The following is a 572,294-nucleotide window of genomic DNA, read 5'->3' on the forward strand; positions in this document are numbered from 1 at the left end:
ATTAAATGTTCTCTTAAGCCAGCTCAACAGCAGAGAGAAATCAGACATCAAGTATCGGTCTCAAACCTATCTCTGGAATATTCACATAATAGGTGCAAACGTTTATGAAAGTGATCCTATTTATTTAGGTACTTCTTCGGGGAAATATGTACCCTCCTCTCTTAATTCAGTTAACTTATGGATGGGTGGCAGATACTAAAATGCTTTCTGTAATATTTAGTATTACATAAATATTATACACCAAGGGAATAGGTGCTTGTGAGAAGCAACCACTGCAAAGTTATGGCAACATCTGGGGGGAGGCAGGAAGACAGCTACACAGGAGTTTCATTTCAACTATAAGGAAACATCTGGCCCTGGCTGGCGGTGGCTCAGTTGGTTGAATGTTGTCCTATGCACCAAAGGGTCACCGGTTTGATTTCTGTTCAGGGCACATACCTGAGTTGCAGGTTTGATCTCTGGTAGGGGCACGTACCCCAAGAACAAAACAAAACAAAATAAAACGAAAGAAACTTCTGAATTCCTGGGAAACCTAGCTGACTCTTTCAAGGGTCTGAACATTTCACAGGCCCTTCAAAGTTGGAATCTAAAAGGGCCTTTGGAAAGAAGCCTGACAGAGTTGAATTTCAAGCCTCTGGCCACCGGGAAATCCCTCCAGGAGACAAAGTCCCAACTCCTCAACTTAGGGCAGAGGATTTTTAGTCTTAAGGTCTCCCTCTTAAAGAAAACACCAGTAGGCAGAAAGTCCGTTCTTCCATGCTCTTGGATGGGTAGCAATTGAAGTACATAGTCACTCAATGCACTGACCAGAAGAGCACCCACTGCCCCCACCCTATTTCTCCAGATCAAGCTGCAGCCAAGGTTCTCACCCTAAGGCAAGTGAACTCTGCACAGTGCCAGGTTCTCTACCACCACCCTCCCATGCCAGCCTGGCCTCTCCCAAACAGCTCAAAGCTCTGTACCTTGACCACTGAGTCATAAAACCATCAAACTACACAACAGTACTTCCCAAAACATGATCTGCTTGCGATGGAGTAGCACCCATCACTGTCATGAAGTGTCTAGAATTTCTTCTAAAAAGCAGTTAAAAGAAGCAGGTGCACATTGTGCAAATATTTGATTTCCTCCATATTGGGGAAAGAAGTCCTTTTACCCAATCAAAAACTACAGCCACACCGTATGTAAGGGTTCTATGTTAGGCAAAATATATTTTTAGAAAATGAGGGGGGAAGAAGTTGGCATCCTATTTCTAATCATCACTAGCTCTTTTTAAGGTAGTATCAATAATCCTATAACTTCTAAACGAAGCTTTTCTCTTAAATTACAGCACTCTACTAAATTTAGATAGTTTAAAAGTTAATTTCATGAGCAGCTAAAAATAACTCAAAATAAAGACAAGCATTAAATATTACGTAAGGTTTTCTTTTATTTAAAAGATCATTCACAAAATACCATATCCATAGATTTACTTTCTGTCATATAGCTGAATGTGTTAAGTGTTTGGAATTCCATTCTTACATTTAAAAGTCAACTGGGTTGCCCAGAAGTTTAGATGAATTTGTTTTGTTCTTAATCTTTTTTTCCACATTGAAGATATAAGTAGGTCATCTGAAAGCATCAGGTTTGGTTACAACCACATAATGCATGTCTTTCTTAAGTATTGGTGTTACACAAATGGTTCTTATTTCAGAAGCAAAGATGACAGGTGGAAGGAAAGAAGGGAGAGAGTTCTGTAAATTGCTGAGACCTTGTAACAAAGACAGAGTGGAAGCCAAGGATGCCAGCTAGTGACTACTACCTACGCGGGCCAGGATACCCCTCAGTCATGCTGGTGAGGATCTCTTTTCTCTAGGGCTCTAGCTGCTGGCTTACCCTGAATTTCTCCCAATGAAACAAGTGGGACTCAGGTGCTAAAGAATTTGTCTGCACATGGGTGTTCAAGCTCAAAAGCTATTGCCTGGCCCCCAGCCCTGGGTTAACACCAAACACTGTGGGAACAATGGACTTTGTCCCAAAGATGAGACCTAGTAACTTACAGCCACCCACCAATTATTTTAAGGTTCTTGATAGCTCTGCATAGTAAAATTCTCAATTCATCAAGTGAAACAGAGTAAAGTGCCAGATTCTAGGCCCATTTTCATTATAAAATTAAAGGGTGGTGGGAAGCACAGCACCTCACTGTTAAACTAGGGAACAGATAAATGCAAAGGAGAGATGCAGAATATACAGATAACAGGGATTTGGAAAGAGCAATGTCCACACTCTAAAGCTAGCCCAGCACAGCTCTAACCATTCCCACCCTTTAGTCTCTTGAAGCATCTGTGCCCAGTGGAAAGGAAACCAGCAGCAGACAGTTTGATACATCCAGCCAGATCGAGGAACCTCTGATACAGCTGGTGAAAGGAGGGAACCAGTCTGGACAGTGTCAAAAAAGCAACAATATAACGTGTGAACACAAGTAGTGCATTCGACTGATCTTCCATGTAAACTCTCTACCAACACCTCACATTACCCTTTAGGTCTCACTGTTTGAAATTTGAGCCTATTCTGCTCAAATAATCCATTTGGGGAGGGGGCAAGAGAGATAGTACTACCTATAAATAGGGGTGGGAGGAAATTTGCAAGAATCAACAGATATTTTATCCTTGTTTTGAAAACAAGGTGCCTCAAAATCTGTATGTTGATCAAAGCTGAATAAAAACAAGATCCTATCCAACTGGTGACTTCTTTTCTGGTGTGTGTGTGTGTGTGTGTGTGTGTGTGTGTGTGTGTAAAAGCCACAGAAATACAGAACTCAACATGCAGGTTGGAAGAGAAGCACTGAAAAAATCAAAGGAAGTGACTGGAGTTTGGCCAGTGTGTTTAAAGTAAAAAGAGAAAGCAAAGAAGAAAAATGAAACAGCACCTCAATCCAAAGAGCTCCCACATGGTGGCTGCCTTTGTCCCTTTAGAGAAACTCATGTGCTGGAAGGAAACGAGGAGCAAGAAGGAAGGAGGACAGAAGGAAACGAGGGAAGGAGAGGCAGGAGAAAAAAAAAGCACGGAACAGGCACTAGATACAGCAAAGCCAAGAATGTACTAAAAACCACTTGTTAACTGCTGACATGCACTCACAAGCTCTGTTTCCTTTGTAAGAAAGGACGACAAAGGTCAGGTGCAGGAATGGTAACTGCAGGACTGCGGTCCGGGGGCTGGCCAGGCGGCCTCGCTCTAACTGCCCCCGCGCCCCATTCCCGCCCAACCGTGAGCTCATTCTTGCTCCTTGTGAACAACTTCCTCTCTGGGCCGGGCTCCCCCGAAGATAGCAGAGTTGGGATTGGCTACTTGATTGAGGGGCGTTGCAACTGTTCGAGGTTTAAGCTGGAGCCTTGGTCTCTGTGCTCTTTCCTCTGGGGGGAAAAAAAGGTTTATAAAGAATGGATCCCATTCCCATTGGGCAGAATGACCAAACTGATGCTGATCTCTACAGCCCAACCCAGTTTTGAAAAATTAACAGCCTTGAAGAACTATTCCACCCCTAGATACACTCATAAAGGTAAACTTCCTATTTAAGACTAAGAGTGGTCTACAGTAACAACTGTGCATGGCTTAAGAAGGCAAATGTCCATGCGGTACAGTCAAGGTATCATGAAAAGGTACCCCCCATTTACAAGCTGTCGCCGTACCTTCTGTTGGTTCTCTGAAATCCATATTGGACCCTCGAAGGGGAGGGCCATCTCTGAAACGACTCCCCATTGGGGGGCCCGTTCGCCGGTCACCTGGGCGACTCCCTCCCCTGCCTCCTAAGAAGTCGTCCCTGAAGCCTGAAGAAGAAAGATGACACTGAATTACTTTTTAAACCACTGTCTCAAAGTTGATTACACAGCTTGAGTAAATTGTTTCTGACTTCAAAATTTTAAGTTCTTCAGTTTGTCCAGCATCTGAAGTTTTTCCAAAGTACAGTGCATTGAAAATGAGTCCAAATGTGAAACTGTTTGGTAATTTCAATGCTAATAGACTTTTTAAATAAAAAAGACTCTTAGGAGAGAAAAATTATATAAGCCGTTTAAATTCTTAGCCTGTAGGAAAAGTGGAAAACACTATATGAGGTCATATTCTAATATGGCTTAAAATAATACAAAAATCCTCAAAGCACATTTTATTCTGTTTTCAATTATAAATCTATACAGTTATTAAAAGATAAACCTGAAATTTAGAAGTTACAATTTAAAATGCAAAGTCACAAGAAAAAACTAGACACGAATACAAAATAAAAATACGAAGTCACCTCTGGGTGACACTCCCCATTTTCCTGTTCCTGCTGCGTTTCAGTGTGGATCATTCTAAAAGCAAAGCACCTGTGTGGTAAACAAAGCAGTTATAGGAGTAAGGCCCACTCCCTAAAGGGGGCAACAGTGAAGAGCAGAGCACCTCATACACAACCTGTATCTCACCTCCTCTGGTGACAAAGGGGTTTCCCCCATTCATTTATGTATCTGCTAAAACAATTACCAACAGAAGTAAAATGCACCTCATTTACAAATGGTAAGAGTAAGTTACAATCTTTACCAGTGTGTAGAAGAAAGAGTATTTTCTCAATGGACTGAAGAAGCTTAGGCTTTATAGTTTTGTATTTCAGTCCTTCAGTTACTGGGGTTTAAGCTAATTAACCTTTTAACAGTATGGCCCATTGAAATTAGAGTTAACTTCCAGTAAAAATGTACATAAGATTGTAATTGAACAGAAGTGCCTGCCCCCTTTGTTTAAGCTCTCAAAGGTGACTACTTTGACTCACTCTAAGGATGGTGCCAGTGCTTAAGCTTTCTAGGAGTGTATCTCTGAGAAGAATCCTGAGCCTGAGGCATTCTTCTATAGAGCCGGTCCCCATTATTCAGAGATTTTCTATTTGCAAATTCATCTACTTGCTAAAATTTACTTGTAACCCCCAAATCAATACTTGTGTTTTTGCAGCCATTCAGACATGCACACAGCAGTGAAAGATTTGAGTCGCCCAACTCTAGTGTTCTCAGCTGAGTGAAACAAGGCAATACTCTGCCTTGTTTCAGCTCATACTGTAAATATATCCTTTCCACAACCTATTTCGTGCAAGGTTTTTTTGCTCGTGTTTTTGTTGGTGATTTCTGTTTAAAATGGCCCCAAGCCCGGCCAACATGGATCAGCAGTTGAGCATTGACCTACGATCCAGGAGACTGTGGTTCGATCCCCAGTCGGGGGTGTGCGGGAGGCAGCAATCAATGATGACTCTCTCATCATTGATGTTTCTCTCTCTCCCTGAAATCAATAAAAATATATATATATTTTTAAAAAAAGGACCCCCAAACAGTGCTGAAGAGCTGTCATAGTGTTCCTAAGCATAAGAAGGCCATGATGTGTCCTAGGGAGAAAATACATGCTAGATAAGCTTCATTTGGGGAGTTATAGTGCTGCTGGCTGTTGAGTTCAATGTTAATGAACCAACAATATATAATAAATATGGTGTCTTTAAACAGAAAAACACATTAAACAAGTTTAAGTATACATCTGCTGACAAAATGCTGTGATCAGACTCAAAGGAGCCTAACCTTGTTATTTCCCCTGGGAAATCAGTATTTGTTAATTTGGTATTCTCGTTGATTCTATAGAACCTAACCAGTGCATATGTGGAGAATCAACTCTATCTGCAACAGTGGTACTTTCCCTGTTCTTTAAGGGTGGCAAGGATTTTGGAAATATATCAAGTTATTTAAAAGCCAGTTCAGAGACTGAGTTGAACAATATCCATTTTAACAAAACAAGCAATCAAAACAATTCTAAAAAAAGATTTAGACCAAATAGGAGCACTGCTTTGGGGGAAAACACACTGGGATGCATATAGTCAAGCATAAGATTCTTCAGTCTTTTAACCTGACACTTTCCCTAAACTAATCTAAACTGTGAAGTATACCTTTCGGTGTGAGTATGAAGTTACTTTCCTTTAATGAAGTTAAATAGTTTTTGCTGCCAGTGTTTAGTAAAACAAATCAGCTCACACCCACAATGACAAGGCAGATAAACACAACTGCTATTTTGTCCAGGTGTATGAGACAAAGTATAGTAAAACACCAGTGTACATTATCACAACTTCATTTCAGAGTATCTTATGAGCACTGAAAGACTATGAGAAAAGCAAGGCTGACATTAACAAATATCTTTTAATCAATCTGATGAGAATTCCAGGAGGCACTATTCATGAGAACCTTCTGAATTTGTTTTTTGGTTTGTGTTTTTTTATAAAGTTTAGTTTAACACACTGGCTATTTCTGGTGGTGGGACTTTTTAATTTTTACTTGATGCTTAAAATTTTTTTTTAACCAGCACATATCATTAAAAAATAGCATCATTCTTTTAAAGAGTAAAAAATATCTATTTTCATAAATAATGTATACAGGCATTACTCTACCATGTGGGCACTTCATCAAAACATTGCAGTTCACACCAAAACTGGTGGGTGGCAAGGCAGTTTCTCTGGCTATGTTCACTATATGTCTCTGCTTAAGAGTGAAAGCCCAAGCTATGCCAATTTTAGAAAGGCATTAGTTAACTTTCACGGTTCCAAAGCTACGAGCTCCCTGTGCTCTTTCCATAGTACCAGGAAATGCACAACTGGCAAGTCAAAGACCACCACTCACCAAGCCACTAACTGCTGCACCTGGATTGGCTTTGAGAAGACACTTGTTGCATGTTTCAATCAGAGACTAGCTTATACATAAAATTACAGGTTTACTGGATTATACTGTACTTTTATGAATAAGCTCATTTCTAATTGGCTATAGGACTTTTAAAAATTAAATTATTCAACAGATATAAACAGTCATCTGTTTAGCTAAAGCAGTACTGGAAATAAATTTAAAAACTTTTTAGACTCAGAAGACACCTTGCACCAGTTTCTCCATACTTACCCATTACTTTATAGAGTTTTGTTTTGATTAGGGGAAGGTGAAAGGGTCGGTGGCTGCATGTGTTGATGTTCACATATATTGAAAGAGTACTGAAATAACCTCGTTTATAGGAAAGAAAACACTTATTTTTAATTTTCTACCTTTCTGTTACAATTGACATTTTTACCACATATGTGAATTACTTAATTAAAAAAACAGATGAAGAACTTTAAGAGATCTTTCAAAGCATAGGTGTGGCATGCAAACTGCCCCCTTGAGTTGAGCCAAGGAGGCATCTATTGGCCTGCCTTGATAAGTTAAAAGGAATGGTAGGCCCTGGTCTGGTAGCTCCGTTGGTTAGACAGTCATCCCGATACACCAAGATTTCGGGTTCAATCCCGGTCAGGGCACATACAAGAATCAACCAATGAATGAATAAATAAATGGAACAACAAATTGATGTTTCTCTCTCTCCCTCCCTCCCCCTAAAGAAAAAATAATAGGAATGGTAAAGTGGATCATTCCCATCATAAAGGTATGAGTTCTGTGCCCCTCAAGAAAAAAGCAGGTCACCAGGACTCTTTTACCATCTAAGAGGGAGCCATCATGAACCACCAGTTATAAGGCTTTTTGTACGTTTCTAGCACCTCCATACTCTATCTAGAAGTAACGAACAGTATTTCTATTTGTGCCATACACACAAGAGCCACCAAGGAGTTTCCTTTGGCTAGACCCGGAGAAGACTAGAAAGACTACTGCATGAGACAAAGTCACTGTGAGAATGAAGAGTCGGCTAAGGAAAGGTAACAAAACAAGGTGGATCAGCCTAACTTGCCCACGGTGTAGAACCTTTCAGGCCCTACCCCAAGTATTTAGGTTCTAACAGAGGCTTATTGCATGCCTGGGTACCTTTTGGGAAAGTTTCATTTGTCAAAGGAACTAAAGAAGTAGTCCGGCCAGGCCGGCTCCTTACAAGAAATGTACAACAGCAGCAAGGCCACTGAAAAAGGTTAAGTGGTGATACTTTAAATACTGATACCGGAATTGAAGTCATCCCGGGACTCCCATCCACCTCTAGATTCTCGAGAGCCACCCATTCCTGAGGATACACAAAAAAGATAAAGTTGAGGTTGGATCATTACCTTGCTGCACACACATGGAAAAATTCACTGGGACGATGTACAACTCATGTGATGGGAAGTTCAACAAAATTAAAAGTTTTTGCTGCCAACAGAAAAAACAACCCCAGGCTTGCAGAAGCATCATCCATTCTAAGATTTTACATTTATTAAAGCTCACAAAAACCTATCAGACCTACAAGACAGAGTTCTATTAGTAACCTTCCAGAGTTGTAACCAGTAAGTTTAAATTTTATGCTCAGTTTTAGAAGAACCAATCACCTCTGTCATCTGGTCCACCTTTCCTGAATCCAAAGCCACCTTTATCTTGTTTTCTGCCTTCTGCAATGTCCACACGAAGTGACCGATCACCCAACAGCTAGTGATAAGGGAAAAACAGTGTAAGTATAAGCAAGAAAAAAACCTACTAACACGACAGAGAAAACATGAACATACTTACTGCACCATCGTAGGTCAAGGCTTCCTTAAGGGAATCCACCTCGTCAAATTCTACATAGCAGAATCCTGTAAGAGAAAACAAACTCCATTTCCTCAAGAAATTATGGGTTAAAATATGGTGGGATCCCTATTTGTATAATCATCCACATCAGAACTACCACTTTTGTTGCATCTAGATAACTGCAGACTAATAGAGCCTAAAAGAACATGTTTTACTTTTCAATAAATAGAACTTGATTGGTACCCCTCCCTCTCAGATATATTTTATCAGGAAGTGCTAATCAAACAGGCACTAAAGCAGCAGCTGTGTTTTTGTAAAACTTTCTTCTCCTGTGTTTTTAACCATATTAAAATCTTTCTTGGATCGCTGCAGTTGTTGGTTCTGATTTCTGAATGACTTTAATATACCCTAACTGGGGTTTTAACACAGATTTCAAAGTTGATACTGATGTGCTCTGAAGGAGAGGCTGAAAGTGCCTACTCCTACTTAGGTAGTTGGTATAAAAACCTCTGAATAAGCCTTTCTTTACACGCAACACTCTTGTCCATGTTCCTTCTTTGCCACCTGGAGTCTACATCTGGGTTAAGTACTTCCCCTGCCCTACTATGCTCACACGGCACCCTGCACACGCCCACACCTGTCAGAGGATTCTCATCCTATGTGATAATTATACTTTACCTTCAAAGCCCACTACACCACAAGAGCTTTGAAGGCCTGGGTCCAAACTTTCCTGTTCACCATTTGTTCTTTAAGTACTTACACAAAGAATGTACTGCTTGGCTGGGGAGTGTCCCCTGCCCTCCTGCCTTCTTCCCTAAGTGGATTCAATGTTTAGAGAAACTGAGAAAACCACTCTAAAGCTCAAAGAGGCAACAACCACCCAGTCACACATCTCACCCTAGAACTGCTGAAGATGATCCTCTATGAGACAAAGTCTAAAACCTGCCACCAACTCAGCCTAAAGGCTGGCTTATTTTTACCTTAAGTTTGAATTCCTAATGCTTGTTAGCAAGCAAACTGGGTGGGACTGACTTACAAGTTTAATCATTATATTTGTTTTCATTGTTTGACCACTTGATAACAAAGTTTCAGGTTCTAAAGTCAAAAGGCTTTCAAAAAGTTAAATATCACTACACAGAGAACCATGCAGATGAGCAACACCTCTGCTTTTTGTACAGCTCCTCACTGTAAGTCACCATAGTGACTTTCCTTACTGTGGATACACTTATGGATAAATAATGTAAACCAAATGCCCTTGTACCTTGTATCATGCACTTAATGATCCAGGCACATTTCCCTTCCTACAGCCTCGAAAGTCACATGATGATGCCATTTGATTCTCCCTCCTCCTCCTCCTCTGCTCAAGTGCCTGAAGATGCTAATCCACAGGCACTAACTTTATCTGAAATCTGAGCCAACCCTCTCCTGAACACATACTCTGAAGTCACAAATGTTTAACGGTAACATTTACTGGGTTATCTTTTGGATTTTACAATAAATATCTGAATTATAGGAAAACTACAAAGAAAAATGCATGAGTCAGCTAAGGTGAAATACACCTGAGAAGTCCTCAGATTTATCTGTTCACTTCTCTGCCACACTAACTCCTTTACTGTCAGACAACACTGCTATATAGGTCAGGCAAACAGCAGGTTTACTTGGATATATGCTACATATTTCTAAAAATTATATGATGTGTAAAACATTTTTCCTCAAGTAGAACTGAAGGCCTATGAGTTGAAAGTGCTGTTTATTTAGGCTACTTGGACCAAGCAAACATTTAAAACACTTTCATAATTAGAGCCCTGAGGTTCACTAACACATTTTGGTGTAGACCCTCCTCCCCCCTTACAATAATGTAAAAAGAATTTCCCCCAAACTCACCTTTGAATTTGTCTGTGTCTTTGTCTCTGACTAGTCGTACACTCCTTATGCTGAGATCCTTAAAGATAGCATCTATGTCGCCCTGAACCGTATTAAAAGGTAGATTTCCTACATATGCTGTGTAGGGGGGCTCTGTGGGCAGCTCCTTCTGGCTGCGGGAACCATGGCCACCAGCAGTGCCGCGGGACCTAGGAGGGGAAACAGACAGGATTCAAGTTTGCCCATGTGTTCCTGTCCCAGATCAGGAACAATAAAAATGCCTGCCAGGCAGCTACACTACCCAAGTGAATTGCTCCACTCTAATCTAGAAATTCTGAGTATTTCAAATACAGTTATATGAAAAAGGTACCTGTTTTTTAGTGACAGAAATGTCCACAGAATCACAGAAATCTATGTAAACATACATTTCTCTAGAAAATCAAATCCAAATAGAACATATGCTCCTATGGTTCTCCTGTATTCACTTACAATCAGCACCTGCAAAGTGTTTATGTTCTAAAACCTAAGCAAATGCCCTCCCTCACACCCAGTAATACTAATACATACACAAATGGACTGTCCAAGAGTCATTGTGTTGTACTCAGGAGGGATTACGGAAGCTGCTGAAGTTTACCGCATTCATATACAATTGTTTCTTGACATTGTCTATGGATAACAACACTCGAGTGGTTTACTTGTCCTTGGTTACAGGGCTAAAAAGTGGCAAAAGCAGGACCTTGACTGTGCCTCATCATTGATAACTTGCAGTTATCAGTTTAAATCCCAGCTCTGCAACTTACCAGCCATATGATCAAAGCTTACCTTCTCTAAGCATTTATTTGTGAAACTGGGTTAATACTAATAAAGACCTTGAGTTATTGAGAAATAACAAATATATGGTGCTTCAAACACTGCCTAACACAGTATATATGTAGAGAGTATCAAGTACCATTATCACTGCCAGCTACAAGCGGACCTATAGAATGTACACTAAGAGTAAACCCTAATGTGACTGGACTTTGGGTGATAATAACATCATGAATGTAGAGGTTCTTTGATTGTAACAAATGTACTATTTATTACTCTGCAAACAGGAGGCTGTGCATGTGCAAGGGCAGGGTGTATTTAGGAACTGTGTAATTTCTGTCCAATTTTGCTACGAACCCAAAATTGCTCTAAAAAATAGTCTATTAAAATGAATGAATGAATAGAAAGGGGAGCTATCCTTTACATCCATCAGTAAGAAATATCGGCTAATAAATGTAGAAGGAATTACATTAATTAGAAAATCACTACACTCTGCAATATAGTTAGTAGTAACCAATTCAGGTTAGGACCATCAATGGATGCCCAAACCACTGATAAACTGGTTTTTGAGGAATAAGATATTCACATGATCTCAAATTATCATCCCAGAGATTATTAATCTCAAGGGGGGGATAAGTTCCTTCTCAAATGGAAAAATCTGGCAGTCACCACCTTAACCAGGTGACTGAACTTAGTATCACTAATAATGAAACAAGCTTACATTATATGCCTTCTATATTGGCCTGGTTCTTCAAATATGTCAGTCAGGAAAGACAAAAAAGGCAAGGGAATAATGAAATGTGACAACCAATGCTACATGTGATCTTTGGATCCTGAAATGCACAGCTATAAGAGAAAAAGCAGATGAAGAAATTTGAATATGGCATGTATAGATATTACTGTATCAATGTTAAATTTCTTACGAGTGACCACTGGTACTGCAGTCAGCAGAATGCCCTTGTTCTCAAGAGACTTAAAGTATTCAGGGGTGATGTGTTGAGACAGCCAACATTTCTTTCTTTCTTTTTAATTTTTTTTGTTATTGATTTCAGAGAGAGGAAGGGAGAGGGAGAAATATCATCGATAAGAGTCATTGATCAGCTGCCTCCTGCACGCCCCCTACTGGGGATCGAACCTGAAAACCACGCATGTGCCCTGACGGGGAACTGAACCGTGACCACCTCATTAATGGGTCCACACTCAACCCCTGAGCAACGCCGGCCAGGCCCAACATTTATTTTCAAAGGGTTCACCATAAAAGACATGTGAGAAGGTATGTATATATAAAGCAAATGTGCAACCTGTTAATAATCTGTCAGAATCCATTATATCATTCCTTCAACTTCAGTGTAGATTTGAAAAATTTTCAAAATAAAATGTTTGCAGAACATAGGAAGGAAAAAATTAAAGAGGAGGGTATTTTTTCTTTTAAAATTAATATTTAAAACAAATGAGTCTCCTCACAGCAATCACAGATATGCTCAAAGTCACCCTTTTTGCAGGGGAAACAGGAACATTAGTATTGGAAAGCAACCGGATTTCCATATATTGCTAGAAGTATCATGAAAGAAATTCTACATCTTCCTTGAGATAAATTCCAGGTAAATATTTGGTAATAAATATTATTATTTTTTAATCCTCACCTGAGGATACTTTTTCCATTGCTTTTCAGAGAGTGTTAGAAGGAGGGAGGGAGGGAAGGAGGGGGACAGGGAGGGGGAGAGAGATCAAGATGAGAGAGAGACATCGATTTGCTGCCTCCCACATGTGCCCCGAACAGGCTGTGAATAGAGCCCGGGACCCTTCAGTCTGTGGGCCAACACTCTAACTGAGCCAAATCGGCTAGGGCAATATTATTCTTTTAAAAATTTATTTATTGATTGATTGATTTTAGAGGAGTGATGGAGGGGGAAGGAGGGAGGGGAAGAGAGAAAAACATCAATTAGCTGGTTCCACTTATTTATGCATTCACTGATTGCATCTTGTGCGTGCCCTGACTGGAGAGTAAGCCTGCAAGGTTGGTGTATGGGGATGATGCTCTAACCAACTGAGCTACCTGGCCAGCGCTCACTCTTATTCTTTAAGACAACATTTTTCTGAAGCAGAAGAACCAAGCCATGATGTAATTGTTAGATGACTAAAAGTTTTAAATTTAATAACAACTCAGAATTCTGCTACTTCCCAACAGAAACTATTAAGTATTGTTCTGCATTCTGTTCTAAGAACACCAGAAAAATAGGTTTATAAGTGAATTGCATCCCACTTCCCCCTCTCCAAAGCTTAGCAAATGTTACTTATTTTGCATTTTTAACACTGCTGATAGCATACAACACAACTGTTATTATCTTAATAGCCATAAAACCTAAATTATTTTTTTTTTATCCTCACCCAAGGATATTTTTTCCATTGCTTTTCAGAGAGAGTGGGAGGAAGAGAGGAAGAGAGGGAGAGGGAGAGGGAGAGGGAGAGAGGGGGAGGGAGGGGGGAGGGAGGGAGGGAGGGAGGGAGAGAGGGAGAGAGGGAGAGAGGGAGAGAGGGAGAGAGGAGAGAGAGAGAGAGAGAGAGAGAGAGAGAGAGAGAGAGAGATTGATTGATTGATTGGTTGCCTCCCTCATTCGCCCAACCGGGCCAGGGATCGAGCCTGCAATCGTGGTACATGCCCTTGGCCAAAACTGAACCCAGGACTCTTTGGTCTGTGGGCCAACACTCTAACCACTGAACCAACTAGGGCAAATCTAAATTATTTTCAATACGATACTCTTTGGAACTGAACAGTGAATATATAAGATACAGTATAAACATACAGGAAAATGTCAAAATGGAATACGAAAAATGAACACTTTGAATTCATTTATGCAACATTTATTAAATATTTGATGGAAACTAGTCCCTGGCCTTCAAGCACTCACAACTGAGTATCATCTACAAAACACAAATAACTGCGTGTGTTTGTGTGTGTATGTACATATACAGCAAATTCTCACTAATCATTGACAGATTCTGCGACTTTAAGCAAAACAACATAGAACAAAACCAGCTGGATAGCTCAGTTGGTTAGAGCATCATCCTCATATGTGCCAAGGTTGCAGGTTCGATCTCTGTCAGGACACATACAAGAAGCAACCAATGAATGCATAAACAAGTGAAACAAATTGATGTTTCTCTCCTTTCCTTTCTCTAGAAAAATCAATAAATATTTTAAAAAATATATAACAAAACTAATTTTGCCACAGGCTAATATAAACCAAGAGTTAAGTTTCTACAGCATCACACTGTTATTAAGAAACCACACTGAATAAAATGACTTTGAGGGCCTGCTGTATATGTAAAAAAAGCAAAAAGCTACAATGATTTTTTAAAAAAAAAATTTAAGGTGAAGGGGACAATATAAAGATGATAAATTCCATGTGTATGTTTAATAAATCAGGAAAATGGAGGGAGGAAGGCTTGCTAAACGGGCATATTAAATGTTTACATGAGAACTTATAAAGGGTGCTCCATGTAGAACTGAAAAGATAGGGTCGGATGACCTCTGATTAAGTATAGGGAGCCTGGAGAGCTTTTGTAAGAATTGCTGCTGCCTAGATGAATGGTAATAAGATGGTGGGGACACTACTAAGAATGTAGTAGGATAAGAAGCCAGCTTTGGGAAGATAGAAGAATTCCATTTTAGGGAAGCAATATTTTAAGTACCAGAGATGTGGAAAAAGCTAAATTAACCCAAGTCCAACACTTTGCTCATTTCACCCTAGCCTCACAAAACCACCATTGGCTTAATACTCTAGATCAGCGATTTTCAACTGGTGTGCAGCAGTAATTTTTAAAACATGCAATATCTGACTATTTAGTCAGGGGAAGTGACCTCTTTTCCCTTAGACTGTCCAATAAAAAAATGACAACAGCCAATACAACAATAGCTGTCCGGTATGAATAAATCAAAATTACACCTTTTTTTGGTCAGATCAGCAAAAAAATGTATTTTTTGGTGTGCGGCAGAATTTTAGTAATTAGTTTATGTATGCTATGATATAAAAAGGTTGAAAAATCGCTGCTCTAGACACTTCCAAGAATTACTGAAGCAGTCCTAAGTACTACCGTATCTGCCTGGGCAGCATGGCTCAGTGGTTGAACATCGACCTATGATCCAGGAGATTGTGGTTTGATTTCCATTCAGGGCACATGCCTGGGTTGCAGTCTCAATCCCCAGTAGGGGGCATGCAGGAGGCAGCTGGTCAATGACTCTCTCATCATTGATGCTTCTCTTCCCCCCCCCTTCCTCTCTCTGAAATCAATAAAGATATATTAAAAAAAAAAAAAATACTACCCTACCTGATGTAGTTAGTTCTATAGGACTTAGGTATTTCTTAGCTTTTCATTGAGCAGTTCACTGAAGACACTTCAGGGCAGTGGGACTGGGGCAATCTAGGTAGATTTCAGTCTATCCACTCTAACATTTATGTAGCATCTACAATGTGCCAGAAACTTAAGAGACAAATACCAGAGAGTGCATGTGCATATAATATACGTTGTTACCAACCAAATAAAAAAATCAAATGTCAGAAAAATTTCTGAGCTAAAATTCCTAGGAGATACCTTTGACATTAGTTTAAATTTCGAGGGGATTATTACTCAAACAAATAAGCTGTGTTTTATGAAAGCACTTTCTGAAACAGGTTAAAAATAACACATAGAGAAGACTCATTTGAGACTTTAGATAGCTTGGTGTGGGACCTTTTCCAAATCACCTCTCTCTACCTCAAGTTTCCTTGTCTGTTATATTTCAAACCTTTATTTTATAATGAAGTTTAAAATTGCCCATAAAAACACTTCATAAATACTGATTGCTTCATAGAAGTTTAATAACAATTCTGAAGTATTATTAGAAGACTAAACCTGCTCTAGGCTACACTGTTCGAGTGCAGAAGCAGGTGTACTAGCAGCAGTGAGTATCAAACAGGAAACAGATATAGATGGCAGGCCCCGGCAGACCCCCCGTGCCCATTCAGAATAGACACTTGAAGGTCTGTGCGGCAAGCTATCAGGCCATACCATACCACCTCTGAGCAGTGATCCTCCCTGCTCATTACTGTCCCTTGGGGACAGTCTATTGATTTTTAAAACAATGACAGTTTCTAAGGTAATAAATGACACCCTCAGTATTAGAAGATCTAACTTTCAACTCCAAGTATGACCAAAATCCTCTACAGACAAATCACTTTTCTTCACTCAAATCAACTAAATACCTGAATGTCCATGAGGTATAGGGGGCACAAACCTAAGATTCAGTTTCTGCCCTCAAGGAACTGGTAATCTGACAGAAGGGGGGGGGTGGCGGGCGGCAGGTGCCTAGGAAGGAGAAATTCCATTCCAAGCAAAGGACTGCAGAAAATTGAGGGGACAGCAATGAGAGCAGTCTATGCAGAGTAGAACAGGGACTTGGGATTCTACTTTCCAGATAGTAGATATGGAGAGAACTGAACTCTTAACGAGATGATAATGTGAATAAGCAAAAATATGTAGGGCTGAAAAGGGACTAAAGGGTGACCATAAGAAAAAATATAAAGATTAGAAATTATTAGGGCTGGGATTAGATCTAGTAAGTAGACGAAAGAGAAAATTAAGTATTCAAGACTTACTTCCAAAGTATAAAAGTTAATGAAAAATGAAGGACACATGCTAAGTTATTTCTGGAAAATTTTTTTACAAAGATTTCTAGGTGCATTAGAAACTATACACAATTTAAACACTGTTGCTGTCAATCTTATTGGACCATTAGGTGTTCTCCTTCTATTACCTCTAGGTGATAACTGAGATTCATTTCATTAGGGCTGATGAACAACTCTGGTCTTTCAGGTGCCATCCAGAAACATTAGTACATATAATTTGGCATGTGGCACTATGCTAGATCCTACAGAAAATCACAGTAAGACTGCCTTTAAAAGAGTAAAATACAAGTAAGCAACAAAGATAGAACCCATTGAGCATGCTTAAAAGAAAAAAGAATTGTCAAAATGTGTAACCTAGTTTCTAGACAATAAAAAAAGGTTAAGCTCTCAAAAGCCAAGTCCTTATTTCATTTACACTACCTATTATTAACATCTTACATAGTTATAATCATTGAACCAATGTTGATAGATTAACCAAAGTTCAGTTTATTCAGATTTCCTTAGTTTTTACCCAGTGTCCTTTTTTTCTATTCCAGGATTCCGTCCAAGATGCCACAGTAATTTTAGTTGCAGCGCTGTTTAAAAACTAGCCCCATACAACTTGAATTAAGGCACTTTATTTTCAAGTAGATCTCCCTCTAAGTATATGCATTTTCCAAGGCCTTCAATCAGCATTCAAAATTAAATCCTTTCATCTGGATAACTGGCATTTACTACCGGATGTGCACAGGATGTACACTGGGGGCGGGACAATGTCTACGGTGAATTCTTCAATGTGCCCTATCTCAAGGAGCTCTTTTCTGCTGTGAATGAGATCTTAATAATTCAATCACATTTATAAGATAAGAAAAAGCCTTGCAGGGAAATGCAAGTAGTTCTAAGGCAAGAACTCTGTGGTGTACTCTGCTTTATCTCCCCAATTATTTTATTATCTGGTACTCACCAGGGGTGGAAGCAATGAAGTCACAGGCCTAAGCAACTACTTTGGCATTGCAAATAACACCTCTTACCAATATGGGTATTCTTATTTGGAAAAAAATTTAAATACAACAGAGGGTTCCATGTATTTAGATGACATCTTTAGGTAAGTATTTTTCAAAAAAATTTTTTGGCTGTGACTAACACCAAGAAGTACATTTTATATCATGACTTAACACATGCATATATAAATACATGTCTACACATTAACTATACAAATAAAAGCTTGCCCAACAGCACTAACTCAGTAAAATGTACACTATTCTCTATTCTATTTCATCTTTAAAAATGCTTGTCAGGACCCACTAAATTAATCTCATCATCTACCAATAGGACACAATAGGCAGTCTGTAAGCTTTGTTTTAAAGGAATAGTGAACATAAGGGGAACTTCTAGTTTACATAGTCTTTTAGGGAATTTTCTTACTAGGAAAAAGGCATGTATCATAATATACTAAAGTTTTGGATTCCCACACATTTAATGAAAGCAAATAAATAGGTTATTAATAACTTCATGTGGGTAAAAGGTTACTCAACCCAAAAGTCCCAGATTCTCCAGAGGAAATAAAATCTTAATCTCAGACCTATTTATTGGTCCTCAGAGAAGAGTGCCACAAAAAACATTTGTCTTAAAGCTACGGTGTAAACTATTTCTACGGATTAGTTCTGGACTTTACAGGCCAAGAGTTCTTTTTTCCTAAATTAGAATGCTTATTATTTGATTTGACATTCTACAATTAATTTTTAATGTGAAAAGCTTCACATTTTCATTCAATGTTGGATTTTATATGATCCACAAACAACTTAAAACTAACTACACAATCTACTTTAAAACCAATTATTTAGGTAACTACAAAATGCCATAGAAAGACCACCTCCATTTAAAATCTAGAGTTCATTTTTTAAAATTTTTTTAATTGATTTTGAGAGAGAGGAAGGGAGAGGGAGAAACATTGACGTGAGAACAAAACAGCGATAACCTGCCTCCTGCATGCCCCCCTACTGGGGACCAAGCTGAAACCTGGGAATTGAACCAGCAACCTTTTGGTGCACAGGATGCTGCCAACCAACTGAGCCACACCAGTCAGGGCACAAGTTATTTCTTTAAAACACATATGTATTAAAAAAAACACTTAAGCCCCTGGCTGGTGTGGCTCAGTTGGTTGGAGTGTTGTCCTGTTCGACGAAGGGTAGTGGGATCAATTCCATCAGGGCACATATGGGAGGCAACCAATCAATGTTTCTCCCTCCCTTCCCCTCTAAAATCCATTAAAAACAACAACCCCCCCAAAACATATCCTCAGGTGAGAATTAAGAAAAAACCCTTAATAATTATGTATGTCAACATCAGACTTAATTTATACCTACTTCACACATAATTAAAAGTACCTGGAGGAGGGGAATACCTGGGGAGGAAAAAAGGGCTATACATACTCTCCCTTTACAAACAGCCAAGAAAAAGAGAAGAACCTATCAATTAAGATATTTAGAAGGCAGAATGACCAAATGCAATGTACAAACCCTGTCTGGTCCTGACTCAGATCAGCTGCACATCAAAATATATGAGCTAGTCAGAGAAATCTAAATATTTACTGGGCTATTGTTAAATTACGTTTTCAGATGTGATATTAGTCATATTTTTAAAAATTTTCACCTTTGAAACTTATACTGCAGCGCTTCCAAATGAAATGACACTAAGATTTGCTTTAAAATAATCCAGAAGTGTGTGGAAGAAGAGTGAAGCAAGGAGGTAGAAGATGAAATAAGAGTGGTCATTTTTTTTAAAAGTGGGTAATGGATACATGAAGTGAGCCATTATACTAGACTTTGCTTTTGTTTTAAGTTTTCTATAATCAAATATTTTTGCAGATCCAAACAAGCCAACTATATAAATTAATCTTTTAGACAATTGGGAAAAAATAAACATGGACTGGGTAACAGAAAAACTGCTAGTTAAAAAACTCTTCTCAATCAGATATACATACTCCAGTATTTCCAGTGTTTTAAGATTGAATGATAGGATGGCTGGGATTGGCTTTAAAATATTCTATCCTCTCACCACAACGGGGAAGACAGATGAAACAGGAATAGCAAAAATGTTTATGAAGTGAACTCTGAGAAATGGAGAGTAGGTTAGCTTAATGGGTAGTTTCTGTTTAGGATGATGCACAAATTCTGGAAATAGTGGTAACGATTACACACCATTGTAATTGTTGAATTATAATCACTGTGAACATTAGTGACGCTGAACTGTACACTTAAATGGTAAATTTTATGTTATATATAAAGCCACACACACACAAAAACTGAATAAGGGCAACATGAGGGTCTCTACTTCTGGTTATGTATGAAAATGTTCAGATTAATTTTTAAGTGTTAGGTAAAATGAGCAACTGGTAAATTCCAGCCCAATCTAGACCACATTGAGGTTCTTCCATTAACAGATTACCTCAAGTAGCAATTCTTTGTATCTTCAGTCCCTAAAGAGCACTAAAATGTACTTCCTTTGGTTCCAGTTCTGTCTTCCAGAGCCACACATTTCTTCTATTTAATAGTACCTTAGGTTTACTAGGTGTGGTATCCCTGTTAAGTTTTCCCTTATCAGAGACCTACACTGATCTTACATTGGCCTTAGCAGGAATCAAGAAGGGGGAACCAAAACAAATTCATGCTTCATGTGCAGTATTGGGGGGAGGAAGAGCCACCTTCAATACTGTTCTTGATAAAGCAGTAAAAATTATTAATTTTATTAAATTATGACCCACTTTTTAACATCTCATGTTATGAAATGGGGACAAAGCACGTCTACTGCTTAGAAGTATAATTGTTATCTCCAGGAAAAGCACTCATGTGAGTTACAAGCTGAACTAGCTACTTGTTTCATGAAACATCATTTTTACCAAAAAGAACCGACAAACTGGTTATGCAGACTTGGGTATTTGGTAGACATTTTCTTGAAAATGAAGTGAGCCTGTCACTGCAAGGAAAACAACTATAATAGCACCTGTTGCCAATGATAAAATTGAGGATTTCAAGCAAAAAATAGAATTTTAGAAAAATGTGTATTCATCAACATAAGCTTGATAGGCTCCCAATACCTGAAATTTTTCAGATGAAATTGATGGTGATAGTAATAAATGTGATTTTTGATACCATATAATGGAATGTGTCAACATTTGGAAGATCTGCACAATTCGGTTTACTGGTATCTCCTAAATGGCCACTGTGTATCATGTCATTCAACATATAAGACAGACTGGCCCTGGCCAGTGTGGCTCAGTTGGTTAAGCGTTGTCCGCTGGGTCTGTCGGGGTGCATATGGGAGGCAACAGATCCAAGCTTCTCTGTCATATCGATGTTTCTCTCTCTCCTCCCTTCCTCTTTCTCTAAAATCAATAAAAATATATTTTAAAAAATAAAACAGATTGAAAGATTTTAATGTAACAGTATGAAAAGTCTATTGATAAAGCTTTAGATTATACATTGCAACTAATCTTTATGGAATCTGTCACTTGTTGAGTTTTGATATAACAGCAAATAAGAATATCCACAATTACCTGAAAAGGCTATTAAAATATTCCCCTTTCGAACATCTTCTCTGTGTAAGGCTGGAGAATATATACCTTTGTTCATATACCTATGTCAACCAAAACCTATTTCAGAAGCAGGTATGAGAAACCAACCATTTTCTACTAAGCCAGATATTCAAAAGGCTCCAAAAATGCAACTGATTAATTACAGAAGAGTATGTGCAGAACAAGGGAGACCAGAGTCTCTATCTACCCTATACAATGCTTACTGGAGGTGCCGTACATCCAAAGGGCCCCATCAAAAAGAAACACTTTAGAAACCGACATGGGGAAAACTTCAAAGAACCTAGGACATTCAATTTTAAAAGACAACTTTAATGAAAAGGTCAAGAGGCAGGGCAGACTCTCTGGCACAACTTTCCCTCCCATTTCTTAGGGGAAGGTGGAAACTGGAAGATGGAATCTGATCTTGGACCGACACCCCCCAAAACGTTCTGCTCTGGATGTTCCAATCTTATGGGAAGACTTGAATTACGTCAAGTCTTCTCAGAATATTAAAGTTAATTTCAAATAGAACTATAAATGTAAAAAACATATTAAGAGCCCTAGCTGGTTTGGCTCAGTGGTTAGAGTGTCAGCCCAAGGACTGAAGGGTCTTGGGTTTGATTCTGATCAAAGGTATGTACCTCAGTTGGAGGCTCCATCCCAGGCCCAGTCAGGATGAGTGTGGGAGGCAACCAACTGATGTGTCTCTCACATCATTTCTTTTTCTCTCTCTCTTCCACTCTCTCTGAAAATCAATGGAAAAAATATCCTTGGGTGAGGACTGAAAAGAAAAAGAAAAAATATACTGAGAAAATTTTAGAAATTTCAGAGGCATAAATTCTGTTAACAAACCAATAATTTCAAAGAACAAATTACTTAGTACTTGTCTATAATACATATGTTACCCTAGATGAAAAGATTTCTCTTACTTAGATTTAGATACATTGCTAGTTGAGTAAAAACTCACTCCAGCTAACAATTATTATTTTTTGGCTAGTCCTCACTTGAGGATATTTTTCACTGATTTTGAGAGAAAGTGGAAGGGAAGGAGAGAGGGGGAGAGAAACGTCAACCTGAGAGACACATTTACTGGTTGCCTCTGCCACCTGCCCAGCCACCAGGGCATGGGATCAAACCTGCTACCCAGATACGTGTCCTTGACCTGGAAAGGGACCTGAGACCCTTCAGCCAGGACTAGAGCTATCAATTATTAAGCATTTTTAATGTACTAGATACTGTACCTTGCACTCTGGCTATCTCTCTTAACACTCCGAACAATAGAGGAGTTTCTATCTTACATGTGGGGAAAATGAGGCTCAAGAGAGGTAAAGGAACTCGTTCCAGGTCAGACAGGTACTTACACTCAGCTCTGGTCTGCCTGATTCTGAATGTAGGGCTTTTGTGTGTACTGTCTCCCAGAGAATTCTTGGTAAAACCAAGTATTTGTGGTAACACTTTTCATAGAGGATTGTTTGGAATCAAGCACTGGGGAGACAAGGGAGTGCAGAGAATGATGACAATAAATCTAAACAACTTGCCATTTGATAGGCAAACAGAATTTTTTTCCCCCATTGATTTTTTTAGAGACTGGAAGGGAGGGAGAAAGGAACGGAGGGAGGGGAAGAAAGTGAAAGTGGGGAGGGAGATGGGACACACACACACACACACATTGATGTGAAAGAGACACATCGATTGGTTGCCTTCTGCATGCACACCGACCTGGGCCAGGGATCCAACCTGCAATCCAATACATGCCCTTGACTGGTAATTGGACCAGAGACCCTTTGGTGCGCCAGGGGTAGCTCTAACCACTGAGCACACACCAACCAAGGCAAGAGAATTTTACTTTTGATCACTTTGTATTATTCATCACTCCAACTGTCAAAATTGACACCCACTAAAAGTCTAACTTGAACACCTCAAGTTAAGAGAAGAGACGGCAAACTCTGTGAAAAGGTAGAATTTAAAAAATCTCCAGGCTCAGTATAATATGACTTATTGTAGTCCCTAACCAATTAAAACTCCTTCGGTCTACCTCATATTGAAGTACTTACTCTGTTTAAGAGTAGTTTCCTTGGGTACTTCTAAACGAAAGTAGGAAAAAAAATCCTGGTTATTAAATTTCAAGTACAAATCTGTCGTCTTAGAAACCTACCCCAAAGGCAACAATTTCACGTCATCAAACATCTATTTCTTTTTTATTAGCAAATAAAATATTCTTTGAAATAACAGGTGGCTCCACTTCCATGTTATAGTGTAATGAATGATATTGGGTACACTCCCAAACCCAAACAAGCCTCTGTTGTGAGCCATTCCCAAACCAAGGCATTAAAAGATCATTCTTCACCAAACAAAGATACTTTTGGGATTGAAACCCAGGAGACTGGACACCTCAGTAGGTACTATTGTGGTGTTATCCTGGGAAAGTAATCCTTTCTGTAAAAGCACACAAAGGCCAAGTGTGTCCTTGACAAATAGCAAGATGTTTATAGCCTATCTTCTAAGTTCTGTATAAGGTAACTTGTATTAAAAAAAGAATCCAGTGTGGGTTCCTGGAATTAAACACCATAAGCTTTTTATTCACTAGTCAAAGATTTTTCTTTTAAACAAGGCGCCTCAATTATATGTAGTCTATACATGGCCAGAATCAGAACGAGGCTAAATGAGATTCCTTCTCTAGGTCAGAACGACAAACCGGCGAGAAATAAAATTTTCTGCCAGCAAGCACGTAGTACCTGTCAATAATAAAAAATGCTCTGTTGTATTTGTTTTGGTTGGTCTCCCCTCTCCCAACGTGAATCTGGCTCCAGCAGCCAAATCCCTGCCTCACACGTAAGGGGAAGGGGATCGTCCCTCTCTGGGCCTCCCGACCTTACCCAGTTGGCCGGCCTCATGGTGAAGGGGGTCAGGACGCCTGCAGCACAGGCAAACAACAGGAGGGCCGAAGCTGGGACTGGGACCGGGACCGGGACCCCGAGAGGAGCAGGCCGCAGCCCCGATCCCGCGCTGCAGCAGAGCCCCGTGGTGGCTCTGCCGGACTGGGGGATGGGGTTGGAAGCGGGAGCTAGTCTTCCCGGGCGCTCAGCGCCGCTACGGCTTGGCCTTGCGCCCGAAGAAGGGGGAAGACTAGACGCTGTCGTAGGCAGAGCGAGGTATAAGCCCTGCGAGCAAGACCCCAGGATCCTAACCGCCCCCTCCCCGAGCGCGCCATTTCCAGGCCCCAGCCCTCCAGGTACCTTTCCCAGTCCTCGCCGGCTCGGCCTGGACCCTACCTCTAGCCGCCCTGGGGTCCCCGACTCCGCCCGCCCCCCACACCCGGCCGGGGTCCGCGCACGGCCGCCTCACCCTCTGCCGCCGCCGAAGCTGCTGTAGGCCCGATCGTCGTAGGTATCGAAGTCCGCCATTTGCCGTCTCCGCTCCGAGAGGAACCAGGGTGAGCGAGGAAGGACCCCGCAATATAACGCCCCACGCCCTGCCGCCGGGGCTGTCCGCAGCGCCGCCTGATCGCAAATCGCATGCACGCACGCACGCGCGCGCGCACGTACGCCGCGCCGCGCCCGGCCTGGCGCGCTCTGCAGCCCACGTGTTGTTGCGGCGCGTTTGCCCGGCTGCTGGCCTCGCGCCCTGGCCCATTGTGTGCTAGCCCAGCGGCTTCACCTGAAGCCGCCTGGTGTCGCCGCCCCGCCCCACCCGTGGCGCGAGGCTTGCCCTACCTCGGGAACCTCCAGTGGCTCGGTCCCCGCGCCTTGATGGCCGCTGTCCCGGCTGGCCGCACTCCAACACCCTCTTCCCCGCCTGGGGGTCGCCGGCTAACAGCTCCTCCAGGTTGGAGACCCCAGAGCTGGGCAATCGCTGAGAATGCACAGGGGCAAAGGGCTTTGAAGGGGTGAGATTGGGGTCAGGATCCGAGCTTGTGAGACGATGGGAATGCAGATATGAATCGCCTTCCAGGGGTTTACTCGAGGCCTGGATATTGGGGTTGGGGTAGGAGTGGGGAATGAGGTTAGAGTGTAGGTTGTAGTTGAATTAGCAAGAGTCGGTGCATCTAGCTTTTGCAGAAGTCACTGGTCTGGAATTCGATCCTGCTGTGAATTCCATCTAGCAGTAACAAAAATGGATATGCAATGATAATTACACTGGTAATTGCTCAGGTTTGTGATTGAGATTGCGGTAATATCGGATACCCCAAACCCTAATGGGTCTAGGCACAATTTTAAAAAACCTCAGAATTCTTGCATAGTATACTAAGGCCCTGGTCAGCGTGGCTCAGTTGGTTGAGCGTTCGCCCATGCCCTGAAAGGTTACCGGCTGCGGGAGGCAGCTGATCGCTGTTTCTCTCTCACATCGATGCTTTTCTCTCTCTCTTCCTTCCTCGCTCTCTTTAAAAAAAAAAAAATAATAATATATTTTTTTAAAAGAGTATATAAATGCTTTTAAATTTTAACATTTTCTGCTATTTTATCCCAGTAACAGGATTCACAGAGCAGCTATTAACTAATTTTTTATACTTTTGTCTCTTTTTCTTTTCAAGTAATAAAACCACTTTACTCTTAGATAGACCCAAAGTAACCTGGATTCTGCCTCTTAACTATCTGTGTGACTTGAAGCAAGTTCCTGAACCTGTTTAATGTCTTAATTTTATCATCTATATAAGGGGAGGATGTCACCTACCTCCTCAGTATTATAAAGATTAAATGAGAAAATTTTTGTAAATTTCTTGGTCCACAATAATCTATATTGAGTGTCTACCTGTTATGTGCCTTGCAGCATTACGGGTGTTTTGCATATATAATTCCCAAATCTCTTATATAAGTTATGGTTGTGAAACACCCAGGGAGAGGAAGTGGCTTGCCCAAGGTCACACAGCTGGAACTTAGCACATGACTCAGAGAACAGTCAATGGTTTCTGCTTTCCTTGCACAGTTTTAAATTTGGACCCCTCCCATCTCTTTCCCATAACTCATTTACTTTTAAACGTGAACTTAAATGCATTTGACTAAATGAAAACCTTAATATTTATTATCGAATGGCCTTAACTTTTTTATTTCAAAGTGTCCCAGGCCAAAGTCACCTACAGGTGAGATCCTTGAAGACAGGAACCATGTTGAGAGGGTTCCTACATGAGAAGAAGGGCATAATTTATTATTAATGAAGCAAAAGGAGGGAAGACATCGAGGAAGACCTATGGCCAAGGCTATCTCAGCACTAGACCGTCCATGGATCATCCCCTCCCTCCTGGTTCAATCCCTGTTTCTACCCCACCAGCACCCAAGGCCAATCTCTTGGGCCATACTCCTGGTCCATATACCCTTTTTCCCTCTATTGGTCTCCAGCCCACCTTCCACTCAGGATCCAGAGGATTGAGGCCAACACTACAAACTTGCATAAACATGGTGACTGACTCCATGGCAAAGTTAGATGTCCAACCTCTCCTGAGGTTATCTTCATGAGCCTTGATTCTAATTTGTTCTCTAACTCCTTCCCCAGAGTAGATATCTCAGCCTTTACCAGTTCCCTTGAAGGCCCCACTCAGATACTACTTTCTCTGAGAAGCCTTTAGTGTAATGGTGAGCCTGAGGGTTGCATTTCAAACTGCCAGTGTTTTAAATCCTGGCCAAGCCACTTACTAGCTGTGTGACCTCGGGTTGTTTAATGTGTCACTTCTTTGTTATAAAATAGGAATAATAGTCATTGTGATACCAGTTTTCAGTGTTCATGCTATTTTTAAGTAGTGAAATGTTGGTGTTTTGTTGGTATCATACTGTTAATTTATCTAAAATAATCTGAAATATGAATCATTTTTATGTTGAGATTAAAATCAATGATTTAAATATTCAATTTATGTGCAAGAACATATTGATACTCTACAAACTATACATATCCACTCCTGAGTGAATCATAATATTGAGCTACTGCAAAGCTTCTGTTACAAGCACGAGTGTTACTCAAAGACCTTCCAAACAGGCCCTGACCTTGTAATTCAATTGGTTGGAGCATTGTCTCGATATCCCGGGTCAGGGCACGTACAAGAATCAGCCAGTGAATGCATAAATGGAACAACAGCCCTAGCCGGTTTTGCTCAGTGGTTAGAGAGTCTGCCTGTGGACTAAGGGCCCCAGGTTTGATTCTGGTCAAGGGCCCGCACCTCAGTTGCAGGCTCCATCCCTAGCCCCAGTCAGGGGTGTGCAGGAGGCAACCAACCGCGTCTCTCTCATGGATGTTTCTCTCTCTTTCTCTCTCTCTCCCCCCCCTTCCCCTCCTCTCCCCCTTCCACTGTCTCTGAAAAAGCAATGGAAAACATATCCTCAGGTGAGGATTAAAAAATACAAGGAACAACAAATTGATGTTTCTATCTCCTTTCCTTTCTCTCTAAAATCAATAAAAAAAATTTTAAAAACATTCCAAACAAGTGAATACGAATGTGAAAAAAACTGAAATTGACACATGTAATCTCCATCTATACATAATGAAAATAAAGAAGGAAAAAAAGTACTGAATATGCTTCCTAACCCAAACTGTAGCTCGCTAGCACTAAAAATATGCAGATTTTGCAAAATAACTAAAAAACCTTCAAAAATATGTCAGATAAGAAGAAATATTTGAAGAAGGATGCTTCAACTCTGCCTGTTTGGTCTATTTTCCACATAGCAGTCATAGCGTTTCTTTTTTCCCCTCCTTTTTACTGAATTAATTGGGGTGACACTGGTTAACAAAATTATACGTTTCAGGTGCGCAATTCCACAACACATCATCTGTGCACTGTATTGTGTGTTCACCATCCCAAGTCATAGTGTTTTGTCTTACCAGAATCAGAGCATGTCATTGCTCTGCTCAAACCCTGTCATTTTTTGAGTAGGAAGGAGCCAAAGCCCTTGTTATGGCCTAAAAGGCCCGCATCGGTCTACTCCTGCTCCCAGCCCCTCCTCCCTTCTCTCCCATCACTCAACTGCCCAGCTACACTGGCTTCTTTGCTCTGTTCGTCTAATGCCCCAATCACCTTCCACTTCAAGCCTTTGCTTTTACTGTGTCCTGACACCCGCATGGTACCCGCCTTCGCTTCCTTTAGGTTTTTCTTCAAAAAAACCTTCCCTAACTGCTCTATTTGAAATAGCAACAGCCCCCAATTTTCTCTTTTCTCCTGGGTGGTTCCTTTTCCAGCACATGTCTCACCTGAAATAAATATCCCATTTCCTCCCAGTCCTCAACTTGGGTAGCATTGCAAAGAGCTTCTGTAGCCACTGCAACTCATTGGTTAAAAAGACTCAGTGACTCAATAATTCATGTGCTTTATTGGTATTATATTTAAGTTTTAATGAGATATAATTCACATACCACAGAATCCACCCATTTAAAATGTACAGTTCAGCCCTGGCCGGGTCGTTCAGTTGGTTAGACTGTCATCCTGATACACCACATTTGCAGGTTTGATCCCTGGTCAGGGCATATACAAGAATCAACCAATGAATGCATAAGTTATGGAACAACAAATTGATGTTCTCTCTCTTGCCCCTCTCTAAAGTCAATCAATAAAAATAAATAAAATGTACAGTTCAGTGGTTTGTAATATATCCACAGAGTTGTACAAATATCAACGTAACCAATTTTAGAATCTTTTTTTGTTACCCCAAAGAAATCCTGTTCCCCTTAGGCTTGATTCCCTAATCCCTACATCCGTCCTCAGAGCTAGGGACTAATCTACTTTCTACCTTCACAGATTTGCCTATTCTGGACATTCCATATAAATGGAATCATACAATATGTGGACTTTTGTGACTGGCTTCTTTCGCTTAGTGTAATATTTTCAAGGTTCATCCGTGCTGTAGTAATGTATCAGTACTACATTCCTTCTCCCCGCCCCCCCCTTTTTAATCCTCACCTGAGGATATGTTTACTGATTTTAGAGAGGAAGGAAGGGGGAGAGAGAGAGAGAAAGGGAGAGAAACAATGTGAGGGAGACAATGCTCCAACCAACTGAGCCACCTGGCTTGGCCTTTGTTCCTTCTTTATTGCCAAAAAAATTCTATTGCATGAGTACATAACAGTTCATTTATCCATTCATAAGGAGATGAATATTTGGATTGTTTCCATTTTGGGCCATTATGCTGCTATGAACATTCACGTACAGATTTTTGTGTAGACAGGTGTTTTCCCTTCTCTTGGGTATATACCTAGAAGTGAAATGCTTGATCATGTGGTAACAGTATGTCTAACTATTTGAGGAGCTTCAAGACTGTTTTCCAAGTGGCTACAATATTTTACATTTCTGGTGGTGTCTGATGGTTCCAGTGTTGCCCTGTCCTGGATGGCATTTATTATTTTATCTTTTTGATTATAGCTATCTCATGAATGTGACGTGGTATCTCATTGTGGTTTTGATTTGTATTTCCCTGATGGCTATGAATATCTTTTCACGTGCTTATTGGCCATTTATACACCTTATTTGGAGAAACGTGTATTCAGATCCTTAGCCCATTTTTAAATTAGGTTGTCTTGTTATTACTGAGTTGAGTTGTAAGAGTTCTTTATGATTTGCAAAATTTTTCTCCCATTCTGTGTTTTCCCCCCACTTTTCTTTATGGTGCCATTTTGAAGCAAAAAATTTTTAATTTTAATGATGTTTCATTTTCTTTTTCCCCCTTTGTTATATATGTTTTAAATGTCATATCTAAGGAACCTCTGCCTAATCCAAGGTCATAAGGATTTATGTCTGTTTTATTCCAAGAGTTTTAAAGTTTCAGTTCTTATATTTAGGTCTTTGATCCATTTTAAAAAATATGTTTTTATTGACCCTAGAGAGAGAGAGGAAGGGAGAGGGAGAGAGAGAGAAACACTGATGTGATCCAGTTGCCTCCCGAACATACCCTGACCCGCACTCTGAGCATGTACCCTCAGCGAGAATCAAACCAGCAATCTTTCGGTGCACAGGACAAGGCTCAGCCAGCTGAACGACACCTGCCACAGCAGTCATGGATCCATTCTGAGTTAATTTTAGTATATGTGTGACAAAGGACTCCAACTTCGTTCACATGTAGATATCCAGTTCCAGCACCATTTGTTGAAGACTATGATTTCCCCATCTAATTGTGTTGGCACGCTTGTTGAAGATCAGTTGACTGTAAATGTGAGAGTATTTTTGAACTCAATTCTGTTCCATTGGTCTATATGTCTAGCCTTATGCCAGCACTAACTGTCTTGATTACTGTGGCTTTGCAGTAAATTTTGAAATCAGAAAGTGTGAGTTCCCCAATTTTGTTCTCCCCCCCCAAGATTGTTTTGGCTATTTGGTGGCCCCTTGATTTTCCATATGAATTTTAGGATCAGCTTGTCAATCTCTTGAAAGAAGTCAGCTGGAATTTTAATAAGCATTGCATGAATCAGTAGATCGATTTGGGAAGTATTGCCTACTTAACCATTTTAAGTCTTCCTATTTTTTAGTATGAGATCAATAAAAATCTATAAAAATTGATCTCATACTCAAAAATGATTATACATGCAAATCTGTGTTATAGGGCAACAAGGGCATGTGCCCTGACTGGGAATCGAATCATGACCTCCTCGTTCATAGGTTGATGCTCAACCACTGAGCCACACCAGCCGGTCGAGTATAAGTTGTTGTTTTTTTAAAATATATCTTTATTGATTTCAGAGAGAGGAAAGGAGAGGGAGAGAGAGAGACAGAAACATCAATGATGAGAGAGTCATTGCCCGAGCCCGTGACCTGGGCATGTGCCCTGACCGGGAATCGAACCCCGATCGCCTGGATCCTAGGTCGACGCTCAACCGCTGAGCCGCACCTGGCCGGGCCAGAGTATAACTTTTGCACTTCTTTTGTTAAATTTATTTTGAAGGAAATTTTTGGGTGTTATTGTAAAATGGAACTGTTTTCTTAATTTCTTTTTCAGTTTGTTCATTGCTAATGTATAAAAATACAATTGACTTTCCTGTATTGATCTTGTATACCTCAATCTTGCTGAATTCATTTATTCTAATAGCTTTTAAGTGAATTCTTTAGAGCTTTCTGTACACAAGATCATGTCATCTTGCAAATAAAGATAGTTTTACTTCTTTCTTTCCAATCTATATTCATTTTTATTTCATTTTCTTGCCTAATTGCCCTGAGAAAAATTACAATGTTGAACTGAAGTGGTGAGAGCAAATATCCTTGCCTAATTCCTGATCTTCAGAGGAAAACATCCAGTCTTTCACCATTAAGTATGATGTTAGCTGGAGGTTGTTCATAGGTAACTTATCAGATTAAGGCAGTTCTCTTCTATTAACCAGTTTTTTGAGTGATTTATCATGAAGGAATTTTGTCGAATACTTTCTGTTTGAGGTTTTTTTGTTTGTTTTTTTAGGTTCGTCCTTTATTCTATTGATGTGGTACATTATGTTAACTAATTTTTGGATATTAAACCAACCTTGTATTTTTGGTATAAATACCACTTGGTCATACTGGGTTTGATTTATATTGTTGAGGACTTTTGCATCTATAATCATAAGAGATATTGATCTGTAGTTTTCTTGTGATATCTGTCTGGTTTTAGATGACCCTTTTAAAAAGAGAAAAACATTTCCATTTTAATTTTTTATGACTTAATGTTCTTCATTAAATGGTAGTGTTAGGTTATTACTTTTAAAAATATATATTTTTATTGATATTTTTAGAGAGAGAGGAAGGGAGAGGGTAAGAGAGAAACATCAATCTGCTGCCTCTTGTACACCACCCCCACTGGGGGTGGGGATCAAGCCCGAAACCTGGGCATGTGCTCTGACCAGGAATTGAACCAGTTACCCTTTGGTGCATGGGAAGATGCTCAACCAACTGAGCCACACCAGCCAGGGCCAGGTTATTACTCTTGAATAATGCTTTATTTTTATCCTTTTAATCTGCTAATCATTATTATTTTTTATAAATGTAAGTTTTTATTTGATATGTTGTTAAAATACGTTGGAAATACAACACATTTAGTTTATACATCCTAAACACTTTTTTAGAAATAAATTTTATGAAATTAATACAGAAAAAGCAGTATTGTCCACATTGTCATAATCTACCTCAGGAGGTTATCAGTATTAAATGAGATCAAGTCATATAATGCTCTTAGCATAATGCCAGAAATGGCAATAAAGTTATAAATATTTTCACATATATTATTATTACATTTATAAAATTTTCCTCTTTCCCAAGTGTGAACTCTCCCCCCACCCTGCTTTAATGTCCACATTGTAATCTTGCAGCCAGGCGGTATTGTGGCAGCCAGTCATTTTACATTTTCTGCCTTGCCCACTGGACAGTTGTCTCCTTCAGAACAAGGAGGATTTCAGCCTTTTGAGGGTTCCCTCTGGCCCCCTGAGATCTGGTTCCCCAAGGCTGTGGGTCACAAGAGAGGAATGGGGTGGGGAGAAGAAGGAAGGGATGCTCAGGGCCATAGCCGGGGGTCTCTTGGCTCGGAGGACCCTGGTTGTGAGACCTGTGTGGTAGAACAGACTGGCATTGTGAGGCCTGAAGTCAGAAGGATGGAGTTGTTCATTGGGCAGAAACTAGGCTGCTTTCAGGGTGGCTGATCCAGCCTGTCTTCCTCAGAGCTCCGGCTGAAACCTGTACCTTGTCGTGGCCTGGGCAAAAGTCACAAACTGGGGTTAGGGGGCTAGAAGGGGACACAAACCAAATTTGACCCTGCTACAGAAGAACCTCCCCTTCAGTCTTTCAAAGAATTGGAACATAAATGGCTTGATTTCTTGTTTGTCTTCCAAAATTGGGAACATCTGGTGGCCCTGGGCCTTCATTTCTTCATGGCACCAGGCCATCCTGAGCCTCCAGTCCTCCTGGCCTCCAGGGCCCTTACCACTCCCTAGTGATTTACATTCAACCCCTTTCATCTCTAAAGAATAAATGTTTTATTTATACATTCCCCCACTAGGACCAGTTGGTGATTGGATATTATAAACTACCCAGTTAAAAAATGGTTATAGGCTTATTTGGGTTTTCTATTTCTACTTGAACACATTTTGGTAAGTTATATTTTTAAGATAAATTATTCCAACCAAGATTTTAAATTTAGCCCTGGCCATTTTGACTCAGTGGTTAGAGCATCAGCCTGCGGACTGAAGGGTTTCAGGTTCAATTCCAGTCAAGGGCACGTACCTCAGTTGCAGGCTTAGTCCCCACTCCCAGTCGGGGCGCATGCAGGAGGCAACCAATTATGTGTCTCTCTCACGTCGATGTTTCTCTCTCTCTCTGTCTCTCTCTCTCTCCCTTCCACTCTCTGAAAAGCAATGGAAAAAATATCCTTGGGTGAGAATTAAAAAAAAAGAGATTTTAAATTTAATGTCATAGTACATTAAATCTCTATAATATGGCCCTTTCCTCCCCAATAGTTTTTATTCATATTCTTTCTCTCCCCCACCCCCCAGAAGATTTATTAGGTTTTTAAAAGAAGCACTTTTGGGTTTATGGACCCTCTCTCTTGTTTCTTTCTTCTCTCTCTTGTGGTTTCCTTTATTGTTTTTTGGTGATTTTTCTGTTTTGCTTGTTTTGTTTTTCCCGCTCTAACTCTGTGAGTTGGATGCGCAGTTCACTGACTTTCACCTTTATTTCTAACATATGCATTTAAGGTTATAAAATTTCCTCTAAGAATTCCTGTGGCCACATCCTACAACTTTTGTTATGTGGTGTTTTCATTTCTTCTCTGTCTAGTAAATACTAAAAGTATATTTTAAAGTTTCAACTGTATGGGAACTTGCTTATGTTTTCTCTCATTGGGTTCTCATTTTATTGTATTGTAGTCAGAGAACATGGTATGTATGCTATTAATTTTTTCCTATTTATTAAGGCTTATTTCTGACTTAATAGATGTGTATTATCAAATTGTTGAATATGGAGTTTTATGAAGGTAGTTTAAATCTGTGTCACACTAATTTTTCTCTGCTTGATCTAGCTCTCAACTACTGAGAGCAATATATTAAAATCTTCTACCGTGATTGTGGATTTGTCAGCTTATTCTTGTAATTCTGTAATTTTTGCATTGTATATTTGGAGACTCTATTGTTACATGCATACAAGTTTAAATTATTTTGTCTTGGTCAGCCAATCCCTTCAACATCATATAGTGAGGTTTTTTATTTTTACTAGTGTTTTTTTTATTTTTGCCTTAAAGTCTATCTAAACATGTTCATACTAATGTATAGGACGCACATGCACAACAGCTTTCTTTTACCTAGTGTATTTTTTCCTTATTGCTTTACATTTAGCCTTTCTGAATCTTTATATTTTTAGGTGAGCCTCTTATGAATAGTATGTAGTTAAATATAATTAATAGCATATGATCAGATTATGTCTACCCTTCAATTGGCAAGTTAGTTCATTTTCATTTATTGTGATAATTCTCTTTCAAATATTTTAGAATTTAGAAGTTGTCATTCAATTTCCAGCATACCTATTTGATTTTAAAGTCTAAAATTAATCCCAGCCCGGCCACTGTGGCTCAGTGGTTGAGCGTCAACCTATGAACAAGGAGGTGACAGTTCAATTTCTGGTCAGGGCACATGCCCGGGTTGCAGGCTCCATCCCCAGTAGGGGACATGCAGGCCGTGGCTGATCGATGGCTCTCCCTCATCATTGATGTTTTTATCTCTCTCTCCCCCTCTCCCTTCCTCTCTCTGAAGTCAATAAAAACATATTTTAATAAAATAAAATAAATCCCAAACAAAACGAGGACCCTAAACTTTTTAATTACTCTCTTGCCATCTGTAGTAGGTTGAATAGTGGCCCCCAGAAGTTATGTAAAGATGGAGGCAGAAGTAGGCATGATTCAGCTACAAGCTAAGAAGTGCTAGCAGCTACTAGAAACTAGAAGAGAAGCATGGAATGGATTCTCCCTCAAAACCGCCAGAAGGAAGCAACAATGGTGACACCTTGATTTTTGGCCTCCAGAACTGTGAGAGAATACATTTCTGTTGTTGTAGGCCGCCCAGTTTGTGGCAGTTTGTTAGCACAGACCTGAAAAAAATGAATACAACATCTTGCCAGTTATTTATTTCCAGTATTTTATTTTCATCACTAAAATCGGGTTTTTTAAAAGTCTATGTTTATTAGATTTATGTACATATATACTAATGTCTTTACTGTCTTCACATCTTGCAACCCACCACTTCATTCTGAATTCCAGTTCTTTCTTCCTGGAGTACATCCTTTCAATTCTTTTAGAAAGGCTTTATGAGAAATTCTCTCAGTCTTTTCTGAAAATAAAATTAATTTTACTTTCATTATTGAAGGATGATCAAGCTGGGTATAGATTTTATGGTTGAGAATTATTTTCCCATAACATTTGATGATGTTATTCCATTGTCATTTTTGTCTTCTGTTGTTGCTATGGTTCCTGTCTGTTGTCGATCTTATTGTCAAATAATCAGCATTTTTTCCCTCTGGTAGCTTTAAACATTTTTGCCTTTTGCCTTTGTTCTGCAATTTCACTGTGATGGTTCTAAATGTAGACTTACTATTTCTAAGCATGGGAGGTTTTGTGCTTCTTGTGTCTTTTGTCAGTTCTGGAAATTTATTAATTGTTCTCTCTTTCCCTATTCTTTCCTTCTCTTTATAGAATTCCTTTAGATGTATGCCAGATTTTGTTAGTCTCTCTTCTATGTCTCCTAACTTCTATATTTTTCATCATTTTAGCTTTTTGTGCATTCTGGGCACAGATAATGTGTTCCTCAGATATGTCTCCCAGTTCACTAATTTTCATTTCAGGTACATTTTACTTGATATGTAACTCATTTCCTTTTTAAAAATTTGTTTCATTGAGTATGTCTTTCATTTTTAAAAGTTCTTTTTAGTTCTTCTACAAACCTGCCCCCCCTGTGAAGTCTAATTCTATAAAGTTCTGATTCTAGTATTTTTCCTTTAATCATTTCTTAAATCATTTTATTGAATTACAACATACATCCTGAAAAGTGTACAAATTATAGGTGTACACCTCACTCAACTTTCAAAAACTGAACAAACCCTTGTAACCAGCACCTGCATCAGGACACAGAACATTCCAGTAGCCCCAGAAGCCTCTCTAATGCTCACTCCCAATCACTCCTTCCCTCCAAAGGCAGACACTCCTTATAATCATTTTAAAGGCATTTTGTGTTCTCTTTCAGGTTGCTGTGTATTCTGGAGATCTGTTTGTTGGGTCTTCCCAGTTTCAATCCTAGTGGGTTGTGTCCCCAGGGAAATTGAGCTTTCTTACTGTGAGCTTATCCTTAGGGTGGTTGATTCTTAATTATTATTTTTTAAGATTTAAAAAAATTGAATTTTAGAGAGAGAGGAAAGGAGAGGGAGAGAAAGAGAAACATTGATGTACGAGCAAAACATTGATCAGACGGCTGCCTCCTGCATGCCCCCTACCAGGGATCGAGCCCGCAACCCCAGGCATGTGTCCTGACCTGGAATCGAACTGACATTTGGGCACCTGGCCCCATGCCCAACCAACTGAGCCACACCAGCCAGGGCTTAATTACTTTTTTTTAAATTTTTATCTCCTGTAGACTCTGTTGCAACCTTGGATGCTGGGAGCACGGCTTCAGGGCTTTTCCCTTTTTGCTCATGCCCATGCCCCCAGAGTATCACTGGACTGGGCCCTGGTGTATCGGCTGGGGAGTTTGTGGATTGTCTCTGCCCAGTAAATTGACATCCCAAACCATGCCATGATGGGCTGGGAGTTTTGGATTCTCGGGCTGAAACAGATAAGCTTGCTTGTCGCTTTCTTATAGATGTGCACATTTTCTCAAGTTTGCCCTTTTGCTGAGAGTGTGGCTTTTCAAGGATCTAGCTTTATGCAGGGATCTCAAGTCCACTCTGACCTTAGGTGCACCCCAGGGCTGTCTCCTGTCCCTACATGAGCTTTAAGCAGGAGCCCTTGCTGCTCATTCCGTCATCCAGAACAGACCCATGGTGAGCTCGTTAGCTTTCATCCGTAGGGGTCAGTCCTCTCTTGTTTCTGGCATCTTGTTGCTCTTTCTTTCATGGAAACTCAGCTGTGCATTTTAAATAATTTCTGTTCTGTTTCGTTGGCCATTTTAAAGAGTATATGATGAGAAAAATTTTAGGTTTTTTAATTTGCAAAGTCAGAAATACCTGAGCTATTTAATACTTGAAAGGTAGCTAATGAGGAACTGATTTTTACATTTTATTTCATTTTAACTAATTGACATTGAAATTTAAATGCCATCTGTGGCTAGTGTCTCCTATATTGGACATTATAGCCTTAGAGAGGAAGGAGGAGCTGACCACGGCCACACAGCCTTGGCAGGCTTGGATCAGGTTCATTCCGGGGCATGGACAACCTGCATTCCAGCCTTGGTCCAGGTCTCTGATGACCCTGATGGAGGTCAAGTGGGAAGCATGTCATTTGGCCTAGATTCCATTCTGTGGATTTGGACCAGTCAGCCTGGAGGACAGGCCTGAGAGGATGTGTGTTAGACCCCACCTATTCATCTGCTTGGGGCGTGGCAGAGTTCTGAAGGATCAGGGACACCTTGTGCTAGAGTCAGGACCCCGAAGGCCTTTTTGCCCTTTAAACCTTGACTTTTCCCCTTTCCTTTGTCTCCCATTCTGTCTGAGGATCTTTTCTGATCCTCAGACTCTTCCTGGAGAGCCCCTCCAGCAGGGGTGCTCCCACCCAGGGGGCTTCAGCTCCCTGGTATACCTCAGTTACCTCAACTACAGCCTCACACATTTCCTGATTCCCCAGACATCCTGCTTTCCCAAGCCTGTAGTCCTTTGCCTTTGCTGTACCCCCTTCCTAGCAAGCCCTCTCTCTTACTCCCTACCCACTTCCCTAGTGGGTACATTTTAATTATCTTTCAAAATCAATCTCAAATGTTACTTCCCCTAGAAAGCCCAACTTCTGTACTCTAAAAAATACTCCAATCTATATATTCTATTCTAATCTGTATTTATACATATACATATTCATATACACATACACATATATACAATTTGTTTTTAAAAGGAACCTTTATATGCACAATGTGCAAAATTAAAAATTCATCCATGAGAATATGGTGAAAAGTTTGTCTCCCCCTCACCCTAGGTTCCAGGCAGTTCCACATCCAGTTCTTCCCAAGGGCAACTGCTATGGAACACCCTCCCTCAGGGACCATGTGTTTTTCTTTTGACCAGCCAGACAGTGCCTGGAGGGCAAGGATAATCTTGTTCATTCTCTGCAGGCGGCAGGTCACTAAGGAAGGATTTGATGCTTCGGCAAACCAAAACCTCAGCCATCTGAGGACAGGGGTCTGGGATAGTAACAGGGAATATAATGGAGTTGTAAGGAGGGGTCTGGCCCTAGACTCAAACTTGTGAACCCCAGACAGAAGAATGGATGACAGTGCTACTAAGAAACTTACCCACCAGCTTTCCGAGGGCACCAAGGATGGGTGCTGGCATTTGTTCCTGGGGAGGGTCTTATGCATAAACATCAGCCATTGTTCCTCATATGGTCCTGGACAATAGGACACATCAGTGCTGCGGATGAAAAAGGGGAGCTGTAACAATTCTAACCGAAAGTAACCTCACAGGGTGATGTGATCATAAATTCCTAACTGGGAAGGTCATGGTGGTAGTCACTGCCCCAGGCCTGTAACTTTAGTAAAAGGTTTTTAAGCAAGCCCTGTCCGTTGTTGCATCTAGGTTAACCTTGCTGACCTGTTATTTTGAGCCAGAACTCGCCTGTGCAGCTGGTTACTTTTCTGCACTTGAATATTAAATGAAAGCATCTGAATAAACTTAAATGTACTTTATTTTGTCATATCTCATATTTCTATTACCATATATTGAAATTCAACATATTGCATATATTTTAAATATTTTATTTTAAAAATATTTTTTAGTGTGATATATTGTATAACATATCTACATGCAATGATACTAAACAAGTTTTATATACATATTGTGTTTCAGTAAACTTTCCCTTAGAAGAACATACTTTACACACCCTAGTGGGATTTTTTTTTACCACTGGTTACTATTTTTTGTAAAACATGATCTTGCACCTCTTATAATCTGAGCCTAAACAATGATAACTAAGAAAACAGTCTAGAGCGCTCTTTTAAAACTCTACATTGCTTTCAGACCTTAAAATTACTTAATGTAAGTGTAGACACAAGTTATCTCGTGACTGTTCAACATCTGGGAATGGAAACATGAGCATACTCATGACCTGTCAGCAAGGTGTTACTAAGACACCTTTGAAATGCCAGAGCGATACTCTTTTTCAGACCACTCTTAAGGGAGCATTTGAGGTCTTGCATATTCTCAAACTGAGGCTTATGTCTCTGTTTGGCTCAAATTCATAAAAAAATTCCCTACAGGTTTGGACATTTCTTACATGGTCGACAGTACAAATGTTTCAGCTTGGATGATCCCACCTTCTCTGGAATACCAGTGGAAACACGCTTCCTTTGATAAGGCGTCATGGATTGCTACATTCATGGGAAGGTAAGGGTTTGCGAGACCCTGTGGAACACGTGCTAGAATGATGGCTGTATTGTAAAAGCCAAGGAACTTGGTGACTCTGGGGCCACAGGTATCACCACGCTTGGTCAGAAGTCACCATCTGGTTCTGCCTGTCCTACCAGCCTTATCCCCAGCCTCTGCCACGCTGCATCCGACAGTGCTGGACTACTCGTGGTTCCGAGCCACTCCAAGTCCTTGCTCACATCTGTGCCTTTGCACACACTTTTCTTAGAATTTCCCTTTCCCTCTCTGTCCTCACCGCTCCCACGTGTTTACCAGGCAAACACCTACTCCCCTATGCTTATTGCAAGTACCACCTCCTCTGGGGAGCTTCTCACAGCATTGATTTTACAACACTGTCTGTTGACATGTCTGCTTCCCCACTGTGCTGTGGGTCCTCTAGTTTAAGGACAACATGGGGTTCCCTTCCCACCCATCTACTGAAGCCTGGCAAATGAGTGTGCAACATGTTTGCCAAATAAATGGAGTTTTGAAAAAGTAACATTATTTCAGGATAAATGAGACCTGTCTTTTAAACTGTGTTGATGTGGCCCTAGCCGGTTTGTCTCAGTGGCTAGAGCATTGGCCTGTGGACTGAAGGGTCCTGGGTTTGATTCCGGTCAAGGGCATGTACCTGGGTTGCAGGCTCCATCCCCAGCCCCGGCCCGGGGCCTGTGCGGGAGGCAGCCAATGAATGTGTCTCTCTCACATCGATGTTTTTCTCTCTCTCTCCCTTTCCACTCTTTCTGAAAAGCAATGGAAAAAAAATCCTTGATGAGGATTTAAAAAATAAACTAAAAATAAACTGTGCTGGTGTGGAATTTGTAGTCATCTGTAAAGTCATCTCTCATTCTGAGACACAGTGAGCTCCAGTTTCCAAAAAGCAAATGCTGTCCATCTTTAAGGTAAGAGACGTCCACTGATCTTCATCCTGCCAGCATTGCTGTTTCTCACACGTTCACTCATCTACCGTGGGAAGACGGAGGATCCAGGTTTGGGCAATCGTTGTACCTGTCTTCCTGGGGACAATGATTGTCCAAGTAGTGTGCACATGACCCAACAGGTCAATCAGCAGTTTTTCCCGGACTGATGAACGTTTGCAGGGAGGCAAACCCTCCCTTGCTGGGGTTGCCCTGCCGAGGTAGGACTGCTGTGTGAGCCACTGGATTTGGTTTTGGTTTTGCTTTGTTTTTCTTAAGCCAGTTTGAGTTGGTTCTATCATAAACGACCACAAGAGTTCAGCTAATAAAGGTTAAATCAAGTAAAATGAATGCTCCTGGGCTGGCGAGGGAGCATATCAGCTCTGAGCAGGACAGTTTGAGTTAGATAAATAAAATGAGGCTCCTTCCCCATATGTTGAAAGGCCTGGAAACCAGGTCCTATATGTAAAATGAGGAAGACCTGGGGATTTTTAGCCAGAAGAGAAAGCTGAAGCTGAAGAGGGGTTAGGTTTACCATCTACATGTTGAGGGAAGTGAATTTGGGTAGTAGCTGAAAGAGACAGGAGGAGAAGGGACTAGACAGTGACCAAAAGCCCACCTTGCGAGGCAGTGAGATCTCCCTCACTAGAGCTATTCCAGCAGAGGTATAATATGACTCAAGAATTCTGATGAGGCAGTTTTTGCGCTGGTTATAACAGTAGTCCCCAGTAGGGGAAGTCTTCTCTTCCCAATGGGAAATGTGTGGGGACTCTTTAATTTTTTAAATTCTCTCAGTGACTAGAGAGTGCAGTTGACATTTCATGAATCCGATTCTTTGGACCAATTCACACAGTAAAGATTGCCCCAAATGGAAAGAGTGCCTGTATTTAGAAACACTGGGGGGAAGAGTTAGCTTGAAGAGTAGTTTTAAATTTTATTTTAGTTATGGAACAAATCTTATACAGAACCCTAAAACACAACAATTCCACTTTCAATATATTCATACTCATGAGAAATGATATATGTACAAGATTATTTCAGCAAAAAAGTTGGAAGTAATTTAACTATCTATAAATTAAGGTTCATCCACATAGCAATTTACTGTGCAGCCCTAAAAATGAATGAGGCATCTACTCATAGGTACTTATTTATCAGAAATACCTAACAGAATTTTGTTCATCAAAAGACATGTACTAGAATGGGCACAGGAGCACTGTTAGTTATAACAACCCCAGAACCCGTCTGGACGCCCACCAACAGTAGACTGGGTGAATTGTCACGTATTCCCTGGAGCAGCTCACAGAAGTGGGAATGAATCAGCTACAACTATACACAATGTGGATGAGTTTTACAGACACAATATTGAGTAAAAGAAGCCAAACACAAAAGAGAACGTACTCTGAGTCTATTTATAGAATAAAAATACAAAAGCAGGCAAAACTAAACTCTGATGTTAGAAGTCAGGCTAGGGGTTGCTTTTGAGGTTGCACGATTCTGGTTCTGGGCGGCCGGCGTCTCCTGTGTCTTCATCTGGGTACTGGTCACACGGGTGGGTTCACTTGGTGAGAATTCATCGTTTCTCTTACGTGCATTTTAATGTATCTGCAGTACACTTTAAAAAGAGATTACAAAAAAGCAAAAGGAATGAGAGGGCTGGGTGGAAGTGGGCAAAGGCAGGGCGGAGGGGGGACACCTGTAATAGTGTCAACAATAAAAATAAAGTGGGGGGAAAAAGGAATGAGAAACACTTTCATGTACTGGAATGAAATGATCTCTGAGGCCAGGAGTTGGAAAGAAGCAAGGAACAGGAGCATGTGCCCATTAAAAACAAGTGTGTGCGGGGAGCTGGGAGAGAAGATGCCTCCGTCTGCTGGGGACAGCTGCCGTATAAATTGTTTGCACCTTTTGACTTCTCTACCATGTGAATGTATTTCTAATTCAAGAGAATAAATGAAATTTGAATTTGGTTTTAAGGGACAGAGAGCCCCTGCCATAAGCCAGGCACTGGCTGGACCATGCTTCCTGCAGTCCTTGTGAGAGCAGGTGGGCACTGCTGAGCCTGAGAGGGTCGGCATTACGCCTGCAGGACCTAGAGCCTGAGCGATGGTGGCTGGGGAACTAGCGTGGATATCCGACTCCTGTGGTAGGGACAAAATTTTAGAAGCATCTGGATCTCAGGCCACCAAACTCAATGGTTTTCACGTGTTCTTTGGTGCCTTAGGGTTCTGGAGAGGGGCCATGGTGGGAGCCAGCCTGGCTTTAAGCACTGTGATTCTATTCTGTATTCTGGGTCTATGAGACTTTTGTTTGAAAAATATTATCATTGCTGAAAGAAGGTTGAAAACCATTTTCTAAGTAAGCCTCTCACCCAGAAGTTCTCAGTTCCTTTATGGGACTGGCCCATAAAACAAACGACTGTTGGAGGCAGACAAAGCAGATCTGAGGCCCTAATGAGGCCCAGGAGCTACCATTGCTAGGTTAGAGCTGGAGGTGAGTTAGGAGGTGTGATAATCCAGATAGTGCTGGCGGCTGACCTCAGGTGATGGTGAAGAGGGTGACTGGCAGAGGTCTGATTGTGGAGATACCCAGAGGTGGACTCCATCCAGGAGGCTTGGTGACTTGAGTGGAAAAGGGGAGGGGGGCGGGCAGAGTCCAGGATGACACTCTGGAGATGGAATCAGAGGACAGAGTGTGTGGGAAAAGGGAGTCCCTGTCTGGGCACATGGCCTTCGAAGGGCCTTGGGGCCCTCCTACAACAGGCTGGAGACCTGGAGAGAGGATGAGCTGGACCCTTGGGGTAGGCAGCTATTCTGGAGGAGGAGCTCTCTTAAGAGAGTCAGGCAGGGAAGTGCTGAGGACAACGGAGGAGAGGGGAGGGGATGAGAAGGAAAGCTAAGACTTTATGGGGCAAAAGAGACCATCCTGGGTGCTGACTCAGTGTGTTCCAGATCCTTCACAACTCTGTGCCACACCCCAAACAGAATAGGTGGGGCCTAATACAGAGTCCCGACACACACCCTAGGTAGGACCTGTCCTCCAGGCTGACTGGCCCATTCATCAAGTGTTGGTGGGTCCAAATCCACAGAATGGAATCTAGGTCAACCTACATGCTTCCCACTTGACCTCCCTCAGGGTCGTCAGAGACCTGGACCAAGGCTGGAATGCAGGGTGTCCACACCCTGGAATTAGTCTGACCTGCGCCTGCCAAACCCACGGATTGGTGGTGAGTTCCTCTTCCCTGTTTTAAGGTAAGTAACTGTTGAGCAGTGCCATGTGTTGGGTTATGTCAGGCACTGTCTGGTTTGATCGCATATCAGCCCTACACAATAGGTGTTCTTGTTATTTTACACTGATTACAATAATCACTGTAAAATCAGAGGACAATAATCAGTGTAAGATCAGATGGAATCAGAGGACAGAGTGTGTGGGAAAGGGGAGTCCCTGTCTGGGTGCAATCCATTCATTCATTCATTCATTCATTCATTCATTCATTCATTCATTCATTCAGTATACATTTACCCACTATCTTTTATGGGCCATGGAACTGCATTAGGCACTGGAGATACAAAAGTCTGAAACACCAGGAATTGAATTGGAACACTAGAGAAGTGGGTTGTGTGTTGTTTTTCAAATTACACAGGAATGATCCCCACTTCCATCCCATTTCTGGCCCAACTCCACCCAGATTTTGCAAAATCCTTAGGGGGCTGTATCAGAATTTTGGCAGGGGAAGAGGGGCTTTGAAACATACTCTGAAAAACCTCCCCATATGTTTCTGATTTGGCAGGCTAGGATAACCAGAAATTCTCCTATTAAAACTCTTTGAAATGTGTGATAAAATCTTAAAATTTTATTTTAAATGCACAGCTGAGCTCACATGAAAGAAAGGGAAATCTCAGGAGTCCAGAAAGAAATAGGGGATAAAACATTGTAGATGACAGCCAGTGAGTTGATAATGTGTCTTCCCTTAGGTGTCAATGAGAGTCAGTAACCAGGAGTGACAGGAGATGAGGCTCTGCACTAGGGTTGCCAGAAAAAAAAAACCAGGATGATACAGGATGCCTGTGTGTGTGTGTGTGTGTGTGTGTGTGTGTGTGTGTGTGTACTGAATACACAGCCCTGGCTGGTGTGGCTCGGTTGAGTGTCATCGAGTGCACCGTAGGGTTGCTGGTTCGATTCCTGGTTGGGGCACATGACCAGATTGTGGGTTCAGTCCCTGCTTGGGGTGCATACGGCAGGCAACCAATTGATGTTTCTCTCTGTTTTGCTAGTCCTCACTTGCGGATTTTCCATTGATTTTTTTTTAGAGAGAGTGGAAGAGAAGAAGGGAAGGGGAGAGAGAGACATGGATTAGTTCCCTCCCACACCACCCAGACTGGGGCCAGGGATCAAACCTGCAACCTAGGTATGTGTCCTTTACTGGGAATTAAACTAGAGACCCTTCTGTGCGCAGGCCAACATTCTCACCACTAGGCAACACTGGCCAGAGCCGATGTTTCTCTCTCCCTCTCTCTCCAAAGTCAGTAAAAATGTGTGTGTGTGTGTATGGGGGGTGGTTTTAATCCTCACCGGAGGATATTTTTTCCATTGCTTTTCAGAGAGAGTGGAAGGGGGAGAGAGAGAGAGAGAGGGAGAGAGAAACATTGATGTGAGAGCGACACATCAATTGGTTGCCTCCCTCACACACCCTGACAGGCCCAGGATCGAGTCTGCAACTGAGGTATGTGCCCTTGGCAAGAATTGAATCGGGGACCCTTCAGTCCGTGGGCTGACACTCTAAGCACTGAGCCAAACTGGCTAGGGCAATAAAAACATATTTTAAAATGTTTTTAATAATACACAGACAGACATACCATATATATATGTTAGCTTGGACCCAACTATAATGGAAATTGTACCCAAGAGCCATATAAAACTTGGCCCTTGAAAAGCCACACTTGTCCTGCTGGATAGCTCAGTTGATTAGAGCAGCCTCCCCACAGCCAAGTTTGCAGGTTGAACCCCCAGTCAGGGCACATACAAGAAGCAACCAGTGAATGCATAAATAAGTGGAACGACAAATCGATGTTGCTCATTCTCTCCTTCCTCTCTCTCTCTCAAATAAATTTTTTTTTAAAGTTGAAAGAGAGAGAAAAGCCACACTGTCAGTGAAAGGATAGACTAGAGATAATGTGTCTATCCAGGGAAGTGATAAGCTTGCCTGCCTCAGCCTGAGAATTCAAAGCCCCTGACCTGGATTCACATATCTGTGGGATTCCAGATCACTTCACAGAAATGGTTCAATAACTAGCAAGCCAAGAAATGAACAGAAATAAGGGTATGCCCGAGGAAGGAAAAAAAGTGGGGCTGGGGGGCTGGGGAGCCCTAAAGATATGCCCCAGGCTGCAAGGGATCCTCAAAATAAAATAAGAAACAAAAATGATGAGTTTACAGTTAATAAATGCTGAAGCCCTTGAGGGAATAATTTTCTACACGTGAGACTCAAAGTACAACTGTTAAGACAATCAGAGCCCCTAGCTGTTAAGATAATACAACAACACATGAAAGAGACTAAAAATTCACTATGTTGAAGATGACTAAAGACATAAAATAAGAAATCGAACCTTAAGAAAATAAACTATAAAACCCCCAGGATTTGCCAAAGCACCAAATAGAGTTTCTAAAAATAAAAAATGTAGTCACTGAAACAAAGATCACAATAAAGCCCTCAATGGGTGGATTTAACAGCAGATTGAACACAATAAAAAAGAGTATTAGTGAACTGGAAGAGAGTTTTGAAGAAGCACAGAGAGATGAAATGATGGAAAAACATGAAAAAGAAGTTAGGAGACACAGACAATTGAATCGGAATATTCAACATATGTTTAATAGAGTTTCCAGAAAGAGTATGGAAAGAATGAGGTAGAAATAACATTTGAAGATACAATGACTAAGAATTTCCAGAATTGTTGAGCCATAATTCCCAAGAATGAAGAAACACTATGAATCTTTAACATAATTTTAACTAGGCCCGTAAGAAAAAAAGTTTTAATAAAAGATTTTATCTCTCACAAATTTTTTCTGAAAGAATTGCTAATGGAGCTACTTCACAAAGAAGAAACTTCTACTTAGAGTACAAAGGGATGAAGAGGGGAAGTGACAGAAGGAAGACCTTGGCGCATCCTCAGTCTGGCAGAATTATCAAATACAACCATTTTAGTACTTTGGAAGTTAACTAAAGGCATACAACAAATTGAAAGGCATTTGTTCAAGAAAAACTCCAAAACCTTGATAATAACAGTGGAATCTGTGGCATTTTATCTTCAAACTGCTCCCCCTCCCCTCCCCTCCCCTCCCCTCCCCTCCCCTCCCCTCCCCTCCCCTCCCCTCCCCTCCCCTCCCCTCCCCTCCCCTCCCCTCCCCATGACATCGTAGCCATGAAAACTGGCAGCCTCACTGCTGCTGGTGGGGTTGACCTGATTTGAAGGTCTGCAAAAAAGCTTATAGTGTTGAAAATAATATCAATGGGTGGCAAACAACTGGGAAAGGCTGATGTCACAGTCGCCAAAGGCTACAGTGCTGTCTGGAGCAAGCAAGAGACCAGTTTAATTTTTAGAAAAGAGATGTAAGGCACAAGTTAGCCATAGGGGGCTTTGAGAAAGCTCCAGTATGTTCTTGGGGATCTCAGAGAGTGCACACACTAAGGGCTGCATGTGCATGAAGGAGTGGATCTCAACTCCAGGTCCCTGCTGATCACGAGGCCTTGTGAAGCAGTAAAAGTCAGACCTGCCTGAACTTTGTGTGTCCCAAACACATATAGATCCTCTTGGCAAAGGTGGAAGGCACTGACTCAAGGTGTTTAAGGAAAATATCTGACTAACCATTGGTTGCTCACTAAGCTATGCTGACTCAGGGGTGAGACCTGGGAAGACGGGCTTAAAAGTAAAAACAAGAGTTAAAAAAAAAAACATCTGTGAATAAAACTGAACAGAGTCCTAGCCACTGTGGCTTGGTTGAGTGTCATCCTTTGCACCAAAGGGTGGCCAGTTTGATTCCCAGTCAGGGCATGAATGCAGACCCCAGGTTGCAGGTTCAGTCCCTGGTCAGGTGGGAGGCAACCAATCAATGTTTCTCTCTTTCCCGCTCTCTTCCTCTCTCTCTAAAAATCAATAAAAACATTTTAAAAGCAAAACAACAAAAACTGAACAGAAACTTTGGTGGTGGCACGCTATAGGAAAGGCAAACTATGAAGAATTAGTTTAGGGAAGAAATGAAACAAACAAGCTAGCCATTCAGCAAACAACAATGACCACAAAATCTGCAACCATGACCCCTGGGACATCAGAATCCAGAATTATGATATTTTATCTAAAATATCCAATTTTCAACCAAAAAAATTATGAGGTAGATCTAATTTGATCCCCCCCCAAAGTGGAGTTTTTAGCTCAGGTTTTGGGAAAATGAAGTTCAGAGAGGAAAAGTAGCTTGTTTCATATCATATAGCTGAAAATAGAAAACAAAACAAACAAGAAAACAGATCATACAGCTGAGCTGACACACAAACTCTGGTCTTCCTGCCATGCAAAGAAACAGGAATGTATAGCCCAAACACAGGATAAGGCAGTAGCTAGAAACTGGCTGAAGGGGACCAGATTCTGGGCTTAGTAAACAGACTTTAAATCAGCTATTATAAATACGTTTGAAGAACTATAGGATATAGATTTAAAGAATTAAAGTATGACAATTACTAAACAGAGAGGGTCAATAAAGAGAAGGAATTATTTTCAAAGAACCAAATAGAAGTCCTGGTGTTGAAAAATACAGTAACTGAATGAGAAATTCACTAGATGGACTCAACAATAGGTTTGAGCTGATAGAAGAAAACATCTACAAACTTAAAGATAGTTCAGTACAGATTATTCAGTTTGAAGACTAGAAAGAAAAAAGAATAAAGAAAATTGGCAGAGCCTCAGAGCCCTGTGAAATGCTATTAATTAAATCAACATACATGTCCTGGAAGCAGGGCTGGCTACGTAATGTGTGGGTCCCAGTGCAAAATGAAAATGTGAGGCTGTTTCCTTTATTCTGCAGTCTCTGTTGCCCTTTCAAGGTGTTTTTATATGCTATTAGCGTCCACTTCTAGGCCTGGGAGTACTTGTGGGATGAGTGCAGACTCCTGTAGGCACCTCACAAGTCAGCATGTGGGACATGTATCACATCCACAAATAAGTCCTTATTGGGGACTAAGGGTGTCAGTAGTCACTGGGTGGGGAATGGGAAGTGGGTGCCTGAGAACCCATCCTGGGGAGGCAGGGAGGATGGTGGGAGGCTGGAGTACATGTGAGCTGAGTCTCCAAGCCCCTGGTGCATGCTGCATTATTTCATTGGACTTAACTTACGAAACAAATTCAAAGATAACAATTGTTAAGAATTTCAAGACAGTGACTGAAGAGCATTAAACATGAAGCATAAGGGACTCTATGAGTGTGGGGCCCTGTGTAATTGCACTGGTTGCCTGCCCATGAAACAGGTCCTATTCACAAGGAGAGTGGAGGAAAAGGGGAAGAAAAATATTTATTTTTGAAAATCCCCCAAAACTGCTAAAATTTGATGAAAACATTTACCATCCAAGAAAGTGAATGAACTCCAAGTAGGATAAACTCAGAGATCCACACCCAGACACATTATTGTCCAACTGTTGAAAGATGAAGACAAAATTTGAAAGTGGCAAGAGAAAAAGCAATGAGACACCAAGTCATGGGTAAATTTGTCAGTTATTAAGACAAGTCAAATCCAAATCTGCCGTGAGAAAACAAAAACAGATTTTGGGAATGAAACTAAAATAGTGGATGTTAATAGGTTAAGATGGGAAGAAAGTGCCTGGCTAGCGTGGCTCAGCAGAGATCGCGGTTGGATTCCGGGTCAGGGCACATGCCTGGGTTGTGGGCTCGATTCCCAGTAAGGGGCGAGCAGGAGGCAGCCGATCAATGACTCATCACTGTTGTTTCTCCCTCTCTCTCCTTCTCCCTTCCTCTCTCTGAAATCAATAAAGACATATTAAAAAAAAAAAGGTGGGAAGAAAGTGATTGGAGTTAAAGATCCAAGGTTCTTGGAAGGGTAGGGAGGTTAATTTTATACTTTGCTAAGTATGCAGCTAGAGGTTGAATGGCCATCGCCAAAAGGTAAGAAAGAGTGTATAACAACAAAAATTATGGGACTAAGCAATATACACCATACATTTATTAAAAGGCAGGATTGGTGAAAAAAGATAAGAGCACAGAAAATAGAAAGCACGAATGGTATAGTATAAATAAATCCAAATATCAGTAATGGCAAACAATGTAAATGGCCTAATTTATCAAGCACAAGGCCAATATTGTCAATATTGTCAATTTAAGTGAAATCAAGTGGATGCTATTTATAATAGATTCATGTAATATATAAGAATACAGCCCAGCTGGTGTTGCTCAGTGGTTGAGCATCGACCCATGAACCAAGAGGTCACTGGTTTGATTCCCGGTCAGGGCACATGCCCGGGTTGCAGGCTCGATCCCCAGTAGGGGGCGTGCAGGAGGCAGCAGATCAATGATGTTTCTCTCTCATTGATGTTTCCATCTCTATCCCTCTCCCTTCCTCTCTCTTTAAAAATCAATAAAAACATATTTTAAGAAAATAAAAGAATACAGGAAGAATTAAAAAGATGGGCAAAGTGTTACTAGGCAAATACTGACTAAAAGAGAGTTGAAATAGCTTTATTAATACAGGGCTATTAAAAATATACTGCAGGGCAAAAGCATGAATTAGTCGGAATAGATGGTCACTATATAATGATAAATAACCAAGCAGATAAAATAATTCTAAATGAGTATGCAAATAATAGAGGCCTCAAAATACACAATGCGAACATTTCCTGTATTCTGAAGTGCAGCACAGTTAACATACTTCTCAGTAATTGATAGCTAGATCGAGCAGACAACAACTGACAAAGTTATGAATATTTGAAGAACAAAGATCTGAAAGTTGGTATAATGACTTGTGATACTGTGATATAATAATAAATATATATTTGGTCTTCACCCCCAGTCCCTGAGATATAGCTTCTAAAGCTCTTGGAACTTCCTTAGTGTTAGGGGTAAGAGGAGCATCTTCGTTATTTATAAGCCCCTTTCAATTATACCAGAGTTTATGCTACAAAATGACTCTTAGGGGGCTGGGGCTGGTTGCCGTAGGAACCAGCTAGGTGATTAGGGGGGCTGGAACTTTTAGCTCCCACTCTTTGACCTCTGATGTGGGGAGAGGAACTGGAGATAGAGTTAATCACCAACGGCCAATGATTTAACCAACCATTCTTACTTAATGAAGCCTCCATAAAAGCCCCAAGTGAATGTTTTTAGGGTTCAGAGAGCTAGGCTGGTGAATAAGAACATATCCACATTGCTGGGAGGGTGGCCGCAAACTTCACGGGGACAGAAGCTCTTGAGCTCAGGACCCTTCCAGACCTTGTCCTATGTTCCTCTTCATCTGGCTGTTCATTTGTATCTTTTATAATAAACCAGTAAATGCTAAGTAAAGTGTTTCCCTGAGTTCTATAAGCCATTATAGCAAATTATCAAGCCTGAGGAGGGGGTTGTGGGAACCCCTATTTGTAGCCAAGTCAGAAGTGTGGGTACCCTGTGGACCCACTACTTACGATTGGCCTCTGAAGTGGGAGGCAGTCCCCAGGGACTGGGCCCTTATCCTGTGGGGATTGTGCTAACTCTAAGTAGTTCGTATCGGAATTGAATTAAATTGTAGGACACTGAGGAGAAATGGGGAATTGTTTTAATATAGGAGAGGGGGTGAGAGCTATACAAGTTAACTAAAGTCAAACAAAGTTGAGTCAGGAGCCTGCTACGTGCTGCCTGACATGGAACTTAGCTGACCGGAGATGCAAGCAGACCATGAAGAGCCTCGGGGCAAAGAAAATTCCTGCAAAGATTGACTAATATCTACTCACTCATACCTTATTGTTTACCCGAACCATAGTGAGAAGACAGACCATGAAATATACCTTGTAAAAATTAAAGTCAATCCTAACGTTCCCCCCACCCATATCCCCATACCAGCAGTTTTACATAGAAACCACAAATAGATATAAGCTCAACCTCTAGAGATGGTTGGGGCCGCTCTTCCTTCTCTCATGAGGAGACTCCACTACTCTGTCTGTAGAGTGGCTTTTCTTGCCTGTCCTCACTGCTCAATAAAACTTGCTTCCGCTTTAACCTCTTGTCTGGTTTGTGTCTTGAATTCTTTCCTGCGCTAAACCAAGAACCCCCTAGGCTCATGGCTTGAGTCCCCACTAAGGGCTCGCCCCTCCAACATCTTTTTGGTATGGAAAACCCACATATTTGGTGTCAGAAATGAGTGCAGAGAAACAGTTCTCCTTTTAGAATATATATCTAAGTGGGTTTAAGTCATACCCCCAAATTAGAGAATAAGCATGTATAAAGCATTTACAAAAATTTACCACATGCCATACCACAAAGCAAATCTCAATGGGTATTTTAAAAAACCAATATGATACATACCAATTCTTTGTCTACACATAACAAAATTAGAAATCAGTAACAAAAAAATTACCAAGATATCTCTTGACCTTTGGACCTTTTAAAACGTGCTTCTAAATTGGAAGAAGTTATCATGTGCATTGGAAAATTCTTCAAATGAAATACCATGGTAAATTGAAAAATGGCCCCCAAAGATACCAGGTCCTCATCCCTGGAACCTGTAAATGTTATTTCATATGGAAACAGGATTTCTGCAGGTGTGATTAAATTAAGGAATTTGACGTGGGGAGATTATTCTGGATTATCCAGGTGAACCCTAAATGTAATCACATGTATCCTTGTAAGAGGAAGACAGAAGAAAAGGCAATGTGAGCAGGAGGCAGAGTGATCAGAGTGATGTAGCCACATGCCAAAGAATGCTGGCAACCAGCAGAAAGCTGGAAAAGGCAAGGAACAATTTCTCTCTAGAGCGTCTGGAAGGAGCATGGCCCTGCCAGCATCCTGACTTAGGTCCAGTGATACTAATTTTGGACTTCCAAAAATGAGAGAATACATTTCTGTGGCTGTAAGCCACCAAGTTTGTGATAATTTGTGACAGCAGCCACAGGAAACTAATGCAAACACTAAATATAAAAATTATAGGAGTGTTTTTTAAATGTACAGCTATAAATACATGTATTAAAAATAAGATAGAGCCTTGGCTGGGCGGCTCAGTTGGTTGGAGCATTGTCCCATACACCAAAATGTTGCGGGTTCAATCCTCAGTCTGGGCACATTTGGGAGGCAACCGATAGATGTTTCTCTCTCACATCAATGTTTCTCTCTCCCTTCCTCTGTCTCTAAAAGTCAATAAATGTATTTTCAGGTGAGGATTTTAAAAAAGGTATATTTAAAATGATAAACAGTGAGCTAATAATCTCAGAAATTTATTTTAAAAATAGAGTGAATACAAAGAAAACAGAAGGAAAGAAATAACCAAAATAAGAGCAGAAACTAATGAACCACCAAACAAATAAATGAAAAAGATCTACAAAAAAGAAACCTGTGGCAAAATTACCAAGAACAAAAAGAGGCATAAAAACACTTTTACAAATGATAAAGAGGACAGGGAGAGTACAGATTTAAACTACTGTTTTCTAACAATAATTTAAAATCTTAGACCAAATGGTGAGTTTCCTAGAAAAAGGTAAATTATCAAAACTGACTCAAGATGACGTAGAAAATCATCAAAGAAGCTGAGTGGCATTTTACACCTTCCTAAAATGACAACAGTCACAACAACTTTACAGTTGACTTCTGCTAAACATTCAAGAAGGCGCACAAGAGTGTAATAGATCCTCTCAGAGAAGAGGAAAAGAAAAACCCCCCAAAGGAACAGGACCCACAAATCCTGTGAGGTTAGCAGAGGCTCAATGCTGAAACCAGGCAAGGACAACAGGAGAACGGAAAGTCAGAGGCCCATCTTTCTCTGAATTACAGGTGTAAGTATCATAAAAAAACCACCTTAGCCAATGGAATCCAACAATATATACAAAAGTGAATACATTATAGCAATACTGGGTTTGTTCCAAGAATGCAAATTTTTAATATTAAAAAAATCAATGTAATTCTTCACATTATCAGTTTTAAAAAGAAAACCCATATGAGTATCTCAGTAGATGAAAAGGAAATGTCCCGTACTTTTCAAAATCTCTCCATGCTATGAACCCTTGGCAAATGATGAACAGAAGGGAACTTCTTTAATCTAATAGAGTATTTACCAAAACCCTGTAATACGTATAATTTTCAAAAGAGAAAAATATTGAAAGCAGCTCTTTAAATTAGGGGGAAAAGGCACAGAAACAAAGACACAAAGTGAAGCCAAAGCTTTCACTACAGAAAAGTTATGTGCAGGCCATGACCACCCACCAGGACCTGCCCAGTTAGGAGTTTCGGGTCAGATCCCACTGTGAGGTGACTTTCCAGGGAACCCCTTCTTTCGCCCACATGGTCTATATGGAATGATCTTGATAATGCAGAATAAGATGGAAGTCTCTCAAATGTTTTTGTGAACAGCTTTTAACGAATAGGGAAAATGCTACAGAAAAATGCTACCTGTTATACAAGGCAGTAAGCAAATATGCTGGTGGCCGTGTCTGGGTGGCGGGGGGTGACGTACATCTTCTTCCAGATGTGCACGTATGTGCTCTGGGTCCGCAGCACTTACATGCTCAACATCTTGAGGTTCGTTAGTGAACAAAACAAGGCGGTTAATATAAGCCCTACAGGAGACATGGCACAACGGCCCTAAATAAATAAGTAAATAAATAAATAGAAATGAGGAAAACGCTTGCTCACGTCCCCGCTCTTGTTCAACACCGTGCAGGCGGCCACAGGCGGTACAGTAGGACAAGGAAAGCAAACTGACGGTATTCGGATTGGAATAGGTCATCTTGGTTCACGAAAAAAGCATTATATATATGATTGTCTGTCATTGAGGGTTTCCCTGTTTATGGAAGACTTGCCAATGTTAACAAAATTACTTTAACTTGTTATTGGCATGCTTGAGCTTCTTAAAGTAGACACTTAAAGCTTTTCAGGAGCAGTTTGGGGCCAACCTCAGAAGGAAAGAGCACATTTTGTGTACACACGATTGCCTGCTGTGTTAACTCCTCTGCTGGCAGGAAGGAATGCACTCTCAAAGAAGGAAATTATGTAATTTAGAAGCCATATTAATTTGTATAAAACAACTGGCTCTGCTATAAACGCCGGCAAAAAGACCCAGTAATTTGATTTCGCACTTAAATGGTATTTGGTGAAAATTATCGCTAAAGTGACATATGATTCCAACAAATCCAACCTAGTTTTATGTTATTGTGAGGTGCTGTATTGATTTGCCAAAATTTTGTCATTTGGCAAAGGAATTACCTTCTTTAGATTTGTATTTCCACGTCTTTATGATTTAGAATGCTGTATTATAGTCTGATTATGTTAACCGAAAACTGTTACCTACATTTTGCAGCACTCTAAACTTAAACAAAGGGACAACTGTTCACATATTTTAGTATTTTACATTTGCCTGACTTATAAAATTGCCATGTGTCAAAAGTCACACTTCTGTAACTGCTAAGGCATGATATGTCAGTTTATTGGAATGTATGTACATTTTGAAGTAACTGTGACCACAAAGCACTCTTTCTAAAAGGACACTTGTGCATTATTTGACTTATAAATCAACTTCAGCATAAATCCCACATACTTAATGCTTTTAATAATATGGTGCCGCAAGGGGAAAAACAATTGACTTACGTTAATCACTAAACGTAGTGCAGTGTTTTTTTATCCCTGGGAAACCCTTATTTCCGATCATTGAAGGCCAGGTGCCACCTGAAAAACAATACAGCAAGTTCCTATTTCAGGGCGTGTCATTACAAACACTACATAGTGTTTCTGATACTGGCAGTTGTTGCATACAGAGTATTTTGCCAAAAGGCAATTAGCTTTAGCTGTTATTTTATAACGCTTAATGTAAGTGACTAACTTGTCAAGTTCCCTATAAAAGAGAAAGTTCATATATGCTTGGAAACCACAGATATAGTATACTAAGCTATTTGAAAACTAGTGTGGTTTTTTCTACTTAAAATATTATCTACAAAACCCACATGATTATTGAAAACTAGTGTTTTTTTCTAATTAAAATATTATCTACAAAACCCACATGATTATTTCAAGAGATGCAGCAAAAGCATTTGACACTCTTTTCATGATAAAAACACGCAACAAACTAGGAATAGAAGGAAGCTTCCTCCATATAATGAAGGGCATCTAAAAAAAAACCCAAACAAACCCCCATAGTGCCCTGGCTGGGTAGCTCAGTTGGTTGGATCATCCTCCCAATACAGCAGGGTTGTGGGTTCGATCCCTGGTCAGGGGCACGTACAGGAATCACCCAATGAATGTGTGAGTGGAACAACACATTTCTCTCTCTCCCTTTCTCAAATCAATCAATTAAAAAAAGTTTAAAAGAAAACCCTATAGCAAACATCATATTGAAAGCTGTCCAAGACCAGGAACAAAACAATGATGTCTGCTCGCGCCACTTCTATCCAACATTGTACTGAAGGTTCAATTAGGGAAGAAAGCAAATAAGGTATCCAGACTAGGCCATCTCTATTTGCAAATAACATAGTCTTGCTTATAGAAAATCCTAAAAAGTCCACAAAAAAGAGCTAATTAGAGTCCAGCCAGGATACGAGATTAATATACAAAAATCAATTCTATTTGCATTCACTTAACAACAAACAATCCAAAAGGAAATGAAAACAATTTCTTGAAATTCTTACGAATAAATTTCACAAAAGAAGTACAAGATTTATACACTGAGAACTACAAAACATCACTGGAAGAAATTAAAGACCTCGATAATTACAAAGACATAATCATGGATTAGAAGACTTAATATTGTTAAGATGCCAATACTCCAATACTCCTCAATTGACCTACGGTCCCTATTAAAAGCTTCAACTTACTCCCCACTCAGCAATGGACAAGCTGTTCCTAAAATTTATGGAAATTCAAGGGACCCCAAATAGTCAAAAACCTACTTCTCTTGAGGATGCAGAGAAACAAACTCTGGGACATTGCTGGTGGGAATGAGCAATGATTCAATCACTTTGGCAGTTTCTTAAAAAGTTAAGCATACACTTACCATATGACTCAGTGCTTCCACTCCTGGGCATTTGCTTAATAGAAATGAAAACATACGTCCTTACAAGGATGTGTATGTGAATGTGTGATAGCCAAACCCCAGGAACACTAAAACGTTCATTAACAAAAAATGTATAAACAAATTGTACTGCAGTATATTCATATAATGGAATACAAATGAGCCACAAAATAATAAAATGCAACTGTACTCAACAACAGGGACACCCTTGGAAAGAATTAGGATGAACAAAAGAAGCCAGGCATAAAAAGGTACCTGTGGCAGGTTTCCATTTACTTGTAGTTCAAGACCTGGCAAACGTGTTCTAGCGTGATGAAACTGTCACAATGGTTGCCGAGAGGCGGTGGTGGGAACTTATGGGAAGAGCACCGAGGGAACTTTCTGGGGTATAGAAATCTGTATCTTTTTAAAAAAACATGTTTTCATTAATTTCAGAGAGGAAGGGAGAGAGAGAAAAACATCAAAGATGAGAGAGAGTCATTGATCGGCTGCCTCCTGCACGACCCCACTGGGGACTGCAACCGGGGCCTGTGCCCTGACCAGGAATCGACCCCTGACCTCCTGGTTCATAGGTTGACGCTCAATCCCTGAGCCATGCCGGCCAGGCTAGGAATCTGTACCTTAATTGGTGTGTGGTTATGTGGGTGTATAGCTTTATTACAATTCTTCAAATTCTGCACTTAAGACTTATGCACTTCACTGTGTGTGAATTTTATCTAAGAATTGTCTTGGTGGTTCATGCTCCATATTTTCTATTTTAGGCTCATTAGGCCTTCCCTTTTTTTCAGTGCTAACAAAATTCTAGGGAGTAGGCTTGAAAATGCTAAGAAGAGGCTTAGAAAGAGAAGTATACAATACCTGCTCTTGTCCTACAGCTGCAGAAATGCAGACATCATGGAGTACCAGAAAACTATTTCTGACAAAGAATTAAATCGAGAGATTCATAAAAGTATCAGTTCTGCACTCCTGTCTGATGTGAGAGTGCAAATGTATAAGCCTCTTCTAGAAGTGGCGTTTGTTCAAATGCGTCTTCTAAGACACCCAGGCTTCAGGGCTTTTCTGTGAACTGTAACCAATAATCCATTAAAGTCTGCATCCTGGTTTCTTTGTTTAATAATTTGTTGCACTTGTAATGATGTTTAATCTGATGTTATGCTCTCTGAAAGATACAAATAATTAAGGTTCATTTTGTTAAGCCAGAAAAAGGATCACTGGCACTTTTTTCCTTTTCCTACCAACAAAAATTGAATGAAACTCAAAATCTATTGGATTTCTTGTTCAGAGGGTTGTAGAGACTGAGTCTCATTTAAATTTATAGGACTGAAAAGTAAGTTTATAAGGCTAAGAAGTGGAAGCAGAACATCGAGAGTAAACGTTGAAAGGTCTAATTAGTGAACGAATAATTTAGCTGCTTATTTGGAGAGTAAGATGGCAGCTGGGTATCCTAGACCTTGTAAGTTCAATTATAAATTATTTTGTTCTTTAATTTACCCAGCAAATACTTCAATCCCACTCCTGGTACCAAGTACTATTATCAATCAGGGAGCAGTCAGGATAGCAGAAACCACAATTTATAATTTACCAGGACCTAGGAGCTCTCAGTTGAATCCACACGCAGCTGGTGTTCAGAACCCTGAGGAACCCTGAGGACACGGTGCCCTTGGGTGGAGCCCAGACTACTGAGGAAGCGGTGTGTGTGTGTGTGTGTGTGTGTGCGTGCGTGCGTGTGTGTGTGTGTGTGTGTGAGTGAGGTGGGCAGGGGAGTGGTGGTGGTGGTGGTGCTGTTACTGGTGCTCAGACTTCTGAGGAGAGAGCTATGGGCTATGTGTGCTGCAAGTAGCTGGGGGCAGAAGCCAAATGTTTGCTATTGCTTGAGAAATACAATCCCTGGAAAAGTGAGAGGAAATCCTTTTTCCCCTTTGTCCATCTTCTGAGGTCCCTTTAGTACTTCCTGTTGTTAGAAGAAAGACAGCTGGCAAGACAGATAGACCTTCATAGATGGGGTTGTGAAATTTATTTGGTTATGTCTTTGACCTTGAGCTCAGCGCTGAGCACCTCGCCAGCATGGATGGAATTTTGGTAACCCCTGGCCTACAGAGACATCTCAAATAATCCAATTACCACTCACGGTTGCTTGAGTTGAAGTGCCTGTTGAACCCAATGCCATGGAAAAACAAGTGGCTAAGGAAAGCTTTAAGAGTGATGAGTTGGGCTGGCTATTTCTGACTGCGCTGCAGAGTTACAGAAAGGGAAGGATTAGCTTGGGGCTTTCAGTTCTCAGCTCAGGTCATGGTCAAGAACCAGAGAGGCTTTGTGGTGGCTGTATCAGCTATCAATTGCTGGGCAGCAACTTATACTAGAATTTAGTGGCTTAAGATAACAACAAACACTTGCCTCACAGTTTCTGCGGGTCTGGAATTCAGGAGTGGCTTATTCGGGTAGTTCTGACTCGGGGTCTCTCGCATTGGCTGGGCCACTGTCAGCTGAAAGCTGAAGGATCTGCTTCGAAGGCACTGCTTCACATGACTGCGAAGCTGCTGCTACGATGCGTATTCTTTCAGTTCTAGCAGTCTTCGCTTCATGGATTTCAAAACAATGTTTTTAGATGCATACCCATTTCAGATAGTTACGTCTTCTTGGTTAGTTGACTCTTTTATCATTAAGTAATTCCCTCTTTATTCTTAATAATTTCCCCAGCTCTGAAGTCTACTTTGTACTTTATTTGATATTAATCTAATCTAAATATAGCCAGTCCATCGTAAAAAAAATATGTTTTTAAATCCTTACCTGAGGATGTGTTTATTGACTTGAGAGAGGAAGGGAGAGAGAGAGAGAGAGAAAAACATCGATCCTGTACATGCCCTGACTGGGGATTGAACCCACAAACTGGGCATGTGCCCTGACCGGAAATCGAACCCTCAACCTCTGGGTGTGGGATGAGGCTCCAACCCACTGGGCCACACCGGCCAGGGCTAGCCAGTCCATCTTTTTAAAAAAAATAGTGTTTGCGTAGTGTATCTTTTCCCATCCTTTAACTTCTAACCTTACTATATCATTATATTTCCAGTTGGTTCATTGTAAATAGCATACATATTGTTTTAAAATCCAATCTGATGATCTCTTTCTTTTTGGTAGAAACACTTCATATATTACAGAATTCTTTGACTGTTGTTTGCAAATTTTTCTCTTGGCCTGTTATCTACTGTGGTTAGGTTTTAAAAAAATTATTATATAAAAGCTTATGAAGAGTAAAATTTGACTTCTTTTTCTGCTTACAGTTCTATGTGTTTTAGCGCATTTATAGGTTCATTTAATAACGACTGTAATTAGGATACAGAACAGGTCTATCACCCTCAAAAACTCCCTCCTGCTGTCATATTGTAGTCAAGTCCTTCCCTCACCCCTAATTCCTGGCCACTGTTTTATTTATTTTAATTTTTAAATTTAATTTTAAAAAGTGTATCTTTATTGTTGAAAGTATTACAGATGTCCCCATTTCCCCCCATTGATCCCCTCCACCCCACATCCACCCCACCCCCAAGCCTTCCCCAGACCAATGTCTGTGTCTATAGGTTGTGCTTATAAACATATAAGTTCTTTGATTAATCTTTCCCCACCTGCTCCCCCTCCCCACATTTTCTCTGAGATCCCTCAGTCTGTTCCATGCTTCTATGTCTCTGGTTCGATTTTGCTCCTCAGTTTATTTTATTAGATTCCACATATGAGTGAGATCATGCCATTGGTGATCTGTTCTCCATCCCTATAGTCTTGCCTTTTCTAGAATGTCATATAAAGGGAATCATACTGTATGTAACATTTTTTCTTTTTTAAAAATTTTATTTTTATTTATTTTTATTTTTTGCATGTAAATTTTGAAACTGACTTCCTTCACTCAGCATAGTGCTCTTGAGATTTATCCACATTATTGCATGCATGAATGGTTCATTCCCTTTTATTATTTAGTAGTTTCCATTGTATGGAGTTACTGCGATTTATTTTTTCACTTGTTGAGGGATATTTGTGCTGTTTCCAGAGCTTGGCAATTACGAATAGAGCTTTTAGGAACATCCATGTACTTACAGGGTTTAAGAAAATTGTGTGTGTGTGTGAACATAAGTTCTAATTTTCTAGGGAAAATACCTAGGAGTGGGATTGCAGGGTTATATGGTAAATTATAGGGTAAGTATAGGGTGTGTTTAACTTTGTAGGAATTACTGAGGGACTGTATCACCTGGCCTTCCCCATACCAATATATGAGAGCTCCAGGTGCTCCAATATTCACTGACACTTGGTATTGCCAGTTTAAAAATGTTAGCTATTCTATGCCCTGGCCGGTTCGCTCAGTGGTTAGGGTGTTGGCCTGCGGACTGAAGGGTCCCAAGTTCGATTCTGGCCAAGGGCATGTACCTCGGTTGCAGGCCCATCCCTGGCCCCAGGTAGGTTGGGGCGCATGCAGCAGGCAACCAATCGATGTCTCTCTTTCTCTTTCCACTCTCTCTGAAAAGCAATGGAAGAAATATCCTTGACTGAGGATAAAAAATAAAATAAAAATGTTAGCTATTCTAATAGGTGTGAGTTGAATCTCATACTCATTTTAATTTGCATGTCCCGAATGACTAATGATGTGAAGCATCTTTTCATGTGCTTATTTGACATCTGTATATCTTTCTAGGCGGAGTGGTTATTAAAATCTTCTGCCTATTTAAAAAAAAAATCCTCACCCGAGAATATGTTTATTGATTTTAGAAAGAGGGGAAGAGAGAGAGAAAGTCAGGAAGAGAGAGAAAAAACCACCTCTCCTACTCGCCCGGACCAGGGATTGAACCCGAGACCTGGGTCTGCGCCCTGACCGGAAATGAACCTGGGACCCTTTTGGTGTATGGGACGATGCTCCAACCAACCGAGCCACCTGGCTGGGGCAATCTTTTGTTTATCTTTAAAAAACTGGGTTGCTTTGCTTTGTTGTTTTTGAGATTTGACAGTTATTTATGTTCTCACAGTTATTTATGCCCTTTGTTGGATATATGATTTGTAAATTCTTTCTTCCAGTCTGTATCTGATTTTGGTATGAGGGTAATTCCAAACTCAAAATAAGTTAAGAAATGTTTCCTTCTATTATATTTTCTGGAAGAGGTAAGAATTGGTATAATTGGTGTTTTTCCCTCTATGAATTTGCCAGTTACACTATTGAGGTTTTCTTTTTCTGAGGGTTTTAAACTACAAGTTTAATGCATTCAGTAAATAATTAGTCACATTTTCTATTTTTGCCTTGGTGAGTTTTGGTTGTGTCTTTTAAGCAATCAGTCCATTTCATCAAGATTTAAAACTTTTGTGCATCAAAGGACACTATCAAAGAAGTGAGAAGACAATCCACAGAATGGGAGAAAATGTTTGCAAATTATATACGATAAGGGATTTGTATCCAGAATATTTAAAGAACTCTGATAACTCAATAATAATAAGATAAACAACTCAACTGAAAAATGGGCGAAGGACTTGAATAGACATTTCTCCAAAAAAGATGTACAAATGGTCAATGAGCACACGAAAAGGTGCTCAACATCATTAGTAATTAGGGAAATGCCAATCAAAACCACAATGAGATGCCACTTCACTCACAAGCTGTCTATAGTAAAAATAATAGACAACAGTAAATGTTAGTAAGCCTTGAAGAAACTGAAACCCTCGTACATTGCTGGTAGGAATGTAACATGGTACAGCTGGTGTAGAAAACAACTTTGAAGTTCCTAAAAATGTTAAGCAGAGTTACTACTCTCAGGTATACAACTAAGTGAAATGGAAACATACATTCACACAAAAACCTGTACTCCATCGTTTATAGTAGCATTATCCATAGTAGCCCCAAAGTGGAAACATCACACATCTATGAATGGTAATGGCACATCCTTACAGTGGAATATTATTCTACATAAAAAGGAATGAAATACTAATAGCATGATGTGACATGGTGAACCTTAAAAATATGTTCAGTAAAAGATGCCAATCACTGAAGTCTACATACTGTATGCACAAAACTTTTCTAAATCTATAGAGAGGTTGCCAGTTTGATTCCTGGTCAGGGCACATGCCCAGTTTTGGGTTCAATCCCCAGCAGGGAGGCATACAGGAGGCAGCAGATCGATGTGATGTTTCTCTCTCTCTCCCTCTCTCTCTAAAATCAATAAAAAGATATCTAAAAAATTGTGGTGATGTTTGCACAACCCTGAATACATACAAACTATTGAATTTTACATTTTAAGTAGGTGACTTGTATGTGAATTGTATCTCACAAGTGTTACAAAATCAATTATGACATCATAATCAGTTGTAGCAATGACTATAGCAGATCTGTGTATCTTCTCTTTGCTTATGTGTCTATCAGCTCATTTTTCCTTCTCTCTAGTGTTTTACAAAGCATTGATGATGACGATGATGCCTTACTATTTAAGTCTTTCAGCTACGGAATATTCAAGTGGAATTTTGACTGGAATTAACAGTGACAGACATGATGACTATAGAACTTTGTTGTCCCTCTTTCAGGAAGAGAATGGCACGTGTGTGTGAAGGATACTTGCACAGTGTTAGGTGGAAGCATGAAGTTATTTGAGTTGGATGGAAACTGAATATGGTGGAAAGATGTGTATGGGTGATGAGTAGCCAAATGGGGTGGACTGTGCTGGTTACTTATTGTATCTGAGCCCCGAACCCACTCCATTTTGCTCTGTGATGCTGTTGCATCCTGAAAACTATACTTCCCAGACGTCCCTGCCAGCTGGCTTCCTATTAAGGTCACCCTAGAAGGGGCCAGCTGAGGGCGACTGGAAAGTGAAAGGGAAGGGACTTCCTTCTGCTCTCCAGCACTAGTCATCAGTAGCAGGTATTTAACTCCAGCATGGTCACATTTTTGCACCTACCTTCTTAGAAGTTACAGCACCAACTGCTTAGAGCCCAACCCTTTCCCCCATTACACACCAGAAATCCGTGTATTGGTCTCATGGGGCCCCTCCCTGCAGGTTTTTGGCCTGCTTCCAAGATGATCCCTAGTGATTCCTACTGGTACTGGCATTAGCCGCCCTGTGGTCCCCTCCCATGTTGAATCAGGGTTGGCCAGTGTGACCAATGGAATATGGTGACAGTGATGCTGTGTGATTTCTGAGACTAGGTTATGAAAGGCAGTGGAACTTCCACTTTGCTCTCTTGGGATATTCACCCTAGAGGATGCCGTGAGGACACTCAAGGAACCCTGTGGACAGAAGCCCAACGCCTCAACAGCCAGCTCCAACTTGTATCCATGAGTGAGCCACATATAAGAGTCCTTAGAAGTGGATCCTTGGGCTCCAGCTGCTCACTTAAAAGACTGAAACTCCAAGCAATACCTGATCGCAACCTCAGGAGAGACCCCAGACCAGAACCACCCACCTATGCTGCTCCTAAATTCTTGACACAGAAATTGTGGGCCATGAGCAATCACTGTTGTTTTAAGCCATCAGGTTTAAGGGGTGATTTGTTGAACATCAGATAACTAAAGTCATCTCCTCTTTCCTTAAAATGTCATTGTTTCAACAGCTGTGTGAACAATTCCCTAGATTAAATGCCCTATATTGGAAATAACTAGTGTGGTTTCTATTTTCCTGATCGAACACTAAGTTTTGGGAAGATAACATGAAATGAAAGCAACACATTCCCTAGTATCTGCTCTTCCTCTCAGAAACCCAGCTTTGGGAGTCTTCACTTGTCTGGCTGGACCACCACTTCCACTACTGCCCTCTGCATCTTCCCCTCCTCCCCCTCCCTTCTCATCTTCCCACCAGGCTTCTAGTCACAAAGCTCTGCTCTCCTCCTATTTCCTCAGGGCCCTCAGACACACATTGTGACGCAGGATCTGGGGGGGGGGGGAGTACGGAATTGAGTTTATTCTGAGTCTGGGTTTTGTTCCTTAGACATTTTTCCTGGATGGAGGTGACTGTGTCCCACCTCCCTGAGTTGCAGTCTGGTGGGCCTGTTTAGGTTGTTTTCCAGGTTCAAAGTGCACTGAGAAGGCTTCACAGTTTTTTAATACTTCCTAGATGCTCAACTGAGGCAAAGTGATAAAATGGCCCCCCACCCCCACCCACCCCAAAAATAAAACCCCAAGCCCCCAGCAGCTGCTGCTGCAGCCGTATGAAAAAATACTACAAACTCTTCTTAAAAAATAGATTACACAGAAAGAACCCAGAGGACAGAGGGCTTGGGGAGAGGCAGGGGCTGCTCCAGCTACTGATAGGGAGCCTCGGGGAGAGGTCCAGGAGGGGGCACTGAGATGAACTTCAGGGGGCTGGGATGCTGGTGGACACCTGCCTTGTCCTCTCTGCCCAACCTCCTCTGCTGCTCCTTCCAGCAGCTCTGGCCCAGGGACCCTCCCTTCACCCTGAGGCCTAGTACCTGCTTCTCACTAAAGTGGCTTCAATAAAGAAACAAAAAGACCCAAAGCAAGGAGGGCTGCTGCCCAGCCAGCAAGGATGTCCCCTTATAGGAGCAGACCTCTCTTTGCTTTGGGGGTTTGGATAGTTATCAATACCTGCTACTAACTAGACACCTCTGGGGGTAGGGGGTGACAGGCCCCAGATTCCATTATGGCTCCTGTGAACACAGCCTCTTCCTTGACACACACCTTCCTGTGTACCCAGCCGTGACATGGCATGGTCTGAAGCTGTCCTCCAGCCTTGGAGGAGCTGCAGACAGGTGGAGCGTGTGCAGGATGGCTGGGGCGATGGGGTGTGGGATGGGGCACAACTCACATGGACCCTCCAGCTCATGCAAGGAGAAGCAAGAGGGGGCAGCCCCACCGAGACAGAGGTAAGGCGGGGCGAGGTGATGGTGTGTGTGCAGCCAGGCCAGCTCTGGGCTGGGGGCAGAGGCAGGGCAGGGGCCACAGCCCACAGGGTAGGAGGAGGCAAGTCAGGGCCTGGTGCTGGGGAGGGGTCTGGGTGCCCGCTGCCCGCTGCCCGCTGAGAGCTCCACACCCGGCTGCCTCCTACAGAGAAATCTGGTGCAGGCTGGATTCTCCGCAGTGGGGACAGGGGCTGCTAGGTGGGCCGGGCTCAGTCAGGGACCTCGGGGTGGGCAGGCAGTCCACTTTCACCACGCCGGTAGGTCTCCCAGAAGCCCCTGTCCAGCTGCTCCAGCTGTGAACCCAGTGGCAGGTGGCCAGCCAAGTGCATGCGGAGGGTCTCCAACCATTGCTCCAGCTTCACGAAGGAGGGCCTGGGATGACAGGTCAGGGGAGAGGGACGGTGGGTTCTGGCTCTGCTGGGGGTCAGCCTACCCCCAAGGCTGCCCAAGCTGAGCCCCACACCACTCACCTCTTCTCAGGGTCCAGATCACAGCAACGCACGGTAATGGGGAAGAAGCTCGGGGGGCAGTTTGGGGGGCAGTAGCGGTCCAGGAAGCCTCGCACATTGAGGCCAAAGTCCATGGTGCGAGGCAGGTAGTCAGGGTCAGCGTTCACCCGCCCAATGATCTGTACAGCAGAGGGCCAGCAGTTACCCAGCAGCCCTTGGGGCTGGGTGCCACCCAGGTGGGTTTGAGGGCAGGTCACACTGGACCTAGATGCAAATTGCTGTGGGCAGCCCAGTTCCCAGGAGCATCCCTAGCCCGAGGCCCCTGCAGACTTCCAGCCTGCAGCGTGGGAGGGCGGGGAATGGGGAGGAGCCAACAGCCCGATGCCAACTGCTGCCCACCCCTGTACCTACCTCGCACAGGACGATTCCAAAGGAAAACACATCCACCTTCTCATCATAGCTTCGGCCTAGACAAAGAGACTGACTGTTAGTGGGTGATGCAGGGACAGGGATCCAACTAGCAGGAGGGCTGGGCCAGGGACTGGAGAGCCGAGTGGATGCCCTGCCAGCAGGCCAAGACCAGGAAGCAGATGCTCTGCCCCAACACCACCAAGTATGAGCAAACTTCTGGGGGGTGAGGAGGAGAGCCCTGGGCAAGGGGTTCCAGGCCCAGCGAGGTCACTGACAAACTATATGACTCCAGACAAGTCATGGACTAAATGGTGACCCTGAAAGAAAACTGTGTCAAACCCCTGGAACCTATGAATGTTCCTTTATTGGAAAGAGGGTCTTTGCAGATATGATTAAGGCTCTTGAGATGAGATAATCCCGGATTATTCAGGCAAGCCCTAAATGCTATCACAAGTGTCTTTATAAGAGAGAAGAAAAGACACACAGAAGAGGAAGCAGTGGTCATGGGAAGATGGAAGCAGAGATTGGAATGACTGTGGCCTAAAGCCTGGGATTGCCAAGACAGCCACCAGAAGCTAGGAGCAGCAAGGAAGGAACTCTCCCCGACAGTCTCTACAGGGAGCACAGCTCTACTGGATTTCAGATTTCTGGCTTCCAGAACCTTACATGAGAGAATAAGTTTCTTTTGTTTTAAGCCACCTAGTTTGTGGTAATTTGTTACACCAGCTTCAGGAACTCTCTAAGCCTGTTTCCTCATCTGTAAAATGGGAAGAATACCATCTACCTCACGATGTTAAAAACAATCAATACAGCCACTCATTTACGGAATGCTGCCTAGTTTATAGCCTTATTTAATCCTCACACCACCCCTTAAAGATAGAGGATGTTAACCCCCCTTTACAGGTGAAGTTATTTGGGGGGCTATGCTAACTTTGGTCAGAGCTGGCACTGAGATGACCTTGGGTCTGCTTGCCCTGACCCTGTGTTTGCGTGCCACCTGCCTGTGGAGGGGCTTTATGGCCCACGGTCTAGGCATACATAGGACCACTGTGTGACAGGCCTGATAAAAGAAAGGGAATGGGAGAGAGAGGGCCTGTCCTAGACTGAGTAACTGCCCCCAAAGATGTTCATGTCCTGAGCCCTGGAACCTGCGAATATGCTGCTTTATATGGAACTGTGCAGGTGTGATTAAGTTAAGGCTCTCAAGATGGGGAGATTATCTTGGATTACTGGGGTGAGCCATGTAATCACAGAGGTCCTTATGTGAGAGGGAGGAGGGTCAGAGTCAGGGAAAGAGATGCAACACTGGACACAGACGTCAGAGAGAAGATGCTTGGCTGCTGGCCTTGACGGAAGAAGGGGCCATCACCCACGCAATGAGGCAGCCTCTAGAAGCTGGAAAAAGGAAGGAAACAGATTCTCCTCTAGAGCCTTCAAGGAACCAGCCCTGATGACACCTGACTATAGCCCAGTGAGACTGATATTGGACTCCTGACCTCCATAACTACACAATAGCTTGTGTGTTTTAAGCCAAGTGTGTGGTAATTTGTTACACCAGCAATGAGAAAATAATACAGGACCCAAAGAAGAAGCGAAGAGGCCGAGGCCAGGGGTTGGGCAGCTGCTCTTCTGCCTGGGATTCCCAGGTCCCAGGGAGATGTGACAGGTGGGGCCACCCACTCACCATTGATCATCTCGGGTGCCATCCAGTAGGGGTTGCCTACCACCGTGTAACGCTTTTTTCGGTCTGGCTTCTTGAGGCTTCGCAGGTCCTCAGACTGAGTCTTCTCATCCACCATGAGCCGTGCCAACCCAAAGTCAGCCACCACCACATTCTTGTTCTGGGGTGACGAGGAGGCAGGGCCACACTGAGCATGTTCCTGCCACCACCAGCTACTTGTTCCTAGCCCGGACCCCACATGAATCCACAGACAGCAGCTGCAACCCCACTGCTCAGAGGGGCTCAGGTGTAGGGTAGGGACCTCCTTCTTTCCCCAAAGCCCTCTGCTCTTTGCAAATGGAGCTGCCCAAAGCTTCAGAAAATACTAGTGTGGCCCCACTCCCCTATTTATTATTTATCTCTTGATTCTCCAACAATCTAGTACATGTTACCTTACAGATGAGGTGACTAAGGCCCAGAAAGGTTAAGAAAGTTGCCCAAGGCTACCCAGCTAGTCAATGATAGGACTGGGATTTAAACCCAGGGCTCTTGAGCCCCTGGCTCTCCTGTTTTAGGTTTGTAGGAACCCTGGCAGAGTTGAGATGCTGACAGCTACATCTACCAAGATGGTAGTATCAGGGACGGAGCCTCCTGAGAGATGACAGACAGGCAGGGAGGCCTAGGGCACAGTGCCAAGTCAGGGGGCTGGGGAGGTCTTCCGAGTGCCCCAAGGCCAAGCCTCTTTGCTTGGTGTCTGGGACCCTGGAATTCTGGACCCTATTTGCCAGCTCCAGGATTAGCCACTGTTAGGTGGACACCGAAGACTGGGCACAGAGAGGCTGAGGTGGCAGGGCCCCAGACAGGTGGGAGTTAGAGCCAGGCTCACTCTGAAGGGAAGGACCCTGTGCTGCCTTTGGGAGGGACACAAATGTGGACAATCACCTAGAAAAAACTCTACAAAGATGGCAAATGGGTGAGGGGATGAATTTGCATTCTGGGCTCACCTCGATGGGGCCTCAAGTGACACAGTCCCTCTAAGGGCTCCATCTCCTCAGGTGTAATACCAGGTGAAGGTTAGTTGAGGGATCCTGACCTGGGTTCCTCAGACCCCTGAGCAGTGGTTCTTGAAGACCAGGGTCCATCAGGACTGTTCAAATGGTGGTTCCTGCCCCATCCCTTTCAGGAGGCCTGAGGTGAGGGGCTCAGGACTGTGCACTTTCAATGAGTCTCATAGGATCTAATGGTACAGGGGGTCCACAGACCCTGCTATGGGAAACAGCTCTAGGGAAACCAGCCAGGGCAACCACTGGATTCTCAGAAGCTCCAAATTATAGGCAAAGGTTTTGGTTGTGCATAGATGAATTCTGGGGACAGGAGGACTCACAACTCTCATCAGATTCTCAAGGATGTGATAGGTCACTCTGTCTTCACCATGCCCAGCATATGGGCTGGACCTTGCAGTGATACCCACTGCCAGCAGGGGCATTCTAAGCCCCCTCCCTGGGAGGTCTGTGATCTAGTCTCAACCACCTCTCTGTGCTCACTGTCCACTGCTTCCCACAGCCCAGAGGATCCCAGAGTTGCTGGAACATTCCCAGAGGGCTGAGACCCTCACTGGACAGTGAACAATTTATGGCTTTCTGAATGTGATATTGCTGGGCCTTTGCATGTCTCATTGCCACCATCAGAAACACTCTTCCTGTACTGAATTCACTGGGCAATCACCTGTCTGGAGAACCTCCTCCTCCGGGACTGGATCTCTACCTGTCTGTAGTGTGATAAATCATGTCTCCAGAAAATTCCTGTCCACCCACAACCTCAATGTGAACTAATTTGGAAATAGGGTCTTTGCAGATACAATTAGTTAGGATGAGGTCATACTAGATTAGGGTGGGCCCTAAATCCAATGACTATTGTCCTTATAAAAGGGCACACAGACACACAGAGGGAAGAAGGCCATGTGAAGATGGAGGCAGAGAAGGGGAGTGATGCAGCTACAAACCAAGGAACGCCAGCAGCTACCAGAAGCTGGGGGCAGGGGACAGATTCTCCCTCAGAACCAACCCTGTCAGCACGTTGCTTTTGGAATTTTGGTTTTCTGAACCCAGAAGAATACATTTCTTTTCTTTTAAGCCATCCAGTCTATGGTCTTTGCTATGGCAGCCCCAGGAAACCTCTCCAGTTGGGCAAGGTCAGTCACTCACTCCTCTGCTTTCTGTGAACAGCCTGTGGTCCTTCAATCACCACCCCACTTAAGTATGTCCCTCCAAAGCTTCTTTCAGGAAGCCTGCCCTGACCACCGCAGCCCACATGCCCAGGTCCTACTCTAGATTCACAGCTGTGAGTGCTGCCTGGTGTAGGCCTGGCCACTCTGCCATGGGCCATTCTCTGTGAATGCCAGACTCCTGGTCCGTTACGGGTTACACGTCAATTTCTCCTTCACTGATTTGTCAGACCCTCCTTCAACCTGCAATGTCAGTGGCTCAGAGAGTTGGAGCCACACTGCAAGTAAATGGCATAGCAAGGTCTTTGCCTCCTGGCCTTGAGTTGCTTTCCCTGGGGCCAAACTGGAGTTAGGGGCATCTACCCAGGGAACCCAGTTCAGAGAACACCTTGAGGCTAGGAGTGTGGTGGACAGGGCTCCTGCTGCCCCCCCTCCCAGGCCCAGGCTGCTCACCTCACGGACCAGGCAGTTGTGGGAGTTGAGGTCCCGGTGGATGATGTTCATGGAATGGAGGTAGGCCTGGGGGTGGGAGGCATAGAGGTCAGGAGGCAGCTGTGCTGAAGGACCCCAGCCCTGGTCCCCAGAGGCTCCCATCTCCCCTACTCAGGCCAGTTGGGGGGTGCTCTTCCCACTCTCCATTTGGTCCCCTCTGCCCACTCTCAAAGCTTCCTTGTGGCTCTCGTTTCCAAATTCCTTGTGGAATTTTAGGTTAGCAGAGAGAATGATTTTATAAGTGGGGTTGGATCACCCAGCTCACACACAGTAAGTCAGAGCCAAAACCTACTCACCATCCCCGAAGCGATGTCCTTGGCAAAGCTCACCCTCTGACTCCATGGGTACTGGCTGTCCTGGGGGTGGACAGACAATGGCCAGGAGGGGCCAATGAGGCCAGTGGTAGGACAAATGGGTAAGAGAGAGGCAGTAGGGACAAGTGTCCTAGAGGGACCTCTACTCTCTTCTGCACCCACACCTGTTCCTTCTAATGGGTGGGGGTGCATAATTCAAAACAATTTTCCAGCAGAACCGATTTCAAACAGTAAAGGGGGTGGGGAATTCTCCTCTGTAGTTCCTGATCCTCCACCTCTGAGAATAGAAAAAGCTCTTTTTATCTTCTACAAAACCCCACTCTTTCAAGCTTTTAAAAAATCTGAACCTACTTTTATGGACCATCATAGATAGATGGGCCTGGTGAGGTCACCTGCAGAGTGTTGGCCATGTCACTCAGGTGAGCAGGGCTTTGGGCTCAGTCATTTGGGGAAACAGCTTCTTCCCTCACCTCATTCCCTTGGGGACCTCCAGCGGGAGGATGACATCAGAGCGTATTAAAGGCTCAGCGTGCAGTTAGGAGGCCTAAGCTGGTGTAGCCCAGCATTTCTAAATCACACTTGACCACAGAATCCCTTCTGAGAAGCTCTGTTAGGAGCCCGCAGGAGAGACATTTTGGCAACATCAGGTAATTCAGCCGAGGGGCAAGGAATCAGCGGCGAGCGTGGGAGGGGGACAGGATTTTGAGGTCTCAGGGTGACACTGAGATGGGCCTGGCACTGGATCCCAGAGGCAGTGCCAGCAGCACGAGTGTTCTGGAAGCTCCCTTCCAAGTACTTTGTTTCTAAAGATGGCTTTGTAATTTTTTCCAATTTTATGGACCATGGCAAACAGTACAAATGATTTGGTTTCACCAAAAGCAAAACAAAGGCCCACTGTGAAGAGGTAACAGGAAGAGGCCTCTCCTCAGGTGTTTGACCTATGGCAGGTATGGCTGGGTCTGGCATGTGGCCCTGCAGGATGACTAATCCAAACCAGCCTGTGTCCCCTCAGCATAGCTGTCACCCTTCTCTGGGCCCCAACTTTTTCCCGGCTTTGGATGGAGTCAGCGCAATTCTACTGGATTCCAAATCAGGGTTTGGAGGGTCTTTGAGACCAGAGGCTGACCCTACTAAAGAGGGGAGGTGCCCTGCATTGGGCAGCCCAGCACTCACCATGCTCTTGATGATGCCCCGGAGTGTGCCCCCCTTGATGTACTCAGTGATGAAGTTGAGCCTCTTGTCCTTGTAGAGCACCCCGATGAACTTGAGCACATTGGGATGCTCAAGGCATCGCATGACCTTCACCTGGTGGGGAGCAAACATGCTGTGCCTGGGGCTGTGCACACATCATCTCCCTCCACTGTCCCACCAGAGGCCACAGACAGTGCCATAGACGGGGGAGCCTCCCCACCCCATTGGGCTCCCGCCACACCCCCTGGTCACTGTGCTTTGTTCGAGCTGCTCCCACCCCTAGGGGTGGCCCTGCCCTTCTTGCACTCCTGGCAGATACTGTCTCTTCTTTCACTGTCTGACTTAAGTGTCACATTCTCTTGGGGCCCTCCGCCACTGGCTCACAATGGTGGAAAGGGGTGGGGAAATCTGGTGAAGAGGGTGTAGCAGTTCCACTCACTGACCTCCTTGAGAAATGTCCTCTGTGTCTCCTCATCGAACCGAATCAGCTCCTTCATCACCATCACCTCACCCGTCTCCCGGTGTGTCACCTGCGTGGGGACACCGAGGCATGGAGATAGACAGACAGAGGTTCTGCTCTAAGCCTGACTTCTCAGAGCCCCATCCCTACCCTAGGCATGCCAGGGAAATGAACAGTCAGCTTCAGGATTTTCACAGACATTTCATGTGATGTCCTGGCCCTTAAGGGCATTGAACTTAATACCTTTATAGATGAAGAAACTAAGGTGCAGGGAAGTTTCCTTGCAGGGCCCAAGGTCACCCAGTTGGCAGGGAAGGGGGGTGGCTGGGGCTTGGGTCCAGGACCACCTGACCCAGAAGCCTGCTCTCTTTACTGTGCTTTGCTGGGCTGTCTCCTGGAGGTAGAATGGTATCTCTACCAGAGACCTCCCCTGGCAATGGGACCAGGGACCAGGGACAAGGGCTGGGGGCCAGGGCCTATCTGGACAAGAGCACGTGGGTGACCTGACCAGCACCTTTTGTATAATCCTGAATCTTCTAGCCTAGTCATAGCCAGTGACACGAGAGCCAGGAAAGGGCTTATCTCTTCTGGGGAGAGTATGAAGGGGAAAGCAGTCCTGAGTCCTGAGTGGATTGGCATCAAGCTCAGTACGAGGCCTTCTGGGTCTGGCTGGGCTGCCTTCCCACCCCCCACCTTCCACCAACCTCCTCCATATAAAGTTCTGGGTCTAGCTCTAGCTGGTTTGGCTCAGTGGTTAAAGCATTGGCCCGCAAACTGAAGGGTCCCAGGTTCGATTCCAGCCAAGGGCACATACCTCGGTTGCAGGCTCAATCCCTGGCCCTGGTCAGGGGCGTGCAGGAAGCAACCAGTCGATGTGTCTTTCTCACATCGATGTCTCTCTCTCTCTCCCTTCCACCCTCTCTGAAAAGCAATAGAAAAAATGTCCTCTGGTGAAGATAAAAAAAAAAAAGAAGAAAAAAAAAGTTCTAGGTCTATCAGGAGTAGGTTCCCTCCCCCTCATTAGCTCAAGAAGACCCAGGTGGAGGTTGAGTACTGGCTAGGGAGTCTAGAAGCCCCTTCCATGTGGATTCCTGGAGGCACTGGTGGGAGAAGGCAGGACTGATAGGTCGCACCCAAACTGCCCCCCTGCTCCCACTCTTGGCCCGTCCCTGCCCAGCATGCCCTGTACCTTGATGGCCTGGCCGAAGCAGCCCTTGCCTAACACCTCTCCGTGGATGAGGTCCGACGGCCGGAAGATGCGGTGTGGCCTGCAGACCACGCGAAGGGACTCAGAGCGTCCCAGGTCCTTGCACTGGGATGCAGGGGAGCCCAGCGAGCTGGCACCTGGAGACCTGTCGATGCTGTAGCTCCTCCTGAGGGCACACACACATGCCCAGTGCCACCAGGGGCAGGTGGACACCTGGCTCAGGCCCCCTGGGGGAGGCTAGGCCTCATCCTGTCCTCTTTCGCTTGCCTGTCATGCTCCCATCTATGTCAGTCTACGCTTAGTCATTCGTTCTGAGAAGGTAGCACAGGACAGCTCTCCTGGGGTGGTCACAAGACTTCCCAATCCTGATGCCAGCACCTGGTGCCCATCCTGCTCAGCCTTCCTGTTTGAGGCCCACTATTGTTCAGGTGCCCTTGGTTGGAATGTTTGTCCTTGGGCTTCTCTGCTTGGTGGCTTTGGGTCAGATAAACTGTCTCCTAGCATTTGGGTCCTGGGGTGCAGAAGCAGATGATCTGCCCAGGAAGCCCATAACCCTGCAATACAGGTGGCCTTACAGGGCGGCATGAGTTCTAGACAAACACAGGTGAGGAGGAAATACATAATCTCAACATCACTATTTCAGAGAGTAAAGGCTGTCCCCCTGCCTGCTCCACAAGTCTTTATCAGGATTCCTGAGCGGGCCCACAGGAAGTACAGTGAGGACCAGGCTGCTTCTGGGTTTCTTTCTCATGTCCTGCAACCCCCTGCAAGATGGTACAGGGCACCCTCCCACCTGGACCACTGCAACAGTCCTCTAGCTTCCTCTGGTCTTGGGTACCCTTCCACACAGGGATCAGAGTGGTCTCTGGGAAATATCACTTTGCTGCAACACCCTTCAGTGAGGCCCTGTGACATGGACAAGGTCCAAGGACCCCTGCCACATCTAAAGCCCTGCAATTAGCTTCTGCCTTGAAACCCACCCCTCCCAAACCACACCCAATGCTCCCATCATCCTGAGTTACTCGCTTGCTGCTCCTTGAAGTCAAGGTGCTGCTCCACCCTGGGAAAGCTCTGCAATCCCCAGCTGGGGGAGCTGCTTCCACCTGTTTTCCTACTTCTCACTACCTTTCCTTCCTCATAGTCCCCAGCACCTTTTGTTGGCATGCTTTTCTGCAGGGGTGACTCCCTCACAGACTGAGCGACTGGAGGGTGGGGATCAGGCCTCATCCCGAGGTCCAGAATCAGTGAAAGTACCTAGATACACCAAGAGGTAGGGCTGACTTACAGGACAGGTTTCTGCCGGGCAGAGCTGCCTGCCTCTCCACTGGGAGTGGGAGCTGGGGAGCCCAGGGGGCTGGGCTCAGGCCCTGCCACATGGCCCAGTGTGTCATGCGGGTCGTGCTCAAGAGTCAGCTGGAGCAGGCGGCTGGTTTCCTGGATCAGCAGATCAATCTGGGGAGAGCAGGTGTGTGGACAGGTGAGTCCCAGGTGGTGGGGGCCAGGCATGAAGGTACCACCTCCAATCCTGCTTACCAGACTCAGGACCCATACCTCATCCAGGGGCACGTTCCGAATGGGTGTGCCGTTGATTTCCAGGATCCGGTCTCCAACATGGATGGAATTCTTCACATCTGGGCTCATGCAGCCTGGGTCCACTCTGTGGACACAGGGCAGTGGTCAGAGCCCTGCCTGCCTGCCTACCCTCTAGAACCCTGAGAGGAAACTAAGGCCAAAGGGATCAGATTGGGGTGAGTTCTATCTTGTGTTATCAGTAGGTGGCAATGGTCCAGAACCCTGAGTTCTGGTTTGGTTGGAAGAATTCTGAAACTAATTACTGATGTCTTCTGCTGTGTAAAACTGGAGAAAGGTGGCACACCCCTAGGCATTTGATGCCCCACACTAGATGCTCAGGGGCTCCTGTGCAACAGAGCATTGTCTCTGCCGTGGAGAACAGACCAATTCTCCAAACTTCCTGGTATGCTTGGGGCAGACAAATGTCATGAGTCTTAAAAGGGTCTGGATCTACTGGCTTCCTACCTGACTCCCAAACTTGCCCTGCAAGATGAGGTGAAGGCTCCCATCCCTTGGGAATCAGCAGGAAGACGCTAGTAGACTGCCCTGAGCCACAGTTGTAGAGTGGAGATGGGATGACGCCCTTGCTTAGTTGGCTATAAGCTAACTCATGGAATGGCCAATTTGCCAAATTTAATTGCTTCTTTTAACTCTTTGGTGTTAATTATCTGGCTTTCCTTTTGTCTTCATAAAAGCTTTTTAAGGAATGTTCACTTTGCCTCTGCCCTGAGGTAGGAAGGGGGGGCGGGGCAGGACAGAGAAGAGACTGAGGACTTTAAGGAAAACAGACTCATAAAAAAACTTCATTATCAAGAGCATATTCTCACATGAGGGAGCTCTTCCTTATACTGGAAAGCCAGGTAATAAATGCAGAAGAAAGAACAGAGTTAGTAAATCACTATTTTGTAGCCATCATGGTAATAACTGATGCAGATAAGCATCGTCTATGGATGCCAGCACCATTTGGTGAAAGGTCCTTGGGGGACAGGATATTTACAGTCAAATCTCATAAATGACTTACTGATTATATTACAAAGAGGAAAAAAAAATCCTTTACATCTGAGAGGATTATTTGCATGCTGGTCCAGGAATTAAAACTGACATCCCCAATAAAGAGCACGGAGAAGGACCCAGCAGCACTTATGCGGTATCAGGCCAAAATGCATAACCTAAATCTAATAAAGAGGAAACATCAGTCAAAACCAATGGAGGGACATTCCACTTAACAACTGACCTGCACTCTTCATAAATGTCATGAAGGACAATGAAAAGCTGAGGAACTGTCACAATTTAAAAGAGACTGAAGAGACATGAGGATTCAGTGAAATGCATGATCATGGACTGGATCCTGGATTGCGGAAAACTTGTAAAGGACAGTACTGAGACATCTAGCAACATCTGAATATGGATTGCATATTGGATAAAAGTACTGTATCAATCTTAAATTTCCTAAATGTCATGATTATATGCAATTGATATTTATGTAAGAATGTCCTTGTTTTTAGGAGAACGTCTGAAGCCTTTCTGGGGGAGGAAGGGTCAATAGTATCTGCAACTTACTCTCAAATGATTTAGTAAATAACAACAATATGTACATATATATGTATATATAAACATAAGTCAGAATACATATGTATACACACACATAAATGTAGAGGGAGATATACACATATACCCCAAATGCAGCAAAAAATTAAAACTTGTGAACCTAGGTGAAGGTGTATAGGTATTCAATATACCTATTTTTTAGCAAATTTTCTGTCAATTTGTAAATTTCAAGATAAAAAGTTGAAAAAACAATGAATATATTTTCATTGATATGAGCTTCTCATGGATAGAGCCTAAAAAATATATTCCTTAGACTCCCCATCTCCCCTCCTTCAGTCTCCTGTTAAGGCAGCAGGGGGCTGGGTCACAGATAAATTAAACTTTCCTTAAAATGCTGCTATAAACAAAATGAAAAGTGGTCAACTAAGACTCACTTAAAACAAGTAAATCCAGTCAGCAGCCTTAGGGCAAGCTAGGAGTTTCTGAGAAGGGGGTGGTTTTGCAGAAATTGGAAAGCAGATGCTGTCTGGAAAGAATGCTTAGCCAGTAAGGGAGATAGGGGGGAGGTGCCATTGGCTCTCTATTTCTAAAATTCTGCTTGGTTGTCAGGGACCAGCTGGTCTGGGAGTTTCCCCATCTCTCTCACAGTCTGTCTGCTTACTTCTGTATGTAAGGCAGCTGCTGGCCTGGCAGATGCTCAAGCTGGGGGTGGAGATGGAGAGTTAAGCCCGACAGCATCCTCCTTCCCCAGTACCACCTTCACTTCTTACCAGCTCCTAGGCATGGTGCCTGGTACCCAGCAGGTATGTGAGAAAGTTCACTGAATCCAATGGAAGCTGGCACTTGGTTCCCATGTCCAGACTTGGGGACATGGGAGACATTTAAAACTACTTCTCAAGAAGTCAATGAAGGCCTCGGAGAAATCTTAGAAGGCTCCAAGTGTCCAATTTTCTCACTGTTCAAAAGACCCGAAAGCCCACAGAGGTCAAGGAGCTGCTCAACATCACAGTGTGTTGGTAACTGGGCTGGCTCCCTGATCTTCATTCCTTCTGGCATCTCAGATCTTTCTACAGCCTTTAGAATTTTCTTTATGGATGATCTGCTAGTATCAAATCTTGGTTTTGTCTGCTTTAACATGTCCATGTCACCCTCATTCTTGAAGGATATTTTCAAGTACAGAATTCTTGGTTGATTTTTATTTTTTGCTCAGTGCATTAACTATATCATTTCACTGACTTCTGGCTTACGTGGTTTTTGTTGAGAAATCAGCCATCAGTCCTTTTTAGGAGGTAATTTGTCTGTTTTCTATGGTGACTTTGAAAGTCTTTTCTTTTGCGTCGTTTCACTAGATGGTGTGATCTATGCTTGGATTTCTTTTTATCTTGCTATTTAGGATCTACTGGGCTTGAGTCTGTGGATTGGTGTCTTTTATCAGTTCTGGGAAGTTCTCAGCCATTACATCTTCAAATAGTGCCTCTCTCCCATTAGTTCTCTCCTCTTCTGGGGTCAAATAAATGATTTGATCCTCTCACTGTCCTCCATGTGGCTTAACCTCTCTTTCACAGTTTTCATCTTTTTGTGTCTCTGCTTCTCTCTCCTGCTGTATTAAACCCTACTCCACTGTTAAATGCTTGCATTAAAATTTTCATTTTAATAATTATACATTTCATTTCTAGGGGTTATATTTGGTTCCTTTACAAGTTTATTACCCTTTACTCATTTTTCAAGCATCTCTTTTTTATTAAAACACAGTGAGCATAATTATTTTATATTATGTCTGATAATTCCAATATCAGAGGTTTTAAGGTTCTGCTTCTTGTTGTTTCTGCTAACTTTTGCTCACAATGCCTTGCTTCCTTAGATATATGTCCGGTGATTTTTGACTGAATTGCTCATGATCCTTGAAACACTAACCTAAGTAAATTCAATGAAGCCTGAAAGTGGGTTTCTTCAGAAAGGATCTGCATCTGATTCTGTCATGGCTTGGGAGCACTATCAGTTGGGAAGCACTTTAAACTTTTATAATTTTGCCTTAAGGTTTTTTGAAACACCCAGATATATGAATTTGGTTTGCAATCCCAAATCTATAAATTTTTAGATACCCTCTCCCCTTCCATTCAGGTTCAAATCAGTTTATTTTACAGTTCTCAGGGGGCTGACGAAAGGTATGGTTTATTTCTCATTCATCCTCACCTTGAGAGCCCTCTTGGGGTTCAAGCTTAGTGAGGGAGGGAACAGCTCTCTTATTAGACTAGTTTCCTTAGCAGGTCAAAGCTTTGAGAAACCCAGCCGTGAAAGAACTTGAAAAGTGAAGCTTAAGTTCACTCAGTTTAGATTTGCCCTCAAAGCATGGCTACCTTTAGTATTCTGCTGACACCCCGGGCTCCCTCCTTCACTTATTCCAGACCTGGTTACTTCTCCTTCTTATTAGATCATACATGAATTAAAGAAAATAGTTAAAAATATTTTTTTAGCATTTGTAATGGTTTTTAGAGGAACCAGGCATCTGGTACACCAGGGTGTCAGAGCTGGGCTCTATATGGACCTAAGTGCTACCCGTTTTCAGAGCCCCAGTCCCAGAGTCGGTTACCCATCTAAAGTATCCAGGGCTATAACCACACCAGCTGCAGCCTTGGCAGGCCAGCCACTCACCCTTGGACGCGGACGGTGTGGGAGTGCTCCGTGCCACAACCTGGTGGGCCATGAGGTGGGTCGATGGAGACTGAGAGGCCACGTTTGCCATGAGCTGAGGCTGGGATGGATACTAGGGTGACTGTGTGGGGCAGGTGAGAGCTGGGGGAGTCAGGCAGGATCTGCTCGATGACGGGGGTCACCACAGTCTGGTAGTAGCAGTGCCCGCTACAAGAGCCACAGGCAGTAGGGACCCAAACAGTGGAAAGAAAAGAGCATCAGCAGTCACCAGCATCACCACTCCCCACCCCCAAGTCCCAGGCTCCCGCTCATCTCCTTACTGCTCCCCACAGGGGGAGGAGGGCCTTAGCTGCCTGGTGGACTGGGAGCAGAAACTGAGCATGTGCAGCCCTGCCCTTGCTCCTCACTGATGCTCAGTCTTCCTGGGTTTGCCTACTCCTGTAACATTGTAAACTGACCAGAAAGAGGCCTGGGGTTAAATACAGTTCAGGAGTAAGTCATTAAAAGTCCATTTGGGATCAAGCCATGCTGCCCTTGAATCTAATTTCTCTGGTCTTTGTTCTCGGTTTCTGGGAAAGGGGCTCTAAATCCTTGGAATAAGAGTGTCTTTGTTTTTCCTGACCTCAGACCACACTGAGTTTATGTTAACAAGATGATTCTGGATGGGGGCTAATCACCAGAAAGACCAATCTTGTGATTAGAAGGTTGGGGCTTTGACCTAGTCCAACCTCTGAGAAAGGGGGAGAGGGTCTGTAGATTGAGTTCAATCATGTGTCCAATTATTCAATCAATTCTGCCTACCTAATGAAACCTCAAAAAAACTCTGGTGCTGAGGTGGGGGGGTCACATGTCCTGATTCCATGGGGAAGGTGCATAGAACCTCTGCTTTTGGGACCCTCTCTGACCTTGCCCTTTGCGTTTCTTCATCTGGCTGGTTCTGATTTGTACCCTTTATAAAAAACTGAATCCTAATTATAGTACTTTCAGAGTTCTGTGAGTCATTTAGTGAATTATCAAACCTGAGGGGGTTGTGGGAATCCCTGATCTGTAACTAGCTGGTCTGAAGTGGGAGTGGCTTAGGGACCCTTCAACTTGTCTCAAGTAAGGGGTCTCGTTGGGGACTGGGCCCTAAACTTGTAGGGTCAGTGGTGGGTACCAGAACTGCACTGCAGTAATACATCAATAAGAAAGGTTGATGTATTACTTTAGGCTTTCTCGGTGTGACTCTTATGTCATATTTCCCAGTCACTTCTAATGACTGCCCCACATGGGCAGGGAAAGGGCCATGGTGTGGGAGACCTGTGCTACAGGTGGGCACAGCAGACTCAGACAGGGGCCAGGGCACTCACCAGTATAGCTTGGAGTGTTCCACCAGTGTGTATGTGTCCCCGTCACCAATGAAGGTCCCGCATGTGAGGCAGATGAAGCACTCGGGGTGGTATTTCAGCTCCCCAGCCACCTGGCAGAGGGGTGGGAGGACAACCCAACTTAGCCCCTTCAGCTCCCGTATCTCCTCCGCTTGGCCTTCTCTCAGAAGGGCAGCCCCCAAAAAACTTTGAGGGCCTGGTTGGTCAGCTGCTGAGCTCCTGGACAGAGCTGGCTCTAAAGAAAGGGGGCTGAGGGATACAGACAAACGGGCTAAGAAGGCATGGGGGAATTAGAGAACCAGTGAAAAGAAGAACAAGAGAGATGATGGGAGAGAGACCTCGAGCAGAGAAATCTGTGAGGACATGGACATGGACACGAACACACGGACATACACGCACAGACCAGGTGAGGTGGGCAAGCGGGGCAGGGGGTGCTCACCATGACCAGTCCCTTGGTGATGTGTTCCGAGCACCCATGGCAAGACTCGCCATAGCGGGCCCAATAGTCTTTCTTGCAGAAGAGCTGCCCATCTTTCTCATAGTACTGGTGTGAGAGGGAGACACTGCATTCACAACACCTGAGTGAAAGAGGAACTGGGACTTAGCATGGCCCACTCCCACCCCTCCTCCATAGCTGGGTCTGCTCACAATCTATAGGCACCTTTGTGAGAATTAGAAAAAGGTGTGCCCTTTGGGGAGAGGCAGCCTGCACTGGAGCACAGGGCTTAGCAAGTGAAGTCAGGGATGGATTCAGCCCCCCTTGGCCCCTTGACCAGAAGCCTCTGCAGTGCACAGCCTGCACAACCACCCATAGCAGTTCTGCACCCAGAATGTCTGGCTACCTACTAGCCCCCAGTGAGCAGTACTCCTCATCTGCACCCCTATCCCTAGTCATGTAAGAAAGATGGCCCAGAGAGGGCAAGCGACTTGCTCTTGGTCACCAACCAGGTGGAGGGGGTAATGGAACCAGGGAGACCAGGATTGAGATGGTGAGCCTAACAAACCACAGGCCCCACTCCTCTAGTCTGGTCAGCTTCCTCTCCCTCTCCCTCTCTCTCTCCCCTTCCCCACCCCAGCAATGTGGAAGCAGCTTGAGCCATCTGACGTATATAAAAGTGACCTGTTGAGCTGTGAAGACCTACTAAATGCTAGCACCTTCCCACTGTCTTGGTTGAATTTTCTTAATCCTCACAGGTCACCATGAGGTAGCAATGGACATCCTCATTTTACAGATGAGGCAGATGAGCTTTACAGCCTTTAAACTGCCCAAGGTCACACAAAGCCACTCCCTGTTCCACTAAGGTATGAGGCAGGAGTTCAGCTCAGCAGTGACCCTCTAGGATCAGTCTAGATGGGATCTACTGATTTCCTAGCCCCTAGTCAGCCCTATAGGTGCTGTCAGTCACAAGAAGGGGACTTAAGGGGCAGCGCAGCATGGCCCCTCCCTCCACCTCAACCAGAGCCTTAGTCCCCACACCTTCCTTCAGAAGAGTAGTAGTGCTGTATGGAGGATGCCCAGATGTGCAGGATCATCAGGGCCACAATCCCCCTGCCCCATCACCAGGGTCTACCAGGGAGGCCTAGCTGATGGGGCCCCTGAAGAGCAGATGGAGAGGAATGATATATTAGCTTCTTGGTGTCATCCCATAGGCCTGGAGCTAGCTAGAACTCTTTCCACTCAAGTGTCTGTCCCAGTGGGTAGGCACCAACAGCCCAGCTAAATCAGGATGAGCAAATGCAGAAATGCGGATCCCAGTGAGCCCTCAGGGGCATGTTTTCAAGAACCTGACCCAGGGTCCTAGGGACCAGAGGACACACCATGCAGAGAACCCATCCAGCTCTGCTGCTGATTGTGCCCTCTGGGTGATGTGCCAAGGTCACAAAGGGACAGAGAGACCCAGGCTCAGAGCTTACGGCTCAGTAGGGAAATAATCCAGGGGAGAAAGGGGCAAGAAAGACTGGGACCTGAGTGAGATAGCTCCATTCCCCAGGGAACCCTCCACTCTACACAGCCTGCCTTCTTTCACTGCTCCCTAACTAGGGAACTGGGGATGCCGAGACAGAGGACAGCAACCAAGAGTGCTGGTGGGACACTGTCCCTTTAAGAGGATGGATACAGCCTGTTCCCCATTGTTTGGGAGCCTGAGGGCGTAGGGCAGGTTGGTGGGGGGAAGTAGCTGCAAGGGCAGGGGCAGGGAAGGCATAAAATGCCTGGGTTCAGAAACAGGGTGTGTGTGGGGGTGCTCTCAGAATGGAGGTCTGATGCCGTTTCCCTATGAGAGAGGGGGGAGGAGTGGAAAGGGAGGGCCTGGGGAGACAGCCCTGGGATGTGAGAGGAGGCAGCAGAGGAGGCAGCGGAAGCAGCAGCTGGACCAGAGCCCTGACGTCATCCCCACCCTCCCGACCCTTCCTGCCCTGGGCCATGCAGGAGGTGGGCATCTCACGGCAGAAGGGGTAGGGGGGAGGCGCAGGCAGTGCAAGCACTACACCCTGACTTTGGGGAGGCCCCTCATGCCCTGTGCTGATCAGTGATTCACTTCACCCTGCCACCAACCAGACACATCATGTCACAGGAGTGTCACCACAGGAGTCTCCCCCTCACTTCCGGGCTGCCAGGATGCAGGAAGTGGGGACTTGGTCAGGCTCAGGAGCAGCTGCCTTCCTCCAGGGGAGAGAATGCTCTTCAACGACCTACAAACTCCCACTGCTTCACAAACTCCTACTTCACAAACATTCATCACCGCAGCAGCCCTGGAAGACCCGACCACACTGACTCATCCAAGAGTTCTGTGAGTGTAATCGCAACCTGGTCACCACTTCCTTGAAGCCTGCTCAAAGGCCTGGCTAGGTAGCCCCCATTCCCCCAGCCTGCACAGTCAGCCTTTGTTGGCCCACCAGTCTTTGCCATTAACCCGCAGCGGGGCTCTGAGGTCCCAGGCCAGGCATCCACAAACACTGGACCCCAAAGAAAACATAAGTGGTTCCCACCAGAGAGACCTGCTCTGTACACTCCATCTGGAGCAGCTCCCACTCCTAGCATCCTCAGAATTGCTCCAGGGCCCCCCAGCTGGGCCTCTTATCTCAGACAGGGGACAGGGGACTTCCATCTCAAACAGGGATTCTAGTCCAGGCTCACATAGCAGCTGGGTGGCTGGCACTTGTGGCCTTGATGGACCTTTGCTAAAGGAAGGCACCCAGGAGCCCCTGACCCTGTCGATCTCTTCACCCCTCAGGTCCACATCCAGCCAGAAGCCAGAGGAGGCAGGTGGGGCAGGTAGGCCTGACTCTTAGGGTTGCCCTACACATGCCCCTGCTCCCACGAAGGACATCAAGAGAGGAGTGCCAGGTACTAAGTGTGTATAGAAATGGCCTAGGGACAGACAGAGAGGACAGTTGTCTATCTGCCCTGTACAGGGTACCCCTCCCTGAGAGCAGAAGACAAAGCCAGGCTCAGGCATTGGGAGGGCATAAGAGTGCTGGCCTGAGAGGCAGTGGCAACCTCTGCAATGACAGGTCCATTCCTCCCACAGGTGCACTCTAACCAGGGCCACATCCCTGGACATCAGAGATGAAGAAGGAGTAGTTGGAGGACCAGCCTCATGGAGACAGAAGCTTTTTGTACCAAAAAGGCCAGAAGCTTCAGCAGCGGCCTGCTTCCTCTCTACAGGAGGCCAACAGTGACCAAGAGTTTCAGTTCTCCTGTCCTACAGGCAGGACCCAGGTCAGTCTGTCCCACGGTTACCTCTAGCCCGAGTCCTCACAGCCTTGTTTAAGGTCTGGGACAGGTGGGGAAGGGACTTTCCACTTACTTGGCCCCTCTAAAGCAGCGCCTTCTTCTCAGGGGCGAGGCCAGCATCCTTTTGTAGCTCCCCGCAGCTCCCCACAGCTCCAGTGGCTCTGGAGGCCTAATGGGGAGTGCACGGGCAGGGGTGGGCCTACGAGCTGCTTCCCCATCCTACTCCAGGCACGCAGGATTGGAGGCTGCAGAGGGTGGGGCCAGCGTGGCCACCAGCATGGGAGGAGAATGCAGCAATGTGGGTGCCGGACGACTTGGTCTGAGCCCACAACAGGAAGCAGTTGAAGGGCCTTCTGCCGGGACTCCAGTGCAGGCAGGGAGGCTGTGGCAGTCACTCTGCCCTCAGCCTTACACACCAAGGCACACTCCATGCTCTTTGGTCTCTACTTAAAGGCAGTGAGGGCTCAGGGCTCTCTGGGGACAGGGACAAGCTCAAAAGTAGCTGCTTCTTCCGGTGCTGCCCCTAAGAGAACAGAGGTCAACTTTCATGAACAATCTGTCCTCCTTGTCTGAATCGTCCCCCGAAGAGGGGGAGGCTGCATTCTGGCCCAGGCTCAGACCCATAGTGCCAGCTGTGTGCTCATCTCTCCTCACCCAGGGCCAGCCCACCCAGTCTCCGGGGAGATGTTGTCAGAGCAACAGCAGCCTCAGGGCTCAAGCACTGCAGGCTGCTGGGAAGGGACCTCCCAAAGGCAGAAGCTGGGCCAAAGGGAAGCCTGGACCACTCTGAGTCTGGCCATAACCTTCCAGGAGGAGAGGTCCACAGGGTTGGGGTGCCTGGAACAGAGAAAGGGGGGCCTAGGGTGACAATGACACCCAGTGTTAATGCCAGAGGCATCCTGTGTGCCCACAGCAACTCTCCCACTGCAAGGCCTCAGAGCCCAGGGGCTGGTGCCAGCCCTATCTCATGGCACTGAGATGCTTCCAGGGAGAAACCAAGCAGAATCTGGAGCCTTGGGCATCCCATTGAGAGCCAGACTGGATGCCTACTAGCCATGGGGACCAGGCAAACAGTGACTCCTGTCTGAATTGCTTCTCTAACTGTCATGGGATGTGGACACTGTTGGCCTCACCAGTTTTAGGGGCTGTTGGGAGAACCACACCACTGGGTCAGAACACTCGTGCAAGCCACACTGTGGAACCTGTGGCTCTTACTGCCTGTGGGCCCTCCTCACCATGGAAGCCTTCCCTGTGCTGGTCATACCAGGGATAACCCAAATATGCCTTCTTCCTACTGTCTCCACCAGGGGCTTTACCCCTCTCCTGGTTATGCAGGGCAGGGACCCTTCAAAGCTAGGTTCCATGCATTCTGTCCCTCTATTCTACTCCTGTGGCTTGCACGGTTATACTCCTGGCCCTCCCGCATGTCTCCTAAGGCTCCATCTCCCTCCCCACCAGAGGCACAGGGGCCCCTAAAGTTCTTCCCCTGATCTCTCTTGGCCCCATCTCAACCCCCCTACCCCTCTATCTCTGTGCCAGCCCTAAGCGGGCTGTTCTCTCTGGCCTTCTCACCTCTGACTGGCCTCAGACGACTTTGGCCAGCTCTGGGCAGGGCACTGCCATCCTGGATAGTCCACTGCACCTCCAATTCAACAGGGACAGGGCACAACTCATCACTAACCCAGCTCCTGACTCCACCAGAGCCAACAGACCACTGCCCTCCCCGGCACCAGGGCAAAAACCAGACCACTTTCAATTCAGCCCCTGCTGTTCACCAGCCCCCAGCCCCACTCCAAGGCCCTTCACCTCTTCAATTCTGCAGTGATTTGGAATGAGACAGACATAGGTTCAAGTCCCAGCTCTAGCTGTTGCAACTTTCAGTAAGGTACTTGATTTCTCACATACGAACTGGGCAAATAATGGTACTTCATTTGGTTATGTCAAAGGTTTAATGAAATGACATTAAAAGAGTGCTTAATAAGTGGTGGCTAATATGACTAAAACTTGCCAAACATTGTCCCTTCTAAATCTGCAATTCTCTCCACTCTTAGTCACTGTCTTAGGTCAGGCCTTAAGTACAGATCCCTGAACTACTGTGACAGTCCCTTCCCTGCCAAGTTACCATCTGCCACTGGGATGGCACTTTTCAATAGCACTTCCACCCACGTCCCTCCCTTGCTTTCTGCTTTCTGGATCCCTTTACTGGCTTCCTACTACCCTCAAAAGGTTCTTATCTTGGTGTTCAGGGCCCTTCACAAATCAATCACAAGTTTGCCTCCTCACTGCATCCCTCAGCTCAATCTATTCCAACCAAAGGAGCTATTCCCGTTGCCTCAACTGCCCATGCTATCCCACCTTCCTGTCTATGCAGACGTGGTTTTCTCTGCCTACTGAGAATCCCCTGCTGCCTGAAGACCTCCTGAACAACTGCCTGGGAGTCCCAGGGCCTGGGGCCTACCTCTCTTCTCGCCTCACTAGCCAGTGGTGTGGGTGCTGTGTATTCATTCACTCACTGGCTGTGAGACTTTGGTCAAAAGAATTAACCCCTCTGTGTCTCAACTAATGGAGACAATGCAATATATAACTATCCTTACACCAGTGCCTGGTCCTTAATAAATTGTAGAAAATGTTAAACATTATTCTTAAAAAAAAAACACCACCAAAAAAACCCCTCCATCAGCTGGTGGTCGATGCCCTGACCCCAGCTGTGCCTCCCAACTTCACTTTCCCCTCTTTGCAATGCATTTCCACCTGAACTCTGCTGTTCACTGACTGAGCCAGGCCCTGTCACTCCCTTTGCCCCTGCTGGGTCCTTTGCCTGGAACTCCTTCATGCCTGGAATTCCTTCCCATGTGGGAAATCTCACATCCTTTGAGACCCCCAACTCTGGCTGTAGAACCAACTCTAAGGCTATCCCTGATCCTGCTTCTAATTATGGTTCCATTGGGTCCCATGTGCTCAGCCACAGCCCTGACCCCTCTCTCCAACACTTGAGAGTTAGTGTCTGGGCTACATATCTTGACAACCAGCTTGGGGCCCAGTGAAGGAGGCCCAACTTACCCCAAGACTATGTTTGTCTCCCTTCCTCTCCTGGAGCATGAGCATCCAGAAGGCAAGAGTGCACTGCTCTCCCCCTCCTCCCCCTGCCTAGGTGCCTGCAGGCCTTGGTAATACTGGTGGAAAGACAGGTTTCTTCCCTCCTCTCCAAAGAGGTATAGAATGACAAAACAGAGAGGCCTTTAGGGATCTTCTAGTACAAATGCCTATTTTACAGATGGGAAAACTGAGGCCAAGGACTTGCTGGAAGTCAAGAGACAGCACCAGGGAGTGTAGCCAGCTCTCCCAGATTGCTTGCCTAGCCGCTTGTCTTTGGTAGGTCTTGCTTAGGGTACTCCATCCCTGGCCAGCCCACCTTACCTGAAGCAATCTGCATGCCAGTCAGTGTTCAGGGCCTGGAGGTACTGGCCATCATAGATCCTCTGGCCACAGCTCGCACACACGGGCAACTCACTTCCTGCAGGGGTGGAAAGGGAGCCAGGAACCATTCTTAGCAGAGTCATGGTTTGGTGCAGGCGCAGCCTGCCCTGTTGACCCCACATGCACCTGCACAAATCTTTGTGTACACCCACACAGCGCACCCAGGCTGGGCAGTCACTGTGCTGAAGGAGAAAGGAGGTAGGTTTGAGAGTCTTGCTAAGACCTTGGCGAAATTACCAAGCCTCTCTGGATCTCAATTTCCCTATCTATAAACTGACTGTAAACTGAAGAAGAGGATCAGATGTCCACTCTCCAGCAATAGCATTCTTCAACTCAAGGTAAACAGGGAGTCAGAAAGCAGCAGGATTTAGAAGTAAGGCAGCGGGTGACATTTTTGTCACAGCTCCTTTCCTCCCCTGCCTGCTCAGAAAAAGCTACTAAGAAGACCCTTCAAGTCCAGGTAGGGACTAGACAGGACTGGATTGGTGCATCCTGAGTTGAAACCCCTGGGAGGGGAAGGCAGGAAGCCCAGAGGTGCCAGCCCCAAGTGAGCCTTCGCTATGTCCTGGCCTGACCGGAGGCTGGGACTGCAGAGCTGGGCACTCTTCAGACACCTGCTCCAGGGAGCCTGGCACCTCCACAAGCTAGTCAGTAGGCATGCTTAGTCATCCTTGGAGCCTGGCACGGTTGGAACTGGGTGGGCCCTGGAAGATCTTCCAGGCCTGCTCTTCCTCATTGTATGGACGGGGAGACTGAGGCCTAGAGAGGTTAGGCTTGCTAGATCATACAGCAGCCTCCCAGACCATGGCCTGCCCCTCCATGAGGACCCAGGGACCCCCGGTAGGGGCGAAGGGGCAATAGTGAGGTGGGCTCTTGCTCCAAGTAGGCCTTCGGGGGCCTGGTGGGCCAGCTGGCAGTAGCCCTGGTGGAAGGCAGGGCTAGAGGTTGTCTAGTCAGGACCAGGTGGCCTACGTGATGGTGCAACTGAGGAAATCCGGGGAAGGAGACCTGACCCTGCTCTGGGCTGGGGGGGGGGGGGCTTTGGGGGTCTGGTCTTCGTACCCTAACTCTGGTGGAATCCCAAGTCTTGAGCCTCAGTAAGGGGTAAGGGACTGAAGAGGAGGCTGGGATTCGTCATCCTCCCAGCCAATACTGACTGTAGGGAGAGAGGGGGTGGGGGCCCCAGCAAACTGCCAAGGACTCCCTGGAGGCTCAGCCAAGCTCTGCCTGTTCGGCGCCCAGCCACCAGTACCGGGGACCAACTATTCGGCCCCCAACTGTACAGCCGGGGAAACTGAGGCCCGGCAGGTAGCACCTGGCTCAAGGTCACAGAGCCAAGCAGGCGCCACACGGCGACACTGACCAAGGGCTGCGGCTTCCCTAGAGCCTCTTTCTTTCCAGACTCAGTTAAAGACCAGATAAAGGGTGGCCTGAGGCAAGCCTCCGGTGGACGCAGCCTGCTGATGAAGGCCGGGGCCGGGGGGCACTGCCTGTGGCTCTAACGGGATGGTCGTCGGTGGAGGGGACAGGGGAAGGCGGGGAAGAAAGGGAGGAGGGGCTCTCCGCCCTCGGGAGGGCAGCCCACCCGGGGCCGAAGAGGGGAAACTGGGTAGGAGCGTGTCAGGGAGGGGCCTGCGGGCCTCAGAAGGTCGAGCTCATCCCCCCCGCCCAAGGAAGGAGGGGCGCGGCCTCCGGGCAAACCCGGCCTCCGCAGCGGCCCGGCCCGGCCCGGCCCCCTCCCGCGCCCCCCGCCCCCCAGGGAAGGCGCCCCCGCCCGCCAGGCCTCCAGGTCGGCGCCCGGCCCTGCCCGCGTCCCGCGCACCTTCCTCTCCCATACGTTCTTCCCTCCAGGTGCAACAAAGTAGCGTCAACCTCATGCACTCGGCGGGAGGCGGGGCCCAGCGGGGCTGGGGCTGGGGGTGGCCGGGCCCCGCGAGCTCGCCCGCGGCCGCCGCTGGCCCGGGAGGCAGAGGCAGAGAGAGCGGGCCCGGGCAGGTGGGCTCCGGGCTCGCGGCGCCGCAGCCGCCTCTCGGACACCGGCTCCGGCACCGGCTCCGCGCCGCGGCTGCCTGGGGAGCGGGCGGAGGGGCGGGCCGGGGCGGGGCCTCGCGGCTGCGGCAGGAGGCGGGGCGGGTGAGGCGGCCAGCGGCCGAATTGCCCTGCGCGGCCCCGCCCCGCTCCTCGGCGGCGCCCCGCCCCCGGGCTCCTCCTCCCTCATTCATCTCTCCCGGGGGACGCCCGCCCGCCCAGCGCCCGAGGCGGAGATACGTAAACCGAAAACTGCGGCTTAGGAGGGCCGAGGGCTCCGACGCGGCAGCCTGGACAGGTTTAGAAGCCCCCCAAAGGGGCCTCATTTTCCCGGCGGGGACCCCTTCTGACCCGAGGCAGCTGGATGGAGGCCAAGAACTGGAGGAGACTTTGCGGCCCTGAGGACCGTGGTGGCCGCCTCGGGGAGGGAAGGCGATGCCCAAGCCTCAGGCCCTCACCCGCTAGGCGAGGCCAAAGGAGCTAAAGAGGCAGAACCTAGGGGAGGAGTGACCTTCTGCCAGACAGTGACAAATGTGCTCTTTCCACTGCTGGCGACTTGATGCTGGCGCTGCCCAGCCCAGGGTTCAGAGGGGAAACAGCTGAACAGGGTTTTGACTGAGTGAAGTGGCCAGAGGACTTGGGTGGTTCCCAAAGCACAGGTGCCCAGTCCAGCCCTGGGAAGGTGTAGCACCCTGCCTAGAAGTGGAGAATCCTAGAATGCCCCCTGGGGAGGGAGCAACCCTATCTACCCCTAGGCCCACCCTCCTTCTTCATCCTATTGCCCAGGAAGCTAGGAGCAGAGAGGTTGAACCATGCGCCCAAGTGCACCCAGTGAATAAAGGCAGAGGCAGCCAGACTCTGGTTTCAGCCATCACATTTGCTGGACTTCTCTTGCCAAGGCCCTGGCAGGTTACCTGTAAGGCGGGGCACTCACTCCTGGGTGCAAAATAATTACCTTGGGGTGGGAGGAGAAAATATTCAAATTTTGATTTCTAATAATAAAGAAGCTGGGCTTTTAAAATACTTAATATTTAGATTGATACAGTGCTCTCACTGCCTTCTGCTCAGATGGTCCCAGAGCACTTACAGGAAAGTGTCCCAAGGAGGCATGGAGGTCCTCAGAGGCCGTACAGCAACGTTTTTGCTTGTTTGTTGCTTTTCTATAGGGTATCCCTCAGACAGGGTCCTGGCAGGAAACAGGAGCACTCAGTGGAGATTACTGAGGAGAGTTTAATAAAGGGAATTTTACAACTGGATTGGGCAGGGTTAAGGGAAACCAATGAGGACAGGCACTCTCAGCGGGTGGCAGCAGTTACTGCCCTAGGGTGAAGGGGCTTAGGAGAGGGCCACAGTGCAGGGCGAAGGAAGTGCTCAGAGTGGACGTGGAGGGGCTGCGGGCCTGTCCCCAGTTAGCTGAGTGATATTACCTAGTTTTAACAAAACTAACCCACACAGAACGGACTTGTATCTGCATAAGATTGCTGAAAAGAAAGCAGAGATCGACGACAATGCTAATACTGCAAGAATTCTGAAAAAACAGAGCTGGCGTTTCTATCCCTAGTTGGAGCTCCTTGTCAGCAACATTTCCTGGTGAAACCAGTGACTGGCTCATCAGACCTAACATATTTAGCCACATTGCTCATACAAGGTATTGTATTTTTTTAACTGAAAGCAAAAAGGAATTTTGTACTTTTAACAAAAAAAATAATTCAAAAATTGTTTATCTCATCTTTAGAACACTCTTCTTAAACTCTTTTTGCATTAATATGTGATGAACATATTTTATTATTACTTGTATAGTCAAGTATGTATATAATATAGAAGTGAATATGCCTATGTGTGTGTGTGATAGGGTACACGTCTTAATTTGGGTGCAAATTAAGAGCTCTGGCTTTGATGTGTTAAGTTTTAGGTGCCTATTTGCAATCCAAGTGGCAAATATATATATATATATATATATGAGATTCATGATAAAATTTTTCTTTTTTTTAAATATATCTTTATTGATTTCAGAGAGAGGAAGGGAGAGGGAGAGATAGAGATAGAAACATCAATGATGAGATAGTCATTGATCGGCTGCAGCCCACAACCTGGGCATGTGCCCTGACTGGGAATCGAACCCCGATCTTCTGGATCCTAGGTCAATGCTCAACCGCTGAGCCATGCCCGGCCGGGCTGTGATAAAAATTTTCTAGACAAGGGGTTAAGAGTCCTGTGAGAAAAGTTGTATTACTCTAGGTCAGTGATTAGTATTTGTCCAAACTGGTGCCTGGCTGAACACAAGCTGGTGACAAGCGAGAGACTGTAAGGACACTGTCACAGGATGAGCCCAAGACTGTTGGTACCCAGAACAGGGTCCAGAGCCTGAGCTGACCTAGCCTAGGGGGGAAAAAAGGGCTGGCATCATGGGATCTCTGCTGTCAGACCCAGTCTGCCTCCTCCTCACGCAGACACATGGCTTGGTGACTCTCTCACCCTCTCCTTGAACTGCAGACACAAGTACCCAAATGTCTACTTGGCATCTTCACTTGAATGGCAAATGGACACCTCAAACTTAATGCATCCAGGCCAGAGCTCTTCATTTGTGCCTGGATCTGCTCCTCCCCGGGTGTTGCTTATCTCAGTAAATGCCACCACGGTCATCTAGAGTGTTTCAGGCCCAAACTTGCCCTTGACTTCATTCGTTCTCTCTCCTTACTCCTTGCATCTGATCCATCAGCAAATCCTATTGGCTCTCTGTACAAAATCTATTCAGAAATCTACCACTTCTCCCCTCTCGCTGGTCTAGCTGGACTTTCAGTGTAATAGCCCCAAGCCCGTCCCCCTGTTACCCTTCAGAGCCTCTGAACATATGGATGGAAACATGACATTTCCTTGCTTTCAAATCCAAAGCCCTTACTTCAGCCCTTATGGGACGTAGCCCCAGGCTACTTCTTCGCCCTTATTTTTCCGCTTCTTGCTCACTGTTGCTAAGGAAGGTGCGCCTCTGCTGTTCTGACTTCCCAAGCTTGTGCTTATCACAGGGTCTTTGGCCTGAGGTCAGGTGTCCTCAACCATCCCAAGTATCTTAACATTCTTTGTCATTCTCTGTCGCCTTCCCTGGCTTTTAATCTTCATAGCATGGATTCAGTTGACATTAGAGTTAAGCATTTAGTCACTGTACTAGTTTCCTGTAGCTGCCATAAGAAGTCACCACAAACTTCGAAGCTTAAAACAACAGAAATTAATTTTCTCACAGTTCTAGACGCCAGAAGTCCTAAATCAGTTTTCCTGGACCAAAGTTAAGGGCCACACTCCTTCTGGAGGCTCTAGTGGAAAATCAGTTCCTTTCCTCTTCCAGCTTCTTTAAAAAAAAAATTGTGGTAACGATCACATAATATAAAAGTGTACATTTCAGTAGCCTTCAGTATATTCACACTGTTGTGAAACAGATTGCCAAAACCTTTTCACCTTGCTAATCTAAAACTCAATACACATTAGACAACTACCTTCTCTCCCTCCCCGAGCTCATGGTCACTACCGTTTTACTTTCTGTTGCTATGAATTCGGCTATTTGAGATACTACCTATCAGTGGAATCACACAATCTTGTCTCGTGACTGGCTTATTTCACTTAGCATAATATTCTCTAGGTTCATCCATGTTGTAGCATGTAACATTTCCTTCCCTTTTAAGGCTGAATAATATTCCACTGTATGTGTGTATCACATTTGTTTATTCATTTGTCTGTAGACATGTACGTTGCTTCCATTTCTTGGCTATTGTGACTAGTGCTATTATGAACAGGGGCATGCAAATATCTCTTAGAAATCTTGTTTTCAATTCTTTTCGGTGTATACCCAGAGGTGAGAATGCTGGATAATGTGATAGTTCTATTTTTAATTTTTTGAGGAATCTCCACACTGTTTTTCATGGTGGCTTCACCATTTTACATTCCCACCAACAGTGCACAAGGATTCCAATTTCTGCACAGCCTCATCAACACTTGTTATTTTCTGCTTTTTTGATAGTAGTCATCCTAATGGATGTGAGATAATATTTCATTATGTGTTGTTTTTTAGAGACTGGTTCAGAGTTTTTATTCTTCTGTAATCACGATGTATATTTGGGAATGTGATGTAATTTAAATATTCACATCAGAAAAATTAGTAAATAGATTGGTTCATTCATAAGTCCCTTATGAGAGGAAAAGTAAATAAAGATGTTTAGCAGAGGAAAAGGTTTAGTGGAGATGGGTTGTCAATTTAGAAAACTTCTTTTCATCTTTTTTATCTTGACCTGTAGAGATTCCATAGATATATCTGACAAGTTTTAATTTCCCTCTGCAATATTTCAGCTATTTTTTGAAATGTCAGTTAGTGCTTTGTGGTTTTAACTTGCATTTCTCTGCTGATTAGTGATGTTAGGCATCTTTTTATTTGTTTGTTGGCCATTTGTATATTATCTTTGGGGAAATGTCTATTCAGGTCCTTTGCCCATTTTTTAATCAGGTTGTTTGATGTATTGTTACTGAGTTGTAGTTCTTTGTATATTCTGAATATTAACCCTTTCTCATATGTAGGGTGGGGCAAAAGTAGGTTTACAGTTGTGAGTATGAGAAACACAGAGTTTATTCTTGTATTATTTCAATTAATTATTGTATTATTTTCCATATGAACAACTTTAAACCTACTTTTGCCCACCCCTGTATATGATTGGCAAATATTTTCTCCCACTGTAGGTTGTCTTTTCACTCTGTTGACCATATCCTTTGATGCACCAAAGTTTTAAGTTTGATGTAGTCACATTTGTCTTTTTTCTTTTTTCCTTGTGCTGTTGGTGTCATATCTAAAAAATCATTGCTAAGTTTAATATCATGAAGCTTTTCCCCTATGTTTTTTCTAGGAAACATAGAGTTTTCCTAGGGGAAACATAGTTTTGAGTCTTATGTTTTAAGTCTTTAATCCATTTTGAGTTAACTTTTGTCTGTGGTATAAGATAAAGGTTCAACTTCTTTTGCAAGTGGCTATCCAGTTTTTCCAACACCATTTGTGGAAGGGGCTGCCCATTCTCCATTGAGTGTTCTGGGCATCATTGCCGAAAATCATTTGACTAAATATGTGAGAGTTTGTTTCGGGGCTCTGTGTTCTATTCCATTAGGCCATTCATCTATCTTTATATCGTTATGCCAGTACCAAATGACTTTGATTATTGTAGCTTTGTAATATATTTTGAAATCAGGAATGTGAGTCCTCCAACTTTATTCTTTTTTTTTCCAAAATTCTTTTGTCTTTGAGATTTCCTATGAATTTTAGGATGAATTTTTCTATTTCTGCAAAAGATACCATTGGGAATTTGATAGAGATTGCATTGAATTGGTAGATTGCTTTGGGTAGCATGAACATCTTAACAATATTAAGTCTTTTAATCCATTAATATGGGATTTTTCCATATGTTTGTGTCTTCTTTAATTTTTCAGCAATGTTTTATAGTTTTTAATGTACAAGTCTCATTTACATAAATTCCTAAGAATTTTATTCTTTTTGACATTATTGTAAATGGAATTGTTTTCTTAATATCTTTTTGGATCGTTCACTGTAGATGTACAAAAACACAACTGATTTATTTTTAATTTTTAATTATTTAATTTAATTTAAAATTTTCCCTCAGTTTTTTTGGCAACTGGTTTTTGTGTGTGTTAAGTTTGTATCATGCAACTTTGCTGAATTCATTTATTAGTTCTAACAGGTTTTGTGTGTGTGTGTGTGTGTGTGTGATCTTTAGAATTTCCTACATATAATATCATGTCATTTGTGAACAGAGATAGTTTTATTCCTTTCCAATTTGTATGCCTTTTATGTCTTTTTCTTGCCTAATTGTTCTGGATAGAACTTCTAATAGTGTGTAGTAGAAGTGGAGAGAATTCTTCTGCATCTGAATATCCAATATCCAATTTTTCCAACACCAGTCATTGAAGAGACTCTCTTTACCCCATTGTATGTTTTTGGTACCTTCATTGAAGATCAGTTGACCATAATTGCATCAGTTTATTTCTGCACTCTATTCTGTTCCTTTGGACTATATGTCTGTTTTTATTACTATAGCTTTATAATATATTTTGAAACCAGGAAGTGTGATTTGTCTAGCTTTGTTTTTCCTGTTCAAGATTGCTTTGGCTATTTGGGGTCTTTTGTGGCTCCATACAAATTTTAGAATTTTTTTTGTAAGAGAAAGTGGGCTGAAGACCTCCTATTTTGCCATCTTGCTGATGTCACTGCTCTGTAGTTTATTCTTCTGGTGTCTGTCTGGCTTTGGTAGCTGAGTAATGCTGGCCTCTTAGAATGAACTTGGAAGTGTCCTCTCCTCTTCAATTTTTGGAAGAGTTTTAGGAGGGTTGACATTAATTCTTTAAATGTTTGGTAGGATTCACCAGTGAAGAGAAATATCTGGTCCTGGCTTTTCTTTATTGGGAGGTTTTTGATTACTGATTCAATCTCCTTACTTGTTATTGGTTTGTTCAGATGTTCTATTTCTTCATGATTCAGTCTTGGTAGGTTATATGTTTTTTGGAATTTATCCATTTCTTGTAGGTTGTCCAATTTGTTGGCATACAGTTCTTTCAGCTTCTTAAAATAATACATGTGACTGCATTTAGGGCCCACCCTGAAAATATAGGCTAATCTCCCCCAGCTCGAGATTCTTAAATAATCACATATGAGCTGAAGTGTGTCCCGCCCAAATTCATATGTTGAAGTCCTAACCCCAGTACCTCAGAATATGACTGTGTTTGTTGATAAAGTTTTTAAACTAGGTTAAAATGAGGTCGTTAGGATGGAACCCAGTCTAATGAAACCAGTGTCCCTATAAAAAAGGGGAGATTAGGACATAGAAATGCACAAGGGAAGACCATGTGAAGATACACGGAGAAAGTAGCCATCTGCAAACCGAGGAGGGAGGTCTCAGAAGGAACCAACCCTCCCAACACCTTGATCTTGGACTTCCAGCCTCCAGAACTGTGAGGAAATCAATTTCTGTTGTTAAAGTCACCCAGTCTGTGGTACCTTGCTATGGCAGCCCAAGCTGACTAATACAGTAATATTTATAAGGCTCCAGGGATTAGGCACTGGATATCTTTGGGCTAGTAACAGCACACTTGTTTATCATCTCTCTACCAGAGTGTATAACTAATGAAAGCAGGGAGTTTATTGATTTTGTTCTTAAAACAGTGTCTATCCTCAGGGAGTTTACATTCTCATATAGAGAGTTTAAAAAAAGAAGGAAATCTACTTTGCCATGTGGGTACTCTGGAGAAAGAGAAAGCAGGGGCAGGTGAGAGAGTGGTGCACAGGGAAGGGTACAGTTTGCAGTTTTAGAAAGGGGATAGGGAAGGACCTTCTGAGAAGGTGACATCTGAGTCAAGACCTGAAGGAGATGAGGGAGCCAAGCATGTTGATAGCTGAGGAAAGAGCCTTCTGGTCAGGAAAGACAGCAGACATGGAGGCCTGCAGTGGGGGCCTGCTGCCTACAGAAAGGAGAGCATTGTCTGGTGGAGAGCTGAGTAGCAAGATGTGAAGTCAAAAATAGCTGGTGCAACTCAGGTAGGGGCTTCTAGGCCATTGAAAGGCTGCTGGCTTTGGGCCTGAGTGAGATGAGAGCCATTGCAGGATTTTGAGCAGGCGCATGACCTGAATTTACTTAAGTTTTAAGAGAATTGTTTTGGCTGCTGTGTGGAGAGAAGGCTGCTTGGAGATCCAGGGCAGAGTCAGGGAGCCAGTTAGGAAGCTGTGTAGTAATCCAGGGACCAGGGCATGGCCCCTGGAGGTTGTGAGAAGTGGCTGGACTCTGCATATCTTCTGAAGGTAGATTCACCACAGGATTTGCTGGCCAATCTGTGAAGGGGAAGTGGGAGGAGAGGACCCAGAGATGGCTGCAAGCTACCAGCCTGACCCACTGGAGGTGCTATTTACTGAGCTGAGGAAGGTGAGGATAGGGGGTGGAGTGGGGAACCATGCTATTCAGGGATGCCCATGAGACTTCCAGGTGGAGACACAAGGATGGGCCTTGGGTGTGCAAGTCCGTAGCTCAGGGGTGAGGTTGATGCTGGAGGGGCCAATTTGGAGTCACCAGTTCATAGGTGGTAAATAAAGCCATGAACTATAAGAAACCAAAGCAGGGATGCCCCAGTGGGGACTGGCCAACTTTTGGAGGCCAGAGAACTGAAGAGGGACCAGCAAGGGATATTTTTGTTGAAGGAATAAGTGAATGAATGAATCTCCTTTGCCACGACTCTTGGGCAGGCTGTCGCTCCTCACTGATTGTCACAGCAGCCCCCCGTGGGTGTCCATGAACCCACCTTTCTACCAAGTTCATATCCATCCTCCATCTTTCCTTAGCTCTGCCCCGTCTCACTGGGCACTCTCACTGTCCTGCCCTCTGGGCCTTTACACAGGCTGCTCTCCCTGCCCGAAAAGCATGCCCCTCATCCCCGCTTTGTTCTTTGCCTGATAAATTGCTTTTTGCGCTCTACTATCCTCTAGAAAGCTGTCTCTGAGCATCATCCCATCCCCTTTCTCTTTTCATCCCAATTTCTTCTGGCACTGCCTGGGTCCTTGCGAACAAATGCCACACAGTACAGTCTGCTTACTCCACCCACACTCCCAACAAACAGCTCCCTTGCCCCCTCCTGACTTAGGGGTGTGTCACTGGCCATGGGGTCTTCCCTCAGGAGGTCAGATGCAGGCATGAGGCCATGTGGTCCCTGGAAGTGGACTTGGTGGTTTGGGGAAGGAATTCCAGAATCTGGTATCCAGAGTGTAGCAGAGTGTAGTCTAGAAGGGAGTTGTAGGCATGTCCCCGGGTCCCATGGATTTCTGACGCCAAAGGGAGGGGGATGTCCCTGGGTTGGGCATATCTAAGAGTGGTACTGAATCTCCCAGGGCCACCTGCAGGTGACATTTGTTATGTTTTATAAAGAAGTGAAGCGGTGCCTTACATGGTCGTGTGTGAGGTGGATGTTTTGGAGGAAAACACGTCTTCTCGTTTTCTTAGATAGGGCCATTTTCTCCTTTCTGTATGGCTGTTCACCAAGGCCAAGAGTTTAGTCTAGATAGAAGGGTCACTTTTGTTTACTCCATCCCTCCAGCTGCACCCTCAGAGGCTGCCCACCAGGCCCTGTGCTCCCCTTAGTCCTATGGGACGAGAGCTGGGAAGGTGTTGCTGGGTAGGGGAGCCCACTTCCAGAGGAGACCCACTGTGGGCAGGTGTGTGTGGAGCTGGCCAGCCCTGCTTCCCCTACAAAGGGGCTTTCATTGTTAAAGGACATTCTGAACTTGGAGAAGGATCATACACCAGAAGCCAACAGCAAGGGATTCTGGTAAGCAGCTCCCAAATACATTTTGAACAGTGGAGGTTCCCCAAGGTCGAGCCCTGTTCCCTACCTGGGCCAGGAGTGGATGGCAGACGAGGGGATTACAAAGGGGGCCAAGACACAGTTTCCTTTAAAATGTTTTCATTTATTAGTCTTTTTTTGAAGCAGTTAATTCTCTTTTTTTTTTAATTAAAAAAAAAAATGTGTGTTTCATCCAGAGTTATACCAAAGTGATTAAAATGACATTTCTACTGGGGATATAGCTCCCCAGATCAGAAAAAAAATTTTTTTCAATTAACCACAAAAATAAAATCAAGAAAAACATCAACAATCAAAAATAATCCCCAAATATCCAGGACAAAAAATAAAATATTTATTGATCTATCACAGCGAGACACAAAGAGATGGGTGGGACAGGGGTGGGAAATGCTGTGAAGTACAGTGGCTCGAGGGAGGGACAGGGGATACAGTACTGCGTGGGGGGGACCCAGGTTAGGGAGGAGATTCCTGCCGCCCCAGCTGGCATAGCCCCTCACACCCCGGGCCCCTTTGTAGGGGTGTGTGTGGTGGAGCGAAGGCAGGGCATAGGCTGCCAATACAGGTTAACCAAGTTGATGGTGGGGATGCCCGGCCAGCTAATGGTACCAGGCAGTCAACTGAGGACAAAGATGGATGGATGGATGGATGGACAGATGGGCGGATGAATTCCACAAGAGAAAGAGGGCTATTCCCATTGGGGTTCTTCTGATCTGAAGGTGCCCCAGACATGGGGAATAGTGATTGGTGGGGAGAAAGGGGGCTAAGAGATGGTGTGACCGAATCCAGCTTGAGGTTTTCGATGCTTGGGTACCAACTGGACCACAGCCAGGGGTGGGTCCTGGTGGGCAGGGGGAGGTGGGACTGCCCAGGAAGTATCTGCACCATTTTCAGAGGAGCCCCAGGGAGGGGGCTTCCCGAGGGGCTGCCCTTCCCTCCTCCCTCCCCCAGGAAGATGAAAGCACCAGCACTTAGCACCGAGTTGCCCTGGAGATGGAGAGTGTGTGGAGGGGGAGCTCCTTGGTGGGAAGGGGGTGGGGGAGGGGGCTAAGCCCATCCACCACTTGCCTCTGAAGTAGGGGGCTTCCCCGGGCCCACTTGGCCACCGTTCTCTTATTTCCTTGTCCTGTGGATTTCCAAGTCCGCCCGGCCAGCCCTGTCCCCTCCAGAGGTGGGGACTTAGGAGGGGGCATTGGGGGGAGGGTCACAAAGGGTTTACATTCTCCACCAAGCAGTAGCACCAACGTTGATGAGGTCGTGAGTCAGGGGTCCTGGGAAGCTCACTTTCTCTTCCGGCCACAGGATTTCCCCAGGCAGGCCCCACCTGAGTGGGAAGGGGCACATGCAACGGTCAGTCCGGCCCCTCCCCATTGCTGCTCAGGCCACTGTCCACTGCCCAACACCAACAACATCACAGTGGGGGAGCAGAGGCTCCAAGGAGCCTCTAGAAGCCTCCAGAAGCCTGGGCTCCACCCCAGGCCAAACTTTTCTTGTACAAATTCCCACTGGACAGGTGGGTGGAACCAGGGCTTAAGATGTGGTTGATGAAACCAAGGTTCAGAGAAGGGAACAGGCCAGGCCATTGGGGCCAGGTCCAGGAAGGACTGGGCCTGGATAAGGTCTCTCTACTCTGAATCACTGCATCTGAGAAGCCTTTAGTGAGTGACTCACAGCAGCCCCTCGTCAAAGGAAATGGTGTGATAAACATGAGAGTGCCTCAAATAACTAAACTGAGGCCCAGAGAGAGGGAGAGTCTTACTCATTCACAGTTAGTGGATGACCTGGGAATGGAACCCAGGACTCCGGCCCTCTCCTGGGAAGGGTCTGATTGGTAAATCTTGTTTCTAATCATCAAGGCACCATGCTGGTAGTAGGGCCTGATGTAGTTCCTACCCCTGTGGGAGATAGGCATGGCTTGTTACCGCCACCTGGTGGCAGCAAGAAGTCAAGTGGGGCAGGGACAGGCATCTCTGTGAAGCTCATCCAGGGTGTTTGGAAAGCAATGGGATAGGGCCACAAGCATCACCCTGGGAAGGGTCAGGCTGGTCTTGCCTCTGCCCCTCCCAGCCCTGGCTTTGCCTCAGCGGCCTCATCTGTGTAGCGGGAAGCAGGTGGGGGTGGAAGGGAACCCACTGAGCAGCCACAGGGGTGGAGCTGGGGCTTCTTTGGGTCTCCTTTGGGTATTGTTGGGAGGAAGTTGGCAGGTGGTGATCAGGACCCAACCCTCACACTTCCAGAAGCATGTATGCATTTTTGAGCAAGGGTGGGGCTCAGTGCCAGGTAGTGGCCTCTGCCCACTCTGCCCAGCCTGGGCACCTTGGGTCACCCTGCCCACCCTTCAGATTTCCCTAACTCTAGGGCTCCTATTGTCTCATCCATTTTCTCTCTCTGTCTCTGCTCCTCTGAGTTATTCCTCCCTCCTTCTCCCTTCTCTTTCACTTGGCTCCTTCCTGAAGGGGGTGTTGTGGGCAGCAGGGAGGAAGGGACTGCTAGGCCAGGCCAGGCTGGGGTGAGCTTGGAGGGTTCTGGGCCCACTCCCAGATCTGATTGTCTGCCTTGGAGGCAGAAGAAGGGGTGGATGAGGTGTCCAGCTCCTCCAGCCTCCCCACTCCCTGCCAGGTCTAGTCCAAACATGTTTCCCCCTTTCCCAGACTGTTGGGCCCCAGCCTCTGCCTCTGTCTCTGCCCTTCCCTCCTTGCTCTCTTCTGGGGATGGGGGCTCTACTCGCCTTGGAATCCTAGAGCTCCCAGGGCACCTCCGAAGGGTTTAGGAGGTTTGCCTGTGGAAGGAAAGGTGGGGATTGGGGAAGGGGCCAAACTTTCCCACCTCCCCCAGAACCCCCACCATATAGGGCCTTGATCCTATCACAGCAGGTTCCGAAGGCCTTTTGGATCATATCCTGCATCTAGAGGTCTGAGAAGCTTGGTGGGTGCCCCTTCCCACCACAGCCAGATCCCAGCTTCAGCCTGCCCCAGCTAATACTGGGGTCAGAAGTTTTGCCCTCCCTAGCTACCTGCTTAATATATCTTGTTTTTCCCTTACAGTTTCTTTCTTTTTCTATGGGAACTTGTCAGTCTCTCCATTTAGACCCCGGGTGACCTGGGTCCTGTCTCACTCCTGGTGCCCAGCCAGTCAAGTGTCAGGCTGGGAGCCCCAGGAATCAGGATTCTTGGCCCCTGTCCCCACATCCCAGGGCTGAACTTTCAGCTTCTCTGACTACCCTCAAGCCCTCACACGAGAGGGCCAGCCAAGGGCTGTGGCCATACTAGCCACTCCCTCAACAGGACTCTCCTCCCACCCCAGTAAAGGAGCTCAGGGCCTTGCTTGAAGTGAGGCCCCTCCTTGCAAACTCACCACCAACTCCCAGGCCGCCAGCTCCTACTCCTCCACCTGCAAGGCAAGGAGAGGGGCTATGAGTGTCACTTCTGGGAGCCCACCAAGGCCTCCTGGCAGCATTGGCCTTGCCTGAGAGAGGCAAAGTTCTGGGCTTGGGTGCTGGGTGCCCTGGCTCTGTCTCATTCACTGTGTGACCTTGGGCAAGTCCCTGGCACTCTATGAACCTCAGTTTGCCCCATCTGGAGCATGGTATTTTAGAAGCTGATGTTCCCTGGCCTTGCAAGGGAGGAAGAGAAGAATAAGGGGGTGCCCAGCATAGTGTAATCTGAGGCTATGGGATCCATCCTGGGCCTTGACCCAGCCCCCCTGAGCAGGAGATGAAGTGAGGGAAGGGGAAGGATGGGGCCAGAGCTGCAGTACAGGGCCCTGGGCAGGAAGCTGGGACATACCTGGGAAAAGAGGAGACACTCCGAAGCCAGGTCTTGCTCCAACTCCTGCAGGAGAGACTTGGGGTTGGCATGGGGCAGGCCCCACTCCACCCCATCCCCTCTTTCTCTCTGCCCAGGACCACCTCTTCCCCAGTGCTCCCTCTCCCCCTCGCCCATAGTCAAAGTGGCCTTCTTCACAAATCTTGCCCCTGCCTGGCATCCTGGTGTGGGGCCCCATAGCCTCAGCTTGTCAGCCTGGTGCCTGAGGCCCATGGTGCAACCCCTGACCCTGAGGCCTGCCCCCTTGCCCAGGTTGTTTCCTTTCCTGGACTGTCCCCTCTGCCTTCTCTCTCATGTCCTTGCGCTAGCTGCAGCTCCAGGATTTCTCTACACCTGAGCAGAGCTGAGGACTTCACAGCAGAGATGGCCCCTACCTCCACCTGGGAATGGCCTGGCAGCTTCTAGGACACCTCCAAGGCCAGGGGCACCTGAGAAGTGGGCAGATGGGGTTTGCAACAAGGCAAAGTGTAAGGAGCCCTGAGCATCTCCTCTGGGTTCTGGGGTCAAAGAGATCCTGTACAGGCTGTCAGGGGTACTTTGAGCAGGATTGAGGCCTGAGGTGGGTGGGATGGGGCACTCAGGATGGGGAGTATTAGCAGCCTACAGGCCTGGGCAGGAGGAGAGCAGCAGGGAGTCACTCACCATATTTGGCTGCTTTAGCTGCAGCTGGGGACACACCTGGGGAGATGGGGTGCATAAGTGTTCAGGAATAGCCCTTCCCTCCCAGTCATGTTCCTCTTCTCACCTGTTCACCATTTACCGTCTGCCCACTGTCTCATCCTTCCACCATCCCTCCACCCTCCTTCACCCATCTTCCCAAAAGTCTTTATTAAGCTCCTACTGTGTGGCCAGTTTTGTGGTGCACACAGGAAGAGACTTGAGGTGGGTTTAGGTAGGGAGATACAGTAACGACCCAAGAAAGAGTGAAATGTCAACACAAGGCCCACCAGGATGGCAGAGATTTTGGAAAAGTAATTCCCCCCAAGCTTTGGTTTCCTTCTCTAGCAAATGGGCATAAGCATTATCTTAATGAACTCCCATTTGATGTGGTCATGTGGGTTGAAGGAGAAGAGGGAGAGGGTTGGGATCCCAGCTGCAAGAAATAGCCCTAGCTTCTGCTTACTCAAGGCTCCCTCTAAATGCTGTAGGCAGGCCCACCAAACCCTGAGTGGCAAATGAAGTGGTGTTGAGGTGGGGACAGAGAAGACAGCTGGAGCAAGATATGGCAAAATTGGAAGGAAAGTCTCTGTCTCTGTCTCTCTCTGTCTCTCTGTCTCTCTCTCTCACACACACACACACACACACCCCATAAACTCATTGATTCCAGAGCAACCTCTTACCTCCAAAGGCCCCAACCCCTGGGACAAGTCCACCAGCCCCAAGCCCTCCAATCCCCAGTCCTCCGGCTCCGAGTCCTCCTCCACCCAGGCCTGTGGAGAGAGCTGTGTGTTAAAACCTCATCAGTCAAAACCCCACTGCTTGTCTGTGAAGAGCTGAAGTTTTCATCCCAGGACCCAGGTGGAGCCTGAGTTTCCAGGGCCTTAGTGGATGCAATGGGGCCAGGAGGTGGACTGGGCCCTGGGGAGACAATGCCCTTGAGCGCCTTAGGGGCTGGTCAGGGAATAATGCTCCATGGTGCAAGGTCAGAGGCCCCCCAAACCCTGGGGCCTGGTGGCAGCCCCCACCTCCACACAGTGCTCACCATATTGGGCAGCTTTGGCAGCAGCCTTGGTGGCAGCAGCCAAGGCAGCAGGTCCGGCTCCTAGGGACACAGAGGGAGCTCAGGGAGCAATTCTTCATGGGTGTGTCTCCTTCCCTGCCCAGCCCATCCTGGGGTTTCGACTCACCTGCCACACCACCTGGGACACCTGCTCCACCAAGACCACCAGGCCCTCCAAGACCACCAGGCCCTCCTGCTCCTGAGGAGAGGGGCCAGAATGTCAGTTCCCCCATTTCTGAAGGACAAGGTTCTTCCTGACCCAGGGACATTAGTCAAGCAGACAGGTGGCCAAGGTCATGTGACCCAGTGGAAGGAGGACTGGACAGAAGTCCCTACCCAGACACCTGGGCCCATGTCCCTGACCAATCAGGCAAGAGCGGGCTCCTTTGAGCCTTGGCCTGCCCATCTTTTCCTCCACCCCCTGGTCTAGCACTAGAGCCACAGGTGGCCACAAGCTGCCGAGGGGGGAAGACTACTGACAGCCCTGGGTTCCAATCCTGGTTTATCCACTCATTAGGGCTGTCACCTCTCTGAGCTCCAGTGCCCCTTTAGGGAGATGATGATCCTTACCCCACTCACCCTACAGGTGTTTGGAGAGTAAAAGAGCACACCATCTGGGAACGTACTCTGGATTTTGAACTGCTGTCCAGAGCAGAGCTGCTAAGAATAGCAGCAGCATGAGTTGCACAGTTCTCAGTGCTTCTCATGGATTCGCCTGCATATTATTCATTGCAACAGGAAAGGTGGGTGCTATTATCCCCATTTTGCAGATGAGAAAATTGAGGCACAACAGAGGTTAAGCAATATATTCAAGGTCCCACAGGCAGGAAATGGCTCTGGAGCCTGTGCCCTTAAAGGTTTTGTTTCCCTGGCAATGTCTGCTAGACTCAGGCTGGCAGAACAGCCAGCAAGGAACAGGAGAAGGGCTTGTGGGTCACCAGGCCCGCCAGGGGTGGGGGCTGAGGAAGCCGGGATTTTCCGAGGTGGAAACTGGCCCCAAATGGACTGGCCGGAGCTGGTTGGTGTTTCCCTGGCAGAGGTCCCAGCCTGGCTCCCAGAAGGCCAGGAATTTAGGGGCCACAGACAGTGTGGGTCTGGCCAGCCAGGGCTGCTGAGTGCCAAGTGGAGGAGCAGGCATGTCTGCCACGTCCTCGTGGCTCGTGGCAGGCGCAGTCATGCTGACAGGGAGGTGGGCAGGGGGCCCGGGCTTCTGCTGGCTAGGAGGCAGATGCTGCCTCTCTGACAGCAACCTGGCCCCTCTGTGGCCCTAGGTCCACAAAACTCTGGGGGCCAGAAGTGCCTTAGGGACCATGGTCTTCACCAAGGTGGAAATGCCACCAGGGAGGTTAGAAATGTGGGGGCATATTTGGTTGTCCCGGGACTGGAGGCTCAATAGGCGTTTAGTGGGCAGGAGCCAGGTCTGCTAAGCTGTCATGAATGTGTCCTAGAAACTGCCTTTTTCCACCCTGACCATCCCAGCCCTGTGCTGCAGGCTCTGGGCATGGGCCCCGGCCCAGAGGGAGGGGAGATGAGTGACAGGTGCTGTCAGGAATGTTGGGGCAGCAGTGGGACCGACCATGGTGGTCGGTGTGGGGCCACTCACCATATTTGGCTGCTTTAGCTGCAGCCAGGGATCCAGGTACTGCAGAAAAAGGAAGAAGGAAAAGTGGGGTGGTCAGCAGCTGAGCTCTGTGCTGGGGGGTACTGCTTCCTCTTGGGAGTCCTCCCTGCCTTCCTTGCAGCCCAGGGGCTCCAGCTTCCTTCCCTGGATGGTGGGCTTCTTTTCCGTTTGGAGCCCTGTGACCCCTCTGATGAAGAGGCAGCGACTCTGACATCTGGCAGCCTGGGGCTTCCTTGCCGGGCCTGCCCCCGATCTGTTACCCTAGTCATCTCTGACTGCTCAGGGGAACCTAATGGGGAATTTACTATGAGCCCTCAGATGAGGTGCTGGGAGATGTGCTAGGAGGGGACAGATCTCCCTTTTCTGAGCTCAAGCTCAGGGGTCATTTCTGCCCAGCCTAGAAGGTCCCTCACCTGCACCTGCACCAACCCCAAAGCCAGGAACACCAGCACCAGGTACAAATCCGGGAACGCCAGCACCAGGTCCAAATCCAGGAACGCCAGCAGGAAGCCCAGCCGCAGCCCCTGGGAAAGATGGGCGGGGGGTGGCTACAGCAGGCAGGAAGCATGCCCCTGTGGGGGTGTCCTGCCCAGGGAGCCGAGACAGGCCCCAAGAGAAGGAGACCAAAGCCCCTTAATCCATCCTTTCTGCTGCCACCAGAATGGCCTTCCTAGAACTCCCACTGACCACCAAGTTCAGCCTCCCCCCCGCCGCCGGCATTCAGGGCTGCACACTCACTACACCACATCACTTTCCTTTCCAGCCGAACCTCCACTCTTTCCTCCGGGATGAACTCATTTAATTCTCCCAACAACCTTCTGCAGCAGATGCCATCAGCACACGAGGACAGGAAACTCAGAGGTTGCTCAGCTAGTGTGGGGCTCAGGATTCAAACCTGGGTCTCTCTTATGATAAATCTGCTTTTCCAACCCCTCTGCCTACTGCCTTGGGGACCCCCAAGTCTGCATGGTGGGCCTGAGAGCCTGTATATCATGGGGCGCAACTCCCCCTTGGGTCTTGTTGGGCTAGCCTGCGCTTGGTGGGGTGAGGAGAGAAAGCCAGGCCGGGCACTCACGGAGCTGGGCTTTGGCAGCCAGCTGAGCAGCAGATTTGCCTGCACCCGGGATCCCTGCACCTGGAAGGAGAGGAAGGGGGCATCAGGGATGTCACCCATGGAGGATTCAAAGGCTCCTCAGGCCCACTTTCTCACACAACTCACCTACAACACCGCCAGGGCCAACGCCAAAGCCAGGAGCCAGGCCAGCACCAGGGCCTAACCCTACAAGAGTGAGAAGAACGAATCCTTAACCCAGTCCCAACCAAGGAGGACAGAAGCCAATGGAAAGAACAGCAGGCTTCAGAAGGAAAGAACAGAAGGGAATCAGGAGCCTTTTCATCCCAGCCTGGCCACAGGATTGCTGTGTGGCCTTGGACCAGTTGTTTTCCCTTGATGTTCCTCATCCCTAATATGAGGCATGTGTAGGATCAGTTCTTAACCTTTAGAGGGACAAGGACCTGTTTGAAATTTCTGAGGGTGGTGGAGGCAGAGTTATGTAGTAAAGGGTGCTCTGTAAAACAGGCAGACATGGGTTCAAAGCTTAGCTCAGCTACATATAGTCATGTGACTGAGCAAGTTACTTAAGCTCTCAGAACCTCAGTTTCCACTTCTGTAAAATGGGAATGATGGTACCAACTTCATAAATTTGCTGTAAGGGTTGCCTCAGCAAATGGCAGCTTTACTAAAAAGGGGTCATTTGTCATATGTGGGTTTGGGGGTCAGTGAACCTGAAATTAAGATTTCTCTGGCCTAGATAGCCCTAAATTTTATGATCTGAATCTTTCTGCCCACGAGTCCCTAAAGCCAAGGCGTGTAGATGCCCTGGCCCAGGCCTGGTAGACAGTTGAGCTCTAAGGTGGGACTTCTGCCATTTGCTATACTCAGGAAGGTGTGGGTGCCTGGGGCTGCCAGGGTGGCCCTCAGATATATTGAGAGGAGAACCTTGTCAGGGAGCAAGAAATACTGCCATTGAGAGCAGTGGGAACCCAAAGGAGTCCATCTTGAGGTCCAGAAGGGGGGCTTGAGGTCCAGTGGGAACCTAGAGGAGTCCAGCTTGAGGTCCAGAAGGTCCAGATAGACTTGGGGCAGCAGGGATTTTGGGAAGGGTGGGGAGGTTGGTTCTGGTGGGCTCAACAGGGCCTGTCCTTGCTTTGCTTTCCTAATCAGAGACTTGGCCCACATCCCTGAAAGTGGTCAGATGGGTCAAAGGCCCACAGTGAGAATGTGAAAGCCTGAGGGGTCTGCCAGACCCTAGACCAGAGGGCATGAGAGGGCAGTGCTATAGGATAAGCACTGGGAGCAGAATTGGGGTGGGACACTTACCATATTGGGCAGCTTTGGCAGCAGCTGCAGCGGCTGCAGCTGCTGGGGTCCCAGCTCCTGGAGAGGTGAAGAGAGGAGGTTGGGGAGGGGTCCCCTGCACCCATCCTCACTCTCCCCACCCGCACTGTGGAAAGACCTCCCGGAGTCCACCTCTAGGGAACTATCCCCTCTCCCAGAAGACCCTCTCTGCGCTGCCTCCTCACTCTGTAGACAGAGAGGGAAGCACACAGAGCCCAGCCCGAGGCAGGCTGCCTGGGTTCCAGGCCTGCTCTGAGGAGGCCCACTAGCTGCCCTGGGCACGTCCCTTCCCTGAAAGCAGCTCAGAGACTGACGGTCTAGCTCGGACTATGGTGGTGGGAGCCCAAAGCTGTGATTGGCAGAGGCCTAGATCGTCTCCAAGCCTCTGTCTAAAAGATTTGTGAAGCTTTCTGCTAAAGGTGATATTAATTTTAAAAAATCTTAATTGTGCCTATATTGGAGGAAATGTCTCATTTGGAGGGAAACTCTAAAGGGGAATTTTCTCCCAGAAAGAAGGAATATAGGAGAGAAATCTTCTGGTGGGAAAAAACAACCAAGGAAGGTTGTAACTTAATCTGATTATGACACTTAATTTCTTCCCTTTGGCCTCTGACTGGTAGAAGAGAAAGAGTTCAGGGGCACCAAAGGGTGGCACAGGCCCTTCCACCTGATCAGAACCAGAGAGGGCCCTAAAGTAAATGAGGCCACCCAATCCTTACAGAGCAGAGCTCCGCCAACCAGCTGGCTGACATCAGATGTCCTGAGCATCCCTGAGGGAGGGAATTGCCAGGTTCATTCATCAGACTGGAATCCCATAGCCTTTCCTCCAAACTCGGGGACATTGCTTTCCCTTCTCCCCATCTCTGGGCTTAGTCTTGTCATCTATAAAATGGTGCACTGGCCTGGGTCAACTCCAGGGCCCCTTCCATGAGACAAACTGAACCCATCTCTGAGTTGGAGACACAGCTCACCTGGCACCCCTCCAGCGCCTGGCACACCTGGCACCAGCCCTCCTGCTGCTCCAGCACCTAGAGGAGTAAAGAGCATCCGACTCTGCCCCTCGAAGCTCCTCCTCCGAGGGAGCAGAGGGCGGAGGTGGGATGGGGAACAGAATGGCTGCTGAAAGTGAGCACCTTCAACTTGCTGGTTTGGGGTGGGGTGATAAGCTGGGCACCAATCATCTTAATGCTGGGCAATTGAAAAGGGCAGGGAAATTCAGTGCGGCTTTGGGAGATGGGGCCAGAGGCTTCAGATCTTGGCCCAGGCTGTTTCAGCCCTGGAGGCCTGAGTGTGAACTTGCTCTGTCCTCATGCTTGACAGTTGCTCAGAGCTCAGAGCCTGGGCCCCAGGGCAGAGCAAGGTGGGGGTGGAGAGAAGGGGAGGGCACTGCCCAGGAGGTAAGGTCACTGCTGTGGGCTTGGGAGCAGGCAGGGTGGGGGCACTTACCGTACTTAGCTGCCTTGGCGGCGGCTGCCTGGGCTGCAGCTACAAGGAAATGAGAAAGAGAGAGACCCTCAGAAACCTTGCTGGACCTCAGTGGAGCGGTGCTTACTGCTCTCCTGCCCCAAAGGCACTGCAGGCCCTCCCTACATGCTCCTTAGCTCCTTCCTGAGCACACTGAAGTCCAGTCAACACTCCCCCACACCCCTAGAGCTCTACAGAAGAGAAGCCCCCATGCCTTCTCCCTATTTCCCCAGATGGAACTAGGGCTCACGGGAAATGCCAGCTCCAGGGACAGCTCCAGGGACAGCTCCAGGGATGCCTCCAACTCCAGCTCCAATACCACCAAACCTCGGAAAGCCCGCAGCACCAACCCCATAAGTGGGAATGCCTCCAACTCCCACTCCAGCTCCACCCCCTGCAGAGGGACAAGAATTAGTTTGAAAAGGATCTCGGTGAGAGAGGCTGGGAGGGCCCTGGTAGATGCTAGTGGACTGGGGAAGTAGGTACAAGCCTCCCCCAAGCCTGGTCCTCAAAGGACAGGAAACCATAGAATGCCTGGGCCCCCACAAACCTTTTCCAGGAACCCTTTATTGAAACCCTCCCTCAGCATTTCCCCAGCCCCTCTCTTCTCTGATTGGGATAGGGCTCATTTGTTGGTTATAGAGAGAAAGCGGGGAGGTCCCATTTCCCCAGCCAGGCTTGGGCTCCTCTGAGAGGGGCCCTGGCTGGGGCTGGGAGGGCCAGGGACACTGTCCCCACTGGGAATGCCATATGAGGGCTCTCCCATCACTCAGCCCTGTGTCCTCATGATGGGAGACCACTGGGGGAGACAGGCCCAAGTTCCCTGCTGGGCCAGTGACTTGCTGTATAACCCTGGGCAAGTCATTCCCCTTCTTTGGCCAGAACAGGGTCAGGCAGAACTATCAGCACACTCACCATATTTGGCTGCTTTGGCGGCTGCTTTAGCAGCTGCAGCTGGTGACACAGCCCCTAGAGAGACCAAGGGTACACAAACGATCAGGAGAGAATGGAGGAAAGATGCTCAATATATATCCTGCTGTCCAGTCTATCTCCGTTCTATTGAGTCAGCCCAATGGATGTCTAGTCATCTATTCACCCACTCACATCTCCATCTAGTCATCTGTGTACTTAACCACCCATTCATCTACCCACTTACCTACCCATGTGTCTTTCCATTTGTCTGTCTATCCTTAGACTTTAATCCAACCACTCAACCACTTATCTCTCTGCCCATCCATGCACCCATCTACCCATCCATTTATTCGCTCATCTACCCATTCATCTATCTATCCAACCATCCACTTTGCATTTGCCTCCTACCCACCCATCTATTCATCTGCTCATCCAACCATCCACCATCCATCCATTCTTTCTTCCATCCATCCATCCATCCATCCATCCATCCATCCATCCATCCACCCACCATTCTAACCACTTATCTAGTCTCTCACCTGCTTTTCCATCTACCCACTCATCTCTCCATCCACAATTTTACCCATGTATCTATTCATTCATGTATTCATCCATCCTTGTATCTGTCCATTCATCCTCTTATCCATCAACTTCTCTACTCATCCACAGACAATTCACCCACATACCTAGCTGTCCATCTGTCCATCTATCCATCCATTCATCCATTTATCCACCCACCCACCCCACCCATCTACCATTTACTGAGCATCTGTCTATTCTGCTAAGGGCTGGGAACATAGAGGTGAAAAAGACATGGTTCTTTCCCCCAGGAGCACACTGACAGCCAGAAGGTGAGTTGGAGAAGATGATGTTGGCAATAACTAGTTAGGAGGTTGTTATAGCCCAAGGGAGAGAAGATGATTCATAGCCAAGGGTATGGGAGAAGAGGACAGATGAGTGAAGTGTTAGTGAGAATCCAAAAGCCTTGGCAATATTGTCAATATTTCTCTTTTACACATGCGCACACACACACACACACACACACACAGAGCCAAGCACACTTGGTCTGTCCACAACACCTGGGACTCCAACGCCTGGGACTCCAACGCCTGGGACTCCAACGCCTGGGATTCCAACGCCAGGGACTCCAACGCCAGGGACTCCAACTCCTGGGATCCCAACACCAGGGACTCCAACACCAGGGACTCCAACTCCTGGGCCACCAGGCACCAAGCCTCCAGCAGCTCCTGTGGAAAGAAAGGATTGTTCTGGCCTAAATCCTGTGGGAACCTTAGAGGGCCTCCAAGGGCATGGTTCTGAGGAGCTTTTGGAGTAGCAGGTCCTGAGTACAGGATCCCAGATGGGCTGGCATTGCCTACAGAGCTCTAAGGATTTTGGTCTATGGATAGGAAGAATATGGTCTATGTCTAAAGCAAATTCAGAACATACCACTAGCACCCAGGCAGTTGGTACAGTAGCTATGGATTGGCCTGGGGAGTAGGGTGAGAGGAGCCAGGTGCTCTACAGTTGGCCCCCCCTTCTCCTTCTGCTGGGCCAATCAGTGAAGAACAACAGAGAGGACCAGGCAGAGTGGCCAGAATGGGCAGAGTCATGTTTGGAGAGGTGGAAGGGAGGTTTCCATAGATGGATGAAGGGCAAGTCCATCCAGCCTTAGAGGATTGGGGGCTCCTTGCAGAGGCCTGGGCAGGCTCCAATGGTCTTAGGGCAGGCTGGAGTCCCAGGCCTGCCTCCCCTGGGGGCACTCACCATATTTAGCGGCCTTAGCAGCAGCCTTTGCAGCAGCAGCAGCAGCTGGAGTTCCGGCCCCTGGAGAAAGAGCCACAGAGAGTGAGGTCTCTCCCGGTGGCCTTCTCCAGGACACCCTCACCCCTTGCTGGAACAGACACTACCTGCAATGCCTCCAATCCCAGGAATGCCTCCAATCCCAGGAATGCCTCCAATCCCAGGAATGCCTCCAATCCCAGGAATGCCACCAACACCAGGGAGAACTCCAGCTCCCCCAGCACCTGCGGGGATGGGGACAGTGAACAGTGAAGATGTAGCTCCCAGAGCCCCTCCTGAAACTGGGAAGGAAGGATACTTGGATGTTGGCATTTTAACTAGCACAATGTCCTCTGGGAATGAGGCCCAGGCATCTCTGGCTGGGCCTGCTTGAGAAGGCCCCCACCCCACTGTTCATTGACTCACCCCCAAAGTGTCCATTTCAACACACTCATTAAGGGACTTGTATGTTTTCAGACAAATCCCATTCTAATCACTGCCACATACTGAGAAACCACAAGCGGCCGCTCCCCGGGCCAGAGGGGCCCCTGTAGGAATGTTCAAGGCTTCCTCTCCCTGTGTTCCGAAGACTGGGCCAAGTTTGTAATCCAAGCGCCTGGCTGCCTGGCTCTGGCAGCCCCTCGCCGCCCTGATCTCCTGCTCCCACATTCCACCCTTAGGGGCCTAGAGGGAGGGCCTGTGGGGCCTCCTAAGGGCAGGCCTCTAGTTCAGTGCTTCCCTCCACATTTTTGGCCCCTCAGCTGGTGGGCAGATGTTTTTTTGCCCCACCATGGCTACAGGAAGGGCTCCCCTGGCACAAGGGATGAAGGTGAGGACTTTAGCCCCAGTGATCTGACTCTGAACTGGGACTACCTGGGACAGGGGTTCAGATGTTCACTCTGCTCACTGCATGGGCACAGGGAAGACCATGCCATGTGTGCCAGCCAAGGGATCATGAGCTTGAGGAGCCAGTTAAAAATTTTATAGTACGCACTAAATTGATTCTAAACTATTAAAAATTTTAAATGCTCATATAGGTTCCACCAAAAATGATCATTTTAACCACCATAGTACCCATTCCCTCTGCACAGGCTCCTTCTTCCTGTTTTAACCACATGGCAAACTCCACTTATATTTTAAGGCCTCAATCAAATGTCATTTTCTCTGAGAAGCCTTCCTGATTTTCTTCCCTCAGTGGAAATAATATTTCCCTCTCCTCGACTCCCACAATAGTACCTACAGTCTCCAGCAGAGCTCTATCTGTCCCTGGTCTCTCTCTAAAATGGAGGGAGGGATAATTAGATGGGTGAGTGGATGGATGGATGGATGGATGGATGGATGGATGGATGGATGGATGGATGGGAAAGGGATGGAGGGAAGAATGAATGGATGGATGGATGGATGGAAGGAGGAATGGGTGGTGTTGAAAATGTTGGACAAAGCTGGATAGGCTGCCTTGGTTAACAGTGAAGCAGGCTCTCAGTGGTAACAGGGATGGAGAGATTGGGGGGCTGGGGCTAGGAGCTAGGAACTCCAGAGATACTCACCATACTTGGCTGCTTTAGCTGCTGCTGCTGCAGCCTGGGGGCCAACCCCTGGGGGAGGGAAAGGGGAGAGACTGAAAACTGTGACCCTGAATCTCCAGAGCCTTCCTGTTCCATGTTGGCATAAGTGGGGGGCTTCATAGCCAACAGAGGCTGATAGAGCTGTGCCACCCAGAATCCTTCTCCAGGCTCAGACTGGGGTCTGAATGCAGGGTTGGCTGGCCTGATTTCTGGAGAGATCTTGCCAGCCCCAGAGCCCTGGAACCTGCGTGATCAGTGCCCCTTTGGCTGGCAGGGAGGTGAGGCTTTTCTTACCTGTCCCCGTTGGGTACCCAGCCTTGGCCCCAGCACCAGCCACTCCTCCAGGCCCATAGCCTGTAAAACAAAGAAGCTGAGTGGGTATCCATGCAGATCTCACCACAGCTGCCCCCTGCCCTGTCCTTCAGGGGCTAGGCTGCCCAGAGTCTCCACCCTGTCACCCCTAGACAGAGTTACAACAAATTCAAATATGTGTGTGTATGGGGGGGGGTTTACTCCCATTGTGCAGATGACAACACTGAGACTCAGGGAGGAAGTTGGTTCTCCCAAGCACGAGGGCCAGGATTGAGAACCAAGCTGCCTAAGTCCAAGTTCCATGTTCCTTCCTTAGGGTGTTCCCTTTCCAAAACTCCATCCTGCCCCCAGCTGGGTGCTCTCCTAGCCCAGGGCTGGGGCTGCAGCTCCTTTGCTAGGAGGCTGCATCTGGAAAGAGCCGGAAGCCCACCAGTCTAGGAGGGCCTTACTCACCATAGGGCAGTTTCCCAGTGCTATAGGGCAGTCCATAGCCACCTGAGGAGAGGGTAGGGTGGGCTCAGGCACTGCCCCACGGCAGCCCCTACTTGCCTTGCTGGGCTCCTACTACCTTGGCAGACAGATCTATTCCCACAAGTGCTGAGGCCTGAGACCCTCCTGAGAGTCATGAGCAGCTCACAGAGACTATCAGGGGAGCAGAGGCCCTTGGTGGAAGAGGGAGCTGGGGCACCGATAGGTCCGTAGAGTTTGAGTAGCTTCCTTACTCCCCTTCCCAACAAGAAACAGCTTGTTGTGTGATGTCAGAGGGGTCTTTCCAATGAAACGTGTTTCTTACCATCAACACAAATGGTTTCCTATCAGGGCTGTGGGTCTCTGTGCCTGTGCACGTACATGTATGTGCTCAGATGTGCATGTGGGTGAGGCTAACACCTGCAGGGTGGCTTCCTTGCACTTTCCTTTGCTGGCAACCAGAAGTGGGATTCAGTTTCCTAACACCCCCCACAAGAGACACCAGTGGCCAAAACAAGTGCCCCTCACAAGCTGCCTCCTCAGCAGTGAGACCCAGTGAGAAGTGCCTCTGGAATCCTCCTCTGACTTACCTGGCAGCTTGGGTGCCTTGATGGGGTACCCCAGTGGGACTCCAGGCTGCTGACCCCCAAAAGGTCCAACTCCTGTGGGAAACAAGGAGAGCAAAATCAGATCCTAGCAACTTGGGCCAGCAGTTCCTGCTGAGCTCCCAGCCTCACTCTCCACTTTCTGCTCAGATAGGAGCCCCACTACATCCAGAAACCATCCTGCCTGAGGGCATTCCTACCTGCTGTCACCAGTCAGCTGGGCCATTTCCTGCAAAAAGCTACAGAACTGGCTCCCTACTGGGGCTTGGATCACAGCTGGGACCTGCAGCCCTTGCAGCATTTGGCACAGACTGGTAGGTTTTCTGGGCTTGTATGGGCTGCTACACATAAGGGGTTGGGACTGGGGAAGCAGACCTGTGACCGATGCCACTTTGTGCTGAGCCAGTCCAAGGCCTGAAGCAGTAGGCATGAGGGAAATTGGACAGGCCTGATGGGATTCTGAATGCCCAGCCCGTTCCAGGGCAAGAGCCCCTGCCTGGCTGGACACCCTGCTGGCCTGCCCTCCCCCTCCCCCTCCCCCAGGGATTCTTGCTTTGTCTCACCTGGGATTCCAGCAAAAGCTCCGCCTCCACCTGCAATGACAAGGAATCATCACTGTAGTCCTTCCACCGTGGGCACAGGGCACAAAGGCACCAATGGCTGGTGCTGGGCAGCACAGAGGGGTGGGATGGCCCAAGTAGTGACCAGTTCTGCACAGAGCTCCTGGTTTATGCTGCCCTCACACACACTTGGGATTTCTGAGAGGTGTTCTGTCCATCTTGGCCAGCTACACCAAGGCTGGAGTACAAGGGTTGCCCACCCAGAGGGCCCTGAGACCAAGGTCTCCAGCCCCACTCCCACTCCCCTCAATAGGGGCCTGAGGGTGGGTACAGAGTCCCACCATGGGTCCCCAGCCCACTGGTCACATACCTGGGGCCTTGGCCTTGACTCCTGTTCCAGTGGGAACCCCCGGGAGCACCCCCACACCTGGGAACCGAGCTCCTGTAGGGGAGAAAAGGGGGGCTGGCAGTGAGAGTGGGAAGGCAGGCCTCAAAGGCCCAGCCTGGCACCCATTCCACCCCTGGGTCACACAGTTGACCTCCTTCTGCACTGACCTTCAGTGACAGACATAGCTCTTGTGGGGTAGGGGCTGTTTGGTGGTGACTTTTCTTCCCTGTCTGACTCAGAAGATCTGAATTTTAATCCCATTTCCTAGCTATGTGACCTTGTGCCTCAGTTGGCCTTGTTTCTGAGCTGGAATGAATTTCCAGCTGCTCTGTCCACCATTACCAGAGAAGGCAGACAGTAAAAGCTGGCATGGGAAGCCTGTGCCCTGTCGGGGCCTCGCTGGACACGCATTCACAACCAAGCACACACAGCCATCTGCTGGGGCTGGGAAGTCCACACTGTCTGGCCCTCCCACCTCTCCTGTCTCTCCTGGGACTGGGCCACCTTGGCCAGAGGGACAAGGGAGGGACACTGTCAGCAAATCTCACAGAGCAGCCCAAGTCTGGGCTTTTGGGGGAATTCAGGAGGTCACATGTTGGTTGGGGTGGCCAGGCTCTGGCAGGGAGAGGAGGGTGAGAGGGCAGCTCTGAGGGTCTCCTGCAGGGCGGATGCTCTGGGCGGGTTCCCTGGTGACTCATGGCTTTTGGGAATCAGCTGGTTATACTGGAGACTTAATGTGTCCTCAGGGGCCCACCTCAGGCTATGACAATGATTTAGGTCTGAGCCTGGGGTCAGGGCTTGAGAGAGGAAAGATGACAGGAGCCCAGTGTCCCTGAGCCTGAGCTTTGATGCTTAAGGACCCAACCAAGGCTTCCAGTGGCCTCGGCTTGCAGGGAGGTAAAGGGTCACCAAGGGGGCTGCCAGGAGATGATCTCCTTGCTATAGGGTCCCCTTCTCCTCTCTGACTTTACCTGTGCCTGGGAGCACTCCACCTGGGTATACACCTGGTAGACCCACACCTGTGGCCAAAAGAAGGAGCCATGAGCAGCAACCCAGCCTCCAAGCACCCCTCCCTGGCCCTTCCATCCACTGCTCCAGGGCTCATGAACCAGCCACCCCAGTGCCCGGCAGGGGCAGCCAGGGACACATGTGTGGTGGCCGCCTTCCTCCCATGAGTTTCAGAAGTCATCTGCAAACCCTTCTGTGCGTGGATTTATCTTGTCTCCTGGAGCCTGTTTACATGGCCGGCCCAGCCCACCTCGGGGCTAACAGCTTCCAGATGTTCCCTCCCTGCTGTGTGGACTCAGGCAGGCTTTTGTTTAACCTGAAGTCACTTCCTCAAGGGCTTGGTGCAGAGGAATGAGCACCAGATGGGGAGTCAAGGCTCCTCTGGCCACCCTGGCTCTGCTGTAACCACCAAGGGCCCTCTGCACTGACTCTCCTTTCTGAGCTTCAGTGTCCCCATCTGTTACCCGAACGTCTGCCACAGAGCCTATCTCTGAGGTCTCTTTTTGTTCCAAGGTCCTAGAAGAATGGCCCAGAAGGTAGGCTGGGGTACCTCTCCCCTGCTTCAGCCAAGCACCATCTTTCCTGCCGGTATGGGAGCAGAAGCCTCAGCCCCTCCCTGGCCCTGTTGTCCAGCCCCAGGGACTCCACACTGACCCGGCACTTTTCCAGGCTTTGCTCCAGCTCCGACTCCGACTCCGACTCCCGCTCCAGGCACCACTGCACCTGGAATGGAAGGGACAGCATCAGAGTGGGTGTCACCAGGCCTTCAGCCTTCACCTAGACAACTCAGGGCTAGCCACCATACCTGTAGACACTCCTAAGCCACCAACACCAAGTCCACCGACACCACCAAGTCCAGCACCTACAGAGCCAGAAGAGGGAGAGGCTGGGAATCATGCAAGGAGCAGTGGGAGTCAGGGAGGACCTGGGTGCATGTGGAGAGCCCAGATCCTGACACCACCTCACTTGAAGACTGGTTGCCTCCCTGAGCCCCAGTAGATTGGATATGAGGATCCTGCCTGCCTCCCAGGAAATGTTCTTTGCAAAATGTAGAGTCCACAGAGGTGGGAAGGTCTTACAGCATGTCCCAAACAGTCACACTCACCAGCTTTGGCGGCAGCTTTATAGGCTGCGGCAGCACCAGCCGCTCCACCAGGCGCTAGAGCCCCCGGGAAAGCGCCCCCGGGAAAGGCCCCGAGCCCTGTGGAGGGAAGGATGAGGTAAGGTCCTGAGCCCACCCAGCCCTGCACAGGAGGCACATTTGAGGTGGCTCTTTTACTCTCTGCAGGACTTCCAAGCCAAGCTGCGGCCTCTGCCCCCAGCACCAGGATCAGTGTTGGAGAGCAATATGTGCCAGATGGTTCTGCTCAGCCTGACAAAAAACTGCAGGGATCTTTTGGGGTCAGATTTCCACACTCCCTCCTCCAGGAAGCCTTCCTGAAGTCCTGCTGAGTTGAGCAATTCCTCTGGGCTCCATTGGCCCCTGCAGCCTCTCCCTACCAGCTCTTAGTACTGTGTTATAATAACACCCAGGATGCAACGGTGACTTCCTTGTGTCCTGGGTAGCTTCTTGGGGGAAGTGGTCTCAGCATCACTCCCACACCAGTGCCCAGGACTGGTCTGGCCCACATACCAGACAGATGACCTGGGCTTGGCTCTGGCCCCTAGATGGGCATCTTGATTGGGTGTCAACACTAACCTGCCCCAGGGCCACCTCCGATCCCTCCAGGACCTGCAGGGAGAAGGAGACAGAGCCAGGTGAGGAGAGGAGAGATTGATGTGTAGGCATCATTCCTGGGTCCCGGGTAGGAAGGGTCTCATGAGGGGCAGGCAGGACCTAGACAGTTCTGTGGTCAGTGTATAGCCACTCGGGCTCCTAAGCTGGACTTAAGCCTTTGGTACTCAGGGGCTGATCCTGATAAAACAGTAGCTACCATTTAGCAACCAGCTGCTATGTACCATGTAGGTGTAATTGCATTGACTGCCCCCCGCCATTCCCCTTATAATGCCCCTAAGCCAGGCCTTACTTCCCCTAAAAGGCCTGCCAGCTAATGGGGGACTCAGCAGGGCTTTCTGTGAGCATGGAAGCCGAATTGAGTCTGCCAGCAAGACCTCACCCAGGTCAGGCCCTGCCCTGCTCTCACATTAGCTCCCACCCCAGACCTCTCTTTTGCTTCCTTGCAGGTGTATCCTGGCTCAGCCCATCCCCTCTCCCTTTTATCTGGAGACCCTTCTGTCCCCCACCATCTGTCTATCTGTCCATCCAGCCTGTCTGCAGTCCAGGAGCCTCCTCAATTTCAGACGGATGCTAAAATGTTTATGAGAAGTCAAATGTGTCCCTCTGGCTCTCTCCTTTGCACATCTGGGCCCAATCGCTCCTTCTCCCCCTCCAGGAGACATTCCATGGCTTTGGCCAGGACTGATGGGCAATCAGGTTGGAGTTCACAAGCGTGCCGGGTTTGTTTCCAATTATGTGAGAATCTCTCCTGCAAGCGCCAGTCGTGGCTGCCAGGGTCCTGAGCCCAGGGAAGCCCTCTCTTGGGACTGACCCCAAACATAGGGGACTGCCAAGCCCTGGAGGGTCTACCTGGCTTTCACTGGGTGTGGTTCACCCCCCACACGCCTATTTCCTACTTGTGTGAGTTGGCCCCTTCTGAAACTCAGCCAGCCCCTCTGTAAGAGGGGTCACTGACTCTGGCTAGTCTCCCTTCCAGGCACGCATGCTGTGGGTGAGGCCCGGCCTCGGGCGTGTGGAGTTCACTTCCCAGCACTGTGGTCCCTGCCCCTCCCCAGCTCTGTCAGGGGCTCCTTTCAAGCCAGGCCTGTTTCCTGAGCTCCAGCGGGGCAGGGGACACGCTAGCTGGGATCTTTCCTGACCGCAGAGGGGCAGGGAAGAGAAGATGGGAACTGAACAGGAAGTGAGAAGAGGCTGGGCAGGTGGGGGTGGGAGCAGGCAACTTCTCCGAAGCCATCTGTCCTTTTCGCACACTCCTCCCAACGCCGCCCTGCAGCATGACCAGCCCCACTCCTGTTTGCCCTCCTTCCTTTGGACTCACCAAATGCCCCGAGGAGTCCAGCCCCTGGAAAGGAGGAAAAGAGGGATGAGATGCTGACCACAGCTGGGCGCCCAGGGGCCCGGCCAGCCCAGCCCTCTCTCTTCCTGGAATAAGAGAGCTCTGAATTCAAACACTACTGCCCCTGCCGAGTCTACGCATGGAGAAGCAAATCACTTCATCTTTCTGAGACTCAGTTTCCCTACCCACAAAATGGCCACTGGGTCCCTGACCTTCCCAGGACCAATGAGGTCATGAGCAGAAAGCACCTAGTGTGTGATGGGTGTGCCCCGCTCCTTCCGGTCCTCTCGAGTGGGTGGCTGGCCTCCAGCCGGTGCTAAGGGTGTGGGTGTTGCTGGCTCCCAGCTGCCTGGTCCCCCACTGAGAGCCCAGGCAGGGCCAGTCCGCCGAGGCCCACATGGAGCAGCTGCCAGGCCACCCACCCTCTACTTGCCAAGGGATTAATTGTTCCCAAGCACGACACACACTGCCCGTGCCCCGTTCCATCTTGCCTGGGCAGGCCCGGACATCCCCGTGGCCCGGATGGATGTGGGGAGCGGCCCGGGGGAAGGAGGGGGGCTGTGGCTTTGTCCAGGGCTTTGTAGTCCAGAGTCCTGAGGCTAAAAAATGACCTCAGGGAGGCTGCGGGATCCAGTCCTTTTCATCAGAAGGAGATACTCAGAATTTTTTTTGTTCTACTCCTTCACGCTGACCTGAAAGTTCTTTTGGAAGTTGAAACTGAATCATTAATAAAAACTTCACTTTAGCTACCGTCCATTATGGGGCTCTACGCAGTTTTCTCCTGTGTTTAATCATAACCTGCCACGTGCTCCCTGCTGTCAATGGGATCAGCCAATTCCCCCTCTAGCTTTGCAGTCACAGCCTCTGCAGTTTGGGTCTTCTTGGCTAAGCACAGACCTACTTCCTTCTATACCTTGGCTTATCTAGTCCTTCCCTCCATTCTTTCTACCATGAAAGACCTTGTGAAGTTCCCTCCAAGGAGGCAGGAGGCAGGTTCTGGCAGGATAAGCTGTGAATTCCCAGGGCTCCGGCCTTGCAGAACCCCAGATTCCAGGAAACCCCTTGCCCTAGCTTCCTGCCCTTCTGCCTCTCTCTGACCTGGCCCCAGCCCTGGAGTTTCACAACCCAGATGGGCTTGTAAGGAAAGGGAATCTGGGTCTTGCAGATTCATCTGCAATTGGATCATCCAACAGCGGGGTTTCGTAAGAGCTGCTGGACATCCAAACTGTCCTGGAGCCTCGGGCTTCAGAGCCAGGGAGACACAGAGCAGGGTGGGGGGTGCCAAGGCCACATGTGGAGTATCTCACGCCAATGGGGTAATAAATCTGGACAGAGACACCATTTCCTCCACCTGCTCCATATCCACCAGTGCTTCCTGGAGGGGCATGCCCTCCCTCTTTCCTGGGGGTGTGTTCTTTGGAACTGATGGTGGACCCTGGTGTCAGATTCGGTAAGGCCAGGACAATCTAGTCATATCTCCTTCCTGGAAAACTCCATGATCTGGAAAGAGCTAGAAGGGGCCTGAGATCAAGAAGGTTGCTCATCTGGGTCAGAGCCCAACCTGGGGTTAAGTTTTGGGCTTGGTCTGGAGTCAGGGTCCAGCCTGGGATCAGGATAAGGGCTCAGATAGTTATCAAGGTCAGGGATATTGAGGGCCTTGGCCTGGGGTTAGAGAGGGCTTGGTCTGGAGTCAAGGGACCATCCAGGTGGAGTCTGGAGCCTACCATCTGTGTCTGAGTCCCAGAATGACATCCACAGACTTGGTGGTCACTGAAACACCAATCCCTACCTTTTCCCTGAGCACCAGGGCTGTTTCTGAGACCCTGTGCAGAGGGGACAGGGCAGCTGGGCACACAGGTGCTTGTAGGACAGATGCTGGACACTCCTCACACCAGCTGCTGCCAACTTCCTGTCCCTGGAGCCCTGCGGCCTGGCCCCAGCCTGCTCATAACTGTGGGACTGGGACTGCCCACCACTTCCTTCCTGCCTCTTGCCAGTGGCTCCCTTGCTAGGCCCACAGCTCTGTGGGTCCCCCTCCCCTGCCCCCTGGCCCACTCTCAGTGCCCTAAGACCTCAGGCCTTACCTGGCTTGGGGGGTTTGCCTCCAGGCCCCAGACCTGCAGATGGAAGAGAGGGTCGTGAATGTGAGGCCCCAGCCCACTTGTCTTACTATTTATCCCCCCAGGGCAAAGCAAGAGTATCATGGGGGCTTACTCTCCACATCCTCACAGGACTGTCAGGGACAGCCCTTCCCTTGGACAGGGAGCTGCTGGGAGCCCGGGGTCTAGATGTCTGCTGGGAAGCTAGCTCCAGCCCTGATTTGTGATTTTTACTCTCTCAGGCGCAGTTTCTCAGCCTCTGGATGGGACAATGACACCTGCCCAGCCAGCATTTCAGGGATGTTGTGGAGGACCAAAAGAAATGTGAAAGAAGGCAGGGGCCACGGGGAAAAAGGCCCCAGGGAGGGGCTTGGGAGGCCAGTAGGTTCCAGTTCTCAGACAAGTCTCTCCCCACTAGACACTTGGTCTATAAAACAAGGTGGCTCTGGATGCCTGGGCCTTCTGGGGTTCTGAGGTTTAAGGACCTGTGTGGGCAAGAGTGGCATTTAGATCCCATCAATGAGGAACCAAATTTGGTTTCTGAGCTCACCTCCTCCCAGGCCTCCGAGACCAGTCCCTGTGGGGAGAGAAAGAGAGATAGAGAGAGAGATCAGTGCCCCTATCAGATCAGTGCTCCTGTCAGAAAGCCACCCATCAACCTAAGGTCAAGTCCATCACTGCCTGGTTACATGACCTTGGGCAAGCCCTAACTTCCGCGAGCCTCAGTTTCCTCGTTTGTCTCATTGGGCCAATAGCCCTTTGCTAGTTTGTGCCCAAGAGTGTGCTGGTAGCTGCCCTCACTTCCATGTGAGTTCTGAACACTCAAATACTTTTTTAAGTATTGAAAATATTACTTTGATTTTTTTCAATCTACTTTAAAGCAATATGCATTTTTCTAAATCAAAAGAAAGTATGGCCCCTAATGGCATTGCTCCAACATTCTACCCATTTCCTTCTGGTGGGAGGGCCTCCCAATCTACACATGGTCATTGCTTTTATATTATTTTTACTTGAAAAACACTTCACCACACTGCACAACAGATAACATATTCGTACTTTTTAGTAACTGGGTAATATTTCAGAGTTTACTTAATCACACCCTCCAGTCAGGTGGGTTTCTTGTTTTACCGTTTTGCAAACACCACACTCCTATGCACCTTGTTGCAGATCATTCCTTTTCTCTTCTTTTCGATTATTTCCTCTAAATGGATTTCCAAGAGTGGGGTTAATGGTTGGAAGACTTGAATGGCAGGAATGCGTGAAGGCACCCAGTTTCCTTTAGCCTCAAAAGCATGGATCCATCTTTCAGAAGGTTACACTCTTAATAGATGTAAAACAGTGTCACCTAAACTGCTTTTCAAAGTAGGAGTGACCTGTGGGTCCTCTGTGGTAGGCCTGGCAATGTTCTTCCCTTGTGCACTATCAAAAGGTGCACCTCACCCAGCCGGGCGGGCTCAGCGGTTGAGCATCGACTTAGGATCCAGGTGATCAGGGTTCGATTCCCGGTCAGGGCACAGGCCCGGGTTGCGGGCTGCAGCCGATCAATGACTCTCTCATCATTGATGTTTCTATCTCTCTCTCTCCCTCTCCCTTCCTCTCTCTGAAATCAATAAAGATTTTTTTTTTTTTTTTTTTAAAGGTGCACCTCTCATGAAGGTGCTCACAGTCTGCCTTACCTGGGTGTGTGGAAGTTTCATGTACATTACCTGGGTAAAAGGCTCCTCCAGGAACTCCTCCAGGAATTCCTCCAGGAACTACTCCAGGAATAGCCCCTGGGACCCCTGGGAGGAAGTAGGTAGAGTCCTCCATTAGCCAGAACTAATAAAAACATGGTAACAATGATGATGATGTTGATGATATTGTACGTACACAAAGCAATTTTTGTTTTTAAAGTATTTATTTATGCTCTGCAAAGTGGCCCTGCAAGGTGGGAAGGGCTGGGATTACTATCCTCATCTTAATAGATGTGAAATCAGGCTCAGAGAAGTTAAAGGATGTACCTGGGGCCACACAGAGAGAAAGAGAAGGAGCCTTGTATTCAAACCCAGGCAATTCCTGTCTCCCTGGAGAGGGCCTGCCCTGAGGCTGGGTCTGAGCGTCTTTTGCTGGATAGCCAGCTCTCTCCAGCTCCAAGCAGCAGGAGCAGGGGCCAGGGTTGTGGGAGGGCAGGCTGGGCTGTAAGTAAGTGGTAAGGAAATGCAGCCGCTGCCAGCAAAAATGCAGCCATTCCCACACTGATAGGACAGCGTGAGGTCAGCGTCCTCAGGCACTGGGCAACAGGGGAAGGGTGTGGTTCTGGCTGTCTGACACAGGGCTGTCTTAGGAGGCGCCGGGCCCCAGAGGGGGACACCATGAATGAGCAAAGTGAATAGTTTCCTAAGGAAAAGCTAATTCACTGGCCAGGCCAGGGACTGTCTGCCCAGCCAAGATCACGAGTTCAGTCCCCACCGACTGGTGAAGCTCTCACTGGGGAACGCTGTGATGCCGGGCTCAGACCCATGCCTGGTCATGGCAACAGATGATCCTGGTGCAGACCAGGCCCTAACTCCACCACCACAGAATGGTCCCAACCTTGACAAGCTGCCTTGCCAATGCCCTAGCCCAAGCCCTAATACCATCCCGCTGAAAAGGGCACAAGCAGAGCTGGGGGACAGTGTTGGTCAGCTCTGCAGTATAACCAGAGGCCTCATGGACAGACATCTGGCCTCTTTGGCCTGGCAATGTTGCACAGCTGGGTCTGTTGGCCCCAGGGCCCTGTTAGCTTCAACCAGGGCCCAGCAGGGTAGAGGATGCCAAGCTGTCACAGCCACTCCGTGCCAAAGTCCTGGCGCCATCCCCCTCCCCCAGGGCCTGCAGTCCCCCAGGAACTGTAATCCAGGCCTAGAGCATGCAAGCAATTTGGTCACAAAGCCTCAGGGGCTCGAAGTGGTGGCCCCAGGAGGGTGGGCCTGTTGAAAATGAGTGCTTCGGCCCTGTCATCCGTTGCCAAGCACACACATGGCATCTCTTGAGCCTTTGATGCCTTCCTTGGCTCTGGCCTCCAGCTCTGAGCACTGTCTCTTATGTGCCTTTCCCTGGTGCACCCCAGGCCTTTCTCTGCTTTGGCCTCTCCCTCCTCTCAGGCTCCAGAGTGGACTGCAGGAGCAGCGTGGGGAGGGGAGGGAACAAGGGGCTCAGGATGGATCCATCTCCCTCTACTCCTGGCTGTGCCACTTCTTACCATCTGTGTAACCCTGGGCAAGTCACTTAACCCTTCTGAGCCTCAGTTTCCTTTTCAGCAATGCGGGGCTTACAACCACTGCCTTGCAAACTTGTTGCGAGTTGTCAAAGGGTTCAAGTAAGAGACCTGTCCTGCTCTGAACCTGGCACATAGTAATTTCTAAAAAAAAAAATTTAAAAAAATGGTGACCCCTCGTCTCCACTTTGCTGCACAGCACATGGCCTGGGGTCAGGTAAATAGTAAATATTCAATAAATGATGGGTGAATCAGGTGGAGAGGAGGCAAGAATGCTGCCTGTGGGTCTGGGTCCCACCTGTTTTATCCCCAACTAGCCTAGGAGTCTCTCACCTTGGACTGGTCTAGCATTCGGGCCTGGCTGCACCCCCACTTCCTCTCCTGGGGTTCTGATCTCCCACGCCCACTTTTGACCAGGCCCCTCCTGGACCAGCCAGCTCCTCCTCTGCTTCCTCTCTCCCCAGTGCCTACCCATCTCCTCTCCCCACTCTCCACCCCCACGATTCAAATCCCAACAGCATGTGCCAAACTCCGTGCCTGAACCATGACAGCCTGGGGAGCTATGGATTTTGATCCCCGTTTTGCACGGAGGAAATGGAGAAGACTTAGTGGGTGTAAAGGGTGCCCTGCCCTGCCTTCTCTCTTCAAGTGCAGGAGAGGTGAGAATATAAGACAGTAGTCAGTCAAGGGCCTTCAAAAAGGCAGCAGTCACCTCTTATGCTTCAGTAGGTTATCTTCACTTCTTGGCCTGAGCAGTCTCTCCTGCCAGAAATGCCTTCTCTTCTCTCCAAGTCCTACCCTTCTACCAAGTCTAAGCTCAGACTCTCCCTCCTGCCTTCCCTGAGCCTGTGATTCTCACTGTTTAGCTGGCCCAAAGCAGTTGGCCTGCAGCACACTTGTCTTGTTTTATGTGGGTTTGGCTTGTTTCACCGGCTAGTCCAGGGTGAACTTGTCTCTTGCATCTTAGAATCAAGATCTTAGACTCTCAGGGATCACAACAGTCTTCAGACCTGGGCTGAAATTCCTTCTACAAACATCTCCTGGTGCCCCTGCTTGCACACCTCCAGTGACAGGAAAATCACCACCTCCTAATGCTGTCAGCTCTACCTGCAGAGAGGTCTTCCTCCTATTGGGACAGAATCTGCCCCCACCTCCTCTCTAATTCTGCCTCCCAGAGCCCCATAGACTGAGGCTCACCTATCATCCAAGTATAGCTCCTCAAACACTGACCTCTCTTTAAAAGTCTAACTCAAATGTCACTTCTGCTATGAAGCCCTCCTCGGTTTCCTGGGACTCCTCCAGGCACCCTCTGCCTCAGTCCTGTCTGCTTTCTCCATCATTGCACTCTGCTCCCCACTAAACAAAATATGGCATGAGTAGCAAGAGGGAAATTAAAGCTTATAAACGTGCACTAATTACAAGGGTTGATCAGCCCAAGTTAGCAAATTCTGAATAAGAAGATACATCATTTAAAAAATTCACTTTCCCACAGTCCACTTATTTGATACATTCTTGGCAGATGTTTCACTGCTGGAGCCTCCCACCAGCCCTAGGAGATAGTAGAGCAGAGATATTTCTCCCCATTTTACAGCCAGGGAAACCAAGAGCCAGTGAAATTAAGTGCCTGGCTTGGGACCCATAGCTGAACCCAGTCACACGCAGGGCCTCTTGTCTGGTCCTGGGCCCCAAGTTCAAAGATCTGGGAGAGGTTATTTGGGAGAAGCAGTGGGTCAGCGGTCCTTGGTAGGGGGCTATGCCAAGCCCAAGTCCACAGGGCCAGCCTGGGGAACAGATAAGACCACACGAAGCTGTTTGTTGTTTGCATGGAGCAAGGCTGCCAAGGGCTTTTCAAAAACAATCTGTCCTCCAGTGGGTGGCTCCATCCCCCCCCCCCCCCCCCCCCCCCCCGCCAGGCATGTCTGCGCTCCTGCCTTGGCTTTAGTGGACACAGAGAGCAGAAATAACCCCTAAACTAGAGGTCTTTGGCCCTGGAGGCTCATTAAAGTCACACTTGACAAAACCTCCTTGTCAGGGTCCTTCCACAGACCAAATAAGCAGGAATTCTTGGGTGGGACCTCCACATCAGAATTGTTCCAAGTTCCCCGGGTAACTCCAATGGCAACCAGGGTTGAAAACCCCTCTTCCAAATTGTCCTTAGTTCTGAAATCAGAAAAAAATCTGCTGATATTTCTGGGGGGTGGGGAGATGCCTGATTTAGTTATTTTCTCTGTCTCTCTGTGCCTCTCTCTCTCTCTTTAAATGATCTGGGCATCTGGGACAGCTGGTCCTCAAAGCTACTTTCGATCCATCTTAACTGGGTCTAGACAGCCCTTTCCATTACAGAGTCATCCTGGGGAGCCTCCTTCTTGCTTCCACTAGCAACATGATTCTTTGTAGCTGGGGAACTCATGGGGTGATACTCTCTTGGGGTGGTGGGAAGATGTGTGTGTGTGTGTGTGTGTGTGTGTGTGTGTGTGTCTTTGGCCCCTCTCACTCCTTGACCTCTCTAGACTTTGGTAGGCTCTGAGCACAAACCCCTAAAGACCTCATCAATTTACACAGCCCTTATTTGGACCCAGTACCCTATCACCTAGGACAGAGCTGTGATTTGTGTTTGCAAGGAAAGAACAAGGCCAGCTGAGCATTTCGAGGTATCACTGAGGAGACGAGAGGGTGCATGCTGCCCTAAGGTTGCCCACCCTAGAGGACTCAGCCCCAGGCCTGAACTTCCCCAAATGTTGCCTGGCACCTGGCCCACACCCCCTTATCCTTTCTCCCAGGGCAGAGAACTGACTGGTACTAAAGCTCCTGGGCTGCCTTAGCCTGCCTGAGCCTCAATTTCCCCATTTGTAAAGTGAAGACAGTAATTTTTAACTCTCAGGGTTAAGGTAATCCTGTGGGATTTAACTGCCATGCTCTAGGCAGGAGCTCTGGGAAGACAGGTGGATGTTCAGGGGCCATACCTCAGAAGGGGGAGGTTCAGGCAGGTCCAGAGCTGCTGCTCTCAGACAGCAGGGTGGCAGGTCCTCTGGGTTGTCTCACTCCCCCCCGCCGGGCCCCACCTGATGGTGCGCACGTCCCTTAGCCCAGTTCACATCCAGGAGCTGATGACCTCTGTGCAGGAAGCCCCTGTTCCCAGCAGTGCTGCCCAGACAGTCAATCTCACGGAAACAGCTGCTGCTCCTGCCTGGGCCCCTGCTCCAGCCCTTCTGCGTGGCCTTGCTCCACCCTGTGCACCCCCACACTGGTCCCCACTCTGGTTCTCACGGCAAGGACTCCTACAGGAACCACACCCCACCCAAGGCACCCCACCAAATGCCTTATGAACCTTCACCTCCCTTTTCCATGGCCAGGAGCACCTTCAGGGGTTCCCAGTAGGTCCCTCCCAGGGCCCCCCAAAGTGTGTAGCAGTCCCACAGGGGTACTGCATCAGGACACACCCTAGATGGTGCAGGACTGCCCCAAGGTCAACCCCAGGCTCTGCCATGGGCCACACACCCTCTGCCAGGAGATGGACACTGCCCAGCTTCCTTGTCTTCCCTTGTGTTACACACACACACACACACACTCACACTCACACACTCACATGCACAGTGACATGCAGAGTGACAATCTACACCCAGTGACACCCAGATACCGATCTCCCATGTGTACAAGCGGCTCAGGTGGCAGACTTTTGCACATGCCAACAGGCACTTTCACATACCCTACAACATCTTCCCCCCAAACACACAAACACATACACACACCAACACACATACACATACACCTGTCTCGGGATGAACCTGTGAACAGACATTTATTCCAGAAACCTCCTCCACTACTTGGTGACATATTTGGGAATATACACTCATGCACACCTGTGCAATAGCATGCAACACACTCATTCATGTATGCATGTGTGCGCACGTGCACACACACATACTTTGCGCACACACTCAGCAGTCCCAGCCCTTCTCACCAGGGATGCACCACAGCAGCAGCTTTCCAACTGGCAACCCCATAATCAACTAACCCTGACCTTCCTCAGAAGGGTTCCTGACTTCCCAGGGGGCAAGGAACCTGCTGAAGTCACACAGCTCACTTTGGCTGGCTTCTAGCTTAGGTCGCCTGCCCGCGGGGCACGTGTGCCCACTGGGCTCAGTCCACAGGTGTGCAAACTGCCGGTGCCTGCAGACCTAATGGGACTGGCCCCTCCCCAGCATGCTTCCAACACCCCCACTGGGAGAGCACCAGGGGCAGAGCAGGGCAGCAGAACCTGGGCACTGTTGGGATCATCCCAAATCGCGGAGTATCTGTGACAGGTTTCGTCTCAGCATGGGCTGCGTCCTGGGAGGGGCAGCTCCCAGGATCCAGTGACTGGCAGGCTCCTGCCTGGGAGCCCCAGGAGGATGCTCGTCCATTAGCCCAGACACCTGGCCGGGAGGATGGGGGGCTGCGGGCAGCTCGGGGAACGGGGCGAGGCCTACCTCCAGGCTGCGAGGGGTGGATGATGGACAGCAGGAGCAGGAGGACTCCAGGCCACAGGGCTGCAGCTGTCGGACCCGCCATCTCAGGGAGAAATGCCCCAGCCTGCTCTCCGCGCCTCGTTTTATCCCCAAAGCGTAATTGCTGCCTCCTCGGCTGCGGGAAGAAGGGAGGGAGAGAGGGCGGGCAGGAGGGCCTGAGAAGGGGGAGGCCTGGGGGAGGGGGCTGAGGGGAGGGGGGCAATTACGAAAGGCCGGCTCACAAGCCTCCCAGGCTGGGTCTGAGTGGACTGGACTGTGGGCTTTTTTCCTTAAAACACATAGTCGCTCACGCGTGCGCGTACACACACACACACACACACACACACACACACACACAGTTTTCCCCATCTCTCTCCCGCTCCCTCTGTGGCTGTTCTCTCATTGCTGGCCCTGTTCCCGCCAGAAAGTGTGAGGGGGGCCTCTGCCAGGACAGCCCTCGGGAGAGGAAGCGGGAGGGAGGGCCCTGCAGCCCGGCCAAAAATCCAGCCCCAGCCAAGGCCTGAGTGGCCAGGCCCCCGCCCCTCCGGCTGGGCCCCGGGCCCAGTGTGGGGACACAGGCCAGCTGTCCCGCGCCTCTGCCCCCACCCTGGCCCTACAGACTTCCCCAACACCCCCAGACCTGGCCAGAGACAAGCCCTGCTTAAATCTGGGGAAGTGGGGTGTTGAGCAGGTCTGAGGGCTTGGGGCCCAGGGCCAGTGTCTGCAGAGGTTGAGGTTGCTACAGGCAGAATGGCCTGGAAGGTAAAATCATGTTGTCATTGTCCCCTGAGGCATCTGGGAACTGGAAGGGGGACCCTGACACATTACATGGCTCCATCCTGCAGGGGCTAAAGTCACAACCTCCTGCTTGAAGATGGGGTGGGGGTAAAGGGTTTGGCAGGTCTGCAGAGGCCGAGGGACTGCACCTGGAGAATGGTCTGGGAGCTAAGATCATGTTGGTGGTGTTTCTTGGGGCATCTGGAGGACATATGGGAGACCCTGACACACCACAGGGGTTCCATTTACATGGATCAAGGTCACAGTCCCACACATTGGTCTGTGTAGGCCACAGTGTCTGGCAAAGGTCAGGCTGGATCCCCAAGGGGCCCTGTGGGAGAACAGGGGTTTGGGGAGCCCACCAAGACTAATAGGGTGCCCATCCCCCCTTTATCACTTGGCCCCCACCTGTCCCAACACTAAGCACTGGAGCACTCAGACCAGACATAGGAGCTTCCAGACTGTTGGTTCTCTCCCTGCCCCAGAACATTGAGGACTGACATTCCTGGAGTGGCCAGGAGGGGGCGGCCCTGTGCTGAAACAGCTGGGACCAGCATTTCCAGAAGGACTGGGACAGTTCCCGCCTAACTGGGCAGGATGAGAACCCTGGGGATTTTTGGGGGGCTGAAGGAGGGAAGAAATTTGGGAGCCAGAGGGTAGGAGAGGGGAACTGCTACTTGCCCTTATCACAGCCTGGGAGGAGAAAGTCGAGGCCACAAAGACTGAGAACTTCTGCCCCTCCTTCTTCCCTCACCCAGATGGAGAATGAGGGGGGACACAACCACTGCTTCAAGGGAAGGAGTTAAATGATCCCTCCTCCAGCCAGAAGCACCGTGGCAGCCTGGAGGGCTACCAGGGGTGGCCAAAAGCGGAGATGCCAAAGGCAGGCAATGGACTCAGGGGAACATAGGCCTCAATTCTAGCTCTAGCACTTTCTAGTGGGGTTACCTCTTCATAGAGATTCAATTTCCTCATCTGTCAAGTGGTTATTAATATCTCTACCTAGGAAGGTTATTGCAAAGATAAATAAAAGGCGGTCATACATTTCCGTACTGCGCCTGCTAGGTCCAAAATGCTCTGTACGCATCTGGTGCGAGTACTGGTAATAATGCCATTATTGCTACCACGAGTTCTGCAAGCTCCGCTCCTGTTTGTAGGGTAACTATTAGGCTGGGCTCTCTACTGGGCCGCCTTGGGACCCTGGCCCATCCCTTCCCCTTTCTGCTCTCAGGTGATGGGCACGACAGGAGTTTGAAAGGGGTGGGTGTGCCAGGAGAATTGTCTTGCAGCTGTGTTTACACAGCAAGTGAGCAGCTCTTACTTCCAGGGTGTATTATTTGGGGGTGCTTTTGGGGTAACTGATGGAGATCATGAGCCTGAGCCAGCCCTCATCGGGGATGTAGGGGTTACTCAGGGTCAAGGTCTGAGGCTCAGTGCCTGGATGTGCTTGCTGGTGGGGAGGGGAGACCAGAGGGTGCATCGGTATGCCTGCTCCCTCCAAGGAAGGGGGAAGAATGGGGTGCTGGGGAGGAGCTGGGCCCCACTCCTTTCAGGGCAATGACGTGGGCAGGAACCGGCTTTCAGACTTACAAACCGCAGTCTGCTCAGAGTCTTTATTAATTCCAGGACCAGGAGAGAGGCCAGAGCCAGCTGGAGAGGGTTTGCTGTGGGGGGATCCAGGAGAGGTGTGGAGGGGCGATTGTAGGGATAGACTTGCGGCTGCTGGGCTAGGCCTCCTTCTGTAGGACCAGAGCCCTGTGTCCTGCCCCCAACCTGTGTTCCTCCTTCTTCTTAGCATCCCATGTTCATTGCAGGAGTCCATTAACTGGTATCCAACAAGGCTCTGTGCACCTCCAAAGGGGGCCTCGGTTCAGAATCCAGCCCATTAAATGGATTATCCAGTGCAATTTAGCACAATGCATTCAATACATAATGTAAGGACTGGGGGCTACACTTATCAACCAACTTTCATTTATTCATTCACTCATACGTTCAAGAATCCAACAGTCCTCAGCTGCTCTGTGCCACCTCCCTGCATAGCTGTACAGATTAAATAAGGTCATAAATGCAGAACTTTCCACAGAGGACTCACCGAATGCTGGGTAAGCCTGGCTTCACTATTATCACTGACAAGCCTCATCTGCTGGGCATCCAGGTGAGTCACTGACAGCCATCTCTGTCCTCAGCCCCTCCAATGGTACCTGCTTAGGAAGAACAGAGCTGCCAGCCTCCACATAGCTCATTGCTTTGCTCAGAAGCCTTCAGTTGCCTTCTGGATATAGTCCAGACTTCTGAGAATGGCCTTCAAGGCTTTTGCACAACCCAGTTCAACTTCTCTGTCACTCTCCTTGCCCTTGGCTGGCCGGCCTCCCTTCTGGCTGGTGCAGCTGCTCCCCAGCTTCCAAGCTTGTCCTGGAGGGCTGGATGGTGGACCATTTTGCTGAGGTTCCCTGGTCTCAGCTTCCCTCCCTGCAGGTCTGTGCCTTCAGCATCCCCATAGATGCTCGGTGCTTCATCTTTTCCTCTGCTGGCCTGGCCATCACTGAAGCCAGCCAGAGGATGGAATCGCTTCTGTCTCCCCCGTCATCCAAGAATGTCAGATAATAAGCAGAGATGTGCTGTTCAGAAGATGGGGACAGACCTCCAGAATCCTGGGGGTGCAGTTTTGTTTTCTCCCCTGTCTACACATGGGTCTTTTTATCCATTGAGGGCAAGATGCCCTGTCTGCATGGAACCTTGGACCAGAGAGAGAGATCAGTACGGGCTGCCTGGCTAGTCTGGGAAGAGCTTGGTGTCAGCCAGATCGAGGACCCCGCTGTGCTCCCTCCAATGCCGAAGTCTCTGCCGTCAGTCATTTACACCTCTGTGTGAGTGAGAGAGGAACATGAATTTCTCATATGGACCCAAGTGAGATTTGGGACAGAAGTTAATGCTGATTGGGTAGCATGGGTTCAAGTGATTCTCCAGGAGAGAATCAGTAGCAAGGTAGAGTGAAGGATCCCTTCACACCTTCCCCCAACCCACCCACTATCACCCATGAGATCCAACTGCAGACATTAAGAAGGCCAGCCCGGCCGGTGTGGCTCAGGAGTTGAGCATCGACCTATGACTCAGGAGATCGAGGTTCAATTCCCAGTCAGGGCACATGCCCAGGTTTCAGGCTCCATCCCCAGTGTGGGGAGTGCAGGAGGCAGCCGATCAATGACTCTCATCATTGATGTTTCTATCTTCGTCTCCCTCTCCCTTCCTCTCTCTGAAATCAATACAAATATATTTTTTTTAAAAAAGAGGTCCAGAACCTTCTCCTCTGATTGAAAAGTTTCTAGTAGTCATATAATGTAAAAAAAAGTAAGATTAATTTTAGTAATAAGTTATATTAACTCAATACATCTAAAGTATTATCATTTGAACATGTAATTGACATGAAAATTATTAATGAAATGTTTTGCATTCTGTTTTGTGCTAGGTCTTGTTTTGTTTTGTTTTTTTAAATGTCTTTATTGATTTCAGAGAGAGGAAGGGAGAGGGAGAGAGAGAGAGATAGAAACATTAATGATGAGAGAGTCATTGATCAGCTGCCTCCTGCATGCCCCCCACTGGGGATTGAGCCTGAAACCTGGGCATGTGCCCAGACTGGGAATCAAACCTCGCTCGATCTCCTGAATCATAGGTCAGTGCTCAACCTCTGAGCCACTGTGGCTGGGCTATCCTAAGTATTAAAACTGGTATGTAAGATACACTTAGAACACATCTCAATTTGGACTAGTCACATTTCAAGTGCTCAGAAGGCACATGAGGCCAGTGGCCACTGGAGTGGACAGCACAGGTTGAGACCACAAGGGGACTGGTGAGGATGAACCTGACTTAGAACAAGTGAGGAGGGAACTCCAAATGGGGGCTTCTGCTGCTCAAAGTTTACAGGTAAGATGGGGCATGAGGGTGAGGGAAGGGAGGGCCATCCTTGAGGGCTGGCAGGGAAAGGCCTGAGCACACACACGACAGACAGCTCAGGGACAGAAGCCCTTTCCTCAAGCTGGTGACCAAGCCAGAGAGGGTGCCGCCTACTGAAGGGTACCAGGCAGCATCAGCCCAGAGCCAACACTTTGGCTAGAAAACGAGGAAGGCCTTCTGCAGCTCATGTCCCCCCAGAGGCAGCCAGGACTCCTCTGACAGCAAGAAGCCAGGGAAGGAAGGGACCTGCAACGGGACATGTGTCAGACTTCATTGGAGGTAAAGGGTGTGCAGCCGAAAAGAGATGGGACACTGCTGGTCTGGGCCACTTGAATTGCACTTCATCAAGCAGGACTGGCTTGAGGGAAGAATAGGCTGTGCTTGGAGCAGGGTGTAGAAGTTGAGATGGGGGCTGGAATTCCTGTGTAGGCTGCTTCTGCAGCCCCTAGGCTAGGGTGCTGGGAGGGGGTGGGGGGGTGCAGGGAAGTGCGGAGGGGAGCCAGTGTTTATTGTTGTGACGAAGATGAACACTGATTAGTATAAATAGCAGATCACCTAGTTATGCCTGATAATGGTGGCATAAACAGTAATTAACCCAAGAAGCCCTGGTTTCCTCTTCTGGAGATGGGGTTTTCACAAGCCTTCAAGATTGAAGGCTCATGTCTTAAAAGTCTGGTACACAGCAAGTGCTCAAAGATGGTATGAGGCCCATGACACCATCTCAGGCAACTAAAGCAAACGATTGAGGCTGGGGGAGGGGCCAGGAAGGCTCTCCCACAAGGATCAGCTCCCCTACCATCCTGGGATACCTCAGCCCCTGAGCTGCCTCTGATCCAGCGACCTCTGCACAGTCACTGCCTCTGCTCAGGCCAGGGTGTTTGCGTGTCTAAGTCATTTGTCAGTCTGGGTCCTTGGCGGGTGCAAGCCAGGGTGGGGGGTGGGTGTCCTGGACTGGTCGTTCTGCCCTGTGCTGTTCCCACATCGCCTCACGGGCTGTCCGCTGCAGTCTGGGGGGAACATTGTGAGCCGGGTGCTCTGAGCACCCCTCCCCAGGGGACTTGGGATGAAGAGTCCAGAACACGCCTCTCATTTGACACTTGACAGTTTACAAAGCACATCTCCCTTTGCGATCACAGATATTATTATCCCAGTTTATAAACATAGGGTTAGGAGCCCTGTCTACAAACCCTGGCCGCCAGAAAGAGCACTCTTGGTATCTCCTTTAGATCTATTTAATCTTAACTTTGAGCCCCTGTCACATGGGGCAGCAGTAAATTCCATCCCAGTTACTGGGTCTCTGCCTCCACCCCTGACCAAAATCCAGGCGTCTTGAGAGTGTGGGGCCTGGAGACAGAAGGGCCGTGGTCAATGGCCCCCTTTTTGGAGCCTCTGTGCCTTTGTGCCCCCCGAGACTGCTGAGGCTAGGGAGCCTGGAGCCTGGGCTGTCTCTGGATGCTTGCAAGGAGTGATCCGCTCATGGGACCCACAGGGGACTCTCCCCTCCCCAGAGTAAGAAATCTTCCCTCTGAGTCTCCTGCCCCTTTAGGATAGTCTCTCAAAGAAAAAAGGCTCAGACTGCTTTGATTTGCAGCCTGGTGAGCTATAGGAGGGGCAGGTTACAGGTTGGACACACACAGGTATTCATGACTTAATAAATCATCCTGCTACCCAGGTGAGGAAACAGAGTCTTGTAGAAACACACAAACTAGCCCAAAGCCACCCCAAGTCACTGTGGCCTGGAGCTGAGGCTTTTGGGGATGTCATCCTGCCAACCGCACTGCTCTCCTATGGGGCAGTGGCCCCAGCTTTGGGTATTCTCAACACCTGGAGGGCAGGGCCTTCCCTTCCCTGGCCTGGACACCCCAGGGGTTTCTGTGCTGGCTCTGGGATGTGATGAGCAGAGCTGTCCATGCTCCCCTTCCCCCGCCCTGGCCATGCTCCCTCTGCCTTGTTCACAGCCGTGCTTCCCTCCTGCTCTCTCTTATCACCTCCCCTCCCCCAGCCTGCCGTGCCCAGGAGCCCTTCCAAGAGCCTGAACTGGGAACACTGCTGGGCAGGGAGCTCTCTTCCTCCAGGGTTCAGCCGGTCTCCATCCCTACACCACGTTTGGCCACTCCCTGCCCTGGATAGACCCCTCCACCCATGCCCGGAACCCTCAGCTGGCCTGATCCCAGTGGCGCCGGGCGGGTCCCTCAGGGCCAGGAGGGCAGCTGCCAGGATGCAGGGTGGGAGGCAGGCGAGGCCAGGCCAGGGGCTCCCACTGGGTCTGGGTTATCTACTCCCTCATTTATTCTGCTCTCCACATTTCTGAGCTGCCTTGTCTGTCTGGGAATCTGGCCTTGGGAGAGGGTACAGACAGGACACAGGCACCTGCAGTGTCCTGGGAAAGGGGAGGCAATCGGGAAGGCTTCCTGGAGGAGATAATGCCAAGCTGAATCCTGTTCTCTTTGCTCAAAGGAAGATACTTTCGGGTAGTGCTTGCAAAAGGAGGAAGGCTGAAGGCAGCCCTGACTGAGGCTGGTCTTTGCCCTTCAGGCCACCCACAGTCTGCCTGCTCCTTTCCAAGCTCCTGAAAGCACAGATTCCAGCTGTCCCTGCCCTGCTTAAGGCCCCCCCAACAACTGACTCTGGGAGGATGTTGGCCTTTCCTGCTCAGCCTTTCACATGCCTCTAGCACTTTTCAAATTGCAGGATATGACCCGTTGGTAGGGTATAAAATTAATTTAGTGGGTAAGGAACAACATTTTAAAATGAGGGAATAGAATAAAATAGATGCAAATGTAATACATGTGACCAAATCAGCCTTGTGTCTTGAACCTTTTGTCTGAGTTACACATATTTGCATGTGAGTACTGGATTATGATGAATTTTTTTTTTTTCCTGTATGTCACAGTCAGAAAGTCTGAAAGACACAATTGCAATGGCTGTTTACAAATTGTTTTTGCCCTTTCCACTGGGGGCTGCTGACCTGCTAATGGGAAGGAGGCCTGCTCTAAAGTAGGCACCACAGTATGGCTGAGTCAATGTATAAGTGAACAAATGAGTGTGGTCCCTGGACCCGCAGTATCAGCTCCACATGAGAACAAACTTGTTAGAAATGCAGATTCTCAGGTCCACCCCAGATCTTCTGGCTCAGAAGCTCTGTGGTGGGACCAGCGACCTGGGATTTAACAAGCCCACCAGGTGATGCTGATGTCACTTAAGCGTGAGAACCACTGGCCTAGCCTTGGCCATCAGACTCCTCTGCATGAAGGTCACCTGTGTCCTTGTGTCACCTGTGTCCCTGTGCTTCTGGAAAAAAGACAGAGCCACCAGAGGTTTCTGGAGGGTATACTGGTTTTCTCAGGTTGCCATAACAAAATTCCACAGATAGAGTAACTTAAATAGCAGAAACTTATTGTCTCACAGTTCTGGAGGCTGGAAGTCTAAGATCAAGGTATAGGCAGGGTTGGTTTCTCCTGATGCCTCTCTCCTTGGCTTGCAGGTGGCCCCCTTCTCCTTGTGTCCTCACGTGGTCTTTCCTCTCTGTATCTCTGTCCTAATTTCCTCTTCTCATGAAGACACCAGTCACATTGGTTTAGGGCCCACCCAAGGATCTTGTTTTAACTTAATTACCTATTTAAAGACCCTATTTCCAAATATAGTCCCATTCTGAGGTACTGGGAGTTAGAGCCTCATCATATTAATTTGGGGGAGAGAACACAAATCAGTTCATAACAAAGGACTTGGGGGGCGCCTAGAAGAGGGAACATTCTGGAACTAAGCCCTCCAGATTCTCCGGTTTCTTTCCTGACCATCGACAAGCTCATTGCTCACCTGAAAGCAGCCCTCCTGGTTCTGATTATTGAGGGGTGGGCTTGAGGAGGTGTGTGCACTTCTTGAAACAATATGCAAATGCCCCATATAGGAGAGAAGACCCCTCCCCTGCACTGACTTCTCTGAGGGGTCTTTCCTGGTCACATTGTATTGCCAGGTGATCTGAGTATCCAAGCAGCTGTATGACTGTTCTCATCTATTTCTTTCAAAATATTCTTTGATTCACACTGAGCTGCCCACTCTTTTCCCATCAACTCAACCTGGTAAGACCTCTGGTCCCCCAGAAACATGTGTGTAAGAGTTCACAGGTGTAGAAAAAAGCCTGACAGTGCTAATCGGAAACCAGGGGCATCAAGAGGAAGAGATGCCAAGTGGAGTCAGTCTGGGAAGGCTTCTCAGAGGAGGTGAGAAGGGGCTTTGGAGTCCAGCCTGTATTGTGCTTCTGCTACCTGCTCACCACGCTGGGGGCTTCCATAGCAATAACTGGTTTAATCTCCAAACAAACGCAGAGGTGCTGTTATTCCCCTGTATTAATCATACCTTTTTATTCTGTAGTTTTGATGACTTGACGTCTTGGGGCCCTGCTGACTCTGGAAGGACTGCCCCTCCCAGGGCCACCTAAGTCCTGGAGAAATCAAACAACTGGCTGGGGAGCATTCTTTTCATATATAAAACAACCACCCAGAGTCCACACCCAAACCACCTCCTTTATGGGCCCTCACACTTGGGGCCACTCCCCACTTGCCCTAGTCACCCTAAGGCCAGGCATCAGACAGCCAGGGACAATCCCTATGCTGAAGAGCCCACAGGGTTTGAAATTATTCAAACCAGCCAACCCTAAATCTGCTTACCCTGCCTCGCCCATTCCTCCCCACAGAAGCAATAATAAAGGCCCTTGCCCATGTTTCCCCTTCCCTCTGCCTCCTGACCAACCCTTGTGCTTCCCTGCGTGGCCCTGTGTGCGTGGCCACCACCTTCACTTAGGATCCGTAACAAGCTATCTTTTCAAAGGCCATTGTCTGTTGGCTTCACCATACCTAAATATAAAACTTATATTTTAAAACATTCTCCTCCAGTTTTTCAAAGAGTAAACTGAGGCTCAGAGAAGTTAAGTGATTTACCCGAGGTTCCACAGCCAGTAATGGCAGAGTCCGGATTTCTGGATTCTTGAGGGGGCTTGGAGGGAGGCAGATGAGACACAAACCCCCTTGAACTAGGGGGCAGCAGACCTGCCCTAAGCCTGGCCCCCTCCCTCTGAATAGCTGGAATCTCAGTTTCCTTTTTCCAGGAGATCCTTGGGGGCTGGTGCTGTCTCAGCCCTTCTGTGCTCCCAGCACCGCCATGGCCTGGCCCAGAACACACATCTGGGGGTCAGGAAGAAAGTGAATGCGTGGATGTTCCCTGTCCTCTGTCCCCTGCTCTCCGTCTCTCTCCCTCTCTGTCTCCACGTCCCCCCCACCCCCGTGTCTCTCTCTCTTTCTCCCACCAGTCTCTCCATGTTCCTGCTGGCATCTTCTTCTGCCTCTCGGGGATCTATTCCTGCAGGGCCTGAGGCTCTCCAGTGCCTTGGTTTGCATTAAGTTGTTTATCCTAAGCAGACCCAGCTGCCTGAACTCTCATTCCAGACCCCAGAGGAGGAAGTGTGGCCGGTGGGGTGGTCTCTGTGTTCCCCGGCATGGGTTTTAGCTTTCAGCTCTGGGGGAGACACATCCTTCCTCTGCCTCATGCTCCACACTTGAAATCACCAGAGCAGCCTGGATGGCCCCACTGCCAAGCCCCGCTGAGCACAGAGGAGGAGACTGAGGCTGCGCAGGAAGTGTCGGTGACAGCGAGCAGGTCCGTGTGCATGTCTGTTTCAGTCTGTCTGTGGATATGTGGTGTGTGTGTGTTGTCATGTTGACTTGCACAATGATATCTGCTTACCCAACAGCTAACTCAGCTCCACAAGAGCATTTTAAAGTAAGAATAGCACACAGAGTAACGTGCACAAAGCTTAGGTGTGCGGCTTGAGGAGTTTTAAGTCTGTAACGCATAGCACCACACCCACATCAACACATAGAACATTTCTAGCCCCGCAGGCTCCTCTGTGTCCACTTCCTAGTCAGCACCCACTAGAGACAATCACTCAGCTGATGTCTCTCACCACAGATTAATATCATTTATTCTTGAACTCTGTCGTGGGTTCGATTGTGTCTTTCAACATATATATTCAGGGCCTAATCCCTAATACCTGTGAATGTGGCCTTATTTGGAAATAGAGTCTTTGAAGATATAATCAAACTAAGATGATGTCATCTTGGATTAAAGTGGGTCCTAAATCCCATGAGTGGTGTCATCACAAGAAGGCCATGTGAGACCCAGGAACACAGAGATACGCAGGGAGGAGATGGCCAGGTGAAGACGAGGCAGAGACTGGAGTGAATCACCTATAAGCCAAGGAGCAGCAGCGACGGCCATTAACCACCAAAAGCTAGAAAAAAGCATACAAGTGTTCTTCCGTACAGCCTTCAGAAGAGCACAGCCTTTCCAACACCTTGGTTTTGGACTCTGGCTTCCAAAATTGTGAGAGAATAAATTTCTTTTGTTTGGACATCAAGTTTGTGATCATTTGTTAAGGCAGCACCAGGGAACTAATACAGACTTCATGTAAATGGAATCCCAATATGTGTACTCATTCGTGTCTGGTTTCTGTTACTCGTGTCTGTGAAATTTATTCATGTCATGTGTTTTTCTTTTTCATCGCTATGCAATGTTCCATCTTAGAAACATGCCAGGATTTATTACCCATTCTAATGTTAATGTACATTTGGGTTGTTTCCTTTTTTTTGTTATCATGAATAATGCTGCTAGGAATATTTCTGTCTTTTGGGGGACACGTTCTTATTTCTCATGGGTACAGAGCCTGGAGTAGAATTGCTGGGTTTAATGCTACGTATGTGTTTAACATTTTGAGGAACTTCTAGACAGTTTCTAAAGTAGCTGCAGCCTTTTACATTCCCACCAGCAGTGGATGAGAGTTCCAGTTGCTCCATATCTTGTTGACAGAATTGTCAGTCTTTAAATGTTAGCCATTTTGGTGGGTATATAGGGGTTCCTCACTTTGTTTTGGCTTTCATTTTCCTGGTGACTAATGACAGTGAGCACCTTTTCCTATGCCTTTTGGGCATTTGAATATCTTAGCGAAGTGTCTATTCAAGTCTTTTGTCCATTGTTGAAAATCTGGTTGCTTGATATCTTCCTATTGTCCTGTAGCAGCTCTTCTCATATGCTGATATAATTCTGTGGTTAGTTATATATATTAGAAAGACCTCGTCTTTGCTCTGTGGTTTGCCTTTCTTTCAATGTTGTCTTTTGATGAACATCCTTGATTTTAATGAAGTAATAAAGTCAAATTTATCAATCTTTTCTCTGGTGGTTAGTGTTTTTCTGTCCTGTTAAAAGACATCTTTGCCTACATCATGTAGATATTCTTCTAAAAGCTTTATAATTTTACCTTTCACTTTTAAGTTTCTGGTCTACTTTGATACAAGAGCATTTTAAATCTCAGCAGAGCCAGGCCTCAGCCTGCCTCCCGAACCCCTCCCCAGGCTTGGTGGGGAACTTCTTTCCTTCTGAGTCGCCAGCTGCACTACCTCTTTCATTGGCCCCAGCCCTTCCTCCGGCCTCAGAATTAATAAAAGCTCTGAGCTCCCTGTGGTTTTCAGGCCTAGTGCTGGTTCTAATCTGTCAGGATTCAGGCAGCTAGTGGGGTCCCCATCTCTCTCCATATGTACTTTCTTTCCCTCCTGTGTGGGGCCAGCTCACCCATTCATACAACTCTGAGGGTCCTCAGACTGGGACAAGGAATCTCCAAGTAGCATCCTCACCTGATCCTACCCCACTCCTTGCTTCTCTCCACTTGTTCATAGATTTATGCACTGGAGGATCTCGTCCCCTCCCAGGATGGCAAACAGTTTCCATCACCAACCACATTTGATTAGCAATGGCTGCCTGAAGTGGTGTTAGAAAGGATTCTGAGTATATCCAGGTATAGCAGATGCTAGGTAATGTCTGCCTGGGAGCAGAGGTGGGCACTGTGCCCTGCATGTTGTGCCTTTAATGCTTCCCATCTAGTCTAGGTCCCTCATTAGAATTAATTCAAAGCAGAGTTTAAATGACTCATTCAAGGGCACTCAGCTATTAATTAATTGAGATGGTTTAGAAGCTCAGGTATTATCCATTCAACAGAGGCACTTATTCACTGACTGAACACTTATTGTATTTCAGCACTGAGCACAGAGGTACAATGGTGAATGAAACCTAGTCTGGTCTATCACAGGTTCCGCATGACTTCCTTGATGCCAATATTCAATATATACAATGAATGAATCAGCAGTCTCGTGATGGTCATTCATCATCTGCTGAGCCTGCTGTTGCTCATTCCTCCACCTCCAGCCCCAGTCCCTGGGGTAGGATTATTGTACAATTAAAAAACAAAAACAAAAACAGAACTTGATAGGTAACCAGGGTTCTATAGTTGAAATGTTTCTCTCCAAGTAACTTGCAGGAAAGAGGGTCACAAATGAGGTTTGTAAACAAGAGTGTGAAAACCCTAATTGCTGATGAAACGGACCAGGGGCTCTGGGATTTCTAAAACGGGACTGTGCAGGGACTGCTCGGGCACCGTTCTGGCCTTTCTCCCTCTGAGCTGGCCTCAGGACTCTCTGCACTTTCCTAGATGTGCACACACAGAGATACACACACACAGACACACACTCGCAAACGAACACAGACACAGACACATGCAAACATGGACATGGACAATACACATAGACACAAACATTTGTAAAGTCTCTCACCCTTTCTCTCTGCCTCTGCCTCCCACCCCCACCCCCCCACCAGCATAGTAGTTAAAAGCCAAGTTCTGGGCTCACATATCTAAGGTTCAAGTTCCTACTGTCCCACTTTGAACTATTTGACCTTGGGCAAGTTACCCTCCCTGAGCCTCAGTTTCCCCCTTTATGAGAGAGGGGTGTGGGGAGGGGCTAAGGAGCATGTTGCACATGTGGGGCATAGGGTAGCTGCCCAACAAATGTCAGCTCCAGCCCTCCTTGTAACCCCCACTGAAGTCACTGGCTCAGGGCTATTCCAAGAAATTGGGGCAGTGAGGAGGTATGTGGCCTGGCCTCAGGGTTCCTTAGAAAATGTATCTCTGTGCCCCTACCCAGAGCTTGGTGCTGAGCTGGGGACATGGTAAAGATGCAATCAAGACCCATTATGGAGGGAGGACCAGGGTTTTGCTCTCAATCTTCTGGTTTTCTCCCTCTGGAAAAGCCCTAATTTGTTTCAGAGACATGAAGGAGGAGGGTCTGAATGTTTTCTGGACCAGGTAAGCTGGGAGAAGGCAGCTGGGGCCTCCACTGGACTAGAGGGGCCCAGGAGCTGAGCCCCAACCCTGTTGCAGAGCCGCTGACCAGAGCCTTACTGGGTCCCTGCTGCCTGCCTGGGCCCCATGTTCTGTGATTTCTTCATGTCCACCCCCCTGGCTGGGCCCCTGCCAAACCCTCACTCGCTGGTGAGGGCCAAGCCGGGGCCGTGCCAGGCTCAGTGGAGGCCCTTGGCCAAGAACAGCAGAGCCGTTCTCAGGAAAGCTGGGGGATTAAGCTGCAGGCCTGAGGGGATTCAGGTATCCGCCTCCTGCCCCAGCCTGGAGATGAGGGGCAGGATGACCTCACAGCAGCCAAAGGCTATGAAACAAAGGGACTAACATGAGCCACCCACCCAGGGATGTGGGAACACAGCACCACGTGGGCCAGATGGATTGGGGGATCACCTTCGGGGAGGAGTTGAGGCCACATGCCTCCAGCCCCCTGCCTCAAATAGGTCCAGGTCTCACAACCTAGAGTACCCCCTCCCCCAGCACAGGCCAAGCTCTGACTCCACTCTAGACTAAACTGTGGATGACAGGGGACTAGCTCCTGTCCCCATTCCTAGGCTGAGCCCTGAGTCATGGTGTGAGGGGTGGATTGCAGTCAGGGGGCTGGAGCAGGAGCTGTCCTGGACTGTCTGTGCCTGCACAGAGGAGCGGAGGTTCCCATCTTGCTCTGGGATGAGGCCCGAGTACCCCGGGCTCTGTGCATTTTACTTCCCTGCCTGGGGTGTGTTTCCTCTGTCCCTGTTCTGTTCGGATCCAACTCATCCTTCCATACTACTTGCCCCTGGGAGTGCTCTCTAACCCTAAGCTGGGTTTCAGGCTTCCTCCGGCTCCCCAGCCCCCTACTTCTCTCTCTGCTATGACATTGACCACACTGCACTGCCACCATCTGCAGATACCTCTGTCTCCCTCAGGACTCTGCTCCCAGCCTCCCTCTCCTGATCCTGATAGTCTTGCTGCCCTTTGGGCTGGGCCCATCACTGGCTGGGCCCCACTGGAGCAGGTGGCTGTCTGACCTGGCCCAGTCCCCTGTCTGGGCTGCCTCTAGGCCCCTCCCTGTGAGCCCAGGCGGGTGGTGGTGTCTGTAGGGACGCTGACTCAGATGTTATTTTGGGCTCCCCTTGGGCTCAGCAAGCTCTAGGCCCTAAGGCCTGTTTAGACGGCTGGGCCGGATGTGACCGAATCCAGGCGCTTGGGTCTCCACAGGGCTGGGTGAGAGGCAGGCCAAGGCAAACGCGGACTGGACAGAGGGCAGACAGGGAGGATGGGCCTGGCAGGTCAGGGGATCCAAGGACTGACCAAGGCCCTGCCCACCCTGGCCTGGTTCTTAGCTCCAGGGTTCCAGCTGAGGCCCTGAGCCTGAGAGTTGGGCACTGGGCCCTGAGAGGTCATTCTCTGTTAGATTTATAGATCCAGAATCTCCCAAATTAGAATACCAGTCAGAGGGCATGGCCCTGACATGCCTCCCCCAGACATACACCTGTGTCCCAATGGCAGGGGCCTGAGCGCAGGGAGGGAGGAGAAGGCCTAGTTTATAAGGAAAGGCCCATTTCAGCCAGGGTCTCCGAACCCCAGGACACAGGCCTCCTTAGAGCTGCCACCTCAGAAGCTACTCAGTCCCAGGGCAGGTGCCTTGGCTCTCATCCTGGCTCTGTGCCCTGTGCCCTGTGCCCTGTGCCCTGCGGGAAATCTCCTTTCCTGAGTGGACCTCAGTTTCGTTGTTTGTGAAAGAAGCTTTTTGGGCTTTACCACCCTTTGGATCTGGGCACCCCACGAACCTGTGGGCCAGGACAACCCCAGGTCTGCTGTCCTTGTCTGAGGCCTACCAGACGGGGGCAGATGGTGCCTGACTCTTTGCCCCGGAGTCACCTGTCCTCAGCCCCTGCCCCAGGCTCCAGCCCAGAAATATTTAAGGAAACATGAAAACCCTTAAGCTCTGTCCACCACGTCCAAATCAAAAGCACTGCTGTAAACTCCTGCAGAGCAGCCAAGGCCTAGGGCTGCCCCCTCTGTGGCTCCATGGCCGGCATGTTCAGGACTGGCTGGCAGGTGGGTGCTTGGTGTCAGCCAACCTCCTGCCTGGGCCCAGAGACATCCTGACCTGCTGCCTTGGTGGAGGCCTTTCTGAAGGAAGGTGGGGGCAAAGGAGGGAAGGGTTAGGGGCTGCAGAACTGCTGGGCCTCTGACTCTCTCCTGCCCCTGCTGGGGGTCCCAGGGAAGTGCACCCACCCCAGCAATGTTTCAGAGCTACCTGAGGGCTGGGCTGGGTTCCCCAGTAGAGAGGGAGGAATACAGACAGCAGCTCCAACCCCCACCCCCACCCCTAGGTCACCCGCAGCACACGGCCAGGGACAGGTGAGATTAGAAGCCCTGGAGGAGGGGAGAAGCTGGATGAGGAATCAGAGTGGGTTTCCCAGGGAGGCCCTGTGTCTGGCTTCTGTGCTCAAAGTGAGCGGAAGGAGAGATACTTTAGGTGATAAGACGCCATCAGGAACAAAGGCAGATGTGTCCCTGCTGTTCTGGGGTATGGGCGTGGGAATATTGGTGGGCTCCTTTCTATTCTCTTGGTGTGAGCTGCCCAGGCCAAGACCCAGAGTTTCTAACTGCAGATCTCTCAGAGTTGGGAAGGCCTTGGGGTAACCCATTGTATGGTGAGTAAGACTGAGGCTCAGGGGGAGCTGTGGCTTGCCCAAGTCACATGGATGTGGTCTGTATGGGAACTGGCATCCATGTCCTTGTCTCTCAGACTCAATGACAGTGCTTGACCAGTAGGGCCGGGGCCTGGGTCGAGGGCAGTTGATCTCTGTTCTTTGAAAACTACCCTTGCCCAGCCCCCAAGATCCCAGCCCCAGAATATTCCACCTGGTTTCCCAGGCAGGTGGTGGTGGAAGGAGGATGGTTTCCCAGGGGCCAGGCCTTCTAGACTGGGCTGGCCTGGGCAACCCGGCGGAATTCCGGCAGCTGCCCAAGTATGTGGACGGCAGGGTGGACAGCCGTTCTCGCCACGTTCCCAGAGCACGCACCAAGGAAAACATGGAATGTTTCTTGGATGACACAGTCTCCATCCAAAGTCATGCATTCCTGTGGGAGGGCAGTGAGGAGGGGTCGAGGCTGTCTGCAGCGGCGGGGGCTCTGCTTCGGCACGAAGAGTCCAGTCTGCAGATGTGGGTCCCTGGGCTGTGCCCACAGCCAAGGGAGTCTGTGCTGGACGCAGCACCTGTTGGCCATGCCATGGGCACACAGCTGTGCTCCTGCCCTCACAGGAGAGCAGACACCAGCCTTGCGCACACAGCTGATGTCCTGCTTCTTCTGTTTCCTGACCCGGGCACTCAGCTGGTACCTATCCCTGCCCTACATGGACAAGTGTCATGACCCTGCCTACATGTGTCCTTAGCCCTGAGCAGGCAGCCCATGTAGCCCCTGCCCTTGCACACACCAGTGTTTCCCCCCCTCCCTGTGTCCTGCCAAGACACCAGCTGGTGTGTGCCCTGCACTGCACTTCAAGTGGGCATGTCTTCTACCTACTTTAGATGTAGGGTAATTTAAGTCAACCAGCTTGGGCTCTACCACTGTTGGAGTAGTGCTCAGATAGATATATCCTTCCAGGCCCCTTGCCTCAGTTTCTTCCTCTTTAATTGGGCCTTGTCATATCTTTCACATGACCACTGTGGTCATGATAAAGGGCAATGTCCCTGGGCCCAGGACTGGGTTTAGTGAGAGTTATGCTGGAGGTCTGATCTTTTGGCATCTTCACAAAAGAAGGGAGCCTCTAGTCTTGACCAGGAAGATTCTGAGTCCTCAAGGCCCAAGGTGGAAGTCAGGAACACAGAGAGGGCACACACGAGGTCTCTGCCCCAGAGAGCCCCCATAAAAGGCTGGCAAGAATGCTGAGTACTATGACTGGGAAGGCTGGGCTGGGGTGGGGGTTGTGGGAACTGAGGACATCCATTAGAGAGGCAAGAATGACTCTGGAGGAAGGAAACTCTGCGATAGGTTTTGAAGGTTGAGTAGGAGTTTGCCAGTAGATCAGAGTGGAAGAGGACTTTAGAGCTAAGGCATCATGTGTGCAAAGTCCCCAAGGTGGTAGGAAGAGTGGTACACACTCAGGGAAGTGCAGCAGGTCAGAAAGGCTGAGCTTGAGAAGGGTCGTGATGAGCCACAAAGGAGGAGAGACTGACCTGACCAGTCAGTAATGAAGGAAAGACAGGAAGTCAGGAAAAATTTTGGAGCAGGTCTGCCTTGAGAGAGAATGCCAAATTGGGCAGGGTTCAATGAGGAGGAAGGGATGGTGTGAGCAGTGAGAAGGTGGCAATGTGGAGAAGAAAGAGAGGTCCAGGTCTGCTGGTGGGCAGAGCCAAGCCCGGCCAGGCAAGGTCCTGATTGTTTCCTTCTGTCCAAGATGGTTGTCTCAGCCTTCCCTGGTCTCGATGTCTCCTGCTGGTACTGGGGAGCTGGGGTGTCCACCTCCCGCTGTTTACATCGCTCACATACTTCTGGGCTCTTATCTCCAAGGGTCTGTCGTGCGTGCCCACCTTGCCAAGTGGTCCCATCACTGCTTGCCTCATAAATCAAGCCTGCCTCTCCCCTTGTCTCCCAGCTCATGCCACTCCCTCCCAGGGCTGCCCACCCCACCCTGAGTCCCATCCTGCGTGGGAGGCAGAGAGGGGCCCAGAGGAGAGCCTAGGGCCTGTCCAGGAACTCTTGGCTCTGCAGAGCAGCTGTCCTGAGTGACCTGGTTCTCAGGAAGCATCCCCAAAGGTCTCGAAAGACTTCTCCAGTGGCCATCCATTCGTTAATCACTTAGTAGCTGTCTCATTTATCAGATTGGTTACCAGAGAGAGAGACCACATTCACATAACTTTTATTACAGTATATTGTTATAATTGTTCTATTTTATTATTAGTTATTGTTGTTAATCTCTTGCTGTTCCTAATTTATAAATTAAATTACCATAGAAAAAACATTGTATATGTTGTTTGTACTGTTTGTGGTTTTAGGCATCCACTGGGGGTCCTGGAATGTATCCCTGTGGCTAAGGGGGGACAACCATACTGCTTGCCAGGCCCCAGGCATGGAGATGCACCAAGCGGAGCCTTGGCTGAGTCCACAGTCTAGCGGGGATGATAAGTGAGGATAGAGAAGTGCCCAGAGTGTCTCATGGCCTAGGACATATGGCGAGGGGTGCAGCAGGGGGACTGAGATGGAGCAGTCAGTCCCCTCTTGAGAAAACAGGATCATTTGTAGAGCACCTAGGGCTGGGTGGGTGCATGGAGGGAATGGATCAGGCAGAGGCAAAGGCTCAGTGAGCAGGGTGCAGTTTGAGGACCTGTCCATGGTCTGCTCTGATGAAGTAAAGTACTGGGGATGAGGTATGGGTGCTGAGACATGAGGCTGAAGAGGTCAGCAGACCATGGGAATCAGGCCAAAAGACTTTGCCCTGAGGCACTGAGGAGCCATGGAGTGTTTGAAGCAAAGGACATCACAGATCTGCATGTGAGCAGGTACCTTCCAACTGCCATGTGGAGAATGGGCCGGGGGAGGTGGAGAGCCTTGTTAGGGGGCTGTGGAATCCTGAGGGGCAGTTGGAGGAGTCAGAGGAGGTGCAGATCAGAGGTGCTGTCCAAGATTGGCTTCTGATCCAAAACGTTAAGCCGCTTTCACAGCCGCCTGGCAGCTTGGAGGAGAGGCTGGCTCATCCTGGGAAAACGGTCCTTATTAGGGCTCTAACATCTTCCCATGACTGGACCCACCCAGAGCCCTGTGCCAACACAGGCCACGTGGACTAATACTAGTGACAGTCCCAAATCTGTCTGTTGTGCCACACTTTCTGGGCCATAGTCCTAATTCCATTGGCCTTCCCACAGAGCCAAGGGATGTCTTTCCCAAGCCCCAGATCCAAATGCACAATATGTCTGTATGTCTCTACCAGGATGTCCTCAGGGGCCCACCTGCCACATGTCCACACAGTGCCCCTCCTCGGTGCCAGCCTCTCTTTTTGGAGGCCCAAAGTCCAGTGGGGAAGCTCTTACAATGGAGGAATGGGGTGCCCTGAGGGGAGCACAAGGCTGTGGGAGCCCAGAGGAGGTACTGACCCTGCCTTGGCAGTTAGAGAAGACTTCTTGGCAGAGGAGAGGGGGATATTTTTCAGCAGAGTCTTTGAGGACAAGGAGAAGTTTGCTAGTTGAAAGGCATACAGTGGGCATTGCAATTAGGGTAACCACAATTCAGAAAGCACAAAGCAAGACAACAGGCTAGACTTTGGGTGGGGTGCTTTAGAGAGGACAGTGGAGAGAAACGAGGTGGGGAGGCCAGTGGGGCCAGATCCTGCCAGGCATGAAATGCCAGGTGAAGGAGTTTGAAAGGTTCAAAGGAGGTAAATGGGAGCCATGGGAGGTTCAAAACAGAGAGGCTACATGATCAGATTTGCATCCTAGAAGACCCTTGAGGCACTGCCTCCTATGTGCAGACACCACACCAAGGGTACTGAGGAAGGGGCTGCGGGTCCAGGAGGGGTCTGGGCAGAGGGTTGAGGTAGCTTCTCAGAGGAGGTATGGCTCAGTCTGAGCTTCAAAAGAGGAGCAAAAGGATGTCTGGACAGTGGTGTCTGGCCCCCATTTGTCCCTGCACCTGGCACAGGTACAGGGCTTGGGGAGGGAGCCCGCCTTAGCTGAGTGGCCCATAAAGGTGTCCTTTCTTGGACAGAGGCAGTGAGAGGTTTGAGTCTTGCTGTGCCTAGGATGTGCTCCATCCACACCCACCCAGCTCTGAGGAGGATCCCCATCTTGCACGAAAGGTGGCCCCCAGCACCTGTACCTGGCTTACTTTCCCACTACATGTTTCTGGAAAGGCCCAGAGAGGGCCTGGGGCCTATTCCCTGCTGGCTCTCAGTCCCTGCTGCCTGCCCAGTGTCAGGGGCATCAGTCTGGGAGCTTAGCCGAAGACCTGAGGTCACTCCCATCTCTGGGAGGACTGCAGGTCCTAAGTGTCTGTTCTCTCAAAAAGCTCCCTCTGGAATCTTTCTGGTGGTGTGCTCCTGAGAACTCAGGTCGGTTACTGAGGAAGGGGCTGTGGGGTCCGGGAGGGGTCTGGACAGAGGGGTCGGGGCAGATGGAGGAGGCACAGGTGTTGTGTGCATCAAACACAAACACTGTCAACTGCAGGCAACAGCTGTGAAGAGTCTCAGGCATACAGGCTACACACTCCGGGATTCTACTTACATCAGGTTCAGAAACGGGCAAAACTAGTCCATGGTGAGAAAAGTCAGAAGAGTGGTTATCGTGGGTGGAGAGTAGTGACTGGAAGGGAGTATAAGGGGTTTCAGGGGGTCCGGACAGAGTTCTATATGTTGATCTGGGTGCTGTCAGCACAAATGTGTTCAGTTTGTGAAAATTCACATTTGATTTGATGAATGTTCACATATGACTTGTGGCCTTCTCTATATAAATAATGTAATAGTGTGATTAAAAAGTTCAAAAATTAGTGGCAGTATTTTAATATATGTATGTATAAATATGTATGTGTGTGTATATACAAATCTATGCTTAGGTATCATCTATTGGTCATCTATCTCTGTATATCTGTATATTTATGCTAATGCTTTTTCTTAAAACACAGTTGGGTTCTCTGTTGGGGTAGAGTGGAGGGAGGTACTGACTATGGAGTATGTCCCCCCACAGACCTGCACCCTGGCGAAGGGGAAGGGCTCTGGGTCCTCTCTAGCTGCAGAGACAGTGGCCCTGGTCAGAGGGGTCGACTTACATCACCTTCTCAGTCCCTAAGAGCTGGCACATGGAGACAGACCAGGCTGTAAGCCCTCAGGCTACCCACCCCTGAATCCCTGAATAAATATTTGTTGACTAACTGCTGCCCAACTCACTGGGCACACTCTGTTGTCCCACACTGGTCAGGATGCTCAGAGACAGGCTGGAGGACACACTGTCTTTCCCCAGTTATTAAGGACCTTCTAGAAAAAAGAGCAGTCTGCATAGCCAGCATTGAGTCAGGGACAAGGCAAGAGGGACAGACAGACGGTTGAACATTTGCACACACATGATCACACACACATGTGGACCCTTACACACCAGGCTTGGATCCGGGGGTCAGGCAACCAGAGAAATAGCAGAGCCATAGGACCCAGAAACAAAGACAGGCACTTATCCTGCTGTTGAGAGGGTCTCATTCCATCCTTGACTTAAAGTGTCTCCAGGGCGGGGCTGGCACTCCTGCAAGGTGACCCTTTGCCGGATGACCCAAGGGGATGAGACACAGATACCTAAAGCGGTCCAGGGAGACACCCAGGTGGAGCACAGACACATGCAGGGAGAGGCAGACACACCCTCGATTGTTCTCTGGACAGTGTCTCAGTCTGGTGTGTCTTGGCTGGAAGCGGCTGGCTCCAGAGCCGTTAGAGAAACCGGAGAGGATTCTGGGAGGGGCAGGGTGTGCGGATAGAGTCCCAGATATGAGATCTTAATCTGGAGCCCTCTCCTCCACTAATCTGGCTCACATGTCCCTGTTCCCCTCACCCTAGCTACCCCCTGATGACAAGAGCCTTTCAGCACCCCCAGCCCTAGAGGCTGGCTCAGCCCCACAAGGGCCTGCTTTGCCTCCCACCCCACCTCCAAAGGGCAGCAGGAGCTTTGCCAGCGACCCCTGACCTCTCCCTGACCCCTCTGCTGTCTCCCTCCTGCCTCCCACCCTCACCACATCTCCAGCCCTGACCTCATGTCTGCAGGGCCTGGGCGAGGGCAAGATAAGGCGGGCATTGCACTCGGCTCTCTCCTGGGTACCGACGGGAAGGGCGGGCCATGCCGCCAGCCTCGAGAGTGCCCATGACTCACCAGGTGGGCAGGGCCCGGGCTGGTGTCCGGGAGGAAAAGCCACTTCCTGTGGATAAGGCCTGAGGTCCAGAGGCCCACCGGTTTTGCATTATGGTTTGTGCATTTGGGGTTTTGTTTTAAGAAGTCCTTCCCCACTCCTATGTTACAAAGATATTCTCCAACGGTTTATTAAAACAAATTCAGTCTTTTTTTTTTTCTCCCCTCCACGTTTAGGGTCTGACTATAATCCATCTGGAGTGACCTTTTTATAAGATGTTAGGTAGGAGTCCAATTGCCATTTTTCTCCATAAAGGGAGCACATTTCCTCAACCCCACTAACAGCGGGCCTGTGGTGTGTTCAGCTGTCTCGGCGCCTGCGCCTCTGTTCGTCGCCCGTTTGTCTGTTCCTGCCCTCACACCGTATTGCTTCCCTTTCAGCACCTTTGTAGTAACATCGGGCAGGACAAGCTCTCCCTCTTCATTCTTTTTCCACACTCACCTATCCATCCATGAATCTGTATTCTTCTATATATATTTTAGAAGAAGTTCATTAAGTTCTTCAAAAATATTTAGTTGGAATTAAGGATTTTGGTTCAATGAATGGCCATGGACAAAGTGACAGATGGGAGGGTGGTGCAATGAGGAGCTGTGATCTGGAATATACGGGGAATGCCTGCAAAACAAGGAGGAAAAGACAGCACAACCAGCAGAGAAATGGGCAATTTGCCGAGGAAAAATTAAACAACTAGAGAGCATGAAAGAGAGACTCAGACCCACTTATGATCAGAGACATGCATATTAAAACCATAATGAGATATTGGTTAATACCCACCAGACTGCCAGGCACTAGCAAGCTGGGTAATGCCAAGTGTTGGCAGGGATGTGGGCAGGAGCGGCCCCGCTGAGTGCCATCTAGAAGTGCTTTGTTGCCTTAAAACCCCTCTCTTGGCTTTCTCCCCAAGGTGCTACCACCTAGGCCCACAAGGGGATGGCCATGACAGCGCTATTTGTGGTGGCAGGGAGAGGGGCCCCTGGGTGGCCAGCACTGGGCTGTGGGTGAAAAATGTGGCCATGCCCACCCTGGGATACCATGCAACAGTTCAAAGCAACAAGCCTGGTGAAGATGAGACTATATTGTTAGATCTTAAAAACAGAGCACTGAGTGGAAAATGGAAGAAAGAAATATGGCCCAGAGCCCAATTCCACTCATGTAAATAAAAATCCCCCCAAAACAGTGATACACATTTTTTTTAATTGAGGCAAAATTCACATAACATGAACAATTAACTATTTTAAAGTGTGTAAACCAGCTGTATTTAGTATATTCACCATGTTGTGCAGCCACCCCCTCTATCTACTTCCAAGACTCGACATCCCCCCAAAGGAAACCCAACCCATTAAGCAGTCACTCGCTGTCCACATTTTATAAGAACACATGCAAACGAAAAGACGTGCATTGGAACAGTTGCCTGTGGGGGGAGAGGAATGGGACCAAAAGGGAATGGGACCACGTAAGTAAAACCACTTTGCTCAAGAACCAAAAAGAGATTTAAAAAATAAAATATAAACTGGAGGTTCAGATTCCCTCTATCCCAGGCATCCAGGGAGCAGAGGCCTGAAGAGAAAGACCCTGGGGTGCCTCCCCAATCTCCCACCCTGGCACAGGGCAGGAGAACAGGCAGAAGGTGGTACCTGGGCCTGGGCAGGAGAGGATGGGGAGGAAGCAGGCAGTGGGAGGTGGGAGGCAGACCCCTTAGGGGTACATGGTGTGGTGTGGTGCTGTTGGGGGCTTGAGTGGAAGCGACGGGAACCTGAGGGCTATCAGGCCACGGTCTCTGCTGCTGGTCTCAGCTCCAGGGCAGGGCAGAGCAGAGCCGAATTTTCTGAGCAAGAAAAACAGACATGCGGTTTGCCAGAGGCTTTTCTTTTTGGATTTGAGAATTTATTTATATGAAAAGTCTTACCAAGGTATAAACATTCTGGGCCTTTGCACATGCTGCAGACTTAGCTGGAATGTTTCCTCCAGGCCCGCCTCCTGCTCTGTGTCTGCCTGGTGAACTCCAGCCATCCTTTGGGGCATCTCCTTCAGGAGGCTTTCCCTGACCAATGTCCTTCCTCCTACCCTGGGGCAGTCACTCTCTTCTAGGGGGACACACAGCCCCTCACTTAAAGATCACTCTCCATTTCCACATTAGTCTTCCCTCCACCCCACTTGGAGGGGTTTCTCCAGGGCACGAGGCTGCTTTGTTCTTCTTTCCCAGGTGACTGGTATCCCATGGGGCTCAGCAAATATCAGGTGCTTGGATGACTCTTGGATGTTTGCTACACCTGCAGGGGCTCAGACCAGGGCAGGGGCTGTGTTCCCAGCACCGAATCATTGGGATTTGAATTGAGGTAGTCTCCAGGCCCCTTCTCACCTCTCCTCAGCTAACCCAGGAGGCTGGAATAAGCTATTCTCTCCTGCCAGAGACCCAGGGGTCTGGGCCTGTGACAGGGAGCCCTGGCCCTGGGCATTGGGTACTCAATGTGCGTGGGCAGTCAAGACCGCAGACCTCAGAAGGCAGAGGGGAGACTGGGGTGAATCTGGCTGCCACCTCAGGGGGCTTTGTGACAGGGCCCAGGGTGTCTCTTTCGATCATAGCTGCCCTTGGTTGGCCAAGAGGATGGGGGCACCATGGGCAGCTGCCTGCCACCCCCCGAGGCCAGATAGGGGCTGCCACACTTGGGTCTCAGTGATGAGGCCACTTTCCAACCCTCTATAGGGCCAACGGACTCCTCCCCTGGCTGCTTCACAGACCCTGTCTCTGAGTGGGGCATTCTTCCCAGACAAGGGGCCCCGTCTGGGCCAGTCTGGGGGACCTGTGTGAGCCCCCAGTTGGGGAATGTGAGGGAGAGAAAGGATTTTTTAAATGCATGTACTTTGATTTTCTGTGATATCAGCTCCCAAAGTTGCTGCTCCCCTCCTGGCTTGGCAGCACTACCCGCCTTGCGCTGTTGACCTTGGCTTCGGGTTTGCGGGGGCTGGAGCTCTCACACCATAAATTCCTGTCTTCTAGGAATCCAGCCTGGGAAAGAAAGGAAACACGGAGGAGAATATTTGATTAACATTTTTCCAACGTGACCACATCACAGAGACGTGTGGCCGGAATTCTCACCCTGGACTAGGCGGGGCAAGACTCTGGCTCATGCCCAGCTCAGGGGAGGGTGGGCTGGGCTGGAGGCCCTTCTGGCCTGAAGGCTGAGTGAGGTCTGGGCCAGCATTGCCCCTCAGGGTGGAGGGTTCTTGAATGGGAGCCAGGCCAGGTCAGAGACCTAGAGATTGAGTGCTTGGCCGAGCTCACCTTTGACCTCAGTGGCACTAGAGGCTGTACCCTGACCTCAGGGTGAACCCCAGGGGTGTGAGGCTCTGACCTGTTTTAACCACCTGCTCCCTATTCTGGACAGAGCCCTCTCTGACCCCCAGATTGAATCTTGACCCTAACTCCAGACTCAGGCCTGGCCCAAGGCCTGCAGTGACCTCTGACCCCAGCCCCAGGCTGATTCTGGGCTTTCCCATGTCACTGGGCCCTCACAGAGAAATCCTTCCTACTCCTTTCACTGTCCCCAAGCTCTGAGCCTTGGTCCTTAGCCTGAGGCTAGTTCTAGTTTTATCAACTTCCCATGGCCAAGCCTCTGGCCGTCTGCCTACTCTCCCTGTCCCTGACCAAAGTGCACCCCACCTGTACCTGGCTCCGCACTCCTCCACCCACTTGACATCTCAGCCCATCTGCCACCTTTGTTTCCAGCACTTTTCATTTTTTCGGTCCCTTCTCATTAGCATTTAGACATTCCATTGACACAATAAAAAGAAACCCTCCTTGAACCCCACTTCCACCTCTGGCTGGCCCCTCTCTCTCACCTCCCTGTCACAGTTAAACTCTCCAAAAAGCTGTCTGCACAGTTGTTTCCACTCCTCACCTCCCTCTCACTGCTCAGCCCAATCCTGTCAGCGCCCCCTCCCCATGCTGCCCAAATGGCCCTCACCTACGTCGGCGGTGACCCCGCAGAGCCCAACCCAATGGGCACTGTTGCATTCTCTAATTTACTCACCATCTCAGCAGCATTCAATGCTGGACCACCCACTCCCCAGACCTGCTCTTTCCAGGGTCCTAGGACCTCACCCTGCCCTCCTCCATCCAGACTGACAGTGTCATCTCTGCCCGGGCTGTCCCTTGGGCTCCGCAGTCTCAGCAGTTCAAACCTAGACTCCTCTCCCCCTCAAACTGCTCACGCTGCAGTACTCATGGCCCAGGGACCTGCACCATCAATGTGACTCAAACCCCGGGTCATTTTCCACACTCCCCTTTTCGTCCCCGTCGCAGGTCTAACCCATCACCGTGCCCTGGAAATCTTACCTCATGAGCATCTGTCATCTCTGCCCACTCCTCTATTCTCACCCCATCGCCACCCCAGCACTGTTTTGTTACCCCCACCCTCATCTGCACCCCCTTGCCACCTCACCACGTCTCATCACCCTCCTAAACCACCATCCCTCCATCAGCCTGCACCTCACCCGAACCCCGCCCTCCTTCCCACTCCCTGTGGCCTCCCACTCCAGGCCAAGCTGCCACCGCTCTTCCTCCGATTAGCTGGGCCAGCTCTCCAACTCGTCCCCTCTCATCCACTCCTGCCCCCTTCTAATCCAGCTTGATCTTTAAAAAATGCCAATCTTATCATGTCTCTTGCCTAAAACCCGCAATAATTTCCCATTACCTGTAGGACAACATAAGAAATCCCTTCTGTGACCACAGGGCCCTGTGTTTTCTGGCTCCAGCCTCCTGCATTGACCTAGCAGTGGTCTCTCCTTCCAACTCTGCTCCAGCCACCCTGGGTGCACCTGAGTGTACTGTGCTCCCCTCTCAGCCGGGATTTGGCAGCCCTCTCCAAGGAGCCCTCTCTGCCTCGTTTTCCTCAAGCTGTAGGTCTGTTCATCCACCGGCTTAGCTTAGACACCACCTCCCCCAAGGAGCCCTCATTCCCAAGCCTGGGCTGGGGTCCCCTGTTGGGCTGCCTTGGGACCAGAGGAGCTCAAATCAAATGAGTCATGATTTCCCGGCACTCTGACCTTAAATTTGGAAGCCCCCAGGAGCAGAGACTGGGTGCCCACCACTGTTTTTTTCTGTTCCAGGCACATGGCAGTCACTCAAAACCATTTTTAGAATGAATGATCATAAAGAGAGGGCCTGACTGTGCACAGGTCCCCCGCCAGACTGTGAGCTCCAGGAGGGTGGGTCCCTGGCTTAATTGTCATCCCAGGGACTCCGAGAGGACCAGGTGCAGAGCAGGAGATGTGGGGGTTGGCTGAACTAATGCATTGATGAAAAGCAAAGGCAGCAGTGGGCCAAAGAAGAGGAGGAGCTGTTCTCCCAGAAGTGGGGCCTGGTGGACACAGAGTGGTGGGCAGGGAGGTAGGGAGCCCAGATACCAGAGTATTTTTCTTTTGCAGATACCAGGAGGGAACATGGGAAGCATTAAAAGACCTGAGGCTGTCTGGGGAGAGTAAGAGTGGGCTGGGGGGCTGGGAACATTCTAGTCAGTGAAGAGATTCACAGCACCATGGCATGGAGAGGGCCCTCATTCGACAAAGGGGTTCTGAGGCCCAGAGAAGGTTGGCAGCTTTCCCAGGGTCACACAGTGGCTCGTGGCAGAACTAAACCCCCTACCAGGACCCTTACCACAGGTCATAGGCCAGCCCCCAGAAGATTAGACCTCCCTTAGCTTTGGCCTTCATTTCCTATGCTCATGTCACCACCCCTGGAAGCCCACCTGGCTCTCTTGGAACCTGTTTTCTCCTCCACAACCTGCTGACAATCCCCCCAACCCACCACAGCCCTTCGTAGCTGCTCTACCATGGACTCACATTCTCCTGAACCTGACAACCTTTCCACCCGCCTGATCAGGCCCTGCCACCCTCGTCATGCACTTGATTCTTGACCCCTCTGTAGCATTAGCTTCTATTTCTCTGTGTCTCAAATGCCATCCTTCCTATGCCTGCTGCCACTCTTGCACAGGGATTAACTCCCAATCCCCCCACCCATCATTTTTAAGTTGATGTAGCACCTATTGAAATGTGGACAGGGAGGGCAGGGGATGGAGGACTTTTTCTTAGAACACCATCAAATGATCCTATATTTCTTCTGGAAAAATACACAGGTGATAATATTTTTTTTAGAAATTCAGGAAAGAGGAAAAATGAAATGGAACAAAACCCTTCACATATTGGTAATAAGAGCAGCACTTACTGTGCACCTACTGTCAGGCCTGTGCTGAGTCCCTCGGGGGCATTATTTCACCAAATGATCACTACTATGTGAGGTTGTCACTTGCGAAGTCTCCACCACCACCTCCACCTCATATTTCTATGTGAAGAGACTTCAGTTAGAGAATGCTTCTATCCTCTCTCCACTGTTATTTCTCTGCCTCCAGGACACCTACCTGTATTATGGGTGAAGGCTCTGTCTGGCAGGGGTGGAGGGAAGACCTGGGGTGCCTGGCACTTCCTATGACTGAGTCTAAGTATATCTAAGTCTTGAATGAAGGGTAAGGTGTCCACTGAGGCTTTGTTTCTTGGTTTGTTTTCCCAATCATCATACCTTTTATTTCTTTTTCTTGCTTTATTACAATGGCTAGGCCTTTCAGTTGAATACTAGTGGAGGCAGTGGTGAGAAATGCCCAGTAATAAAGCTGATGTTTATCTCTGTCTGACTGATTCCTATGCTCTCAGTTTACTCTGAACTTGTGAGGAATATGTCTTTTATAGGCTTCCTAATACTTTATTTTACAGATGAAGGACTGTGAGGTAATTTGCCCAAGGTTACACATTTATTAAATGGCAAAGTTTCCATATAAATCCCAGTCAGTTTGACTTCAAAGGCCATAATCTTAACTACTATGCTATAAAACCTTCAATAAAACATGTTCTAAAAGGACAATAATTTAACAGTGGGGTACTAGAGTAAGATCAGAAATACATACCTTTGGAATACATACAAGGAGCAATTATATATAAGAACCAATTATATATAAAAATGCAATACATGGTAAAGCAAGTATTGTAAAATGAATTGAAGAGTCAGAAATTCATGGTGGGAGGAAATTAACACTTTATATTTAGCACTAAAATTATCTCTAGGCAGATGACAGAGTTAAAACTTATGTAAATAAGTAATAAAATTTTACAGTAGTTAGTAGGAAATACTGAAGCCTTTCTTACCCTCTGGAAAAACATTTATAAGTTTTCCTTAATGCTTCTTAAACTTCTTGAGGGGTTGATAAGTTTCCAAACCATAGAAGAAATCACAAGAAAAAGATGAACATTTTTGGCTTTAAGATGGGTGTGTGTTGGGGGGAAGAGGCAGAAGGGGCATTCCCCTAGCAATGACCATGGGAGATGAAGTCACAATAACTAGCAATGGAAACGATCTTTGAAAACCAAGAAATAGACACCAACACACTGCTGCCACGTGGCCAGTGCCTGAAATACCTTGGCAGCCCTTGGATGCTCACACAGGCCACACCCCCAGGGCACCCATGCATCCTTAGTTGTTCACTAGATCCCTGATTTGCACTCACACAGTCTTGCATTTCCACTGGCACATCTTCTCTTGGCTTCACGTACCCCATTGTTCTCCCACAAAAGTGCTCCCTTGAGGAATTGCTGAGATGTCTGCACACACGTAGGCACATGTAAACTCACTGGGAAGATATAGCCAGTGGCTGGTACAGGCCAGGACACCATCTCTCTGCGCCACCTAGGCCTCTTTGAGTAGCCAGTCCATTCCAGAGCATGGCAACTGAGGGCCCTGCCAGAACCCACCACGCAATGAGGCCGGAAGCCGGCCCAGAATGACCCAGGAGGAGCCCAGGGCCTAGCTCACCCACTGCTCTGCTCCTGCTCCTGCTGCCCGCCGTATTCCCACCCTGGACACCTCTCCAGCCCAAGCCATACTGTGCATCTGCACCTGCTCTGAGCCTTGTCTGCAGGCCCTGAAGGATGAGTGGAGTGTTTCAGGCAAGGACGCAGATCTTGTCATCCCTTCACCTGCAGGTTCAGCTCTGTTCCCCAAGCCCATCTGCGCAGGCTGAGAGGAGGCTTCACCACCTTCTCAGGAGTCTCCAGGGAGCAGTGCTGACCTTCACCTCTGCCCTCTGGGTCTGCTCTGGCCCACCAAGCCCCACACCCCAACATCTGCCTGAATCAGCCTGCCCCCCCCCCCTCCGCCCCCAATGCAGAGCTTCCCTCTAGAACTTGAGCTCTGTTCCTAGCTCTGTCTGGAGCTTGGCTGAACCCTCAGCCATTTCCAGGCCAGACCCCCTTCCCCACCTCCAGGGACTCCAGCCGGAGCTGAGCACAGCACCTGGCACATAGTAGGTTGGCAATCAATATTTGCCAAATGGGTCAATTCCTCAACAATCCATTCAAATAGTCCAGTAAGCTCCTTGACCCACCCCCTCTGCCTTATTCCTGGAGTGGGTTGGGCCAGGAGAGGAGAATTTGCTTTATGTAACTGTTCCTGCTCCCCACCCCCTCACTCACATATGCTCCCCATTTGCCTCTCCCTTCTCCAGGGAAGGTGTGTCCTCTCCAATTCAGAGCACCTCCTCTTGGACACACAGAGCAAGGTCCCAGAACCACAAGGTAACTTGGACGACACTCTCTGTTGTCTTGAGGTTTTCCGGGGTTTTCTGCAGGCCTGGCTCATCCTGGGCTGTAGTCACTCCATTCCATTAACCAGCCTAGAGCCTCCCGCCTGGTTCACCCTGTGTTGTTCATCCTCTTGTCCCCTCTGAGTGTGTGTACTTCACTCTCAGTGTTTGACTGAGGGTTTCTGGGCTGCTCGAAGCCCCCTGCACAGGTGGCTTCTAAGTAGGGAGAGGTGTACTAACGCTGCAGAGCACACTGAACACCCCCACCCTTGTCTGCGGCTCCCACTTCTCCTGCCTGTCATCCTGCAATCTTGTGGTTCAAAATAAATGAGGCGATGAGGTAGGTGGAGGGTTAATCTTGTGAGTCAATGTTGCTCTGAAATTTACAAAGGACGTTAAGGCAAGTGGGACCCACGTCTCCGTAGGTACCTCCGAGGGCCTCCCAGCTGCGCTCCTCGATGACCCTGAATGAAAGCCAGGCCTTGAAGAGCAGCTGAGCTCTCCATCCCAGCACATGACACACTGTCGGGTCACACCCACAATAGGACAAATTGCTTTGGGAAGCAGCCCAGTGTTGGGAAGACACCTCTACTCTTGGGTGGCATCCCTGAGACCTGCCTGGGCTGTGTGTCCTCAAACTGGATGGTTAGTGCATGGCCTCACCCAGGCACCCCTCTGACCAGGGACAAGGCTACAAGCGAGGTTCAGGCTTTTTCTGGGCTTCAAATGTACTGACTTTTCCAGGGATTTGCCCCAAAACTTTGACTTAGTGGTCCTTTGCTCCGGCCTCTGACTGGACAATTGGCCGACTCTTGGGAACCCAGTCTCCTCGCTGCTCAATTTGAATCCTTTGTGGCGGGAAGAACATGTTTTTAAAACACACAAAAAAACCCATCCTGTCTGAACTGAACATTTTCTCCTGCTTGTTCAACACCACCATTTACATTCCTGGGCCGGTCGGTGGCCAAGATATTTATAGCACTGCCCTGGCACTCCATCTTGCCTAATTGGCGCGGCCTGACGGGGCCCCCATCCGTCATGGTAAGTGGGCCTTTCACCAGCTCCGGCGGGCGCTCGGCCGACCCGGACGTTCCCAGGCCTGGGGGGGAGATGCCCCCCGCCCAGCCTACGCCCTGTGCCTGCACTGTGCTGTCCGGCCCAAGGTGCCTGGGGATCCCTGACAGCATCTCCCCAGACGTTCCCAGGCCTCCACACTGCCTTCGAGCTTCCTGTAGTCCCTCACTCCATCCTTCTAACTTACAAAGGTGGCCCTGTCACTCGGCTGCCTAATGACTCCATGGGTTCCCTTACCTGCAGGATGAAGACTCAGCTCTTTCACCAGCCCATTGCCGTCCACCCATGACATCTCCAGGCTGCGCTCTCTTTCTCCATTTAGGCCACAGTGAGCTACATGTCATTTCCCACAGGGAAGATGTGCTCCAGGCCTTTGTATGGGCTCTTCCCTCTGCTGCCACATTTCCCACCCCCTGTCAGCCTGCTTAACCTCTGCTTCTCCTCTGGGGTCTGCCTTAGACTCCCCCCTTCCATGAAGTCTGTTTGTGCTCCGTCTCACTGCTTTCCTAGCAGGTCTGGGGTCTTTCCCTCTAATACCTGGGAAGTCCTGAACGCCCCCATCACAGCATCCAACACACTTATTACATTGGATTGTCTTTGCTCAACCTTGAACTCTCCAGGGCCAAGGGTGGGGGCTTCTCCTTGCACTGCTGAGAAATCCATCTCTTGGTTTGCCCTTTGGGTCCTAAGGATTGAATGGTTTTTGTTCCCAGAATACAGTATTTCATTAATTTCCCCAAGTCACTGTTTTCACATCTTTGAAATTGGTATTGCCTGTCATAGTTTAATTGTCATGGTTTTTAACTTTCCTTAAAGGGCTGTGAGGCAATGGTGCATCTTTCATTCAATGAAACTTGATGGACTATAGTAATGGCATAGATTACAGTGTGTCGCTGAGACCTCGTAGTGGTTGGAAGGTCAGACTTCTGAATGGATTGACCAGGGTTCTGCACCTGGCTCTGCCGTATTCTGGCTGTGTGATGCTGAGTGACTAATTCTAGCTTCTTAGCCTTGGTTTCCATGTCTGAAAATGGGGAACACTGACACTATCTACTTCATTGGGTGGTTGAAATGGTTATATTCAATATGAGAGAGAATTGGAAATGCTCAATATATTATAGCTGCTGCTATTATTTCAGTGGTCAATTCATTCAACAGAGATTTGAGTGCCAACCAGGAGCACGGTGGTGAGCAAGGCAGACATGGCTCTGCCCTCATGGATCTTACAGTTTAGTTGCAGAGACAAAAGGTAAATACATAATTATAAATTAAGGTAAATTCCTGTGAGACAAACAAGAGGCCCTATGGTAAGGGCCTGGGGGAGACCTAGTTTGGGATGGTGAAGATAGTGAGATACAAGCCAAGATCTGAAGGACAAAAATGGACCAGCTAGGTAAAGAACTGCAGGGAAGAGCTTCCAGGCAGAGGGAACAGCATGTGCAAATGTACTGATGTGAAGAGAAGATAGTGCTGGGAGAGTGGAAGGAGGTGAGGTAACACCAGGCTACTAAGGACCTCATAGCCATTGAGGGGTGTTAAATTTGCTTCAAATGCAATAGGAAATCAGTGGGAGAAGGGGCAGTTTAAGCAGGAGAAGGGTGGGATCTGATTTACATTTTAAGCCAATTCCTCTGGCTCTGTGGGGGAGTGGGCAGGAGCGGGCAGAGGGGAGACAGGCAGGAAGCTGGCACTGTTGTCCAGGGGAGAGCCAGTGGTGGCTTGGGCACAGTGGTGGCAGTGGGAACTGAGGGAAGTGGATTTGCGATTTATTTTGGAGGTAGAATTGACAAGTCTTGGCAATGGATCGATGTGGGTGGTGAAGGGAGGGAGGATCCAAGAATGCCTCCCAGTTTTCTGGCTTAAGCAACTGGGCAGACGATGGTGCCATTTCCTGAGAAGGGGAAGACACAGGGAGGAGCAGGTTGGGGAGGAAATCAAGAGTTTACTCTTGGACATGTTCAGCTTGAGCTGTTATTTGTCTTGTCTGGCTAATTGCTGACAGAGCTCCATGGGCCTCAGAGCTGCAGGGAGGCCAGAAAGAGGGGGGTCTCTAGGCCAGAAACCGCCCTGCCTCTGTGTGGCCCCGTTAGGTGTTTCAAATCATTGAAGTGCTTGAGCATCCTTTATCCTGCCTCACAACACCAGAGGCCAAGGAGCCTTCCCGGTCCTTAGCAGGGGAAGAATTGAATCCCCCAACCTCTTCGCTCTACAGCAAAGAAGGATCACAACCTGGTTCATGGGCTCACTGGGAGGCATCCACATTCCTTTTGGGGCCACCCTCCATCCACTGTGAGCTTCAGGGTCTGACCTGCTCCTCTCTGTTCCCCAGTCCTGCCTCCACTTGCACATCCTGGACCCTCTCTGCAGAATTCTTTAGAACCACACAAGCGCCAGCGTAAAATCCACCCCTTCCATCCATATCTACTAGTTATGAGCCGGGTGGCCTAGGGCTCTGCATCTGTAAAATGAGGATGATGACATCAGTGTCCTCTCAAGGTTGCTGTGAGCATTCACTGAGCTAATGTTTGTAAGGCCTTCACACCAAGGCTGCGGGAAGCAAGTGCACAGGTTGCTGTTCTTCTTGCTTATTACTGCCTGACCCCTCTCTCAAGCCTGCTGTAACACCCTGAGTGTGAAATCCCCAAGCTGGGACCCCCAGAGCCTTCCCTTCTCTTCCTGCCTTCCCCTCTGTGGCACCCCAACGAAGCTGTGATGGTGGGATTCCAGACAGTGTCAATCAATGGGAAGAGAGGGGGCACTGAGTCACACTCCCTGTTGGGACATGGTGGCCTCTGGAGCCTGCAGGCAGGGCTGGCTTTGTCTGGTGACTGGGGCGGGAGCTGGCAGGGGTCCTGGGAAGGGGGGACAATGGGCCCTTGTCTTTGCCGAGCTTTCTCCTTCCAAGACACTCCAGCCCCTAGACAAATATGACCTCATTCCTCCTCAAGGTTCCAGGACAGGGGGCAAAAACAGGCCTGGAGTTGAACCCACCCACCCCATTTCACAGACTGGAAAACCAAGTCCCTGGGGGAAAGAAGACAAGAGGGCACTGAGGTTCTGGCACTAGTACCAGACTTCAATTCATAGCCTTCTGGGTCGTGGAACCAGACAGATAGTGGGCAAGCTTCTGGGTCAGACCAGCTGTGATTGGATTCCAGCCCTGCCACTCACAGCTGTGTATCCTGAACAACTCAATCAGCTTCTCTGGGCCTCAGTTTTCACATCTGACCAGGGGCCTGGCAGCCCCTTCCCGGCAGTGGTGTCCTTGGACCTGCCTGCTTGAAGCCCAAGTGCCCGCCTCTGACCTAAGGGGGTGAGTTTCCGGGGCAGACAGGTTTGGTGTTGGGATTAGGACTCACCTAACTCAAGGCCTCAGGGATCACAAACACCCCCAATCCTCACCACCAGCCAAGAGCCCTGCAACAGGAACATATGGTAGGGACCAGTTTTTAAAGGACATTTTCAGACGCTGGCCCTTTCAGCTCTCACACCCCTGCCCATGGCAGCTCTGCCTTGTTATGTAGCTGTCTCCCCACCCCGCTCACAGGGTCTTCTCCCAGCCTGGTCTCTACCTCCAGCCCTACCTAAGGATGCCCCCTACACCCATCTCCTCTCTAAGGTGGGGTCATGGTGACCCATGGAAATGTGTGAGCCTCAGGTGAAAGCAGGGACCTCCAGGCCAGCACAGGCTAGGCAAGGAGGGGGGCTTATGAAAGGGGAGCTGTATTGTTGATGATAATGAGCATTTTCACAGGTCATTTAGAACAACCTTCAACTCACAGATGGAGAAAGCAAGGGCCAGAGATGGTCAGTTCTCCGCCTGGTCCAGAATTTGGCCTCTGGGCTCCACGTCAGGGGTTCTCAGGGCTGGCCTCTCCCTGGATGGCTGGTGTCGAGATGTTCAGTCCAAGGACCCAGGTAGGGGAGGTGGGTGAGTGGGACTGGGGCTTTCTTGGAGGTGGCCCAGGCTCTGGCCCTTCCCTTGGCCCCAGCTTCCACCACGGCTGCATTCCCAGTGAGATAAACAAGGGATCAGTGGGAGCAAAATGAATGAAGTAACAGGGAAGATATGAGCGGCCGCGCCCAGCCCCCGGCCCGCCCACCCACTGCTAGACAAGGAGGGCTTTGGAAAAGGCCAGACCCCCCAGCCTCAGCTGGTGCCAGGCACCCAGGGAGCTCAGCTCTGGGCCAAGCTTTGGCTGATTCCCAGGCTCAGGATGCAAGCCCCTCTCAGAGCCCCGGGACCCTCCCTGGGCTCTGTCCCTGGGCCCCACCCTCCTCCTTGGCATCCTCAGGCCCCCAGCCCTTAGTGAGCTGGGGTTATTTCAAATCCAAGTCTAAGTGATCTGGGGAATGCCTCATTTCCATATGCAAACTCACCAAGCCCCTGGGCTGTCTAGAGCAGCATGGGGTTTGCCACCCTGGCTCAGCTGCATTGGGGGTTTGGCCCAACCCAGCCCATCCACACCTCTGGACATCGGATGAGCCTCTGCCTGCAAGTGGTGGACAAGCTGTTTATTCCCCTGGCCTTGCCAACCGCAGTGCCAGCTCCTTGCCCCTGAGCCTTTGGCCAGCCTGACTTTTCTCAGAGGAGCCCTGGAACTCTGGGAGTGTCTCTGGGGCCAGATAGGAGGCTGGCACTGCTGACCCAGCTTGGACACCAACCAAGCTGGACACCAACCCGGGCACCTTCCTCCGCTGAGAGGCAGACAAAGAACAAGTGTCAGCTGGACAGGGCTCCACCCGCTGGTTGTGGGGACAAGGTCCTCACTGAAGGGATTCAGGGTCGAAGCCCAGATCATAGACCCCAGAAGCTCAGGCCCTTCCTTCCTTGCCTTGGAAGGAAGAGGTGGAAGTAAATGGGCCAGACCTCTGCCTGCTGGGAAACATGCGGAGTGCTCACCTGTACCCTGAGCCAGGAGCCTAGCAGAGTCAGGGCATGTGGTGGGCCCCCCGCCCTGCCTGCCTGGCTCACCCTGGCCCCCAGCTGTTCTCTGCAAATGGCCCCCAAACTGTCCCAGGTCATGACCAGGCTGTCTCCCACCTCCCTCAGGTTTTTCTGCAACCAAACCAGCTGTAGCTATAGAGCCACAGGCTTGATTCTGCATTTTAACATCTCAGGTGATCCAGACCAAACCTAGAGAAAAGATACTCCAGTCCTTTCCCCAGTTAGCCATCCCCTCCTGACTTCCAGAATGTTCTGTGCTGCCTACTGAGCTTCACCCACCACCCTGGCTCCCTGGTCCTCAGGCTCTCACCTTTCCAGTGGACTCTATGCCACCCCACCACATACCCTTTGCTCTAACTATGGAGAGCCACATCTGTTTCCCCAGCTCACAATAACCTTCCATTTTCCTCATGCTGGTCCCTCCATCTGGAATGTTTGTTCCATGTCCTTCTTTCTACCTGAGATATCCCTGCTTGGCCCGGCCGGGTGTGGCTCAGCGGTTGAGCGTCTACCTAGGATCCAGGCGATCGGGGTTCGATTCCAGGTCAGGGCACATGCCCGGGTTGTGGGCTCGATCAATGACTCTCTCATCATTTGTTTCTATCTCTTTCTCCCTCTCTTTTCCTCTCTCTAAATCAATAAAGATATATTAAAAAAAAAAAAAAGATATCCCTGCTCGTCTCATGGACCAGCTCCAATATCGCTCCAAGAAGACTTCCCTGACCCCCACCATGTCCCTGCTTCCCCTTCGCTCTGATACATCTTCTAGTTGCACTCGTCACTCTGTACCAAACTTGCCTCCCTTCCCGGCTGGGGCTGTGTGTGATCCCCTAGCACCAGGCCAGCCAGGGACTGCTGGGAGAGCAGGACAGAGCAGCCTCGCAGTGACACACATGTCCAGACTCAGATGTCTCAGGGGCTGCCGAAATGCTGCTATGTTCTTGGCTCTCTCCTCACTGTTTTCCAAAGACAATGGAGCCCCAGGCAGGGGAATTGACTTGCCCAGGATTACTCAGTTGAGGTGGTGGTGCTGGCCCTAGAACTGACCCCTATGGTCACCTTACCCCCTGCACCAGTGGCCTCACTGACTGGGACCATAGTCTTGGACAGTGGCTTGGACACAGGCTCACCCAGTGCCCAGGCCCTAGACGGGCCTTGATGGGACACATTGTAAGAAGAAAAAGAAAAATCCTGAGATCAAGGGCTTGCCCAGAGCAGAGGCCCAGAGCCAGGGGCCTGAATAGCACTGGTCAGAACCAGAGTGTGGAATATAGGAGCCCAGGGTGCAGAGTGGTCCTACTTGCAGGGTACACCGTGAACATGGGTGGTGAGACTTGCTGGCTCTTGCCCAACACCCCTCTGGCCAACAGTCCATCTGCCCCAGGGGCCACCCGTTCCCAACGCTACTCCCCAGAGAGTTGCCAGGCAGAGGCTGGATCTCAGAGTTGATGCTAAACACACCCGATCTAGCAGACAGACGTGGGAGGCGCCCCAAAGAGGCCAGTGCTGTTTGAGCAGAGCAGCGATGAGGTGACCCCTGACTCCCTGCCAGGAAGCCACTTAGCAGCAGCCGCTGGCGCACCAGAGACACCCAATCTGTCAGCACAGGCCACGTGACGGGCTGGTGTCCAGCCATGGCCTCGAGGGGAGCCACCAGAGGGGGTCCAGACGCTATTCAGGGCCTTGGCTCAGAGTCAGGAGAGGGCTGAGGTCACCATCCTGAGGAAGCCACCTTGCTAGCTCCAGGTCCTCGAAGCTAGCTTTAACCAGGGTCCACTCACAACCCCAGGCTGCCACACCTTCTGCACCCTCTGTCCAAGGAATGCCTTGGAGGTTTGCCCTGAGTGCCCAGGTCAAGGTCCCAGATTTGTGACTCAGCCACTTACCAACTGTGCAGTGGTTGTGGGCAGGTCCCCTCACTGTGGACCTTCATATTCCTTCTCTATAAAATGGACTAAAAATGAAGGATGATAACCGAGTAATGCATACTAGGTGCTCGTGGGAACGGGGCAGGAGGAGAGAGAAGTTGGGGTGTTTATCTCTGGCTCTCTTCATGACTGGTCATAGCTCTGCCAGTGGCTGTTCCTCCAGGGTCTCAGCTACTGGGGTGGGGTTGGGGATCCCTATTGCATGGTCCCAGCTCTTGCTGGACCCTGGTAACACCTTCCCTTCCTGCGCCCCTCCAGGCCTGGGGTCAGGTGGATCACAGCTGGACCTCAGCACCTCTTCTTGGCTCCCTTGCCCCACCCCTTTCTGCACACACTCCCTTCCAGTGGCCCAGGCTTTACATTTTTCCCTTCACCCACTGCACAGCCTTGTGCATAGGTCTAGGCTTCTACCTCAGTTTCCCCACCAGGATAAAAGTCCAGGCTGAACTCCTACTTCCTTGGCCCAGGCCCCCTCATGCTGGCACCTACCCTCCCTACTCTTCCCCAGGAAATCGGATATGTCTACCAATGAGTGGCCTGACCCTTCCCCCTCACCCCCTCAAGCCATATGCTGGGTGAGCCCACTGGACCATCCCCTGCAGCCCCTACCTCCACTCCACACTTCACTCACGTCTTGCCTGGTTTGTCTCAGCCCCTGGACAGTGCTCCGGGCCTTCCATAGCCTTGCCCTGGCATGCCCCAAAGCCTGCCTGGTGAGTGTGTGCTCGGCTCCACACCCCTCCAGATCCCCCGCAGGCCCCATAGTCTCGCATCTGGTCCAACAGGCTGGAGAGGCAAATGGGGTGGGCCACAGAGGCCTTGAATGCTCAGCTGAGGGGCTCAAGTTTTAGCTTGAAGGGAGTGGCTCCACTTTATATATTCTTGATGAAAGTTTTTAAAAAATCAGATTTATGTATTGCAAATATCTTCTCCTGGTCTATGGCTTACCTTTCACTTTCTTAATCATGTGTTTTCCTTCTTTTATATCTTTTTATATTGAAAACCATCAAATGCACAAATCTTAAGTATACAGTTAATCTTCGTTTTGAAAACTGCATATGTTGCAAACTTACAACTGATAAATAGGTGGTGGAGATTTAATGCACAGTACAGTGAATATAGAAGACATTGTATTATAATCATCAAACTTGCTAGGAATCTAGATCTTAATTTTCCAACCACACACAAAAAAAGAGATAATTATGTGATGTAATGGAGGTGCTAACTATTCATATAATGGCAATCATATTACAAAATATAAATATATCAAATCATGTTATACACCTCAAATTTATAAGGTGTTATAGTTTAATATATTTAAATTTAAAAATCCTTTAAAAAAGAAAAGAAAAATGCATACACTAATGTAACCCCCACCACCCACGGAACATATCTATCACTCCAGAAAGTTCCCTTGTGCCCTTTCCTAGTCACTCAGCAACGCTGATATGATTTGTATCACTGCAGATTAACTTTGTCTTTAGTGGTGTCTTTTGATGAGCAAAAGTTTAATTTTTATGGAATTATATATTGTTTCTTTCATGGTTAGTGCTTTTTGTGTCATGTTTTTTAATGTAAATTTTTTTCCTACCCCAAAGTTATAAAGATATTCTCCTACAATTTCTTCACAGTTTTAGCTTTCATATTTAGGTTTATAATCCATCTTGAACTAATGTTTGTGAGTGGTGTGAGGTAGGTAGGGATTAAGGTTTATTTTTTCCATATATATCTATATCTATATCTATATCTATATCTATATCTATATCTATATCTATATCTATATCTATATCTATATCTATATCTATATCTATATCTATATCTATATATCTATGTATATCTCCAGGTGCTCCAGCACCATTTATTGCATAGAATTGCACCAGTGCCTTTGTCATAAATAGATGACTGCACAGGCAACTTCTGTTTCTAGACTTTATTCTGTTCCATTGGATTTCTTTCTATCAGCAATTAAACATGCCTAAATCAGCCCGGCCGGGCGTGGCTCAGCAGTTGAGCATCGACCTAGGATCCAGGCGATCCGGGTTCGATTCCCGGTCAGGTCACATGCCAGGGTTTCGGGCTCGATCCCCAGCGGGGGGCGTGCAGGAGGCAGCCAATCAATAACTCTCATCATTGATGTTTCTATCTCCCTCTCCTTTCCTCTCTCTGAAATTAATAAAGACATATTTAAAAACAAAAACAAAAACATGCCTAAATCATTCCCTGCCTGAAAACCTCCAACCTTTTCTTAACTCCACACTCTCCTCCATTTCAAAGCAAAGCTATTTTAAGAGCTCACTGTTTCAATTCCTTTCCTCCCACTTTCTCCACCACACCCTCCAGTCTGGCTTCTGTCATCTCTCTTCCACCAAAAACAGCTCCCTCCATGTTCCCGATGACCTTTTTGTTGGTAAATCCAAAGGATCCCTTATATTCTTCCCTTTATTCTATGTTGTCACAGCACTTGACACTAGTTTCAACTTCCTACTCCATGAATCCCCTTTCCCTTTTCTTCTATGACCCACTCTCTTGATTTTCTGCCTACCTCTCCAGCTTCTTCCAATCTCTCACTACTCTCCTTTTCCCATCTCTTTAAGTTGGGGCTTCTTGAGGCCCCACTCCCTGCTCTGGGGAGCTCGTCTTCTCCCACAACTTCAGTTGCCATCCATGGTGAGGGTTATCAACTCTGCAAGTTAGAGTGCCCTGGGAGCTTTAGAAACATTCCAGTGCTGAGCAGAATCCTCAGAGATTCTATTGGTCCAGGGGTGGGGCCCAGGCATCGGTGTTTTTTAAAACTTTCAGTTTTCATTTTAATATGCAGCCAACATTGAGATCCACTGGGAGAGGCATTGGTCACTCCCAAATCCTTCACTCCAGCATGTCTTTCCCCACACCCTGTCGCCCAGGACCACAAACTGAACATCCCCAAGTCTGAAGCACTCTCATCTTTCTCTCCTTTCCAAACTCAAACCCCAGCAGTATATACTTGAGCTGGAAACATGGGGGGTTGTTTTTGATTCCTCAACTTCCTCCAACAACCTCAGGTCTGGCCAAGTACCTTTTAAATTCCTCCTGGGACAATTCACTGTTCTCTGACCCAGTGCCTACTACAAGCTGGGTGGGCGTCAGGGACACAGGGGTGAGCAAGACAGACTTCATTGCTGCTTTTATGAGACTTGCAATTTAGCAAAGGATGAGTGAGTGTGGGAGTGAGTGGACAAATGATCGTGCGTTTAATCTCTCAGCCATGGTTTTGGACATCAATCACCCCATGCCTCCCTGGGTGCCTGCTGTAATTTGTATGTTGGTTTGTTTTTTCACAGATTTATTGAGGTTCAATTGACATACATTTACAGCAATTATCTAAAAAGTAAAATGTGATGTTTTGACATATATATACACCCATGAAATCATCATCACTTTTAAGATAATGAACATATCCACCTATTACCTCCCAAAGTTTCTTCCTGCTTCTTAGTAATCCCTCCCTCTGGCTTCCCATGATGTCCCCCATACAACTCACTATAGATTCGTTTGCATTTTCTAGGATTTTTTATACTCTCTTTTGGGAAGGTCTGGCTTCTTTCATTCAGAATGATTATTTTGAGGTGTATCTATGCCGTAGCGAGTATCAATCGTTCATTCTTTTTTTATCGCTGAGTCACAGTCCACAGTCCACAAATTGATATTCCTCAATTTGTTTATCCACTCACCCTCTGATGGACATTTGGGTTGTTTTCAGTTTGGGGCTCTTACAAATAAAGCTGCTATGAATATTCATCATCACTTGTGTGTGTGTGGATACTTTCATTTCTCTTGGGAAATACCTAGAAGTGGAATGACTGTGTCACTTGGTAGGTGTATGTTTAGCATTTTAAGAAACCACCACCCTATTTTCCAAAGTGGTTGCCCCATTTTACACTCCACCAGCTATGACTGAGAGTTCCAGTTTTCACCTATTTTTAGGTCTAAAATTTCTTCATATATTCTAGATACAAGCCCTTTGTTGGATATATGTTTTACAGAAATTCTAGTCTGTGCCTTGCCTTTATCGTTTTCTTAATAGTGTCTTAGAAGAGCTAAAATTTTTCATTTTAATGAAATCCAACTTATTGATTTTTAAAATTGTGCTTTTTGTATTGTATTTCAGAAATATTTGCCAAACCCAAGGTAATTAAAGTTTTTCTCCTATGTTTTCTTCTAGATGTTTCATAGTTTTAGCTCTTACAGGTAGGTCTGTGATCTATTTTGAATTGATTCTTGTGTATGGCGGAGGGAGGATGACTTCCACCAGCCTTACCCCTCCTCCAATTCACTCTCTTCACTAAAGGATGTTTTTGCCAACATGTAATCCTTTCCATGTCACTCCTGGGCTTAAACTGCCACCCTCAAGGCAAACCCCAACCTCTCTTAGGTAGATGCTCACAGCTGGCCGTCAGCATCCAGACTCCATCCCCCTGTTCTGTGGACACCACAAGCCCTTTCTCAAACATACTGAATGCCTCTCTTTTGCTTCTTGGTTTTGCACATGCTGTTCCTTCTACCTGGAAGTACCACCTCCACTCCCCTTCCCTTTGTCACCATAAACTTTTGGTGTTTCTTGTGAGTCCTTCGAGGATTAGCTAAGATATTGTCTTCTCCTCTAGGAGCCTTGGACAGAAGCGATGGCGTCTCTGAGCCCCCATGTCCTGCTGACACTGCTGACCACAGGAATCATAGTTATCTAGATAACTGTCTGTTTCCACTCATCCAGCTCCCTCAGGGCAAGGACAGGTGTCCCCTCATTCAGGGCCCTAATCAAAATATTTAACAACTTAGATCACCTTTCCAGGACATACCAGCTGAAAATGAGCCTGGCCTTTATCTGTGTGTCCATAGCACAGAGGAGGCCCAGCCTGTCCATGTAGGAAACCACCCTGGGCATTTACCTCGACATACCTTTCCCTCCACCTGGACATTTTGCTTCCAGGACACACTGACCTCGTGTCTGTCCCCTTGGAGTCGGGGGTGGCGACCTCCTTGGGAAAAGCAGAGCTAGGCTAGAGGGGGAAAGAGGAGAGGGAAGCCAAAGCTGAGGTGTTGGCAGTGCAGGTTCTGGAAATTGAGGACAAATGGTCCCAGGACCCCAGGGTAGAGTGAAGTCAGGGCCCTGAGGGGCAGCCTCCAGTCAGGGTCTCTGGCCCTCCCCCCAGGAGCTGCCACGTGAGGCCACGGGCCCCTGGGCAGCTACAGGGCTTTTACACGGTTCTCCCCGCTCCAGCCAGGCAAGGGGGTGAACCTGAGGTCACCCCACGCCTCTTGCTGCTTTCTCAAACAGCCGCCTTCCACAGGGGACCTGGGAAGCCAAGTCAATAACGTGAAACCATAAACTATCGAAGGCGTTGAACGTTTGGACAGAGGAGCAGACGCGGCAAATGGGGCCTTTTCCCAGGCAGCTCGTGTGGAACAAGCACAACAGATTTATGAGCGTCTGGTTGAAACGGAGCTGTGGGGCGGGTGGGGTGAGGGATGGGGGCTGGTCCGAGACAGGGATGTCTCTAGTGCACAGGAAAGATGATAAATTGGAATTAATTGCATAGTCCCCATGACCATGATTTAAAATGCGTGAAACACTGTCTCCTTCTTTAGTGTGGTTTGTTATAGTGTCATTTGGAGAAACATAAATGAATTTATCCGCACTTTTATGGGCTCTCCCAAGACCTTCAACCCCTGATCCTCTGTTCTCTGAAAGGGGGCAATTGGAGAGGGATGTTGGCCTCTGTGTGTGCATGGGGCCGGGTGGGCTGCGAGCCCGTCCTTGGCTGGGACCGTGGACTCCCAGATGTAGCCGCATGGCCTGCCTCGGAGTCACAGGGCGTGTCTAATTATCGCTATAGACTCTGGACAGACTCTGCGGTTTCAAGCGTGCATGCATTCACACACGTGCACACGAGCTTGACTGAGTGCCAGGCTTTGCCGTAGGGAGAAACAAGAGGCCTGGCTCTCCAGAACCATCTCTCCCTCCAGCCTCCCTTAGGGATCGGTTCATTTGTGGGAGCAGGGTTCCTGACCCACTGGGGAGCCACTCCCCCATTTACCTTCCAGCACAACCTAGGAATATGCTGCGGCAGCTCCTCGGATGCCCTCGGCTGGTGTGGAACAGGTGGAAGCTTCTCAGGGTCCGAGGCAGCCTTGGGAGGTAGGAGGGGCAGAGATCATGGGGGACTGGTCATGCCAGGCTCTAAGGGTCCCCAAAAAGGCACTTGCTTGCTCAGGTTAGTGGAGATGGGTTACTCGGGGTCAGAAGGCCCAGAACAGAGCTGCCTCCTAAGGGGCTCCATGTCCTTGGGGTGACCCTCTTCTTCCCCAGGACACCCTCGAGCCACCCCTGCCTCAGTCCTAACTACACCTGGTGCCAGGGGAAGCCCCAAGGCCACAAGGGCACGGAGGCTGCAGCTCTCAAGAAGGGAGACCCTGGGATGGGAATCCCAGGCACGTGGCCCTGGAGAATTGATGCCTCCAAGGAGTTTACAAACCTTCCAGACCTGCCTTTGGGAGCCCCAAGCTGTGACCATCTGACTGTCACTGTCAGCCGCTAGATCTCTAGTCCCTAGGGACAGGATGTGCTTGGGAAGGGTTATGCAGCACTGCCCAGCTGTCAGCACACCATAAAGAAGGAGCAAGATCAACACAGCCCCTGCCATCTTACACACCACCCAGCTCCTGTGCCAGCTGCCTCCTAACGCACGCTCCCTCTGCCTGCCCGGAGGTCCTCAATCCCCTCTGGCCGTGGTCTCCCCTGGCCACCTCAGCCAGGACCACACAGATACATGAGCACTCCAGCCTCCTAATTTCTAGAGATGGGGTACCAACTTTTGTCAATCAATCTAGGCCCTGAGTCTGTAGCCAGTGCCCATAACGATCTTTCTAGATGCCCAAAAAAGGCATGCTGTGAGGCCATCATCGACATAGCCTCCCTTTTACCCAAAAGGAAACTGAAACCCAGGGAGATGAATGACTTGGCCAAAGTCACACACATTTATGAAGGAGCAAATCAGCCTGGAAGCCGGGCCTGGAGGTCAGCTGCTTAGTTCTCCAGGTTCTGTCTCTTCAGCAGAGACAAAGCAAAAACTGATAGGCTCTGGGGTGTGTGTGTGTGTGTGTGTGTGCGCCTGCCTCTTCAGCCTCCAACATGCACACACATACATGCACACACAAGCACACAGGGACACAGAGTACGCATGCCCAAGTACACACAGGCACACACAGGCATGAGCCCACATGCATATGTACACACAATGCATGTGCACACATGCACGCACATGTGCGCACACACGTGCACACATACATATATCTACACACGTGCACACATGAACAAATACATGTGTGCATGCATGTACACACATGCAAACACATGCACAAGGGGGGCCATTCCCCCTCAGCATGCAGCAGAAAGAGCACAGGCCCCCCCCTGCTCACCAGCCTAGCCCTCCCACCACTGCTGTTCAATGAAATGATGGATGAGGAGCCCAGGGGTCCAGGACCTGGGCAATGAGAGAGGCCTCAGCAGGATGGCACGCAGGCCCCATCCAGACTGGGGCGTCACCCGGAATAAAATCATGAGGCAAACATGAGCAAGGCTGTAAACATGGGCAGACAATAGGGGAGACAGGCCCTGGGGCTCCATAGCGAACGTCCAGCCAGGCCAGATCTTAGGGCCTGCTTGGCTCAGGGGCGGCTGAGGGGACGGCAGGCGGGGGCTGCTCTGTGCTTGGCTGGGACGGCTGTCTCGGGCCGTGGCTGGCCGGTCCAGCTCGGAGTTGGCTGGAAGGCCTGGCCTCCACACAATAAACAACAGAGAAAGATAAATCGCAAATGTGTCTGGAACTGGTGGGGAGCGGGGAGAGGTATGAGGGGGTCACCAGGGGACCTGTTTCCTTCCTTGGCCGCCCTGCTGCCCCCTAATAGGAGGGCCCAGCACTCCAGGGGGCTCAGTCCTGGAGCCCAGGACTGCTGGGGGTCAGGGTGGTAGGACCAGAGACAAGATGTATTGAGCATGAGGAGCCAAAGAGGGCCTTTGAGGCGAATTTCCACCTGGAAAATTCCAAAGTGCAAGGGCTCAGTGTGGAGTGGAAAGGCTGGAGGGCGGGGCGAGAGTCCTCAGGCCAGGCCAGTGGGCCATCAGGGAACCCACAGACCCATCAAGCATCTGCTGCTTTGAACCCCACCACCCCAGACAGGGATATAGGCCAAGCAGTATGTGATCTCCCCTTTTCTAGAAAAGGAAACAGGCAGATCAGTGGGGGTTTTCTCTTCCGTGCCTCCTCCCTGTGTCCCCCAACCCAGTCTCAGAATCTCCCCTTTCCCCAGGTGACCTCACACCCAACAATTCTACCTGCTGGCCCCACTCCTCCAACTCTACATCTGATACAAACCTCCCAGGGCTGCATTCTGGACACTTCCTCCTGCATGGCCCCTGGGCACTTTGCAGGTGCAGGTCTTCATCATTGTCTCCAAGCTGTGGATCCGCCTCAGCTCCTCAGCCAGAGATCATGGAGCTGGCTCTGAGCCCCCATCCTTCCTCCTCCATCAGGCCCATCAATTCTTCCTTCACAAACAGGCCCACCTGCTCCCTCCGGTCCTCCCACCACCACTAGACAGCCCGGGCTTTTATCGCCTCAGCCCACACAGCAGCCAGAGGGATCTGTGAGAATGCACATCTGACTTTCCTGCTCCCTTTGCTGATTTCCCATAATCTTCTGGACAAAAACCCAGTCTTAGGGTGCCACCGGGCCCCCCGGTCTCACTCTTTATCCATTATTTTCCCTCTACCACTTGACACCCACAGATGAAACCTGTGGTAGGGCCTTGAATTTGCCATGCTTCCTCTGCCACCAGATGCTTCTAGAATGTTCTTGCAACTCATCTCTTCCCCTAGTCTGAGCAGGAGTCATGGCCCTGTCCCGGGAAGTTGGTATGAAGGAGGAGAAGTTGGAGCTGCCATAAAAAGTAAGTTAGTCTGAGGGGAAAGACACAACCATGCTCTGGAAAGGGTCTGAAGGGGGAGACACAGTCCTGGCCCAGAAAGTCTAGTCTGAGGAGGGTACGAGGCCTCCGTTGAGAAACCCCAATCATAGGGAGAAGGTGTCACTTAGCCCTGGTTGCTGTGACCTGAGTGGAGATGTGGCTCTTCTCTTACAAGTCCCCATTCATCAGGTCTTCCCTGGGAGGGTCAGCGGGTGTGGGCCTGGCCCCAAGGCCCCTTCAGCTCCGGGGAGGGTCTGCCAGCACAGGGCACAAGCTTGCATCCGCCTGCAGGAAGCAGTGCCCAGGCAATGCCAGAGGGATGTGAGGCACAGAGCCAGGCCTGATGACGGGGTTGGCCCTACTGGCGGCTGTAGGGCCAATGCTGGGCGCACCCACTACTGGCCCCGCTGGGCTGCTGAGGAGTGCAGAGGGCAGGGGCCTGTGGCGGCTTATGGGCAGGACGGGCAGACGAGCTACCCTGTGCGCCCGACTCAGACAGTCCGTCTCACGGGGCAGAGACCTCTCTGCTGCCCTCACATTCCTGCGCAGCCACATCAAGATGCTTGTACGAGCTGCAGGGTCCCAACTCTCTGCCTTTTTTATTTGAGGATAGATCCCAAGTGACCCACATTGAACCAGAGCTCCCCGAAGAAGGAAAGGGTGAAAACTAACCATCTACCAAATGCCCACTATATGCTTTCCCAGCACCATCTCATTGCTTACAAAACCCTAGGGGAAAATGTCACTGTAGGCTTAGACAGGATAAGTGGTTTACCCAAAATACACAGATAGAGAGTGAGAGAGCTTAAATTCAAGCCCAAGCTATCCTGTACACTAGGCTGCCTTAACGCAGGCCTCCCACAGAAAGAAGGATTGATTCCTGACTCTAGGAGCTTTCATTTTAGTGGAGAAGACAGGCTAAGACCCAAATCAGTGCTCTGAGCACAGAAACAAGTAGGCAGTAAGGAGTCAGTGCTCCATCCCCCAGGCCAGACCTGGGGAATTAATAGGAGGCTTCATGGAGAGGGGAATGTTTTAACCAAATCTTGTGGGAAGAACTTTCCAGGCCCAGTGCTGAGGAGGTGCCGCTGAATAGCCCAGGCTTTCTAGCGGCCACCTGGAAGGTGGGTGAGCATGGGGCCCAGGGAACATAGATGCCTTAGGACACCAAGGGCCTTGACTACTTGGCCAAGGAGCTGGAACTTTCTCTGCAGTCAACAGGGAGTCTGGGAAAATATAAGGTACAGGGTGATATGGCTGATGGGGCTGGACAGGCAGGGAGGGCCTGGGGGCAGGGGGCTCTGGCAGAGGCTGGTGCAATGATTTCAGTAAGGGATGGAGAGGTCTGTGCTAGAGCAGTGACAATGTGGCTGCCATCAGAGGCTGTCAGGACTCCCGTGGGGAGTAAGAGTTTGGCAGGATCAGATCACCCACTGAGATAAGACTCTCAGGAGGAGCAGGGGAAGGCATGCTGAGGAGTGCCTGGGGGCCATCCAGGGAGAGGTGGTTGCATGTATGCACCTCAGCTTTCCTTCTTTTACCTGAAAATTCCCTCCTGAAATGCTCAGTGGCTGCCTGGGCCCCAGTTCCCCTCTTCTACCTCTGATAGCTTTCCCATAGGTGGATGGTGAGCAGCGGGGGCACTCCTTTGCCTGGGCAGCCCAGATGGCAGGCCAGAGCCCAACCTTGACAAGAGGAAGGCCCAGAGGCCTCATACCTCTTGTTCAATGGGGCTGAGTGTCTATGGGCAGAGCCCAGCCCCCTTGCTCAGACCTGTGGCTGGTCATGGTGGGCAGCAGAGCCAGGCTTACTGTGGATAATGCTCTGAGCATCCAAGCCCACTGGCATGGGAGCTCTGCCAGGGTCATGAGAAGAGAGGGTGGTGACCCCAGGAGCTTGGGTGTTCTAGCCACCCTCAGTGCAATAGGCAGCAGGCCCTGGCAAGGAGCAGGCTGGACTGTGGGTGGCAGGGAGCCCTGGCCTGCAGGCAGCTGGCGGTGGCAGCAGCTGCTCATCTTGTTTTCCAGCTCCTCCCCAGATCATCCAGCTCATCACTTTCCCCTGCGGCCCCTGGTCAAGTGGATAGAGACTGAGGCTTTAGTGTGTGTCTTCCAGGGGAGCACCAGGCAGGCCTTGCATCCAGCCCCAGCTCTCTCCCGCTAAGCAGTTTCTCTACTATGGAATGAAGATATTAACATCCACAGTGCCTGGTCTCTAGTGGGTACTCACTGAAGGGCAGCTCTAATGAAGGTGGAGCAGGCAGCAACCCCACAGGACAGTTGCACAGGCGAGAAGTTGTCCTGAGAGATCTGTGGCCAGAAATCCTAACATTGTTACATCACTCTCTTGATTGCTGTCTCTTCGAGGCCTCCTCTGAAGTTGAGCCCCAGGCACCTTGCACAAGGAGGACAGGGCAGGAGGAAAGTCCAGGACTTCAGCCACCCTTGACCACCAGTCTTCATGATGTTGGACAGTTTTGCTGATGGTCAGAAAAACACCACCAGCCCAGGGCAGCAGGAAGGAGGGAGCCCAGTTACAGCTTTGGTTTTGACTTTGCCTGGCCTTCCTCTGGCTTTAGCTGTCATTTGAACAAGTTGGATGCATTGCTGGCCTCCACGGGCCCTTTCAGCACTTGGCTTTCAGGATCCAGGTCCTTCATAACCACTGGCTAGGCATTTGCCCTCTTTGACCGCATGCCATGCCCCCTTCAGTCTGCAACACTTGCTCGCTCAGATCCCCTTGACTGCAATGTGCATCTCCTTCTCTGGTGTTCTAAGCCCTGCTGCTTCCCTAACACCCACCCCAGCCCAGCCTTTCCGGGACCCTTGCCCCTGAGCAATTCAAGTACTTCTTGCTGAGCACCACAGCCAGGCCTGGATGGCACCCTTTTTCTCAGCCCAGCTCAATAGCCAGGGGCCTAATCTCCCCTCCCTGGCCCAAACCATGGGCTCCATGGCAGGAGCAAGACCTCGCTGTCCCTGTGTGCTCCTCACAGTCTGGGCACATGCTCCCAAATCAACAGGAACTTAGAAAAGGAACCAGTAAGCTCATGGCCTGGCTTCCAATCCCTGCTCTATCACTTCTGACTGGATGTCCTCAGGCAATTCTTGCCACTGACCCCAACCAGTGCCAGCTCTGTGTCGCCCCCTATAAAGTGGGGGACACCACCCCTGTGTGCCTGGTGCACAGGTAAGAATTTGAACTAAGTGCTCTCCTTGGATGATCTCAGTTAATAATCACAGCAGTCTTGAGAGGTAGAGTCTGTTGTTTATTCCCTGTTTATAGGTGAGGAAACAAGCTTAGCAGAAATAGTGAGTGACTTCCTCAAGGTCCCAGAGCTGGTGAGAGGTAGAGGCCAGAACCACACCTGGGCAGGCTGACAGGGCTCCCTGCTGTGCAGCACACCCTCGGAGGCCTGGGACATACTTTGAACCCTGTCAAGCTCTCTGGCGAGAAACGGACAGTTGCTCTTGTCATTTTAAGATGCGAAAGGGAGGCCTGGAGAGACACAGTGATTTTCGGAGGTCATACTGAATCCACGGCACGGCCAGAGTGCTGACTCCTGCTTCAAGCTGCTCCCCAAGCCCTGGATTTTCTGATTTCTTTGAGAGCACATCTAACAACAAAGTTCCTCAACCCCGAGCACATGAACCAGCTGGGCCTGAGTGTGGGCTGCCCACTGATTCTCAGGCATTGGCTGCATGGATGCCAATCCAGTTAGCCCAGACCTCCACCACCGGGCCACCATCACCATGCAAGGCCAGAGTCCCAACACATGGGCAGACATAAACCCTGAGATAGCCAGGACCTGCAGTTCTGGCTACACCCCACACCCAGGGTCACCTCTCCAACCAGACATGTGCCTGGTTGTTAAGAAATACCTAGTGATGTCAGAAGTCCACCCTGGGAGCTAAGGGTGGCAGTGGTGCTGATGGTAGAGATGGTGAAGTTGGAGGAGGCAAGAATGGAGGCGAGGGTGAAGGTGAGGATGGAGGAAATGACAGAGGTGACTGAAACATTGGCAGTGACAATGGCAGTGATGATGGCAGACCTGCCGAAGATGGTGGAGATGGAATTGGACTGAAGGTGGTGGTAGAAGCGGCGAACAGGATGAAGGGGAGGAAGGAGGAAATGATGGGGACAACGGAGATACTGGTGGCGGTGATGGTGGTGGCAGGGACGCTGCTGTGGCTAGTGAAGCTGGAAGCAACAGGAATGGCGAGAATAACAGCCAGAGAAGAGTTGCCGAGAGCAGCTCTTGGCCCAAGCCCCTTCAGCAAACACGAAGCTCACTCAGCCACAGCTTTTAGTCTCAGAAGCACCCTCTGACCAGTCAGTGTCACTGATGAGCACTTAGCTTCAGGTAAGACAATGGCCAGGAAGGGGACCCAGCTGCCTCCCTGGCAGTAGCTAATGCTCAAGCATGACTGAGGCAGCTGACGGTGCAGCGGTCCCCAGTCCATGAGAGGCCGAGTGACTGGAGTAGCAGATAGTCGGGATGTGGCCTGGGGAAAGGCCCTCCTCTTCCAGCAAGGAAACAAGGCCCTGGTCGCAGTCACACAGGATAGATAGTCACACTGGGTGGATGCAGAGCAGCCCTGGAGCCATCAAGGTGGGGAGGCTGGGCCCAGCAGTCTGCTGAGACTGACACTGGAAAGGTGGAAGGGGCACCTTTAATGCCAGCACTGGGCCACATGTTTAGCCTGGAGAAAGCTGTCAGGAGGGAGAATGGTGAGGTTGATGGAGGTATCTGAGGCAGAGGAGCCCAGGGATCTTGCTAGAAGCAAGGGTGAGGCAATGGTGACAGGAAGGTTCCAGGAGTGGTTCGAGTATGTGTTCTGAGGCGGCCACTGGGAATCTTAGCATCTTTGGCAAAAAGTTACAAATTCCTCTTCTATTGTTGACATCAATACACAAACACAGCAGGCCCGCCATGACCAATGTCTGAGCTTTTCCATTACCCGTGGGCAGCCTGCCCACCTCCCACCCCAAGCACAGTCCCCCGGCGCACCCACTTCTGGCCTCTGCCAGGACCCCCGCGAGGGGCTGGCCTGGAAGAGCCTGGCCAGGGTGCGGGCCAGCCTCCCTAGCGTGCTGCCCGGGGAGAGGGCCTTGCCAGGTGTCAGACTCAATTTCCCGACCCTTCTTGCTCAGAGAACCAAACATCTTTCCCTCCACCCAAGCCAGGTCCTCCCAGGCCACCTCCTTGGCAGCAAGTAGACCTCTGGGGGTGGGGGGCAGTCAGTCTCCCCAACTCACCAGGCAGGGCAGTGTGGGGGCAGAATGCAGAAAGGTCATTCATCCAATTTGTCGCCCACCCCTCTGCAGGCAGCTGGCCAAAGGGAAGGCAATGTTGCCGAACTGAGTGAGGGCCAGGAGGGAGCAACTATAGGCAAAGTGGCTGGAAGTGGTTGGGGGAACGCTGGACCAGGGAGTCGGGAGACTTGGGTTCAAGCCCCTCATTCACCCTGTCCCGTTGTCAAGACCAGAGCCCAGCTCTCCACTGGTAAATAAGATGGGTGAGTAACAGGACTTTGGAAGTTCATCCCACCTTCCATTAGTCAGCAAACCTCCCTCCACAGCCAACCCGTATCCCTTGCACAACTTTGCACTAATTGCTTTTTAAAATATAACAGCTTTATTATGATATAATTCACATACCATATAATTCACCCATTTAAAGTGTACAATTCAATGGTTTTTAGTATATTCACAGAGCCGCAGTCATCTCCACAGTCAATTTAAAAACATTTCATCACTCTAAGAAGAAAACCCATAGCTTTTAGCTATCACCACCACACCCCCAACTCCCAATCCTTCTGGGCCCCACTCGGACCTCCCACCAGCTCTAGGCAGCTTTTAATCTACAGGTTGTCTCTATAGACTTGCCTATTCTGGACATTGCATGTAATAGTTGCTTCTTTAGAGAGGAAGGGCACTGGGAAACCCAGATCTGTTTGCTGGCCCCAAACCAGCTCTTCTCCACTGCCCTATCCTGCTTCAGGCCCCAGGCCCTGGCTGCCAGGGCTTTGGGCTGTAGACTCTCCCTGCCCCTCCAACCAGTGCCAAGTCCCATCTCTCTCTCCCCCTCTCAGTGACTCCTGACCTCTTCCTCACCTCACACCCACCAGCTGACCTCTCTCTCACACAGTCCACTGTGACAATGTCCACTTCTCACTGCCTCTTGGAACTGTTCTAAAGTAAAAACCTGATTAAGTCACCCAGACCCAACACAACACCTTCCACAGGTCTCCATTATCCTCAGGAATCAGTCCAAACTTCTGCCTCAGGCATTTTAGTCTGGATGCCCCTGAATGCAATGCCTAAGCAAAGGCATGCATTTGGGAGATGATTCCGAGAGACAGGGGAGAGGAGCAGGGAAACCATGAAGGCTGCGTAAGGGTGCTCTCAAAGTCTGCTGTAGGCAGCAGGGAACAATTCTGCTGGAACCTCTGGGGACTATACAGAATGCAATCCAGATTGGTCCATTAAAGGGACAGGAGACAGTCTCCTTTTCCTTACTGGGTTGCTGCCAGATGAGTTAACCCCCACCCCACATCCTGACTGTACTTGCTGCAGGGCCAGGAGTGCCCAGGCTCAAAAACTCAGAGGCAGAGAAAGGTGCCATGGTTGACGCTGTTGCAGCGCTCCTCCCAGGTCCCCTTGGTGGGCTCTGTACCTACACGACTGTAAGCTGTGGACATGGGCTGCTCATGGCTCACAGCTGCCCTTTCTCCAGAAAACAGCCCCGAAATGGAAGTTGAGCAAGTCACATTCAATGGCCAACTGCTATGGGGGCCTCTTTGCCTCAAGGGGAGTCAACACTGTGGTGCAGTTTATGCTCCAGAGTCTTCCCTGTGATCAGGACAAGAACACACTTTCCCTGAGACCACATCCTGCTTCCTTCCCTCAGGAAATCATGGCACCCAATCCTTGGCTCAGGCTCTGCTTCTGGAAACCCAAACCAAGCCAAACATTTGTGTGAAAGGCAGGGCACTTGAAATCAGGTGAGCTGTCTACCAGGGTGGAGGTGAAAATCTGAGGGGGTTACTATACCAGATTCAGAGGCTCCAATCACAGAGGCCCAACACATGTCTGTGGTCTCACCTCCCATCTCATTCCTCCCAACCTCCAGCCAAATGCTGTAGTTGATTGGGGCTGAGAGTAAGATTGGACTCCGAGAAATATTGTGCCCACCCCATGCCATGATTGTCTGGACCACAAAGCCCACAAGGCCCATGAGGATGAGAACTTGGCTATATGTAGGCCTATGGACTAGGTTTAGGAGGGCAGCTTGGGGAACCAGCAGCCCTGGGTGGAGTCTGGCTGGGGGTGACCAAGTGATTGATGCTAGAAGGTCAGATCTGAGGAGAGCAGAGAGTCCCAGAGGCAAGTATCAGCCTTGAGCGTGGCCCATGAGAGAAAACAGTGCTCTCACGCAACATTCAGAGTCCAGCGTGGGTGCATGGGTGGCCTAGGAAGCTCAGGCCAGATGCAGGGGCTAGAGAGGGGTGACTGGCTGGGTGGGCAGCTGAGACGGGGACTCAGGTCTGTCATATAAGGCCCAAGTGCCACAATCACGATCAGGGTATGTGGTGAAGCCTGCTCTGAAAGAATGAAGCCGGAACTCAGGTATCAAAAATGCAATCAAACCTGGAGTCAGGGTGACCTGAGGTGGAGCTCCAGAGGGATGGTCTGAACTGCTTAAATCCCCCCTTGCTTCAGGGAGGGTTCAGTTGGTCCTAGAGCTTGGGATGGAGCTGAGCCAAACTGGTGAGAGACTAAGAGACTCCAGGTGTAGGGAAAGATGGCTTCAGGGCAGGAGGCAGGTGCCCCAATTCTGCATACCGAACAGAATGAATAAGCGTCTCCTGACAGATCAGCTCTCATGTAGTCATTTGACAACTCTGAGCACCAGCTATGGGAAAAGCCCATGCTGGGTGACTTAGGGTCCTGGCCATGTGCCTGGCATCCCTTCTGGAATTGCCTGGACACTGGCTTCCTGCAAATACATGCAGGTTTGTGCCAGAGCTGAAGATGCCCTGGGGCCCAGGCTCAGGCCCACTGACTCTCTTAGGGAAGCCTGAATGGGGCTCCTCAGAGGAGGACCCCATCTCCCCTCAGGTCACAGTTCCCAGGGAAGTGTCATGATTTCCTTCTCTGGCTAGAGCTTCTCAGGGCAGGGCAGGGACTCCCTAGACTATACTTTCCAGAGCATGGTGTGTCTACCTCATTACACTAACTTACTTTCCATATCTCTCCCCTCAAACCTTTTCCAAAAAGAGGATGTCTCTTCCCTCTCAGGAAAAGGCCATGTGACTTCCTCTCTTTCCTCATCTGTAAAGTAGAAGTCATATCTGCTTCACAAAGTTTCTATGGATGGAAGGAGAACAGCATAGAATCACAATATTAAATATCTAATTAAAAATTACTATATCCATACAATGGAATATTATTAGGCAATAAAAAGAAATAAAGTACTGATATGTGATACAACACGGATGAATCTTGAAAATATTATATTAAGTAACAAAGGATCACATATGACAACCATTATTCCACTTATATAAAATGTCCAGAATAGACAAATCTATAAAAACAGAAAGTAGATTAGTAGTTGCCTAAGGCTGGGGTGGTGAGGATTAGGAGATAAGGGCCAACAAAATCAGGGCTTCCTCTTGAGGTACTAAAAATACTGTAAAATTAATTTTGGTTATGGATATACAATCCTGTGGATATACTGAAAGCCATTAAAGTTTGTACTTAAATGGCTGAATTATATGGTATGTGAATTATATCTCAATAAAGCTGTAAATAAAAAACTTAGCACACATACAAAGAAGAAAAATGTGGCCCGTAACTAAGAAAAACTTAGCACACATACAAAAAAGAAGAAAAATGTGGCCCATAACTAAGGAGAAAAAAAATCAGTGAAATAGGTCAAGAAATGACAAAGATCACTAAATTAGCTGACAAGACTTTAAAACAATGTTCGAGATTTTAAAGAAAAAATAAACGTAATGCGAGAAATAGAAGACATAAAAGTGAACCCAGTGAAACTTTTAGAGCTGAAAATATAATGTCTGAAATTTAAAAATTCATTGGATGAGCTATAGATTAGAGGGGGAAAACAAGATTAAAAAAATTTTAACATAGCCTTGAAAACCTACAGAACAACATTAACCCACACCACACACATATAATTAGAGTACCAGAAGGTGAATGGGGCTGAATTGTTTTCAAATTTGATGAAAACCATAAACTCAAACATCCCAGAAGTTCAAAAAATCCCAAGAAGAATAAATACAAAGAAAATCACACCAAAGCACATTATAAAAAAGTTGTTGAAAACCAATGAGTAAGAGAACATCTTAAAAGCAGCCACAGCGGGAAATGACAAATTACGTAAAGGGAGTAACAATAAGAATGACTTCTGACTTCTTGAACAGAAGCAAAGCTAGAGGACAATAAAATCACATCTTTAGAGTGCTAACAGACTCAACTTAGAATTCTTTATGTGATGAAAATAGCCTTCCAAGAATTTTTAAGAAAATTTTCAGGTTGAAGGAAAAAAGACATGTAAACATGATATACGAGACAATAAAAAGCACCATAAATGACAAATATGTAGACTAGTATAAGACGTTTTATCTCATTTTAATTTTTTAAAAACAGTTGACTTTTAAAGAAAAAATATCACTGTATTGTGGGAATTATAACGAACATAGAAGTAAAGTGCATAACTACACAAAGGGTAAAAGGGAGGAAGTAGCCCTGGCCTCTGTGGCTCAGTTGGTTGGAGCATTGTCCCACAAACCACAAGGTCATGGGTTTGATTCTCGGTAAGGGCACATACCTAGGGTGTAGGTTCAGATCCAGTTAGGGCACATAGGGTGGCAACCAGTTGATATTTCTCCCTAACATCTCTCTCTCTCTCTCTCTCTTTCTCTCCTGCCAGGAGAGAGTGGAATGATCTATTCTAACTGCTGAAAAACAAAACCATTTTCAACCAAAAACACTTTACCAGGTAATGCTGCCCTTCAGAAACGGAAAGATAAAAAGATTTTCCCCAGACAAACAAAATCAGAGGAAGTTCATCACTACTAGACCAGCCTTATAAGAAATTCTAAAGGGAATTATTCAAGATGAAACAAAAAGATGCTAATTGGTAACATGAAAAAATGTGAAAGTATAACACTCATTGGTAAAAATAAGCATATAGACATATGCAGAATACTCTAATGCTATAATGGTGCTGGGTAAATTGCTTTTAACTCTAGTGTAAAGATTAAAAGACAAGAGATAACTATAGCTACAATAATTCACATAAAATGGGGGAGTAAAAGGGTAGAGTTTTTGTAGGTGATAAAAATTAAGTTGTTATCAGCTTAAAATATTTTATGTAAGACTCGTGGCAACCATAAAGCAAAAACTTCTAGTAGATACACAATGAATAAAGAGAAGGAAATCAAAGAATCTCAATACAGAAAATCATCAAATCACAAAGGAAGACAGCAAGAGAGAAAGCAAAGAACAAATGAACTACAAAACAGCCTGAAAACAATAAACAAAATAACAACAATAAATCCTTACTTATTACTAATTACTTCAAATATAAAAAGATTCAGTTTTTTATTCAAAACACATAGAGTGGCTGAATAAATTTTTTTTAAAGAGAACCAACTATAGGCTATTTATCATGGACTCACTTCAGCTTTAAGAACACACATAGGCTGAAAGTGAAGGTATCAATAAAGATATTCAATACAAATGAAAACCAAAAGAGAGCAGGTGTAGCTATATTAACTTATATCAGACAAAATAGATTTTAAGTCAACAACTGTAATAAGAGATAAAAGAAGGTCATTACATAGAGATAAAGAGATTAATTCATCAAGAGGATATAATAATTGTAAATATACACTCATCCAACAACAGAGGACCTAAATATATAACACAAATATTAAGAGATCGGAAGGGAGAAATACAGAGCAACACAATAATAGTAAGGGACTTCAGCATCCCATTTTCAACAATGGATAGATCATCCAGACAGAAAATCAATAAGAAAACACTGGACTTGAACAAGAGTTTAGATTAAATAGACCTAACAGATATATACAGAACATCTTATCCAACAGCAGAGAATATATATTCTTCTCAAGTGCATGTACATGGAACATTATTCCAGATAGATCACATGTTGGGTCACAAAACAAGCGTTTACAAATTTTAGAATATGGAAATCATGGCAAATATCTTTTCTAACCACAATGATATGAGACTAGATAAATAACAGGAGGTAAACTAAAAAATTCACAAATATGTGGAAATTTTAAAACACACACCTGAACAGCCAATGAGTAAAAAAATAAATCAAAAGAGAAGTAAAAAAATATCTTGAGACAAATGAAAATGGAACACAATATACCCGAACTTACACGATGCAGCAAAAGCAGTTTTAAGATGGAAGTTTAGCCTTGGCTGGTGTGACTCAGTTTGCTGGAGCATCACCCCATGCACCAAAGAGTCATGGATTTGGTTCCTGATCAGGGCACATACTCAGGTTGTGGGTTTGATTCCTGGTTGGGTCGTATATGAGAGGCAACCAATCATGTTTCTCTCGCACATCAATGTTTCTCTCTCCCTCCCTCTCCCCTCCTCTCTATTAAAAAAAAAAAAAATCAATTAAAACAACAACAACATATCTTCAGGTAAGGCTTAAAAAATAAAAGGGACTTGCATCAAAAAAAAAAAAAAAAAAGGAAGTTTATACCAATAAATGACTACACTAAGACAAAAGAAAGATCTTAAATAAACAACTAACTTTATACTTCAAGGAGCTACAATAAGGAGAACAAACTAAGTCCAAAATAAACAAAAAGAAGGAAATAACAAAGATCAGAGCAGAAATAAAAGAAAGAGAGACCAGAAAAACAAGACAGATCAATGAAACCAAGAGTTGATATTTTGAAGATAAACAAAATTGCCAAACCATTAGCCAAACTAACTAAGAAACAGGGAGAGAGAAGACTCAAACACATAAAATCAGAAACGAAAGAGGAGACATTACAACTGCTACCACAGAAACACAAACGATCTTAGAGAATACAATAAATAATTATATGTAACCAAATTGTATTACCTAGAAGAAATAGATAAATTTCTAGAAACATACAAGTTACCAAAACTGAATCACAAAGAAATAACAAATCTGAAAAAAACCAATAACAAGATTAATTTCTTAATAAAAATGTCTCCCAACATTTCTCAGCTCATTCTCTGTGGCTCTGATACCAAAACCAAAGACAATACAAAAAAGAAACTTACAAACCAGTCATCATTAGAAATACAGGCACAAAAGTTTCTCAACAAAATACTAGAAAATGAATCCACTAACACATAAAAAGGATTATATAGTATGACCAAGTGGGATTTATCCCAGAAATGCAAGGTCAATTCAACATACAAAAATCAGCTAAGTTGAACACCATATAAATAGAATAAAGGACAAAACAGCACAACTCTATCATCTCAATAAATTTCAAAAAAGCACTTGACAAAATCTAACACCTTTTTATAATAAACACACTCAACAAACTAGAAATAAACGGAAGTTTTCTCAATGTGATAAAAGGCATTTATGAAAACGCACTGCTAACATCAGATGTAACGGTGAAAGACTGAAAGCTTTTTCTCTAAGATCCAGAGTAGCACAAAGATATCCACTCTCACCACTTATATTCAACATTGTATTGGACATTCTGAAAAAAAACGAAAGGCATCCATGTTAAAAAAGATGAAGTATAACTACCTCTATGTGCAGGTGACAGTATCTTGTACATAGGAAATCCTAAGGAACACACACGCACACAACTACTAGAATAAACAAATTTATCAAGATTGTACAATACAAGAGAAATATATATAAAAATGAGTTGAATTTATACATGTTAGAAGTGAACAATTTAAAAATGAAATAAAGAAAACAATTCCTCTCGTCATTTACGAAAATTAACTCAAAGAATCACACACATAAATGTAAGAGCTAAAGCTATAAAACTCTTAGAAGAAAATACAGGTATAAGTCTTTGTGACCTTGGGGTAGGCAATGGTTTCTTAGATAAGATGCTAAAAGCACAAGCAATGAAAGAAAAAGTAAGTAAATTGAACTTCATCAAAATTTTAAACTTTTGTATTTCAAAGAACCATCAAGAAATTAAGAAGGTAGGATCCAGGCGATCGGGGTTCGATTCCCGGTCAAGGCACATGCCCGGGTTGCGGGCTTGATCAATGACTCTCTCATCATTGATGTTTCTATCTCTCTCTCTCTCTCCCCCTCTCCTTTCCTCTCTCTGAAATCAATAAAGATATATTTTTTTAAAAAAAGAAAGAAAGTAAGAAGGCTACCCACAGGATGGAAGAAGATATTTACAAATCATTCATCTGATAAGGGACTAATTTCCAGAGTATATAAACAACTCTTACAACATAACAATAAAAAAAGATAAATAACCCAATTTTTTAATGTGAAAAGGATTTTAACAGACATTTCTCCAGAGAACATATACATAAAAATGGCCAATAAACACATGAAAAGAAGTTCAACATTATTAGTCACTGAGAAAATAAAAATCAAAACCACACTATGATGACTATAATAAAAAAAAAACAATAAAAAAGTGTTGACAAGAATGTGGAGAAACTGAAACTTTCATACATTGCTGGCAGAAATATAATACGGTGCAGCCACTTTGGAAAACAGTTTGGCAGTATCTCAAAAAGCTAAAGATAGAGTTGCCAAAGGAGCAATTCTACTCCTATGTACGTACCAAGAGAAATGAAAAAGTGTGTTCGCACAAAAACCTGCACACAAATTTTTGTAGCAACATTATCCATAGTAGCCAAAAAATGTAAACAACCCTCATACTCAGCACTGATAGATGGAGAAATATAATGTGGTATATCCATACAGTGGAATAATACTCAACTATAAAAATTAATGAAATGCTTATAAATGCTACACATGGATGAACCTTGAAAACATGCTATGTAAAAGAAGCTAGCCATAAAAGGTCACATGCAATGTGATTCATTTATATAAAATGTCCAGAATGAGCAAATCCATAGAGGCAGAAAGTGGGCGCCAGGAGCTGAGAGGAGGGGAGAATGAGGAGAATCTGCTAATGAGTATGGGAGTTTTGGGGGGAGGGGGAGATAAAAATTTATGAAATTAGATGATTACCCAACTTTGTGAATACACTAAAAACCATTGAATTGTTCACTTAAAAAGTAAATTTTGTGGTCTGTGAATTGTATGTCAATAAAAAGAAGAACTAGATAGATCATCTGAATGAATTTATATCTACCAAAATTTATATTTTATAGTTAAAACTTTCCAACAAGAAAAAATTCCAGACCCAGATGGCTTCACTAGTAAATTCTAGCAAGTAATTAAGGATGAGGTAATATCAATCCCCCAAAACTTTAAGAAGACATGGAAGGGAATACTTCCCAACTTTTTTTATGAGGCCAGTGTTACTCTGATACCAAAACCAGACAAAGACATTACAAGGGGGGGAAAAAACTAACAAAAATATAGACAAAGGATCAGCACACCAAGGCCTGTGGGCCAAAGCCAGCTAGCAATCTGTTCATGAAAATAATGTTTTTGTTAAAACACAGCCACACCCATTTATTTACATATTGCTGCTTTCATGCTACAGTGGTAAACTTGACTAGTTATGGCACAAGTCATATGGTTCACAAAGCCTCAAATACAGGGTGGGGCAAAAGGAGGTTTACAGTTGTTTGTATGGAAAATAATACAATAATTAATGAATAATAATACAAGGATAAACTGTGTTTCTCATACACTGTAAAATACTTTCACTGCACCCCATACTTACTACCTGACTCTTTATAGAGAAAGTTTGCTGATCCTTGCTGTAGACTAATAGCTCTCATGAAGAAAGATGCAAGTCAACCAAGAAATATATAAGACAGATAAAACATCAAGATGGCATGGAATTTATTCCAGAAATGCAATGTTGGTTTACCAAAAAAAAATTAAGTCAATGTAATGTAATACATTAACAGAATAAAGGTTTTAAAATGACATGGTCATCTCAACAGTTGCAGAAAAAAGCCTTTAATAAAATTCAACATCCATTCATGATACAAATACTTATCAGCAAACTAAAAATAGAGGGAAAATTTTCCCATTGGACATGTAGGAAGTTTGTAAGTTACCAGTCTGTCCTAACAACAAGTAAAAGGCTGAACAAACTGAAAAATCAACAACTCTTCTTAGATCCATCAGAGAAGTTAGGTCACAGGGAAAACTGCTGCACCCAAAGCTGCAGAGACATCAACATCATTAGTCACAGAGAATTACAACTTACCAGAATTGAAACCCATGAGCAGAAACCAGAGAGGATCAGTGCCAGGGTAGGCAAACCTGAACTACAATTGACAAATTGCTGGAGGCTTAGTGTGGACAAGTCTTAGAGATAAAAATTCCAGAGGGGCCAGTTATAAGGTGACCCCTCCCCCCAACACACACACACAGAGTTTTGTGAGTTTGTGAATTTACCCCCTGGAGCTCCACCAGGTTCTCACAATGAATATCAGAAAAATCCCCTCATGCTTTTGGCAGTGGGGAGGGGAAAATAAACCATTAAGAAACATGCCAGAGCATTCTGTTCTTCATAATAAAGCCCTCCCTCAGGAGAAACTATCTAACCAAAGCCTAGCTTGTTGGGTCTTCATCAGACTCTGACTTGGAGGAAGAGAAATACTCAACTCCAGCCCACTCAAGTCATCCTGTTCCCAAGGGGGAAAAACAACTGAGAAACACTTGTGAATTTCACAGTTGGAAGAAAAATTTCACTAAAAGACTAAGAACCTAATTATAGGACTATAGAATGCTCACACACACACACACTTTACCACTATATCACTAAAGACCTATTTAAAGCCATTCCTTTCACCCATTACATCATGTCCAGCTATCAAGAAAAAATTACAAGCCATACTGAAAGGCAAAAAACATAGCCTGAAGAGACAGAGTAAACATCGGAACCAGACATGGCAGGGATGCTGGAATGATCAGACTGAGGATTTAAAAAAACTATGATCAACATGTTAAGGGCTCTATGGATAAAGTAGAAAGCAGACAAGAACAGATGAGCAATGTTAGCAGAGAGATGGAAATTCTTGGAAAGAAATGCTAGAGATTAAAAAGCACTGTGACCGAAATGAAGAATGCCTTTAATGGCCTTATTAATAGACTGGACACAGTTGAGGAAAGAATCTTTGAGTTTGAGGATACGTCCATAGGAACCTCCAAAACTTAAAAGTAAAGAGGAAAAAGACTGAGAAAAAAAAAACAGAATATCCAAGTCTTGTAAGACAGCTACAAAAGGTGTAACATATGCATAATTGTAATACCAGAAAGAGAAGAGAAAGGGAGGAACAGAAGAAATAATGACAGAATTTCCCCAAACTATTGTCAGATACCAAGTGCAGATCAAGGAAGCCCAGAAAACATCAAGCAGGATGCATGCCAAAAACCTACACTGAGGCATATCATATTCAAACTACAGAAAATCAAAGATAAAGAAAAATCCTGAAAGGAGCCAAGGATAAAAAACACACACACAAACTTTACCTATAGAAGATCAAAGATGAGAAATACATCTGGCTTTTCCTCAAAATCTATGCAAGCAAAAAGAGAGTGGAGGGAAATAATTAGTGTTGAGAGAAAAAACTGCCAACCTAGAATTCTGTACTTTATGAGGTTATCCTTAAAAAGTGAAGGAGAAATAAACACTTTCTCAGACAAACAAAAATTGAGATAATTTGTTTCCAGTAGACCGGCTTTGCAAGAAATGTTAAAAGAAGTTCCTTAGGTTCCCAAAAAATTAAAAATAGATCTGCCTTATGATCCAGTGATTCCACTCCTGGGGATTTATCTGAAGAAATCCAAAACACTAATTCAAAAGAATATATACACCCCTATGTTCATTGTCCCATCTTGGTCACCAGAAAATGAAACCAGACAATGAATGGATCCGGGCTTCCTGTCACTACTTGAGCCAATTAAGCAGAGACAGGGTTGAATCATATATGAGCATTTATTCCAATAAACCTGGCAGTATGGGAAAGCAGCAGGTCATCCACGAAAATCTGCTCTATCCCCCACCCCACCCCTCTAAAGCAGCTGCTTATATTGGGTAGAAAGACAAGATTACATGTGAAAGTAGAAATTACAGGCCTGGGGAAGTAGGCAAAATGTAATGGTTACAGGTTACAGGCAATGCAGGCTGGGGGTCACAAAGGGCGAGCGCCTCCAGACTCCATTGTTTCAGCAACAAGGTTGTTAATCTTTCCATGATGATAGGCAGTTCCAGAAAAAGGAGAATGAATCGAATTCCAAGGTAAACTCTCATGTCCTAGGGCGTACAGCTCTCAGCCAGCTTAGAACGTGCTTTCTCTAATCAGAACAGAACCATCATGGTTAACAGAGCATGATTAATATTTCTTATAATTATAGCTAGTCCTCACTATTCTGTTTCTGCCCCTATGACCACTATTATATTTCTTTCCCTAACATTTCCCATTGCTATTTCTATCATCTCATATCTAGGAGATTAGTTTTAGGTGAAAAGTCTCATCCCGCTGGATCACATTTGCTTCTGCCTTGAAAGCAGTCTGAGGGGTTGGGATACAGTGAATGCAGGATCTAAAAGGAGGAAGACATTGAATACAACAGGAAGCAATCAGACTATAAAAAATAAACAGGAGAGAAAGTAAAAATAATTCCCGCAACCCAGACAGGCTGGGTAGCCAGGAGGTTAACTTGGATAAGTCAAATTCAAAAAATCCCTCTTGTTGTTTTACCTTGGAGATGGTTTCCCTAATTTGCTAAATGTCTTCTATCAACTGAGAATTGTCAAAAAGATTAAAACAGCACATTCCTTTGAATTTCTCACAACCATGGTTATGCCATAACAGCAAATCTACTGCTGCCCGATTCTCTAGAACTGCCTCCTTGACCTGGCTCAGCTCTTCATTTATCCCCTGTATAGCCCTGGAAGTGGCATTCAGGGCTTTTACCATGCTACAGACAAGCCAGGTCACTTCTACATTAAGGGAGGCTACCGTTACCAGCACAACAAAATGGTTAAAGCAATATACTCAGGAGGGCTCCGCAGGTGGACATTGTCTTTGCAGTCCAGTGCCATGGCCAGGAGAAGGTCTATTTTAGTTTGCACCCTGTGATGTCTCTAATAGACAATCTATGGAAGCAACCCAAGAGCCCATTAATAGACAAGTGGTTAAAAAAAAGCTGTGGTACATAGGTACAATGGAATATTATTCAGCCATAAGAAAAGAATGGAATTTTACCATTTGTGATAGCCTGGGTGGACCTTGAGGGCATTATGCTCAGTGAAATAAGTCAGTCAGAGAAAAACAAATATCATATGATTTCACTTATATATGGAATATAAAGAACAAAATAAGCCAACAAAATTGAAACAGACTCATAGATACAGTGAGAGAATTGGTGGTTTGCTAGAGGAGACTGGGGGTTGAGGCACTGGGTAAAAGAGGTGAAGAGACTAAAATGCACAAATTGGTAGTTACAAAATAGTCATGGGAAAATAAGTAATGCATGGGAAATATAGTCAATAATATTGTGATAGATATGTATGGTGCCAGTTGGGGTACCGGAAATGTCGAGGGGAACACTATGTAAAGATATGATTGTCTAACCACTAAGTTGTACACCCAAACCCAATACATAATAAATATTTTTAAAAAGAATTTCCTTAAAGAGAAGGAAAATAATAGGTCAGAAAAGCAGATATACATAAAGAAAGGGAGAACATCAAAGAAGAAATAAGTGAAGATAAAATAAAAACTTTTATTTTTATTCTTAACTGATATAAAAAATATTTTGTTCAAAATAATAACAACAATGTATTTATACATTCATATATATACATATATACATGCTTATATATAAGTGAAATGAATGACAGCAATAGTGCAAGGGGAAAGAGGGAGAAATTAGAATTATTCTGTTGTTAGAAGGGATTTGCACTACCTGTGAAGTGGTATAGTGTTATTGGAAAGTGGACTTAGATTTTAAATGGTTGTACATATATATTGCAAACTCTAGGGCAACCACTAAAAAAAGTTTTTTAAAAAGGTATAACTGCCCGGGTTGCGGGCTCGATCCCCTGTAGGGGGCGTGCCGGAGGCAGCCGATCAATGACTCATCATTGATGTTTCTCTCTCTCTCTATCCCTTCCTCTCTCTGAAATCAGTAAAGATATTTTTTAAAGTATAACTGATGAGTTAAGAAAAAAGAGAATATGGAATAATAAAATGCTCAATTAAAACCCCAAAAGGCAGAAAAAGAGTGGAAGACAAAGTAGGAAAAAAGAACAAGGGCAACAGATAGGAAACAATAGCAAACATGGCAACTATATCAATAATCACTTTGAATGTCAATGGTCTACATGCACCAATTAAAGGACAGATTGTCAAAGTGGATGAAAAAACAAGACCCAACTACTATATATGTTGTCTACAAAAAAACCATTTTAAACATGAACATACACATAGATTAAAAGTAAGTGGATGCAGAAAGGGATACCGTGCCGACACTAACCAAAAGAAAGCAGGAGGGGCGATATTAATTTCAGACAGAGCAGACTTTAAAGCAAGGAAAAAGGTCAGGAATAAAGAAGGGCATTACCTAATGATAAAGGGGTCATTCTCCAAAAAGACATACATTCCTTTATGCTTGTGTGCCTCACAACAGAGCGTCAAAGTATGTGAGGTAGAAACTGATGCCCACAACGATTGGACACCTAGAAATAATGGACCCGTTTCACGAAAGACAGTCAAAATTCTCACAAGAATAATTAATCTGAATCAGCCTATACCTATTTAAAAATTGAATCAATAGCTAATAATCTTCCAAAACTGAAAGCACCACACTCAGATGGGTTCCCTGGAAAATTCTATGAATTAAGTTTCTTCAATAGATTTGGAACTATTCAGATTATCTATTTAATCACTTTGGTAGTTTGTGATTATTGAGGAATTGGTCCTGTGGGCTTTGTTAGGATTCTCACACCACTATCACAGAATTGCTTGGGACTGTGGCATGGGAGAAAAGAAAAGGGAATTTTCTCTCCTCTCTGAGCATTAGGAGGTCCCTTCCCTGCTCTCTGGACCAGAACTAGGTTTTTCCCGGACTTCTCACTGTTCACGCCAATGTCACCCCTTGGTTTCAAACTGTATTATGCTCAAACTGGAAAGATACTGGAGAAAAAAATTAGTAGACTCAACACTGGATCAGTGATACTCCAAAAGTCTTGTCTTCTTTCCCAATGTTCCTGCTAATAATGACTTTTCAGAGTCCTCAGATAGCTGTTCCATGTATTTTGTTCAGGTTTTACAACTGTATTAAGCAAGAGAGACAGGATGGAGTGCTCTTACTCTATTTGATTCAAAACCAGTACATAAAGATTTCTTTGGACATACGAAAGAATTAATCACCAGCAGATCTTCATTTCAAAAATGTTAAAGGAAGTCCTTCAGACAGAAGAAAAATGATACCAGGTGGAGATGTAGATGTACTGAAAGGAATGAAGAGCACCAGAAGCGTATGTGGGTAAACGTAAAAGACTTTTTCTTATTTTTTAAAAATTTTCAAAAGATAATTGACCAATTAAAGCAAAAATAATGACAATGTGTTGTGGAGTTCATAACATGCAGAAGCAAAATATATGACAACAAAGCACAAAGGCCTGAAAGGGGGAAAATAGAAATACAATGTTGTAAAGTTTTTATATACTATATTTTAAATGGTATAATGTTCCTGGAAGGTAGACTAATAAGTTAAAGATGTATACTATAAGCCATAAAGCAATCACTAAATAATAAAAAACTATGAGTTATACCTAATAAACTGATGAATAAAATAGGATCATAAAAGTATTTAATTAGTGTTTTTAAAGGCCAAATAGAGGGAAAGAGGAAAAGAACAGATGGGTCAAATAGAAAACAAATATCAGGATGGCAGATTTAAATTCCACCATATCAATAACTACATAAAGTGTAAATGGTTTATTGGGGGGCGGGGCAAACTATGCCCTGTAGGCCAAACCCTGACTGTAGCATGATTTTACACAGCTCTCAGGCTAAGCATGGCTTATACATTTATAAATTATTTTAAAAGAATAGAAAGAGAGAGGTATGTAGGAAAGACCATATGTGACCCACAAAGCCTAAAATTTTTATACCTTGTCCTTTACAGAAGATATTCTTCAATTGCTGGTCTAAATGCTCAATTGAAAGTAAAATGCAGAGAGATTTTCATATTGGATAAAAGGCCCAACTATACTGCCTACATAAATCAAAATAGTAAAAGAATATCATATATATGATAATAGAAAAATATATCTATATGTATATTGATGTCTCTGCCTCCAGTTCCTGGCACAGAGCTCTTAAAACTCTTGTAATTTTCTAAGTGATAAGAGCACTAGGAGCATCTTTTGTTTTAATATTTGATCTTTGGTCCTGGTTTTGACCTGACACAGAGTTCCCAAATCCCAAGGAATTTCCTGGGTGATATCAGTGCCTTTGGTTCTAATGAGGTGACTCTTTTTTGGGTTCTGGTTGGAGGCTGGTCACCAGAAAGACCAAGCCAGGATTAGAAGCTTGGAATTTTCAGCCCCACCCCCTGTTCTCCAGAGAGGGGAGAGGTGCTTCGAACGGAGTTAATGATTGGTCCTGCCTATCTGATGAAGCCTCCATAAAAATTCCAATAGTAGAAGGTTCAGAGAGCTTCTGGGCTGGTGAACACATGGAGGTGTTGGGAGAGTGGCATTCTTGGAGAGAGAATGGAAGGTCCACACCCCTTCCCACATACCTTGCCCTACACATCTCTTCCATCTGGATGTTCATTCGTATCCTTTATCGTATCCTTTTAAAATAAACTGGTAACTGGAAGTGTTCCCCTGAATTCTGTAGCCACTCTAGCAAATTAATCAAACACAAGGAGGGGATCATGGGAACCTCAGTTTTACAGCTGCGTGGTCAGAATCACAGGTGACCACTTGAACTTACAATTGGCATCTGAGGAAGGTGGGGCAGTCTGGTAGGACTGAGTCCTTAACCTGTATACGAATCTGATGCCATTCTGACAATATCTGATGCTAGATATTGTCAGAACTGAGTTAAGTTGTAGGACACCCAGCTGGTGTCCTACACACCCAGTGTCAGAAGTGTGAGTGTAGTAATAGTGTAAGAGTAAAAGAGAAACACAAGAGGGAAGGACTGGATTTTTTCTGTATTATATATATGTAAATGCTATATATACACATGTATATGTGTATACATATATAAACATACATATACAGGGGTTGGCAAAAGTAGGTTTAATTACCAGCCATCACCCGGCCAGTGTGGCTCAGCGGTTAAGCATCAACCTATGATCCAGGAGATGGTGGTTTGATTCCTGGTCAGGGCACATGCCCGGGTTTCAGGTTCGATCCCCAGGAGGGGGCGTGCAGGAGGCAGCCGATCAATGACTCTCATCACTGATGTTTCTCTCTCTCTCTTCCTCTCCCTTCCTGTCTCTGAAATCAATAAAGACATATTTTTTAAAAAGTCTTTTAAAAAAATTACCAGTCATCATTACTTAAAAGATAAATAATAATAAGACAAGTAATACAAATAAATAATATGATAATTAATAAATAAATAATAATAATAGAATAAACTGTTAGGTGTACTCACAACTGTAAACTGTCTTTTGCCCACACCTGTTTGTATATACATAACAAACACTAATCAAAGTAAAGCCACAGTGGCTATATAAATAATAGGTAAAGTAGGTTAGATTTCAAGACAAAGAATATTACCAGAGACAAGGAAGGTCATTTTATAATAATAAAATGGTCAATTCACTAAGAGGCTCTAACAATCCTAAATTATTATATTCCTAACAACAGCGACTCACAATCCGTGAAGCAAAAACTCCAAATAGAAACAGACTTGTCAACAACTATAGTCACAAATTTCAACACCATTTCTTAATAATTGATAAAACAGTAGATGGATAATCAGTAAGGATATAGAAGATTTTAACAACACTATCGACCAACCTAATTGGCATTTATAGCACCCTCCAGCCAACACCAGCAGAAAAAAATTTTTCACATGTGAATGGAATAATCACCAAATAAATTTAAGAGGATTCAGTTCTCACAAAATAAATTCTCAGACAATAAAATTAAATTAGAAATCAGTATATATATTTGTATATATATACATATATATACATATATATATAATCCTCCCAAATATTTGGAAACTAAATGGCACACTTTTAAATAACCTTTGAATCAAAGAAGAAATTACATGCGAAATTAAAATGTATTTTAAGTGAATGAAAATGAAAAGACAACAGGTCACAATTTGTAGGATGGCCCTGAAGCGTTAGAGGGAATTTAATAGTATCGATTGCTTATGCAGTATTAGAAAAGAAGAAAGGTCTCACATCAGTGTCTTAAACTTACACACTGAGAAACAAGATTTTAAAAGAGAAAAATTTTTAATTAGGGAGAAACATTACCAAACTTATACAAACTCTTCCAGAAAACTGAAAAGGAAAGAGTACTACCCAACTTATTGTATGAGGCCAGCATTATCCTGATACCAAAAGACATTACAAAAGAAGAAAAATACAGACCAACAGTTCCTCATGAGTAAAATGCAAACATTCATAACGCTATTGTAGCAAATAAAATTTAACAATATATAAAAATGATAGCACATCATGACCAAATGGGGTTTATCCTAGGAATACAAGGTTAGTTTAACATTTGAAAATCAAGCAATGTAATTTATTATATTAACAGACTAAAAAACAAACTAACAAAAGTCCCCTACAAAACCCAGGTGATAATCTCAGTGGATGCAGAAAACCTTTTGACTATATTTGCCATTCATTACTGAAAATACTAAGACTACAGCCCAGCCGGGCGTGGCTCAGCGGTTGAGCGTCGACCTAGGATCCAGGCGATGGGGTTCGATTCCCGGTCAGGGCACATGCCCGGGTTGCGGGCTCGATCAATGACTCTCTCATCATTGATGTTTCTGTCTCTCTCTCTCCTTCTCCTTTCCTCTCTCTGAAATCAATAAAGATAAATTTTTTAAAAAAAAGACTACAAAGAAACTTCATCAACTTGATAAAAAATTCATGTTTTTTCTCCAAAGACCAGGAACAAGGTAAGAACATCCATTCTCAACACAGGTATTCAATGTAGAATGGGAAATTCTAGCCAGTGCAGCAGAGCGATGAAGACAAATAGAAGGCATCTGGATTGAAAAGGAAAATCTGAAACTGTCTTTATTTGCAGACAACTTAATCATGTATGCAGAAAATCTTATGGAACCTACAAAAAAACTATTAGAACTAAAAAACTTCAGAACTATTAAAACTAACAACAAGTGAGATTATCAAGACTGCAGGATACAACATCACTATCCAAAAAATCAATTATATTTCTATGTATTAGCAACAAGTAATCAAAAACAGAAATTTAAAAAATATTTACTACAGTATCAAAATATATGAAATAGTGAGCGATAAATCTGACAAAAGATATTTAAGACTAGTACACTGAAATCTACAAAATATTACTCAGAAAAATTCAAGAAGACTTAAATCATGGTTTATAAACATGATTGCTATCACCCCTAAAAGAGAAAGTTGGTTCTTAGGGGAGGCAGTGAGTGAAAAATCTTACTCTTTTATATATAAAGCACAGATAAACATACAGTACTGAAAAGATATAAATACATCTGTTTTCTTAATCTGGTTGGTTATGAAAATAATATGTAAAAAGACATTATAGGAAAGCCCCCCCCCAAAAAAAAAAGTTGAAAAACAATGACTTAAATAAATGGAGAAATTACCGTGTTTCATGAATAGGAAGACTGAATATACTAGTAATTATTATTATTTTTAAATATGTCTTTATTGATTTCAGAGGGGAGAGGGAGAGAGATAGAAACAGCAATGATGAGAGAATCATTGATTGGCTCCCTCCTGCATGCCCCATACCGGGGATCAAGCCCGCAACCTGGGCATGTGCCCTGACCGGGAATCGAATCTCGATCTTATGGGTCATAGGTCGATGCTCAACCCTGAGCCACACCATCAGGGCTGAATATAATTAAGATGCCCTTTCTCCTGACTTGATCTATAGATTTAATGCAATACCAATCAAAATCACAGCAAGCTTTTGCTTCTTGTAAAAACTGACAACCTGATTCTAAAATTTATATAGAGCCCAGCCGGGTGTGGCTCAGTGGTTGAGCATCGACCTAGGATCCAGGAGATCGGGGTTTGATTCCTGGTCAGGGCACATGCCCGGGCTGCAGGCTGCAGCCAATCAATGACTCATCATTGATGTTTCTATCTCTCTCTCTCCCTCTCCCTTCCTCTCTCTAAAATCAATGAAGATATATTTAAAATAAAATAAAATAAAATTTATATAGAAATGCAAAGGATTTAAAATGGCCAAAACAACTTTAAAAAAGAATAAAACCCAAGGACTTGAACTACCTGGTTTCAAGATATATCATAAACTGACAGAAACCAAGACAGTGTGTTATTAGAAAAATATAAGTATATAAACCAATGGCACAGAATAGACAGTCCAGAATATCTATGGTCAATTGATTTCCAACAAAAGTGCGAAGGCAATTCAATCAGGAGTGGATAATATTTTCAACAAATGATGCTGAAACAATTGGATAACCATATACAAAAAAAAAAAGAAGAAGAACATCAGTCCTCATCTAATATTATATACAAAAATTAAATCAAATTTCCAGGTATTAGGATATTTTCCAGGTTTTTTTCTATTATTGATTTTTAGTTAAATTTCATATAAATAAGAGCTAAACTATAATATTTCTAGATGAAAACATAGAGAAAATCTTTGTCACTTTATATTTGTCGGATATTTCTTAAATGTAGCACAAAAGCATGAGCTATAAAAGAAAATAATAAGTTATACTTTATCACAGGAAAAAGTTGCTTTTTAAAAGACACAGTTCAGGATGCAATCAATAAAGAAAAAGGAGACTTCACTCTGCCTCTCCCACTGAATGCAACTAAAAACCCTGATCAGCCCAGCTGGGCCTGGCTCAGTGGTTGGGCATTGACCTAGGATCCAGGAGACCTCAGTTCAGTTCCTGGTCAGGCACATGCCTGGGTTGTGGGCTCGATCCCCAGTCAGGGTGTGCAAGAGGCAGCTGATCAATGACTCTCTCATCACTGCTGTTTCTCTCTCTCTCTCCCTCTCCCTTCCTCTCTGAAATCAATAAAGATATTTAAAACAAACAGACAAACAAACAAAAAACCCTGGTCAAAATGCCTGATGTAGCTACTGTGGACTCTGGAAACTAAGAAGTAGTAGGCATTTTGCGGGGAAAAGTAAAAACTGAAAGTAGCACTGAAGCAACAGTGAGGTCCCCCCTTTCTTGGCTGTCTCCTCCCTGGACTCAAAGGTAGTCCAAAATTCAACATACAAGAAAAGAAAGCAAGAGAAAAGAAAGAAACAGAGAAAAATGACAAAAACAATAAGAAAACAACAAATAAAGAGCAATAACTACATACTTATGAATAGTTACTTTAAATGCAAATGAATTAAATGCTCCAATCAGAAAACAAATGGATAAAGAAGTTGTGGTACACGTATACATATATACAGTAGAATATTACTTGGCCATAAAAAAAAAAATGAAATCTTACCATTTGCAACAACATGGATGGACCTAGAGGTATTATGCTAAGTGAAATAACTCAGACAGAAAAAGGCAAATACCATATGATTTCACTTATATGTGGGATCTAAAAAACAAAACAAACAAACAATCCAAACAGAAACAAACTAATAGATACAGAGAACAAACTGATGGTTGCCCGATGGGAGGGGGGTTAAATGGCTGGGTGGAAAAATTGAAGGAATTAAGAAGCACAAATTGGGGCAGTTACAAATAATCATGGAGGGCTGAGTGAAAAAGGGGAAGAGATTAAGAAATACAAATTGACAGTTACAAAACAGTCATGCAGATGTAAAGTACGGCTTAGGGAATATAGAAATAATAATGTTGTAATAAATATATATGGCATCAGGTGGATGCAAGGCTTATTGGGGAGATCACTTTGTAAGTTATATAAATGTCTAACCACTATGCTGTACACCTGAAACTAATATAATATTGAATATCCACTGTAATTGAAAAAATTTTTAAATACTTGGGAATAAAACATGTGCATGACATTAATGCTAGAAATGGCAAAATACTTTTAAAATAAATATAGATTGCTTTGCCATTAAAAACCACAGTGTTTTAATTTGGTACTTAAATGACATTTTTGAAGTGAAAATTATCATGTAATATATAACTCCAACAGAAATATAATTTTATTGTGTTAAAGAGTACTGTATTGATTTGTCAGTTTTATAACTTAGCAAAGGTATTACCTTCCTTGGATTTCTGCTTTATGACTTAGGACGCTGTATCATGGGCTGGTTATGTTAACTGAAAAAACAAAATCATTACCCAGGAAAAAAGAAATAAAGGGAAAAAAGTTACAAAAAGAGAGAAAATACTTGCAAAATATATATCCAAGAAAGGACCTGTATTTAAAATATATAAAGAATTCTTAAACTCATAATAAAAAGTTAATTCCCCCACACACACACAAAAATGGGGGAAATATTTGAACAGACACTTCTCTTAAGAAGGTAAAACAGTCTGGCTGGCGTGGCTCAACAGCTGAGCGTCGACCTAGGATCCAGGAGATCTCGGTTCCTTTGGCGGTCGGGGCACATGCCGGGGTTGCGGGCTCGACCCCCAGGAGGGGGCGTGCAGGAGGCAGCTGATCAATGACAACTCTCATCACTGATGTTTCTCTCTCTCTCTCCCTCTCCCTTCCCTCTGAAATCAATAAAGACTTTTTTTTTTTTTTTTTTTTTTAAAGAAGATAAAACAGGTTACAATACTGACACAAATTCCAATGTGTGTTTTTTCCAACACCACTAAGCAGTACTTTGGGGTTTTTCTGGAGGCTTCATTTCATAAACATGATTGATTAAATCATTGGCCATTGGTGATTGAAAATCTCTAGAGGTGATGAGGCAAGGGGTAAAACAAAAATTTCATCTCTCTAACCACCTGGTTGGTTCATCTGACAACCAGTCCCCAACCTTAGGTTAGCTATGGGCTTTCCAAAAGTCATCTCATTAACATAACAAAATACACCTTTATTGCTCTTCTCACTTAGGAAATTCCAAGGGTTTTAGGAGCTCTGTGCCAGGAATGAGAACAAAAACCAAATATATATTTCTTATTATAAATCACAATATCACATAGGCATATGAGATGTTCAACATAATTGGTCATTAGAGAAATGCTATTTAAAATCACATTAAGATACCACTACACACCCCTTAGAACAATTAAATTTTTTTTTTTTTTAAGTATATCTTTATTGATTTCAGAGAGAGGAAGGGAGAGGGAGAGAGAGATAGAAACATCAATGATGAGAGAGCCATTGATCAGCTGCCTCCTGCAGGCCCCTGACCGGGAATCAAACCCTGATCTCGTGGATCCTAGGTCGACGCTCAACCACTGAGCCACATCCGGCCGGGCTAAATTTCTAAAGCTTGGTCATATGAAGTGTTGGTGGAGATAAAGAACAACTAGGACTCTCATACACTGCTAGTGGAAATGTAACATGGCACGACCACTTTAGGAAACAGTTTGGCAGTTTCTTAAGAAGTCAAACATATACCTACCAGATGACCCAACCATTCCACTGATATTACACAGTAGAAGCACATTACACATAAACACATCTAGTCAATGTCAGTGTATTGATTCTACTACTTGGTATTTTTCTATGCACCACTGTAACTTTGTTATGTGTTTATGTGAATATTTTATGTAGAAAGCACTGGTTATAATGATACCTACATAAATTGTAATTGAGGTTGAAATATTTTTATTTTCATTGTGATTAAAATTAATTCCCTTTTTCAGTTTAAAAAAATAAGTATGAACAAATTTTAAAATTTAAAACAAAGACATATTACCAATGTAGAACAAATGAAAATACAGGAAAGAGAAAGAAAAAAATGAAAACTGGAAGAAACTCTAAATTGCATAATGAATTGCAAATTGGCTGCTTTTTCCATTGGTGGTTAGCCAGATTTTATTAAGTGATTGTTTTAGTGGCAGAAAAGGGGACATCAGGTGTTAACCTCAGTTCAGCAACCTTAGTTCTTGAGTTCTGACTAAGAAAAGAATTCAGAGCCAAGACTCAAATTATAAGAGAAAGTTTATTTAGAAAATCACAGAGGTAGAAGAAGTGAGCCGTAGAAGAAATGGGCTCAGGAAACAAGTCACAGAAAAAGGGCCCTTGGAGAAAGAGGGAGGAGATGTTTGGGTGTGATGGGCTTGTGGGGAGAGAACACTCTGTGGAAAGAAGGGGGTGGGGTGCTCCATAGAGAAAGCTGAAAACAATACACCCATGAAAAGCATGTGGACCAAAGAAGCAATTACAAGGGATATTAGAAAATATTTTTAGATTAATGAAAACAAAACAACATATCAAAACTTATGGGATGGAGCAAAAGCATTGCCCAGAAGAAAATACATAGCTGTAAATGTCTAAGTAAAAAGAAGAAAGATTTCAAATCAATAACCCAATACTCCACATTAAGTAGATTGGGGGGGGGGGAGGAAGAGCAAACTAAAACCCAAGGCAAGTAGGAAAATGAAAATCATAAAAATTAGCATGGAAATAAATGAAACAGAGAATAGAAAACCAAAAGAAAAAATCAACATAACCAAAAGTTGGGTTTTTTAAAAGATCAACAAAATTGACAAACCTTTCACCAAACTGGTGAAAAGAAGAGAGAAGACTCAAATTACTGAACTCAATAATAAAAGAAAGGACATTATTACAGGCCTTACAGAAATAAAGAAGGTTCTAGGGGAATAATTAGATAACTTAGATGAAATGGAAAAATTCCTAGAAATGCATAAACTCCCAACACTGGCTGAAAAAGAAAAAGTAAACCTGAAAAGGCTTATAACAAAACTTGAGTTAGTAATTGATACATTTTTAAGGAAAAAAAGTCCCGGACAAGATGACTATATTTCTTGATTCTACCAAATGTTTAAAAAAGAATTAACACCAATCTTTCTTAAACTCTTCCCAAAAAGGGGAAGAAGAGAACACTTCCAAAGTCATTCTATGAGACCAGTATTAACCGGATAACAAAACCAGACAAGTATATCATAAGGAAAGAAAATTACAGAGCAATATTCCTTATGAAAATAAATGGAAAATCCTTAATAAAATATTAGAAAATGAATCTAGCCATATACAAAAATAATTATACACCATGACCAAATGAGATTTATCCCGGGAATGCAAGCTTGGTTCAATATACAAAAATCAATCACTGAAATACCATACTAACAAAATAAATGGGAAAACAGACATGATAATCTTAATAAATGAAGAAAAAGCATTTAACAAAATCCAACACCTTTCCTGATAAAAACACTCAACAAACTAGAAATAGAAGGGAATTTCCTCAATCTGATGAAGCCCATCTATGAAAAACCAGAGCTAACATTATACTTAATTGTGAAAGACTAAAAATTTCTCCCCTAAGATCAGGAACAAAAGAAGAACAGCTGTTCTCACCACTTCCCTTCAACAATGTACTGGAGTTCTGTCCAGGACAGTAAGACAAGGAAAAGACACAAACACATTCAGATTAGAAAAGAAGTAAAACTATATCTATTGGCAGATGATTATGATCTTATACACAAACAAAAAATAATCAGTTCGTCAAACTTACAAAATACAAAATCAATATACAAAAAAACAGTTGTTTTTCCATACACTAGCAATGAACAATCTCAAAATGAAATTAAGAAAACAGTTCCATTTACAATAACATCAAAAAGAATAAAATACTTAGGAATAAATTTAACAAAAGAAGTACAACTTGCACTGAAACCAGAAAACATTGTTGAAAGAAATCTCTAGCCAGTGCCCGGCCAGGCGTGGCTCAGAGGTTGAGCATCAAACTAGGATCCAGGCGATCCGGGTTTGATTCCCGGTCAGGGCACATGCACAGTTTGCAGGCTTGATCCCCAGTCAAGGGCGTGCAGGGGGCAGCCGATCAATGATGACTCTCTCATCACTGATGTTTCTATTTCTCTCTCTCTCCTCTCCCTTCCTCTCTCTGAAATCAATAAACACACATTTTAAAAAAGAAAGAATTCAAAGTGTATTTAAATGAATAAGAAAACTTCCCATATTTGTGGATGGGAGATTTATTGTTAAGATGGCAATAATTCCCAAATTGCTATGCATATTTAATGCAATCCCTCTCAAAATTTCAACTTCCTTTCTTGCGGTTGGATAAGTTAAACCTAAAATTCCTATGGAAATGACATGAACTTCAAATAACCAAAACAACCATGAAAAAGATGAACAAAATTGGACGACTCACACTTCCTAATTTTCAAAACTTACTACAAAGCTACAGTAATCAATACCTTGTGTTGTTGCCATAGGATAGACATAGAGACTAATGGAATAGAATTGAGAGTCCATAAATAAACTCATATAATCTGTGGCCAATTCATTTTCAACAAGGGTGTCAAGACCATTCAATGGAGAAAGAACAATGCTTTCAACAAATAGTGCTGGGACAAGTGTATATCCACATGCAAAAAAGTGAAACTGGACTTTTACCTCTCATCATAGTTCAAAATGGATAAAAGACCCAAATGTAAGAGGTAAAATTATAAAATTTTTAGAAGACAATATAGAAAAAAATTTGCATGACCTTGGATTACACAATGATTTTTTAGATATGACGTCAAAAGCTCAAGCACTCAAAGAAAAAAGAGATATATTGAACTTCATTCAAGCACTCAAAGAAAAAAGAGATATTTTGAACTTCATAAAAATTTAAAATTTTGTGCAGCAGACCCTAGCCAGGTAGCTCAGTTGGTTAGAGCGTCATCCTAATACACCAAGGTTGCAGGTTCAATCTCTGGTCAGGCCACATACAAGAAGCAACCAATAAATGCATAAATAAGTGGAACAACAAATCGATGTTTCTCTCTTACTCATCCTTCCTCTCTCTCTCTCTAAAAATCAGTAAAAAAATTTTGTGCATCAAAGAACAATATCAATAAAGTGAGAAAACAATCCATGGAAAGAGAGTGTAATTGCCAGTTCACGGGGTAATTCTGTTTAGTTTTTTGAGGAACTGCCAAACTGGTTTTTATAGAGGCTGCATTTTACATTTCCACCAGCAATGTATGAAGGTCCCAGTTTTTCCACATCCTAAACAACACTTGTTATTATTCCTCTTTTTTAATATAGTCATGCTGGTGGCATTTCATTGTGGTTTTATTTGCATTTCCTTAATGACTAATGATGTAGAGCATCTTTTCATGCTTAATGCTCATGTGGGTATTTTATTTGGAGAAATATCCATTTAAATTATTTGCCCATTTAAAAATTGGGTTATTTGTTTTGATGTTTTATTAAGTTGTAAGGGTTAACCCCATAAAACTCTTTAGAAAAAAAAATAGGAGTAAATCTTGAATATCTTGGATTTAGCAATGGTTTCCTAGATGTTACACCAAAGGTACAAGCAACAAAAGAAAAAGTAGATAAATTGAAATTAATCAAAATTTAAAACTTCTGTACATCCATGAACACTATCAAGGAAGTTTAAAAAAACCCCACAGAATAGAAGAAAATACTTTAAAATCATATCTCAGGTAAGGACGTACTATCCAGAATACATAGAAAGAAAAAAAAAACAAAAAAAATTGATGATTACCAGAGGGGAGAGGTTGAGGTTGGGTGGAAAAGGGGAAGCAGATTAAGTACAAACATCCAGTTATAAAATAAGTCATAAGGATGTAATGTACAGCATAGGAAACATAGCTTAAAAAAAAGAATTCTTGTAACTCATAGCAAAAAGACTTGAATAAATACTTCTCTAAATAAAATAAATGGTCAAAAATCACATGAAAATATGTTTAACATTATTAGTCATTAGGGAACTATTAATTCAAATGACAATGGCACCACTTCACACCCACAAGAATGGCTATAATCAAAAAATGGAAAATAAGTTTTGGTGAGAGTGTGAAGAAATTGGAACCCTCGTATATTGCTGGAGGGAATGTGAAACAGTACAGTCACAGTGGGAAAACAGTGTGGCAATTCCATTATTAGGTATACATCCAAGAGAATTGAAAACATGTTCACACGGAAACTTGTACACCAATGTTCATAGCAGTACTACTCACAATAGCCAAAAGATGGAAACAGGCTAAATGTCTATCAACTGATGAATAGATAAACAAATTGTGATATATTCATACAATGGAATATTGTTCAGCCATTTAAAAGAATGACGTTTGGTACTTTCTACAGTGTGGATGAACCTTGAAAACATTATGCTAAGTGAAAGAAGCTAGACAAAAAAGACCACATACTGTGTGATTCCATCAATGTTAAATATCTAAAAATAGCCAAATCCATGGGGACAGAAAGTACATTAATAATTTCCAGGGCCCAGCCTGTGTTGCTCAGTGGTTGGGTGTCAACCTAGGAACCAGGAGATCATGGTTCCATTCCTGGTCAGGGCACATGCCTGGGCTGCAGGCTCAATTCCCAGTAGGGGGTGTGCAGGAGGCAGCCAATCGATGATGTTTCTCTCTCATCGATGTTTCTATCTCTCTATTCCTCTCCCTTTCTTTCTCTCTAAAAATGAACAAAAATATGTTTTCAAAATAATAATTTCCAGGGGTTGGAAAGTGAAGGAGTGAGGAATGGAAGCTAATGGATACTGGGTATTCTTTTGGAGTGATAAAAATTAAATAGTGGTGATGCTTACATACATTGTGAAGGTACTAAATACCACTGAATTTTACATTTCAAAATGATTACAATGTTAAATTTTATGCTCTGTGTATTTTATCATAATAAAAAAGTAATCAATAAGAAAATAAATAGATAAGACACAGGCTTGGAAGAAAATATTTGCAAAACCTATATCTGACAAAGGACTTATATCCAGAATATGTCAATAACTCTTACAAATCAATAATAAAAAAATAACTCAGTTAAAAAAGCAGGAAAAGCACCTAAACATTAGGCACTTCTCAAATGAAATTTTATAAATGATAATAACTTCAACATAATTAGTCTGCAGGAAAATGCAAATTAAAATCACACTGAGGTACCACTACATATATATAAGAATTCAGATTTTAAAAGGATATATACTGTATGATTCTACTCTAAAGTCTGATATTAAAAAGATGGACAATACCCAATGTTGGTGAGAATGAGGAACAACAATTTTCTTTATTGTTGGGGCAAATGGAATAAATACAAACACTGTGAGAAGAGTTTTGACCTTTTCTTGTTTGGTTAAATATACACTTTTCTTATCACCCAGTCATTCTACTCCTAGTTAGTTACCCTAGGGAACATTCTGAAATAATGGAAATTTTCTCTACCATGACTGGTGTTATGGACTGAAAGTTTGTGTCCCTCCAAAGTCATGTGTTGAAGCCCTAATGTGATGGTATTTTGGAGGTGGAGCCTTTGGGAGGTGATTAGGTTTAGGTGAGGTACTAAGGGTGAGATCCCCATAATAGGATTAGCAACCTTACAAAAAGAAGAGATACCAGAGTTCTCGTTTCCCCCTCGCCCCCTGCCCTTAGCCCCTAACCCCCCATCATGTGAGGATACAGGAAGAAGGTAGTCACCTGAAAGCCAGGGAAAGAGTTATCACCAGGAATTGAATCTGCCAGCACCTTGATCTTAGACTTCACAGCCTCCAGAATGTGAGAAATAAATATCCAAGTCTGTGGTATTTTGTTAGGCAGGCTGAGCTGACAAAAACAGTTGGGCCGTGGGTAACACAGTGTATGCATTTGTTAAAATTTATCAAATAATACACTTAATTTTGTGCATTTTTATATTAAATTTTATCTTAAGAAATATAAGGAAATATTGAACTACATTTAGTAGGTTTGCATGTTACAGCGGTATGGGTTATCAAGTCTGAAACTATTTTTCTTATATCCTAGGCTTGAGAAAATGAGTTAAAAATGGGAGCCTGGTTTCTCATTATTGGAGGAGAACATATATACAATAGTTTCCCCCTTATCCACAGGGAATATATTCCAAGACACCCCATGAATACCAGAAACCATGGATAGTACTGAACCCTATATATACTGTTTTTCCTATTCACTTAAAGAAAGCACATATCTGAAATGCCAGTATCACTAATCTTGTGCTTGGGGACCATATTAAGTAAAACAAGGGTTACTTGAGAACAGCACTGCAATACCACCACAGTTGATCTGATAAAAAATGACTGCTAAGTAGTAAATGGGTGGGGAGTGTATACAGACTGGATATGTTGGACAAAGGGATAATTTACGTCCCCATCAGGATGGAGCAGAATGGCATGAGATTTCATCACACTACTCAGAATGGCACACAATTTAAAACAATGGACTTTAGGTCAAGATGACATAGTAGGTAAATGCCGTGCTTGGCTCCTCCCATGATCACATCAAAATTACAACTAAATTATAGAACAATCACCCTTGAGAACCATCTTAAGATTAGCTTAACAGAAGTTCTATAACAAGGATATAAAGAAGAAGCTATGTTGAGACTGGTAGGTGGGTTGGAGACACCAAATGGGCTGGTCCTATACCCTCATGTGGCAATTAACAATTGAGAGGATTAACTCAGCAGTGGAGGTGTCCCCTGAGGAGTGAGGCGTCCCAGCCCCACAATGGGCTCCCCAGCATAGAGCACCAGTGCCAGGAGGAGGAGTTCCCACGACATCTGGCTGTGAAAATTAGTGGAGATTTCATCCTGGTGAGATAGAAGGCTGCTGTAGACCCAGGCATTTTCTTAAGGAGCCAAAGTAAAGCCTTATTTGCTCACAAATTCTCTCCCTGGGCTCCAGCAAAGGGAAAGCAGCTCGAAAAGCACCAGGGACACATGAGGAGAATTTGAATTGTCTTACTTCAGGGCTTGGGCTGGAGGGGCAGCTCTCTCCCAGAGAGAAGTGCTGACATGCACCATTGTTCCTTTGTTGACACCTTCCCCCACCCAGCCAAATCTGGGTCTCCTTCAACTTGGCTAATACTGCTCGCCCCACCCTGCTGATTCCCTAATACCCCACTCCACCCAACCCATGCACCAACCTGAGCCTCTTTCAACAGCTGTTCCTCACAAGCTACTGGCCCCAACCCACACTGCAGACTTTCCTAAAATCTCTCAAAGAGCCACAAACCCTCAAAAAGCAGCAGCTGGCCTCAGCATGCCCTTACACAAAGAGAGAAAAACATAAAAACAAACGAGTCAGAAATGGAAAATACAATAACTGAAATGAAGAATGCATTAGATGGAACCAACAGCAGATTAGATGAAGCAGAGGCTCAAATCAGAGATTTAAAAGATAAGGTAGTAGAAAACACCCAATCAGAGCAGCAAAAAAAATTTTTTAAAAAAGATAGTTTAAGGGGCCTCTGGGACAATATCAAGCATACCACATTTGCATCATAGGGGCACTAGAAGGTGAAGAGAGAGCAACAGATTGAAATCCTATTTGAAGAAATAATGACTGAAAACTTCCCTAACCAGGTGAAGGAAACAGACCCACAAGTCCAGGAAGCTCAGAGAGTCCCAAACAAAATGAATTCAAAGAGGTCCACACTGAGACACATCATAATTAAAATGCCAAATGTTAAAAACAAAGAGAGAATCTTAAAAACAGCAAGAGAAAAGCAGTTAGTTACCTACCAGGGAGCTCTCATAAGACTGTCAGCTGATTTCTCAACAGAAACATTGCAGTCCAGAAGGGATTGGCAAGAAATATTCAAAGTGATGAAAAAGAAGGACCTACAACCAAGATTACTCTACTCTGTAAGGTATTATTTAGAATAGAAGGAAAGATAAAGAGCTTCCCAGACAAGAAAAAGCTAAAGGAGTTCATCACCACCAAACCAGTATTATAAGAAATGTTAAAGGGACTTCTTTGAGAAAAAGGGGAGGGGGGTTAAAATATGAATAATAAAATGGCAATAACTACATATGTATCAATAACTATTTTAAATGTAAATGGATTAAATGCTCCAATCAAAAGAAATGGAGTGACTGAATGAAGACGAAAACAAGACCCGTACACATGCATACATATGCTGCCTATAAGAGACTCACTTCAGATCTAATGATACATATAGACTGAAAGTAAAGGGATGAAAAAGATATTTCATGCAAATGGAAATGAAAAAAACCTGGGATAGCAATATTTATATCAGATAAAATAGACTTTAAAACAAAAGCCATAATAAGTGACAAAAAAAAACATTTCATATATAATCGTCAAGATACAGAAGTAATCTAAGTGTCCATCAGTAGATGATGGGTAGCCCGGCCGGCTTGGATCAACAGTTGAGCATCAGCTTATGATCCAGAAGATGGATTCCCAGTCAGGGCATATGCCTGGGTTTCGGGATCAATCCCCAGTAGGGGGCGTGCAGGAGGCAGCCAATCAACAACGCTCTCATCATTGATGTTTCTATCTTCTTTTCTCTCTCTGAAATCAATAAAAATATATTTTAAAAAAATTGATTATGGATAAAAAAGATGTGATACAATGGAATATTACTCAGCCACAAAAAAGAATGAAATCTTACCATTTGCAACAACGTGGATGGACCTAGAGGGCATTATGCTAAGTGAAATAACTCAGACAGAAAAAGACAAATACCATATGATTTCACTTATATGTGGAATTTAAAAAACAAAATAAACAAACAATCCAAACTGAAACAAACTCATAGGTACAGAGAACAAACTAATGGTTGTCAGATGGGAGGGGGGTTAGATGGCTGGGTAGAAAAATTGAAGGAATTAAGAAGCACAAATTGGGGCAGTTACAAATAATCATGAGGATGTAAAGTACTACATAGGGAATATAGTCAATAATATTGTAATAACTATATATGGTGCCAGGCGGGTAATAGACATATCAAGGCGATCACTTTGTAAGTTATATAAACATCTGACTAAAAGTTAGTTTCTGACTATGAAACTAACATAATATTGAATGTCAATTGTAATTGAAAAATAATAAAATTAAAATAAATAAAACTTAAGAATTGTTTATTTCTTGAATTTTTCATTTAATATTTTCAGATCATGGTTGTCCACAGTAACTAAAACTTCGGAAAGTGAAACTACAAGTAAGAGGAGGGGATACTGTACCTTCAAAGGAGTCTAGAAATATACTAGGTTGTTGAATTGAAATTAGATGTATCAGTATAAAATCAGTTTTTCGTGGGGGTTTTTTTGTATGTGTGTGTGTTTTGTTATTGTTGTTGTTGTTAATCCTGAGGATACTTTGTCCATTGATTTTTTAGAGAGAGTGGAAGAGAGAGAGAGAGAGAAACATCAATGTGAGAGAGACACATCAATTGGTTGCTTCTCTCACATGCCCCTGGCCAGGGATTGAACCTGCAACCCAGGTCTGTGCCCTTGACCAGGAACCAAACCCTTGACCCTTGGGTGCCCAGGCCAATGAGCCACAATGGACAGGGCTAAGTCACAGTTTTTAGTGTGTGTGTGTGTGTGTGTGTGTGTGTGTGTGTAGAGGAAGATGGGGCAAAATGTAAATAAACAGTGAGTCTAGGTATACAAAAATTACAAGGGAGTTCCTTGTAATATTCTTGCAGCTTTTCTATAAGTTTAAAATTATTTCTAAATTAAAAGTTTCCCCCAGAAAGTGAAAAAAAATACCATGAATTGGCAAAGGCAGCTTACAGGGCTGCAGACAGTAGAGGTGCTTTTGAGACTCACCCAGCAAGGATGCTTAGGAAAGAAATTCCACTTCACACACGCAGACTTGTGAGCGTCCCATGCACATTTTATTATCCCTTCCAGAATCAAGGAGAAATGCCACGTGATTTTCCCATTTGGAAGAGGCAGTGGCAGCCGGGCAGAGAGAAAAAAGGCCAGGCCAGGAGCCAGGATACCTGGGCCCACTGTCCCACTTGCTGCAGCTGTGGAGGATGGCCCCTGTCCTCTGGACCTCACCATCCTGTCCACACCAGGAGGTGGCCAGAATCTCCAGCCACTCTGTTTTCACCACTCTGGATGGTCCTAAAGCCAGAATGGTGCTCGCCAGCAGCTCAAAGACCCGCTGCAGCCCTCTTGGGGGTTTCCACTTTCCAAGAATTAGTCTCTCCACTTGCTCAGGCGGCCTCTTGGAACACCAGCCTCTCAGAGCTTTTCCCTGCCTTGTCCCGGGGCCAGCCTCAAGCTCGTGATGCGATTTTCCAGGCCCAGGCATATCCTCACCCTTGGAGCCTCTAACTCATCCCTGTCGCAGTCTGAGGACCACCCTTGCCCCAAGCCCGCAGATATGCAGCAGCAGCAAAAGGGGCTCCACTCTTGCCAGACTCTCTGACCTTCAGGGTGGTGGCCACAGAAGACACAAGACCTTAAGGCTTAGTACCACCCGGTGCTCATTGGCTACGACTCAGGTGGATGGGACTCACCTGCTGGCCCTGACTGCCCACATCCAACTCTCTATCCTGGACTCTTAGAGATTTCCTCTGCAGGCTCCAGTCTCCCCAGAGCAGAGAGAACATTCCTTTGTTCATTTAACACATTTTTATTGAGTGTTCTGACTCAGAGTGAGCACACACAGACCCAGAGAGCTTACATTCCAAACAGACAAGAATGTGTAACTGTGCAAGGGTAGAAGTGCTCTGAAGGACTGGAAGGAGAGGATACTCAGAGGAGAAAGGAGCTTTGGCCACAAAGAACAGGAAATGCAAAAGCCCTGAGGCCATGTCAAGTTCAAAGAATGGAAAGAGGTCGACATGGCCCTTCAGCAGGGGCCAGATGTGCAGGAAGGCCAGAGGTGCATGTCACTCATGGGGCGACATGAATACATTTGCATTTCAAAGGTGTCCTGACTGCAGAGTAGACACCAGGAAGAATGGGGCACCACTTAGCTATTGCACAGAAGTAGGCGATACAGCAGGGGGCTCAGATGGCAGAGTTCTTCCCATAGTGCTGCCAGAAGGTGGGGTCCGAAGTTACCGGCCTGACTGGGGACACACCAGGGACCATCTCAGCCACAGCTGCCTCTGTCCATCTAGGGGGGGCCCAACCAGCCCACAGGAAAGATTTATGCCTCAGTCTCCCTGCCAAGCACTCCTGTTCTATGGCCTGTCCCAAATGACACACTTTTTTAAAAACAACAAAAACTTTGTTAAGATATAATTCACATACCACACAACTCACAAATTCGAGTGTATAATTCAATGGTTTTTAGTATACTCACAGATATATTGTCACCAACAGCACAGTCCATTTTAGAGCATTTTTAACATCTCGAAAAGAAACCCTCGCTTCCTCTAGCTATCACCCCTCCCCCCTTCCCAGCCCTGTATCAGCCCTAAGCAACCACTAATCTACTTCCTGTTCCTGTAAGAACAGCCAGGCCTTTGCCTTTCTGCATCTTGACTCCTACCCCTGAGCCCATTTGGCCACCAGCAGGGTTAGAGTTCCAGGGCCACCATCAAGCCTGCCCTGCCCTCAGATGCCAGCTGTGTCCTTCTGCGTGACTCTTGGGACAGTCCCTACAGCTGGCAGCTCCTCTTGCCAGCTCTGCCTGGCCCCTCCTTTTCAGCTGGAAACTGGAAGTGTCTGTTCTACCTGCCACACAAGCCAGCTTCCAGGAGCAGCATCCCCAAGCCCCAAGATCAGGTCCCTTGGGCCTCAACTGAGGGCCCGCTTTTGCTCCTTCCCCTGTCCCAGGCCCAGATCCCAGACACACTTCAGCCACCCAGCCAAAGCCTGTTATCTCTCCCTTTCTTGAGGACAGGACTCAGAAGACCCTCAATTTCCCCAACCTTCTCATCCCTAGGATGCACCCTGACCTTCCTAGAGGCCTGGGTGGTGGGGGACACTCCTCATCTCAGAAACATTAGGGGAAGCCAGGTGGCCAGCCAGCAGGTAGAAAGAACATTCATGGTTGTCAGCGCAGCATCTCCTCCCTTTCTTTTATTAACAGACCTTTTTTCCTATGGAGAATCTACCCCATCTGGTTTGAACGGGATGACCCTTCCCTGTTTCCCTCACAGAGGTAGGCATGTGACTTAAGTCTGAGTGAAATAGACGGGGAGGGGGAGGGGCGGGGGAGGGGGAGAGGGACCCAGGCCGTGGGTGATGTTGTGTTGGATAATATGCTAACAGTGGGTCCTTTGGGGATAGGCTGCACTATAGTGATCAGTTTAGGATGGACATATGACCCCCGAGAGCAATTAGTCTCCTCTGAGATTTGATATTTGGCAGCTGGAAGGAAGAATGTCTTTCTTTTGTACTGGAAATTTTAAGGATAGTGCCTGGGGCTGCCTGATGCCAGCCTTCCCAACTCACGGAGAGAGCTGGTTTGAGAGAGACACAAACACTTTGGGGAATAGAGCCAAAAACTGGAGAAAAAGAAACCCAGTGACATCATTTCTGTTCTAGGACCTAGCCACACCCTTGGACTTCCCAGATACCCGGGTCAATAAATTCCTTTTTTGCTTAAGTCATTTGAGTTGAGTTTCAGCCACTTGTGACCAACACTTGCTGAGCAGCAGAGGGAGAAAGGGCTCTGGCATCAGTGGGAAGTTGGGTTAGGTGGCCTGTAAGGCTCCTTTCAACCAGGAGCCTGGACTGCTGATGTTGCCCAGGGTGCCACCCTCATCACTCTCCTCTTCTTGCTCTGCTCTCTCCAGAGGCAGCCCATCCACCCCAGCTGCAATGACTGTCAATGCAATGCTGACTTGGGGAACAGATGATATGAGGCATTTCCCACTCAGCAGAAGCCGGTGCCCACTCCACATCCCATCCCTCTCCTCTCTAACAACCAGCTCATGGCCCTTTTTTGGAGGAATGCCCTTGGGCTGATGGAATAAGCTTCCCTTCACTTGAAAAGACCCAGAATGCCAGGAATTTTCCCACCCCTCGCTTCAACTACTGACTAACTACTGACTAACACCTGCAGGAAGTCACACTCAGGAAAGTCCAACTCGCTTGCCTCAGGCCAGGAAGCATAATGTACACTCCAGAGTCCCCTGGGGTCAGGCTCCTGGGGCTTGTGCCTGAGATCACACTTTGCTTGACTTCCTCCCCTGTGCTGTCCTGTGTGCCCCCTCCCTTTCCAGTGTCTCTTGGGAGCATATCCTTAATAAATCATTTGCACAAAATTTGCATCTCAGGGTCTACTTCTAGGAAGGCCAGCCTAAGACAACTCCCAAGACTGAAGCTCCAGTCTAGATTTCTTCTTCAAATCCCAACCTGTTTATGCACCTTCCTATAGACATGCCTGGCTGGCCACCCTCAGATTCCATAAAACCTGCATTGAGACCATTCTTTTCTATCTCAAGCCTACTCCTGTCCCTTACCCACTCCATCTCCTGATCCCAAAACATGAGGGTCATCCTCAACCACTGCCACCACCCTCCATCTTCAATATCCAGCCAGTCACCAGTTCCCTTAGATTCTCTTTATTATCTTATGACTTTGTCCCTCCCCACCTAGTTTGCTTACTTTGAGTACCACTCATTTCACTACAGTTCAAAGTCCAAATATCTAACCACATGATTCTCTGCATACCTCCCCCTCACAGCTACCAGTTATCCTAAAAATAACAACATCCTGGGTTCAGTGTGTGAGGTCCTCTAGGGTCTCACTGACACCTGCTCTGGACCAAGCTTCTGGCTGGGCACAGGAAACATGGAAGGGAAACTTACATCAAACTGAAAACAGCCTTGCCTGGGTGAGCCACTCAGGAAAAGATCCTCCCCTAGACCAGCTCTCTCTCCACCATCCACTGAACCAGGCAGCCTTTTCTCCTTCATTTTCAAAAACAAACTTTCATAATTAAATTATTTAGAATTTTCTGGCACTTTGTTTCACAATTTGATAGCTATGCTGTTTACCACTGGGTGTTTATATTTTGACGGTTTCTAGTTGGGCTTTGGGCAATCCAACATTTCAACTGTTTTCCTGTTTCAATGATCAGATGTGTCCTCTTGTGTCCTCTGGTTGTGTCTCCTTGGACCTTCTTTCAGAGCTCTCATGTCTGGCAACTGGCTTCCTGGGTAACATCTTTATGAGACCATCTGGATGTCTTTAGACTGGGACCAGGGCCGGAAATCAATCCACAGGGTCGCCACTGCTGCCTCCCCCCGCCAGCACTCCTGTGGACCATCTGTGCCACAGCGGGCCAGTGCTCCTCACTGCTCCCACCAGGACACACAGGCCTCCTTCATATGGGGTCCAGCAGGGCCACTCACCGGTCACCAGCCTGAGTCCATGCCCTCCTCGTCCAACCACCGTGGCTCAGCGAGAAGCAGGTCATTCCCACAGGAAACTTATATCAAACTAAAAACAGAAAGAAGCAATAAGACCGAGTGCTTTTTATAGTATACAAAGTGCTTTCACATGCGTGCATCCATTTGTGCCCCGTAGGAAGTCTGGGAGGTGGGTGTGATTATAAACATCTTCGCTTACAAATGAGGCACTTGGGGCTTGGAGAGAGAATGCAGGCCGCCTCCCTTCTCAGTAGACAGCGGTGATGAAGCAGGGACCGAAAGCCAGAACTCTGGCCCCCAGTGCTGTGCTTTTCTGAAGCGCACGGACGCGTAAATATAACCAGGTGTGCGCCGCGAGCGCCGAATGGTACAGAGCGCAGTGCGAACACCGCGTCCACGGGGGGAACCGAGGCCCGGGGAGGTCCCTGTGGGGCAGCCCAGAGTTGGACCAGGAATGGCAAGGAACTGGAGGAGCAGAGGTGAAGCTCGGGACCAGAGAGGGCAGGAAAAGAGGAGCAGTGGGGGCTGGGGTCAGGGAAGAAGCGGTGGAGACGCGCCTTACGGACAAGGGCTGCAGGCAGGCCTCAGCCAGGCCTCGGCGTGCAGAGTGGAGGGTGGGAACCTCTCTGCTCCCAGCAACAGCTTTAGCAGGCCCTGTCTGCAGCCTCCCTGGTAAACAGGCAGGATGGACAGATGCATGGGGAGTGTGATTTTGGAAAGATCATCAGAGCGGGCTCCCACCCATCCGAGAGGAAGTGGCCACTCCACTCACAGCAGGGAGCCGGTCCGAGCCCCTTGGCCATTCTCTTCTGCTTCATGCTGCCTTGTTTCTCCTTTCTTTCTTTTTTGCCTCCACAGACGTTGGGGGGGGAGAAAGAGGAGGGAAGTTTTGTTTCCAATTTGGTTTCAGGAGGCTGGAGCAAGACCTCTGTTTTTCCGAAGCAAAGCGGAGACAATCTGCATTAGGGCAGGGAGCGTGAAATCACTCTAAGAGGTTTCGTGTGTCTCCGAGGTGGGGGCCGGTCCTCCCCCCCACCACCGCACGTTCTGGCCCTTTCCCTGGACCAAAGGGAAGCCTATGTGCTGCCAAGTTCCCCTGGCCCCCAAAGTGGCAGCAGAATGACCCAGGGCAGATCTTGGAGGTATCAGGTGCCAATCCCATAGCTCTAGACATCTTTAGAGCCAGTTGAAGCCAGCTTGGCTCTGTCAATCCCATCCTTCCTCCTTCAGGAAGCCTACCCTGACTGCTGCCACCTACAGGATCTCACAACACAGCCTCCCCACAACCTCGGCTCTGGGCAAAATCAATGCCAATTTATGTCTGGTGAAACACTACATTAAACTTGCCATGTTGTAGGGTTTTATATCAGCCTTCTACTATTTTATCATGTATCATTAATTCTTTCCATTATTTATCCAACAAATAGTTACCAGGGTGTTATATAGTGCTAACCCTAGGGACATGCGATGCTAGGAACAAGGAAATGGTTTAGACACAGGCTTGCCCTCAGTTGTTCATCAGCTGGTGAAAAGGCCAGACAGGTAAACAGATGCTTAAAATGAAAAAGAACAAGTATTGATGCAACAGAGAACAGACTTGAGGGTTGGGGAAGTTTTCCCGGAAGAGGTGATTTTTAAGCTGCGTCTGAAGGAGAAGCAAGAGTTACTCAGTGTAGACAGAGGGCTGGAGTAGAGCGGCAGGGAGGGAGGTTGGGGTAAGTGGAGTAAAAACAATGTGAATGTTCGTTGAGCATCTCTTCTGTTAGGTACCAAGCACTACTCTCAAGTCTTCACTGATCAAAAATATCTGATGAGGTAGATAGATGGGTGCTGTTATGGTTATCTCCATTTTACAGATGAGAAGATAGAAGCACAGAGAGATTAAGCAACTTGCCTAGTGCTACACAGCTAGCAAATGGCCAAGCTAGATTTTGGCCTCAGGCAGTCTCCACAGCCCAAGCTCTTAACCATGATAAGGTACTGTATCTCAGGGATGTATTACTGCATCTCTTTCAGAGGGTTGTGGACACATTACAGCACAAATAAATTAGCTTTCCAGTCTCAACTGATCAACACCATCTCCACCCAAAAAAATGTCCCACAAATCTCGTTCTCTCCTTGTTTCCTTATGAATCTGAGGGTTTCCCACTGAACCCCCTATTTGTGAATCATCAGGACGTGGCCCCAGCCCTCGAAGTATGTGTCAGAGGGAAGGGTTGACTGAGGCCTCACCACAAGTTACCTGAACTGCCCAAAGCCCGGCGGCCAGTCAAGAGGCTAGCCTGAGTGTGAAATTTTCCAACTCGCCTCCCCAACCATCTCAGCCCTGAGTCCAGTCACCGCAGAAAAGATGAGCTCATGCAGGGGCTCTCCTGCACGCCTCATGGGCTCTGAACTGCAACCAGCGCTGGAGTCCCTTCCAAATCCCTAACTTGAAAAACCTGTCAGTGAGCCCTGGCCACAGAGCGTATCCGCCATGCACGATTGGTGCTAAGGAATGGCGCCCGAGGCTGGCCCAGCTGCAGCCCAGGCTGAAAAGCAGGGCCTTGCGCATGGCCTTGCCTCGGAGGCAGACACAGCCAGAGCCAGCTTTGGGGACCACGTCTGGATCCACAGGCCAAGTTGATTAACAAAGGTGTGGCTGGAGGTTGGAAGTCCAGCAAAGAATGCTGAAAAAAGATGCTAAGGCCTGAACAGGGGCAGGGGTCATGGGTCTAGGGAGGAGGGGAGGATCCCCAACACATTGGAGTGGTTCTGTGGACAGTACTTGTGTTCTCCAGACTGGTTACAAGGTGAAGGAAATGGAAAAAGTGAAGGAAGGGGAGACCCAGACATGGGTGGCTGGAAGAAAAGTGGAACAGTCCTTGCAGAGAGGAGATGGAGATGGCAGTTGGTAAAGTTTGAAATGTGAGGGTCCTGGGGCCACCCAAGCAGATATGTCCACCAAGCCGTTGGCCATTAGCTCACTCTGAGAAGAGAAGGGAGGGCTGAGGGTAGAGTCTTGGATTCTATAGTCACTGGATTGAAGTTCAGGGTTTTGGAAAGAGATGAGATGGCCAAGGTAGACAGCTAATTCTAGTGGAAAAGAGGGCCCAGAAGGTCTTGGGGGGAAGCTCCAGATGGGGCTTACGAAGAGTCAAAGGAGTATCCAGTGAGAGTTCTACCAGTGAAGAGAAGCCATAGAATTCTTGGGAGGTGTGGAGTTCAAGGAGTGAGAGCCAAATCAGAATTCAGGCCAGATGAACACAGAGCAAAGGCCATTGGGTGTAGAGAGCAGGGAATCCCCCAACAGTCAGATGACCTAGAGAGTCTTCTTCCAAACATATGCCAAAGACAAAAAAGTCCATAGAGTGAATCCACCAAAAGAAATATGCAAGAATGTTCATAGCAGCTTTATTCATAATAGCCCAAACTAGAAACCACCCAAGTGCTCATCAATTAATGAATGGATAAACAAATTATAGTCATACAGTAGAATTCTTTCAGTAATAAGAAAAATAAAAATAAAAAAAAAGAATGGCCCCACCAGCATGGCTCAGCAGTTGAGCACTGACCTATGATCCCAGAGATATAGGTTCTATTCCCAGTCAGGGTACATGCCTGGGTTGCAGGCTCGATCCCCAGCAGGAGGTGTGCAGGAGGCAACCGATCAATGACTCTCTCATCATTGATGTTTCTCTCTCTCTCCCCCTCCCTTACTCTCTCTGAAATTAAAAAATATATTTTCAAAAAGAATGAACTTCAGCTACATGTAATAATATGGATGAATTCCAAAATTAGGCTGAGCAAAAATAGCCACACTCAGAAGTGTATCCACTGCTAAATCCATGTATAAAAAGTCCTAACAGGCAAAACAAGTTGAAAGTGATAGAGGTCATAATAATGGTTACCTGAGAGAGTAAGTCTCCTGGAAGGGATATGAAGGAAGCTTCTGAGGAACTAAAAAACATTTTGTATCTTGATCTGAGTGGCGGCAGCGTGAGTATATGCATATGTGAAAGTCATCAAGCCATATGCTTAAGATTTATACATTTTACTGTTTGTAAATTTTAGCTCAATAAAAATTTAAAGTTAAGAAAAGAGAGAGACCAGGTGACATCATGGAAAATGGTGGAGTAGGACATTTAAATGATCAGCCTCTCCATTTAAACAACCATAAACTGGCAAAGATGGACTTAATCAGCTTTTAAATCCAAAATTTACTGCAACCAGGAAGATGCTTAATGAATAAAAAAGGAAAACTGAATTTCAGCAAGAGAACATTGTGGTATTTTCACCCACCTGACTCTTACTCCTCATTCCCTGGCATGGTGGCAGCTGTGGGGATGATGGCCTGCATTTCTGATGTAGCTTGCTGGCGCCAGGAGGCTAATACACACCTTATTCTTCAGATACTGTAACTGTGGTGTTTTTAAAATTTTTATCTGTCTGGTGATTCCCAGTGAGACAGCTCAGAGGCTAACTTTTTTTTATGCCCTCTCACCCCAACAGGCTGGCATGGCTTTCCAGGTAGCAGTAGCATCTGTAGAAAGATTTAAAGTCATATATACTCTATGCCCTCTTGGGGAAGAGATGGCAGATGGGACAAGTGTCCTACAAAATCCAAAAGCCTGGGGAGGAAGAGACAGAGAAGGAAGGTTATTGAGGGGGAATAAGGGTTCTGAAGGGCCACTGCACACACTGGGGAAAATAAAGTGCAATGTGCATGCCCAGGATGGAAAACATATTCAGAAAGACTTGAGATATCCTTTGGCTTTACCTCTGATGACTTTGTGGGCTCCATACTAGTAAAAGGTGAGGGCTAAAACAGTGTTGTAGGCAGCATCGTTTAGCATTGAAGGAACACCCCAACTCAGAGCCAAGCTACAGAGACTGAAAGAGTAGGATTTTTTTTTTCTGTTTGACTCCACGTATTTATGGAAACCTCTCTCGGCTCACTGGCTGGCCACTGAGATATTGAAACAAAGACTTTAGAGACCATATACAACAGGAATTCAATCTTTACAAAAATAGTTTGGAAAAGTTACTAAACAAATGGACATCAAAATCAATAAAAGCAAACAAACCCTGAGGAAGAGAAAGCATGTGATTTCCAGAGTTACTATATTATAATATTCAAAATCCCAGTTTTCTTTCTTTCTTTCTTTTTTTAATCCTCACCTGAGATATGCTTTTCATTGATTCTAGAGACAAAGGAAGGGAGAGGGAGAGAGGAAGAGAGAGAGAAAAACATTGATCTGTTGTCTCCCGTACATGCCCTGACTAGGGATTGAACCCACAACCCTGGTATGTGCCCTGACCTGGAATCAAACCCACAACCCTTTGGGGCATGGAATGATGCTCTTTCCACCTGAGCCACACTGGCCAGGGTCAAAATCCCAGTTTTCAACAAAAATTACAAGGCATACAAAGAATCAGGAAAGTATAGCTATTCATAGGGAAAAAATAGCAACTGAAATCATCCCTGAGGAAGTCCAGACATTACGCTTACTAGATAAAGGCTTTAAATACACTGTTTTAAATATGGTCAAAGAGCTAAGGGAAACTATGAGCAAAGAACTGAGTAAATTAGGAAAGCAATATATTAACAACATTAGAACACCAACAAAGAGATAGAAATTTTAAAAATAAACCAAATGGAACTTCTGGAGCTAAAAAGTACTATAATGTGAAAAAGTTACTAGAGGGCTTCAGCAGCAGATTTGAACAAGCAGGAAAAGAAAATGGCACATTTAAAGATACGAAAATTTAAATGATCTAGTCTGAAGAACAGAAAGAAAAAAGAATGAAGAAAACTTAACAGGGCCTAAAGGACTTGTGGGACACCATAAGCAGATCAACATATGCATGATGAGAGTTCCAGAAGGAGAAGAGAGAAAAGGCAGAAAAAAAATTTAAGATATAATAGTCAAACACTTCCCACATTTGATGAAATACTTGAATCTATACTTCCAAGAAACTAAAAACAAAAACAAAAACAAAAAAACAACCTAGAAAGATAAACTAAAAATATCCACACCAAGACAAATTATAACTGAAAAGACAAATACTCTTGGAAGAATTTTGAAAGCAGTGAGAGACAGAGCAGGGATCCACAATAAGATTAACAGTTGATTTCTCACAAACAGTGAGGGCCAGAAAGGAGAGGGATGATGAATTTAAAGTACTGAAAGAAAAATACTGTCAACCAAAAATTTTATACCCAGCAAAAACTTCTTCAAAAATTAAGGTAAAATTAAGACATTCCCAGTTAAACAAAACCCAAAAAAGTTCATTGCTAGCAGCCCTGCCCTATGAGAAATATTAAAGTGGATCCTTCGGGTTGAAATGAAAGGACATTGGGCAGAAATTTGAAACCATATAAAGAAGTAAAGAACTCCAGTAAAAGTAACAACATAGAAAAATATAAAAGCCAGTGTTTTTATAATTTTGAATTATAACTCCTTTATTTCCCATATGATTTAAAAGACAAAGGCATTAAAATTTTTATAAATCTATGTTAATGGACATACAATACATAGAAATGTAATTTGTGACAATAATGTAAAGGTGGGGGGACAGAACTGTATTTGAGCAGAGATTTTGTATATTATAGAAACCAAGTTGTTATCAATTCAAACTAGATTGTTAAAAGTTTAGGATGTTAATTGTAACTCCCATGGTAACCCCTAAGAAAATATATTAGAAATATACACAGAAGGAAATGAGAAGGGTATCAGAACACCTCACTACAAAAAAAAAAAAAAAAAAGTCAGCCAATCAATTAAACAAAAGAAAACAATTATGGAGGAAATGAGAAACAAAAAAGATATAAGACATACAGCAGGGATCCAAGATGGCAGCGGAGTAGGTGAATGTCACACTCACCTCTTCCCAGGATCAAACTGGAATTACAACTAAAATATAGAGCAAGCAACCTGAATAATCAACTGAAGGATAGCTTAAGAGAACTCTTATAACCAAGGATATACAGAAGCCACATCAAGACTGGTGGGAAGGGCAGAGATTCAAAATGGGCTGGCCCCGCTCTCATGGGCAGTGGCTGAGATTCCAGAGGGATATCTCAGCTGCAGCCCAGAGCACCACAGCTGGAAAGAGGCACCCACATAATATCTAGCTGTGAAAATCAGCAGGGGTTCTGTCCACGAAGGACAGAAAGGAATCTGCTAAAAACACAGGAACCCTCTTAAAAGGCCAATGCACAGCCCTGGCCAGCATGGCTCAGTGGTTAGAGAGTCAGCCTGTGCACTGGAGGGTCATGGGTTTGATTTCTGTCAAGAGCACATACCAGGGTTGCAAGTTCAATCCCTGCCCCCAGTCAGGGTGCATGTGCGAGGCAACCAATCAATGTGTCTCTCTCACATCAATGTTTCTCTCTCTCCTCTCTCTCTCCCCTTCTCTCCCCTCCTTCCACTCTCTCTAAAAATCAATGGCTTAAATGTAAATGGCTTAAATGCTCCAATCAAAAGATATAGGGTAACAGAATGGATAAGAGAACAAGACCCATATATATGCTGTCTATAAGAGAACCACCTCAGAACAAAAGAAACACACAGACTAACATTAAAGGGATGGAAAGAAATAAATCATGCAAATGGAAATTTTTTAAAAGTTGAGGTAGCAACTTATATCTGAAAAAACAAACTTTAAAGCAAAGGCTATAGTAAGAGACAAAGAAGGACACTACATAATGATAAAGGGAACAATCCAACAATTAACCCTTGTAAACATTTATGCACCCAACATAGGAACACCTAAATATATAAAGCAAACCTTGATAGACATAAAGGGAAAGATAGACAGTAATGCAGTCACAGTAGGGGACTTTAACACCCTATTGACATCAATGGATAGATCTTCCAGACAGAAAATCAACAAAAAAACAGAACCTTAAATGACACAATAGATCAGGTGGATTTAGTTAGTATCTTCAAAGCATTTCACCCCAAAGCGGTAGAATATACATTATTTTCAAGTGTACATGGAACATTTTCTAGGGTATACCACATGTTAGGACACAAAACAAGTCTCAATAAATTTAAGAAGAATGAAATCATATCAAGCATCTTCTCTGACCATAATGGTATGAAACTAGAAATCAATCACATGAAAAACACACAAAGACATGGAGGCTAAATAACATGTCAATAAACAATGAGTGGGTTAACAATGAGATCAAGAAAGTAATCAAGATGTCTTGAAACAAATGAAAATGAGAACACAACAACCCCAAATCTCTAGGACACAGTGAAAGCAGTCCTAAGAAGGAAATTCATAGCATTGCAGGCCTACTTCAAGAAACAAGAAAAAATCTCAAATAAACAATCTAACTTTACACTTAAAGCTAGAAAAAGAACAACAAACAAAGCCCAATGTGAGAAGAAAGAAAATAATAAAATAAAGCAGAAATAAATAAAATAAAATAAAGTCTAAAAAACACAATACGAAAGATCAATGAAACTAAGAGCTAGGTCTTTGAAAAGATAAACAAAATTGACAAACCTTTATCCAGACTCACCAAGGAAAAAAGAGAGAGGACCCAAATAAATAAAATCAAAAATTTAAGAGGAGAAGTAACAACTGACTCCACAGAAATACAAAGTTTTGCAAGAAAATATTACACACAACTATATGCCAACAAATTGGACAATCTGGATGAAACTGATAAATTATTAGAAACATACAAAAACTTAATCAGGAAGAATCATAAAATCTGAATAAACAGATTACAACTAATGAAATTAAAGCAGTAATTTAAAAAACCTCCCAACAAACAAAAGTCCCATACATGATGGCTTCACTGGTGAATTTTACCAAACATTCAAAGCACTAACACCTATCCTTCTCAAACTATTCCAAAAAATTCAAGAGGAGGGAAGACTCCAAAGCTCATTTTACAAGGAGAACATTATCCTAATTCCAAAACCAGATAAAGGCACTAAAAAGAAAGAAAATTAGCCCAGCCAGCATGGCTCAGCAAATTGCTGATTTGATTCTCAGCATCCTCTACTCTACTGTTGATTCCCTGTAAATTATTCTTCATTTCAGTTCATGTAGCCTTCACTTCTGACTGATTCTTTATATGTCATTGACAATCTTACTAGTTTCCTTAAGATCCTTGAGCATCCTTATGACCATTGTTTTGAACTCTATATCTAGTAGCTTGCTTGGCCCCATTTCATTTAGTTCTTTTTTTGGAGATTTCTTCTGTTCTTTCATTTGTGACATATTTCTTTGCCTCCACATTATGGCTGCTTCCTGGTATTTGTTTCTGTGTATTAGGTAGAGATGCTATGTCTCCTGGAATTGGTAGAGTGGCTTTGTGTAGTAGGTGACCTGTAGGGCCCAGTGGCTCAGCCTCCCCAGTTACCTGAGCCGGGCCTTCTAGGTGCTCCCCTGTGTGGGCTGTATGCACTGTCCTGTTGTAGTTGAGCCTTGGTTGTTATTGGTGTCACTGGGAGGAATTGACCTCCAGGCCAATCAGCTGTGAGGACCAGCTGCAACTACCACCGAAGAGCTGCTGTGATGGAGACATGCCTATGGAGCAGGATTTAATTCAGTGGAGCTTTGGTGTTCACTGAGTCTACCCCTTGAGTGTGTCACTTGTGGATGTGATACGGCTGTACTCCAACGTGGTCAAAGCTGACCACTGGGTGCATTGTCTTTGGGGCCTGCTGGGAGGTGCAAAGTGAGCCTCTGCCTGTGCCTTGTCCAGGGCCACCAGCATGAGCTATGCAGCAGTCCATAGATGGCTTCTACTTGTGCTGGGCTTGGAGGTGTCCAGGAGAGGACAAGCTATGAACCAATGCAGGCTGCCACTAGTGCCAGGCCTAGGGCCACTTATCGAGAGGTAAGGGGCATGCTGAGGCCAGCTGTTGCTTGTTTGAGAGATTTTAGGAAAGTCCTAAGCATGAGTCTAGAGAGGCCACTTGCATAGAAAAGCCACTGGAAATGGGTTGGATGATCTTGCAAGTAGGGAGGGGCAAAAGGTGTGAGGCTGGCTGTTGGAGATTCAGAGAAGGTGTCTGCCTGTGGGCTCTGTGTGGGGAGAGCTCATCAAAGGAGCCTCTGCCAGCTCTTCTGTCTGGGAGAAAGCTTCCTCTCCAGCTCTATCCCTGATTCCAGGCAATTTAGTTCCTCCCTGAATGTCCCAGTTTCCTTTCAAGCTGCTGCCCGGCACTGGAGCTCAGAGGAAGCGGGTCTGAGTAAGTCCATGCACCAGCCATTTAAGAGGAACTGCCTGGGACCCCAGCAGCCTCCACATCCCTCAGCCACAATCCCCACTGGTTTTTACAGCCCAAAGTTGTGGGGACTCCTCTTCCCAGCACTGGAGCCTTGGGCTGAGGGACCTGATGTGGGGATGGGACCTCTTACTCCTCCAGGAAACCTCCATTGCCAAGATATTCCTCCCAGTTTTAAATTGTGGCACTGGGTGTGGGACCACAACTGCATCTCCACTACTCAGCCCAGATTCAGCCCTGTGTCTATGCCCATCCTACCAGTCTCAATGCTTCCTCAGTTCGCTTGTTGTAGGACTTCTGTTCAGCTATATTTCAGGAGGTTCTGAATGATGGTGGTTCTGTATTTTAGTTGTAATTTTGCTGTGGTTGCGGGAGGTGGCAGGTACTGTGGTTACCTACGCTGTCATCTGTTCCTACCTCAGTTGCATTTTTATACACCAATAATAAACTATCAGAGAGGGAAACTAAGAAAACAATCCCATTTACAATTGCATTAAAAAAATATCTAGAAATAAATTTAACCAAGGATGTAAAAGACCTTTTACTCGGAAAATTATAAGACACTGAAGAAAGAAATTGAGAAGATACAAATAAGTAGAAGCATATAATGTGTTTATGGATTGGAAGAATTAACATCATTAACATGCCCATACTACCTAAAGCAATCTATAGATTCAATGCAATTCCTATCAAGATACCAATGGCGTATTTCACAGGAGTAGAACAAATATTCCAAAAATTTATATGGAACCACAAAAGACCCCAAATAGACACAGCAATCTTGAGAAAGAAGAACAAAGTTAGAGAAATGATGCTACCTGATATCAAACTATACTACTAGGCCATAGTAATCAAAACAGCATGGTACTAGCATAAATACAGACCTATAGATCAATGAAACAGAATAGAGAGTCCAGAAATAAACCCATACCTTTATGGTCAATTAATATTTGACAAAGGAGGCAAAAACATACAATGGGGTAAAGGTATTCTATTCAATAAATGGTGTTGGGAAGATTGGACAGATACATGCAAAAATTTGAAATTAGATCACCTTCTTACACCATACACAAGAATAAACTGAAAATGGATTAGACCCTTAAATGTAAGAGTCGAAACCATAAATATCCTAGAAGAAAATACAAGCAGTAAAATTTTGGACATTTCTTGTAGCAATATTTTTTCTTTCTTCTTTTTTAAATCCTCACCTGAGAACATATTTATTGATTTTAGAAAGAGAAAGGGAGGGAGAGAAAGAAACATTGATGTGAGAAACATCTATTGATTGCAATCTATCCCTTGACTAGGGATCGAACCCACAACCTAGGTATGTGCCCTGACCAGGAATTGAACCCACAACCTTTTTGGTGTATGGGACAATGCTCCAGCCAACTGAGTCACCCAGCTAGGGTGCAATATTTTTTCTGACATATCTCTTTGGTCAAGAGAAACAAAAGAAAAAGTAAACAAATGGGACTACATCAAACTAAAAAGTTCTCAAACAGCAAAGGAAACCATCAACAAAATGAAAAGACAACCGAATGAATGGGAAAACATATTCTCCAATGATACATCTGATAAGGTGTTAATATCCAAAATTTATAAAGAACTTATAAAACTCAACACCAGAAAAACAAACAATCCAATTAAAAAATGGGCAACAGACTTAAATAAATACTTCTCCAAAGAGGACATACAGATGGCCAACCGACATATGAAAAGATGCTTAATGTCACAATTCATCAGAGAAATGCAAATTAAAACCACAATGGGATATCACTTCACACCTGTCAGAATGGCTGCCATCAATAAATCAACAAACACCAAGTGTTGGTGAGGATGTGGAGAAAAGGGAACCCTCATGCACTGTTGGTGGGAATGCAGACTAGTGGAAAGCAGTATGAAGTTACCTCAAAATATTAAAAATGGAATTGCCATGTGACACAGTGATTCCACTTCTGGGAATATATCCGAAGAACCCCAAAACACTAATTCAAAAGAATATATGCCCCCTTATATTTATTGCAGTGTTATTTACAATAGCCAAGATTTAGAAGCAGCCCTAGTGTCCATCAGTAAATGTGGTACATTTACACATGGAATATTACTAGGCTGTAAAAAAGAAGGAAATATTACCTTTGGTACAGTATGAATGGACCTGGAGAGCATTATGCTAAGTGAAATAAGCCAGTCAGAGAAAGACAAGTACCATATGATTTCAGTTATATGTGGAACCTAATGAACAAAATAAACTAACAAACAAAATAGAAATAGACTTGTAGACCCAGAGAACAGACTGACAGCTGTTAGAGGAAAGGGAGATTGGGGGCTGGGTGAAAAGCGTGAAAGGATTAAGCAAAACAAAACCCAAAAAAACCCTCATAGACACAGATAACAGTATGGCGATTACCAGAGGGAAAGTGGGGTGGGGGTAGAAGAGGGTAAAAGGGGAATAAATGGTGATGGAAGGAGACTTGACTTGGAGTGATGAACACACAATACAATATACAGATGATGTATATAGAATTGTACACCTGGCCCGGCTCAGTAGTTGTCGACCTAGGGGTTTGATTCCCTGTCGGGGTACATGCCCAGGTTGCGGGCTCGATCCCCAGTCGGGGGCATGCAGGAGGCAGCCGATCAATGACTCTCTCATCATTGATGTTTCTATCTCTCTCTCTCCCTCTCCTTTCCTCTCTCTGAAATCAATAAAGACATATTTTTTTAAAAAAAAAAAAGAATTGTACACCTGAAAGCTATATAACTTTATTAACCAATGTCACCCCAATAAATTCAATAAGAATAAAATTTTAAAAATAAAAATAATAGAGAAGAAAAAATAGAATCAAAGGACAGATAAAGAGCTTCCCAGACAAGTAAAAGCTAAAGGAGTTCGTCACCACCAAACCAGAAGAAGAAAAAAAGACATATAGCAAACAAATATCAAAATGGCAGAAGTAAGTCACTCTTTACCAGTAATTGCTTTAAATGTAAATAAATTAAACTCTCCAATCAAAATGTAGAGATTGGCAAAATGGGTTTTAAAAATAATAATTCAACTATATACTGCCTACAAGAAACTCACTTTAGAGTCAAGGGCACAAATAGGTTAAAAGTAAAAGGAAGGAAAAGGATTTTCCATGCAAACTATAGCCAAAATAGCAGGGATGATTATGCTAATTTGAAAGAAAATAAACTTTAAGTAAAAAATTGTTACAACTGACAAATAAGGAGATTACATATTAATTAAAAAATCAATTCATCAAGAAGATATAACAATTGTAAACATTTTTTTCACAAAACAAGAGTCTTAAAATATATAAATAAAATATTAACAGAATTTTTTAAATGAAACAGACAGTTCTACCATAAAGTTGGAGACTTCAATACTCCACTTTCAATAATGAATAAAACATCTAGACAGAGAAATGATACAGAAAAGAAGGGCATGAACAACATTATAAAACAATTAGACCTAACAGACCTACACAGACCATCTAGTAAACAACAGCAGAATACACATTCTTCCCTAGGGCACATGGAACATTCTCCAGGACAGACCATATGTTGGGCCACAAAACAAGTTTCAATAAATTTTAAAAGATTGAAATCATATTTTTCTCTGACCACAATGGAATGAAGATGGAATCAATAACAGAAGGAAAACTGGAAAATTCACAAATATGTGGAAATTAAACAACGCAATTTTAAATAACCAATGATTTAAAGAAGAAATCACAAGGCAAATTAGAAAATATTTAGAGACAAACAAAACGAAAGCACAACATACCAAAACTTACAGGACATAGCAAAAGCAGTGCTCAGAGGGAAATTTATAGCCTACATTTAAAAAGAAGATCTATCTCAAATCAATACTCTAACTCTATACTTTAAAGAATTAGAAAAAGAAGAGCTAACCAAACCCAAAGGTAGCAGAAGGAAGGAAATAATAGGCATTAGAGTGGAGATAATGAAATGGAGGATAGAAAAAAACCATAGAGAGCCCTGGTCAGTGTGGCTGCTGGTTGAGCATCATCATGGACCAAGAGGTCACCGGTTTGATTCCTGGTCAGGGCACATGCCCAGGTAACCCAATCCCCAGTAGGGGGTGTGCAGGAGGCAGCCAATCCATGGTTCCCCTTCATCGATGTTTCTCTCTTTCTCCCTCTCCTTCCTCTCTCTCTCTCTCTCTAAAATCAATAAAAACATATTTTTTTAAAAAAGAGAGAGAGAGAGAAAGAGAGAGAGAGAATCAACAAAACCAAAAGTTGGTTCTTTGAAAAGATCAATAAAATTAACAAATTTTTAGCTGGATTGACTACTAAAAAGAATTGGAAGGCTCAGATAACTAAAATCAGAAATTAAAGAATGGACATTACTACTGACTTTATAGAAATAAAAAGGATTATGAGAAAATACTATGAACAACTGAATATGCCAACAAGTTAGATGACCCAGCTCAAATTGATGAATTACTAGAAACACACAAACTAACATGTGACTCAAGAAGAGACAGAAAATCTGAATAGATCTATAATAAGTAAGCGGATCGAATCAATCATCAAAAACCTCCCAACAAAGAAGAGTCCAGGACCAGATGGCTTCACTTGTGAATTTTACCAAACATCTAAGGAAGAATTAACATCAATCCTTCTCCAAATCCTTCCAAAAATCGAAAAGGAAGCATCACTTGCTAACTCATTCTATGAGGCCAGCACCGCCCTGATACCAAAGCCAAAACAAGACACTACAAGAAAACTATAGACCAATATTCTTTATGGATATGGATGCAAAAAGTCCTCATAAAATACTAGCAAACCAAATTCAGCAGCATATTTAAATAATTATACACCATAACCAAATGTGATTTCTTCCCAGAATGCAAGTGTGATTCAATATATGGAAGTCAAGCAATGTAAATACCACATTAACAGAATGAGGGGAGAAAACATGATTATTTCAATGGATGCAGAAAGAGCATTTGACAAAATCCAACACCCTTTCATGGTTAAAAATAATAAACTAGGAATAGAAGAGAACTTTCTCAACAAGGTCAAGGTCATATATGTAAAACTCACAGCTAACATTGTACTCAATGGTGAAAGGCTGACAACTTTTCCCCTAAGATCAGGGACAAGACAAGGATGCCCACTTTTGCTGCTTCTATTCAACACAGGACTAGAAGTTCAAGCCAGAAGAATTAGGCAGGAAAATGAAATAAAACTCATCCGAATTGGAAAGGAGGGGGTAAAACTATCTCTAGTCACAGATGATATGGTATCATATGTAGAAAATTCTAAAGAATTCACACACACACACACAACTGTAAAAGCTAATAAATTCAGCAAATTTGCAGGATATAAAATCAACACACAAAAATCACTGTCTTGCTATACAATTTCAATGAACACTGCAAAAAAAGGGAAATTTGAAGAACAATTCCACTTACAATGGCATCAAGGGGAAAAAAGCCCTTAGAAATAAATTTAATCAGGAAAGTGCAATACTTGTACACTAAAACCTACAAAATACTGAGGAAAGAAATTAAAGAGGACCTAAATACATGTAAAGATATTCTGTATTCATGAATTGGAAGGCATGATATCATTAAGAGGACAATACTATCCAAAGCCAGTGACAGTACTACCAAATACAGATTCAATTCAATCTCTATCAAACCCCAAATGACGTGGTTTGCAAAAATTCACCCTAAAATTTTATGGAATTTGAAGGAACCACAAATAGCCAAAACAATCTTGAAAAAGAAAAACAAGGTTGGAGGCTTCACACTTACCAATTTCAAAACTTAACATTAAGCTACAATAATACATTTCTTAAAAAAAAAAAAAAAAATGGTACTGGCATAAAGATAGACCTATAGACCAACATAATAAAATAAAGAACCACATCCTCGCCAACCCCAGAACTATGGCCAGTTTATTTTTGACAAGGATGCCAAGACCATTCAATGAGGAAAGAACAGTGTCTTCAATAATCAGTGATGGAAAAACTGGATACCCACGCAAAAGAATGAAGTTGGACTTTTGCTTTATACCATATACAAAAATTTACTGAAAATTGATCAAAGATCTAAATTTAAGAACTAAATCTATAGGACTTTTAGAAGAAAATCTTAGTGAACTTAATTGGACAATAGTTTCTTAAATATGACACCAAAAACTCAAGCAACAAAATAAAAATACATAAATTGGACTTTATCAAAATTTAAAACTTATGTGCTTCAAAAGGCACTATCAAGGGAATGAAAGACACACAGCTGCTGAGGAGCTGAGCTGCTCCCAAGGCCAGGTCTCCTAAAATCCAGACCCTCACTGTGTCACAATCTCCGGGGAAGACATGGGGACCACAGGAGTTTGGGACAATGCAGGCTCAAGGCTGCCCAAACCAGAGTGACTGGCACCTCCCAGCTGGGGGCCTTTTGCAGGGCCTCAGACCCTCCTCTGGGAATAAGCAGTGAGCAGCTTGTCCCCATTCCCTGGTGAGCAGCCTTCATTTGACTAAAAGGCACATGGCTCTAGAGGCCCTGAGAGGCTGCTTCATGGAGGGAGCAGTGGGCCCAGTGACAGAGAGTAAGGGGACATCCCGAAACAGAGGGTTCTGGCCCCCTACATTTACCTCTACATTCCCTCACTCCCTGGAGTCTCCCTAAATGGGACTGGACAAGCTCGCAGTCAGAGAGCTCAAAGCCATGAGCGTCGTCCCAGGGCACTGTCAAAATTAAATTAACATTTTTTCCATTTCCCCTTTATTGCAAGCATATTGAATGCTATTGCACAAACTCCATTTTTCTGCTGGCTCCTCCACCCCCTGGTTTCTCAGTCTGGGCTTCCAAGGCAGGGCTGGCAAAGGGTGAGGAGATAGGTCTCATGCCACCTCCCCAGCTAAAGCCTCAAAGGCCCTGTTATCCTAGAGATGGAACCCAGTGCCATCCCCAGGCACAGGCCCACTACCCCCTGACCACCTACTCTTCTTTTCCCGCTGGCTGCCAGCCCTCCCAGCTCCAAGGCCTCCACCCCTCTCTGCCCCTCTCCCATAGTGTCAGAAACCCCAAAGGAGAAAAAAACTCCCACACCCACCAGCCATCAGCCCATGGCAAAAATGCTCAGAACTCAGACATCAAGGCCCAGAGCTGGGAGTGCAGCTGGGGTTTCGATTGCGCCATCTCAGCAGGGTCCCCAAAGAGGGTTAAGTCTTTGCTGGGATCATTCATTCATTCAGTCAGTCAGGAAGTTCATGTTGAACACTCCCTCTACTCCAGGCCAGTGGAGACACCCAGAAGGATCATGCACAGAGTTCACCCTCGAGTAGGGGATGCAGCAGGGCTGCGATGGCACACAGCGTGGTAAGAACAGGATCCTGGAGCCGTCACCAGGGAGGGGACTTATGAGTTGGGCAGACTGTTTTGTTGAGAGAAGGAAGGTGTGATCCTGGCAGGGGGAATGGCTGGTAAAAGATTGGAAGTGAGAATTAGTATGGTGGGTTTGGGGGTGACGAGCATCTTGAGATGGACAGAACATAAGGTGGTGGTGTTGGAGCTGGGTCAGGCTGGAGGGAGGGTCAATGACCTGGCCACAGTGAGGGCTCTGGGGGTTCATGGGCAGTGGGGAGCTAGTGAAGGGTATTGAGCTGGGGAGTGGCAGGGTCAGGTTTGCATTTGAAGGAGCTCCTTCTGGCTCCCCATGGAGGGCGAGTTGGAGGGGCAGAGACCAGTGATGTGGATGTTGCAATAGTCCTGGCCAGTGAGGATGAGCTCAGAATGAAGGGACAGCAGTGGAGAGAGAATAAAGTCATGGGATTGCATGGATTGGCCTTGGTTGACCAACGGGACCACGGGTGAGGGGGGGAGGGGGAGGGGGGAGGGGGAGGGGGAGGGGGAGGGGGAGGGGGAGGGAGAGGGAGAGGGAGAGGGAGAGGGAGAGGGAGAGGGAGAGGGAGAGGGAGAGGGAGAGGGAGAGGGAGAGGGAGAGGGAGAGGGAGGAGTCCAGGTGCTGCCCGCATCTGTCCCCAGGAATCAGGTAGGTGGTGCAGTCCTTCGCTGAAAGGGGGAGCCCTGGGGAGGGCAGGGCTGGCCATCCCATCTGGAGACTGCTGGGCAATCCTCAGGCGCAGTGTTTGGTAATTTAGCCACTGGCCCGGGAAGAGGTGGTGAGAAGAGGGCCTGGGATGACCACCAGCACAAGGAAGGGATCAGAGGGGAGCTCTGTAGGAGGCAAGAAGCACCCAGGGCCAGCAGGGGCACATGTCAGGTGGGTGGGTGATGGCAGGCTTGGGGGACAGTGAGGAGGAGCAGTTGCACTTAGTGACAAGGGCTCTAGCACCCATCCCTCTCTCCGTGGAGGACTGGGGACAGAAACTGGACTGGAGAGGGTTCCGGAGAGAGCGGGTAGAGGGGAAATAGGGAACGGGAAGTCTAGACAACTCTGAAGAAACTTGGCTATGGACAGATGAAGAAAGCTGGAGTGGGGGACCAAGAGAGGGATGTTTTTCATTTTCAGATGAGAGAGAATTGAGTGTAGGGACGTGCTAAGAGCTGGAAGTGTTTGCAGATGGGAGAGCAGGAGTGACTGCTGGGGTGAGGTCTCTGTGTCTAGAGGACATCTAGCACTCGGTGGACAGTTTTTGGGTAAGCAGATACAGATGGCAGGAGCAGGCTCTAGCATCGTACAGGCCCCTTTATCTTGGGGGCAAAAGGGAATGGAAGGCCAGCTGAGCAAGGAGGTTGTAGATGGGAGGCAGGATAGGGCAGGAGTCTCCACGGGGCAGCTGATGTGCTCGGAGTAAACGGGGGAGCAGAAGGAGGTCCTCTACTGCCTGCGCCCCCGGCGCCTCCACCCTCTCCACAGCCAGCAGCACACGGAAAGTTGGGAGTGGACTGAAACAGACAGTGTGCTGCATGGGGCTCGGCAGGAGTGCGGGCTGCAAAGGGCCTCAGACGAAGGCTGGGGGCCTGGGCCCTGCCCAGCCCCACCTCTGCCTCTGCATGCGACCAGGAGCAGCCCCTTTGAAGCCCCCCTTCCCCACCTGCAGAAAGGGGACTTGGTATCAACATGCTGCCGGAGGGGTGCGATGTGGCATTCCAGGAATCTTGCATTTCAGACCTGTGGAATTCCGAGAAGTCAATACTGTATAATTCCAGACTCCTAAAATTCTGTAATATAATTTCTGTATTGCCACCAGGGATGGGTCCAGCAGACATCTCTCCCCTCAAAATTGCTCTGTCTGCCCATCCCAGCTGCCAGCTCTCCTTTCCTCCCTTCTCCCCATCAACTCTGGGCACAGCCAGCCTCGAACACGTCCCAAGCGAGCACTTGGCAGGCGGGGCCGTGATTCATGCCCCTCCAGCAGGCTTCGTGGCTAGCCCGCAGCCAGAGTATGCAAGACATTCCTGGCCTCGCCTTGCTCTCAGGATTAGCGAGGCGGGGGCGGCTGGGGTTGGGGGAGACAGTGTTCTCTGTCCTCAGCCAGGCACGGGGCATCCAGGCACGAGCGAGTCTGAAGTGGCCGCCAAGCTGGCCAGGAAGGGAACATCGTCCATAAACCGAGGCCACGTCTGTGATCCAGACAGCAGGGCTGGGTGGGGACATTCAAGGAAGGCCGCCACCTGCTCCATGTCCAGGGAATGAAGAAGGGCCAGGAGTCTGGGGCAGGCGAGGTTGCTCACTCCAACCCCCTGCCTCTATTTCCCCCATGGGCCCCTTCCCATGCCCCTTCTTCCCCTTGGGAGCCTGGCCCCCACCCCACCCCCGTATCCCAGGCTTGGCTGAGAGCATGAAACCTACTCAAGGTGCGGAAGAGCTCAGGCACCTGCAGTCTCTCTCCCGGTGCCCCTCAGACTCCCCCTCAGGGACGTGCCTCCACCCTCAGACCATCATTGCAGAGCAACATGTCCCCTTAAAAGCAAGCCTCCCAAGTCAGAGCTGTGCATATACACGCACACACAGACACATACACAGGTGCAGACAGGCACATATGCACACTGAAGCCAGTGTCCTGGGACAGGGCCTCGGTGCCCCTCAAACCAGATCAGGGCTGCACCACGCCCCTCAGACCAGAATCCCCAGGTCTTGTCTTTCCCTCAGGAGTGATAGGAGAGAGTAGGATGGGGACCTTGGACAGCCCAAAGAACAGAGGTGAAGGAGGGTGCCAGGTGCAGGCTCTCCCAGCCCCTGGAGGCATCTATGTGCCAAGGACAGGTGCAAACAGTTTCCGACTCAGGGCAAGAGGCCTGAACTAGACTGGTCATTGAGGGGAGGCCTGCCGGTGAGGTGACTTTGAAGAGGGTCTCTGGGCCTGTGGGCAGGGAGGGCCGAGCCGGGCAGCTGGCAGCAGTTCTCCCAACTCCCCACAAGGCTGGGCTGAACTCTGAAATGCCTCATCTGCCTTCTCCAGGCCTTGCCAGTGCTGTCCCCAAGGCAGTTCCCACCCCAGACCTGGGCCCTGAGGCTCTGCGGGGAAAGGAAAGGGCTTCAGCTTTGGGTCAGACCAACTGAATTTAACTTCTGACCTGCCCACACACATGCTACTCAAGCTTTCCCAGGTAGGTTTGGCTCATCTAATATGGAGATCGAGGACAGTACACCCTACATTGGGGGTCCTTATGGTCAGTGAGATCACATTTGTGAAGACCCCTGGCAAGCACATAGTTGGCATGAAATCCATGGCGTGTTCTTTCCCTTGGCTGGTCACAGGTAAGCCCAGGTGACAACAGGGCCAAGACACAAGAAGCAACTAGTGTGAGTCCAGCCTGTCCCTCATCCCACGCCCAGCACCAAGTCCTCCAGGAAGTCACTGAGACAACGCTGAGTGGTGGGGCACAGAGAGAGCTGGCTGGCCTTGGGACAGACACCTGCAGTGGCCCTTGGGGGAGGACAGGACTTCCTCCACCAGCAACTGGAATCCCTGGCACCTCGGGGTTTCCTCAGGGGTCCATTCTCTCCTCGAGGCTCAGTGTGGGCAGTCCAAAACAGAGGCCCTGGGGTTCCTGGCCCCAGGCCCCTGCTAGAGAAGGGGAGGGGTCCTCTTCCCCCCTAAGTGGAGATGAAGAAAGGAAGAGGCCAGACGGGACATGGCATGCTTCCAGCCCCAGTTTATTTCCGATCTAAGCACTGAGACCTCTCCCCACAGGGGCACGCAGCCAAGCCCCTCTGAGACTGGGCCAGATCCGGAGGACAGGTCAGCCCAGAGACAGAGCTCACTCCCTGTTCAGTCCTTAAAAGTCTGTTGGACTGAGTGCTTCTCCCACTATGGAGGGGCCTGTGTGTGTAGGGGCTGCATTCCCAATGTGCCATGAAGGGGGAGTTGACCCGAGGACTCCCCAGACAACACCTGGCTCCAAGCCAGATCCTGGGAAGAGACCATAGCACCAGGACCTGGAGTGGCGGGGACCTGGAGTGTGCAGTTAAAATGGGACTAAATAAGCGGGAGGAGGACAGTGAGGGAGACAGTGAGAAGAAGGGGGCTCAGAGAGAGGAAAAAGGTTTAGTGGGCTCACTGAAGGGGAGGGAGGGGCCTCAGTGAGGGTTCACATGAAGGGTGCTCAGCAGGAGAGCCAGACCCTCCCTCCCTCCACCTCATCAGGCTTCCTCTTGTCTTACTCTGCCACACAGCTCTCCTTGGTCACTGACCATAGGCCACACCCTCTGGCCTCCTGCCTGCCTGGGCCTGACCATACCACCTTGTCCCTTTCCATGCAGGGCCTCAGTGAAATCCAAGACAGATGGCCCAAGGTCGGGGCCCTCTCTAAGGACATCTCGAAAAGACCTGGGCAGTCAAGTGAGTGGGATTTGGGCTCTGGTGCCAGACAGAGAGGCAGAGGGAGCCCTCCCTGGAATTGCCCTGGGGAGGGAGGGGACACAGGCTGAGAGTCAGATCACTGCCCACACAGAGACCCAAGCTACTGTTGTTCAGCACCGGGTGTGAGCTAGCCCCAGGCTCAGTGGTCAGCTCCCCCTGGCAGCCCAAGGAAACCTACCTAGAAGGCAAGCCATGACCCTTAAGCTGGGCTTGGAGGAGGAGGCCTGGCCATGGGGCATTGAGGGCCTGTTAGGGACAGGTGTGTGGCAGGTGTGTGGCAGGTATGTGGCAGGTGTGTGGCAGGTGTGTGGCAGGTGTGGCAAGGAGAAGGACACGGCAGGGCTGAAGAAGTGGACAGGCACTGTCACGCATAGCCTGGCGAGTATTGCCAAGGAGGTGGGATTTCATCTTAGAAGTAGCAACAGTGACTACACAAAGGTGTGTAGGTAAGGAAGGGACTGCCTGGGAGAGGGTCCCCAGCCTTGACATTCTGCCTGAGCCACAGAAAAGAAAGAGGGGCTGCTGGGAGTTGTTCACCCCGGGATTGCCCCTCTGCTTTCTCAGACTAAGGGAGGTTCTGAACTCCGCCCCCACCTCCAGGCACACACAGTTCATCCACCGAGGATGAACTATAAAAGGGGAGTTGTGTGGCTCATGCAGTCATCCTCAGGCTCTGTGGGATCAAGGGCAACACAGGCTCCCCGGCCCCAAGCCCATAAACTAACAGGGGTTGTGGGTCACAGCAGGGCCCATTCCTCCACACCCTTCTCACCACCCACCACCCAGAAATGCAAGTTGCCCCCGAAATACTGTTTAGGTACAAACACTCCTCCAGGAGATATCCTGAGGGAAAGGGTAGGCGCAGGCCATCTGGGGAAAGGCCAGGAGGTGGGGCCATGGGGAGACCCCTTCTGGTTACTAAGTGGCCCTGGTCCCTGGGAAAGGGCAGGCCAGGGCCAAATCTGCCTTTCCCAGGGCCCGAAGGGAGAGCTAGGGGTGGAAGGAAGAGTGACAGCAAAGGGAGAAAGGGCAAAGCAAAGTCCTGGGCCAGGGTTCCAAGGACAGGGTTGCACGCCCTGCACTGCTGCTGGATCTAGACCTCAGTTTCTCTGTCTGTAAAATGAACGCATTGTCCCCATGGCTCCTTTGACTGGTTTTCCACCTCTCATGTTCTCTGCTGCTGTCAGGGCCTCCTCTAGGGGGAGAGGGATCCTGGCCCTTCCTGCTCAGCCCCTTGCAAAAGCCCCTTCTGCCACCCACTTCTCCCCTCATAGCCAGTGTGAGAAGGAGCAGCCAGAGGGGTATATGGGGGTCCCACCAGGGGGCCAGAGCTGAGGAAATAGCCTGGAAGGGCAGGGTGGAGAGGATTTGGAAATTTTTAGAACCTTGACAGCTGGAGCCCCGTGAGTCAGTGAGGCAGATGGAAGTGATTAGGGACTGGCGGGAGGTGCAACGGGGCGGAGACAGGAACCAAGTGCGGGGAGCTTGGAGCTTGGAGCTTGGAGCTCAGAGCCCTGCGGGTATCTTTCTCCCAGCCTCGAAGCCTCGGGGGCCAGGGCTGCTGAGCATGTTCGGAGGCACCAAGCCAGTCTGTGCGACCAGGCTCAGGTGCTGAAGACAAGGAGGCTAGAGGCGGGAACCCCAGGGGAGAGAGAGGACACTGGGCAGGAGAGAGGCATGGGACCCAGGGCCAGGAGCCTCCTGCTATTGGCTCCATCATATTCTCTGTCCAGAGGAGGAGAGGTTCTCAGCGCCTGCCCCTCATGTCCACTTCTCCTTCTAGAATGTTCTAGGACCACCCCCAGTGATAATGCAGACAATACCCCAAAATCCAATCAGATGCCCCCCCCTTGGAGACTACTCTGTGTCCCTCAAATGGTATCTCATCTTTGGGTCAGAGCAAAGCAAAGAGTAAGCCATTTTCCAAAGAATTCCATTTTCAACCATTTATCAAGTTCCTCCTAGGCCAGGCCCATGCTAGGTTTTGAGGATATTGAGAAAAGCCCCCTGAGTCGCTGCCCTTGAGAAGTATCTAGTCAAGCAAGGGAGACTGTTTGTTACACATGGCCATGGAGAGTCAGAGTACCAGAGAATGACACAACAGAGCACGTGTCACAGTTCGCAGGACAGGGAGGCTATGAGGTGGGGCTGTGGAGAGCAGGGTTTGGGGCTGGAGAGGCTGAGGAGGAGGGCCCTCGAGGTGGGAGGGAAACCAGGAAAAGGCAGGAGGGCACTGCACCTCACGGCTCAGCCGTTCAAATTGATGAGCAGGGAGGCCCCTGTTTCCATGGATCAGTGGGGCGGGAGCCAAATCAGAGTGGGCAGAGGATTGGAGACAAGAAGAAGAAGTGAAGGTGACTAGAGCCCAGCTACAGAGGTGGGGGGGGGGGGCCTGACAGAGGTGAATCCTAAGGGAAAAGGGTTGGGAAGGCAGGGGACACATACACACAGCCTGACCCAAGGCCCAGGGCCCACCTGGTGCAACAACAGCCACGTCAGCCAACCGCATGCCCTCCCCACAGACCAGCCAGCATCTATGCAGATCACCACAGTGCTCAAATGTGAGCATGACTGTCAGCACCATACCTAGCTTTTTCCAGAGCATCTCATGGCTCCATTTCTCCTCACCCACCCTACCCACCCTCTCAGTGTTCAGCAAACATTCACTGATTGCCACTCTGTTCTAGGACTCTGCTGGGCTCTGTGGCATGGAGGTACTTGCCTACGGAGGGAGACAGGTGCAGGGTCCTGGAAGCCGTGGCCAAAATCTAGAAGGAGAGATCACTCTACCGAGGAGGTGGTGACACTGTGGTGAAGAAGTGGTTATGGAGGTGAGTCTGGTACAAGGAGCAGGAGTTTGCCAGGCAGGCCAGGATGAGAAGCCATGGGCACAGAGATGGGGGCCTATAGGGGGCCTCATAGAGGGTGCCAGGTAGGCCCAAGGAGAAAGCAGAGGTGGGCAAAGTCAGAGCATCAGCACTAAGGACCCAGAAACCATGCGGGTTATCGAAAGGTTTTAGGCAGTAGGGATCTATGTTGTAGAAAGATCACTCTGGTGGCCTCTAAGCAGGCCAGCATAAAGCCTAAACTTAGTGGCCATACATGAGAACGAGGGGACAGACACAAGAAGGGTGAAGGAGGTAAAACCAATACGATTTGGTAACAGGGTGTAGGGAGTTGAGGGAGATAGAAGGAGGCATCTGGGAAGCGGGGAGGATGAGGTGTTGCAGGTGGGGATGGAGCAGTGCAGGAGAAGCTGACTTGGAAACATTGCTGGGCCTCCCTAGAATCTAGCGGCTTTGCAGCATCTGGGACATCTCAGTCAGTGATGATATCCACAAGGACCATCACACTGAGCTAGAAACGGAAGTCTTTAATGAAGATGAAGGATCTTAGACAAAAAGCCAGAGAGCTCATACTGTTCTCATGGATACGATGAGGAGCCACTGGAGGCTCTAAACAGGAAAGTGACACAATAAAATTTAGGAGAATCATTTGGGCAGCAGGAAGGAGGCTGGAGCAGAGAAAGACTGGTGGCAGAGAGACGTAGGATGAAAGTGAAATGTCCCCCTAGAGGCCAGGCCCCCAACAGTGGCCAGGGTAGGGATCATAGAGCAGGCCCTGGAAGCCACTGACCTAGGCTTAAGGATCACAATGGGTCTTGCTTTTTACATAAAGTAGTGTCTTGACAAGGTAGGTCGTAAATTATCCTTACGCTGATGCTTTATGTCAAATACTATTTTAAACAGCTCAATCCAAAATTGAAATTAAGAAAATAATTCAATTTATAGTAATATCAAAAAGAATAGAATACTTAGGAATAAACTTAACAAAAGAAGTACAAACCCTATACACAGAAAGCTGTACATCATTGAAAGAAACTAAAGATATAAATAAATGGAAAGATGTCCCATGTTCATGAATTGGAAGGCCAGATTGTTAAGATGACAATGCTACCAAAAACTGATTCAATGCAACCCCTATCAAAATCTCAATGATATTTTTTGCACAAATAGAAAAATTCATCTTAAATTCATATGGCATTTCAAAGGTCCCCAAATAGCCAAAATAATCTTGAAAACAACAACAACAAACTTACTTACTGATTTTAAAACTTATTACAAAGCTTCAGTAATCAAGACAGTGTGATACTGGCATAACGATAGATATATTGCTCAATGGAATAGAACTGAGAAATAAACCATCACATTTATGGTCGATTGATTTTTTTGTAAGGGTGCCAAGACCATTCAATGGGGACAGAAGAGTCTTTTCAACAAATGGTTCTGAGACAACTGGATACCCACATACAAAAGAATGAAGTTGGATCCTTTACTCACACCATATACAAAAATTGACTTTCAATAGATTGAAGACCAAAATGTAAGAGCTAAACTATAAGACTTTAGAAGAAAACAGCGGTAAATCTTTATGACCTCAGATTTGGCAATGGTTTCTTAGATATGACACCAGAATCACAAGTGACAAAAGAAAAAAATAGATAAATTGGACTTGGTCAAAATTAAAACCTTGTGTGTTTCAAAGGACACTATCGAGAAAGTGAAAAGACAACTCGCAAAACATTTGCAAACATATTTCAAATGACTGAAGAGAATGTTGTATCAAAGAATCTTCTTGGAAACTTCTCTATGGTGGGCATGGAAGGGGGAGACCCTTCCCAATGTGCAGAGTGCCACCATCCTGCCCTGCCCTTCATGGAGTAAGTTTACCCAAAGGGGATCTGCCCATATAGGAATTAGGGACATGAGAATTGGGGAGGGTGGGAAGAAGCAGGGACCCTTGCCCCTAGGGCAGCCACAGTTCTCTGGGAACTTGCTCACAAATTCCCCAAATTCTCCCATATTAATTTTAGAACAAGTGCTCGAAACCCGAGGAGTCTGGGGGACGACCCGGCGCCAGTTCGGGCAGCTCTCAGAAAGGGGACAGCGTGAGGGAGAGGCTGTCTGGCCTGGCCTCCTGTCCCAGCCAGGCCTCATCCATGGGAAGGTCACGAGAGGCACGAGCAAGGGCCAAGCCCCGTGCAAGGCGTAGGCCCAGGCAATGGGCCAGAAGGTCCTAGGGCCTGAGGTCTCAGTTCCCACTGACATCAGTGCAAGGTGTCAGGGGGCCTGATTCATCAGGGCCGGGGCCCAGGGCCAGCCCTCTCCCAGGGGGTGAGCATAGCAGAGGTATGAGGCAGCCCCAGCCAGGCAGGCGGCCCTGGGCTGGGCTGGACACGGTGACTGTTTTATAGAATTAGCAAGTGGGACCTGCCACAGGGGGAGGTGGAGATGTCATTGTCCTGGATTCCAAGAGGCGGCCCCCCCGCCCAACCACTTCTGATTCACAAAATTAATTCCAACGGCTAGAGAGAGGAGCCTGTCAGCAGGGCCAAGGGGTCATAAACACGGGGAATATTAATAGCTCCAGCCAGGCTGCCTGGGGGGCTGGGGGGCCTGCCAGAGGGACTGACTTATTTAGTCTCCTCATTAATGATGTGGAAAGAGGAGAGTTTACCCAAGCCTGGGGCGGGTGCTGACCTACATCAGGGCAGGGATTGCCCCAGCTGAGGACAGACCACAGGGGTCCATCCAGGGCTTTGTTTTCCCCAGAGAGGATTCCCTTTGCACTGCCAGTGTTCCCCTGGCCCCACACCCAGCCAGGTGTGAGTAGGTACGCCAGTGAGCGCCCTAGCTGGTGAGGATGGTTCTCCTTTCTGCACAGGGGGCTCAGGGGTGACTCTTGTATGCATGTGAGCACACACACACACCTTTGCACATTTCTGACAACAGGACAAGATGTACCTCCTCTCTCTCCAGCCAGATGAGCCCAACCTGGGCATGTGGGACCAAGTCGGGGTGCAGAGTGTCTAGCCACTTCAAGAGGTGCATGCTGACCAGATGAGGATGGGCTCTTTCCTGAACAAGTCCCTTAGCCCTTCCTCCCAGCCTCACTCTGCAATTAATCAAGTCTCAGAATACTCAACCTGGGAGCTCAAGAAAACCCTATTCGTGCATGTGCGTGTGCACACACGCGCGCGCACAGATGTCTTGCTACATCTCCAATACCCACTTCCCCACACACTTAGCTGGGCCCACTCTGTGCATAGCCCACCCCACTAAAGGGAACAGAAATTAGTGCAGTTGGCACACTCTGCCCCCTCCCAAGACCCTTAGGTCCTGAGAATATTATTCCAAATAGACCTCAGGGCCCTAGCATCAGGGGTCATAGGCAAAGGAGTTTATGAAGAAAGGCAGCTGGGAAAGGGTTTGCAGAGAATTGGTTCGGAGGCATGCCCAGGGCCCACTGCAGACAGGCTGGGAGAACCCCCCCAGGACACCTCCCAGGCTCCCAGCTGCATGGCTCCTAGCTGCCAGCGCAGGGACAGACACAGACTGGCTGGGACTGGCAGCAGCTGGGGCTGGGAGCCTGCCGAGTCCCGAGCTGGAATGAAGAAGAAACCTGTCCAGAGATGAGATCAAGGAGATGGCACCAGTGTCTCCCCAGGGAGCTGAGCTCCGCGTCCCAGGACATTCCAAACTCTGCGAACAAAACATGGGGTGGGAGGCCAGCCAGGCTGGGCCAGTGCCAGGTGGCCCCCCACCCTTCCCATCAGCAGGGGGGCCTGCCCAGCAGTGGGACCGGCTGGGAACGTAGCATGAGCTGCCGGGAATGCTGCCCACACAAGTCGCCTGGGGACGCAGTGTCCAGACACCTGCCACGTTCCCTCGGCAGGGTGCCACATGTGGTTATCTGCCCAGTCTCCTCTGATCCAGGCCCTGTGTGGAGTGCTGTGGACCGAGCCGGCACATCCACCTGCACGGTGCTGTTCTGCTTAGCAAACACTGCTTCAAAGCCACAATTGCATTTAATAACCCCTGGAGGAGAGTCAAGCCTGATGGGTTTCCCCCATTTTTGTAGGAAACTGGGGCCCAGAGTGGAATTCATTTGAGGCTACACAGTTATTGAGAAGTTGGTGCAGATTCTCACCCTGGACTGCTGTCTCCCACTCCCAAGCTCTTTCAGCTCCACTTTATACAGGCAGCAGGAAGCCACTGAGACCCTGGCTCAGTCTCCCTGACTAAACCCTAATTCCACGACACAGCCTCAAAAATCAGCAAGTTCACCCTGGCAAGTGTGGCCCAGTGGTTAGAACGTCAGCCCTTGCACCGAAGGGTCGTGGGTTCGATTCCCAGTCAAGGGCACATAAATGGGTTGCAGGTTCCATCCCCGGCCCCAGTTAGGGTAGGCACAAGAGGCAACCAATCAATATGTCTCTCTCACATCGATGTTTCTCTCTTTCTCTCTCCCTCCCTACATTCCTTCTACTCTCTCTAAAAATCAATAGAAAAATATCCTCTGTGAGGATTAACAACAGCAAAAAATCAGCAAGTTCAATGCCTTTGTTCTATAAATAGGTAAGCTAGGGCAAAATAAAAAAGACAAGGGTTTGCCCAAATTCAGAGGACTCTAGAGGTAAAGGTGAAATTCTAATGATGAAGCTCACAGGAACTACTCCAGGAAGCTGTTTCCAAGACAGCTGGACGGCAGCCAGTGTCCATGGCTCAGAGGGCTGGGGAATAGAGGGAAAATACTGATGGCTTCCAGGAAGAGGTGTTCTCCCCAATAGTCCAGTTCTATGTGAAGCCATGACCCTAGGTAAAAATAGTGATAGATCAACAAAAGAAAAAATGCAAGGAAGAATCAGAAACCATTGGGGTGAATTGTAACTGCCTTTGTGACCTTGGAACTGTCCCTTCCCTTCTCCAGTTCTCATCAGTACAATGGGGGCAAAGGATGCTGGCTCCCGCTGTGACGTGCCAGCTCCGACACTTGTGGTGCAGTGCTCTGAGGACTAGCGCAGGGCTGCTCAGATACTGATCATCACTTAGGAGACCTCAAGTTCTGCTACAGTGCCTGAGGAAGGCAGGGGGCAGCTTGCCCCCAGCTTAGCTGGGATGTGAGGCCTAGGGAAGAGTTGGGTAAAGCCTTGGAGATCTGAGTAGTACTGGCAGAAGCTGGAGGAGCAATGAGTGAACAGGGGATAGAAAACATGGGCGTGAGTGCCAGCATGAGCAACTTGGACCATATTTCATAAATGATAGGAAACCGAAAGAATTAAGTAAGGCAGGGTCATGGTCAGATTGACCATGACATGGGGAACACTGGCCCAGGGAAGGACTCATCCATGTAGCCCAGCAGTGGCCATGAGGCTGCAGCAGAAGTCAAGAAGACTCAGGGTGAGCTCAGAGGTGGAGTCTTTCTCTCCCTATCCATCCTGGACTGTGGCCCCTCAAAGGTAAGAGAAGGGTCTGGTCCCCAGGGCAGGCCTCAGGAAGCAGGATGGGCCTGATGGCTGTGCTCTGACCCTGAGAAAGCCTGGCCATCACAGCCTTCTGCATGGAGGGGCCACCTCTGGTCTGGACCAGGTCATGCTGACCGCAGGCACAACTGACATCTGGCTCCCTAGGCTCCTCCCAGTGGCCACAGCTGGCGGTACAGAATGGTTCCCAGAAATTATGGTTCAAACATCACATGAACAAAGACAGAGCTTCAAGGAAGAATGAATCCTCCATCCTGACCCAGCAAAGGCTCACTGAGCACCTACTATGTGCCAGGCTTAGGGCTGGTGTAGGGGCAGAGATTAGGAAGATAGGGCTTGAGACATCATGGGGAGGGGATACTCAGAGATCCATAAGCCATGGAGCCCCAGGGAGACTGGGCAGTGGACACCCGCCTGGGGAAGGACCCCGAAGATCAGGACCTTGGCTAGTGGAGAGGAGATGGGAGGAGAAAGGGCAGGAGGGCCGGGGGCAGCAACTGCTGGGGACAGCAGGAAAGCATGGACTCAGGAGTCTGCCAGTGAGTGGGAGGCAGGGAAGGGGGGGCTCAGTGTAGGGAGAGGGCTCAGCAGTACAGTCCAACTGTGGACTAGGACAGAACCCCAGAGCCCACCTTCCCCCAAACCGCCTGTCTTGTCAGGTTTTGGTGGAGACACAGAAGCAGGATTATGGGCCATTTTCACCTTTTAAAAACCACAGACATCTGACTCTGGGCACCAGAGCCAAATTTCTGGGAGAGACAGAGGCCCTCTGGGCCCTTCGCCTGACGTCAATTGGGGCTTCTCTTTTGTGTCTGCGGCTTTGACAGGAGGAGGCCAGATTAGGGGGCTGAGATGAGAGAACAAGAGAAGGACCAGAGGCCAAGCATGGCCCCTATCCTTCTGACCTGGCCTCTCCGCAAAGCCCTGGTCAGGGCTGTCTGGAAACCCTGCTAATGAGTGGGGCAGGTGTCAGTTACTGGACAGAGGCTGGGGGCATCTGATGTTGGAGCCAGAATCAGGACCCCCCGACCCAGCCTCATACCTGAGCCCTAACGTTAAAGTCACACCCCATGAGATCAGGGAAGCTCCTTTTGACTGCAGAGGTGGCACCATCGGCCACTAAGGGACAGTAGGTGCCCCTTGGCTACAGACCCTCAACCCAATGGGCTCACAGGAAGGTTTGTAGTGCCTGCCCCTCCTTCCTCCCTATGCTGACCAGGCCCACCCTCCAGGCCATAGCTCTGGCTGTGGCCCCACAATTGCCCTCTCACCTCCAATCCTCTTAACACAACTGCTCTCACTGCGAGATCCAGGTTTCTGCAGCATGGCCCAACTCTCCAACGCTGCACTTCTCAGACAGGGAAACTGAGGCCCAGAGAGGGCTAAGGGGCTATCTGGTGCACCTTGTGTCCCCAGGACCAGCACAGGCATTAAGACACAGTCTACTGAAGAGGGAACTAGACTGAAGAGCCCTCTCCACTCACCAAGCCAAGCGCCAGCCCTTGCTCTGCCTTTGGGCCCCCTTATGAGGCTTCAGTAGTCAGGGGCCAGCTGGTTGTGGGGGCAGGGGAGAGACAGTGGGGAGGAGACAGGGATCACCTTTAACACCTACCTGGCTTCATCAACCCCACACAAGGGTTCTGTCCCAATACACACTGAGGGCCTAATGACACTAGTCTGAACCTTGACTTCAAACCCAGAGTGACCCCAACTGAGCATCACCCCAAATTGAATCCCAGCTCCACTCCCAGACTGAACTCCCACCTGAAATACAAGCCTACCCTTGAGCCTCAATCAGATTGAGCTCTGACCCTAATCTCAATCCCAGGTTAAATAAACCTTGATCCTGACTCCAACCCCAGATTGAATCCTGAACCTGACTCCAAGACAGAGTCTTGGTCCAACATAAACAGCCTGGGAAAGACTCTTAGGATACCAGGACATGAGCCCCAGTTCTCTCTGAATTTTGGAGCCATCCAGGTTTGGGGAAGAGACAGTAGAAGCCACTGTCATATTGTGTCACCCTGGCCACTTCACCACCCTCCCCAGCCTCGAGTTTATCAAATCATTGAGCCTGCCTGCCTCTGTGCAAGGTGACCCTGGTGGGATGAAAGAAGTCCTGGGTAGAGCCATCCCAGAGGGGACACTGGCCCCATACACACACACGCACACACACACACACACACACACACACACACACACACACACACACACACACATACAGGTCTTTCAAGAATATGGCCTGACCCAGGGGCCTCCTGTTCCAGAAGGAACTTAGGTCTGGCACTGAGCCTTCCTCCATGAGATGCTGACCATGCCTGGGGCCAGCTAGACCAGGGCCGCAGTCTGCAGAGGGTACAACTATGCAGGCGGCTAGAGCACAGGAGCCAGAGGCTCAGCAGTGCAGGGGCCCCCAACCTATGGGCCTCACCTAATAGCAGGAGATACAGGGTGGGGGGAAAGTGGTCCAAGTTCTCAGGGCTAGTTGGGTATTGGGGAACCCCTGGCCCGAGGGGGTACTCCTCCCTCTTTCCAGGTACCTTCTGGTCCCTGAATGGAGGGTCAGGGCCCTGGGGAGGCCCACCTGAGCCCCTTCCACATTGCCCCGGTCCCTGGCCTTGTTTCCCGCCTCACTGTGAGAACATGCGCTCACAGCCACCGTGAAGAGATCAGCATGAAGGAATGTGCTGTCCAGGGGCCAGCGGACAGGATGGGCCGCTGGAGAGCGAGCGGGCAAGGAGAGCTTGCGAAGCTCGGAGCTGGGAAGGAAAGCAGAGATGTGCCTGGGCAGCAGGCCAGGCAGCACCGGCCCAGCCATTGTTTCCAGCCCCACAGGTCAGGTGCACTAGGCCCTCTGCCAAGTCCCAGCCTCTGCTCAGCATGGCCCCAGACTTCCCTAGGCTTGCCTGCCTCCCTCCTGTCCCAGTCTCTGACCTCTGGAGCTGGGCCCAGCCTAGGAAGAAGACAAATATTGTCCTCCATGCCCCCAACCAGCTCTGTGGACCTCTGTCTCTTGGCAATCTCACCTCCCCCCACTGAGATCCAGGTCCTTCCCCAAGCCTTACTCTGCCCAGACCTCCCTTGTGGGAGGAAGCTTCTGGTTTTAATGGTATGATAAACTAGACCATAGATGGGCCTTAATAGCTGATAATGGCTTAGACCTGTGCCCTGAAAGTGTGGTCCCCAGACCAGTGGCATCAACATCACCTGGGAACTTGTTAGAAATGCAAATTATTGGGCCCCACCCCAGACCTACTAAATCAGCAGTCTATGTTTTAACAAGCCCTGCAGGGGCTTATGATACACTCTCAAGTTTGAGAACCACTGACTTAGAGTGTGACTCTGGTCAACTCCACAAATGTTGATAGAAACTGAATGAATGAACAAGCACATGGATGAGTTTCTGGAGGTCTGGTGTTATCTCCAGGCTTGAGTAGAATGCTTCCTTCTTGCAGTCTGCCATCCAATCCCCAGGGACAGTTGAGATCTGCAGACTGAACCAGGGAAGAACAGTCCAGCTGGACTCCCTCTGAGACGAAGCAGGCTCTCAAACAATGTCACCTACAAATAGCTCATACAGCAGGTCAAACCAGGGGCCCAGGCAGACTCAAAGAGGACCAACCAGCATTAATGGGAAGAGGAGGTCCAGGAGGTCAATGGGATGCAGTGACAGGAGTCTGGGACTTGGAAACCAGGCAGGAAGGCAGAGTTATGGAAATCCAGAGGCAGGTAAGAGGGTCCCCAGCATATGATTGGGGTCTGGGACTTTCATGCTGGGGAAGAAATGACAAGAGGGACCCTGGGAGCAAAACTGAGCCTCCATTATTAGAACTGGGACAAAAGATTGGATGCTGATCACCTGAACATTGAAGTTGGTTCCTTCAGAAATCCCCTACCTAAAGGTCAGGCTGGGCCCCAGAGTCTGGGGCAGAGCTGAGACTACCAGTGGGGTCCAGAAACTCTGTGGGGAGGGGACAGGGAGCTGCATGTTCTGAGTCTTGGTAACCTATCCCAAAAACTGGTCTTGGTGTCAGATCTCTCTTGATACTGGGATTGCCCTTTCTAGAACTTCACACCAGCTTGAGTGAAGCCCTCCAGCTTTCCCAGCTGCCTGGATATTGCCCAACCTTGGCCATGGTTGACTGAATCATGACTAGTATTTTCACAAGTTAAGAGAGATGAACAAGGTCTGTCCTGACCTACTTGTTCTGTCCACCTGCCAGCTCATCCCCCATCAGTGCCAAGGGAGAGAGGACAAACCCTGTGGCCAGATCTCCACACTGACACCACAGAACCTCCAGTGGCCAACTTCATCCAATGTTGAAAGGGTAATTTTCCACTTGACATAAAAAGACAAGCATCTTTACCCGCAGCTGCCATCTCTCCCTGAAGTGTCCTCTAAATCTGTGTGGCCCATAGTATATCCCACATGTCCCTGAAAGATTCCATGGGGGAAATACTACACACCAGGGCCCCTTCTTAGAAGATCAAAGTCCCTATTAACAATTAAAGGCTCTGAGAAGTCCTTCAAGAGAGAAGCCTGTCTGACTTTGTTGAATCCAGTATTTCCCCAGCTTATTGGACCTAGAACCATTTTTTCTCTCCCAAAATAATATTCCACAAGAAACACATCCAAAATGCAAAGCAGCATTGCCCATTGCCATCTTGACACAGACGAGTTTCTTTCTGGTGTTCCAGGGAGGAAAACAGAAGTGAAGGGAGTATCTTATTAAAAGGCCCTGAGACAGAGAGAGCAGGAACTCTGGAGATTCACAGGGGCTCAGCATGGACATCCATCTCTCAACCTCCAGAAGACTCCATCTCCAGAGCCACGTCCCAGAAAAGATGTCACTCAGCCAGTCCCTCAGAAGAGGGGCACACTTAGCTGAGAGGGGAGGTTGAGTGTCTGCTGCTCACAGAAGAGAGAGGCATAAGCAGGCTGGAGTACTCAGCCCGCAAAGGAATAACTGGCATCTCCCAGCATCCCCCGGGGCAGGCATAGCCTCATCCTTTGGCTGGACTTGAACCAAAGACCAATTCATGTCTCCACCTGACTACCCAACCCTGCCCAGCTGGGCTCCCCATTCTGTCTTCTCCCAGTTCTTCTGCATCTCCCAGGACCTGGAACAGCCTCCCAACCCCCACCTGTGAGTTTTGAAGCTCCTGTTCTCTTTGAGGTGAAGGGGAGAAAAACCCTGCTACAGCTCCCTCCCTCCTGCCTAGACTCTTGGCTGCCTTCTGAAGCCAGACAATACAGGGAAATGTTTGCACCCAAACAACTCCACTGCTTCAGGAACTGCCTGACCCTGCCCAGGAAAGCAAACTCCTGCAGCTCCACCCTGCTGCCCCCTCAGTCTGGGACCAGAGACCAAAGCTGGAGGGGTGGCCGGCAGAGCAGTCATCAGAGTGAAAGGGGCCTTAGGCCTCCCCAGGGTGGTGAGAAGGGAGCTCAGGGGTTGCCTCGTTCTAGGGCTGAGGGCTTTCCTTCCTGCCTAAATCAGAAGGGAGCTCTGTCCCTGCCTGTGGGTTACACAAAAGCCAGATTGTCAACATTTATCTGCAGAGCATGGCTCTGGGTTAATCTGGCCTGAAGATAAAGAAAATAACACTTTGATGTGATTTGAGAAATGTATTAATTCATTCAACAAGCATTTGCTGCTCTTGGGTTCTGAGCCAAGCCCTGTGCTGGGCACTGGGGATCCTGGGGTGGATCAGCCCCCACCCCCCACTGGAGAAGACCCCAGTCTAGGGGGAGAAGTGGACACCCAAAACAGAGCACGAGGGCAGGAAAGGGGTACCTGCTCTGCCCCAGCTGAAGTTCCTCCTGAGAAATGCCAGCCTGGTGTTGGCTAAAGTAAGGGCTCATGGGATCGGTGCACACAAGGGTGGGATGGACTGGGGGGCCCATCACGAAATATACCCTCAGCTGTGGTGACCACCAAGCTCAGGAAGCCATAGGGTCAGTGCAATTTGTAAAAGCAGAGGCCTCAGTCCCCATGTTTGATAAAGACGACATGCCCTCTGGCGGCTCCCCTCCCAGCAGCCCTTCCCGGAGCCCTTCCCATCCGCTCTGATTCTGCCCTCGCCAACCCCAACACAGCCCTGAGGTGAAGAACTCCAGGTGCCAGCCAACAAATAGTGTGAAAAGTGACAGGAAGAAAAAGCAGGCTAGCTTCTTGATTGTTGCCACGGACACGTCCACATGTGACGTGAAGCTGCCGTGGGGTGACCTCCAGGCATTCCCGTGCGCAGACCTTTGGGGCATATCAGCTTCCAGTCTCCAGCAGTGGGGGGGGGGGGAAGCGCCAATGACCCCACGCCCCAAACTCCACCCCCCTTGCACAGCAGCCACCCCTTCTTACTACCTTTGAGGAAACTGAGGCTGAGAGCAGAGGAGCAGGGAAGATGGAGGGGAGGCGGCTGGGGACAACTCAGGTCAAGGCAGCCAGCCTGCTTGTCACAGCCCCTCACGCCCACCTCGACCAAGTGCCAGAGACTGTGTGTTTTTGTCTTTCTTGCGGGGGGAGGGGTGCGGCTCACAGCCTTGAGTGATGAGTTAAGTGACAATGAATTTGAACCACATGGAGCCCCGGCTTAAGGGGAAAGTGTTTTGGTGAAACACAGCTGGGATTTCATCAGTCCCCACCCCCCAGACAGTACAAAAATAGTGCGGACCAGGCAGGCTCTGACCCACAGGCCTGGCCCAATTTCGCCACCCCCTGTCCTGGAGAGGCTCAGAGTGGCCTCTTTCCCTGAATCTGGGTTTCGTAATCTTTCCTTGTTGTTTTGGTCGCCTGTTTGTTGACTGGCCTGGTTTGCCTGGGAGAATTTGCTCCCTGACAGGCTTCTTGCTGCTTGGCCCTCAAGAGAGGGGAAGGCAGGGAGACCCTCTCTCTGCTGGTAATAAGGCCCATGGGAGCCTGGGTGAGAGGCCAGAGCTGAGGAGTCTGGGAGCCTGCCCAGGAGGGACTGTCACAGTCACAGCCTGGGGACTAGTTGGGGAGCCCTGTTGCCTTGGGTGTGTGGGTGGGTCATGGGCACTGAACACTAGGGTGAGAGGTGGGCTTCACCCAAGCAAGAGCTGCAAATCTAACTCGTTCCGCAGAGGGGGAAACTGAGGACAGAGGCAGGAAGTGAGTGATCTAAGGCACCTGGTTAACAGCACAACTAGGAGTCACCCCAAGCAAGGACTTCAGCTTCCCAGGCCAAGCCTAGCACCAACGAGGCAGCCAGTGTTTGTGGATTGAGGGAATGATCAAAGCCCTTCACCCCCAATCCTTCCCTCAGAGGAAGGAAATGGGGGAGCTGGGCCCCCGGACAGACCTAGAAAGTCCACCCTCAGCGCCCATTAGTAATAATCTTTTTCCAGATGTGAACGGTGAAAGCTGCTCCTGAGGGCCCTCCCAGGTTTGGGATGGGGGAGGGAACACTAGTAGTGGCCCAGCAGCAGGGCCAATGGGACAGCAGCTCCCAGAGGGAACAAGACGTGCCCCCAGTGAGGCCAGGGGCTATTGGGCTGGAGAGCGAGATGACAGTGCCCCAGGTGAGGCTCCAGGCAGAGCTCTCAGCCACAGCGTTGCTCAGACCAGCCAATGGAATTGCTGACCTGAGTCCAGAGTCACTTCTGGAAACCTCAGACCAACCCGAATGCCTAGACCAGGGCAAGAACCTGCAGCCCTGGGGACAGGGTAATGAGTGGTGGCACTAAGCACGGCTGCAGGGCTGCAGGTGCTCAAAGGCCACTTTGAAAACCCGTGTCCTGTCCCAGGCTCTCAGGCAGGACACATCCTCCCAGGTACTGAACAGTACACTAAGTCCCAGGAAGACCCAGGCCTGGGGACCAGGACAAACACAGAGCAGGCAATCGGGCACTGGGGCTTGGCGGAAGCAGAGGGCTCTGGGCTCTCCCATCTGCTACCAGGTGAGCCACAGCTGCCCCATCTGTACCTCAAATAACATAAGGGACATCAAAGAACAGCACTGGGTGTGGGGAGGGGGATGAGAGGCCAGGAAGGGCCACCAGAAGTTCACCTGGAGAGATCACGGGAGCCACTAAGCCAACTGGGGGTAAGAGCAAGGGCCTTCTTTGTGGTCTGAGACAGGATGACCAAGCCCACCCCCCTCCCCCAGCACTCCCAGCCTGCTGGGGGGCTGGTGGGGGGCTATGGGGGGTGGGGGACAGGGGAAGTGCTGTCAGATCTGAACCAGCAGCTTCCTACTCTCACCAAACTCAGCCCTGTGTAAAGTGAAGTTAATCTGGGTCTCACCAGAATCTTCCTCCACTTTCTCCTCAGGCTGGGGCCCCCCAGGGAGAGCCAAGAGCCCTAGGACCCCAGCACAGGACTTGTGTCAGTGCTTCCTGCCTCAGTCTCCCCATGCAGAGTCAGGCCAGGGTGCCTCAACGGCACACAGGAAGTGTGGCTGGACCTCGCCTTCCCCATGCTGCCCCTTGCCCCGAGGGCCCTGGGAGAAGCCAGATTAGAACCCCTACCGGCCTGGCCGCCCTCCCGGCACTTCAGAGAGGGTTTCCGCTCCTTTCACTCCCATTGTTCTCCCCCTGGCCCTGTGCCAGCCCCCAAGACCAAGCTGAGCCCATTGAAGCCAGCCAGCCAGGGAATGGGGGCGCCAGGTGGAGTTCTGGGAAGCCTGGGCCTACCCTAGGAGTCTGGGGATGGGGGGGGTCTCTTCCCAGGCCTCTTGGGAAGGATGGGAATTAGGGGCTCAGTGAGGGGGGTCAGCTGCATGGACAAGTGATTCACCCTGAGCCTCAGTTTCTTCATCAATGGGGGACAGTGACAGCTTCCTGCCATGGCGGTGGGATTAAGTGAGAAGTTACATCATGGTAAAGTCCTCACCACTATGCTGGGAATGAGGTACCCAGTGAGGGTGGCTGTCATGTTTGTACTGGAGGGGCAGGGGCTCTGGTGGTGGAAAGGCACCTTGGGGCAAGGAAGGTCAGTCAGAATAGTCCAAAGACGATGCCAATAGCCCCAGAATGCCCTCTCCTCTTTCTGCCTGCTTAGTTCCCCAGGCAGGTCAGATGGCAAGAGAACCACACACACACACACACACACACACACACACACATGTATCTACCCGTGGAGCCCCCCAACCCTAGCCCTGCAAGCTCTGAGTGACACTCCAGATCGTGCCTCAACCTCAGGACCAGGCTTTCCCCAGAAGACTGGGGGCAGAGCAGATGCACCTCACAGCCCCCAACAGCCCAGACTCCCACCTTCTAGAGGAGCCTCGGAACTAGCTCTGTCTCTGGCCAGTGAGACTCAGATCATGCGAAGCCCATCTGTTTGCACTGGAACTCTCAGTAAGGTGGAGGGCTACCCTTGGTCGCCTGGACAGCTCATCTGAAGGCCTGGGGGGACAGGACAGGGTGGCCCCTGTAACTCAGCCAGTTCTGCTTCTCCTCTTGGGCTTGGGGCAGCAGCATCACTTGTCAGAGCCTAAGACCCTCCCCTCTCTCTGCCTCCATCTGTGCATCTCTCTCTGCTCTCTGTCTCCCCCACGCACCCTGCTTGCAGAGAAGCAGTGAGGAGCAGTGGTTAAGGACTTTGGAAGCAGACTGCCTGCTTTGAATTCCAACTCTGCCACCCGATAGCTGAGTAGACCTTAAGCCTCCGGTTCCCCATCCGTAAAATGGGTTTGTGATAACAACAGTACCTCCCTCCCAGGGAGGCTAGAATGAGTTAATACAAGCAGAGCCCTCCGAAGGTATCTGACCCATAGTGAACATTCAATAAATGCTAGCCCTCGTTATTTTTTATTTGTGTCTCTGTCTTGCATGTTTGTTGACTCATATTTTCCATGGGTAAGGAGGTGCAGGAGGAATGAAGCTCTGTGGTTTAAAGTGCCTGTTGCTCTAGGGACTCCGGGCTGGAGGCTACAGCAATAAAGGATTCCTTTCAATCAGGGCCAGTGATGCTCTGATAAAGCTTGACCACAAGATGCAGAACAGCGGGCTCTGTGCTCCTGCTCCAGGCCTGGGAGGCTGGGCCAGCAACAGAGCTCAAGCCATTCCGGGCAAGGAGGCAGCAAGTCCCTCAGCCCCAGGACACAGGCTGGTGACACTTCTCTGACTTCCCAGTGCCCTTCTCCCCCGTTCCCTTCACCACCCTACATACCAAATATCTGGCCTCCACCTCACAGCTCTTTGTATCTTCTTTCACAGGAGGCTCAGGGTCTGAGAAGGCAGCATCCCAGAATCCTTGAATCTTGGCATTATAGGGCTTGCGCATAGTGCTAGAAGGTTGTCTAACCCAGCTTTGGGCTTCTTGTGAGACTAGCCTCTGCTGTCTTCCTGATAGTAAGCAGCCCTACCAGCTTGGATCCCCTTGTGATGGGGAGCTCACTACCACAATGACAGTGACTTAAGACACTCACAGGCTTTCACTCTTTAGGGTCCCATGTCCTCAGTGAGATCAGAAGGGCAGGGTCTATAGCCCCACTGGGGAGGAATCGGTCCAGGCCACAGATGGGCAGTTCTCTCAACACAAAAGTTTCCTCTAACCCAGGCAGGTCTTCTCCCTTGGCTGGCCCATGGTGTGTATCTGCCCCAGCAGCCCCTAGTCCTAAGGTGGTCTTTCCCACAGGGCAGCCCTGGTTCCCTTGGGCATCTTGCTTTTCCAGGTTCTCTTCTCTGAGTCTGGGGCCTCAGGGGAGACAGCCATCCTACTAAACATAGGTATTGGTAGAGAAGGGAGCAGAAGGAAAATGACAGCCGAGCACATTGTGTGGAGGGGGCTTTGTGACAGGGACACAATGCAATCCCCCCATAGTTAGTGGCATACTTTGCAGAACCCTAGGCACCTCAGGAAAGGTGGGAGGACAGACAGTACTGAGGGCCCCCAGAGGTTCTTTCAAGCAATGCCAAGGGACTGCTGGGGGAGTTGGTGCAGAGTGGCAGCTGTCACCACTCCTGGGAGGGGACATGTTTCTACATTATGTCAAAACTAAGCTATTCCCAAGGCAGCCCCAAGAGAAGCCCTATGAGCTATGTCATCCAGAAAGGAAGACAGAACCCCCTCCTCAGAGCAGGGAACCCCAGGCAGCATTGACTCCATCCCCAGTCAGGCAGGGGGTGAGGCAGGGCGGCCACAGGGCTCCAGCCATCCAGATGTGCAGCCAGCATTCCGCTGTGGAGACAGTCGGAGCAGCAGCCAGGGGCCCAGATGGGCTGCATTAACCTGGGAGCAGCTCTTTGGGGCCCAGATGCTCTGTGTTTAGTCGGCTAGCTCGCTTTGGGCTCCAGATGTGGGCCCGGGTGGGGGAGGGACACAGCTCCAGATGTGTGCAGTCTGAGCAGGAGTGGCTGCAAGGTTCAGCTGTAGCACCTGGGCCCAGGAAGCCTGGGGCTTTGGGGGTTGGGCCAAGGGCTTCCCCACTCATGCCCTTTCCAACACCCCAACCCCAGCCCACAGGCCCTAGGGCCAAGAAAGGTTCAGGGTTCAAAATACTCTGACTCAGGAACATCAGAGCCCTGCATGAACAGGGACAGAACCCAGGGACCTGCCCAGGGTCACACAGTCAGGGACAGACAGGAGCCCCAACAGGAACAGAGGGTCTGAGGTCCCTTAAACCACAAGCAGCTTGGGGGGACACTTGAAGGCAGATGCCTGCCTCTCCCCACCCCCACACAGATGCTCTGAGCCCCACACAATTAGGCCACCTGGACATCCTCTGCTGAGCAGTGGAGGAGGCATGACCCTGACCTTCAAGGCAGGGTCTGAGGGGTAGGGGGAACCCCAGGAGAATCCCCAAGGATACAGCTTTGCCCTGGCTGCCCACCCCTCAGCATCCCCCTAATCCAGACAGTGCTGCTCCACTTGGGAAGTGGAGGGGCAGGAGCCCAGCTAGGCTGACCACTGACCCCCAACCCCAGGCGCTCAGCTGCCAAGCTGAGGTGGTCAAGGAGGCACTCCTACTCACTGGGCCCTTATCTGCCCCAGCAGTTTCCCACAGCTCCTGTGTGGGGTGGGATGTCCCCATCCCATAGATGGGCAGCTCCCAGAGGAGCCAGCCTAAGGCCACCAAGCCAGGCCAGGCATGGCCCGGCAGGGCTAGAGGAGCAACTGGGGGTCTGCCCCTGGCCTAGACTTGGTCTGGGGTTCTGCCAGTTGGTCGCTCAATGTGGTGTCTAGGGAAAGCATTTATAAGGCAACCCAGAGGAGGTGCCTTCCTGTCCCCATAGAGCACACGTGCCCCATATGGGGGGCAGATGAGAGAAGCCCAGAGACCCCTGCATTAGCCCTGGCAGAGTACTGCAACTACAGCAGCCCGTCTCACCACCCAGAGAGCGAGCCTCCAGCCCAGAGAACTGGAAATCTCCTAGGAGCCCTCTCCTCAATATCACCACCCCATCCCTTCCCCACCCCTTTCCACCAAACTCTAGAAGTATCACTGAGAGGTCAGTCCCCATGTCTGCACAATCGCCAAGGAGCCAAGAGGGCATGGTAACTACAATGGGCAGAGGTCAGAGGTCAGGCTCCTATAAACATGAGGCAGCTGCCAGGAGGCCCAGCCTAAATGAGGCCTTTGGGTGGATATCAGCCCCTGGTCCCCAAATGAGGGCAGGGGTGAACAAGCACAGTTACCTCCTAGGGTGGTTGGGCCTCCCGCAGCCTCCTTCTAACCTTGTCCTGGCAAAGCAGCCCAGGAGAGGGACAGCACAGTCTGGCCTGGGCGGGAGACTGGCTGGGGAGCAGGCTGAGGCGAGAAGCACTAATAGGTTATGTCAGGCGAGTGCTCTGGGGAGGGGGCCGCGCCTCTCAGCTCTGGCAGCCCCACCTGGGGCCTGCGCCCAAGAGCTGGAGCCTGGAGAGAGATGCTGGCTTGGTTCTGAGTGCAGCCTGAGGGCTTGGAGAGGGGGCTGCTGGGCCCTGAGCAGGAAAGCCTCATTTAGCCATGATGGCCAGGAAGGGAAGACAGGGATGAGCCCCCAACCCATCAGGCCCCCATTGGGTGGTAAACACAGAGACCACCTCCATGGACCAGGGATGCCATGGGAAGAAAGCTGCAGGTTCTGTCTAAGCCTGCATGTAGCTTGGCTTAATGGGGAGCAGAGCCTCCTAAGCTTCAGGAGGGCCCTTTCACATCCACTCACTTTCACTCCTGCCCAGAACACACCCCAGGGCTCCAGGGTCCCATCCCAAGTCAGGGGATTCTGATTTCTCAGGCCCCTAGTCTCGCTGCTCTGCCCAGGGTTTGCCCAGCAGTCCCCATCTGCAGGCTGCACAGTGACAGCCCCTAACACTGCTATCTCCTCCGGGGTTGGGATGGGGTCAGGAGCTGGAGGACAGGGAGAAGACTGAAAAGGAACCCCTCTGTCAGGGCTGTGGGCTCAGAGCTTTAGTGGGAGCTCAAGCAGAGGGGGGCTCAATGCAAGGGGGGGTCAGTGAAAGGCCAGGGACTTAAGCCTGGGACTGAAGAGGGGGCTCCTAGCAGTCATCGAAGGGCGGCCAGGGCCCTGTGTGTCTTGGCCCAGCAGGACCCCTGGGCCGCCAGGTATGTAACAATTCCAGCCATTTCCTGCCCTATTAATGAGAAAGGGGCTGATATAAATACACGCTCAGCATAAATAAATACAGGCCAGGCCCGGGACTGCATAGCAGACAGATTGCGTGGAGCTGCTGGCCAGCCCTTCAGCCAGTTCCCCCCACCCTGCCCGCGTCCCCCCCACCCACCCCCTAGCAGTCCAGGGCCCCTTCACACTCAAAGGCCTGAGACAGACAGACTGACCGCCCTCACCCTTGACCCCAGAACGGGGTCCCTGTAGCTCCTGGGGAGGCCGCAGGCCCAGGAGAGGGAGCTGGGGCTCCCAGCACCTCCCGCACCAGGCCTGGAGCAGGTACTGTTTATGCACAGACCAGGCAACAGCCCTGGGAGGCCCCAGGTGCTAAGTATCTGTTCACAGGTGGGGAAATTGAGGCTCGCAGGGTTAAGGAACTAGCCCAAGGTCACACAGTCAGGAGGTTGTGGGCCCAGGATTCAAACCCTGAGGCTTTCTGATCCCAGGGCCTCTGATCTGTCCACTGTGTGCAAGGGGCAGCCTATTAATCTTCCCTTCCTCCTCAGCCCCAGCCCCAGGTCCTTGGGAGGCCTGGGAGGATTTATATTCAGGGCCTGGATGCATAAGTTTCATGGAGCCAGATCTCAGTTCCTATAAGGGCCCTGTCCCACAGATCCGCACTTGCAGGCCTGGCTCCTCCCCAGCCCCAGACCACCTTCTAGCTGGGGCACTCAGTACACTGGGGTCTCTCAAATGCTGACTGTCCCATCAGGGATCACCCGGTCACCCCACATTGTACAGACATGGAAATTGAAGACCAGAGGGGGCAGAGCCTCATCTAAGGACACAAAGACAGGGCAGAGCCATGGAGCCCAAGCATCTGCCCCTAGCCCAGGCCTTCTCCTCTGGCCTCTGGCTCAGGGTGGGAAGGGCAGTGTCTTCTCACTAGCTCCTCCTGCTCAGTGCTTCCCAGCTCCCCAGCCTGCACACTTCCTAGGTCAGACTCAGATGTCAGCCTGTCCCAGCTTAGGCCCTTCCCTGGGCACAGATCAGCAACAGCAGCTAGGGAAACCAAGGCCAAAGAGGGTAGGAACCCGACAAAGCTCACACATCATGAGCCACATCGAGGGTCAGTGCCCAGGGTTTTGTCCTCTAGCAGTACTAAATGCCTCTCTTGCAGGCCCAGTTCAATGCCTCCTCCTTCAGGAAGCCTTCCCAGACACCCTAGCCTGAATGAATGGCTCCCTATCTGCTCCCAACTCTGCTATGCCCAAAGCATGGCCACACTAAAGTGTCTTCTGCAAGCCCAATATGGAAGGTAAGGGCTAGACCTTTACAGGTTACAGTCTCATCACCACCAGCAGCCAACAGTTTGGGAGCCAACTCTGGTGGGGCAAGTGGAGCAGGTGGCCATGTTCAGAGCAGCAGGGTCCTAAGCCCCAGCTGGTCTGGCTCCACCCCAAACCCCAGGCCCAGGGCCTAGGCTAAGCCCTCTCCCTCTGTCAGGCTGGGCCTGTACCCTCTTTGACCCCAGCCCCTGCCCCAGCCCTGGTCCCTTCTGCCCAGGTTCACTCCAGCCATGGGAGGTCTCAACCCCAGGCCCCCAGGGATGTGGCAGGAAGGGTGGGAGCATAGCATGTGGAGGGTCAGAGAGGAGCTCCCAGGGCAAGGGCCACCTTCCAATCTGTGCCCCTCCATCCTCTCCCCATGCAGTTCGTCTGAGACCCACCCCTTCCCATGATTCAGAGGTACACTGTGGGAAAGAGAAGAATTGGAAGCTACCCTGAAGGCCTCAATGCAGCCATTACAAAGGACAAGACAGCCATGTGGATTGACTTGGAAATGAGTGGGTGGTATATTGTCAAATGCAAAAAAGCAATTCACCTAAAGATACTGAGCTGTGTGGTAGGATCTCCATCAGCACCATCCACAGGTATATTATGTGAGCAGCATGTGAGTTCACGTATATGCAGAGAATTGTTGCTGAGAGACATACAGGACACAGTTGACCCTGTTTCTCCCAAGTTTAGAACCAGAGAATACCGAAACATTTTTACCTTAACGTGTCTGTATTTTTGGTAATTTTTTTTAAACTTAGTAGAAGGAAAAGATACCAGCATCACATACATAGCCTGGCCTCTAGCCCCACTGCCCAGAACCTCCCTGCTGGTCCTGGCCTTCCATCCATCCCCCAGCTTCAGCCTGGCCCGTCCTCTCTCCCAGCGTGTAGCCGTTTGCCACCACCCTTCCTCTCCCCTTTGAGGCCTTTCTCCACCTGCTCCCTCCCTCCTTTTTCCCCTCCCTCAGGCCCTGCAGGCCCCAGCTTGGTCCCTGGCAGTTCAAGGTCCATCGGGCTCCACATGCTTCTCTGGACTCTCTCCCCATCCCCTTGGGCAACGCACTTCTGCACTCAGCTTTCCCTGTAAGTTGGGTGTGTGTTCTGGAATCCCAGTAGTGTCTACCCCTTCACTGGGGCCTATAGAACCCTCCCCAGCAAGAGTTCTGCCTTTTTGGCCAAATGGGAGCCCTTCAAAGTCTCCCCCCAGGGGCAGGCAGGGCCTGCTCCTCAGAATTGGAGGAAGTGCCTGGAAGTTCACCCCACACCCACTCTGGGCCATCGGCAGGTCCATATGTGAGGCAGGGCAGGAATCTGGCCCTAACTTCCCTGGGAGCCAGAGTGGAGAAGGGAAAGCAGGGCAGAGGTCTTTGAAACTTCTTCCCACACCCACACCACCCTCAGGAGTGGGAGTGAGTGGAGGGTGATTGCTAACTCTCAAGAAACCATCTTTCCTCCCTCACAGTGTCACTCACCTAAGTGGTATCTAGAGGATCTGACCCCCTGTATCTTGAGCTCTCACAACTACATCAACAACCCCTCACAGGACTGGCAGCTGGGGGTGAGTGCTCAGATGTTGGATGTTTCCCTCTTCCAGGAAGAAAGGGATAAATGGATCTGTGGATGGATTTGTGGGTGTGTGGAGGGGTAGACAGGCTGAAGAATGGATGAATGGGTGGGTAGATGAATGGGTGGGTGAATGGATGGATAGATGAATAGATCTGTAGATGGATTTGTGGGTGAAAAGGTGAATTGATGGGTAGGTGGGTGGGTACATAAGCTGAGGGCGAATGGATGGATGGATGGATGGATGGATGGATGGATGGATGGATGGATGGATGGATGGACAGGTGGGTGGATAGGTGAGTGAATAGGTGAATGGACGGATGGGTGGGTGGATGAGTGGGAAAATGAGTGGCTAAGTTATAAGTGAATGGATGGGCTAGCTACAGACTGACTCAGGAGTAACTACTTCTCAAAGGAATTTTCTAAATCTCTGAAATGTGAGGCCCTGGCACCCCCCAAAGGCCAGAGTCTCTAACTACCCATCTCCTCTAAAGCACTAGACACCAACAATCCTGAGAACCAAGGACAGGATCTAGGGAAAGTTAGGGGTTCTGGGAAACAAAAAATCTAGGGTCCAGTGCTGGCTTTTCCCCTGATTTACTCTGGAACCTGGGAATTGTTCAACCTTTTAGGCTCAATTTTCTTATCTGGAAAATGTAGTTAATCAAACCGGATGCCTGTGTTGCTATGAGATTTAAACAAAACTACATGTGTAAAGTGTCTGAGATGGTTTACCTGGCCTGTATCAGATGCTCAAAGAATATGATTTCCTTCCCAGAGGCAGCCCTAGGGCATGCATGCATGCACACACACATACATGCATACACACATGCGTGCGCGCACACATATGTGCACACACATCCCTCCAGCACAGTAGAAAAAAGGGATAGAAAGTGAGACCCTAGGCCAGACCAGACCAGGAGAGGCAGATGGAAACACATTTATTCTCCAAGGGTTTCATGCTCTGGCAGGATTGGCCCAGCCTTGAGAGCCAAGGACTCGAAGAATGGGGACGCTTCTTGGGGCTCAGCCTCCTGGGCCTGAGCCTGGGCCTGGGCCTGGGCCAGCTGGGCTGTGTGCTCAAAGGCAGCCTGCAGCAGGTGGGAAGCAAGGCAGGTGGTCCAAGTGACTAGATAGGCCAGTTGCCAGGAGGTAACTACTATCATGCTCTCCACCCACCAGTACAGATGCTTCAGCAGTGCCAGTAGCTCCAGCACCATGTGGTTCTCCAGCAGAGCCTGGAGGGGTGAAGAGAATAGGCAAGTGGCCACCACGAGTTCACATGGCTGTACTGCCCAACTGCTAGACCCCAGCCCAGCCCTGGTCATGCCCAGTGCCCCAAGCCTGCCCTCAGCAGCTTGGCCTGCACCCTGCCCTGCACCCTGCCCACCCACCTTGCTGGACAGCCAGCCCAGGCTGCAGCAGTGGGCCTTCCACAGCAGCCTCCAGGTCAGCAGCAGCAGCAGCAAGGCCGCCAGCATCAGGCTATGCAGGCACGACAGGAGAAGGTCCATCCAGGTGGCCACAGACAGGCCCAGCTGCTCCGAGGCATCTGGCCACTTCTGGTCCAGGCACAAGGACCGGACACAGCCCAGCATGCCTGCCCACACTAGCCTGGGCACCCTCAGCAGCAGCCACACAGGGACCTCCATCAGTGCCAGCCCAACCCGTAGAACCAAGCCCACTGGGCAGGCTGTGAGCCCAGGCAGTGGGAGGGCCTGCTGGCCGCACGACCCCTGGGCCTCCTGGACCAGCCTTGACATCCAGTGGTTGAAGAGGATGATCTTGAGGAGTAGAAAATTATAGAAGTGGACCTGGTTCTGGACCAGCTGCAGGAGGAGGGAAGACAATCATCACCCACCGTCACTCACTTGGGGCAGGAACCCTCCCCGAGCTTTACTGTAGGAGTTGGGGCTGCCAGGTCACCTTGAGCCCTCAGTTACCCCACACATAAGAATGATCTTTATCTCTTCACTTCTAAGGACTCCATTCTCAGGAGAGACCCGTAGAAGGTATCTCATATGACACTGGGGTTTTTTTCCTATGGATTTAAATACTTATTTATAATGCTCCAGACTGAAAGAGGTTGACTGATGATGATGATGATGATATAAGGAGTGACCATCCCCCTCAGCCCTTTAATCTGTAGGATTTGAACCCGGGTGTGTTTCTTCTCCCAAGCACATGGGCTCTCCTGCACATCAGTTGCTTCTTGCTGTCATGAGGACAGCTGGGAGCAAAGGGCAGTGTCATTAGGGGTAGAGAGATGTGAGGCATGGGGGACAGTGACAGGATTAATGACTGACCTACTGAGAGGGGTGAAGGAGAGGGAGGGACCCAAGAAGATGTCCATATTTCTGTTCTGGGTGGATGTCTCCCACCCATGGGAGGAAGAGGGGTTGGGTAGGGAAAGAGTCTGTAAATGAGAAAGTTTCACTTGAGTCCTGGAGCTGAACGGCCCCTCCTCAGAGCCCTGAAGCCCCCAGCCCTTGAGTAACAAAACCCATCAATCTGGATCCCATGTGTCCCTGTCTCCACAGCACTACCTGGGGCCCTAAGGGATAGGGTGAGAGGCAGCAACTTGGGGTTGGCTGTATGTCCCACCATAGGGGGGATCAGCAGAGCTGAGGGAATGGAGCTACGCTGGGAAAGAAAGGGAACTCAGGGGTCCAGAGAGGGGAAGAAATAGGATGGAGAGAGGAAATGGCAGCTGCCCCCCAAAACAACTGATGGTGTTGAGACCAGAGAGGAGAGCAGCCTATTATATCCCACATGACCCTATAAGATCAGTTATAGGAGAGAAAACAGAGACACAGAGAGGTGGAATAATTGCCCAAAGTCACATAGCTAAAGAGTGGAGTAGCCAAGATTCAAATCCAATTGTCTGTCTCTCTCTACTGAACCATGTAATCTCCCCTTTCTATGCCACAGCAGCGGGCCCAGGGGACCTTTTTCTGATAACTCAGCCCACTGAGGAGCTGGGATTTAGAGATGTGGCCTCAGGTATTGGCATTTGCCAGTTTTAAAACCATGGATGGGAAAGGCAATGCTTACCCCACAGGAGTGATTCTCTATAGAGAAAATTCTGGCACTGTGGTTTGGGGTGGGGTTTCTGGGAGCTTTCAGATTACTCCAGGAGGAAGGCACTTACCTAGTTCCACTGCTCAGGACAGGTCACCAGGTCCAGCAGCTCTGAGGTAGCTGTGAAGGGCCAGGTGTGTGGCCCCCGCCCCTCTGCCCGCCACCCCCACTCACGACCATTAAGAGTTTCACCCGAACATCAAAATCCCCATCAGGCTGGATCTGAAGGGAAGGTGGCCTCCATGTCTGGCCTCCTACCACTCCTCCAGCTGGGAGAGGCAGGTGACCTCACAGATACCACAGGGTGAGGGCCCAGTTACCATGGGGACCCAGCTGCCTCAATACTTCCCTTTACCTGCCTCCCTCCCCCTTCACTGCACCAGAACTGGTGTATGGTCTTGTGGGGCCTGCCCACTTCCCGTTTGCAGACTGTCCCATCAACTCCATGAATTCCCAGCCTGCCCAGGAGCAGCACCAAGAAGACCTCAGGGCCTGCAGCAGGCGAGGGGAGCAGTCAGTGCGGACAGAAACGGGCTGCACCTCTCCACATTCTTCCAACTCCCCACCTATCCAAGGCCCGGGGATAGAAATCTTTACCCCAGGGCCACAGTTGACAATGTTTGGAGGCAGAGGGAAGCCTCTGTTGCCCAAAGCTGCAGGGCCCTACCTAAGCCCCCCTCCCAATCATTCTTGCATTTTACTAAAGGATGGGCTCCCCGATGACATGCAGGTTACAGATTACACAAGGCAAAATCCCAGGACACCTGTCAGTCTTTCCCGCCTCCCTTTGTCTAGTTTCATGGGGAAGTAGCTAGCAGGTCAGGGCACCTCAGGGCCCAGGAACTAAAACTTAGGTCAAATGTTATCTTTAACCTACCAGAGGTCAGGACCCTGTGGCCATTAGTCAAGTTCGGGCCTCTGTTGCCTCAGGGATTGCTGATTATGGGGAGGTGGGAAGGGGAAGGCTAAGTGTCTGAAGGAGAGAGAGAGATGATTTCTAGAGGTAGGGTTTATATCTTGTCAATCAAAGAAATAAGGACCCTCACCCTGGCAGGTTTGGCTCAGTGGTTAGAGCGTCGGCCCAGAGACCAAAGGATCACAGGTTCGATTCCTGGTCAAGGGCACGTACCTTGGTTGCAGGCGCGACCCTCGGCCCTGGTCAGGGCTTGGCTCATGCGGGAGGCAACCAATGGATGTGTCTCTCTCACATCAATGTTTCTCTCTCTTCCCCTTCTCCCTCCCTTCTACTCTCTCTGAAAATGAATGGAAAAAATCCTCAGATGAGGATTTTTTTAAAAATCAAAGTCAGGCCCTGCCGGGCGTGGCTCAGCGGTTGAGCGTCGACCTAGGATCCAGGCGATCGGGGTTCGATTCCCAGTCAGGGCACATGCCTGGGTTGTAGGCTTGATCCCCAGTCGGGGGCCTGCAGGAGGCAACCGATCAATGACTCTCATCATTGATGTTTCTCTCTCTTTCTCCCTCTCCTTTCCTCTCTCTGAAATCAATAAAGATATATTTTAAAATTTTAAAAAAAAAATCAAAGTCATAAGGACCTTCAGTTTCACTAGGAAGAGTACAGCAGGGAAGAGAAAATGTGCGTCAGAGTATCCTGGAGAGAGGCAGGTCCTGGGGGAAAGAGGGCAAATCTGCTGAGCCACAAAAGGACCACAAGAGTCACCAGGAGGCCACAAACTGCCTGGAGAGTGTTGGAGAAATTGCTGGCGCCATTAATTAAGGTCAAAGCCTTAGAATTCTGGGAGAATCCAGAACCTTGATCAGATTTTCTCACATTGCTTTCCTGTCTGGGTCTCAGCAGGTAACCCCAGGGGGCTGCAGGGTGAGGCTCTCATGCCTTTTAGAAATTTTTCAAAGCACACGCTCTGGTGCACAGGCCACTGTAAGTGCAGGGCTCTGTGAAGACAGGGCCCCTCTGTACAGATTGGAAGGGTGGGTGCCACTCAGCCCTTGCACACAGTGATTTCAGTCCTCACTCACTCCCTCGGCCAGGCATCCTTGTACAGGGCACAACTTACCCAACCGTACATGGCAGCCTGCCATAATGAGTCCCTGGAGTGTCAGTGACGACCTTTGCCCAGGGCAGTCCTGTTCACCCACTGGTTTCCTCCCCTGGAGCAAGAGCTGGGATCTGAAAGGTGGAGTGTTCAAAGTCCCTCCATCTGTCCTCTACCTTTGAACCCCCCTCTGCCCCTGTGTCTCCAACACTGTGGCACTGAGAAGTCATTAGGGCTTCAGAAAGGCCTCACTGAGCTAAGTTTTGAAGGATAGGTAGGAGTTTTCCAGAGAGGAGAGTGTGAAGGGTGGTCCAGGCAGAGGGAACAGCTTGATGTAAACAGTTCACTATTACTAGAGCATAAAGTGGGACGTTGGGAGGAGCTCAAAGTAGGTGGTAAGGTCAGCAAGGACCACATGGGTCATGGAATATTCTATTAAATGATAGGAGCCATTGAAGAGTTGAGGCAACCAAGCAACTGGAGATGGCCTTGGGCTTTAGAACAGTCCCTCTGGCTGCAGGAGGAGGCTAAACTAGGGGGCAGAAGGGGCGAGGGGATCAGATAGGACCCACAACAATAAACCCTCCAGGCATGAGATAGTGGGAGCCTGGACTGGACTGTGGCGCTGAAAATGGAGAGAAGAAGACAGATGCCAGAAATGTGTAGAAAGTGGAACTGACAAGGTCGGAAGCTGTCGAGAAGGGTGCAAGGTCCAAGATTGTATCCCACTTGCAAGCTAACCAGTCAGCCTGCCAGAGATTTTTTGGATGCTAGTAGAAGGCACAAGACTCCTGGGTCAGAGATGAAGGACAATTTATTACTCACAGCACTATCAGTAAACTAGAATATAAGTATTTTGCATTGATTCTTTGAGTCCCAAATCCCACAGGGTGACGTGAACAGGGCCAGTTGACACCTAAACGCCCTGTGGGTTTATTATGGAAGATAAACCTTGAGCTTAGGGAACCCAAGCCTTTTATAATAGTCAGAAAGCAAGCCTGCTTTGTGCTCCTGAGGGACACATTATCTTTCTCATGCTGGGCCATGCCTGTCTTTGTTCCAGAAGGAGACATTATATATTCCATGGCTGTTTGATACACAGACATCCTGGAAAAGATCATTCAGAACAAAGAGCAATCAATTCCTTTGCAGAAACACAAGAGACCTATGGAAAATTTGTCTCTCAACAGAGGACTGAGTAGGAAGACAGGTAAATCAAGGCAGGGCTCAGGAGCCCGCTCAGAAGGCTTAGGCGAAGGGTGGGGGTAGTGCTGCCTACTGAGGTGGGGTGGGGAGTTCAAGTGAGTTTGGCGAAGAGTCTGAGAGATTGCTGGGAGTCAGATGGTGAGGGCTGAAGCTAAGTCTTGCAACTTGTTTCCCCTCCTCCCCTCTTTTTTTTTTTTTTAATATATGTTTATTGATTTCAGAGAGAGGAAAGGAGAAGGAGAGAGAGAGAGAGAGAGAGGGAGAGAGAGAGAGAGAGAGAGAAACATCAATGATGAGTCATTGATCGAGCCCACAGCCTGGGCATGTGCCCTGACCGGGAATGGAACCCTGATCACCTGGATCCTAGGTCGATGCTCAACCACCCCTGGCCGGGCTCCTCCCCTCTTTGGCTTGCTCCCCACCATCACCCAGCACCACCCAGAACTTGTCACTAAGGCTGAGTTGATGGTCCTCAACCTCATATTGACCAAACTTCCTGGACCATGTGGCCCAGGCAGGAGCTGGAGTTGAAGAGACCTCACCTTGCCCCACTGCCCCCAGGCTGGCCCCTTCTCAAGTCCCATTAGGATGCCAGGGCCAAGTCTCAGTCTCAGCTCCAGCAGGTGCTGCGGAGGAGGAGCCCCCCCAACCTCAATTCTTAAGCAGGGAGCCCTCCACGCCCTTCTCTTTCCTACTCAACACCTAGGTTCAAGGCCATCCCTGCACTACCATGCTGTGCGGCCCTGGGCAATACCTCCCCTCCTGGCCATGTCCTCACCTTGCAGGGTAACAGGGAGAACCAGGTGGGATGACCCAGTGATCAATGGACTCTGCTCGCACGATGTCACGGAGCACCATTCCGCTGTCCCTGTCCCCCACCGTGGAGATTCCCCTCCCCTGCCAGGACCAAGGGTTGAGAGTAAAGGCAAGGAGCCCACCTCAAACTCCTCCCAACCCCAGCGCCCAAGGGCTCTCAGGGGCGCTCCCCTACGGGTGCAGTACCGCGGAGCGGCCGCACGAGGGCAGCAGACACCTGGGTGAGGGCCCCGCACGCCCGACTCGCGGAGCAAACGAGTGGAAAGTTTTCCGTCGTTTATTTCGCCCTTTAGCCTGCAAGGCCGGCCTCCCGGTAGCAACAGTGTTGTGCTGGTCCCGGGCAAATCCCGTCACGCCTGGGTTGCAGGGAACGGAACCACCGAGAAATGATCAGGACCTGTGTTTCCCTTCTTTCTTTCATGTTCTAATGTTAAAACTTCACTTTATTTCAAATACTCATTTTTCCCCCCTGAAAGTACACAAAAATGATAAACATGCCCTCAGACGTATTGGAACTTGTATTTTTTTCTTTCTAAAGATGGTTTTTGTCGAAGCCACTTTAAATGCAAGAGTAATGATTAAAAACTTATGAAAGCATGAGGGACCTATCCTGTTTAAGGAGACAGAGTGGTTTGAACTGACCTCTGTGGCTTAATTCCAAGCCTAAGGCCTTAGCTTTCTTGTCTGTAAACTGGGATACACATCGCAGAACCTACCAAGTGAAGCTGTGGGGAGCCGATGAAATCTGTAGGGTCTCTGAGCGCCTTGGCAGTACCCGGCGCCACCAGAACGCTTGTGGTCGGTGGTAAGTGAAGTCATCATCTGTGGGGGAAAAGGAGCCCAAGATTTTTTAAAGCAAACTAAGTTGTAAGTTGGACAAAATTACTTTAAAATATATGCAAATTTGTATTTTTAACAAATCACCCCCAGAGTGCACAAATTTTAATATATAAGCCAATATGTGGAAATATTCATTTCAATCAAACTGCTTTCAGGCAATTCATTCGGAGCCAGAAATTAACACAATTAAAATAAATAAATAAATAAAATCCTGCCATTTGTGACAACATGGATGAAGCTGAGGACATTATGATAAGTGAAATAAGCAAGACCCAGAAAGAGAAATACTTCATGACCTCACTTATATGTAGAATCCAAAAAAGCTGAACTCTTAGAAACAGAAAGTAGAACGGTGGTCGCCAGAGGCTGGGGCTGTGGGAAACGGGGTGTTGCTGATCAAAGGGTACAAGGAAGTTTCAGGTCTAAAGGTGAATAGATCTAGAGACCTGATGTACAGTGTGGTGACGATGGCTAAGAGGATAGATTTTATTAAATCTCAACACACATTGCACAAATGGTAACTGTGTAGGGGTGTAGGGTTAATTATCTGGACCGTGGTGATAATTTCACACTGTATATGTGTATCAAAACATCAAGTTGTACTCCTTAAGTACATACAATTTTTATTAAAAGAAAAAAAAAAAGGTGCCAGCCAGTGTGGCTCAGTGGTTGAGTGTTGCCCTATGAACCAGGAAGTCACAGTTTAATTCCTGGTCAGGGCACATGCCTGAGTTGTGGGCTCCATCCTCAAGACTCTCTCTCATCATTGATGTTTCTGTCTCTCTCCCTCCCCTTCCTCTCTCTGATATCAATAAAATATATATATATATTTTTTTAAATAATAATAAAAGAAAATGTCCCTCAGTGCCCCCTCGCCTGACAGTTTAAACCATGTTGTTGAAAGGCGTCCTGCAGCCACCTTATCACCCCCGCCAGGCACCAGCCATCCAGCTTCTGCCCCCACCTTCCCACCGCCACTGCCCCGGCCTATCAACAATAAACGCCTTGTTGCTGAATGCAGTGTAGGGACACCATGAGCAAAGCCAAAAGGTAGTTGAGAGCCTGGGAGAAATGTTTACAACCCGTGAAACAATCCAAGGACCAGTATCCAGAACACCCAGGACTTCTAAGTGCTGCAGGTACCAGGTTCCTGTGCCCAATGCTTCAAAAGGAAGGCCAGTGTTCAATATCTCAGAGTCTGGAGTAAGGAAAGGTTTATTGATGGAGAAGACCTAGCTCGAGAAGATGAGGGTGCCTTAAGGCTCCCACAAATCCATCTTCAGGGAGCCGAGGATGCCCTGGCCAGTGCGGCTAGGTTGGTTGAGCGCCGCCCCATGCACCAAAAGGCCCGCAGCCCGAGTCCCAGTCAGAGTGCATATCAGGTCCCAGGTTCGATTTCTGGTCAGGGCACATACCCAGGGTTTGGGTTCAATTTCCAGTCGGGGTGCATGCGGGAGGCAGCCGATCGTTGTTTCTCTCTCTCCTTCTTTCTTCCTCTCTCTCTAAAATGAGTAAAAAAACATTAAGAGAGAGAGAATCTAATATTTAAGCATCTTTCATGTCAAGGCAAGGGAGGAGGAGCCAAGCCAGAGGTGGGCAGGGGCCTAGACAGCTAGACAGCTATGGGATGAAAGGGATCCAAGGAAGAGCGAGAAATTTCTAAATCCCTTTGTTCCCTGTTTGTCTGTAGTCCAGTTCTGGAGACTCTTGTAAATCTTTGATAAAGAGTCATTACTTTGTGCAAATTTTCCCACCTCTTCGGGAAAGGCACCCTCTGACAAGGGGCTGCTCAAGCCTCATCAGAATTCCTCTAGTTAATTAGCATATCTGAGGCAGGAGCTATTAGCCTGAAGAAAGTGGAAGAAATACAAGCTAGAATTAAGACAGAGAGGGAGCATTTCATTCTGTTACACAAGGAACTCCTGCAAATATAAATAAGATAAAATCAAGTGAGTCAGAAGAGCACATGGGCAATGGCAAGAGAAAACCCAAAGAGCCAATAAAATTATGGAAAGTTGTTCGACTTCATTAGTAATCGAGGGAAATGCAAATTAAAACCACATGTGATGCTATCTCATACTCATTTGCAAAATCAAAAAATTCTGCCCTAGCTGGTTTTGCTCAATGCTTAGAGCATCGACCTGCGGACTGAAGGGTCCCAGGTTCGATTCTGACCAAGGACACGTACCTCAGTTGCAGGCTCAACCCCCGGCCCAGGAGGGGAACATGGGAGAGGCAACCAATTTATGTGTCTCTCCTACACCGATGTTTCTGTCTGTCTGTCTCTCTCTCTCTGTCCCTCTCCCTCTCTCTCCCCCTCTCCCTTTCAGTCTCTCTGAAAAGCAATGGAAAAAATATCCTTGATTGAGGATTAAAAGAAAAATCTGACAGTACACTGTGCATTGATGAGTTTGTGGGGGAAACAGAGCGTCAGACAGGTCCATGCCCTGAGCTGGCAATTCCGTGCTGGTTTTCCAATCCTGACGGCCACCCAAGGTAAGAAATGTGTTGTACAAAGCCACCCATTACAAGCATGTGAAACTGAAGCAAGAAGTTAACAAAACAATAATTACCCTTCCAACTTGCACTGCACTCTTTTATTTTCTTTCATTCTATTTCACAACCAACTGAATTGTTTTCACTACCACCAAATGCTTTGCAAACCCCAGTCTAAGCGGCTCTCCTTAGAGAAACATCCACTTGTGAACAAAAAAGCATGTGCAAGGCTATTTATGGCAGCATTTTTTCCCATCAATAGGGAAATGGATAAATGAACTGGGCATAATCGTCTAAGGGATGACTGAGCAGTGGTTAAATGAATGTGATCTATATGCATCAAAGTGGAAAGATCTCAGAAACAGTGTTAAGTGAAAAAGAAAAGTTACAGAATAATAGCTATAAAATAATAGCACTTACATAAAATTTTTCAAACCCATTAAGCAATATTATATGTAGTTTGAACACATATGTAGTAAAAATATAAGAACAAGACCTAGAAGGTCCGCACCTATTCATGGTGGTAGCTGGTTCCCTGGGCAGCAGATGGGGGAAGGAGGAAGTCAGAGGGAATATCAGCTTCATCTGTAATAATTTCTTCTTTTTCTACTTTCAAATAATTTAAAGCAATAATGACAAAGTGCTAACATTTGTTTATTTAAGGTGGTAGATACCTGAAGTTTGAGAACAAGCCAGTCAAGCAAAGATCTGAAGGAAGAGTGATCTAGGTCCAAAAATAGCAGTGCAAGGGCCCTGAGGTAACTGAGGTAGCCATGGCCTATTCCAGGAACAGCAGAGGCCTGGTGAGGGAGTGGGGAAGAGAGAGATTGGGGGTGAGGTTGGTAAGAAATTTGGATTTCAGGTTTTACTCAGGGAAGTAAGTTCATCAAATTTATACTGTAAATACCAGCCAGGCATGTTTTTTAAACTATTAAACAGAGTGATAAAGAAATCATGTATTTGGAATTTTCCGGTAACAAAAAGGGTAGATGAGACCAGACCGGCAGGGATGGAGGAAAGAGTCCACAGAATGTGCTGATGGACAGAATGTAGGACAGGAGAAAACCGGCTTGGGCTGAGCACCTAGGTGCACAGTGGTTTCAGGGCTCTGCCGAAACAGGAGGCTGAGGAGGGGTGAATTTGGGAGCGTGCAGAAAGGGAGCTGAGTTTGGGCGTGTTGCCAGTGAGAGGCCTGTGGCCTCCAAGGGGAGACGCCAGGTGCACAAGTCCAGAGTTCAGGGGAGCGTCAGGGCTGAGAGCCACCTCTTTGAGAATGACTGGCATATAAATACTAGTTAAAACCACGGGACTAGATGAGATCACTTAGGAAGTGGGTGTAGATAGAGAAAGAAAGAGGGCCGACGACGACTGAGCCCCGGGGATCTCCTACCTTGAGGTGGAGGCGGAGGCTGCAAAGGAAACAGAAGGAGCACCTTCTGGGGTAGGAGGAAAACAAGAGGAAAGGAAGTTGCTCTCTTATTTCCCCAAACCCCACAGCCTGTCAACCCCAAGGCAGCCCCTCCATGGCAGCCCCCGACACTGCTCCCGACTCCAACTCTCACCTAAATAATTGCAACAGCTTCAGTACTTGCAGTCTGTTCCCGCTCCACACTGCCTTCTGCAGCCTTCTTCGCAAAATGCAGATTTGACGCTGCAACTCCCCGTAGCTCACTCAGGGTAAGAAACCAAATCCCAGCCTGGGGACCACACTCCTGTGGCCCAGTCCTAGTCTGCCCTGGGGCTTTGTATGTGAGGACACACAAATGCCTGAGCTGTCGCCACCCCCTTGTGACCAGAAGTTGATGACAGAGCAAACCCAGCGTGGCAAACGAGAGAGTGGAGCTTGGGTCCGTGGTGAAATCAGTGGGCCACCGGGCCAGCCTTGGTGCTGCTAACCATTGAACTTCTTGTAAGAAAAAGTAGGAAACCCTACTATTTAAATGACCTTGGGGTGGGTTTTCGACACTTGCATTCAGACACATCCTAATGGACCCCACATCCTCACACATGCACACACATGACCCCTCACAGCCTGGCCCCCTGGAAGTCACACTGTCCCCCAGAACTCATGCCCACTGGCATCACCACGTCTTGACCTGACAGGCCTTGTCCTTGTCTACTCGCTCGGGCACAGATGAATCTCACCTCTCCTTAGCCACCCACAGCCATAGGCCTTTGGCTTGCACACCTGTGAGGTTGGACAATAGTTTTGAAATATGAACTGCTGTTCTTACAACCTCTGCTCACCCCCAGACTATTTTGTTAACCCACCTTTCCCCCATTATGGTGGCAGCTTGACCAGATGGTATCCACCCCCTCAGGAGAGGAGCATTTTCAGCAAACGACAGAAAAGGCTGTTGGGTTCCTAAAGTTTAGGACTTGAAGGGACTGAGGATTAGAGGAAACAAAAACACTTGATGAGTCAGAGAAAAGCTTCCTGCCCCAAGGCTAGAGCAGGTTCCTGGGCTCGGGAGGGAAATAAATGGAGTGGGCTGTTCTAAGAGAGGTCAGTGGGGCCCCGGGTTCACACACAGAAGGAACAGAGCAACACTAGGAGACCACCAGCCCCACTAGTGTTCCTCATGGCAAGTCTCACCTTCCATCAGGGCCTGGGAGCCATCTCTATAGGAGCCATGTTCATGCCCACAAACTGTGCAGCCCCCATCTGTGAGTGGGGCACAACCGAGGGCCTCAGAGGACAGACATTCGGCATCCCAGGGATCCCTCATCAGGACCTCTCCTGGAACAACAAAACCACCCTTTGATGGTCCAACAGGACTGCCTTTACTGGGGCTATCACCTTACATTCCTCACTACATCTCCATAGCACCTACACACCCCCACCCCAAACAAAGGAGTGGTCCTGGACACCTAGAGCAGGGGTGGTGGCTTAGAAAGAAAAGCCTGCACATGGATACTGAGGAGACAGTGAACAGAGCTGAACAGAAGAATATGCCTCCCCCTGGTTAGAGTTGGGGCTGTTTCTGACTCATCTTTGTGACTCCAGTGCCCAGCCCAGGACCTATAAAACAGTAGATGCACAATAAATATTTATTGGCCTAAATGAACTGTGAGGCTGCAGAGATGGGACCTGCACAGTCAGGTGGCTGAGCTAGCCCCCACCTCCAGCCTCCCCTTCCTCACTCAGCTTTCAGTGAGGACTCAGAGGCAGCCATGTGACCGAGCCTGGCCAAAAGGATAAAACAGAGTCATGAGGCCTAGCTCTGTGCCCTTTCCCCTTAGTCCTGTCTGGAGGTGTAGCAGCCAAGACAAGGTGACAGCCGTGAGGACAAAGGCCTTCATGCAAAAGGTGGCAGAGGAAAGATGACAAAAGTCAAGGTCCCTGATAGCATAAATGAGCTCCAGGCCCTACTGTCCAGTCTCGGCTTCCTGTTTTAGACCAGTAAATCTCTGAGTCACTGCTTTGTATGTGTTCTTTTATTTGCAGCTAAACACAAAATGTTCACACATATTCAGCATACACCTTTGGACTAAGACAGATTTGGGTTTAGATCCACTCCTCCAAAACTGCTCTTACCAAAGTCACTGTATTAACTAAAGGAAATGACCAAAGTCACTGTATTAACTAAAGGAAATGACAATAGCTATTGTAGTAAACAAATCTTTGAATCTCAGTAGCTTAACACAATGAAAGTTTATTTCTTGTTCAGGTTGTTAACTTAAAAATAAAAGGCCAGAGAGAGAGCATGTATTTGAGATCCAAAAATTAGCTATTCAAGAAGCTGAAATGTCCAAACCTGTAGAATTTTTATAAGAATTTACTTGAGCCAAATTGACAACATATGAGGGGAAGCAAGATCTCAAAAACTCCCCAAAATGGAAGATTGCACTTTCTTTTATGCATTTGAAATTAAGGAGGGAACATAAGGAAGATTACATGGGGATGGGAGAAAGGAAAGTGAGGATTGGATTACAGGATAGTTAATGAGATTATATGTTTGCTTGAGGGTGGTCCCCTTTAGAAGCAGGGCCTTGAAAGGAGCCATATATTCGGAGCCTCTGAAAGGGGGCATTTCAAAGGCATCTTAAGATACACAGAAACGACAGACAGGGCTTGCTTAAAGCAAAGGTTTTTACTAAAGAAGTTATGCCTGGAGCGTGACGACCCACCACGACCTGTACAGTTAGGAATTTATGCTCATATCACCCAGTGAGGTTACTTTCCATAGAACCCCTTTTTTCATCCACAGAGTTATTGTACACTGATTTAGGCAGAAACTCAAATGTATTCCAATTAGAAAGTGAAAGCAAGGGGTATTTATGAGAAAGGGAAGGGAAATAATTGCGTGAGCAGAAGAAAGGAATTTCTATAGGTGCAAATAAACTAACATAGTGAAGCTAATTCTAGAGAATGTCATTAAGGCCCTGGCCGGGTACCTCAGTTGGTTAGAGCATCATCCTGATACATCAAGGTTGCAGGTTCAATCCCCGGTCAAGGCACATACAAGAATCAACCAATGAATGCATAAATAAGTGGAACCAACAAATCTTTCTCTCTCTCTCAAATCAATTTAAAAAAAATTAAAAATAAAATAATGTCTTTAACTTTCAGTCCAGTAGTCATAATGTCTGCTTTCTTATTAGCTTTACAAACAGTTGTTTGGAATACAATGCTTTCGGCACAGTCCAAAGGTTATTTTGCCTGCTTTTAACATACCAAAGGTTTGAGTAGTAAAACCTGCAAGGCGGTTCCTGTGGGATGGCAGCTCCAACTTCAAAAAGTAGCTGTTTATATTATTTTTCACAATGTACAGTCCAATGCAGATTGGTAGGGAAGGCACTGCTCCACACAATCATTTAGGACCACAGACTCCTTCATCTTGTAGCCCCGCTGTCCTCTGGGTGCTTGGAGCCCACTCCATAGAGCATCATATTGTAGCTGTTTTTTATTGTCCAGGTCTAGAAATGGAATACTTCACCCTTATTAAAGAACATAATCAAACCAAATAAATTCAAGATCTAATTGGCTTTATTAAGTGATTCCTGAATGGAGTAGCATCCCATCCATCAGCTAGAAGGGCATTTGGATGAGTTGTACAAAAGGGAAGGATTTTTCTTGTTTTCCAAGTTCACCTGAGACGCAATGTTTTTGACATAATGTTGTAACAAGGTTTTGTTACCAGAAAGGGACAAGGCCTAGAGTGGGTCTGCCTTGAGCAGGCCCATAGTGTGTGGGTTCTTGACTTCATGCAGGAAAGAGTTCATAACATAAGTCCAGATTATTTTGAGAGTACATTTATTAAAGCTGGGGACAGTGACACAAGGAAGGGCCTAGGATAGAAGAAGCTATAGGAGAGAGACTAGGCAGGGCTGCTTTGGCTCTCTAGAAATGTTATGGGAAAGGAGTGAGCCGAGATGAGGCTGCTTTAGCTCACTGGGGAGTCAGACAAAAGGGGGCCTTGGGAACAGGTTCAAGGGGTTAGCTCCGGAGAAGCTGCTGCTGCCCATTGCTCACCTGGTTGCAAGTCTCATGGGGTCCCTAGAGTTCAGGAGATGCATGCCCGTGAGGGAAGAGAAAGGCTGAGCAGGCTGGGTAGGGGTGAGGGAGAGCTTGCTCTGGGTCCTTCCTCCTGAGGGTTTTAAGGCTGAGCGATTAGAGGAGGTCTTAGGGGAGGATCTCAATAGAATATTCATCAGCTTTTCCAAGTGCATCCTTCCAGGGTCCTGGTCTCCGCCGATTGGTGAGCAGGGGCGGGGGAAGGGAGGGTGTCATTAATCCTGGCCACCCGGTTTTGCTGCTTTTCTGGGCCTGGAGCTGAAATTCAACTGAAGCCGAGATTTTATCTCTAGAGAGGAAAGATCAGTTGATTCTAAACCGCATGACCAGCGCAGCGATATGAAAGGTCAGAAGGGGAAAGGCCACCCTGGGGGCGAGGTCCGGCGCCAGTTTTGCCTGTTGCTAGCTCCCTCTCTTGCCCCTAAGAATTGAGAGGCCACCACTGCCCGAAAGCTCGTGCTTTTCAGGAAGCATGAAGGAGCCGGAGCCGAGCGCGAACAGAGCAACTCACAAAGCCACGTCGTCAACCTCTAAGAAACCCGCTCCGAAGAATCTTCCCAAGCCGGAGGCGGCCCAAACCTGGAGCTCATTGGCTGAGGGTGGAGGGGCGGACTCACAGGGAATTTTTTGATTGGGTAGTTGTTCTTAGAAGCAAGCCAATGGTCGAGGGCGGGGGGCGGGGCCAGGCTCGCAGTCCCGACCCCGCTCCCAGCTCCCGCGCGCGCCCACCCACCCCGCGGGCCAGGCTGGCGGTAAGTTCGGACCCTCCCCTTGACTCCCCCTATAGCGGGAGGGACCTTTCCTCCCTGGAAACGCGCTCATGGCGGCCGGGGGTGGGGAGGTCGGGGCAAGCCCTCCCTCCTGCCACAGGAACACCCCCTCTCCAGCCCTGAACCCCAAGTGTCCAGTCTCTGCTCAACGTCCCCGCCTGTGAAATGGGTTTGTGCCGGGGGCCTGGGGAGCCTCTGCAGGGCATGGCGGGTGGGAGAGGTGCGGGGTGGAGACTGAGATGGATCTCAGGACGTGGAGGCCGTGTCCCAGCAGGAGGATGGCTCACGAGGAGGGTGGGAGCCTGTCGGAGGTGCGGGCGCGGGTCGGGGCCTCGCACGGCATCACCGACCTGGCCCACAAGCTGCGCTTCTATGACCACTGGGCTCCGGACTATGACCAGGTAAACCCGCCGCGGGTCCTCCACCTCCCTTGCTCGCCCAGCCTCAGTTTTCCTATCTGTACAGCTGGAATAGATAGCTTTGCATCCCAGGGCGGCTTGTGAGAATGAAGTGAGACCTGGGCACAACCTTGCAGTCCTGGCCCCTCTTTTGCCCACCCACAGCAGCCCCGCCCTCTGAGTAGCCCCATCACTTCACAATGGCAGCCTAGAGATCAGGGGCCAAGACCTCCCTCCCCACTTTGGGACTGCAGCCCAGGCAGGACTGCCTGCTTGAAGGAGGTGCCACTGAAGGGTCACTCTGGACTAAGCACAGAGCACTGCCTTGGCCAGCAGTGGGCTGGGGGTTGACTCTCCAGTCTGGCCCCTTGGTAGAGGACAGCACCTCGTGCCTGTCTCCTCTCACTGCAGTCCCAGCAGGCCCCCGGCCACCAGCACACACAAGCACGTGCACATGCATGCCCGCACACACACACACGCACACACACACACACAGCTTGGCCTGGCTGACTCCTAGACCACCCCACACTGAGGTTCCCCCAAACACTAAGACACAAGGTGGTAGTCAGCTCAGCACTCTGTCCCCAGGATGTGGCTGCCCTGCAGTACCGCGCCCCCCACCTAGCAGTGGACTGCCTCATCCAAGCCCTTCCAGGCCCACCTCAAGCCACCTTGATCCTGGACGTAGCCTGTGGCACTGGCCTGGTGGCTGCCGAGGTGAGGTCTGCCTGGATCCCCTGCCCTCTCTTAAGCCCCCCACTTGCTCAAATTTCTTGCCACCCCTGGTCCCAGGCTCACTGGTTCCCAAACAATTGGGCTACATCCACGGCAGGGCCTACTGCCCTCCTTGAGGTGCAGGGACCCAGCTGGGAGGTGACAGGTGTGAACCGTGACTGAGTCCTCCCACACCAGCTGCAGGCCCAAGGCTTCCGCCGGCTGCATGGAGTGGATGGGAGCCCAGGGATGCTGGAACAGGCCCGGGCCCGCGGCCTCTACCAGCGCCTCAGCCTCTGTACCCTGGGCCAGGAGCCTCTACCCAGCCCCGAAGGTACTTCCCCTTCTACCCTAACACCCCTAGGCCCCCCCTATTACCAAAGCCACCCTGATAGCACCCCTTTCTCTTGCCAAGCTTCCATCCCCCTTATTGAGCCCTCCATCAGCCCCCTTCTACACTGAGCCTCCATTCCCCTCTGAGCCCCCTTATGCCTCACTGAGACCCTCTCTGAGTCCCCATGAGCCCCTGTCTCTGAGCCTGTCATCCCATAACCTGACCTCAGCCCAGGACTGTGCTAACCTGCCATATCCCCCACGGGATCTGAATCCTGAAGACACTAGTGGCTGGCCTGGTCCCTCCCCAGGCCCTACCATGGGTACCATCCTCCAGGGTGGTCTGAGGCCACAGCGAAGACAAACCAACACACCACATCTGCACACCTCACACAGGGACCTATGACGCAGTGCTGATGGTGGGTGCCCTCAGTGACGGCCAAGTGCCCTGTAGTGCAATACCTGAGCTCCTGCGAGTTACCAAGCCAGGTGAGAAGCAGCCTGTCCAACCCCACACACACCTTCCCCTCTCCACACCCAAAGACTCAAGCCTCAGAATTCCTGAGGCCAAGCAAGTGGCATGGTCTTGCCTAGGGTCACAGAGTCTAGCCTAACATCCCAGCCACCAGCTGCTGACCCAGGCAAACAGGCAGGGCAGACAAGTGGCTTCCTTCCCTCTTACTCATTAGGGAACCAGGAGTAACTCCACTCTCCTTTCCGGCCTCTGTTCCTCACCTGTAAGCAGAGTGGTGTAGTCCCTTCCTAATAGGATTACTGTGAGAATTGGGTGAAATAATATCTTTAAGGCCTTTGCTTTAGTCTTGCTTGTAGTAGGGTCTCAATTCGGTTCCCTCATCTTCCAGCTTCCTCACTAACTCATTGGATGACTGTTAGATGAGTCACTCTTTCCTGGTCTCAGTTTCCTCATCTGTGAAATGGGGCTGAATGCTACACTCCTGCTGTGTGTCTTGCCCTGTGCCTGCCCCTGCTCTGGGAAGAAAGTACACACCCTCACCAACCCACCACACTCCTGCTTCCCAAACACTTGGGCTACCTTCACTGCAGGGCCCAGGGGGAAAAGACCAGGCCTGAGGTGGACCCACAAGAGCTGTGAGTGCTCAGTGCTCCAAGATATCAAAGAGGCATTTCCCAGGACTGGGATGGGGAATGAGGGCAGTCCACACAGGGACACAGCCTAAGTGAAGTCACAGGCAGAAAAGATAGTGGAGTGAGAGGATCATGAGGCCCTGACCTGGCTGCAAGACAGGACCAGGAAGCCCCAAAGGTGCCCCTAACATAGCAAGATTACATCTCCCTTCAGGGGCCCAGCAGGGGCTGTGGTTAAGCCTGGGCAGGTCTGGGCAAGCCTCAGAACCAGGGACGCTGACAGATGCAGGGACATTGGTAGGGTCAGAGAAAGAGGTAGTGATTAGTCCCAGGACAGGAAACTCCCATTGCCTAAATCAGTAAAGACCAGGCCTCTTAGCTCAGCCTGTGCTTACCGCACCCCTCAGCTGGCCAGACCCTTGTCTGCCTGCCCACATGTCCTAGGCTCCCCCTTCAGAGTCTTTCCTCTCACAGCCCCTCTCTACCAGCAGGGCCTGCTTCTCCTCACTCCTTCCTCCAGGAAACCTTTCAGAAACCAGTGTTTCCTATGTGAGCCTGCACTGAGCATATTGTAGGTGCCTGGAAAAGATCTGAAGGAATGAGGTCATTCATTCATTCATCCAGTGCTTACTGACTGCACTGGCCTTTCTGAGACAGGATAATAAATTAACCCCACTCTGCAAGCTGAGAAACTGAGACTCGGAAGGTAAAGGGACATGTCCAAGACCATGTGCTTCCTTCCTGTGCATCCAGACACAGCCATATCCTCCAGCAGAGGGGCTGGGTGAGTGGTGAGGAGGGAGCCCCCTCTGTCCATGGATATAGAGTTCCCAACGTAAAGGATACTTGGGCCCTAAAAGGTACAGAAGAAGCACTCAAGCTGGAGAAGCATAGGTTATTCCTGGAAGTGGGAATGGTGAGCACCAAAGGCTTAGAGATAGGAAAAGGCTGGCCTGGGGATAGGCTATGTCCTTGAGGACATGAGCCAGAAGGAAAGGGGACTACTAACCTGGAACTTTGTCTCCTGCCTCTTCCCCACTCACCTCCCTTTCCCCTACCTCTCCCCAGGTGGGCTGGTATGTCTGACAACCAGGACCAACCCTTCTAACCTTCGATACAAGGAGGCACTGGAGGCCACCCTGGACAGGCTGGAGCAGGCCAGGGAGTGGGAACGCCTGTTAGCCTTGCCTGTGGACCGGTGGGAACTGGCTACCACCAAGCTTGAGGTGGTGCCTGGCACTTCCGACAATGATGGCTTCATCTCTGGCATTGTCTACCTTTACCGAAAGCAGGAGGTGGCCCAGGTTGAGGGAATGAGGCCCAGTGCTCAGCCCCTAACTAGCCTCTGACCCTCCAGGTAACCTCATCCAGGCCTGTCCTCAGGCCTTTTGTACTTCATCTGTAAAATGGGGCCACTGCGCCAACCCTGTTTCTCAGGAGAGCTCTGCCTATTAAATGGGTCTCAGTAGCGGCAACAGGATTCTGACTGCATTTCTCTCACCCTGGGAAAGAGAGACATTATGGAGGAGAGACTGGACAGAGAGGGCCCCCACCCTGGGTTGTCCCTGAGCCAGATACTATAGGGCCACAGGTGGGACTTTATGACTCCTAGGGTGATGGGTCCTCTTACTTCTAACTCACTAAACAGGAAACGTGTACTCCCACATCTGGGCCTTGGCCAAACACTTTCACATGTCCAGTACTTGGTTTCTTTATCTCCAGAGAGATCGGAACTCAGGGTGAGGCTTGGAGGCTGCCCTGTCAACAGGGCTGGTGGTAATTCCTCCAAACAGGTGGGAAGGCTTCATGGGGGAGGAGGCTCCAAGCTGGGCCTTCAGGATGAGCAGGATTCAGAGGGGTGGAGAGAGGAAAAAGGACATTCCAGGACAAGGGCAGGGAAAGCTTAAGCAAAAGCCAGGAGGTGGGACCTGGAGGGTGAGCAGACCAGCCTGGCTGCCCAGACAAAGCTGGAACAAACAGGGAGAGAACAGGTAGCCCATTCTCTAGGGCTGGATGTTCTCATCAGTCCTCTCTCCTGGAGTCCCCAACACTTCACCAGGGTTCTGGCACACACTTTCCTGTGTATGGGGTTCACCCTCTAACAAATGAAGGGCTTGAACATGGTGATTCCAAAGGTCAGGCCAGTTCCAATTTTTTCACGAAACCGGTTTTTAAGCGTCCCATCCAGGCTGGACACAGTGGTCCTGTCCCTCACTGACCCCCTCCACCCCTGCCCTGCCCACCTCCACCGCTGAAATCAGAAACATATGGAGTCTTCCTGTGTACAGGTTCCATTTATTGTAGAAAATAATAGTAATTACAGTGACAAATAGATCTTAAATTATAAAACAAACCACAGAGAAGGCAGGAAAAAGTCCCAGGGCTTACTAGGATGAAGGCCAGAGTAAGACCATTCCCTCTGCTTTCTCCGGGCTAGCCAACGACCTTCGCAGGGATGGCAGATCCAGAGGTGGACAGTTTCAAGGGGCCCAGGGTTCTGCTGAGGCTGCAGAGGAGGGGGGAAGAGGGGTATGGGCAGCCAGGGCTGCCTCTAAAGCCCCTCCTCCACCACTACCCAAACCAGTTGTAGCACCTTCACCCCTCCCTTCTAAACCCGTCTGTCAACTCTGCTCCGCAGGCAGGTGGATGAGTGAGGCCCCAGCCATTCTCATGGCCACAGGTTTCCACAGGATGCACTCGGAGGGAATGGGGAAGATCAAAAAAGGGAACGGTGGCCAACACCGGCATGGGCAAGGCACCCAGTCAGAGTCGAAGTAGAGTCGGGGCTGAGCTGTCCTTGCCAGCAAGAGCCAGCTCCCCACTCCACTGCCATGCCCGGTTGCTGCCACCCCCTCTCCTGTATCCATGTCCATTCAGAGGAAGGTGGCTAGGAAGCCTTTCAGTCCATTCTTGCTAGTGTAGAGGAGGCCTTAGGAAGGTATCCCAGAGGGCCAGAAGGGCGAGGGCTTCTGGCCTATGGCCTGTCCCAGTCCCTGCTTGCCCATCCCCCAGCAGCCCGCGGATCAGGGCAGGGCCATCTCGCGGTCACAGGCTGCACTGAGCTCAGTCCAGGGACAAACAAAGTCAACAGGGAGAGCTGAGCAGCGGCACCTTACACGTAGTTGCTGGCGGGGGCCGAGCGGGCGGCAGAATACTTGGCCGAGTAGGGCTTGTCAGCGCGGGGAGGGCAGTTGCAGCAGAGCAGGGCCCCGCCAAGCATCATCAGCCCGGCGGCCGCCCAGCCCACGTAGAGCGAGGCACCTATCTCCCGCTTCTGGCCAGAGGCCACCAGCGGATTGTAGAAATCGCGGATGATGGTGTTGGCCGTCCAGGACACGGGCACCATCACCAGCAGGCCGGCCAGAAGAAACACCACTCCCGCCACAATCATGACCTTGGCTTTGGTGCTCTCATCCTCCACGCAGTTGGTGCACTTGCCACCCACCACGGACAGCAGCACGCCCAGCACGGCCAGGACAATGCAGACCACAATGAGGGCGCGGGCCGCCTGCAGGTCCTGCGGCAGCGCCAGCATAGAATCGTACACCTTGCACTGCATCTGGCCGGTGCTCTGCACCACGCAGTTCATCCACAGGCCCTCCCAGATGGTCTGCGATGTGACGATGTTGCTGCCGATGAAGGCCGTCACCTTCCACATGGGCAGCGCACAGCTCAGTATGGCGCCCAGCCAGCCCAGCACGGCCAGCGCGATGCCCATCACCTGTAACCCCATGGAGGCCATTGTTCAGCGTCTGCTGGAGCCTAGGACCTGAAAGTCTTTGGGAATCTGGCCCAGGGCGCTGTAGAAATCCAAGTGCTGAGGATGGACACTCAGTGTCCACAGGGAGGCCTTTCACTGCGGGTCCGAGGGCAAAGGCAGGTGGAGCAGCTGCGGAGTGTCTCCCAAGAGTCAGAAGCACAAGCCCAGTGAGTGTGACCAGGCCAGTTCCTTCCCGCCGACAGCTGCCGCTTGAGCTCAAGCTAGAGCTTGGGGCGGTTATATAGCTCTGTGGAGTGGGCGGAGATAGAGGGAGGGGTTTCAGTCCCTGGGGCCTTTCTCTGACTAGTTTCTCTGGATTCCTGAGCCCAGTCCAACAAAGACACTTTAACTCCCCAGCCCTGGGCCCCTGAGTCACAATTTCATAAGAAACTGCCCTCTCCCCCTGCAACCAGCCGCATGCTGAGGTCAGCCGGGAAACAGACTGAGTCATAGCTCACCAACACCTGGAAGCACCCAGAGCAGGGGGCCAAGGTTTGGGACCTGAAGACCAGGTTCGGGAGCCCACCCCTGGGCTCCCTTATTCTAGGCTTGGTTGGGCAGACAGGGGTGAGGACCCTCAGGAAGGACGAAGGTGAGAATGAAGTCCTAGGAAAGTCAGAGCAGCCCCACCTTGATTACTGTTGTTGTATCTTATCACCTGCTTTGCTGGTCTGATCACTACTATTAAGATTCTCATTGCCCATGCATTTGCCTCACCAGTAGTCTCAGTATTGACCTGATGAGGTCATTTTCCAGGAATGAAGAGCTGGGGGGCCAGGACTCCTGAGTTCATCAGTCACCCTCCCTGTCACTCACCATTACCACTGGCTTCCCAGCCCTGCCAGAGGAGGGGGTCTTGGAAGTGATTCCCTTTTGGCCAAAGAGAGAAGGAAACCTGTGTCGTGTAGCCCCCTGCCCCCAAACATAAAAATTTTGGCCAGTGAGCTTCATTCCTGCTAGGGCTGACCTGCTTGGCCAGAACTGGGTGGGGGGGTCACCAAGAGCAAACCACGAGCCAGACCCTGGGAACATCAGCTCAGCACATGGGTGTTTACTCGTGAAGACACACAGAGCAGTCATGGGTGAGTGCAAAGTCTCTTGGAACCAAGGAGAGAGAAAACTCAGACCAGAGTGGAGGTGGGGTTCTGAGGAGGAGGCTTGACGGGGAAGGGGCGCTGCTTTCTTGGGTTATACTGCAGAGGGCACTGATGACAGGAATCTTCGTGAATATGTTCCCCTGGAGTTATGCAAGGGAGCAGAACTGGGTGGAGGAGGACATCCGGGAAGAGGGAACATGGAGAACAAAGGTACCCCAAGGTAGGAAAATGCAGCTGTTCTGAGAAGGAGAGGAATCCAGTCTGACCAGAGACTGGGGGTGTGGAGGAGGGGCTGCAGTGAAAGGGCCAGAAATCTCTGCTTCAAGCATCACCAAGCCCCAGGGCTGAGCACAGAGGCACAGGGATGAGCAAGGGCACTGGTGCCAATTTGAGGTCTCCACACACTTTTGAGAAAGGTGTCTCTGGAAACACGGTGGAGGTGAAAGCAGGGCAGGGATCCAGGATCAGGAAGGACATGGTTCAAGGCAGGGGGCTGAGGGGACCTAGAGGAAAGGGGCATTGTGGGGGTGAGAGAGTGGCTGAGGGTCATCCTAGCTGGATCAAGGGAACCCTTGATCTACATGGTAACTGTGTATTTCTCTTCCCCATCAAGCTGGGGGTGGGGATGCCTTAGGGGCCAGAGCTCTAATATGTCCCTGAGCCCCCAGCATTGTCCACTACCTCGCCTGGCACCCTGGGGTGACTAATTCTGACTAGAGACATGAAGGCCTTGAGCTTCCTGCCAGAGAACCATGAAGTATTCGTGATTTGGGGTGAATCCATCTGTGAGCCCTCCAAACGTGAGAGGCACTTGAGACACCCGATGAAGCACAAGGGTGGTGAGACAATCTAGCAAAATGGGAGAGTTGAGGTCTTGTACTGTGATTGACTGTAAATACATCTGTCTCCCCTATGAGACTCGGGGCTCCTGGAAGACAAAAGCAATGCATTATTCAACCTCGGTCCTCCACACTGGGGTTGACACATAGTAGGTACTTAGTTAATGCTCAAGGTGCTCGATAATGCAGAAGTCATTCTCCATGTTCCCAGCACCCTTCCCCACTCCCACACACCTCCCACACACACACACAAAGGAACACACACCAACACAAACAGGGATGGTTTCTGGATGGACCACGCCTCCCTGGATTTACCTTACAAGGCTCTAAGGAATAGTACACACTGAGGCCCGTGGGCTGAAGAACAGAGATAACTACCCTTCAAGATTGACAATAAGTGCTTTCCTGCAATGACTTCATCACAGCCTCTCTGTCAGTAAGCAGGGCAAGGAATCTTTTTGCCTTTGCACAAATGGGTAAACTGAGGCCCAGAGAGGGCTGGGAGCTCACCCAAGATGTGATGGGCACTCCAAAATTGAAGGCTCCTTACCCGGATATTCCTTATCTGTTGGCCCAGCTCGTCAGCAAGCTTTCTGATTACAGAAGGGAGTTAGCCAGATGGCCAGACCATCCTTCCCTTTCTCTCCAACTTCCTGCTGTTGGTTCTCCAGCCAACCGATACTTGGAAAAGCAAGTGGAGGAGGGGAAGCATGCAGGCCCTATAGCTTTTCACCTGTGACCCAACAGAAGTGACTAAGAAACTGTCCTCTGCTCAGCCCAGCCAAGCACAGCAGATGTGGAGGAGGGGCAGAGGCTGGGGGAAGGCAGGTGCAGGAGGGGATGAGGCAAAGGGCAGGCCCAGGGCAGGGGAGGCCAATGGGGAACTCAGGAGGAGCAGGAGGAGGTCCTGGGGGAGCCGTGAGCAGCTCTGCACATGAGTGGAGCTGGAGAGACCATTGTTGATGCTTGATTTATTCCAGGAGCCACACTGGCTGGGTTCCCACCCACCTGCTGCAGGAAAAATACCAGCAAAGCTGAGACAATTTTCCTGCACCCACTCTGGCTCCTTGAGCCTGGCTGTCCCGACGGCTCACACAGCCTTTTACTGTGACACTTTACTGTGTCTGCCATCCATCACCTTTGCTCTGGGGCAGAGAGGGCAGGCTTAGCACTTATTTCTTTTTCTTCCTGCCAACACACACTGTATAATCTTATGCCAATAGAATTTTATCATACATGCTGGTTTTTATCAACAACAGCCTCTCTCCCACCAGACCAGCGCAACCGCCCCTGCCCACTCTATAACCATCTTATCAGCCTATGATCTCGGTGAGGACTTTCTGAGCCTCAATTTCCCTCTGTCAAATAAGGACAGGACTGCCCCTCCCTAGCTAAGGCAGATGTGAAATGAGATGAAGATGTGAAAATGCTTTGTGAGCTGAAAAGGCTTTAGTACCATGAGGAGGAAGGAGACCAGTCTGAGGCACAAAGCAGCCGCCCCTCAGCTCTGGCCCTGCTCACACCAGGTGAGAGCTAGGACTTCTCAGACCCCTGTCCCCTGAGCCGCTGGGGCTCACCCAAATCCTTGATCACAACACAGCACACACCTCAGGGTCCTGCACCCAGTTCCTTGGGCATCCCTAGGAAAGGGGCAGATAAATTCCCCCATCCAGCCCTGAGCCTTCCTGCTGCCTCCTGAGCCCAGAACCAGGGCCTGGCCAACTGGACTCCCGTCAGGGTAGCCAGAAGAATCTCAGATCCTGAAGTGAGGTAGGGGGAGCAGGGGGCGGGTGGGTGGGAAGGGGGTCTCATTCCTGGGGCCTGGGATGGGCCTCTCTGAGAAGCAGGGGAGCGACAGAGGGGATTCAGTCTCAGGACCTTTGCTCTTTATCTTCTTGGAAAGCAAAGACTAAGGCTGAGGGAACCAGTGCCAACTTAAAGTTATTCCTCCCTACCAAACGTGATGTTTTAATCCTTATAAAACCAGAAGAAAATAAATATTATAAATATATTTAAAGATATAATAAATGCCTTATTTTAAATTTGTTGACTTTAGAAAGAGAAAGGAAGGGCCCTGGCTGGTGTTCTCAGTGGTTAGAGCATCAGCCCTGGTCAGGGCACGTGTAGGAGGCAACCAGTCGATGAGTTTCTCTCACATCATTGTTTCTCTTTCTTTCTCTCTCTCTCTCTCTCTCTCTAAAAATCAATGGAAAAAATATCCTCAGGTGAGGATTAATAAAAAGAAAGAGAGAGGAAGGGGGAGAGAGAGAGAGCAACATCGATTTGCTATTCCACTTATTTATGCCTTAATTGGTTGATTCTTGTATGTGCACAGACCAGGGGTTGAACCCAAAACCTTGATGTATCAGGACAATGATCTAGGCAACTGAGTTATCCAGCCAGGATGATATCTTTATAAAACTGGAGATAAAAAAAGAAGCAGTTTCACTCTCATGTCAAAAATTAGTCTAGCTGGAAGTTGTCCAAAACTACTTATTTTTGCAGAGTTCACTAACTTCTCAGACCACAGACACAAGTTAAAATCCTGTTCTTTTTTAACCAGAGGTAATGCCATGATTTTATAAAAATTTTTAATTTCAGTAAATAATCTGCAATGGGTTGTCATAATCATATATGAGTGTAAGGAATGCGTCACCAGGTCACTTCAGAGCCATCTCCCTGAATGTTCCAGAAGAAGGATCTCCTGGAATCTCACAGCAAAGAGGCAGACAATTCCAGACCCTGCCGGTATGGACTGGCCACCTCCTGCACGGCTCTGGAAGCAATGGGGATGTCCCCAGGGTAGGCTCACCTCCAGCTAGGAGGACTTTGGAGGGCTGGGCCCCCCACTGGGACTTTCAGAATCTATTAGAGGATGTGGTAATGACCCCTTTGTGGCTCTTATCTGAAATGACCCCAGCCCTCCCTGGATCCAGTCCCAGCTCTTCCACTACCAGTTACGTGACATTGGGCAATAGAATTAAACTCTCTCAACAAATGTCCTCATCTGGATAAGAAGGATGACAACACCTCCCTCCCAGGCACAGGGAGACTCAGTGAGGATGCCGTGAAGGCCCCGGGAGCTGGGCCACCAGGCCCACTGAGATTCCTCTGGCCGCCCCGATGGGGTCCAGCAGGCCCAGAACAGGCTCAGAAAGCCACGGGCCCTGGGCTCAGAAGTGGAGGCCCGGCCCCAGGCTAAGCAGGTGGGAGCCCCTGGGCCTCAGCCCAGCAGCCAGCCCCAGTGGCCATTCTCTCACTTGGCCCAGGACAGTGTAATGACAGGCCTGACACGGGAGGCCTGGCTGCCCAGCTGGCCAGACTGGCTGAGCCAGTGCTGCCCCCAGGCTGGGCCCCACGTGGGCTGAAGGAGAAGGTGGGGGTGGGGGTGGCCACAGCTGGGGAGTCTCCAAGGAAGAGAAGCAAGGCCACAGTGCTGCCTATTGGCTGGAGTCCCACAGTCCAGGCAGAGAGGGCACCTTTGGGGACAGGACAGAAGGACAGGAGATGAGTTCAGAGAGAGGGAGTGGAGTGGCTGAATGAGGGGTTCAGCGCTCAGTGAGTGGGTTTAGAGAGGGGCTCAGATAGGGGGATGGGGAGGAGACTTAAAGAGAGGGTGGGACTGAGTGAGTTTTTAAATTAGTGCCTCCAATTCCAGTTTCTGTCTGGTGGTTTCAAAAACCCTGCATTCGTTCATGATCTTGGCTTTCCTCACCACCCTACCCAGCTGTCCAGCCCTTCCCAGGCCACTCTTCCACTTCTCAGAGAGGTCCAGCCCAGGCCCCGACATGAGACCTCCTTCCCACCCAGCCCACCCCCTGCTCCCTCTACCTCACTTCAGGGCAGCCCTCTTCTCTCATGGTTGTGTCTTCAACTTTCCAGAAGCAACGGAAGGAAAGGCCCTGAAGGCCAGAGGATCCCTGAAGACCTTCCAATCTCTCCAATCTGATGGCGTAGTCGGTTCTGCCCAGCCTCTCCCCCCTCCCCCCCCCCAGCTAGGGAGGCGTCCTTTCATCCTCTCTCGGTTGGTTGGTCAGCACACATTTTTTGAGTGCCTGCTATGGGCCAGGCCCTTGGCTAGGTGCCTTAATATTAAAAGAAATCATTCTATCTTACTACAAAACCATGCAGGGCATTATCATTCCCATTTTAGAGATGGGAAAACTAAGGCTCTGATTGCTAAGGTGACATTCAGGGCCACCAGAATAATGACAAGAAAAGGATTCACAACCAGCCTTGCCTGACACTGAGGCCTATCCTCTTACACCCACCCTCTCATTCATTACTCATTTGTTTCTTCTTTTATTCTTTCACAAAGGATATACAGAGGACCTGCACTGGGCCAGGCCCAGGGCTGGGCATGGAGCTCAGCAGGGAATTGGGTTGGTGCCTGCCCTCGAGCCCCCCACCTCACCATCTAAATAGACAGTTTCTGATACCAGAGAAGCCAGCTCTGTGTGAACTTTGGAGTGGAAACAGTCAGCTCCACCTGATGCCCAGGGCAGGCTTCCTAGAGGAGGTGGCAGGTGGAGAGGAGACCCGAAGGGTAATAAAAGCTTAGAAGCTTATGAAGAGAGTTCTCCAAAATGGGGAGTGCAAAGGGCTGAGACAGGGGCCTGGAGCTGGGCAGATGATGAAGCTGGACTGGAAAGCAAGTTGGGCACATCAGGAGAGACCTCAAGCGCCCAGCCCAGGAGCTTGGGGGCACAGGGGAGCCATGACCAGGCTTTGAGAAAGGACAGAACTAGCCAGCTATGACTTGTGGGAAAGTACCTGGGCCAGTGTGGCAGGTTGATTTTGGGGGAAGAGATAGGAGGGCTGCCCTGCTTTTGGTTGGGCGATGGAGTCTCAGAACAGAAGAACATCACTGAGGATACATCTTGACCCAGGTCCACCCAGGACACCCAGAGCAGCCAGCCCACTGGCCCCAGGGCCAGAAGAGGCCTGGTCTCTAGTGGGCAGAGCCAGGCAGGGTGTGAGGTCATCCCAACTTGCTTCCTCTTTACCGCTCTGGTGACAGCCTCAAAGGACCCTGGAACCCAGCACCCTTTTCCTCTAAGAAGCCTGGGCAGGGCATACACCTGATGACGACAGCTTACAGAGAAGCTGTGTGCTTCCATGACACACCAAGAAGGAGAGAGAAACCACCAGCTAGCTGATCAAGGGACTCCCAGGCAGGGAGGCAGCCAGTGAGTCAGTGGTGACAGGCCAGGAACAAAACACAGAAATCTAGGGATCATTAGTGGCCCCAGCCCCAGGTGACTCAGAGATCATATTACCCCTCCCTCCCACTGCAGAGGCCCCCAGGCCTGGCCTCCTGGGCCTCCAACCTCTCTCCTGCTCGATGCCTCCCAGCACGGATGGGTGGACACCACCCACACTCATTCCTGACACACATAGATTCTGCCCCCTTGCCTTGTTGGGGCCCAGAAGTCCAGCTGCCAGATTTTTGCCTTACTGCGAGGTGTACCCACTGACCCAGCCTGGCCAGCAGCCCTCATTCCCTGCTGGCTTCCAGCTCTAGATCAGACTAGCCCCAAGGAAGGGCACACCCCGCCCCGACCTGCTCCATCAGCTGCGGAGCAGAAGGTGAGGCTTGGCCTGGAGCAGCCACATTTGTGGTTAGGTTTGAACTTTTTTATTTTTTATTTTCTCTTTATAGCAGGGCTTAACCTACATGTTTAAACTTTTGACGTGTGCCTGAGTACTCACCCCCACCACTCAATCACGCCCTCACTCCCTCACTCACTTCACTCCCTGCTTCTCTCCTACTGGGCTGGGGGAGCTGAGGATGCCCAGAGGCTGGCCATCAGCCACTGGCTTGGTGTCACTACCCTTAGCATCATCCATAGCTGTCCACCCCCACAGTTCGCCCAGGCCAGGCCTCCCCACCTACAGGCCATATGAAGCTCCCACTACACACCTGAGTGTGCAACGAGGATCCCATGTGTGCTGTTTTTGGTGGTGGTTGTTCATTTGTTTTTTACATATTTTTATTGATTTCAGAGAAAGGAAAGGAGAGGGCAAGAGAAATAGAAACATCAATGATGAGAGAGTCATTGATCGGTTGTCTCCTGCACGTCCCGCACCCCCCCCCGCCCCCGGGCATTGAGCCTGCAACCTGGGCATGTGCCCTGACCTGCAATCGAACCTAGATCTCCTGGATCCTAGGTCAACGCTCAACCACTGAGCAACACCGGCTGGGCTCATGTTTTTATTTAATTAAAGTATAGCTGACATGCAATATTATATTAGTTTCAGGTGTACAATATAGTGATTCAACATTTATATACCTTACCATGTGATCACCGAGATAAGTCATCTGTCACCGTACAGTTATTATGATATTATTGACACATTCCTTGTGCTATAAACTACATCCCTGTGACGTATTTATTTTATAACTGGAAACTTGTACCTCTTATTCCCTGTTACCTTTTTCACCCAAACCTCCACCCAACCACCTCTGGCAACCATCAGTTTGTTCTTGTGTCTATGAGTCTATTGAGATTCTGTTTTGCCTATTTTTTTGTTTCTCTTTTTAGATTCCACATGTAAGTAAAATCATATGGTATTGGTCTCTCTCTGTCTGACTTACAGTATTTCAGTTAGCTTAATACCATCTAGGTCCATCCATGTTGCTGATGACAAGATTTTATTCTTTTTTATTGCTGAGTAGTATTCCATTGCATATTTACCCATCATCATGGATGGCCACCCATTTTTTTAATTTTTTTTCAATGGACTCCGTTCCAGTTCTTTGCCATCTCAGCTGGCTGACAGGACTCTCAACCTCAGTTCTTCCTGAAGCTCCTTCTCTGACCGGGGATATTCCAGGTCCTAAGACATCAGGAAGTCCTCCTTGTTCAGCCATTACCAACCCCTGGCTGCCATGGAAACCTCCAAGCTCCAGTCCATGTGACCCCTTCAGGGCCTGGGGCTCAGTGGCCCCCCAGCCACACTTAGGAATCTAAAATCACGGGGCCAGGAGCCATACAGGCATCACCTAAAAGGTCTCACCTTTTGTTCCCGTGAATAATGCCACAGTGACCTTTTGACACACACTCACCCTCCCTACTCACCCACAGAAGTCTTCCTGGCACTCCCCGAGTGAGCAAGATGAAGTCTGACCCCAGGCGTGAGTACTAAAGTCTGCCGTAGTCTGGCCCAGCCTTCCTCTCCTGCTTCCTATCCTGACATCCTGACATCCTGCCTGGCCACCAAACCCGCCAGCCACTTGTGCCTCGCCAAGCTTTGAGTTCACAGTGTCCGGCTCAGGCCCACTAGCCTTTGCACATGCTGAGGCCTCTGCCTGAGGTACCCACTCATCATTTTGCCACATGGCAAACCCTGTCCCATCCTTCAAACCGAGTTCAGGGACTGCCCCTGGGTTCCTCCAAATGCTCATGATCACCCCCATCAGGTACTTGCCACACCGTGTGGATGTGCTTCTGTCTCCCCCTCAACCCCAGCTAGGCTGGGAATTCCTTGAGGACAGGGACAGCAATTTTTTCTTCTCCTACTTCCCCATGAACAGCCTTTGTGTGTCAGAATATGCATTAATGACAAGCTACTGAATTATTACTGAACAAGAGTAAAAAAAAGAAGCCAGAGGCTTGACTGGGTAGTTCAGTTGGTTAGAGTGTCGTCCCCATGTACCAGGTTTGCAGGTTCAATCCCGGGTCTGGGCACACACAGGACTTAACCAATGAATGCATAGTAAGTGGAACAACAAAGCGATTTCTCTCTCTCTCTAATCAATGAAAGCATGTTCTTGGGTGAGGATTAAAAAGTAATAATAGCCCAGCTAGGCGAGGCTCAGCTGTTGAGCATTGAGCTAGGATCCAGGAGATCGAGGTTTGATTCCCGGTCAGCGCACAGGCCCAGGCTGTGGGCTCCACCCCCAGTCGGGGGTGTGCGGGAGGCAGCCGATCAATGATGACTCATCATTGATGTTTCTACCTCTCTCTTCCCCTCTCCCTTCCTCTCTCTGAAAACAATAAAAAGATATATTTTTTTAAAAAAGGTAATAATAATAAAAAATAAAATCAATAACTAAAATTTTTAAAAAGAAGTGAGATATTGATATAAATAAGTTATTGAATAAATAAATAAACAGAGGAGAAATCACAAATCTTCCCTGCAGAAAAATTCCAAAAAAGATGTATGTAGAGCAGGGAAGGAGTTCCTCATCCAGTCCATCCCACCACCCTGCCAGCCAGCCCATCCCTGCCCGGGTCCCAGAGCCAGCCAATGGCTGGATCACACTAGTACTGCCTACCCCTCCCCACAAACAGACATACAAGGGCTCCTGTGTCCCCAACCCCATGATCACTGATGTCCTGGTTTCTCGCCAGTGTCTGACCCAGCACCTGACCCAGCACCGTGTAACTGGGCTTCCCTGCTGGTGGGAAAGTGGCTCCCCCATCCCACTTAACTCTACTGTCCAGGCCTCCCTTTGGGATGAGTCTGGTACAAAATGTCCCTCCAGGCTCTGTCCCTTCTCTGTGCTCTGACCAGGCTGGGAGTTCAGGCGTTGTTATCTTGGAGTACAAGGCCAGTAACATTAATAATAACTGCCTGACCCTAGCCAGGTAGCTCAGTGGGTTAGAGCGCGTCCCAATACACCAACGTTGCAGGTTTGATTCCCTGGTCAGGGCACATACAAGAAACAACCAAAGAATGCATAAATAAGTGGGAAAACAAATCAATGTTTCTCTCTCTCTCTCCCTTTCTCTCTCTAAAAAAGCAATAAATAAAATTTAAAATAATAATAACTATCTGAATGGTCATAGCAGCACTATAGAATAGGCAAAATGTGGAAGCAAACGAAGTGGCCACCAGTGGAAGAATGGAACAAAATGTGCTATATCCATACACTGGAATTATTTTTCAGCCATAAAAGAAATGAAGCACTTATACATGCTACAACATGGATGGACCTTAAAAACATTGTGCTAAGTGGATGAAGCCAAACACAAAAGGCTACATATTGTATGATTCTCTTTACATGAAATGTCTAGAATAGGCAACCCCATAGAGACAGAAAGTAGATTAGTCACTTAGGGCTGGAGGGGAAAACAAAAATGTTCTAAAACTGATTGTGGTGATGGTTGCATAACTCTGTGAGTATACTAAAAATCACACATTTTATTTTTTATTTTTTTAAAGAATAGTTTATTGATTTTTTTAGAGAGAGGAAGGGAAAAGGGAGGGAGAGAGAGAGAGAAACATTGATGTGAGAGCAAACCATCAATTGGCTGCCTTCTGCACGCCCCTCAAAGGAGAATCCAAAGGACAATCTCATCCTGGTGCACGGGACAATGCCCACCAACTGAGTCACACCAGCCAGGGCTGAATTACACACGTTAAATAGGTGAATTGTATAGCATGTGAATTATATCTCAGTAAAGCTTCCTTAAAAATAATAATATTTAGTCCAGCCAGCATGGCTCAGTGGTTGAGCATCGACCTATGATCCAGGAGATCACAGTTCAATTCCCAGTCAGGGCACATGCCTTGGTTTTGGGCTCGGTACCCAGTGGGGGGAAGACAGGAGGCAGTTAATCAATGAATCTCTCATCATTGATGTTTCTATCCCTCTCCCTTCTACTCTCTGAAATCAATAAAGACATATTTATAATAATAATAATAATATGTAGCACTTCTCAAATGCCTGTTGGATGCCAGGCAGGCCCCACCAACCTCTGTTAACCCTCGGGACACCGTGATGGATATCATCCCACCCTACCAATGAAGAAACCTAAGGTGGAAGCATTTAAGTGACTTCCCCAGGGTCACATGGCTTGTGGAAGCAGGATTTAAACCTAGACCTATCAGAAACCAAAGCCACTGTGTGTAAGCACCATAGTAAGCGTCAGACCTATTCAAGTTTGTTTCCAAGATGTTACTGAGCCATGAACTCGCTAGAGCTGGGGAGAAACAGATTACCACAGGTCCTGTGCTCAAAGGCTGCTAGTCCCACAGGAGCCAGTCAGACCTGCCTGAGATTGTGCGGGACTGGGGTGAAGGGTGCGGGAACGAAGCATAACATACCATAACCCCCTGTACAGAATGAGATGGGATGCCCAGCAAAGAGACAGAGCCCCTGGCAGTAGCACCGCACCCCGGGGGACAAATGCTGGGTGTCTATCTTTGGCCAAGGCTAGGCCAGCCTATCTCGCCCTCTCGAGTTTGCTGCTGGGAACTGCAGCCCCCGAGGTGTGCGCCGACTGTTGACCAGAATTTTGAAAATCACTCTTACTCTCTGGCAGGTTGGAAGAGTGGGAAGGGAATCCTGACAGGTACAAATGAAACGGGGCCTCCAAAAGTACACCCCAACTGGAGTTCAGTGAAGGGAGGAGGTTCAGTGGAAATGGTTACCCACACATGGGGTTTACAGGTTTTTCCATCACGATAAAAGGTAAAAGCTGACCAGTGTGATGTGAGTGGCAGAGGTCTGTCCTCCCCACCGGGGGTCCTGCTGGGCAGGCCTGCGGTGGGCTCTCTCGGGGGCCTGCAGAGGGCACAGCAAGTGTGGCTGAGGCCCTGAGGCAGAGCCAGGGAGGTGGCCATCCACCTCCTTGAGAGCCTGGGAATGAGGGACAGGGTTCCTCTGGGCCCTCCACAGAGAGGGGCAGGAAGGAGGGCAGGAAGATGGTGCATGCTTGTGTGAGGAGAAGGAAGGGGAGAGGGAGACACAGGAGCTGCTCAGGAGCCCCTGGGGTAGTGACAATTCCAGAGTGGCGGCCTTCTACTCTTCCTCCTCCCGGGCATCCCCCTCAGTCACAGCCAGGCCTGCCCAGGCCCGGGAAGAGGGCGACAGCCCGGCCAAAGACAAGCTGGCTGCCTCCCAGACCCTGCCCTAGACTTGCCTCATCTCAGCACAGATCCCTCCCCAAGCCCCTGCTTCTGATTGCACCCACACCCTCCCACGGCCCCTCAGCGGGGGGCAAGAGAGGGTAGTGAAGAGACAAGGCAGGGAGAGTGGAAGGACAGTCGCAGAGGGAGGCCCGGTGAAGGGAGGGGCTTCAACAAGGGGAGTGAGGGCTGGAGAAAGAGGGGAGCCTGGGAGGTGGGAGGGGAGACTCAGAGAGGGAGATGCTCAGCGTGGGCAGAGGGGGCTGAGGACCCAGACCAGCCTAGACCAGGCAAAGTGCTGGGGGAACGATCTCAAGCCACCTAGCTTCAGTGGGGACGTGGTCCCATCTGGGCAGCACCCTTGGCACAGCTCCAAGGCAGTCTGCAGGCTCAGTGTCAGCAGACCTACCTGAAAGCGGAAGAAGCTTGGGCAGGGCCTCTTTATGGCTCCTGGTGAAACCTGGCCCTGGGGACAGGGAAGAAGTTTCTCTGAGGCTGGTGGGGAGGGAGGAGTGACTCACTCCTCTCTTCCAGGCTCCATGACACCTCAGAGCCTGGGAATTACCCAAAAGCAGCCAACCAGGCCAGTCCAAGAGACAACAGCTCCACCCTACCCTGGCCGCTCTCACCTCACCACTGGAGGATCAGACCACACCTGGAACTGTGGACACCCTGGACGAGAAACACACACCCTCTCACACAAGCACAAACCCACACAGACACACACCCGCGCACTAAATCCAAACACAACCACCTTCATCCAGAAATAAACACCCCCCACACGCGGACACTTGCAGGTGCCGGCACACAGTCCCCCCAAGATGACAGCCCACCAAGAAGCCCACCACAAAGCACACCATGCAGCGAACACAAAGACCTGCACAGGGCACGGCAGACCCGGGTGCGGGCCACCCACACTCTCGCGGGCTCCAGAACCAGTTCTGCTTCTCAGCTGGCCAGCTTAAGAGGTTCCTTGGGGAAAGAGAGGGAAGGAGACAGGCAGCAGAGGTGGAGGGGATGCCAAACTGGGGTGGGGATACCCAGTGGCCTCGCTGCTGAGGAAGGAAAGCACAAGTTGGGTTTTAACCTAGGGCCAGGTACTCTCATCACCGAAGAACCTGAGGTGCCCCTACCCTGCCTTCACTGCCTCCTGCTCCCAACATTTCCCTACTGGAGGGTGGGTCTGAGAGAACACACATAAAGCTTGGTGTCCCAGCGCAGGTGTCTATGTAACAAAAAGCTGGCTGCAAAATCACCTCTCCAAGAAGGCCCCAGACTCCACATTTCTGTCGGTGCAGTTTAGCACCAGTGTACAGGGCCAAAGCTCCCAGTATGTGGCGTCTGCTGACTTGTTGGGCAGCTTCTGATATATGGGATTTCTACGCACTTCTGCTTCAGACTGAGGCTTCCCTGGGCAGGGGCTGAATGCATTTTATGTCTCAAAAAAAGAAACTGCATGGCAAACGAAAACATAAAAATGGTAAAACATAAACCATACATAGTCTTGGAGAAGATATTTGCAACCCATATAACCAACAAATGATTGATACTCAGAACATAAAAACAAGTTCCATAAATCAACAACAAAAGGACAAACACCCCAATAGAAAATCAGGCAAATGCCATCAAGAAGAAGCTCATGAAGAGAACATTGAAATAAACAATAAACAAATGAAAAGATGTTCAATGTGACTAATAATCAGAGCATGCAAATTAAAAACAAGAATGAGATGCCACTTGGCACCCACAGAATGACAAAAAAAATAAAAAGCCTGGTGCTACCAAGTGTTGGCAGAGATGTATAGCAATAGAAACTCTCCAACATGCTGGAGGGGGTGTCAATTAGAACAACAATTTTAGGGAATCATTTAGCAATACCTAGTAAGGTGTGTATACCCTATGATCCAGCAATTCCACTTCTAGAGAAACTCTCACGCGTATGCACCTGGAGGCATTTACAAGAACATGCGTCATATCTAATTTGTAAGAGCAAAACCGTTGTAAACAATCCAAATGCTCATCAAGAGAATGGAGATAAGCTGCACCCTGCTCATACAAGGGAATACTATCCGTAGGCACAGGAAAGGAACAACAGCTTCTTGTATAAGCATGGATACATTTTGAAAACATAAGGTCAATTAAAAAAGCAAATTGTCGAATAATTAATAATGTAATAAATAAATGTAATAATGTTTGATGCACGAGATAGTTCTATGTATTGTGAATAAATATATACCTAAGTAGCAAAACTATAAAAACCTGAACAGGGAGATGACACGTCAACTTCAGGATAGTGTCGGCTGGAGGAAAGCAAGTGAGTGGGAAAGGGAAGAGGTACAAAGAGCCTTCAGCAGAATAAGACCTGTTCAATTGGAGGTGGTGGGGTCCCATGGGCTTTTCTTATATTATTCTTTGTACTTTCCCATGTGTTTGAAATATCTCAAAATTATTTAAAAAAAAATTTTTAACTTTTAAAAAAATTTTAGTTTTTTTTCTGGCTGGTGTTGTTCAGTGGTTAGAGCATCGCCCTGCCCACTGAAGGGTCGCAGGTTCAATTCCCGGTCAAGGGCAGATACCTGGGTTGCAGGTTTGTTCCCTGGCCTCTTTGGGGCGTGTGTGGGAGGCAACCAATTGATGTGTCTCTCACATCCATCTCTCTCTCTCCTCCTCTTTCTCTTCCCTCCCTTTTCCCCTCTCTTCCACTCTCTCTAAAAATCAATGGAAAAAATATCCTCTGGGGCAGATTAACAACAACAAATCTGTTCAAAGTGAACAGGACCATTTTACAGCCTAGCAGCAAGAAGGTGGGCTGCTGTCTTGGTTCCTGCGCTGATCGCAGCGAATGCCTTCCCTCCTTCGCTCTACATTTCAGCGTTGGGCCCGCACTCTCCCCCACATGGCTGACTTTGCCTTCCTCCCTGGGCCTTCCTGCCCTTGGTGGTCCCGCCACTGGAAGGAAGGGGGTGGGGTGGGGAATGTCTTCTGTGAATGTTTATCAGGTCCTGGATCCACAGATAACACTGAGATCCTAGAGGCCTAATGCAGCCCAGTCACATTCGCAAAGCATGATCTAGAAATGCATAGGAACCCCCCACCCCACCTTTGTCTTTAGAAAGATGTCAAAGGTATCAAAATATGTGGTCCACTGCAACACAGACGAGAGCCTCCTTTCCCCTCCTCTCTTCTCACTTTCCACCCCACAACTGGCTAATCAGATCTAGAAGCTGCCCATAAAACCTCTCTTCTACCCCTGTTTGAAGAGCTCTGTTCCCTTCCTGCCCATCTCAGCACTTCATAGTCTTTCCCTCAAAAAGCAATTCTCCTTCTGATAAGCGAGATGGGGTAGGAGGAAATCTGGCACAATTATTGAACCCTCTTGAACAGACCAGAGGAGGAGAGGTCTGAATGCACATGCGTTCCGCCTACGGGAGAAGCAGCACAAGGCGTCAGAGCATCTGCAAGGCGGCAGTGCAACCTCCCACACTTGTTTCCAGGTGGAGCCAGGGCCATCTTCAAAAGGCCATTTCATCATCCTGCAAGGCCAGATGCTTCTAGGTGGTGGGGTTCGTGAGAAGAGCAGGACATCACCCCATACTTTTCCTGCTGTAAGGCAGCTTCTAGATCAGAAACAATATTGCAACATTCACAGAACAGCAAATGAAGCATTAGCAAGGTGATGAATGGTGGTACCCACAGAGCATGATACACAAGTAAACTAAATTCAAATCCCAAAAAAGCATCTTCTGAGGTATGGATAAATTGCTGATGACCTCACAACAGAAAAGGGCTGGAGTGATGGGGTCACTTTAGCCCGTCTGGTCCCTAAGGGAAGAAGTGCTATACTGGATTCGGGATTGGTGCTATTTTGCTGCCAGTAGGCACTCAGGTCAGTCTTGGTGAGACAAAGCCTTGCATGGCCTCTTTTGCTGCCACAGTGACTACTATGGTCACAAGCCCATTGAACAGGCACTGTGCTGACTGGGGAAGAAAGCACCCACAAGACTGTTGATAGGACAGAGATGTTTGAGCCCCTCCAGAAGCAAGATGCTCCTTTGAGTTGGAGCTCAGAGTCAGGGCACATGGTGCCACGGGCCTGCCCTAACAGGGGAGCGTGGCCTCGGTCAGCGATAAGGAGGGAAGCCGTAAGGGCTGAGTAACCTCTGATAGAGCCCTATCTTAAATCAACTTCTTTCTCCTTGGGCCTCAAAAGCTGCTTTGTTTAACTTTGTGCTCTTTGGGTGAAGATACGATAAGGTCCTCAAGGTTTAAATAAACTTAGAAGTCAACAGCATCTACTACCCTCCATTCCCTGGGAGGGAGGCTTAGAGAGGTGAGAATACAAGACCCCGGAGGGGCAGGGACGAAGGTCTCACATTCCTCTCTCTCCTGCCCTCCGAAGCCCCAGCCAATGCCAGCTGAGATTCCCTTGAGTTTCTTTTCCTGTTTCTCATTTTGGTTGTGAGTAGGGAACCCAGCGCCAAAACATTGAACTACAAAGGTTAAGCCAGGGGTCTCAAACTCAAGTGGTTACAGGGGCCAAATGGGAAACGAAAATGCATATAAGGAGCCAAGTGAAAGACAAAAGGCGGGGGACTTCCACTTTTGAGAAGGTGGACTTATTCCCTATTCCTTCTGCCAAGTACAACAAAAACCCCTGGACTTTATAGATAAAACAAACAAGAGAAGATTGAAAGTGGAGAGAAGGCAGACCAGCTAGGCGACCTTTAGACCCAAGGACACGTGACACCGTCATCATCATCGCCATCCTGCTGGCCACCTTTAGGCTCCCTCATACATCCCAGACCTGGAACAAAGAAGCAGGCAGCTAAGAGACACCAGTGGGCACAGACAAAATAAGCCCCAACAAAAACCTGTTTTCTCTAGCCAAAGAACCAAAAAGACAGAAAACTTTCAGACAATAACCACTCTTCTCTAGCCAAACACCAGAGAAAAAGCTATGGCCCCACGCAACCCCACACCACAAAGGCCAGGTGGGGAGCCTAGAACTCCATCCTCAAGAGGCTGTAACAAAGCACACCAACACCCTCACCGAGGTGGTGTCACAACCCCTGCCCCCACAGTGTCAGTGGAGACAGTGTGGGAGTCTAGCCTTCTATACCTACCAGTAATAAAAAGGTACCACACCCACTCCCCACTGGGTTGGTGTCAGAGGAAGCCACCCCAACCATGCAATCAGTGGAAACCATCTGGGGAGCTGGAACTCCCGCCCCTATTTAGCAATAACAAGGAACCGCCTTTCTTCCTTGCCCCAGGTGTCAATTACGGCCAAACAGAACTTCTACTTCTACCTGGTAATATAAGAAAGCCCCTCCCCCTTCTCCTACAGTGTGAACATCAAACGAAAGGTTTAAATAAGATTTAGACTCTTGGAACATAATACAAAACTGCCCAGGATTCAACTGAAAATCTCATCATACTAAGAACCAGAAAGATTTCAAAATGAATGAAAATAGATGCCAACACCAAGATAGAAGAGATATCAGAATTGCCCAACAAAGATAATTTTAAACCAACCATGATCAAAATGATTACAGGAGTAATTATGAATGCAATTGAAACAAATGGAAAATAGAGAAGTTTAGCAAAACAATAAAAGATATAAAAGAGAACCAATGGAAAGTTTAGAACTGAAAAAAAAACACCTGAAATAAAAAACTCAACAGATGACTCAAGAGCAGAAGGAAGGAGAGTGGTAAACATGCAATACAGTGTACAGATGATGTGTTGTAGGACTGTGCACCTGAAACTTGTATAATTTTGTTAACCAGTGTCACCCCAATAAATTCAATAAAAAGGAAAAAATAGATGGATTAAAAAAAAAAAACAGAAGGGAGAAGACAGAGGAAAGAGTGAGTGAGCTGGAAGATATCTTGGGGGGGATGTGATGACAGAGCCTCAGGTAACCTCTGGGACGATATAGTCTGTGGGACTGTATCAAACATCTAACATTTGTGTCATCAGAGTCCCTGAAGGAGAGGGTAAAGAAGGCAGAGCTAGAAAAGCACTTGGAGAAACAACAGCTGAAAACTCCCCAAATTTGGCAAGAAACATAAACCTACAGATTCAAGAAGCTAAACAAATCTCAAATTGATTAAATCCAAAGAAATGCACATCACGAAATATCATGATCAGATTTCTGAAAACAAAAGACTAAAGGGAAAAAAACCTTAAAAGCAGCCATAGATAAATACTATCTTACCTACAAGGGAAAACAATTAGAATGACAGAAAATTTATCATCAGATACCACGAAACCAAAAGGAAATGGCACAATATTTTTCAAGTGCTGAAAGAAAACAACCTAGAATCCCATAGTCAGTAAAAATATTTTTCAAGAATAAAGAAAATATCAAGACATTCATAGAAAAAGGACAATTAAGAGAATTTGTCACAAGCAGACCTACCCAAAAGAATTACTATGATTGTCTCAGTAGAAAATCCCAAGAAATCTACAAAAAAAACTCCCAAAATAATGGGGTTCAGGAAAGTCACAGGATACAAGATAAACATAAAATAAAACATTAAAAATAAAAGTTTTTGTTCCGTGGAAGACCTGTTCCTCAATCCCCAGCCCTGGTTGGGGTGCATGCAGGAGAGAACCAATCGATGTCTCTCTCTCATGTCAATCTCTTTCTCTCCTCTCTCTCTCCACTGTCTCTGAAAAGCAATAGAAAATAATATATAATAATCCTCGCCCAGCCGGGCGTGGCTCAGCGGTTGAACATTGACCTAGGAGACAGAAGATCTCAGTTCGATTCCCAGTCAGGGCACATGCCCAGGTTTCGGGCTCGATCCCTAGTATCCCCAGCAGGGGGCGTGCAGGAGGCAGCCGATCAGTGACTCTCATTGATGTTTCTCTCTCTCTCTCCCCCTCTCCCTTCCTCTCTGAAATCAATAAAGATATATTTTAAATATATAGATATAGATCTATATCTCCTCAGGTGAGGATTAAAAACACAATTAGAACATGGGCAAAAGGCATAAAGAGACATTTCAATGAAGAAGATATACAGATGGTAAATTAGTGCAGGCAAAGATGTTTAACATCATTAGTCACTAAGGAACTGCAAATTAAAACCACAGTGAGAGCCCTGGCCAGGAAGCTCAGTTGGTCAGAGCATCTGCCTGATACGCCAAGGTTGCTGGTTCAATCCCCAGTCAGGGCACATACATACAAGAATCAACCAATGACTGCATAAATAAGTGGAACAACAAATCAATGTTTCTCTCTCTCTCTCTAAAATGAATAAATTATTCAAAAAACAAACAAACACACACAGTGAGATACCATTACACACCTAACGGGTGACGAAAGTAAAATACAGTGATGATACCAAACGCTGGTGAGGATGCAGAGAACCTGGATTGCTCACACACTGCTGGTGGGTACGCAAAATGGGAAGGCCTTGCTGGGAGCAACTCGGAAGAACAGAATGGTAGTTTTTCAAAAAGCTAAACATGCAACAACCAGAATTTGCACTCTTAGGCATTTATCCCATAGAAATAAATACATGTTGCACAAAAACCTGATGGCTACTGCTTGAGGGTTGGACGCTAGGCAGGAGATAGGAAACAGGCCAATCTCCTTTATGAGCACTCTTCTCTCGACTCCTCTTTTCTTAGCCCTTTGCTCCTTGGAATCACACGCACACACATGCACAACATTCTACCCAAACACACCTTGTCACCTCCACCAGGTAACTCCTTCTCCGCCAACTCCTGCCCAACTTCCAATGGGAAGCTCTCTTGGACCAAAGCAGCTGCAGAACTCCCTTTCCTACTGTCACTCAGCACCCACTGCAGGGGTCCGTTCCTGGAGCATCTGACCCACCTTGGGTCATGCTGCTGTTTCTGTATAAGAGGCTCAGGAATGTGAATGTGTATGTGTGTAGGGATGTGTGTGTGTGTGTGTGTGTGTGTACGCATGCTCACACATGTTCATGTGCATCATGCCTAGAGCCCTGAGCCTCACCCTCCGCCCACCCCCTCATAGCACTCTCCATTCAAAGGCAGCCTCATCCCTTCCTCATTCGCACCCTCTGGGAGACGGGCACTCACTCACCACAGCGCTGCAGGGCGCAAGCACCCTAGTGGCTTTTATTTTAAAAGCTTTATCAAGATATAATTTACATATCATACGACTCACCAGTTTAAATTGTACTATTGAATGGTTTTTTAGTATATTCATAGTTATGCAACCATCAGCACAATTAATTGTAGGACATTTTCATCACCCCCAAAAGAAACCCTGTACCCATTAGCAGTCAGTCCCCATTTCCTCTGAACACCCACACCCCAGCCCCAGGCAAACACTCATCTACTTTCTGTCTCTGTAGGTTTTCGCACTCTGGATAGCTGCTATAAATGTAATCATACAATATGTCATTCCTTGCAACTGGTATCTCTCACTGACCATAATATTTTCAAGGTTCAGCCACAATGTTGTATGTATGAGAACTTATTCCTTTATATGGCTAAATAAAATACTCCATTGTAAAGATATGCATATTGCTTTTGTTTATCCATTCAGCAGCTGACGTTTAGGATGTTTCCACTTGTTGGCTATTACGCATAATGCTTCTATGGAAGTTTTGTACAAATATTTTTTTGTGTGAACAGGTTTCCACTTCTCTTGGGTAAGTAGTAGAATTGCTGGGTCATGTGGAATTCTACATTTTGAGGAACAGACTGTTTTCAAAAGCAACTGTAGTACTTTACATTCCCACCAGAATCATAGATGGTTCCAATTTCTCCACATCCTCTTTTTGATTCTCATGCTCATGAATGAGAAGTTGTATCTCTGTGTAGTTTGCTTTGCATTCCTCTAATGACTCATGGCGTCAGACATCTTTCCATGTGCTTTTTGGCCATTTGTATATCTTCTTTGTCTATTCTCAATGCCTATTTAGATTCTCTGACAGTTTTCTAATTGGGTTATTGGTCTTTTTATTATTGGGTTGTAAGAGCCATGGTAGATATTAAGCAAAAAGCTAATTGGAGCTGTTTTGCCCAGAGCCAAAGTCTTATTTGCAGAGTCCCTGAAGTTTGGCCTCGGGTCATGAAGCTTTCTGTTCTCATCTCCTCACAGCCCTGCCCAGCAGGTCCACCTCACTCAGGCTCAGCAACAAGGCGCCTCTTTCTGCCTGCCCCCCTCCCTGACCCTGGCAATCAGAACGTACCCCTCTGCACACCTGAGGAAACAGAGGCTGAAGGTGGAAAAGGAATTTCTCAAGGTCGCATGACTGGTGAGAGTAAAGACAGCTCAAACTCAGATCTGCCCAACTAAACCCCACACATTCTGTACACAATTTCCCTGCACATTTGTATGTTTTGACCTGGTTGTTCTCTGGTTTATAATAACCTCACATTACCTCTATTCTCATTATACCCTTTGAGGTGGGTCATATAGACATCATTGTCCTCAGTTTAGAGGAAACTGAGCCTAAGAGAGGTGACATGACTTTCCCCAGCCTCATAGCACCCCACCCAGACACAACAGCAGGGAACCCACTCTCTAGCCAAAGGACCTGAACTCAGCCCTCCACTAAGCCCAGTCACACTGCCTGAGGGCTCTGTCTCCCTTCTGGGCCAAAGCCACCCCCAGTAACCAGGAAACCAGCAGCCAGCAGTCCACTGAAACCGACCTAGGCTCCACGAACTTCCTCCAGGGCAGCCCCCACCCTGCACCAGCTAGGCCCTCTGGCTGGGCACTCCCAGCCCTGCCCAACCCAGCTCCAATAGGCCCCACCCAAGACCTTTGCCCCTGCAAGAAGTAGGACCCTGGTTTCCTAGGCTCTGGCCCTACTTACCTTACCCTTGTATCACCCCAGGGCTTGGGCACTTATGAAAAAGAACACAGGCTATATGCCTGTGATTTGAAAGATGTGGAGAAAACCAGAAAATCCCCTAGGTCCAGCTCAATGAGGTTTCTATTGTTGTTGTTGATAATCCTAACCTGAAGATATTTTTTCCATTGATTTTTAGATAGAGAGGGAGGGCGAGAGGGAGAGAGGGAAAGAGAGAGAGAGAGAAATATCATCAATTGGTTGCCTTGACCAGCAATCGAACCTGGGCCCCTTTGGTGTGCAGGCCAGCGCTCTAACCACTGAGCCACGCAGGCCAGTGCTCTGTGAGGTTTCTTATCTAGCTTGGAGGTGTGCTTGGTTCCTACTAGATTACAAAGCTCTCTGATTCAGGTAACACAGTAGTGTCCCATTATCAGTCGTTTATGCCGGTAGGAGGGCCCAGGCAGGAAAGTTGCAAGAACACAAGAAAGCAATTCCCTTCATTCAAGTCATGAAACAAACATCCTCTTGAGCGCCCAGCACTGTTCTAGGCACTGGAGATGCTGCGGTGAATAAAACCAGCAGAAGTCCTCACCCGTTTGGGGACCTTCTGGCTGTCCCAATAGAGCTGACATACTGGAGCAGAGAGAGAGAACGAAAAATAAGTAAGAGGAATACAGAGTATGGCAGGTGGTGTTAAAATCTAAGGCGCATATAAGGTGTGGAAAGAGGGCAGGACACTGTGGGGTGAGTAGTTGTAATTTTAAACAGTGTAGTCAGGGAAGGAAGAAGGCCTTGCAGGGAGCAAAAAACCTGAAAGGTAGGAGTGAACCTTGAGGATATCTGCACGTGTCCCATCGTCGCAAGCACAGGGGGCCGGAGGAGGGAGCCTGGGGCAAGGGAGAGGAACCGCCAGGAGACCCGAGCGCGGGAGCGGGGCGGGGCGGGGCGAGGAGGTGGGGGAGGGGCAGGCCAGGCAGACCTTGGAGGCCAACCCCGAAGGGCTCTAAGCAGGGTGAGGGATGGCCCAGCTGCGGGAGCAAGGACACTGCAGGCAACGTCTCTGACTTCCCACTTTGGGCCGCATCAGAGCTCTTTCACCACCATTTCATTAGGGTGGGTCCGGGCACTGACTCGGGGCCCAGAGAGAGGAGGGAACTCAATAGGAGGAGGGAGACTTGGGGGGGGGGGCATCTCAGCTAAAGGGATCCAGAATCGTTGAGACGGATAAGAGCTGAGGGAGCTGCAGCGGGGCTGGAGGAGAATTTTAGTTCAGGACTGGCTCGGGGGCATCTCCTGGGTGCCTTTGCGGGTGGTCTCGGGCTACATAGTCCAGACCTCTAGGGCTGGCAACCCCCTGGGCCTGAATCAGGCCGGGATCTGGCGCGACGGGTGCCGCTTAGAGGCCCGAGGGGCAGAGGAGCAGGTGCTCAGCTCCCCGCGGGGAACGGCCGCGGCCACGCCCACGCCGCCCTTCCAGTCCCCGGGGGTCGCGGGCAGCGAGCAGGCAGCGCCCCCTTCACCACGCCGCCTGTGCCAACGGCGTCGAAAATGAGGGGCCAGGGAGCCAGTGAAACAGACCGTGACCTGCACCCCATCCCGGACGGACTAGGGGCATTCGTTTCCAAGCAGCGGGGGCCCCGGAGAGGCCGGGGCCCAAGCCCAGGCCCCGCCCCCTCTCGGCTCGGCACCCGCCGCCCCGCGCTGCGCTCCCCGCGGAGTCCTCCCTCCGCCGGAGTTCGGTGAAGGTGGAAAGAGGGGCCACGTCACTGTCCCCAGGTCCGGGAGAACGCGACTCCGCCCCTCCGCCCCCGCCCAAGCCTGAGCTCGGATCTAAGACCAATCGGCCCCAACTCGGGGCCAGTTCAGCCGCCGCCGCCCGCCCACAAGCCTCAGGCAGGTGCCGACGCGGCCGCGCTCGAGCCCGCGGAGAGGAGCCGTTAGCGAGCGCGCGATTCGTCCGTCCGTCCGTCCGTCGGGGCGTCCCTTAGTCGGCTTGCCGCAGTTCCTGCCCAGGCCCAGCGGCCGCGGCCCCTCGTCGTCCCGCCCCCGGAGCCCCCCGGCACAGCCGGGCTTGGAGCGGCAGCCATGTCCATGGGCCTGGAGATCACGGGCACCGCGCTGGCCGTGCTGGGCTGGCTGGGCACCATCGTGTGCTGCGCGCTGCCCATGTGGCGGGTGACGGCCTTCATCGGCAGCAGCATCATCACCGCACAGATCACCTGGGAGGGCCTGTGGATGAACTGCGTGGTGCAGAGCACCGGCCAGATGCAGTGCAAGGTGTACGACTCGCTGCTGGCGCTGCCGCAGGACCTGCAGGCGGCCCGCGCCCTCATAGTGGTCGCCATCCTCCTGGGCGCTTTTGGGCTCCTCGTGGCGCTCGTGGGCGCCCAGTGCACCAACTGCGTGCAGGACGACACCGCCAAGGCAAAGATCACCATCGTGGCGGGCGTGCTCTTCCTGCTGGCCGCCCTGCTCACCCTCGTGCCGGTGTCCTGGTCGGCCAACACCATCGTCCAGGATTTCTACAACCCCCTGGTGCCCGATTCGCAGAAGCGCGAGATCGGCTCTGGCCTGTACGTGGGCTGGGCGGCCGCGGCGCTGCAGCTGCTGGGGGGCGCGCTGCTGTGCTGCTCGTGCCCGCCGCAGGAGAAGAAATACGTGCCCACCAAGATCCTCTACTCGGCGCCGCGCTCGGCTGGGCCAGGCACGGGCACCGGCACAGCCTACGACCGCAAGGACTACGTCTGAGCACCGCGCGCCCTCCGCCCTCGCGCTGGAGCGCCCACCGCGCGGCGCGCAGCCTTGCGTGGGAAACCCGCCCGGCCCGGGCGTCGGGCAGCCCTGTCGCTGGACTGGGCGGGGCCCGCCCGCCGCCCTCTTCCCCGGCTGCCACCCCTCCGGGGACACGCAGCGGGGCCCAAGCCTGGGGAGCAGCCCGCAAAGACAATGAAACCTCCCCCTCTGGAGCGCCGAGTGGGGCGGCCAGGGCTACTTTCCCGCCCCCTCGCCCACCCCCTCGGGCCCAGGCCCCAAAGCCCGTGTTGGGCAGGCATTGGCAGCCCTGAAAGGGGCCACTTGATATTCTTCAATAAAAGCCTTTCGTTTTGCAGTTGCCTGCGCGCCTGCTTGTCCTGAGTGCCGCAGACAGGTCTCCAGCTACCTGAAAGGGTTGGCCTTGGCTGGATGCTGCTGGGGATGAAGCCTAGAGAGGAAGAAAGGTTCAGTAACCGAGAAAGTGAGGTTGTAAACGGCACTGGGGGCTGGCGGTCATTTGGCCTACTCACTGGGATTCAGACAATAAAGGTACAACCTTAGAGAGGCAGGTGTGGGCACTTCCAGCAGGTTGTGGCAGAGAGTCGTGGGGGAGGGGAGAGGGGGGAGGGTGTCAGGGACCCTCTTCTCCAGGCTGTGACATTTGGGTTTGTGCTTGAGGCATCAGTTTTCCACAGCGTGGCTGCACACCGTAATCTCCCCTGCGCTGCATGAAAGACCACATTCAATGCTATGATTTCATATTTGGAAAAGGAGAACACAAAGACCTATTGTGTTTTGTTTTGTTTTTAACCAAAAGTAATACTGGGCAGAATCTTCTCACCTGGGGGGAGAGGTGAGAGAGGGGGCCTCTTTTCTTTCTGGAATACCCCAAGGAGGACTCAGAAGCACTGGCATCTTGGAGAAGGTGCAGGAGGTTCAGGCATTGGGAAAGGGAGCCTGTGCCCAGAGCCAGGAAAAAGAAATTCCACATGGCTGGATAGATAGCAAGGTGAGAAAGGAAGTGGCGATGAGGCCCAGGGGCTCAGAGAAGATGAAGGCATGGAGAGTCTCCTGGGTGGAAGGACAGACTTTGGATCTTACTCTGGTGTTACGGGAATCATGGAAGGGACTCACCTTGTCAGAGATATGTTCTAAAATAACCTCTCCAGCAGGCCCTGCAGAGCTGGGATTCAGGGAGGCCAATGAAGGTGAGAGACCATCTAAGAGACTATGTAGCCATCCCAGTATGAAGTGATGCAGGTCAGAAATAAAGCAGGGACAGCAGGGCTGGAAGCAGGGCCTGATGGGGCTGTTAAGGAAACAAGATGAGCAGGGCTTGGAACCATCTGGGTATGCAGGGTGGGGAAGAGGGCAGAACTAGGAGAGCCCCAATTTCCCCCCCCTAGTTCATTAATTGGATGGTGGTGCCATTTGCCAAAATAGGAGACCAGATTACTGGGGGGAGATGATGGGTTCAGGTTTGAGTATACAGTTTGGCGAGTCTGTAGGACCTCCGGGCAGAGGTGTCCAGGAAGTGGCTGGGCACATAGAGAGCTCTGGAACTCAGGAGTGGTAAACTTGGCTATTGTTAGCTTACAGAAGGGAACCGAAACCAGGGAGTGGATTAGGTCAGTCTAAAAACCAAAGGGAGGAAGAGTTTCAAGAAGGCGGGCATTGGCCACAGTGTCCAAGGCTGCAGAAGTGGTCAGGCAAGATGAGACCTGAGGAGGAGCTGTGAGATCAAAAGCAGTGAGGTGATCACTGGTGGCCTTAGCAAGAGGCGTGGGGGCAGACGCAGAGGACAGAAAAGTGAGTGGGAGAAGAGAAGCAAAAGCAGAACATGTAGGCCCTGCATGCAAGAGGTTTGCTTATAACGGGAATCGGGGCCAAGTTAGCAACTTGAGGGGGAGTGAGGGGCACGGGACAGGTATTTAAGGTTGGGGAGTCTTGAAATTGTTTCAAAGTTATTGTATCTCGAACTTCTTTGCCTGAAGCAAAGCTAAAGCAAAAAGTTCCGGTGGCAGTCTGATTTTTCAGTAGAAGACTCCACTTAGCTCCCCCCAAATTCTCCTCTGGTTAAGGAACACTGACTGACCCTGTTGTCACTCTGTATGATCCAAGGAAGAGGAAGTAGGTTACTATCAATAGCAAGAGTACCCTAGCTTCAGGTCATCCTCTGTGAGATTCAGGAAAGGACTTGGGGTTGTCATTGCTCTCTCCAACCAGTTCCCCCTTGGGAACCGCTCTTCTAACCTGAGGGGAAGGAAATAGGGAGAGTGACTGGCTATGAAGATGAAGGAGACAAATTATGGAGAGGGGTTCTAGGGAGAGCTGGAGAGGAGATGTAGGCTCAGAAAAGGCAGAGGGGCTCAGTGGGGGGGCCTCAGTGAGGGGAAGGATCAGAGAGAGAGGCTGAGCAACAGGTGACAGGGAGGGAACTGAGAGAAGAAAGGTTCTCTGGACCTCTCTGGAATGGGATTTGGGGGGTGGGTAGAGAACCAAGTGGTTGCATCTGACTTCATCCCCATAGTCTCTGGCCAAGGATCTAGGTTGGGCCAAGCCAGAACTGAAGGGTACCAGGTGGCTTCTTTGTCCCAGAGAACCTTGCAGGCAGGAGCAAGTTTACTCATTTACCGCTAGCTTCAAGAGAGCAGCCTGGACACAACACTGCCTGTGGTAGATCTGCAGCCTCAGGCCCAGAGCCAGCCAGCCCACCCCCAGCACGGCCAAGCCAGAAGGATGTGGCAGAGAAGGGACATAGGTTGGATCCTTGGGTGGGGTGGGGTGGGGTGGGGTGGGTGGGGTGGGGTGGGGTGGGGTGGGAAGGACTCAGGGCTTCAGACCCTCCTCTGGCTCCCTGGTCTCTCCCCAAGACTGGGCTACACTGGGGCCTCCTTGGGGGTAGTGAGGTGCCCTACTCTATTTTACATCACCCCCCCCCCAACAGGCACAGACATCCTTGCCTGGCTTCGGGGTCTGTCCGAACTCATCCTCCTCTTATTCTTTCTTGAGTTTGGGATCTAAACAGAGTTGGTGGAATTTTCAGCACAAGTTGAGGGTTCTACATGAGGGGGCCCCAGGAAATCTTCAGATGGGTGGAGAAGAGAAAGGCATTTGATGTCAAGGAACACACTGGACTGGGAGTTAGCTGCTTTCTAGATCTGCCCCTTTTCCCGGGTGCCTGAGCAATTCTCTTCCCCTTCTGGCTCTCAGTTTCCCCGTTATTTCAATAAGGGGCTTGGACCAGATGACTCATGAGGGCCTCCCCAGCTCATCGTTTCACCCCCATTTTTAGCCTTATCACCCCCTGCAGAAGAAAATTAGAACCAAACTGACTAGGAAAGCAGGGCAACTCACTCCTCTGAGCCTCGGTTTTCTCATCTACTAAATGGATATAATAGCATTGGGCTGTGTTGAGGATTAGCTGAGTCATATTCCGGGTTCCCATGCAGCCTACTCTCACCCCATCACAGCATATACTACGCTATGTTGTTGTTTTGTTTCTTGTCAGATTTCCCCTCCAGAAGGTCATCTTCCAAGGTCAGGGGAACTGTCCTGAGTTTCTGTCTGGAGCACCCAGTGCAGACCAGCACCAGCTTGTGGGATGAAAGCATGCCTGTGTGCATGAAGAGTGCCTGGCACAATGCTAGGCACACAGGAGGACCTTAATTAAGGAGAGTAAGTATTGTTAGTATGTTGGTGTATTCAGCCAGGCAGGCACCTGGAAACATGAGGGAGATGTCTGCATCCTGAGAAAGTTCCTGTGTTTCTTTACAGTCCACAGCCCTGAAACCCACTGCCAGGCCCTGGGGCTTTGTCCCACCCCACCTTCCACTGTGGTGCAGCAGGCTCTCTGGTCTTGCCACACCTGTTCTAGCTCTTCCTCCTTCTGAGACCAAAAGCCAAGTGCTATATCAAACAAACAGTATTTATTGTGGCTCTCTCAAGGTCTGCAGCAGACAGGGAAGAACAGACAGTCCTTCCTTCTCCCTCCCCTACCCGGGCTCCATTAAAGGTTATCTGTGCCAAGACAAGTAAAGAGCAGGTAAAGAAGAGAGCGAGAGCACTGGCCCTGCTGCTTAATGAGGAACCTTGGGCAAGTCACTTACCACCTCTCACTCTCATCTGTAAGAGACGTGACACTGTCCCTGTGATCCACATAAGAAGCCTGTAATGTAGGCATTACACAGTGAGGCCAATGATGAAACATCAGTCTGGAAGGGAGGAACCTGGAGCCATGGAAACAGTTCTGTCCAGTAACTGTCACCTCCCTGGGGCCCCTGGGCGTTCCCTATATCTCTGGCTACGATAGAAGTAGCTTTTCTTATTGCTTAAGCCAGTTTGACCTGGGGTTTCCAGCCAAAGGTGTCCTAACTAGTACAAGTTGGCTGCCATAAAAAAGGAATCAAATACAACGTCTCTTATGAAGTAGTTGTGCAGAAAAATCAAACCTGAATCTGATTGGTTTTCTAGATCAGGTTTCAATTTACAGGCCGGGCAAAGAAGAGAGGAGCACATTAACAGGGAATACAATCAGCAAAAGCCAGATGTGGAGAACTCTATAGGACAAATAAATGGGTTGGTTCTTCAACAAAAAATTTTCAAGGGGGAAAAATTGAGATGTAAAGAAACCTATAGATCAAGAGACTTAAAAGACATATCAAACCCTTAAAAAGTTGATGTCATTTATGAGACAATTAGAAATTTGAACGCTGAGTGGATAATTGATAATTGATAAGTGTAAACAAAATATAAACAGTGTCGCTTTAAAATGGAGCCAGAGCTGCCATGCCAGAGGAACTGCCTTGCACATCTTATAGTTCAAATGTTAAAACAGGGCAAAAAACCTTAGGACTGGGCCTAAGCAAACTTGTGCCTCAAAAAAAATACTGTTTGCAAAAATAACAAGAAAGCGGTTATTATGAATACTAGCTGATGACTATTGGACTGAAAATTTAAAACGTTATTTAGAATTAACATTACTATGTTATGCTACCTTCCTTCTATTGATGGAATTGTCCCTCTTCCTCTTCTTGTAAATACCTCTTGCCTTTATCTCCTAGTCAGAACATTATTTGAGCTTCTGCCTAAATTAATGATTCCTGAATGACTGTTTCTATTGATCTCAAATAAATGCTTGTTTGCCTCTCACTTTGAAAGGCCTTTTCATTTTTAAGTTATCACAAGGAATTATTACTTTTTAAAGTGTGTAAATGATATGATGGTTTATGTTAATAAACACACACACACAAAATAGTTCTTACCTTTAAGAGAAACATACTGAAATACTTACAGATGAAATATTTACAGATATGGTAACTGACACTTACTTCAAAATAATGTGCAGGTGGGAGAGGAGATACATGGGGTACAGATGAAACAAGCTTGGCCTTGAGAAGTCCTCATATATCAACAGTCACCCTAACTGTAAATGGACTGAACTCACCAATTAAAAGGCACAGAGCAGCAGGATGGATTAAAAAATAAGACCCTACCATATGTTGCCTTCAGGAGACCCATCTCAGCTACAAAGACAAACATAGGCTAAAAGTGGAGAGGTGGAAGGCAACACTCCAAGCAAATGGCATCCAGAGAAAAGTAGGTGTAGCCATGCTTATATCAGACAAAACAGACTTGAAAATAAAAAAGGTAACAAGAGACAAAGATGGACATTATACAATGATAAAGAGGACACTACATCAAAGTGACATAACACAATATATATGCACACAACCTGGGAACACCAAAATATATAAAGCAATCACTAACAGAACTAAAGGGAGAAACTTATAAGAATACAATTATGTTAGAGGACCTAAATATCCCACTAACAGAAATGGATAGAGCATTCAACCAGTAAATCAATAAAGAAAATCAATAATGAAATATCAGCCTTAAATGACACATTAGACCAAATGGGCATAATCAATATTTACAGAGCTTTTCATCCCAGAACACCAGAATGTATACTTTCTTCTCTATGCACATGGAACATTATGAAGGATAGACCATATGTTGGGGCACAAAACTGGTCTTAACAAATTTAAGAAAATTGAAATCATAGCAAGCATATTCTCTGACCACAACTGTTTGAAGCTGAAAATCAACAGGAAAAAAAAAAAGCTGGAAAAATCACAACTATGCAAAGATTAAATAACATGCTACTGAACAACTACTGGGTCAAAGAAAAGATCAAAAGATACGTAGAGAAAATATAAACGAGTGGAAGCATATACCGTGTTCATGGATTGGAATAATTAACCTCATTAAAATGTCCATACTGATAGGGGCACTTATAATATCTAAAGATTGAGCACCTGAATTAATCTGAAATATAATTATATCACTTGTAAGTTTCTTTTCTCTAGGCCTTTGCACCCGTATACTCCGCTTGATCCCAGACGAAGCGATTAAGGTGAGCAGCTGTGGACAACGTATCATTGAACAGGCATGGTCAGGCCGACCCACCCAGGAGTCAAGATATCATCTTATCGAGACATCTCTAGATGACCAAGAACAATAGTTTATGCCTGCAGACCTCTGGGGCTGCACAATAGCTGCATGCCATTCCCAGCCTCAGTTTACCCCATTTCCCTATATGACCCTATCCTTCAGGCCATTCCTTAAGATAGGTTTTGGCTGCTCATATGCTCCCTGTCTTCTTGGTCGGCTGGCCTTCTCAATAAATGCCTTATATGATTCAATCCTGCCTCCATTGAATTGGACACAAAGACAGGCAGCCCAAACCCCACTGGAGTTTCCTGGTAACAATACTACCCAAAGAAATCTACAGATTCAAAGCAATCTCTACTAAAACACCAATGGCATATTTCACAGATCTAGAAAAAATATTCCAAAAATGTATATGGAATCAACAAGACCCCAAATAGCCACAGCAATCTTGAGAAAGAAAAATAAAGTTGGATGGATCACAATACTGGGTATCAAACTATACTACAAAACCATTGTAATCAAAACAGCCTGGTACTGGCACAAAAACAGGCATATAGACAAATGGAACAGAGCAGAGACCTCAGAAATCAACCCACACCAATATGGTCAATTAATATTTGACAAAGGAGGCAAGAGCATACAATGGAGTAAAGACAGTCTCTTCAATAAGTGGTGTGGGGAAAATTGGACAGGTATGTGCAAAAAAATGAAACTAGACCATCAACTTACACCATACACAAGAGAAAATTCAAAATGGAAAAAAGACTTAAATGTAAGTTGCAAAACCATAAAAATCCTAGAAGAAACATAGGCAGTAAAATCTCAGACATTTCATGTAGCAGTATTTTCACCAATACATCTCCTAGGGCAAGGAAAACAAAGGAAAAAAATAAACAAATGGGACTATATCAAACTAAGAAGCTTCTGCACAGCAAAAGAAACCATCAACAAAATGAAAAGGGAACCCACTGTATGGGAGAACATATTTGCCAATGATACACCTGATAAGGGGTTAATTTCCAAAATATACAAAGAATTCATACAACTCCACACCAGGAAGACAAACAATCCAATTAAAAAATGAGCAAAGAACCTGAAGAGACACTTGTCCAAAGAGGACATACGGATGGCCAATAAACACGAAAAAATGCTCAGTGTCGATAATCATCAGGGAGATGCAAATTAAAACCACAATGAGGTATTACTTCACACCTGTCAGAAGGGCTCCATCAACAAAACAACAAACAACAAGTGCTGGTGAGGGTGTGGAGAAAGGGGAACCCTTAGTACACTGCTGGTGGGAATGCAGACTGGTGCAGCCACTATGGAAACCAGTATGGAGGTTCCTCAAAAAATTAAAATTGGAACTGCCATTTGACCCAGCGATCCCACTTCTTGGAGCATATCCTAAGAATCCTGAAACACTAATCAGAAAGAATATATGCACCCCTATGTACATAGCAGCACTATTTACAATAGCTAAGATCTGGAAACAGCTCAAGTGCCAATAAGCAGATGAGTGGATGAAAAAGCTGTGGCACATTTACACCGTGGAATACTATGCAGCTGTAAAAAAGAAAGAGCTCATACCCTTTGAGACAGCATGGAGGAACCTGAAGGGAATTATCCTAAGCAAAATAAGCCCGTTAAAAAAAGACAAATATCACACGACCGTACTTATATGTGCAATCTAATGAACAAAATAAACTAACAAACAAAATAGGTCCAGAATTCATGGAACAAAATAAGTGATCTCAGTGGGGAGGGGGAGAGGGGACGGGGAGAGATTAACCAAAGAACATGATTAGATAAAGAAGATGTGGTACATATATACAATGGAATATTACTCAGCCATGAGAAAGGATAAATACTTCAATTTTCAACAACATGGAAGGATCTTGAGTGTTATGCTAAGAAATAAATCAAATGGAAAAGGGCAAGAATCATATGATTTCACTCATATGTGGGATATAAAACAGAAAACAAAAAACAAACAGAACAAACTCATAGACACAGACAAGAGTATGGTACTTACCAGAGAGGAAAGGGGGGGGTGGGATAAAGACGGTAAAGGGGGCCAAATATACAGCCACAGGAGGCTAGATTTTGGATGGTGAGAACACAGTGCAATATACAAATGATGCATTATAGAATTGTACACTTGCACGGCCGGTGTGGCTCAGTGGTTGAGTCGACCCATAAACCAAGGGATCACCAGTTAGATTCCCAGTCAGAGCACATGCCCGGGTTGTGGGCTCAGTCCCCAGTGGGGGGCGTGCAGGAGGCAGCTGATCGATGTGTCTCTGTCTCATCAATGCTTCTCTCTCTCTCCCTTCGACTCCCTCTGAAAAGCAATGGAAAAAATATCTTCGGGTGAGGATTTAAAAAAAGAATTGTACACTTGAAACTTATATAATGTATTAAACAATGTCACCCCAATAAATTTAATTTAATTTAAAAAAGATTGGCCTTCAGTTGATAATTGTTGGAGTCGGGTGATGGGTATATGGAGGTTCCCCTTCTATCTCCCTTCATATATGTTTTCATATTAAAAAGTTAAAAGAGAAAAGGTAGATCTGTATTGACATAGAAAAGAGACCTCAGAAATACCTTCTTTCTCTTGCATTATCAAATGTCACCCCTTCTCTACTGTATCCTTCACATCAACATACAAACATGTTTAGGTATTTCTGGGTTTTTTGGTTTTATTCTGTATTAAGATGTTTTTATATTTTTTTAGAGAGAGAGAAGCATCCATTGGCTGCCTCCTGCACACCCCACCAGCGATCAAGCCTGAAACCAGGGCAAGTACCCCAACGAGGAATCAACAGACAACCTTTCAGGGCACAGGATGACACCCAACCAACTGAGCCACACTGATCAGGGAGGTATGTCTGTTCTTTAAAAAGAAAGAAGTTTCCTTGACTTCACATTTCCAAACAGATGTCACCCCATTTCTCTGCTCACCTTGTCAAGAGTTATCTCACCCCAATTTCACTTCTTCCCCACCCACATGCCAACCAGCCACTCCGGTCTGCTCCTGTCCCCTCTCTTTCACAACTTCCAGCTGCTCTGGCAAGGTCCCCAGAGGCCTCCAGGTTGCCATGACCAATAGCCATTTTTCAGTCTGGGACTTACAACTCTCAGCAATTTTTGACATAGTTGACTGCTCCCTCCCCTTCAGGACCATCATTTATCCTGCCCTTTGTGACAGCATCTGCACCTGGCCTTCCTCTTCCCTCTCTGCCCACTCCTCCACCTCCCTTCCCTGGTCTTCCTCTACCTAACTGCAAGGGTCCTCCTTCCTGGGCCCTCTACTCTTCCTCTAATGTGCTGTTGTCCCCTCTGATTGTCTCACCCATTCCCATGGTTTTAACACCCTCTGGCTTTTGGGCTTCTGCTCCAAGCTCCCCATTCAGGCCTCTTTGGATACTACCGAGGTAGTGGAGGGCAACTGTTAACAGCATGGCTCCTAGAGCCCAGTCACTAGGGATTGGATCCTGGCCTGCACCCCCAAACTTTGTGATCCTGAGCAATTAATTAACCTCCCTCTGGCTCTATTCTCTCAGCTATAAAGAAGGGATCGTAAATAATACACATACCCTTTCACAGTCATTAGGGGGATCAAATGAATTAATGGATATAAAGCACTTAGAACAGCGTTTGGCACATGTTAAGCACTCAGTGAATGTTAACTATAGTCGTCCCTCAATATCCCCAGTGGGATTGGTTCCAGGACCCCCACAGGTACCAAAATTCAAGGATAAGCAAGTCCCTTATATGAAATGGGGCTGTATTTGCATAGAGAGTACAGCAGGGTATGCCTAATACCACTTCATTCATGTGGATTCAGCCTAGTGCTCAGTGTGCGGCAAATTCCAGTTTTGTTTTTGGAACTTTATGGGATTTTCCCCCAAGTTATCGTTGATCCACAGTTGGCTGAATCCGTGGATGTGAGGCCCATGGATATAGAGGGCTAACTATATTAAGATGTCTCACTGGCATCTCGAATGTCTCATTAACATGTCTCAAGTGGAACTCTAGATTCTCCCTACCACTGGTACCCTGTAGAGAAAAAAATAAAAGAAATGTTCTTCTCTCCCGGCCAGTGTGGCTCAGTGGTTGAGCATCGACCTATGATCCAAGAGATCTTGGTTCGATTCCTGCTCAGGGCACATGCCCAGGTTGCAGGCTTGATCCCCAACAGGAGGTGTGCAGGAAGCAGCCAATCAATGACTCTCTCTCATTGATGTTTCTATCTCTCTCTCCCTCTCCCTTCCTGTCTCTCTGAAATCAATAAAAAATAGTTTTAAAAATAAAAAATAAATGTTCTTCTCCAGACTTCCCCATCCCAACAGAACTACCCACCCATCTGTTCTGTCCAGAAACTTGGGAGTTGTCCTTGATTTCTTCCTTTTCCTTATCACCATCTTCCTCTCTACCCACCCAATTCTTAATCAAATCCTACTGATTCTAAGTCAAAATATTATCTCAAATCTGTCTCTCCCTCTATACCTCCACAGCCATCTCCCAGTCAAAGATTACCATCATGTCCTAAGTAGACAACTGCAATAGCCTCCTAGCTGATTTCCTCCCCCCCCATCCATTTCCTTTTTAATCTGTCCCCCACCTTCTCCCATGCAGCCAAACATCCCCATGAAAATGTAAATCATGTCTCTTCCTGCTTAAACATTTCTCTTCGAATAATGACCAAATCTCCTACCAGTTCCCTGCTTGGACCAACCCCAGCCCACCTCATATATGCCTTTTCTCCCCTTGCTTTCTTTGCTCCACCTTCCTCTAATAAGGAAAGGTCTTGTGCACCTCAGGGCCTTTGCACTTGCTATTCTCTCTACCTAGAACACTTTACCCCTGGTGTTCATATAATACAACTGCTTCCTTCTTATCCTTCAGATTTCACCTTACCTGAGGTCTTTCCTTATCACCCTACTTATTAGCTCCCACCCCAATTATTGAACACAGCTCTCTGCTCCCTGAATTGATCACTATTTGTACTTACATATTTATTTCTTTGTTTATGTCCTATCTTCCCCACTGGAGAGTAGAAGAGCTGGAAGATTTTGTTTTTGTGTTTTTTGAGAAATAGGTACATGTTATTGCCATATTCCTAGCTCTACAATTCATACTTGGTATTAGCAGGTGCTCAGTAAGTATGTGTTGGATGAATTATTGGATTGTTGATTTAAAAAGAAAGTCAGTTTGGCCCTGGCCAGTTAGGTCAGTTGGTTAGAGCATTGTCCCCAATATGCCAAGGTAGTGAGTTTGATCCCCAGTCAGGGCACATACCAGAAACAACCAATGAATGAATAAATAAGTGGAACAGTAAAGCGATATTTCTCTCTCTCCCCCTCCTCTCTCTCTAAAATCAATAAATAAATATGTTAAAAGAAAAAGAAAGTCAGTTGACAAAAGTGTATAGCAGTGTGGCAATTATGAAAGTCAGTCCACAAACTCAGACATTCAAGGACTTTATTCCCTGGATATTCCATTCTTCCCAGGCAGTTGGAAACAAGTTGAACTTTAATTCTCCTGAGGTCGAACACAGTTCCAGGATATTCAGCAGGACCCAATTTGCTGAGGGGAGGGGAGGGGGTGGGGGGTGGGGGGGGTGGAGGTTGGACAGCATCCAGCCCTCAGGCAACAGTGATCACTGCTAAGACATCACCATCCAGTCTCATTGGCCCCTTCAGTCTTGTGGTTTACACTGTCTGTTTGGGCTTGAGACCTAGGAATATTTTATAAGCTGCCTGTGGTCCTGCCTGCCTAGTAAACCCCTGAGCCATTTCTCTCCGGGGACCCTGCCAAGAAGCAGGTGGTAGACCCCTCCCCCCTCTTATTCTTGGCCAAGACACTTGTCTCTGCTGAGGCATTCCCTTCCCCTCAGGGCTTCAGCTTTGAAACCAGCTTTTCTACTTTCGGGTCTGCCACATATATGCATCCCCGGGGCAATGAGCACAGAACCCAGAGGCAGAAAAACAGAAAAATGTAGGAAGGAAGAAACTACATTAACGTAGAAATACATTATATGTTTGGAAAAGATCATGCTGGTTACCATTTAGGGACTGGAGGGGCCAAAATGGACAAGCCCAGTGAAGAGGCAGCAATGCAGGGGAGAAATGAGGCCACAGAGATGGAGAGAATTGGGTGGATATCAGAGCTATCTGGGAGATAAGAACCAACAGAACTATGTGAGGAATTGGTTGGGGGAGGTAAGGAAGGAGGAGGCATCGAGAATGACTCCTAAGATTCTGCACTGGGAGATGGGATGGCTTTGCCATGGCACAAGGTGTTCCCACTTTTGGAACATTTTCCTCAACTGTAACCCCTTCTCTTGGCCACCTCCTACTCACCTTCAACTCTCCATTCAAGCATCACTTCTTCAGAGCCAGCCGCCTTACCTGACCCCAGGGCTTGTCAGATTCCTCAGTTTTATACTCTCACTTTCCTTGGTGTATTTACTCGGTGTGTGATTACATTTCCATTAGTATAGGTCCCACCAGACTGCCAGGTCTGTGAGTTGATCTGGGCTCACCCTTGCATCCCCAGTGCCTAGCATATAGTAGGTGTTCAATAAATGAAGGCTTCAAAATGCAGAGAGAGGAGGCTGGAGTGTACCTTGCAGGCTGGTGTTTCTCAAGGGGGAGTGGAGGTTTCTGGCTTTCAAAATACAAGGATTCCCAACAAACAAGTGTTGGCGAAGGTGTGGAGGAAAGGGAACCCTTCTGCACTGTTGGTGGGAATGCAGACTGGTGTAGCCACTGTGGAAAGTAGTATGGAGTTACCTCAAAAAATTGAAAATGGAATTGCCTTATGAGCCAGTGATTCCTCTTCTGGGAATTTATCCAAAGAAACCCAAAACACTAATTTGAAAGAATATACATACCCCTATATGTTCACTGCAGTGTTATTTACAATAGCCAAGATCTGGAAACAGCCCAAGTATCAATCAGTAGATGAGTGGATAAAAAGGCTGTGGTACACTTACAAAATGGAATACTACTCTGCTGTAAAAAGGAAGAAAATTTTTCTCTTTGCAACAGCATGGATGGACCTGGAGAACATTATGCTAAGTGAAATAAGCCAGTTAGAGAAAGACAAGTACCGTACGATTTTGAAAGGGGCACTTATAATGTCCAAAGATTGGGCACCTGAATTAATCTGAAATATAATTATATTACTTATAAAATTGTAGAACACATATACTTATGTGAGCAGGGATTTAAGTTTTTTTTCCTTAAGCTTCTTTCTCCTAGGCCTTTGCACCCTGCACGCCCCTTGATCGTGGACTGAAGCAATTAAGGATGTGGTGCAGGTGTGAACGATAGGTTAAGATATCACCTTATGGAGACATAGCCCGCCTCACGACCAAGAACAAAAGAATGACATCTGCGGACTTCCAAGACTGCAAGTAGCTGCATTCCATTCCCAGCCTCAGTTTACCCCATATAGCCCTATCCCTCAGGCCACTCCTTAAGACAGGTTTTGGACGCTCATAGTCTCCCTGTCTTCTTGGTTGGCCGGCCTTCTCAGTAAATGCCTTATAGAATTCAACCCTGCTCCTGTTGAATTAGATACAGCGACATGCAGCCCGAGCCCCACCAGGGTTTCCCAGGAATATATTTTGGCGATTCCACCAGGACCCTCCTCTGAGCCCTGAGGTGAGCCCCTTCGGGGAGTGCCAAGGACTCTGGGTGGTTGCCTGGACTTGGGAGACTTCGTGCAAAGCGCCTGCGGAAACTCCCCAGCAGCTGCCGAGTTATTTAGGGGGGACTTTCCTTAAGCGCTTATGAACTTTCCCAGTCGCCTTCGCTGTTGGTGAATCGGTGTTTGCTGGGCTGCTCGGATCTGATCGGTAAGTCCCGGGCACTGTAAGCCAGGAGTGGCATATTTAAGGTAGCTTCTGTCTCTGTGTGTGTTGTTTGTGGGTGTTGTATAACTCGAAAACATGGGAAATGCTCTGGCAACCCCACCTGGCAGCCCGCTGGGCCGCGTTCTGGTGGACTTCTGCTTCTGTAACCCCGTAAAGGGGGGCATCTGTTGTCTGTAGCCTGTTGTCCCCTATCTGGGGTGAGCTTGGCCAGCTCCTGGGTGCAGGCGGCCTCTCTCGGTCCCGCCTGGTCTCCGCACCCCAGCCCGATCTGCTTAGGGGCAAGACTTAGCCCTGTGGGGTGCAGCCCTTCGGTCTGGTGTTCTGTCTGGCTGTGCACCGTAAGCCGCAAGTGGTTGTCTGACGGTTGTATGTCTGTCTGTTGTGCACATCTTTAAATATTGTATATTAGGGTAGTTTTGCCTTGTGTAACCTTGCCTAAAGTGTGTTTAAAGATGGGAGCATATCCCACTTTGCTGGAGTCCCCAGCTGAACCCAGGCAGGAGGAGGGGATTGGAGGAACTTGCTGCCCTGCCCTCCTCTCAAGGCATCGGCAGCCTAAAATGCTTAACTAGTGAGAGTTTTGTCTGTCTGTCTGCAGTGTGACTTTGGTTGTAGATGTTCTTTGCTTGCATTTGTCTTTTTAGGGACTTAGTCTGCACTTCACCGTTTATGACACTGGGAATCCTGTCTGCTGCCTGGGCTTTGCGCAGCCTAGAATGAAGGTCTTTGCTGCGCTGGGTTCGTGTGAGATAAAGATTCTAAGGCTACTGTCCCAGTCCCTCCTTTTGAGAGTATTCATTCATTTAATTCTTTTGTTTCTTTTTTAAAATAGGATAAGATCTCTTCTTATGTACGAGATTTCATATTATTATATTCTACTCAGAAAGAAAAATATGGGAAATAAATCTTTTTAAACCCCCCAAGTTTTTCTCCCAAAAAGGCCAGAGCTGCTGAAATGCCCTCAGGCAGAGGGAAGGACCACACCCACTCAGTAAAAAAAAAAAAAAAAAAGGTATTTTCACTTTGAGGCTGCCTGAAGCTCAGGAGTTACAAAATTTGCCAAGAAAATGCCTTGGGAAATAATAATTGGGTTTAAAATCTCATAAGGTTGTTAAGGCATAAAAATTATATATAACTAAAATGAAGGGTCTTTATAAGGTTTTTCAGTAATAATTATATACATATATAGAGTTTTCCAAAGTCTTTGGTAATTTAAGACTGGAGTTTTGCTGGGTTAAATAGTAAAAATTATTAAATATCTAGGTATTTTGAAATAACAGGATACTAAAATATTAATTGGTCTGAGTTTGCCTACTTTTAGCTTCTTATTACACAGAATCTAGAGGATGGATTTGAATCTGTTAATGAATATGTCTTGCATTTTATTTGAAATATATCTTTTAAAAATGTGAATGTATTGCTAACCTGAGGAATGTTAATTAATTACATGCCACCTAAAAATTGAGGTTTGTAAGTGTTAAGAATTCTAACTAATTAGAAAGAAATTGTATGGTTTTGGTAAAAGAAGGCATGAGGCATGGAGATGCATTTTGAAGGGAAAAAGAAAGTAAGTTGCTCTATTTCTGAATGGGTAAGAAGGTTTGTGAAAGTTGTAGGAGGGTTGTAAAGAGAAATCTTAAAAGGAAATTATAGGTAATCTGAATAATAAATTTAATTAGATAAGTGAATCTAAAGTGAACTAATACAGGATTTGTTTAGTCCTTTTCAGCCTGTTAAAAAGTCTTTCCTGTATTTGCAAAAGTTTTATAAATTATTAAAATGGTTATATGTTATGTTATATTAATCAGGTACTTGATTACTTAAAAAAAAAAAAAAAAGAAGCCATCTTTTTAATCATGGGAACTGAAGTTGTACTAGTCTGTTTGTGTTTAATATCTCTTGTCACTTGACTCTAATACTGTTTTGTAATAATAATAATAATGATATATGATCTTTTGGTCCAATAAGTTTGACAAACTTCCCAGGGTTTGAATTTTAAGAAACTTTTTCTTGACCCAGAACTGGCTTTAGGTCATCCCAATAGGCCCTAGAATGCCTGAAGGATTTTGTTTTCTCTCCTCATGAAGGAAAAGCTTATACTTAAGGTACACTGAGGCTTTGTCAAGTAAAGAAATAATAACTATATTCTATTTATATATACATGTTATCCAAATAGATGTAAAAATCTCCAGGAGTCTAAAATTCTAATATATTTTCATTTATACCTTTAATTGTTATTCTGGAATATTGTGTTTTGCAGAAAGGACAGGATTCCATGTCAATTGCATTATAATTAAATCCATACCATGTCATTTTAAATTTCTTCTTGTTATATAGAGATAGTCACTGTTCTGTTGTAATGCATTTGCAGAAATGTCACATCTTCTGAGGGATCCATGGGAAGGACTCTGACTTATTTTAAATTACATATCTCAAAGGGGATGATCAGAATAAATTTTCTGACCATCCCCTTTGAACTGGATGAGAATTATTAGAACTGTATAGAGTATCTGGATTGATAGAAGTACTGGCAAGAAAAATCAGGAGAGCCCAGCTGTGCATGGCTCAGCAGTTGAGCATCGACCTAGGATCCAGGAGATCAGGGTTCAATTCCCGGTCAGGGCACATGCCCAGGTTGTGGGCTAGGCAGCCGATCAATGACTCTCATCATTGATGTTTCTATCTCTCTCTCTCCCCCTCCTTTCCTCTCTCTGAAATCAATAAAGATATGTTTTTAAAAAAGAAAAATCAAGAGAAACAAAAATTGATTATGGGACTGAATGGATGGAAAATAATTATAGTTTTAGTAACTTTTGTTAAAAGTATTTCTGATTTCTAATCTTTCTGTTTTTCAGACATAAGGAAACTTGTTTCTTTTCTTAAAGCAATTAGGTAAATTATATTTTTCTCCCTACCTGATCCCTCCAGAATTTGGCAATTTCTTAATGAGTGAGTCATGGCAATACGTTTCTTTGCATGAATTCAATAAGACCAGTTTTCAATTGTGGTTTTATTAACCAGGACTTAGACTGGAATATCATGTCTGAGACAGATATGTCTGGACCCTGGATGTCACCAGAAAACCTCAAGAAAATGAAGACTGACTCTGAAGCCAATAAGAGCACCTTGGAGAAAGCCTGGTACCTTGCTTGGTCGTATGGTTCAGGGCAATCTTTCCAGGTAAGGGATGAAGGTTGTTTCATGGGAGATGGCAAGGAAAGACCCTCAAGACATTTTGGGGACCTCAAGAACTTGAGGAATTCACCCGAGTCTATAGGTATTGCAGGCAAAACCTGATGGCAACCTTGGTAGCTCGGCTTCTTTGCCCTGAGGAGCTAATTAAAGCTCAATCATGAGATTCCAGCAAAGCAGATTTAAAAAAGCCTATATGGTCAAGTGCTATTCTTATTGGGTTCATATAAACAATCAGGCCAAATTAAAACTGAATAATACAGTAAAGAGATTGCTCTCAGTTCAGCTCTTTAATAAAATGAGGGTGATTTTGGGGGGAGGGTAATTGTTTCAATAGGAAAACATTAGAACTGAAATGTCTTTTTGTTTTGTTTTTCCTTCCACAAGACCATTTGTCATAATTCTTGTTGTTCTAGCTTTGCCCCAATAATACTAAAATTTATAACAGTTTGTCTCCACCAGGTTACAAGCCCTACTTGTACTCAGGGAAAACCACCTCTAGATACCACCGCAACCTCCTTTTGTGCCCAGGCCTCACTGTCCCTCTGACAGGGAGCAAGGATCTCTTGGCTCTGAAGGAAAACATCACCCCCTTTCAACAGGAAGTAGCTATAAGAAGAGATTGCACCCCTCTTCTCTGAAATAATTCAGAGCCAAGATCCTTGAGGGGGATGTAGTCAGACAGACATAAGCAGAGCAAGGACAAGGGGCCAGGTACAGAAGGTCATCAGGGTAGAAAGCCCCAGGTGCCTAGCAAGGGGCAATTAATTGTAGGTAGGGTGGGGCCTCCCCACCAGCAGGGCCTGTCTTAGTATGACCAGTGGGTCATGCGGTTTGGACTCCCTGACCTTTCCTCCCTAGAGATAGCATCTAGGCCTCAGGAAAAGTTGGGAGCCAAAACTATGTCAGGAGACTCATCTGCATTGGGAGCAGATGCTACCAATTGCCCTGTTGTTGCTGAATGGGATCATACTATGTTTTCTATTAAAGTAGCAGGAGGTTCCATAGGAGACTGTGTATACTTTACAGGATGTCCAGGAAACTGTTTGTCTTTGAAAAATCAGCAGCAATTGAACTGTTCAAAAGAAAATTCCTCTATATCTTATGGAAATAGGCATGTTTGCCTTCCCCCTGGTTGGTTCCTGCTCTGTGGTTTAACAGCATATCTTATGTACCTATGAATAGTGCTGGAGGCCCTTGCACCGTTGGATGCTTGACTGTAACATTGCCACAGAAGCCTCATCCTCAGAGGGTGCGCCGTGAGCTCACACTAGAAGAAAACTGCGATGGTGAAGTACATCTGTTCAGTCAGGCTGAATATATCTCTATGGCTATATTTGTCACTCCAGTAATGGTAGGATTATTGGACATTGCCTGGTGCTATGGTAAAAGCTCTGAATTCTACCTCCCAGGCTACAGCGGCTATGGGTCAGGAACTGGGGCAAATAAGAGAAGCCGTCCTAGAAAATCAAGCCGCCATTGATTACTTATTACTCAGACACAATCAGGGGTGTGAAGATTTTAAGGGTATGTGCTGTTTCAATCTAACTGATAACTCTGAACTCATAGAGTTTAAGTTACAAAAGTCCAAGATATTCTTTCCCACGTTAAACAAAGGGAAGGCTTCTTTACTAAGGAATTTGCTGCTCTTACATCTTTGCTACCCAGCTGGACTGGCATAAAGGAAGCCTTCCTCATATTTCGTTCTTTATTATGATCTGTCTAATATCTTGTTGTATTCAGTGTATGCCTCTCTTTTCTAGCGCATGTCAATTCATAAGACCTAGAAGAGGTAATTGCTGCACTGCAGAAGCAAAGATTTTAGCACTGAAGCAATATGATAGATTTAAGAATAAGGTTTAGTATAGTGTAAGGTTGATCACTAACAACTAACTTACCTAATCAGAGGGGGAAATGATAGGGGCACTTATAATGTCCAAAGATTGGGCACCTGAATTAATCTGAAATATAATTATATTACTTATAAAATTGTAGAACACATATACTTATGTGAGCAGGGATTTAAGTTTTTTTTCCTTAAGCTTCTTTCTCCCAGGCCTTTGCACCCTACACTCCCCTGATCCCGGATTGAAGCAATTAAGGAGGTGGTGCAGCTGTGAACAATGGGTTACGATATCACTTTATGGAGACATAGCCCGCCTCACGACCAAGAACAAAAGAATGACATCTGCGGACTTCCAGGACTGCAAGTAGCTGCATTCCATTCCCAGCCTCAGTTTGCCCCATATAGCCCTATCCCTCAGGCTACTCCTTAAGACAGGTTTTGGACGCTCATAGTCTCCCTGTCTTCTTGGTTGGCCGGCCTTCTCAGTAAATGCCTTATAGGATTCAACCCTGGTTCCGTTGAATTAGATACAGCGACATGCAGCCCGAGCCCCACCAGGGGGTTTCCTGGTAATTTCACTCATATGGAATTTAATGAACAAACTGAACTACTAAGCAAAATAGAGATGGACTCAAAGAGAGCAGGCAGACAGCTCTGGAGGTGGGGGGATTGAGGGAAAAAAATAAGAAAAAAAATACAAGGATTCCCTCTACCACCTCCATTCCAAAAGGGAAGGTGCTCTCACGCCACGCACTTTAAGAATCTATGCACGCGTTGAGACTGTTACTGGGAGTACAGTGACTGTGCACTTGGGTAGAAAAAAGTCGACAAACAGTTGCTGTTAGCAGGGCCTGTCGGAGGTCCCGGAGCAAAAAAGTGAGTGGATGAAAGCAAGAGATCAAGGCCCTGTGGGCCTGGGGGAAGCTTGGAGGGGCAGCCGAGGCAGAGAGGCCCCCAGAGGTGCTCTTAACACCAGAGCTATGGGATAATCATGTGCAGTCCCTGCCTTCAAACCACGGCCCCCAGGGGCTTCGCCAACCCGCTCTGAAGAAAATAGACACTCGGAGGAATCCACTGTTGTGTGGTTCGTGAGTTTGCTGTTTTCCTCACGGCTGTGTCTGGAAAGGTGCCTGTGCGTAGAAAGGCAGTTAGTAGAGACGGTCCAAACGTGTGGATTGTTGAAGGAAGAAAAGAAGAAGTGAATCATCTCAGAGCACTCGGTGAGTCTGGGGGAGACCCAGGGGATTACCACTCCCGTGTGGGAAAGGTGCATTAAACAAGATAATGTATGTGAAAGTCCTGGCAGCTTAATAAACGCAGATTCAAAATCTGCGAACAGAAGCTGAGCTGGGGGGGGTGGGGGGGGAGGGATGAGACGGGAGGAGGCTAGTGGGAGTCACGTAGGGGCCCCCTGGGGACAGCCCCACGGGAAACCTCCAGGGGCGTCCCGGAGCCCCAACCAGCCCTAATAAGATTGACACTGTTGCCCCACCCCGCCAGCCCGCAGGAATTTGCCCCGCTGACCTCCCCAGGCGCACTGCGGTCACCATGGCGACCAACCCGGGAACAGGCGGCCTGATTGTCCCCGCTCAGCCCGGCAGGTGAAACCCTGGTCACGTGACCGATACCGGTCCAGGTGCGGTTACGGGACACCCGCCACCTCCTCGCTTTAACTCCTTAGACGCCGCCGCCTGCAGGGTGCAGTGGCCCTGCCTCCGCAGGCCGCACCCCTTGGGCCCAAGGTCCCCAATTAGAAGGCAGGAGGACTTCACTAGAAGTCACTCCGCCGGGGGAGGAATTGGGGCTGGCTACGTGATTGGAGCTGGGCTACTTCACCTCCCCATCTACGTTTTCACTTTACAAGGAAGGTTGGGACTACTGGGGACAGGGACACAGATGTGTAGACTTGACCTCCTCAGAGGTAGTGAATTATTCTGCACCTCAGTTCTCCCCCCACCACCTCAGCATATCCAGGACTCAGAGGCTTCCCCTCTAGCAACTTAACACTCAACCTCCCCACAAGAGGGAGGCCCTCACCAACAGGGGTACACTGGCCTGTTCCTAACAAGCTGGGGTTGAGGTGGGCAGCCCCCAGGTTGACCCTTCCTCCCCCAACACACTATCACCAGAGTTCTTCCCAGGTAGCAACAAGAGAAAACCTCCAGCCAACTGGTTTTTCTGCTTGCTGATCTCACCCTAACCAGCCACATGACAGGGTTGGGGGGGGGGGGGTGTCTCTAGGTTGTTTCTGCCCTTAGACCCAGAGTTCTAGTTGGGGTCTGATGCCAAGGGTCCTGAGCCAGGCTCAGTTTACCGGGCTAGACAGGCTGGCATGGGGGTGGAGGCATTTAAAATACTACCTTTCTGAATCACCAACATTATACGAACTCCCTTCCTCTTCTTCCACCAACTAGAAAAACACTGCTTGATCCACTCTTGGAGGACCCCTCCCAGGCCTTGGACCAGCCCCCATCCAGGGCTCAGATGTCCTTATCACTCCTCTAATGATTATGCTGGTAACAAATGATAGCACCACCTGGTGTGTGTAGAGTCCCGGGTGACTTCAAAGCCCTCAGATTAGAACAAAACACCTGCTAGTCCTCAGGCTGAGTCAAGGTGGGAGCCATTTATTTATTAGGCCTTAGAGTTAGAACGCCTCCTACTGGTCCTGACTCCACCCAGCTTACCCTAAAGCTGGAAAAAAAGGTCCCTGTAAGCCTTGCTAGCCCAAGTGTCATCTCCTGGAGGGGGCACAGATCCAGCCACCAGCTGAACCTTCACCTAAGCCTCAGCTACTGCTCTGAGTCTCTCCAAGATCGTTCAGTAAAATTACAATTGCACTTAGCACCAGATGTACAAAACATGGCTCTGGCATCCAGGAGCCGGCAGCCTCTGGCGGACACAGAGGCCAGCTCTATAATACTGTATAGTAGACTCATATGCTTTAAGTACATAGGGTGGAAGAGATTAGTTTCAACCAGGGAAATCTGGGAAGGCTTGAGGAGGAGTTGGCAGTTATCCTAGACTCTGGCAACTGGGTAAAGACCTAAAGGGAGGTATGCAGTGTAGTTCTCAGGGTGCCTCATTGGGGAGTAAGAGAATGGGGAGCATGGGTGGAAATATAGGTAGGATCATACTTGGGAGGCTTATGATGTAGTGATGAAGTTTCAACTTTCAAGTTTAGGGATGGGGAGTCCCGGAAGGTTTCTGAGCAGAATACTATAGAAAGGGGGGGAGGGATTATTTCTTTATTTCTTTACTGGTAAAGGGGGACGGAGGGAGTTTGGGTTTTTTGTTATCCCCCCCCACACACACATTGCTTTTCTGAGAAACAAAGAGGGAAACATCCATGTGGTGCCTCCAGCTCCTGCTCCCACGCCCACAGGGGCGGGATTGAGCCTGCAACGAGGTACGTGCCCTTGACGGGAATGAACCCGGGGACCCTTCAGGCCGAGGGCCCACGCTCTAACCACGGAGTCAAACAGGCTAGGGCCGCGGCCTCCCCGTTTGACTCGCATTAGGAAAGGCAGACCAGACGTTCCGGTTTGCCTGTTTCCCCATCTGTAAAGAACGGGGGTGGCGGATAGTTGAAGATAACCTTCAGAGTCCTTCCTAGCTCTTTCTCTAGCCCTCGACTTCAGGATGGGTAAGAAGTACTTGTCTGTGCTGCCTGAGTCGCCGGGCTGTGGAGCCCTGAGCCTCCAAGCAGGCGCCCCGACTGTGAGAGCCACTCCAGGTGCCTCTCCAGCGCCCCCCCGCGGCACAGAAAGTACGGCACCCAAGGCGGTGCGCGAGGGCGGAGACGCGGACCTGGTGCGGCGCCAGGCGCAGGTGCCTCCTAGGCTTGCCAAGAGCCTGCCCCGCGGCTGCCCAGAGCCCGCATTAAAACCCAGGACATCCACAGCAGCTGGGACGGGATTCCGAGGCTGCAGAGCCAAGACTCCGCGCGCGGATTCAGCGCGGGGCTGCGCGGAGTTTCGGCCGGGGGGGGGGGGGGCGGGGGGGGGTACCAGATCCTTCAAGGCTCCACCCAGGGTGTGGCCAGGGCCAGTGCTCCGGGCTGGGGGCGGAGCTGGCGGGGGGCGGGGACTGTTGTCTGGGATTACGTAAGGAAATGTAGCGAGGGCGGGAAATTCCGCGATAGCAGGAGGGGCGAGGCCCGAGCTCAAATGGGAACTGGGCGGGGCTCAGCAAAAGCGGGAGGCGGAGCTGGGGCCCAGGACGGGCTAGCGAGGTGCCTGCGGGGGAGCGGTTCCAGGCATGCTCCGCGGGGTCCGCGCCTGGAGGCTCCCGTATGGGGGGCTCGAGCCCTCCAGGACCTACTTCTCCAGGTTGCCTATCACACCCAGCAGCAGTGGCCAAAGCGGCGCCGAGCCGAGGTCAGTCAAGGGCACCCGGTGAGAGATCGTCCTTTAACCAGCCTCCTCTGGTGCAGCCCCGACGGCCCCACCTCCCCTTCTTGGGCCCGCCTTCTCCCAGGCCGCTCCCCCAAACCTGTTCCCCATCCGGCTCAGTCGCCCCCCATCCTTGCTCCTTCCTCCAGACCCGTTCCGCTTTCCTACAAGCTTCTGGATGGGGAGGCGGCCCGCCCGGCCCTCGTCTTTCTGCACGGGCTCTTCGGCTGCAAAACCAACTTCAACTCTATTGCCAAAGCCCTGGCTCAGCAGACTGGCCGGAGGGTGAGCTTCCGTCCTGCGGAAGGCGGGGCTTGGTGGGCGGGAGCCAGAATGAGGCCGAGGCGGGGCCGGCTCCTTTGCCCTCACCGCGGAACGCAGGCTGAGCAGTGGCAGGTCTCAGCGAAAATGAAAGGAGAGATTGACCTTCTAAAGATGGAGCCTGCAGGGCAGGCCGGGGCCCTAGATGGACCCCTTCATTCCCTCGTGCTTCCATCCATCCAGTCCGTCTCCATCTGCATGCTTCAAACTGAGCTAGGCTCCACTGCCCAATGTCTAAACGCCAACATCCTCCCCACTAAGGGGGCCAACCCCCTGCTTGTTCACCAGGGATGACAGGGGACTTATCACTTCTTATAGCAATACATCCTTCCGTGCTTCAACTGTTGGAAATTCTTGGTGTCTGCTTTCTCTGGGGTTGCCACCCAGCCAGGCCATACCTTCAGAGATGTCATGCTCCTCCTGCCTTCTCTTCTGCGTCAGCGATCCCAGATTCCCCATCTGGGCCTCCTAGGTCTGGGAACTGGGCCCTCCCACCATCTGGGTCCTTCTTTTGCTTCAGGATTTCTCTCCAGGTTCTCCACCCCCTCAACCTGCAGGTCTTCCATGCCTTTGGCTGTCCATGCCCCAAATATGGATGCCAGTGCTGCCCCTCTCTCATCCCATTCCCCCAGGTGCTGACAGTGGATGCTCGGAACCATGGTGACAGCCCCCACAGCCCAGACATGAGCTATGAGGCCATGAGCCAAGACCTGCAGGACCTCTTGCCCAAGCTGGGCCTAGTGCCCTGTGTTCTCATTGGCCACAGCATGGGAGGCAAGACAGCCATGCTGCTGGCACTACAGAGGGTGAGTGCCAGGGCTCCCTCCCACCCACTATAGATCCTGAGTGCCCAGTAGGCAACCTGGGACTCAAAGAAGCCTGGGGTAGCCAAGTTCAGGATCACAGAATTATGCCTGTGACCCACTGTGCATGCCCTAAGGCTGGTCCCCAGTCCAGTTCTCTCCCACAGCCAGAGCTGGTGGAACGTCTAGTTGCCGTGGACATCAGCCCAGTGGAGACCACATCCAGCTCGAACTTTCCAGCCTACATGGCAGCCATGAGGGCCATAGATATCCCAGATGAGGTGTCTCGCTCTTGTGCCCGCAAACTGGCTGATAAACAGCTCAGCTCTTTAATCCAGGTGATACCCTCAAACCCTGGGATAGTGTGGGTTGGGACCTGTCAAGGGAAGAGTGGCAGCCCAGGTCTCACAGGGAGCACCCGCAAACTGTGCCCCCCACAGGACATGGCCGTCCGGCAGTTCCTGCTCACCAACCTGGTGGAGGCAGACGGGCGCTTCGTGTGGAGGGTGAACTTGGATGCCTTGGCCCAGCACGTGGACAAGCTCTTGGCCTTCCCACCACAACAAGAATCCTACCCTGGGCCAACCCTCTTCCTCCTTGGTGGAAACTCTGAATTTGTGCAGTAAGCCAGGCTGTGTGGTAGACAGATCATGCCTTATTTACCTAGTCCCCAGTCTGGGAAGCCTGTCTTGGGAGGGCCTGGGTGTGGGCAGTGAGCTCCTGAGAGCTTGGAAACACCACGGGGCACTTGGCTCTCCATCTCTTCTGGTCTGTCTTCACTTTTGTTTCTCTTCCCATCTCCCCACTTTCACCCCTTCTTGGCGGCCTTCTCTTTGATGGACAGTCCCAGCCACCATCCTGAGATTAGGCGACTCTTCCCTCGGGCCCAGATGCAGACCGTGCCTAATGCTGGCCACTGGATCCATGCCGACCGCCCACAGGACTTCATGGCTGCCATCCGAGGCTTCCTGACCTAAGAGGTGCTGGCCAGAAGGATCGTGTTTGAAACCCCAGGTGTTAAGGCCCTGCAGCCTGTTCCCTGTTTTCACAGAGAAGGACTCAGGCGACACTAAGAGGGCACAAGGTGCAAAGGTGGTCGGACCTCAAGTTTTAATGAATAAAGATACTGCTCTCAAGGTTCTGGGTTGAACTGTCTCACCACCAACGCCCCCACCAACGTGGGGGAAGTTGGACCCTTGGGGCCCTAGCTGTTCCAGGTTGCATGGGGGCTCTCAAAGTGCCGCTGGACTCTCTCTGCAGCTGACTCTCGACCCGCTGTCTCACCAGCCACTGCATGTCCTCCTGTGGGCAGGAGAACAGGTTCAGGGGAAGACCCTGGGCCTGTCTCCCTGTGCATCCCAGGCCCAGCTGGCATTGCCACCCTACCTCCCAGGCCTCCACCTCCTGCCTCAGTCTCAGTTTCTCCTCCAGGACCTCCAACAGCTGGGCCTCCGCAGCTCGTAACTTGGCTTTGCATGTGTCCAGCTCAGCCTCCACTGCCTGCTTCCTGCAGGTGGCAGGGAGAACAGCCTGAGGCCTAGGACTTACGGATCTGATGCTGGGCCCTGGGGGTTGGCAAATATGGCCACAGCCCCTGCCTTGTGACGGGTGGCTGTTTGTGTGTCTTCCAAGAATGCTTGACTTCCCCCTCCCCTCTTCCAGCAGAATAGAGTCCTGAGGGTGAGCCACCACTGTCCCTGCAACCCACCCCCACAAGCAGCTGCCTCTCACTTGGCAATGGCTTCATCCCGCTCCTGGAGGACTTGGTCCAGCGAGGGCTCTGTCTGGGTGTCCCCCAGTGCTCCAGCCGCTTAGGATTCTGGGCTCTGTTGTAGGGCAGTAGAGGAGGGAACAGTGATCTTGGGCTTGCCTGGATGAGGTGCCCCACTCTGGGCCCTTCCACCCTGGCCTTGGTCCTGATGCTGATATCAGGAGGGGAGGGGTCTGAAACACTCCATACCTGCCCCTCAGTGCCCCAGTCTCATGGACTTGTGAAAGTAGAGCAGGGGGACTTATGCCACCGTGAGGAGGCAGCAAGTGTAGCCCATGCCTGGCCTAAGGATAAGCAGAGAGGACACGGTGTTTGGATCCCCAAGGAGGAAAGGAGTTCTCACCTGACCCCCTGGAAAGAGAGAAGGTGGGTTGAGGAGGATACTTACCCCTCAAGGGCCCCAGACAGAATGGGTGGCCTGGTGACAGAAACTCTTGTCAGCTGGGTGGGGCTGTTGGAGGACATGGCCCTTTGCCCTCCCTTCCTGGCAGGGCACTCCCTGTTAAGCCCTGCCCCGGGGAGGCAGGGCAGGTCCCTGATTCCCCTCCTAGATCCTGGAACCCTCCAGCCAGGCCTAGAGCCTCACTTGTGTTCTTTACCCCAAGGGGGTGCTCTACCCACATTAGGAAATGAGAAAGGAGAGAGCCATGGCTGCTCCAATGCTGAGAGACCAGTGCCCCAGCCCCCCAACTTGAAGGATTGGCATCTTGGTACCTTGAGTGGCATTTCCACACATATAACTATAATCTCACCTTAGCAGAAAAGAAGGGAAACGTTTAACCATTCCTGACGTGTTTCTCCTAACATCTCGAATGTCCTTCCTCCCTAGCAATATTGCTCTTTATTCCTCCAGTATTTCCACCATTCTGATCCTTGAGCGTGGGTAGGTCTGCTGTGCTCTGGAGGAGGTCTTGGTGTTCCACTCCTCCCTCAATGTGATTACTGAGCACATCAGTGACATCAAAGGTGTAAAGGAATTTTCCCCATTGAGAGGCCTCTTCAGCAAGATTACAGCTTGAGGATTAGGTCCTCAACTGAGCCCTAAGAGGGAGTAGGGGAGGTGGAGGAGGGTATAGCGGAGATAAATGATGATGGATGAAGGCTTGACTTGGGGTGGTGAACACAATACAGTGTACAGATCTGTTGTGGAATTGTACACCTGAAACCTGTACGATTTTGTTAACCAATGTCACCCCAATAAATTTAATAAAAAGAAAAATAGTTCCTCCAAGACCCCCCCACCAGGAAATCCCCTGCAGACATGACTCCTGGTTATCCATAGGTCTTACTCAGTCAGGTGTACCTCCAACACCCAGACTTGACCATTTCTTTGGTTGAACCCCAGGTGAAGAGGTGAGGTCGAGCTGTACTCCCTAATGCAACACCCCTTTTGTTGAGATTCAGTATATTTCAAGAGGCTACTCTGTTCCATGATCCAGACAGGACCCTGCTCTCAGGGGTCCAGGACTAGCAAAGGTGAAGCACAGATGTAATCAGAAAAGGGTGTCGGGGGTCCAGGGACAGTGGGAGCACAAAGGCCCCTCATCCCCAATTAGTCAAAGGGGTTCCACAGAAGCTTGTCCAACATGAATCCTGCAGGCCAGCAAGAGTCAGCCAGGGGAAGAGCTAACACTCTTGCCATGCATTTTTAAAATTTTTAACTTTTTATTTGGAAACAATTTCAAACTGCTCTTCGATGTCCAAAAAAATATCCTTTTAGGGTAAAAAAAACCAAACAACTAATATGGTATCAAGCATTGTACCCAGTTGTCACATCTCTCTAGTCTCCCTCTATCTAGAACAATTTGCAGCCTTTCTTTGAGTTTCATGGCCTTGACATATTTGAAGATTACAGAGAAGTTATTTTAAACCATCCTTCGCCCTGGGTTTGTCCAATCCTTTCTCATGATTAGACCACTGTTACACATTTCATGAAGAAATATCACAGAAATGATGTTGTGTTCTTGTATCTGATATATTCAGAACCATGTCTGGTTGTGGTAATGCTGATTACTTGATTGTGATTGTTAAGTGTTGGGGAAGGGAGGTACTTTGAGATGTAGAAAGTTTCTTTTCTTCATCCCACTTTCATTCATAGGTTTCAGCACCCATTGATGTTCATCCATCACAAATTATTTTCTAATTTCACCATTTCTTCTACATTTATTTATTGGCAAATTGTCCAAAGGTTTAGGTTTGGTCAATGGGCGCCCCTTACTGACCGCTTGTCATTTTGATACGTGCCATCGTCCTTTGAACACTGCCTTTCTTTCTGGCTCAACAAGATCGCCCAGGCTCATCTTTTTCCCCTTCCCCAGCCCTAGAATTAGCCATTTCTGCAAGAATACCTGGTTTTGTGTGTGTGTGTGTGTGTGTGTGTGTGTGTGTGTGTGTGTGTGTGTGTGTTGGTGGCAAATAGTATTTAAAAACCAAGATCTGGTTGTTAGGTGTGCTTGTTGCAATTAGGGTAATCTCTGCTCCCAGGCCCACTCAGTAGGCACATGTTTATACACACAAACACACATTAACAACCATGTTTATTCCTCTAGCTGTGTGATGGTTGATTTTATGTGTCAGCTTGACTGGTTAAACATTATTTCTGGTTAACATTATTTCCGAGTGTTTCTGTGAGTGTGTTTCTGGAAGAGAGTAGTATTTGAATTGGTGGACTGAGTAAAACAGATGGTCCTTCCCAATGTGGGTGGGCATGATCCAACCCGTTGAGGGCCTGAATAAAAAGAAAAGGCAGAGGAAAGTTGAACTCTCTCTCTCCCTGGGATACTGGTCTTCTCCTGCCCTGGAACTGGTACTTACATCATTGGTGTTCCTGGTTCTCAGGCCTTTGTACTCAGACTGGAATTGTACTACCAGCTTTCCAAGTCTCCAGCTTGTAGGTAGCAGATTTTGGAACTCAGTCTCCATAATCCGTGAGTCAATTCCACATGATAAATCTCTTTCTCTATATTTATTCTATTGGTCCTGGTTCACTGGGGAACCCTAACTAATAAAATATACATATATAGAAAAAAGTTTACATTTAGAGCTTAAATTCCAGTCCAACAGCATGGGGTTTATCCCAGCTTTCCCCCTTTACATATTTTACCCCCTTGCCCCAATTGTCTTCAATATATTTCATAATTTGTTCAATCTCCCTGTATGTGGCTAATCTCCCCAAAACAAGTGGGCTCCCTCTGACTTAAATGCCCTCCTTATATGGGTTCAGCTTCTGCAGGGCTGCTTTCCTACACCCTACTCCAGTGCCTTCCTCACGCACCCCCCACAGTTCTGCCCCAGTGACAGTTCTGTTGCTGAATCCTACACAAGCTGCCTCCTCTTCCTCCTCCGGACCCCTACAGCCCTGTAATTCCCATCATTGTCTTGTCATTGTCGAGATGTTTCTTCCACAAGCCAGAGGGCTTCTGAAAGGCTGGTGAAGACTGTCTGCATCCCAACCGGGGCACACGGGTACTGAGCTGTGATGACAGCGGTGTGGCAACACCGGCCTTGACCAGCAGGTGGCAGCAGTTGCCAACATCATGGATCCAGTGGGCAGGGGGCCACCTTAGCCTCCCAGCCTGAGAGAGAGAAACCTAGAGGACTTGAGAGCTTTCAAATGCCCAGCCTTTCTCCCAGTTTTCCTCTACGGGAGCACTGATCATTCCAGCGTGCAGGTATTTACCATTCACTCCACAAATACACTTTCTATGCCAGCCTTGAGGAATCAATAAGAACATGACCCAGTTCCTTCCCTTCATCTAATGAGGGGACAGACACCCACCACAGACAATGTCCACACAGGACAATAAATGCTATAATCACACTAAGTGCTATTCTTCACCTGGTCACCTCCTACTCATCCTTTAAACCCCAATTCAAATGCCCTGTCTCTGTAAAGTGGTCCCTGATCGCAGGGAGCTTGGCTGCTCTGGGGAACCATGGCATCTGTGTAGCAGTGTCTATTTTAGCCCCTGCCATGTTCTGGCTCCTCTGTCTCTGCCCACCCCTCACCTGTCAGGGAGTATTCCACTTCCACCTTTAGTCCTTGTGTCTCCTTCCGTAGATGCGCACGCTCGCACTCCCTGGACTATGGCCCACAACATCCATCTCCACACAAAACAGACTACCCCTGCCTCCCAAGTCTCCAGCCAGTGTTCCACGCCAACTCCACATCCACTATTTACATGTCTTCCTGGGTGTCAGGGCTACACATCCTGGTCTGAATTCTTCCCCTTCCCTGGATCTGTTCCTCCTCCAAGCACCAGTTCTGCTCTTGTCTGCACACAATCAGTCACCAGGACCTGTTGCCCCTAGTTCATAATATCTGTCATTGTTTTCATGTTTTACAACAGACATATTCTTTTAATTAGTGAAATAAACTATAGTAATATTAAGTAAATCTCTTGAGTGCCTTTGACACTTTTCTGCAGCTGGACGGGTCCTGCTTTTATTCAGACAGTTACGGTCTCTGGTCTCTCTCCTGGACACCACAGCAGCCTGCTACATCCAGCTGTCCATGCTGCTACACAGGGGCCTGGTCCCTTGCTTTGAGAGACTTCCATGCTGGCCACTTCCAGCCTGGACCTCTTCCATGAATTCCAGACTCATATGGGCAGTGGCCTACTTGCCCTCCCCATTGGGAAGTCTAATGTGCAACTCAAATTTAATAGGTCCAAACCCCAAATCCTGATTTACCCCCACCTTCAACCTGCTCCTCCAGTTCTTTCTCCCACCTGTGAAAATGCAACACCATCTTTCCAGGTGTTCAGGCAAAACCCTTGACTCTCTCAGTTGGCTCTACCTTTAAAATGTATCCAGAATATGACCACTTCTCACCATTACCACTGCCATCACCTTTGTCCCAGCCACCTGCAATATTGCAACAACTTCCTAAGTGATGTCCCTGCTTCCGAGTCCCCTTCGGTCTCTCCTCCACCCAGCAGTCAGAGTAATCCTGTTAAAGCCTAGGGTGGATCCTGTCCCTCCTCAGCTCAAAACCCTCCTGCGGCTCCCACCCCAGTCAGAGAGTAAAAGCCAAAGGACACCATCACTTACAAAGCCCCTCCCTCTACTTCTCTGACTAGCTCCTCTGAGCTCTTCCTCACCCACTGTGCTCCAAGCATCCTTGCCTTCTTGCTGTTTCTCCAACATGCTCCCTGCGCATGGGCATTGCACTTAATGTTCCGTCTGCCCAGAATGCTTTCCCCCAGAGACATGCGTGGCTCACTCCCTCACCCCTTTCAGATGTTTACTCAAATACCACCATCTCAGGCCTCCTTGACCATCTCATTTAAAATTGGAATGCCCCTGGGGAGGGGAAAGGAACGGGGGGGGGGGAAAACGGGTCATTGGGGAGAAAAAGGGACATCTGTAATACTTTAAACAAAAATTAAAAAGTAATAATAATAAAATAAAATTGGAATGCCCACCTTGTGCTGGCCTGGTAGCTCAGTTGGTTAGAGCATCGTCCCGATACACCAAGGTGGTGGGTTTGTTCCCGTCAGGGCACATACAAGAAGCAACCAATGAGTGCATAAATAAGTGGAACAACAAATCATTGTCTCTCTCTCTCTCTCTCTCCCTCTCTAAAGTTTATAGTGGTACTTTGGTTTTCCAACATCTCTGTTGACGAACATTTTGGTTTACAAACACCGTAAACCTGGAAGGAAATGCTTCGGTTTTCCAACACGCCTCAGAAGTCGAACATGCCCCACGGCTTCTGATGAGGGCAAGATCCTGAGGTCCAGCTGTCAGCTGTGGATCCCTCAGGTTTCGTATGTTTCAGAACTCAGTCTTCCAGAGCAGATAACATTCGAAAACCGAGGTACCACTGTAAACAAAAATTTTTAAAAATAAAATAAAGTTGGAATTCCCACCTCAAACGCAGCACCCCTTACCCCTTCTTTCCTACTTTATCTTCTCCATAGTATATTATCACCATTATATGTTATTTACTTATTTATTTGTTTGTTTATTTTGTTTATCATTTTTTCCCCCTACTAGAATGTGGACTCTATGAGGACAAGGACTTTTGTCTGTCTTGTTTTCTGCCAAGTCCCCAACATCTAGAACAATCAGCACATAGTAAATGCTCAATACGTTTTTATTAAAGGAATGATTGCCTCCTCCTCGTCTGCAAAATATAATTTAACATTCAAGGCCTCACTCCCTCACCTCCTACCCACGCCTCATTCTCATACCTAAGCAGTTCTTGAAATGTTCCCCCACCCCAGTGTCTTGGCACACTCCTTCCTCTGTTCAGGAAGCCTGCACCACTCCCTGCTGCAGTCCCACTCCTCCAACACCCAGCTCAAACATCACCACCTCTGGGAAGCCACCCTGGATCTCCACATATTGAAACCATGTCTGTCTCTCCCGCTACACTAGGAGCACATCAGTTACAGAACAGTGGCCCCAGAGCATGGTTTCCAAGGTAATATTTGATGAATGAATAAATGATTGAATGAGGATAAGACGTATATCAGAAAGGTAGAGTTTAAGGTGAAGGACGCGTGTTCATTCTTTATTCATTTTCCATGTTATCATTTAATGTGCATTTCAGTAAGTGATGCTTGGCATGACACCTAGGCTCTCTGAGGGCAGGAGCTGTGTCCCCCCTTCTTGCCCTCTCCCCACATGGCCAGACACTGGGCTCTGAGGTGGTGTACCCCAGAGCCCAATGTCTGGCCATGTAACCCACCCCACTGAACTATGCTGCACACAGGAAAGCACTCTGGACCAGGAGTCAGGCAGCACCTTCTCTGCCATTTGTTCTCTGTAACCCTGAGCAAGTCCCTCTAGCAGGTGAGTCCTGGTTTTGCATCTGTCAAATGGGCACCACCAAAAAAGGGCGGGGCACCACCAATGCTTATTCTGTGGGACACTCAAGGTTTGGACAACTGGAAGGGGTGTGGCTACCTCTCATGCCAGGCCACTTCTGAGCTACTTTTGGGCCCTATTTTCCATTGATAACTGGAACAGTGTCTCTAGCCTGTCTACCAGCCAGCTAACCTGTGCCCACAGTCTGGGACAAGTGCCAGGCCTGGACACATTGGGCAGCAGGGGGTTGGCCCAACTCCAGAGAAACACCTTGGCAGCCCTGGGAAAGGGAAGGGGGTGTGCTTGGCTTGAGGTCAAGAGGGTATGGGCCAGGTCACAGAGGGGACAGCTGGAGGTGTGTGTGTGTGACTGCTGTCTCTACAAGATGCTGGCAGGGACCAGAAAAGGAGCATCTGCTACTGACTAGCCACCACCCACCACCCCTCTACGGTACTGCTAAGATCTTCCCTTTAGTGCCAGAGGGAGCTGGGTCCCAGCTTCTAGATAGGAATGGGGAGCTCCAGGCTTGGGGCTGGGGCTCAGGGTTGGGGATGCAGGGATGGGGGAAGGAGAGGGAGTATAACTTAGATCTCTCTTTCCCAAAGACAGACAGTTTCTGGTATCCTGCCGGGAGTGAAAACTAAAGGAAAAGGGGTGGCCATCCAGCATCGGGACGGAGAACTGAGAAATTATGGGGAGAGAGGGGGTCAGAGCCTGAGGCTATGTGAGAGGATGGGGAAGAGTGACGAGCAGAGGCTCAAAGGCTGGAACTCCGGAGGAGGTTTTTGGAGGCGGGTGCTGGAGGGTCCAAGCAATGAAATCAAGGGGAGGGGGAGTCCAAGCTCCAGCCCGGGGATGTGAGAGAGTCTGGGGATAAAGATCCAGCGTCCAGAATGAGGCTGAGGGTCTGAGTGGAGGGAGGGCTGGGCAAGGGAGGGAGCAGGGGCTCTGGGGCCCGCTCCCGGCAGGGGATACGCGTCAAGAACGCGGGGGGACGTGGTCCTGGGGCTTCGACCCAACCAAGGACCTTGTCGGGGTTGGGGGCAAGGCGCCGCACCGCCAGGACCCACTCCAGGCCGGGCCTCGCGCGGCGGGGCGGCCGCTGGGCGGGGCCGGGCTGGGGGCTGGGCCGGGGTCCCGGGGGCCGGGGCGGGGCCGGGCCCGCGCTGCGCAGCCGCGGGGCGGCCGCCGCGCATGCGGGACTCACCAGGCTGCAGCCGGCGCCGCGGCCACTCCCGGGAGCATGAAGGACCGAACCCAGGAGCTCCGCACGGTGAGTCCGGCCCCCGCGCGCCGCCGCCCGCCGCCCGTCCCGCGCGCCGGCCACTCCTCGCCCGGCTCCGGTGGTCACCCGGGCGGCAGCCTCCGCGTCCCCGACCCGGGCGGGAGAGAGCGTGGCGGGACCGGGAACCCCGACCCCTCGAAGGGTCCCACCCCTCCGACTTCCTCGGGGTCACGGTCTGGCATGAGCTCGGCCCCGTTGACCCGCGGGCTGCCGGATAGAGTCCGGGGTCCTAGGTAAACTTTTGGGTGCCTCCTTGTTTGCGGCGGGTGGTCGGAGAGGTATTAATCGGAGATCGGTGGCAGGACGGAAAAGCCTGACCTCTCGCCCGGCCCGCGGAGCAAGTCCGGTCTCCGTCCTACACGGCGCCTGGTCACCGACCCCCTGTTCCCGCTCTGGTGTGGACACGGGGGGCCGCGGAGGGAAGGGCCCCGAGCGGTCCCCTGCCTGGAGCCCCGCGGCGAGGTGCGCTGCGGAAACCGGGCGGTCGGGCGGGGCCGGGCTCCGTGGCGGGCTCTGGCTCGCCCCCCCCCCCATCACCTCTCATCACCTCTCATCACCTGTAGCTCCCGTCACTTGTGGCTCCCCACCGGGTCGCGATTGGGATCTGCTGCCCGCCTGGGTGCGGGAGGGGTCAGACCCGCCCCCGGTCCGCCTTCACGGCTTCCGGGCGGCCCGCCACAGCATTTCCAGACCTTTCCGGGGTTCTCTGGCCCCATTCAGACCTGGACCTGTTTTCCACCTGTGTCTCAGAGGCCCCCGGGTGTGGCTCCTGGGGTGGGGTTTGAGGGAGTGGGAGGATTCGCAGAGGTTCTGAGTAAGAGCCCACCCCCTCCCAGCTCTGACAGAGCCCCTGCCCCTAACGGAGACCCCTGCCGCCTGCTCCTCGTCAGCCCCGCTCACTCCCCTGGCTTCTCCCTTTTAGCAAGACGTTTGCACCTCTGTCCTTAGGAATGGCAAGCCCGCAGGCCTGTGGGGGAGCAGTGAAGAAAAGAAAGCCTGCCTGCCCTTAGCTCTAGACCTGGTTGAGTTGTGTCTGGTCCCCTGGCTGACCATCCTGCTGCTAGGCCCTGCCCACTGTTCTCTGGGGGAGCTGTAGCTCAATGGCTCCCCAGAACTCTACCCTGCTGCCCACCCTGGAGCCAGAGACCTAAGTTCCCTCATAGGGAAAGTCTCAAGCATCCTTGGGGCTTTTGACCCCATGGCTTGTCCTCACTGCCCAGAGGCTCCCTGTATTTGTGTCTCCCACATTATACTAGTCTTATCCTCCAGGCAGCTTGGGGCTGGGACCGGTACATTCCTGCCTCCATTTCCCCATTGCTGTGGCTGCCAGCCCCCACCCTACCCATCAGATCTGTGTTATTCCTGGATGAGTGCCTAGCTCCCAGAGTAGTAAACCCCAGGAGGTTCCAAAGGAAGAAGATGGTCCCTCATGTCCTATGTGGCGTCTAAACACTTCCCTGCCAGCCCTTGTGGTTGCCCTCAAGTTTCCTGTGCTGCGTTGTCAGAAAGTTATCTTTGCATTGAATGGTCTTGTGGTGCATCTGCTGATATTTGAGCACCTGGTAGCTCAGGCAATAGTATATGTGGGAACCAATGGTCAGAGGGAACAGAGCCCTCTACATCTGACTGCACCTCTGGCTCTTCAGCCTTTATACCCTCTGCTGAAGGGGAAACTGTGGCACAAGAGAGCAAGTGGCTTACCTCGTAGATCAAGAGGGATAGTAGAAAGGGGCTTTGCCTAGTCCTGAAGACAGGCAGACTTAGGCCTGCCTGGGACTGGGTGACCCCCAGGAAAGCTTGAGTTGTAGGGAGCTCGAACTCAGGTCTGTTGCTCTGGTATGTGTCTCTGTGACCCCTCCTAACCCTCCTAACCCTCCTGCCCCACCTCTCCCCAACATTAGCCCAGGTGGGCCCTTAGATGGCAAGGCCTGGTTTCTATGTGAATCAATTGAGGCTTCCTCTCCAGACCCCAGCTCTCAGGTGTTCTGAGCCCTCTCAGGTGTTCAGGAGGCTGCCATACTCATTGCTGGGAGGCATGCTCCTTAGGGGTTTGTAGCGGCCTCGATGGGGTGCTGGCAGGAACCCACAGTGCTGGGGTGGAACAGGTAGTCTGGGGACTGCCATTCCAAGTTTCCCTCTGGGCCTCAAGGTCCCATCTATGAAGTGGAGATAGGAATACCCAGAACCCAGATTTTCAGGGCAAGAGGGGTAGTCACAGATCTCCTGACTCTGACTCCATATTTGAGGGAGACCTTAAATTCCAGGGGTTAGACTTTTCAGACCAGAATCCCCAGGAACCAAGAGGCCAGTACTGACTGGGCTGGACACAGGTGGTGCTTGGGACAGCAACTTGCACCACCCCCAAACCTCCTTCCTCCCTGCTCCTCCCCCTTCCGCACCCATTGCTACCTCATTTGGAAGGAAGCCCGGCAAAGGGAGCTTATTTATAAAAGTCACACTTGATGAAGGAGCTGGCACATTTCCTCAGCTCTCTGCAGGCCAGGTTCAGCCCTCCAGCCTTCTCCAGTCCCCTCCTCTCATACGGGCCAGTGTGGGGGCTCAACACTATAGGCAGCCCTCAGAAATCAGAAAGGCAACTGGAGGCTTAAGAGGGGGCAAAGACTAGCCCAGAGTAACATAACCTGGGACTTTTGAGGCAAGGTGCCTCAGGCAGCCCTGCCTGGTATGCAGCTGCCTCATTCCCCCAGGTGGAAGGCCTTCCTATTTCCTTTCTTAGAATTTCTTGGAGCTGATTGATCCCTCCCTGGGCCCAGAACACTGTTATCTACATGCTGAGTTGTGTGGGACACAAGGGACCTGTTGTAGGAGCCAGAGGACAGAGGGAGGAGGGAGAGTTTCATTGGCCAGACCTGGAAAGAAGCCTTCCTGGAAGAAGAGGACTTGGGGTGACTCAGGAGGAGGAGTTTGATTTGAATGGGAAGAGATTGGTGGTCCAAAAGGAGGGACCAGAGTGAGGAAATGGAGAGAGGTGGGAATGCCCAACCAAGAGAGAATGATGGGTGGTCATGACACCTGGTCTAGAGTGGGCCCAGCCCACTGGAACAGCTGGGGAAGGCCTGGATGGAAAACCCAGTGTCTTCCTTTGCCCACCAGTTTCCCTTTTCTCTCTCACTGCTGGGAAGAGACTAGAGGTCCTAGAGCAACAACAGGAAGGTTTGTGCAGGCCCAGGGTGGTGTCTTCCACCTTCTCTCCAATTACCTCCTTGGGGGTTCCCAAAAGAAACAATGTATTTGAGCACATTTTCATCTGGGATGCAGCTGGAATATTTACGGACTATCTAGTCCAACCTTCTATCTTACAAATTGGAAAACTGGGGTCCAGAAAGGGACAGGGGTTTATCCATGGTCACACAGCATCTGGGGGCAGAGCCCAGCCCCTTTCCATTGCCTGAAGCTGCCACCCTGATAGACCCTGATAAGAGCAGAGATCTGATGGAGGAGGGAACACACAGGATGGGGAGAGGGCGAAGCAATCAGATTGGAGAGTCCTCTTTCCTGGACACCCAGCTTGGCCTCACACACCCTACTGGGCTCTGGACCTCTCTCCTCTAGTGATACTGACTTTTGATTAGTCATAAAAAAGAAGGGGAAAAAAATAGCCCTTGAGGCAGACAACAGCAACTCCTACTCGGTAGGAATGAATCAACCCTGCTGGCTGGCCTGCCGCCATCCCTGGGGACTGGCCTGCAGGCGCCTCTTGGAGGAATCAAACTCTAGTTTCCTGGAATCCTGGAGCCTCTGCCAGGCGAGACCACCAGGCCTGCCTGGCCTCCACTAGGGGAAGCTTAGGGCTTCCTGTTAGTGATTCTAGTGTGATCTTCTCTTCCTGAAGGTTGCTGTGGTGAGGGCAATCCCCCCTCCCACCCTGCCTGGTTTTTATTCCTTGTTGCTCATGCTGAAGGTGCTGAGACTGGAGCTGAGATGCCAGCTGGTCAGAAAAGAGGGAGACCAGACCAGCAGTTCTCAATCCTGAGGGGCCTCACCAGCTTTACCGCCATAAATTCTGATTTGATCTCTCTGGAGTAGGATGCTGAAAGCTGTTTTTGTCAAATCCCCCCCCGAAGGGATGCTGGTGCTGGATCAGGATTGAGAACCACTGTAGGATGAACAGAAAACACCAGGATAAATAGAATGTTAGTTGGATGTGAGAGAAGGAGGAAGAGTGTAGTTGTCTCCCAGTTTCTGACTTGAGGACATCTTGGGAACAGGGTTCTAAGCAGGGGGTTTCAGAAGAGGGGGTTCAGGAAAAAGGGGAAGAGACTAGTTTTGGCCAGGTGGCAGGCAGGATGCTTACATGATGTCTGGGTGGGTTGATCCAGAGGACGTTTGAACCTTCAAGCTTTTAATTGCGCCATGGCTCTGGCTGCCACTTCCATACAGAAGCCTCCCAAGTCCCCAGTTCCAACCCAGCCCTCTTTCCAGAGCTGTGACTGCCACTCAGAGAGGACTGGTGGATTTCCAAGTTTGGAGCTCTAATCATTCAACAGATATCTAGATATCCACTTTTTATGTGTATGATATTCACTGTGGCCAGCCCAGGACACTAGGAAGATGGCATGCCAGCCTAGTTCCTAGTTCCTTCTTCCTTTTGGTAAGGAGCATGTGTCTGGATTGGGGGCAGGGAGGTAGTGGTGCTGGCATCCTACATCCTTGTCATTTATTCAATGCCAGTGAGAACTGATTAGGGGTGTGAGTTAATCTGGAGGACATCTCTACAAAGGTGCTACAGGGCTGTGGCCTAGATGTGGATGAGGTTGCAGGGGGCAACACATTCACGAGCGATCAGATTCTAGAGCTAGAACAAGGATCAGAACAAATGAAGAAATTAAACAAAAAAGTTCCTTCACTGCGCCCAAAATCCAGCCAAGAAGACAGTGATAGAGAAGAGCTTACTTTCCTTGGCAAGAAGTACTATAGGATCACTTATGTGATCTTTGGCTGCATTAACAGAGGTAAAATATGTAGCAAGAGGGAGGGGATGGGCCAGCTCTTTGGCATTGCTCAGACCACAATCAGCAGCAGGTTCCGTTTGCATCCTGTACTACAGGGGAAGACAGAGGCCAGGCTGAACAAGTCAGGGGCAGGAGCTACAATTTAGGGTCCCTGGGAAGGATCTGAAGGGGAGGGAATGGTGAACTTGAAAATAAAAACCTAAGTAGGATATGGATGCTGCCTTCAGATTTCTGTCAGGGCCATCCAAGGGAGAGGGCACCAACAGGTTCTTTATGGCCTAGGTCCAAACCACAGGAAAAGGAGGGACTTTCTAACAATTGGGGCTGCCCAAGATGGGCAGAGCTGCCTGGGGAAGCAAATGAGCTCACCATCATAGGAAGTGTGCAAGCTGAGGCTGGAAGCTGGAGCCAAAAGACTTTTCAGATCCCTTAGAGCCTAAGAGTCTGTGGCTGTAACTCCAGTAGGGATGCGGATAGGGAGTGGGGAACCAGAGGAGCTAGATACTCACCCAAGGGAGCTCGGGAAGGCTTCTGGAAGGAGGTTGCATCTAAGGATGAGGAGAATGTTAGCATCATGGAATCAGCATCCCAGGCAGAGGGAACTGCTTATGAAAGCAGGGAGGACAGTGGGTGGATTATAAGAGGTAGGGAGTCCGGCATAGCTGGAGTGTGATTTCAGGCTGGGGCAGTGAGGTGAAGAGGAGGGTGGGGGTGAAGAGGAGGGTAGGACTTAGTAAGAAAGAGTCCCCTTGGAGCATCCCCTCAAGGTTTTGCTTGGAGCCCCCGCTGGTTTGACCAAAGCTGCAAGGTCAGGTTCTAAACCCTCCAGTTAGTTGTCTTTGGGGCCAATCTGAATGCCCCAACCTGGGTGCCCCAGTCAGACCCTGGCCCAGAATGTTCCATTCCACAGCTCTACTCTCATAGATGGAGAGCCTGGAGGAGGGCTCTCCTGCCAACCTCCTACTGGAGAAACTACCCAAGTCCACCCTTCAGTCCTCTGGGAATGCTGTGGAGGTAGCAGGTCAGCGTTAGCTGGACATCTAAAGATGAGTCCCAGAGAGGGGCACCAGCCCAGATCCCGAGTGTCTCTGGCAATGACTCTCATCTCTGGTGACTCAGGTGCTCTTGTCTTTGGCCCTAGCTGGTCACTATTTCTGGGAAAGGAGCTGGGAAACTCTTCTTCTACCCCTCTGAGTCCACCCATCCTTCTCTTGGCACCAGAAGAACAGAGAGGGCAGGGTACTGAATGGCAGGAGTTCCTAGGGTTACTTGCCAACCTTGCAAGCTGCCCAGGAAGGGGAACTGGGCTTTTCCAGGCTGTACTCTGCCTCAGTTTCCCTAAGGAGTGCTCCTCTGGCTCAACTCCTGGTTGGGGGGTGGTCTAAAAGTGTGGAAATGGCTCCAAGATTCCCAGTTTATGGGGGGGCTTGGTGAGGGAAGGGGGACCACCTGCTAGCAGCTGCAGGCACTTTTGGAAGCCAGGATTTATTTTAGCTGCTGGGGGAGGAGGTGTGATTTCTTGATGAGAGGGGCCCCTCTAAGCTGTCTCCATAAAGCTCCTAGCCAAGCCCCACTTTGGTGGGGTAATGGGACCCCGAGAGCCCTAGGGGCACAGCCCTTTACAACATGCTGTGCTTCCCCATCCTTCCTCAGCCCTCCTTCCCTGCAGCCAGGTATCTCTGTCCCCATTTTGTAGAGAAGAAATAGACCCACAGGGTAAGTCTCTCAGCTTCCCTATCCCCCCCCGACCTCTATCCTGGGCCCTGATGTAAGGGAATGTGGAGGTGAGGGCCAGTGCCTAGCCAGCCAGTGCCTCCTCCCCTTGGGGCATTGAGAAATGAAGAGGCATGACTGAGCCAGAGAACCCCAGTCTTAGTGAGGGGTGACAGTCCTGCCATGGGTATCCTGGCTTGGCTGTGGAGAGGGACCTTGGCCTTGCCAGCAGAGTGGGCTGACCATGGCCAAGTCAAGGTGTAGGGTGGACAGTAATGAGCATGGCCAGCATGCTGGGAAGTCAGGTGTAACTCCCCCACCCCGTGATGAGGGTGGCTTTTGTCCAGTTGCTCCTGGGGCAGCAGAGTGGAGCCTACACTTGTGGCTGAGGCCTAAGGCAGGCCCCACCAAGTGGTAACATGACTGGCCTCTTGTACCTTCTGGGGCCAGCTCTTGGCCTGTAAAGAAAGAGGGTCAAGGCCCCATGTCAAGACTGACCAGGAGAGAAAGGATCCTAAGAAGACTGAGTGGGTAAAGCTGGCACCTGGCAGAGCCCCGTACAAGGAAGTCTCTCTCTCAGGAGTGTCTAGGGCGCTGTGGGGATCGCCTTGTGTCTGAGCCATCCAGCCTTTTGGGAGGTGTTGGCATGCTCAGGCCGGAACAGTCCAGGCCTCCACTTCCAGAGCCCTACCTGGAAAGAGAGCTTGGGAACTCCTAGCCAGGAGAGTAGACAACTCTGGCTTCTAGGTGGCTTGTCTCAGGCAAGGTCTGGGAGTTAGGGCCAATGGCCTATGGACCAAGCCCTGAGGTTTTCTTGCTCAGCCAATGGAAGGGCCCCCGAGCAGCACCCTAGAGTGAGGGAGGTTCTGGGAAGACCCCAGTCCTGTGGGGAAGGGGCAGGTAACTGGGCAGGAGGAGTCCCTGGCCTGGAGACTTGGCCCTGTCACCAACTTACTGGCAAGGCCCCTCTCCTTATGCTGGGTCACCAGGGATCTTTCAGGTATCACCATGCCTGGGAGCTGAGGACACAGCCAGGCTTTGTCCCTGCCAAGAGGACAGGGGAATGGTTGGGGCCCTGGTCCTGCAACTGCAAGCCTGATATCTAGGGATGCCGGGCAGTTTGGGGTGCCAGGTCCAGTAGTCCAACCACAGGTACGCTCATGTGTTTATACCCCCATGCAGGCCAAGGACAGCGATGACGACGACGATGTCACTGTCACTGTGGACCGAGACCGCTTCATGGATGAGTTCTTCGAACAGGTGGGAGCCAGCACACCCAACCTCTCCCCATACATTGGCAGGCCTCGGGTGACCACATCTCAACTTTGAGCCAGGCCTTGCACTTACACACCTGTTCCTGGCTCAGCAGCTCTCAGGCACCAATTAATGAAGCTATTTTGAGAGTGCATAGATGAGCTCAGAGGGGAGCAAAGCCTCCTCACCCCAGTCTAGTAGGACCTTGGAGCAGCCAACCCCACCACCACTGGAAATCTGGCCCAACCTGGCCCTGAGCCTGATTTCTGGCCCCACTCTGGACAAGCCATGGACCCAAGAAGCCCCATCCCTGGATTTTCTCCTGATCACCTGGCCTTGTTCCACAGGTAGAGGAGATCCGAGGCTTCATTGACAAGATCTCTGAGAATGTGGAGGAGGTGAAGCGGAAGCACAGCGCCATCCTGGCCTCCCCTAACCCTGATGAGAGTGAGTATCTAGGTGTGAGGGGTGGGTTTTAGGCCCCATAGGCCTCTAGGAAGGCGCTGCTGCCTGGCCAGGTTGGGGAGGGCTTTGTGGGAGCCTCAGGAAACACAGTTATCCCAGGCCCAGCATAGGGGGTTCAGTGCTCAGTATCACACGCTGGAATCAGGTCTCCTACAAAGACTTGTGTGGTGGGAGGGGCAGCCCTCCTCAGACTTGGGTAGGGTCAGGCAGCCAGCCTGTCCTCCCTAGGTAAACTGACTTTTTTACAAAGGCCCTGGGCTGGCTACAGCCCTGGGACTCTGGGAGGAAGGCAAGGAGGGAGGGAGCTTACTCTGATGAATAGGAGGCCTCTCAGCCCGGCCCCTCCCTTTCCCTTGCCTCCCTGGGGAGCAGATGGCAGCTCTGAAGTGGCAATGCTGTAGGAGGGCAAGCTGGCCAAGCAGGCAGAGCTTCCGGAAAGAGCTGGCAGCCTTGACATCTGGCCACTGGTACCCTGGAGGCAAGCATTCTCAGGGCTCCAGGAAGTCACCTCTCTCCCTCTGCACAGGGAGCCTGTTTGTGTCTGCATTCCACTCTGTCCCCAGACAGGTCTCCCTGACCTGGCTGTCACAGTGTCTGTTGAGGTGTTGATTACTACACTATTATGTGCCAGGCTGACAACATGCAGGCTAGAGATCCCCTCCCCTGGAGGGAGCTCACCCTCAGCCCCAGGGGGCAGTGACGGGCCAGGGCTCACAGCCTGCCACCCAGGCACTCAGGGCTTGTTTTCAGTTTCATCTCCAGCACTGCCTCCCTATCCATGGCCCCTCGCCCTCAGGCATCCTCAAGCACCGAGAAAAAAATCTCTTCACAGTCCCAAAGTGAGCTTGAACCCAAGGCCAATGCCCACTAACCAAGCCTCGTGCCAGGCCCTTGGAAGGCAAATGAATCATCTGGGAGCCTGGGTGACTGTCCCACAAAGGGGTACAAAGGAAAGGGGAACCACCCAAAGCTGGGCATACATCCAGAGCAGTCATCATGCTTTGCTCCTTTCCCCAAAGGCTTGTTTGGGACGGCAGCATGTGACATGATTTGTCTATGTGCTCATGTGTATCTGGTTGTCAGTGGTGGGTCACTGCTGGTGAGAAGGGGGCTGATTGTGGGACAGGAACTATAAATAGCTGGAGATTTGGCCTCTCACTTGCTGGAAGGTGGGGTGGCTTGGGGTGATGAGCTGCCTATCTCTTCCCCGGGCTCCCTTGTGCTGCCTTCGGCACTTCTCCCCATATCACACAGCAGCAACCAGTTCAGAATTGCTACCTGCGAGCTGAGCAGTTAGGAGGTCGCTGAGGTGAGCTGAGTAAAGCAAAGGGTCCTAGGGCAAAGGCAAGGAGGGTTGAAGAGGAGTCACAAGGAAAGATAGAAGTGGGGCGGGGGATGACTTTCCTGGGCTGAGGCTTGCTCTGCTTCATGTAAGGGCTGCCATCCGGACTGGGCTATTTTGGGTCTGAGCTAAAAAGGCTGAGACGTTAGAGCATCTGGTAACCAAGTTTTCCTTTGTTCATACCAAAGAGGCTTCCTCCTCCAAGTCCCCTTCGTCGTGTCCCCCTGCAGGACTCCACCTCACTCATATTCCACTTGGGAGTGGCCTCACCTGATCCTTCGCTATAAACGCCCCTCCCCAATCCCCTATAGAAGAAGCCCCAGTCCTGGAAGCAAACAGAGAGTAGATGAGAAAGGTTGCAGCCAGGAGCTCAGTTGTGGTTTCTCTGGGAGGTGGGGTCTGGGGGCACTGCCCTGAGGCTGGCGTGCTGCCAGGACCCATTTCTCCACCAAGCACCCCAGAGGAAAGCAGCTATCTTGCCCCCCTTTGCCAACTAATCTCTCACAGGGAGTGGGGTAAGATGGGCACCCTCATGGCCTCTGCCAGTTTTAGGGAGATAGTTCCAGTTGGAACAAGGGCCAGAAACACCAGCTACTGACTTCCCTCAACTTCACCCTCTCATAGGCCCAGGTGCCTGCTACCTCTAGGTCCAACTATGCTACCCACCTCTTTGAAGTTCTTCCCCACCCAGGCCAGGTGCCTCCTGCCCCTGTCCATCCACTGGGCACTCAGCACCTGTCCTCCACTGAGCTCAGCACCTGGGGAGGGGGGCTTTGTGAATAGAACAAGGTCTGCCCCTCCCAAGATGCTTGATGTAGGGGGAGCTGGTTTCTGCCTCCCTGGTCCCTGGTCGCCCACTGGCTGGATGGATGCTCACCCCCCTGAGCGACCAGGTAATGCTAGGTGAGCCCACACCCCCCCACCTTCAGCTCAGGCAAGTATCAAGTAAATGCTCCCCAGTGCCAACTCCAGCATCACCAGCTGCTCTACAATTATTTCTGCCTTAAATTTAGACCCATCTGTTATCTGCAGGGGGTAGGGGAGCCAGCAAAAGAAGAAGGGAGGCTCCTTGGAAGGCAGCACAACAGGGGGTGAGGCTGCAGCTGGTGTGTCCCTGGCCTAGGATTGGAGGGGCAGGCAGAGCCTTAGCCAAGGAAGAGGGAAGACCCAGGATCCAGGGTCTATCCAGGGCCCCACCTTGGTGGGCCCCCTTTACAGGAGGCTGAGCCTAAACATTGGCATGGGGGAACCCAGGGTGTCTACCCCCGCCATTCTTCCTCCCCAGAGACAAAGGAGGAGCTGGAGGAACTCATGTCCGACATAAAGAAGACAGCAAACAAAGTGCGCTCAAAGTTGAAGAGTGAGTCTGGGCTCCAGCCTTGTCTAAGGTGGGGGGCATTCCAAGCCTGCTTCTTCCACGCAGCCCACAGGGTTTCATCAACTTTGAGGGGGTACATTGGGTCTTGCTTTCCTTTATGAGGCTGCCATCTTGTGCCATTCATTCAACAGCTACCTTGCAGGCCTGTTTGTGCCAGGCTATGGTCTGGGCTTTGGGACATATGCCTGAGGTTTTGTCTAGGGAGTGCTCCAATCTGGGCACTGTCCCCCACTTCACCTAAAGAGGGTTAGAGGACTGGCCAGCACTGCCTGGTTCTACACAGAGCCTCCATGTGTTTGTGTGAGCATAGATGTGCATGCCCAGAATGCACAGGCAACCACCTGGCCCTCCCCACTCTGGACATGGCCCCATGTTGGGTGTACAACCTTCCTGAGCAAAGAGACAGCATGGGTCTGAGCCACCAGGTTAATATATAGTAGGAGCTCACACGTACAGAGCTTGGTATGTGCCTGAGGCCTCACAAGTGGGTGTGCATATGTGCACACGTGTACACATGCATCATGCCTAGAAGGGCCCTTGTTGGCTCCTCCTCCATCAGTGCTTGGCTCTCCCTTTTCCTCTGTTTCCCATGTGACCCCATTTACAGGCCATACAAATCTCCCCAGGGGAGTTCCTAAGACAGATCCTGGGTGTGTGGGTTGGGGGTCATTGGTGAATGGCGGAAGATTATGGCTCAGCAGCCATCTGTTCCCCCAGGCATTGAGCAGAGCATCGAGCAGGAGGAAGGCCTGAACCGCTCATCCGCTGACCTGAGGATCAGGAAGACGCAGGTGGGGGCTAGGCCTCTGGGTGGGCAGTTGGCCTCTGAGGCTCTCGGGCCATGTGGGGCTGGGCCTGATACCTGTACCCCCATCTCGGACCCCCAGCACTCCACACTGTCTCGGAAGTTTGTGGAGGTCATGTCTGAGTACAATGCCACACAGTGTGACTACAGGGAGCGCTGCAAGGGCCGGATCCAGAGGCAGCTGGAGATCAGTAAGCTGAGGGGGTGGGGCTTGGGCTCAGGAATGGAGCCAGAGGGTGGGGGCAAGGCTGAAGTACTGGACGAGGCTGCTGCTAAACTCCCTGGGGAGGGCTACACTCAATGTGACCCCTGCTTGCAGCTGGCCGGACCACGACCAGTGAGGAGCTGGAGGATATGCTAGAGAGTGGGAACCCAGCCATCTTTGCCTCTGGGGTAAGTGTGGACCCCACCCTTCCCATAGGGACCCCTCCTACCAGGACCCCTCCCACCATGACCCTGGAGTGCTTGATATGGGCAGTATTTGGACACAGCCACCTTGTGAGGCAGTTTTTAGAGAAGGACAAATCTCAGGGAGAGGAGGGGACTAGGTTGAGGTCACATAAATGTTAGTGGCAAAGGTATCCTGGTTCCTCTCAATTGAATCCACTTCCTTGCTACCCCTGCCCATTTCACCACCAGCTTGGGCCTCCTTCCATCCTCAGGATCTTTTTCCCCTCCTAGAAGACACAGTGCCCTAGGCCATCTCTAAGTTCAGTTGAAGCTCAGTGCTCTGCTGACCTGGGGGCTTCCTGAAGAAGGTGGCATACAAGTAGGGAGTTTGGGAGTGCGGGTTCTAGGAGGAGAAAATGGGGGACAGCTACATTCAGTGCAGGAGGAAGAACAGGAAAGGGGACGGGAGAAAGGAGGTTTAAGTCCTGGGTCTGTGGGGCAGTCATCTTGGGCTCTGTACAACACTGGTGATAAAAGCTATCACTTAGCAGTTACCTTGCACAAGCACAGGTAGGGAGTGTTAACAGCCCCATGTTACAGGTAGGAAATCAGGTCTGAGAAGTTAGGTAACAGCTAGTAAGAGCTGAGCAGAAAGTGGGGGCAGTACTGCAGCTAAGGAAGAAGCCTCAGGCCCTCCTTCCAGAACATTCTTCGCAGGCTACTGCCCATCCCAGCTGCCTTTGCAGTTGGTTTCCTGCTGTCCTGGTCCCCACTCCCACCCTTCAGCAAGTGCCTGGGTCCCAGCCCACTGCTCCCATCTCTAGATCATCATGGACTCCAGCATCTCCAAGCAGGCCCTGAGTGAGATTGAGACGCGGCACAGTGAGATCATTAAGCTAGAGAACAGCATCCGTGAGCTACACGACATGTTCATGGACATGGCCATGCTTGTGGAGAGCCAGGTGAGTGCCTGGGGCCCCACTGCCCTGCCCCTCAGCCCACAGTAGCACCCAGGGCTGCACTAACCCCCACCCTTTCTGCCCAACACGCTGCCCTGCCTGGGAGGGACCAAGTCTTCAGGTAACTACCTACCTGCTATTAAAATTGCCTCCAGGACTTCACTCACCTAAAGGGCCCTCTGCATGGCTCAGCCACCGGGCCCTAGTTGCTGCATGGCTCTGTTTGGCCCTCCAGGACCCCAGGCCCTGCATGGCCCTCCCCACCTTAACCTTTCTTATCCACTAGCTGTTTGTCATGTAGGCACTGTGAATGGGCATTTTTCTAGGAGCTGGAGATATAGCAGTGACCAGGAGAGCTGAGGGCCTGCTTCCTGGAGCTAATGTCTGTTGAAGGGTAGCACAAGTAAATGACAACTAGAGTATTTTCCAGTTGTGTCAAGTGCTCAAGAGATGTTAGAAGGCAGCATGGTGATAGAGCAGTGATTCCCAAACTTGAAAGTGCCCAAGAATCACTTGGAGGGCTTGTTTTCTTATAAGTTGTCCTGTTCCAATCCCCATTCCCAGAGATTAGTAGGTCTGGGTAGGAGCCCATGAATTTGCATTTCTAACGTGCTCAAGCATGATGCTGATGCTCCTAGTCCAAGGGTTACACTTGGAATACCATTTTGATATACATAGCACTGTGGAGGCCAGTTTGGATGGGGTGGCTAGAGAAGGCCTCTCTGAGGAAGTGGTGTTTGAGCTCTAGAGATATCCTGATATCCCAGAGAAGAATGAAGAGCTGGCCCAGGCAGAGGGACAGCAACACCATGGTCCTGACATATTTCAGGAATAGAAAGGTTCATGCAGCTGGGGGGGGGGGGGGGGGGCACGCAGGGCAGGGGGCGGTGGTATGTGTTAGAGATGAGGTAGACGGGGCCTTGGCAGGTGAAATCTCTTCTAGATTAGAGGGTCTTAAGTGTGGGAGTGGTGTGACCTGAATAAGGAAGCAAGGAGGTCATGAGGATGCTGCTGCTGCCATCCCAGTGAAAGATTATGGTGACATGGATGCCCATGGGAGTGGTGGTCCATTGTCAGCACACTGCTGCTGGGAATTTTTGGCAGCGTCATGGTCTGAGTGGCCTGTGCAGGCTGCATGGGACCAGACTGCAGCTCCCAAGAGGGCTGGGGGTGGGGTGGGGGGGAGGCTGTTCTTGAAGGCTGAAGATCAAATAGAGCTGGACAAAACCATCATGCCCAGGGAGGATGGAATGGGGGTGCTCACTGTGGCCACAGTCCAGCCCACCTACTCCTACCCTTGCCTTCCTCTGCCTGGCACTGTCCTCTGTTCTGCACCAGGTACTAGGTTTAGGGCCCCAGCTGAGCGTTCTTTGCATGGTCCCCACGCCCTTGGCTGAGACTGCATGGCCAGTTCCCTCCCCAGGATGGCTGTTCTACAGGGGAGGTGGGAGCTGCCAGGGGTGCCTGGCCTGCAGGGCACAGGTGAGAAGCTGTACTCACATTGCTTTTCTCTCCAGGGTACTTTCCTGAAGTCCTGCCTCAAGCCCCCTCCTGACCCTGAGGGTGGCTCTCTGGAGCTTGGGTACCCCTGGCCCTGCAGGGGGAAATGATTGACAGGATCGAGTACAATGTGGAGCAGTCAGTGGACTACGTGGAGCGGGCAGTGTCAGACACCAAAAAGGCTGTCAAGTACCAGAGCAAGGCACGCCGGGTCAGTAGCCCCATCTCCACAACCACGTTTCCTACACACCCATCAGTGATCACAGATCCCTCCTCTACCTCTATCCCACCTCTCAGCTCTTATTACAGCCTCACTCACCTCTCCCAGGTCTTCAGTGCCTCATTATAATCACTCTCAGACCCAATCCAGGTCATCACCTTTCCCCCATTCAGCCCCCCACTCTCTCCAGCCCTTAACCCTTATCACAGCCCCCCTCTCCAATAGCCCCAATCCCCTCAAAGCTCTGCTCAGACCCAACTGCTCCCATAATCTGACTGAGGCCTTTCCTTCCTGCTTCTCTGGTGCAGAAGAAGATCATGATCATCATCTGCTGTGTGGTTCTGGGTATTGTCATTGCCTCCATCTTTGGAGGTATCTTTGGATAGAAACTACCCCACCTGCCTCTCCACTCTGGATGGTCCACCCTAAGGAGGCTCCCTGGCTGCTGAATCCCTTCGGCTCAGAGACCCCTCCTTCCCATTTCCATACTGCTCCTTTCTTTGCCACGGGGCCCTCCATACCCACCCTGCCCTGAGCCGTCATGTGCATGATCTTTGTAACAATGTGCGTGTCTGTACAAAAAGAGGCAGAGGGGAGCCAGGCTGGGAAACAGCCAGCGGGGTGGGGATAGGTCAGCAAGGGACAGACTCAGGCCCTGGCCCAGGCTGTCTCACCCTTCCCAGGTAGCCATGCTCCTACTTCCTCTGCCTTCAGTAATCCCACTCTTAACCTGGGGTCTGCCCTCTCTGGGCATCAAGACTCTCTGGACCCCAACCTTGCCTCCTACTAACCCATCCATCTATCCTGTCCTCTCCAGCTGTCCCCCTAAGCCCAGCCCCCTGAGGGGTGGGGACCAGCTGGCCACATGGTGCTGCTTTTCAGGTTAGGGGAGGGGTGGCCCTGAGAGACAGCCCAGCTCTAAGCCTCTAATAGCCAGTCACTGCCAGGGAGGCTCAGGGTGCTGTGGTCAGGTGGCTTCTGGCCGTGTCAAGACCAGGCTCCCTCTCCTACCTAGGGGCAGAGTCCAATAGGTCTTTGGTTGCCTCAACCTCCCCACATTCCTAGAGCCCCAGGAGCAACCCCCCTGGGCTATGTCTGACCCCAGATAACATTCTGGAAGAGGCTGGCTGATGCCTGGTCTCCAGCCACCCTTGGAGGCTAGGGAGGCAGGCAGACCGGTCAGGCCAAGCTCACAGCCTGGGCCAGCCATTCTTCCCAGCAGGCCTTAGTCGGGTCCTCAAGCCATTGTGTGTTGCATGTTTGGGACAGTGGTCCCTGCTCTCTTGTGCTCTGGGAAGTCAGATGTTACTTAGGCCTGCAGTCACGTCCTGCCCTTGCTGTCCCCCACTGATGTGCCACATGAGTGTCAGGTATCTTGGATGCAGTATTCAGCAGCCAGTCAGGGAGGGGTACCTCCCTCCCCACCATCTCTGGGCTTCTCAAGTCAGAAACGTGCCCTCACTTCAAGACCCCTCTCTTCCTTGTTGACAGGCAAGGAGTGTGCATGCAAGTGCATGCATTAGGGGATGGGGCCATGTCTGAGCCCCACCTTCCCTCAGCTTTGCTCCTGTCCAGTGACTGTGACCACTGTCCGTGTTGCCTTCTTTAATGACTTCCCTCCCCTCCTTTACCCCTTCACCAAAGGTCTTGGTACAACCAGCTGCCCGTTTTGTGAAATTTTTATGTAGAATAAACATTTGTATCTGTACCATGCCTCTACTCTAGATTTCTTACTATTACAGTGTCATGGCCTTAGGACTTGGGGGGAATATGTGTGACAATACAGAGAAGGGGCTGAGAGTCAAAAGATCCCAGCCTCCTCTCTCAGCCTTTAACTCCAGCCTGTCTCAGCTCTTGCTCAATGCCTGATGTCTGTTCTATATTGAGAGCCCAGAACTTTCCTCAAGTCACTGGTGACAAGTGGATTCCCTCTCATCAGTGTTCTAGATGGTCCCCTATATACCCCAGCATAGGTAGGACTTGCTCTTCTGACTACAGGTGATCAGACAAGAGACTGCCCGAGACAACCAAATGCTGGGCTGGTCAGCAGCTGCTGATGCAGCTCAGGGCCAAAGGTCAGCCCAGACTGCTGGGCTAGATAATGCCTTCTTTTTAAAACTGATTTGAGAGAGAGAAGAAGAGGGAAGCCCTAAATTAATGAAATCTACCTATGTTCCTTGTAGGGTAAAAGAGTGCTTTCATACAGTTAAGTTCTTTAAACCTATCTGGAACAGTGGAATCAGGTGGTAGCTCCCACCAACAGTGGAACTTATATTTGTTTAGGATCACAGAGCTGGAAAATGCCAGAGTTCCTGCTTATGGAGCAGGTAGGCAGAAAGTGGTTTATTGCTTTTACAACAAAATAAGATGCTCGCAGAACTTTAATGAAAAAAATAATTAAAACTTTTTTTTTTTTTAATCCTCACCCGAGGATATTTTTTCCATTGCTTAATAAAGAGAATGGAAGGGGGAGAGAAAGAAACATACATCAATGTGAGAGGGACACATCAATTGGTTGCCTCCCACATGTGCCCTGACCAGGGCTGAGCCTGCAACCAAGGTACGTGCCCTTGGCCAGAATCGAACCCAGGACCCTTCAGTCCCCAGGCCAACGCTCTAACCACTGAACCAAACCAGTGAGGGCACTATTAAAACTTTTTAGAACTTCTCTGAACACTATTTTGTCAGCTGATGAAGTAGATATTTCAATATATAAAACTTTCCAGAGGCAAGTGCCTTGGGGTGGATGGCACAGCTCACAATTGTGTGGATCCCGAGCTGTCCCATCCTTAGATGCAGCTAACTGCTTAGAAGTAGGGCTTGCGCTTGCGGCCAGTGTACTGAGTATCAGGTCTGACTTTCCTGTGAAAAAATAACAGGTGGGAAGAACAGAAGAGTTTCAGAAGAAAGAACAAACTACCTTTGGGACCCCTTCAAATGTAGGTGAGCCTTTAGTGGCCTTTATCTGCAGCAGTCTATCCCTAGCCCAGGTACTCACTTGCCCTGACGTCTATGGCGCTCCTTCTTCTCCAGCACCCACTCTCGGGTCTTCCTCTTCACCCCTCTCCTTGCAATCCTGTATGGGACCCTGTGCAGGAAACATAGCTGTGAGCTGATGGATGGAGCATCCTGGCTGGCACCCAACTTAATCCAGGCAGGAAAAAATGGTGCGCTTCCTTTGAGTTAGGTGGCCTTAGATTCCCCTTCTACAATAAAAGTCACATTTCCGGATACACCCCCATCCTGGTAACATCCACTGGGGTCAAAGCAGTTTATGTAGTGGGAAGGCAGGAGGTGCAAGGCCCCATTCACTTGCAGGCATCTTTGTGTTAGGTGACATTGGGTATGCACGCATCCTGCTATGGAGCAAGTAGGCAGGGGGCAAAGCTACTTTTGGAGCACCTTAGGCCAGGATTGGCTCACAAAAGCCTAGCAATATCCACAGAAAGTCAGAGGTCCAACACCCACTGCTGCCACTTAAGGCCCTAGTCTGGTTGTGAGGTCAGCATACCCCATCAAGTAGCGGCTCCCAGAAATAAATGTCTGAGGTAGGAAAACAAGGCTGCCCAGCTCGTGGCAGCCCCGACAACAATCCTCAAGGGTTAATCTTGGCCTCCAGCCCCGACTGAGGAGAAAAGAAATCCCCTGCAGCCCCATGGAAGACAGGCCCTGAGAACAGGGGAAGCCTGGGCTCCCAAACCACTTCCCCACCTGGCTGTTGGGATCACACTGTTTCCAGCATAACTGACACCAAGCAGGGATGCTTGCCGTTTAAGTGACCACCATTTCCTGAGCACCTGTATGCACAGCCCATGGATATTCTACAATGGCTAGAAACCAGCCTTGCCCTTGAAGAGTTCACGGCTGGGCTGTGGCAGAGATCATTCACATAGGCAAAGCAAGTGCAGAGAGGCCCAGAAGCTGCAAAGCAAGTGACAGGAAGGGAAAAAGCCCAGGGTCTGGGAAAAACAAGAGGGCCATGGAGACAAGCTGGTGCGGTGGGGGCAGCATTCCAGACAAGAAGCAATACACGAAAATGAGACACTAAAAGGAATGAAGGTGAACGTTAGGGAACAGAAGAGTCCTGTGTGCCTGTAGTCATGGGTATAAGAAGGGACCAAGTGAGATTCTGAGGGTCTGCGGAGGGTTATTTCACCTCCTGCACAAGTTTCCTCCCTGCCTGAGGACCAGTGGAAGCCAGACTGCATGACAGACCCTTTTTGTTGCTACTTCTCATCTATTCTAATACAACTCAGAATCATAGTAAACACAAAATAAAAATATCAATCTCACTTGGCTGGGCCAGTTCACAGAGGTGTGAACACCAGCAAGGAGTGTACTCTCCCTTTAGTAAGCAGTGGGAACTTTAGAGTGTAGAGAGGCAGTAGTTCATGAAAGAAACTTAAGAGGGTCCACAACTAGGGGGTAGGAGTCTGAGTGCCAGGTACAAAGCAGGAGGCAGCTGCAAACTTGGGACTGGAGATGCAAGACTAATCTCTATGTGTCTATAAGGAAGGGCAAGCTGTGGGGCACAATAAACGGGGCTAGATGTGAGCCACAGCAGGAATAAGGTCAAGAGCCATCAGGGGATATAAAGGTGGTAGGTGAAGAAGGTGAATGGCCCAGACCACAGGTGGGCAATAGAAGCAAATGCCAGAGGTGGACTGAGCCTTTCAAGAGAGTGGTTTTGGAGTGGTAGGGTGGAGGCCAGGTGGCAAGAATTAAGGGATACACAGGTGAAACAATATTGACACAAAAGAAATGTACAAATCGGTAAAGATTTTAAAAACCTTTAAATTCACCTATTTATAAGTGGCCAGAATGTGATTAGAGAGAAGTGATAGTAATGGGAGAAGCCCAATAATTCTTCCAAAAGGCAACAGTCTCTTCCCCTCCCCTTCCCAAATCTGAGGACTTAGAAGAGTAAGAACCTACAGAACTGGAGGAGATGAGGCCTGTGCCAAGTAGGTGGCAATATCCCCCCTTTGAAAATAGATATATGGATGCTCAGGGTCACAAAACTTACCCAAGTTTACAGTTAGGACATGTCATCTGTAGACACTGGTATGAGGACAAGAGGGACCCTAAGATGGATGGAGTGAGTTAAACAACTTGTACTTTCTCTGTGAAGTAGAAGATGGGACCACTCATTGGGGGCAAGTGGTGGATGCCTTAAAGCAGAAAACATCTAGAAGAGCTCCTAAATCCCCATGGGGAACGGGCTGAGGAAGGAAACTAAGAGAGATCAGATGGCATAAATCTGTGGCAGATACAAAGAACACAACCATGATTTTCACTACCTGTGGGCCTTCTAAACCCATTCAATTCTCTGCCCATTTTTCCTCTTAAATGCCTTCAAAGTCTTAACACCTTCCACTCATATCATCCAGAACTAAGAAATAACCCCTTCACTATCTTATAATTAATTATGCATTCAACAAATATTGAATATGTTTTATTAACAAGATATTCTTCTGATGTCAGGAATATAATACCAGTCTCTCCACCAAGTTTTCATATTAGTTGGTGATACAAATAACCAAGATTTAGAGAAGTTAAAGGTGTTAAGGAAAATAAAGGTAAGGAAAACTCAATTGAAGATAATGAACAGAAAAATGGCAAGGTATTGTTTCTTAACAAAGAAAAGGGAAAGGATCAGTCTTGCTGCTGCACAGAAAATAAATGGAAAGAAGCAAAGACTGAAAGCAGGGAGACACATGAGGCAACTTCCAGTAACCCAGGCAAGACTGGTGGTGACTTAAGACCAGGTGGGAGTGGGGAAAAGGGTTGGAATTGGGATATACATTGACGAGAGGGGTGCAGGACTTGCTGATGGACTGACTGGATATGAGATGTAAGGAAGACAAGAATAACTGAAAATGGTAAAGAATGGAGGAAAGAGGTTTGGGGGTGAAAGCCAAGAGCTCTGTTTTGTTTGAGACATCTGTGGGAAGTGCAGGTGTGGACAGTTAGAAGGTGGGTGGGAAGTTGAGGTGTGGATACTTAGAAGGCACCCTGGAAATCAGAGGTGGAATTGAGGCCAAGAATGTAAATCAGAGTTATGAACCTGTAGTTGGTATTTAAGGCAGTGCAAAGAGATGAGGGGTCCAAGCTGGGCCCTAGAGTGCTCTAGAGGAGGAGCCAGCAGAGTGTACTCAGAAGGAACAACCAGTAAGGTTAAGAGAAAACCAAGACAGTGAGTGGGAGGCCAACTGAGGAAAAGTGTTGAGAGTGATGGGCTGTGTCAGCTCCTACCGAGCAGGCAAGACATGGACAAAGTAGGAAAAAAGACTGAGAAGTGACCATAGATTTGGCCAGACAGGTTGGCGGTAGCCCTGACAAGAGCAATCTGTGATGAGACAGAAGCATAAGCCAAAGAAGGATTGAGAGAATGGTAGGGGAGAAAGTAAGAAGACTAAGTAGAAGTTTTGTTATATAAAGGGAAGCAAATAAACAGGGTGGTAGCTTGGAGTTGTTAAGGGGTAAAGGAAAGATCTCTTAGAAGACATGAGAAATTGTGACTCATGTTTGTAAGCTGATGGGAATGGCCCAGGAGAGTACAGATGAGGATGCAGGAGACGGGAGAGCCACAGGGACCAAAAGGGGATGGGGTCCAGGACATAGGTCATACAGACAGCTAGGGAAGAAGGGGACAGCCTCAGCCTGTCAGGCATGGCAAAATGGAAGGCAGAGAGTAAGACTGCAAGGCTAAGACATCCCAGCCTAAGGCAGGAGGAGGCACAGGAACAAGGGGTTCCTTGGTTCTATTATCACCTTGGTGTCACTGCTACATCTGAACCCGAGACTTGGTGAAAGCAGAAAAAAATGGAGTGGTCCTGCCACCTCCAGCTTCCTCTGCCAGGTCTAATAAACCTAGTGGCAGTAACTCCCTGAACTTTAGGCAGGTGCACCTAAGGTTCACTTTACCTCTTATTTGTGAATGTGGATTCCCTGGCCTCCTCTTCTTCCTTAATTTCATTCAGGCCCTGCAGGAACCAAAATGCTTTTAAAAGATCACCCTGGAAATCTCTCAACCCATCCGCCCTACCCCAGAAGGCCTGGGTACCCACCAGGCCTAAGCCCTTTCAACGGGTACTAAGCCCAGTCTCACAAGAAGGGGATCCAAAAGACATGGGCCTGAACACTCAGGGTCCCTCACCTTTGGCAGAAAGGTCGATGGTCCAGAAAACAAACAGAGGTAGAACCTGCAACAAGAAAAGTGCAAGGACTCATAAAGCCTTGTAGGGCAAGACAAATCCTCACCTTCCCTTCCATAAACAGGTGCCTCCTGCCTGTGTCTCAGGGACCCAACCCAGCACCATTCCGATCCACACCACCACCAGCAGCGCAAGCAGCACACTGGCCCCCAGCACTCACTTCTTTGCTTTGGCACTATTGGGGTAGTCCACCACCACACCACCAGTGAAGCCAGCCTTGATGGCCTGGGTTGTAATCAACTCCAACTGAGGAGAGAACATTGGTAAGTCAGAGAGAGGCTGGGGGAGCACATTGCTTTCCCTCTCTCCCCTTAAACCAGTCTGGTTCCAGGATGCACTTTTCCTGGGAGAAGTAAAAATCTTCTTTATTAGACTGTTCCCAACTGAGTCCTCAAAAGCCACACAGAGGAAAGTGCAGGCTAGAACCAGCCATGGCATACGGCTCCCTCGAGAATTACAGAACAAGCAATTCTCACTTTCTAGCCCAGGGACCCATCCACCCACTCAAATCTCAGGAAATGAATGGCCAACAACTCGGAGGCACTCATTCATGGTGTTAGTCAAGCACAGCTCACAACTTGTCTTTCAAGGTCTATAATTCCGACCTCCTCATTCCTTCCTTTGTATTGCATTACACTCCATAGAACAGATAACTGTTGATGTTCTCTCACCGCCCCCCATTTATGTATTTGGTTATGGAAATCAATTAATATACCACATTACTTGTGATACCATCTTATCTGTCAAGAGAAGACAAACACCCTACCCCACCTCCACAGATACCATCACTCCTACTTAGGACAATAGGTCATAAAACATGTCATCAGGCACCAAGGGAACCACTCTCAGGTATTCATTCTCTCCTTTTCCCACCAACCAGCATAAGGCTTCTTGTTCTGTCATTTCCCAATAGTAGGAGGGCAGGTGAATGATGCAGGACAATGACAGCTTACTGTTCTTGGGCCCTCCCCCTTCCCTGCACTTCCAGTAGCCAAGAGGCTCACCTGCTCTGAGTTCTCAGGGTACAGCTGCAGAACAGCTCGGGCTCCACGGACCTGCAAGAAACAGAAACATTCACTGTCTTACAAATATCCCGTGGGGTCAGGACCCATACACTCCTCCCTTCCTTATTCACTGATATTTGAGTTCCCAGTATGTGCAAGGCACTAGTCTTAGGGCTGGGAATACAGACATAAACAAGAGAGAGCGCCTCTCCTCTGAACTTCTGGAGCTCACATTTTAGTAGAGGAGGCAAGCTAATTTACAGTGCTGATTAAGAGCCAAAAAGAAAAATAAATTAGGGCAAAGGAATGGTGAGTGACAAGAGACCATTGAGTTTACTTTTGGTTCAAAGGCCTCTCTTGGAGGGACACTTGAGCAAAGACTTGAATATAATGGGAAGCTGGTCATTCAAACATGAGGGAAGAGCATCTCAGGAGAGAGGCAAATACAAAGGCCCTCAGAACTTCAGGATTAACCCCAGCGCATGAACAGGAGAAACCATATAATCACAAGATCAGCCAGCCATCTGCAGGAATAGCCCGCCTTAGATGAGGTGGGGAGACTACAGAGACCCAGAAACATCTGAATCCTTCAAAAAAGTAAAAGGACTCATTTTTAAGAGTTAGAATCTCAAACTATCATCTAATCCAAGTAAACAATGAAAATCAACACCAGCAGTTACAAAGTTAATAAAGGTTCCCTCAGTGATAAATAACCACTGTGCTCCCCATCTGAGCATCAGCAGTGGGAGAAAGAAGTCTATGTTCCCAAACCAACTTCTGATTAAAATGCGGCACAGTGGACAAAGGAATTGTAATTGGTCTTAGATCTTGATGTCAGCATCCTTTGCATTTCATTAGGGAGTGTTAGCCCACCGAGCTTTCTATTTAGGCTGAGGATGACAATATGGTCCTGCCACCCCATGCAGTCCCATCTGAATAGTCCTGCCATGGGACTTCTCTACTTCATCACTCTACATCCAGGGCAAGGGAGGGATAGACAGCCAGTCCAGATGGGGAGATCTTATACTCACCAGCACAGAATAAAGAGAAGAAAAAAAGCAGTACAAGCGCTTGGCAGGAATGTCAGACTTCTTGTTAGCATTACAGAGCCACTGCACAGCAGAAATGCTAAAAAAGGAAGGGACCTAGTCAGGAAAGTGACCAGCACACATTGTTCACCCCTGTCTCTTCAGGACTCATACACCACACATTCTTGATTTCCAGGTAAACCCTCCCGCCCACTCCCTTTCTTGGCATGTGCAGGTCCACACCACAACACTGGACCAAATAGGGTATACAGAAAGTCAACATTAACTTCCATGCAGTCAGTCCAAAGAAACATTTTCTCAACCTTTTTCTTCTTTTTTCCCCAACATGTTTTCATTGATGTTTAGAGAGAAAGGAAGGGAGAGAGATAGATAGAAACACTGATGAGAGAAACATCACTGATCGGCTGCCTCCTGAACACCCCCTACTGGGAACGGAGCCCGCAACCCCAGACATGTACCCTGACTGGGAATCGAACCAGTATCCTCTTGGATCATAGGTCAATGCTCAACCACTGAGCAACACCGGCCAGGCTGTCAACCTTTTCTACATGCATCTCAAGTTCAAAATTACTCATCATATCAAGGTTCTCTCTGCCACGTACCCCCCTCCACATTCCCTTCCTCCAAATCAAGGGAAACGTTTTACAGTGCTTACAAGCCACTCATTCACTCTCTTCCAAAATCAGTTCCTCCAACTGTACCTGTGAAGTGTCTCCACAATCCTCAGATTTAAAATCTCAAGCAGCTACTAGGTCTTCCTTTCTGGCATTCCCTTCCTCAGTGCTGTGAACACCCAACCCATTCACAGAACCCCAAACCCTGTCTATTTGTCCCACTGCCTCCAAGCTTTTACTTTCCCCCACCTCTCTCCTAGATCAGCACTTATTACCATCTCAATTGTTTCAACAACCTATCTCTCCACTTTTCTCCTACATAATCTTCCTAAAACAAAGATCTTATCTTGTCACTCCCCAGTTCCCCATCAACTACTGAATAAAGCCAAACTTCTTAGGATAGAGTTAAAAAAAAATCTTCTAGGACCCAACTCCACACAATCTCAACTTCCATGAAATCTCTCATTCAACCCTATGATCTAACAGACTCCTTTCCACCCACTTCCGTGCCTTCGCTCACACTATTCCTTCACTCAGAAACTCTCCTTGACTATCCAAATTCCTCCCAGCCTTCGAGGCCCAACCCCAGCCCCTCCCTTTCTCAAGGCTTTCCTGTGGTCTTTTTAAAGTTTTTTCTTTTTTAATTGATTCTATAGAGAGGAAAGGAGAAACATCGATCAGTTGCCTCCTGAACATGACCCAACCTGACGACATTTCAACCAACTGAACCACCCTGCCAGGGCTTTCCTGTGCTCTCTTGCTTCTCTTCACAACTCAGGTGGGTCCCATGACACCCTAGTACACACCCCACACTCAGCCTTGTGTTTAACCTGGTCCACATATTTTAGCAGCTAATTAACCACGGAGAGTTATTAAAAACAGGGACTGTATTTTATTTCCAAACTCCACAGTACAATGTCTTACATACAACAAATGTTAAAAAAAGGAAAACTTGACATACCATCTCATCTCTTAAAAACAAACTAAAAATGGCTGTTTACTACTAAAACATACAGATCACATCTCTGGCCTTTGGTTTTCTACAACTTAGAGCATCTCATCCAATCATTACTAAAAACCAACTGCTATCCTTGAAATGTCTTCTCCCCACCACCCCCAATCTTGTTCCCAGATATAAGCAAATCCCTTACCCTAGAAGAAAACTTTCCAATTCAAATTTTTACTCACCCAGATCCCTACTGCTCAACATACATCACAGGTCTCGCCCAATTAATGGTTAAACTATGATTTCCTGTCCTATTCCCTACCTCCACTCCACCAACAAAACACCAAATACTAAACAGAACTTACCACAGAAGACAAAGAACAACTTTGTGTTTTTTAACAGTAATGGCAATGGTCTAAGATCCGTTATTCAAGTATTATGTACATGCTCAAAACTTGACCAATACCCCAGAAAGGACTCCTGAGCTGCTGAAGGGATTGGAGCAGTTTAGGAAACTCTCCACTAGAGTTCTTGGGAAGAGCAACAAGATGGCCATGGGAACCCCAAGATGGCTCCTCCTGGCTCAAAAGACCACCCCTCCCCTACCACACACACTCAAAGCAGACAGAGAATCTATACGTTATGCCTGAACTCAGCAGTGCAAGATAATCACAGTAGATAGTTCTGAAATTAAAAAAATACATATTTTGGGGCCTTGCTCTGACCTTTTTAATCTAAAAATTCTGAGGGATGTATATTTTTAAGTTTCCCATGTGACTGCTGCACAGCCAGGTGCACTGGCCTGCAGGACTAAACGCAAAACATGAAGACTCTTACCTGATACAACCATCAAAGGAGCCCGGTTTGAAGGGGATGCCATGGCCCATGTCAGCCAGAAGCAGGTCTCCTTCTGCTTCTCGGTCCAAGGCCGCATCTACATCACAGAAAAGTGAGGGAAACAGACTATGTGCGTAGCTGCTCCATACTCATGAGGGTGGTCCACCCCAGTGCTAAACAGAACATACTTACCCAGCATGGCAGGGCTGATGTCAATGCCCACCCAGTAGTGCCCCTCATTGGACAGATAATCTCCACTCAGCCCAGTGCCGCAGCTGGAAGATACAATCAAATAGGTACTCAACCGTGTAGCAAAGATGCCCCATGACCTGGGCAATCTGACTGGGCCCTAGGATCTTACCCAATATCCAACAGGTAACAGGGCTTCTCATCAGGCAGATCAAGGAGCTCCAATGCTCGCCCAGTCATCTTGGTCTGGACTTCAATCATCCTAGAGCTAGGAAGGCAGAAACACAAACAAGTAGTAAAGTTCTAGGCTAAAACTGCACCCAGACTAAAAAAACACCAAAGGAGAAGAAAAAAGAACAAGGTGCTCTTTCTTGATCAACAAACTCAACTACAACTATTTAAAAGTGATCCCAAATGTCCATATAACACAGTGACATGTTATTCTGTTGTGACACAAATTATAACTGTACCTGATGCAAAGCTAACATAAAGGGAACAAATCACTTAACTAATGATCGACCGTTGAGTATTTTCAAATCTATCAGGCTTTCATGTTTTATTACTTAAGAACAAGTTTCCTGGGAGAATTACCCACCACAATTACTCTCAGATATAAGGATCAAGAATGCACAACAAAAACCTATAGCAGTGCTGTCCATGAGAAATATAATGCAATCTACATATGACTTTCTAAAAGCCACAGTTAAAATGAAATTAAGTATGTAAAATTAACTGTAATAGTTAACCAAATCCAATGTACCTAATAATATATTTTATTTAACTCAATATGCTCAAAGTATTTCAACATGTAATGAATGTGAAAAATGATCAATAAAATATTTTACATTTTCTTCATCTAAGTAATTCAGACTAGACACATTTCAATAGATGGCTGATGGCTACTGGTTACTATAGCACAGAATAGGTTTAGAATATATCTGGCTTTCCCAAGATCAAGTACCTGCAGAATTTTTTACAGAGTGGTTTATCAGAAAGGAGAGGTCTGGAAGTATCTGCTCTAGCCTTCTCCTGTTATTTGACTTTGTAGTTCTTAGAAATAACTACCCTCTATGAAATTCAACAGTTGTCAAGGGGATTTAGCGAGATAATACAACAGGGGCACACAGTAAACATTTACGAATATTATTTCCTTTTCCCCGATAGCACTAACCCCTTATACGTATCCACTACCCCTTGAATATTTTACCCCATGCTTAAAACAAGTTGTCACAATAAACTTAGAAAACAACCCAGAAAAAAATATGATCACTCCCATATTAACACTGAGGTAACTGAGGCCCAGATGGTTCAAAGATTTAACTAAAGTTGATTTTGCCAGTGTAAGAAAATGGAATCAACCCAAGTCCCTTCCTCCCACCCCACCCCCAAATTCTGCTAGCTTTCCAAGCGATGCCCCAAATCAGGGGAAATTCGGGGGTCCCCACTCCCGAAGCCGGGCAACAGCCAAACTCCCTTACTTGCGCATGTATTTCCGGGCTTCATTCTCGTCGTAAAACTGCGGGAAAAAGAAAGAGAAAAGGGTAGTAGGAGGAGAAATCAACACGCGGAGGTTCATTAAGACAGAGGGGTGCCCGAGGGCCACAGGGCTCACCAGCTCTGGGGGCCCGCCGTGCTCAGGTCTGCCTCCGCGGCACGCCATACCCTCACCGTCGCTGCACGACGGCGGGTGTTCCCCCGAGTCCGGCTTTTATGTCATCAGAGCCGCACCCGCCTCGTAATACACATGCTCTACTCCTCTCCCCGCCTTCTTTCTTACTCGATTGGCTACAGGGCTGACGCGCTGCGAACAACGCACGTCTCCCATTGGCCAGTTAATCTTTGCACCGCCCGCCAGATCCGGTCAAGATGGCAGCAAAGCACGGCCTGAGGTGGCCGCGGCTGTTACCGTGGAGGTTGTGGCAGGCCCGGGGTCCTCCACAAAACCGGGTATCGTTCCTGGGCCTAGAGGCGAGGACTTATTCTCGGAGCGACGGCCCGTACTCGCGCACGGCATTGTATGAGCTTCTTGGCGTCCCCTCCACGGCCACGCAGGCGCAAATCAAGGCCGCCTACTACCGGCAAAGCTTCCTCTACCACCCGGACCGTAACGCGGGGAGCGCCGAGGCTGCCGAGCGCTTTACGCGCATCTCCGAGGCATACGTGGTACTGGGCAGTGCCACCCTGCGCCGCAAATATGACCGCGGCCTGCTCAGCGACATGGACTTACGCGGACCTGGCGTCCGTCCCTCCACGACGCCCTCAGCGGACCCCGGCTCGCCCCGCACCCCGCCGCCCGCCTCTCGTACCCACGGTCATGGTCAGGCCTCGCCTGGCTCCGAACGCACTATGTTCAACTTTGACGCCTTCTACCAGGCGCACTACGGAGAACAGCTAGAGCGCGAACGCCGCCTGAAGGCCCGCCGTGAGGCCCTTCGCAAGCAGCAAGAGGATCGGGCTAAGAAGGGCTTCCGCTGGGACGAGATCCGAGACACAACTTTAGTCTTACTTCTCTTAGCAATCTTCATCATCATGAGCATTCGTTTTTAATCGAGAGAGAAGAGAAGGGGAGCAGACCCCAGAAAATGGCCTTTCCTGTATTGAACCGTTCGCTTTCCACAGTCTACCTCTGCTGGGGTCCGAAGGAACCACTTTCCCCCTCCTTTTCCCCACCCGCCCAGCTTAGCGGTTGACCTGCACATCCCTCTCCCCAGCGGTCCAGAAAAGGAGGCTTTTCGATGCCCAAGAAGGAGGCCCCAGAAGGAAGAGCCCTGAAAGCCTAGGAGTGAAGGGTTTTCTGGAGTCCCATGGGTGCCTGCTTCCAGAGGTTGCCTTCCTCATGTTGTCAACTTCTGGAACACTTGTTCTGGCTTTATCATAAAGCTGAGCAGGAATTGTCTGCTTCTGCCCCATGTTTGTACCATGGGGCTCTGTAACCTTGAAACGTGCAATGTGACCAATTGTTGGCTGCCAAAAGAAAAATTCTGAGGTGTACAACTTTGTCTTTCTGTGAATTCCCCAAGCCACAGGTGAGACCTGATGTAGGCTAAAAATGTGGTATATGGAAACCTTGCTATGGTCAGCCCCAAACCCCATTCCCCCTTCTGCTGGTGGCATGAGGGAGTGGGAAAGCAAGGTCATGGAGCATAAGGAATGAGTGTTCCTGTGCCCATACTTATCTAATGTATGACCTTGGGGAAGTTACTCTATGGGCATGACAGCAGAAAGCAAATCATTTGCTCTCTTGAGGTCTGTCACACTTTATTATCCATTCTTCTAATGGTTTCAGTGGTTAAAACATGCCGGTAGAGTCAAGTTTATCCTTGGGACAGTGTGTGCTTGTCACCTGGTTATCCCTTTACCAGCCAGCCCTCTCCAGAAATAGAGCTCCTCTGAGTGTTGCCCGTCCTGTTTAGCTTGCAGTGCTTATTGCAGGCCCTATAAGCCAAGTCCTAGAAACATGGTTGCTTGAGGCTATGGAGAATTTGGGGAGTTTGGAGTTAGTGGGATTACTGAGGATTAAGAGGCCTGTGGTGGAAACTCGGTTCTTTGTTTAGAACTGCCTGAGGCTTTTTTCCTATTTCTAATTTGTGCTAAACAGTTGGTCAGTCATCACTTGGCTAGAGAGGTAGTAGTCAGGCTCTCTTAACCCCGAGTCACTGCACATAGGGAGTGCCTGGCTATGAGATTGTCAGTGCTCTAATACTTATGCAGTGGGGCTAACTGTAAAGCTGTGGAATAGGGAAACCTTTACAAGAGATCTACCACAAGGGTACAGGCCTAAGTCTGGAGGCTAAACAAAGCCAGAGGTGCTTTGTATATATTCATACCAATTCCTGCATTCACACTCTTGTGTGAAATCCTTGTATAAATTGGGATAAACCCATAGCTACTTCAACTTGGTCTCTTCGATTCTCTCTGGCCTTAGAGGTCAGAGGCAAGCTCTTAGTCATGGCTTTGCAGTGACCACAGTTCAATAGTAAAAATTTGGGCCCACCCTTATTCAGGCCCATTGTGCTCAGTGAGCCTTGATTTGTGGGGTGGGGATATGTACTGTGAAAAAGAACATTTTAATGTTATGTTTCATATTTGAAAAAAACGAGGGAGAGTCTGTTCTTTTTGAAGTATAAACTACGGTAATTGAAGCTTAGTAAAATAATACAGTAACTAGTGATTCTCAACCAGGGAGTTGGGGCAAGATTCTATCATAGTTTCTATAAAAAGGAGTTGGAGTTCTTCTGGGTCTTGTTTGTAACAGCACTAGTGGTCTGTAATAGCTGAGACCTTTTGAATGGGCTCCTTGACATAGACCTTTCAAGTATGTTTTCTATGAAGATCACAGTCAAGAATATTTCCTGGGGCCCCAGAACATGGAAATAGAAAACTCCAGAAGGCTTCAGGTGTGTGTGGGGGATGGAGGTGGGGGGACATTCCAGAATATTTCATGCAGGGTAGTCAATAAAATTTATTAACCATCTAATTCAGCTTCTCCTTAGGCCCAGAACTAGTAAAGTACTCCTTTAGTCTCATTCTGTTTGCCTCGGGGTTTTTTAGGACAGATCTGAGCTCTGAACCTCCCTAAGCTGAGTGGGCTTTTCATGGAAGGGGAGATGTGTGGGAGGTTTTTTGAAGGACACCCCCCACCCCCAGTGTTACCTTGTCCCCATAGTAACATTTCTCCCTTCCTACATGGGAAGAGAGGCTGAACCAGGCTGTGGACATTAGTCCCTACCTTCTAGGCGCTGTTCCCCAATTCCTGATAGTGGAGGAGGGCTCAGACATACTCAACTTTAATCACTTTTTGTTGGGAGATGGACAAGAGGGGCCCAGCTTGTCCCAGGCTATGCTCATTGAAGTGGGTATGGGGTTGCAAGTATAGTACAAAGCTGAGTGCACAGCACATACAGGTCTTAAATGGGGAGACTCAGACAAGACAGGATCAAAGATGTACGTGTTGAGGCAATTGTGATATTGTCTTTGGACTTGATCAGGACTTTATTTCTCCTGAGCCAAACTGCTTTTCCCTCTGTTGCCATTTATTTATTGCTGGGTGAAATCCTTTACCCATCCCAGTGCTGACAGAGTAGAATTTCTTGCTTCCTTCCGAGGTTCTGGCATTTTGTTCACAGGATGTATCTTGCCCACTATAATGGTTCCAGCATGAGCTAAAACAAATAAGAATAGCCTACCTTAAGCCAATGAGTTGTCCATTTGGTCATTATTGACTCCATATATATACATACATACATATAATCATATGTGTAATACATATATGCGTGTGTTTATGTGTGTGTATAACAATCACACCCTGAGGCTGAGGCACCAAGGATGGAGCCCAAATGAGTGGCCGCCACACTCCCTTTTGGTAAAATGTGAGGGGAGGGAGGCTATATCTTGGACCTTTGGGCTTCCTGGAAGGTCACAAGATCTCGAAGAGAGGCTGAGAGAAGGGACAACTGGTAAGTGGTGGTGCTACTTCAATTCACTCTCTTGAATTCAGTGCACTAGAAAAGTGGGCTCACTCCTGGCCTTTGCCTCCTCTCAGTTCCTCAGCCCTGTGATGAAATCATATACTTCCACCTGCCTATGGTCAGGATCATAAGAGAAGGCCTGCCTTGCTTACTCTCAGGCCCCACTTGTAGCCCTGGCAGCCATAGGATTTATGCAGAGCAACTGAGGGTCCCTCTGTTAGTGTGCTAAGGATGATAGTAAGACCTGAGTTTGGACTTCATTAACATGCATATGCTGAGAACACTGTGTTCATCCCCAAGAAGCCATTGCAGAGTTCACTTTGTGTCGTGAGGTCATAGTGTTACTATGCATCTAGCCATCATGCCACTCTCTCTTAAGGCTGTTGGAACCTGGGGTCCTGTCACTAGTCTTGAGGCCCTCCCGTCCTGCCTTCATGGTTCATACAATGTTTGGCTGTGGCTGGCACAGTGTCTTAAAATAACTAGCCAACATTCATAACTGAGGGGACTTTGCATGAAAATCTAGATTTCTGACTTCTCTCAAAAAATGAGATGTGCCACCATTGAGCTCAGATAACTGCATTAGTGCCTGGGAGACACTGTAACATCTACCTTTAAGATAGGATATTTCTCTACATTTCACTGAACTCCCACCATCAGAGGGGAAGTGTGCAAGACCTTGATACACACACTTGAACCATTTTACCCACAGAAATATCTATCCCATGTCGACTCAAGAGAAATTTTGAAAAAGGACCATGCATTTCCAGAAAAAATAGGAGAGGGTGTATTTCTTTGTGCAAATGGACTGTTTCGCATCTCTGATCTTCCTGGCCCCTACAGGCTGAGTCTACATCATAACTAAGAGCTTATACTTTATGTGGGGAGGCAGAGTAAATCTTATTTTCATGTGGGACAAGAATCTCTGAAGAGTTCTACAGCAGTGTTAAGGTCCTAGACAACGCCAGAGGTCCTCACTCAGAGTACTGTAACCCCAATTCCTGCAGTCAATCTTTTGTGGACAGTCTTTGGATAAATTGGGATAAACCCACAGCTAGTCCAACTTGGCCTCTTGGAAACCATTCACTTCTCTAACCTTGGAGGTAAGGGCAAGTTCTTTGCAGTGACCATATGATTCATTGGTAAAGATTTGAGCCCACTCTGGTTCAAGCCTGCTTAGGTCAGTATGCCTTCATTGGCCAAAAAAAAAAAGCACATTTAATGTTCTATTTCGTATTTGTAAAACAAGGGGAGAAGCTTAAGGATATATGCAGAAGCTAGTGGTACCCAAACAAGGAGGTGCACATAACAGACTTTCTTGAGAGGTAGGAACTCTTTTTTCAAACAGGGATCGGAGTTTTGTTATTTGGACAACTTTTCATTTTTGGTTTGTAAAAGCACTGGTGGTCTGTAATAGGTGGTGCCTTACTCATGGGCTCCTTGATGTAGACCCTTAAATTCTCTCTCACAGAGGATTACAGCCAGGATCGTTCCCTCAGGCCCCAGAACCTGGGAACAGGAAGTTCTAGGTTTCAAGCAGGAAGAGCGCCCTGCATGCAACCTTCTAGAACATTCTGTGTATCTTCCAGCAGGGCAGTTAATGCAGTTTATTAATCATCCAATTCTGATCCTTTCCCATAGCCCCAAACCAGGCCCACTCCACTCTGGTGATATCTGTACCCATCTGCCTTGGTCTTTTTCAGGCTGGAGCTGAACACTAAGGGGCCTCAGTCCCTGCCCCTCTAAAACAGTCTGAGCTCTCTGAGGTAGGTGTGGGCTTTTGAAGGACCCCCATACAGTTCCATGGTAACAGTATTACCCCCTTCCTGTCCCTCTATTGCCTGGGTGGTTCCTTTCTCTTTTCTCTTACCTGCCCTGGGGACAGGAGGCTGAACTTCTCTGCCTACTTGAGGCTGCTCCCTAGTTCATGATAGTGGAGGACAGCTCAGGGCCCAACCTTAGCCCCTTTTGTCTTTTTAGTTACAAGCTGCCTGGAAGCATGGATCCAGAATGTTTCCATGAGGCCAGAGCAAGAAGGGCCCAGCCTGCCCCAGGTTGTGCTTAGAATTCAGGAGATCTTCCAGAGCTGTTCTGTTGTTCTCTCAGGAAGAGAGGTTTTGGTGTCCCTCAGCCCCCAGCAGCTCAAGTACCAACAGGAGAGTAGGAGAATCAAGGCCAATATGGATGGAGGGTCTTGTGGGCACTATTAGTGCTTCCTTTGTACCCCTATGTGATAAATCTGTCTGGACTTGAAGGGCTCTCAAACGCTCAAATGGACCAGTCCCTCCAACTATTGCCTACATCTCTAAAGATTAAGCCGTCACCCAGGTGCTGTTCATACAATTTGAAAGAAGGGGACCATCTACTCCCAATAGCAGCCCTGACTGTTAAGAGCCTCACAATGAACCAAAATCTGGCTCCCTGTAGTTTCCACCCATTGGTCTAGGCTCTGACCTCTGGCTCTACATGGATCCCTCAATTGTTCCACATGGACTTAGTCCCAATCCTCTTATCATTATTACTCCAAAGGTGCTGTTTTGGGGGATCCCTCTTACAGTGTAAGATTTCAGTGAAAAGTCGAGCCAACTCAACACTTCCCTCTTTCTGGATGGTTATATTCTTATTTACATAGGCCAAGATTACATTTGCTTCTACAGCATTCTGACTGTCCGCTTATTTGTAAGGCCTTCCATGCCTCCCTGCCAAACTTCATCTCATCAGACTTGACCTAAGCTGATTCAGGGCATGTTTCTGCTCTCCCATCTTCTTGTCCCTCATTCATTAGCCAAGCTGGCCACCTAGTGTTTACTTTAGCTGAAAACAGATGCCTTCAGCACTATAGAGCCTCCTCCATTACTCAATGGGGGTGGCATTTGGCAGGCCAGAGAAGAAGCAGGTACCATCATGATTGGGCTTACAGGTGACCCAGGAAAAGAAGTTGCATACAGGTGAGGCAATTGAAGAACAGTGAAGAAGCAGAGTGTACTTCTGGCCAGATGTGCTGGGAAGTTAAGAGTTAGGAAAGTCTCCCACAGGTTGGTAACCAGAGAAGGCTTCATGGAAGAGGCAGGAGCAGTGCTGGACCTGAAGGACAGCCGGACTTTGGATGGGCAGAGAGGAAGGAAGGGCATCTCAAGAGTAGCAAGTGCAGGAACTGAGATGTAGAGGCTGCAACAGCAGAGTGGCTGGTTGAGGGAGCAGAGAGGAGTCGGGCAGCATCGTCATCCTCATCATCACATTTATTGACGGCCCCTGGGAAGCGGGGCTGGGGACAGAACATACAAAGACAAGGACCTGCCCTCAAAAAGATTCCATTCTAAGGAGACGGGACAGAAAAATACAGAATGGTCTTTCCTTGGGGATGGCCCACTCTCACCTGTGCAGGTCAGAAGCCCCTGGCCTACCTTGCCCCAGGATCTAGAGCATGAATGGGGTTCCAGGGCCATGGTGTCCCTGACCCCTGCGGCTGGGACCTGACCACCTGGCTCCTAGGTGGTGGGCCCGAGGACTGGGGGAAAGGTAGGCTCAGTACATGATGGAAAACACGCCTGTCAGCCTTGGCATTGTGCCAGCCCAGTGGAGTGGCAGGGTGCAAAAGGCTCCCAGGACAGGGCCCCCTGGGGAAAGTGGGCACCTCCCTAGGTCGCCATGAGTCAAGTTCTTTCACTGGGTCTTGCCCATCACCTGGGAGGTCTCAGCCAGGGACAAAAAAAGGCAGAGTTTCCTCAATGCCAGAGGCATAACACCCTGCCCACCCCACCCCCAGCCCTCTCTCTGGGCATGTTCCAGGTGACCCTCCTCCCCAGCTTAGCCTCCAGGGCCAGGGCCTACCTGAGGCCAGGGGGAGGGGCCTGCCCCTCCCCCCACCCAGGCAGTGGGGGAGGAGGAGGAGCCACGCATCAAGTTTGTCTGGACCCCCCATTGGGGAGCCATACCCTGGATCCTACCGGTGAGGGGGCTCTGGTTGCGAGGGCCGAGGGCTCAGCAGAGGGGCTGGGCCAAGGGGGCACCCGGGGGAGCCCTTCAGAGGGAGCACTGGGCGGGAGTCCAAGGGGGGAAGGCTCCGGGGCACTGCTGGTGGCCCCCGGGCAGCCCCGGTGGGCAGGACAGCTGCAGCGGGGAAGGGTTTGGGGAGATCCGCAGCAGCAGTGGGTGCAGGCTGGGCAGACCGCTCTCGGCGCCGCAGCAGCTCCTGCAGCTTCTCAGCCTGGGTCCGCCTCAGGTGGGCCAGGGCACGGCCTCGCTGGAAAGCGGGCAGGAAAGCCTCCAGGCTCTGCTCCCCCAGCAGCAGCTGCTCCATCTGCTCCTGGGACAGGAGGAAGGGACAGTTTGGGAGGAGCACGACCAAAGACTGTGAACTGGCCCTCTATCCCTCCCACTCTGAATCCTTTCCAATGGTGACCACAGCTGGGGGACGGGGCCACCTGAGTTCCAGCCTGGGTATGCCTCTGACTTGCTGAGTAACTACAGACAAATGTCCTCTACTCTCAAAGCCTCTATTTCCTTATCACCAGAACTGCTGGGTCAAAGATGAAGCAGGATCAGAGATGGGGACCCACTTAAGTAGACTTAGGTGTTCCCTGTGTGTGATTCTGTGCTCCCCTGTCCAGGGCCCCTTCTACCCCACGTCCATTGACTCTCTGCACACTATACTCCCAACCAGGCACTGAGAAGTCTATGCCAGCTCCTCTGTAGACCCAGCCTACAAGGCCCTGAGACATTCACAGGGGTGCTCTCCTGGTACCTAGGACAGACTTCCTAGAGGGTCTCTCAAGGCTGCAATGTAAGAATGAAGGGGGGTGGAATGATAGGATGGGTCTCTCCCTGTCCCCAGGCCCAGCCTCCCCTCCCCTCACCTCAGCCTCCTGCTCAGCCTCTTCCAGCTCAGCCTGCAGCCAGCCCAGTGCACAGTGGGGGCTCCAGCGATGCATGCTCTCCTCTGAGGGCCACAGAGGGACAGAGTGAATAGCCCCTGCCCTCAGGGCCTGTCACCCAGGATAGACAGGTCACAGCCCCAGGGCCCAATCCTGATTCTCACTGACCCTGTGTGTGATTCTGTGCTCCCCTTCCCATCTCTGGGTCCTTGGTTTCCTCATCTGTACAATGCCCACGGGATCAGTTTGTGCATCTTCCCCCAAGGTCCTGCCTCCAGCCTTAATGCGAAAGAGGAAGCAAGGGCTTTGTCTCCTAGAGTACTCCAGACCCTTGGGTATTCGGCCCCCTTTTCTCCCACTGCCAGGGCTCCCATCTGGTCTCTACAACCCAGCTCTGCTCACCAACTGTTCACTTCCTCAACTTAGTTTTCCAGGAGTAGCACCCCTCAAACTTGCCCAGGGAATAGGTCTGCCCAAGTCCCACCTTTCAGAGCCTAGCACTTCAGGCCAACCAGCCAGATGGCCAACTGCCACCCACCCCAGGCAGTTCTCCCAACTGTCCTCTCACCCAGTCGCTGCAGCTTGTCCGCACAGCTCTCAGCCACCTCTCGAAGTTCCTGGTACTTGATGGCCAGGGCGGCCCGACCCATCTCCAGACGGGGCCGCAGTGCTAGGTTCTCCTTGGCTAGTGCGTAGTTGGAGGCCAGGCAGGCCTCACGCTCCAGCTGCAGGCCCTGGAACTGCCACCAGAGAAAAGTCAAGAGGCGCACTCAGGGAGTCTGCCCACTTCCACCTACTGCCACACTGAGCAACAGTGCCCATGGGTCAAGCCAAAAGCACCCCAATCTCAGGATGGGGAGCCAACAGGTGGAGGGGCTGCAAGAGGCCCAAATGGGGCTTTGCCTTGAGCTCCCTCTCTGGGCCTCAGTTTCCTCCTCTACAAAGTAAGATAAAAACCGCTACCTTAAAAGGCTGTGGTGAGACTGAAGTGAGGAAAACTATGAAGGCTTCTACAAATGTTAGTTAATTTTTAATTTTTCAATTAATATGTCTGCTCAGGTCCCTGAGGAGTCCCCCTCCCTCTTCTGTCCCATTTTCCATGCATGGGCAGCTTCCCTCTCATTCCAGGCCTTTGTCTGCCTCCTCCTCAGGTGTTTGTGCTGAAAACACTCCCACCCCTGCTCTGACTCTCCAAAGTGGTCTTCACCCTGTCCCTGCATAGCACCCCCTCAAGCCACCCTCTCCTTCCCTTAGACCTCTCCTTGTGTCCTCCAGTGGAATCCCCACACCCCCAAGGAATACACACCCCCTTTCCCTCCTGGATTCTCTAGCACCTGCTCCCAGCTTTCCTGCTCTTGCAGAAAGCAGAGCCCCTTTCTTTACTGCTTCTGGAGAAGGCTTTTTCCTTGTTTCTAGGAGTGCCCAGCCTCCCCTCCCTGCCCCTGGAGAACACACTACCCTCCATCTGTCCCCTATAGGATGCACATGCCCCTCCTGTCTGCCTCCTTCCAACACACACTTTCCCTTTCTGCCCCCCACAGCCAACCAGCCCTGGCCTATCTCCTGTGAAATATACAACTTTCTCTTATGGTGGCCTACGGAATATACACCTCAGCTTTCAGAACCCTTCCTAAAGAAAGACACAAAGCCTCCTCCTGCATCCCCAGGATGCGGGCGCTCCCACAACGGTCCCCCCGAGTGTTAAACAGGCCCCTAGTTCTCCCAATGGAAGGCGCCTCCCCTTTCTGGCCCTACAGAACGTGGGTGTGAGAGCCAGGGCCCCCCACAACAAAACCACCCCTGCCCCCCAGAACACACCTCCCTGGAGCATCCGCTGTAGGACACGCCTCGTGGCCATCCCGGGGGTGCATAAGCGCCTCCCTGGGTTTCCAGCGCCCCACCCGCCCCAGGCCGGCTCCGGGCGCCCCCTCCCCCGGGGGCGGCTCCGCGGGGCCCACTCGTACGTGCCAGGCTCCCGCACCCACCCGCGGCCCCGCGGCACAGCCCGCGCGGCCCTTTGGTTGCTCGGCAGGTCCGGCAGGCCGCGGCCCGTTCCCCGCGACCCCCACCCGCGACCCCCGAGCTACCTTCCTGCTGAGCCGCACGATCCGGTCCAGCTTGGGTTCATCCTGAAGCAGGTCCCGGAGCTGCCCGGTGCTGAGGATCCCAAAGCGCCCCGGGCTACCGGGCTCCGGCCCCGCCCGCGCCGCCCGGGCCCGGTACATGCCGCCCGCCCGCGCCCCCAGCTCGGCTGCTGGCTCGGCCCGCTCGGCCCGCTCCGCCCCAGCTCCGCTCCGCTCCGCTCCGGCTCCGGGATCCGGCTCCGGCTCCGGCCGCGCGCGCAGCTCCGCCGCCAGAGGGCGCCCTGCCCGCTCTTAAAGGGGCCGCGGCGTCGGGGCTGGGGGTGGGGCGGCGAGGGGGCGAGCCGCACCCCTGCCCACCCCGGCAATGCAGCGCCGCGCCGCGCCTCCCGCACCCGTTGATCGGCCCGCAAACCCGTCCTCCCGCCGCCATCCGTACATCTGAAGCCACCTCTCTCCGCACCCCTCCTCTCAGCCATTCATCATTCACCACGCCTCCCAGGCACGGACTCTCCCACCCCAGGCGGTTACAATTTGCGGGGCTATTTCATATTTCCCCTCTGTATTCGTACAACAATTTTATGAGTTTGGCTGGGCTCCAGGAGTCCTGCCCTGCGGCGAACTTGTACAAGTCAGTCACCTCCCCAAGCCTCAGTTTTCTCTTCTGTAAAATGGGGTGGTGATACACACTGTGAGGATTAGAGGGAGTGAGTGTTGAGTGCCTTTCCTGTACAATGAATCCCTAGTATGTTGTCATTTTACAGAAGAGGAAATAGATTTACAGAGATGTTATCACCTTCCTAAAGTCACATTACAGGTAAATGTTGGCAATCTCAGTTCTTCCCGTCTGTGCAGGGCGCATGGAGCACATGATTCCTGGTCACTGGGCTAGGCCCTGTGGGGCACCCTCTCTGGGGAGCTCATGGATTTTAGGCAAACAAAGTCACATTCTCACACAGCTTACTCTAGGACAAGACAGAATGTTAAGTTTCACCACTCGATGGCTTCCTATGTGATTCTCATGTGATGCCAAAGGATGTCATTTACCTTATTTCACAGTTAGACTTAGCCAGCACCATTGTTAGGAAACAGAGACTAAGCCACTTGTCTAAAATCAAACAGTAATGAGTGAGCTTGTTCCACTTTACCACACTGCTAAGAAAGCACAGAGGTGGGACTAGGGCAATCAGAAAGGTTAACCAGAGGAAGTGACATTTGATCTGGGTTTTGAAGGATGAATAGGAGTTCTGAAGTTAAAAGAGAAAATAATGAAACCAAAGAGAGGTCCATAAACCAAGGTATAGGGGCTGAAAGAGCCCAACAAGGATTCTTCTAATCTGTCCAGAACACAATAGGCAGATGTCTGAAAAAGAGAGACAAAGCTGATGGAGTAGGACAGGACAGGCTTATTGGCAAACTGTAAAGCCAACACTTCTTCCACATTTTTATGATAACTGAAATTTGGTTTTCCCCTTCAAGGCTCAGCTGAAACATCACCACCTCCTGGAAGCCCTCCCCACCTACCCAGGCTGGATTGTGTGCCCCTATCCTCTGGGCTCCCACAGTTCCTGCTCTCCTTCCATTATAGTCCTGGGCATTATCAAGATCCCCTCCACACATCCCAATTCCCTGGCTATGATCTCCCTGGTTCTGCTCTGCCATCTCGGGACCCACCATTTCCACTAAGCTTCCAGGGGTCTTCTAGACAATCCTACATGGTCCTCCTTTGGCCCCTTTCACTCTGGGCTCTAGGCCTTCAACCTAAAAGTATTGGTAAGATCTGATAGGAGGCCCCTGCCTCAGCTTGTCCCCTCTTTCTTACCAATCCCCCTTTGTTCAGCCCAGTGGGCACCCTGTTGAATGCCCCACAATCATGTCCTCTGTAAACCTTCCCCACACTCCTTAGACCCCTAAACCCACTCCTGCCTCTCTCAGTAGATAACTCTGCTAACCATCATAGGTAGAAGCTTCTTCACTTTCTGCCTCACCTCTTTGGATTTTCTCTGTATCTGCCTCAGTGCCCTTCCCTCCCACCTCCAGGAAAGGCCACCTCTCCTCCTTCCAAAGCCAATCCAGGTACACTTTCTATGGGTCTCACCTTTACCTGCCTCCTCAAGATGCTTTGTCCCCATTCCATCAGTTATATCTCTCTTTCTCTCTGCCTTTAGACTGATAACCTCCCTTTCATACACCCTCCAATATTTTGAAAGTAGCCTGTTATGGGCTGAATGTTTGTGTCCCCCAAAATTCATATATGAAAGCCCTAAACCCCAATATGCTATTTGAAAGTGGGGTCTTTTGGAATTTATTAGATTTAGATAAGGTCATGAGATTGGGTTCCCCATGATGGCATCAGTATCCTTATAAGAAGAGAAAGAGAGCAGAGTTCTTTCTCTCTCTATGTGAGGACACAGTGAGAGGGTAGCTGTCTGGAAGCCAGGAAGCAAGCTCTCACCAGAAACTAAATCTGCTGGCACCTCGATCTTGGACTTCCCAGCCTCCAGATGGTAAGAAATCAATATCTGTTGTTTAAGCCCCCGAGTCTGTGGTATTTCACTGTGGCAGCCAAAGCTGACCGAGACATACCATCTACACTCGCATTCCCTGTGTCCCTTTCCTGGCCTTCCCTATTCCTTAACTTGGTCTGACTTCACCTCCCTCTCACCGCTTCAAGGGAACTGCTCTGGCCAAGGTCATCGACCACATTTTTACTGCCAGGATCCCTCTTTTTCACATTCCACACCACTGACTACTGTCTCTTTCTTTCTTTTAAATTTATCTTTACTGTTGAAAGTATTACAGATATCCCCTCCACCACTCCCCCCCCCCTTGATCCCCTCCATCCGGCATCTGTCCCACCCCCAGGCCTTCCCCCATACTATTATCTGTGTCCATGGATTATGCACTGTCTCTTCCTTGACCACATAGCAGTCAGAGCCTAGACATTTCACAGCCATGAGGTTGACACAAGTTAAAAAGTCAAATATTAACAAGCTTAGGTGAAAATGGGTGACAGGAATGCTTATGCACCGCTAGTAGGAGAAAGAACCAATTCACTGTGGAGAGCAGTTTGACTAATTCATAATTCAAAGATGCTCATGTCACATTGCCCAGTTGTTCCCTCTGTGGTAGATAGAATAATGGCTTCCCAAAGATTTCAACATCCTAGGCCTAGAAGCTGTGACTGTTATCTTCCTTGGCAAAAAGGTATTTGCAGATATGATTAAGTCAAGGATCTTGAAGATGGGGAAATTATCCATCCAATGTAATCACAAGGGTCCTTATAAGAGGAAGGCAGGAGAGTCAGAATCAGAGATGTGACAATGGAAACAGAGAGTCAGAGTCAGAGATTTTTGAAGACACTATGTTGCTGGCTTTGAAGATGCAGTAAGGAGCCACAAGCCAAAGAATGCAGGCTGCTTCTAGAAGCCAAAAAACTCAAGGAAATGGATTCTCCCCTAGAAACTCCAGAGGGACCATAACCCTGCCAAAACCTTCACTTCATCCCAGTGAAACTCATTTCGACTTCTGACATCCAGAGCTGTAAGATAAATAATTTGTGTTGTTTTAAGCCACTAGTGTTGTGGTAATTTGTTACAGCAGGCATAGGAAACAAATACAAACTCCTAGGAATTTTCACTCACTTCGACTAGGAGACATGAACAAGAATGTTCATAGCAGCTTGACTTGTAATAAAAAACTAGAAGCAACCCAAATGTCCAAGCCCAGGACAGTGAGAGAGGAACTGGTGTACCTTTATACAATGGAATGCTTCATACTCAGCAATGGAAATTAATAGAGTATGGATGAATCTCACAACGCCGAGTGAAAAAAGGCAGCCTCAGAAGCGCACATTCAGCATTATGTAATGTTTATATAAAGTTTAGAAACATGCAAAACTATACTTCATATTGCTTGAAGATATATACAGAGTAAAAGTATGGAAACAAAAAATACCAAATTCAGAAACCTGGTTGCATGGCAGAAGAGGGATGGAATCAGAGAGGAGACTGCAGAGAGACTTCAATGGCATTGAGAGAGTTCAATTTCTTAAGCTAGTGGAGGTACACAGGTGTACACTGTATTATTCTTTATACTTTTGGTAAGTCTGAAAACTTATATATAAAATTAAGAATTTTAGGGTCCATTTTTAGAACTAAACTTTGGAGTCAGACAGACCTGGGTTCCATTCTGAGCTCTGCCACTTCCTATGTGACCAAGAGCAAATTCCTCAATTATATCACCTGTAAAACGAGAAGTTGAAGGGTTAGGTGACTTTATATAAGCATGTAGCATGATGACTAGCACTAGTCAGTGCTCCCAAAACAGCAGCTGCAATGGGTTTATCTTTGGGAAGCACGCCCTTGGTTTGTAACTAATGGAGCAACTCCTATCTCCCTTGAAATTCCAGGAGCTGACTGCACAAAGGGGCCGATTCACCTCCCTGGTTCTCCTCCCTGCTTCAGTCTTTAAATTCATTGCTCTCCAAGGATCCAATCTCCACCCCCTTAAAAAAATCAGCTTTATTAATATATAATTCACATGCCATACAATTCAACAATTTAAATTCTACTATTCAATGGTTTTTGGTATATTCACAGAGTTGTGCAACCAACGGCACAATCAATATTAGAACATTTTCCATCATCCCCAAAAGAAACTCTGTACCCATTAGCAGTCACTCCCATTTCCCCCAAACCCATCCCCCCCCAGCCCCAGGCAATCACTAACGTACTTTTTGTCTCTATAGATCTGTCTCTTCTGGACATTTCATACCAGTGGAATCTTATGTGGTCTGTTTTGTCTGGCTTCTATCGGTTAACATAATATTTTCATAGATTCATTCGTGTTGTAGCATTTATTAGTAAATGACCCCTTTTGATTTTTTTGTAGTAAAATATACATAACATAAAATTTACCACTTTAATCACTTTTCCGTGTACAGTTCTGTGACATCGAGCATATTCACACTGTGCAACAGCCACCATCACCCAGCTCCAGAAGTCCTTCCATCTTACAAACTGAAACCCGGCGCCCATTACACAATCACTCCCATTATCCCCTCCCCCAGCGCCTGGGGCCCACCATTCTACCTTCTGTCTATGAATTTGACTACTCCAGGTAGCTCATATGAGTGGAATCACACAGTAATTTGATCTTTTGTGACTGGCTTATTTCACTTCCTACCATGTCCTCAAGCTTCATCCATGTCGTAGCATGTGCCAGAATTTCCTTCCTTTTTAAGGCCGAATAATATTCCATCATATGTATAGACCACAATTTGTTTATTCATCCATGGATTGATGAACATTGGGATTATTTCTACTTTTTGACTATTATAAATAATGTACAACTTCTGTGTGAAGTGTGTTTTTCTCTTCGTTATATACCAAGAGTGGGTACATGATAACTATGTTTAACTCTTTTTGAGGAAAGGCCTATTTTCCAAAGTAACTGCACCGTCATACAAGGTATGAGAATTCCGTTTTTTTCACCACCACTAGTTATTGTCTATCTATTTTATTACAGCTATCCTAATGAGTGTGAAGTGGAATCTCATAATTTTGATTTGCACTTCTCTAATGACTAATGATGTGGAGTGGAGCATCTTTTCAGGTGCTAGTGCTCATTTTTATAAATTCTTCAGAGAAATGTCTATTCAGATTCGTTGCTCATTTTTCAATTGGATAGTTGTCTTTTTAGTGTTGAGTCATTAAGAGTTCTTTAGCCTGTCCGATGTGGCTCAGTGGTTGAGTGTCGGCCCATGGATCTGGAGGTCACAGTTCGATTCCCAGGCAGGGCACATGCCCAGGGTGCAGCCGGGTCCCCAGTAGGGGCCGTGCAGAGGCAGCCGACCCATGATTCTCTTTCATCATAGTTGATGTTTCTATCTCTCCCTTCCTCTCTCTGAAATCAATAAAAACATTTTTTTTAAAAAAAGAGTTCTTTATATAGTCTGTTAACTAGTCCTTTGAGATATATAACTTTTAATTTTTTTAAGAGTTTTTATTAATATGTTCTTATTGACTTGAGAGAGAGGAAGAGAGAGAGAGGAGCATCGATCAGCTGCCTCCTGCATTCCCCCTACTGAGGATCGAACCCAAAACCTGGACATGTGCCCTGACAGGAATCGAACCAGCAACCTCTTGGCACATGGGATGATGCTCAACCAACTGAGCCATACTGGCCAGGGCTAAAGAGGGTTTTTTTTATTGATTTTAGAGATGAAGGGAGAGAGAGACTGAGAGAAACATCGATCGGTTGCCTCCCACATGCACCCCAACTGGGGATCGAACCTACAACCTGGGTATGTGCCCTGACCAAGAATCAAACCCACCACCTTTTGGTGCACGGGATGACGCTCCAACCAACAAGCCACCCCAGCCAGGGCCAGATATATGATTCTTAATTTTCTCTCATACTGTAGGTTGTCTTTTCTCTTTCTTGATGGTTTCCTTTGTAGTACAAAAGTTTTTATTTTTACAAAGTCCAATTTACCTACTTTTATTTTGTTGCTTGTGCTTTGGCATCATATCGAAGAACCCATTTCCTAACTCAAGGTCATGAAGATTTACCTTTATGTTTTCTTCTAAGAGTTTTTATAGCTTTAGCTCTTCCATCTAAGTCATTGATCCATTTTGAGTTAATATTCGTATATGGTGTGTGGTAGGGACCCAACTTCATGCTTCTTCATGTGGTTATCCAGTTGTTCCAGCACACACATACACCTACCTTTGAAAATCTGGACATCAGGCCTGGCTGGTGTGGCTCAGTGGTTAGTCATTCTGAGCACCAAAGCATTGAAGCTTTGGTTCTCAGTCAGGGCACATACCCAGGTTTCAGGTTTATCTCCAGTTGGGGATGCATGGGTATCGATGTTTCTCTCCCTCTGTCATTCATATTTAATGAGTGTCAGTGAATTCACAACCCAACCTCAGAACTAGAACCTCACTAATACCCTACATCTGGTTCTCCTACTCCTGCCTCTGTCTGCCCACACCCAAGGTAATCACACTCCTAATTTGGGATTTATCACTCCCTTGCTTTTAAAAAATAGCTTTATTGAGGTATAAATGATGCACAATAAACTGTACATATTTAAAGTGTGCAATTTGATGAGCTTGGGCATAGGTATATGCCTCTGAAACCATAACCGAAATCAAGGCAATAAACATATCCATTACCCACCCCCAAATTCCTTTATACTCTTTTGTAACCCCTCCCTCCAGTCTCTCCTATACCCCTTAATCTCATCCCCAGATAAAACCTGATCGGTTCTGTCACTACAGGTTGGACTGCATTTTCTAGAATTTTATATAAATGGAATCATACAATGCATGCTATTTTTCTGTATACTGTTCACTCAGAATACTTATTTTGATATTCACCCATGCTGTTGCGTTTATCGGCAGGCTGTTCCTTTTCATTGCAGTGTAGTATTCCATCATGTGGAATTCCATTGTAGTATTTGCGTTGTATGGATTTACTTACCCATGTGCCTGTTGATGGACATTTTGGTTGTTTTCAGTTTCAGGCTTTCACAAATAAAGCTGCTAGGTGCATTTGTGTACAAGTCTTTGCATGGACATACCCTTTCATTTGTCTTGACTAAATACCTATGAATGCAATGGCTAGGTCAGACGACAGTTTCATGTTTAACGTTTTTTAAAACTGTCAGTCTTCCAATCTGTTTTAACATCCCCACAGTGTATCAGTTCCAGTTGCTCCACATCCTTACCAACATTTTATATGGTTAGTCTTTTTTTCATGTTAGCCATTCTAACAGCTGTGGAGTTCCTTTGTTTTGTTAAAATAGTTTTACTATGTAGACACATGCATCTAAACAATATATTAGTTGTAGCTGTTTTTGAACCTCATAGAAAGTGAAGGCTCTGACTTTAGCCATCTTGTCTTTCTGCTGAGGGGACAGCCTCCTACCACATTATGATCATGTTCAGACTGGCACAGGGCTAGGCACACAGGAGACATTAATCCAGGCAGAGGAAACAAGCATCCTGATACTATCAGCTGCCTCAGAGTTCTGCCATTTGCCTTGTCACAGGATCAGACTTTACCTGCCAACCTGAGGACAACAGCCTGTAGATGTCACCCAATGGTGACCCTACAATTCAGTATCCCCCAACTCTACCCACATTCAGTCTCCCTCTACCCCCTTATTTGGTTTAGGGGGTCAGTATCCTGCCAGGTGCTGAGGCTCAAACCAGGAAAGCCTCCTGAATCCTCTGCTTTTCTCACCCCTAAACCTTCCATCTGTCTCCCAGTCCTCTCCATGCAACTGTGCTGACATTTACAAGCATGTTATCTTGTTTCAGGTCCTGTTCTGGGGTTGGATCCAGAGTTGAATGGGACCCAAGCCCTTCGGAGAAGCACATGCAGAAATCACAGTGACAATCCGTCCTTTCACTCCACAGTCCATCCACCTTTCAGTGGGTCTCTCGGTCCCCACCCAGCTCAGGCAGCCCGGCCACTCCTGGGCTGAGGCACCCACCCCCTGTGGACCCAAGCTCTCCCCTGCAGTGCTTCTTCCTTGCTGCAGCCCCAGTGCACACGGCTGGTCCTGCCTTGGCCTGACACACTTCCATGGCTCCCTGTCGTCCCTGGCACAGAATCTACATTTCTTTGACACCTGTGCTCTTACCTGATTCTCTCCTTTTCTTCTTTTCCCTGAGCTGATACTTGACCTATAGACACCCCCCCTCCAGTCAAGCCAGATTCCTGATTATTCCCCAACTTTCTGCTGCATTTTCACACCTCCCCTGCTTTTGCCCAAGATGTTCCTCCACCTAAAAAGTCCTTCCTCCCAATGTCTTGTCCTGAAGCTCTTCAAAAACTGGCCCATCCTTCTTGGCCTAACACACACCTCCTCCTCCACAGGCAGAATCAGTCTCCCTTCCTGGTATACTCTGTCGCAGCCCTGATCCCAGCCTGACTTGTACCAGAGTCGTTAAAGACTCACTTGTCCCCTGCTGTTAGACTGGAGGTCCCCTGAGAGCAGGGGCACCATTTATGCCATCTTTCCAGTCCCAGCATCCAGCACAGGATCGACTACACAGCAAGTGCAGGGCCAGGGCACATGCCTGGGTTGTGGGCCCGATCCCTAGTTGGGGACTGCAGGGGCAAGCAGGAGGCAGCCGATCAATGATTCTCTCTCATCATTGATGCTTCTATCTCTCTCTCTCCCTTCCTCTCTCTGAAATCAATAAAGATATATATATTTTTTTAATCTGAAAGTTTAAAAAATGTATATATATATATTTTGCCATTGTTTTCCAAAGTTTACATTTAACTGAGAATTCTGGATTTTTATTTGAAAAATCTGGCAACCCTCTGTGTAGGGAAACTAAGGCTCTGGGAGATGGAGTGAATACCTTGCCCAGCTGCAAAGCCAGTTAATGGCAGGGCCAGAGCTATACCCCAGGGCCTTATGCGCGCACACACACACGCACACAAAAACAAACATGCACGCTCACACACATGCACACATGCCTCTGATTTAATTCTCTGGCTCCTGGTTTGACTGTGAATGGATGCCTCCAAAGTAGCAGGACTGAGGCCCAACAATGAGAGACCATGTGAAAGGAAGTTCATGGAAGAGAGGGAAGAGCGATCAGAGATAGGCCAAGCTGACCCGCCAGGAACACTCAGCAAGTATAAGCGGTTTGAAAGGAGTAGGGGGCATCCTCATCGGCTCCCTTTCTCTAGATGCCCACCCCAGGACAGCATGAATTTAAGCTGGGGCATGAACAGGATCCTGAGCAACTCAGGGCTTCTTCTGGGCCCAGCCAATCCTCCACGCCCCCACCTTACACATCACAGCCCCTTGTACTCCACTTCCTGCCATCAGCAGGGGGCTCTAAGTGTCTTGCCATCCTTGGCAAGGATTCCCTTAAACTCTGCTGCCCACCTGCAGCAGCAGAAAGAAGGAAGCTCATGGGACCAGGAAGAAGCTGTTCGTCACCCAGAACATCAACCAGCAACCTGTTCTTCCTTCTATTCACCCCAGATAGCCCTCTCCTGCCCACCTCTGCCTGGGCCCTACTCCCTCTGACCCACACAGCCCCTTGCAGCTGGCAGGGGAGCCAGGCCCCTGAATCCCCCCTTCCCAGTTGAAGCCCATTAGCGGGGCCTCCGAGAACGTGCATGTGTCCTTTTTGGACTCTGAGAATCAGATGCTTGGCCACAGTTGGCCTGGCCCCATCCTCTCTCTGGGCTGCTACCTGGAGAGTGTTCAGGGGATTGGTGGGCTGAACATAAGAGTCAGGAGAAATGTGAGGACCCAGAACCAGGATCATGTGAGAAGAGGTCAGTAGGTTCCTGGAGGCAGGAGAGGGTGAGGGAGGGAAGGTCAGGAAAAGGGTGGGGTTCAGGGAGGGGACAGAGGCTCAAGGATGAGAATACGCCCCTGGCCAGTGTGGCTCAGTTGGTTAGAGCGTCACCCCATGCACCAGAAGACTGCAGGTTTGATTCCCAGTCAGGGCGCATACGGAGGTTGCGGGTTCCATCCTCGGTGAGGGTGCGTGGGAGGCAACTGATAGATATTTCTCTCATCTCTCTCTCTCTCTCCCTTCCCCTCTCTCTAAAATCAGTAAAACATATTCTCAGGTGAGGATTAAAAATAAAAGATGAGAGTGCAGGGTGGTGGAGTTCAGGGAGAGAAAGGAGGCTTAGGAGGAGAGAGATTCAGGGTAGAGAAAGGAGGTCAGAAAGTGGGCTTCCAGCCCGGCCGGGAGTGGCTCAGCGGTTGAGCATGGACCTGGGATCCAGGAGATTCCCGTCAGGGCACATGCCCTGGTGTGGGCTGGTCCTCAGTCAGGGGCTTGCAGGAGGCAGCAGGAGGCAGACGGCTCTCTCATCATTGATGTTTCTCTCTCTCTCCCTCCCTCTCCTTTTCTCTCTCTGAAATCAATAAAGATATATTAAAAATAAAAAATAAAAAGGAAACAAAGAGGGGTTCCAGGAGGAAATGAGAGTCCCGGGAGCGTAGAGGCTGTGTGTGGGGCACAGGGGACTCAGTCAGGGGTCGGGGTGTGAGAAGGGGGAGGCTGCTCCTGGAGTGGGAAATGAGGAAGAGAGAGGGAGCTGAGAGGAGGAGGGGGCTCAGAAGGGATCACAGGATGGAGCTGGTGCCCAGGAAATGAACGGAGTTCACTGAGCTGGCTGGGAGCTCAAGAGAGAGGAAACTTCGGGACTAGAATGAGGTTCAAAGAGGGACTGGGCTCAGGGAGGTAACTGAGGCTGTCAAGAGCCCTGTCTCCCCACTTGGGCCTGGCCCCACACCTGTGGCTCCTCCCTTCCCAGACCCAGCCCACAGTTTGGGAGCCACGGAAAGAAGGGGGTTAAAGGTGAGTGGGCACGAGCAGGTCCCAAACAGGCATTGGCAGGCACCTGGGCCCATGGTTCCAGCCATGGCTGCCCCACAGGCTGCCAGCAGGGAGAGCAGCTGCCACCCACGTGCTAAGTAGAAAAGGAGGCACCTGATCAAGGGGGCAAAGGACACCCTGAGCGGGCATCAGGCAGGTGGGGCAGGCAGTGCCCACATCCACACCCACTGCTAAAAGCAGGGCCTTGCTACAGCACAGCTCACAGAGCCCTCTGCCGCGGGTGCAGAGAACATACCTCAGAGCAGCTGCTGCCCGAAGCATCCCGCAGGACCCAGGGGACTCCGAGGCCCTGGTTGGGACCCACCCCACTTGCAGATCTAAGGGAATCCAGGTGAGAGGCTGGAGGGTATCAGGTGGATGCAAGTGCCTAGCCTGAGGGGAGTCAGAGCCTCCCACCTGTCAAATGGGAAGGGGCATTTCTAGGGCTTTGCTGGGAGGAAGGAGTTAATACTCCTGTGGACCCACCCCCTTGCTCAGGCTCAGCTGTCAGGTGAACAGAGGCGAGCTCTACTCCAGAGAGGGCTCAGGATCAAGAGCCCAAGAGTTCATCCTGCCTGCCCTTCCAGGAGCAGAGGGTGAAGTGCACACAGGTTCCTCTTGCCTCCGGGGTCCCACTAGCCAGGCTGGGGTTGAATCATGATCTAAGTGGCTCTCCATGGAGCTCAGTGTGGGCCCAGGAAGGCAGAAAGGAGAGCCCTGCAGGTGTAGAGGAGAGAAGAACCAGTAGAAAAGCTGGTTCCAGGTGGGCCCTCAGATCAGGGACAAGGACCCAGAGCTCCCCCTGGCCTGGCATAGAGAAGTCAGATGTCACAGTGGGGCAGGGAAGCCAAGTAGATCCACAGCCACCAGGCTTCTAGCCAACAGGTAGAGGCCAGAGAAGTGGTGAAGGGCACTTCCACTGGTCTGGCTGGGGAAGGCCAGGGCTTCCTTCCAGCTACAGGCACCCTGCCCCACCTGTTTCGTGAGGCCACCCTGATGGGTGAGGTGGCCATGGTCAGGCCTCGCTGGTTTTAGCAGCTTTTAGTTCTTATCTGTGTATGACTGTGTCACTTTGGACACATTACTTCTTTTCTCTGGGTCTGACTCTCCCTCTGCGACATGGGGAGTCTTGTTCCCGGGCCACTAGTGTGGAGATAGGGACAGGATAAAACGGGACATCAGGATGCTCTGGAGGACAGGGCAGTCCCTCTGGTCCTTTACAAGGGGGATGATGTTACAGGGTGAACTTAGTCAGGTGGTAGGTGGGGCCTGGGGTCTAGCCCAGGCTTTCATCTTGCCCAAGTTCTCTTATTCTCAGCATCTGGCTTGCCTATCTCCTGCCTAGGCCCCAGATGCAGGGCAAGGCTCAGCATAGGGCTCTGGGAACCTCAGGCCTGGGAAGCTGAGCAGTGTGCACAGGCCCACCCAGGGAGGCTCAGCTCCTCAGCCTAAGGGAAGGGCCAGCTCCTGGAGCAGGAGGGAGGTTCCAGTTGAGGAGCTCAGAGCTGTGGTAACCAAGAGATTCCCTCTCCTGAGAGGATGAGCCTTCTCACTTATTACCCCCACCCCCACACACGCATACACCCTCAGGACACAATCTAACCCAGGCCAGGGCTCAGTTTGGAGCTGTGCTTAGGGCTCAGGCTGGGATCAAGACTCAACCTGGGCCCAGGTGAGAGGGCTGCTGAGAGCCGGGGTCAGGTCTCCACCTGGGGTCTTGGAATGCTGTGAATGAAATCATCTGGCCTATACGTGAGCAGCACTGGTGAGGTGGCACATGTAAACTGAGGCGGAGGGCATAATGAACTGTGACAAACTGCAGAGTAAAATGGAAGTGGGAGGGGCTGTGCTTTTGAGGTTCCCATAGACCACACCTGCCCAGATGCTCACACTCCCTTCAGGCAGACACCCTCCCTGGGGCCTCCCTCTGAGGCTGTCCTTGACCCTGCTGCTGGTCCTGTGGCGGACAAAGGCAGGTTCAGACCTCTGTTGGACATGTTGGGCTGGGAGAGGCTCTTGTGTGAGCCCAATTCTCACACCCTGGTCAAGGCCACAGAAGGGGTTTGGTTCAGGTATTAAGTAGAAGAGTAAGGAGAGGGTATTCCCTCAGACTCAGGGTAGGTGAGAAGGATAGGAAGAACTAAAATTTGCTGTGCACCTACTGTGTGCCATGCACTGTGCAGGGCTTTTCTGTCACTGTGTCCTTCCTGATAACCTGAGAGGGAAAGGATATTCTCTCTTTACAGATGAGGAAACAGAGGCCCAGAGAGGTCAAGGCACTGGCTCAAGGTCACATATCCTGGAAATGGCAGGGGTAGGATTCAAACCCAAGCAGCCAGATTCCAAAGGTCTGGTTTCTGCTTCTGCTACTTCCTCTGACTCACCTGCAGGTGACCCCGTCTCTTCTGGGTCTCACTGTGCTCATCTGTAACCTGGGTCTAAGTGAGTTGCCTGGACTGTCTGGCAGCAGCTGTGGGTGAGTGTGTGCTCTGCATTTGGGGAGTATTACACAAGAGGGATGTACTCTTGGGTGTTCATGGTTGTCAACACGGCCTGCACCCACCCCCACCACCTCCCACTTGCCTTTCCTACTCCTGAGCTGCAGGGGCAAGGCAGCTCAGTTTGGCTTTCCTCTTTGAGGTGGGGCAAGCTGACCTTGAGTAGGAGGCCCCCAACAGGGCCAGAGGGAACAGAACATTCCCGGGGCAGGGGTTGGCACTAATAAATAGGTGACACATCCCCCTGATTGTCCCTGAGATATGGGACAGGCTGGCCAGTGGGTGGGTACGGGCAGGTGACAGTCAGTTCTGCCCCGTCCAGGATCCCTGCTCCCCTCCTCCACTGTGTACTCCTGAGAGTCATACCAGCTCTTGTCCCACAATAGCTCCATCAAGTTGTGTGACTCTGGGTGACAGATATGCCTACCTGGGATCCCCTTTCCATGTCAGCCCACAGGCCTGATACCCTATTGTGGCTGTTGTCACAACAGGGCAGTGTTGAACACCACAGTCCACACTCTACCCCCCAGGCCTCTGTGCCAGGGAGCCCTAGATGCAGACGCATCATCTGAGCCCAATGCTCCAGGCAGGCAAGGGTCTAGGGGGGCCTTGATCACCATTCCACCCCCTCCGAGGCACCCCCCACCCATCCTACTCTCCTGGGACTGACTCTGAACAACCAGACACAAACCCTACCCTGGCACATTGAAGTGGCCAGGAATGCCATCCAGGCACACAGGAGGAGGCTGTGCTGCCAGGCACACCTGCTCTCCAGCCTTCCATTTTCTCATCTGGAGAAAAGGCAGATGACGCAGTGGGACCTGCTCCACCTCTTTTGGCTCTCTGCTGAGACTTCAGAGGTGCAGCACGGAAGGCCAGAGGTAGGAGGCAGGAGACCTCGCTTGATCACGGGCGTGACACACTGGGTGGTCTGGGGCAAGCCCTTGATCCAAGCTGAGCCCCGATTTCCCTTCTGAGTAACAAGAGGCCTGTTGCCTTTGCTGACTTTCATTGCTTATTCAGGCCTCGACAAGCCAAATTTCTAGGAAGTGGATGTAAGTCCTGAGTAGTCTATGTGATCCTAATCCTCACATTTCCTTCTGGGAACAGAGGGAGATGGCCTTGCCAGTCCTTGGTTGACTCAGCACATATTCACAAAGTGCCTACTCTGTGCCAACTGCTCCGTCCACACTTGTAACTGCCCTTTAGCTCAGTGTTTGGGAGGTTCACCTGACATGTGATATTTGGGGGAGGTCAGCCTTCCTTTAGTCCCTCTGAGCTGCCCAGTGGAAGGACACACTTTGACTCTGCCATTAGACACAACTAGGTTTAAATCTGGGCTGTGCTACTCATAAACTGCATGATGTGGGGTGACTGTCCTACTCTCTCTACCATATGTTTACTGTGTGGGAGAAATAAACAAACACAACTCTCTGAGCCAAATGTGCTCCATACATAAAGTGGGGACCATCAGCCCTATGTGACAAGTGGTTTAGTGGATTGGTTAGACATGACAACCAATATACAGGGCTTGACAGCCCAATGGGATGCCTGGCTGTGGTACAATGGGAAATATACTGTATATATTTCATCTTTATCCTTGGTTCTTGGTGCACAGCTCCTAAAACCCTTGGAATCTCCAGAGCGATCAGAGTATCTTTTGTATGCTAATGAGCTGGTGGCTGGGGGCCCCTAACAGTTTAAAGATGGGAGCTGGTCATCTGGAAGATCAAGGCGTGGTTAGAGGGTTGGAACTTTCAGCCCTACCCCCCACCTCCTGGGAGGGCCAAGGGGCTGGAAATTTAGTTCAGTTACCAATGGCTAATGATTTAATCAGCCATGCCTATGTAGTAAAACGTCCATAAAAACTCCAAAATGAAGGAGTTCAGATAGCTTCTGGGTTGTGAGCACATGGGGGTGCTGAGAGGGTGACCTGGAAGGGGTATGGAAGCCCCATGCATTCCTGTCCTCCTTGCCCTATGAATTGTTTCCATTGGGCTTTTTGGAGTTGTGTCCTTTATGATAAACTGGTAAATGTAAGTAAAGTGCTTTCCTGAGTTCCTGAGCCTTTCTAGCAAATTGTCAAATCTAAGGGAGAGGTTTTGGGATCCCCTGATTGATATAGTCTGTTGGTCAGAAGTACAGATGACAACCTGGACTTGTGACTGGTGTCTGCAGCAGGGGCAGTCTTGTGGGACTGAGCCATTAACTTGTGGGATCTGACATTAACTCCAGGTAGATAGTGTCAGAACTGAATTGAGCTGGAGAACACCCAGCTGGCGTTGGAGAATTGGAAAATGGTTTGGCAAATATATCATACATTTGGTGTCAGAAGTGTGTGAGTAAAAACTGTCCACTGGTAAGCGGTGGCCATGGGCCTGTTTGCAGACTGACAGACTCTTGGCATAACAACTCTTCTTGTTGAAACACTAATTCCAGATTGACCCCCATCCCCTGCCCTGATGTGATCCTGACAGCTCATTCTCCTCCCCTGGCTGTTCACAGCATACTGAGAGGCTGGGCTGTGTCTGCCCATGCTACAGGGAGGGCAGCTGAGGCCCAGAGAGGGTGAGCGGCTTGCCTGACCCATGGGACCCTGATAAACCAGCCTCCTGGCCCTTGTGCCCTAAAGAGAAGCCTCCCTCCTATTCTCATGGAATGAGAATGAGTGTCAGACAAGCTGGGGTAGGAGGCTGCACTTTCACCTGCTCCAGTGTCTGGTCAGCCAAACAGAGAGCCTTTCCTGTTGCTTAGACAGCTTTGATTTTCTGGTCTTTGGGGTCCTCAGAAAGAGAGGAGGGGGTTCCCATGCCATCATCTGCTCCACAATCTTCTCTTATTTTCTTTACATGTTTAGGGGTGTGGGGTTTTTTAAAATATGTTTTTATTGCCCAGCTGGTGTGACTTTGTGGTTGACCATCAACCCATGCACCCAGAGGTCACCAGTTCAATTCACTGTTAGGGCACATGCCCGGGTTTCAGGCCCGACCCCTGTGGAGGCCGTGTAGGAGGCAGCTGGCCAATGTTTCTCTCTCATCGATGTTTCTCTCTCTCTCTCTCCTTCTCTAAAAATCAATAAAAACATTAAAAAATAAATAAATAAAAATATGTTTTTATTGATTTCAGAGAGAGGAAGAGAGAGATCGAAACATTAATGATGAGGGAGAGTCATTGATAGGCTGCCTCCTGCAGGCCCCCTATTGGGGATCAAGCCAGAAACTTGGGCATGTGCCCTGACCGCGAATTGAACCATGACCTCCTGGTTCATGGATCGACACTCAACCACTGAGCAACACTGGCTGGAGGTGTGTTTTTTGCTGGTTTCAAAAACAATGCACAGGTATTATGCAACTTTAAAATTGATAGAAATTTTCAAAGTGAATGTTTCTGTTACCCACCTCCCAAAAGACCATCAATGCCATAGTTTGATGCCTATATGTCCAGACTTTTCTTTTTTGTATATGTGAATGTGAATGTTTACTATCATCAGTTTTATTCAAATGAGATCACACTTCACATATTGTAACTTCTTTTTTAATCAGCATTTCCCCATTTCTACACCTATACATTAATGATAGCTAGCATTTACTAAGCACTTAATCCTCATAAAAACTGTAAGAGATAGATACTATTATTATCCCCATTTTACAGATAAGGTTGTTGACAGCTACATAGTATTCCACTGTAGGGATTTATCAAAATTTATCAATCACTCTCCTCTTTCTTAGTATTATAAACAGTACTGCAAGGAACATACTTGTACACTTATGGAAATATTTTTATAGGACAAAATCCTGCAATTGAACTTGGATCAAAGAGTCCTAACATTTTTGGAGTAATAGATTTTGCCAAATGGTCCTCCAAAAATATAATCCTATGTTCCTTGTCTATCAACAGAGTAGGGGAAAGGCCTGTTGCCCTGCCCATGTCATTTCTGCCTATCCTGGTCTGGGATGGGGTTTTAAGACTGCCCAGCCTGGCCGGGCGTGGCTCAGCGGTTGAGCATCGATCTAGGATCCAGGTGATTGGGGTTCGATTCCCCGTCAGGGCACATGCCCAGGTTGTGGGCTCAATCTCCAGTCTGGGGCGTGCAGGAGGCAGCTGATCAATGACTCTCTCATCACTGATGTTTCTATCTCTCTCTCTCCCTCTCCCTTCCTCTCTCTGAAATCAATAAAGATATATTAAAAAAAAAAAAAAAAAAGGCTGCCCAGAAAGCAGCCAAAGTGCTGGAGAAGAGGAGGTTTCTGGACAGATAACCCCACTAGTCATGCCACTCACCACTGTTTTCTTCTCCCCAGTTGGCCCTGCACACCACCCACCCCATTCCCACCCCACCATGGGCTGCACCCAACGGCCCTATGGGAATGGCTTTCATCTCTTACTATTTAAGTGTACTAGTCAAGAAGTACAGGGTCAGGATTTAGAGACTTAGGTTACTTGCCCTGTGACCTCAAGCAAGTGACTTAACTTCTCTGAGCCTGTGCCCCATCAATGATATGGAGTAGTCATAATCCTGGTTCACTAGTCTGAGGGGCAGAGGAGAGAGTGTCTGAAAGTGCTATGGTTCCTGACAAGGGCAGGAGACTGGTGGTTTTGTTGGCTCAACTTTGGGTGGGCTTTAGGACCACAGATGAATGGACTAAGGACCTTGGCCTCAGGAAACGCACCACCTGGCTTCCTGAGGACAAGAGGAGGGAAGAAGCTGGAGAGGGATCTAAGTGGGCTAGGCCTCGAGCTAGCCCCACCACCTATTCCCAAACAGATCGCGGGCCTTGCCTGGTTCTTCTAAGAATATCTGGAGAAGCCCAGGATGACCCCCAGGCTGCTCTCCTCAGGAAGGCTTCCTGTACGCCCTCAGTGCCCTTAGTAACCCCAGGCACTCTAGAACATGTCCTGGGTACAAGCTCCCACCCTGTTTGCTGTTCTTCCTCCAGCTGCTTCTTCACTCCTGTCCTGGGCCTTCCCACCACACCTGCCAGCTGAGCCTAGCCTAGGCAGGAGCTCATGGAAGGCTGCCTAATGTGGTGTCAGTCCTGGGTTCAAATCTCAGCCCTGCCACCTACCATGTGTGAGAACCTGGGCCAGTCCTGCTATAAAATGGGGATGATAGTTTTCATCCTGCCCTGCTCTCAGGGAAATGGGGTAATGACCATGAAGCCACCTTGGCGAAGGGTACCTAAATGTAAGCTGTGTTTGTCACCAATGCTTCTCAAACTTCCTGCAGCCCAAACTAAATGGGCAAAGAGTCCATTTTTATTTTCAATCTGCTATGGACATATAAGTATGCCAAATACAATAAAAAATGAATTACTAGAAAAATTAAATTGAAAAAATAGACAAACTATAAGCTCAATATTTTATTATTATATTCAATAGATATCAGATTATGCCATTAAATTGATATAAATGTTTCTAAACACTCTCAATTTATGTATTTATCTTGTCATGAACTGGTTAAGAGAATCCATGACCTGGCAGTGATCCATGGACACTTTGGGTGGCACTGGTGTGGATGCCTCAGTGCCCACTGGGGCCAGGCTTAGGGGTGGGGCCAGGGGTGGTTGCCAGGGATCATGGCTGCTGGCACCCTGCTCTCCCCCCAGCCAGCTGAATGACTTGCCACTCTGTTATTCCCCAAACTGCCTGTGTCCCTGCTGTTCCCTCCCAGAATACCTCTCCTCTCTCGGAGTGTCTAATTCCTGCTCTGTCTTTTAAGGTCCACCTCAAGCACACCCTCCTCTAGCATACTCCCGGGCTGCAAGTCAGTGCCCCCTCCACTAAACTTCCACAGTCCTGGGCACTATTTCTGACAAGGGCATGAGACTGGTGTTTTGTTGGCTAAACTTTGTGAGTGAGTCACTTTGAGATGAGTCACTGGTGGCTCACTCTCCTCTGCTGAGTTGCTTAGAGGCAGGAGTCATGTTATAAGTATCTGAGCATCCTCCCCAACCCCCATCTCTGGCTTAACTGAGGAGCTGATACCAGCAGGCAGTTAATACATGCACCGGATTGGCAGATGAGTGGGTATTGGGGTGGGGGGATGGATGAAAAGATGGAAGGTTAGAGAGATGTATAGATGGAAGTAGGCAGGGACAGATGGACACATCAGTAGGAGATGGATGGATGAACAAATGGATAGAAGAGATGGATGGACAGGTTAACAGATTATGAATGGATAGACAGGTAGATGAATGGACAGATAGGTGGACAGATTGACTATTAGAGGATGGCTGGATGGCTGGATAGGTAGATGACTAAGTAGACAAATAGATGGAGAGATGAATGGATGGGTAGATAGATGGCTGGACACTCACGTGAGCTCCACTCTGTTGTGCTTCCACTTCTGCCCTTTCCTTCCTTCTCCGCTCTCACAATCTCAGAGCACAAAGATCAATGGTTCTCAGTCGGGATCAGAGATAGTCTACATACGGCTTTTTATTTTTACTTGGTATTTTTGTAATTTTAAAATGTATAAACAATATGACTGCTACTTATAGTATCACTAAACATAAATATAAGAAGCAGAGAGTCTATAAATGCGAAGTGTACTTCTTACAAAGGAAAGTGTTTTTTTTATTCCTAGTATATTTGGACCTAATTTTTCTCTTTTCTTTTCTTTTTTTTTTTCTTTTCTTTTCTTTCTTTCTTCTTTCTTTCTGAGAGGGAGGAAGGGGGGAGAAAGAGAAACATTGATGTGGGAGAGACACATTGATCAGTTACCTCCTGCAGGTGCCCCAAGCAGGGACCAAACCTAGGCATGTGCCCTGACCAGGAGTTGAACTCATGACTATCTGTGACAATGTCCCAACCAACTGAGCAACTATGGCCAGGGGAGACCTATATTTTTGATAGAACAATTGGATGCTCCTGATATGAAAACTAATCCACTAATCTTCCTCACTTTAATGTCATTATATTTATCCATTTTTCCTTTATGATTTGTTCTCCCATTTCACCAATGCAGAAACTGAGACTCAGGGGAAATGACTTCCCGACTCGCTGCCAGTTAGAGACACAGCTAAGACTCCTCTCTCACTCTCACCCACCTCTCCACCCTCTACTTTCTCAACTCACTCAACTATCCCCTGCTCCCCAGCCAAGGCAGGCTATAGTGAGGCTTCCTGATTATGTGTGTGTATGCATGTGTAAACCCAATTTCTCTTTTAAAAGATGTCTGTCTGACATACAAATAAAAAAGTGCAAAGGTCATAAGTATTCACAGGGAACACACTCATGTAGCCTGAATTCAGATAAGAAACAAAATGTTAGCAGCACCCCAGAGAACCCCTTCTTAATCCTTTCTAATCACCCAGGCTGAATACAACCCTGATTCCTAATGCTGTAGATTAGCCTGTTTTGGAGCTTTATAGAAATGAAATCATACAGCATATACACTTCCATGGCAGGCTCATTTTGCTCAACACACTGTCAGTGAGATTCATCCCTATGGTTGAGTTTGGTTGTAGAGTGTCTACTCTCATTGTTGTATTAATATTCTGTAGTGTGACTGTACTGAAATGTATTTATCCACTCACCTGCTAATAGACCTTTGGGTTGTTTCCAATATTGAGCTAATAAGAATAATGCTGCTGTGAATAGTCTTGTACATGTGTTTTGGTGCACATATATATGCATTTCTGTGGAATTGCTGGGTCAGAAGGTGTGTGGACGTTCAGCTCTAGCAGATACTAATAGTTTTCCAAAGTGATTGTGCCGAGTTACACTGGCAGTGGCCGTGGAAGAGGTTCTGCTCGCTCCCCATCCCCACGAATGATTGCTAACCCTTTTAATTTAAGGAGGTAGGTGATTGTGGGGCAGGTTGGCATCAGGTTGTCTGTGTTTGAATCTCAGTTCTTGTCTTACCTTGAGACTTTCAGCAAAGCCAGTTTCCTTGTCTACAAAATGGGTTGAAAATCATGGGGCTGTTATGAAGATTCCATAGACCAGTTATGTTAGGCTCCATAAGCATTAACTATTTAGAGTTCATTCTCACAACAACCCACTGGATTCACCTCTCAGAGCCTTGGTTTCTCCTTCTGTAAAATGGTGATAAAAATAGTAATACCCACATACATATACAGTTGAGAGGATTACCAACCAATGGAATTGTGTATTAAATTTTTTATTTTTTTTACTGAGATATAATACACATGTCATAAAATTAACCCCTTTTCAGTCATTCTGAGTATATTCACAAAGTTGTGCAACCATCACTACTATCTAATTCCACAACATTTTCATCACCCTAAAAGAAACCCCACACCCATTAGCAGTCACTTCCCATTTCTCCACACCCAACAGCTCCCAAACTCCAGAACTGCTAATCTACTTTCTATCTCTATGGTTATTAAAAGTTCTGAATCTTTGCTTTTCTATATTTTTTAACTTTTGCAAAAGTAAAATACCTTGTACTGGGACAGGCACGTAATATGCACTTAATAAATGTTATCTGTGTGTGTGTATGGGTAGAGCAACCTAGTACATAGATATAATATAAACTCATTCAACAAATACTCGTTTGTACATTTGCACTTGAGAAGAAAGGGTCTATAGAGAAATCGATGGGGTTTTCGGGTTTTGGCTTTCAGGGAACTCGCCATCTAGTGGGGAAGAGCTGTGTGTGCACCACTCTTCGTGAAAGCAGAGGGGAATGAAATTCAGTTGTATTTTTGAACAAGGGGTTGTGGGAACCTGGGGAAGGTGTGGGAAGTGGAGGAGGCATATCTAGGATGGGTGAGCTTTCCTGACATGAAGATGCAGTCTGGGGGGCAAATCCTGAGAACTAAGACTGGGAGCTCAGTTGGTTGGAGTGTCATCTGGTACACCAAATGGTTGCAGGTTCAATTCCTGATCAGGGCACATACTGAGGTTGTGGGTCCCCGGTCAGGGCGCGTGTGGGAGGCAACTGACTGATGTTTCTCTCTCCTTCCCTCTCTCTCTAAAATCAATTAAAACAAAAACAAAAACATATCCTTGGGTGAGGATTAAAAAAATAAAAATTAAAAAAGACTAGGAGACAGGCAGGGTATAGTGTCAGGCTGGATCACTGAGACAAACAGATTTTCACACCCCAGTCAGGACCTTTTCCTGCACCTTCATGACCATGAACACGACTTGTGTAGTGAGAAGCTCTAAACACCAAGCAGTGGGTGATAGAGGCCAAATGGGAAAGAGAACAAGAGGGTGACCTGGGCCAGTTCATACAAGCCTGTGCTAACATCTGGGCAAGAAGACCCTGAACCAGCCATGCCCACTGCCAGGCATGCCAGGCCCCCCATCCACCAGCTGGTTTGACTTATCCAGTTACACTGTGTCTAGAACTATTTTAAGAGGAGAGGGCCACAGCCTCACAGGTGAAGGAAGCTGGACCTCAGAGTCAGACCTGGTTCTGCCCTTTCTTAGTTGGAGAGCAAGTGTATCACCTCCTTGAGCTTGTTTCTTCACCTGTAACATGGAGGCACTATTACTTACTGCAATAGGGTTAGAGGCGATGGCTCAGAGGGTTGAGACACAGTGCCGGGAACGAGGAACGCATGCTTCCTTACATGGCCAAGAACATAGGTTGGGGAGCTGGCCAGGGCAGGTGAAGCACACATTCAAAGCCCCAGCAATGTTGAACATTAAAACACTTCTTTTTGTATTTGGGGGAGGTTAGTTATATATTTACATATATATACACACACACACACATATATAACATTTTAATTGAAGATGTAGTCATAGGAGAAATCAGAATTTGTGGACTTCATTGCATGCATTGCACAATTCAGTGTTTTGTTTCGAATTATACCCAGTACGGATTGTCTTTTCAGTGCTTAGGTCTCCAAAGATATTATCAGGCCCTGAGGAGGGCAGAAATGGGGTGCAAATGCTTGTTGAGGGCCAATTGGTGGCTGGGGAAGGGAAGGAGTATAGGGTGAGGGAGATGATCTATGCTACTGAGGCACAGCTCAGGGGAAAGTCTCTTGAAAGGAAAGAGATTCAGCTGGAAGATTTTCTCCTGGAGACAGGAGGCCAGGGAGAGCATGGTGGGGTGACCTGGGGATGTTGATAGCAAAGACTTAGAACCAGAGGTGTTGAAAGTTGCAGGACCCTGAGAAATCACTGAATTCAACTTTCCATTTTATAGGTGGAAAGACAGAGCCAAGGGACATAGGTAGGTGGAAAGGCCGGTCTTTGAGCAGCCTTGGGAAAGACAGAGATCTGCCCAGGGTCATTCATGGAATTATGGGGAGATAAGGATCAATTCCGGTCTCTGCTTAAGCTGGAGCCCCTGAGGCTAGGAGATTCCAAGGGACCCTGTTTCCTACCCCAGACCCCCCACAGTGGCCACCAGCTCCTCTTAGCATCATGCCCTGCTCCAAGTATTCCCTAAGTCCCTGGGCACCTACCCAGAGTGAGGATTCAGAGACCCTGGGACACTGTCCTGCCTCAAGGCCCATTGGCTAGGGAAGAAGCCAGGCAGGCACATAAAGGGTATGTAATGACCCTGTTGGTCTCTGTGCCAAGGATCCAAAAAGAGCCACTGATGGATGGCTCTCTCTCCAGAGAAGGCAGGCTGAGGTTGGCCCCAGAATTTGATAGGGATGGGCAGGGAGAATGCACCTCCTGCAGGGAACAGCAGGGTGTGAGTGGAGGAGAGCAGTTGGGGCTTCTGGGAACATGAGGTAACTGTTTGGCAGGGACAAAGGGTGCCCAGCCAAGGGACATAGGTGGGTGGAAGGGCCAGTCTGTGAGCAGCCTTGGGTAACAATTTCAGCTGGGCCAGGGGCTCTCCAGGCACTGCCATTTGATTGTAGGAGCTGTGTGACTCCATCATGGAAGAAAGCACTGTGTGGGAACCTATTCCAAGCCTCCAGCCCCCAGCCGTCCATGTTGTTAATATGAACACATGTAGGAGACACCCTTGTCAAAGCCAAAAGGGGTTAGCATTTGCCTCCAGCCTTCCCCTGCTCCCCCATCAGGTGAGAAGTCTGGAATTCTTTTAGACCAGGTTTGTTGCTGCTCCTCTGCAGGTATTTGGGTGTTTTTCCACACCTGTGAACTCCGGTGCCCCATTGACGTGGGGCAAGAACCCCACCTCTAAGGATTGTTAAATGTGTCAAGGTGTGAATGCCTCAGACCAAACATCCTGGTTTGTGTCCTCAGGGCGAGAGGAGGGACTTCAGAAACAGGAATATAAGCTGGACCTCAAGGTCAGTGAGAAGAGGGTGCCCAGAACTCCTTAGCAGATGGCCTGCCTGGGGGATATCCAGGGAAGGGTGACCAAGGCTCCACCTTGCCAGCCATCACCCATCACCACTGGTACTAACCCTGCTTGGCCTTGGAGGACTCACATTCATGTAACCCTCTGGAGCTCTGTGCAGGTGTAGCGATGACCATAATGGCAACTGGAGGTCCTAAGACCTGCAGTGGGCCAGGCCACACAAGACTTCTAGAGGTGGGTGCTTCCAGCTGTTTGGATGACTGAGAGGGGGTGAATGTGAGCCGGGAGATCAGAGAGGTCGAGGGTCGTAGTTAGGTGAGGGGCTTCCCTGGAGGGCGCCCCTGGAAGCCGGAACCCCAGGCACTGAATTGTTTTCTGGCTCAGGTTCGCATGACTGATCATCGAATCCTGAGACCCCCTTTGGGCGAAGGAGGGGTGGTTCCGCCAAGACTCTAAATGGTCACAGCAGAAGGAAAGGGGTTTGGGACGACAGGGACCTTCTCCACTTCCAGACTTTAGACTTTGAGGAGCTCCGGAGCCCGAGCGCGCCTGCATAGGGTTTTATATTAATTTCAGCCCCGCCCGGTCCGCTCCCGGGCGCCGGTGCCGCGCGGCCCCGCCCCCTTGAGCGACCTACTGGGACCCAGGGGCTGGGCGATGCTAATGAGGTCCCGCCGGCTACCGGAGCCACGCCGGCCGCTCCACCGAGCCCGGGCGAGGCGGCAGCAGCTATGGCCGTGGCAGGGGCGCTGGCAGGTCTGGCTGCGGCTTTGCAGGGCCCGCGAGTCGTCCCCAGCCCGGACTCGGACTCAGACACAGACTCGGAGGACCCGAGTACGCGCCGCAGCGCCGGTGGGCTGCTCCGCTCGCAGGTCATCCACAGCGGTCACTTCATGGTGTCGTCGCCGCACAGCGACTCGCTGACCCGGCGGCGCGACCAGGAGGGGCCCGTGGGGCTCGCCGACTTCGGGCCGCGCAGCATCGACCCCACACTCACCCGCCTCTTCGAGTGCATGAGCCTGGCCTACAGGTGAGGGCGGCTCCGGCCCGACGGCCTCGGCCCTCCTTGGCGGGACCGCGCACAGGCCCCGGACACCCCACCCGGCCCCGAGCCTTGGTCCCCGACTGCTCTCGGAGACTCAGGCCACATCCTGGACACCCTCTCCCCCCGCCCCGAGCGTCCTCTGACCCTGGCCCAGCCCACTGATCCCCAGCGGGCCTGTGCACCTCCTGGTTCCCATCTTCACGACCGTCACTCTTCCCAGGGCGCAGCCCGCCTGCCCTCCACCTGCGCCTCCCGAGGCCCGCCGCCGGCCCCCTCCCCATCCCCACGCTTCTGCCCCCAAAGAAATGCCAGAGAATCCCCCGCGCTCCCAGGACCCTGGGCCATCCTGCCACCCGCACCTGGGGCCACTCCGCCCGACCACCTGCAGCTCTCCGCTCCCTCCCCAGCAGCCCCCGCCCACACCCACCCTATTTCTGCACCCTCGCGGTAGCCTCGCCCCTACGGTTGCCCAAGTCGTAGCCAACCGTCGATTGAAATCCAGTCTCTCGTCCTGCACCCCCCCCACACACCCCCATTGTCGAGACACCTGTTTTTGACCTGCCATGTCGAGGGTGTCGGGAGGAGGGTGCCCCAGGCAGCCCCAGGGGGCGCAGCTCGCACAGGATCCTAGCAGTGGCCGGGCAGGGGGTGCTGCGGGCCCTGAGGGGCTGGTGCCCGGGGGGCCTGGGCTCGCCTCCTCCGGCCGCTGCGGGAGGCTGAGCGCCTAATGCTGCCCAGGCCCCCGGCGCTTTGCGGAGCACTCGGGCCGCCCCGCTCCAGCTCCACGCCTGCGTCCCAGGGGAGGGCGCCAACCGGGTCCTGGCCCAGTGCCCTGGAGCAAAGTTCTCGGGAGCTGAGGGGCCAGGATAAATTATCAACGGAAAACCGTACGGGATAAAGGGGGATCGGCCTGCTTTGATCTTTTCTCCGCAAATACTCCTTTTCCTCCTCGGGGCACTCCTGCCCTTCGGAGAACTGTTGTCTGCGGACCGGCACTCGCCGCTCCGACCTGGAGCCCAAGCTGGGATAGCGGGGGAGTGTTGCCCACTCTCAACAGCAGCCCGCCCAGCCGCGACCCCATTGGCTGGAGGCGAGGTAACCTTGGCCCTCAAGCTCTGGCCCCGGGCCCAGGTCATGTTGCAACCTGATAGTCTCAGGCGCCAGACCAATGTGGAAAGTTCAAATTCCCATCCCTCCCCCCCACCCCCCACCCTCTCACATCACAGACCGCCTGAGCAGGGCATCTAAGGTCTTAGTACACCGGGGGCCGGCACCCCTCCTCCCCAGGCTTCCTCCAGGCCCCCCATTTCCCACCCACTCTTAACTTCAGCTTCCCAGTTTATATTACACTCCTATCTGGGCTGGCTAATGCCCACCCCCCACCCCAGACCATGGGTGACCAAAAGGGGAGGTGCAAGGTAGGGGACAAAGCACATTTCGAGAACTGCCACAGAAGCTGGTGTAACTTCAGTCAGGGGCAGCCGGGAAAGAGAGAGCTGTGCTTTCTCCCTAAACACCGAAAAGATTCACTCCCCCTGGCCTGCCCTTGTTGGCCTATCTCCAGGGATGGAGGTGGCTCAGTACCAGGGGGCCTTTGGCTTCCCCCATTTAGTAGAGAAAAAAACTGAGGCTCAGATTGGGACAGTGCTTTAGCCCTTTAGGCCCCTAATTAAGGGGTTCCCTGGAGGGGAGAGGGTTGGGGAAGCAATCTCTAGGGTGTCCCAAGAGAGTGAGTGGATGGGAAGGGGCAGCAAGGCAATGGGTCTAGAGATGCTGGGAGGAACTGACTAGCTTGACCCGGAGGAGAGCCTATGGACACCTGGCCAGCTTTCACCCTCAGAAGGGCAGTGTGTGCAGAGGAAGGACTTCTCTTCTAAGAGGAACCCCATGTTCCATGGTTCTGTGGGTGGAAACCCCAGAGGGGCAGGTTCTGGAAGTCCCGAGAACACACTTGTTCACGTCAGAGCTGGCCAGAGCTATAATCAGAGCTATGGGAATTCGGGCAGCAAGCAGGACCCTGTCAGGGAGACTCTAAGGGAATTGCTGTAAGGTAGACGTGTGTGTGCAGGGGGGGGGGGGGGGACACACGGACGGAACTAATTGTTCTGAGTTTTCCCCATCCCATCCCCAAGATTCCCAGATTTTCTTCTGGTCATAAGAAGTCCTTGAGCTCTGGCTTCAGCTTTTTGTTCCAGGTTGGGCCCCTCTCCTCCCCTTCCAGCCGACAAGTCCAGCATAGACCTTTCCTCCTCGGCTTAGATTTTGTCACTGCCTCATCTGCCCTAGCCTTACCTAGCCACAGACACTATAACCTCAGGAAAAGGAAGGGCAGGCAGGCTGGAGGTAGGGCACTGGGTGATCAGACTGAGCTGTGAGGTTGCTGGGATACAGGCAGGGGCAATAAACTCAGGAGGCTCCCCCAAAGCCCCCCAGGTGCCACAAAAGAAGCTGGCCCAAGAGATGTCTGAGTACCCTCCCATTTCTCCAGACAGATGGTGTTTATCTAACTTAGGAGAGAGGGGGCCAGCCAGTAGGCCTGTGCACTTGGGCTATGTACTCTATTTGGGTAATGAGGCCTGATGTGCCCTGGGGTGGCAGTCCACCCCTCTCCCTACTCCAAAGCAAACACAGGAGCTGGGAGACCAAAGAGGAGAGGGGACCCAGTGACCCATGTACCTAAGGGGCTGTAAGAGTCAGACTGCCACCCACCCACCTCTTACCCCCAGGATGAGAGAGAGGCCCCTGGAGAGAGCAGGCCTAGTGTTCTGAAAGACTAAGACTAAGTCTTGAGGTCTCAGCCTTCTATGTGAGTAAGTGTTGGAAGGGACTGGTATACAACCCTGGCTTGTGGACCATGAGGAGGGAGGGATGAGCAGGGGTCTGAGACCCTGAACATCTTGACTTCCTAGGTCAGCTTCCTGGGGGTGGCAGACTTGACCTGAGAGTTAAGCTCCTCACCTGTACAGAGAGAGCCCTTTCATCTCGTGGATTTAATTGGCTGCTAGGGTTGGGAGTAGGGTCAGAGTGCTGCTTCCCCACTGCTCACCACGCTGTTGTCCTAGATGCACCCCTTTGGGTCCTGGTGGTATTATCTCGGCACACTGCTGAAAAGGGGCATACCTTCCGGCTCAGTCCATACTGCCATTCTAGGATTTGGGGCTAGGCAGACACCAGAAGGGCAATGAAAAGGCAGTGACTGGCTGCTTGGAGGCCACCTCTGGTGAAGAGGCTCTCTTTTCACCCAGACAAACCTTACCCATCCCCTTGATCTAAGGGGGCCAGCAAGACCAGTAAAGAAAAAGCCACAAGGCCTGAGTGAGTCTCTGCCATGTGACCTTGAGCATGTCCCTTTCCCTTTCCGATCCCCAGTTTCCTTCAGTAAGAAATGTATCTGAGAACCCACCCTAGCTGGTCTACAGGACAGTTGTCTATAAGGCCACTGAGTGCTGTTATGAGGATGAAACTGATAAACAGTTTCCAGCCCTGGCTGTAGTTCTGGTAGTAGATTAACAAGCACTTCTCACCAAAGAACACAAGGTTCCCTAGTGGGGACCTGGGAGGGTATTTTAAAGACCTGACTTTCAGGGTAGGAATTTCAGGCAGGTTAGAGTGAGGGGTAGGATTTGAGAGGGTCCCTCAAATTGCCCACATAGATGAGTGCCTAGTGCATGTATAGAGCCAGCCCCTACAGAAGCCCCTTTCTCTACCCCCCTGACCCAGCCCTCTCCCTCTGACAGTGGTAAGCTGGTGTCTCCCAAGTGGAAGAATTTCAAAGGCCTCAAGCTGCTCTGCCGAGACAAGATCCGTCTCAACAATGCCATCTGGAGAGCCTGGTATACCCAGTGTGAGTGGGCGCCATGGGCCTTCCCAGCAGAAGGGCTGTGGGAGGGGGTGGACGGTTGGGGGATGGCTACCCAGGAATCCCCAACTAGCACCAACAGAGTGCTTTGGGGGATACCAAGCCCCCAGCACCAGCCCCCCTGAACAGCTTCTGACCCCCAGAGAGTCTTGGGGAATGTGTTTCTAATAGTGCTCTGCACTGTGAAGATGGGTACAACAAAGGGTCACATCTTGGAATTCCTAAGGTGGACTGAGATTTGGGGAACAGTTCAAGGCTCATTCTGCATCCCATTAGTGTAGTCAGGTGCCTCAAACACCAGGTTAGAAAGAGGTGTTAGGTACTGTCTGGGCCAATTCCATTATTTTGCAAATGGGGAAACAGGATACTGCGTGGGTCTCTTCCAGTCTTTCTTTAAAGTCCTTACTGAACTGCCCCTAAGTGCTCCCCATGAAGATTTTGGGGGATAGGGCCCAGAGAGGCCATGTGGTAGAATGGAAGGGACCCCAGACTTAAACAGAGCTGGTTTCCCACCCTGTTTCTGCCCCTTGCTGGCTGTGTGACAGTAGGCAAGTTGTCTAACCTCTCTGAACCTATTTCCTCATCTAGAAAATGAGGCCAATAGTCCTACTTTTCATGGTTGGTGTGAGAACAATGGGTATGAATAGGCCTGGCACAAAGTGCTCAGTAAGTGATGGTTGAATCTGAGGTACCCTTGAGAAGGTCATGGTCGTTCATTTTGGGATACAAGACCTCCTCTCCTTCCCCTTGGCAGGGCAGCAGAGGCTGAGAGATTTCAGACTTGTTGGTCCTGTGTTGGGACCTTGTCCAGCTTCGTTAGGTCCTGCTGCAGGATCAAAGGCTGTGCTGAGCTAGGAACACAGAGCCCAGGAGGGACTACACATAGTAGGTATTCTCTGTACTGGCCCCACTAGATTCCACCTAAGCAGAGAGAGGGAGTGTTTTTGGTTTTTATTCATCTATGTGTCCAGCACTTTCATAAGTCATCTTATTTGAGGCTTCCTAACAACCCCGAGAGATAGGTATTATTACTCCCATTTTATACATGAGTAAGTGACGCCCAGAGGACAAGTGACTTGTTCAGGGCCTCGGAGCATAAAAGGAACAGAGCTGTGGCTGGAAGTCCAGGGCTCTCCAACTCTGAGCCCAGTGCTCCTTTCATTGAACCCAGCTAATAGGCTTCCAGTCCTCACCTGAGAACGGGCCTGACCAAACCAGGAAGTTGATAGGCCAGGGGAGTCAGTGTCATTGTCTGTCTCCCCTTTTCTTCAATGCTGGATGGGATACAAACCTGGGGCCCTGATCCAGACACAGACTGTGGTCTCCAGCTGCTGTACAAGTTGCTAGAAGGACCCCAGGTTCTGAGTCATACAGAGGTGGGTTTGAGTCAAGTTCTAGTATGCCCTCTCTATGTGAACTGGGCAAAGGCCCTCGCCTCCTCTAGCCGAAGCTTGCTCACCGGTAAGGCAGGCGTAATAATAGTCCTACTGCTGAAGTCTGCTGTGAGTTTTCAGTGCAATCATATCTCAGCACCAGGCAGATACATACAAGGGCTCCCTGAGGGTGAGCCCTGGGATCTGTCACTACTATTGTGATAATAGCAAGGGCACAGGCAGCCAGAGAACAAATGTCAGGGCTCTTTCTCCTACCTGAACACCCAAGGTTGGAAGGTGGGCTTCAGAAAAGGGAGAGGAGTAGTGACTGCTGGAGGGCTGCCTGGCTCATCCCCAGGGCACCTGCCACCCCTCTGCAGGCTTCTGGCCTCCAGGACCCCCCTTTTCCCCCCCAAATCATCTCAGTTTCCTCTGAGCTTCCAGAGCACTATGCCCCTTTCATAGGCAGACTCTTCACCTGGCATTAGTTCATGTTATGTGTGTGCTTTCCTTACCACTAAACTGTGAGTGCCCTGAGTCATCCCTGGATTCTAATCCAGGATCTTATCCCAGCATAGGTGCAAGGGGCTAGGTTCCTGCATGAATGGATGAATTTCTCATTGTTAAATAAAGCCTGCCCCACCCCCAGGTCACTGCCCTTCTGTCCAGAGCACAGTGTCCCTGGGCGGGGGAGGGGAGAGTAGGCCAGGCTTGCTCAGCCCTGACTCTCTGGGGGCCCTGGGCAAACTTACTCTTTCCTGCTGCTCATTTCCTCATCTGGAAAGCCAGGGGAAGATGCTTGTTGAGACCCTTAACCGTCTGGGAGTCCACGCACCTAAGGCCTATCCTTTTGTTTTCTGTCCAAGCTGGTTTAGCAACCCTCCCCAATCTCACAGGGATCATTTTGGAGAATGTCCTTTAGGACAGAACTTTGTTGAAGGTCCCAAGAAATTTTGGGTGGTCCCCCTCCTCTGTGTCAGTTGTCCCAGAGGAACTTTGCTGAGGGCTTTGGCAGGATGGGCCCCCATGGAGACCCCTGAGTCCTTTTTGTCAAGACTATCAGAAAAAGTCACTGCTGTGTGCCAAGCTCTGTGTCAGATGCAGGGATTCTAGGCTAAAGGGCTGGAGTCCTGCTTACACTCCCAGCAGGGAGGCCAGCATGCAAAGAAATGGCCAAGGCAGGTGGAGATTGAGGCAGACATTACTGGGGATGAGGAAGGTGGGGGGTGGGGGTTCAGAGGAAGGAAGGCTTCCTGGAAGAGGAGCTCCACTGGGCTATCCTGGTGGGTGGGCAGATGAGCACAAGGCAGAGGGAAGAGAGGGCTTTCCTTGTAGAATAAAACTGGAAGGTGGGCTGTGTGGGGGGGGAGCTGTTTGGCTTCAAGGTGGGGCATATGAAGGTGACAGAAAGACAGGAGAAGCAGTGGGACTAGTCATGGGGGGCTGGGAAGCCAAGCTCGGGGGTGTGGACTTTATCATGGAGGTTTAGGGAGCCCTGGAGGGTTCAAGCCTGAACTGCATTTTAGGAAGAATTGACCTGGCCACAGCAGGAAGTGGGCTGGTGAGTGTGAGACTGGAGTCAGGGAGGCCAGTGAGAAAGAACACCAGACCAGGGGGTGACAGTGAGAGTATGGAGGGGAGGGGGCACTGGAAGAAATGTCACACATCCTTGGAATTGAGATGGTTAGTCCATGGATTAGACAGGAATCTGGGATTCAGTGGGGTTTTTGTGACTGGGAGGCAGTGCTGGCAGTCCAGAGGAGACACAGGCTGGGGAGGGAATTTCCCAGACATCTGAGAGGGACAAGTTTTGGGACATCCTAGTGGAGGGTCCCTAGGCAACTGGGAAATGGGTCTGAAGCTGGAAAGGGGCAGGAGAGTGGTTGAGAGGTAGGCATGGGCAGATGCTGAGTACAGGAAGTGAAGATGAGGTTGGGGGGTGCAGAAGTGGAGGTGGCAAGTGACAGTCCTTCTAGAGTTTGGAGGGAAAGCAACGGGGTGAAGGGGAAAACACAAGGGTTAGCTTGCTGGGCAGCAAAGGGAAGGAAAAGGTTTGGGAGGTAAAGGAGAACCTGTAATGTGTTTATAGGCAAAAAGGAAAGGGCCTGGAGAGAGACCAGGGTTGGAGACAGGGAAGGGAGTGGAGGAGATAAAAAAAAAAAGGCTCATCAGGTAGGTGGCCTGAGGTGGGCAAGGGGTGGTTCTCTGAGATCAGAGTGGTCAGTGCCAAGGAGCCTGAGGCAGGGTACCAAGAGCTCTGGGCCCTTGGCTTGCCAATCTGACCAGGATGTTCTTGGGGCAGCTCCCTCCCCGTGGCCCCAATCCCATTCAGCAATCATTGCTTCCACACCTACTAGGTTGGGTTACTTTCACCGGGTTGCACAGAAGAATGAGATTTGGTAGCGCTAGAGAAGAAGGCAAGAAGGCTTCCTAGAGGAGGTGGCATTTAATCTGACCATCGAAGGCCAGGCAGGATTCCTAAGTGTGGCACTTGAGTCCTTTTCCTCTTGGGATGAAAGATGAGGGAGCTGGGCACCCCTGACCTGGCCCACTTCTTTTAGATGTAGAGAGGAGGAAGAGCCCCGTGTGTGGATTTGTGACCCCCCTGCAGGGGTCTGAGGCTGACGAACACCGGAAACCAGAGGTAGGTGAGACTTAGGGGACCACAGTCCACCTGCCCCCCCACCAAACCGGGTCCCTCCTTCCAGTCCCTCCCCGCACTGGGCGGGAGGGGGGAGCCCATGTGGGGGTTGGATGAGGGGTGAAGTCGGTGCTACCCCTCCCACTGAGCCCCCTCACGACCCACCCCAGGCTGTCGTCCTAGAGGGAAATTACTGGAAGCGGCGCATCGAGGTGGTGATGCGCGAGTACCACAAGTGGCGCATCTATTACAAGAAACGGGTGAGCGGGGGCCCCGGGGGGGAGCCCCAGAATTTTCCCCTGGGGGTGCTGGTCACTGCTCTTGGAACGGTCCTAAGAGGCTCCCCTTCCTCCGACCCCGCCCTCCTTTAAGACCCAGGCTGACAGCGCCACCGTGTGGTCGTAGGGTCTCGCAGTCTACTTACTTTCCCGGGCAGAGGAGCTCCTGAAGGGAAGTGGGGATCTCTCTAATTTGGGGGAGCTTGTGAGTAGGGGCGGCCTTGACCGGGAGTGATGGAGGGTCAAGGAATCCAGTGTCTACGTTTGTGTGTTCCTGCAGCTCCGTAAGACCAGCAGGGAAGGGGATCTCCTGGCCCCAAAGCAGGTGGGTGCTCCCTAGACCCAGAGAATTGACAGCTTCCCTCTGGGTGGGTGAGGCAGCGGCGAGGGGGGGAGGTGTGAGGGAAGTGGGCATGGCCCCTGTCCTCTGGTTAACTGAGCCCTTCTCACCTTGGAGGAGTGGCGGGAAGACCCTAAGCCTTCTGGTTGACTAAGAGGTAGGGAGGCACGCGGGTGGGGTGGGGAATAAAGCATGCTAAAAACTAGGGTCCCTGGCAGGAAAAAGTATAGGGGACAGGCCTCAGCAGGCCTCCTGATCTAGCTCCTGTGGGTAGTTGTTAGAGGCCAATGGGATGGCCCTAATCTTCCAGGCAGCGAACTGGGTCCACCAGAGAGAGGTGAGGAGGGACATGCAGAGAAGCCCTGTGGCTGGCTGACTGCTCCATCCTGCAGGCATGGGTGTCGTGTAAGGGCCAGGGGAAGTGGGAGATGCCTGTGTCCCCAGTCTGGGGAGGATTAGGAGCAATGGAGCCCTCAGGCTGCTACTGCCAGCTCTGCCTCCCTAGGTGGAAGGGTGTTGGCAGCCATCAGAGCGATGGTGCGAGCAGCTCTTCTCCAGCGTGGTGCCTGTGCTGCTGGGGGGCCCAGAGGAGGAGTCTGGTGGGCGGCAGCTTCTGGACCTCGATTGCTTCTTGTCCGACATCTCCGACACGCTCTTCACCATGACTCAACCCAGCCCCACACCCCTGCAGCTGCCCCCCGAGGATGGTGAGGGCCTATACCCAGGAAAGGAAGCCTGTGAGAATCCAGGCAGCCAAGGGAGGATGGCTGGGGACAGGTGCCCCCATTCCACCCTTCCTGCTGCTCCTGACATCACCACTGCCCCCTCCAGCCTATGTTGGCAACGCTGACATGATCCAGCCAGAACTGACACCTCTGCAGCCCAGCCTGGATGACTTTATGGAGATCTCAGGTGGGCCAGGCCCCTCCCCTGGGATAGAAGGGCAGGGTCAGTGCAAGGAGAGCCGCAGGTTGACCTCAGGCCAGTCCCATGCCCCTCTGGGAGGGCAGATGGTCTGAGTGACTTCTGAGGAATTTTCCTGGTGTCCCTTTGTCTGATTTTGGGATGAAGCTGGTGTGGCCTCAAGTGAGAGCAGGGCCAGACCCAGTACCTAGATAGGGAACAGGGCACTAGGGTCATTGAAGCTTCAGACTCTGGGGGTTCCCAGGAAAGCAGTGGGTGCTAGGACTCTGAAGGGAGAGAGAGTCTGTGATTTGTTTGGGTCTATTTATTTACCTAATTTATTTAAAAAAAACTATTAAAGAACGTTTCAAACTTACACACAGAGAATTCAATGAACCTTCATGTAACCTTTATTAGCTCTTGGCCAGTCTTATTTTATCTAGACCTCACCCACTTCTCCCCTCATGTTGTTTTTAAGACAATCCCAGGAATTATATCTGGTAGAGCATTTTTTTAAAAGTAGTATGTTTCCCTGTTTCCCTTTCCTGACCCCCAGGGCTACCAGGTCACAGGAGTATGTCCTTCCAAAGATGCTCAGGGTGTATAAAATGAGCATATGTGGACAAGTGTCTGTTTTTGTTTCTACAGTAGACTCTTCCCCACATTGCTTTCTTCACTTAGTTGTAGATCTTGGAGACTGCCCCTGATAGTCATACATTTAGGGGACTTCATAGCCATTCTAGTGATCAAGTAGACATCAGGGCTCAAACTATCTCAGCTAAGGCCTAGGGTGCACAAAGGGGGCTCCTGGGATAAAAGGCTTAGTTTCGATGACCCCTTCACTCCTTCCCCACAGGGTCCTGGGCCTGTCAGTCAAGAGGTGGAGGCCTATAGGGCGGGGACTAGGGAATGAGGAACCACCCCCACCCCTGCTTCAGCCCTGGACAGGGGTGGGGGCTGAGGGGGCAGAAGTGTTGATGGCAGTGCCTTGGGAGCAGACCAGCCTGGGAGGGCAGCGGCCCTGTCTGGGCACACAGACCCTTGCTACAGGTAGGAGCTCAACTGCCCCCACCTTGGGATCTGGGCAAAAACGGGCTAGGAAGTGACTTCTCTCAACCAAGGGTGGCTGCTGTGGTAGGGGGGGTGAGTATGGACAACCAATTATAGGGAATGTCATGCAGAAGAGGTGACTGGTGTGGCCCCTTCTAGTGCTCCATGCACTTGGAAGGCAGGGGGCACTGGGGTTACCTGGGCTGCAGCTGTGATTGTCCCCAAGAGCTCCTCACTTGAAAGGAAACCCAGTGAGGGGGCTGCTGAGGGGAGGGTTCGGTGAGGAATAAAGGGCTTGGTGAGGGGTACTCAAAGAAGGAGAGGGAACTTGGGTGAGAGAAGGGCTAAGGGAGAGGATGGTAGGTCAGTGGAGGGAACAGAGGCTAGGAACTCAGCGGGTGGCTAGGGCTAGGAAGCAGCTTCTTTCAAGGCTGAGTGGGGGGACATGCCCACAATCTCAGATAAGAGGATGGTGGTGACTCAGTGATTATCTGGGCTCAAAACTCCGTGAGGCCTGCTAAGCCCTGGGGAGAGAGCAACAGCAATGAGCAGGGAGTTGCTCTGTGGCCAGGCCCAGGACGAGACTGATTCTAGAGCCAAGGCTTCAACCGGCCTAGTGAAGAGACCCATGGTCCCTGGGGGCCAGGGAATGGAAGACCATTGACTACTCACCCTCTGCCACCCAGGCCCTTCATTAAAAGGAGGCAGCAGGGCAGCAAGAATATCCCTTATGACTGTGTGGCTGAGAAAACACACACACACACACACACAGGACAGATATGCACATGTCAAGCACCTCACATCAGGGTAGGTGCACACAGACTTAGACAGAGCTACAGACAGTGGGACAGACAGGGAGGGAAACAGACAGATGCTGCATGATACCACACACTGACACACAGAGCCAGCTGCCCTGTGACTTGTAGGCCCCAGTCTCATATAAGATGTACAAACAGGTTTGACCCCTGTCAGGCTCAGGGTTTGGTGTGGTCTTCTCTGTCCCACTCCTGAGTCTCCTTCAAGGGAGTCTGGGGGGAGAGGCCTTACCAGCTCCCTTGGCTGGGGGTCTGGGGCCCATCCAAGGCCGGCGGAGTTGAGTCTGACAAGACTAGGAGGCCTTGGGAGCTGGTGCAGACTGAAAGCTGGTCAGGGTCAGAGAAAGGTGCCCGGAAGGGAGCGGGTGGGCGGGCGGCGCCCAGGCCCGGGATGTGGTTAGGCCACAGGCAGCTGCTTCCCAAAACCAGAATAGCCCAAGGCTTACACAATCTGCACCTCAAACAATCTGGTTGCCCCCACCACCAGCTCTTCCCAGCTTTCCAGAACCCCCTCACTCTAGCCCACACTCTGAGTCCATCCTCTGACCCCTGCTATCACCCCCTTAGCTCCTTCACCCCACTTATGAATTCTACCATTGAGGTCCTACTTGTTCACCTTCCAGCAAACATTGTCCCAGACCTACTGACCTCCTGACCCTTCTTACCCCTAACTCACCCTGAGGCTCCTCCCTTGGACCTCACCCCTTTTCCTTCCTGACATAATTTATTATCCTCCCCCACTTCAGGGCTGATAAAAGGAGCAGACAAGGGGAGGGTGCAGGCCTGGGGATGGGGAAGGGGGGCCTCATGAGCCAAGTGTGGAACTCGGTGGGAGGGCTACTTCTGGGGTCCTGCTCACACCCCTACACAGTCCCCTGCTGTCTCCCACTAAGGCCCATCCACCCAAGCCTATGTTGCTGCTTCCCCTGAGTGAGACAGAAACTCTCCCAGTTTCACAATCTTCTGTGGAAGCCCCCCCCCCTCCCTAGCCCAGCCTGGGGACAGGGCACGAGGTCTGCTCTCCTCCCACAGCTTCCAGCCATGGCCTTAACCCTAACTGCTGCCACCCTGTGTGTCTGAATTACAGATTTCTTCACCAACTACCGCCCCCCACAGGCAGCCACGCCTTCAAACTTCCTGGAGCCCCCTAGCTTCAGTCCCATGGCTGACTCCCTTTTCAGCAGTGGGATCCTGGGCTCAGACGTGCCCCCTGCTTCCTCAGGCATGACCCACCTCTCAGGGCATAACCACTTGCAGGTGAGCTCACCCCACCCAGCCCTACCCAGCTTACCTGCCCCTGTCCAGGAGGTATTCTGGGTACTTTCTGAGTGCCCAGTCCTGTGCTTGCTTGGTCCACCGAGTGAGACTAGAGGGGGAGAAAGATCCCAGGAGGGTGTTCAGCTGGGGAGGAAAGATCCTCGTGAAGCAGAACTGACAAGATGGCTCGGGGAGGGGGGGGGAGTTAAGCTGAGGGGGAGGGAGTTAAGCTGAGGGCAGGAGGAGCATGGAACAGGCACCACCAAGGGCTGGGTTGTTCGTGGAAGGTTTCCTGGAGGACCAGGAGCTCTGGGCCTTAACGTATGAGTTGGGTTTGGACAGAAGAAGAGACCAGTAGGGGGAAAGTCATATGAGAGAAGCTCAAATGAGTGCATGGAAGCTGAAAACTGAGCTTGTATGTTTAGGAAACAGTGATTCTACTATTTTGGCACAAGAACTCCTAGACCAAATTCAGATGTCTCCCTGCTGCTAGATTAGATGTCTTTCCCTCCATCATCAGTGTTTTCAGGCACTATTATAGTTATTGTTGAGGGGTCTCTCTCCTGGACTACAGTGAGCTCCTTGCTGGAAGAGCTGTTTTGCTCACCACTGCATCTTCCATACCTAGCACCATTCAAGCACATGAACAGAACTTGGTAAATGATTGCCCAATGACTGAGCAAGTGAGTGAATGAATGAGTGTATGGATGGATGGGTGTGTTGGTGAATGGACAGATGGGTTGTAGATGGGGCTAGATGCTTAGGTGAGTTGGTGTATATATGTGTGGGTGAGTGGTTGGTTGGATGGATGGATGAGCTTATGGATGAATTCATAGATGAATGAATGGTTTGGTGGATCAATGAATGGGCTAGTGGGTGGATAAGTGGCTGGTCAGTGTATGGTGGATAAGTGAAGTATAGATGATTGGATAGTTTGGTAAATGGGTTAGTACCTGGTGGGCTGGTGGAAAGATAGGTGAGCTAGCTCATAGGCGAGAGAATAAATAAGTAGGTGGACGGATGGATGGAAGGATGGATGCATGCATAAATTATTTGAATGAATGAATGAGTGGGCAGGAAGACTAATGCTCTTTCTCATGCCTGATTTATGCATAAATGTGTTCCTCTCCCTCCCCTCATTAGATTATAATTTCCCTGGTGTGTGTGTTAAAGGGCAGGGATCCTTTATCACTCCCAGTGCCTAGTCCAGAGCTCAGCCAGGGCAGGAGGCTGCCTGGCTGGCTATAAAGGCCAGCTTTCTCACCTGCTCTCTGTCTGTCCCTCCAACCAGGCTCGGAGCAGCTGCCCTGGCTCCCTGGACTCCAGTGCCTTCCTAAGCTCTGATTTCCTTCTTTCTGAAGATCCCAAGCCTAAGTTCCCACCCCGTTCCACACCCCCACCCCTCCTCCAATACCCTGCCCCTGCCAAAGGACCTGGCCTGGAGCCCTGTCCCCTACCCCAATTCTCTTCGATGGCTCCGCCCCCTGCTATGCTGCAAGAAGAACCTCTCTTCTCTCCCAGATTCTCCTTCCCAATCACCCCTCCTGCATCAGGAGTGTCCCCACTGCCTACTCCCACAACCTTCCCACCCACCCAACAGCCCGGCCCAGGTCCTGCCCCCACCCACTTCCCCATGGACCTTCTATCCTCGGGGTATCCAGAGCCCCCATTTGGGCCTCGCTTCACAGTGCCCCAAGGCATGCAGCCCAGAGGCAAGCCTCCCACCCCATCCCCTAGGGGGCCGAAGCCCAGCCCTCCCCCCAAGGCCCCTGCCATTGCTGGGGGCAACAACTCCTGCCTCACGCAGCTGCTCACAGCAGGTGAGATAGGAGGGGCAGAGTTGACAGAGGGGAGATGGGAACCAAATGTGGAAGTGGGGAGCCTATGGGTGCAGAGGGTGAAGGTTAAGGGGCAGGCTCAGCTTCAGGGCAGGGTGGTGAGGAATTAAGGACATGAACCCTGAACCTGAAAGGGGCATGGGTTATTAGGAGTGGGAGGATGGGGTCTTGGGAGATAACCCTGAGAGGCCCTCACAGTCTGCCTGTACACAGCCAAGCCTGAGCAAGCCCTGGAGCCACCTCTTGTGTCCAGCACCCTCTTGCGGCCCCCAAAATCCCGGGTAAGATGGCAGACACTGGGAGTGGGGGGGAGCCTCAGAGCTTCACCCCAACTCTCTACCCTTCTCCACCCCAGCAGGAGATGGTCCCTGAATTCCCCTGCACCTTCTTTCCCCCGACTCCGGCCCCCACACCACCCCGGCCACCTCTGGGCCCGGCCACACTGGCCCCTCCCAGGCCCCTGATTGTCCCCAAAGTAGAGCGGCTGTCACCCCCAGCACCCAGCGGTAAAGAGGGATTGCAGGAATTGGAGGACTCTAGGGGTTGGAGGGAGGGGAAGGAAGAAGAGGGGGACTATGTCTGGGGCCAGGACAAGAGGGAAAGGTCAGTGGGACCTTCTCTTCTGTGTTGGTCTGTCTGTGGGTCTGTCTGTCTCTGCCACAGGTAGTGAGCGGCAATTGTCTGGGGAGCTTAACTCCATGCCGGGCCCTCCACCTCAATCCATCCTAAGCCGGGGCCGTTCAGACAAGGTGGCACTATCCTCCCATCCTAAGACCTCTTTGCTACCCTGAGGCCCTCCTACTCCCCTTCCTAGGCTAATCCCACTTTCTGCCCCCCCAAGACTGAGAACCGGCGCATCACACACATCTCTGCAGAGCAGAAGCGGCGCTTCAATATCAAGTTGGGGTTTGACACCCTGCATGGGCTTGTGAGCACTCTGAGCACCCAGCCCAGCCTCAAGGTGAGCCCCCAACCCAGGCTGGAACCCCCAGAGCCCCAGGGCCCTTCATGGACCCCCTACCTAAGACCAAATCCCAGGACCCTCCAGATACCCAGTTGCCTCCTCCCACCCTCCAATGCCTCAGTGGGTCCCAGCACCTGAGCCCACACTGGTGATGCCCACAGGTCAGCAAAGCAATGACACTGCAGAAGACAGCCGAGTACATCACCATGCTGCAGCAGGAGCGGACGGCCTTGCAGGAGGAGGCCCAGCAGCTACGGGATCAGATTGAGGAGCTCAATGCTGCCATTAAGTAGGCAGGAACCTGCAGGTGCTGGGGAAAGGGGGGCCTGTTGCCTGACTCCCAACCCCTGACCTTCCCCATGCCCCTAGCCTGTGCCAGCAGCAGCTGCCGTCCACTGGGGTGCCCATCACACACCAGCGTTTCAACCAGATGCGAGACATGTTTGATGACTATGTCCGGACCCGCACACTGCATAACTGGAAGTTCTGGGTAGTATCCTCACTTGGCCAGTGGGAGGGTGAGGCTGCAGCCAGACCAGGTTGTTCCTGGCTGCAGGCTCAGCTTCACAGGCCAGGCAGGATCTCAGAGCTGCTCCCAGAAGAAGGGACTCCATTCCACCCCTCCTTCTAGGCCTTGACATCTTGGCCAGCAGGATTGCCCAGCGATGGGCTGGGAGCAGAGGGAGGAGCCCCTGCATGGGGGCACCACAGCCCTGCCTATAGAAAGTCGCAAGGGTAGTTTGGGAGAACCTAAACTCTGAGTGGCATGAGTGGGCCGGGCCCTAAGGAAGGCATGGAATCACTTACCCCCTGACGTGGTCAAGCTCTTGACTGAGCCAGGGCAGGAAGCCCAGGAATGGGGGATGGTCCAGCCCAGAAGAAGGGCCGTGGAGGAGCTGGGGGAGGCAGCTAAGAGCCAGTTAGCTGGGCAGACCTTGGCAGGGTGGGAGGGCAGCTGCAGTGGGGGTCCTTGGGGTTCAGGGCTTCACAGTCACCAGGCCTTTCCCTTGGCTTGGCTTGGGCCGGATGCCAGGGCTACATGCGGTGGGTGAGGATTCTGGCTGGACAGCAGGCCTGCTCCTTGACCCCGCCAGTTCAGCATCCTCATCCGGCCTCTGTTTGAGTCCTTCAATGGGGTGGTGTCCACAGCGAGCTTGCAGAGCCTCCGTCAGACTTCGTTGGCCTGGCTGGACCAGTACTGCTCCCTGCCTGCTCTCCGGCCAAGTACGTGAGCCACCTGCCTGCCCAGTGGTATCTCCAGGCCTCAGGGCAGAGGGTTCCACTCCACTCAGACCCCAGGTTCAGCCTGCCTTCAAAATAGCCTAGGGTTTTGGCCATCCCACCATGCTCCCTGGATGGTTCCTCAGCTACCAGAACACCTGCAGATTGCCTTGCCAACTAGCATCTCCCCCTACCCCTTTGTCTTCAGCGTCCAAGGACAGGGCCCTGACCCTAGGAGCTGTCTTTCTTTCCCCCCAGCTGTCCTGAACTCTCTCCGCCAGCTAAGCACATCTACCAGTATCCTGACGGACCCAGGCTGTATACCCGAGCAAGCCACACGGGCAGTCACAGAGGGCACCCTTGGCAAACCGTTATAGTGCTGACCAGACTCTGCCATTCACTCAGCTGCCCTGGGGGCTACTTTCCCTGGGTGTGGACTCCAGGGACAACTTCTGGGCACTCCTCTCCTACCCCAGGCTCTGACTGTCCCCTTTCCTGAGACTTAAGCAGGACCTTAGCTTCTTCCCACTTCCTGGAAGTCAGGAAACACTGAGTTCCAGTCTCTGCGCTGCCAGTAACTAACACTGTTACCTAGGGGACTCATACTCATCTTTGGACCTCCATTTTCCAGTCTGCAAAATGGGGGTGGTGAAACTTCAACCAGATGATCCCAAGGCCTTAGCAGCTGTGACACTTAGGAGCCTAAACTGGTAACTCAGGGAGCCTGAAGGAGGGAACAGGATAATCCTGTTTCCCTGTCACTGCCACCTGCTCCCCAGCAGGTAGGGCACAGGCCTCTGTTTCTGATCCGGGAAGCAGACAAGGAGATCTCTCTCTCTGTTCTTTTACTGGTAACCTGGGGGCACTGCAGGATAGCACCCCTCAGTAGATGAGGCCAAGAAGCTCTGATCCCAGGAGAGAGCACAGCAGCCAGTGGCCAAACCAAGACTGGCATCTTGTGTGTGTGTGTGGATGCGTGTGAGTGGATTTTGTAAAGAACTCTTGACTAATAAAAACAAAAACCATCGGGGATGGTCAGCGTATCTTGCTCTGGGATGGAGAGTCGGTTGGCAGTGGGAGGTGGGCTCTGAGCTGAAAAGCAACTGGAAAGTTTTGACTAGAGGTGGGATAAGATTAGCTGTTAACTTCTGAATAGGATCCCTCTGTATGCTGAGTTGAGAATAGGCCATCGTGGGGCAATGGCGGAAGCAGGCAGCCTGATTTAGGCTGTTGTTGTCATCCAGGCAAGAGGTGACACTTGTCTTGGAAATCCTCCCTCCATGGCCAGGAGAGGGTTCAGAGAGGCTCACTACTTTCCAAGTTGGAAGAGGGCAGAGCTGGGATCAAGGAGTGGAAGTGAAAGGCCATCTGTTGGAGCCATCCAGAAAGAGAACATGCTGCTGCAGCAGGTAGTGATGTCCCCACTGTGCAAGATGTGCAAGCAGACTGGGTGGCAACTTGGTTGGGATGTCTTTGAAGGAACTGATACTTTGGATGGCAGTTGGAGTAAAAGACCCCAATATTTCATTGATCCATTTAACAAATATTCCCTGAGGGCCTACTGTGAACCAGGTGATGGCCTTGGCTCTCAGGATTCTGTTCACTGCTGTACCCTTCTCCTCATGGAGCTGACCATTCAGGCCTGGCAAGTTCGAATCCTCTCACGTCTCAGAACTTCTAGAGGCATGTGCAGGATATGAACACAGTCTTCCATGGGCTTTGCCCTTCTCTCATTCATGTAATAACAATAACCTCGTACCTATCCAGTGTTTACTACGTGCCAAGCTATTATAAGTGCTTTATCCCTACTCACTTAATTCCTACAGCACCTACCTCTACAGCCCTGCTGTGAGGATTTAAGAGTAAACATAAGCCCGGGCTGGGTTCTAGGTAGCTTGGTTGGTTAGATCATCATCCTGATACACCAAGGTTGAGGGTTCGATCACAAGTCAAGGCAAATACAGGAATCAAGCGATGAGTGTATAAATAAGTGGAACACCAAATTGGTGTCTCCCCCTCCCAAATCAACCAAAAAAAAAAAAAAGAGTAAATATATATAAAGCACAACAGTGCCTGGCAAAAACACTACATAAGTATTATCATAATTATCATGCCCATTTTACAGATGAAAAATTGAAGCACAGAGAGGTTAACTAGCTCCAGGTTGCATGCTTAATGAGATACCCACCCAGGTTGTCTGACTCTAGTCTCTGCTTTTAGCCACTTCTCTTTACTGTGCAATCACGGGTACGCCCAGCCTTTAAGTGTTATTGGCTGCTGCACGCCATGGCTTGAAGTGGCTCTTTGAAAAGTAAAATCCTGGCAGTTTGTGCTCTGCTGTTTTCACCCACTCATACTCTGCCAGGAAGATTCCCATAAGACATCCCCTTGACTCCGTGTCCCTCTCTAGATGCCACCTTCCCTCGAGTCATCGTGCTCTCCCTTCTCCCCTCCCACTTATTCCCAGCTGCCTGCCTTTGGGCTCCTCCTCCCACCTTCCACCCTAGCCTCACCCCTGCACTGACTCTTTCGCCGAGGTCCCTTGACTCCCTCATCGTCAAATCCAGTGACCACTTTGCATACTCTTCTTGTCTTTCCCTGGGCCCTCAGACCATCTTCTTCAACCACTCTTTCCTTTTGAATCCAAAAGGAAATTCGTGCCAGGCTCTCCTTCCTGCCTTCCTGCTATGGGAGACTCCTCCTCCGCCAGTCCCTTTCCCTGCCCACTTCCCTCTCACTGTGGCAAGTCCCAGGCAACGTGATCCCCTCTGTGTCTCTCCTGAGAACTCTCTACTCTGTCTGTCCTGCTGTCTCCCCAGAGCTTCACAACCACATATCCAGCTGCCACCCTGACCCCTCCCTCTGAATGTTCCACAGCTCCCTTAACCTTGTAGGAGTCAAAACAGAACTCATCATTCCTGAGACTGTACCCCATGGTCTTCCCCCTCAAACCTGGTCCTTTCCATGTGCTTTCCATCCCCAGGAAGGGTGCCACCATTCAGACACTTGTGCAAACTGCAGACAGTCATTCTTGGCTCCTCCTCACACTCCACTACCTTATATTATCTGTTACAGAGGCCTGGCCAGTTGACCTTGTAAGCATTCATCTCCACAGCCACCATCCTGGTCCAACAGAACATCACCTGTTTCATGAACCTCCTGTGTCCCTTATAGCTGCTCTTCAAACTTAAATGTGCATTTGAATAATTTGAGGGGATTTAAAAAATCTTCATGACCAGGTCTAATCTGGACCAATTAAGTGAGAATCTGGTTGTGATATTTAGATATCAGCATCTTTTAAGGTATTCCAATATGCACCCACTGTAATAGAGACTTTGGGCTGCAAATTATATATGTCTGGGACTCAAGTTAGTTTAAATCTGATTCTTAAACTTTAATGTGTATCAGAAATCACTTAGCGAGCTTGTTAAAATACAGATTTCCAGGCCCTCACCTCAAGAGTTTCTGAGTCAGCAAGTCTGGATGAAGTCTAAGAATTTGCATTTCTTATGATGCTTGGTCCAGGGCTCAAACTTTGAAAACCATTGCTTAAACATTGATGAAATTTATTGTTTCACCTAACACAGGCCAGAGGTAGGGAAAACTCCAATTAATGCAAGGTAGATCTTCAATTGCCAATTGAAGTTATGCTTCCACCACTTCTTTGGCTCCTGCTTCTCTCTGAGGGGGCCAGGTTTTTGAACAGATGTTGAAGGTGTTTTGCGACTGGGCCCTGCTGCCCTGTCAGCCTCATTTCTCTCCACAGCCTCCCGAAGAGTCTTGAATCTTGAATCTCCAGTGGTTCCTGGGATGCATCATTCCACTTTTCCTTTGCAAGGCCCCATCAGCCTATGAGGGAGGCAAGCCTAAACTTTTTTTTTTAAACAATTTTTTCTCAATTAAAGTTGACATACAGTACTACATTAGTTTCAGGTGTATAAACCAGTGGTTTGACACTATGTAACTTACCAAGTGATCAATCTGATAAATCTAGTACTCATCTGACACCATACATAGTTATTGCAATATTATTGACCATATTGCCTCTGCTGTACTTTACGTCCCTGTGACTATTCTGTAATTACCAATTTGTACTTAATTCCTGCAACTTTTCCACCTATCTCTCCAACCCCACTCCCGTCTTTTGAAAACCCAGTCTCCCAACCCTCTTCCTCTCTGGCAATCACCAGTTTTCTCTCTGTGTCTGAGTCTGTTGTAATTTTGTTTGTTCATTTATTTTGTTCTTTAGATTTCACGTATCAGTGAAATCATATAGCATTTGTCTTTCTCTGACTGACTTACTTTACTGAGCATAATACGCTCCAGATCCATCCATGCTGTCACAAATAGTAAGATTTCATTCCTTTTTATGGCTGAGTGCTGTTCCATTGTATATATGTACTACAGCTTTTTTATCCACTCATCTATTGATGGGCACTTGGGTTGCTTCCATAGCTTGGCTATTGTAAATAATGCAATGAACATAGGGGTGTGTATATTCTTTCGAATTAGTGTTTTGGGTTTCTTTGGATAAATCCCCAGAAATGGAATGGCTGGGTCATAAGGAGGCCTAGACTTTTCTGTCACCCTGAACATACCCCTTCCTACCGCATCCTTTCCTCTGACCCCATCTGCAGCATTCACCCAAAAAGGCTGTCATAGTCACTCCCTTCTGCACAAGAATCAGTTCTTCCTCCACACCTTTGCTCATGCCTTGCTTCCCACCTAGAATGCTCCATTCTCTGCTTCGCCTGTCCAAATGCCCATCTCTGAAGGTACAGGTCTCACTGCCCCTCAGAATCCATTGGCAGATCTCCTTCCTGATCTGCCCAGCTCTGCCAAATCCTGCTTTGTGTCATTAGTTATCCTTCCACATGTTGGCCTTGGCTTCTATCTGGGCTTGAAGATAAGAGTAAGAGCTTACTTACCAGAGCCCAGAAGTGCAGTGGGAGGAATATGGATTAGGAGTGTAGCAGACCCAAGTTTGACTCTGGGCTCTATCCCTGGCTTCTTTGTTGACCTTGGGTAAGTTACTTGACCTGAGCTTATTTTTTTCACCCGTTTAAAGTTATTTCATAGCATCTTAAAGGTCTCTATAAAGAATAATTCTTGATGTGAAAGAATCTTGTATCCTTGACTGAGCTGTACACAGCTGAGCCCTACTCTTTGCTTCTCTGTCCCCCACATCAATAGACTGGTGTCAGAGACCTGCATGTGTACCCAGGTTCACTCTTGACTAGTGTGACCTCTGTAAAGTCACTTAATGAGCACCCCTAGAGCATCAGTCTCCTAATCTGCAGGATGGGAATATGAGAAGATTAAATGTAATGCAAAGCTCCTGGATCAATAAATGTCACATGCAAAATGCTTGCTGAATGAAATTCTTCCTAAAAGTACAGCTTTGTCTTTAAGTAGTGGAGGAAGTGGTTGGGTGGGTCTACACTTCCAAAAAAGCAAGTTAAGGAGGGAAAGCCCCAGAATGCTCTGGACACCCACCTCCAGCCCTCCCTACCCCACTGCCCATAGCTCAGACAATGCCAGCACACACACACACACACACACACACACACACACACACACACGACAAAAGGGAAGGAAATGAGGCCACTCCATTTGCTCTCTGACTGGATCTGCTTCCTCACCAAGGCTGTGGTGTGTCTGTTTGCCATCTAGTCTCTCTGCAGCAGCCTCTCCCCTCAGGGGGACTTTCTAAAGACCAGAGGGTCTGCACTCTCAGGAGAGGCTCCCTGGTGGGCATGGAAATGTCTGAATCTGGAATCTCTGACCCTGGAACTTTGATTTGCTGTGGGTCTCAGGGCTGGGAGGCCCACAGAGCGTGCCTGTTCTGGAACTATTCCCTCTCTAACCAAGCGGATCTAATCCAAATTCTATTATTACTCTTTCAGAATATCACGCTTTTTGGTGAAATCTGAATAAGCTCTAAAGATTGTATCAATGCCAATTTCCTGGTTTTGATATTACACTATAGTTATGGAAGATGTTACCATTGGGGAAAACTGGGTAAAGGGTGCATGGAACTTTCCTGTTCATTTTTTTCAACTCCCTGTGAATCTTTAATCATTTCAAAATAAGAAATATCTTGCCCTGGCCAGGTGGCTCAGTTGGTTGGAGTGCTGTCCTATGCACCAAAAGGTTGAGGGTTTGATCCCCACTTGGGGCGAGTACAGGAGGCGACCTATCTCTCTCTCTCCTGTCCTCGCTCTCTAAAAATCAATTTTAAAAAAACACATATCTTTGGGGGAGGATTAAAAAAAAGAAATGTCAAAATCTTCTTTTCAACTTCCTCTCCACTCCCCAGGCCACACTTAAGTCTGGCCCTTATCATTCCCCTCTAAGATCTTAGCAAATACCTCCTGACTTTCCTTCTGTTTTTGTTCTTGGCACACACTGGTCCAACCAGAGAATCTCCAAGACACCAATTTTGCCCTATTCTCCCCGTAATAACCAGTGGAGTTTCGTCTCTGCTTATTGGATTGAGTTGGCCCTCAAGGACCTCGAGACCTTTCCAATCGTACCTGCTACTTTTTGTTTGCCGACAGCATCCCTCCTTCTCAGGCCTTTGATGAGGCCTTTCCACACTCCAATTCCAGACGACCCTTTCCCTTCGCCATTGATAGTAAAAGCCCGTGTGAATTTCCCCAACGGCCGGGCCCCGCCCCTCAGGGTGCTCCAACGGCCAGGCCCCGCCCCTCGAGGCGCTTTAACGGTCCGGCCACGCCCCCCTGCGTGCACGGCCCCGCGGAGACGTGCAGGCTCCCGCGCAGCCAGGGGCTGAGGTGGCAGCCGCCGGGCCAATATGGAGCTGCCACAGATGCCGGAGCTGATGGGGGTGTCGCTCTTCCTCGGGCTGCTGGCCCTGGTGGCGACGGCGGCGGTAGCGCGGGGGTGGCTGCGCGGAGAGGAGGAGACGAGCATCCGGTCTGCGGGTTAGTGGGGCCGGGGCGGGCAGGGGCGGCCCGCGGCGACCTCGCTTCCGATCTCCCAGAGGTCCGACCTCCGGTCTGGGCCCGCGGGGATGCCGGCTCTCCCTGGGCCTCAGTTTCTCCTCTTGTGGAATGAGCTTCGCTTCCCGACAAGAGATGCCGCCCGGCCTGGCCGGTCGCGCCCCTTCGGGAAGACTAGTTAGAACCTGGGTCCCACGCTGCCGCTTCCTCAGTGGCCGAGGCCAAGCTGCTTTGCCTTTTGAGTCTCAGCTTGTCCCCGGGGTTGCTGCGAGATCGCTTCTAAGCCTCCAAGCGCTCTACTTGTTAGTTATTTTATGAAAATGGGCGGGGAGGTGAGGGACGGATCGATATTCATTTGTAAGCACTCTGACTAATTCCCTGATTTATTGTGTGCCTACTACCTCAATAGGTTTTGGGGTCTTTTCCCCTAGTCCACTGTGGGGTAGTGGAGAAGAACATCTAAAAATGTGAGCGAAAAATATAATGTAATAAGTTTCCTAGAAGAGGTCAGTTCTCGAAATAGGAAACCCAATGGTGGGAGTGGTCAGCCCTGCTTTTGTGTGTGTGTGTGAAGGAAATCTTCACTGAGAGTAGGGAACACAAGAGATGTGGTCTTAAAGCATGAGTTTGCCAGGAGGGAAGGACATTCCCAGTAATGACAACTTGCACAAAGGCAAGAGCCCTCAACAGCATTTGGTATGACTTTAGTGGGAGGAGAGGGGGTTTGTTAGACAAGGCTGGAGAGGTAAGCAGAGGGCAGACTGTGGCCATCTTTGTATTTGGGCATCAGGAGTTGTTTTCCTGTAGGAATTGAGGAGTGTCTGCAGTGATAGATCTCTTTTCAACTGGCCTGATTCTCAATTAAATTAGCTATTTTATGCAAAAGTGACTGGTGGCATTTCTGACACAGGGTAACTCAATGCACATTGACTGCCTCTCATCCCTCAGTTCTCTCTGAGTCCTTTAAGCCTTTAATGCTTGTGTTGGATACTCTACTTGTCATTTTGTATGTATTATCGGGTTCTCAAAACTTTAAGGTAAGTAAGGCCCAGAGCAATTGAGTAATTTACCCAGGGTTCAGTAAGTTATGCCTAACCTCAGTAAGTTATGCCAAACCTCGGTTGTGCACATTATTCCCTATGTAGGGAAGTCTGGCCAAGAATCTGCACTCCACTGAGCTGTACCAGCCCAGAGAGGACGCCTTTTCTAATTTGCATTGAGTTGCTATATGGACTAACAGCAAGCAGCTTCCTCAAGATCACAATCTAAATCCAGGTCTGATCCCAAAGTCTCTGGTTTTGCCTACAATCACTCTCTCTTGCTGAGGATAGGGTCCATATCTGGTCATCTCCTGCTGCTCTCCTCAATGCCTGGCCAATTATAGGTGGTTAATAAATGCTTATTGAGTGAGTAATGGATGGATAACATGGCCCTTCCTTATAGGCCAAAAAGCAAATGAATTTCCACTTGACAAGTCCTTGAGATCCAAGAAGCAGAAACAGCAACAGCGTATTCGCAAAGAGAAACCTCAGCAACACAACTTCACTCATCGCCTCCTGGCTGCAGCACTGAAGGTACATGGGTAACATGCACAACACACATACAAAGACTCACGCCCTCACAGACTTTTTGTGGGTTTTTTACCCCCCAAGGTTTTTTTTTTATTGATTTTTACTGAGAGAGGAAGGGAGTGGGAGAGAAAAATAGAAACTGATGAGAGGGGAAACACTGATTGGCTTCCTCCTGCATCCCCACATTGGGGATCAAGCCCACAACCCAGGCATGTGCCCTGACTGGGAATCGAACCGGCAACCTCTTGGTGCATGGGCTGACACTCAAATATTAAGTAACACCGGTCGGGCCAGACTTTTCCTTTGTAGTATTGTGTGCATATTACAGACTCCATGGTCTCTGACCAAAGTCAATCTGGATGCCCCTTTATATCCCTTCTCATCATATTACATCAGGATCTTGCTATTAATCCAGGCTATAGAGCCCTAGAGTCATGGCTGCAGGTTGGGGTTCCCCATCTGCCCAAGGGGTTCCTGTTCACACCTCCTGTAACCCTTCTCCCTAGAGCCACAGTGGGAACATATCTTGCATGGACTTTAGCAGCAATGGCAAGTACCTAGCCACTTGTGCAGATGATCGCACCGTCCGCATATGGAGCACAAAGGACTTCCTGCAGCGGGAGCATCGCAGCATGAGAGCCAATGTGGAGCTGGACCATGCTACCCTGGTGCGCTTCAGCCCTGACTGCAGGTGGGACAGGATGGAGTCTCAGGTTTGCCTGCGGAAGCCCAGCCTCAGGCTTATGGTCTTCCCATACCAGGTTTGGGATAGTGAGGGGGGACTCAGGGCCTCCCTTTGGGTAGCAGAAAGAGAGCATCCAGACAGATTGAGCACTGCCTGGGGCTCCCTAGAGGGCTATATAGCTGTATAGCAAGGAAGCAATTTGGGAAGTACCAAAGTCTGGCTTCTGGATTAATCTTGGAAGCTATAATGATTTTCAAAGCCCTAGAGAAACTAAATGAGCAAAAGGTATCAGAGGTCTATCTTATGGGGAGATCTTAAGAGATTTTGAACCAAGTTGTAAGGCTGAATTATAGGGCATGAGGGGAGATCTTGATTTTCTTTAGAATCTAGCATAGGACCTGGCACACATAGGACTCCCTGTCCAAATGAGTGAGTGACTTGTCTGCTACCTGTCTTTAGAGCCTTCATTGTCTGGCTGGCCAATGAAGATACCCTCCGTGTCTTCAAGATGACCAAACGAGAGGATGGGGGATATACTTTCACAGCCACCCCAGAGGACTTTCCTAAAAAGCACAAGGCACCTGTTATCAACATTGGCATTGCTGACACAGGTAAGAGGCATTCAGAGGGCGGAGCTTGCCCAAGGCAGTAGGGAATGGCCCTAGTTATATGTGCTGAATGAGTTAATTCTGCTTCAGCATTATGCTCAGCCCCAGCATGATAAAGGGGCTCTGGTTCTGTGTTCCCCTGGAGTCTGGGAACTGTAGTAAATCCCCAGGGAAGGCAGGTAAGAGCGTCATTCTTTAGCAAGTCTTTTTCTGTGTTGACCCTTGGCCTGGGAGGGGAACATGGATACTTTGGACAGCAGAGGCCTTCATAAGTGTCTCCTTGGAGATTGACAGTTGGTCTGGTAATTGACCTCAGCTTGTGTCACTCCCCTCACTCCTCAGGAAAGTTCATCATGACTGCTTCCAGTGACACAACTATCCTCATCTGGAATCTGAAAGGTCAGGTGTTGTCTACCATTAACACCAACCAGATGAACAATGCACATGCTGCTATATCCCCTTGTAGCAGGTAAGGAAGGGGAGGGACTCTTGCATCTGGGATGGGTAGAGGTTGGGGCTGGGGGCTAGGGACAAAGCAGTGAGCCAGCTACAAATAGTGGAAAGAGCATACAGTGTGGAATCAGGAAACCTAGATGTAAGTCCTAGTCTCTATTTCTTCATCTATAGTTTTTAGATGGGGCTACTACATATCTTACAGCATGGCTGTGTGGATGAACTGAGATCATGTGTATAAAAGCACTTTAAAAAGATAATGTTATTTAGAAATAAGATTATTAAATTTCTCAAGGAAGGGGCTTAATGGGTTTGCAGAAACAAGATGACCTTAAAATTAAGTTCTAAAGGAACCTGGGTTGTATGGCAGGTTTGTGGCCTCTTGTGGCTTCACCCCAGATGTCAAAGTTTGGGAAGTCTGCTTTGGGAAAAAGGGTGACTTCCAAGAGGTTGTACGAGCCTTTGAATTGAAGGGCCACTCAGCAGCAGTCCACTTCTTTGCTTTCTCCAATGACTGCCGGAGGTGAGTAAATTCTCTTTGATTTCTTATGGTGGCTCTCAGCCCCTCTTGGTAACCAGGGTCTTCCTGCCTGTCTCTGCAGCAGCTCTGAAATGGGTGGAGTGCCTGATCCTCACTCATCAGGAAGTAGACATAGCAGTGGAGTTGGCTTCCTAGTTGGAGCCCTTAGTACTGTCCCAGTGCCTTCTCCTCTAGGGTGTGTTGGCACTAGAGTTGTGATTTTCCATGCTACAGGATGGCCTCTGTCTCCAAGGATGGTACATGGAAACTGTGGGACACAGATGTGGAATACAAGAAGCAGCAGGACCCCTACTTGCTGAGGACAGGCCGCTTTGAAGAGGCGAGCACCATCCCATGCCGCCTGGCACTCTCCCCTGATGCTCAGGTCTTGGCCTTGGCCAGTGGCAGCAGTATTCATCTCTACAATACCCGGCGGGGTGAGAAAGAAGAGTGCTTTCAGCAGGTCCATGGGGAGTGTATCACTGACTTGTCCTTTGACATCACTGGCCGGCTTCTGGCCTCCTGTGGAGACCGGGCAGTGCGGCTGTTCCATAACACCCCTGGCCACCGGGCAGTGGTGGAAGAAATGCAAGGCCTCCTGAAGCGGGCCTCCAATGAGAGCACCCGTCAGAGGCTGCAACAGCAGCTGACTCAGGCCCAGGAGGCCCTGAGGAGCCTGGGTGCCCTGAAGAAATGACTCTGGAGAGTGCAGCAGGAAGGATCTGGCCTTCTGCTGCCACCACTGCTGCCACTTTTTTCCCCAGCTGGAAACCTTTTGAAAGGGGTATTCTGATTATTTTAATGGTAGCCCCTCTCTATTTTTTCCCATTGAAGCTGTTCTTGCCTACTTAGATCTCTCTCTCTCTTCTTGCTTCTCGTGACTCCTGGCCTTACTTGACTTGCCAGCATAATGACCAAGGTGTTTTTTCCTGGGCCCAAGGGGTAGAATCTGTCTTCACTAGGCACTGAGGAGAGTGGTAAATAGAAGAGAAAGGGAACATGGTCTTTGACCTTGTGGCAACATACCCTGGTACCCAAAGAAGTTTATAATTGTGGAGGCAAAATCTAGAGAATGCCCAAGTACTGCCCTGGCCAGTGTTGCTCAGTGGTTAGAGCATTAGCCCACAAACAGAAGGGTCACGGGTTTGATTCCCAGTCAAGGGCACGTACTTGGGTTGGAGGTTCAATCCCTGGCCCTGGTTGGGGTGCGTGTGGGAGGCAACCAATCGATGTGTGTCTCTCACATCGATGTTTCTTTCTCTCTCCTTTCTCCTCCCTCCTTTCCCTCCCTCTCTCCTTCTCCCTCCCTTTTACTCTCTTAAAAAAAAATCAAGGGAAAAAATATCCTCGGGTGACTATTAACCAAAAAAAAAGTAAGTAAGGGATTTCGTTTTGTGCCTCCATTTTTATTTGTGAAATGGAGAATAATAATCTTTGACTTCCTTACAAAAACATGGGGATATGAGAGTATAAAGTCCCTAGATTTGGAAGAAAAGTAGAGAGGAGTAGTAATATATGTTAATCTGTTGTCCAATATCGTTTATTAACTAATGGGTAGCAGTGGGTCTCAAACACTAGTTCGAAACTAAATGAAGAAGAAACATATCCATTGGGAAGGTGAAGTTTCTAGGATCATACATTTTGTATCTGATACTGCTTTAAGTTGTGTAGAGGAATCATAGAATCCCAAAATAGAGTCTTCTTTTTCAGGAGGTTATATCCTGTTGGAGGGGACCCCTTTTCAGTTCATTGAACATTTGAGTGCCTACTCTGGCCAGCACAGCTCAAGGCGCTGGAGATAAGTATGAATAAGACATGCTTCTGCCATCAAAGATGGTTGGTGGGAGAGTGGTATACTTGCCTAATATTAAGTACTTAATATTAAGTGCTTTTTGTTAGTTTATTTGTGGCTGTAGAAGGTTGTTGTAAAAGTTAAGGTAAGAGAGAGGATTGAACTAGGACAGAGGCAGTGGATATGAAGTTGAAGTGATAGGTTTGATAAGAAATTAGATATTTAGAAGTTTGAATTTTTTGATATAAGGACTGCTTGGATGTGGAATGTAAAATAAAGGAAATGAGGAATCAAGGAAGACTTGAGTTTAGGTAAAATTTATTCATCCAAAATCAGATTCTTATTTCCTCTCCTTAAAACTGGGACCTCTCTTACCCCCAATTCACATAAATGTTTGAATAAGCCACATCCTTGGATTATCTTTAATTACTCCCCTTCATTACTCCCTCCGCCCTACTAGCACTATAGCCACCTACTAAACAAAAAAAATTATTTTGGTTACGTTCCAGATTATATTATATCCTTAATCTACTTTTCTCCATCTTTTTTTTTCTTCTTTTTTTTCACTAAATACTCATATTTTCACAGGATTCCATTCTTTGTAGCAGTCACATGAATAGGCTGGATGGGTCAAGCCCACTTGTGCTCAGTTGCATAGCAAACTTTATCTCCTTTCGTAACACTGTATGTAGCCTCAGCGGTGGCTTGATCTTCATGACTTGATCCATGCACTTGATCATTGGCTTTGAAACAGCCTCTTCAACTTCATGATCAGGGAGCTTTGAAAGAGAATCCTTACATGTTTGATAATATCTGAATGAACTATCAACTTTCCTCTTCCTTGCATTGGCAACTTTGTAAAGGTTTGGAAACTTCACTGGTGCTAAGTCTTCATGAACCTTGAAGGCATATGGCTTTAAGATAGGGTAATTTATCTTCACCATGTTCAGCAACCAAGCACCTTTCAGTAGCTAAGAAAGCAGCTATTTCATGACCTACACCAGGGAGAAGCCCTGGGATTAAACGCTTCTTCAATGAATGCCTTCATTGTAACAAAAGGAGTCATCTCAGAAAAAGTTGCTATAAGTTTATACTGGCTTATGAAAGCATGTCCTGTAGGACCTCGAGTACTGTCTCCTTCGAGTTGCAAGAGTGCAAGAGCAAGCTTGACAGCAAGCCTTTGAGCAGCAAGCCAGTTTGTGGTCTCTTTAAAATCTAGTGCAGGATCTAAGTCAGCAACTGGTGCGGGAACATGGTAGAACCCCAACTTGAAGAGTACCTGAGGTATTGGGTTTCTGCTTGGTTTTCTCACAATGTAGTAAACAAGTGAGAATGCAGCCCTGACAATCTTGCACTTGATTTCTGCGGAGGGCTGTGTGGTTAGCAGGACCCATGGAGCTGTTCTCCCTTTGTCACCCTGGATTCCTCAGTCTGGTTTAACAAACTTTGTAAGTCAGGAACCAAGTCATAAAGTTGGATGAAGGAAGCAAGAAGCATTGTAAGAGTGGTGGAGATTGTACCTCCAATGGTAAGGCTGTTCACTTTAGATATCCCTGTCCCTGTAAGAGCAAGGCACAAAGCACCTAGAGCCTGATCTGGTGGAGGTAAGCTAATGTCTGTATGGACTATGCTCTATCTTAAGGGACAAAGCCATTGTGTTCTCTCCATCTTTTCTGTTAACATCGTGGTCTTAGCCACTGTCACCTACTGGGTAATATAGCTTCCTCATCGGTCCCCCTGCTTCTTCTCTCCTCTCTCCTCTCCCCTCTCTCCCCCCTCTCTCCCCCCCTCTCCCCCCTGTCTCCCCCTCTCTCCCCTCCCCTCCCCTCCCCTCCCCTCCCCTCCCCTCCCCTCCCCTCCCCTCCCCTCCCCTCCCCTCCCCTCCCCTCCCCTCCCCTCCCCTCCCCTCCCCTCCCCTCCCCTCCCCTTCCCTTCCCTTTTTCTTGCCTCATTAAATCACTTTCCCACATAGCTGAGTGATCTTTTGAAAATATAAACCTGATCACATTGTTCCCCAGTTAAAACCCTCCAAAGTCTTCCCACTTGGAATAAAATCCAAAATTCTCGCCCAGCTGGGCGTGGCTCAGAGGTTGAGCATTGATCTAGGATCCAGGAGATCATGGTTTGATTCCCCGTCAGGGCACATACCCAAGTTTCAGGCTTGATCCCCAGTAGGGGGCGTGCAGGAGGCAGCTGATTAATGACTTTCTCGTCACTGATGTTTCTATCTCTCTCTCCCCCTCCCTTCCTCTCTCTGAAATCAATAAAGATATATATTTAAAAACAAAAACAAAATTCTCACCATGGCCCACAAGGTCCTATGTAATCTGCCTTCTTCCTTCCTTCTCTCCCGACCACCTTATCCTTGCTGTTCCTCAACCAAGCCAAGTTATTTCTAGCTTCAAGCGGGACTTGTGCCTATGCTGTTCGCTCTGCTTGGAAGCATTTTTCTTTTCTGTTAGCTGACTTGTCATGCTTGTCATAATTTGTGTCTCAGTTTCAATTACACTTCAGAGAGACCCTCCCTAATCACCCAGTCTGAAGTAGCCCTTTCCACCAATCACATCACATCCATCATATTAGGGTATTTTATTATTTTGTATTTCTTAGTGCTATCTGAAATTATCTTGTTTGGATATTTGTTTGCTTCAGGGGTTTCAGTTTAAATGCTGATGGATATCAACTGGGTAAAGGAAATGCATGAATTGCATGTCTTCTGGGTGTAAGACAGTAGGAAGTGGTAGGGACTGAAGTGATCTTTAGAGGGCATGTGTCCTGGGTAAGGGGCAGGGGTGGCTGCTACTTATTATTCAGGAATCCAGCAAAAGTTGCCTGTTTCAGAGAAGCTAGAAGTTGGCAAATTGTTATAAAAAGAAAAAATTAAGCACTGTATGGACCAAAGAGAACACTAATGTGGTCCAGATGCAGCCCACCAGTCTCTTATTGGCAGCATCTGGATTGTTTATTAACCCACTGGAATGTGAGCTACGCAAAGGCAGAATCTTTGTCTATTGGATTTGCTCTGTATCCCAAGCACAGTACCTGGGACAGAATAAGCCCTCAATAAATGAACTCAAACCAGGGCAACTGACAGAAATGTCAGTACCTTCTATAAGTATCCTCCCATTCCTGATTTCTGCTGTGGTTTTATGTTCCTAAGAACAGATTTCTGATTGATAATGCTATGCACTTGGGCACATGGGTCCTGGTGAATATTAGCTTTCTGATTGTCAGAAGGAGGAGACTAAAACACTTCTTTGCGTATCTACTTGGCTCAAGCCTTACTCTCATTATGTCTATCCAGGAGGGGAAGTTACCATAGAAAGTTGAGTTACTGAAGTCAGAAGTTTTCAGTTGTGGTTTCAGCTGGATCATTTACTGATTTGAGACCTTAAGCAGGTAGATCATTTGACCTCTCTGAGTTTGTTTCCTCATCTGTAAAATGGGAATAAATCCTGTCCTATGTTTCTAATGAGGTGAGTGAAAGCACTACGAAAAAAGTCGTTACAGAGACTTCCTGAGGACAGAATGCTCCTCTCACTAAAAATGAGCCTGCTTCTCTTGTAAGCATGGAGAAGGTATCTGGATATTAAATGTACAGCAGAGGCCACTGTATTATTTTGATCAATAATCCTTGTGTGTGAAGGCAGCATTAATATTTTAATATTACTATTTCAACTTCTGTGGGTTTGAAATTTTTCAAAATAAAAAGTTGGGGAAATATTTAAAATGGTGGTATATAGCCTATTTTTATCAGTTAATCAAAAATATATTTAAACCACAAAAATTTACATTCAAAGGCCTATTGATAGTCTTCGTAAGTTTTCATTAAGGTAATTATTCATATTTAAATGATTGTTCTATAATTGGAGATTATAGGGTGTAAGTAGGAAGCACATGCTAATATAATTAGTTATCAGTGATGGTGGCTTACTTCATATAGCACTAGATGGACCCAACACTGTCCCAAGTTGGCCCCATATTTAGGAACTTAATAATCTGGGGATTCATGTACTCCTCTACAAAATTCCAAAAATATGGGTCTTCCTGGTGAGTATGGCTTGGTTTCATTCAGCTCACAGCTTTTCAGTCCGAGGCCCACAGATAGGCACAGGTTGGCATTGCAGAAGCAGTCACATCAACTGAAAAGCATGATTCATACACACAAAATTGTGAATGTCTTCTGAGATTGTGACTGCATTTTCAGGTCTTCATTTCAGGCTACCAACTTCCAGAGCTCAGGGCAGTTTGAAAATGAGTGTGGTTTCTACTTGCTTTCTATTTGGTACACAAACCCAATTTGAGCCCATTTGCATTTTCTTGATCACATTAGTATTGGCTAACATTGAGTGCTAAGCATTTAATCCCTATGATCTTGCCACTGTATTTGCCTCAGCCATTCGCCCAATAACCATGTTTTTATTTGGTGAACTACCACTTCCCTGACTTGATCCATGTAATTTATAGGGCATAGACCCAGATACTCCATAGTGGGCTTAGAACCAATCAGCAGCTCCCTGGACTTTTCCAGAACTTTAGAAATGTGAAAACATCTTTCATTTTCTGCTGGGATTGCTTAGTAAGTAGGTTGTAAGCTTGTTATTATGTGTAGTCCTGCCTGAGAATGAAGCTAACAGGAAAGCAGAGCCAAAGAGAGACCACATGCTGAGACTGGCAGATCCAGATACATCTGGGATTTTCACCACTGGACTTGTCAGTTATAAAAGCCAGTAAGTTCCTGTTTATGATTAAGTAGATTTCAGTCACTCTGTAACCAAAAAAGCCTTAACATTATTATTAGTAGTAAATTGTCCAAGGCATATAACCTATAAATGACATACCTAGGTATTTAAATTTAGGACTGTATGGTACTAAGGTAAATACATACCTTTAACTACCAGGCCCATCCCCAGAGGCAGGAATACAAATGGAGGATCATATGCCACATCTTAACATTTAAAAGTTATAAATTAAGCTGAGCTCAAATATGCTCTATCCTATCTTGATAGGTACAACATCCTAGAAGGCCAAGTTTGAATTTAGAATTCTCAGACTTAGGTCTGCCACAATGTGGTGTCAAAGCAGGCCATCCCATGGTCAAAGCCTGTTTCTCTTTTCTTCCTACCTAGTTCTTTCCTATATTGTAAGGGATACCCCAGTCCACACATCCAAGAGTCATCAAGTTTCCTGAGAACCACCACCCCTTGGCCATGCACCACTTGAGCAGCACTGCCTTTGTAGGAATGCACCCAGGGGAGAGGCTCATACAGGCCCTGGAAGCAGGTTTGGGTCAGTTTGGGCTTAGGGGACTGTGGTCTGGTGGGTGAAGTGGTGACACAAGCTCCGAGTTATCACATTTCCCTGGTCCTGCAAGGTCTGTGCCCCTCGGTGAGGGGCAGGAGGAGAGCCATGACAAGTCTTTCTAGAAGGAGTCCTCTTGACCATGTCTAACACTATTAACCTCTGTGTTAACCACATTTCATTTTTCCCCCCTACAGTTTCAAGTTCACTAAGCTTTCCTTAGCACATCAGAAATACAGTATTTCATTGTGAGTTCCTGGGGAGACAGCCAGGTATATCTCAGATCTCTGAAACTTCTGGACATGTCAAAGTAGTCTTGTATGTTTTTTTAACTGGTATCTGCGGCCTGATTATTGGCTGTCTGTTCTCACCTTAAGTTCTTCCAAGTATCCCACAGACCAGCTGCAGCCAGGGTACCACTATGGAAACCATTCACACCTATTCACACCTTGATCTTTCCTCTATCACATCCCAGGATCAATCTGAGAGGTTAAGAAAGGAATCCATAGGGAGTTGAGCATACCAGCTTTCTCTCTAATGAACCCATAGAGCTTTTCCTCCTGCTTTCATTGTAGATGCTGTCACTACAGCAAGTGAACTCAGCTTTTTTTTTTTTTTTTTTTTTAACTTACGTTTTTACTGATTTCAGAGAGAGGAATGGAGAGAGAGGAAGAGAGAAACATCAATGATGAGTCATTGATCGGCTGCCTCCTGCACACCTCCTAGTGGGCATAGAGCTCACAACCCGGTCATGTGCTCAAACCGGGAATCGAACCATGACCTCATGTTTCATAGGCTGATGTTCAACCACTTAGGTGCACCGGCCAGGCTGAACTCAGCTTTTTCACTCAAACATTTCAAACCTTACTGGCTTGTAAATTATGCTAGCTAATTGAGTAGTGGGGTTTGTTTTTGTAAAATATCTCACTTAAATTTGTTATTGAATATACTGTTTTAACCCCTCACTCTCTCCTTTACTCTTTTTTTCTTCCTTAATGACACCTTTCTGCCATGGCTGAAGAATTTGATAATGGCAACTGTTCGTGGGGTACTCATTATAATTTAGACACTGTTCTCAGTGCTGTAGTGGTAACTCATTTCACCCTCCCAGCAGTTCTATGAGAATAGGTACTATTATAACTTACATGTTACCAATGGGGATTTCCCAGGTCACTTAGGAGGTACATGGCTGAGTTGGGATTCAAACCCATGGAGTCTGGTTTCAGAGAGCTCAGGTTCATAACAGTTCTCAAACTGTGGCAGGTATCAGAATTACCTGGAACCTGAGCATAACTACAAAGGTCCTATCCTGCTTTAACAGGCCTCTGTGTTCTTTATTAGCTCTCAGGTGATTCTGATACCAAAGTTTGGGAACCACTGCAAACTGTGCTCTCCTGCCTTGATTTGGAATTTTAGGTGCTACTGCTCTGCCTGAGGGTGTGTTCCTTGCTTGTGCCCAGTGGAGGAGAAACTGTAGGGGAGCCATCCAGTACACTGTCTAAGGGAAAGTCTCACTCCCTGCTTGACACCAGAAACCCCCCAGTTCCTGTTCCTGGTCACATGGCCATCACCTCAGCTCTCTCAGGAGTCTTTGGAAACTGCCTTTCCCCCATTACCTCAGACTTAGTGGCTCCTCCGTGCTTCATAAGCCTCTATGTATATTCCTCCATCTCTACCCTGCATTGCATTGTCATTTATCTGTTCCCTGATTGGAGGGCACCATATTGCAGTGTCATTTATTTGTGCTGTTACTGTCTGGAGGATAGCTGACATGTCTGATTAATTTTAGTATCCTTACAGTCTAGCATAGGGCCAGTTAGTCAAGTAAAAGAACTTCCACCTCCCTAGAACCTTCCATAGTTGCCTCCGGCCTTGCAATCACTGAGTGCCCCCTTGGGTACTCATCTGAACACCTCCCTTCTGAAAATCCCATTTCCAACACCTAACCCAGGGATAGTGCAGCCTTTAACCAACACTTGACTTTGGGCATGTCCTTTAAACTCCTGCTTTAAGATGAGGGTCAGGAACAGACTTGGCTTGTAGGCTTTTAAACCAAACAATACAATGAAATTAAGATGTCACTCTCACCCTAACAGTGGGCTGTCACATCCCAGGGACCATCCTCACTACTTTCCCAGGGGCAGTACACTCTTCCCACTGCCTGCACCCAGCCCCTCAGGAGCATCCTTCATTTGCTGATTGTTCTGTGCTACTGAAGCCCTTGGTAGTGTCTTGGACTTTTTTCCCCCTCATTTTTTAATTTTTATTTTTCAATTACAGTTTACTTTCAATATTATTTTGTATTGGTTTCAGGTATACAGCATAGTGGTTAGACAATCATATACTTTACAAAGTATTCCCCTTGATGTTTCCAGTACCCACTGGCACTATACAGTTTTCAAAATATTGACTATATTCACTATGCTGTACTTAAAATCCCTGTGAGTATTTTGTAACTACCAATTTGTACTTCTTAATCCCTTCACTTCTTTCACCAAGTCTCCCTGCACATGCATTCATAATTATAGCTAGGTCATCCAGTAAAGTCATGTTTCAGACACTTACATCTTGAGAAAAGGTGCATAAGGTTTTGTTTCTGTATTGTCTATGTTTTCAATGAGCATGCATTTTTATAAAAATCAGAAGATCACCCTAGCTGGTTTGCTCACTCAGTGGTTAGAGCATCTGCCTTCAGACTGAAGGGTCCCGGATTTAATTCCAGCCAAGGGCATGTATCTTGGTTACAGATTCAATCCCTGGCCTGTCAGGGTGAGTGTGGGAGGCAACCAATCGATGTGTCTCTCTCACATCAATGTTCCCCTCCTTTCTACTCTCTCTGAAAAGCAACAAAAAAAAATATCCTTGCCCGGTCGGGCGTGGCTCAGCGGTTGAGCATCAACCTAGGATCCAGGAGATCGGGGTTCGATTCCCGGTCAGGGCACATGCCCGGTTTGTGGGCTAGGCAGCCGATCAATGACTCTCTCATCATTGATGTTTCTATCTCTCTCCCCCTCCTTTCCTCTCTCTGAAATTAATAAAGATATGTTTAAAAATATATATATATCCTTGAGTAAGGATTAAAAAAAAATATCAGTAAGATCATCACATGATGATTTGGCAAGAATTAATAATCTCGCATTACATACATTTTCCCACTTGCTTCATAGCACCTCTTGTGAGGGGATCAGTTACTATCCCTATAATGCAGATGAGAAACAGGCTTGTTAAGTGGCAAGCAAGAATTCAACCCTGGAACTGAGTATAGAGTTCAAGCTTATTCTTGGTGTTACCCCACACTAACTATGACGTTGCCATCAGAGGTAAGTTCCTTGAGGACAGGGAATTTAGTCTTAAGAGTCTGTCCTGCCTGGCCAGCATGGCTGAGTGGTTGAGCATCGACCTATGATCCAGGAGATCGAGGTTCGATTCCTGGTCAGGGCACATGCCTGGGTTGCAGGCTCAATCCCCAGTAGGGAGCATGCAGGAGGCAGCTGATCAGTGACTCTCTCATCATTGATGTTTCTCTCTCTCCCTCTTCCCTTCCTCTCTCTGAAATCAATAAAAATATATTAAAAAAAAAGTCCGTCTTGCACCTCTTTCATCCTTAGTGCACCCACACAAGTGAGCACACAGTAGGCACTTCATATTTGTTGGTTAACATGGTAAACATAGTAAATGAGCTCCCTATCACCACTCCTTCCTCATCTGCCATGCAATTGTGCTGCCAATAGAAATTTCATTACTTTCTGGGTTCCCTACATCTTGTGGGTTCACAAAATGGATCATGGGACTTGCAGGGACTAATTGCGAGGAGATAACATTAAGGCTGCAGAGCTAAAACTGGACAAAAATGGGTCTGGGCTGCCTATCACTTCTTGAGCCAATTAAGCAGAGATATGATTGAATCATGTATGAGCATTTATTCCAATATTGCAATATGGGAGAGCAGTAGGGATCATCCAAGAAAATCTGCTCTGCTATCCTCTATAAGCCAGCTGCTTATATTGGGTAGAAGGACTAAGACCACAAGGGAAGGTAGCAATTACAGGCATGGGGCAATCAGCCAGGTATAATGCTAATAGGCGACAAGCAATGTGGGCTGGGGGTCGCAAAGGGCAGGTGCCTCTGGGATTCTATTGTTTTGGGAACAAGGCTGTTAATCTTTCCATGACGATAGGTAGTTCTCAGAAATGAGAATGGATGGCATTCCAAGGGTAACTCCCATGTCCTGGGGAGTACAACTCCCAGCCAGGTTAGAAAGTGCTTTTTCTTTTTTTTTTTCTTTTTTAAATATATCTTTATTGATTTCAGAGAGAGGAAAGGAGAGGGAGAGAGATAGAAACGTCAATGATGAGTCATTGATCGAGCCCGCAACCCCGGCATGTGCCCTGACCGGGAATCGAACCCCGATCTCCTGGATCCTAGGTTGATGCTCAACCGCTGAGCCACGCCCGGCTGGGCAAAAGTGCTTTTTCTTATTAGAACAAAACAATCACAGTTAACAGAACATGATTAATATTTCTTATAACTTACCATATTAAGCCTTGTGTTTTATTTTCCTATTGCTTTTTTTCTTATTCTCACCTCAAGGGTAGAGAGTGTGTCTTACTCATCTTTGGGTCGCCCAGTGTCCACTGCTGTAGGGCATGTAGCAGGCGCTCAGGCAGTGCTTGTGTTATTTTGGATCAGTTGGGTTTGAGAAACGTGTGCATGCCACCTTTTATCCCATTATTTCTAGAATCATTCCTCCACATGCTGGTTCAGCACTTTCACTCCTCAGTCAGGCAGACACTATTCCTGGGCCTCTCACTAGCAAGACAACATATTCTTAGCAAGCCATGATGTTCGTCCATCATGAAAGGCTGAACAGTCATAATCATTTACTGTGTCAAGTTTAGGGTTAGCTAGGCATGTCTCTGGGGCATATAGGAGGAAGTTTCTCTAGAGGTGAGAGAGGTAGCCACTACCAACCTATGCAAACTGTCACCTGCTTCCTTGGTCTCCTGAAACAGCTGCTACAAGACCCTCCCTGCATACTGCAGGCATCAATAAATGCCTGTCAGCTGCACTGAATATTCAGCATTCACCCCAAACATTTATTGAGCATCTACAATGTCTGTGGACACAGTTATGCCTTGGAACAATTGCATCTACCCTATTTTCAGAAGTCAGCTTCAAGGTCATTTTCCCCCCCAGAAGCTTCTGGGCACCTCTTAATTAGATTAGGATTGTCATAATACCTTGTACTCCTCTTAGCCTAGCATTTATTAAATGGAATTTTAATGCCTGTTTTCTGGTCTGTATGTTCTACTAAACTGGAATCTCTTTGAAAGCAAAGTTGTACAGAGCCTTGTACAACTCAAGCATCATTTAATTAACAATTGCTGAATGAAATAAGACAGTGATGTAGACTAAGTATGAATAAAGTGGAGCCCCAGGACCACAGGTGAAGGCTTCTTTGAGTTCAACTGTAGGTTGGAAAAGTCCAGAAGTGGTCTGTTTGGGTGTGGAAAGTGTGTGTACAAGGTTGGAAGGCATCGTAAAGAAAGGTGTGAAATTCTGTGGCTAGAGTAGTGGTTTATCTAGGGTGCTAGGGCAGCAGACAGGAGGGGCAGCAGGACAGCATGATGCAAAACCGTGTTCCCCTTAAGGTGAAGTTCATAAAACACAGGTAATGGCAGCAACCCTGGCCACAGAACGAAGGTACCGACCTCCAAATCCCCTGGGAAAGTACCAGAAATTCTACTGCCAGCGCCTCGAACCTCCCCCCGCGCACGGCACATGTAGCCTGCTCGCCTCGCACCCAGGGCCCGGCCCGCTTGGGGGCTGAGGGGTCTCCCGCAGCACCCAGGGGACCTGGACGCCAGGGGCGGGGCGCGCAGGCGCGCTGAGGCCTCGCGCCCCAAGGGGCGGGCGGGTGCGCGCGCCTCCTCGCGCACGCGCGTACGGAGGGGGCGACAGCCGCGGTGACGCTGCTGCGACGGGCGGGTGGCGGCGCGTGAGGCGCGCGATTCCCCGCGTCTTGGGAGAAGTGCCACGGCTCCCGCCGCCCCCGCCGCCGCCATGTCGGGCAGGTCAGTCAGGGCCGAGACCCGCAGCCGGGCCAAGGATGACATCAAGAAGGTGATGGCTGCCATCGAGAAAGTGCGGAAATGGTGAGCGGCCGGGGCCTAGGGTGCTGGCGGGGGTCGCCGGCCCAGGCCCAGAGGAGCGCTAGACCAGCGGGCGGGATGGGAGCCGACCGGATGGCGCTTGGGGGGGCGGGGGGGAGGGGGAAGCAGGAGAAGGCGGGAGGAGAGTGCCGCTCGCGTCGGCGTGAGGTCAGAGGGCGCGCCAGCCATGGCCAATCACCGGCTCGACCGGCTTATCGCTCCGCCCACCTGCCTGTAGGCGATCTTGGCTTGAGGGGGTACCCACTTCCGGTCGTGCTGGTTCTGCGTCAGTTTCGTCTCCGCGTCCACCCGCTTCTGGAGTCTTTTGCGTCGTTAACTGTCCTATATATTAACCAACATTCTGAGTATCCCGTCCGCCAGCCTGAGCGCTCTACGTATTAACTCGTCTAAGTTTGGTGAGAGGTACTCTGTACCTACCTGCCACCGGATCAAGCTTGGTGTGGGAATCAAAAAACTCTGTCCCCTAATACCAGCCCCCACGCTGCGAGCTGGATAGGCATTTTCTTAGTGTCCTGGGAGTTGTTGGTAGAGGAGTGGAGACCTCCTCAATTGGAAACGGCTGTGTAACATTCATTGCTGGCGGTGGTTGACCGCCTATTTTGTATCAGGAACTTGGATGTATTAGTTTCACAGCCAACTCCTTACGCCGTCCTCTTGAGTGCTTTTCTCTAGCTGATGACTATTAAAAACTTTAAAGCCCAGTAGACGTTAACTCCTTCCAGAAAGCCTTCCCAAGGCCCTCCCATCTTTCACTCTCCACACTCTTTAGAGGCTTCTTTACTTTTGACTTAGATCAAGTTCCTTTTCCTTTATATCCAAAGGCTTCGTGTATAGTTGGGACCCATTATAAACATTAGTTAAATAATCATGATTTTTCCCTCTCTAAATGTAATTCTCCCAGGCTTTTTGTGAAACCTAAGAATCGCCACACTTTACTTTTTCTTATGGCATTCTCTCTACCCACCAGCAACCTAGGCCAGATGACCATCCTCTCTCCCCCAGAACCCTGTACCAGCCTCCCTATGATCTCCCTGCTTTTCAGCTCTGCTCATTTCTCCGTCCATTGCTCACATTGCACTCAGAGTGATAACATTTTTCTCAAGTGCAAATCTCATCATAGTACTCCCCTGCCAAGAAAATAATGCTTCAGTGACCTCTTCTTGCTCTTAAGACCAAACCTGATCCTGCCTGCCTCACCTGCCTGGCTTAAAACTGCCCCATTTCCCAGGATACTGGCCATCTTTCAGTTGGAGCCACACTATTCAGCTACCTGGCATCCTTCTTCAACCTTACATTTCCTTTGCCTAGTTAACTCCTAGCTCAGCTCAAAAGTTGGTTCCTCAAGGACACCTTGCAAGATCCCCGATCTAGATCAGGTCCCCTTCATAAAACTTTACACAGTTGTGTTAGGTTGAACCATGAGACACTTCTTTTGTTTTGATTTTTTAACCTACCCAAATGGCAATTTGATATGGTTAAACTTAATGATTAAGTGACAGTGAAATGAGTTGTTTGATGCCTGCTTCCAGCTGGAGTGCGGGTTCTGTGAGGGTAGGGACTGTGCATTTTGTTCCCTGTGTGCCCAGGGCCTAGCACAGGGTCTTGTATATTAAATATTTGTTAAATAAATGAGGAAATGGAGTTGCTTATCCAGGAATTAACTTCCAATATCCTATCTTTAGTTCATCTTTCTGTTACATCACAGTCTCTTCTTTACTTTCCTGTGATGTGGTCATTTACTGAATAAACATCCTCAGTAGCAACATCTACAAAAGTTACTTGTTTTGCTTTTTTATATGATCAGATGTGGACTTGAAACTTTCAGAAGTCATTTCAGACTCTCCATCTCTGCTTGTCCATAATTTACTGCCATATTCAAGAATGTCACATTCCTTTCCCTAGGTATTTGCCTGGAGAAGAGATTAAGCTACTCGTTTGTTTAAGGCTTATCTCAAAAGTTACTTCCTCTGTAAAATAAAATCTTAAAGCAATCCATCCATGGCTTGGCCTTCACCTCTTTTAGGAGCCAGTGCAAGGCTTTGTTCTGTTAGCTGGAAGCATCCTGGCCTGTGATTATTTTTAAATGGAGTTGTGTTTTAACCCAGAGTTCCACAGGAGTCATAGGAGTTCTCCCATTCATAGTCTTACTCTGTCTTTCAACCTTCTCATCCTTGCCACCTTCAATGATTTCCTTTTTCATTCCTGTGAACTCCCCAGGTAGTGACCATATTTTATCCATCTATTATATCCTGCAGGGCCTTATATAATAGAGCTTTATAAGTATTGGTGGAATTGAATTAATTTTTGGAAAAGAAAAAGATGCTAGGTAGATATCTCTGGAAATGTGCTGGTACTCTATATTGGTATAGTCTGTGAGGGGGGGAAAAGGCTTTGGTACTCTGTATGTGAGGAAAGGCAACAGAGTTCAGAGCTAAAGGGATTTAACAGAAGTTTTTCTGAACGGAATGATTTTGCACTGAAAGTTAAGGTGTAATTTGACGGAAAGGAAGTTTAGAAGGCATTTTATCAGTCCTAAGAAGTGTCTTTCTTTTAGGGAGAAAAAATGGGTGACTGTGGGTGACACATCCCTTAGGATATTTAAGTGGGTTCCTGTGACAGACAGCAAGGAGGTAAGTGTGGAAGAAAATCCCAACAAAAAAAGGTACTGTTTTCTTTCTTTGATTGCCTCTTAATGATAAAGGAGTTTATTTCCCCCGAATTGAGTTGAAAATATATAGACAGCTTCTGTCATTGGCCTACACAAAGCCTCCCTTTGTTTTTCCCCCCTTTTATTCCTTTTCCTTAACCCATTCCTCTTTTCCATTGCTTGGCAAACTACAGTCCAGGCCTACTCACTGTGAATGCCAGTGTAGCTTTATTGGAACTCAGCTATGCCCATTGGTTTCCTTATGTGGCTGCTTTTCAGTTATAATGGCAGAGTTGAGTATTTGCTTAAGACTTAATTGCCTGCAAAGTCTAAAATATTTATTATCTGGCCCTTTAAGAAAAAGTTAGCTGACTCCTACTTTTATCCAGTTAGCTATTTACTGCAGTGTATTTTTATGTGTTTTATGTGTGTATATGCCTTTCTAATTCCTTTTACATGGGTTTATTTGGACATATGTATTCTTGAAAAATACATAGCATTGTTTCGTGTCTTTAAATTTTTACGTCTAAATGTAGCTTTGTGCTATGAACCTCTGTTCTTGTCTGTTCAACCTTGTTTTTGAGAACTCTCCATGTGTCTATAATTGTAAAGAGAATTACTACCTTTAACTCTTGCATCGTATTCTCTTATATACAGTGATCACATTTATTTACACATTTCCTTGGTAATAAAACACTCAGGTTGTCTCTGACTTTTTTTTTCTAACTCTTGAAAAATCTCAAATGTAAAACAGAAATAAAAGTATGTAAAACATAAATGTACAGTATAATAAATATAAAGCTAATACTCTTGTCAAAAGAAACAGAGCATTGCCAACTCTGCCAGAGGCCTCTGTGTGACTTTCCAGCATCCTCTCCCTCCCCTCTAGAGGAAATGTTGCTCCTACTTTTGTTTTTCTTACCACTTCTCTAGTCATTTGCAAAATAGTTTTATATAAACAGTATCATGAAGTGTCTATTTTTGTGTGTCTTGCTTTTTTTCTCAGCCTTATGTTTATAAAATTCAATCACGTTGTCTTTGGAATTATTTGTTCTTTTTCATTGCTATATGGAATTTCATTATAGAACTATACTATAATTTATCTTTCTGATTCTCCTGTACATGGGTGTTTGGGGTGTTCCCAGTTTGGGATACTAGGAATACTGCTCCTAATTCAGTATGTGAGTCAACATGTGCATGAATTTTCCTAGGAGTGGAATTGTGGGTCTTGTGGTTTGATTTAAAGTAGCTAATGATAAACTTTTCTCAAAGTGAGTGAGTGTACCAGTTTACAAGGGTGGGCAAAAGTAGGTTTAAGCATCTACTTTCTTTGGTTGTTGGTTAAATTACCAGCCATCATTATCTAAAAGATAAATCGGAGGGAGGGAGGTTGGTGGAAGGGAAAGAGATGTTATAGGGGGGATAAATGGTAATGGGGAAAAATTAAAAAGGAAAAAAAGTGATAAATCATAAGTAAGGATATGAAATAATAATAATAAGACAAGTAATATAATAATTAAGAAGTAAATAATAATACAAGAATAAACTGTTTTGCATACTTACAACTGTAAGCCTACTTTTGCCCACCCCTGTATATTCCCACCAGAAATTAGAGGTCTTGTTCCAAATCCTCAGCAGTTGGTATAGTTAGATTTATATGTAAAGATATCTTGTTTTGACTTTAAATTTGATGACTAATTGTGTAATTACTGATGACATTTAGCACCTTTTCAATGTTTATTAGCCTTTGGGATTTTCTCTTTTAGGAAGTGCAAGTCTATTTGTTTGTGGTCTTTTTCTTATGACTTGTAGGAATTCTGTGTTCTGGTCACAAATTCTTTAAGTTATATACTATCCATACCTTTTCCTATTCCATGGCTTGTCTTTACACTGTCTTTATGCTGCCTGAGTAAAAGAACTTTTTAATTTTAACATAGAAAACACAAGATTTTTCTTTAATTTCTTAAGAAATCTCTCTTCATAGAGAAACACCAGAACTAGTGTGGTGGTTCTGATCTAAGAGTCCCCAGTAACCCAGGTTCTTCTAATCTTTCTTTTCCTTTAAAAAATCATTTTAGAGCCCTGGCCGAGTAGCTTAGTTGATTGGAGCGTCATTCAGTGCACCAAAACGTTGTGGGTTCAATTCCCCTAGCTGGGGCAAGTAGAATAGATGTTTCTCTCTCTCTCTCTCTCTCTCTCTCTTTGTCCACCCCTCTTCTCTCTCTAAAAAAAAAAATCAAAAAATCAAGGGAAACATAGCTTTAGGTGAGGATTAAAAATAATAATTTTAGAGAGTAATTGCTCTATTCATTTTCCTCTTTTTAATTAATTGCAGTAATATAAACATACCATAAAATTTACCATCTTACCATTTTTTGTGTATAGTTCAATACAGTAATGTCAAATATATTTACCTTGTTGTACTACCAATCTCCAGAACTCTTCATCTTGCAAAACTAAAACTCCATACCCCTTAAACAATTCCCCATTCCTTTGCTCCATTTTTGACCTTGTAGTCCAAGGTTGAGCTTTAGCCATTCACTTAGCACAATCAGGTACCAGGCAGCAGGAGGAGTGGAAGGATAGCAAAGGTATTTTCATAGAAGTTGCCTCAGGACATATATATGTATGTGTATGTACATGTGTGTGTGTATATATATATGTACATACATATGTACACACACACATACTTACTATGTGTGTTCATAATACCTTGTGGTACATCTAGTGACTGAGAAAATGTGACCACATAAAAATTCTATTAATATGGACAAGGATTTCTGCCATAATATACTTGCTTCCCGCCCCCCCTCTTTTTATCTTGTGACAACTAGATCAATTTTCTTCTGGTGATTTGAAAGTTCTGCTTATTTCTTTCTATTGGCTACCTCTAACGTAAGCCTTAATGTCTTTCCCTGTAAAGTGTAGCAAAATCTGTATTTTCCCTCTGAACCTGGTATACCCATAACATATTTTCCCCACCTCTTATCTCCACTCCTTCCCCACTTGCATCCCTATCTTGTCCTTAGTTTTGACTAGAATTTTAGATTATATATTCAGTTCATATATTTCAGTTTTTGCAGATATTTCTCGTTTTAGTCATTGCTTAATTAAAGTTAATTACTAATTATTTACTAAGCCTTTGCCACCTATTTATTATTACTTTCTCCTAGATTCATATCTCTTCTTGCTGGAATCCATCCTTCAAGGTTTTTTCAAAGAAGGTGTTTTGTAGAATAAACTTTCGGAAAATATCTTTTTCTTTCTAAAAATACCTTTGTTTTACTTTCATGTTTAATTGATCATTTTACCTGTATATGAAATTCTAGGTTCAAAATTATTTTAGCATTTCAAAATTATTATTCAGTTGTGCTCCTGGTGTTGCTATTGAGAAATCTGATGCAGTCTAATTCTTGATTCTTTGTAGGTTATCCTCTTATATTTCTGGAAACTTAGAATTTCTTCTCTCTCTTTGATCTTCTAGGACTTCTGTAAGAAAATTCTGTAATGTTCACATGTAGCTTCTTTATTTCTGAACTTTTCTCTCATTTATTTCATCTTTCTATTCTTTTCACATTTCCCTATTCTGAGTTCTCAACCCAGTTTTTGCTCATTAATCTTTTCTTCGGCTGTATCTATTTCTGCTACCAAACTCATTTACTTTGCTCATATATTAAAATTTAATATATCTTTATTGATTTCAGAGAGAGAAGGGAGAGGGAGAGAGAAACAACAATGATGAATCATTGATCAGCTGCCTCCTGCACACCCCCTGCCTCCTGCACACCCCCTGCTGGGGATCGAGCCCCACAACCTGGGCATGTGCCCGGACCAGGAATGGAACCTTGATCTCCTGGATTCTAGGCCAATGCTCAACCACTGAGCCACACCAGCCAGGCTTGAACTATTATTTATACCAATTTTCTCAATTGGTTCTTCAAAACAACTTTCCAGTATTATCCTTATTTTTGTGAGCAGACTTGCTATGTTTTATTTAAATTCTTGTGTCCCCTTACCATTCCAGTATAGCTTGTTCTGTTTCTTGTCTTTGATGGTGCTTGCTTTCCTCCAATATCCAGTTAGTTTTTTCTGTGCACTTATCTTTTATTCTCTTGGGATTCTATGCTGCCTTTGCTAATAATATGTAATTGAAGGAAGTATATAAACCTAAACTCTGGTTTTTCCCCTCTAAATAAATTTAAGGGATGGGATTAGCCTCAGGGTTCAGACTTTTCCCTCTGCCATCTTCCCCTGCCTCCAAAGGAACTCCCTAGTACCAGTCTTCCATGCACTACCTTAATATAGGAGTAGCCATCCTTCCTTGTCATTGCCAAGCCCTAGGAGCTGGAATGTGAATGTTAGGAGGGCTCTGGAGCCACCCTTTCTTTATTCTTCATCCATCTCTGGCTCTGGTGATGCCATTACTGCCAGAAACAACCCCTCCATCCCCAACCCATTTCTCCCATGTAAGTCCCTGGCCCTTTCCTATTCAAATTCTCTTTGGGACTCAGCTCCCTTTGTCTCTCCTGAGGACTTCTCATAGTGTTTGTGTTGCTTTCTGAGCCTGGGCCTGAAGGTCCATTAGTTTATCTATCCTCCAGTGATCCGTGGTAGTGCGCTATCTTCTAAGGTACTAGCATAGACCTGTTAGATTAGGAAAAATGGAAAATGATGATCAAATTGGTAAAGAAAAATTGTGAAGAATACAAGGGAGTAGGGACTCTGCTGATGAGAGTAAATTGGAACACACTTTATACAGGTCAAATTGATCATAAAGCTTTCTGTGATCGATGTGTTAATTAACTAGACGATTGTAATCCTTTCACAATGTATACAGGGTGTCCCCCTAAAATGTATACACGCTTTAACAGCTGATAGCTCAATTTTGAAAATGAAATGTATTTAATAAACACTGCCTTTATAATTATTCAAAGTGTGTATATACTTTTTTGGGGACTTTCTATATGTATATCAAGTCACCAGGATGTACACTTTAAATATCCTACAGTTGTGTTTGTCATGTATAACTAACTTAGTAAAACTGAGGGGCTAAAAAGCTTTCAAAATATTAATCCCTTAGATCTGGATGTTTATGTCTAGGAATTTATCCTTAGGAGATAATCATACCGTGCCCAAGATACACCTACAATGTTCAGCATTACATATTGTTCATAGTGTTTAAAATTGCAAACAAAATAAAGATTTATTGTAGAGAATTCATTAAGTAAGTTATTGTGCACCTTTATTTTGTAAAGTCTTGTAACCATTATAAAAAAGATGTAGAAGATTGCTCAATGGAATAGGAAAATGTTTTTAATGCATGTTATATGACCCATTTTCATACAAATATAGGTGTAGGTTATCTCTAGTTTTCATTTCTTTTTCTGTATGTGCAGAATTTCCTATAGTGAAATATGTATTTTGTGTGACTACAGAATCATTAAAATAAAGATAAAAGAGAAATTGGAAAAAAATAATGATAAAGCCAAATGTTGGCATGGGTGCTGTGAAACGAGTACTGCAAATATATTGCCACCATCCTTTTAGAGAGTGGTGGGGTACAGTGTATTTCAAGGAAAATAGTATGTTTATATTTTCTGATCTAGAAGGAGTATTTTTTTATGAATTTTGTCTGAATAAAATAATCCAGGAAAAAGTTAAAGTTGAGCATTGTGGCTTTATTCCTAGTAAAAATAAAAACAATTTTAAAAAAGTTAAAGCTAAATGTCCAGTGGTTGAGAAGTTATTAAGTGAATTATGGTATTTGGAATATTATGCAGCTATTAAAAATCATGATTATGTAGCTTATGTAGTGAAATGGTAAAGCATAATTACATTAAAATTATGTCTGCATAGGAAAAAATAAAGGGAAGGACATGCATAAATTGTACAGTTGATTTATTGCAGAGATAGGATTGAGAGTTATGAACAAAAACTAAATCATATTACTAGTACAATGCATGTACAATGAAGAGACATGTATGAATAATATGAATTAGTGAATTTGAAATTACCCAGATTTAAACTTTTGGCTGTTGGGATGCTCTCATTTGCAAATTTCCTTTCCTATGGGCTTGTTTGTTGTAAGCTAGCACTTATCTTCCCACTGTGGTTCCCCCACATGTGTAACCTGCATCCTGCTTGAAGGAAATGATGTTATAGACAAAGATTGAAGTAAGGTGATCATTTTGAATGGATGGGTTTCATTGGTCAGGAATAGAGTTGGCAGGAGCCCCTTTGTCCCATAACTTCTTGCATTACATATAAATGACTCCTTCCTTTTTCCAGTTAGAGGTCCATTCTTTGGCTTATTTTTTTCCTGCTGTGCTACTGAAATAGGAATCTTTTTCCGAATTAGTATTTTGTGTTTCTTACCTATCTACATGGGGAAGGGTTAGACAGAGCATTCTTATCAGGGTAGAAAGCAGAAGAGTACCACAGGGAAACCTAATGGTAGCATATGTATCTATCTTTCACGTTTTTGAGAGAAGTGACCTCTTTTTCTTCTTTTTTTTAACATCTCTATTGATTTCAGAGAGAGGAAGGGAGAGGGAGAGAGAGTTGAAACATCACTGATGAGAGTACTCCTTCACTCCTCCAACGGGATCGAGCCTACAACCTGCGCATGTGCCCTTACCCCAGGAATCGAACCGCGATCTCCTCAACCACTGAGCCATGCCTGGCCAGGCTATCTTTCACTTCAGGCTATCTTTCACTTTTGATTCATGATATTAGTACTGGAAGGGTCCATTTTATAGATAGAGACACTGAGGCTTGCAGGCACCTTTTCCAGGATTCTGTTATGCCTTGGGCCCTGGATCACAAAACCACTGTCATTATTCCTGTTTAGTCCTAATCCGGACCTCTGTGGTGCCTCAAAAAGCACCATTCTCTCTCTCTCTCTGAGTCTCCTGGTTGGCTCTGTCATATTCCTCTTTTTTTCCTTTTCTAGAAAGAAAAGTCAAAATCGAACGGTTCAGCAGCCCGGGAACCTAATGGCTTTCCCTCTGATGCCTCAGCCAATTCCTCTCTCCTTCTTGAATTCCAGGGTGAGTTGCATCCATGTGTCTTCCTTGCAGGAAAATGAAAACTTAGATGAACCCATTAATAAGAATAGTTTATGTATCATTTCAGCGCCCACTGTTTTGCTGGTATCTTGCTAGGCACTATACATAAATCTTTCCATTTATGCTTCATAATAACCCCACAAGATAGATGATAGTATAGTATCCTTGTTTCCATTTAAGGAAACAGGCTCAGAGAGGTGAAGTTACATATGTAAAGTCATATAACTAGTAAGTGACAAACCTCACATTAGTTCCTGGTTTTCTGCATCAGAAGCTCTTTTCTTTAGACTATATACTTTATGATAGTGCCTGAGAGTAGGCCACCCAAAGCCAGGGTGCTTGTTGGCACAAGTTCTGCCTCCTAAATCATTCTTTAATAAATGTCCTGTGTGTGTCAGCACGCATTCATAGTGTTACCTCTTACACCTACATGGCAGTTACTGTTTGTGAAGCACTTTCACTTCAGTTTTTCATTTTTAACTTTTATCAGCCTGTGATATAAACCAGGCAGTTATCATCATCCGTAGTTAAGGAAACCGATGCTTGGAGAAGAAAAGTGCTTACCTAAGCTCAAAAGTGACAAAGCTTTATTCTTTTTCCCTCCCCTCCCCTCCCCTCCCCTCCCCTCCCCTCCCCTCCCCTCCCCTCCCCTCCCCTCCCCTCCCCTCCCCTCCCCTCCCCTCCCCTCCCCTCCCCTCCCCTCCCCTCCCCTCCCCTCCCCTCCCCTCCCCTCCCCTCCCCTCCCCTCCCCTCCCCTCGTCTTTATTCTTTTGATAATAAAATGCAACTTCTATTTTAGCATAGAAGACAGTGGTCTTTGTAGAAGTAAAGACTAGAAAGGGTTGCCCTGGCCAGGTGGCTCAGTAAGTTGGAGTGTCTTTACGTACACCAAAGGGTTGTGGGTTCGATTCCCAGTCAGGGCACATACCTAAGTTGTAGGTTTGATTACCAGTCGGGGTGCACGTGGGAGGCAACCTATCGATGTTTCTCTCTCTCTCTTATTCTCAAGTTAATAAAAACATATCCTCGGGTGAGGAATAAAAAAAATAAAGACTAGAAAGGGCTTACAGTTTTCCTTCAAAATTAGTCTGGGAGCATGCCGGTATCCCCTCCCCACCTTCCCCCCAACCCTCCATCCCCGCCTCAGGGTCAGTGTGATATAGGAAGGGAATACAAGAGAAAGGTTCTCTAGCTGTGTGGGGTGTTCAATAATTATAGAGCCCTAGGAGATGTGAGACTCCACTTTCTCAGTCTGGCCACCATTTCATCCTTTTCATTCAGTGAACATTTAATGAACTACTACTACACACCAGGTACCATGCACAAGAAATTCAAGGATCAGTAAACCACAGAGCCTATCTGCACAGAGTATAATGGAAGGAAACAAGGTGTGCACAGGACACGTGTGAAAGAGAAGGTGGTCATTTTTATCCAACAGAGCCTGAGATACAGGGACCTGTGGAGAATGTGATGCTTGAGCTCAGTGTTGGCCTGTATAGGGGCTTTCCAGAAAGACTAGAAAGAGCAAGTAGTAATGGACACCTATGCATGAAGCACCTCTTCACTTAGGGCCCAGCTTGGCTGGAGCCAAGAGGTGTGTGTGGACTAACAACAGGTGGTGAGCCTGGAGATCAGAAAGGACTTTGTACATTATAATAGGGTCATCTTATGCCTGCCCAGAGAAGCACTGGGGTTTGAATTTTATCCTTTTGGCAGCAGGCAACCATTGAAGGGTTTAGAAAGATCATGCTGGCAGAAGTGTGAAGTACAGTGGGAGTACATGGTACTGAAGGAAGGGCAGTTAGGTGACTATTGCTGGAGGCCAGGCCAGACATACTGAGGCCTGAACTGAAGTACCAGGAGAGGAAGGAATGAACACAACTGATAGAGCAGTAGGATGGATCATAATTGATGACGCTGCTGGAGATGAGGGAGAAGGAGTTGTTAACTCCTATGTTTCTAACTTAGGTGATAACTTTAAGCCTTCAGACAGCTTCCCAGGTGGGACTCCCTTGGTTCTTGAAGCATCAGGTGGAGCCTGGGCCACTGAAGGGCCTGAGCTGAACACCTCCAGACACCACCACCCTTCTCCTTCAGATAGCCGAGAGTGCCAGATGGATTTTATCATTTTCTACACATCTTGTGTTGTGAGAAAGGTTGAGAGGTACAGCTATGTCCCTCTCTTCCCCTGGAAAGTAAGAAAATACCGGGTCTAAGCTATAAACTGTGGATAATAATTAGTAACTATATCCTGACCTTCCTGAAATACACATGTTGCATAAATTTAAAAATTCTAACTGCATCTGGTGCTTAGAATATGCTATGAAATAGAAAATGCTTACTTTAATCAACTTAGACTCTGTTGATAATTGGCAGTGCATAGAAGCCCATGAGCATCTGCCTTCAGTTCAGAGTGTATCTGTAGCAGTGATCATTGTACCTGGTATGTCTATGGCTGCCTCAGGAGACACCAGGCCCTTGGCTCTGTATAGTTACCACCCTCAGCTGTTGCCTTTGTCATGTTTGGTTTTCAGATGAAAACAGCAACCAGAGTTCTGTGTCTGATGTCTATCAACTCAAGGTGGACAGCAGCACCAACTCGAGCCCAAGCCCCCAGCAGAGCGAGTCCCTGAGCCCAGCACACACCTCTGACTTCCGAACAGATGACTCCCAGCCTCCTACTCTGGGCCAGGAGATCCTTGAGGGTGAGTGTCTTGGTTGATCCAGGACAAGCATCTTGGAGGGGCCTTACCTCTTGTTCTTGATGTTTCTCTTTAGAGTAAGTGGTTAGAGAAAATGCCACAGAGTCTGGAAACCTCAAGCTATTTGTTAACAGTTTGGTCTATTTTGGAGAATGGTTGTATTTTCCCCTCTCACAGAATGAAGGAAGAAAACAAACAACACAAGTGAATGTCAGGCTCTGTGTGAGGCACTTTCAATATTTAATGCCTGGTATAATTCTCTCCCAAACCCTAGAAATAGAAGCTGTTATTTCCATTTCACAGATGAGGAAGTGGAGTCTTAGAGAGTTTTAATTGCTTATCCAAGATCACATAGTTAGTAACTGGTGGAAGTGGGTGTCTCCAGTTTCATTCCTTCTAATTTGAGAGTTTATGCTCTTTGCATTATCTCCTGTGAATTTGTTATATTTTGTTTCTAAAATATATGTATGTTGATTTCTTTAGCCAGTGTTGCTTCTTCGCCAAGGTACCTCTACATAGCCTTAGGAAAGCTTCTCCAGCTTAAGGCAGATTCTCCAGGAGTCTCCCACCTCAGGGGGCCCTGCAGTTATGCTGATCTTCCTACTTTTTCAGAGCCCTCCCTGCCTGCCTCAGAAGTGGCTGATGAACCTCCCACCCTCACGAAGGAAGAACCAGTTCCACTGGAGACACAGGTAAGGAGGCACTTTGGGTTTCCCAGTTTCTAAGAAAAAAGGAAGACTTCACTGCTGTGAATTCCATCTATTGCACTGAATGTGCTATGGTATAGTAGGGTGGGGAGGCAGCAAGGGAAACTAGTGTCTCCAGGTTAGGGGGGGATGTTTGGTTATCTAAGAGAATATTGGCATTGGGCTTCTGGGTTGTAATTAGGGTGGATGCAGAGGTTCTGGTTCAGAAGAATGGTCCTATAAGTCCATGCTCTGGCTGCTTCTAGATTGCTGCAGAAGAGGAAGACTCAGGTGCCCCACCCCTGAAACGCTTCTGTGTGGACCAACCTGCAGTGCCGCAGACAGCGTCAGAAAGCTAGCACCATCCTGGCGCCCTTCACCTCCTGGCCCCCTGCCTCTATTTATTGCATTCTGGTTCTGGCTGTGCTGTGTTGCTGGGCTAAGGGCAAGCACTGGGGTCCAGAGCCTGCCCATAGGAGCCTTCTAGGTTGGAAGGCTGACATAGGACTTGGGGTTGTAGCATCATCTTCCCATCCCTGGCACCTGTGTCTGCTTGCTCTTGAGAAGAGGAGCACTCATGTCCTTTTTGTACCCCAAGTAGGGTGGAGCATCAGCCATCCTAAGGTTCATCTGTCACCTCCAGGTAGCAGTCTCTGCTCCAGAACCTCTGGACTAAGCTGCTGGCGCTTCTACAAGAGGAAAGAGATGTGGAAGGCACCCTTTAGAGAAGAGTGCCAAGTGTTACTTGAATTTGAATGGTGACTGAAGATTCCTGGACTTTCCCATAGGGCTAGGTGCCCTATAGGCCTGGGTAGAGACTTTGAAGGAAAGGGGCTTTTCTCCACATGAGGGCAGGAAAGTTCATACAGATTGCTTGCTGCCCTGGCACTTGGGCCCATTCCTGAGGTTATCCTGCCTCTCATGGGCTCTCTAGCTGCTGACGATTCTCTGTCCTCCACCATAACCACCCCTCCCCCGACACGTGCGCACACACATGCAGCTTTCTGTTTTCACCCGTACATTTCATTCCAGCATTCTCTGCCTCCTGCCACAGTCCCCAGCACTTCATGCCACAAACTGCCCCAGCAAGAATTTGAAGTCTGATGACAGTACCCATCCCCCACAGTACTCCTTCAGCTCAGACTTTCTAGAGAGACCCCTTTTCTTTGAAATCTGCATGTTTAATTGAACTTTGTGATTTTATTTTTTGTTTCATAAAAGTTTAAGAAATGGAAATGGGCAACAGTGAGCGAAGACATATTTTAGCACTGAATAGAATATTTTTAAAATTAAACTATTTGAAGTATGTCTTGTTGGTATCTGAGTGCTTCATTCTTGAAGGTTGTCAGGGTGGAGGCTGGGGGTGGTGGTGGCTGAGTGCTTTGTGAAGTCACTGTGGGCTGGACTCTGCCCATTGTCTTACTCCCACAGAGTGACTCTGTGATGAAAATAATTTGTAGACTCCCTTAGAAGTTGTCATGTAGTTTGAATTATATAACTGTTCCTGTAAGTCATTATTGGAGAATGCCTGGGTAGAGACTTTGAAGGAAAGGGGCTTTTCTCCACATGAGGACAGAAAAGTCCATATAGATTGCTTGCACTGAATGCAACCAACTGGTGTTTTTCACAGCTCCAGGTTCTTAGGAGGCATTCATGAGTTCTTTTTTTTTTTTTATTATGGCAAAATACACATAACATAAAATTTATCATTTTAACCATTTTAAAGTGTACTAAGTGGTACTAAGTATATACACAATATTGTGCAATCATCATTGCTCTCTACCTCCAAACTTCTCATTACCTCAGACAAATCCCATACCTATGAAGTAGTTAGCTCCCCATTTGCCCCTTCCCGGAGGCCCTGACAATCACAAATCTGCTTTCTGTCCATGAGTTCCTTTTTCCTCCTGGTTCCAAAGGAAAACATTAGAGTCATGGTTGAAAAGAAATCTATATGTTCAAGAATTTCACTTCAGTATTCCCTAAAGCGATTCATTTCTCTCAGGGGCGCTAGATTTCTGGGATGAGACTAGAACCCAAGTTCTGCTGTGCTGTTTTGTCATCCCTAGTTTGCTTTCTCTTAAAAATTTAACATAACATGTACTATCAAGTTGTTAAATGGCCGGCTGGGCGTGGCTCAGTGGTTGAGCATTGACCTAGGATCCAGGAGATTGACCTAGGATCCTGGTCAGGGCACATGCCCGGGCTGCAGGCTCTGTCCCCAGTCCAGAGCTTGCAGGAGGCAGCCGATCAATGATTCCTCTCTCATCATTGATGTTTCTCTCTCTTTCCTTTCCCTTCCTGTCTCTGAAATCAATAAAGATATATTAAAAAAGAAAATTAAAATTAAATTTAAAAAAAGTTAAATGAATGTCACAGATGCTGGAATTGTATGTGGTACATAAAGTAAGTCTGTTTTAATGTGTTTAAACAAAGGAAGTTATTGAAAGTATAATGACAAGATCATAAAAAATGACCAGGCAGATTTGGAAAAGCACCAAATAGAGTTTCTGTAAGTGAGAAACAGTTATTGGAATCAAGTTTCACAAAGGGTAAGCTGGAGAGAAAGCTAACAATGGGAGAGAGAGCAGGTGACATTCGTGGTTACATCATGACCAACTTAGGCCTGGGAACAGGAGGCTAATAGATTGGCTCAGGAGCTGGACTTCTCCATGGAACTACATAGAGCAATAGTGGGGTAGGTGCTGGAGTCGAGTCCACAAAGTAACATGTAGGATGATGAAAAAGGTGTAATAGAAACCATTCTTTTCTTTCATTGACTTCTACTTTAGCATCGCTTCATTGATATTCTAAGAAATTCAGGTTAGCAATCTCTACTATCATCCCAGAATCTTGAGGTAAAGGTTAGGAGGAGGAGGAGGAAGAGAAGAAGAGGAAATGCCTGGCCAGCGTAGCTTAGTGGTTTGAGTGTCAACCTATGAACCAGGAGGTCATGGTTGGATGCCCAGTCAGGGCATATGCCCCGTTGGGGGCTCAATCCCCAGTAGAGGGCATGCAGGAGGCAACCAATCAGTGACTCATCATTGATGTTTCAATCTCCCTCACCCTCTCCCTTCTTCTCTCTGAAATCAATAAAAACATATTTTTTTTAAAAAAGGGGAAAAGACAATCACAAATTACAAGTAACTTGTAAATTCCCTCTGGGTAGTTGTAGGCCCAATACATAGGCACATTTGAATTATTAAGAAAAATACATATGAACCCACTAGCGAAATTCACTGAATATAAATAAGCACTAAAAATCAAACTAGCTTGATGGATTTTTACACAAGAGGACTTTGGAGTATGGAAAAGGTGAGTGCACCGGAGCAGATTTACTCATCTTGGAAAATGGCAATCCTAGGGTTTAGGGGCTCTTCTATGCAAACTATTTGGAAAAGAGAGATGTAAGTTGTTTGAAAGAATTAATGTTGTCTATAGACAGAGAGGGTGGTAGAAAGTGAAGCGGGGCTAGTTCAGAGTCCTTAAGGAAGAAGCATTTGCTCCTTTGGATTGGTTGTGGGCAACTCTTAGGAAAGTTCAAGTGTAAGCAAGAAGTGGAACTGCCTGGTAGTGATACTCAGCTATTCTCTTTAGATAATCCAGTGGAAATAGCCACTTGGAAGATAGTTAAAAATTTTAACATACATTCAGGGATGCAAGTAATCTTTTGTTAGTCTTGCCATTTAGCTGTTAACTAATTAACCTCTCTTGTCTCCTTCTTCCACCCTCAGGTCTGCTGTAATTTAGGACTTTTTAGAATTTTTTCTCTGTCATATACATAGAGTTCGGTACTATCTATGGTTTCAGGCATCCATTGGGGGTCTTGGAACTTTTCCCCAAGTATAAGGGTGGTGGGGGGTACTGTATCTGGTTGACCCTATGGCTGTAGAGCTCAAGAGAGGGCAAGGCTGAGCCTTCGAGGCTGTGAGGAAGGTGGAGCGATTAATAGAAATAAAAAACACCCAGCCCTGACTGGTATGGCTCGGTTGAGCATCGTCCCATGCACTGGGAGGTCCCAGGTTCAATTCTAGGGCGGGGCACATACCCAGTCTGTGGGTTCAGGGTGCATGTGGAAAGCAACTGATTGATATTTCTTTCTCATGTTGATGTTCTTCTCTCTCCCCTGACTCCTTTCCTCTCTCTCTCAAATCAATAAAAACATATTAAAATAAAATAAATAAAATAAAAAACACCCAGATAGAGCTGATGATGGAGGAAAGGAAGATAATAAACTGTGGTTTGGGCCCTGGCCGAGCAGTTCGGTTGAAGTGTCATCCCAATAAGCCAAGGTTGCAGGTTCTATCCCTGGTTAGGGGCACATACAAAGAATCAACCAATGAATGCATAAATAAGTGGAACAACAAATTGATGTTTCTCTCTCTCCCTCTCTCAAATCAAGAAATTAAAAAAATTAAACTGTTTTTTGGGATGTGTTGAGTTTGAGGAACCAACAGGACAGTCAGGAAAAGACCAGCCAGAAGCTGGAACTGTCTAAGCAAGGGTTGTGTCTGCATCAGTGAAGCATGGGTATGTGGCAGGGCACAGCTCCATATGACACAGACCACAAAAACAGACCCTGCTCATTGAGCTCATGTCATAAAACTACCCACTGGAGATCTGCATAGGGAAATGTGCTATAGGTCTGCAGACAGTATTTATTCCTACGGCTAAGCAGTCACAGTTGACTTTGAGCAGTAAACATTCTGGTGTAGATTCCTGGAAACAACACAGTTTAATCTCTGCCCTTTATTATTGTTTATTTAAATGTTGGGAGAGAAAACACATTGAACAACAAATTTTGCTAAATTTATGATTTAAAAAAACTTGAGAATTCAGTGAAAGCCTATGGGGGCTGGAACAATCAGGAAAAGGAATTAGGATTTGGATGCACAAAGGAGAAAGAAATATACTTCTGGCAGTGGAGAATTCTGGGAATTAGGAAAAATATGGCTATTTGGGGCTTGCTGAGAGTTAGGCACTGGAAGACTGGATAAGAAGAGTAAACTCAGAAGGGTTTTGTCAGCCACAAGAGTCAATGAGTGGAGGCAAGAGCATACAATGGAGTAAAGACAGTCTCTTCAATAAATGGTGCTGGGAAAATTGCACAGGTACGTGCAAAAAAAATGAAACTAGACCACCAACTTACACCATACACAAGAATAAACTCAAAGTGGATAAAAGACTTAAATGTAAGTTGAGAAACCATAAAAATCCTACAAGAAAACAGGCAGTAAAATCTCAGATATCTCACATAGCAATATTTTCACTGATACATCTCCTAGGGCAAGAGAAACAAAGGGAAAAATAAACAAATGGGACTACATCAAACTAAAAAGCTCCTGCACAGCAAAAGAAACCAACAAAATGAAAAGGGAATCTTTTGTTTGGGAGAATGTATCTGCCAATGATATATCTGATAAGGGGTTAATTTCCAAAATATACAAAGAACTCATACAACTCAACACCAAGAAGACAAACAACCCAATTAAAAAGTGGGCAACCCAGCAGGTGTGACTCAGTGGTTCAGTGTAGGCCTATGAACCAAGAGGTCACAGTTCCATTCCCAATCAGGGCACATGCCTGGGGTTTCAGGCTCGATCCCCAATAGGATGTGTGCAGGAGGCAGCTGATCAATGAATGATGTTTCTATCTCCCTGTCTCCCTGTCTGAAATCAAAACATCTTTTTTTTTTTTTAAATGGGCAAAGGACCTGAATAGACACTTCTCCCAAGAGGACATACAGATGGCGAACAGACATGAGATGCAAATTAAAACTACAATGAGGTATCACCTCACACCTACCAGAATGGCTACCATCAATAAATCAACAAACAACAAATGCTGTTGAGGATGTGGAGAAAAGGGAACCCTAGTACACTGCTGGTGGGGATGCAGACTGGTGTAGCCACTATGGTAAACAGTATGGAAGTTCCTCAAAAAATTAATGGAACTGCCGTTTGACCCAGTGATTTCACTTCTTGGAATATATCCTAAGACTCCCAAAACATCAAACAGAAAGAATATATGCACCCCTATGTTCATAGCAGCATTATTTACAATAGCTAAGATCTAGAAACAGCCCAAGTGCCCATCATTAGATGAGTGGATAAAAAAGCTGTGGTACATTTACACAATGGAATACTATGCAGCTATGAAAAAGGAGCTCATACCCTTTGTGACAGCATGGATGGACCTGAAGGTTATTATGTTAAGTGAAATAAGCCAGTTAAAGACAAATATCATATGATCTCACTTATATGTAGAATCTAATGATCAAAATAGGTCCAGAGACATGGATGCATGGAACAAAATGACACACCTCAGAGGGGAAGGGATGGAGGAGTCGGGAAGAGATTAATCAAAGAACATCTATGCATATAGGCATAGCCCATGGACACAAACAATAGTGTGGGGAAGGCCTGGGGTGGGGCAGGGGCTGGGTGGAGGAAGACAAAGGAGGGAAAAATGGGGGACATCTGTAATACTGTCAACAATAAATTTTTGTAAAAGAGAGTCATTAAGACCCTGGCACGGTAGCTCAGCTGGTTAGAGTGTCATCTGGATACACCAAAGTTGCAGTTTGATCCTTGTTCAGGACACATAAGAATGCATAAGTAAGTGGAACAACAAATCGATGTTTCTTGCTCTAAAATCAATAAATTTTTTTTTTTTTTAAAGTCAATGAAAGTATTAGAACAGAAAACTGATAACACTATGTTAATTTAGTCTCTCCCCTTTTTTTTGGACATCTTCAGACAAGATGTTAAAATATTGTTAATCAGTTCCATTGTTTGTAAATTTGAGCCATAGAAATAGAGGACATCCACCAAGCAAAAGTCATATTAAAGTGTGTTTTTTTTTTTATATTGTAAACCTAATATATAATCACTGTAGAAAATGAATTGGAAAAAGAAAAAAAAGAAAACCAACCATAATCCTACCTTTCCAAGGTAAGCACTGTTGTTCATTTGGGGAGACCCTTATTAACTCATTTTGGGTTCTAGTTGATAAACCATCCTTATAAAACTACACCTCTAGCTTCCACTTCCGGCTTCACAATTTCCAACTGTGTTCTGGATGGCTCTCCAGTGTGTTTCCGGTTTTTATGGCTAAAACTGAGCTCATTACTGATTCTCCCATTCTAGATCTCTACCAACATCAGGGCTGTATTCCAGCCCATATCTGGCCTAAGTGCTAAAATGATTGTGGTGCTCATTCTTATGGGCAATTAGATGCTGTTTTTGAAATATCAAATTTTTCCTAAAACTTTTTTAATTTTGTTTTTTCTTAGTGTTTTAGGAGTCTTTACTCTGTGTGTAGTTAGCTGTTAGGTATCTAGTCCTTCAAATGGCTATCCCATTAGTCATCTACTCTATGCCCCTCAAATCTGTCTGCCTATCTCCACTGATCTTTTTACATTTGAGGCCCTTGCTATCACTGCCATAAACTACTGCAGTTCTCTCCTAAGTGGTTACTCCAACCATCACATGCTGTGGCCAGGGGGATCACTTCTTTTGCCACTCCCATTTCTTGATATTTTCTGCCTTAAAACCCCTATGTTTGCCCTAGCTGTTTTTGTTCGGTGGTTAGAATGCTGGCCCATGGACTGAAGGGTCCTGCGTTTGATTGTGACCCAGGGCATGTACCTTGGTTGCAGGCTCCATCCCTGCCCCCAGTCAGGGTGAGTGTGTGAGGAAACAAATCATGTGTCTCTCTCACATTGATATTTCTCTCTCTCCCTTCCACTCTTTCTGAAAAAGCAATGGAAAAAATATCCTTGGGTGAGGATAAAAAAACCAAAAATCCCCTATGTTTTAGGCACATGTCCTGAATTTACCAAGTCTGCCCTGCCGTTCCCTCTGCCTACAACGTTTGTGTCTCATTTCACTGCCTAGTCAAGTGTTACTTATCTTTTCACAATCAACTCAAGTGCCATATCCCCTGAGAAAGTTTCTCCTAATCCTCTTAGAAGGAATGGCTATTGAAGGAAGACGACCTCCCTTCTCTGTTAGGTGATCAGAGGTGGCTTCATAGAAGTGGCATCTGGTCTGATCTAGAACTTACTTTTTAACTGGGGATATACCTCAAGGTGAGAAGAAAAGGAGAAAAGATCTGGTATTGGCATGCTGCATTCACGGACACCTACTAGTCTAGCCCTGTTGAACAGGTTGGGAAGGATGTTCTGGGGCCAGTGAAGATCTTTGAACCAAGGGAGACAATTTAATAGGGAGAAAATTATGTGTTTCTGATTGCATTGAATAGCCAAACAGATTTTGGAATATGTGGGTATAGTCTGCTTAGAGAAGCAGCTCAAATGTCCTCACTCTCCAGGCAGTTATTGCTGATTTCTTACTATGCACTTTGGTCAGCAGTCATCACATAGAACTCTGATTATTTATCTCTTTTTTCAGGGAAGTCTGTCGTATTTTTTTTCCTTATAGCACCCAACACAGGGCCCTGAACATTGTAGGTGCTAGTGAATACAATTTTAAGGAATGCATGTCTTTTTAATAGGTATGTCCTTTAATGTATTTTTCCAAGAAGCTCCCATATTATCTTTTCCATCAAGCCCATAGAAAGAAGCACCATACTAATATCTAGATCTCAACTACACTCTCATCCAGCAGTAAACTTCGGGGTGAGCAAGACTGGGGCTCAAGTTGTCCTTTAGTAGAACTTCTGCTTGGGCAAGGTCTTGGGGTAATTTCCCGCCAACCCCTCCTCCCATCCGCTCCACCGGCGTCTCTCCGGGCGTGGCCGAGAGCGGCGCCTTTAAGAAGGGGGCGGAGCACAAGTGGAAAGACAAAGCCCCTGGCCGCGCGCTCCCCTTCCCCACCCCCCCTCCGGCGCACCACACGGACAGTGGTGCCCGGATGTCGGTGTCGCCGTCGGTGACAGATGGCGCAGTGTCTGTATGTGTTAGGGGGCTTTTCTTGTCTGACCTCCTGGAATTCCCGACTTTTCGGTTCTTCGCTATCCCCCACTTTCAACTCCACCGCTGGAGGCCCGCATGCCTGTCACCGGCGCTTACATAACGTGACCTTTCACCTTTTCATACTGCCCTCTAGTGCGCTGCAACCCAACTACGCAGTCGGGGAAGGGGGCGGGACTCAAGCGCAGAGCGGCAGTTACTCTGAGCCAATAGACTGTGAGCGCTGACCAGCTCTCCGCCTATTGGAGCATTCGCTACCGGGCGCCACAGGGGAGCAAGTTCGTGTGTATCCTGGCCGGGCGGGGGGGGAGGAGGGGAATCTCCCGCCATTTTTCAATAATTTCCTCCTGTGCAGCTGAGGAGTCGTGACTGCCGAACGTGGGGACCGGTATCGAAGGTTAGCTGGAGGCTGCCAGGCTGCGCAGCGGTGTGCGTAGGAATTCTGCGTCCTTGCGTCCAGTTCCATGGCTTTCGCGCGGCACCGCCACCAGTGAGGGAGCTGAGTTCGCGCCGCCCTCTCACCCCTCCCCTCCCCCACTCTACTCCCGGGAGCCAGGCGCTCGCTCCGGACCGCGGGGCCTAGTGTTACGCCGCGGGCTCGCGGAGCAGCAGCGGTCTTCTCTGCTGCAGCGCTGCAGCGGCTGCCGCCGCCACCGCCGCCACCACCGCCACCAGCACTACCACCACTAGCGCGATGGCGCCGCTCCTGGGCCGCAAGCCCTTCCCGCTGGTGAAGCCGCTTCCCGGCGAGGAGCCGCTCTTCACTATCGCGCACACTCAGGAGGCCTTCCGTACCCGGGAGTATCCTTTTCTAGCCGCGTCGGCCTTGCTGCCCGTGGGGTGGGTTGGGGTGGGTCGGGGGCTCGCCGGGCCGGGGGCCTCTCAGCCCCTCGCTGGTGGCAGCTGTCAGCGTGCAGACGCCTACGGGCCTACACCCTGAGCCCGAGCCCGCGGTTCTGGGTGGGGGAAGCGGGCGGCGGGGATGAGGACCCGCCCGGTTCAGGGCGCTACGGAGCCCCGCGCCCTCCATCCATTCCCCTGCTCCGTACTTTGTCTTCGGGCCTTGCTGTCGAGGAGCGACCCCCACCACCACACCCCCTTAGGTTGGCTTTATACCCAAGCACCACAGGGAGCGGGGTTTCCTTTGCCTCTTTTTTCTTTTTAAACTAAATCTTCAACTTGAAGTTTTGGAAATTGTACCCGCGTGGCCTCGTGATCCGGCTTGAACAAGTCTCGACTGCGTTTTACCCCAATCTCTGCGGGGGCACTTGTGTTTTTCTCTTCGGGAGCGGACTTTAGGCTGGTGACAGGACCGTGAGGCACAAAACGAAGAATAAAGTTCCAGATGTAGAGGAAAAGGAAGGAAAAAAGTTACCTTGGAGGAGCTAATGCCTTCTTTAGGCAGGCACAGGTTTGGAATTTTGACGATTTAGGAGATTGGTGTTTGTTTTCAAGCAAAATTAAGAACAGATAGCAAGACATACTTAAAGTTTTTGTTTTGTAACTTAGGAGCAGGAGGCTGATGTTTTATATACTAAGCATCCTCTCTAATCATTATTTCTTGCACAGGTTTAGTCTTTTGGTTAAAAGTTGTACTTTTACTTGTATTTTTATGGATGCCAGTTGAGTCCTTTTTGACACGTGTAAAAAAAAGATTTTTGAATCAAGCTTTCTTTAATGTACAGAAGGCTTCAAGAGTGAAGGCTAATGGATTTAGTTTTGTCAGCCCTTTCCCTTTGGAAGGACTTAATTTCTTGTAGTTTTCTGCTTGCTTTTGTACAGAGGAGGAAATGCCCGTGTGAGGGACATAATTTGATTTCATTTCTTTTGGGTCATCCCTTTAATACTTTTTTTTAATCTTCACCCAAGGATATGTTTTTATTGATTTTTGGGGAGCGGGGAGGGGGGGAGAAAGAAAGAAACAGAAACATCGATCTTGCCTCCTGTGATGGTTGCCTCCTGTAACTGCCCACACCGGGGGTTAACTGCAACCTAGGTATGTGCCTTGACCTGGATATGAACCTGCAACCTTTTGGTGTGTGGGACAATGCTCCAACCGACTGAGCCACCCAGCCAGGGCTAATGTAATGCTTTATTGGATAATCTCATTCTTGTTGGAGTGCAGTTTGTGGCTATTGGGTGTTTACATATAGAGACCTGGAAAGTGAGTCCATGCTGTAGGAAAGCTCTTGAAATATAACTAGCATCTTGGAGCTGAATGGGTCTTGGAGATGTTCAGGTTCTCCTGCCTGCTTTGCCAGGTGGTCCCGGAGAATTGAGGTTGACACACACTGTGAATGATGAGAGTCAGGAGTAGAATCCAGTGCTTTTCCTACCTCATCCCTGTACCTAAGTCATGGAATGCTACTTCCATTTAATGATGTTAGTACACTTTTGTGTCAGTTTGTGGTATAAGATAAGGTCCATTTAAAGAAGGGGTGGGAGGTGATAATCTGGTTTGTTTTCTTGTCCTGTTAGGGCTTTCAGATTGCTTTGGAGAAGTAATCTAGCTATACTAAATATAACATTCTAAAGGTGCCCTACTTTTAAAAAAATAACATTCAAAACATTGGTCAGGTAAAAAATTTCTTGGAATCTGTCATATCTTTTCAGATGTCATTCAGATGTCATCTTTTGAGCAGTTGATGGTTACACTAATATTATCAGATGTTAATTTTTCAGGTCTGATTCTGAAAGAGTATAATAAGAAACGTGATAGAGAAGAGACAAGTTCTAAGTCTGTAGTAGGTACTGAGCCAGGTAAAAGTGGTTGTAGCTAGCTAATTTAGAACTGGCAGCGCAGGCTTTTTCATATCATTTACTGAAGTCATTGAAATATAATGATATATATGAAGAGTTCCTCGTAATGATGACAGTTGAATTCTGAAGCCTGAAACTTTTAAAGTGATACACGTTTAATAAAAATCTTTATTTAAAAAAATTCCCATACCAGTATTTGTAGAACCCTTTTAACAAAGGGATTCTTAAATTGTGTTACATATTGGGGGGAAATTGCCCACTTGGGAATGTCTACAAGTAGAAGCACATTAGGATGGTTTTTGAACAATTGTGTGGTTAGCAGGTTGGCATATTTCTTTATTAGGCTATTAGGGATTTCATAGAGGAGAACAAGTATGTGGTTGTGTAACAGCTGCATTTAAAATACTGTTACTTTCAGTTCTTAATTTATATTTATAATTATGTTTTTAATAGGATTTGATACTTAAGTTTTCTTCTAAGTGCTACCTTTTGATTATGCATATGTTTTATAACAAATTTATATGATGTTTTATTGACTTAAAGCTGTGAGTGTTGGTATCTTCTTAAAAGCATTATTGTACATCTTCATTAAACTTACAGTGATAGTTGTGAATGATGCACACATTTAATGACTGGGTATTACATATTGATGGTTATGTTTATTGTACTCTGTCTTCGAATCTGTGCTACATTACTCCCTAGGGTAGTACTACAAGCAGGACAGTAGATCTTAGTTGGAAAAATTCTTTATCAGAATACATTTTTTAAATTAATTTATTGATTAATTTTAGAGAGAGAGGGAGAAAGACATTGATTTGTTGCTCCACCCATTCATGCACTCATTGGTTGATTTTTTTTTTTTCCTTTTTAATTTTCTATTTTTGTGTGAAGTTTATTGGGGTTATATTGGTTAATAAATTATATAGATTTAAGGTATGCAATTCTGTAATACATCATTTGTATATTGTATTGTGTGTTCACCACCTCAAATCATGTCTCTCTCCATCACCATTTAATTTGATTCTTGTATGTGCCCTGACCAGGGATTGAACCAGCAACTTTGGTGAATGGGTATGATGCTTTACAAACTGAGCTACTGGTAGCCAGGGTCTATCAGAATCAATTCTTTTTTTTTTTTTTAGATTTTTTGTTGTTTTATTTTTCTTTTGTTATACAAGCGCCTACATTCTTTTTTTGTTTTTTAAAAAAATATATCTTTATTGATTTCAGAGAGAGGAAGGGAGAGGGAGAGAGAGAGTGAGAAACATCAATGATGAGAGAGTCATTGATCGGCTGCAGCCCGCAACCCAGGCATGTGCCCTGACCAGGAATCGAACCCCGATCCCCCGGATCCTAGGTCGATGCTCAACTGCTGAGCCATGCCCGGCCGGGCAGAATCAATTCTTGATGCTATTATTTGACAATAGTATGTTATACTGACTATTTAAGTCAAGGTGGGTTTTAAGGAGGAACTGAACTTACAAGCAGCTTGTTGTACATTAATATTTTTATTGTATTGCTTTAACTATCCTAGTTCCTAGTTTCTAAAGCCTAGAAACTGGTTATTCATTTTTTGCTTTATCAGTATATGAGAACTCTTACTTGGTGTAATGAGGAAGGCCTATTAGAATATGGCCACAATAACTTGATTTGTTTAGAAAAACATGACTAGAGCATGTTTTAAGAGTTGGAGTTACAAGCCCAGCGATTGAGTGTCGACCTAGGATCTAGGCGATCAGGGTTCGATTCCTAGTCAGGGCACATGCCTGGGTTGCCAGCTAGATCCCCAGTCGGGGGTGTGTAGGAGGCAGCCGATCACTGACTCTCTCATCATTGATGTTTCTATCTCTCTCTCTCTTTCTCCTTTCCTCTCTCTGAAATCAGTAAAGATATATTTAAAAAAAAAAGAATTGGAGTTACATGACAGGATTTTATTGGACAGTGGAATACTGGGCTCTTATGTTGATTTTTATAATTTCTTTAAAATAACAAGTTATACCACATTAGAGTTATTTATTACTTATTTTTTAAATTGATCTTAGAGGGAGGGAGGAAAAGAGGAAGGAAAGAAAGAAACATCGATCTGTTGTCTCCTGAAACCAGGAATTGAACCTGCCACCTTTTGGTGTGTGGGGCAATGGACACTCCAACTAACTGAGCCACACTGGCCAGGGCTAGAGTTATTTTTTTATTTTTTACTTTTTGGTTAATCCTCACTCAAGGATATGTTTTCCATTGATTTTTAGAGAGAGTGGAAGGGAAGGGGGAAAGGTGGGGCAGAGGGAGAGAAACATAAATGTGTTATTTTTAAATGAATGACAAACTGGTCCAAAGAAAAAAAATAGGATAAAAAGCAAATCTTGACTTGGCACTTTGTCATTTCACTTAGAACTCTTAGGGTTATAGTCGTGCTTATTTAACCTCCATACTTTTCTGGGTTATCAAGTACTTTATTGATACAAACAAACCTTACAAGGCTAAAGAGAACAAAAAAGCAGCATATTGTGGTAGGGAGAGGTAGCCTTTAACTCATGAAAAAGTAGATGCATAATGAGATAGTCTAGAACTTGAAAATATCTTATCATTTATAGCTTACACAACCTTTGGAGAACTACTTTGACATTTTCTCTGCAATTATATGTGCAGCAGTAGCTGGAACAAAAACCTCAATTGGCATTTGCTCTGAGTGGTTATTTGAGAGTGAGTGACTTATTTTGGTAACCTAAAATCTGAAATAGGATTTGGAGGCAGCTGACTCAATATCCTTCTAGTTGGCTTTTTCTCCTTTGTCATTTTTTCCCCTCTTGCTTTCTTTTAACATAAGTCAGAGTAATAACCAGAACAAAATAACATAAACTTAAAAATACTCAGTGATAGGGGTTGTTGCAGGAATTTCAGTTTTAGACTTTTTAAAAAAATTGATTTTAGAGAGCGGGGGGGTAGAGAAAAACATTGATTTGCTCCACTTATTTATGCATTCACTGGTTGATTCTTGTATGTGCCCTTACGGGGGATTGAACCTGCAGCTTTGGGGTATTGGGATGATACTCTAACCAGCTGAGCTGCCCAGCCAGGGCCTTTCAGTTTTAGACTTTTGAAATTAATCTAATTTTGATGGCTAATCAATTAAAAATTTTGTGTTACTGTCAGAAGGCATTCATTCCTAGATATAAACCTTACGTTTATAGTGTTGTCTGATAGAAATATAATGTGAGCCACATGGAATTAAAATTTTTCTCATGGTCACATTTGAAATGAAGGAAAATGGGTGAAAAAGAGGAGAGATACATTTTTCTTATTTCAAGACCCAAGCTGAAGGAGTGGTCCCAGTGTGCAATGTGCTTTTCTAGTGGCAGAAACAGCTAGAGGAAACCATGATGGCTTTTTAAGCTTCTTTCTGGAGGTGGCATCTATCACATCTGTTGGTCAAAGCAGGTCATATGGCCAAGCCCAACATCTCTCAGGAGGTGATATTTTTCTTCACCTGAGGCATTGCAAGCCACATGGCTGTGGTTGGAGATAATAGAATTCTCTTATGGAAGGCAGGTGAATATTTAGAAAGAGTACAATCTACCATATTTCAGGATTTCAGGAGATGTTTCCTGGGGAGAGTTACTTTTAAGTTGAGATCTAAAGGGTGATTAGAATTTAGTTAGATGAAGAATAGAGCACTATGTTATTTGAAGAGTTTGTGAATTTGAAAATTTATTGATATAAAAAAATGGAGCCCTGGCCTGTTTGGCTCAGTGGTTAGAGCATCGGCCTTTGGACTGCAAGGTGTCAGGTTCGATTGCAGGTCAAGGGCATGTACCTAGGTTGCAAATTTGGCCTGTTGGGACTCCTGCAAGGGGCAGCCAATAGATGTGTCTCTCCCTGAGTGTCAATGTTTGTGTTTCTCTTTCTCTCTCTCCCCCTCCCTTCCACTCTAAGAATCAATGGAAAAAATATCCTTGGGTGAGGATTTAAAAAAAAAAGGAAAGTTTCTTATGGCTGGAATGAAGAAATGGGACTGGAAATGGAGTTGCTTAGTGGTGAGATACAGAAAAGGGTTGCATCACACCGGTTCTTGTAAGATAGGTTGAGGAGTTTGGATGTTGCCTTAAATTTAGCGGAGGCTGTTGAAAAATTTGAATAGGAAAGAAGCAGGCACTTAGGCTAGGAAGATCACTGTGGCTGCAGTAGTGAGAATGGATTTGCTACTAGAGTAGTGAAGTGGTCATTAGATAATCTAGCCAATAGGTAGTGGTGGTCTGAATAAATTTACTAGTCCTTGAGAGAAGTACAATAGATGGATCTCAAATAAATTAGGTAGCCCTGGCTGGTGTGGCTCAGTTGGTTGAGCCTTGTCCCATGCACCAAAAGGTCACCTGTTTGATTCCCAGTCAGGGCACGTGTCCAGGTTTGGGTTCAACGGGAGGCAGCCAGTTGATGTATCTCTTACATTAGTGTTTCTTTCTCCCTCTCCCTCTCCCTCTAAAATAAAAAAACATTAAAAAAAATAGGTAGATTGGACAGGATTTGGTGATTGTTTGGGGAGGAGTCAAGGATAGTATTTTGGTTGTCACTTGGTTAGGAAGGTGATACAGAGAATCCTGGAAGAGGAGCAAGTGTTTTAGTGTTTCTTCTTTTTTGGCTGGGAATGGCGGGGAGGGGATAGGAAGTGAAATGTTTAGTTTGAATGTCCTTATATTCAGTTGCTGTGGATATCCAAATGGAGATCGTGTTTGTGTATGGGCCTGCATTTCAGAGAGCAGAGACTGAGCTGGTTATAGACATTAGTGTCTAGATTGTAATTGAAGTAATGGAAGTGGATGAGGGTACCCTAACTAAGATTGCTATACTGATAGCCATGATTTTCATTTAAAAAAAAAAAAAATTTATTTATTTGTTAATTCTCACCCTAGGATATTTTTTCCGTTGCTTTTCAGAGAGTGGAAAGGAGGGAGGGAGGGAGTGAGAGAGAGAGAGAGAGAGAGAGAGAGAAATATCGGTGTGAGAGAGACACATCTATTGGTTGCCTCCCCCACGGTCCCGACCCACCGAGGCCGGGATCAGACCTGCAACCCAGGTATTGTGCCCTTGACTGGGAATTGAATCCCCAACCCTTCAGTGAACTGCTGAATCACACAGGCCAGGACAAATTTTTATTTATTGATTGGTTTTCTGTAGAGAGAGGAAGGGAGAGAGAAACAATGATATATTGTTCCACTTATTTATGCAATTATTGATTGATTCTTGTATGTGCCCTGATGGATGGAATCCTCCACCTTGCGGTAGCGGGACCATGTTCTTAACCAACTGAGCTACCTGGCCAGAGCAGTGATTTTCAAAGGAGAGTGGGAAAGATATGTATCAGGGTAGAAGGGACTTTTGTTTGAAAAACCATAAATCAATAAATATTTGGTATTTAAATATATTGTTTGAAAAAAGTTTCCCCTTTTTCCTTAAAATAATAATCACAAAATAAACCTCAACTAAATCTTGTTTCACGGAGTGATTTTTCAGTACTGTGCAAGTCAGAGGATTGCTTCTGAGTGTGAGAACACATTTGCATTTCGGGGGGCCTGAGGGCAAATGAGATTTTTAAAAAATACATGTTTTTTGTTTTTTTTTTAATTGATTTCAGAATGGCAGGGAGAGGGAGAGAGAAACATCGATTGGCTGCTTCTTTGCACGTCCCCTACTGGGGATTGAGCCTGAAACCTGGGCATGTGCCCTGACTGGGAATCAAACCCTCAACCTCCTGGTGCTTGGGATGATGCCCAACCAACAACTGAGCCACACCGGCTGGGCGCAAATGAGATTTTTAAAGTAATCAGGAGAAGAAATGGGTTTAAAACAAACAAGATTGAGAAAAAAAGATTTTAGGGTAGGAATCACAAAGCACCAGAGAAGAAGATTACCATTGTGGCCAATTAAAATGTTTTGGCTGGGTGAGAAGTGAGGATCAGAGGCTGGATTTAGTTAGTGGCTCTGTTTGCTATTGGAGAGAAAGGACTGACTTGAGAAGTATATATGTAAGTAGTTACAGTTGAGGACTGAAGAAAGGATGATTCCCTGATTTCTGACTTGGGTACTGCAGCCATTAAGTAAGACTGGAAATATCTGTTAAGTAGAATATTTGGAAGGATGAGGTGGGGTAATAAGAATTTAGTTTAGAAAAAGTTGGGTTTGAGGTTATTACTGAGGCATTTAGGCATTACCAGTATGTTGTTGACTATATGGGTCTAGATCAAGGAGAAATGACTGGGTATATTATTCTTTTTAAAATAACTAATTAAAAAAAACCTAATGTTCTTTTTATTTCCTAATCCTCACCCAAAGACATGCTTATTGATTTTAGAGAGAAGGGAAGGGAGAGAGAGAGAAACATTGATCGGCTGCCTCTCCGTACATGCTCTGAACAGGAATCAAACCCGAAACCTTTTGGTGTATGGGATTTGTTACAACCACTGAGCGACACTGGCCAGGACAGTGTTTTCTCTTTAGGATATATTTGCTAATATCGTTTTCATTCTGTCTGATTTCTCGTGAATTTCTTCAGTGCTGCTAAATAACTACTAAAACATTAAACTTTTGTATGTTTAAATAAATCCACTTACTGATTGTCTATTTTACCTCCCCTCCCCCAGTACAAACAGGCAAACAAAAGCAAATCCATCATGTTAGTTATGATAACATAATAGTTATGATAATAGAAGCCATGCTATTGCCTTTTCTCTCTATACTGTAGTTCACCCTATCTGTAGTACTGAAATACTGAAACAGCACTGAACCCTATATATATTTTTTCCTATATATACATACCTGTTATAAAGTTTAAGACTTCTTTTTGGCATATCTGAATTGCCAGCAACACTACTCTTGTGTTTTGGGGCCATTATTAAGTAAAATGAGTTACTTGAACACAAGCACAGAGATAACCATGATGGTCCATCTGATAACAGAGCTGGCTTAGTAGTGACTAATGCACTGGTAGCATATACAGCCTGAATACGCTGGACAAAGCATTGATTCATGGAGTGGGATGGTGCAAGATTTAAAACAAATTAATTATTTCTGGAATTTTCCACATAATATTTTCAAACTGTGTTTGGGTAACTGTAACTGGAGAGCAAAACTGCAGCTAAAGGGGACTATATAAATTTTTATAAATTTTCAGTGATTGGGTTTATATAACTATATAGAAGTCTGACTCCTGGTTTTTATGTTTTTTAGTTCTTAATTTTCGTAACTATATCTTTATTGACGTCAGAGAGAGGGAGGGGGAGAGAGAGATAGAAACATCAATAATGAGAGAGTCATTGATCAACTGCCCCCTGAATGCCCCCCTCTGGGGATCGAGCCCACAACCTGGGCATGTGCCCTGACCGGGAATCGAACCACAATCTCCTGGATCCTAGGTCAATGCTCAACTGCTGAGCCACATCTGGCTGGGCTCTTAGAATTTTTAGTACTGTTTGAGTCTTGTGAAATGAAGCTTGGGTGAATTGAAGAAATCACATTTGTACTAAAGTATTTATTAGTTTTATTTGTAAAACACGACAAACCATTCTGATCATACTTTAATCTTAATCATTTTGTTTGGATTTGCCAGTTGGAAACTAACTTCAATTTTATCTTCTCAGTATATACATCATAAAGAGGGAATACTATAGGTTTTTTTTCTATGTATGATACGTATTTTATGGATATGGATTAGTTGTCTCTGTTGCTTGAATATTGTTTTCCTGAGCCACTGTTAACAGAGAGTATGAAGCCCGCTTGGAAAGGTACAGTGAGCGAATTTGGACATGTAAGAGTACCGGAAGCAGTCAGCTAACACACAAGGAGGCCTGGGAGGAGGAACAGGAAGTTGCTGAACTGTAAGTAATATAAACATTGCTTTTCTAGCACTATCTTCACATTATTAGGAAAGGGGGGTTAGTAACTAAAGCAATGTTTGTATTAAAAATTATGGGGCATAAATTGGAATACATTAGTATACTGTGTTAGTGTCTAAGTGCCCTTTCCTAGTGGAATTTTGCTAGTAACCAAGTATGTGGAATATGTAGTTGTGTGTATACTTATTTAGGTATTTACCAGGCTTTTGAATGTTCTTGCTCTGTACTTTTACTTTGTAAATATTTTGAAAATGTGGTTCTAAGCAACAGAAAAGAATGTGATCTAGAAGTAATATGGAAGCAGCAAACAAGCAGAAAGTTTTTAAAAATGTTGTGGTCATTTGAAATTTAAAATAGTATTTACAGCAGCTACCAAAAATAAATACACAGTTTGAAGATCATTTATCTAAGTGAGGTATTTGAGTGAGGAGTATTTTTAAAAAATATATGTTCTTACTAATTTTAAAGAAAGAGGAAGGGAGGGGGGAGAGAGACATCAGTTGGCTGCCTCCTACATGCCCCCTCCAGGGAATAGAGCCCACAACCCTGGCATGTGCCCTGACTGGGAATTGAACTGGTGACCTTTTGGGACAATGCTCAACCAACTGAGCCACACTGGCCAGGGCTGAATGAGGAGTCTTAAAAAATCCTGTCTATATTCAGAGTGCCTAGTTGTCTGGGTATTCTCTCAAAGAAAACACTTAGAATTTGGGTAGTAGGAACATGCAAAAGATAAGGAGAAACTAGGGATGATAAATTATCTTTTGGGAATTTGGAATAGAAGCTTTTCCTGTGGACTTCTCATTGACTTCTTCTGATAGGGGATAAGCAGAGAGCATATAATTCTGCTCTTTTGCTGGTGTCACACACAAAACACTAGATTTAGTTGGGGTCTGGGTTCTAGTTATGGCTCCAAGACTGACTAATAATCAGTCAAGTTAACCTGGTCCCTGTTTTTTCTTTGCTTGGTCACTTATATCATTCTGTTCTTGATTATTGTTACTTATGTATATGCCTTTTTTAGTGCACTAGACCAGGGATTGGCCACCCTTTTCTGTAAAGTGCTAGTTAATAAATATTTTAGGGTTTGTGGGCCATATGGTATTTGTCTCAACTATTTAATTCTGAGGTTGTACAGTGAAAACAGCCATAGATAATAATACATAAATGAATGGGAATGACTATTCTAATAAAATTTTATTTACAAAAACTGGTAGCAGACTGGATTTGGCCCATGGGTTGTTGCTGCCTCCTTTAGTAGCGTGTAAACTTGAGGACAGCAGCTCTCATATTTTACTTATTCTCGAATTGGTTGCAGTACCTAGCCACAATCCTCTGCACTATATAAGCACACACTGTTTACTCTTTGCAAATAGAGATAATACTATTCTCTGCATGTGTTTTTGGGACAAAAAGACTAACTTGGGGTTGTTAGGGAAAACTTCATGGAACTTTATGAAGACAGTGACATTTGAAGCATAGTTTGTGCCAAATCATAGAAGATGAGATGAGGCATTTGTATTTAATTCAGTGAATAGTATGAGGACAGCAGTAATTTTGAACAGGAGAGGTACATATGATAGTTTGGATGATTGAAGTTGGGCTTTGAGAAGATTAATCTGGAAGCAGTGTTTAGGATCAATTAGAGAAGGAAGAGGCAGAGGCTAGCTAGGATAGTGTCCATTCAGGTAGGGAATTTTGGTATTATTGGGAATAGAAAGAATAAGATTCTCTAATTCTTCCTGAAAAGGGTTGTTTTTTTTTGCCATAACTTTGGAAACCACTACATACTATGTTCTTGAAAAATCATAATACACATTAGTGTATTAAAGATTTTTCAGAAGACCTATAGTAAAGAAACTTTAGCTTGGTTTAATCTTGTGGGTTTCAAACTTATTTGACCTTGGAACTGATTACATCAGAGGGAAGTTCTAAAGAACATTTTTTGGGGAATGTTTTATGTGATTTGATAACTAACATAATATAGGGGTGGTGGGAGAAATTACTGAAAAAGACAGGTTTTACAATTTTTACTTAAAGTAGAAATCTTTTTTTTTCTGATTATAAAAGAAATGCATACTTGTTATAAGAATATAAATAATACAGATTTAGTAAAAGAATCTGAACATTGTCCATCTTCTCAGAAATAACCATAGACAATGAAATTTTAAGTCAAGTGTCTGGTAGGTGTAATGGAGAGTGAATTTATAGGGAACGTGAAAGGTCTCATGAAAATGAGGAAGTCTGAGGACATCTTGGATGATTAAACTGAAGGAGGACAGTGGGGAGAGGACAAAGGTAACAGCCTTAACAAAGGCAGGGAGACCAGTCTTACTGATTGTGACTAGGGAATAGCAGAAAACATGGTAGATTCTTATAAGGGAGTATGATAAGAGATTTTAAGTCTAGAGGTCAATTGGTGAAACATTTGTAGTTATGAACAGCACAGAGAGTGATTGAGAATATTGTAATATGAAAATAAACCTCATACTTGCATTTGCATGAATGTTCTCATGTCTAATCCTCCCCTTCACCCACAGCACAAATATTAAATATTGGTCAGAATTGCAGTCTAACGACTACCCATTAAGGTTGCTTCCTATTTCCTGCTACCATTAAGAATCCAGCAATGAATATCTTTGTGTACATATGATGGTTTTGATAATTGTTGTCAACTGCTTTTTAAAAGAGTTGAAATACAGGCTATTGGCAGTATATGTTACTTTGCACTATTCACTTGCTCATATTGGGTATGATAATTAAAATTCTTTTTTGCTAGTTTAATAAGTGAAAAGTGGTACGTCATTGTTTTACTTTGCAAAGATTTTGGAGTTCAAGTTGTGGTTCTAACATGTTAACTCTTCCTGATTTATTTTTCTTGTTCATAAAATGAAAGTTCTAGATACCTCATACGGTGTTATGAGAACCAAATGAATGAATGCATATGAAAGCGTATTAATTGAGATGTAATACAAGTGTTATGGTGTCCTAACTAAAAAGATGGGAAAAGGCTATGAATAAGTAATTTACACCTAAAAAGGGAAGTCTACTGCAAAAACAAACTAATGGGAAAAAGACCAGCCTTACTAATGATTTGCCTATTATTTTCACTTTAGATATGAGAAAATTAATCTGGATAGGTCAGTCTGACAAAGATAATTGTAGTTCTTTCTTTTTCTTGTGTACCACATGGTTTGTAATCTTTGTATTCCCAGTGCCTTGCATATATTTGTTAAAGAAATGTTTAATTGACCTGAATTAAAGCTCTGGATAGGTTTTTCTGCATTTTCTTGGTAATTAATAACATATTTGTTTAGTTTAAAGGAAGAGTTTCCTGCCTGGTATGAGAAACTTGTTCTGGAAATGGTTCACCATAACACAGCCTCGTTAGAGAAGTTAGTAGATTCTGCTTGGTTGGAGATCATGACCAAATATGCTGTGGGAGAAGAGTGTGACTTTGAGGTAAGTGCCTTTTTTTTTTTTTCCAAATGTGATTTGACTTACTAACCATATGTCAGGATTTGAGATTTGAGTATCGAGTACAGAATGCGTATCTGTGTGTGTAAAATTGTGTTATATGAAGTCATCTCTACTTAATATAAAAAATAAGGACCAAATTTTAGAATACTGCACTAGTCATTTTACATGTCTTGCAGAATCTGCACAGAAATGTTGAGGTAGTAACAGGCTCATATATTTAAGTAGGTTGTTTACATTGTTACATGAATTATGAGTGATTTCAGCTGTATGCAATGAAATATCTAACAGTGGCCAATAATTCTCAAACTTTAGCCTAAACAAAATCACTTATTCTTAAACTGTTTAAAAAAATCGAAGAGGAAGCAATGCTTCCAAACTCATTTTATGAAACCAATATATTACCTTGATACCAAAACCAGATAAAGACAATACAAAAAAAGGAAAACTTACAGGCTAATATCCTTGATGACTATAAATGCAAAAATTTTCAACAAAATATTAGCAAACTGGATTCAGTAATGCATTAAAAGGATTATACACTGTCACCAAAAGGAATTCATCTCAGGAATGTAAGGATGGCTCAACATTCATAAATCAATGAGTGTAATACATCATATTAACAAAATAAATAAAGGATAAAAACTATATGATCATCTCAATAGATGGAGAAAAAGCATTTTACAGAATTCAGCATCCTTTTTTGGTAAAAATGCTCAACAAAGCTGATCTAGACGGAACATCTCTATATGATAAAGGCCACATGTGGCAAATCCGTAGCGACTATCATACTCAGTGGTGAAAAGCTGAAAGCCTTTTCCTCTGATATCAGGAACACAACAAGGATGGCCACTCTTACCACTTATAGTCAACACAGTAGTGGAAATCCACAGCAGTCAGACAATACAAAGAAATAAAAGGCATCTAAATTGGAAACGAAGAAGTAAAACTGTCATTTGCAGATGACGTGATACCATATATAGAAAACCCTAAAGATTCCACTAGAAAACTATTAGAATTAAATGATTTCAGTAAAGTTGCAGGATACAGAATCAATATAGAGAAAACTGTTGTGTTTCTACACACCAATAATGAATGATCAGAAGAAGAAAACAATCTCATGTACAGTTACATTCGAAAGTGTAAAATACCTAGGAATAAATTTAACTTGTATTCTGAAAACTAAGATTGAAGAAAGAAATTGAACAAGATACAAATAAATGGAAGGATATAGCTTGCTCATTGATTTGGAAGAATTAATATTGTTAAAATATCCTTACTATCTCTTGATTTTTAGAGAGTGGAAGGTCGGGAGGGGGAGAGAGAGAGAGAGAGAGAGAGAGAGAGAGAGAGAGAGAAACATCGATGTGAGAGAGAGACATAGATTGGTTGCCTACCACATGGGCCCGCTCTTGACGGGGGCCAGAGATGGAACCTGCAACCCAGGTATGTGCCTTTGACTGGGAATCAAACCCATGATCCTTCAGTGTGAGGACCGATGCTTTAACCACTGAGCCACACCAGCCAGGGCAAAATGTCCTTACTGTCTAAAGCAGGGGTGGGGGCCCTGGCTGGTTTGCCTAAATGGTTAGAGTGTCGGCCCACAGACGGAAGGGTCCTGGGTTAGATTTCGGCCAAGGTCACATTCCTTGGTTGCAGGCTCCATCCCCGGTCATAGTTGGGGCTCATGCAGGAGGCAGCCAATCAATGTGTCTTTTTCCCATTTGTGTTTCTCTCTCTCTCTCCCTCCCACTTTCTCTGAAAAAGCAATGGAAAAAAGTACCCTCGGGTGAGGATTAAAAAATAATAACAAAAAATAATAAAGCAAGGGTGGAGAACCTTTTTCTGCCAAAGGGCATTTGGATTTTATAACATCATTCACGGGCCATACAAAATTATCAACTTAAAAATTAGCCTGCTGTATTTGGTCAAACATTTAATTAATTCACCCCTAATGTTACGACTGGAACTGCTTCTCTTTGGCAGGGCCAGACCAACTGATTTCATGGGCCATACATTCCCACCCCGGATCTAAAGTAATATATAGATTCAATGCAATCCCTATTAAAATACCAATGGCATTCTTCTCAGAATCAGAACTACTAATCCTAAAATTGTATGTAACCACAAAAGACCCCAAATGGCCAAAGAAATCTTATAAAAGAACAAAGTGGGAGGTATCATGCTTCCTGGTATCAAACTATACTACAAAGCTACAATAATCAAAATAGTATGGTAATGGCATAAAAACATATGTAGATCAATGAAATAGAATATAGTGCCCTGAAATAAATTGTTACTTATTTGGTTAATTAATCTACAATAATTGGGTTATTTGGTTAATCTCTTATTTGGAGGCAAGGATATACAGTGGGGTAAAGACAATTTCAATAAGTAGTGCTGGCAATGCTCGACAGATACGTGTGAAAAAAGGAAACTGGCCTTGGCCTGTTTGGTGCAGTGGTTGGAGCATCAGCCAGCGGACTGAAGGGTCCCAAGTTCGAGTCCTGCCAAGGGAAAGGAACTCATTTGCAGGTTCTGCCCCAGTTGGGGCATGAGTGGGAGGCAACTACTTGATGTGTCTCTCTCGTGTTGATGTTTCTCTCTCTCTCCTCCCTTCCACTCACTCTGAAAAGCAGTGGAAAAAATATTCTTGGGTGAGGGTTAAAAAAAAAAGAAATTGGCCTGGCCGGGCATGGCTCAGCGGTTGAGCGTCGACCTAAGATCCAGGAGATCGGGGTTCAATTCCTGGTCAGGGCACATGCCCGGGTTGCGGGTTCGATCCCCAGTCGGGGGTGTGCAGGAGGCAGCTGATCAATGACGACTCTCTCTCTCCCTTCCTCTCTCTGAAATCAATAAAGATATATTAAAAAAAAAAAAAAAAGCAATTGGACCACTTTCTTACACCATATATAAAAGTAAACTCGCGTGGCTGCTATGGCTGAGTGGTTGAGCTTCCACTCATGCACCAAGAGGTTGCTGGTTCAGTTCCTAGTCAGGGCACATGCCCTGGTTGTGGACTCAGTCTCCAGTAAGTGGCATGCAGGAGGCAGCTGATCGATGTTTCTATCTCTCCCTCCCTCTCTCTTTCCTTTCCTCTCTCTAAAAAATCGGTAGAAACATATTAAAAAAACAAACCTCAAAATGGATTAAAGACTTAAATGTTAGACCTGAACTCATAAAACTTCTAGATGAAAATGTAATCAGTAAAATCTTTGACATTGCTCTTCGAAATGTCTTTTTGGATATATTTTCTTTTTTTAAAATTGATTTTAGAGGAAGGGAAAGAGAGAGAATCATCAATTTGTTGTTCCACTTATTTATGCATTCATTGTTTGATTCCTTCATGTGTGTTTACTGGGGATTGAATCCATAACCCTGGTGCATTGGGATGATGCTCCAAGCAACTGAACTACCTAACCAGGGCTGAATATATTTTCTCAAGTGAGGGAAAGAAAAAAAGAAACAAGTGGGACTACATCAAACTAAAAAGTTTTTTGGAAGTGAAGGAAACCATTAACAAAAGGAAAAGACAGCCTACTGAATGGGAGAGGATATTTGCAAATGACACATCCATAAGGGGTTAATACTCAAAATAAATAAGGAACTCATACAACTTAACACCAAAATTCAAGCAATCCAATTAAATAATGGGCAGAGGACTTGAACAGACATTTTTTCCAAAAGCACATAGAGGTGGCCAACAGACATGAAAATGTTCAACATCACTAATCATCAGGGAAATGCAAATAAAAACAACAGCGAGGCCCTGCCAGCTTGGCTCAGCAATTGAGCATCGACCTATGATCCAGGAGACCACAGTTCCATTCCCTGTCAGGGCACATGCCTGTGCTGCTGGCTCGATTTCCAGCAGGGGGCATGCAGGAGGCAGCTGATAAATGACTCTCATCACTGATGTTTCTGTCTCGTTCTCCCTCTCCCTTCTACTCTGAAATTAATAAAAACAAACAAACCAAAAAAACAACAACAATGAGATATCATCTCACACCTGTCAGAATGGCTATCATCAATAAATCAGTAAATAACAAGTACTGGTGATGTGGAGAAAAGGAATCCTCATACACTGTTGTTGGGATTGTAAATCACTACAGCTACTATGGAAAACAGTATGGAGATACCTTAAAAATTAAAAATAGTTGTGTATGACCCAACAATTCTACTTTTGGGTGTTTATCTGAAGAAAACAACACTAAATCATAAATGTATATGCACCCCTATGTTCGTTGCAGCATTACTAGTAATAGCCAAGATGTGGAAGCAACCTAGAGTAGATGAATGGATAAAGATGATGTAGTAAATATATACAATGGAATAATATTATTTAGCAATAAAAGAGAAAGAAATCTTGCCATTTGTGACAATATAGATATACCTACGGGGTATTATGCTAAATGAAATAAGTCAGACAGAGAAAGACAAATACTGTATGACTTCACTTATATGTGGAATCTATAAAAACAAAGTAAGTGAATAAACAAAACAGAAACAGACCCAAAGATATAGAGAACAAGCTGATGGTTGCCAAAGGGGAGGGGACAGAGCAGATGGGAATTAAAAAAAACGAGAAGGCAAAACAAGTGAGTTGTTTAAAAAAAATAGGGCCCTAGGTAGTTTTGCTCAGTGGTTAGAGCATTGGCCCGCGGACTGAAGGGTCTCGGGCTCGATTCCTGCCAAGGGCACATAGTTTGGTTGTAGGCTCAATCCCTGTCCCCTTGGGACATGTGGGGGAGGAAACCAATCGATGTGTCTCTCACATCGATCTTTCTCTCTCTCTCTTTGCCCCCCTTCCACTCTCTCTGAAAAGCAATGGAAAAAATATCCTTGGATGAGGATAAAAAAAAAAAAAAAAGAAATAAGGTGGGCACTGTTTTCCTATTTTGGATAAGTTTTATTCCCAAGTTTGATGTGATCACCATAGGTGATCTCACACACATAGGATCTCACACACATAGACATATACACATGTACATGGGCACACTTAACTAATAGTCATGAGCCCACCAAGTGAAAACTAGAGGCAAAGAGAAAAAAGAGACACATACACAGACATGAGGATAGATAAGAGATAAATAGATTGAGATAGATGTACACAGATACAAGGACACTTCTCTTACAAACCCATCAATCTGGTCAGTCTGCCTTTCTTGGGAAATAATAACTGATTTAGCTCAACAGGGAGCAGCTGAATAATTGACCTTGAAAGATTTCTTGTCCAGATAATAATATGACCACTACCCCAGGCAAGGAGATAATAAAGCCTCATGTCAGATTCCAACTTGTGGGTCCAGTTAATTCTCAGCTTTGGAAAAGGGACAAAAAAATCTTATCAACCTGGTCTATCCATCAATCCTCTATGTTTCCCCCTTTTAAAAAATCACTTTGAGAACTTCTGAATATACATTCTTGAGCCCTATCCCCTGAGAGTTTGTTTCAGAAGGTCTTGGGTAGGTTCTAAAAATTTGTAATTCTACCAACTCCAGGGTGTAGTGACACTAACACTCTGGAGACAACACTTTGAGTAGCACCACCAGCTCAGTCAATGAAGACATTTGATTATCTCACATAATAAGTCTTTATTTTTAAATAACTTACTGATTTCAGAGAGAAGAATGTAGAGAGAAGCATCAATGATGAATCATTTGTCAGCTGCCTCCTGCACACCCCCTACTGGAGATTCAGCTGGAAACTCGGGCATGTGCCTTGACCTGGAATCGAACCATGACCTCCTGGTTTATAGGCCAATGCTCAACCACTGAGCCACGCTGGCGGGGAATCACATAACAAGTATTAGAGGCAGGCAATTCCAAGTTTGGTTTAGAGGCTGAATGATACTGTTAAGGACCTAGACTTTTTGTGTCTTTCTGCTTTTCTTCTCTGCTCTTCTCAGGGTATTGGGTTTTGTCCTTAGCATTGTTGCCTCTTGGTTGTGAAATTGTGACTATACTCAGAAAATGCTTCTCTAAGCTTTGTGAGAAAATCTTTTCCAGAAGCATATGCCTCCCCACCTCCATTTATCTTTACATGTTATTGGCTAGACCATGGCTTACATTGTCACCCTTAACTGCATGGGCACTAAGAAAGTGGATACTGCCCTTTTTTTTTTTTTATTCAGAATATTACAGATGTCCCTTTTTTTCCCCATTGACCCCTTCTACCCTGAACCCACTCCCTACCCAAGGCCTCCACCGCACTATTGTCTGTGTCTATGGGTTATGTATATATGCATATAAATTCTTTGGTTGATCTCTCCCCACCTCCGATACTGCCTTTTTTTTAAAGCCTCAAATGAGGCAGGCATGCAAGAGGGGGAGTGGCTTATGTAGCCCAATAGTAGTGAGTAAGTGGTGGGACAAGGATTCAGACTTTTGTCTTTCTCTTTCTGGTTCCAAAATCCTTGTTCTCTCATATTGACTCCCTAGCTACTCTTTTTATATTGTAATTTCTGTGGGGCCACCAATGGGTTTTAATCACACACTTTATATCAAACAGCATTCTTATAGGAAATAGGTGGCACATTTAACTGGTGTGATTGACTTGAGTTTAATAAAGGGACTGTAGACAACAGACAACAGTCTGATCTAGTTCAAGGAGGACTACAAGGAAAGGATAGGGTACTTGCAAGGCTATCAAGAGTGGAGAGACTTTACTACCTCTAAACCCTAAGGAAACAAGGGGAGGGAATGGACACTAGAACTAGAAGAGAGTAATGTAGTTGTAGAAGAGTATTTTGGTAGTGAGACAGGTAGAAATACCCATTGTCACTTTTCTTCCACCGTCTATCTGACTTACAACTGATTCTTTCTATAGGCTGAACTCACCAAAATCTAGAGGGCGAGGGAACCCTTTAATACATAATCCATAAAAGTTAGCTTATGTAAGCACATAATAAGACAGAGGAGAGTGGAGACAGATTTCGAGTGCAAAAGGAATATACTCTGCACACATGCAAGGTGGAAGAAGAAAAGTTTGAGGAAGGAGGAGAAATTAGGGAGATATGTATGTCCGTAAACATGAAAAGATTTTAAAATTCATTAGTCAAAATTACAGTGAAATCATTTAATACTCATCAGATTAGTAAATAAGAAAAAGTAAAAATGCTAAGTTTTGTGACCATTGTGGAGCTGCTCATTCACTGATTTTGGCAAGCACTTTGGTGTTACTGAGTACAGTTGACTAAAGATTTTTTTCTTGAGTGTTTACCTTTTTAATTAATGTTGAACATCTTCTCATGTGCTTGTTACTATACTTTCATTGATATTTTCTTTGGTGAAGTGTCTGTAAATCTTTGTCCATCTTTAAATTGAATTGCTTGTTGTTTTTGAGTTTTGAGAGTTCTTTATATATTCTGGATATAAATTCTTTATTAGATGTATGCTTTTTTTCTATCAATCTAAGGCTTGCGTTTCATTCTTTTAACTGTCTTGAAGACCCTATGTTTTGAGTTTTGATGAAGCCAGTAGAAAGCAAATATACTTAATCATATCTATAATTTAAACATTTTATTTAAAAGGTAGAGATTGTCAGATTTGATAAAAAAGCAAGACCTGGCCCTGGCTGGTGTTGCTCAGTGGTTAGAGCTCCTGCATGAGCATGAAGGGTCATGGGTTCGATTCCCAGTCAAGGGTAAGGGCACATACGTGGGTTGCAGGTTTGATCCCTACCTAGCCCCTTTTGGGAGGCAACCAGTCGCCCTGTCTCTCTCACATTGATGTTCCTCTCTCCTCTCTCCCACTCTTCCACTCTCTAAAAATCAATGGGAAAAATACCCTGGGGTGAGGATTAACAACAACAAAAACCAGCAAGACCTGTAAGGAAGGTACAGATGGTATTATAAATGGATGAAGAAAGAGTTACATTCCTAAAATTTGTCAAAAGAAATCTCGAGTTGCTATGTAAGTATCAGATGAAGTAGATTTCAGGGCAAAAAATATTACTATGGATAAAGAAGCATTTCATAATGACAAAGAGGTCAATTTATTATGAGGACAGAACAGTCCTTACTGGGATGCATTTACTAGCAAGAGCTTCAAAATACATAAAACACTAATGGATAGAAGTATAAGAAATAGACAAATCACAATTCTACTTGGAGAGTCCTACAACCTCCCTTCTCAATAACGTGATAGAAAAAGTAGACAGAAAGTCAGCCAGAATATAGAAAATTGAATAACATAATCAACCAAGGTGACCTAATTGTCATTTGTAAAACATTTTACTTAATAACTGCAGAATACATACTTCTTTCAAGTGTGTAATTTACCAAGGTAGCCCGGCTGCGAGTGGCTCAGTGGTTGAGCATCGATCGACCTATGATCCAGGAGATCATGGTTCGATTCCCAGTCAGGGCATATGCCTGGGTTGTGGGCTCAATCTCCAGTGGAGGTCGTGCAGGAGGCAGCCAATCAATGACTCTCTCATCATTGATGTTTCTCTCTCTTCCTCTCTCTGAAATCAATAAAGATAATATTTAAAAAAATTTTTTTTACCAAGGTAGACCATACTCTGGGTCATTAAAAATGTCAATAAATTTAAAAGAAATATACTAAGGAATATATGTTGCAACCAAAATGGAATTTAGACATCAGTAACAGATATCTGGAAATCGCAAATAATTGGAAACTAAACTACACATCTTTAACTTACTCAAGATTAAAGAAGGAAGCAAAAGGGAAATTATCAAATATTTTGAACAGAATGAAAATGAAAACATGTTAGGATTTACATTTAAATTTAGAAGTTAAAGGAAAAAAGAAAAAGAAGAGCAAATTAAATCCAAAGGAAATAGAAGAGGAAAGGAATTAATAAAGATCAGAGTGGAAATCAATAAAATAGAAAACAGGAAAACTATAGAGAAAAATCAATGAAACTAAAAGCTGGCAGTTTGAAGATTAATAAAATTGATAAACCTCTAGCCAAACTCGGAAAAAAGAGAAGACACAAATGAACCAATATGAAGAATTAGAGAGGTGATGTCTACTGATACAGGATAATAAGGGGATAGTATGAACTCTTTTATGCCAATAAATTTGACAGTGTAAATGAAATGGACAAATTCCTTGAAAGACACAAACTACTAAAATGCTCTCAAGAAGAAATCTTAAAGAAATTGAATTTGTAGTTAAAAATCATCCTACAAAGAAAACTGCAGCCCCAGATATCTTCACTGGTGAATTCTACCAAACATTTAAGGAAGAAATAACACCAGTTTTATACAAGCTCTTCCAGAAAATGGAAGAGGAGGGAATTCTTCGTGATTCATTTTGTGAGGTCAGCAGTGATACCAAAACCTCATAAACACATTACAAGAAAAAACTACAGACTAAGGGAAAAAAACACCTATGTTCACAGAAAAAAAACTCCCTTAGGAATATAGATGTAAAAATTTTAATCAAAATTTTAGCAGATGAAATCCAACTTTGTATTAAAAGGATAATACATTAGGACCAAATAGGGTTTATCCTAGGAATGCAAACTTGTTTTCTTATTTTTTTAGATATATATATATACATATATATATATATATATGTATATATATATATGTATTTTTATTGGTTTCAGAGAGAGGAAGGAAGAGAGAGGGAGAGAGAGAGAAACATCAATGATGAGAGAGTCATTGATCGGCTGCCTCCTGCTCGCCCCCTACTGGGGTTCAAGCCTGTAACCCTGGGCATGTTCTATGGGCATGGAACCACGATCTCCTGGATCATAGGTTGATGTGCAACTACTGAACCATGCTGGCTGGGCTGCAAACTTGTTTTAAATTTGTAATTCTTATTGCTAAACAAGAAAACTAGCCCAGTCGGGCGTGGCTCAGTGGTTGAGCATCGACCTAGGATCCAGGAGATTGCAGTTTGATTCCTGGTCAGCGCACATGACCAGGTTGCAGGCGCGATCTCCAGTTGGGAGCGTGCAAGAGGCAGCCGATCAATGACTCTCTCGTTATTGATGTTTCTGTCTCTCTCCCTTCTTCTTTCTGAAATCAATAAAGATATAGTTAAAAGAACAAAACAAAACAAGGAAACCATATGTTCATTCTCAGTTTACAAACAGAAAGCATTTAACAAAATTCAACATTAATTTCTAATAAAAATTCTCAGCAAAAATAGAAAGAAGCTTAAACCTGACGGGTATTTACAGAATTACCTGTAGTTAGCATCATACCTAATGGTAAAAGACTGAATGTCTGCTTTCCTACTCTACTTAACATTGTATTGAAAGTTCTAGCTAGTGTAGTATGTCAAGAAAAAGAAATAAAAGTCATCCAAATTGGAAAGGAAGAAGTAAAATTATCTTTTTTCCAGACATGATTGTCTATGTAGCACATCTCATGGAATCTACCGTAAAAGCTACTAGAACTAATAAGTGGTAGGATACAAAATAAATATACAAAAACCAATTTGTGTTTATTTCTGTGTGTTAACAATAAACAATTGAAATTGAAATTTAACAAGGCAATACTATTTCAACAATGTAAAAAATTATGAAATACTTTGAGTAAACCTGGCAAAAGAGATGCATGACCTATACTTAAAAAATATAAATTATTGCTGAGAAAAATTAAAGAAGACCTTAAATAATGAAGAGGCATATCTTGTTCAATTCTTTTCAAGTTGATATATAGATTCAACCCAATTGCAATAAAATCCCAGCAGCTTTTTTGTCGGAATTGCCAAGTTGATTGTAAAATTAACTTGGAAATGAAAAAAATCTAGACAAAACAACTTTGCAGAAGAACAACAAAGTTAGCTAATAGTGTCTGATTTTGAGCCTTCCAAGTTTTAAACTATTAAGATGATGTGAAATTGGTGTAAAGATGCTCAAATAGATGAGGGAAACAGAATAGCATCCAGAAATAGACACACACACATACTAATTTTTGATAGAGGTTGAAAGATAATTAGGTAAAGGAAAGATAGTCTTCAATAGGTGGTTCTGGAATATTTGGATATCCATATGTATAGTTGTTTTTTTTTATAAAATGGAAATTCTTGAACTATATTTACACATGTCTGAGGTTTGTGCAGTGATAGCCCTTTGGGCTTAGTACATGATACGTGAATTATAAACTAGATTGTGATCTTTTTTTTTTTTTTAAGTGTCATATTTTACTGAGTGTAGAAGGTGAAGGGCTTAAGTACAAATTGACAGTTATGGAATAATCACCAATGTGAAGGACAGTAAAGGGAATTTAGTCAATAATAATATAATAACTATGTATGGTGTCAGGTGAGTACTGGACTTATCAGGGGATCACTTTGTAAATTACATAAACGTCTAATCACTGTGCTGTACACCTGAAACTAATATAATATTGAATGTTAACTGTAATTGAAAAATTAAAAATAATACCTATTATAGAAAAAGAATAAGAAATGAAGTCAGGGGGAAAAGATGTCATTTTTTTAACATAGAAATCAGAAATAAAATTGGAAAAAAATCACTATAGTTGGTTGGTACTTTAGAGTTTTAGTGAATTTTTGTTAGGTAGGGTGGAATGTATATTGGATAATATATTTTAAACGTTATCTTTAGTTTTTTTAGTTCTTATTTTTTTCTGATTCTCACTTCTGTCTCCTTTGTAGGTTGGGAAGGAAAAAATGCTTAAGGTGAGGATTGTGAAGATTCATCCTTTGGAGAAAGTGGATGAAGAGCCCACTGAGAAGAAATCTGATGGTGCCTGTGATTCTCCCTCAAGTGACAAAGAGAATTCTAGCCAAATTGCTCAGGAGCATCAGAAGAAGGAGGCAGTTGTAAAAGAGGATGAAGGAAGGAGAGATAATATTAGTATGTGTGATGATAGCTTTCCTATGTGACTTTTAATATACACAAATATTTTTGAGTTCTCTAGTAATTAAATTTGTAATTGAATTTTGTAGCTAGATAGACATGCTTTTCTTTTGTGACTCAGAGAACAACTAAAACATCCACAAAGTGCCCTGGCCGGTGTGGCTTGGTGATTAGTGCACCAAAGCGTTGTGGTATTGATTCCTGCTCAAGGGCATGTATCTGGGTTGCAGGTTCAATCCCTGGCCCCAGTTGGGGTGAGTGCAGGATGCAACCAATCCATGTGTCTCTGTCACGTTGATGTTTCTCTCTCTACCTCCTTTCTCCCTCCCTCCTTTTTTCCTTCCCTTCCACTCTCTCTAAAAAAAAAAAAATCAATGGAGAAAACATCATTGGGAGGATTAACTGAATATAAATAAATATACATTCACAAAGAGAATCAAGACTAAGTCTCCCCCTGGGAAGTCATTTCCTCTTGTTAGAAATCTATGTGCACATACCTAGCTATTCAAGATGGCAAAGCAAGTTTGCTTTCCTTTTCTCTTTAAGTTAGAAAATATGTGGTTATGTGTATAATGGGGTCAGAGTAGGTGGGGCAAATTCTAATCTGTTTCACTTCACCTTGCAAGCCAATTGTGGTAGTGTTATTTTATTACTGCTTTTTAAATATATATTGATTTCCGAGAGAGGAAGGGAGAGGGGGAGAGAGAGCTAGAAACATCAGTGATGAGTCATTGATTGGCTGCCTTTTGCACACCCCCTACTGGGGATCGAGCCCGAAACCTGGGCATGTGCCCTGACCAGGAATCGAACCCGGAACTCCTGGATCATAGGTCGATGCTCAACCGCTGAGGCACGCCAGCCAGGCATTAAGATACTTCCTTTTATATCTATATTGTGTAACTCACGTCCCTCCCAGATGGGAGCTGCCGGAATTTTGAAACATTATGATGTCTACTAAAAGTAATTTTTTTGGACTTGGCAATTCTAACAATACTGTTTAGAAAGTTGAAGAACTGAGACATTGCCCATTGGGAAAATTATTCAGACTCTGAAGCCTTCATTTGAAAAAAAAAATCAGTGTAAATGAGGAATTTGGCTGGAATAGATTCCTTCTGTCTCAAAATATGAGTACTCAAAGTGTTTGTATATCTTGATCCCTTTCCCTATGACTGTTAGAGGATCAAGTAATCTTACCTCATATTTAAGTGTTACATACAGAGTTTGAATTAGAATGTTACATTAGAGTGCTGTGTGCTCTGTTTTCCATTCTATTATATCTTTCAAGATGTTTCTGATATTTGCAGATAAAACTAGTTTCCTTGTTTTATTTTATTTTATTTATTTATTTTATCTTCACCTGAGGATATTTTTTTCCATTGATTTTCAGAGAGAGTGGGGGAGAGAAAGAGAGAGAAACATTGATATTAGAGACACATTGATTTGTTGCCTTCTGCAAGCACCCTGACTGGGGCAGGGGATCAAGCCTGCAACTGAGGTACGTGCCCTTGACCGGAATCGAACCCGAGACTTTTCAGTCTACGGGCCGACGCTCTAACCACTGAGCCAAACCGGCTAGGGTGCTAATGTGTTTTAGAGGGACATCTTATCTAGTTCCAAGGAAACAATTAATTAATTAACTAATTAATATAATTTTCCCCAAGGAAACTTTACTGTTGTAGCTGGTCCACCCCAGTTGTTGATACTTTGGTTTTCTTTTCCACTCTGTATTATGAATGCTAATTTTATGTTTTTCAGTTTCTCTCTTCCCTCTTTTTGATACTGAACTTTTCTAATATGTGCATTGCTTAAAGTTCCCAAGACTTGATGTTGACAAATGTTTTGGTTAGGTTTTGCCTGATGTCTTCTAACACTTGTTCTGTAACAGATCCTTGGACGACCCACGATATGTTAACAGTTGTTAATTTTATGCCTTTGGCATCGTGTAACAGGAACCTCTAGTTTTAGGCTTTGGCTTTTTTTTTTTGGAGTGTTATATGGCTTACTTTAGTTTTTATTTATTGGGATAGAACGCTATTGCTAGTATTTGGAAAGAATGGTGGGCACGCTGAAGGATTAGTATTATGATGTCTACTGAGTGTTTTCAGGGGAAAATTGATTAGAATTTTCAAGGAAATGATAGGCAAATTCCAGTATACTAAACATTTTCTCACTAGGTAATCTTTCATTCTACTTTATGGGGGGGAAAATGTATCAGGTAGGAACTTTTCAGCTGTGTTCTTAACCTCTCTGTTATAAATTTCTATATTCTTCCTTCATCTGAGAAGGGAGCTTAAGATACTTGTGCTTTGAACTCCATTTCCTCCTACTTTCTCAAGGGTTGAGTTAACTTTTATTACTCTACTCTACAGTGTTTTTTAACCCTCTCTCTAATGGTTCTTTTCCATTTATAATTGAAGTACCATTTTCTAAAAATAAGAACATCCTGGATTCTGTTGTTCTATTTCTGTCTTATTCATTCAAACCAAGATTCATGAGATGTCTCCACTTAATTATGCTATTATAGTCTAACTTCTGCTTCTTTACTCTTGAAATTGTTGTAATAAGATTATAGGTGACCCCCTACTTGCCAGATCCACTGATTTCTTCTATGTTTTGCTTTTCTGTTACATTTAACACTGTTGGTCATAGTCCTATCTTTTAACTTAGTTGATATCAGTTTCCCCTAACCCTGACTTGGCCCTAACCCTATTTTGTTTTTTTACCTTCTTTTCCCTGCTGTTTTTTAGGGTTTTTCCTCATAGGTTTTTGTTCTTTTTATTATTTAATACGAATCTACTGTTGTATTTCATTCATGCCCACAGTTTTGTTTTTATTTTATTTTAAAAGAGTTTTTAATTGATTTTTTTAGAGAGGAAGGGAGAGGGAGAGAGTAACATAGATGTGATCCAAACACCAATCAGCTGCCTCCTGCATGCTCCTGCCTGGGGCATGTGCCCTGATCAGGGATCAGATCCTCCACTGTTTGGTGCACAGGACAACACCCAACCAACTGAGCCACACAGGCCAGTGCCATGCCCACAGTTTTATTTATTTATTTATTTTTTATTTTTATTTTTTAAATATACCTTTATTGATTTCAGAAAGAGGAAAGGAGAGGGAGAGAGATAGAAACATCAATGATGAGAGGATCATTGATCAAGTCCCCAACCGGGCATGTGCCCTGACCGGGAATCGAACCCTGACCGCCTGGATCATAGGTCAATGCTCAACTGCTGAGCCACGCCCGGCCTGGCTATTTTTTTTATTTTTTAAATATATCTTTATTGATTTCAGAGAGAGGAAGGGAGAGGGAGAGAGAGAGAGATAGAAACATCAATGATGAGAGAACCATTGATCGGCTGCAGCCCGCAACCCGGGCATGTGCCCTGACCAGAAATCGAACCCTGATCGCCTGGATCCTAGGTTGACGCTCAACCGCTGAGCCACGCCCGGCTGGGCCATGCCCACAGTTTTAAACTCAATCTGTCTATAGGGTGATAATTCCCAAACCTAGATAAGCTTAATTTCTTAAGTCTATGTCCCAGGCAATTCAAATTTAACCCATGTAAAGCTAAATTAATCACCTCATTTTTTATGTTGTCTCCCCCAAAGCAAGTAAACAAGAACTCTGCTATTTTTTAATATTCTCTTACTCAGTTTTATCTGCTCTGTCCCGAAGGCAGAAAACTTAGAAACCTTTCACATTCCCACATCTAGTTGGTTACCAAGTCTGTCTTCTAAATACCTCTTAACTCTTTACTTTTCCATTCCAGTTGCATTAGTTCAGATGTTTAGCATTGTATCTTCTGATTTCCTTATTTTCAGTGTCACCTTCCTATTTTATTCATTTTCTAACTGCTAAAAGTGTTATTTTCTTGTCTTAGTTTTTTCACACTATTGATCTTTCCAAAATATGCATCTGCCTAGACCAAAAATCCTTTGTTTCCCTAGTGCCTACAAGACAAATTCCAGTTTCTTTAAATGATATACAAGGTTCTTTATAATTTGCCCTCTTTTTATCTTTTTAGTCTGATTTTTTACTATACTCTAGATTATATTCACCCATACCTCATTATTTGCAGTCTCTGAACAAGTCGTATTCTTTCTAGGTCTTTTCTGCCTTTCTTCTTAAGTTAGACATAGCTGCTCTCTCCTGATATTTTCTCTACCCATCTCTATAATAGTATTTACTACATTGTATTATAATTATTGTTGACTCTGCCCATAGACTTTAGCTAGTTGAGGTAAGGATTTTATAATTCATTTGGTGCCCCATCATTCAGTGCCTGGTACAGAGTAGGTGTTCAGTAAGATAATTGTGAATGAATGAATGCATAGAATTAAAAGAATTATTTTTTTCACTAATTTTCTAATGATTTGACTAGGTGACAGAGCACGTAGATCTCCACGAAAACTCCCTACTTCATTAAAAAAAGGAGAAAGGAAATGGGCTCCTCCAAAATTTCTGCCTCACAAATATGATGTGAAACTACAAAATGAAGATAAGGTTAGTTGGCACTTTTTATTAATCCTTTTACATGTAGTAGATGCTATTTAAGAAAATATCATAGGGCTGGTTTTCTCAGAGAAAATGTGCTAAAGAAAAATGTAAATGAATGTGTTTCTTCAAGTTCTGAGTGGTTTTCTAGTCCTCTAGTCTTAGTAATTATGACTTTAAGTCAAATTGTATTTTCTTTCCTCGGAAATTACATTGTTTTTTCCTTTTAATATGGCTTATTAGGGTTAAGAGTAATTTGCATTTGAGCTTCAAACTCAGTTTGAAAAATAAGAATCTATTTCCAGCAGTTATAGACTTCCTGAGGTAATAGCTCTTCCCAGATAAAAGTAGAGCAGTTTGTAATGTAATTAAATTCAGAAACTTAAGTCAACAATAATCAGTGCTTTTATAAGGATTCTGTGGAACTAACAACCTAAAACAGTAAATACCCTTAAAGTAACTTAGTACTGTGCTTTATTCATTCTAAGATGTTCATCTTTTATATTTTTAATGTGCTTAGAATCAGTATATATGTTAAAATCAGTTGGCATGAATTTTTTTTTTTAGTGGTGCATAAAATGTCTTTCATTAATAGCATCTTAGAGTCTATGAAATATGACATATATTACTTTCAGGTACTCATATTACCTGTATGTAAAATGTTAGAAGCGAGATGGGAGGCTGGGTTTGGAAGTCATCTGCACATTTTTCTTCATCCTTAACTGTTTTATAGAAGAAACAGCTAAGACCTGAGAAGTTTAATAATTCTGTCAAAGTTCCTAATTTAGTAAATGAGATTGGGAAGGATTATAACCCAGGTCTTTTGCTGCTTTAGAGCCCCCCCCCCATATCAGAATATTGACAATTCTTACTCTATTTCGTGGTGAGTGATCTGAAAACATACCTGGATTGTTAGGATTTCTTCATATTTTAAAATTAGATATTGAATACAATTTTTCACTGAGTTTCTTCCCTCCCATTCAGCAAGGTAGCTAGTTAAAACATTGCTAGGGAGTCTCGACCACTTTCCTAATTATCATTTATACTCTTATTGTTGAATGTAAATTGTTTTGTTCACATGTAGTAAATACTGTTCATAGAAAGATAGAAAGTACAAATAAAAAATACATATCTAATCCCATACTCAGAGATGATAATTGATGATTATAGTTGTGATTTATGGTGGTTAGCTTTTAAGTGACTTTTAAAAGTGGGAATATTTTGTACATACTATTTTGTGGCTTGCTTTTTTCATTTTCTCTCTGATAACTATCTGTAATGTCATAACATTTTTTTCCAAAACAATATTATCAGGTTGTGGTGTATATGATAGTTATCAGGGAAGTTTATTTAAAAAGTAGTAGCTCAAGCCCGGCCGGCGTGGCTCAGAAGTTGAGCATCGACCTGGGATCAAGGAGGTTGAGGTTTGATTCCTGGTCAGGGCACTTGCCCAGGTTGTGGGCTCAATCCCCAGCAGGGAGTGTGCAGGTGGCATCCAATCGATGATTTTCTCATCATTGATGTTTCTCTCTCTCTCCCCGTCTCCCTTCCTCTCTCTGAAATCAATAAAAATACATTTTTTAAAAAAGTAGTAGCTCAAAAATAAATAAAAGGTAGTAGCTCTTCCTGAAAGCAGCCAGAGGTGACCTCTCAAAATGGCTCACTCTTCACTTGACCCAGAAATCCCACAGAATCATGCAAATCAGGAGGTTCAAATCGTGTTCACTTTAAGAAGACTTGTGAGACTGCCCAGGCCATCAAGGGTATGCAAATTCAAAAAGCCACCAACTATCTGAAGGATGTCACTTTATAGAAGCAATATTTGTCATTCCATCACTACAGTGATGGAATTGGTAGGTGTGCCCAGTCCAAACAGTGGGGCTGGACACAGGGTCTGTGGCCCCAAAAGTGCTGAATTTTGCTGCACATGCTTAAAAATGCAGAGAGTAATGCTGAACTTAAGAGTTTGGATGTAGATTATCTGGTTATTGAGCACATCCAGGTGAACAAAGCTCCTAAGACCTGGTGCAGAACTAATAGAGCTCTTGGGTGGATTAACCCATACGTGAGCTCTCCCTGCCACATTGAGATGATCCTTACTGAAAGAGCAGATTGTTTCTAAACCAGAAAAGGAGGTTACACAGAAGCAAAAGATATCCCAGAAGAAACTGAAGCAACAAAAACTTAATGGCCCAGGAGTAAAAAATAAAAAATAAAAGTAAAAGCAGAAAAAAATAAAAATGTGGACTCCCAGGCCTAACTGCCAAAGAGTTTTCTGATTCAGTAAGTTTGAGGTGAGGCCCAAGCCTGTGCATTTTTTTAAAATATGTTTTTATTGGTTTTTAGAGAGAGAGAAACGTGAATCAGTTGCCTCCTGTACACACCCCGATCGGGGATGTACCATACAACCTGGGCATGTTCCCCTACGAGGAATCAACTGGCAACCTCTTGGTGCATGGGATTGTGGTGCTCAACCAACTGAGCCACACCAGCTAGTGTTAGCTTATGCATTTTAATAGCTCTGTAGATGATTCTAATAAGTTTGTCATGATTGAGAAAAGTGTTTTCCCCAGTGGCTGCATGGTGTCCATTATATGGTTGTATTTTGATTTTAAAAATGAATCCCTTATTGATGTATCTTCATGTAGTGGTCTCCCCCCCCCCCTTTTTTGCTTTTATAAGCAGTTGATAACTGGTTCATTTATTTCCAATATTTTCATATGAGAATTTTTGGTTCAATGGGTTTACACATTTTTAAGACTTTGATACGTATTGACAAATTGCCTAGGAATTAATTAATTAACTTTCTGTCTCTGAAAATTATTGTTTTTCTCCCACCTAGTTTATAGTTCTATTTTATAGATAGAATTATGTTTTTTCTGGAGAGACCATAAATCTTTGTTCTAATTGGTTAATTGCTCTTTTCACCTCAGTGATGCATTGTTTATGTTTGTTAACCTAGATCATCAGTAATGTACCAGCAGACAGCTTGGTTCGAACAGAACGCCCCCCAAATAAGGAGATACTTCGATACTTTATACGGCATAATGCCTTACGGGCTGGCACTGGTGAAAATGCACCTTGGGTAGTAGAAGATGAATTGGTGAAGAAATATTCCCTACCGAGCAAGTTCAGTGACTTTTTACTTGATCCATATAAGGTAAGGTCACTATTAATTTTTGGACAGCAGGGTAGAACACTATTATATGAGTTTATTTTCCCAGATGGGTCCAATAGGATTAGATTTATAGCAGATTTTGGACTCTAGCATCACATAAGGAATTCAAAAATTTTCAGATACATATGTTTTATATAGATTATGATGTGCAGGGTTGGTAGGGGAGAAGTCATGCTGAGCATCTCCCCTAGTTCAATTTATTTTTTACATAATTAAAAAAGTATATACATGCACTTTTTTACCTCAGATCTTTCTTGTAATGAGGTATGGTATAAACACAAAAACATATTTTGCGAATTGAATCCTAAAGATGAAAACTGATTTTGTACATGAGAAAAGATGATCAAATATACTGGCAGCTTTAAAAAAGACTTGGAATGAATATTACTTTGTATGACAGGTTTGTAGCATTTCTGTCTTGAGAACATGTTTTTTTCTTTATCTCATTTGATCTCCAGAACATTGTTATAAAGCTGTATGGTATGTATAAATATATTAATCTTATTTTCCAGATGGGAAAACAGACTAATCTAATTAGAGCGAATAGAAAGTGAATGGCAAAAGCCAAGACAATGGCCTTTGATTTCTGATTGTCTTCTCTATCTCAGGGTTTCTCCAGTAAGATTTTAATGTAGTTTGTGAGAGTTTTTTATGTAAGTTGTGAGAGTATTTATGCTTCGTATGTTAGTAAATTTATTTATTTGCATACTGATGTTTTCATCTTGGTCTCTGGGCCAGAAGGGGAAGGAGAGAGCTGCTGGTCCATTGAAACTAAGTTTGAGTTCCAGGATTTCTTCCCCCACCTCTTGTTTTTTTAATTGTGAAAAACTAAGGATATCTTGAGTCATAAAACCAAATTATTTCAATTATCTTAGGTTGACTTTGCTGACAAAAGTATATTGAGACGTAATTTTATTTCTTTAAACACTGATGAAGACCTCTAACCATAGTTTAGCATTTGGCATGTTTTCTTACTCTAGACCAACATGATTAAGCATTATCTTTCATTATGCTCTTTAAATTTTTATTATTTGTGTAAAAAGAAGGATTTAGGAATTAATTGGCTTTTTCTAGATGAGGACTAAATTGTCCATGGAACTATAGTAAACTTAAATTTTTTTCCTTAATATTTTTTCCTTTTATTTTATTTTTGGTATTTTTATTTACTGGGGAAAAATTTTAATTCATTGTCATTTCATTGCTGTAAATTTTGAAACTAATATGGCTTTTAGTAGTTATAACATGAGATTACTATTTATACTGTATGAGAATCCTGTATAAAATTATCTCGCCCTTGTTGATGTGTCTCAGTGGTTAGAGCATCAGCCTGTGGACCAGGTGGGCGTGGGTTTGATTCCTTTCAGGGGCACATATGGTACCTGGGTTGCAGGTTCATTCCTTGGCCCTCATCAGGGCTCGTGTGGGAGGCAAGCAATCAATGTCTTTTTCACACATCAATGTTTCTCTCTCTCTCTCTCCTCCCTCCTTCCCCCCCTTCCACTCGCTATAAAAAATCAATAGAAAAAATATCCTTCGGTGAGAATTAACAAATAAATAAATGAATAAAGAATCTCTAAATGGGCTTTAGACTCTTGGATCATTTGAGTCCTTCAATATTTTCCTCTTCTTTATTTCATAGCTGTCTTTTATGTATTTTAGTTTAGCAATTAAAGCATGTGAATACATGAAAGACTGAGTATTTATGAGTTTAAAGGTCTTTGGGGTTTTCTAGAATGAAAAAGCTTGATCCATACTTTTTATAGGAGCCAGAGACTAGAATTCCAGGAACTTGTATCTTGGAAAGCAATTTCTGAAGAAATTGGCTACTCTCAAAGTTTTCTAATGAGGTCTTGAAAAATGAGGTCTAGCCAATATTGAAATTTGGCTATAATTCATATCGAGACTAGGAAGTGCAAGCTTGTGTAGGCTAAACTGTTATAAGAATGTAGTGATTCAGCCCTGACTTGGTAATGCAGTTGTCTAGAGCATCATCCCGATATGCCAAGGTTGTAGATTTAGTCCTCTCAGTCAGGGCACATGTAAGAATCAACCAGTGAATGCATAACTAAGCGGAACAACAGATCTATGTTTCTCTCTCTCGCTCACTTTAAACTTAAAAAATTAAAAATAAAAAGGTAATGATTCTATGTAATAAGAGAAATTGAGGCTCGTATAAAATACCAGTCTACAAAATTAAGGGCATATACTCTCTTTTTATGTATTTTTCCTATCTTGAACAATAATTTCTTATTCCTCAATATTAACTGTTTGCTATGTCACTGGCTTTTGTCTCTTTAATTTTGCATAAAACTTCTTCCTTCTTTTTGTAAAATTAGTTTTCTTAAAGGCCTTTTGGCATCTCAGCCAGGATAGAACATAGTAAAGACATAGATAAGCAGACCATAAAACAGTGCTTTGGATTCTTTCCTCATCTACAGGAAATTTTAAATAATGCATTGAAAATTAGAGTGATCACACATGATCCACCTATCCTAAAGGCAATAAGTTAAAAAAACATTTTCTCTGTCTTCTTTGGTTTTTTAGAATTTAATCTCTACTAGGCTGCTGAACTGCAACTATTGCTGATTGAGATGAGGCCTGGAGAAGAAGCAAGTTCTGAGTAATTTTTAGGAAAGGAGTGCTGAGAGCTTAGGTGGGAGAGGAAAATTCTTTAAAGGTATAGAATTTTGGAGTGTCATCTGAGTAGGGTTGAGTGTGATGACGAGGATATGTTTGTGTTCTTGTAAACTCTAGAATATAAATTATTTGAGAATAAGAACTACCTTACTCATTTTGTATTCTGTGATGTCTAAAATAGGCATAATGGGTACATGGCTAGTGAATTAATTTCTTTAAAAAATTCTGGTTGTTAAGGAGAAAAGTGCTACTCACAGTTCAGTTTAGGGATAACAATTTTTTGGAGGCCTTATGTCTTGGAGGGATGTTTTACAAGGCAATTGGGTAATACGATAACTGTCATCTAAGATGAAATCAGACATCTGAGTTCATTTCCCTCTTGTAATACATGCTGGTTTAGTGTTTTGTTATTCTATTCATAATGTTTGAACTCTTATTTTGAACTGTTAGATATCTGAGTGAGGGAGCTTTTGGATAGACATAACAAGAAAATTACACTTTTAAAGACATTGGAATCCTGAAATAATTTGGACTAGTTTAATATGGTTCTTGATATATTTTAAAAACATTTTATTTTGAAATAATTTCATATAGAAAAGTAGACAAAATGCTATAATTTTCCTTCATGTAGCTAGTGCTCTTCACATATATACCACATTTGCTTTATTATTTTCTCTCTTTATACACACACACACACAAATTATTTTTTTCTGAGATATTTGAGAGTAGGTTATAAGACCCCCTTTTTTTAATCCTCACCTGAGGATTTTTTTCCATTGCTTTTCAGAGAGAATGAAGGGGGTTGAGGGGGAGAGAAACATTGAAACGAGAGAGACACATTGACTGGTTGCCTTCCATATGTGCCCCGACCTGACGGGGGAGGGCAGGGAGTGAACATGCAACCCAGGTATGTGTCCTTGACCAGGAATCAAACCCAAGACCCTTCAAATGTTAGGTTTGACATTCTAACCACTGAGCAACACCAGCCAGGGCCACAGGATGCCCTTTTACAAAGTAATTCAATATGTGTTTCCTAAAGACCAAGGGTCTTTTCTAATATAAGTCTAGTACAGTTGTGAAAATTAGTAAACTAACAGTAAAACAATGCTATTATTACTTGATCTACAGTTCTTACTCAGATATATCTCAGCCCTTACTCATTTATTTCAGTAACATCTCTATAGCCAAAAAAATTTTGTTTTGGTTTCAATAGAATCCATTTACTTGTAATATCTGTAGTTTCCTCTAATCTTGAACAGTCCCTTAGCTTTTCTTTGTCATTTAAAAACCTTGACATTTTTGAAGAACACAAACTAATTCTTATACTCCTCAATTTGGTTTATTTCCTCATGATTAGATTCAGTTTATGAATTTTTGGTAGAAATAGCACAAAAATGATGATGTATTCTTCTCAGTGAGTTATATCATAAGGCACATAATGTAATTTTGTCTCATTACTAGTGATATTAATTATATATTTTAAAAAGATGTTTTTTATCTCTCCTAATAACTGATGTTTCAAGTAAGTATTCATAGCCCTAAGATTTTTTTCTTTAAATTTTAGCTCTTGAAGTTAGTTTATGAGGTGGAGACTAGAGCAGAAGCATTTAAAATAAGTTATATTAATTTTCTAAGCACTTAAAATATTTTATAGTAACACATTTCACAAATTTGCTGGTAAAGGCATCTAGAGATTGAGACAAGCCCATTATGTGATTGTTGCCTTGAAACTCCTAATATGATTCCTTGGGTGAATGAGAAGAATGAAATAAGAATCAGAATATAGATTTTCTAATTTACCGCCCTTGCTGCCTACTATTAAGTTAAATTTAGCATCTGAATGAGCACTATAAATAAAGTACTTTATTTTTATTTTATTTATCATATGTCCTTTTTTGTTGTAGGGGTTTGTTCCAGATGACAGGGAACAAGTATAGAATTGTATATACCATTTTTCTTACAGCCTCTCACATTGCTGAGACAGAAATATTTTTTTCCTATTTAGCAATTAGGAAGGGCCTTTGCCAAAAATTATAGTATTGTAATCCAGATGCCCATTCTTTTCTCCCTTCCTATGTACTGCTCTAGTAGATTACTTATGTTGAATGGGGGATAGGGGAGACCCTTAGCACATAAGTGGTTTTATACTTTTTCAGATTCCCCTGAGTCCAGCCATGCCGGCTCCCATTTGGTTGTGACTACCCAGCATGCCCTATGCTGAGATGATCCAGTTACTGAAGGACTGCTCACTCGGGGAACTGGCCTGTTGGGAGGGGGTTGGGTGAGTTAATTTCTTTACTTTTTTTTTTTTTTTTAATCCTCACCGGAGGATAAGTTTTTATTGATTATAGAGAGAGGAAGAGGGAGAGAGAGAGAGAAACATTGATGTTGGAGAAAAACATCAATTTGTTATCTTCCGAATGAGCTCTGACCGGGAACTGAACCCTCAACCTTTTGGTGTAAGGGACGACCTCCAACCAACTGAGCCACCTGGCCATTCTTTAATTTTTAAGAGAAAAAAATTATATGGTGTGGCTTGGAAAAACAGATCTTATAAATAAAAATGGGTAGCTGAAACCCTTTCATGGTTTAAGCCATTCCAGCTTTTTTCTTGCATTATTTCTGTATAAAACAATGCTTCTAAGTAGAAGAAATTTAAAGAAACTTATGCTAAATTTGACTTTAAAAAATTGGACTTTTTAAGTAGAAAGAAGTACAACCAGTAAATTAAAGAAGTGGCCCAATTATAAAAGACCCTATTAAAAAATATCTTATTTAAAATAGTAAAAATGAAACAGACTCACATTAGTCCCCGTTTTAGTGATAAATTTCATTTTAGAATGACTTTAAATGTAACCTGCCATCCTTATCATTAGAAAAAGTGGCAGTCTATTTTGTCTGTACTCTGAAGATTTTCCAAGGCTAGCTGAAGAGGATAATTAATTCTCAAGAGGCACATATTTGTCTTTACTTTCTGGCGGGGTAGTGTTTAGTCTTATTCTGACAGCAGTTTTCAACCAGTGTGCCATGGCACACTGCAAGATACACATTGTGTGCTGCAAGAAATTTTACAACATGCAAAACCTGGCCCTGGCTGGGTAGCTCAGTTGGTTCAGAGCATTGATTGTCCCAATATGCCAAGGGTTGCGGGTTCGATCCCCGGTCAGGGCACATACAAGAGGCAACCAATGAATGCATAAATGAGTGGAACAACAAATTGATGTGTCTCTCTCACTCCCTTCCTGCCTCCCTCCCTCCCTCTCTGAAGTCATAATAAAAAATTAAACCAAAAAAACATGCAATACCTAGTTCTTTAGTCAGGGGCACTGACCTCTTTTCCCTTAGATTTTCAAATAAAAAATGACTACAGCCAACACAATAGCCTTTCAGTGTGAATGAATCTAAATTATACCTATTTTTTTGGTTAAATTGGCAAAAAATATACTTTTTGGTGTGCTGCAAAATTTTAGTAATTAGTCTTTGTGTTCCCTGAAATGAAAAAGGTTGACAGTCACTGCTCTATGATATATAGAATGTTCTTGAAATGTGGTTCTCTTTGGAGTATTGGTGTTATCACTGTCCACGAGGAAAATGGAATCTTACATTAATTATCTTTGCTTATTCTTTTGAAATTTATTTCTGGGGAATAAGAACTGGGAAATTCTACTTCTGTGAAAAGTATCCCCTGAAGCACTGATAGTGTTTCTTTTTTGTAAACTAGAAAAGTACTCTGTCGCTTCATACTGAAGCTGATAATTGAGGAACAACCAATTTTAGTCAGGCAACAAAAACAGCCAGCTAGAGGAACAGTAACCTACAATTGCCTGTAATTCTTAAAAGGCAGATTGGCCTTTAAAGTTATAGAACTTGGCTAGAAGAAGCATTTGTTAAGTATAAGACCACTTATTCATTGCAGCCCATATTTATACCTCTTGTGCTGCCTTGGTTCTGAGTTTGTTTCTCTCATTATATTCTTAATGTTTATATCTCATTGGCATTGTAATACAGCTTATTAGATTTTATATCTGCTTGTTTACTCCTAACAAGAACATAGGTGTATTCTTCTATATCATCTCGGGGATTTATTTCACCCTAGCTATTTCCCTGTAGCCTTTTTAAAAGGGCTCATACATAATTCATATTCAGTAGTCTTTAGGTGCTTCCTTGCCTATGGTCTCATTTCACATTAACCTGTCGTACCCACTGACTGTAGACTGCTTCCCCCCCCCCCAATTATTTATTGATTGATTGATTCTAGAGAGAGAGAGAGCTATTGTTCCACTCATCTGCGCATTCATTGGTTGTTTCTTGTATGTGCCCTGACTGGGGATCAAACCTGCAACCTTGGTGTATCAGGACACTGCTCTAATTAACTGAGCTGCCCAGCCAGGGCCACATTGCTCTTAAGTTAGTCCCTTCCACTCAAAAACCTGAAGTTTTTTTAGAATTTATGTATTCTAGATGTTATTTAGTCTTTCTCCTAATCACTTGAAACTGTATTTTTAAAAAAATTGGCTGTGCCTTTTCATTGCTGGTTATTACTTCATTTAATTTGTGTTTTAGCTGCCAGGTTTTTTTCTTTGTAATTACATTCTTTAAAGCATAGGAATCAAGTGTTTTTTGTTTAAGTACACAGAGACATGGTATCATGACAAGTTGACTAGTTCTAACCTATTAACAAATTCTGTATGGTAGAGATAAGGTAGAGGTTTAAAGACACAGGAGAAGATATATGTCTAGGAATGCAGGAAAGTGAGTGAACTAAGGAATATACTGTGATTACTGTGTGGCATTCAGGACCCATTTGAAGGTACTTGGTTATAACTTGAACTAATACCACACACTGTCACTGTATCTTATATTCTAGTCATGTTTCTTTTTTAAATTTTTATTTATTGATTTGAGAGAGAAAACATCGATTTGTTGTTTGACTTATTTGTGCATTCATTGATTGATTCTTGTATGTGCCCTGACCGGGGATCAAACCCAAAAAACTTGGCGTATGGAGATAACTCTAACTAACTGAGCTACCTGGCCAGGGCTGTTCTAGTCATGTTTATGCTGAGCATGTACAGTCCAGGGGTGACTAGATAGAACAGAGCAAGAGACACAAAGGAACTGTAGCCTCATGCAAGATTGATTATAGTGATTGACTGTGGAATTTAATCTGGGTTAGAAGGGCAGGGAAGTGTGAGCATGGCAAAAATGTGATAAAGTTAACAAATTTAAGGTCCTGGTGGGATTTAAGGATTAGAGTTGGGGTACTAGAGAGAGTGAATTAGAGATGTGAGAGGAAGAACAAAGAGAGAATTATGAAATTGAGAATTTAGGGGCCTTATAGTTACTAATATATTCATGAGAATGAGTTCTTGAGATATGGGGAGGGGTCAAAGGGGAGTTTGAGGATCTATGTGGTCAGGGTTGCCAGGGTTCTTTATTTGTGAACAGTGTCTTTGTTGTTAGTGTACTCACTGATAATTTTTTTTTTAAATCCTCAGGATACTTCTTCCATTGATTTTTAGAGAAGGCGGAAGGGAGGGAGGGGGAGAGGGAAAAGGAAAGGAGGGGGGAGAGAGAGGGAGGGAGAGAGAGAAAGAAACATTGATGTGAGAGAGACACATTGATTGGTTGCCTCCTGCATGCTCCCCGACTGGGCTGGGGAATGAACCTGCAACCCAGGTACATGCCCTTGACTGGAAATTGAACCCATGACCCTTGGGTGCGCAGGCCAACACTCTTCCACTGAGCAGCACCAGCCAGGGCCTCACTGGTACTTTTAATAAGAAAATATGCTTCTGAATTTAGACAAAAATATTTAAATGATAAACTTTAAACATAAACCATACCAGTCCTGTCTCAAGAGCAGTACTTTTAAAATTTCTCAAATGTCATTATCTAGCTCAGGTATTCTTTTTTTTTTATCCTCACCTGAGGATATTTTTTCCATTGCTTTTCAGAGAGAGTGGGAGGGGGATTTGGGGGAGGGGGGAAACATTGATGTGAGAAAGACATATCGATTGGTTGCCTCTTGCATACGCCCCTGCTGGGCCGGAAATTGAGCCTGCAACTGAGGTACGTGCCCTTGGCCAGAATTGAACTCCAGACCCTTAGTCTGCAGGCCAATGCTCTAACCACTGAGCCAAACCGGCTAGGGCAGGTATTTATTTATTTATTTATTTATTTATTCATTCATTATTTCAATTTATAGATGGTACTTGAGTTCTGGCTAGGAAATAAATCAGAACCAAGACTCCAACGATAAGAGAACATTTATTAGTAGAATCCAGAGGTAGAAGAAATCATTTGTAGAAGATGGGCTTAGGAAATAAGTCACAGAGGTAAAGGAAGGGCCGTTGTTGCTTGGGTGTGAGTAAGTTAATGGTAATGTGTCTGGGGGAAGGGAAAGGTGCAGGTGTGCTCTGGGGAGGGAGAGCCTAGATTGGGTATTCTTAATCTGGGATCCATGGATGGACTCTGAAATTGTTTGCATAATTTTTGTATGTTTTTTCTGGGGAAAGGGTTCACTGTTCAAGTATTTAAGAACTCCTAATCTATATATAAACAGAAAGCTAGTTGCATAGCAAAAATATCTAATATTAGAGTATAGCCTTTTAAGCCTGAGTATCAAGAGAATTTTGTGTTAAGATGGCTAAAACATTAGCTAACTTCATTTTTTTGGTTTTTTTTTAGGGACATAGTATCTGTGAAGAGAAATGAATTTGTAGTTTTACATGAATAGTGGCAAAGAGCGCCTTTAATATGCTTAAATACTGTTTCTTTAAATTAGTTTATAAAATTAATTTTGCTTCTATTCTTAAATTCTAGTATATGACTCTCAACCCTTCTACTAAGAGGAAGAATACTGGATCCCCGGACAGGAAGCCCTCAAAGAAATCCAAGACAGATAACTCTTCTCTGAGTTCAGCACTCAATCCTAAGTTATGGTGTCATGTACACTTGAAGAAATCCTTGAATGGCTCTCCACTCAAGGTGAAGAACTCAAAGAATTCCAGATCTCCAGAAGAGCATCTGGAAGAAGTGATGAAGATGATGTCAACCAACAAATTACATGGTAACTTTCACATTCCTAAGAAAGGCCCACCTGCCAAAAAGCCAGGGAAGCACAGTGACAAACCTTTGAAAGCAAAGGGCAGAAGCAAAGGCATCCTGAATGGACAGAAATCCACAGGGAATTCCAGATCTCCAAAAAAGGGCCTGAAGACTCCTAAAACCAAAATGAAGCAGATGACTTTGTTGGATATGGCCAAAGGCACTCAGAAGATGACACGAGCCCCACGAAATTCTGGGGGTACACCCAGGTCCTCTAGTAAACCTCATAAACATCTGCCTCCTGCTGCCCTACACCTTATTGCCTACTACAAAGAAAACAAAGACAGGGAGGACAAGAAGAGTGCCCTGTCATGTGTTATCTCCAAAACAGCTCGTCTTCTCTCCAGTGAAGATAGAGCTCGTCTCCCAGAAGAATTGCGAAGTATTGTTCAAAAACGCTTTGAGCTTCTAGAGCACAAAAAGAGGTGGGCCTCTATGTCTGAAGAGCAACGCAAAGAATATTTGAAAAAGAAGCGAGAGGAGTTGAGAGAAAAGTTGAAGGAAAAAGCCAAAGAGCGGAGAGAGAAAGAAATGCTTGAGAAACTAGAAAAACAAAAGCGATACGAGGACCAAGAATTAAATGGGAAAATCCTTCCAGCATTTAGATTGGTGGATACCCCCGAAGGGCTGCCCAACACACTGTTTGGGGATGTGGCCATGGTGGTGGAGTTCTTGAGCTGTTACTCTGGGCTACTCTTACCAGATGCTCAATATCCTATTACTGCTGTGTCCCTTATGGAAGCCTTGAGTGCAGAAAAGGGTGGCTTTTTATATCTGAATAGAGTGTTGGTCATCCTCTTACAGACCTTATTACAAGATGAAATAGCAGAAGACTATGGTGAATTGGGAATGAAGCTGTCGGAAATCCCTCTGACTCTGCATTCTGTTTCAGAGCTAGTACGGCTCTGCTTGCGCAAATCTGATGTTCAGGAGGAAAGTGAGGGCTCAGACACAGATGACAATAAAGATTCAGCACCATTTGAGGACAATGAAGTACAAGATGAGTTTTTAGAGAAGCTGGAAACTTCTGAATTTTTTGAGCTAACATCCGAAGAGAAGCTACAGATCTTGACAGCACTCTGCCACCGGATTCTCATGACATATTCAGTGCAAGACCACATGGAAACGAGACAGCAGATGTCTGCAGAGTTGTGGAAGGAACGGCTTGCTGTATTAAAGGAAGAAAATGATAAGAAGAGAGCAGAGAAACAGAAACGGAAAGAAATGGAAGCCAGAAATAAAGAAAATGGGAAAGAGGAGAATGGGTTAAGCAAAACTGATAGGAAAAAAGTTGTGAAATTTGAGCCCCAGGTAGATATGGAAGCTGATGACATGATAAGTACTGTGAAAAGCAGACGGCTGCTTGCCATTCAGGCTAAGAAGGAGCGTGAAATCCAGGAGAGAGAAATGAAAGGTAAAATCTTGTGATAAGAAAAAAGGGGAAGCCCTTTAGAAGATAGTAAAAGTAAGAAAATTACTGAGGTAATGGTAGAGTCTCTATTTGTCATAACTATTTAGTTATTTCTCTATGTAATAACCTGGACCCTACTATGTAATAGTCTAGTAGAAGTGTGTGCATTCTGCAGTTAATGATAATTTGACTTAGATAATGTGATGTTGACATCTTTTCTGGGTTGGACAAAAATCTACAAATAGGTACAGTGGAAATAATATATGACTAGGGAATTGCTGATATGGGTTCAAACTCTACCTCTGACTTAGCTATATCCTTTTGGTCAAGTGATTGGCTTCTTTCACTTAGTATCTATGACTCAGTTTCTTCGTGTTTGTAAAGATTGTTGTAACAGTTGAATGACAAGGCATTTGAAGCCCTCTGCACAGTTGCCAAATTAGATGGTAATCTTTCCCTTATTAAGATATAAGAACATAAAAGTTTTGGGCTTTGATGGCACCATCAAATCTCAAATTTTAAATAGCTTTATTAAGAAGTAATTCATATATCATGCAGTTCTTCCATTGATAGTGTACAATTCAGTGGTTTTAAATACATTCACAAATAAGTGCAACCTTTACCACTCTTTTATATATATATTTTTATATTTATATATTTTTATTGATTTCAGAGAAAGGAAGGGAGGAGGAGAGAGAGAGAGAAACATCAATAAAGAGAGAGAGTCGTTGATCAGCTGCCTCCTGCACGCCTCCTGCTGGGGAGCGAGCATCCTACCTGGACCTATGCCCTGACCCGGAATCGAACGGCGATCTCCTGGATCATAGGTTGATGTTCAACCCCTGAGCCATGCTGACTGGGCAGGACACTTTTAGAATATTTTCATCAACTCAAAAAGAAACCCCATACCCTTTAGTTATCATCACCCCACCTACCTCCCCAGATCTAAGTAACCACCAGTCTACTACTGTCTCTCTAGATTTGCCTGTTCTGACATAACATGTAGATAGAATCATATAATAAATATGTGATCTTTTGTGATTGGCTTCTTTCACTTAGTATATATGTTTTCAAAGTTCATCCATATTGTAGCATGTTTCAGTAGTACTTCATTCCCTTTAATAGAATACTATTCCATTGATTGGATATATCACATCTTGTTTATCAGTTGATGGACATTTGGTTTGTTTCCTCCTTTTTGGCTGTGATGAGTAATGCTGCTGAAAGCAGGGTGTACAAGTTTTTGTATGGATGTCTCTTTTTATTTCTTGTGGGTATATAACTAGGTACATAATTGCTAGGTCTTATGGTAACTCTGTTTAACTGTTTGAGAAACTGCTAGACTGTTTTTCAAAGTGGATGCACAATATTACTTTTCTATGAGCAGTGTATGAGGGTTCTGATTACTTGTCTGCATCCTTACCAACACTTGTTGTTATGTGATCTGTGGATTATGGTGGTTGTGAAGTGGTATCTTATTAAGGTTTTGATACACATTTCTTGATAATTAATGATGTTTAGCATCTTTTCATGTGCCTATTGGTCATTTGTATATCTTCTTGGGAGAAATGCTAATTCACATCTTTTGCCCATTTTCAAATTAGATTATTTGTCTGTTATTATTATTGACTTGTAAGAGTTCTTTGTATATTCTAGATACAAATCCCTTTTCTCTCGGGTATATGATCTGCAAATATTTTCACCTGTTTTATGCATTGTCTTTTTATTTTTTTGATAATGTCCATTGAAGCACCAATTTAAAAATTTTTCATGAAGTCCAATTTATCTATTATTCCCCCCATTGGTTGCTTGTGGTTTTGGTGTCATATCTAAGAAACTATTGCCAAATCCAAGGTCATGAAGATTTACCCCTGTGTTTTCTTCTAAAAGTCTTACAGTTTTAGCTCTTACATTTAGGTCTTTGATTAATTTTCAGTTAATTTTTGTATGTGATATGAGGTAAGAGCCCAACTTTATTCGTTTGTGTGTGGCTATCCAGTGATGTCCTATTATTGTTTGTTGAAAAGATTATTCTTTCCTCCATTGAACGATCTTGGCACCTTTGTAAAAAATCATTTGACTGTAGATGTGTCGATTTATTTCTGGATTCTCAATTCTGTTCCATTTATCTATATGTCCCTTACACCAATATTACAGTGGCTTGATTACTGTTGTCTTGTAGTAGTTGTGGAAGTGGGGAAGTGTGAATTCTCTAACTTGTTCTTTTTCAAGATTGTTTTAGGTCTTCTGGGTCCCTTGCAATTCCATAGTACTTTTTAAAAAAAATAAATGTCTTTTTTGATGTCAGAGAGAGGAAGGGAGAGAGAGAGAGAAACATTAATGATAAGAGAATCATTGATTGGCTGCCTCCTGCATTCCCCCAACTGGGGATCGAGCCCGCAACCCAGGCATGTGCCCTGACTGGGAATTGAACGGTGATCTCCGGGATCCTAGGTCGATGCTCAACCTGCTGAGCCATGCCCGCCTGGGCTCCATAGTAATTTTAGAATCAGCTTGTTAATTTCTGCAAAGAAGCCATCTGGGACTCTGTTCAAGATTGCTTTGAATTTATAGGTTGATTTTGGGATCTATAGATTAGAACTATAGATCTAATATACCTGTTGCCATCTTAATGATATTTTATCTTCTGATCCATGAATATGAGATGTTTTTAATTTATTTAGATCTTTAATTTCTTTCAATGTTTTGTAGTTTTCAGAGTGTAAGTTTTGTATTTCTGTTGTTAAATTTATTTCAAATTAATCTTGACACCCAAGAGTTCTGCTTTGCCTTCCTCATTCTATATTTGCATCTTTTTCTTGTATCACGAGATCCCTGGCACCTATGGATATCAGTATATTTTTTCTCTTAATTTATTGGAGTGTCACTTGTCAACAAAACTATACAGGTTTCAGGTGCACAACTCCACAACACAACGTCTGTACACTGCACTGTGTGTACAATACCCCAAGCCAAGCCCCCCCCCCACCGCCAACAATCACCACACTGTAGTCTGCATCTCAGTTTTTTCTTTTCTGTTTAGTTGCCCTACCCCCCACCCACTATCTATATCAATATTTACTTATTTGATCAATCTTACAATGTACACAAAATATTTTTTAAGACTAAACTGTTTTGATCACTGTTACAGTTTTAAACCTTATAGAAGTTGCCAGCCTATGAAATGAAGATGGTAAAAACCGTTTCTCAAAGTTGGATGCTTAGGGTTGGATAGACACCTAGAAATAGTCTTAAATTATGTGTGAGAGATTTTAGATTAAGTCAAACAGCTTTGTTACTTTATTAGCTCTTTTATTAGAAAATATGTAATATTCTAAAACAGATTTTAGGTTACATTACTTAAGGCCATTGAAATGTTTTTATATGCACATTGTGTGATCATGTATATATCTGTACTTTCCAGTTTGAAAGAATAGAATTGCATTCCATATAAAATAGCATGTAGATAATATCACATTTCATTGTGTTTCACCTGAAACAGTGATTTCTTGTTGCTGGTGTTACTCTGTGTGTTATATTTATCTTAACCTAGGAGAAAGGCTAGGAAGATGATATTCTATTATTGATATAGAGATACAAGGAACAAAAAATATTACTCTCTTGCCATGGCCATTATTTGAATTGCAGTGTTCAGGTCTTTCAATATCTAGTTTAGTGTTGTAACTGCTGAAACTAAATTTGGTTGTCTTTTGATGACTTCCCTTAGATTGTTTTTTGTTTGTAGCTGCAGGAGAAGGAGCTTTTCCTTTATTGTGATTCAGCCATTACTCTTTATCATTTACCTTTGTGTACTGATCTCTACTGTAATTGTTGCCTACATAGTTCTATGCAGGCTAGAAAACTTTATTAAAGATTACATGCCATGTTGGTTTTAAATGAGATCTGTCTTAACTTTTTAAAAGTAATATCATTAGATTGATGCATTTTCCAGATTCTCACCATATTGTAGATGTCACCAGTAGAGAATTGGTTAAAAATTCTGGCATTGTAAATGGTAGTGCTTTGTACTTACAGTATCAAAATTTGTGATGGTTATGGAAAAACTTAAAAGGCAAGATAACTGGACTTCTTTGTTGTTGACGGAAATTTCTGTCTGGATAGAGTAAACCCATATAATGATCAGAAATAAGTTCATTAAAATTTCTGTGTTCTTAACAGTACTAACTCAAAAAATAGTATTCAGTATGCAATAATTGCTCTTTTTCACAAGTGCTTCCCTGCCCTTGCTTTATCAATTCTTTTTTGTTTTTGTTTTTTTGTCACCAAGGCTAATAAGCTGAAGATACTATCAATTTCCTCAAGGCAGAAATTTGTTTCATTTTGAAATAGCTAATTCTAGTTTTATCTCAATCATTTTGAGGATCCTATGATGGTCCTGTCACAAAATGTTTCAATTAATTCCATTTAAGGACTGTTTTAAGGTTACATTTAAAATTATTAATAAAAATCAATTCACTTATTAAAATTAATAGGTTAAATTTTGGAGAGAAAAGATTTTGCATTGAATTGATGGCTGAGACATCACCAAAATTCAAAGCACATAGGAGGACCAGATAGAAATTGCTGCCTTTGTATGTCATTTCTTATAACAGATCAGAATTAGGAGAAGGAAACTTACGGTTTGATTAAGACATACTTTATACCAAGCACTTTTCACTCCATATATGATTTAAATTGTAAGAGTGGAATTTACTAGAAAAAAAAATCTAGTTGATTCTTTTTGTCTTTAACAGTGAAACTTGAACGAGAAGCTGAGGAAGAACGAATACGAAAACACAAAGCAGCTGCTGAGAAGGCATTCCAGGAGGGAATTGCCAAGGCAAAACTAGTCATGCGCAGGACTCCTATTGGTACAGATCGAAATCATAACAGGTAACTTATTTAACTTAATTTTTTGTCATTTTGTAGGTTCTTTATATTTTTACTGGTTATGAAACTGTCTAAAGTACTGAGAATAGATAAGCTCCCCTGTTCATGGATTTTGGAAAGAGAATTGCTCGTCACATTCATTGAATATTTATTGAATGTGTGCCAAATGCTAGGGTTACAAAGTTAAATAAAGGCATGACCCTGTTCTTATGATATCACAAATATGGAACTTAAGTTATGGTGATAGGTGACATGTGAAACAAATAGAGGTCTTAAAAAATGGTATTGTATTTTAAATGCATGCATGGCATGGAATCAAAAGTCGAGAAATATTAGAAGTTATAAAAATTACAGATGTTAAACAAGTCTGAAATTTTAAACATTTTTGGTGTTCTTTGTCTTACTTTATAATTTGTATATTTCTGAATGTTTAGTAATATTTAATCATCTTTCCCAACAATAAAGTCATCTGTGCTCATGATCTATCATTATCTTATTAATATGTGGTTGTTATTTATAGATACTGGCTCTTCTCAGATGAAGTTCCAGGATTGTTTGTTGAAAAAGGCTGGGTACATGACAGCATTGACTACCAGTTCAACCATCACCGCAAAGACCATGCTGACTCTCCTGATGAAGATTACTGTCCCCGTAGTATGTATATCTATTAGTAATTTTAGTAGTGTAAATATGAAGGACTGTCTGTCCTCTGTCACCTTTTCCATTTGTAAAATTTCTTTATTGCTTCTAGGTAGATGTATTTGAGTGGGGTGGGAGAATGTGAAATGCACAGAAAGGGGGGAAACTAATATGCAATTACCAACTTTGTTTCAGGCATTGTGTGGAAAGATAAAGAGTTTGAAAACTACTCGTATAAAATTTATATGAGTATAACAACATCTTGTTTGGGTATTAGATTTTATACGAGTAGTTTTCAAACTTTGTTCCTTGCAAATCTCTTTCTAGGTACCTGAAGGGTTAGAATTGAGGTAAGGCGGCCAAGAAGGCAGGTATATGTCTTCTTCCTCCACTTTTAAAATTCATTTATTCAGTATTTATGGATCATCTTTTATGTGCCTACAAATTTTTCATGTGTTATGATACAAGGTAGCAAACAAGACAGATAAGGTTCTGAATGTCATTTAACTAAAATTTTAGTGAGGAGAAAAAACAAATATCTGAAAAATAAGTGACTGAAGAGGGACTGATAATGTTCTTTTTCTTCGTCTGGGGTCTGGTTACATGGGTATGTTCAGTTCACAAAATAAGTCCAGAAGTGTAATTTTCTAAATATATATATGGGGGTGGGGGGAGAGAAAGTATATATACTATTGACCCTTGAACAACATGGGTTTGAACTGCACAGGTCCACTTATGCATGGATTTTTTTTCAATAAATACCTATACTGTTTTTGACCCATGGTTTGGAGTTCACGGATGTGGAAGACCAACTGTATGCATTGATCTATGCCATTTTATATAGGTGGCTTCAGCATTAAGGAAGATAAAAAATTCAGATGGTTAGGTTAGGTCAATCAGGCTTGTCCAATCTCAGCTTTATTGACATTTTAAGCCAGATAATTCCTTGCAGTGGGGGAGGTTATTCTATGCGTTGTAGGATATTGAACAGCATACCTGGATTCTACCCTTTAGATGCCAGTAGTGACAACCAAATGTGTGACTCGACATTGTCAAATGTCCCCTGGGAGGCAACATGACTTCCTGTTGAACCACTGAGTTAGATGATCCATAAGCTTTCTTCCAGCTTTACTTTCTATATCCTAATAAAATTTGCTTCTCAAGTGTTAGATTCTGTTGTGTGTTTTTTGAGAAATCTTTAATTTTTTTCAAAATTTTTTTCTTCGTTTTGAAAAACCCGTAATCCAAACTTTAAACTCACAAAATTGATAAGGAAATTAATATATAGGCCCAAACTTTAAATGTAAGGCATTTTCCTATTATATTAACTATTAGATTGTAATACTTAGTAGAAAAATCTAGTTCTGGTAGACTGTAAATACCCAGGTGAGGGCAGTTATGTTTGAGAGCAATAAATGTGAAATCAGGATTTTCAGACATAGGAGAGGTTCCAGTGGGCTGAGAGACTGAATGTGTTTCAGAAGCTTAGTGGCCAGCCTTAGAAGTTGGGCCTACACAGTTAGAACTTCCTGAGAGAAGGTTGGCATCCAAATCCCTTCACTTCCAGAGCATCCTGGTGAATGTTGGTGCTTCATGATTTCTAGTTCCAGCATGGCAGGCTCTCTTCAAAATTACCTGACGGAAAGGACTAAAAAGGAAAGAAAAGGTTGTTAGTATTGCAGGGGAGAGAATAGGAGCAGCAGAACAAACCAATTGTAGTATGAGGTAAGGCTTCAAATACTGGCTTAACATCTATCTATGTTAATGTCATATATTAGTATGTAAAAATCAGTTTACAAAAATGTTAATCATATCTGACATATTAAAGCTTTCGGGGGTAAGTATTTAGTAGTTTATATATTTCAGTTGACTCTCCTTTACCACAGATGTCTTTGTGTTATCGGAGTAAATTATTTGCTTTGATAGAGTTATTTAGTTATCCATCTTCATTCTAAGTTGTGAAACTCTTAAACTTTGAACTGTACAACTATTCAGCTGTATAGAGAACAAATATCTCAGATAAATGCTTTATGTAAGATACTTAAGAGAAGTTAGCATCTATTGTGCATGTGGATCTATGTAATAGGCAGCATCTGTGTTTTTAGTTGTTAGGTTTGATGCTGTGTGTGGCTTAGTTTTGAAACCAGGAATTGGATATTTATTATATTCAACCTAATGTATTAATTTTTCTTAGGTAAGAAAGCAAACCTAGGCAAAAATGCAAGCATGAACACACAACATGGACCAGCAACAGAAATTGCGGTAGAGACCACCATACCCAAACAAGGACAGAATCTATGGTAATGTGAGCATTCATCTGGCTGCTCTTTCTTTTTCCTTTCAATGTTAAGAAAGTATTTAATATATTAACACCAGTGTGTTAATGATTATCTGTTCAGATCATTTTGTGTAACTTTGATTTCTTGGATATGTAAACTCATTGCTTTAAAAGCAGATTTTATTATTTGTTTTTTGTATTTTTAAATATATCTTTATTGACTTCAGAGAGAGGAAAGGAGAGGGAGAGAGAAAGATAGAAACATCAATGATGAGAGAGTCATTGCCCTCAACCCGGGCATGTGCCCTGACCTGGAATCGAACCCCGATCGCCTGGATCCTAGGTCGACGCTTAACCACTGAGCCATGCCCGGTCGGGCTATTATTGTTTTTTAATCCTCACCCAACAACATGTTTTTTATTGATGTTAGAGAGAGAGAGAAACATCAATGTGAGGGAGACATGTCAAATCTGTTGCCTCCTGTACTCACCCCTAATTGCGCATCGAACCCTCAAACCTAGGTATGTGCCCTGACCAAGAATCGAACCTGTATCTCTTTGGTGTACAGCACAACTCTCCAACCAACTGAGCCACCTGGCTGTGGCAAAGCAGACTTGATTTCTTCTTCTTTTTTAAATATATCTTTATTGATTTCAGAGAGAGCAAAGGGGAGAGAGAGAGAAACATCAGTGAGAGAGTCATTGATCGGCTGCCTCCTGCACACCCCCGACTGAGGATTGAGCCCACAACCCGGGCATGTGCCCTGACCAGAAATTGAACCCCGATTGCCTGGATCCTAGGTCGATGCTCAACCATTGAGCCATGCCCGGCCGGGCTTGATTTCTTTTTTTAATATATCTTTATTGATTTCAGAGAGAGGAAGGGAAAGAGAGAGATAGAAACATCAATGATGAGAGTCATTGATCAGCTGCCTCCTGCACGCCCCCCGCTGGGAATTGAGCCCACAACCCAGACATGTGCCCTGATGAGGAATCAAATGGCGATCTCCTGGATCATAGGTTGATGCTTAACTGCTGAGCCATGCCGGCTGGGCCAGACTTGGTTTTTTGATAATAAATATTTGTTTGTTCTAGGTTTGGAATTATATCCCCTCCCAGTGTAACCTTGTATATGATAGCTTTTTTTTTTTTAATAAATATATCTTTATTGATTTCAGAGAGATGAAGGGAGAGAGAGAGAGAGAGAGAGAGAGAGAGTTGAAACATCATTGATCGGCTGCCTCCTGCACACACCCAACTGGGGATCGACCCTGCAACCCGAGCATATGCCCTGACCGGGAATTGAACAGCGATCTTCTGGATCCTGCGTCGATGCTCAACCACTGAGCCATGACTGGCTGGGCGTATGTGATAGCTCTTACATAGCATTGGAAATGCTTTTCAGTTCATTTATAAGTAGAAGTATTTAGGATTTTCATCTTCATTAATTGAAAAATAAACATTTGTATACATAGCCATTAATTTTCCTTTGTGTTGATTCTGTTTTTAGGCAGGGATCTAGGTTTTGAAAGGGCTGTTACTTTGTGATTGCGTTAACTGCTTTAGCTATGATCACCTTTGTTTTAATGACCATTTATCTTTTATTTTTGGATATCCAAGTTTAGTCTTTGAAAAGGTGTATGGACAAATTGCCTATTAACTTGATAAAATTTGTCTCTTTATATTTAGTAGTAAACATTGGCTCCAGTGTCCATGGATAAAGTTAACATTAGGCAATTAGAAAGCTCCCCTGTAAAGCTGTCTGCATCAGGGCTTTTGTTTGCTGGGAGTTTTTTTATTGCTGCTTCGATTTTATCAGTTATTAGCCTATTCAGGTTTTCTGATTCTTCCTGACTTAGTTTTACATCATCTCTCTCATATATAGAATTTAATAAATAGACTGAGGAATAAAATAGAACCATAGACATAGAAGCATGGAACAGACTGACGAATCTCAGTGGGAACTCGAGGATGGGGGAGTGGGTGGGGAGAGACTAATCAAAGAACTTATATGCTTATATGCATAACCTACGGACACAGACAGTAGTGTAGTGAAGGCTTGGGAGGGGGGTGTGGGGTGGAGGGCATCAGTGAGGGGAAAAAGGGGACATCTGTAATACTTTCAACATTAAAGATAAATTAAAAAAAAAAAAAGTTAACATTAGCCCAGCCGGGCAGTGCTCAGCGGTTGAGTGTCAGCCTAGGATCCAGGCGATATAGCAGTTTGATTCCCTGTCAGGGCACACGCCGGGGTTGCAGGCTCAACCCCCAGTCGGGGGCGTGCTGGGGGCAGCCAATCAATGACTCTCTTATCTTTGATGTTTCTATCTCTCTCTCCCTCTCCTTTCCTCTCTCTGAAATCAATAAAGATATATTAAAAAAAAAAAAAAGTTAACATTAGGCATGGAAATAGTAAACTAGTTCTTCTTGTGAGCAAGTTTAGAATTCTTCTCTCCCAACTCCCACCATCAACCCTAGATCCCTTTCTTAGTATTTGACTTTTTATTCCCCTCAGAATTATTCAGGTCTGTTTTGCCCCTACAGGTTTTTATGTGATAGTCAGAAGGAACTGGATGAGTTGCTAAATTGCCTTCACCCTCAAGGAATAAGAGAAAGTCAGCTTAAAGAAAGAATAGAGAAGAGGTAAGGATTTTCATTTTGCTCTTCACACCTTAAATCTCTTCAGCATTAGAAACTATAAATGCCTTAGGTTTTTTTTCTTATCGGTTAAAACTGATTACATTTTTAAAAATGTCTAACTTTTATATTCCTTTTGCTTGGTATTTTCTTGGCACATCATACTTATTTGGAAAAATACTCTTTTAAACTATGCATATTCAGGGTAGCAGGATTAGACATTGAATAATGCATACCATGCACCACACTGAGATCCTCTTTATAGTTAGGCAGCCTTGCACATCATTTGTTGATCAAAAGTATTCTGTCAGTATTCCAAATAGCCAAAAAATGAAAACAACCTAAATGTCCATCAACTGATGGATAGATGTTGTTCATATATCCATAAATTCAGCCATGAAAAGGAACGAAGTACTGATATATGCAACAATGGGGATGAACCTAGAAAATATGCTGTGTCAAAGAAGCCAGATATAAAAGACTGCATATGTTATGATTCCATTTATATGAGACATCCAGAGTAGGCAAATCCACAGACAAAGAGTAGATTAGTGGTTGCCAGGGAATGGGAGACAGGGAGAGTTGGGAGTAACTGCTAACAGGTATGGGATTTCTTTATGGGGTGATGAAAATGTGTTGGAATTAGGTAGTTTTGATGGTTCCACAGTAGAGAAACTATTACAAATGTATGCTTTAAAATGGTGAGCTTAATGTTATATGAATTACATCTCAAAAATAAAAAATAAAATAACCAAACCTCCAAATCCCAAATAAAAACTGTGCTGTCTACAAAATTGGCATCAACTCCATCTAGATTTGTTAGTGTCCTTCTTGTTTTAACTGTTGTTTTATCAAAGCCAGGACAAGATTTTGGCTTAAGGCTACCTTTAATTTCTTGAGTTTAGGTTTGATTGAAGAGAAAAGGAGAATACCATTTAGTACGTGCTCTGCAATTTTGCCAGACTTTTTTGAGTGATAATGGGTACATCATATTTTAGCCCACTGCTTAATGTGAAAAGCTAATTAAAATTGTATTCACAATCATGCTTTATTAATAAAGATATGATTAGGGAAATTAAGAAAGACAAGGGAAAATGTCAGTACACAGAACCACAAAGGAGTACAATTCTGTGATGTTCCTTCTGTTTAAGATATAGTCAAACTTTGGTTCTCAAACAAAAAGGTTAAAATGGAATCATTTGGGGGTCTGGAACAAATGAATTCTATTAACATTATTTCTAATGGGAGAAAATGATTCGGTTTTCTAACAAATCGCTTCTTGAACAGCCTCCTAGAACGAATTCAGTTTGAGAACTGAGGTTCCACTGTATTTGCTAAGCACATTCGTAGGATTGAAAGGACTTACTCCATTCAGTAAATATATACAGATCAATCCTTCCATTAAAAGGTTAGAGATTGTCAGGATTAAAAACAAAATTTACACATTTTGTTTTGTTTTCTTGAACATTAGAAAAATATTCACCTTATTTTGCTTGGTTTTGAACTTTTTAAAAGCTGTCAAGCAGTGTGTATATAGTCTTTGGGGCTTTTTCTCTTTATTTTGGCACTAAAGAATCTTTTTAAAAAAATAACTGAACTCCATTTTCCTTTCCACATATTATTCCAAGACACTAATATTTGTGATTCTGCTCCAATTTATTTATCTATTTTCTTGGTGGTGGTTATTTGACTTGCTTCCCTTGGGGGTGGCCAAGGTGATGAGGTAATATGTCACAAACCATTTGAGGTTCATATTTATTAAAAAGATACAGGGTGTCCCCCCAAAATAATACACACTTTGAATAATTATAAAAGCAGTGTTTATTTTAAAATACATTTCATTTTCAAAATGTAATAGAATCTACAGACATAGTGTGTGTACATTGTTTGGGGGACATCTGTATATATGCTCTTTATAATAAAATATGTAAAATGATTAAGGATTTAAATTAAAAGGTATACAGTCAGTTGTAGCTCAGCTAAAAAGATTTTTTTTAAAGTGTACCAAAGGATACTAGGCCGGTTGGAAACATAAACAAGTAAATTTTTTTGTTACATCCATTGAACATTTATAAAAATTGATCATATACTTAGCCACAAAAACAATCTCAACAAATTCAAAAAGTAGAATGCTTCAGGGTACATTCTCTGATCATATTGTAATAAAATCAGAAATAAATTCTTTAAAGATGATTTAAAAAGATCTTAACTGGTAAGTTAAATATATTCCTAGGTAACGCTTAGATCAAAGAAGAAAATAAAAGGGAAATTATATTGTATGTAGAAAACATTGAAAGAATCCTTTATAAGAAAACCAGTGAGAAACAGTGAAGTTGTATTTTGGAAAATAACATTAAAAACCCATATTATTAAGAAAGAATAGGGAACTTAGTACTCAACTTAGATGACCTTGAGCTTTAGTTTTCATTTTGGTATAGGAAGCCAATAGTGAAGCTTATGGCCCCATCCAGGGTAGAGTCTCATTTGAGTCGTTTTTGCTGGGACCTCAAACGGTTAATTGTTAATGTAAAAGTGAATGTGAAGGTCCTTATGTAGATTTTCGGTTGAAATCATTTTTCTTCTGTGTTGTGAAGAATTTCAGGCAGATGATTTAAAGCTGTCTTGGGTTGGTAGCAATTTTTGGCAACTGACAAGCAAGTGCACATTCTTTCTGGAGGGGAGCACACCTTCAAACCAGGCCTCAAAGAATTCCCACAGATAAAATTCCAAGAAACTCATGGTAAAAAAATTTAAAAATATATAAACTCTAGGTACCATAAATGAGAGCTAGGAAAAGCAACCCACTTCAAGATACTGGAATTTATCAAATACAGAATAAAATAAGTTTATTTTAAAAATGAATAAAAAATAAGAGAAATTTGAAAACTTGGGCAAGAAACACACAAGACTATTAAAAATTACCAAGGAGAGATGAAAAAAATCTAAATATATCTTATAGAAATAAAACTTGTTATTCAAATAATTGTAACTTATGAACCATCTTCAAAAGTTTATTTCCCCTCCTGCTCACCCCAACTTTTCTAGGTACCAGGACATTATTCATTCTATTCACCTGGCCCGGAAGCCAAATTTGGGCCTAAAATCCTGTGATGGAAACCAGGAGCTCTTAAATTTTCTTCGCAGTGATCTCATTGAAGTTGCAACAAGGTTACAAAAGGGTGGTCTTGGTTATGTGGAAGAAACATCGGAATTTGAAGCTCGGGTAAGAATATTAAGAAAACACCCTTTGAAATCTGTTACTCATGAAAACTCAGTTTGGAATTGTTCCCTGATACTGTTTTTGACTTCCCCTGATGATCTTGGAAATCATATGTTTGGGTTTATCTTGAAAGATATGTTTCGGAACTGAAAATTCTCTGTATACATACGATATTTTTTCTTTGTCATCTTTTGCTGGTATGCCAAAAAATCTCATACATGTGATACCTGTGCTTTGAGGTCTGAAATATATTTGTTGTATACTGCTTTTACCATTCTTTACGCCAGATTAGCTCAGCAGAGTTATGCATATATTGGGCAATACTCATGCTGTTAGACTGGATAATACTATCCATCAATTATTACTGTAAAATGTTTTTTTTATTGATTTTTAAATAATAAAGTCCATATTAACTCCAAACTATTTGTGGGTCTTTTCAAATTATTTACATGTATTATAGCATGTGTATTATTGTTGTATCTTTTTAAAAATTTTTTAAAGACAATTGACATAACAATACTATATTACTTTCAGGTGTAATTGTTATGATTTTTAAACACTTTTTTTTTTCTTTATTGATCTCAGAGAGAGGAAAGGCGAGGGAAAGAGAGAGAGAGAGTCATTGATCAAGCCCACAACCGGGGCATGTGCCCTGACCAGGAATCGAACCCCGATCGCCTGGATCCTAGGTCGACGCTCAACCGCTGAGCCACGCCCGGCCGGGCGTAATTGTTATGATTTTTATGAGCAGTTACATCCCCCCCCCATTTTAAAAAATGCTTTCTATTTCTTTTAGTTTTTATATCACTTCAGGATACATAATAATCTATGGAGTCGATATTATTTTAAATCTTCTGTCAGAGTTTGTATTTCATTTTCTTTGCTATTAGAATTAGCAGATTATATATGCATCTTATATATGTTACTTTTTTCGTTTTAATTTGTCTGGTTATGAATTCTTGGTACATTTCCTAGGGAAACAATTTAAACATCTGTGTTTTTTAATGATTCTTCTGAAGAATTGCTCAACCCAAAATAACTTTGCCATTTTCAGATATTACATTTACTCTTTTATTTAACAAATATTTATCAATTGCCTACTTTGTGCCAAACCATACCTTACTAACATTGGGTTATCATTATTCTTCTTTGTTTCTCTTTGTGGTTATAAAATGGTATCTTCTAATTGGCATGTCTAGCGTAACTGAGAAGGTAGTGTTTGGTATTTAAGAGCATGATTTGGGTCCAAGTGATTTAGCTTCTGTTTCCTCATTCATAAAAAAAATGTGAAGCTTAGATGAGGTCAAGTATGTAAAATATATTACTTGTTTTATAGTTTGTAAGCCAGTAGGTCAGAAAATTTTTATTTTCCTTAGTTTTTCTTTGCCTTGAGGCTGTAGTTTGCATATAATAGACACTCAGTTTACTGAGTGAAAGAATGAGTTGCATAATTTCCTTAAGTAGAACAAGTTTCAGCATTTTGTGGATCTGTTCACTGAGGAAATGGAAGTAGTCAGCTTTTAAATGCATAAGTCATCCATTGAACTGAGGAACCCAGTTAAATTAATGTTATGTGACCCATTGATTTTACTACATTCAAATCAACCTTTCATCTTTCTCTCAATCTGGTTTTTAAATCAATCCCCGTAGGTGATCTCTTTAGAGAAACTGAAGGATTTTGGTGAGTGTGTGATTGCCCTTCAAGCCAGTGTCATAAAGAAATTTCTCCAAGGCTTCATGGCTCCCAAGCAAAAGAGAAGAAAACTCCAAAGCGAAGATTCAGCAAAGACTGAAGAGGTGGATGAAGAGAAAAAAATCGCAGAAGAAGCAAAGGTTAGTTAATGAATATGTAGTTTTATGACTGTGTAGAAGAGTGTGATTTGACTTTAAATAGTCTAACCCTATGCTTTTTAGCTACTGTAAGCTCTCTTCCTGAGTGAGTGTTCCATTTTTGTTACTTTCACTGAAGTTTATGGTTTTCAAACTGGTCTGTTGAGCACAGCCCTACCTCTAGGGCTGGGTAATGGGTCAGAATGCCCCGCTTCCCCTTTCCCAGAGCTGATTCCTGGGATATCAGTTTTTAAATTTTAAAAATTGTGGCAAAAGACTTGGGGTGATGAACATACAATTCAGCGTATAGATGATGTGTTGTAGAATTTTGCGCCTGAAAGCTGTATAATTTTGTTAACCAGTGTCACCCCAATAAATTCAATTAAAAAAGTAAAAATGAAAAACATTGTGGTAAAATATACATAACAGGCAATTTAACAGTTTAACTATTTTTTACGTGTACAGTACTGTCATTAAGTATATTTACATTGTTCTGTAACTGTTACCATCATCCATCTCCAGAATTTTTTATCTTAAACTGAAACTATTCATTACAAATACTAAACTACCCATTTTGCCCCCACTCCTGGCAACCACTGTTTTCTCCCTGTGTATATTTGACTACTATAGGTACCTCATATAAGTGGAATCATAGAATATTTGTCCTTTTGTGACTGGCTTACATAACTTAGTACAATGGCTTCAAAGTTCATCCGTATTATAACATGTGCCAGAATTTTCTTCCTTTTTAAGACAGTAATGTTCTAGTGTACATACATAATACCACGTTTTGTTTATTCATCTGTGGATGGACACTCGGGTCACTTCCACCTTCTGGCTATTGTGAATAATGCTATGAACATGGGTGTGCCAGTATCTGTTCCAGTCCCTACTTTCAGTTCTTTTGAGTATAGACCCAGAAGTAGAATTGTTGGATCACATAGGAATTCTATTTAGTTTCTTGAGGAACTGCCATAATGTCTTCCATAGTGGTTGTACCATTTCATACTCCTACCAGTAATGCACAAAGATTCCAATTTCCCACATCTTTGCCAACATATGTTATGTTCTGTTTCTTCCATAGTAGCCTAGGGTGTGAAGTGGTGTCTTGTAGATTTGATTTGCATTTCTCTAATGATTAGTGATGTTGAACATCTTTTCTTATGCTTATTGGCTGTTTTTCTTATCTTCTTCGTTGGGCAAATATCTAGTCCTTTGGCTATTATTTATTTTTTAAATGTGTTTTTATTGATTTCAGAGAGGAAGGGAGAGAGAGAGAGAGAAACATCAATGATGAGAGTCATAGATTGGCTGCTTCCTACATGCCCCCTCCTGGGAATCAAACACAAAACCCAGGCATGTGCCCTGACCGGGAATTGAACCGCGATCTCCTAGGTCATAGGTTGATGCTCAACCTCTGAGCTACACTGACTGGGCTATCTTAATATCTTAATTTCTTGCTGATGAACATTATGTTGTCTCTGGTTTTTCTTTTTCTTTTTTTTAACATTTTTAATCATTTAATCATTTTTATTTTTTAATCGAAGTTTATTAGGGTGACATTGGTTAATAAAATTATACATCTATGTATTGTATTATGTATTCACTACCCCAAGCCTTCTTCCATCACCATTTATTCCCCCTATATCTATATTCTCTTCTACCTCCACCCTTCTTTTCCTCTGATAATCACCATACTGTTGTCTGTGTCTGAGGTTTTGTTTTTTTCCCCCCTTAATCCCTTCACCTTTTTTACCCAGCCTGGCTTTTCTTTATTAGAATAATTAGCAGCTCTTTTTTTGCCTGTTTTGTGTATTAGATTTCTGCGTATGATTATGTAAGAATTTGAAAACAGTACATTAAGAGAGAGGTCCCAGCCATTATCCAGTGGTATACTTTCCCTTATTTTTGATTTCTCCTTTTCTTTCTTTTCTTTCATAAACAACTGTAAAAGCTTGCTTATGCCAGTCACTGTGGTATGTCTGGAGGTTACAATGATGAACAGAAGTCAGAAGTCTGTGCCCCCAAGGAACTCATTTTGAGTGTGAGAGATGGTTATAGTAGTGTAACCAGTAATGATAAAAAGCAGTACTTGGCTCGCCAGGGATACCTGGGGGCAAATTAGAGAGGACTTCCCAGAGGAGAACATATCAGCTAGTTTTTTTAAAAATGTCTTTATTGATTTCAGGGAGAGGAAGGGAGAGGGAGGGAGAGAGAGGTAGAAACATCAATGATGAGAGAGTCATTGATTGGCTATCTCCTGCACGCCCCCCACTGGGGATTGAGCCCGAAGCCCCAGGCATGAGCCTGCAACCCCGGGCATGTGCCCTGACTGGGAATCGAACCTTGATCTCCTGGATCATAGGTCAGTGCTCAACTGCTGAGCCACGCTGGCTGGCTCAGCTAGGTTTTGAAGATTAAGTTGGAGTTAATCAGGTCATGGAAGGGTGCATAAGTTGAACTTGGCCTTCTTGTCATTGACAGCTGCCCTCTCAGTTTACACAGAATAAGTCTACTCTCTAAAGCTCCTCTGATATTTGAACACAGTTGTCATGTACCCCCTAAGTTTCTTCCTGAGGCCAAGGGTGATATGTGATCATTTTGGGGAAGAGGTAAGCAAAACAGAGAACTAAGACTCAGATAAAGGTTTAACTATTAATTTGTGACATAGGCTCAGAGACTTCACACATACGTCATTATCATACTAGAATTTAGTTCTGACCTTTTTGTTTTCTTTTTAATGATTATATGGCCTCCAGGTAACCTAGATGAAGTTTAAGACATTAGATAGTTAATAGTTTCCTTTGCTAAATCACTTCTCATTAGGCATAATTTCTAGTCTTGCTGGGTACTATATGGGTTTTGTTTTTAACTCAGTTTTATACAGAAGAGTCTTTTTTTTAATGTGTTCTTTGCTGTTTCTTTACCTGTAATGTTTTCTTACTGAGAACTAGATGTAGATTTCTCATTAAGTTTTTTTATTTTTAGTACTCAACTCCATGGTGAGGTAACCTCTTCTTAGCTTGTCATGTGAGACTTGATTCTTAGCTTGACTGGGGAAGAAAATGTGAGCACTTTGCAGATTTAACCTTGGGGCCCAGACACATAGTACACAAATGGAAAGCATGGAAGAGTTTCATGGAAAATCAATTAGGTTGCCTACTGAGTAGTTCAACAATGTTCTCCATTAAAATGGCATTATGCCCTTCAGTTCCCCACCAAAGGTTAACTTTGACACAGTTCTGAAATTTTCCACTGTTCTATGCTTTGAAGGTTTCCACTTAGCACTGGCCAGGGTTTTTTCAATTGACACCAGGTTGCATGAGCTAATATCGGCCTCTAATCTGGGCTTCAGTATCCTTACTTATAAAAGTAGATTATCTCTCATATCTTTTTGTAATAGTTGTTGATTTTGAATATTTAATGCTTATTTCATTTTCTTGTATTAACTGGGAAGGACATGGTATAATTTGGCAAAATCCTGGGTTCTGTTAGGCTCTCTGTTTACTTTGGTTCCATTTGTCCTGACAACCTGATTATCTGTTTTTCCATTTTATACATTCTTTGTGGAAGAATATGGTCTGAAGCCTCATTATATTTTTACCAAGATATACTGCCTTTTTACTATTAGGCAGAAGGACTTTTATGCAAGCTAGCTTCCTCTTGATTCTATTATACTCACTTCTAACTAGGGACCCAACTTTATTTAAATATGCTAGAGAATTTGAAATTTTCATTAGTATTTACTGGGTACCATCAGTGTTGAATGTCAAAACTTTTATCTCGCTGCTATTAATCTGTTTTTATTTTTTTAATTTTAATTTTATTTATCTTTTTAAATATATCTTTATTGATTTCAGAGAGAGGAAGGAAGAGGGGGAGAGAGAGATAGCAACATCAATGATGAGTCATTGATTGGCTGCCTCCTGCACGCCCCCAACTGGGGATGGAGCCTACAACCCTGGCATGTGCCCTGACCGGGAATCGAACCACAATCTCCTGGATCCTGGGCCGACGACGCTCAGCCGCTGAGCCATGCCTGGCCAGGCTGTTGATCTGTTTTTAAAAACACTGTTTTGCCCAGCCAGTGTGGCTCAGTTGGTTGAGTGTCATCCCATGCACCAGGAGGTTGCTGATTCGATTCCCAGTCAGGGCACATGCTCAGGTTGCAGGCTTGATCCCCAGTAGGGGGTATGCAGGAGGCAGCCAGTGGATGTTTCTCTCTTATTGGTTTCTGTCTCTCTCTTCCTCTCTCTGAAATCAATAAAAACATATTTAAAAAAACACAACAAAAATCCAAACACTGTTTTGACTATGGTAGGAGTTTTTGTTTTTCTTTAATGTGCTGGACTGTTTGGAATTTTGTACAGTGGGAGAATACCAGAGTATTCTTTCAAATCTTGAGTGCCTAATGGTTTTGCCCTCAAAATTCAAGGCTATTTGGAAACTAGGCTGGTCTAGATGGATAACTCAGTGACTATAATAGGACACGGATGATTAGTATGTATAATGCCAAGAGCATTGGATTGGGATAAATTGGCCCTAAATTGCTGTGAGACCTTGGGTAAGCTTTCTTTCCATGAAAAATAATAAATGAACATTACTCAAATGTACCCAGGCAGTTCATTGCAACATTATTCAGAATAGCCAAAAAATTGAAACAACCCAAATGTTCATCAACTGATTGATGGATAAACAAAGTATGATATATCCATACAATGGATATTATTCAGCAATTAAAATGGAATGAAGTACTGATACATGTTATGATGTGGATGAACCTAGAAAACATGCTCAGTAAAAGAAGCCAGTCACAGAAGGCCACATGTTATATGAAATGTCCAGAATAGATAAATCTGTAGACTAAAAGTAGATTAATGGTTGCCTAGGGCTGGGTAAGCATGGTGGGTTAGTGTAGGGAATAGCGAATGAATGTTTAATGGATACAGGGTTTGTTTTGGGGCTGACGAAAATGTTTTAAAATTAAGATTATGTTGATAGTTGCAAACTCTGTAAATATATGAAAAACCATTCACTTTACAGGGTGAACTTGTTAGTACATAATTTTTATCACAATAAATGTTTTTATTTTTATAAATATTTTTTAATTTCTAATATATCTTTATTGATTTCAGATGGAGGAAGGGAGAAGGGGGGAGAGAGAGAGAGAGAGAGAGAGACATCAGTGATGCAAAGAGTCATTGCTTGGCTGCCTCCTGCACACCCCGTTCTGGGGATTGAGCCCACAACCCAGGCATGTGCCCTGAGACCGGGATAGGAACTGCGATTTCCTGGATCATAGGTTGATGCTCAACTGCTGAGCCTCGCTCGCCGGGCACAATAAATGTTTTTTAAAATGAGGTTAAATAAGTCTGTTTCCAAGATCTCTTCCATTTGTTTGTTTGTTTGTTTAACCCCTCACCTGAGGATACTTTTTCCATTGCTTTTCAGAGAGAGTGGAAGGGAGAGAGAGAGAGAGATCGATGTGAGAGACACATCAACTGGGCAGGGATGGAGCCTGCAACTCAGTTATGTGGTCTTGGCCGGAATTGAATCCAGGACCCTCAGTCCTGGGGCACATGCTCTAACTACTGAGCAGAACTGGCTAGGGCCAGTTTTTTGTTTTAATTTTAATGAGGCCAGGTGAGCTGTTGAGTGCTCAAATTTATAATTTATAGGCAATAACTTAAGGAAGTTAAAAGCAGTACTATATGTTAAGACCTTTTCTTGAATACTAGTGTACATCTGACTGTCCACTAGAGGACAGCAAAGCCCATTTTAGCCATTTCCTACCTGTTCTCAATAGCACTCTTTTTAGGAACTGAACCCAAAATTCTTATATTTATGTTCCATTGAAGAGATTTGGGTTGTTGTTACAGTAAGAGTCTGTGCTACCATGTTAGCTCTTCATTACAACGGGGAAGAAAACCAGCAGCTGTTATAATGGGCCTCAGGTTTTACTAAGCTCTGAAGAGGGAAGGAAGGAAATTGTGCTGTATTTCAAAGGCAGATGTTGAAATATCTGCAGTTGGAGGTTGGAGTAAGGAATGAGTCAATTTCCACTAGAACTTTAGCAGCCTCTTAAATAGATATTTTTGTGTGTGTTAAATGATCCTTGCTATTCATAAATTTATACCTGTGAAGTGCTCTATGGTTCTCTATTTCTGTACGAAAAAGAAAGAACAGCATTACTTTCTCTCCCTTACACCACAGCTTCAGAAGTGGCTCAGCTATCTTTGTCCCTTGGCAGCTCTGTTTTAAAGCCTATGGCCTTCCAGAATAACTGGCCTTTCCTATAGGTGGAAGACTATATTCCTTAAAATAGACTTCTTTGCCTAGGACAGGGCAGTGAAATCCAGCAGTGGTGTTGTCAGCTAGAACTAGCCCAAGTTGTAAAAGTATCAGGGATTGCTAACCCACTTTAGTTCAGTCATGACAGAGTTGAGCAATCTGACCTCCACAAGGTTGGTGATACTTAGATAACCTAGTCTCTCAGCTTCTGGTGAATTGCCTGAGCTTTACCTTGTCCATCTCTGTCATATTTTCTGACTATCTGAGAATGATACCCTGAGCATTTTACGTAGTTGCTCACCTAATCATTTAGGCAAGAAGTGCTTTGGAACATCAAAGAATCTTAACCTTTTGATTAATAAACAGTAATACAAGTAAATGAATTATCCTAAAATGGCATTTCTATTCCTCCTTACAATATATATTTTATAGGAGAGAGTTGTGTTTATCATCAAAATTGCTGATTATAGCCCTAGCCAATTTGCGCAGTGGTTAGAGCGTTGGCCTGCAGACTGAAGGGTCTTGTGTTAGATTCCAGCCAAGGGCGCGTACTTCGGTTGCAGTCTGACACACACCCCCCCCCACCCCCCCACCCCCCCCCCCGTTGGGGAGTGTGCGGGAGGCAACCAATTGATGTTTATCTTTCATGTTGATGTTTCACTCTCTTTCTCTCTCTCCCCTCCTTCCACTCTCTCTGAAAAAGAATGGAAAAAATACCCTCAAGTGAGGATAAAAAAAAATTGCTGATTATATTTTCCACCATCCTATGTTTTGCTTGGCTGATTCTAAATTAATTTGCATTTTATGATCATGGGAAGAGGCAATGCAGGTTATGCAGAGATTAACTGCCCAGAATGAAATCAGGTTAACTTCTGGGACTTTTAACTTAGAAGTTGGTGATAAAGTCAAAGGAATATTCTGTATCAGTACTTCATACTTTGTTTTATATTTATTGATTTTATAGAGAGAGGAAGGGAGAGAGAAAGAAATAGAAACATTGATTTGTTGTTCCATTTATTCAAGCATTCATTGGTTGATTCTTGTATGTGCCCTGAGTGGGGATTAAACCTGCAACCTTGGAGTATTGAGATGACGCTCGAACCAACTGAGCTACCCAGTACTTGTAGAAGGTTTTATAAATATTATTTAGGATTATAGCACATATTAGTGCAGAAACTTATGATCTTGTTAACCAAAGTTTTATTAGCTATGTGACATTATTGCATTGCTAGCATTTACACAATACAAGTTTTCCTCCTTTTAAATGACACTGAATCTTCAAGTGGTTTTCACTAGAAGACATGTGTCTCTAGTTATTTCCGCCCCTTAATTCTTTGTGTGACCTTTGGCAAGTTTTTTTCACCCCTTTAGAGCCTTGATTTCTTCTATAAGATTTATAAATGAGTTAGGAGGAGCTCTGGGAGGTAAATGTACTCAGAATTCTCTGGTCTCTCTACCTATTCCTAGTCCTCTTTTAGTGTGTACTCTGTCAGTATTATGTGAAAAATCCATGTCTTTGAGGTCACTGTAGTAATGCTGGCTGATTTGGTCTCTGTTTAGGTTGCATCTGCTCTGGAAAAATGGAAGACAGCAATCCGTGAAGCTCAGACCTTTTCCAGAATGCATGTTCTACTTGGGATGCTTGATGCCTGTATCAAGTGGGATATGTCAGCAGAAAATGCTAGATGCAAAGTTTGTCGAAAGAAAGGTATATTTAGGTCAATGTTGCTTATTTGAGTGTATTAGGAAATATGACTTCCATTGCCCAGACCTTTTCTTCCCTAAAGAATTGTGCGTACAGAGCTTTTAAATGTGGTGGGACAGATTTTACCTTCTCATGTTCTATAAAATACTATCCTGAAATCTCATGTCCACAAATCAAAGCAGGCCCTTTGTTCCTCAAATTTGAGTATAAAATAAGAACAGTTGTTCTCTCCAATCTTTAAATTTATACAGGGAACAAAATTAGTTAACCTAAACATTTTATTTAACCTTACTATCCCTGAATTTTAGTCATCTGTGAATTAGGACAGGTGCTACCACCAGAGGGCAGTACTTACACATTGTATTCGTGTTTGGGTTTTCCAGCACTGAATTCTACAGAGCAAGGCATTTGGGAACTCTTTAATGCTGAGAGCTTTCAGAGTCCACATGTGTAAAAGGAACTTTATGGCTAAAAGCCTCTCCCAGTGATTCACTTTTCAGTGGCTAAAACTGTTTTGTGAATATGGCTAGAATTTAATTTCCAAGTATGAAAAGACCTATGTAAAATCATTCAGTTGCTCTAAAAACTGATTTAGAATGAAGGTCAGGGAGGGGAAATGACCATGTTAAGTTGGTTCAGTGTATTTTCAAATGTAGGGAAACTAAGTGTTTTATGAGAACCATACCACATGAGAGTTGGGAGGTGTTTAGGGGGTCCAGAAGGAGGAAGAGCAGAAAATGTAATACTTCATGGGGGATTCATTTCTTAGTGGGAAAGGAGCAGCAAAATTTCCTGCTATCTTGGTTTTTGCTGCCCCTTAGTAAATGTTAACTGTCCTGTAGCCCTGGGTAGATTTTGGGATATAAGTCAGAAGACCTAAGCCTAAATTACCTACAGACTAATTTGTGCTACATTTCTTTTCAGAAAAATGACTGCATTTAAAAAAATATATGGTAACTCTGTACTAGAATGTTTGTTCTTCCATGGTGTAAATTGAGGGTGAGCGGCTCTCTCTTACAACTCCTTGACTGTTTCCATGTTCCGTACAATGCTATACTAGTTTATCTCCTTGCAGGTGAGGATGACAAACTGATCTTGTGTGATGAGTGTAATAAAGCCTTCCACCTGTTTTGTCTGAGGCCGGCCCTCTATGAAGTACCAGATGGTGAGTGGCAGTGCCCAGCTTGCCAGCCTGCTACTGCCAGGCGCAACTCCCGTGGCAGGTGAGAATTCTTCTAAAAACAAATGAATAAATGGCTGTTAAAATTAGGCTTCAGTTATTTCAAACGAATGACTTTAAGAAGCTTTAAGTTTATTGGGTATAGAGCTTGATCATTTAAGGTATAATAGGAGCTCAAAGGGCTCTGATTTAATTTAGCTTAATGTCAACATTTCTAGTTTCCACTGCCAGCTATGTTCTCTATCTTCTTGATCATACCCTTGCTTCCACCTTGCCTATTTCTTAATTGGTGGTTATGTCTGCAACCACCAAATCCTGAAACTCTTCACCTTCCTTACCCAGACCTATTACTTAAGTCCAAACTCCCTAGCCTTTTTTTAAGAATTTTGATTGTTGAAAGTATTACGGATGTACCCCCTTTCTCCCATTGGTCCCCCTCCACCCCTAGGCCCTCCCCGTACTAATGTCTGTGTCCATGGGTTATGCTTATAAATATATCAGTTCTTTGATTAATCTCTCCCTACCCACCTTCCCACCTTCCCTCTGAGATCCCTCAGTTTGTTCCATGCTTCTGTGTCTCTGGATCTATTTTGCTCATTTTATTTTGTTTATTACATTCCACATATGAGTGAGATCATGTGGTACTTGTCTTTCTCTGACTGGCTTATTTCACTTAGCGTAATACACTCCAGTTCCCTCCATGCTGTCCCAAAGGATAAGCGATCCTTCTTTTTTACAGCTGCATAGTATTCCATGATATAAATGTGCCACAGCTCTTTTATCCACTCATCTACTGATGGGCACCTGGGCTCTTTCCAGATCTTAGCTATTGTAAATTGTGCTGCTCTAAATATAGGGGTGCATAAGTTCTTTCTGATTGATGTTTCGGGTTTCTTAGGATATATTCCTAGAAGTGGGATCACTGGGTCAAATGACAATTCAGTTTCTAATTTTTTGAGGAAACTTCATACTGCTTTCCATAGTGGCTGCACCAGTCTGCATTCCCACCAGCAGTATACTAGGGTGCCCTTTTCTCCACACCCTCACCAGCACTTGTGGTTCGCTGTTTTGTTGATAGTAGCCATTCTAACAGGTGTGAAGTGATACCTCATTGTGTCTAGCCTAACTTTTGAGACTCTTATTGTACAGTACTGGCATATGTTTTTATGAGCCCTCGTTCCCATATTTGTGTGCTTGTTACAAACTGTTCATTGTGCGTCCTTGCCCCTTGTGCTTTCCTCCCAGCTGAGAATATTCTCTCTTCCCAGAATTCCCTCTTTTACTGGGTATAAACTGCCTAAAATTTCACAATCATGAAATGTCCTTACATCCTTAGAGTTAATTGTTCCTGTTTGTGTTCCAGCTGGGTGTTCGATCTCTAAAACAGTATTTTGGTACATTTGACTGTCTTCCCATGAGATTGTTCGTGCCCTGAGAGCAGAGGTGGTGCTTTGTTCTTCACCCTAATCCCACTAAGGCCAGACACAGGGCTTTGTAAAAAGGAGGCACCTAATATTTGCCAAGTTAATACTGTTGTTTTCCACATTGAAATTTGAGGTTGTAAAAGGGCAGCTTATAGGCATTCTGGCTTGGTCTCTCTTTGAAAGGGCAGAGCTGTTTGATCCTGACCCCACCTAACAGTATTACTTGGTTATTTCTCACTCCATTCCAGCTACACTTAGAGAGATGAGGCATGCTATTCTGAAATGGTGGGGCTTTGGACCAGCTGTTCTGAGCTGGGATTACCATTGCTTTGATGTTATGGTCATCTGCAAGCTGTTTCAGCTCCTGGAAGGGGGCCATCAAGGTGGAGTAACACCTGTCTGGGCTTTTATTCTTCCAGTCCACCCCAGAGTTGGGGACACATTTTAATACCTTAAATGTTACATTATCTGGCTGTTTTTGTGAGATAAAAGGAATAGAATTTTGTATTGTTTTGTGTGGGGAGGGGCTGGGGGTTACATTTTGGTTTTGATTTCTGTTGCCATTGGTGTCTTATCCAAAGCATTTGGGGCCTGGTGAAGGAGGCATGCTCTTGAAGCTTAGGTTTTCATTCTGTTTTCTGTATCCTAGCCTGGATTCAGTTTCCCTCTCCTCATCAAATCTGTCCTAGTGTGTGAAGAGGGAAAAGTTGGGATTCCTATGGGACTTTATCCCTGTAGGAATACTTTGGCCTAGAACCATATACTCTACATGCTTTTTTCACCTCACAGGAATTATACTGAAGAGTCTGCCTCTGAGGACAGTGAAGATAATGGGAGCAATGAAGAGGATGAAGAGGAGGAAGAAGAGGAGGAAGAAGAAGATTATGAAGTGGCTGGTTTGCGATGTAAGTATTCAGTTTGCCTTCATAGTTAACTTCATAGTCTTTTTTTTTTTTTTTTTTTTTTATCTTTATTGATTTCAGAGAGAGAAGGAGAGGGAGAGAGAGAGAGAAACATTGATGAGAGAGTCATTGGTCGGCTGCCTCCTGCACGCCCCCGACTGGGGATTGAGCCCGCAACCCGGGCATGTGTCCTGACAGGGAATTGAACCCCGATCGCCTGGATCCTAGGTCGACACTCAAGCCAAGCCCAGCCCAGCCGGACAACCTCATAGTTTTTTAAGCTGACTTGGAAAGACTGGTTTGGCAGACAGTAGATAGTTACTGTTGCCATTGTGCCATTTTCCTTTTCTCACATGTTGTGGCTGTTGGGGTGACTTCACTGCCATGATTTTAAATGGGCTTTCAAGATAAAGTTGTTTGGGAACAGAGTTTGAATATAGCAGTGTACTGATTTTATTTTCAAATTAGTGATTGCTTTCTACTTCTGAGTTGCTCTCTTTCCAAGGAGTTGTTTCCTTTCCAGGTTTCAAGGGCTATTTCTACCAAAAGGATATGTATGTATTTAAAGCTTTTTGTCTACTCTGCCCTTTTAGGCCACCAAAGATGTGGTTCTCTAAGTTCAACTCAAGTCCTTGGGTTGGTATCTGTCCTTCACATCCCAAGATTTATCCTTGGCATCAGCTTCTTACTCTCTATTCCTAGCCAGGTTTTGAGCTTGAGACCCTGAAATAGCCAATGACAGATAATCATGGTCCAGAAGTAGAATATAAAACATTGTTTATTTAGTAGAGAAACCTTGAGCTAATCCTTGTGGAGCATTGCTCCCTGAGTAGATATTGAGGAATGTTGGCTTGTGTGACATTGAGCACCTGTTGTAAACCTGAGACACAAGTAGTCTTGGGTGCCTTTGTAGTCTTTATTCTCTCTTTGGGGATCCTAGGGAGGGCTTTTATGGAAGTGGCCTAGTTGACTATCTATGGTTTTCAGAAATGCAAGAAAGCAGAACTGGTGTTAGCCCTAAATTATATTCAGTGAGAAAGACTTCATGTAAGTACTTCACATAAGTATCAGCTTTTCTCTAAGAAGATTGTGAAGGTGAGTTTAGAATAACTCTGGGAATTATAAAACAAGATCTCTTCTACAAGTTTCATCTCACATGTAAATACACTACACTCCTTCAGGCTTAGTGTGGACTGTAGGAATTCCAGGCAGACCTGTAGCAAATGGCCTCTCCTTCTGAGTGAGTCAGTTTACAATTGACTCCTTCAAGGACCTCCTTCAAGGACTTCCCAGGAGTAACTGAACAGGGTGGGGCTAGAGGATAGAAGAAGTACTGAAGGAACTAACCTTCTGAGGAGGCTCTTAAAAGGTCTTTGGCAGTTGATGAAAGGTAGCCATTCTTCATCTACTACTGCTACCTTTAAAATATTCTGTTAGGTAGGGCAAGAGATATATAGCAAAGAACACTCTGTAACCCAAGGAAGCCATTGCTTTACTTGTCCATATTATCTCCCCATTCCATAACATGCTTCCTTCATCCTCAGTTGTTCTCCTCTCAACCTGTACTTTCTATTTCAGTGAGACCTCGAAAGACTGTCCGGGGCAAGCAGGGTGTCATCCCCTCTGTGACAAGGCCAGGCCGACGACCAGCTAAGAAGCCACATCCTACCACCAGGAGGTCTCGGCCGAAGGTACCATCTGTGGATGACACTGAGGTTGATGAGCTGGTAAGAATTATTTATCATCTTGCCTCTAATGTTTCTGCTTCTTATCCCCCACTCCAGCATTAGGAATTCATCAGGCAACAACAGGTGGGAGCCTCCCCTCTCCCTCCTCCCTAACTTTGGAGGCTGATGGGTGGGCCTTTAGGCAGACAGAGGCAGCAGGCCCTTCAGGAACAGCTATGTCCGGCATTCCCCTGCTGTAGCCTGCGAACATTGTCTCCTTTAGTTAACAGGCAGCCTGCGACTTGTTAAGGATTTTAAAATAGTATCCATGTGTCTCCAGGGGCTCAGAGGGGCTGGGTCTCCATTGTGGGAATGTCAGCAATGTTGGAGCCTCACTTACTCTCGGGTCTTTGCTCACAGTTGTTATGGGAGAGACATTACTTTCCCCTCTGCTCCTCCACTGTGATTTTAGTGGTTTTGCTTTAGATTTCACTTGAGCTTTAAAGAACAAAAAGAGGTCCTTGGAAACTTGTTTGTTTTGACAGAACAAATTGGGTTTGGGTGGGCTGGGGGTATAAAGCAAGCCATTAGGGAGCTCAGAGAACATCGAGAGATCCTCCTACTTGCCCAGTCCTAACCTCTTCAACTCTGGCTCTACATGCCTGCAGCAGGAGAGCATAGGAAAGGAATTGTACCTCTTGGCTTTCTTCCCTGAGACTTCATACCCCGCAAAATTGTCTGCCAGTGGTCCCCATAACTCATCTGACTTTCTGCAATTACTTGCTTATATACATTCAGTTACGTAATCCCAGGTCCATCTGCTCTCAGTGGGCTAGAGTCCTATTGACAGTCTCCATCAGGACTGCTAGAGTATGGCAACTGCTGCCTTTTTTCTGCTTTAATCACCATCTACCAGGGAGGAGGCAAGTGGGCTGATGGGAAGATGCCTATCCCCTGGCTGAGAGGGCTTTTTGACTTGAATGTCAGATGATTTTGACTGTGCCTGCTCTAAGAAAGTGGTTGAGCTCTTTCTCGTTTTAAAGCAGATGTGTATACATTTTCTGTTTTGTTCTCTTGGACCTGTAATAACATCTTTTTCCTTTGGCATCAGGTGCTCCAGACTAAGAGGAGCTCCCGAAGGCAAAGCCTAGAGTTGCAGAAGTGTGAAGAGATCCTCAACAAGATTGTGAAGTACCGCTCCAGCTGGCCCTTCAGGTGAGCTTTGTGTTCTCAAGCACAGAGTAGTAGGACCAACCTGGCAGCTGGTTTAGGGGGTGCTCATTTGAACTCCTAGGAATTAGTCTGATCCCTTACTTTTAAAACATGTCTCAGTGACAGGGGATTAGTGTTCCAAACTGGTAGAGAGCTCTTAGCACAAGGTGAAAACACCTTCTCTGTGCCTGCCAGTTGGCTGATCTCAGCAGCAGTGGGCCCCCTCTGTGGCTGATGGTTTAACAGCAAAGTTTCTGTCAGTTGTATTCAAGGCTGTGCTAATATCCCCATTTGGTTCTTCTCCACAGGGAGCCTGTGACCAGAGATGAGGCTGAGGACTACTATGATGTGATCACCCACCCCATGGATTTCCAGACAATGCAGAACAAATGTTCCTGTGGGAGCTACCGGTCTGTGCAAGAGTTTCTTACTGACATGAAACAAGTGTTTACCAATGCTGAGCTGTACAACTGCAGAGGCAGCCATGTGCTAAATTGCATGGTGAAGACAGAACAGTGTCTGGTGGCTCTGTTGCATAAACACCTTCCTGGCCACCCATATATCCGTAGGAAACGCAAGAAGTTTCCTGACCAGCTTGCTGAAGATGAAGGGGACAGTGAGCCAGAGACCATTGGACAGTCTAGGGGACGAAGACAGAAGAAATAGTGAGGCAGGGCCCTGGTAAGGGAGAGGGAGCTGAGATTGAGGGAATCCAGGTGAGAGCAAGGGAAGGGTGGGAGGGAGGAGAGAGAGGGAGATGGAGAAGAACATGGAAGGGAGGACATCACAAGGAGTCCAGAAATGCTTGTCCTCCCAAGCTTGTGCTGTTTTTCTAAAACTCTCCATAAGGCCTTAATTAAGCAGAGCTCTTTGGAGAGCATAATATTGGGTTGGTGGTCTCTGTCTAGAAATATGGGTGGTAGATGGCCTTAACCTCCCCTTTCTGAGAGTTTTCAGGAAGAGCCCAAGGGTATTAACCCAATTCCTTTTCCTTCTTACCTAAGGTCCCTTCCACTTTGGCCACCACAATAGTGCCAAGCCCTCTGGTCTCCAGGGGTGGGATTACTGTATTACATAGAAGGATGAAGTGTAATCAGGCCAGTTAGGGAGGTGGTGATTTTTTAAAATCTATATTTATATACAGCCCTGTTTCTTTAAGCCCATACTCTGTCTCTTCCTCCCTCTCCCTCTCAGGTGACGGTATTAGTGAGTGCCATACAGAATTCTGTATTCACCAGCATCATGAAACAGTTGTTCTCTTTTGAGTTGATCTTGGCAGAGTAAAGGGACATATCCCGGAGCCATTCCTGAATACCCTTTCCCTTTGTGACAGCTCTCTCCCCACTCCCACCCCACCTCACCCCCTCAAAATCAAACAAACAAACAAAAACAAACTAAGGCACTTCACTTAGAGACTGGAGTCCTGCTTATAATCATGCATATAATCTTTACTTTGATGGATCTGGCCAGAGGGGTGTTGGAGCCCAGCCCACCCACATACCAGACAAGCTCTTAGGGGAGCAGAAGAAAAGCAGGAAGGATCGAAATGTTTAAATTTTTTTTTAAATTGACTTTTCTAGTTATTAAAAGTTGCTTGTTTTAGCAGTGATATTGTATAAAGAACATCTTGTAAAATATTTCTGTCATCTTGCTTTGGCACATGTACAGTACAATTTATATGATAATGTGTTTGCTTTCCTTTGTCCCATCTCCTCCCTCAGCCCATCGTCTCTCCTTCAGAGAAGTGGGTTGGAGGCTCATCGCAGCAATCAGTGTGACCTGGTAGGGGAGGGGGCATCCCCCTGCCTGCCCCCTGTGGCTGTTTCCCCCTCCTCCATTTCCATTTTCAGCCCCTTCCTCCCATGCCTTTTCTGGCCTCTCAGACTCCCTTCGAACCTGAATCTTTCAGTGGTCAATGTCGGTGGGAGGAGGGAGGAGGGGTGGGAGGAGAAGCTAGACAGCCCCTTCCCACAATGACTCTAGTGCTAGTAGTTATATTTAGGCAAAACTTTGTAGTTTTCTTTCCCTTTTATGGAAGATTTTTATAAAAATGCAAAACAGGGTTTAATTTTTTTTTTCTATCAACTTTGAATTTGGAAATTTTGATCACCTAGGTTCTTCTGTACCTATTTAAATTAAGGGAAAAGAATTCCACCAAGGGGATTGCAACTTATAGAACTTGTGAATAAAGCCTCTTAGTATTAAACTTCAAGGTGTGGTCCCTTTCTCTCCCTGTCCTCTTTATTCAAGGACTTTGGGGATTTATTCCAGTGGCTGGTGGATAGGTTTACTGTCCCCTTTTCCACAGGCTTGGAGTTAGCACTGACATTACAATTCCATAATCCTGCCTCTTACCCTAGAGCCAGTCTGTTCTTGTTAACAGTAAGAATCCTGTGTTCCCACTTCAGTGACACCTGAATTGTTTTTTAATTGTCTTTAAGGAGGAAGGGCCCCATTGAGGGGTAAACTTGTAATAAATTGGAATTTCAAATAAACATTATGTACTTGTGTTTATAAAGAAGAAACTGTTCTGGTGAATCTTTCTTTGTGCTCTTTGGGGGTGCTAGTGGATAGTATATAATCCTGAGTGCTGGTATCCCATTGACTTTTGGAACCAGTTATTCCTTAGCACTGAGAGGACCTCTGACTTAGTCTTTTTAACCACAAGTTAGATCCAGCTTCTCATTTCCTTGCTTCCAGGAGACATTTCTGATGCCCTGGGTATCAAAGCATGACCTTCAAGTTTTTCCTGGCCTTGTCTCTGTCTGAAACCCCCCAAAATTTCATTTGAAATTTCTAAGAATTAGAGGAAAGTATTTTTTTAAGGCTTCACTGTAGAAATTTATGTAGTTCTTTAGTTAATTTTGGGGAAACTCCTGACATTTTAAAATGCTTTCAAGGAAAATTTGAAACAACACAGAAAGTGAAAATGAATTCTCATGTACTCAGCTTCAACAATTCTGCCATATAGCCAATCTTGTTTTCTTTATACCTTCATTTATTTTTTATGTGGGAAGTTTTTATATGAAGTCTGAGTGGTTGATTCAAGTAAGTCACTGCTGGGTGGCTGCTTATCTATGGAATTTAAAGATTTTGCAGAGCTACTGCATGATCCCATTTATTGAGAAGGGAATCTGCCAGTTCCTGACCAACTGAACCAGGGACAGCATATGGTAAAACAGGAAGAAGTCTGGGGAGGAACCTAAGCTCTGGGTGCAGTTTCTGCCACTGACTTGCTGTGTGGCCTTGCTGAATGTGGGCTTCAGGCCAGGCCTGCACTGAGCACTTGGGGATTTTCAGTCCTGCAGGGGAGGAAGCAGTTTACCCCAAGGTCAAATGGGATTTGATCAGCCCCAAGGCTCTAGAGAACAAAAACTGTGTTACCTCTGAGCATCTTCTACACACTCACAGCTGGGCTCCCAGCTCAAGTTTGCAGTTCTGTCCCTTAGGTAGGTTCCTTAGGTCACACTAGAATAGTGCTTGTGGGGCCATATGACTTCATCTAGGGTCTATATCCGGGTCCCGTGCAACCTTCTCGAGAAGCCCCATTCCTCCCTACTCCTTCCCTAGGGGTGTGACCTTGGGGGAGTCACCTAATTTTGGTTGATTACTATAAATGGGGACAAAGGAGCTTTTGTTCTTGAAGATGGGTCTGAATCATTACTTCTGAGAACTAAGTAAGGCCTCTCCCTCATCCTTACTATTCTTTTTCCTCAAACTCTGTCTCTGGAGAGGAGACACAGATGTGGCAGTGAGGTGGTGTTTGGGTTCCAAAGCCACCACTTGGGCAGTGAATGCTTCCAACTTGCCAGGGAGCCAGGGTCTCCTTAGCAGGGGTGAGAAAACTCAAGTCGGGTAGAAGGAGAAGGTTGCCCTTTGTTACTGCTTCCATTACTATCCCTGTCTGGGGCTGTCAGGCCTTTTTACACCCACGACTGCTCTGGACTCCTGGTGCTTTCTCTTTCAGGGTGGGACTGAAAGCAGCTACTGAACCCCCCTCCCCCCATGGAGATCAGTTTGAGGTCAGACCTAAGAAGTTCCCTTAACTCAGGCCCTCCCATGCGTAAGTTCAGACTGTGGACATGTGCACACTGACATGCTGAGCTGCTCTGAAAACCCACCTGCTAGACCACCAGGGCCACTGAGGGGAGGGGCCAGAGGCACATAATGCACAGGTTAGCAGATGGTTTCTGAGGCATTGGGGGGGGGCTCAGGAATTACTTTTCTTGGGGTGTGGGGAGATCCTACTTTGAGAGGGGCTTCTCTGGACAAAACAACCCTGGGAGGAGGTGGTGGTGGTAGTGGTCCCAAGTCCTGGCCCATGTGAACCATCCCAGTCTCAAAACAAACAGAGCCCCCTTGGGGCTCGTCCTGATTCCACCTCCCCCTCAATCCCCACCCGCCTTCCAATTGTTCTGGAAGCCAGTCTGGTTTCTGCTGAGTGAGACATAGCCAAGGACCACCACTCTCCTTCATCCAATAGCTGGCAAGAAATAGAGTGAACTGGTGCCACTTTAACGCTAACCCCCCCCTCCACCCTTTGCCCATACACACTTGCCTTTCTCTTCCCGTCTCCAGAATCCTCTCCTTTTGCTCCAGCTGCCCCTGCCCTGTGTAGGCCCTTTAGCAGCTTCAGTTCCACTCCCTGCAAACCTGGCCTATAAGCCCAGCTTGGTGTAGCCACTGCCCTGCCCACTTTGAACTTGGGCCCCTGTCATTTTCAGTAAGCTCATACTGTCTCACTCAAGGACCCTCATAGTGTTACCAGGTGTTACGGTCACTTGGCTTCATTGGTCAAAGGTGGCACAGGGACCTACCGTTTGCTCTGTGAGAAAGGAAGGATTTAGATGGGGAGAGCATTCCACACATAAGAAACGCAGAAGCAAAAAGGCACAAAGGTTGCAGAATTCCCCCAGGGGTCAGTACTGTTTCTTGTTATGAGGGACAGCCCTGAACCCCTCTCAACTCCTGATGGAACTGCCTTCTGAAAAACTGACAGCCTGTTTGGTTTTTGTCTGGTTTCTTTCTTGTCCTGTGAGATTGGTTGGTGCAGGGCAACAGCTCTAGCCTGAGAGGCCCTAAGTTTGGGGGCTGAGCCCTAACACTGAAATGAAGCAGTTGACCTTGGGCCTCCCCTTGGCTCCAAAGTACGGATGGCAGCGTGGCTGGATCCTTGGGGCCTCCTGGCAGTGACAGTGAATGCCACTGTGTCAGTAACCAAGACCCTCGCCTCGCTGGAGCCACAGTGGCCAAAGCTGAGGCCAAGATGGGGCCCTATAGTCTGACCCCAAGCTGATGGGGGTCCCTGGGACGTCGCACACAGATACACACAGACCTTTTCCTAGCCCCTGGCACAGGAATGTGCAAGGTGCCCCATGGGATCCATGCATACCCCCTTGCATTTGCCCTATTTCTTATTGCTGCTCCCAGCACCTCAAATCTTTCCACAGCACCTTAGGAGCTGGGGGCTCAATTCCCACTATACTTAGGGGCTCCCATCTCTGGCCCATGTCTGCCCACATATTAGTTCAGCCCCATCTCTACTCCACCCAGAGAGATGAGGGACTGGAGTGGGATGCTTTGACCAGGGCCCCAATGAGTGAAGTGGGTGCACTGACAATTTCGAAAGCAATGAGGACAGTTAGAATCCAGCCTCAGGCTCCAGGGAAGCCCAGCAGGCTGAGCTACAGGGAACAAGCAGTAAGAGCAGGTCCCGAACCTCTGAGAACCTTTGAGATGGGTTGATGCCCTCATTTTCTACACAAATGAGGAAAGCGAGTCTGAGAAAAGGAAGACTTACAGCCCCCAAACAGGCTAGACTCTCCAGGGCCAGAGGTGAGGGTGTCATCCCAGGGGATTCCCTAAATATCCCAGCAGGCATCCCAGTCTCACTTTGGGAAGCAGGAACCCAGGCCTCAGAAATAGGCAAGCAGGTTGCCAAAAGGAGCAAAGACAGGCAAAAGGGAAACATGCACACACACACACACACACACACAGAGAGAGAGAGAGAGAGAGAGAGAGAGAGAGAGAGAATCTGAGACTCCTGCAAAACAGCTGTTCCATAGGGGACATTCTCCTGACTGGTAGGGAGCCAGAGAACAGGGGCAGGGGGACAGGGGATGATCCCAGCACCCACCCCAGCTCTGCTCACAAGAGAGACTCCTGCAGAGCCCCCAACCTCCTACCTCCCACCTTCCCAGCCCAGAGAGGACTCAGGGGTGCCACACGGGGGTTTATTCCAGTCACAGCTTCCAGAGAAACTCAACAATAAATTACATCATTAAATAAACTCCCTGCAGGACCACACCTCCTTCTGCCCCCTCTCCACATGCTCCCCCAGGACACTGTGGGGACTCAGTCAGGCCCACCCCTTGCACTAGGCCATAGGTGAGTGAACCTCACTGGGTCCTCACATGTGAGGGTTAAAGGAGAGTCTCCCCGCCCTGGTCCTCGGCCCCCTTGCACTCACTTGCCTGACCTTGACAGCTGGGCAGCTGCTAGTCAGCTGTCTCCTCCAGAAGGGGGGTGTGTGTAGAAGGGAGCAACAGCCGCCCTGAGTAGGCCTGTGTACCTAGAGGTGTGTGGGGTTCTCCAGAGAGGGGTCCGTCTTAGTCATGTGCAAGACCACGGTGGGGGCCTTATAGTGGCAGTGGGTGCCACGGCCATAGGCCCCTGGGGCTCGGCAGGCCTTTGCCCGGGCTCGGCCAGCTGCCATCTTGCGGTGGCATAGGCTCTGCCAGGTCTGGAAAGTCTTGGAGCTCCATACCCAGACACCGCTGGTTATGCCCACCACCAGTGACATGAAGATTTTGAGCATAAAGACAGCCACAGTGGGCACTGAGCCCCCTTGCAGCGAGCAGTCTCTCCGGCCACCCTGTACGCTGGCTGGGGAACACAGTTGCTCTGTAGCCCGAAGGCGCCAGAAGTCCATGTTGAGGCGTTCATAGACGTAGCACACAATGACACAGGTGGCAGGCACTGTGTACAGGATGGAGAAGACCCCGATCTTGACCATGAGCTTCTCTAGCTTTTCTGTGTTGGTGCCTCCTGTCTTCATGATCTTGCGGATGTGGAAAAGGGCCACGAAGCCAGTCAGGAGGAAGCTGGTGCCCAGCACCAAGTAGCAGGACAGGGGCACCAGCACGAAGCCTGTGAGCGCAGCTGCATCCATGCTGGCCACATAGCAGAGCCCAGTCAGCTCATCCCCAGCCACCTTGCGCAGCGTCAGGATAACGATGGTCTTTAGGGCCGGCAGGCCCCAGGCCGCCATGTGGAAGTAGCTGCCGTGGGCCTCAATGGCCTCGTGGCCCCATTTCTTGCCGGCTGCCAGGAACCAAGTGAGTGTGAGCACAACCCACCACAGCGAGCTGGCCATGCCGAAGTAGTAGAGCAGCAAGAAGACGAGGGTACAGCCCGTGTTCTCCAGGCCCTCCTGGATCACGTAGAGCGCGCCCGCCTCCTGGTCGCAGGCCACGCTCTGGGCCCCGGCCACCGCGCGGATGAGGAAGGCCAGCGAGTAGACGTTGTAGCACATGGAGAGGAAGATGATGGGGCGCTCAGGGTACTGGAAGCGGTGAGGCTCCAGCAGGAAGGTGAGTACGGTGAAGGCCGTGGAGAAGAAGCACAGCGCTGACCACACGGCCATCCAGACGAGCGCGAAGTCCTTGTCACGCCGCGACCAGAACACCTCGACACCCGGCCCGCAGCGCGGCGCGCAGGAGCGGCTCTTCTCTACGTACTGGAACTTTTCGGGGTTCTCGCAGGTGCCCCCGGCGCCCAGGCCCGGGGCTGCGTCTCCCGGGGGCCGCGCGGGCCGCGGCGCCACAGGCAGCATGCCCAGGCCCTTATGGGGTTCGGCGGGGCCTGCCGTGGCGTTCTCGGGGGCCTCCATGCAGAGCGCGTGGGGGTCGTTGCGCGTGGGCAGCCTGGCGCAGTCCAGCGAGTCCGGCCAGCCGAAGTTGAACTGTTCCATGATGGGCGCGCAGCGCAGCCGCGCCTGCTCGCACATGGGCCGGCAGGCGGGGATGGGCGTCGAGACCTGGTCGGTGCACATGGGCGCGTAGAGCGAGCACAGGAAGAAGCGCAGGTGGCTGTGGCAGCCGTATTGCACGAGAGGCGCAAACTCGGCCAGCTCCGCGGCTGCCTCCCCCTGCGACGTGTGGCCCAGCAGGTTGGGCATACGGGTCAGGTTATAGCCGATGCCGCGGCACATGGGGATTTCCACCGCCTGGCACGGCGGCGGCCCGCGCCCGCGCTCCGGGTCGAAGCGGCCGATCTCCAGCGCCGCGCCGCCCGCCGCGAGCAGCTGCCACAGCAGCAGCGCCCGGCGGAGCGGCGGCACGGCCATCCCGGGCTGCCACGGCCGAAGGCGGGAGGTCGGCCGCGGCTCACTCGGGCCGCGCGGTCCGGCGCCCCGGTGCCCGCCCGCCTCGTCGCGGAGCGCGGGCCATCGCCGAGCCGCCCGCGTGTGTCTAGGCACAGCTGGGCGCTCCGGGCAGCGCGCAGGAAAGCCGCCCGAGGGAGAGGAGGCGCCGAGCCTCCACCGCCGCTGCCACTCCAGCGGCCGCCGAGCCAGAGCCGGCGCCGCCTCCCCAGGCCGCGGCTACAAGCCTCGGGGTGGGGCACCGGGTGGACAAGCCCAGAGGCGGGTCCTCCGCGCGCCGGGTACGCCCCTGCCCGGGCTTTAAAGGCGCAGCGTCCCGCTGCCACCCGGGGGCACCTACGGGGGTGCGGTCCTGTGGGGCGGGTTGAAGTACGACACCGTCTGTTCACACTCGGTTATTTCCCTTCCCTTGCTGCCCAATCTTTCCCCGCGACAGGACAGTCAGCCAGAAGATTCCGCCTCGCCGGCACTAAGTCCTAAGTCGTCTCTTCTTACCCCAAGTGGGAAGACCCTTTCTAAAGCTTCTAAGCGTGGGAAGCCTCGGCCATTGCACTCAGTGACAGTTCAAGTACTGCCTCTCACTCTTCATGGTTGTATGTGACTTTGGGTTCTTTAAGCTTCAGTTTCCTCTTCTGTGAATCAGGCAGATCATCTGTAAAAATTAACAACACATTTGTTGCCGCGTGCTGCTGCTTAGAGGTCACATTGCACAATTGACCTCAATGCCTCTTTTGGGCTCTCCCTTTCCCAGGTGAGGAAAATAAGGCTCAGAGAGGAGTGACATATCCAAGGGCATGGAGCTATTGAGTGTTCCATTTGTGATTGTCTGATTCTCCCAGAGGTGTTGTTATCCTATCCTGCGGGAGGCCCTGCTCTCTCAACTCCTCTGAGACCCGCTTAGAAACTGCTTCCCACAGAGCTGGAGGACTGGATTTAACATCCCCAGTCTCCCCCGCCCTCCCTCCTGTTCTCTGAGCTCCCTTGGCACAGGGCTTTCCCTGTGAATTCCTCTGTGTCCAGGAAGCCTGCAGTTCTTTGGTGCTGTTCGCACCACCAGCCTGCAGGCCCCCAGAGAGCCCCGTTCTCCTTCCTGTGCCCGCAGAGCCATGAGCAAGATACAGTGACATCCCATGGACATACTCTCCTTAGTACACTATCAGGATGATACCGGATTATTACATCCCCCTGCTTCCTTGGGCTGCACCTAAACCATGGGAGGGGGAGGACTGTCCTTCCTCCTGGTGGTACAAACAGAACCACCAGGGCAGGACAAAGTGCAGTAACTATGAAGCCCTGGGGGTATGGCTTAGGGCTTAGTCTGCTGGTGACAGCTGACGATAAGTGGATGAGGTCTGAGACTGAGACCCCTTACTGCCCACCCCACCCACCTGTACACCCCCAGGTTGGGAAGGTGTTCCTGAGGCGCTGGGATTGTGGAGGCTCCCTAGGGTCCCAGAGCACCTCAGCGCTCCAGCTTCTGCTCAGCCAGGTACCCTCCATGGCTCCTGGGTTGCTCTGTAGGTGAAACCCAAGGGTACCCAGCAGGCCACCCAAAGGGCCCTGTTCTGGTTTGGGACTCATTTTGAGTCTGCTGTCCCCATTCTCTTGCCCACCTCCCATCTGCCCTCACCCACTAGGAGTATCTGGAAGACTCAGACTTATATTCAACATGCGTGCTCAGCACAAGCCCAGTCACCCTAGCAGCTGTTCAGGGATGCTTAGAGGATGAATGACTAAGGGAGTGACCTGTACTACAAAGGGACTAGGAAACTGACTGAGAACCTATGGTGAGCCAAGTAGGCCCAGGCCAGGCATTTTACAGTGACCTTTTAAACTCTCATAGTCCTATAAGGGATTCTGTGCCCATTTTATAGATGAAAAATTGAGGCTCAGAAAACTTAAGGTATTTGCCCTAGATTATAGAGCTCACAAGGGTCAGGGCTGGCATTTAGGCTCTTCCACTGCATGAGGCTGCCTGTCACCTCCAGAGAAAGGGCACCTGCCTAGCCGGCCCGACTCAGCCATCACCACTCTGCTCTAGAGCCTGGCATGTGGTGGGGGCTCAAGAAGGAGTCAGGGCAGTGGCTGTAATTAGTGCTCACCCCCTCTTAGAGCTGTGCTGGAATAAGGAAGGGAGAAGGAAAGAAAGATGCTCTGTTGCAGGCATGCACCCAGCCTCTTGCTCTCCAAGGGAACATGAGAGATTGGGAGGGTGGGGATGCAGCCAGCACTGTGCCCAGTGCATAGTCTATGCTCGGCTCACCTGAACCATGAGAGGCACTGCTGCAAGAGACTGAACTTCCCAAGGAGGTAGCGCAGGAGTGAGGCTGCTTTGATGACCTGGTCAAGGATAACAGAAGTTCGTTCCCAAAATGCCAGTGGCAGCTTCCCATTACACAGGGCAAAGCTCTGGCTCATGGAGACGGCAGCAGAGACCCTTCAAGGCATAACTTCTCTACCTGCCTCTTCATTTCCTACCAAGCTCCTCTTCCATCCCAACTCCTCCAGGGAAACAAAATGCCACCTCTGTCACGCCTCCAATCTCCCCAGCTCAGAGGGCCCTTGTCTGCTGCTCTGGCTGGCACTCCAGCATCACCTCCTAGGGCAGCCCCCGCTCCTGAATGGAGCTGGAGGCTCTGCTCTGTGGGTCCAGGTCCTGTCCGCCTACTTGTGCACTCACATACTGCTAGCCCTCCACCCATTCTCCCCTGTGCTCCAATACTAGCAGCTGCTCAAGGACCAAGGGGACATTTAATTTTATTCTGTATCTTGCCCCAAGGAGGTGCATGGATGATAGTGGAGCATGGCCCTGCCTCCTGAACCCCTACATTATGGTGTTGGTAGGAGGTGGGGCTTCCAGAGCTGTCCCCTTTGCTGGCAGCCAAATTGGGAAGCTCAGACTGGTGGAGGCTTCCCATTGTTTGGACTAGCCTGGGAGCCAAGTTTTTTGTGCCCCTGCTCCCCTTACTGCACTCCCCCCACAACTAGGGTGTAGAGGAGTCAGGGGCCCTTCTTCTGGCAGTGCAATGGGGAGGGTGTCCCAGGAGCTGTGGGATGCCAGACCTGTCACCATGGCAACAGCTGCTCTTGGGAAGCCAGAGGTGGGGATGGGTTGTGAAACAGCCCCTCCCCCATGCAGATGCTGCCTGGGAGAGAAGAGGCCTCTTGGGCCGCCTGCCCACCCACCCTGCTTTGTCACTCGATCCCCCTCTTTACAAAGGCAGAACAATACCCAAGGCACTCACTGAAAGGGAGACTATGAGGAGGACCAGAGGGGACTGGGAGGAGGGAGATTACCATCAATGTCCACCCCCATTCCTGCTCTACTGGGCAGAGGGGCGGGGGAGGGGGGGGCAGGTGGGAATGGAGTCCCTCTCAACTTTTCCTCCTGAGGGAGATGTCTCCCTTCCTGGGGGCCCTTGGCTGTGAGCCAAGTTGCCCTGCATAGGTGGGAAGGGACACCTTCTTGACCTGTGTCCCCCTCCCACCATTCCAGTCTCCCTGAACTCCACTCCTGAGGCCCTTCCTACCACATCCTCCCTGACCGTAGCCACCACTCACCCCCACTGGACATATGCTGTCCCTTCCCCAACTCAGCTCCGATATTGCCAATTATAGGACAAGCCCCTACCTGATGGCCCTGGTGCCCGCCTCTGTGCCTTGCATCCACCACACCTGTGCCTGTCTCCCCACCAGCCTGGGAGCTCCTGGGTGGCTTGCTGCCTGGCCTGGAAGAGGCTCTCATAAATGTTTGTTGCATGAAAAGAATGTTGTGATGAGGAGGGGGCCATAGATTCTTCTGAATGAGGCTGAATGCAAGTGGGGCCTGAGGTTGGGAAAGGGGTATTGATTAGCATCTTGGGGACAGAGGTGTCTGAGAATAAACAGGAACTAGAAGGGGGGCCAGTCCTGTATCTCTTCCAGGTGCCCTGAACACCCCTCAGGAGTGGTCCACCCACCCACTGTCGGTGGACCCAGCAGGTACAATGACACACCTGTTCTTGGGCAGAGGCGGCGTGTGGAGTGTCACTGCAGCCAGGGCAGACAGAGGTGGGCCCAGCACATGCTGTTTGTGGGGATCAGGGATGGGTTAAGTGTGTGCACAGGGCCCTGGTTATTTCTGTGTGCGCATGTCTGTGCACCGGGCAGGGCTGGGTAAGACTTTTGGGTGGGCCTCAGGGAATGGGCCCACCTCCGTGAAGCTTGAACTCTGGTTCTGACTCAGTTTCCCCTTATGGGGATATCAAGGGCTGGACTAGACTGTTTCACTCTTACTAAAGAAGTATTTTAAAAACTCCTTCTTAGGGCTTTTACAATTTTCACAACTAATTGAACATTAGAGAGGAGCAAAGAAATAAACTAATCATTTCTTCCTCTTCTTACAATCCTAGGACTCAGGTAATCAGTACAAAGAGCTCAGGCATCTCATCCTGGTGTTGTGGTTAAGCTGGTTGAAGCGTCATTCCCGTACACCAAAAGGTTGAGGGTTCAATTCCAGGTCAGGGCACATACCTAAGTTGGGGGCTTGATCCCTGATCTGGGTGTGTATGGGAGGCAACCAATTGATGTTTCTCTCTCACACTGATCTCTCTCTTTTCCTCTCTCTCTCTCAAATCAATACACATATCCTTGGGTGAGGATTGGAAGAAAAAAAGAGTCTGGGCATCTCTTTTGATACTTTTTCCTAGACTTTACAAGCACTTGTGTAGTCTTTTCTTTCTTTTACTAAAATGGAATTAAGACAATACATTTCACACCTCATTTTCTCACCTAATAATCTATCATGAATAGATGGATGAATATATGATAAAATAAGTAAAATGTTAATGGTAGAGTCTAGGTGGTGGGCATTCAGGTGCTCATTATAAATTTTGTTCAACTTTTCTGTATATTTAAAATTTTTCATATAAAATATATTTTATTATTATTTATTTATTAAACATATTTTTATTGACTTCAGAGAGAGGAAAGGAAGGGGGAGAGAGATAGAAACATCAATGATGAGAGAGTCATTGATCGGCTGCCTAGCCCGAAACCCGGGCATGTGCTCTGACTGGGAATCGAACCCGAATCTCCTGGATCCTAGGTCAATGCTCAACCGCTGAGCCACGCCCGGCCAGGCATAAAATAGGTTTTAAAAAATCTATCATGAATGTCTTTCCTTGTCAACACACAGTGTCCAAGCATTCTTTTAAATAATCACTCTGATTTTCACAGTGAGGATTTATTATAAGTTATTTAGCTAATCCCCTTTGGATAGACACTTAGGTGGCTTCTGTTATGATCTAGATTAGCCATGCAGATACATGGGTATGTGTATCTATATTTGGGGTCTGCAAACTGTAGTCCACAAGTCAAATCTGGCCCACTGCCTGTTTTTGTAAATAAAGTTTTATTGGAACATAGCCATGCTCATCGGTTTAGAATCTATGGTTCCTTTTGAGCTACAATGGCAGAGTTGAGTAACTTTCACAGAGACAATATGGCCCACAAAACCGAACATTTTTACTATTTGGCCCTTTATAGAAAACTTGTCCTTTTATTTCTATAGCATAGAGTCTGAGTCAATGGGTATGTGAATTTTTTTATAGCATTACTGAGGTATATATTATTGATGTAAAATAAACTTGCAAATATTTAAAGTATACAACTTGACGAGTTTTGACATATGGATATACTTGTAAAATCACCACAATTGATCCAGATAATGAATATCTTCCAGTTAAAAGGCAAATATCTTACTAGGAAGTCGCACATTAAAAAGTTAATAACTGATATGTATAATAACTGGTTAATATAGTGTGAAATGAACTTAATAATAACTACTATTTATTAAGTATTAATTTACATCTCATTTAATCTTCAAAACACCCTATAAGGTGATTATTATTTTTCTAATTTTTATGAGGACATAGGCTTTAAAAAAAAAAATCTTTATTGATTTTAGAGGAAGGGAGGGGGGAGAGATAGAAATATCAATGGTGACTGGTTTCTATCTCTCTCTCTTCCTCTCCTTTCCTCTCCCTGAAATCAATAAAGATATATTTAAAAAAATAAAAAAAAAAAGAAATATCAATGGTGAGAGAGTCATTGATCTGTTGCAGCCCGCAACCCGGGTATGTGCCCTGAGCGGGAATTGAACCCTGATCTCCTGGATCCTAGGTCGATGCTCCACCGCTGAGCCACGCCAGGCCGATCTGAGGACATAGGCTTAAAGAGAGTTGAAGCAACTTGGGCAAGCCATAGTGTCAGGATTAAAAAATAATAATAAGCCTGGCTGAGCGTGGCTCAGCAGTGGAGCATCGACTTAGGATCCAGGAGATCTCGGTTCAATTCCGGGTCAGGACACATGCCCAGGTTGCGGGCTCGATCCCCAATGGGGGGCGTGCAGGAGGCAGCCCATCAATGACTCTCTCATCATTGATGTTTTTGTCTCTCTCTCTCCCTCTCCTTTTCTCTCTCTGAAATCAATAAAGATATATTTAAAATAAAAAAATAAAAATAATACATTCTTTAAGCTCAAAAGTTTTCTTGTACCCTTCTTTCCCATCCCAGGCGACTACTGAACTGCTGTCACTATAGATTAGTTTGCATTTAGTGTATATAAATGGAATGTTCGTGTGATTTTATGGGAATTTCGGGTAGTGAACATTAATTGAGCACCTACTTTGCATCAGGCACTGTCTCCTTTGTGCCCTACACAGCACACCGCACAGACTGAGCTGGGTGCTAGGGACACAAGCTGAACAAGACCTCTGGTTGTTCATGGTCAGCTGGAGTCACAGATAGAATAGTGACAACTCTGGTGTCTGCTGATATCTGTGATTACAGAAAGGACCTGGAGTCAGGTTTCACAGAAGGTGACACATGAGCAGATTCTCAAACCCAAGTGGGAGCCAGGTAGAAGAGAGGGAAGAGTGTTCTAGATAAAGGGAACAGCCCTGTGCAATCATTAGAGAGAAAAGGGAAGCAGCCTGTGAGGAGGGCCAGGATTAACTACCTTGGGCAACAGGGAGCCATGGGAAGGTTTTAAGGGAGGGAGTATTTTATGTGGTCTGTGCAGAATGGCAGGGGCAAAGAACAAATGTGGGCTCTGCTACGGTCAGCTGGGACCAGAAGAGGTGACAAGTGCGTGAGTCCTGGAGAGGAAGGTGATTTAAGGGCAGAGAGGCAGGAGGGCAGAGCTAACAGCAGGAAGCAGCCCTTTCAGTGCAGCGCCTCTGGGGGAGCTGCTGGGGAGGGCGTTGTGTGTGCATATGCGGGGCAGAGGGCACCCCACCTCCAGCGAGCCCCCATCTGTGTCCAGCCCAATCCTGCCAGGGCCTCTGTGGCCACCCTGTGGCCAGGACGCCCAGAGGCGCCTGCCACTGCTGAAAGCCGCTTTTGTGCGGCAGCTCCAGCTCCTGTTTCGTTGACGTTGGAACCTGCTGCTTATTTATCCAACTCGAAGGGAAATTCGGCAGCGGCCGAGGGGAAAAAAATAACCTCAGCTGCAGAGCAAGGAGGAAAGAGTCCCCAGCCTGGGCCCCGCTGCCCTCCCACCACCCTGCCCAGCCCAGAGAGGGGCCTCACATTGCCCCCCAAGAAGGAGACCTGGCAGGCCTGCCTCACCTCCAAGACCTGGGACCCCTATCCTCTCTGAGGTTGCTGGGTCTCTGTGGGGCCC

General features: G+C 46.9%; 16 protein-coding genes and 2 long non-coding RNA genes across 42 annotated transcripts; 10 read left to right on the forward strand and 8 right to left on the reverse strand.

The window, feature by feature from the left end:
• Positions 1–1,406: 1,406 nt before the first annotated feature.
• Positions 1,407–25,050, reverse strand: EIF4H (eukaryotic translation initiation factor 4H). Of its 2 annotated transcripts, XM_081131768.1 has the most exons (7): positions 24,708–25,050; positions 10,359–10,546; positions 8,475–8,539; positions 8,297–8,393; positions 7,936–7,995; positions 3,666–3,803; positions 1,407–3,389 (listed from the first exon to the last, which is right to left on the reverse strand). In XM_081131768.1, the coding sequence occupies exons 1-7, from the start codon at positions 24,764–24,766 to the stop codon at positions 3,250–3,252; spliced, it is 747 nt and encodes a 248-aa protein (XP_080987894.1). In that variant the 5' UTR covers positions 24,767–25,050; the 3' UTR covers positions 1,407–3,249. The 2 variants fall into 2 exon arrangements, with proteins under 2 accessions (XP_080987894.1, XP_080987895.1); XM_081131769.1 differs by lacking the exon at positions 7,936–7,995 and having other exon boundaries at positions 24,708–24,879.
• On the forward strand, positions 24,911–46,373 carry LOC308554548. The gene is made up of 4 exons (XR_013998415.1): positions 24,911–25,187; positions 39,723–39,849; positions 40,622–40,772; positions 43,920–46,373. It is a non-coding gene; the product is annotated as an uncharacterized lncRNA (long non-coding RNA).
• Positions 46,374–64,901: 18,528 nt separating this feature from the next.
• LIMK1 (LIM domain kinase 1) lies at positions 64,902–382,184 on the reverse strand. 3 transcript variants are annotated; one of them, XM_081131770.1, is made up of 19 exons: positions 382,022–382,153; positions 381,888–381,925; positions 380,585–380,677; positions 90,471–90,673; positions 88,589–88,685; positions 81,875–82,013; positions 81,418–81,527; positions 80,069–80,275; positions 75,848–75,953; positions 75,582–75,748; positions 74,279–74,462; positions 73,073–73,159; positions 72,612–72,743; positions 71,421–71,480; positions 71,086–71,151; positions 68,433–68,589; positions 66,749–66,804; positions 66,359–66,516; positions 64,902–66,260 (listed from the first exon to the last, which is right to left on the reverse strand). In XM_081131770.1, the coding sequence occupies exons 1-19, from the start codon at positions 382,067–382,069 to the stop codon at positions 66,098–66,100; spliced, it is 2,271 nt and encodes a 756-aa protein (XP_080987896.1). In that variant the 5' UTR covers positions 382,070–382,153; the 3' UTR covers positions 64,902–66,097. The 3 variants fall into 3 exon arrangements, with proteins under 3 accessions (XP_080987896.1, XP_080987897.1, XP_080987898.1); XM_081131771.1 differs by lacking the exons at positions 88,589–88,685; positions 90,471–90,673; positions 380,585–380,677; positions 381,888–381,925; positions 382,022–382,153 and adding an exon at positions 85,245–85,372; XM_081131772.1 differs by lacking the exons at positions 64,902–66,260; positions 66,359–66,516; positions 66,749–66,804; ... (11 more) ...; positions 88,589–88,685; positions 90,471–90,673 and adding exons at positions 370,863–371,415; positions 371,552–371,641; positions 375,481–375,539; ... (4 more) ...; positions 380,221–380,317; positions 380,413–380,495 and having other exon boundaries at positions 380,582–380,677; positions 382,022–382,184.
• ELN (elastin) lies at positions 100,373–132,010 on the reverse strand. 5 transcript variants are annotated; one of them, XM_081131903.1, is made up of 36 exons: positions 131,562–132,010; positions 125,564–125,638; positions 124,408–124,434; positions 123,843–123,875; positions 121,741–121,764; positions 120,384–120,416; positions 119,790–119,885; positions 119,490–119,546; positions 119,339–119,407; positions 118,648–118,695; positions 117,659–117,730; positions 117,292–117,321; positions 116,714–116,785; positions 116,109–116,150; positions 115,638–115,697; positions 115,326–115,373; positions 113,907–114,023; positions 113,764–113,823; positions 113,076–113,243; positions 112,000–112,053; positions 111,335–111,478; positions 111,067–111,105; positions 110,592–110,648; positions 109,603–109,659; positions 108,442–108,501; positions 108,298–108,357; positions 107,636–107,746; positions 107,205–107,243; positions 105,729–105,800; positions 105,584–105,643; positions 105,222–105,311; positions 104,524–104,559; positions 103,843–103,887; positions 103,412–103,447; positions 102,786–102,836; positions 100,373–101,381 (listed from the first exon to the last, which is right to left on the reverse strand). In XM_081131903.1, the coding sequence occupies exons 1-36, from the start codon at positions 131,641–131,643 to the stop codon at positions 101,338–101,340; spliced, it is 2,268 nt and encodes a 755-aa protein (XP_080988029.1). In that variant the 5' UTR covers positions 131,644–132,010; the 3' UTR covers positions 100,373–101,337. The 5 variants fall into 5 exon arrangements, with proteins under 5 accessions (XP_080988029.1, XP_080988030.1, XP_080988032.1 ...); XM_081131904.1 differs by lacking the exon at positions 116,109–116,150; XM_081131906.1 differs by lacking the exon at positions 105,584–105,643.
• Positions 271,315–274,629, reverse strand: TMEM270 (transmembrane protein 270; the record flags this gene model as incomplete). The annotated part of the gene is made up of 4 exons (XM_081131692.1): positions 271,315–271,611; positions 271,768–272,202; positions 273,810–273,946; positions 274,584–274,629. 4 exons carry the CDS (start codon positions 274,627–274,629, stop codon positions 271,315–271,317), a joined length of 915 nt encoding a protein of 304 aa, XP_080987818.1.
• Positions 286,992–291,143, forward strand: METTL27 (methyltransferase like 27). Of its 7 annotated transcripts, none has more exons than XM_081132620.1 (6): positions 287,010–287,094; positions 287,384–287,513; positions 288,099–288,227; positions 288,423–288,558; positions 288,954–289,046; positions 290,733–291,143. In XM_081132620.1, exons 2-6 carry the CDS (start codon positions 287,391–287,393, stop codon positions 291,011–291,013), a joined length of 762 nt encoding a protein of 253 aa, XP_080988746.1. In that variant the 5' UTR covers positions 287,010–287,094; positions 287,384–287,390; the 3' UTR covers positions 291,014–291,143. The 7 variants fall into 7 exon arrangements, with proteins under 7 accessions (XP_080988750.1, XP_080988746.1, XP_080988751.1 ...); XM_081132621.1 differs by lacking the exon at positions 287,010–287,094 and adding an exon at positions 287,126–287,281; XM_081132624.1 differs by lacking the exon at positions 288,954–289,046 and having other exon boundaries at positions 286,992–287,094; positions 290,733–291,137.
• On the reverse strand, positions 291,944–299,329 carry CLDN4 (claudin 4). The gene is made up of 2 exons (XM_081132317.1): positions 299,192–299,329; positions 291,944–293,671 (listed from the first exon to the last, which is right to left on the reverse strand). The coding sequence occupies exon 2, from the start codon at positions 293,404–293,406 to the stop codon at positions 292,777–292,779; it is 630 nt and encodes a 209-aa protein (XP_080988443.1). The 5' UTR covers positions 293,407–293,671; positions 299,192–299,329; the 3' UTR covers positions 291,944–292,776.
• CLDN3 (claudin 3) lies at positions 317,885–319,134 on the forward strand. The gene has a single exon (XM_081132287.1). The coding sequence runs from the start codon at positions 318,114–318,116 to the stop codon at positions 318,774–318,776; it is 663 nt and encodes a 220-aa protein (XP_080988413.1). The 5' UTR covers positions 317,885–318,113; the 3' UTR covers positions 318,777–319,134.
• On the forward strand, positions 342,264–344,818 carry ABHD11 (abhydrolase domain containing 11). 7 transcript variants are annotated; one of them, XM_081133846.1, is made up of 6 exons: positions 342,264–342,561; positions 342,708–342,843; positions 343,512–343,685; positions 343,850–344,020; positions 344,123–344,304; positions 344,527–344,818. In XM_081133846.1, exons 1-6 carry the CDS (start codon positions 342,425–342,427, stop codon positions 344,657–344,659), a joined length of 933 nt encoding a protein of 310 aa, XP_080989972.1. In that variant the 5' UTR covers positions 342,264–342,424; the 3' UTR covers positions 344,660–344,818. The 7 variants fall into 7 exon arrangements, with proteins under 7 accessions (XP_080989972.1, XP_080989974.1, XP_080989976.1 ...); XM_081133848.1 differs by having other exon boundaries at positions 344,573–344,818; XM_081133847.1 differs by having other exon boundaries at positions 342,357–342,543.
• On the forward strand, positions 353,452–370,261 carry STX1A (syntaxin 1A). 3 transcript variants are annotated; one of them, XM_081131774.1, is made up of 10 exons: positions 353,452–353,542; positions 361,423–361,500; positions 361,842–361,941; positions 364,587–364,661; positions 365,397–365,470; positions 365,567–365,675; positions 365,804–365,877; positions 366,699–366,836; positions 368,434–368,544; positions 368,862–370,261. In XM_081131774.1, the coding sequence occupies exons 1-10, from the start codon at positions 353,513–353,515 to the stop codon at positions 368,937–368,939; spliced, it is 867 nt and encodes a 288-aa protein (XP_080987900.1). In that variant the 5' UTR covers positions 353,452–353,512; the 3' UTR covers positions 368,940–370,261. The 3 variants fall into 3 exon arrangements, 2 of the variants coding, with proteins under 2 accessions (XP_080987900.1, XP_080987899.1); XR_013998416.1 differs by having other exon boundaries at positions 353,481–353,542; positions 368,351–368,544; XM_081131773.1 differs by lacking the exon at positions 368,862–370,261 and having other exon boundaries at positions 353,481–353,542; positions 368,434–368,778.
• Positions 382,185–382,240: 56 nt separating the features above from the next.
• Positions 382,241–385,597, forward strand: DNAJC30 (DnaJ heat shock protein family (Hsp40) member C30). Its single transcript, XM_081131776.1, has one exon. It carries the CDS (start codon positions 382,276–382,278, stop codon positions 382,954–382,956), a length of 681 nt encoding a protein of 226 aa, XP_080987902.1. The 5' UTR covers positions 382,241–382,275; the 3' UTR covers positions 382,957–385,597.
• Positions 385,598–389,098: 3,501 nt separating this feature from the next.
• VPS37D (VPS37D subunit of ESCRT-I) lies at positions 389,099–393,068 on the reverse strand. Its single transcript, XM_081131775.1, has 4 exons — positions 392,839–393,068; positions 391,320–391,491; positions 390,734–390,816; positions 389,099–390,183 (listed from the first exon to the last, which is right to left on the reverse strand). Exons 1-4 carry the CDS (start codon positions 392,974–392,976, stop codon positions 389,821–389,823), a joined length of 756 nt encoding a protein of 251 aa, XP_080987901.1. The 5' UTR covers positions 392,977–393,068; the 3' UTR covers positions 389,099–389,820.
• Positions 393,069–418,591: 25,523 nt separating this feature from the next.
• On the forward strand, positions 418,592–437,528 carry MLXIPL (MLX interacting protein like). 3 transcript variants are annotated; one of them, XM_081133736.1, is made up of 17 exons: positions 418,592–418,950; positions 422,703–422,809; positions 426,759–426,841; positions 427,009–427,098; positions 427,397–427,441; positions 427,962–428,163; positions 428,288–428,368; positions 431,312–431,481; positions 432,773–433,301; positions 433,533–433,600; positions 433,675–433,825; positions 433,983–434,068; positions 434,161–434,280; positions 434,445–434,572; positions 434,653–434,776; positions 435,378–435,507; positions 435,763–437,528. In XM_081133736.1, exons 1-17 carry the CDS (start codon positions 418,652–418,654, stop codon positions 435,879–435,881), a joined length of 2,532 nt encoding a protein of 843 aa, XP_080989862.1. In that variant the 5' UTR covers positions 418,592–418,651; the 3' UTR covers positions 435,882–437,528. The 3 variants fall into 3 exon arrangements, with proteins under 3 accessions (XP_080989862.1, XP_080989863.1, XP_080989864.1); XM_081133737.1 differs by having other exon boundaries at positions 433,678–433,825; XM_081133738.1 differs by lacking the exons at positions 433,675–433,825; positions 433,983–434,068 and having other exon boundaries at positions 434,134–434,280.
• On the reverse strand, positions 431,516–442,132 carry LOC308555434. Its single transcript, XR_013998542.1, has 2 exons — positions 442,041–442,132; positions 431,516–431,590 (listed from the first exon to the last, which is right to left on the reverse strand). It is a non-coding gene; the product is annotated as an uncharacterized lncRNA (long non-coding RNA).
• A 119-nt stretch (positions 442,133–442,251) lies between these two features.
• On the forward strand, positions 442,252–447,913 carry TBL2 (transducin beta like 2). 2 transcript variants are annotated; one of them, XM_081131148.1, is made up of 7 exons: positions 442,252–442,451; positions 443,913–444,043; positions 444,547–444,708; positions 445,185–445,336; positions 445,676–445,802; positions 446,157–446,309; positions 446,541–447,913. In XM_081131148.1, exons 4-7 carry the CDS (start codon positions 445,234–445,236, stop codon positions 447,001–447,003), a joined length of 846 nt encoding a protein of 281 aa, XP_080987274.1. In that variant the 5' UTR covers positions 442,252–442,451; positions 443,913–444,043; positions 444,547–444,708; positions 445,185–445,233; the 3' UTR covers positions 447,004–447,913. The 2 variants fall into 2 exon arrangements, with proteins under 2 accessions (XP_080987274.1, XP_080987273.1); XM_081131147.1 differs by having other exon boundaries at positions 442,266–442,451; positions 444,547–444,731.
• An 11,366-nt stretch (positions 447,914–459,279) lies between these two features.
• BCL7B (BAF chromatin remodeling complex subunit BCL7B) lies at positions 459,280–473,982 on the forward strand. Its single transcript, XM_081131149.1, has 6 exons — positions 459,280–459,554; positions 462,127–462,202; positions 469,172–469,268; positions 471,821–471,991; positions 472,601–472,680; positions 472,941–473,982. Exons 1-6 carry the CDS (start codon positions 459,463–459,465, stop codon positions 473,031–473,033), a joined length of 609 nt encoding a protein of 202 aa, XP_080987275.1. The 5' UTR covers positions 459,280–459,462; the 3' UTR covers positions 473,034–473,982.
• A 7,895-nt stretch (positions 473,983–481,877) lies between these two features.
• Positions 481,878–558,760, forward strand: BAZ1B (bromodomain adjacent to zinc finger domain 1B). The gene is made up of 19 exons (XM_081133797.1): positions 481,878–482,410; positions 492,118–492,234; positions 495,570–495,714; positions 507,333–507,534; positions 511,923–512,044; positions 514,998–515,195; positions 524,676–526,374; positions 531,126–531,264; positions 531,782–531,915; positions 534,095–534,200; positions 536,722–536,820; positions 539,860–540,037; positions 541,685–541,867; positions 549,716–549,863; positions 550,936–551,083; positions 553,254–553,369; positions 554,945–555,093; positions 556,145–556,248; positions 556,554–558,760. The coding sequence occupies exons 1-19, from the start codon at positions 482,304–482,306 to the stop codon at positions 556,909–556,911; spliced, it is 4,452 nt and encodes a 1,483-aa protein (XP_080989923.1). The 5' UTR covers positions 481,878–482,303; the 3' UTR covers positions 556,912–558,760.
• A 3,711-nt stretch (positions 558,761–562,471) lies between these two features.
• FZD9 (frizzled class receptor 9) lies at positions 562,472–564,764 on the reverse strand. The gene has a single exon (XM_081131063.1). It carries the CDS (start codon positions 564,590–564,592, stop codon positions 562,817–562,819), a length of 1,776 nt encoding a protein of 591 aa, XP_080987189.1. The 5' UTR covers positions 564,593–564,764; the 3' UTR covers positions 562,472–562,816.
• Between the last annotated feature and the right edge of the window lie 7,530 nt (positions 564,765–572,294).

This window comes from Miniopterus schreibersii (assembly GCF_964146895.1).
Source record: "Miniopterus schreibersii genome assembly, chromosome: 3".
NCBI classification, from domain to species: Eukaryota; Metazoa; Chordata; class Mammalia; order Chiroptera; family Miniopteridae; genus Miniopterus; species Miniopterus schreibersii.

Excerpts from the sequence above, each read along its gene's own strand:
- DNAJC30 (XM_081131776.1), top strand. The coding sequence starts at position 382,276 with ATGGCAGCAAAGCACGGCCTGAGGTGGCCGCGGCTGTTACCGTGGAGG.
- MLXIPL (XM_081133736.1), top strand. The coding sequence starts at position 418,652 with ATGGCCGTGGCAGGGGCGCTGGCAGGTCTGGCTGCGGCTTTGCAGGGC. Across the intron at positions 418,951-422,702 it reads TGCATGAGCCTGGCCTACAG|TGGTAAGCTGGTGTCTCCCA; the intron begins GTGAGGGCGGCT and ends TCCCTCTGACAG. Across the intron at positions 433,826-433,982 it reads GTCACCCCCAGCACCCAGCG|GTAGTGAGCGGCAATTGTCT; the intron begins GTAAAGAGGGAT and ends TCTCTGCCACAG.
- FZD9 (XM_081131063.1), bottom strand. The coding sequence starts at position 564,592 with ATGGCCGTGCCGCCGCTCCGCCGGGCGCTGCTGCTGTGGCAGCTGCTC.
- CLDN3 (XM_081132287.1), top strand. The coding sequence starts at position 318,114 with ATGTCCATGGGCCTGGAGATCACGGGCACCGCGCTGGCCGTGCTGGGC.
- BAZ1B (XM_081133797.1), top strand. The coding sequence starts at position 482,304 with ATGGCGCCGCTCCTGGGCCGCAAGCCCTTCCCGCTGGTGAAGCCGCTT. Across the intron at positions 507,535-511,922 it reads AGGAAGGAGAGATAATATTA|GTGACAGAGCACGTAGATCT; the intron begins GTATGTGTGATG and ends TGATTTGACTAG. Across the intron at positions 534,201-536,721 it reads AAACAAGGACAGAATCTATG|GTTTTTATGTGATAGTCAGA; the intron begins GTAATGTGAGCA and ends TTGCCCCTACAG.
- CLDN4 (XM_081132317.1), bottom strand. The coding sequence starts at position 293,406 with ATGGCCTCCATGGGGTTACAGGTGATGGGCATCGCGCTGGCCGTGCTG.
- ABHD11 (XM_081133846.1), top strand. The coding sequence starts at position 342,425 with ATGCTCCGCGGGGTCCGCGCCTGGAGGCTCCCGTATGGGGGGCTCGAG. Across the intron at positions 342,562-342,707 it reads AGGTCAGTCAAGGGCACCCG|ACCCGTTCCGCTTTCCTACA; the intron begins GTGAGAGATCGT and ends TCCTTCCTCCAG. Across the intron at positions 343,686-343,849 it reads TGCTGCTGGCACTACAGAGG|CCAGAGCTGGTGGAACGTCT; the intron begins GTGAGTGCCAGG and ends TCTCTCCCACAG.
- STX1A (XM_081131773.1), top strand. The coding sequence starts at position 353,513 with ATGAAGGACCGAACCCAGGAGCTCCGCACG. Across the intron at positions 361,942-364,586 it reads CTCCCCTAACCCTGATGAGA|AGACAAAGGAGGAGCTGGAG; the intron begins GTGAGTATCTAG and ends CTTCCTCCCCAG. Across the intron at positions 364,662-365,396 it reads AGTGCGCTCAAAGTTGAAGA|GCATTGAGCAGAGCATCGAG; the intron begins GTGAGTCTGGGC and ends CTGTTCCCCCAG.
- METTL27 (XM_081132619.1), top strand. The coding sequence starts at position 287,352 with ATGGATCTCAGGACGTGGAGGCCGTGTCCCAGCAGGAGGATGGCTCAC. Across the intron at positions 288,228-288,422 it reads CTGGCCTGGTGGCTGCCGAG|CTGCAGGCCCAAGGCTTCCG; the intron begins GTGAGGTCTGCC and ends CTCCCACACCAG. Across the intron at positions 288,559-288,953 it reads GCCTCTACCCAGCCCCGAAG|GGACCTATGACGCAGTGCTG; the intron begins GTACTTCCCCTT and ends CACCTCACACAG.
- BCL7B (XM_081131149.1), top strand. The coding sequence starts at position 459,463 with ATGTCGGGCAGGTCAGTCAGGGCCGAGACCCGCAGCCGGGCCAAGGAT. Across the intron at positions 469,269-471,820 it reads TCTCCTTCTTGAATTCCAGG|ATGAAAACAGCAACCAGAGT; the intron begins GTGAGTTGCATC and ends TTTGGTTTTCAG. Across the intron at positions 472,681-472,940 it reads CAGTTCCACTGGAGACACAG|ATTGCTGCAGAAGAGGAAGA; the intron begins GTAAGGAGGCAC and ends GGCTGCTTCTAG.
- TBL2 (XM_081131147.1), top strand. The coding sequence starts at position 442,322 with ATGGAGCTGCCACAGATGCCGGAGCTGATGGGGGTGTCGCTCTTCCTC. Across the intron at positions 444,732-445,184 it reads CGCTTCAGCCCTGACTGCAG|AGCCTTCATTGTCTGGCTGG; the intron begins GTGGGACAGGAT and ends ACCTGTCTTTAG. Across the intron at positions 445,803-446,156 it reads GCTATATCCCCTTGTAGCAG|GTTTGTGGCCTCTTGTGGCT; the intron begins GTAAGGAAGGGG and ends GTTGTATGGCAG.
- ELN (XM_081131903.1), bottom strand. The coding sequence starts at position 131,643 with ATGGCGGGTCCGACAGCTGCAGCCCTGTGGCCTGGAGTCCTCCTGCTC. Across the intron at positions 119,886-120,383 it reads CGGAGGTGGCCCTGGGGCAG|GGCTCGGGGCCTTTCCCGGG; the intron begins GTTAGTGTTGAC and ends TTCCCTCCACAG. Across the intron at positions 103,448-103,842 it reads AGTGTCTCCTCTTTTCCCAG|GTGGAGGAGTAGGAGCTGGC; the intron begins GTATGTCCCAGC and ends CTTGCCTTGCAG.
- LIMK1 (XM_081131770.1), bottom strand. The coding sequence starts at position 382,069 with ATGGCGTGCCGCGGAGGCAGACCTGAGCACGGCGGGCCCCCAGAGCTG. Across the intron at positions 88,686-90,470 it reads AGAACGTATGGGAGAGGAAG|GAAGTGAGTTGCCCGTGTGT; the intron begins GTGCGCGGGACG and ends CCACCCCTGCAG. Across the intron at positions 75,749-75,847 it reads GGAACGTGCCCCTGGATGAG|ATTGATCTGCTGATCCAGGA; the intron begins GTATGGGTCCTG and ends TGCTCTCCCCAG.
- EIF4H (XM_081131768.1), bottom strand. The coding sequence starts at position 24,766 with ATGGCGGACTTCGATACCTACGACGATCGGGCCTACAGCAGCTTCGGC. Across the intron at positions 7,996-8,296 it reads AGGTGGACCAGATGACAGAG|GAATGGGTGGCTCTCGAGAA; the intron begins GTGATTGGTTCT and ends GTGTATCCTCAG. Across the intron at positions 3,390-3,665 it reads TTTCAGAGAACCAACAGAAG|AGGAAAGAGCACAGAGACCA; the intron begins GTACGGCGACAG and ends TTTTCCCCCCAG.
- VPS37D (XM_081131775.1), bottom strand. The coding sequence starts at position 392,976 with ATGTACCGGGCCCGGGCGGCGCGGGCGGGGCCGGAGCCCGGTAGCCCG. Across the intron at positions 391,492-392,838 it reads TCGTGCGGCTCAGCAGGAAG|TTCCAGGGCCTGCAGCTGGA; the intron begins GTAGCTCGGGGG and ends CTCTGGTGGCAG. Across the intron at positions 390,184-390,733 it reads AGGCTGAGCAGGAGGCTGAG|GAGCAGATGGAGCAGCTGCT; the intron begins GTGAGGGGAGGG and ends CTCCTGTCCCAG.